General features: G+C 36.0%; 2 protein-coding genes and 2 long non-coding RNA genes across 16 annotated transcripts; 2 read left to right on the top strand and 2 right to left on the bottom strand.

Annotated features, from left to right (window-relative positions):
- Positions 1-57458: 57458 nt before the first annotated feature.
- LOC105475653 (uncharacterized) lies at positions 57459-108261 on the bottom strand. 2 transcript variants are annotated; one of them, XR_983549.2, is made up of 8 exons: positions 108170-108261; positions 101407-101538; positions 99170-99333; positions 89578-89805; positions 88531-88666; positions 70091-70248; positions 65992-66060; positions 57459-57690 (listed from the first exon to the last, which is right to left on the bottom strand). It is a non-coding gene; the product is annotated as an uncharacterized lncRNA (long non-coding RNA). The 2 variants fall into 2 exon arrangements; XR_983548.2 differs by lacking the exon at positions 89578-89805.
- Positions 108262-296665: 188404 nt separating this feature from the next.
- LOC112425509 (uncharacterized) lies at positions 296666-349021 on the bottom strand. 3 transcript variants are annotated; one of them, XR_011622225.1, is made up of 3 exons: positions 348818-349021; positions 302076-302103; positions 296666-296828 (listed from the first exon to the last, which is right to left on the bottom strand). It is a non-coding gene; the product is annotated as an uncharacterized lncRNA (long non-coding RNA). The 3 variants fall into 3 exon arrangements; XR_011622223.1 differs by lacking the exon at positions 348818-349021 and adding an exon at positions 338487-338979; XR_011622224.1 differs by lacking the exon at positions 348818-349021 and adding an exon at positions 333222-333374.
- Positions 340558-567943, top strand: LOC139362811 (small ribosomal subunit protein eS17-like). Of its 10 annotated transcripts, none has more exons than XR_011622218.1 (5): positions 348581-348672; positions 353036-353134; positions 353218-353292; positions 548963-549117; positions 567380-567943. XR_011622218.1 is itself a non-coding variant. In XM_071094918.1 (5 exons), the coding sequence occupies exons 4-5, from the start codon at positions 353256-353258 to the stop codon at positions 401297-401299; spliced, it is 504 nt and encodes a 167-aa protein (XP_070951019.1). In that variant the 5' UTR covers positions 348620-348672; positions 350876-350947; positions 353036-353134; positions 353218-353255; the 3' UTR covers positions 401300-402597. The 10 variants fall into 10 exon arrangements, 4 of the variants coding, with proteins under 4 accessions (XP_070951020.1, XP_070951021.1, XP_070951018.1 ...); XR_011622219.1 differs by lacking the exon at positions 567380-567943 and adding an exon at positions 561991-562169; XR_011622221.1 differs by lacking the exons at positions 548963-549117; positions 567380-567943 and adding exons at positions 365874-365933; positions 366153-366352.
- Positions 542858-545182, top strand: LOC105475651 (Fer3 like bHLH transcription factor). The gene has a single exon (XM_071094916.1). It carries the CDS (start codon positions 542917-542919, stop codon positions 543415-543417), a length of 501 nt encoding a protein of 166 aa, XP_070951017.1. The 5' UTR covers positions 542858-542916; the 3' UTR covers positions 543418-545182.
- Positions 567944-568266: the final 323 nt, after the last annotated feature.

Here is a 568266-nt window from a genome sequence, read left to right as displayed (position 1 = left end):
TCATCACATAAACATGCTGTGATTCCTGGAGGCTGCCCTATGACTATGGCCTCCAGTAGTTTCCCTTGTCACACAAGTCCACACTCCAGCTCCAGCAGTTCATCAAAATCACCATAAAATATTTCTATCAGATTATGACTCCAAGGTAAGCAGATCTTGGCTTTGTCTCTCTGGATGTGTCTGTCTCTCCAGATTTTGGGGTAGAGGTTTTGTCCTACAACCTCAGTTCTCTGATGGGTCCAAGGCAAGTCTTGATTTTCAGTTTATCCTTCTTTTTCATGATGTAAAGATAGGAGTGACACCTTTCAAACTCTATATATGTCAGGGTTGAAACTGGATGTCTACTAGTTGATTTCTTTAAATTGCAAAGACATCTCAATAAAGTAAGGACTGTCCTTTGAACACATGGTATTGGAACAATTTTATATTAGTCAATCAAAACACCTCAACCTAAACCTCACACCCTATACAAAATATTAACTCAAAATAGATACATCTAAACAAAAATTTCAAACTATAAATTTTTTGAATAAAACATAAGTGAAAATTTTCCCGAGATTGATTTAGGCTAAGTTTTTTATATACAGCACTAAAAGCTTGATCCATAGAGAAAATAAAACCTAAGCCGGATTTTATGAGAATTTAAACTTCCTTGTAAATTTTAAAATTTGCTTTCTGAAAGACATTGTTGAGAGAATAAGACAAGTTACAGACTGGGAAAAAGCACAGTTGCTTCTTGTTTTTCGCAGTGGTTATGTTCTAGAAAGTACCATGAACAATGAATTGGTGAGTACTGAATAATTGCTTCTAGAGGAAATACATGGTTAATTCTCTGGTCACAATATTTTCATTAACTGATCAATACACATCCTTGTTCTATGTGTGGTTCTGTTTAAATATGCCTTATTTAATAAATATTGTTTGTTCATTAACATTGAATTCATGGCCAACAGCTCTAAAGTCATGCCTGAATGAACCTCGTCTAACTCATACATTTTTTTCTGTAAGGCACATCACAGCCTTCTTGTGCTTGGGATCACTAGATGGAACTTCAGCACTATGTTCGGGGCCATTCTAAATGACTGAATTCCAAAAAAAAAAAAAAGAGTGAAAAATATGTAATTAAGTAGGCTGCAAAAACGATGCTTTACCATGAGAGCTGAAACAAGAAAGCAGAGTGTCACCTTATTCAACCTTGGTGAGGAATGCTAGGCAACACAAATGTTTTACCACTCTCTGCATGCCTGTGAATCGCTGCAAAAAGATGGTGGGAGTATTAACTTGGGGTGACAATTAAGTTTTAGTGAGCAGACAAATGTGCATTATGGAATCTGCAAATAATGTTCAGGTATATTTTTAAATCATATATCCACCAAAGTACTTACATTTAGAATATGTAAGTAACAGTCAAACTCCAAAGTAAAAATAAAATGCAATAAAAAATGGGGAGCAGGCAAACATATTCAACAATTTACCAAAAGAGATATAGGGATGGCAAATACGGACATGAAAAGATGCTCAATATTATATTAGCATTAGAGTAATGCCAGTTAAAAGCACAATGACAGACCAAGTCCTATGACATACCTAGTAGCACTGCTAAAACAAACAAACAAAATGAACGGACAAAACCAAGTGCTAGCAAGGATTCAGAACAGATAGATATTTCATACATTGCTAGTGCAAATGGAAAATATACAGCCATTCAGGAAAACTGATTGGTGGCTTTAGATAAACTTAAAATTATACTTACCATTTCAGTCAACAGTTCCATTCCTTATTATTTACCCTGGAGATACAAAAACTTAGGTTTGGAAACCTGTACATGAATGTTTATAGCAACTCTATTAATAATCACTAAAAATTAAAAACAGTCCAAATGTATCTCAATGGATAAGTGCATCATACCAACTCTGATCCACAGATATATCCATACAATAGAATACTGCTTAGCTACAAAAAAAATCATTAACACATGCAACAATATGGATGAATCTCAAAGGCAGTTTGTATTGAATGAAGGAAGCCAGTCTCAAACAGTTACATACTATATGATTTAACTTAATAACATTCTGGGAAAGAGAAATCTATAAAGACAGGGACAAGATCAGTAGTTACTGGGTTGAGTAATGGAGAGACGGTTTAACTAGTTACTGGGTTGACTAATGGAGAGACGGTTTAATTACAAAAAAAAAAGCAAAAGAAAAAGTTTTGTGGTATAATGGAACTAGTCTGTATTTTGATTGTGGTGTTATATCAATATAAATGCATTAAAATACAATTGTGCACCCAAAAAAATCCTTTTCACAGTATTTAATTTAAAAATATGGAGGCCATAAACATTCAATTGTTAGAAAAATTAAATTCAATATATTCTTCTGATAAGTTTTATTCTTTCTCTTTTCTCATGCACTACTTTAAAAAAGAAATATAATACACAGTGTTTTAACACATCCAAATTTTTCATCAGTGAGAAAATGAATGAATGTATGTTGTGCATATATATGTACAATAAAGAAAATTTTGGTAACTTCTCCCCAGTTCTCGTGACCATTTTCTGCACCATTAGGTACTCAAAGAAGTGTAGCTAAGTCTAGTGCCTAATTTTACAGGTTCAAGCACACTTCCTTCAAGCTCTGAAATCACTTTTTAAATAGTACAATATTATATTAGTTCTTTCTTGCACTGTTGTAAAGAAATACCTTAGACTGGGTAATTTATAAAGAAAAGAGGTTTAATTGGCTCACAGTTCTGCAGGCTGTACAGGAAGCATTGTGGCTTCTGCTTCTGCGGAGGCTGGAGGAAGCTTCCAATCATGGTGAAAGGCAAAGCGGGGAGCAAGGCACTTCAGAAGGAAGAGGCTGGAGCAGAAGGAAGAGAGAGATGGGAGAAGATGCTACACACTTTTAAACAACCAGATCTCACGAGAACTCACTCACTATCAGGAGAACAGCACTAAGCAGGATGGTATTAAATCATTCGTGAGAAACCGCCCCCATGAATCAATCACCTCCCACCAGGTCTCACTGCCAACATTGAAGATTATAATTCTACATGAGATTTGGGCGAGGACCCAGATCAAAACCATATCAAAGGGTCTTAAATTCATCTAGATTAGGAAAATCTTCACTCTTCCTGAATTTCAAAAAGTTTTTCAAAATAATTCAGTCATTATTTCTTTCCTTATGTTTAGTTTGAACTCTTACAAAACGCCATTTAATTTTTCCTTCAGTTTGAATTTTATTTTTTTACTTTTTTTGAGATGGAGTCTCACTCTCTTGCCCAGGCTGGAGTACAATGGTGCGATCTCGGCTCACTGCAACCTCTGCCTCCCGGGTTCAGGTGATTCTCCTGCCTCAGCCTCCCAAGTAGTTGGGATTACGTGCCCGTGCCACCAGTCCTGGCTAATTTTTGTATTTTTATTAGAGACAGGGTTGGCCAGGCTGGTCTCATCTTCTGACCTCAGATCATCTACCTGCCTCGGCCTTCCAAAGTGCTGGCATTACAGGCGTGAGCCACCATGCCTGGCCTAGTTTGAATTTTAAATGTAAGGATGTTTTCCTAACAAAATGTCTTATGTACCATACTCTGTATGAATGCATTGTTAATTAAAAGAGGACTTGATACCAGCTCTTTGAGATGGGACCCAGGGGACCCCAAGGTTGCTGGTTGTAGCTTTCCTCATTTATAGCAAGATGCTTTCTACTTGGACAAGCTACTTTAAAGTAGAGGTGGCAATTTTGATGTTTTTTTTGTTTGCTTTTACAAACTGTTTAGATCATCTCCAAAGCAATTTTCAGTTTTCCTAAAAATAACAACTTTAGGGAAATTGTGAAATTATGATGCTTTCCTAAAAGGAGATATTCTACATTCCATATCACATCTTTCAGACATGTTTGAAAATTTTGATAAATATGTCATTAACTGATCTGTTAAGTAAAGTTATTTTCCACCCTTCAGGTTTTCCTCTAAGGGGTTTTCAAGATAGTCCATTTAGAGTAAGCAAGTACTTGGCAGGTAAGTCAGGGTGTAATAACGAAGTATTTTTAGCCCAGGAGACTCCCATTGGATCTTACTCAATTTGTTCATCTTGGTTTTCATTGTGACATTTAAAATCAGATCTAATATTTTTTTACAAGGCTAATTTATACTGACCTAAGATACAGCTTACCTTTTAATTCTTGCATTGTTAGACTCATTGTTAGACTCAGACATTACATATACACATATATAGTCCAAGTGTTTTTAAAACTTCAATAACAGCAATATCAGCTTAATCATTCATTTTAAGTAATGTCATTTCTCATTTGTTAAAAAAATTAGTCCTTCTCAGATAATTTTTAAAATATGCTTAGTTTTGTAAATAAGACACTCTGTCCTTGCCATGCAAATGGAAAGATTGTATGAAGGAGTGCATGGGTGTGAACCTTGGCAGAATTAGGTTCAAACCTTTGGGTGGATTACTTAATTCTGAACCTCTGTTTTCTCATCTCTCAAATGGAGACAATAATATTTGTCTTGTAGGGATGTTAAAGTTCTAGAAATAGTATAAGAAAATGAATCAGTCAGTGGCTGGCAGTAGTTATTGGCCCACAATTAATGGCAATAATTTGAAATCAGTAACTTCTACAACCCACAGATTTAATTTTTTTTCCCCCCGAAAGATAACTCAGCTCTCTTAACAGGTATTCTTTCTTTGGTCTAGCCTCCAAGAAAAATTTGTTTATGCAATATATATTTACTTCAGAGATTATATTCCTTAAAAAAATAATAATTGATATTTATAAAAACATCCTTAAAACTTCTAGATATTTTTACTATTAAATTAAAAATGATTAATATCAGATTTTAAAATTGTAATTGTAATGGCTATCAACATTTCAAGGAAAACTTTTTCTTCCACTTTTCTTTTAAACATTGGATTTCTTTTCATTGTAAACATGATACTTTTGTTATCAAGTATGTTTTTCCTTATGGTATATAAAATTATGTATATTATATGGTATATATGTATAGATTAATTTTAGTTTTTAATTTGAAATTTTCTAAGATTTCTGCTAGTCTATGCCTTGGTTTTCCTTAGACAAAACTAAGCCAGCACTTGTGTTTTTAATTTAAAATTTGCACTCATTCTTCACATTCAAAAATAACTGGCATTTGTGCTTCTGTTATAATTAATTATACACATTAATTGTCATAATGTAGTATTTGTAATCAAAATGTGCATATTAAATTTAGTCAATGATATTACCTAGTATGAGTGTTTTATTCTTCTCAAAAAGTTTTTTTTCTTCAAATTAGGTGAAATTTTGCTCTTGAGTGATCAATAGTTGAGAAGTCATTATTTAAAAATCTATACATTTTCTGGTATTTCTTTAAAGAAAGTAAGTCAAGGAAAAGCTTCTATTTCAGAGTCAAAGGATTTGTAATCATTTATTTGTTGTTGAAGGAATTTATTTGCATCTTTCATACTCTACCACAAGGTGGAGTATTGCTTTAAATATGTTCCTAACTAGACTAATTCTATTATGTAGGTAAACAGTGAAATAAAATTTTCGTGAATGTTAACAAAACTTTGAGCAGTAAAATTTTGATCACTAAAGGATTCACCTGATTACTACTAAGGTATTTTATGACATAAGTCTTGAAATGATATTTAATTTTCATATATCTTTTTTCTCAAAGGCAGGAGTGCCATAGCCTCCTGTTTAGATAATTTACTTCTATTTTGTATATATGCATTAATTGTGATAATGTAGTCTGTGCTGAAGAATATTCATTGAATTCCATTACATCGTTTTGAAATGATGGCTGTGCTACTGAATTGCATTAGAATCCTCAGCTGAAAACTTACTAGACCAAATTTTTTATTGACACTACATAATTTCTAGCTGAGGTACAGTCAAAGGAAATCCTTCAATTACTTGATGCTGCTTTTAATTCAGAGCCAGCACAGATGATCTCCCCAGAAGCTAAGGCTACTTGCAGGAATTTTTTTGGATTTAACAGTCATGAGATTACATCTTTCTGACATCTCTCTGCCTTACCACTCTTGTTTGTAACTCTACAGGCTAATGGCAGGGGCTAGGATAGGTAGCAACATACATATAACAGAAGCACAAATGCGTTATTTCTGAATGTAAAGAATGCATGCTTAAATAGTATCCAGTGGCTCACCTCTCAGACCTCTATGAGAAGACAAATGAAATGTTTGAAGTGCTGCACATGACTTAGGCCAAAATGTCTCATATTCTCATTCAGACATATCTATTTTTTAAAAAAATTTCAACTTTTGAACATTGGATGAAGCAAGTAAAAAAGAAAAAGAGGACTTTTTCTAGCTCCTCAGCCCACCCCCAGCATATATATAAAGCTAAGATTAAGACAGTAAAAAGACAGATTCTAATTTGGAAAGGTAAGGATGACATTTAAAGCCACTATTTCAAAATCAAAGAGATGTTTAATTTTTCTTTTTATAATTGCTGAATAGTAAGACACCAAACATTTTATGTTTAGACCAAATTATATTTTTTCATTGACGTGCAGTTCATATAACATACAGTTAACCATTTTAAGGTGTACAATGCAGTGGCATTCAGTGCATTCAAAATGTTTTGCAACTACTTCCTCCTTCATTTTCAAAAATTACCACCTCAAAAAACACGTTGTAGCCATTACATGATCACTCAATTTTCTCTGCTTTCTCTGTCTCCTGGCAACCAGTAATCTGCTTTCTGTCTGTATGAATTTGCCTCTTCTGTATATTTCATTAAAAAGACATAATATATAACCTTTCGTATCTGGCTTCTTTCATTTAGCATAATGTTTTCAAGGTTCACGCATGTTGTGGCATGTGCCAGAATTTCATTCCTTTTTTAAGGCTGAATAATATTCCATTGTATGTATATTACCACATTGTGTTTATATTCATCTGCTAATGGACATTTGGCTTGCTTCCACCTTTTCTGTATTGTAAATAATGCTGCAATGAACACTGGCAAAGAAGAACCTGTGTCCTAGAAGTGGATTTGCTAGATCATATAGCAATGTTATATTTAGATTTTTGAGGAACAGCCAAACTATTTTGTACAATGGCTGCTTCATTTTACATTTCTACCAACAATATATGAGGATCCCAATATCTCTGTATCCTTGTCAATGCTTATCTTCTGTTAGAAAAAATTATATCATTCCTAATAGTTGTGAAGTGGTATCTCATTATGGTTTTGATTTATGTTTTCTTAATAACTAATTATGTAGAACATTGTTTCATGTGCTATTGGTCATTTGTATTCTTCCTTGAAGAAATGTCTGTTCGAGATATTTGTTCTGTTTTTAATTAGATTGTCTTTTCGTCGTTGAGCGTTAGAAATTCTTTGCATATACTGGATATTAAACCCTAATTAGGTATATGATTTGCAAATATTTTCTGCAATTCTGGAGGTTGTCTTTTCACTTTCTTGGAAATGTCCTTTGATGCACACAATTTTTTATTTTTATGAAATCCAACTTACCTTTTCTTGTTGTTGCTTGTGCTCTTGGTGTTAAATCTGTGAATTCATTGACAATTCAAGGTCATCAGTAATTACTCCCAACGTTTTCTTCTAATAGTTTTAGAGTTTTGGCTCTTACATTTTGGTTGTTTTTCCGTTTTGAGTTGCCCTGTTGTCTCATCACCTTATGGCAAGGAACTATCCTTTCCTCAATGAATGACGTTGGGACCTTTGTTGAAAATCAATTATCCAGGAGATGTTCAGGTTTTCTTTGGGACTTTCAATTCTATTCCATTGACCTAGATTTGTATCCTTATGCCAATATCACATTGTTTTGAATACTGTAACTTTGTAGTAAGTTTTAAATCGGGAAGTGTGAATTCTTCAAGTCTGTTTTTCCCTTTGTATAACTTTTGGCTATTTGGGGATCCCTTGAAATTTCATGTGATTTTTGGAATTGACTTTTCCATTTCTGCACAAAAAACACAATAGCAATTTTGATAGAGATTGCATTGAATCTCTGTATCACTTTGTGGATATCTGTTGCCATCTTAACAATATTAAGTCTTTCAGTCCATGAACACAGGGTATCTTTCCATTTATTTAGGTCTTTCACTTCTTTCAGGAATATTTTGTCATTTTCAGTATATAAATCTTGTACCCCATTGTTTATTTTTTTTTATTTTTTTTTATTTTAATGCAATTTATTAAGGGCAATGGGGTGTTTTAAGCAAATGAGACAGCATGACCAGATTTTCATCTTAGATTGATATTTTTAATCAACAAGCAGAGGTAGAGTGGTCTGAAGAGCTTAGAAAAGAGTCAGGTAACCCACTGCAGAAGAATTTACATCGACAAGGATGTGCTGATGAGTACGCTCCATGGATAGGAATTAAGAGTCAAACCATAACTGTGGTACACCTGGCGTAATGTGTCTGCATGTGTTCACATTCATTTCATGTATACATATACATATTGCGTATATTATGATGTCATAATACATATAACATACAAATAGATAATTTACATATATATGTACAGGCATAGAGTATAGATCAATTACAATTCTTCCAGTAACGCATAGTCACTCTTCTTACAACAAAAATGAAAAAGGATACTTTCTAAACACTTTAATTAAACTTACAAAGCTTTTTGTGTCTGTTCGTGTTCACCAATCTGGCCTCATTCTTCACCAATGTACCCCCAGTCTACCCTCTAGGCACACTGTGCTTCGTTTTTTACCCCTTCTAAGAAGCTATGCTCTCTTTTATTTCTCCTCCCCTGATTATTTCCCACTTGACATTCAGCTCTCAATGTAGATGTCACTTTCTCTAGGAGGTAAGTCTGCCCTAACTGTCCATATTAACTTAGGGGGCCCTGCTATGTGATTTCAAAGTACACTCTGCATTTATCCATCATAGCACCTATTGTACTCTACGAAAAAGCCTGTTCTCAGCATTGTCCATGTCTTATTTTTAGCTCCATGATTATTGCTCTCTTGTGTCTTCTTTACATCTTAATTCTTATTGCCTATGTCTAAACAGAGGGTAAGAAATGAGGTTTATATGGCCAATAGTAGGCAACCAGTAAATATTTGTTTATATTTATTTTAAATAAAGAAGCAAACTAATGAATAAGTAAATAAGGAAATGAATGGAGTACAGATATACCAGCCAATAAAACTAAAATATTAGACTCTTCACAGACTCCGTTACATCTCACTATTTGGTGGTATTTGAAGTAATTCTGAAATTTCTACCTTCTTCCCTATGATGCTAACCTGTCACTGGGTTTCTAAGGATCCATTCTTTTTTTTTTTTTTTTTTTTTTAATTTATTTATTATTATTATACTTTAAGTTGTAGGGTACATGTGCATAACGTGCAGGTTTGTTACATATGTATACTTGTGCCATGTTGGTGTGCTGCACCCATCAACTCGTCATTTACATCAGGTATAACTCCCAGTGCAATCCCTCCCCCCTCCCCCCTCCCCATGAAAGGCCCCTGTGTGTGATGTTCCCCTTCCTGAGTCCAAGTGATCTCATTGTTCAGTTCCCACCTATGAGTGAGAACATGCGGTGTTTGGTTTTCTGTTCTTGTGATAGTTTGCTAAGAATGATGGTTTCCAGCTGCATGAATGTCCCTACAAAGGACACAAACTCATCCTTTTTGATGGCTGCATAGTATTCCATGGTGTATATGTGCCACATTTTCTTAATCCAATCTGTCACTGATGGACATTTGGGTTGATTCCAAGTCTTTGCTATTGTGAATAGTGCTGCAATAAACATACGTGTGCATGTGTCTTTATAGCAGCATAATTTATAATCCTTTGGGTATATACCCAGTAATGGGATGGCTGGGTCATATGGTACATCTAGTTCTAGATCCTTGAGGAATCGCCATACTGTTTTCCATAATGGTTGAACTAGTTTACAATCCCACCAACAGTGTAAAAGTGTTCCTATTTCTCCACATCCTCTCCAGCACCTGTTGTTTCCTGACTTTTTAATGATCGCCATTCTAACTGGTGTGAGATGGTATCTCATTGTGGTTTTGATTTGCATTTCTCTGATGGCCAGTGATGATGAGCATTTTTTCATGTGTCTGTTGGCTGTATGAATGTCTTCTTTTGAGAAATGTCTGTTCATATCCTTTGCCCACTTTTGGATGGGGTTGTTTGTTTTTTTCTTGTAAATTTGTTTGAGTTCTTTGTAGGTTCTGGATATTAGCCCTTTGTCAGATGAGTAGATTGCAAAAATTTTCTCCCATTCTGTAGGTTGCCTGTTCACTCTGATGGTAGTTTCTTTTGCTGTACAGAAGCTCTTTAGTTTAATGAGATCCCATTTGTCAATTTTGGCTTTTGCTGCCGTTGCTTTTGGTGTTTTAGACATGAAGTCTTTGCCCATGCCTATGTCCTGAATGGTACTACCTAGGTTTTCCTCTAGGATTTTTATGGTATTAGGTCTAACATTTAAGTCTCTAATCCATCTTGAATTAATTTTCGTATAAGGAGTAAGGAAAGGATCCAGTTTCAGCTTTCTACTTATGGCTAGCCAATTTTCCCAGCACCATTTATTAAATAGGGAATCCTTTCCCCATTTCTTGTTTCTCTCAGGTTTGTCAAAGATCAGATGGCTGTAGATGTGTGGTATTATTTCTGAGGACTCTGTTCTGTTCCATTGGTCTATATCTCTGTTTTGGTACCAGTACTATGCTGTTTTGGTTACTGTAGCCTTGTAGTATAGTTTGAAGTCAGGTAGCGTGATGCCTCCAGCTTTGTTCTTTTGACTTAGGATTGTCTTGGAGATGCGGGCTCTTCTTTGGTTCCATATGAACTTTAAAGCAGTTTTTTCCAATTCTGTGAAGAAACTCATTGGTAGCTTGATGGGGATGGCATTGAATCTATAAATTACCTTGGGCAGTATGGCCATTTTCACGATATTGATTCTTCCTATCCATGAGCATGGTATGTTCTTCCATTTGTTTGTGTCCTCTTTTATTTCACTGAGCAGTGGTTTGTAGTTCTCCTTGAAGAGGTCATTTACATCCCTTGTACGTTGGATTCCTAGGTATTTTATTCTCTTTGAAGCAATTGTGAATGGAAGTTCATTCCTGATTTGGCTCTCTGTTTGTCTGTTACTGGTGTATAAGAATGCTTGTGATTTTTTGCACATTAATTTTGTATCCTGAGACTTTGCTGAAGTTGCTTATCAGCTTAAGGAGATTTTGGGCTGAGACAATGGGGTTTTCTAAATATACAATCATGTCATCTGCAAACAGGGACAGTTTGACTTCTTCTTTTCCTAACTGAATACCCTTGATTTCTTTCTCTTGCCTAATTGCCCTAGCCAGAACTTCCAACACTATGTTGAATAGGAGTGGTGAGAGAGGGCATCCCTGTCTTGTGCCAGTTTTCACAGGGAATTTTTCCAGTTTTTGCCCATTCAGTATGATATTGGCTGTGGGTTCGTCATAAATAGCTCTTATTATTTTGAGGTACGTTCCATCAATACCGAATTTATTGAGCGTTTTTAGCATGAAGGGCTGTCGAATTTTGTCAAAAGCCTTTTCTGCATCTATTGAGATAATCATGTGGTTCTTGTCTTTGGTTCTGTTTATATGCTGGATTATGTTTATTGATTTGCGAATGTTGAACCAGCCTTGCATCCCAGGGATGAAGCCCACTTGATCATGGTGGATAAGCTTTTTGATGTGTTGCTGAATCCGGTTTGCCAGTATTTTATTGAGGATTTTTGCATCGATGTTCATCAGGGATATTGGTCTAAAATTCTCTTTTTTTTGTTGTGTCTCTGCCAGGCTTTGGTATCAGGATGATGTTGGCCTCATAAAATGAGTTAGGGAGGATTCCCTCTTTTTCTATTGATTGGAATAGTTTCAGAAGGAATGGTACCAACTCCTCCTTGTACCTCTGGTAGAATTCAGCTGTGAATCCATCTGTACCCCATTGTTTAAATTTCTCCTTTGGTATTCTTTTGGATCCTAATGTAAATAATATTATTTTCTTTATTTGACCTCAGATTGTTTATTGCAGGTGTAAAGAAACACACCGATTTTTGCACATTGATCTTATAACACAATTTTGCTGAATTTGTTTATTAGCTCTAATAGGTTTTTTAATGGGTTATTTGGGATTTTCTATTTATTTCATCATCAAATAGTTTTATTTATTCTTTTTTACTTAGATATCTTTTATATCTTTTTCTTGCCTAACTGGCAAGATTGGCCAGGACTTCCAGTATAATGTTGAAGGGCAGTGGTAACAGTGGACATCCTGATGTTATTTCTAATCTTAAAGAAAAGCTTTCCATCATTCACCATTGAATATGATGTTAGCTGTGGGTTTTTTATAAACACCTTTAGCATGTTGAGGAAGTTCCTTTCTGTCCTAGTTTGCTGAGTGTTGATATCATTAAGGAGTGTCAGATTTTGTCAAATGCTGTTTTGTGTCTATTGAAATGACCACAGGTTTTGGAGTTTTTCCACCTTGGTTTTATAAATGTGCTGCTTTTTGTTGGCTGATTTTCATATGTCTGACCACTCTTTTATTTCTTGGAAAAATCAAACTTGGTGATGGTATATAAATATTTTAATGTACTGTTAAGTTCAGCTTGCTAGTATTTTGTTGAAGATTTTTGGCTTTATTTTACTAATGGGTATTGGTCTATTTTTTTTATTTTCTTGTGATGTCTTTGTCTCATTTTTGAATCAGAGTAATCTGGAATCATAGGATGTGTTAGAAAGTTGTTTCTTCGTCTTCTATTTAGGAAGAGTTTGAGTAGGATGGGTGTTACTTCTCTGTATATTTGGCAGAATATATCAGTAGAAGTTATCTGACTATGCACTTTCTTTGTTGTGAGGTTTTTGGTTACTTACTGATTCAATCTTTTACTTGTTGGAGCAGTGTTAAGATTTTCTGTTCTTTCTGAAGTCAATTTTGGTAATTTGTGTGTTTCTAGAAATGTGTCCAGTTCACCTATTTATAAAATTGTTTAGCCTACAATTGTTCATAGTATCCTCTTATTTTTAATTTCTTAAGGTCAATAGTAATATCCCTACTTTTATTTCTAATTTGAGTTATTTATGTAATCTGTTTATTTTTCTTAGTTTGACTAAGAAATGCCAATTTCATTGATCTTTTTTAAAAAACAACTTTTGGGTTTGTTGATTCTTTCTGTTGTTTTTCTGTTATTTCATTTATCTCCGCTCAAATATTTATTGTGCTTGTTTGGGATTTAGTTTTCCTTATTTTTTTTAAAGCTCCTTAAGGTGTAAAGTTGGGTTGTTGATTTCTTTCTTCCTTGTTAAGGTGGATATTCATAGCTATATACTCCTCTCTAAGCGTTGCTTTTGCTACATCCTCTGTTTTGATTTTTGTGTTTTCATTTTTATTTATTTCAAAGTATTTTCTAGTTTTCCTAATGACTTTTTTGACCTGTTGGTAGTTTAAGAGCATGTTGTTTAATTTTCATTTATTTGAGAATTTTCATTTTCCTTCTGTTATTTATTTCCACCTTCACTCCACTGTACTTGTATATGATACTTAACATAAATTCAATCTTTTAAAATTTACTGATATTATAGCTGTAAATATTTATAGTCTGGAGAATGTTTTATGTGAACTCTGCTTTCATTGTGTGGTGTGTTTCTGTATACAGGTGTTAGGTTTTATTGGCCTATGGTGTTGTTCAAGCCTTCTCTTGTTGATTTTATTTATAGATATTCTATCCATTCTTGAAAGTGGAGTACTGAAGATTCCAACTATTATTGTCAAGTTATCTATTTTTTAAAATTAATTCTGTCAGTGTTTGTTTTTATGTTTGGGGGGGTCTGTTGTTTGGTGTGTATTTACAGTTTTTATATCTTTTTAATAATTTGATACTTTTATCTATATATAACTTCTTTCTTTGTGTCTTATAACAATTTTGACTTAAAATCTAATTTGTCTGATATTATTGTAGCTACCCCAGTTCTCCTTTGGTGACGATTTGCATAAAATATCTTTTTCAATCCTTTTACCTTCACTCTGTTTGCCTTTGATTCCATAGTGTTTCCTATAAGCATTGCCACATTAAATCATGCTCCCTATCACCATTCTGCAAATCTTTGTCTTTTAACTGGTTAATCTATTTACATTTAAAGTTATTACTAAAAATGAAATATTTATTTCTGCCATTTTGCCATTTGTTTTCAATATTTCATATCTATTTCATTTTTCATTTCATTCAATACTGCCTTTTTTTGGTGTTTGATATATTTTTCTAGTGTACCATTTTGACTTCCTCTTTATTTCTTTTATTCATATATTTTTAATTTTAATTTTTTTTTTTTTCTGAGATGGAGTATTGCTCTGGCACCCAGGCTGGAGTGCAGTGGCGCGATCTTGACTCACTGCAAGCTCCGCCTCTCAGGTTCACACCATTCTACTGCCTCAGACTCCCGACAAGCTGGGACTACAGGCGCCCGCCACCACGCCCAGCTAATTTTTTGTAATTTTAGTAGAGACGGGGTTTCACCGTGCTAGCCAGGATGGTCTTGATCTCCTGAACTCCTGATCTACCCGTCTCAGCCTCCCAAAGTGCTGGGATTACAGGCATGAGCCACCGAGCCCAGCCTAAAATTGTTTTCTTAATGGCTACCATGGAGATTAGAGTTAATATCAGAAATGTAAAACAACCTAGTTTGAATTATTACCAATTTATATTTAATAGCATACCTTAATTCTGCTCATATTCAGTTCTGATCCCTTTATGTTATTATTTTCACAATTTACGTGTTTATACCTGTGTGTCTATTAACATAGATTTATAATTAGTGTTTTGAATGTTTTTTGTTAAATAATGGAGGCTATAAATATTCAGTTACAAAAAAAAGCTACAAGACTGGCTTTTACATTCAACTATGAAGTTGCCTTTACCAAAATTGTTTCTTAGAGTCCTTACTCAGACTCATGGGACAACCCCACAACCAGGGGCACACCTAAGTAAGGAAATTGATGTAGTAGCAAAAGGTTGGCCTCAGTCTTTACAGGTAGTTACAGTGGTGGCTATCTTAGTGTCTGAGGCTATCAAAATAATACAAGGAAGAGATCTCATAGTCTGGACTACTCATGATGTAAATGGCATACTAGGTGCCAAAGGAAGTTTATGGCTATCAGACAACTGCCTGCTCAGATACCAGGCACTACTCCTTGAGGGACTGGTGCTTCAAATATGCACATGTGCGGCCCTTAACTCTGCCACTTTTCTCCCAGAGGATGGAGAATGAATCGAGCATGACTGCCAACAAATTACATTCCAGACTTATGCCGGCCGAGAGGATCTCTAAGAAGTCCCCTTAGCTAATCCTGACCTTAACCTATATATTGATGGAAGTTCATTTGTGGAGAATGGGATACGAAAGGCCGGTTATGCCATAGTTAGTGATGTAACAGTACTTGAAAGTAAGCCTCTTCCCCCAGGGACCAGTGCCCAGTTAGCACAACTAGTGGTACTTACCCAAGCCTTAGAACTGGGAAAGGGAAAAAGAATAAACGTGTATACAGATAGCAAGTATGCTCATCTAATCCTATATGCCCATACTGCAATATGGATGCAATATGGAAAGAAAGGGAGTTCCTAACTTCTAGAGGAATGCCCATTAAATACCATAAGGAAATCATGGAGTTATTGCACACAGTGCAAAAACCCAAGGAGGTAGCAGTCTTACACTGCCAAAGCCATCAAAAACGGGAAGGAGAGGCAGGGAAAGACCAGCAGAGAGGAAACAGACAGAAAATCAAAGAGAAAGAAAGAGAGAAAGAGGGGAAAGACAGTCAAAGAAAGAAGGAAAGAGAGAGAGGAAGAGACAGAGAGACAAAGAGGGAGTCAGAGAGAGACAGAGGAAGAGACAGAGAGACAGAAAGAGAGAGACAGAAAGTCAAAGAGAAGGAAAGAGAGAAAAGAGAGACAGATAAAAGTAGTAAAGAAAAAACAGTGTACCCTATTCCTTTTTTTAAAAGCCAGGGTTAATTTAAAAACCTATAACTGATAATTGAAGGTCTTCTCCATAACCCTGTAACACTCAAATACCACCTTGTTGTCAGTGTAAACAAAGGCGTAGCTTGAGCACAGAGGCCACTAACAACTGGTAGCCTTCCTATCAAAAATCCTTAACCCAACAGGCTTCCTAACAGGGGATCTAAATCTTAATCAATTACCATACAAAGGTCTGACCAGACCTAGGAGGAACTCCCTTCAGGACAGGACATAGATGTTTCCTCCTGGGTGATTAAGGGAAAAAGACACAATGGGTATTCAGTAAGTGATAAGGAAACTGTTGTAGAAGCAGTTAGGAAAATTGCCTAATAATTGGTCTGCTCAAACGTGCAAGCTGTTTGCACTCAGCCAAACCTTAAAGTACTTACAGAATCAGGAAGGAGCCATCTATACCAATTCTAAGTTAATATGGACTGAATGAGGTCTTATTAATAGCAAAGAATAATTGAAATCCCAAACTTAGCAGGTTTTCAACAAAAGTAAGTTTGCTACCAAAATCGCTGAGGCCTAGACCTCCTCACTGCTGAGAAAGGAGGACTTTGCACCTTCTTAGGGGAATAATGTTATTTTTACACTAACCAGTCAAGGATAGAATGAGGTGCCACCCGGCATTTACAGGAAAAGGCTTCTGAAATCAGACAACACCTTTCAAACTCTTATACCAACCTCTGGAGTTGGGCAACATGGCTTCTCCACTTTCTAGGTCCTGTGATGGCCATTTTGCTATTACTCGCCTTTGGGCCCTGTATTTTTAACCTCCTTGTCAAATTTGTTTCCTCCAGGGTCGATGCCATCAAGCTACGAATTGTCTTACAAATGGAACCCCGAATGAGCTCAACTAACAACTTCTACCGAGGACCCCTCGACTGACCCACTGACCCTTTGGCTGTCCTAGAGAGTTCCCCTCTGGAGAACGCTACCACTGCAGGGCCCCTTCTTTGCCCCATCCAGCAGGAAGTAGCTAGAGTGGTCATTGCCCAATCCCCACCAGCAGTTGGTGTGTCATGTTTAGAGGAGGGATTGAGAGGTGAAGCCACCTAGACTTCCAGGTCGGGTAGGGACTTGAAGAACTTTCCTGTCTTACAAAAGGATTCTAAAATGCACCAATCAGCACTCTGTAGCTAGGACTGTAAAACACACCAATCAACGCTCTGTGGCTAGCTAGAGGTTTGTAAAATGGACCAATCAGCACTCTGTAAAATGGACCAATCAATGCTCTGTAAAATAGACCAATCAGCATTCTGTAAAGTGGATCAATCAGCACTCTGTAAAATGGACCAATCAGCAGTTCATGAGTGGGGACAAATAAGGGAATAAAAACTGGCCACCCTAGCCAGCAGCGGCAACCCATTGGGTCCCCTTCCATGCTGTGGAAGCTTTTATTTTTTTGCTCTTCACAATAAATCTTGCTGCTGCTTACTCTTTGGCTCTGTACCACCTTTAAGAGCTGTAACACTCACCACAAAGGTCCACAGCTTCATTCTTGAAGTCAGTGAGACAAAGAACCCACCAGAAGGAACCAACTCTGGATACATTACTTTAAAGTTTATTTTGTCTGAAATTAAAGTAGCAACACTTGATAATTTCTCTTTTCCATTTGCTTGATAGATTTTTCTCCATCTCTTTACTTTGAGCCTATGATGTCATTGCATGTGAGATGGGTGTCTTGAAGACAGTATATCATTTTTTGGGTCTTGCTTCTTTATCCAATTTGCCACTCTGTGTCATTTAACTGGGGTAGTCTATTTACATTTAAAATTAGTATTCACATGTACAGACTTCTTCCTGTCATCATATTGTCAGCTGGTTATTATGCAGTCTTGTTCGTATGATTGCTTTATGGCCTATGTACTTAAGTGTGTTTTTGTAGTGGCTGGTAATGGTCCTTCCTTTCCATGTTTACCACTATTTTCAGGACATCTTGTAAGTCCACTCTTGTTTAGTGGTAATGAACCCCCTTAGTATTTGCTAGTTTGAAAGGATTTTTATTCTTTGCTTATGAAAGTTAGTTTTGCTGGATTTGAAATTCTTGGTTGGAAATTCTTTTCTTTAATAATGCTTAATATAGGCCTCCATTCTCTTCTAGTTTTTAGAGTTTCTTCTAAAAGATCTACTGTTAGCCTGATTCAGGTGACCTGCCCCTTCTCTATAGCTGCCTTTAGCATTTTTTTCCTTTTACTTAGATTGGAGAATCTGATGACTGTGTGTCTTAGGGATAGTCTTCATTTGTATTATTTTGGAGGTGTTCCTGCATTTCTTGAATTTGAAATGTTGGCCTCTGTAGCGAGTTGTGGAAATTTTCATGGAAAATATACCGAAATATGTTTTCCAATTTGCTTCTTCCCATTTTCTTCCTATCTCTTTCAGGGATGCCAGTGAGTCCTAGATTTTGTCTCCTTACATAATCTCATATTTCTTGGAGGTATTGTTTGTTCATTTGTTCTTTTTCTTTATTTTTGTCTGAGTTGGTTAGTTTGAAGACCTGTCTGATCTCTGAGATTCTTTGCTCAGCTTGGTCTGTTCTGCTGATAATACTGCAGTTGCACTATGAAATTATTCTAGTGGTTTTTTCAGCTCTATTATATCAGTTTGATTGTTTCCTACAATGGTCATTTTGTTTATCAACTCCCGTATTAATTTATTGTAATTCTCAGATTCCTTGAATTGGGTTTTAACTTTCTCCTGAATCTCAGTAATCTCCATTCCTATCTGTATTCTGAATTCTGTTTCAGTCATTTCAACCATTTCAGCCTGGTTAAGAACACTTGCTAGAGAACTAGTATGGTCATTTGGAGGAAAGGAGACTCTCTGGCTTTTTGCATTGCCGGAGTTTTTGCACTGGTTCTTTCTCATTTGTGTAAGCTGATATTCCTTTAATTGCCATGTAATTTGAGTACAGTCAGTAGATCCTTTTTCTGGATGTTTTCAAACGGTCAAGGCTTTGTGCAGGGTCCTTATTTGTAGCTGAATTTTTGTCCTTGGTTTCACAGGGGTGCACATTAGCAAAGCATTTTTGGTGTCAAAGTTTGGGCTGCAATCCAGTAGACAGTGTTTAGGCATAATAGTTAGTAGGGAGGTTCTTGCTCAGCCACCTGGGTTCTCTGTATTACCTCATGATTGCAGCCACGCTCCCTCTCAATGCTCTGAAACCGTGGGCTCCTCTCTCATTTGAGTGCTGTCTGCATATCTTGGCTTAGCACTCTTGAGCTGCACACTACAGCTCTGGGGTGAGCTTACACTTTATGTTCCCTCCACAGCTTGGGGGCAGTAGGGGAAGGGATGTTGGTAGAGGTTGTGGCAGAGGGTCCTTTACTTGTCTCTTGGGGATCCACCACAGAGAAATGCAGAGCCACTATAAATAACTGTGGCTGGCCCAGGGTGGGATGCCTTCTCTGTGGGTCCAAGCTGGGGGGACTCTGCCTGGTGATGAACATGGGGCATAGAGGGGTCATGAAGACAACTGGCCTCTTCTCCTTATGTTCACTGCAGCTTGCTGGAGGTGTGCTTAAAGCACTAAGGATCTTTGCCCCTTCCCCAGTCCGAGGGTAACAATAGCAGTGCCATTGTAGTGGTACTGGCAGAGGGGCTTTCAGTTGTCTCTGCGAGTTCTACCTCAGAGAAATGCAGAGTCACTGCTAACAGAAATGTTCAGCGAGAGGGTAGAGTGGCTGCATTGCTGCCTGAGTCAGGATCTCTGCTTGGTGAAGAGCCAGGGGTTGATGGTTCTCAGAGAGAAGAGACAGAGCTCCTCTCCATATAGTGACTGTGGCATGCTGGAAGTGCAAAGGAAGCCCTTACACTTGCAAGTGGTTCAGCAGGAGCAGAACCATTGCTATGTTAGTGGCAGAGGCTGTTGGTTGCCTCTGGGGGCCCCTTCCCAGGGAATCACAGAGCCACTACCAGTGGGTAAGCTCAGCCAGGGGTGAGAGAACTGTTCTGTGGTCCCAAGTTGGGACCTCTGCATGGTGAAGAGTTGGGTATGGAAGCATACAGGGAAGAGAGATTGGACTCCTCTCTGTATGGCAGCTGCAGTTTGGTGGAGGTTCCAGCATAGCAACTAGGCCTTTTGCTCCTTCTCCAGCCCAAGGGTGGTTAAGGAAGTACTATAGCAGCTGCAATGGGAGAGGGGCTATGGGTTGTCTGTGTGATTACCTCCTCAGAGAAATGCAGAGCCATCTCTGACTAAAGTGTTCGGGTAAGGGCAGGGTAGTTGTGCTAGAGTCCTAGATCAGGAAGCCCTGACCAGTGAAGAGAAGTGGGAACAGAGACCCATGTGGAAAACAGTCTGGCCAGTTTTCCACGGGACAGCTTTGCTGTGCTGGGGAATCTGTGCCAATTCCTAATCACCGTGCTCCATCCAGGGCCTGAGGGCAACAATGGTGAGGGTTGTAGGACAGCAAGAATGGCCACCTGCCTCTCTGGGAACTCTGTCCCAGGGAAGTTCAGAGCTGCTACCAGCCTGAGAGCCTAGTCTAGGGGTGGCTGGAGTCCTAGTTTGGGAGGCTCTGCCCAGTGAAGACAAGCAGAAATGGGGACCTGCATTGAAAACAGTCTGGTCACTTTTCTGTGGGGTGGCTTCACTGTGCTAGGGATCTACCCCAATCCCTAATTACCATGCTCACTCCTGAGCCTGAGGGCAACAGTGGTGAGGGGTATGCCAGAGCAAAAATAGCAGCCTGCCACTCCCTCTGGGAACTCTGTCTCAAAGAAGTTCAGAGCTGCTACCAGTTTGAGAGTGCAGGTGAGGCAGGAGTGGGCACACTATGGTCCCAGTCAAGAGGGCTTTTTCCCAAGAGGGCCAGTAGAGGCACACTCTGCAGTCTGTCATGGCTCAGACCCCAGGATTTGGCTCCTTTCTTCAGGGTATGCAAGGGAGTCTGACCTCTCCCATAGCTGGAGCTACTAATACTGGGATGTCTGGGGATCCAAGGCACCTAGGACTCCATGTGTGCCTGAGTAGTGGCCTTGCCCAGAATCCATGTAGCTCTCCATGTCAGTCTGGAGGCTTTGGTGTGGGGACTCATGTGGGAATCTCCTGAGCCCAGGGTTGCAAAGCTTCATGGCAGAAGTGTGGGTCCCTGGGGACTCTCACTCACTTATCATTTCCCTATTATAGAGGGACCTACCCTGGCTTTGTACCACTCCTGGGTGTGCAGTTGTCCTGTCTTGCTCCTCTGTCTTCTCCACGAGTCGAATTATTTCCTTGATTAATCCCAATGAGTCCACTTGGACGTTCCAGTAGAAGAGGTTGTATTTACTCACAATTGTTTCTTCTCTCAGTGAGAACAGTGCACACTAGTTGCTTCTAGTCAGCCATCTTGGCTCCTCTCAAGTGCTTTTTTTCTTTTCCTTTCTCTGTCTTGTCTTCTGTGAATTCTATAATGTGCATATTGGTATGCTTGATAGTGTCCCATAAGTCCCTTTGTGTCTTCTCATTTTTCATTCTTTTTTCTTTCTTCTCCTCAGTCTGGATAATTTTATTTTACCTATCTTTAAATGCACCTATTCTTCAGAAGTTAAATCTCTGCTTAACCCTTCTAGTGATTTTTTCATTTTGTTTGTTGTATTTTTTAGCTCCAAAATTTATAGTTGGTTTCTTTTTATAATTTATATCTCTTCATTTGATATTTCCTACTTGTTCACACATTATTCTTCTGATTTCCTTTTTTTTGTCCATGGTTCCCTTCACTTCTTTGAGCATATTTAATATTTAAGATATTAAAGTATTTGTCTCGTAAGTCCAATGTAAGAACATCCTTGAAAATAACTTTTCTCATTTTATCTTTTTAAGTAAGTAGGCTATAACTTTCTCTTTTTATTTTTGTTGATTTGGTTGTTGTTGTTTAGAAATGTACCCTCTGACTATTTTAATGTATTAATAGTATTAATAGTAATAATATATTAATAGTAACTCTAGAAATCAGATTTTTCTCCCTCTCCAGGATTGTTCTTTTCTTATTGAAGGTTGCAGTCATTCATTTGTTTATTACGTTCCCAAACTATTTTTGTAAAGACTATTCCTTTTTTTCCTCTGTGGTCACTGAAGTCTCTCTTCTGTTATCTGTGCAGTCAACCTGTCACCTAAGATATTTCCTTGAATGCTTTGACTCAAGGGAAGAAGAAAGGTGTCTGACTCTAAATTCTTTCAACAGATGCTTCTAGGGAAGTAGCTTACTCTGAGGGTGTTGAAACAAAGTCCAGCTTCTATGTAGGTTTCTCAGTGAACCACCAGGCAGATGCAAACCTAAACCTCCAATTATTGGAGGACAAGGTTTTCATTGTTCACCTTGACACAGGCAGACTACATCAGGAACTTTGGCCACTGTTTCCATGGCTATTTGCCCTGGGGCTGGGAGCTGGTTGTTGCAACACAAAATGCTGAAATTCACCCATATTCACCAGCCCCTTTCTTTCATCAAACACTCTTGTTGACGCGTCAAGTTTTCAACTAAACGTGAGGTCTAAAATAGTTGATTCTCACAGTCTTGAGAGCTTAGTAGTTGTTTTGGTGGAGGGACTGATTCCTGAGCTGCCTACTCTGATATCTTTTGTGTCATCACTCCTAGAAATCCTAACAAATTTGATCATATATTATCTTTCTGATAACAATAAAAATCCACATACCTGGTTGTACATAAATTCCTTTAATTTAGGTCAGATGTTTTATGAAAATAGTTAATCCTTGGGTGGCTTTTTATTTTTTGCCATAAGTATTATCTCACCTTTATTTTTCCCTTTTAACATAGTCAAATATTAAACTCTGCCTCTGTAACACGTGCTCCAAAGAAACTTTAAATATTCTGGGAAGGAAGAAAAATCTTTAATCTGATGGTTCAACCTCATTTCTTTTTTATATCACCTCTACAAGAACCCACCAATCTTCTATTTAAACATCTCAGGGCTTGGAGTTTATATTATTATCAACATTATTCCATTCCATATTTTAGAGCCTTTGATTGCTGTAATGATCTACTCTGTATGAAGCTGACACTTTCCCCCTACTACTTTGGTACTAGTTTATTTATGAAGTTATCACAAAATAAACCTGAACTTCTACCACATAACAGAAATGGATATTTGTAAATGGTTGTTCTCTGGGTTGTCTGAACTAAGTGTTCTTAGTCTTTTCCATTTTTTTTTTCATATAAACAAAGTTTTAATCAAACTGCTCAGGTAATAGCTTATTTATGGACATTTTCATCCTGGGAAAATTATTCCTAAAACAGAAACTCAGTACTCCAAAACATCTGACCAGCTTCAGATTGATCATTCCAGAATCTACTAAAAAGAAATAATTACAATCCATCTTTATTTTCTTCATGAACTCACTGTGGCCTCTTCCATTTAGATACTAATAAGCCCATTACAAAATGGGTTTTGTAATTAGTATACAAAACCATTTTGTAATGCGTTTATTAGTATCTAGTTCTTTAGATAGATAGATAGATAGATATAACAGAAACTTTAGAAAATAGAATAAAATGGATTCTTACACTACTCTAATAATACCATTATGATTTTTCAATGTTTCTTCTTGTGCTGTATTGTGTAAGTATAATATCTTAAGGGTTTTAAAGTTTTAGTGATGAACTCAGGAAGAAAAGAATCTATATTCTCACCATTATAACATAATTAGCATTTAGAGTAAAATTAATACAAATTTTGGGCTAAATTTTTTTAAAGCATTTTTAATGCAATTAGCATATATGCAATTTCATATACCACTTTTTAATATTATATGAAAATTCACTTATGTGATTACATGGTATTTTAACTATCATTTTCAGATTTTGTTACAATTTCCCTGAAGGTGCTGTATTTAATCTTGATGTAATATTTTTATACATCTTTATATTTAAAATTTTGTATTAATTTAGGTTTACTTATATAGGTTAGAAAATTGAAAAGAATGGGCTAAACACCATGAATTTTGAAATCAGGTAGATATTGCTATCTTCTAAAAACAAGTTACATAAATTCACATTGCTGTAAGAAATTTATGCCTACTTCACTTTGTACTTTTTAACATCATTTTTCATCGTCTTTTATTAGGTTGGTACAAAAATAATTGCAGTTTTTTCTGCAAGGAATGGCAAAAACCACAATCACTTTTGCACCAACCTAACAGTTTGATAAGCCACAAAGTCATTTATTTTTTACTTTGCAGTTCTCTAATTACAGCTGATATTAAGTTTTTAACTCTCCATGTTTGTTACTATTGTCTTTCTTCTTCTATGAATTACCTATTTATGCTATTTGTCTGTTTATTGATATTTTATCTTTTCATCTATCTTGAGAATCTTTTTGAAAGTAATATTAACTTTAATTTTCACTCCAAATCTTTTAAATCTTGAGTTGCTTCATTTTCTTTTCATTTACAGAAGTTCAAATATCTGTGTATGTCTACATTTTCTATTTATTCTGTTATTTTATGCTTAAATTGTTCCTCCCAAATGTTCCATACCATTTTTTCTAGCCTGTCTATGGATTGCTATTTTGCACTTAATTATTTAATTACCTTCAAATTTACTTTGCAATTTTAATGAGATTCTGTTCTTATTTTTCAATGACACTGAATATTTATTTATAACAGTTGTGTTGACATCCTTTGTCCTCATCTCTTTCTTCCTGGATAACAGGAAACCATCTCTCCATTCATTGAAGGTCTGAGTCTCACAGTGTTCTTAGGTCCACATGATACCATTCTTTCAACTTTGCCAACTAGTCTTCAAGGGCAAGACCCCTGAAAGATACTGCTAAAGTCTCTGACAAAATACTTTCAGTTCTATCAAACAAATTTTCTTTCATGGGAAATATGAGTACTTTCTGGAGAGCTGGATCATGCAATAACTGTGAATTTGGTGGTGATTATTGTGTTTGTTTTTTGTTTCACACTCAGGCTTTGTTTCTTAGTCTCTTAATTTTCCCAAACAGTGATTTCTGTCATGATGTTTATCCTTTCCCCATCAGTTATTTATTGGCTATTAAACCTGTGTGTTTACTTGTAAACCTGGTTCAACGTGTGAGGCTGAAATCAAATTCTGTCTAACTAGGCTTCTGAGCCTGTGAAAATCAGGAGATCTACTTAATGGTGAGAAATAAAAGACATATCTTAACTGTATCAATCAGGTTATTTTTAACTGAATTTTAACTCTAATTTTGCCCAAATACCCAATAAAATAGTCTTAAAAGACCCCAAATTAGACCTAAAATTTTCATCTTACTCTCAAAACAAAGTATTTTCAACTTGTATATTTAAGTAACTAATCACAGTATAGTTAAGGAAAATGAATAAAATCTTGATCTCTTGAATGAAAAAGATCTAGGTTTGAATCTTCTCTCTCTCACTTACCAGTTCTGTGACTCTGGGCTAAGAGACTTAACTTTTCCAGATTTGAGTAATAACTTACATTTAATTTACTCTGAGGATTAAAGGGAGAAGATTCTTTAAGTTCTTAGCAAGGTAACTGGTGTCTTATAAACATCCTGCTTAGCCTTGGGTATTATTATTTCATCTATTAACATACATATAATATGCATAACGCAATATAACAATTTTCAAATTTGTTGAAATGGGCAGTTGGGAAGTGGGAGTTTGTATGCTAAGGCAAACCTTGACATAGTAACGAAAAATATCGGAAATAATAGGTCTAGTAATTTAAGCTTCTAAACATATTTCTAAACAACAATCTGTTATATTTAGGAAAAATAACTATTTCCATAAAAATCCTACTAAATAGGTAATAATTTCCCCCATTTAACAGATGAGTAAATTGATGTTCATAGAATTTAGTTTGTTAAGTTTATTCAGCTGAGAAATAGCTAAATGGAAGTTTAAATCCAATTTTATCAAATCACTTTTACTAACTAGCTCTAGCTTTTGAATAATTTTTATTGAAGAAGCAATTTATATAACGTCAATAATTTTTTTTGAAAGTATTCTAAGTAAATCAAGAGCAATTCATAATATCTTCCCATGTATGAAGTTAGATTCTATGGCAGAAATATAGTACTTTTGAAATGTTATAATTTAAATAATAGGCTACTTCAGGCCCCTATAAGACACCCATAATTTAAGTATTAGGTTACCTCAGCATGCTATAAAACACAGTACTGTTTCAATAAAAAGTGTGTCTACTATCCATATTGAGGATGGAAAGAAGGTATTATCTTTTGTTGCAGAGACAAGGGAAGTGAATCCCACTCATCATTTATGCTGTTGATTCGCTTTCCTATAATATTCTCAGCTTTTACCCAGTGAAAATGCTTATTTCCTAGCCTAGAGGCCAACAGGGTAGGGAGTAAAGCAAGGATTTAACTGAATGTGGGAGTTAGCGTTCCTGAACGGGAGAGAACTGAAGTTCTTCGGAAGAAATGGTCCATCCCCTCCATCAGCTGTGGTAAGCGGAGACTACAACAAACTCAGCAGCCATCCTGTATTAGTCAGGGTTCTCTGTAGGAACAGAACTCATAGGATATATGTATATATGAAAGGGAGTTTATTAGGGAGAATTGGCTCCCATGAGCACAAAGTGAAATCCCATGATAGGGATAGGCTGTCTGCAAGCAGGGGAACAAAGAAGCCATTGGCTCAGTCCAAGTCCAAAAGCCTCAAAAGCAGTAAAGCTAACAGTGAGAGCCCCCAGCAATCCACTGTTGTAAGTCCAAGAGTGCAAAGGCCAAAGAAATTATAGTCTGATGTCCGAGGGCAGGAAGCATCAAGCACAGGAGAAAGATGGAAGCCACAAGACTCAGTAAGCCAGCTTATCCTCTTCTTCCGCCTGCTTTGTTCTAGCCATGCTGGCAGCCAACTGGATGGTGCCCACCCATAATGAGGGTGGGTCTTCCTCTCCCCGTCCACCTACTCAAATGTCAGTCTCCTCTGGCAACACTCTCACAGACACACCCAGAAACCTTACCAGCTATCTAGGCATCCTTCCATCCAATTCAATTAACACCTAATATTAACCATCACATATCTCAACCCTCTTTTCCTGCCCATCATTTACTACATCAGCTAAAAATTCAATATACTGTCTTTCCCAGTACATTTTTTAGCTAGGGTATCCATGATGAAGCCCAGTGAGATATAAAAAGAGCTCTGCTGGAGGATTTTATTAAGGATTTTTCTTTTCCTTGATAAGCAAGAAGAAAAATAAACATGAAAAGAAAAAAAAAAATTGCTTGCTGTCTTTGGGCATGATCACGTGAGAATATGGTCATGCATCAACAGGATGCTTGTTGCTTTGAAAAGACACCTTGTGACTATGGGAGAAGGTCCAAAAGAACACCAGTGACATGAACAAAGCACACGGTATTGTTGAACTGCTAAGCACCCTGCCTCCAGATTCTTCCTTATGTGAGCCGTCTTTATTGTGAAAGCAAGTACTAGTTTTTTCTTCTTGTTTGCATTTGAAAACACCTTAAGTGAAGCAGGAATCTCCTGGAGATTCTTCATTTTCTTAGCACAGTTTTAATTTTTTTACTTATTATTATTAGAGATTCAGGGTTACATGTGAAGGTTTGTTACATGGTTGTACGGTGGAATGGTGAAGTTTGGGCTTCTAGTATATCACCCAGATAGTGAACATTGTACTCAATAGGTAATTTTTCAAAGTTCAGCCCCCCAACCATCCCATTTTTGGAGTTCCTAGTATCTATTATTTTCACCTTTATGTCCGTAAGTAGCCACTTTTTAGCTCACACTTATAAGTGAGTACCTGTGGCATTTGATTTTCTGTTTCTGAGGCACTGTTTTTCTTATCAGACCCTTTCCCCGTTCTAATTGATCTGGCTGCTTCCCTTTACACTACCCCAAATCAATTGCTGTGATAGTAGAATGTTTCCACATCAGCTCAGTAAAAAACTGTTAGATAATATATATTTTCCTTTCAAACTCCCCTGCCCTTGGACTAAAGGAGAGATGTGAGGGATGTGTCATCTTCCAAAAGCGCTATTGTTTACCAACTCTGGAAATCAGAACTTTCCTCATAATTGAGAGCTGGATGGAATTCATCCATTGTGGAATTCATCAATTCCACATATCTCTCTGTAGCAATACATAAATGCGATATCAATATATGTATTTTGGGGTGTAGTGGTAGGCATTTGACTCAGGAACTAGAAACTTTACCCTAGTTCAATAGTTGTCGAACACACAAAAAAAGAATTAACTAGGTAAGACGTCCTCCCATGCTATGAAATGATAAAAACTTATTAACTACTAAACAGATAACTCATGTATGAATGTATATGTATTCAACATGTTATTTAGTATACTTAAAGCAAAGTACATATTCTATGAAGAGAGGATTAGTTCCAGATTGAGTTCATGATAAAAGTGACCATACCATATTCTAGAATGTAAAGGTATTATAAAATTTCAGGTAAAATAATTTGAAGGTACCTTACCTATGAGCATTTTTCTATTTAATCAGTTCACGGCATTATTACAAAGTATACACAAGCACATCTTTTGACTTTTCTCTCTCGTTTTTTGTTGATACACAAGGATATGGGAGGATTTTTATTCACCAAAATCATTCTTTGATCAGTTAACAGAGGGATTAGGTTATGCTTCCTAAAGAGAGCCATGTCATAAAAGTTTTGTGCCAGGGGTGTGGTCTTGGGTACAGTGGTGGTATTTATAAAAGTGTCAGGGGAACTGCTCCCAGAGAGAGAATGTGGTGTTTGAGACAGTCAGACGTCTGCGCTCTTGCTGAACTTGGTGTAAAACCCTCCCCCTCTCCTGTCTCCCTGGCACACAAAAATATAAAGTAGAAATAAAAGATCATCATGGCTGACATGATGTGATGAACTGCTTGTAACAGGCATAGGAGAAGATGCAGGGACAGAACCCATCTGGCCAGTTTGGAACACTTTCTACATGGCAGAATCACTTGGAATCCAAATAAAGAAGGGTTTGTGTACTGTGGGAAGAAGAGGAGAAGCCTAAAGGAAGCAGATTATTGAAAGGTCACAGTCACATCTAAATACATGCAACATTTGCAGGTTAGAGCTTGAAAAAATACAAGCTAGAATCAGGCCGAGTTCAGAGTAACAGAAGTAGCTGCACAGATATATGACCTGTTTTGTTTTGTTTCGTTTTGTTTTTCACTACAGCATAAAAATAGAAGAAGGAACTATTGCACTTGAAGTAGGTATCCTGGTCTATTCCAATGGGAATATAATTCTCAGAGTAAAAGAGGGCATATTTTATTTAAAATTGACAACTAAGAAGAGTTATTATTGAATATATACAAAAATTAAGAACAAAAGTAAAAATAAACACTTTCTAACAGATAATAAAGACACATCAAGAAAACACAGCCATGAAAAGATGAATGGCAGAGCCACATATTTTAAAACAAGGTAAAATAAACAAATGATAAAAGATTTTTTTAAAAAGGTATAAATCTAAATTAGGTAACAATGATATAGTTAGGCAATGGGTAAATAATATAAAGATGATATGATGACAGAATGTAGAAAAGAATTATGTGGTGCATAATGATGTTCTGGTCAACGTCAGACCACATGTATGACAACGGTCACATAAGATTATGATACAGATGAAAAATTCCTTTCACCCAGTGATGTCCTAGCCATGGTAACTTTGTAGGGAAATGTATTGCTAAGTGTCTGTTGTGATGCTGGTGTAAACAATCATATTCTGCTGCCAGTTGTATGAGTATAGCATATCCAGAGATTCAACTTCTTCCTCATTTACTCTTGGGAAGGTGTATGTGTCCAGGAATTTATCCATTTCTTCTACATTTTCTAGTTTATTTGCATAGAGGTGTTTATAGTATTCTCTGATGGTAATTAATAGCCTACCAATCAAAAAAACATCCAGAAACAGATGGATTCAAAGCTGAATTCTATCAGAGGTGCAAAGAGGAGCTGGTACTATTCCTTCTGAAACTATTCCAATCAATAGAAAAAGAGGGAATCCTCCCTATCTCGTTTTATGAGGCCAGCATCATCCTGATACCAAAGCCTGGCAGAGACACACAAACAAAGAGAATGTTAGACCAATATCCCTGATGAACAAAATCCTCAATAAAATACTGGTAAACCGAATCAAGCAGCACATCAAAAAGCTTATTCACCACAATGAAGTAGGTTTTATCCCTGGGATGCAAGGCTGTCTCAACATATGCAAATCAATAAACGTAATCCATCACATAAGCAGATCCAACAACAAAAAACACATGATTATCTCAATCGATGCAGAAAAGGCCTTCGACAAAATTCAACAGCCTCTCATGCTAAAAACTCTCAATAAACTAGGTATTGATGGAACGTATCTCAAAATAATAAGAGCTACTTATGACAAACCCACAGCTAATATCATACTGAATGGGCAAAAACTGGAAGCATTCCCCTTGAAAACTGGCACAAAACAAGGATGCCCTCTCGCACCACTCCTATTCAACACGCTGTTGGCAGTTCTGGCCAGGGCAATCAGGCAAGAGAAAGAAATCAAGGGTATTCAATTAGGAAAATAGGAAGTCAAATGGTCCCTGTTTGCAGATGACATGATTGTATATTTAGAAAACCCCATTGTCTCAGCCCAAAACCTCCTTAAGCTGATAAGCAACTTCAGCAAAGTCTCAGGATACAAAATCGATGTGCAAGAGTCACACGCAGTCCTATACACCAACAACAGACAAACAGCCAAATCATGAGTGAACTCCCATTCACAATTGCTACAGAGGGAATAAAATACCTAGGAGTCTAACTAACAAAGGATGTGAAGGAACTCTTCAAGAAGAACTACAAACCACTGCATAACAAAATAAAAGAGGACACAAACAAATGGAAGAACATTCCATGCTCATGGATAGGAAGAATCAATATCATGAAAATGGCCATACTGCCCAAGGTAATTTATAGATTCAAGGCCATCCCCATCAAGCTACCAATGACTTTCTTCACAGAATTGGAAAAAACTACTTTAAAGTTCATATGGAACCAAAAAACAGCCTGCGTTGCTAAGACGATCCTAAGGAAAAAGAACGAAGCTGGAGGCATCATGCTAACTGACTTCAAACTATACTACAAGGCTACAGTAACCAAAACAGCATGGTACTGGTACCAAAACAGATATATAGACCAATGGAACAAAACAGAGTCCTCAGAAATAAAACCACACATCTACAACCACATGATCTTTGACAAACCTGGCAAAAAGAAGCAATGGGGAAAGGATTCCCTATTTAATAAATGGTGCTGGGAACACTGGCTAGTCATATGTAGAAAGCTGAAACTGGATCCCTTCCTTACACCTTATACAAAAATTAACTCAAGATGGATTAAAGACTTAAATGTTAGACCTAAAACCATAAAAACCCTAGAGGAAATCCTAGGCTATTCAGGACATAGGCATGGGCAAGGACTTCATGACTAAAACACCAAAAGCAATGGCAACAAAAGTCAAAATTGACAAATAGGATCTAATTCAACTAAAGGGCTTCTGCACAGCAAAAGAAACCACCATGAGAGTGAACAGGCAACCTACAGAATGGGAGAAAATGTTTGCAATCTACCCATCTGACAAAGGGCTAATATCCAGAATTTACAAAGAACTCAAACAAATTTACAAGAAAAAACCAAACAAACCCATCAAAAAGTGGGCAAAGGATAAGAACAGACACTTCTCAAAAGAAGACATTTATTCAGCTAACAGACACATGAAAAAATGCGCATCATCACTAACACTCAGAGAAATGCAAATCAAAACCACAATGAGATACCATCTCATGCCAGTTAGAATGGTGATCATCAAAAAGTCAGGAAACAACAGATGATGGAGAAGATGTGGAGAAATAGAGAACACTTTTACACTGTTGGTGGGAGTGTAAATTAGTTCAACCATTGTGGAAGACAGCGTGGCAATTCCTCAAGGATCTAGAACTGGAAATACCATTTGACTCAGTGACTCCATTACTGGGTAGATACCCAGAGGATTATAAACTATGCTACTATAAAGACACACGCATACATATGTTTACTGTGGCACTGTTCAGAATAGCAAAGACTTGGAGCCAACCCAAATATCCATCAATGATAGACTGGATTAAGAAAATCTGGCACATATACACCATGGAGTACTATGCAGCCATAAAAAAGGATGAGTTCATGCCCTTTGCAGGGACATGGATGAAGCTGGAAACCATCATTCTGAGCAAACTATCACAAGGACAGAAAACCAAACACTGCATGTTCTCACTCATAGGTGGGTATTGAACTATGAGAACACATGGACGCAGGGTGGGGAACATCACACACCGGGGCCTGTCATGGGGTAGGGGGCGAGGGAGGGGCAGCATTAGGAAATATACCTAATGTAAATGACAAGTGGATGGGTGTAGCAAATCAACATGGGACATGGATACGTATGTATCAAACCTACACGTTGTGCACATGTACCTTAGAACTTAAAGTATAATAAAAATTAAAAATAAATAAATATCTCCAATACTAGGATGGAATACATATGGATGGCATGTACTAGATTGTCCTACATTTTATGTTTATTTGGATTTGCTTTTACTTGTAAAATTATTCTTTTCTGAATAAACTGCATACAATTCAAAAAAAAATAAAACTATAGTATAACCAACTATGTACAACACAGAATACTTGATAATGTCAATAAAAAACGGTTGCTGGTTTATGCATTTAACATATTGTACCTTTAATTATTTTAAAAGATACTGTATTTATATAAAAGAGAACTGTACAAGAGTCTCAGGCAAGGCCTTCAGGAGGTATTCCAGAAGAAGGCATTGTTATCACAGGAGATGACACCTCCATGTGTTACTGTCCCTGAAGATCCTCCAGTGGAAGAAGATGTGGAGGTGGAAAACAGTAATATTGATGATCCTGACTCTGTGAAGTCCTAGGTTAATGTGTGTGTTGTACCTTAGTTTTCAACTAAAAATTTTAAGAAGTAAAAAATATTAAAAATAAAAAGCTTATAGAATAAGGCTATAAAGGAAATATTTTTGTACAGCCATAGATGTATTTAAGCTGCATTATTATAAAATAGTCAACAAATTAAAATTTAAACCTTTATAAAGTGAAAAAGTTACAGTAAGCTAAGGTTAATTTATTACTGGAGAAAGTAATTTTTTAATAATAAATTTAGTGTAGCCTGGGTTTACCATGCTTATTGTCTATAATTGAATACAGTAATGTTCTAGGCTTTCACATTCACTCATCTCACTCACTCACTGACACACACAAACCAACTTCCAATCCTGTAGACTCTATTCATGGTAATTTCCCTATACATGTGTACCACTTTTTAAAATCCTTTATACCATATTTTACAGTACTTTTAAATTTAGATGTACAAAACTTACCATTGGGTTACAATTGCCTGTAGTATTCAGTACAGTAACATGTTGTACAGGTTTGTAGCTCAGGAGCAATAGGCTATACCACCTAGGTTTGTGTTAATACACTCTATGATGTTCCCACTATCACAGAGTCACCTAAGGACACATTTATAAGCATATATCCCAGTGGATAAGTGACATATGACTATATACATAAAAATTCTGGTCTTGATCTCATAAGTATTTCTCTTTCATAGCCTAGTAATTTTATATTTTTATCCTCTTTTAATATTTTTTAAAATGTTTAATGTTTGTGGGTATGTAGTGTGTGTGTGTGTGTATATATATATATATATTTATGGGGTACATGAGAAGTTTTGATACAGGCATGCAATGCACAATAATCATATCATGGAAAATGGGGTATTCATGCCCTCAAGTATTTATCCTTTGTGTTACAAACATTCCAATTATACTCTGTTATTTTAAAATGTAAAATTACTATTGACTATAGTCACCCTGTTGTGGATATCAAATACTAGGCCTTATTCACTCATTATATATATTTTTGGTACCCGTTAACCATCCCCATCTCTCCCCTAAATCCCCACTACACTTCCCCACCTCTAGTAACCATCCTTCTACTCTCTGTTTCATGGGTTGAATGGTTTCGATCTTTAGATCTTGCAAGTAAATGAGAACATGCAATGTTTGTCTTTACATGCCTGGTTTCTTTCACTTAACGTGACCTCCAGTTCCATCCATGTTGTTGCAAATGATTTAATCTTTTTGTTTGTTTGTTTGAGATGAAGTCTCACTCTGTCGCCCAGGCTGGAGAGCAGTGGGGCGATCTCAGCTCACTGCAACCTCTGCCACCCAGGTTCAAGTGATTCTCCTGCCTCAGCCTCCTGAGTAGCTGGGATTACAGGCACATCCCATAATGCCCAGCTAATTTTTGTGTTTTGCTAGAGATGGGGTTTAGCCATGTTGGCCAGGCTGGTTACAAACTCCTGATCTCAGGTGATCCCTCCGCCTCAGCCTCCCAAAGTGCTGGGGTACAGGTATGAGCCACTGCACTGGGCCAGAATCTTATTCTTTTTAATGGCTGAATAGTACTCCACTTTGTGTAAGTACCACATACTCCTTATCCATTCATTTTTTGATGGGCACTTAGGTTGCTTCCAAATCTTAGCTATCATGAACAGAGCTGCAACAAACATGGAGTGTAGATATTTATTTGATATACTGATTTCCTTTCTTTTGGGTATACACTGAGCAGTAGGATTGCTAGATTGTATGAAAGCCCTATATTTAGTTTTTTAGAAACCTCCAAACTGTTCTCCATAGTGAATGTACTAATTTATCTTACTAACAACACTGTATGAGGGTTCCCATTTCTCTACATCTTCTCTAGCATTTGTTATTGCTTGTGTTATGGATATAAGCCATTTTAACTGGGGCGAGATTATATCTCATTTTAGTTTTGATTTGCATTTATCAGATGATCAGTGATGAACACCTTTTCATATGCGTGAATGTCATTTGTGTGTCTTTTGAGAAGCATGTATTCAAAATCTTTTGCCCATTTTTAAAACAGGTTATTAGATTTTTCCCCCAAAGAGTCGGTTGCGCTCCTTATATATTCTGGTTATTAATATCTTAACAGACAGGTAGTTTGCAAATATTTTCTCCCATTCTGTAGGTTGCCTCTTCGCTTCGCTGATTGTTTCCTTTGTCATGCAGAAGCTTTTTAACTTGATGTGATCCCACTTGTCTATTTTTGCTTTAGTTGCCTGTGCTTGTAGTGTATTACTCAAGAATCTTTGACCAGACCAAGGTCCTGGAGAGTTTCCTCTCCATTTTAATGCAGTTGTTTCATTGTTTGGGGTCCTAATTTAAGTCTTTAATTCATTTTGATTTTTGTATATGGTGAGAGATAGGGATCTAGTTTCATTTTTCTGCATATGGATATTGAGTTTTCCCAGCATCATTTATTGACGAGACTCTCTCTTCTCCAGGTTATATTCTTGGCCCCTTTGTTGAAAAGGAATTCACTGTAGGTGTGGATTTGTTCCTGGGTTTTCTATTCTGTTCCATTGATTTGTGTATCTGTTTTTATGCCAACACCATGTCATTTTGGTTACTATAGCTCTGTAGTATAATTTGAAGTCAGATAATTTGATTCCTCCAGTTTTGCTCTTTTTGCTTAGGATATGTTTGGCTTTTCCGACTTGTTTGTGGTCTCATATACATTTTAGAATTTTTTTTCTATTTCTGTGAAGAATGTTATGTCATTGGTATTTTTTCTTTTTTTTTCTTTTTGAGTTGGAGTCTCGCTGTGTCCCCCAGGCTGTAGTGCAGTGGCACAATCTTGGCTCACTGCAAGCTCCACTTCCCAGGTTCACGTCATTCTCCTGCCTCAGACTTCCGAGTAGCTGGGACTACAGGAGCCTGCCACCATGCCTGGCTAATTTTTTGTATTTTTAGTAGAGATGGGGTTTCACCATGTTAGCCAGGATGGTCTCAATCTCATGACCTCGTGATCTGCCTGCCTCGGCCTCCCAAAGTGCTGGGATTAAGGTGTGAACCACCGCATGCAGCCATGTCATTGGCATTTTCATAAGGACTGCAGTGAGTCTGTAGATTGCTTTAGGTAGGATGAACATATTAACAATATTGATTCTTCCAATCCGAGAACATAAAATGTCTTTTTTTTTATGTCCTCTTCAATTTATTTCATAAATGTTTTATAGTTTTCATTATAGAGATCTTTCACTTCTTTGGCTTAGTTAATTTCTAGGTATTGAATTTTATCTGTGGCTAACTATAAATAAGATTAATTTTGTATTTCTTTTTCAGATTCTGCACTATTGCCATATAGAAATGCTATTGACTTTTGCATGTTGATTTTGTCTCCTGCAACTTTACTGAATTTGTTTATGAGTTCTAATAGTTTTGTGTGTGTGTGGAGTCTTTAGGTTTTTCCAAATATAAGATTATATCATCTGCAAACAAGGAACATTTGACATTTTCATTTCCAACTGGGTACCCTTTATGTCTTTCTCTTGTATGACCGCTCTAGCTAGGACTTTCATTAGTAGCTTGAATAACAGTGGTGAAAGTGGGCATCCTTGCCATGTTCCAGGTCTTAGAGGACAGGATTTCAGTTTTCCCATATTCAATATGATACTAGCTATGGGTCTGTTGTATATGGCTTTTATTATATTGAGCTGTGTTCCTTCTATACTCAGTTTTTTGGGGGATTTTTATTATGAAGGGATGTTGAATTTTATCAAACGTTTTTTTCAGCGTCAATTGAAATGAGCACATGGATTTTGGCCTTCATTCCGTTGATATGATGTATCACATTGATTGATTTCTGTATGTTGAACCATTCTTGCATCTCTGGAATAAATCCCACTTGAACATGATGAATGATCCTTTTAATGTATTGTTGAATTCAGTTTTCTAGTATTTTGTTGAGGAGTTTTACATCAATATATATTAGAGATGTTGGCCTGTAGTTTTCTTTTTTTGATGTGTCTTTGTCTGGTTTTGGTATTAGAGTAATATGGTCTTCGTAAAATGAGTTTGGAAGTATTCCCTCATTTATTTTTTGGATTAGTTTGAGCGGGATTGGTATCAATTCTACTTTAAATGTTTGGTAGAATTTAGTAGTAAAGTCCCTGGGCCCCAGGCTATTTTTTACTGGCTGACTTTTTGTTATGGCTTCAATCTCATTACTTGTTATTGGTGTGTTCAGGTTTTGGATTTCTTCCTGGTTCAATCTCGGTAGGTTGTATGTGTTTCAGAATTTCTCCATTTCTTCTAGATTTCCCAATTTATTGGCATATAGTTGCTCATACTAACCACTAACGATCCCTTCAATTTCTACAGTATCAATTGTTATGTGTTCTCTTTCATCTCTGATTTTATTTATTTAGATATTCTTTTATTCTTTTTCTGGCTAACAGGTTGTCAGTTTTGTTTAACTTTTCATAAAACTTTTTGTTTCATTGATCTTTTGTATTGTTTTCTTCATTTTGATTTATTTCTGCTCAAATTTGTATTATTTATTTTATTTTACTAATTGTGGGTTTTCTCTTTTCTAGTTCTTTAAGATGCATCATTAGGTTGTTAATTTGAAGTTTTTCTTCTTTTTTGATGTATCCACTTATATCTATAAAAGTCTCTCTTAGTACTGCTTTTACTGTATCCCATAGTTTTTGATATGTTGTGTTTACATTATTGTCTCTTTCCAGAAAATTTTCAATTTCCTTCTTAATTTCTATATTGACCCACTGGTTATTCGGGAGCATATAGTTTAATTTCTATGTGTTTGTATAGTTTCCAAAGTTCTTCTTGTATTGATTCCTAGTTTTATTCCATTGTGGTCAAATAATAGGCTTGATATTATTTTAATTTTTTGAGTGTTTTGAGTACTAGTTTTGTGACCTAGTATATACTCTATCCTTAAGCATGATCCAAGTGCTGAGGAAAAGAATGTGTATTCTGTAGCCATTGGGTGAAATCTTCTGTAAATATCTATTAGATCCATTTGATCTATAGTGCATATGAAGTCTGATATTTCTTTGCCGATTTTCTGTCTGGAAGATCTGTCCAATGCTGAAAGTGGGGTATTGGAAGTCTCCATCTATTATTGTATTAGGGTCTCTCTCTCTTTAGCTCTAATAGTATTTGCTTTACATATCTGCGTGCTCCAGTGTTGGGTGCATATATATTTAAAATTGTTATATCTTCTTGCTAAATTGACCCCTTCATAATTATATAGTGACCTTCTTTGTCTCATCTTACAGTTTTTGTCTTGAAATCTGTTTTGTCTGATGTGAGTATAGCTACTTTGATCTTTTTTGGTTTCCACTGGCATGGAATATCTTTTTCCATCCCTTTATTTTTAGTCTATGTGTGTCTTTATAGGTGAAGTGTATTTCCTTTAGGCAATAGATCATTGGGTCTTGTTTTTTAATCCATTCAGCTAGTCTATGTCTTCTGAGAATTTAGTCCATATACATTAAATGTCATTATTGATAGGTCAGGACTTACTCCTGCCATTTGTTATTTGTTTTCTGGTTGTTTTGTGATCCCTTCCTTCGTTCTTTCTTTCCTGTCTTACTTTTAGTGAGGTGATTTTCACTGGGGACATAATTTACTTTCATGCTTTTCACTTTTTGTGTATCCATTTTATGTTTTTTGCGTGGAGGTCACCATTAGGCTTTCACATACTATCTTATAACCAATTGTTTGAAGCTGATAACAATACTGTTTGCAGAAACAAAGAAGCAAAAAGAAAAATAATAAAACTCTATGCTTAAATTCATCCCCCAGATTTTTGCTTTTTGTTGTTACTATTTATATCCTTTTTTTTTTTTTTTTTTGAGACAGAGTCTCACTGTCTCCCAGGCTGTAGTGCAGTGGCGCAATCCCAGGTCACTACAAGCTCTGCCTCCCGGGTTCACGCCATTCTCCTGCCTCAGCCTCCCAAGTATCTGGGACTACAGGCACTTGCCACCACACCCAGCTAATTTTTTGTATTTTTAGTAGAGACGGGGTTTCACCATGTTAGCCAGGATGGTCTCAATCTCCTGACCTCAAGATCCACCCACCTCAGCCTCCCAAAGTGCTGGGATTACAGGCGTGAGCCACCACGCCCGGCCTGTTGTTACTATTTGTATCTTATTGTACTGTTTGTGTCTTGAAAAGTTGTTGTAGTTATTATTGCAGATTGGTTCATCATTTAGTCTTTGTACTTACCATAATAGTTTACACAACACAGTTACAGTGTTATAACATTCTATGTTTTTTTCTGTACTTACTATTACCCGTGAATTTTGTACTTTCAGAAGGTTTATTAGTGCTCATTAACATCCTTTTCTTTCTGATTGAAATACTCCCTTTACCATTTCTTGTAGGATAGGTCTGGTGTTGATGAAATCCCTCAGTTTTTGTCTGGAAAAGTCTTAGTTCTCCTTCATGTTTGAAGGACATTTTCACCAGTTATCCTATTTTAGGGTAAAAGTTTTCTTTTCCTTCAGCACTTTAAAATATATCATACCACTCTCTCCTGGCCTGTAAGGTTGCCACTGAAAAGTCTGCTGCCAGACATATTGGAGCTTCATTGTATACTATTTCTTTCTTTTCTATTGTTGTTTTTAGGATCCTTTCTTTATTCTTGACCTTTGGGAGTCTGATTATTAAATGCCTTGAGGTAGTCTTCTTGGGTTAAATCTACTTGGTTTTCTATAACCTTCTTGTACCTGGATGAGATCTTTCTCTAGGTTTGGTAAGTTCTCTGTTATTATCCTTTTGAATTAACTTTCTACCCTTCCTCTCTCTCAACCTCCACTTTAAGGCCAATAACAATTAAATACACCCTTTTGAGACTATTTTTAAGATCCTGTAGAAATGCTTTATTTTTTCTTATTATTTTATTCTTTTGTCTCCTCTGACAGTGTGTTTTCAAATAACCTGTGTTCATGCTATTTCTATCTTCTGCTTGATCAATTCTGCTATAAAAAGACTCTGATGCATTCTTCAGTATGCAAGTTGCATTTTTCAGCTCCAGAATTTCTGCTTCTTTTAAATTATTTCAATCTCTCTGTTAAATTTATATAATAGAATTCTGTATTCCTTCTCTGTGTTACCTTGAATTTCTTTGAGTTTCTTCAACATAGCTGTTTTGAATTATCTGTCTGAAAGGTCACATATCTCTGTTTCTCTAGGATTGGTCCCTGCTTCCTTATTTAGTTCATTTGATGAGGTAGTATTCTCCTGGATTGTCTTGACACTTGTAGATGTCTGTGCCTGGGCACTGAAGAGTTAGCTATTTATTGTAGTCTTCAGAGCCTAGGCTTGTTTGTATTCAAAAGGACTTGAGTGTTGTGATGTAAGCTGTATCTGTTTTAGGAAAGACCCCAAACCCAGTAACTCTGTGGGTTTTACAGACTCATAGAGATACTACCTTGATGGTGTTGGACAAGATACAGAATAATTCTCTGAATTGCCAGGCAGAGACTCTTGTTCTCTTATCTTACTTTCTCCCAAACAAGTTGAGTCTCTCTGTCCCTTGTGAGCTACCTGAAGCTGGGGGCAGAGTGAAACAAACACCCCTGTGCACCACCCCTAGGACTGCGCCGAGTCTGACCTGAAGCCAGCACAACACACGGCACTGCAGTTCGACCAAGGCCTGCTATAACCACTTCCTGGCTACTGCCTGTGTTTGCTCAAGGTCCTGGTGCTCTATAATCAGCAGGTGGCAAAGCCAGACAGTCCTGTATCCTTCCCTTCAGGATGGTGAGTTCCCATCTGGGAGCCAGGGATTAGACTCAAAGCCTTAGAAGTCTAGCAGGCGTTCTATCATCCTGAAGCTGAACTAGCACTCAAACCACAGGTTGTAGTCTTTCTCACTCTTCCCGCCCCTTTCCAAAGGCATAGGAGCATCACTCCATGGCCACCACCACATCAGATACATGGGGAATACTGCCAGACTACTGTTGATATTTCCTCAAGGCCCAAGGGCTCTTCGGTCAGCCTGTGGTGAATTCTGCCCGGCTTGGGACTCACCCTTTGGGGTAGTGGGCTCCCCTATGGCCCAGGAAAGGTCCAGAAATGTAATCCAAGAACCAAGTCCTAGAGCCTTTGGTGCTCTATCCCCTGTGGCTGAGCTGGTACTTGAAGCCTACAACTCCCAGAGTCTCACTCAAGGCCTAGGACATAGTACCTGGGTATCACTGCTGGTTATTGGGGGCTCAAGGGCTCTTCAGTTAGCAGGTAATTAATCTTGCCAGGACTGGGTCCTTCTGATAAAGACAGCAGTTTCCCTTACGGTCCAGGGTGTGTCTAGAAATGTCATTTAGGAGGTACAGCCTCGAAAGCGCACCTCATGACTCAGATCAGTACCCTATGCTGCTGTGGCTGAGCTGGTATCCAAGATGCAAGACAATGTCCTCCCCACTCTTCCATCTCCTCTCCTCAAGCAAAAAGAAAGGGTCTCCTTTGGATCCATGAGCTGTGTAGCTTGGAGTTAGCGGGGTGATAATGCCAGCATTCTCTTAGATGCCCCAGCTGATGTCTCAGTAGGTCATGTGTACCCCAGTTCACTTGCTCTGGGCTCAGTTCAGCACTAGACTTGCCTAAGAATTGTAGTTATTACGTCCTAAGTTGGCTTTCAATTTCATTGAGGGCCTCAGATCTTTTTAACCCATGGTGCTGAGGCTTGTGGGAACTAAAATTCTGAGCACTGGGATCAGTGATTCCTCTCTAGCTAGGGCTGGTTAAATGCTCCTTCTATGGGCAGGTGTCGGCTGAGTTTGCTGTGGTTTTGCTTTCTGTTATAACTAACGCAACACTGAGTTCCATGCCACACAATTACTGGCTCTCTCCCTCAGCACACAGAAACACTGCACTATGCGACTGCTGCCGAGGGATTGTGGAGGGGTGGGTTCGGCGACTGGAGACTGTTTTTCCTTCAGTGCCTCTTTCAGCAATATGAGAATAAAACTGGGCACTGTGAGTGCTCACCTAATGTTTGGTTCTTATGAAGGTTTTTTTTTTTTTTTTTTTTTTTTTTTTGGTGTGTGTAGATAGTTGTTAAATTGGTGTTCTTGTGGGGGGAATGATTGGTGGAGCCTTCTATTCCACCATCTTGCTCTGCCCACCAGTCCTATTCTACGTTTTTTAGAAATTAATAAACTTTAACATTTAGAGCAGTTTTAGTTACACAGCAAAAGCAAGCAGAAAGAGTTTTCATGTACACCCAACCCCTCACACATGCACAATTTCACCTACTATCATCCTGCATCCCAGTTGTACTTGTTATTACAATTGGTAACCTACATTGACAGGTCATTATCACTAAACTCTGTAGTTTATATTAGGGTTCACTCTTGCTTCTGTACATTCTAAGGTTTTGACAAATGTATAGTGATGTGTATCCACCACTGTAGTATCAAACAGCGTAATTTTACTGCTCTAAAAATCCTCTGTGATCTGCCTAATTATCCTTCTCTTATCACTTACCCCAAGAAACTAGTGATTTTTTTTACAGTCTTTATAGTTTTGCCTTTTTCAGAATGTGATGTAGTTGGAATCATGCAGTCTGTAGAATTTTTGATTATCTTCTGTCACTTAGCAATAGGCATTTAACTTTTCTCCATGTCTTTCCATGGCTTGATTACTTTCTTTTTTGCACTGAAATATATTCTATTGTCTGAATGTACCAGAGTTCACCCACTTACCTGCTAAAGGACATGTTGGTTTCTTTCAAGTTCTAGCAATTACGAATAAAACCGTTATAAACATTTGTGTGCAGGTTTTTGTAGACATAAGTTTTAATTCATTTGGCTGAATACCAATAAGTGTGATTGCAGTATTTTATGGTAAGAGTATGTTTAGTTTTAAAGAAAATGCCAAACTGTCTTCCAAAGTGGCTGTACCATTTTGCATTCAAATCAACAATGAATGAGAGTTTCTGTTGCCCTAATCCTTGCCAGCATTTGGTGTTGTAAGTGTTTTGGATTTGGGCCATTCTAACAGTTGTGCAGTCATATCCCATTTTTGTTTTAAATTGCAATTGCCTAATGACATATTGAACATCTTTTCATATACTTAATTGCCACTTTTATATCTTCTTTGGTGAGGTGTCTGTGCAGGTCTCTGGCTCATTTTTTTAAAAATTTGGTTCTTAGTTTCCTTATTTTTTATTAGATTGGTGCAGATGTGACTGTGTTTTTTTGTCATTACTTTCAATGACAAAAACTGCAATCACATCTGCACCAATCTAATAAGAGTTCTTAATATATGTTAGATAATAGTACTTTATCAGATGCAAATTTTTTTCCCCAGAATTTGGCTTCTCATTTTCTTGACATCATCTTTTACAGAAAATAAGTTTTTAATTTTAGTGGATTCAATCTTCTCAATAATTTTATGCATGGATCATGCCTTAACGTTATATCTAAAAAGTCATCTGCACACCCAAGTTCATCCAGGCTTTCTCCTATGTTATTTTCTAGAAGTTTTATAGTTTTGAGGGTTCAGTTTAGACCCATGATTTACTTTGACTTAACTTTGGTAAAAGATGTAAGGTGTATGCCTAGGTTTATATTATTGCATGTGGACGTCCAGGTTTTCTACCACCATTTGTAGAAAAAGACTATCTTCACTTCATTGTGATGCTTTGCTCCTTTGTTAAATATCAGCTGACCATATTTATGTGGGTCTATTTCCGGGCTCCCTATGCTGTTCCACTGATTTATTTGTCTATTCACTTACCAATACCACACTGTCTTAATGAATAGCTTTATAGCAAGTCTCTAAGTAGGGTAGTGTCAGTTTCTGACTTTGTTATTCTCCAATATTAATGTAACTATTCTAAGTCTCATTAGAATTGGTTCGTTGATATCCACAGAATTGCTTGCTGGGATTTTGTTTTGTATTGAATCTCATAGATCAAACTGGAAATAACTGCCATCTTGACTATATTGTGTCTTCCAGTCCATGACCACAAATTATGCTTCCATTATTTGGTTCTTTTGTGATTTCTGTCATCTGAATTTTGTTTTCTTCATACAGATTGTGTACATATTTTGTTATACTTATAACTAATATTTTATTTTTGATGGATGCTAATGTAAATGATAATGTTTTTAATTGGAAATTCCACTTGTTCATTGCTGGTATATAGAGAAGTGATTGACTTTTGTATACTAACCTTGTATCCTGCAACCATTCTATAATAGCGTATTAGTTTCAGAAGATTGTTGTCATTTCTTTTGGGTTTTCTACATATATTATCATGTTGTCTGCAAAAAAATGAGTTTTATTTCTTCCTTCCCAGTCTGTATACATTTTATCTCATTTTCTTGCCTTATTGCACTAGCTAGGACACACAATACAATGTTGAAAAGCCATGGTGACACAAGGAACTCATTGCTTTGTTCCCAATTTTTGTGAGATAGCATCCAGTTTCTAAGCATATATATATATAATATATATGTCATAAATTTTATTTTTTTAGATGTTCTTTATCAAGTTGAGGGAGTTCTCCCTCTTTACCTAGTGTCTTGAGGGTTTTTTTATCATTAATGAATGTTGACATTTGTCAAATATTTTTTCTGTATCTATTGATATAGTCATGTGATTTGTCTTCTTTTGTCTGTTGACATGATAGATTAAATTGATTTTCAAATGCTGAACTGGCCTTGCATACCTGGGATAAATCCCACTTGGTTTTGTCATGTATAATTTTTTTCATGTGCGTTTTTGTCTGGTTTTGATATTAGGGTAATGTTGACCTCATAGACTGAATTCGGAAATACTCCCTCTGCTTCTATCTTCTGGAAGAGATTGTGTAGAATTGATACAATTCATTCCTTAAATGGTGTCAGTGAACTCATCTGGTCCTGATGCTGTTTTGGAAGATTATTATTGATTCAATTACCTTAATATATGTAGGCCTTTATCCATTAAAGACAGGCAGGTATAGGACTATTTATATTGTTGATTTCTTTTGGTGGGAGTTTTAGCAAATTGCATCTTTCAAATAATCGGTCCATTTCATCCATGTTAACTAATTTGTAGACAGAGGGTTGTTAATAACATTCCTTTATTTCCTTTTTAATGTCATTGGGATCTGTAGTGATGTCTTCTGTTTCATTTCTGACATTTGTAATTTGTGCCTTCTGTCTTTTTTTTCTTAACCTTTCGAGAGGCTTATCAATTTTATGAATTTTTAAAGGAACTAGATTTTAGTTTATTTTTTATATATATATATAAAATTTAATTTGGAGTTCTTTAAAAAATAATATATCAGAACATATACATAAGATTTTCAGTCAAGAAAATTTTTCCATTTATAGAAAATAACATATTAGAATCAATATACCAAAAGGTATACTAATCTTCAGAGAATAAAAATAATTTGGGTTACCATTCATTATACTTGCAGGGGGGAAAGAGCAATTGATGTGAGATATCTCTATAGAAATATTTTCTAGTAGAAGAAAATAGAATAACGCTTTTAAGATACCCAAGGAAAGAAAATATGAGCCAAGGACTTTATACCCAGATAAATTGTACTTCATGTACCAAAGCAATACACAAAGTATTAGGAACTGGCAAGAACTCAAGACATTGCTTTCATAACCACTTTTTGAATAACTTAAGAGAATGGTGTCCCAAGCAAATAAGAAATAACTGGAAAAGCTTCAGCATAAATTCTGGTGGATTTCACTAAACATACTTCATTGTAGAAAACAAGTTTAATAGAGATAAGGGAGCAGGTGTATGTATAGTGCTTTATATTTTGCAAAGCACATTTATATACTCAATTTTATTTTACATTTCCTAATAGTTCTGTAATGTTTCCAAAGATTAGAAACATTACATTTGACAAATGAGTAAATATAGTAAACGAGGTAAAATGATTTTCCTAAGTTTATAAAACCAGAAAGTGGCTGAGTCAGAGCTTGAACTCAAATCTTCCTTCTCACAAGTAAAGCTGTAAAGGGGAATAATCAGTAGGTTCAGGGATGGTGAATAAATCACTTGTTAAGTGAGCAAGATTTACACAGATAAGATGTACGAAATTATTTTTTTAAAGTAAGCTGAACCCAAATATCAAGAGCTTTGACAACTACGAAAGCCCTAAAATATCTAAGCAGAGAAGTGATATGGTGTAGGGGTATTTGAAGAAATTAAATCTAAAGTCAGCTTGCAGAAATAAATGAAAAAGGACATTAGAAAGAAGAATTCTTATGAGGATGCTTTTACCATTGTTTCTATCTAAATCGCCCAGTTTCTAGGTTCAAAAGTACTGGTGTGAAAGGAAGGCAGAAACAAATGTCAGAGGCATTTTGTCATGAATTTATTAAATCCCTACCAAAATAATTCTCAACTGTGTGTCAGAGAATTTATGAACCAGAAACTCTTGGAGAAATGACACAGAAAAGGTAAATCTGATAAACACCTAAGTTTGAGAACTCATGAACTTTACACTGTGGCAGGAATAATTAATTTTAATGACTAATTGAACACAGAAGTAAGGATGCATATAAAATCAAGGCAATTCCAAATTTTTAAGCCTGGGAGACTTTATCCCAGGAAAATGAGAATAACTTTGTCATTATTATTATTATAAAAAATAACCTATAAATTCTGCTAATTCCTGCTGTGTTAAATTTAAAATTCACTGAAACATAATGCCTAGGGGTTAGAAAGTTTATAACAGATGCAATTAAAACATTTATTGGCATATATAAACTCAAGGAAATGAGACATGGCAATTTAAGAGACATGGCAGAGTAATTAAAATGGATTACTCTATATCTACCTATAGTTACAGAAAAAGATAATTTTAAAAGTAGAAAAGGTGCAATATTTGAAGAGGTAATAATTACAAAATTTTCAGGATTAATGAAAGACAAGAGTTCCTTTGCTCACTGCGAACACCTATGAGGCAATGAATGAATACTCTGGCCATTAATTTCCTATTTTTGAAGTCTATGTATTTTTACCTTGTCAAAGCATTAACATGGGCATACTGTTAGCCTTGTTCTTATCATCTGAAGATAAAATGAGAGTATAAAAACATGCTTTGCAAAACACTACACAATATCAATTCATGTGTCTTTATTTTAATATTTCTTTCTAATTCTCTTGTCATTCAAGGCGCAGTTGGGTTTTTAGAGTATTTTTTATTAATGTCAATCATTAGGCCCTTTGTTCACTGATACGCATTTCTGTTTATATAGACTTCAACTATTAAAAATGGTGACACATTTTTTGAATCAATTTCAATTTGTAATCACTCCTCTTGTCATCTTACCTAGAGAATAAATACACTAAGGTAGTGAATTTCATCTTATTACCACTCCTTCCAAAACAGAAACTACATCTAACAAGTACCCAATGTTTGATGGCTTTATTGATTTTCTTCTGAACAGTTTCCTTTAGATTTTCCCATTAAAAATGTGGCAGCATTTATGTCATTGTTCCAACTGCAGGTGGCACTGACTGACTTAATTTGTCAGTTCTGTTCTTGGTTATTCTTTCTTAAACTGGAAGTGAACAGAATACTACACATCATGAATCATCCTGAAGAAAACGCCGGAAAAATAGTTCCTTTGAGGGAGCAGTTTCATGTGGGAAACCATTCTCTCTTTTTATCTATTGTGCTCCTAGGAGTCCAGCCAGGACCACATCTGTTTAGTTTATTTGATATATCTTAGTGTCTACCATGGTGAGGTGAATATGGAGATATTTGATAAATAATGTATCATGATGGTTGTGGCTATCATCATTAGGGTGATTATGTAACCTATTCAAGGGTTTTGATGTTTTGACCTCATGGTATGATTTGTTTTGTTTCTAGATTTCTCTTTATTAATGGAGGCCTTGAATGAATTACATTTGTTTAAGCATTCAGAGAGTCATAAGAAAGACCTATAGAGGTCACCAGTCTATATATGTTATTTCACACAGGAAGGAGTTTAAAGAACAGGGAGGTCTGACTTGCTCAATATAAAGCATGTAGTCAGTTTCAGTTCTAAGACTTAAAAAGCAGGTCTTGTGATCCTAAACACAGTATAATTTCTACTACACTAAAATTAGAAATTGCCTTTGCTATTACAAAAATGGTAATGTACAGCTCTGATTCTAAATCGTGTTTTAGAATTTTGCTTTAGAATTCACAATGAAGGACAAAGAATAGAGAAGTGAAAATCACTTGACGTATTTCTTCCCAATTTAGAGATTTTGACAGAGTGGGTGGGTCCATCCCATTTTATCAGGCATTATGGAATAGTAATAAAATCCTGAGCTAAGAGAATACAACTGAATTAAAGCTAGTTGGGTAGCCAGTTTCAACCTCAGCTGACAAAGGAAACTGACAGAATGTAAGTGAAGAGAACTTCAGGGTGTGTGTTAATATTGGCTGAGAGGAATTAAAAAAAAATAGAAACTTAACTCCCTGTTGAGATGGCCAGTATTAAAAGCAAATCTTCTTTATAGTGATCTGGATATCAATTTCTGTTGGGGTTCAGAAAAATGATTGGGGATTTCAAAATATACAATATAATGTATATTCTGACATTAATGATTTTCATCAACTGAGGTAAAGAGATGGAGTATAAGATGAAAATCCTATATATCCCAATGTCAGCTTGATGCACAATGCAGCTACCATAACAAACCTGAAAAGACATTTGTTCATGTGGTTAATTTTGTAGCCAAATGTTTTATTTCATAATTCTGGAAGTCAACCAATTCTCTGTTCCCTTACTACATTTCAACACTGAATAAATACAATGCTGGACCTGGCCCACTGAAAACGACCTGCTATCACTCATACAGGCAAAGCCATGATTCTGAATTGATTTGGTCCTCCTTCTGGATTGTGGTAGGGAAAATAAATGCATGTGGTGACTTATGACTGTTTCTTCAGGTGACTTGCACCTTGGCTCACTTGATTTGTGCTGATGGGACCACAGAGAGACCTTTATCTGCTTCCCAGCCACCAAAGGTCAAGCTATTTTCATGCTTCTCCGTCTCATTTTCCTTCCTTCTGGGATTGGTACTGTTTTTGCAGGCTCTATATTATTGTCACATCTACTTTTTTTCAACCCATATTTACTTTTTGATTATTGTAAGTCCCTCTTAAATATAGTACAAACCTATGTAATTATTTTACAAAGAAAGAAACATTATGTAAGGCCTTTACTTTCCCCCGATATCCGCCAAGTTGAACCGCTTGCTATTCTCCAAAGGTATGACACCCTTTCATCTCTTTTTGCTTTTGTGTATGCTGCTTCATTTGCCTAGAAGTTTCATTCTTTCTTTCTGTTCCTGGCTAATTTCTATTACCCTTCAATATTTAACTTAGCTACCACTCTACCAGAAAATCTTTCCTGACTCATTCAGTCTGAATTCAGTGCCACTACATTGCACTTGCAAAGTAAATGCCATCTTGGCTTATTATTCTATTTCTCACACTGTATTGTTATTGCCATTTTATTGCTCTCACACATTCTTCCAGCACTCTATAAGCCAAATCAGAGCAATTACTGGCTTCTTTTTCTTTCTTTTGCCTGGGCCAAGCATAGGGCGTGGGACACAGTAAGTATATAATACATGGCAGATGAATAAATGCATGGACATTTAAAACAAGATTTAGCTGTTCGTCACTTAATTTTTTAAAATACTGAAAAGAGTTATTGGTATAGATAGAAGAAAATTATATAAGAAGACATGAGGTATGACCTAGACAAATCTTAACTTCCCTCCTCATTTTAATTTACTCATATGTGAAATAAAGCTATATGTGATTTATAATGACAAAAACAATTCTTAGAGACAGATTACATTTTTTTCATAAGAGACAGTGAAGTGGTGTGACAGTTTATATGCAATTGAACACTACATATTAAATCTCTAATAAGTGTTTGTCACTATGTAATATTGACAGCACTTTTAAAAAATTATTCAGAGCTGAGCTAATAATAATAATAATAAGTATTCATATAAATAAGTGTTGTAACCTTAACAAAACCAATTTGGTGGAGACCACAGGTGACATGTCAATGTCTATAGAGAAAGGAAACTATGACTTAGGATAATCCTAGAAAGAGGTGCTATAGAAAAGGAATTTCACAATTTGAGGGCTGAGGACCAGCAAAGGCTAATTTAATTACAAAACCGAATGGGTTCTTAGGGTCACCAATCTCCTTTGATTTAGAACAATTTCAGTTGAGGTTTGATGAATTGTACCAAATTAAAGAACTCACATAGTCCTTCCCTGGAATTAAAGTCTCTCAATCTGGTACTTTTCTCACTGTAACATCTGACCTGCAATATAATAAATTAAGGCTACCAGCTAGTACTAACAAAGCACATGTAAAGCCAAAGGTAGGGGGAAAAAAGTGGAGCACATGTGAAAACTCCATACCTAAAGAGCACATGTAGCCTCAAAACTCCAGCTAGATATTTTAGACAAAATTTGGGCATATATTTCAAATGCTATGTGAAGTAAATGTCTACTTTTTTTTCACCCAGCATCACTTTCTTTATTATAAGAAAACTCTAATTTTACTCAATAAACTGTCTCTTCCAGCCTCAATCTTTATAGTAATAGCTTGTGTCACAAGCTTCTTGATCTAGGAGCAACCTTGTTGCTGATCTGTGTATTTCTAAATTTATTGCCCCAGAGTCATAGGCAGTTGAAGAGTAAATGTTATAAAGTGGGTAAAAGAATATATTTCTCCTGTCTAACTTTTGGGAGCTCTGAGATCTGACTGTTGAAGATTATCATCTATTTTATAATAGATGATATTTATATTATAAATATAGCATATTTATGTCAAATACAGTTGACCCTTGAACAACTCAGGTTGGAATTGTGTGGGTCTATTTATGCACTGATTGTTTCAATAAATATACTGGAATTTTTAAAAGATTTCCAACAATTTGAAAAAACTTGCAGGTGAATCTCAATAGCTTAGAAATATTGAAAAAAATAAGAGAAAGTTAGGTATAGTCATGAGGGCATAAAATATACATAGATATTAGTTTATTTGATCATTTACCACCATAAAATATGCAAAAAATTGCAATAAAAAGTCAAGATTTATCAAAATATATACACACAAACACAGACCATACCTGGTGTCAGTTGTAGCTGAGAGAAATGTAAACAAACATAAAAATGCAGAATGAAATCATAACAGAATAAAATTAACTATAGTACATATTATACTACTGTAATAATTTTGTAGCAATCTCCTGTTGCTATTGCAGTGAGATCTGTTTAAGATGCCATATGGGGGGCGGAGCAAGATGGCCGAATAGGAACAGCTCCAGTCTCCAACTCCCAGCGCGAGCAACACAGAAGACCGGTGATTTCTGCATTTTCAACTGAGGTACTGGGTTCATCTCACTGGGGAGTGCCGGACGATCAGTGCTGGTCAGCTGCTGCAGCCCGACCAGCGAGAGCTGAAGCAGGGCGAGGCATTGCCTCACCTGGGAAGCGCAAGGGGGAAGGGAATCCCTTTTCCTAGCCAGGGGAACTGAGACACACAACACCTGGAAAATCGGGTAACTCCCACTCCAATACTGCGCTTTAAGCAAACAGGCACACCAGGAGATCATATCCCACACCTGGCCGGGAGGGTCCCACACCCACGGAGCCTCCCTCATTGCTAGCACAGCAGTCTGTGATCTACCGGCAAGGCAGTAGCGAGGCTGGGGGAGGGGCGCCCGCCATTGCTGAGGCTTAAGTAGGTAAACAAAGCTGCTGGGAAGCTCGAACTGGGTGGAGCTCACAGCAGCTCAAGGAAACCTGCCTGTCTCTGTAGACTCCACCTCTGGGGACAGGGCAATAACAAACGCAGCCGAAACCTCTGCAGATGCAAACGACTCTGTCTGACAGCTTTGAAGAGAGCAGTGGATCTCCCAACACGGAGGTTGAGATCTGAGAAGGGACAGACTCCCTGCTCAAGTGGGTCCCTGACCCCTGAGTAGCCTAACTGGGAGACATCCCCCACTAGGGGCAGTCTGACACCCCACACCTCACAGGGTGGAGTACACCCCTGAGAGGAAGCTTCCAAAGCAAGAATCAGACAGGTACACTCGCTGTTCAGAAATATTCTATCTTCTGCAGCCTCTGCTGCTGATACCCAGGCAAACAGGGTCTGGAGTGGACCTCAAGCAATTTCCAACAGACCTACAGCTGAGGGTCCTGACTGTTAGAAGGAAAACTATCAAACAGGAAGGACACCTACACCAAAACCCCATCAGTACATCACCATCATCAAAGACCAGAGGCAGATAAAACCACAAAGATGGGGAAAAAGCAGGGCAGAAAAGCTGGAAATTCAAAAAATAAGAGCACATCTCCCCCGGCAAAGGAGCGCAGCTCATCGCCAGCAACGGATCAAAGCTGGACGGAGAATGACTTTGACGAGATGAGAGAAGAAGGCTTCAGTCCATCAAATTTCTCAGAGCTGAAGGAGGAATTACGTACCCAGCGCAAAGAAATTAAAAATCTTGAAAAAAAAGTGGAAGAATTGATGGCTAGAGTAATTAATGCAGAGAAGGTCATAAACGAAATGAAAGAGATGAAAACCATGACACGAGAAATACGTGACAAATGCACAAGCTTCAGTAACCGACTCGATCAACTGGGAGAAAGAGTATCAGCGATTGAGGATCAAATGAATGAAATGAAGCGAGAAGAGAAACCAAAAGAAAAAAGAAGAAAAAGAAATGAACAAAGCCTGCAAGAAGTATGGGATTACGTAAAAAGACCAAATCTACGTCTGATTGGGGTGCCTGAAAGTGAGGGGGAAAATGGAACCAAGTTGGAAAACACTCTTCAGGATATCATCCAGGAGAACTTCCCCAACCTAGTAGGGCAGGCCAACATTCAAATCCAGGAAATACAGAGAACGCCACAAAGATACTCCTCGAGAAGAGCAACTCCAAGACACATAATTGCCAGATTCACCAAAGTTGAAATGAAGGAAAAAATCTTAAGGGCAGCCAGAGAGAAAGGTTGGGTTACCCACAAAGGGAAGCCCATCAGACTAACAGCAGATCTCTCGGCAGAAACTCTACAAGCCAGAAGAGACTGGGGGCCAATATTCAACATTCTTAAAGAAAAGAATTTTAAACCCAGAATTTCATATCCAGCCAAACTAAGTTTCATAAGTGAAGGAGAAATAAAATCCTTTACAGATAAGCAAATGCTTAGAGATTTTGTCACCACTAGGCCTGCCTTACAAGAGACCCTGAAGGAAGCACTAAACATGGAAAGGAACAACCGGTACCAGCCATTGCAAAAACATGCCAAAATGTAAAGACCATCGAGGCTAGGAAGAAACTGCATCAACTAACGAGCAAAATAACCAGTTAATATCATAATGGCAGGATCAAGTTCACACATAACAATCTTAACCTTAAATGTAAATGGACTAAATGGTCCAATTAAAAGACACAGACTGGCAAACTGGATAAAGAGTCAAGACCCATCAGTCTGCTGTATTCAGGAGACCCATCTCACACGCAGAGACATACATAGGCTCAAAATAAAGGGATGGAGGAAGATTTACCAAGCAAATGGAGAACAAAAAAAAGCGGGGGTTGCAATACTAGTCTCTGATAAAACAGACTTTAAACCATCAAAGATCAAAAGAGACAAAGAAGGCCATTACATAATGGTAAAGGGATCAATTCAACAGGAAGAGCTAACTATCCTAAATATATATGCACCCAATACAGGAGCACCCAGATTCATCAAGCAAGTCCTTAGAGACTTACAAAGAGACTTAGACTCCCATACAATAATAATGGGAGACTTCAACACTCCACTGTCAACATTAGACAGATCAACGAGACAGGAAGTTAACAAGGATATCCAGGAATTGAACTCATCTCTGCAGCAAGCAGACCTAATAGACATCTATAGAACTCTCCACCCCAAATCAACAGAATATACATTCTTCTCAGCACCACATAGTACTTACTCCAAAATCGACCACGTAATTGGAAGTAAAGCACTCCTCAGCAAATGTACAAGAACAGAAATTATAACAAATTGTCTCTCAGACCACAGTGCAATCAAACTAGAACTCAGGACTAAGAAACTCAATCAAAACCGCTCAACTACATGGAAACTGAACAACCTGCTCCTGAATGACTACTGGGTACATAACGAAATGAAGGCAGAAATAAAGATGTTCTTTGAAACCAATGAGAACAAAGATACAACATACCAGAATCTGGGACACATTTAAAGCAGTGTGTAGAGGGAAATTTATAGCACTAAATGCCCACAAGAGAAAGCAGGAAAGATCTAAAATTGACACTCTAACATCGCAATTAAAAGAACTAGAGAAGCAAGAGCAAACACATTCGAAAGCTAGCAGAAGGCAAGAAATAACTAAGATCAGAGCAGAACTGAAGGAGATAGAGACACAAAAAACTCTCCAAAAAATCAATGAATCCAGGAGTTGGTTTTTTGAAAAGATCAACAAAATTGACAGACCACTAGCAAGACTAATAAAAAAGAAAAGAGAGAAGAATCAAATCGATGCAATTAAAAATGATAAAGGGGATATCACCACCGACCCCACGGAAATACAAACTACCATCAGAGAATACTATAAACACCTCTATGCAAATAAACTGGAAAATCTAGAAGAAATGGATAATTTCCTGGACACTTACACTCTTCCAAGACTAAACCAGGAAGAAGTTGAATCCCTGAATAGACCAATAGCAGGCTCTGAAATTGAGGCAATAATTAATAGCCTACCAACCAAAAAAAGTCCAGGACCAGATGGATTCACAGCTGAATTCTACCAGAGGTACAAGGAGGAGTTGGTACCATTCCTTCTGAAACTATTCCAATCAATAGAAAAAGAGGGAATCCTCCCTAACTCATTTTATGAGGCCAACATCATCCTGATACCAAAGCCTGGCAGAGACACAACAAAAAAAGAGAATTTTAGACCAATATCCCTGATGAACATCGATGCAAAAATCCTCAATAAAATACTGGCAAACCGGATTCAGCAACACATCAAAAAGCTTATCCACCATGATCAAGTGGGCTTCATCCCTGGGATGCAAGGCTGGTTCAACATTCGCAAATCAATAAACATAATCCAGCATATAAACAGAACCAAAGACAAGAACCACATGATTATCTCAGTAGATGCAGAAAAGGCTTTTGACAAAATTCAACAGCCCTTCATGCTAAAAACGCTCAATAAATTTGGTATCGATGGAACGTACCTCAAAATAATAAGAGCTATTTATGACAAACCCTCAGCCAATATCATACTGAATGGGCAAGAAACTGGAAAAATTCCCTGTGAAAACTGGCACAAGACAGGGATGCCCTCTCTCACCACTCCTATTCAACATAGTGTTGGAAGTTCTGGCTAGGGCAATTAGGCAAGAGAAAGAAATCAAGGGTATTCAGTTAGGAAAAGAAGAAGTCAAATTGTCCCTGTTTGCAGATGACATGATTGTATATTTAGAAAACCCCATTGTCTCAGCCCAAAATCTCCTTAAGCTGATAAGCAACTTCAGCAAAGTCTCAGGATACAAAATTAATGTGCAAAAATCACAAGCATTCTTATACACCAGTAACAGACAAACAGAGAGCCAAATCAGGAATGAACTTCCATTCACAATTGCTTCAAAGAGAATCAAATACCTAGGAATCCAACTTCCAAGGGATGTAAAGGACCTCTTCAAGGAGAACTACAAACCACTGCTCAGTGAAATCAAAGAGGACACAAACAAATGGAAGAACATACCATGCTCATGGATAGGAAGAATCAATATTGTGAAAATGGCCATACTGCCCAAGGTAATTTATAGATTCAATGCCATCCCCATCAAGCTACCAATGAGTTTCTTCACAGAATTGGAAAAAACTGCTTTAAAGTTCATATGGAACCAAAAAAGAGCCCGCATCTCCAAGACAATCCTAAGTCAAAAGAACAAAGCTGGAGGCATCACGCTACCTGACTTCAAACTATACTACAAGGCTACAGTAACCAAAACAGCATGGTACTGGTACCAAAACAGAGATATAGACCAATGGAACAGAACAGAGTCCTCAGAAATAATACCACACATCTACAGCCATCTGATCTTTGACAAACCTGAGAGAAACAAGAAATGGGGAAAGGATTCCCTATTTAATAAATGGTGCTGGGAAAATTGGCTAGCCATAAGTAGAAAGCTGAAACTGGATCCTTTCCTTACTCCTTATACGAAAATTAATTCAAGATGGATTAGAGACTTAAATGTTAGACCTAATACCATAAAAATCCTAGAGGAAAACCTAGGTAGTACCATTCAGGACATAGGCATGGGCAAAGACTTCATGTCTAAAACACCAAAAGCAACGGCAGCAAAAGCCAAAATTGACAAATGGGATCTCATTAAACTAAAGAGCTTCTGCACAGCAAAAGAAACTACCATCAGAGTGAACAGGCAACCTACAGAATGGGAGAAAATTTTTGCAATCTACTCATCTGACAAAGGGCTAATATCCAGAACCTACAAAGAACTCAAACAAATTTACAAGAAAAAAACAAACAACCCCATCAAAAAGTGGGCAAAGGATATGAACAGACATTTCTCAAAAGAAGACATTCATACAGCCAACAGACACATGAAAAAATGCTCATCATCACTGGCCATCAGAGAAATGCAAATCAAAACCACAATGAGATACCATCTCACACCAGTTAGAATGGCGATCATTAAAAAGTCAGGAAACAACAGGTGCTGGAGAGGATGTGGAGAAATAGGAACACTTTTACACTGTTGGTGGGATTGTAAACCAGTTCAACCATTATGGAAAACAGTATGGCGATTCCTCAAGGATCTAGAACTAGATGTACCATATGACCCAGCCATCCCATTACTGGGTATATACCCAAAGGATTATAAATTATGCTGCTATAAAGACACATGCACACGTATGTTTATTGCAGCACTATTCACAATAGCAAAGACTTGGAATCAACCCAAATGTCCATCAGTGACAGACTGGATTAAGAAAATGTGGCACATATACACCATGGAATACTATGTAGCCATCAAAAAGGATGAGTTTGTGTCCTTTGTAGGGACATGGATGCAGCTGGAAACCATCATTCTTAGCAAACCATCACAAGAACAGAAAACCAAACACTGCATGTTCTCACTCATAGGTGGGAACTGAACAATGAGATCACTTGGACTCAGGAAGGGGAACATCACACACCGGGGCCTATCATGGGGAGGGGGGAGGAGGGAGGGGGGAGGGATTGCATTGGGAGGTATACCTGATGTAAATGACGAGTTGATGGGTGCAGCACACCAACATGGCACAAGTATACATATGTAACAAACCTGCACGTTATGCACATGTACCCTACAACTTAAAGTATAATAATAATAAATAAATTAAAAAAAAAAAAGATGCCATATGATGCTAATCATCTCCAGTAAATTGCATATCACAGAAAAAAATGATCTCACAGTTCTTGTGTATTTCATATTTTTCATCATGCTTAGTGCAGTACTGTAAACCTTGAGTAATGCCATTGGATCCCTATGAAGTGTCACTAGTAATGCTGGAAGTGCTGCCAAGAAGCAGAGAAAAGTCATTACAATATATAAAAAAGTTGACTTGCTTGATATGTGCAGCAGGCTCAGGTCTATAGCTGCAGTTTCCCATCATTTCAATAGAAATAAATTCAACATGAGGCACACTGTGAAAAACAAGGAGAAGAAGAAAGGGAGGGAAGGAAGAAAGGGAGGGGAGGGATGGCACAGAGGGGAGGGCAGGTGGGGTAGAGAGAGAGAGAGGAAGGAAGGAAGGAAGGAAGGAAGGAAGGAAGGAAGGAAGGAAGGAAGGAAGGAAGGAAGGAAGGGAGGGAGGGAGGGAGGGAGGGAGGGAGGGAGGGAGGGAGGAAGGAATTAACTCATGAAGCTGTTGTTTAGCAAGTATAAAAACCTTGCACTTTTCGCAAAATACTTTTAAATCTCACATTGAAAATTCAGTTTATATGCGAGTACAGGATTACTATGAAAGTATATCTATAGACTCTAAATTTATTTTTTTTAAGGATGTCATTATGTGACATCTTAAAATGAAAGTCTCTAAACCTGGAGAATTTAATGCCAGCAACGGATGGTTTGATAATTTAGGAAGAGGTTTGTCTTAAAAAAAAAAATCAAGATAACAGGAGAAGCAGCTTCAGTTAATCAAGAGGCTGTAGACGAGTTCCCAGAGGTGTCATAAAGAAAATTATTCAAGAGGGCCAGGCACGGTGGCTCATGCCTGTAATCCCAGCACTTTGGGAGGCCAAGGTGGGCAGATCACAAGGTCAGGAGATCGAGACCATCCTGACATGGTGAAACCCCGTCTCTACTAAAAATATGAAAAACTAACTGGGCATGGTGGTGGGCGCCTGTAGTCCCAGCTAGTCGGGAGTCTAAGGCAGGAGAATGCCATGAATCTGGGAGGCGGAGCTTGCAGATAGCACCACTGCTCTACAGCCTAGGCAACAGAGCGAGACTCCATCTTGGAAAAAAAAAAAAAAAAAAAAAAGAAAAGAAAATTATTGAAGAGAAAGAATATTTGCTCCAACAGATTTTTAATGCAGACAAAGGTGCTTTATTTTGGGTAAAACAATGCCATAAAGAAAATTTACTAGGAAAGAAAAGAAGCAAGTACCACGACTTCAGGGAGGAAGAAAAAGGGTTAACTCTACTGTTTGTTGTGCAAATGCAGTCAGGTTTATGATCAGGACTACCCTTATATATAAAGTCACTAAGCTCTTACCCTTGAAGGTAAAAGTGAAACACCAGATACCAGTCTTCTGGTTATAAAAGAAAACTTGAACGAGACCCTTTTTCTGGATTACTTCCATTGATTGTTCATCCCTGAAGTTAGGAAGTACCTTGCTAATGAGGGACTGTCTTTTAAAGTTCTTTTGATATTGGACAATGTTCCTGGCCACTCAGAACACCATGATTTCAACAACAAAGACGCTGAAACTGTCTGCTTGTCCCCAAACACAACATTGTTAATTCAACCTGTAGTTCAGAGAGTCATAAAAACCTTTAAGTTCAAATATACATGATGCTCTATGGACAGGACTGTCAATGCTATAGAAGAGAACCCTCAGAGAGAGCATCATGAAAGTCTTAAAGCATTACATTGAAGATGTCATCATTGTTACAGAAAAAGCTGTGAAAGCCATCAAGCCTAAAACAATAAATTTCTACTGGAGAAAACGGTGTCCAGATGTTACACATGACTTCACAGGATTTATGACAGAGACAATCAAGGAAATCATGAGAGAGATTGTGGATATGGCAAAAAAAAAAAAAAAAAAAAAAAAAAAAAAAAAGACAGGTGAAAAGTTACAAGATATGAATCTTCAAGAAATTTGAGAGTTAATAGACACCACACCAAAGCAATTAACAGAAGACAACTTAATGGAGACAAGTGCTTTTGAACCTGTTCCAGATGACAAGGAAGATGCAGAAGAAACAATGCCAGGAAACAAATTGACATCAGACAATCTGGCAGGAGAATTCTGATGATTCAAGACAGTTTGTGACTTTTTTTAGACATGGCCTCTTCCATGATATGAGCAACAGTGGAAGAAGCATTGGTACCATATAGAAAATTTTTGGAGAAATGTAAAAGCAAAAATATCAGACAGAAATTATGATGATGATTTCTGTAAAGTTACAGCTATTGTAACCTGCCTCTCCTGCCTCCCCTTCCACTTCCCAACCTCTTTCATCTCCGCCAGCTCTGATACAGTAAGACCAATCCCTCCTCTTCTTCCTCCTAAGCCTACTCAATGTGAAGGCAATGAGGATGAAAACCTTTAAGATAAACCAATTTCACTTAATGAAGAGCAAAAATATTTTCTCTTCCTTATAATTTTCTTAGTAAAATTTTCTTTTCTCTAGCATAATTTATTGTAAGAATACAGTATAAAATACATATAACATACAAAATGTGTGCTAATCGATTGGTTATGTTACCAGTGAGGCTTATGGTCAACACTAGGCTGTTAGTAGTTAAGTTTTGGAGGAGCCAAAAGAAAATACACAAATTTTCAACTATGAAGGGGTCACTCCCCCTAACCCCTGCATTGTTCAAGGGTCAATTGTATTTATTGAAATTTTTTTCCACCTCTGATGCTTTCAACTTTTACCTTTACCTGCTAAGGCCATCTCTAAGATATGTAAACTTCATTCCCAATTCCCTTACATGCAAGGTTTCCATCACAAAGTTTCTACTAGAACATAGTCCACTCAAACTCTTATTCACAATCCCAATAGTAATAGTCTGATTTTCCTCCTCCTTAATTGTGCTTTTAAAACATTGCCTCTCTTTACAGAAGAGTGCTGGCTCCACAGATGAACATCTTTGGGTTAGAATGTTGGCAGAGCCACATGTTAGCTATATAACCTTGGGAAAACTACTTAACACTTCAAAGCATAATTTTATTCATCTGCAAAATATATATTAATTTATATGTACTGCACATGAACGTTGTAGGGCTAATATAGGTTATGTAACACATTTAGCAGAGTTCATAGTACTTAGCAAGCACCCTATAAATATTAGATATTATTATCATTATTATTTTAAAGCAGAAACTTCGGATATTCTTTTCCATTTAAGAGTCTTACATACTTATTAATACTAAGACTCTTACATACTTAATGCAACTGTATTCTTTACTGGTCATTTGGTGATAAAATAAATATTTGATTATCTCTAACAACTCTAAGCATTTGAGAGAGAGAGAGAGAGAGAGAGAGAGAGAGAGAGAGAATGTCGGCATCTCTAGTCTATGCCACTAGATTTCACTCTCTTTCTTAAGGAAGAACTGAGAGCTTCTGCGTCTTATTATCCCTAGCTCCTAGCATAAAACCTGGCACTCAGAAAGAAGAAAGGAGAAGAGACAACAAAGAATTTCATCACAGTATTTTACAATTTGTTCACTGTGAATTCCAGAAAACTTTTTAAGCTGGCATATAAAATTATATATATTTCTCTATATAATCAAAATGTAAATAAACTGGCCAGATTTCTTACCTGATTAAACTATAACATGTCAAATATTTCTTTAAATAAAATTATCAACTGAGACTTTTTAAAAGGTGTGTCAAAACAGACATGTTCCTTTGTGTAAATATATCTTATTCATTTGACATAAGATTATTGATCACCTATTATGAGGCAAGTAATATGCCAAAAGATGCTGAGAATGTGAAGACAAAGAAAATATAATCTCTGCCTTTCCGTAGATTATGGATTAATGAAGTAGAATGACTAGTAGGTAGATACACTGTGATATAACATGGCAAGTGTGTGATATGGTGACGTTGTAAGTTAGTATAGATCCTGAGGATAAGATAACTAACACAATGGGGCACTGAATGATTGTCTGAATACTAGCTCTTGGTTCTTTTTGATGGAATAGAATGTACTCATTTGTAAACTTAAAAAATAGTATTTTTTCACACATCTGAGCTTTGAAGGTGACTAGGTGTGTTCTCCCTGCCTTCCCTTTACAGGGGCCCATATTTTCTTCTGTAACTTAACTCTTTGACTTTTACCTCTATCATTTTTCTCTTCCCAAAATTGGACAGTAAGGGCAGAGCCAAGGACAAAGGCAGGACTGGAGACATAAGATTGTTGGTATACAAGTGGAGAAAGTATACATTACTCTTTTGGTGCAGTGACAGAAATTCAACTCAAACTTCCTTAGACAAGAAACGTGAAGTATTATCCTTCACTACAAACTGTTACTGGGGACTACTGCTGCTAGGGAATTTGAATGCTGACAAGATTCTCTCACCATTTCACATGTGTACTACTATTATTTCTACTTCATTCCTTCAGACATTCTCCATACAACTGAAATGATGGTTGCTAGTAGCTTCCAGGCTTTCATGATACAGCAAGGGGCTGTACTGTTAGTATCTACTTTAAGACGTCTTTAGAAAAATTGTAATTGGCCAGCAGTGACCAGGAACAATAAAATGTGTCCAGAGGAGTAAGCTCTGAAAGCAGACTTTGGCTCTCGTTCAACCATGCAGTGGAGGCAGAGTGAGAAAAAACTCATTCTAGAAGAAAGGGGATGGGGGTTAGGGTAAACAGAGGCAAACATATATAGATGCTGGCATTCAACAAGTGTCTATTGACTTCCTAATGTGCCAAGCACTGGACTTGGTGCTATAGTCTAGTATGAGAGAATAATACTAATCAAATAATCTATAAACAAATCCTCTCTATGGAGAATAGGAGCAGCTTCCTAATCCTGACTACAGCCAGTTCTATCAACCCAGAATCAGTCAGGAAAACAGAGATATCCTAACACTTCCAAGAATAAAGGTTTCGCTCAGAAATTAGGCTTTACACAGATGTTGGAAGAGCTGGAGAGGGAAGGTCAGAGCGTTGCCCTGGTAAAACTGGGACTGCTGAAGCTGGAAAGTCAGGGATGCTGGGGAAAATCTCTGCCATCTGCCGCAATATGGATGGTTCTCGTGTGCTCACTGAGTAGCTGCTACAAGTTTGCCTGCCTACAAGTTTGGTTGCAACCACATCCAGAGAATAAGAGCTTTTTCTCTTCTGCTGTCTAAATCTCATGCAACTTCCTCTCAATAGGAAATTCTACCTGGAAAATAATAGGGAAGGGGAGTTTGGGGAATGCAATTTTCAGATCTTTGAAGGGTGTGGTAATGATGCTGAGTTGACAGTAGACAATCCAGCCCAGCAGCCTTACCCAGTTTCATATATTAGTAAGTTGGTCATTTTATTGATGACCCATTCTGACAGTCCCTGTGTTCAGTATGTTGTATTTCCTCAGCCTTACAGCAACCCTAATGGTATTGTGTGTGGTGTAGGAAGGGAGCAGGAAGGGGAGGGAGCTTTTTTCCTACATGTACAGATAAAATTAAAGCTAATCAGGGTAATTGATCTAGGGTTCCACAGCTGTAGTAACAGTGGAGCTGAGGTTCAAATACAAATTTGCCTGATACAAAGTCTGATTTCTGAAACATACACACTGTTGCCCCTCTAGCTCTTCTATATAATTGTGGGTGGCGAGTAAGAGAGCCAAAGCCAGTTCATTTCCCCATGTAATTTCACTGTGGATGGTACTTCTAATTCCAATTACTCCTGTAAAACAGTCTGGTCTCCAGAACAATGTAATCTTTAAGGGGGCAGTGTTGAAAGGGCTTAAATGAAGAAGGCTTCCATCTCTCTCCAGTCCTTCTCTATGATTTCTCACTCCTCAATTTCTGCTTGCTAATTTGACTTCTAAATACTTTGATACTGGAAATGAGGTATTTTGTACAGTAAAAATGATATTTTTTGATTACTGGAAAGGTATGTTCCAATATAAATACATATATCTGAAAATTGCTTTACAAATGCATTTCAGATGCATATATAATCAAATTTCTCAAGACTTTACTGTATAACGAGTATATTAAAATCTTGGACACAGAGAGCTAAGAACCACATACTAGACCACTAAGATGACTCCACCAGCAACTCCATGGATTTCATCATGATATGGCCTGCAGCCTTGTCTTCCTATGATGGCAAGAGGAAAATACAAGGGTATTTCAGTTCAGCTGAAGTTGAGAAAATTATCTCAAATATGTGCCATCAGGAGTTAGGGTGCTGTATTTCTTGTTTCTTAGCTTGTATAAGGAGGATGTTAAGAGTCTGTCTCCCTTTAGTATCTGTGAAGATTTAATACCACTTTTATAAATGGTAGCCAAACTACTCTTTAAGTGCAGGAGAATGTAGTTTTAATTAATGGTAAAGGTCATTTTGGGAAGATAGATTCAATAAATGAAATAAATATTTTTTTTTAAAAAAGGTCATGAGGCACAAACAATAAATTGACTATAATGAAATGGTATTTTTTAACCCTATTGGTCAAGTTGACTGGTATTTGTACATTTTAAGCAATAGCATTATCAAATGTAAGATAATAAAAACATAATAATCTTCTAATTCCAAACCTTTTTCTCTCTAAATTTTGAGAATAGATAAGTGTGGCACAGTTAGAAGCAACGTGCACCTTTAGTGGCTTGCAATAATTCTATTGAACTATTCAGAGTTCTCAAGGGAAAACAGTTCTCTCATTATTCCTAGATATTTTCTTCAAAGACTTTAAGCTTCTTTCTATTCAACAGGTAAAGGCTGCATCATGCCAACCTGTCATTAGTCTATCACCTCTCACCACCGAAATTCAAAAGAAAACTCTTGCTGAGGTGGCTTGGAAGGAAACAGAAAATTGTAAAATGTCTTCAGTAAATAAGGCCCCTAGCCAGCAGTCAAGTAGCATGCATTCACTGTGAAACTCAGTGCACTTACAATCACCTCTGCTATCTCCTCCTAGGTTGGCTTCTATGTGGTAGCTGGGAAAATGCAAAATATAAATAAACAGAAAAATCCAGGTGTCATGGGGATTTGGTAAAGCAACCTTTCATTTCTGGAAGTCTGTGTGAAAAATAATGCCGAAATCAAAATCCAAAAGTGCTGGGTGGAGTGAACCTAGTCTCTGGATATTTGGCTGTACAAACTCAAAAGCCCTAAGCCTTCTGGCCAAGAGGAGCATGATTGGCAGCTTGCAGAGACGGCTGGGATGGAAACAGCAGGCATGTGGATCAGGGTTGAGGTGAATGAACAGAAATGCCTAGCTCCCTGGGGAAAGAGGGTAGAGGGAGGATAAATGATATTTTGGCATTTAGGGAAGTTTCTGGCATATCATATTGAATAAAAGATAATGTACAGTTGGCAAGAGAAATGAAACTTAATGACTCATTAGTTGAGATAAATCTGATTCCTCTTGAAAGAAATTCTGTCTCAGGTTGCAGATATGAGTAATTATGCATGTCATGAAGTGACTTATTTAATTTTAAATCAAAATGGGGATGACTTTGAATAGCAGCAAAAAGAAAAAAGCAAAATTAATGATGATAATGTCTTTAAGCAAAGTATTAGTACTTAGGAGCTATAAGTTGCTGAGGTCTGAACATAACAGTTTGTAAACATGTGATATACGGCCCTGATGCAGATATCTATTTTAATTGAGTTGGTGTTTTTACCAGTAAATAATCTACCAGCCAATTCCAAAAGGAAAAAAAAAAAAAACCAAACACATAAACCTAAACCTTCAGCCTGTATTAAAAATTCAGGCTTTAAACATTGAATCACTAATATGTAGTAACAAATAAGACAAATATGTAAGAGTTTTAAATAGGATTTGTAGCACCCAATTACCAAATCCTAAGAATACTCATTTATTCTGCCATTCTGGAATTTGACATTTATTTTACATATTCACAGAAAAATATCTTTGAAATGAGGAAGCTATGATAGAGAAAGACATTATATGGCACAATCCTAGAGCCAGAAAGACATTCCAACATGTTACAGAAAGGTAAGAAAGGGGAAGAGGGAGGAAAAAATGAAGAAGGAACAGAGGGAGGAAGGTAGGAAGGTCAAGGGTGAGGGAGGGAGGAAAGAAAAAAGGAAGGAGGAAGGATACAAGCAAGCAAGCTGGCTGCTGCTACTAATGTATAAATATATGGTAAAATAATAATATAAAATATATATTAGAGAACCTATATATTATGATTCAGATAATTAAAAGTTAGAACAATAGACCGATAATCATAAAGATATTCAAGTTGTATGTATTCCATAAATTTAGAAAATACAGGAAAAATGAGAGAGGTGTGCTCTAGAGAATTATATGAAAGTAAAGGTAGATAATCTGTACCGTAATGAGGTACCACAGAAAGTTTCTATGGAGGCAGTGTTCTAGTCACTTTGACATTGATAAGCAGTATATTTGTAATGCTGTGTAGAGGCTGGTGCTTCTATAAACCAAATATAATGGACACATTTCAAAGTTCTACATGGATTATTTCTAACAACTGTTCAACAGTAGTTTTGTTTCTCATTATATGAGAAATATAACTGACCATAGGATTTCTTCCAATAAGCTTACCTAGAGTTAGGTGCAATTCTCTGATGACTGGTGAGCTCCTGTTCATTCCTTTTTATCCAACAAGCTAGACTGGAAAGCAACCAATGAAGAATAATATTATTATGGAAATTATCTTATATTTGCTTCTCTTTTTTGTCAAGAGATACATGTCATATTCCTTTATTTAATTTTAAGCCCTCTTTTAGTTTTGTTCCCCACCATTTCTTTTTTCTCTAATTTTTTATATCATGGTATATATCGTAGTATATATACATAACATAAAATTTACCATCTTAATCATTCTTAAGTGTACAGTTCAGTGATATTAAATACATCCATATCGTTGTATAGCCATCACCACCATCCAACTCCACAACACTTTTCATCTTGTAAAACTGAAACTCTACACCTATCAAACAATAACTCTCCATTTCTCCCTCTTCCGCATCCCTGACAATCACCATTCTACTTTCTATCTCTATGATTTTGACAACTCCACATAATTCATATAAGTGGACTCATACAGTATTTGCTTTTTTGTGACTTGCTTATTTCACTGCCATAATGTCCTCAAGGGTCATTCATATTATGGCATATTGCAGAAGTTCCTTTTTTAAAGGCTGAATAACATTTCATTGTATGGATATACCACATTTGTTTACCCTTATATCCACTGAAGGACACTAGGGTTGTTTCCACATTTTTGCAATTGTGAGTTATGCTACTATGAATATGGACATGCAAATATATCTTCAAGACCCTGCTTTCAGTTCTTTTAAGTATACACACAGAAGTGAAGATGCTGGATCATATGGTAATTCTATTCCTAATTTTTTGAAGAACCACTCACTATACTGTTTTTCACAGCAACTACACAATTTTCCATTCCCACCAGCACTACACAAGTGTACGAATTTCTCCACATCCTCAACAACACTTATTTTTGTTATTTTTTTATAGCAGCCATTGTAGTCTGTGTGAAGTGGTATCTTAATGCAGTTTTGATTTGCATTTCCCTAGTGATTAGTGATTCTGAGCATCTTTTTATGTGTTTATAAGCCATTTGCATATCTTCTTTGGAGATATGTGTATCCAAGTACTTTGCCCATTTTTACATTTTGTTATTGTTGTTGTTATTGAATTTTAGGCATTCTCTACATATTCTGGATATTAATTCCTTAGATGTATGATTTACAAATATTTTCTTTCATTCTGTGTGTTGTCTTTTTACTCAATTGATAGTGTCTTTCACGGCACAAATTATTTCAATTTTTATGAAGTTTAATTTGTGTATTTTTTCTTTTGTTGCCTGGGCCTTTGGTCTCACATCCAAGAAATCATTGCCAAATTCAATGCTGTAAAGCCTGTGCTCTAAATTTTCTTCTAACAGTTTTATTTCTTTTGGTCTTACATTTATGTTTTTGATTCATTTAATTTTCATAAATGTTGTTATATAAAGTTCCAACTTTATTCCTTTGCTTGTGAATATCCAGTTTTCTCAGCACCATTTATTGTAAACTGTCCTCCACCCAGTGAATGCTCTTAACACTCGTGTCAAAAATGATTTGACTATATACATGAGAGTTTATTTGTGGGCGCTCAATTTCACTAATCTATACATCTGTATTTATACCTACACCATACTGTTTTGATTACCATAGCTTTTGTAGTAAGTTTTGAAATCAGAAAGGGTGAGTTCTCCAGTTTTGTTCTTTTTTTCAAGACTGTTTTGGCTATTCAGGTTTCTTTGAAATTTCATATACATGTTAAGGTGAGTTTTTCTATTTTTATAAATAAACATTATTGGGAATTTAGTAGTGCATTGAATTTATGGACTTCTTTGGGTAGTATTGATATCTTAACAATATTAAGCTTTCCAATCAATGAACATGGGATGTTTTCATTTATTTATGTCAATAATTTCTTTCACCAATGTTTTCTAGTTTTCATTGTACACATCTTTCACCTACTTGGTTAAATTAATCCCTAAATATTTTATTCTTTCAGAAATGATTGTAAATTGAATTGTTTTTATAATTTCCTTTTCATGTTAGTTATGTTAGTGTATATTAATGTACCTAGTTTTTGCATGTTAACTTTTTGTCCTGCTATTTTGCTGAATTCATTTATCATTTATAAGTTTTTGATTACTGAACTTATACTAATTCAATCTCCTTACTCGTTACAGAAGTTTATTTGGATATTTTGTTTCTTGATGATTTAGTTTTACAGGTTTTATGTTTCTAAACATTTGTCCATTTCATCTAGGTTATCCAATTTTTTGACATGCAATTGTTCATAGAACTCTCCTATAATCATTTATTATGCTGTGTAATCAGTAGTAACATCTCCGCTTTTATTTCTAATTTTAGTATTTTTTAGTCCTCTTACTCTTTTTCTTAGTCTATCTAGCTAAAGTCTTGTTGACTTTATTCATCTTTTCAAAGAAACAACTTTTGACTTTATTGATTCTATTTTTTTCTATTATTTGTTTCATTTATCTGTGTTCTAATTTTTATCATGTCTTACTTCTGCTAGCTTTGGGCTTAGTTTCTTCTCTTTTTCTAGTTCCTTAAGGTGTAAAGTTAAATTGTTGGCTTGAGATCTTTCTTGTTTTTTAATGTAAGTATTTAAAAATTTCTCCATTAGTACTACTTTCACTGAGTCCCATAAGTTTTGGTATGTTGTTTTTTAATTCATCTTTAACTATTTCCTTATTTGCCTTGTGGTTTTTCTTTGATCCACTGGTTGTTTAAGAGTATGTTGTTTTATTTCTACAATTTGTAAATTTTCCAGTTTTACTTCTGTTTTTGACTTCTAGGTTTATGTTATTGTGGTCAGAGAATACTTTGTATGATATATACTCTGAAATATACTGAGACTTAACTTTTGGCCTGGAGAATGTCCCATATTCACTTGAAAAGAATGTGTATGATGTTGTTAAAGAGAGTATTCTGCATATGTCTTTTATATCTAGTTGCTTTACTGTGCTCTTTAAGTTCTATATTTCCACATTTTCCTTTAGTTCTTTGAACCTCTTTAAGACAGTTTTAAAATTTCTGTCAGTTAGTTCTGCCATTGGGTGCTTTCAAATGACAGTTTCTACTGATTTATTTATTTCCTTTGAATAGGTATTACTTTCCTGAATCTTTATATGCCTTGTGATTTTTTTGGTTGAAAATGGGACATTTGAATCTAATAATGTGGTACCTGGAAATCTGATTATTCTTCTTCTCCTGGTTTGCTATTTGATGTTGTTCTACATTGTTTTTGTATTTTAGAAGAATATTTGCAAATTGTCTCTACTGAGAATCAGTCTGAGACCCTTAAAGTCTTCTCAGGTCTTTTTGACCTTGTGCCTTTTTCTGAGCCTGCCCAGTACTTTCCAATTTTTCTTCTATATGCAGTTGTTTTTGAGGGTTCTAGTCTTTTTTTTTTTTTTTTTTTTTTTTTGAGACGGAGTCTCGCTCTGTCGCCCAGGCTGGAGTGCAGTGGCCAGATCTCAGCTCAATGCAAGCTCCGCCTCCCGGGTTTACTCCATTCTCCTGCCTCAGCCTCCAGAGTAGCTGGGACTACAGGCACCCGCCACCTCGCCCGGCTAGTTTTTTGTATTTTTTAGTAGAGACGGGGTTTCACCGTGTTAGCCAGGATGGTCTTGATCTCCTGACCTCATGATCCACCTGTCTCGGCCTCCCAAAGTGCTGGGATTACAGGCTTGAGCCACCGCGCCCGGCCGAGGGTTCTAGTCTTTATGATCTGGCTTCTAAAAGAGGGAAAAGAGAAAAGTGAAAAGGAGGAGGGAGAAGGGCACCAGCCCTTTAAATACTCTGGAAGTCACTGTAGCTGAGGGACAAGCATTTTCGTTGCTGGTGGATGGTGCCATAGCAATGGTTATCCACCTTTTTGTTTGCACCTCTATGATGAGAAGGAGCAATCAATGATCATAACACCGATCCCTAATACTGAAAGACAGGGTGCTTTTTGCCTACCCTTACTCCTGCAAGCTGTGGCAAGTTGCTCACAGAAGTGTGCACAGCTGGTTGCCCCTGGCTGGGGGTGGGGGATAGGAAGCTTATATTATACTAACAGCTGAGATTGATAAAAATTAACTGCAATTTACCATTCAAGCCTTCTCCTAAAAGTCGCAAATCTTCAATAGGCTCCAGAGTTCCAAAATAATTACACCAGACAGGTACTGCCAATGCAATTGTTGTCTAGGTAGGGATATAGATTCATGGTTGTTCCTACTCTGCCATCTTTCCAGAATCCTCTCATTTACTTTAAAAGAAGAAAAATAATTGGCAAGCTTAAATTATTTTCAATATCACATTGCTTGGACATACCTTATAATATACCAATGTATAGCAAATTTACTTTCAAGAACCACTATAAATGGTAAAGGACTCTTTAAAAAATTAGAGATAAAAGAGCCAAAATCCATTACCAAACTGAGCAAAGCATATAAATACAAAATTCACAAGGAGTGATATGTAAATAACTCTTAAACACATGAAAAGATGTTCATATTTAGTTTTGTCCAGCAATTCCATGTTTAGTAACTTAACCTGATGAAATATCCTCCCAAATACAAAAACATGTTGAAGCTTATGCATGGCAGCATTATTTGCAATATCAAAATATTGAAAATGACCTAAAAGTCTATACATATGGAAGCGATCAATAAACTATGGTAATTTTCTATAATGGGAGGCTAATACAGTATTTAAAAAGTGAGGAATATGTTTATGAATGGATATTGAGAAATTTCATAGGATGTATACATTGGATAAACAGAAGCAATAGGGAAAGGTTATCTATTGAACACTACCTTTTGTGTGAACACAAGCTCGTATGTACGTCTGCATATTTACTTCTATATGTCTATCATCACTCTATGCTCATTTTTCAAAAAGACATGCAGTAAGGATAAATTAGCCACTAATAAAATTGTTTACTTAGAAGAAGTGATTAAGAATCCAGAAAAAGAGATTGGGAAGGAAATTGGATTTTGAAACATGCTAATATTTTACATAAGCAAAAAATAAAATTATTTCAACAAAGATAAGGGGAGAAATCCTAAAATTGAATATTGAAAGAAATTGCCTATAACTATGTATCAAGGAGATAACATATTCACTTAGATAGAAAAACAAAAATTTATCCAAATAAATTTTTCATACAATAATTTAACTGTATAATTCCAATGGTAAATATTCTAAGGACAAAAAAAATTAAGATACCTTGAGTTGTCCTTCTTAGGTTTATTATTTGCAGTGCTACTAACACAGAAATTCCAACACTATTTTGTATTTATTGTAGAATTGAGAAAATAAGTTATTATATATTGATATTGCTGATAAATTAGGATTTTTTTTTTTTTTTGCTATAGAAGAAGAAAGATACAATTGTGGGATAGGAGAAAAAGAACAAACATATTGTGGTGCTAGAATTGGAACAGGAAGTATCTGTCTACAAAAAGGGTCTAACAAAATGGCACCCTAGTAGCAATAATCATTCCTAGCTTGCCAGTATCACCTTTGAAATATCATTTTACACTAAAAGGAATGAGAGCTCCTTGAAGAAAAGACTGATTCCAGATCTAGAGCAGGAAGATTATAGTGTGACCCTGAAATATCCTGTGGTGCCAGGAAATAAGAAAAACCTGGAGAACTAATAGAGACATATTCTGAGGAAACCGGCATTAAGAGTCTTTTACTGGCCAAATTTGGGACAATTTTTTGCCTCAAAATAAATACTCACAGAAATAGAATCACACACACACAAAATCTACAAATTGATACTGATTTTAAAATAGATGAGTTGGGAAGGGATGATTTGAGTAAACGATTTTTTAAAGCAGACTAATAAACATTGAAGAAACTGTACTTATCAATTATAAAATGCTAAATAAATCTTTACCATGAAGAAATCATATCTTAACTAATCAAACTTAACATAAACAGTTATGGCGAAGAGTGACATCATGTACTCCCAATGTGATAAACTGAGAAAGATCAAATATTACTAACATAAAATTTCTGCCAAAAATGTTTCTGCTTACTGGGAAATTATCTAACAAGTCCAAAATATGTGTCATTCTGACCTTGATTCTCCAAAAATGTCAGTTTCAAGAAAGACATAAAAAATGCTGAAGTCTTCTAGATTATAGAAGATTACAGACATCACAAATAAAATGCATGATTCTTGACTCATTATTGAATTAAATGAAAAACAGCTTTTCCCTAAAAATTGGTGGAGTCAAGGCTTTTAGTGCGCCTCGGCCAGTTGGAAATAATAAGATTGTACATGAAGATCAACTCTCAGTTTCAATTTAAGAAGACAGACAAGAATCCACCAGAATCATGAAGGATACCCTAGATCTCAGGGAGAACAACAGGGATGAAGAGCCCCTGCGATGGTATCCAGCTGATAAAAGCAAATCTCTAGGCACTGGCAGCACCCTCTCATCTGGATCAGCAGCCTGAGTCACCCCACCCTTCATATGCATACATTGTGGTGCAGTGGGGTGCTCTCTACTACATCACCAGGAAGATATCCAGGCATTCAGAGCAACTACTTTCCTAGTTCAGCAGCCTGAGCCAGCCTACCTGTCCTAGACATATATTATGGTGTGGTGGAGCCCTTTCTGCTCCATGGCCAGGCAGATCTCCAGGCATTCAGAGTACCTGCTCACTTGGATAAGCAGCTGCAGCCACCCCACCCTTCCTGTGTATAGATCACTGTGCAGTGGGATCCACTCTGCTCCATGCCTAGGCAAATCTTCGGGTATTCAAAGGACTGGCTTGCCCCACAATTCCTGTGCAGAGATCTTCAGCTGGCTCTTACCCATAAGTGTTATATATTGACTTGCAGGTTGAACCACACAGCCCAATATAAAACCGGCTGAAAAAAAAACTGCATAGGGCTATAAAAGCAAAGCCAAAAGGCCCTAATCAACATTCTCTAAAGTCAAACCCCCAAGGGAGGGGGTGGGGTAAAAGATAAAGGAAAAAATATACTGAAAGAACAAAATTCTCCTCACACAAAAATAATTACCAAATTTAGAAGGGCCAGTATATCCAGATGAAAAGGAACCAGTGCAAGAATTATGCCATGTAATACCTGAAAAAAAAGGACCATACTACGTCTCCATCAGGAAATGAAGGAACTGATAAATATCTTTAAAAGAAACCAATTGGAGATTTTGGAATAGAAAAACTCACTTAAGGAATTTCAAAGATATCAATGAAAGTTTTATGAACAGAGTGGACAAGCAGAAGAAAGTATTTCAGAGCTTGAAGGCACGTCTTTCAAACTAATTCAGTCAGACAAAAAAAAAAAAAAAGAGAGAGAATAAAGCATTTAAATAATGAAAAGTCTTCAAGAAATATGAGATTGTATAAAATGACCAAGCTTATAAAATGTTGGCAATCCTGAGAGAGGAGAAAAAAACAATTTCAAAAACATATTTTAGGAAATACTTCAAGAAAATTTCCCTAATCTTGCTAGAGAGGTTACATTCAGATACTATAAATCCAAAGAACACCTGTGAGATACTGTATAAAACAAACAACAGCAAGGTATAAAGTCATCAAACTCACCCAGGTCAATGCTAAAGAAACACATCTTAAAGGCAACTAAAGAAAAAGGTCAGATTATGTACAAAGGGAATGTTATCAGGCTAACAAGAGTTATCAGCAGAAATCTTACCAGTCAGGAGAGATTGAGGTGTATTTTCAGTATTCTTAAAGAAAATACATTTCAACTGAGAAATACATATCCCACTAAACTAAGCTTCATAAGCAAAGGATAAATAAAATATTTTCCAGAGAAGCAAGCACTAAGGGAATTTATTACCATTAGATCAGCCCTCCTTAGGGAAGTTCTAAACATGTATATGAAAGAATGATACTTGCTACCATAAAACACACTTAAGTACAAAGCCCATAGGCTCTACAAAGCAACCGCACAATAGAAACTACAAAGCAACCAGCTAACAACTTCACAATAGGATCAAAATGTCACATATCAATATTAACCTTGAATGTAAATGGTCTAAAGGCCCCATTTACAGGCAGAGTTTCATTGGATTAAAAAAACAAGACCTATCTGTCTTCTGTCTCCAAGAGCCCCACCTCACAGATAATGACACACACACAGGATAAAATGATTGGAGAAAGATCTATCCATAAATGGAAAACAGAAAACAGCAGGGGTCACTATCATTATATCAGATAAGAGAGATTTTAACCAACAAAGGAGGAGGAAGGGCATTAAATAATGATAAAAGATTCAATTCAACCAGAAGACTCAACTATTGTAAATATAGACACACCCAACATTGGAGCACCAAGATTCATAAAACAAGTACTTCTAGACTTAGGAAAGGACTTAGATAGACATACAATAATAGTGGGGTACATCAACACCCCACTAGCAGTATTAGGTAGTTCACTGAAGCAGAAAATTCACAAATTCCGGACTTAATTAGATGGCCAATTGGACTCAATAGACATCTACAGAACACTCCACCCAACAACCACATAATATACATTAAGAGGACATACATCTGTATACAGAACATACTCCAAGACTGACCACATGCTCAGCCATAGTTTCAACAAATTCAAAATTATTGAAATTATACCAACCATATTCTCAAACCATAGTGGAATAAAAACAGAAATCAGTACCTAGAACATCTCCAAAAATAGCACAATTTCATAGAAATTAAACGACTTGCTCCTGAATGACTTTTGGTTAAAAATAGGATTAAGACAGAAATCAAAAAGTTCTTTAAAATAAATGAAAATAGACACACAACATACCAACGTCTCCCAGATACAGGAAAAGCAGTGTTTAGAGGAAAATTTATGCTTTTCCACTAAATGCTTATCTCAAAAAGTTAGAAAGATGTCAAATTAACAATCTAACTTCACACCTAGAGGAACTAGAAAAACAAAAACTAACTTCAAAGCTGTAAGAAAAGAAATAACTAAAATCAGAGTGGAAATGAATGAAATTGAGACTCAAAAATCCATACAACGAATCAATAAATCCAAAAGTTTGTCCTTTGAAAGGAAACAAGATTAATAGACCACTAGCTAGATTAACAAACAAAAAAGAGAGAAGATCCAAATAAGCATAAGCAGAAACAACACAGGGGATATTAAAACCAATCCCATAAAAATATAGATCCTCTAAGACTATTATAAGCAACTTTATGCACATAAACAAGATAACCTAGAAAAAATGAATAAATTCATGGAAACACACAAGCTCTCCATATGAATCAGGAATAAACTGAAACTCTGAACAGACTAATATTGAGTTCTGAAATTGAGTCAGTAAGAAAAATCCCACCAACCAAAAGCAGCCTTAGACCAGATGGATTCACAGCTGAATTCTACTTGATATACAAAAAGAGTGGTTACAAATTCTAATGAAACTTTTCTAAAAAATCAAGGAGAGATTCCTTCCTAACTCATTCTCTCATTCTATGAAACCATCATCACCCCTACACCAAATCCTGGCAAAGAAACAATGAAAAACGTAACTAACAAACAAACAAAAACAAAAACAAAACCAATATCCCTGATGATCACAGATGCAAAAACCCTCAACAAAATACTAGCAAACCCAATCCAGTAGCACAGAAAAAGCTATTTACCGAAATCAAGTACGCTTCATTCTTGGGATGTAAGGTACATTCAACAGATGCAAGTCAATAAATGTGATTAATCACATAAACAGAATTAAAAACAAAAATCATATAATTATCTCAACAGACGTGGAAAAAGCCTTTGATAAAATCCAATAGCACTTCATAACAAAAACCCTCAATAAACTAGGCATTGAAGGATTATAACTAAAAATAAGAACCATCTACGACAGACCCACAGCCAATATCACACTGGATGAACAAAAGCTGGAGGCATTTTCCTTGAGAATTGGAACAAGATAAGAATGCCCATTGTCCTCATTCCTATTTAACATCATACTGGAATTCCTTGCCAGGCCAATCAGACAAGATAATGAAATACAGGGCATCAAAATAGGAGAAGAAGAAGTCAAATTATCTCTCTTCATAAATGATATGATAGTATACCTATAAAATCTTAAAGACTCCACCAAAAGGTTCCTGGAACAGAAAAAATACTTCAGTAAAGTTTCAGGATACAAAAAAATCAGTGTACAAAAAATAGTAACATTTCTATATACCAATAATCTTCAAATGAGAGCCAAATCAAGAATGCAATTACATTTAAAATAGCAACAAAATAAATAAAATACCTAGGAATTCATCTAATCAAGGAGGTGGAATAACATATCTCTACAAGGAGAACTACAAAATACTGCTGAAACTAATAATAGATGACATAAACAAATGGAAAAACATTCCACCCTTATGGATTGGAAAAAGCCATATTATTAAAATGGCAATACTACCCAAAGCAATTTTGCAGATTAATTGCGATTCCTATCAAACTACCAATGTCATTTTTGCAGAATTAGAAAAAACTATTTTAAAATTCATATGGAATCAAAAAAGAGCCTCAGTAGCCAAAGTATCCCAAGCAAAAAGAATAACTCCAGGGGCATCACATTACCCAACTTCAAACTGTGCTATAAAGCTACAGTAACCCAAACCAAATGTTACTGTTATATAAACAGACACCTAGACCAAATGGAACAGAATAGAGAACCCAGAAGTAAAGTCACACACCTATAGCCATTTGATCTTTGATAAAGTTGACAACAATAAGCAATAGAGAAAGGATTCTCTATTCAATAAATGATACTGGGATAGCTGGCTAGCTACATGCAGAAGAATGAAACTAGACCTCTATCTTTCACCATATACAATATTAACTCAAGATGGATCAAAGATTTAGATGTAAGTCTAAATCATCTAGAATTCCAGAAGAAAACCTAGGAAACACCATTCTGGACATGGGCCTTGGTACTCAATTTATGACTAAGTCCTCAAAAGTCATTGCAACAAAAACAAAAACAAATGAGAAGTTAGATCTAATTAAACTAAAGAGCTTCTGTACAGAAAAAGATATTATCAATAGGGTTAAAGTGACAATCTCCTTAATGGCAGGAAATACTGACAAACTATGCATTCAACCAAGGTCTAAAATCCAGAATCTATAAAGAATTTTAACAATTCAACAAGCAAAAAGACAAATAAACTCATGAAAAAATTGGCAACACATGGGCAGACACTTCTCAAAAGTAGACATACAATTGGCCAACAAAGATATGAAAAAAAATGCTCATAAACACTAATCATCAGAGAAATGTAAATGAAAACCACAATAAGATATCATCTCACAGAAGTCAGAGTGGTTACTGTTAAAAAGTCAAAAGATAACAGATTCTAGGAAGGTTGTAGATAAAAGGGAATGTTTATACACTGTAGGTGGGTATATATTAGTTCAGCTACTACAAAAAGCAGTTTGGAGATTTCTTAAGGAACAATTAGCAGGGCTACCATTTGACCCAGCCATCCCCCTACTGGGTATATATACAAAGGAGAGTAAATTGTTCTACCAAAAAGATATATGGCGTGTACATTCATTTTAGTGTAATTCACAATAGCAAAGATAAAGACTTAACTTAGGTGCCCATCAATGGTGGATTAGATAAAGGAAATGTGGTATGTATACACCATGAAATACTACAGAGCCATAAAAAGAATGAGATCATAACATTTGCAGCAACATGGATGCAGCTGGAAGCCATTATACTAAGAAAATAAATGCATTAACAGAATACCAAATATCACATGTTCTCATTTATAAGTAGGAGCTAAACATTGGGTACTCATACACATAAAGATGGCAACAACAGACATTGGGGACTTACAGAGTGGGGAGGGAGAAAGGAGGCAAGAAATGATAAACTAAGTGTGAGTACTATGCATACTATTTGGGTTATAGGATCATTCATATCCCAAATATCGGCATCACACAATATACTCATGTAATGAACCTGCACATATACTCCCTGAATCTAAAATAAAAGATAAAATTATTTAAAATACAAGCTATAAAGGAAACTATTGTTATTATTGGCAATATATGAATACATATCATATATTAAATATGTCATCCATATTCAATGTCAGATTTCCTGAGTTTGATCATTCTATTCTATTTCAGTAGAATATCTTTGTTCTCGTGAGATATGTAGAAAAGTAGCTGTAGACTGCCACAATGTCTGAAACTATGTCTCAGTAAATACAAGCTTTTCTATATATTTCATGTGACATTTCTACTAGTAAAATAAATCCACTGTCTTCATATCTCTGAGAAGTGGTAGGGCCAGCAAGACAGCTGATGTGGAGCCCAGAGGGTTTGATGCAGTAGCATCAGTAGTGGAGCATAGCCAGGGACAGCCATCTCTCGAGGCTCAACTTGCTCCCATAGGAGTCTTTAGCCCTAAGAAAACGGCTGGACCTGATCTCTGCAGGGTAGTCTTGCACATCAGATGGGGCTGCTCCAACCTGAGCAACCCTTGGTCTACTACCCACTCCTGGGGCCCTAGCCTGGCCACCCCTGCTTGCAGGGAAGCCTTGGGTGCCCTTGGGACCCATACCATAGCTTCTACCCTGGCAGACTGTGCCTGAGCAGTAGAGAGCTCCAGTGAGGCAGCCCTATGGACACACACCAGTCCATCCACTCCCTCCCTATAATGCAGCTTCCTCCAGGCCCACAGCAACTATCTACATAACTTTGCATGTGCATGTCTGCACAGGCAGGTTTTACTTTCCTTCCCCTGCCAGCAGTCCAGCAGTCTACCCCCTGCTGGCTGTCACTGCAGACAGAGCTTCGGCAACACAGAGCCAGAAAGCCCCAACCCCACCAACACCCAACCCTTGCACTAACACTGCTCAGAGAACAGTGGATCTCCCTCACCCTGAGCAATCACTTCTGCTTGCAGGGCACAGAAAAGGCATCCAGGCCTGTACTCATGAGCACCCTACTTCCAAGTCAATGCCACCTCCAGCATGACTAAACACACAGTCTCCTGCACCACCACCAATGGCATTGTTTCTGCCACTGTGGTGAATGCCCTCAGGAAGGCAGGCACCCTGGCACCCACTAGCACTCTGCCACAGCTACTGCACCTCCACTCCTCCCACCCACAGCTCAGTGGATTTCAGACCTTGAGAAGACATAGAAACAAAGTTGTGGTCCAGTACAAGTCCCACAGACTTAGAGCATGCAGTCCAGGAGCTGGGAGCTGAGTGTTGGCCCCCTAAAATCTTCCAGAAATGAAGCTGGATGAATACACCTTATACCACAATCGAACCCTCAAGGTCATCAGACAGGATAAAAGAAAAAAAAGTAACTAAACTCAGAGCAGAAATGAAGGAGATAGAAAAACAAAAAACCCTACAAAAAAATCAATGAATCCGGGAGCTGGTTTTTTGAAAAGATCAAAAAAATCAATAGACCGCTAGCAAGACTAAAAAAGAAGAAAAGAGAGAAGAATCAAACAGATGCAATAAAAAATGATAAAGGGGATATCACCACCGACCCCACGGAAATACAAACTACCATCAGAGAATACTATAAACACCGCTATGCAAATAAACTAGAAAATCTAGAAGAAATGGATAATTTCCTGGACACTTACACTCTCCCAAGACTAAACCAGGAAGAACTTGAATTCCTGAATAGACCAATAGTAGGCTCTGAAATTGAGGCAATAATTAATAACCTACCAACCAAAAAAAAAGTCCAGGACCAGACAGGTTAACAGACGAATTCTACCAGAGGTACAAGGAGGAGTTGGTACCATTCCTTCTGTTTCAATCAATAGAAAAAGAGAGAATCCTCCCTAACTCATTTTATCAGGCCAATGTCATCCTGATACCAAAGCCTGGCACAGACAACAAAAAAAGAGAATTTTAGACCAATATCCCTGATGAACATCAATAAATATCCTCAATAAAATATCCTCAATAAAATACTGGCAAAGCGAATCCAGCAGCACATCAAAAAGCTTATCCACCATGATCAAGTGGGCTTCATCCCTGGGATGCAAGACTGGTACAACATACGCAAATCAATAAACGTAATCCAGCATATAAACAGAACCAAAGACAAAAACCACATGATTATCTCAATAGATACAGAAAAGGCTTTTGACAAAATTCAACAGCCCTTCATGCTAAAAACTCTCAATAAATTTGGTATTGATTGAACATATCTCAAAATAATAAGAGCTATTTATGCCAGACCCACAGCCAATATCATATTGAATGGGCAAAAGCTGGAATCATTCCCTTTGAAAACTGGCACAAGACAGGGATGCCCTCTCTCACCACTCCTGTTCAACATAGTGTTGGAAGTTCTGGCTAGGGCAATCAGGCAAGAGAAAGAAATAAAGGGTATTCAGTTAGGAAAAGAAGAAGTCAAATTGTCCCTGTTTGCAGATGACATGATTGTATATTTAGAAAACCCCATTGTCTCAGCCCAAAATCTCCTTAGGCTGATAAGCAACTCAGCAAAATCTCAGGATACAAAATCAAGGTGTAAAAATCACAAGCATTCTTATATACCAGTAACAGACAGAGAGCCAAATCATGAATGAACTCCCATTCACAATAGCTTCAAAGAGAATAAAATACCAAGGAATCCAACGTACAAGGGATATAAATGACCTCTCCAAGGAGAACTACAAACCACTGCTCAGTAAAATAAAAGAGGACACAAACAAATGGAAGAACATACCATACTCATGGATAGGAAGAATCAATATTGTGAAAATGGCCATACTGCCCAAGGTAATTTATAGATTCAATGCCATCCCCATTAAGCTACCAATGTCTTTCTTCACAGAATTGGAAAAAACTGCTTTAAAGTTCATATGGAACCAAAAAAGAGCCCACATTGCCAAGACAATCCTAAGCCAAAAGAACAAAGCTGGTGGCATCACTCTACCTGACTTCAAACTATACTACAAGGCTACAGTAACCAAAACAGCATGGTACTGGTACCAAAACAGAGATAAAGACCAATGGAACAGAACAGAGTCCTCAGAAATAATACCACACATCTACAGCCATCTGATCTTTGACAAACCTGAGAGAAACAAGAAATGGGGAAAGGATTCCCTATTTAATAAATGGTGCTGGGAAAATTGGCTGGCCATAAGTAGAAAGCTGAAAATGGATCCTTTCCTTACTCCTTATATGAAAATTAATTCAAGATGGACTAGAGACTTAAATGTTAGACCTAAAACCATAAAAACCCTAGAAGAAAACCTAGGTAATACCATTCAGGACACAGGCATGGGCAAGGACTTCATGTCTAAAACACCAAAAGCAACAGCAACAAAAGCCAAAATTGACAAACAGAATCTAATTAAACTAAAGAGCTTCTGCACAGCAAAAGAAACTACCATCAGAGTGAACAGGCAACCTACAGAACGGGAGAAAATTTTTGCAATCTATTCATCTGACAAAGGGCTAATATCCAGAACCTACAAAGAACTCAAACAAATTTACAAGAAAAAAACAAACAACCCCATCAAAAAGTGGGTAAAGGATATGAACAGACACTTCTCAAAAGAAGACATTCATACAGCCAATAGAGACATGAAAAAATGCTCATCATCATTGGCCATCAGAGAAATGAAAATCAAAACCACAATGAGATACCATCTCACACCAGTTAGAATGGCAATCATTAAAAAGTCAGGGAACAACAGGTGCTGGAGAGGATGTGGAGAAATAGGAACACTTTTACACTGTTGGTGGGATTGTAAACTAGTTCAACCATTGTGGAAAACAGTGTGGAAATTCCTCAAGGATCTAGAACTAGAAATACCATTTGACGCAGCCATCCCATTACTGGGGATATACCCAAAGGATTATAAATCACGCTGCTATAAAGACACATGCACATGTATGTTTATTGCGGCACTATTCACAATAGCAAAGACTTAGAATCAACCCAAATGACCATCAGTGACACATTGGATTAAGAAAATGTGGCACATATACACCATGGAATACTATGCAGCCATACAAAAGGATGAGGTCGTGTCCTTTGTAGGGACATGGATGCAGCTGGAAACCATCATTCTCAGCAAACTCTCGCAAGAACAGAAAACCAAATACTGCATGTTCTCATTCATAGGTGCGAATTGAACAATGAGGTCACTTGGACACAGGAAGGGGAACATCACACACCTGGGCCTATTGTGGGGAGGAACAGCTTTAGGAGATATACCTAATGTAAATGATGAGTTAATGGGTGCAGCACAGCAACATGGCACATGTATACATATGTAACAAACCTGCACGTTGTGCACATGTACCCTAGAATTTAAAGTATAATAATAAAAAAAAAGAAAAAAAATCTAAAGGTCAGAAATTTCAAAGATTGAAGGTAAATAACCCCACAAAGTTGAGGGAGAATCAGCATAAGATCCCTGAAAACTCAAAAAACCACAGTGTCTTCCTTTCTCCAAATGACCATATCTCCCCTCCAGCAAGGGTTCTGAAACAGACTGAGGTGGCTGAAATGACAGAAATAGAATTCAGAATATGGATAGCAATGAATATCACTGAGCTACAGGAGTACATTGAAATCCAATGCAAGGAAGCTGAAAATCATGATAAAACAATGTAGGAGCTGACAGACAAAATAGCCAGTATAGAAAAGAATGTGAATGACCTAATAGAGCTGAAAAACATGCTATAAAAATTTCATAAGGCAATCACAATATTAATAGCAGAATAGACCAAGTGGAGGAAAGATCACAGAGCTTGTAGACTGGCTTTCTGAAATAAGGCCGTTCCACAATAGACAAAAAAGAATTGTAAAAGAATGAACAAAACCTGCACGAAATATGGGATTATGTAAAGAGGCTGAATCTATGACTCATTGGTGTCCCTGTAAGAGATGGGGAAAATACAGCCAACGTGGAAAACATATTTCAAGACAACATCCATGAGTAGTTCCCCAATCTAGCTAGAGAGGCCAACATTCAAATTCAGGAAATGCAGAAAACCCCAGTAAGATACTTCACAGAAGATCATCCTCAAAAAACATAATCATCAGATTCTTCAAGGTTAAAATGAAAGAAAAAAATGTTGAAGACATCTAGAGAGAAAGGTCACTTACAAAGGGAAGCCCATCAGACTAACAGCAGACCTCTCAGCAGAAACCCAACAAGTCAGAAGAGACTGAGGACCAACATTCAACATTCTTAAAGAAAAGAAATTACAATGCAGAATTTCATATCCACCCAAACTAAGCTTCATAAGTGAAGGAGAAATAAGGCCATTTTCAGACAAACAAATGCTGAGGAAAATCATTACCACCAGACCTGCCTTACAAGAGCCCCTGAAGGAAGCACTACATACGAAAAGGAGAATGTTACCAGACACTACAAAAACACACTAAAATACACAGACCAGCAAAACTATAAAGCAACCACATAAACAAGTCTGCAAAATAACCAGCTAACATCCTGATGACAAGATCAAATCCACACATATCTATACTAACCTTAAATGTAAATGGGCTAAATGCCTTAATTAAAAGACATAGAATGGCAAGGTGAATAAAGAACCCAGACCCACTGGTATGCTGTCTACAGGAGACCCATCGCACATGCAATGACACACAGGTTTAAAATAAAGAGATGGAAGAAAATCTACCAAGCAAATGGAAACCAGAAAAAAGCAGGGGTTGCAATTCTAGTTTCCAACAAAACAGACTTTATACAAAAAAAGATAAAAAAGTAAAGAAGGGCATTACATAATGGTAAAGGGTTAAATTCAACAAGCAAATCTAACTATCCAAAATATATATGCACCCACTAGAGGAGCACCCATATTAATAAAGCAAGTTCTTAAAGACCTTCAAAGAGATTTAAATTCTCACACAATAACAGTGGGAAAATGTAACACACTACTGACAATACTAGGCAAATTGTTGAGACAGAAAATTAACAGATATTCTGGACCTGAACTCAGCACTGGATCAAACAGAACTGACAGATATATATACAACTCTCTACCCCAAAACAACAATTATACATTCTTCTCATAGTTACATGGTACATATTCTAAAACTGATCACATATTCAGAAATAAAACACTCCTCAGCAAATGCAAAAGAACTGAAATTATAACAAACAATCTCTCAGACCCCAGAATAATCAAATTAGAAGTCAAGACTAGGAAACTCACTCAGAACCATGCAATTTCATGGAATATTGAATAACCTGCTTCTAAATGACTTTTGTGTAAATACTGAATTTAAGACAGAGATAAACAAGTTATTTGAAACTAATAAAAAGAAAGTTACAACATACCAGAATCTCTGGGACACAGCTCAGGCTGTGTTAAGAGGGAAATTTATAGCACTAAACACTCACATCAAAAATTTAGAATTTCTCAAGTTAACAACTTAATATCACAATTAAAGAACTAGAGAACCAAGAGCAAACAAATTCTAAAACTAGCAGCAGACTAGAAAAAAACAATATCAGAGCTGAACTGAAGGAGACAGAGACATTAAAAACCATTCAAAAGATTAATGAATCCAGGAGCTGTTTTTTTTTAAATGAATAAAATAGTTAGACTTCTAGCTAGATTAATAAAGAGGAAAAGAGAGATTCAAATAAATACAATCAGAAACTTTAACAAAGGGGAGATTACCACTGATCCCAAAGAAATACAAATAACCATTCGAGACTATTATGAATACCTCTATTTACACAAACCAGAAAGTCTAGAAGAAATGAATAAATTCCTGGACATGTATACCCTCCTAAGACTGAACCAGGAAGAAACTGAATCCCTGAACAGACCAATAATGAGCTTTGAAATTGAGTCAGTAATAAATAGCCTACCAACAAAAAAAGCCCAAGACCACATGGATTCACAGATGAATTCTACCAGATATACAAAGAAAAGCTCATACCATTCATGCTGAAACTACTCCAAAAAGTTGAGGAGAAGGAATTCCTCCCTAGCTTATTCTACAAAGCTAGCATCACACTGCTACCAAAACCTGACAGAGTCACAACAACAAAAATTTCAGACATATATTCTTGATGAACATTGATGCAAAGTAGTCAACAAAATACTTGCAAACCAAATTCAGCAGCACATCAAAAAGCTTATCCACCATGATCAAGTAGGCTTTATCCCTGGGATGCAAGGTTTATTCAACATCTGCAAATCAATAAATGTGATTGATCACATAAATACCACTGAAGACAAAAACCACATGATTATCTCAATAGATGCAGAAAAGGCTTTTGATAAAATCCAATACCCCTTAATGTTAAAAACTCTCAATAAACTAGGTATTGAAGGAACATACCTCAAAGTAATAAGAACCACCTATAACAAACCCACAGCCAACATCATACTGAATGGGCAAAAGCTGGAAGCAATCCCCTTGAAAACTGGAGGAAGACAGGAATACCCTTTCTTACCACTCCTACTCAACATAATATTGGAAGTCCTGGCCAGGACAAGCAGGCAAGAGAAAGAAATAAAGGCATCCCAATAGGAAGAAAGGAAGTCAAACTATCCCTGTTTGCAGACAAAATGATCCTATAGCTAGAGAACCCCCTAGTCTCAGCCCAAAAGCTTTTTAAGCTGATAAACTTCAGCAAAGCATCAGCATACAAAATCAATGTGCAAAAGTCGGTAACATTCTTATACACCAACAACAGTCAAGCCAAGATCAAAATCAGGAACGCAATCTCATTTAAAAGTGCCACAAAAAATAATAAAATACCTAAGAATAGAGCTAACCAGGAAGGTAAAAGATCTCTAGAAAGAGAACTACAAAGCATGACTCAAAGAAACCAGATATGACACAAACAAATGGAAAAACATTCCTTGCTTATGGATAGGAAGAATCAATATTGTAAAAATGGTCATACTGCCCAAAATGATTTATAGATTCAATGCCATTCCTATTACACTACCATTCAAATTCTTCACAGAACTAGAAAAACACTATTTTACAATTAACATGGAATCAAAAAAGAGCCCTAATAGCCAAGGCAATCCTAATAGCTGAGTCAATAATAAGCAAAAAGAACAAAGCTAGAGTCATTGTGCTACTAGACTTCAAACTGTATTACAGGGCTCTGGTAAACAAAATAGCATAGCACTGATACAAAAACAGACGCATAGACCAGTGGAACAGAATAAAGAATGCAGCAATAAGGCTGCACACCTACAACTAGCTGATCTTCAACAAACCTGATAAAAACAAGCAATGGGGAAAGGACTTCGTATTCAAAAAATGATGCTGGAATAACTAGCCATGTGCAGAATATTGAAACTGGACCCCTTCCTTATACTATATACAAAAACTAACTCAAGATGGATCAAAGACTTAAATGTAAAGCCCAAAACTATAAAAACCCTGAAAGACAACCTAGGCAATACTATACAGGACATAGGAATGAGCAAAGATTTCATGATGAAGATGCCAAAAGCAATTACAACAAAACCACAAAATGACAAATGGGATCTAATTAAATAAAAGAGCTTCTGCACAGCAAATTATCAATAGAATGAACAGACAACCTATAGAATGGGAGAACATATTTGCAAACTAGGTATCCGATAAAGGTGTAATAACCAGCATCTATAAGATACTTAAAATAATTTACAAGAAAAAAAAATGAGCAACCCTTTTAAAAAGTATGCAAATGACATGAATGGACACTTTTCTTTTTTTTTTTTTTTTTTTTTTTGAGACAGAGTCTTGCTCTGTCACCCAGGCTGGAGTGCAGTGGCCGGATCTCAGCTCACTGCAAGCTCCGCCTCCCGGGTTTACGCCGTTCTCCTGCCTCAGCCTCCCGAGTAGCTGGGACTACAGGCGCCCGCCACCTCGCCCGGCTAGTTTTTTTGTATTTTTTAGTAGAGACGGGGTTTCACCGTGTTAGCCGGGATCGTCTCTCGATCTCCTGGCCTCGTGATCCGCTCGTCTCGGCCTCCCAAAGTGCTGGGATTACAGGCTTGCGCCACCGCGCCCGGCCGACACTTTTCAAAAGAAGACATACATGCAGCCAACAAGTATCTGAAAAATAGCTCAATATCACTCATCATTAGAGAAATGCAAATCAAAAACACAATGAGATACCATCTAACACCAGTCAGAATGACTATTATTAAAAAGTCAAAAAATAAAAGACAATAGTGAGGTTGCAGAAAAAAAGGAATGCTTATACACTGTTGGTGGGAGTGTAAATTAGTTCAGATCTTGTGGAAGGCAGTTTGGTGATTCTTCAAAGACCTAGAGGCAGAAATATCATTCAACCCAGCAATCTCAGTACTGGGTATATACCCAAAGAAATATAAATCATTCTTTTATAAAGACACATGCATATGTAAGTTCACTGCAGCACTATTCACAATAGTGAAGACATGGGATCAACGTAAATGCCCATCAGTGATAGACTGTATAAAGAAAATATGGTACATAAACACCATGGAGTACTATGCAGCTATATAAAATAAGAACAAGATTATGCTCTCTGCAGGAACAGGGATGGAGCTGGAGACCATTATCCTTAGCAAACTAATGCAGGAACAGAAAACAAAATACCACATGTTCTCACTTGTAAGTGGGAGATAATGATGAGAACACATGGGCTTATACAGGGGAGCACCATACGCTGGGTCCTATTAGAGGGTGGAGTTGAGAGGAGGGAGAGAGTTAGGGGAAAAAAGTCCACTAATGGGTACTAGGCTTAGTATCTGAGGATAAAATAATCTGTACAACAAACCCCCATTACCCACGTTTGCCTATATAATAAAACTGCACATATACCCTGAACCTAAAACTATTTGCAAATACATATATTGATATTTTAGCATACCCCTTGTCATTCTGAAATGTTTACTACCACTTCTTTACATTCATTTACCATGTATATTTTTTGTTTTAGCATTATTTCTGCCTTCCCTTACCCCCCTTTTCTGAATGCTGACAGCTTCATTCACCAGGGCTATTTCTGGCTGCTCATTGTAACCTTTATTCACTACAAAATCATTTCAAACTGCAATTTCTTTAAATAGATTCCCTTTACATTTTTAGACATGAATTATCTGTTTATGAAGTTTCTCTAATTACAGCATGAGTTACTTGGAAATTCCCATCTGTATCCAATGTGCAGTTGGCATCATGCTACACTTATTTTCTTAAGTTTCTTTCTTAAAAGAAAATAAAGTGGAAGAAAAATCATACTAAAAATAGCAATCATATTTCTATAAACATTAATGTTAGTGCAATCTTCCTCAATGTCTTAGCTAGTATTTTTTCTTAATATTTATTTTTCTGGAGCCCAGCTCCCTGGACAGCTTCTTTGGAAACCCATCTAATATGTGACAGGTCGGCAAAGGGATCAGCATGTTTCAGTATCATATATACAGTGTAATTTAGAATAGTCTAAACCAACAGACAGCTTTGAACAGTATGAATTTCATGTCTATTTACATAGAAGACGTTCATTGGAGGAGAACTAACATTATCTATAAACAGACATACTTACCCATACAAACATAATCAGTCAATGTTGTTGATTATCCTCCTGGAAAAGACCAGACGGCTTACTGTGATTCTTTTAAATTCCTCCCCAGTTCCAATCGAACTGTAAAACAGTTGTGTCTCTTTACAGATCCCGAAAGCTGATAGGAAATTAGATAAGCAAGTAAGTATTCAACTACATATTTTCTAATTTTAGGATTTTTAGTATTCCTCTTAAAAATTATTGGTGGTTTTATACTCAGACCCTGGAAATGTTAAACAAACTAAAAAAAAAAAAAGGCCAAGTCACCTAAGGAGTACTTTATATAATCAAAAGTTTGTGATATAAAGTTAAAGCTTATATCTACTGTCAGCCCTGTTGTTCAGTAGTCAGAATCATTATTTAAAATTCCAGTATTACATATAATTGCTTGTTACTTCAAATGGTATAAGAAGGAAACAAAGAAGACATTTGTGAGATTGTCTTTTAAGAAAAAATCCAGCAAATATGGTAGCCACAGTGTTCTTGTCAGTTACTAACGATGGAACGAATTGTAAAGTTTTCTACAGGAACTTCAAGGGATCTGTGCCTCCTACCTCTCCACAGTAGCAATCTCCTCCTAACCTGGGTGGCAAGGAGAAAGCAATTCTTCCTCCCAATATGTCTAACATGCTCCTCTCATAACCACAGGGTATAGAAAAACACTGATTCCACAAAAAGAATAGATGCATAATCACACATTAACAGCTAGCAGTTTTCAAAGCATATATTTGAAGCCTTCAATAGAAATCAGTTTATAAAATCTCAGTGCTTTGAGACTGATTAATTACATAAAGAAAAACTAACACTTGGGGCCCTGAAGCAGGAAGGCTAGTATCTATCAGTAGGTAGGATTAGATAAGAACCAAGGGAGGCACAGAAAGGAACTACTTCCCTGCCCAATTTAGTTAAGGCTTCCTACCAGTTCCATGCTGGAGAAATTAGAACTGATACATTATCCTTTTTTAAAAAATAATTTATTGTGATTTAAATACAAAGTGAACTGAATATGGGGAATCATTTTCAACATACCCGCTTGTCAATTTCATCAAGTCCTAAATTTAAAAACTGCTATGAATTGCTGCATATAGGTTCCCAGACTGCATAGAACCTCCCTGATTATGAGAGTCAAGATGCTGGTGATGAGTCACAACAAATCTAGATACGCAGTTCCCTTAAACGCCTTTCTCAGAAACGTACTTTTGTCCAGGTGTACTCGCAATGACATTGTTTTGTTGCAAAGAAAAACATATCTGACTCCTGAAAAAAGTGGGCAAATCATTTCATTTAGAGAGACACCCTAAAAATAGAAAGAAAGTAAAGAATCTAAACATAATAATAAGGCAAAATAAAATATTATTTATCATTATTATTACATCAAATTGCATTTGGTCTGAAATTTGTCCTCTAATGAGTCTTAACTTTATAGTTCTGGTCTCATCCCATTTACTATTTCACAACATCTATAGTCAAAAGGCTAGGCACAGTGTACATGGGTCCTTTCCTAGCATCTTACAAAGCTAAAAACAAGGCATCCATATGGCTGAAGTCTCACCTGGAATTTGGGGTACTCTTTCAGATTTAATCAGGTTGTTAGAAGAAATTTTCTGCAGCTGTAGAACTGAGGTTCCCTTCTTCTTGGTGGCTATTGGCCTGGGACCACACTCAGCTCCTAGGAGTCACCCAAAGCTCCTTGCCACATCCCTCAGTCTCAGTCTATTAATGACATGGTGGTTGCTCTTTCAAGGCCAACAAGGGAGTATCTCTGTCTCTTTTAATCCTTCTGACTTATTTTAAGGGTTCACCTGATTAGATAGAGCCCATCCAGGATAACCTTTCTCATATAAACTCAATTTATATGAGACTTTCATGATATCTGTAAAATCCATTTACAGACACACCTAGATTAGTATTTAAGTCAATAAATGAAAGAAAATGTGTATAACAGAGGGGTGGGGATATTGGGGCCATCTTAGAATTCTGCCTTCCACAATCATATGCTTAACTCAAAACTCATCATCATTATTGTCCCATGTATGACTACTTTAATTAATTTACTTTTACATTTATTTAATACTATAATGAATAGGTACAAACCTCCTGTTCAACTCAAGAAGCATAGCATAGTAATAATTATTAATGTTTACCAAAATGTACCTCCACATTCTATCTTCCTGCTAAGAGATAGCTTTCTAAATTTCATTTATTATTCATAATATTTAACATTTTTACCAATATACATGTCCACATATTTCATTTCACTTATTTTGAACTTAAGATACACCATAAACATTCTCCTGGGACTTGCCTCATCCATTGTGCTTGTATAATGTTATTACTTCCATCTCCTTGGTTATTATAACTTCAGGGGTTTCATTAAAAAACCTTTTGTACATCTTGTAGATAAGAAAAGTAAGGTAGAGAAAGTCCTTACAATATCATTTTGTATTCGTGGACTTTTATCATCAAAATTCAGTGTCATTTCTACCATTTAGTACATTTCAATGAAATCACCTACAGTATATTAAAATATATTTATGTGTACCATTATAAATAAAATTTGAATAACTTTATCAATGAACCAAATTATGCTAAAATCAGTAAAACTCTTCCCAATGTGTCATGATACAAATAACAATACACAAAAATATCTTGTGAGAGTGGTTAGAATTTCTGCAGTACACCTTTATAAATTATAGAAAAAGAAACATAGTAAGTAAAACTCTGGATTTAAACTGACTTTTTCAAGAACCACACAAACCACTATCTGAAATTCTCAAATGATATTCTTGGTAATTATTGGGTATTTATTGAATAACAATGAATGGTTAGCATCCCATAACAGGCATAATAGAAAATATCTGTAGAATGAAAAACTTCCTGTAATACCTGTTGTTATTATTGGAAGGAGTAACTTTAGCAGGATAAGCAATGCTTTGAAACAGGAGTTACTGCCATTTGATAGAGATGGTATAGTGTAGTGCCGCTAAAAGACAGTAGTGGGTTGTAAAAAAATTAGTAATTCTTAAACTTTTGATCTATAAAGATAGGTTTCTTTATACAAGGTATTGGATGAAGGAGGAAAGAAGTTGACTATTTCCTTCAGCTAACTCTGTGTTTGGAAAGGGAGCCACCTTAGAGTCATGAGACCAGATAGCTATAGGATAGCTGCATTTATCAGGTCTATCAGCTACCTCCTTTTGCATTATCCATTCCTTGTGTTATTGCACAACCACCAGAGACATCAGTTATTAGAGAGTGGGTAGAGAGGAGTATATATTTGGATGCAAAAAGGACAGAACAGATCAAGAACAAAATATGACTATATGAAATATAACTTTAGGAATATCCCTTCCTTTTGCCTCTCCAACCCCCAAATCTTTTATATGGTGTTCAGTGTTACTTTAACTGTGCGTATTCAAATGAAACTGAAATTTACTTTAGCAACAAAATGAACTTAACAGTCCTCAATCCTGCCTCCCATCTGTCATTTTCCTCTTCCTTTTATCTAGTGTTGCCTATGACTATCTCCCAGACATTTCTGTAGTTCACTCATCTTAACTTGGTTGTCTCCTTAAACCATTAGGAGTCCATGAACTTTATTGTGAGAATGAATATTGACTTCTCAGGAGCACTTCACAATCCAGTGTGTCCTGTCCCGTCTTTCATAAATTGATTTTTTAGACTATTGGATATTGAACAGATAATTAGAAAAGCTTAGGCCAATTGGGATTACATATAAAGGCCATAAAACAAATAAATAGAGTGAGTTTAATGAACCAACTATAGACCACAAAATATAATTACAGCAGCAGCAGCAGAGATTTATAAAACTGAGAATGTCTTCTCTTGTTTAGTATACTTAGCTCTTAACTATACTTAGCAGGAAAACTTGCTAATTACAATAAGATAACCTTAAAATGACAACATATACTTTAAAATCTTAGGACACATTAGAATTCTAAGTAATTACGAAAGAATTTAACTTTTTGAAAAGCCATTTAATTTACCAATAGTATTGATACACAGATTGAATAAGGAATTCAAAAAGTAGCAAGTGAAATAGATCACTGATGGCCCCAATAATGAATATTTGCGGCCACAAGTCTCTATATCAGCATTGAGTGTTTTTGCTTTTGATCATATAGCAACTGTGCTCTGTCCACAAGATCATACGGTCATAGAATTTTTTCAGCAGCTACTAATTTGTACTAAAAAACTTATGAAAAATATCACCAGCCTTTAATAACACGAAACTTTCTCTTTAAATTTTCATTTAATTTAAAATATAATTGTATATTCACATGCTATTGTAAAAAAAGTAAGATATTTCATGTATCTTTTAACCAATTATTCCCAATGGTAACATCTTGAAAACTGTAATCCAATATTGCAACCTGAATATTGACATTGATACAGTCAAGATACAAAGCATTTTCAATATCACGGGTCCCTTATGTTGCACTTTCAAAGCCACAGGGCTTTCCCAACTTAAACTGTGGCAACCACTAACCTGTTCTCTATTTCTATCATTTTTTTCATTTCAATGTAATATAAATGGACTTATATGCTATATAACCCTTATAGCCTAATTCTGTGGGTCATTATTCGGTTTGTTGCATTTATCAATATCTTGTTCATTTTTTTGCTGACTGATATTTCACGGTATAGATGTATCACAATTTATTTAAGTGTTCACTCATTAACAGACATCTGGGTTGTGTCCAGTTTTTGTATATTATAGATAAGACTAGTATAAACATATACAGACTTAGTGTGAACAGAAGTCTTCATTTCTCTGAGATAAATGTCTAGGATTGCAATTTCTGGTTGTGTTAGCTGCATGCTTGGTTCTTTATGAATGTACCAAACAAATTTTCCACAGTGGTTGTACCACCTTCATTCTCACCAGCATTATATCTAGTGATCCAGTTTCTCTTATTCTCACTAGAATGTGGTATTGCCACTGTTTCTATTTTAGCCATCTTAATAGGTATACAATAATACATCAATTTGGTTTAATTTACATTTCCTGAATGACTTGTGACGTTGAAGATTTTATGTGCTTACTTCCCAAATATATATCCTCTTCAGTAAAATGTCTTTTCATGGTTTGAACCATGTTTTTCTTTTAATTAATTAATTTTTAAATTTTGTGGGTACACAGTAGGTATATATGTTTATGGGGTACATGAGATGTTTTGACATAGGCATGCAATGGTGAAATAACCACATCATGGAGAATGGGGTATCCATCCCCTCAAGCATTTATCCTTTGAGTTACAAATAATCCAATTACATTCTTTAAGTTATTTCAAAATGTACAATTAAGTTAGTATTGACTATAGTCACCCTATTGTGCTATTGAACAGTAGGTCTTATTCATTCCTTCTAATTTTTGGAGCCATTAACCATCCCTACCTCCCCACTACCCTTTAGGTTTAACTATGAGAGTTCTAGATACCGTTTTCTTGTCAGGTATGTGGTTAGCAAATATTTTTTCCCAGTCTGTACCTTATTTTTTAATATTCTGAACAGGGTATTTTGTAGAAAGATACATTTTTTAGTTTTGATGAAGTCTAATTTACCAGTTTTTCCTTTTATGAATTGCATTTGTTCTGTTAAGTTTGAGAACCTATTGTCTAGACCTAGCTCTCATACCCTTGTGGATTTCTCTATTAATAATTTTTATTTCAATTCTGGGGTTTTCCCTAACATATTTAATAACTCTGTTGCTTAGTGCATACATATTTAGGATTGCTACATCTTTTTTTGTAACTTAAGCCTTTTATAATTGTATGAACTCCATCACTGTTTCTGGTAATTTTTTATTTTTTGCTCTGAAGTCTATCTGATATTAACATAGCTTCTCCTGCTTTCCTTTGATTAATATTTCTATGAAATACTTTTCCATCCTTTTTACTCTCAACCTGACTATATCACTATATTTGAAGTGACTTTATTGTCAACAGCATAATTTGATGCGTCAATGTTTAATTCAATGTGTCAATTTTCATTTTAATTGGTGAGTTTAGACTAGTCATTTTTAGTGTAATTATTGATATATTAGGGCTCGAGTTTGCCATTTTGTTTTTGTTTGTTCTGTTTTTCACTTCTTTGTCTTTTTCACGATCTCTGAGTTAAGTAAACACCTTTTTAGAATTTTATTTTAAATTTATCTATATAGTGTTTGGAGTATATCTCTTTGTAAAGATTTTTCAGTGGTTGCTCTAGGTATTACAATATATGCGTATAACTTACCACAGTTTATTGATGTCCTTATTTTACCAGTTCGAGTATAGAAACTTATCTCCCCATTTTATGTCTCACCCATTTATAACATAATTATCTTAAATATTTTCTGTCTATATATATATATATATATATATGTTTGGCAAATTTATTATTTCTTTCTTCATTCATCAAACAGCATTTTGAAAACCCAAGAGAAGAATAAAAGTCTATTGTATGTACTCGTATTTTTGCTTACTATGTTCTGTCATTCTCCCTGAAATTCTAAGTTTCGTTTATTGGTACCTTTCTGTTTAGGGAATTTCCCTTAGCCATTATTTTAAGGTAAAACTATGGGACGAATTATTTTAGTTTTTCATCCTCTTGATTTCCCTTTCATTCCTGAATGGTATATTCACTGTCTACAGAATTCTAAGCTGACAGTTCTTTTCCTGTAGCACCTGAAATATATTGTTGTCATTTTCTTCTCATCTCCATGATTTCTGATTTTAAAAAATCTTGTCAATCTAGTTAATCTGATATGTAAGGCATTATACTTGTCTGATTGCTTTCTAAATTTGTCTTTAATTTTCAGTAGTTTAATTTTGATGTGCTTTGGCATTGATTACTTTGTGTTTATCATATTTGGGTCTTATATATAGTACCTTGAATTTGTAAGTTTATGTCTCTTGCCAAATTTTGAAGGTTTTTGGACATTATTTCTTTGGGTATTTTTTTCAGCCCGGTCCTTTCTCTTCTCTTCTAAGACTCCGAAGGATATTAGATATTTTGTTATGATCACCAAGGTCCTTGAGGCTCTGTTCATTTATGGTCAGCCTAGTTGCTCTTTTTCACTCAGATTGGGCAATTTCAATTACAGTGCTTTCTTCCGTCCCTGTCCCTCCAGTCTACTATTAACGCCATTTATTCACTGGCCTTGTAATTTCAGTTACATTTTTCAGTTGTAAAATTACCATGTAGTGATTCTTTATATCTTCTATTTCCTTGTTGAGACTTGAACTTTTCATTGGTTTCAAGTGTGACTTTAATTGCCCACCGAAGCATTTTTATGACAGCTCCTTTAAGATATTTATTAGATAATTCTAACATCTACGTAATCTTTCTGTTAATATCTTCTGATTTTTTGTTTCATTCAGTATGAGATCGACCTCATTCTTGGTGTGACAAATAATTTTCTATTGCAACTTGGGTATTTTTGTGATATGCTCTAAGATTCTGGATCTTATTTAAACCTTCTATTTTAGCAACCTTTCACGAGCACTTCTCTGGCAGGGGAAGAGGGACCTCTGCATCATTATTGATAGTTGGTGGTAAAAGCAACATTCTCCACTCATCTTCAATTGACACAAGAGGGGAGGTAGCTTCTAATTATGCTGCATGGGGCAGCTATGTGTAAGTCCTAACTCTCCACTAGGTCTCCACTGATTCCACTCCAATGGGAGGGTGAAGGAGTGCCTTGATACTGCTGGGTGAGTGTGGATGAACAGGCTCCACTCCTGGCCTTTGCTGATACTGAGGCTTGGAGTGATGGCTCACTAATGGCCAATAAAGATGAAAGTCCCAGCTCTCTCTGTGACTTTTCTTGACATCACACAGTGGGGAGTTGTAGTGCTTCGTTGCAACCTCAGGAAGGTGAATTCTAGGCAACCCACTTAGCTTTTACTAGTGAGGTTTAGGGTGATGCCCTACTGTTTTATGTGGTTTTTGGCTAGAGTACTTATTATCTAAATGTTTTTTTTTGTCATGGCTCATAGAATGTTAATGTTTAAAGGAACTTAAGAAATGATGTCATTTAATTCTTTAATTTTACTTATGAGGACCAGAAAAATTAAATGTATTGCTTATGATAAATATTTCTATTTAGTATCAGATATTGTATTAGAACAAAAATGTTTGGATTCCCACTTCAATATTATTTTTCCTTTGTCAGGCACTTTGTCCAACCTCAATTAATTCAAGGGATGGAAGAGTACCATTCTAGATATTTAAAAATTACTTTGCTCTTTTAGACAACTATGTATTTGTAAATTTAATGATCCAAACATAAATGCTTCCCTTCATTATATCAATGTAAATATTATAGCAAAATCCCCAAACCTCTGGAACTATAGTTTTAACAAAAATTGATGTAATATCGTGATCCTATAGTAAAATATTTCTTCCCATTTCTTTCTACAGAGTCCCATAACATTGCCTTGGAATTTGTTCTTAGAATTCTTCACTGTTTGAAGTTCATTAGAAAAGATGCCATCACAAGAAATGCTATTTTTTTTTCAAAGTTGACCTTAAAATTAGTTCATTCTTCATAGTGGCATATAAAAGTGGTCATCATAGAAGATGGGGCATATTTAGACTTTATGGTGTGCTCCTTGGAAGAGGTCTTTGCCCTAGACAGACACATTTATTTAGTCTTGGATGAGAGAACCAGTTTGAGGTGTTACTTTTAACACTAGGATTAGAGAATTGGTAGCTATCCAAAACGAAGGAAAAGGTTAAATCTACTAAAACCAAAACAATTTTTATAGGAGGATTTCCTTATTTAAAAGTGTTTCTCAGGTCCACGTTTAGTTTCCAGTGTTGGAGATTAGAGAAAATATAAAATTATCTTAGTCACAGCTTGACTGGGTAAGCAGTCAGGTTGACACATAAGGGAACCCCAGATAGCTGCCAAACATTGTTTCTGGGGTATTTGTGAGGGTGTTTCTGGAAGGCACTAGCATGTGAATCTGTAGATGGAGTAAAGAAGGTCAGCCTCCCTGACATGGGTGGGCATCATCCAACCCATTGAGGTCTGAATAGAACAAAAAGGTGTAAGAAGGAAAAATCTGCTCTCTACTTGAGCTGAGATATCCATTTTCTTCTGTTCTTGACAATAGGCATTCCTGGTTCTTGGGCCTTTGGACATGGACCTGGACTTATGCCGTTGGCTGCCCTGAATCTCAGGATTTTGGGTTTGGACTGAAACGATAGCACTGGCTTACTGGACCTCCAGTTTGTAGACAGTAGATAGTCTCCTCAGGCTCCATAATCAGACAAGCCAGTTCCTCATATTGTAGCTTACTCTTTTTATCTAGTCTGTCTATCTATCTATCTATCTGGCTGGCTGGCTGGCTATCTATCTATCTATCTATCTATCTATCTATCTATCTATCTATCTATCTTATTGCTTCTGTTTCTCTGGAGAATCCTGAGTAATACAATGGTGATTAATAACTTCATTTTTGCTTTCAAAAATAACTCATCATAACTCATTAGAAACTTGAGATTATATATAAATTAATGGCACACATATTTTGAGATTTAGACTTCTATCATATACCTTTCACAAATAATATATTATTCAATTTAAAGGCCCTCACTGTTTGCATGATAAAAGGAATGGAAGGATAGAAGCAATAAGCTACTACATGGTATGCAAGAGAACAGAGTATATTGGATATACAATAGTAGGAAAGTGTAAACAGTGTCATAAAAACAGAGTATGAAAATACAAATATAAATAATGTTTTATAGGAGCTTTTTTATGAAGAATAACAGTGATACATTAATTTGTATAAATCAGGTTATTACATAATATTACTGTATATATGTAATAATTTTAGCCTTCTATTATTTAGTGTTCTGTCACATTTAGCTAATTTACTATTTTTCATCTTAACACAACTTTTACTTTAACATAATCCTTATTAAGCATAAAATAACAATTTATTATGTTATCAATATAACTTATTATCTACTATGAATCAGACACTAGAGCAAATACTAAACATTGTTAAAACTCAATAATGTCTTGTAGCTGTTTATAGTTTCATGACATGACATAGATTTGCAAACAAGTACAAAATTATAACCAAGATTATATGATATGTGTTGTAAGAGCAATATATATTATTATAGTACAGAAGATTTAAAAAATTACTTTCTTTGAACATTAAAATTCAGGAACAAAGAAACATGTAAAAATACTCTATAGTTAGAAAAACCCAGGAAGCCTGTTTCTAAATTTAAAGTATGCCATGAAAGAGGGGATTATTTTCTGAAATTTGCACATAAGAACAAACTACAGTCACACGTAGCTGAAAAATGTTACTTAATGTTAATCTAGTTTGATGAAGATTTATATTCCCGTATGAAACCAGATGGTAAAGATTATATATTTTGATATAAAATGGGTAAATACGGCATGATGGAAAGAACACATTACAGAGAGAACTTTGATCTACGGAGGTGCTAGAAACAATTAAAGATATGAAAGCAGCAAGTATCACCAATCCCAGATGGAGTCCCTGTGAATTCGACTAAGTGTTCCAAGACTGTTTGACAATTTCTCTCACAGATGTTTTTAATCTTGGATTGAGGGCTCAAGTGTTACCTGGATCCATGTAAAGGCTACTTTGGGAGTAATGGCAAGAAGGGTATCCAGGATCTTGACACTGGTTCTTCGTTTTGAATGGTCTTTCTGATGCCAGTTTTATCAGCCAACTTCCAATCCTTGGTGATTTCTGTATGTGATGCACAAGAAAGGATGTGGGTCATCTGAGATCATTTGAAGGATATGATAGGAAGGAAACCAAACATGAGTATACATTTCCTAAAAGAATCCAACAGTAATATTTTACAGTAAAATGAGCTAATTAAAAGAAATGCAGATTATTAGACTCTTCCAGTAAGAGCAGACTTGGAGATATGTCACCCATCTAAACGGCGAAACAGAAGAAGATATCTTATCCTGACATGGCCCAAATATTCTGGACATCTTCAGATTCAGTACAGAGGCTAAAGGAAAATTACTATCAGAAAAAAAAAAAAATGTTAGCATGACACCCAATTATAAGTTGTCTGTTGTAGCCTGAAGTTTAGATGCAACCTAAAAGTTCAAGAAGAAAAGACAGTTTTAAGTTCAATAATATCTGCTTATTAGAGAACAAACAAGGAATTAACAGTCATTTATTGACTTACTACTGGGTAATTTGAAAAGAAGAATTTCTGAAGAAATGAGGAATAATCAGTAAACTTTTCATTCATATTACTGGATTTTTCTGTTAGTATCTTCCAATCTCACTTGGTAAGAGTCAAATATATACTCAGGGAAATGCAAATAAGCAAAAGGATTTTTTCATGGGCATGGATACTGCTGATTGAATTACAAGGCAAATGTAAAATTTAAATGACAAACTTTATAGTTGTACAATTGCCTTACTTTACTTTTGATAGGTAATAACAGAGTCACTAAATGAACTATAATAATAAAAATTGATCATTTGTCAAAAATCTTTCTCTCTCCTTCCTTCCCCATCTCTGTCTCTCTTCCTTTTTACTTTTTTTTTGCTCTCACTCTCTTTTTTTATTCCAGACACTTTCATTTAGAGTCCCAGAGAAATAAATATTTCAGAGAGGAATTCCATGCTTTCTTTGGAAGAAAAATTCCCCAAGAGTTCAATAATGCTCTATAGAAACAGTTAGTGGTGGGAGGCCTTCCCTACTAAATTTAAAACAATATTATCAGCATGTCAATTAAAACCCTTGTGGGATTGGGTGTGGTGTTAGAAGCAACTCTAGGTCACTACAGAACACAGAGAAAATGTTCAAAACAAACCTCTAAATTAAGTTGGGTCTTTTTTCCTTCTATTTTAATAGAAGGATGGCTCATTCTTATATTCATTCTGTTATTGATATAACCTTAATATTTTGGCAACATGTCTCAGAAAGACTGACCACATCCCCACCTTTTATTCCATGAAAGACAGGGAAATGCTGATCTTGGTAATTTCCTGAGGAGACAGAGAGAAGGTTCGTGAACCTTAGCATTATTATAGTGCTGAAAGCAGGACTGTTCCAAGAAATTTGGACAGTGGGAGAGCACAATTATTTTCATCTTAAAACTCTATTGTCTAAATTTCTCTATGACTGACCACCAAGAATAATAGTGTTATAGCATAAATGGGCAACATAGATTTATGAAACAGTATTATGACATGTATAGCAAAACATTTGGTATATAAAGAAAAAGCAAAAAAAAAATGTTTGTTTGTATTTCTAAAATTTCCACATTTTTCTATTTCTAAAATTTGGATGTACTTTTTATAATTGATGTATATGTTTGTAGTGAGACTTTTAAAAAAGCTGCTAGTAAAACAATGACACTTTTTCCAGATATCCAAGTATATTGTTTGTTATAAAATGGTACTATTTAATTTCCTAATTTGGATTTTTCTTTTACTACGTGTAATATCTAAAACAAAAGACTATATGAAAATCAAGTACATTGTAGATATCACATGACAAGATTTGGAGAACCCTTGCTTACACACATGTAACATTTGCAAATTCAAATATAAAGAAATATGCCATTTTCTTCAAATACAGCTACTACGTAAAACTTCCGATTATGAAAGCAGGTCGTGAGCCAGTGAGAAGCTAGGTTCTCATGCGCAGCATTTTGTACTATATATGGGCTAAGTGAAAGGTGGTGGATCACTTCAATGTATGCTGTGCTGTTTCAACCCAAATGTTTCCCTTGTACATTGATATAAAATAATTGAAATAAAGTTAAATATTTAAGTTAGGAAAAGGTAGTCACTTAAGGGGAAAAGGAATGCTGTATCTTACTTCATATGTGTTGAAGGTCATCATTATGTATGGCAACTCTCAATGTTTATGATTTCTTCTCTGAGAATGTCATATATACTTAGTGATTGATAGGTAAGTCAATACTGCTTGAAGTTTAAATTGTCTTCCAGTCTGGAAGAGAATATATGACACTAGTTAGTGTTCTTAGAAAATGTGGAACATACCATTGGATATTTTTTGCATAGTTAAAGAAACCTATTCAAGTTCAAGACAATACTACTGGGAATGAGAAATGCCATGAATATAATTGATTAAAAATAGATGACTCACATACCCAATCATCTTAAATACATGTAGAAACAGGTATTTGTTTTAAAGTGAGTCACTTCACTGAAGATGCCAACCTCTCCTTCTTAGATTAGGGCTTTCTAAACCATTTTGCAAAAAGATGTCACTTGGGGGCAAAACGGAGAGTGGTGGGAGAGAACAATTTTGAAGGACATATAAAATGCTTCTAGTTGGCCACCCTGGTTAAAATTTCTGTAACTATTTCTTTAATGAAATTATGTATATGTAAGCACATCACATAGGCACATACACAAACAAAAAGATTTGAGAAGTCTGTATTTCCTGCGCCCACTGTAATTCTTAGACATCATTGCTGACCTAATATCTGTATCTTCTCCCTCTACCAAAAGCCCAGGTTGAGGCATAGTTCAGGTCTCTAAGCTATTCGGTGGAGATACAAGTCCCTTGTTTGCCAAATTTAAAGGCACTTAATGAAAAGCTTCTGATTACATGTCAGCACTCATTTTCCAAGGTTGAACTACAAATATTTAGCTAGTTAAGAACTAGTCACCAAATATGTACCATAGCTAGTTGTTTGACTTCTACAAAGATAAAATGACAACAAAGGATTTAGAATATTACATAAACTTAGTTGATAAAGCAGCAGCAGGATTTGAGAGTATTGACTCCAATTTTGAAGCTCTAATGTGGGTCAAATGCTATCAAACAACATTGCATACTATAAAAAAAATGTTTCGTAAAAAGAAGAGTTAATCAATGCAGCAAAATTTATTGTTCTCTTATTTTAGGAAATTACCTTAGACTCCCATCATTCAGCAACCCTGATTGGGAAGAAGCCATCAACATCAAGGCAAGATTCTCTACCAGCAAAAAGTTTACAACTCACTGAAGGCTCAGATGATCATTAGCATTTTTTAAGTAATAGAATATTTTAAAATTAAGAAATGTACATTACTTTTTTAGACATAATGCTATTGCACAGTTGAAGAGTACAAGATAGTGTAAATGTAACTTTTAAATGCATTGGGAAACAAATTTTGTGTGACTTGCTTTATTGTAATATTTGCTTTATTATGGTGATCTGGAAACACTCATTCCCAGTATCTGTCAGGTGTGCTTGTATTTTCAGGATTTTATCATTGTAGAAGTCAAACAGCATCTTCACCAGGAATTTCATCTCAAGAAACCATTTTCCTTAATTTCCATTCAAGTTTTATCATGAGATTGCAGCAAATAAGTCACATCTTCAAGATTTATTTCTAATTCTTGTTCTTTTAGCTATTTCTACCACATCTGCATTGATTTCCTCCACTGAAGTCTTGAACTCCTCAAGTTATCCATGAGGGCTGGAATCAACTTCTTCCAAATTCCTATTAATGTTGATATTTTTGCCTCCTCCCATTAATCATGAATATTCTTTTTTTGGTTTTATATATATATTTTTTATTATACTTTAAGTTCTAGGGTGCATGTGCACAACGTGCAGATTTGTTACATATGTATATGTGTGCCATGTTGGTGGGCTGCACTGATTAACTCATCATTTACATTAGGAATATCTCCTAATGCTATCCCTCCCCCCATCCCCTCCCCACAATAGGACCCGGTGTGTGATGCTCCCCTTCCTGTGTCCAAGTGATCTCATTGTTCAATTCCTACCTATGAGTGAGAATATGCGGTATTTGGTTTTCTGTTCTTGCGAGAGTTTGCTGAGAATGATGGTTTCCAGCTGCATCCATGTCCCTACAAAGGACATGAACTCATCTTTTTTTATGGCTGCATAGTACTCCATGGTGTATATGTGCCACATTTTCTTAAACCAATGTGTCACTGATGAACATTTGGGTTGATTCCAAGTCTTTGCTATTGTGAAGAGTGCTGCAATAAACATATGTGTGCGTGTGTCTTTATAGCAGCATGACTTATAATCCTTTGGGTATATCCCCAGTAATGGGATGGCTGGGTCAAATGGTATTTCTAGTTCTAGATCCTTGAGGAATCACCACACTGTTTTCCACAATGGTTGGACTAGTTTACAGTCCCACCAACAGTGTAAAAGTGTTCCTATTTCTCCACATCCTCTCCAGCACTTGTTGTTTTCTGATTTTTTACTGATTGTCATTCTAACTGGTGAGAGATGGTATCTCATTGTGGTTTTGATTTTCATTTCTCTGATGGCGAGTGATGATGAGCATTTTTTCATGGGTCTGTTGGCTGTATGAATGTCTTCTTTTGAGAAATGTCTGTTCATATCTTTTGCTCACTTTTTGATGGGGTTGTTTTTTTCTTGTAAATTTGATTGAGTTCTTTATAGGTTCTGGATATTAGCCCTTTGTCAGATGAGTAGATGGCAAAAATTTTCTCCCATTCTGTAGGTTGCCTGTTCACTCTGATGGTAGTTTCTTTTGCTGTGCAGAAGCTCTTTAGTTGAATTATATCCCATTTGTCAATTTTGGCTTTTGTTGCCGGTGCTTTTGGTGTTTTAGACATGAAGTCCTTGCCCATGCCTGTGTCCTAAATGGTATTGCCTAGGTTTTCTTCTAGGTTTCAGATCTAACATTTAAGTCTCTAGTCCATCTTGAATTAATTTTCATATAAGGAGTAAGGAAAGGATCCAGTTTCAGCTTTCTACTTATGGCTAGCCAATTTTCCCAGCACCATTTATTAAATAGGGAGTCTTTTCCCCATTTCTTGTTTCTCTCAGGTTTGTCAAAGATCAGATGGTGTAGATGTGTGGTATTTTTTCTGAGGGCTCTGTTCTGTTCCATTGGTCTATATCTCTGTTTTGGTACCAGTACCATGCTGTTTTGGTTACTGTAGCCTTGTAGTATAGTTTGAAGTCAGGTAGTGTGATGCCACCAGCTTTGTTCTTTTGGCTTAGGATTGTCTTGGTAATGTGGGCTCTTTTTTGGTTCCATATGAACTTTAAAGCAGTTTTTTCCAATTCTGTGAAGAAAGTCATTGGTAGCTTAATGGGGATGGCATTGAATCTATAAATTACCTTGGGCAGTATGGCCATTTTCACGATATTGATTCTTCCTATCCATGAGTATGGTATGTTCTTCCATTTGTTTGTGTCCTCTTTTATTTTACTGAGCAGTGGTTTGTAGTTCTCCTTGGAGAGGTCATTTACATCCCTTGTACGTTGGATTCCTCGGTATTTTATTCTCTTTGAAGCTATTGTGAATGGGAGTTCATTCATGATTTGGCTCTCTGTTATTGGTGTATAAGAATGCTTGTGATTTTTGCACCTTGATTTTGTATCCTGAGATTTTGCTGAAGTTGCTTATCAGCTTAAGGAGATTTTGGGCTGAGATGATGGGGTTTTATACAATCATGTCATCTGCAAACAGGGACAATTTGACTTCTTCTTTTCCTAACTGAATACCCTTTCTTTCTCTTGCCTGATTGCCCTAGCCAGAACTTCCAACACTATGTTGAATAGGAGTGGTGAGACAGGGCATCCCTGTCTTGTGCTAGTTTTCAAAGGGAATGCTTCCAGCTTTTGCCCATTCAGTATGATATTGGCTGTGGGTTTGTCATAAATAGCTCTTATTATTTTGAGAGACATTCAATCAATACCGAATTTATTGAGAGTTTTTAGCATGAAGGGCTGTTGAATTTTGTCAAAGGCCTTTTCTGCGTCACTTGAGATAATCATGTGGTTTTGTCTTTGGTTCTGTTTATATGCTGGATTACGTTTATTGATTTGTGTATGTTGAACCATCCTTGCATCCCAGGGATGAAGCCCACTTGATCATGGTGGATAAGCTTTTTGATGTGCTGCTGGATTTGGTTTGCCAGTATTTTATTGAGGATTTTTGCATCGAAGTTCATCAGGGATATTGATCTAAAATTCTCTTTTTTGTTGTATCTCTGTCAGTCTTTGGTATGAGGATGATGTTGGCCTCGTGAAATGAGTTAGGAAGGATTCCCTCTTTTTCTATTGATTGGAATAGTTTCAGAGGGAATGGTACCAACTCCTCCTTGTACTTCTGGTAGAATTTGGCTGTGAATCCGTCTAGTCCTGGACTTTCTTTGGTTGACAGGCTAATAATTATTGCCTTAATTTCAGAGCCTGCTATTGGTCTATTCAGGGATTCAGCTTCTTCCTGGTTTAGTCTTGGGAGAGTGTGTCCAGGAAATTATCCATTTCTTCTAGGTTTTCTAGTTTATTTGCGTAGAGGTGTTTATAGTATTCTCTGATAGTAGTTTGTATTTCTGTGGGGTCAGTGGTGATATCCCCTTTATCATTTTTAATTGCGTCTATTGGATTCTTCTCTCTTTTCTTCATTAGTCTTGCTAGCGTTCTATCAATTTTGTTGATCTTTTTCAAAAAACCAGCTCCTGGATTCATTGATTTTTTGGAGGGTTTTTTTGTGTCTCTATCTCCTTCAGTTCTGCTCTGATCTTAGTTATTTCTTATCTTCTGCTAGCTTTTGAATGTGTTTGCTCTTGCTTCTCTAGTTCTTTTAATTGTGATGTTAGGGTGTCAATTTTAGATCTTTCCTGCTTTCTCTTGTGGGCATTTAGTGCTATAAATTTCCCTCTACACACTGCTTTAAATGTGTCCCAGAGATTCTGGTATGTTGTCTTAATGGTACCTAGAATGGTAAATCCTTTCTAGAATGTTTTTAATTTACTAGACCCAGATCCATCAAAGGAATGATTATGGCAGGTACAGACTTACAAAATGTATCTGTGAAATTAATTAGGCTTGGAAGTCAAAATTACTCCTTGATCTATGGTTTGTTAAATGGATGTTGTGTTGGCAAGCATGAAAACATTAATCTCCATGTACATCTTCATCAGAGCTCTTGAGTGACTAGACACAGTGTCAATAAACAGTAACATTTTAAAAGAAATCTTTTTCTTTTTCTTTTTCTGAGTAGTAAGTCTCAACAGTGGGCTTTAAATATTCAGTAAATAATGTTATAACCAAATATGTTTTTATCTAGGCTTTATTGTTTATTTACAGATCACAGGCACAGTAGATTTAGCATAATTCTTAAGGATTCTAGGATTTGAAGAATGACAAATGAATATTGACTTTAACTTAATTCACCAGTTGCATTAGCTCCTAACAAGAGAGTCAGCCTGTTATCTGAAGGTTTGAAGCCAGGCATTTACTTCTCTTCTCTAACTATGAAAATCATAGATGGTATCTTCTTCAAGTAGAAGGCTATTTTACCTACATTGAAACTCTGTTTAGTCTACCTTCATCAATTATTTTAGCTAGATCTTCTTGGATAACTTGCTATAGCTTCTCCATTAGCACTTGTTGCTTCACCTTGTACTTTGGTTTTGGAAACAACTTCTTTCCTTAAACCTCAAGAACCAACCTCAGCTAGCTTCAGGCTTTTCTTCTACAGCTTCCCGTACCTCTCTCAGCCTTTATTAAATCAAAGAGAGGTTGGGTCTTTCTCTGGATTAGGTTTTGGCATAAGGGGATGTTGTGGCTCGTTTGATCTTCTATTCAGGCCACTAAAACTTTCTCCATATCAGCTGCTTCTCCAAAACAGCAGTAAGTCTGCTTTTCTTTCTTATAGATTAACACTCTTTTCTTCAAGAACTTTTCCTTTGCATTTACAACTTGGCTGTATGGTGGAAGAGGCTTAGTTTTTGGCCTGTCTCAGGTTTTGACATGCCTTCCTCGCTAAGTTTAATTATTTCTACATTTTCACTGAAAGTAATGAGAGATGTACAGTTATTCCTTTTACTTGAACACTTAGAAGCCATTGTAGTTTTATTATTTGGCTTAATTTCAGTGTTGTCATGTTTCAGGGAATAGGAAGGCGTGAGGAAAGAGTTAGAGAGATGGTGAAATGACTGGGTAGTGGAACAGTCAGAACACACACCAAAATTATCTATTAAAGTTTGCTGTCTTACGTGGGTACAGTTCATGGTTCCCCAAAATATTTCTACTGGTAACATCAAAGACCCTGATCAGAGATCACCGTAACATATACAAAATGAAAAGTTTGAAATACTGCGAGAATTTCCAAGATGTAAAACAGAGTCACAAAGTGAGCACATGCTTTTGGAACAATGATGTATGCAAACTGTCCAGGCCTCAATCAAAAAAGTGTACCAGGCTCTTAACACTTTTTCTAAGACCTGACAGAAGTGACAAATCAGTATGCCGTGTCTAAATTATCATCTCAGAATTTCACACAGACCAAGTGGAAACCTTTCAACATTGTACTTCAGAAAATTGAAACCAGCTTGATAAATTTGTTTATTTTCCTTCAAGAGTGCCCTGGTTTTCGTAACATAGACAGTTTGTAAGTGTCCTAATGAATGGTAACTACCCATCTGATTCTCAATCTTCATACTCACTCTGCCAAGAAATTTGTTTTGTGACTCTTCAACATTTGCTTTTCTACCACCTGAAGTAAGCCATGGGACCTGATTTAAAGTTCGTTCGTGCCATTGTTTTTTCCAAATTCACTTGCTTTCATAACTGAAAATGACCTCAAAGAATGATTAATACCTTGTGGGGGTCCATGACATAAATCCGATCCAGTGTGCCTGATGGAAGCTCTCTCAGAAGGAATGTTACAGCTATATTGCCGTGGAAACCTGGTGACACTGTGCAGAACACCAGAAATAAAATCTTCAAAAGGCATAATACTTAACTTGGACTCAAATTTATGTTTACTTGACTTGTTACCAACAAAATTCAGCGAACTGTTTTCCCTAGAAATTGCATAATGTGTTGTAAAACTACCAAGAAGAATAATAGAACAATGAATGATAGGTCATTTTTATTTCTTGGGTCTCTTTATGTTTTTCCCTATCTTAGGGAAAGGTAGTATATTAAGGGTAATGAACGATGGAGGAAAGTAGGTATCAAAAATCTCTTAAGCGTGTGTCTACACAAGGTCCTGGACCAAAATTGGTACGTTTTGTTCAAAACATTTGTAAGGGCAATCTTTAATATAGTCGAAAGAATTATTTTATAGGAACCTTGTATATATAAATCAACTAATATTAAATCAATTCAGTACTTCTGTCTGACAGATTAAATAATGAATTAGGAAATATTCATGGTTATGGTGACACAGGGAGCTTATCATAGTGGTTAAGAAAGTGAGTTCTGGAGTTTAGTCATAGAGATCAAAACCCTGAGTGGCCATGGGAAAGTTAATCTCCTATGCCTCAGTTTCTTCAATTGTAAAATGAAGATAATAATAGTAGCTACCTAATAGGGTTATAATAAAAATTAAATGACTTATTTTTTTTAAAGGGCTTAGAAGATTTGCTAGCAAATGCTCAATAAGAATTATTTTAGATTCATATAAATGATTGTATCAATATAAAATATTAACTGAATGTAAATGTAGTCATGTGGTGCTGAATTTACATAGCTAATTTCACAGTTGACTGTTCAAAAACACAATCTTACTAATGTGACATGGTATATGCATATACAGGATTAAACTTACAGCCAATGAAGCTGCAAGAAACATAATAGGGTTTACATTATGCTCTTTGAGAAAAGGTTTTAGTTATAATCTAATATGATTTGCAAGGAAAGGAAACCAAGGTCTACAGAAATTAACTGCTTTCCCAAAGGAACATAAATTAGTAGAAAACTGAGCCTTGAATGAAGATCTGCTGATTTTCTGTACATATAGAAAATTTGCAGACAATTTACATTTTGGGGACAGTGTGTTTTAGACATTGTATTATAAAAAGATAATTGTATGTTAACATAGAACAAATTCTATAATTTGGTCTTTGGATTCTTATCAAACACCCACCATTAAATAATTTAACTATGACTGACATATGAATTATTTAGTAATCACAACGTTACAATATGTATGATTTGTATGATTATTTAAAACAAAAAGACTTTGGCATATCCATTCTGTAAATACTGCTAGTATTAACATATGGTATAAAACACAGACAGCATTTTAAAAACCAATTCCATATATTGAAGAAGGGAAACAAATATTTTCATTTTTCATAATGCTATTGACATGTTTTTTCATGTAATTCTTATAATTTTATAAGTAGTTATTATTGAACTTATTTTATAAATAACCTGAGGACCAAGGTTATTTAGGTAGCTTTATCCAGGCTCACACTATTAGTGAGTGGTCTAGACGAATTCAAAGCCAGATCTCTAGCACCAAATCCAACACACCTCCAGTATACTGGATGAATTTATTCTGCACCTATTTACTCACTCTCTCGTTTGCCTTCTGAGAATATAAAGGTCTCTTGGAGATTACTTGTTTGCATGGCCCACATTTTTTTAATGTTAAATGAAGTTTGATGATTTTCTTTTTTGCTCAAATTTCTTTACACAAGTCAAGGTGTTCAAAATCCTACTTATTTGAAGGGTAATCTAAGGCTATCAGTATGAGCATTACCTAGGAGCTTAAAAACACAGATTCCTAGCTCTTCACTCAGATTTACTGAACTGGAATCTGCATTGTAACATTGTATTTTATGTGCACATCAAACACTGAGAAGCATCAGTCCAAATTACTATACACTTGTTTAAATGCTGTTCAACCATTAGTGGTGTTAATAATGGTAGTTGCAGTGCTCATGTTTCACAAATTAAACAGTTTGTGGGAAAAAATTGTTTTTTTAAATCAAAAGTTAAATCAATATTTATGTCCTTTATATATTTTTTCTCTTCAGTTTACCATAAGCTCTGCACAGCAATTAAAAAGTATGAACTAAGGAAGTCAGAGGATTTCATATGCCTTTGAAAACAATTAAAGGGATTACTGGATCATTGGACCTTTTACAAGGACTCTCAAAATACCTTCTGGAGAATTAGAAAGATAGGAATAATGGAGCATTGAATCACCATCCATCACCTTAATTGCTAACATTTATAAAATCTCTAAAGTTGAGAGGAAATTTCATATACATGATTATCAATGTTTCCGGCACTGGGGGAAAATCATATAACTGAATTATCCAGAAATTAAAGTATATGACTTTAAGTGCAATGTAATTAGAAAAGTTTCTCTTAAAATTTGCTACTTGCACAAAGGATTTTACATGTCATATAGTTTGTTTGTAGGTCTCAAGTTAAGTGTCAAAAACAAAATGTTTTAAAAAATAAATTACATTCTAAAAAGATCACTCTGATAGCTAAGTTGAGATAGAGTCTAACAGTGTAAAGACAGAAATAGGGGACCTGCTGGGAAAATATTGCAATAATCAAAATTGTAGGTCAGATCGAATTGGCAGTAGAAGATATGAGACATGAATAGATTCTGAAACTCTTTTGAATATAAAGAGAACTTGCTGATGGATCAGAGGCGGAATGTGAGAGAAAAAGGGGAACAGAAGTTGGTCTCAAATCTTTTAGCCTGAGAAACTCGTAAGGAGTTGCCAGCAAATAAGATGTGGATGCTCTACTTGGAACATGTTTTTTCAGGAAATATTATTAATATGAAGAACAAATACTAGGAATAGGTGATGGGGAGATAAAAAATTTGCAATATGAAGGAAAGGTGTAACAAAAGCATGGTACTACAGTAAGGGAGTGAGCTTGCTTGAGAACATTGTGATTGTGTACTAATTTGAGGTTTTGGTCATGAAGCTATAGTAATACCAACTTTTCAGGATATGTGATCATTTTCATCATTACCCAGCTGTACACATTCAGTAAGGCAGAAGACAGAGTTTGGTTTATCCTGGATTTCATTGTTGACAGTCAGTGTGACAAAGGAAGAAAAGGAGAGTGAGTTAAGGAAATTCACCAAGGAATGTCTATAATGTTGAGCTATGGAATTTAAGTAATGTAAAGGGGAGATAAGAATTAGCCTGGCGTGGTGGCAGGTGACTGTAATCCTAGCTACTTGGGAGGCTGAGGCAGGAGAATCACTTGAACCCGGGAGACGGAGGTTGCAGTGAGCCAAGATTGCACCACTGCACTCCAGCCCAGGCGACAGAGCAAGACTCTGTCTCAAAAAGAAGTAGTGGGTTGTGGGGGCGGGGAGAGGGGAAGTAAGGAGACACTAAAATACCAACAACATATAACATTTGTAGGATTCAATGATCTTACTGCCTGTAAGCCTATTTCTAAAGATTAACATTGACAAATGTGCCCACAAAGAAAAATATTTATCACATCGCTGGTAATAGCAGTGCCTGAATTGTTCAGCCTAGACATTATTATAGAGTGTAAGAGCAAATATACTTTCAAAGTTCAAGCTCATTTTCATTTATTCTTTGTGACTAGTGGACTTAATAAAAACTTCTGACGGGAACAGATTTTCATCAACTATAAATAGAACATAATTCTTGAATTTGTGAATGGTTCTTTGCTGCTATTAATTAGTCCTTTCTTTTTCACATGCAGACTTAATTTAGTGATTAATTGAAATGTGTTAGGACATTTGTGTTGTCTTAGCAGCTCTGTAGGATTTATGTATTACTTCTGGACAGTGATATAAAATGTGGATTTAATCAGAATGCTTTATACCCTATCTCCAAGAAATTCTGTAGGTAATTAAGCTTTTCTAGTTCTAGTGCTTGTTTGGTAGAAAGAATTAAACTTTTTAAAACCATATGGCTCCATCATTTTTTTATACAAGGCCTTTCTCTATGTAGGTTACCTAAATGACACAGCTGAATCTAATGAGCCAAATTTATCAGAGACCTACAGGTCTCATAACCTCAAGACCAGATAGAAAGCATAATCAGTGAGTGTAGATTAAGGATACATTTCCCATAATTGTTAAGACTTTATCATAACCAGATTATGAATATCTAGATACCAGTTCAATTCTCTCATGGGAATTTTAGTGCTTATTCATTAATTTGAGGTAATGAATGTAAGCTTGCCATCTTACATCTGGTAATGCTATGGGCTAAATTAGTTGTGTCAAATTTCTCACCTTCTTATCTGGTTCTAAGCCTGTAATGACAGGAGTTTTCCTCTGTTCAAAAAAGACATATCATCTAGTCTAAGTATCATAAAACACATATTATCATTAAACATCTCTGCCTAATCTGAAGCTATTTTACTAGTTCTTTATCTGGGAAGCAGTTAACTAACACCACCCACAGGGAACAAGTATATTTAAGGCAGGAGGGATGACGTTTGGGTTTGTCTGATATTTTCTCATGAGTAACTTCAGGTGATAGGCCTCCAAAAACGGCTGTCTAAGGAAGTTAAGCCATTCTCCACCACAAAAAGTTAGAATAAAATATCACAAAATAGAAACAAATAGATAAATACATATTTCTGGGTACTGCAACATGATCAAAGGCATACAACAAAATGAGATACGTGTTTACTCTTTAAAAACTGCTATTGTCAGTGTCGTGGCTCATGCCTGTAATCTCAGCACTTTGGGAGGCTGAGGCGGGTGGGTCACTTGAGGTCAGGAGTTCAAGACCAGCCTGGCCAGCATGGCGAAACCCTGTCTCTACTAAAAATACAAAAAATTTAGCTGGGTGTGGTGGCAGGCACGTGTAATCCCAGCTACTCAGGAGGCTGCGGCATAAGAATCACTTGAACCCGGGAGATCAAAGTTGCAGTGAGCCGATATCACACTACTGCACTCCAGCCTGGAGGACAAGAGTGAGACTATTTAAAAAAAAAAAAAAAAAAAAAAAACAGACAAACAAAACTGCTACTACATTGGAGGAAACCAGTGGAATATCTGTGGGCTTCTTACTCAGGGATGCTCAAAATACCACCGACCTCCATCCACCACTACCACCCAAACTCAGACAGTAAAAACTGTAGCTTTATAAGTGGTGAGTTATGGTTCACACAGTTCAAGCTTGACGACACAAAGGTTTACTAGCCACACTGGTAGACTCATTCAAGAAGAGAATATAGGAGGCAAAAATCGGCAACTATAATGGCCAAGTATTATGTGGGGTGGGAGGCAGAACATTAGAAATTTAAGGGAGAAATCTTGAAATTGAGAGAGTTATAGAAGCCATCAAATAACAAACTCTCCACATGTTTGGTGGACTGCTAAACTATGCCTTAAGTGGGAGACCTGTGATTGACCAATGAAAAGTAGAAGAGATTCTTGAGACATGAGTAAAATCCAAGTCACTTGTGACTTTGAATATATTCCTCTACCTACACAGCCCAGTTAGCAGAGAGTGGAAGCCTTACAAGTTTGAGGTGATTCAGCATAGTTTCTGCCCAAATCACTGGTTAAATGTGAAAATATTCAATCCTCTAGGGATCAAGCTAAAACATGTTGAGTGGAGATATATGCAGCTATATACAAGAGGAAACACGGATTTCCCAGGATGAATCTAATCAATTAACAGAAACAAAAAACTTTAACACATAATTACAGTAAGGTTATAGAATAAAAGGTTAATATACAAAATCAACTGCTTTCTTATATATTAACAATGAACAATTATAATTTATAATTAAAACACAGTATCATTTATATTAGTGCCAAGAAAAGAGAGTGAGAAAGAAATAATTATTTACACATCATACAAATTATATACAGGATATATGGGAGAAAAACTAGAAAATGCAATAAAGAATCAAAATCTAAATAAATAAGGACAGTCTATGTTCATGGAAAGAAAGATTCATGAAAATGTCATTTCTTCCCCAAATAAATTAAAAACCATCACAATCCCAGTCAAAATTTCTGCAAGTTATTTTGTAGATATTAATAAACTTAACCTAGGGTTTATATGGAAAGGCAAAAGATCCAAAACAGCTAACACAATACAAAGAAAAACAAGGTCCAAAGACTGACACTAACAACTTCAAGGTTCACCATAAAGCTATGATATTCACAACAGTGTGGTATGGTGAAAGAATGGACAAATAGATCAATGTAATAGCCCAGAAATAGACCCACCAAAATAGAGTCAGCTGATCTTTGACAAAGGAGTAATGGCAATTCCAAAAGACAATGGATAGTCTTTTCAACAAATGGTGCTGAAACAATTGGACATCCACAGGCAAAACAGAACTAAACAAAATGAAAAACAACCAGATAGGCATCTTATGTCTTTCACAAAAATTAACTCAAATGGATCTTAAACCTAAGTACAAAATGCAAACTTATTATACTTGTGGAAGATAAAATGGGGTAAAATTCATGCAACCAGATTTGGTGATGAGTTTGTAGATACCACACAAAAAGCACTATTCATGGAAGAAGAAATTGATAATTTAGATGTTATTAAAATTAAAAACTCCTGCTCATTAAGAGAATAAGGAAATAAGTCACAGACTGAGAGAAATCATTTATAAAACATATCAGATAAGGAATTTGTACACAAATATATACAAAGGACTCAAAAACTCAGCAAAAAGCACACAACACAATTAAGAATGGGCAAAAGATCTGAATACAACTCAGTAAAGAAAATTATACAGATGACATATAAGCATAGGAAAAGATATCTCATATGAAGTATCTTTAAGAAATTATAAACAAAAAAAAAAATGACACACCCATTAGAGTTGCTAAAGCTACAAACAAACAAACATGATACCAAATGCCAGTGAGAATGCTGAGCAACAAGAACACTCAATCGCGGCTGGCAGCAATGCAAGCAGATCGATTATTTTGGAAGACAGTTTGGTAGTTTCTTTTAAAGTTAAAAGTAGTTTTACCATATGATCCGGCCACCATATTCCTAGGTATTTACTCGGTTTTGAAAATTTATGTCCACACAAAAACCTGCACATAAATGTTTAGAGCAGCCTTATTCATAAAGGCCAAAAACTTAAAGCAACCAAGATGTTCTATAATAGAGGATGAAAAGACAGACTGTAGTGCATTTATGGAATGAAATATTGAGCAATAAAAAGAAACCTGCTAGTGTTCAATAGCACTATTGGGTGACTATAATTAACAATTTGTTGTTTATTTTCATATAGCGAGAAGAGTGGATTTTGTGTTTTTTTTGTTTTTTTTTTTTTTTGAGACGGAGTCTTGCTCTGTAGCCCGGGCTGGAGTGCAGTGGCCGGATCTCAGCTCACTGCAAGCTCCGCCTCCCGGGTTTACGCCATTCTCCTGCCTCAGCCTCCCGAGTAGCTGGGACTACAGGCGCCCGCCACCTCGCCCGGCTAGTTTTTTGTATTTTTAGTAGAGACGGGGTTTCACGGTGTTAGCCAGGATGGTCTCGATCTCCTGACCTCGTGATCCGCCCGTCTCGGCCTCCCAAAGTGCTGGGATTACAGGCTTGAGCCACCGCGCCCGGCCATGGATTTTGAATATTTTCATTAAAAAGGATAAATGCTTGAGTTGCTGGATATGCTAATTACACTGGTTTAATCATTGTACATTGTATACATGTAACAAAATGTTATACTCTACTCCATAAATATGTAAAATTATGTTTCAATTAAAAATAATAAAAGCAATACAAAACATATGTGCTATAAACCATGAAAAGACATGAAAACAATTTAGATGCATATTGCAAAGTGAAAGAAGCCTGTCTGAAAAGGCTCCATGCTATATGATTTCAATTATATGAAATTTTTGAAAAGGCAAAACTAAAGAAATCGTTTTCACTTACAGTATTTAATGGATCACTTTTAAAATTTTGTGAGTTTTAATGACTCAGTTTTACAGATCTTTTCAGATCAGTGGCAGTCAGCAGAGAGGGAGGAGAAGGATAAGTAGATGAAGTACATGGTACTTTTTAGGATGGTGAAACTATCCTGTATAAAACTGTAATGGTTAATACATATCATTATGCATTTGCCTAGCCCTGTAGAATTTTACAGCACAAAGAATGACCTTAATATAAACTATGAATTTTAGCTAATAATAGTATATCAGCATTGGTTCATTAATTATAACAAATGTACCATCCTACTGCAAGATGTCAGTAACATGGGAAACTGTGACAGTCATGGTAGAGAATGGGGTATGAATGTATGCAACTCTTTGTAATATCTGCTTAATTATTTTGTAAATCTAAGACTACACTAAAAATGGGATTATTATTTTAAAAATCAACAACCCTAAGAAAAACAGAACAAAATCTAGTTGCTGTCACATATTACTTATCATGCTAATTGCAAACAAAAAATGCCAGACATGCAAATAAGCAAAAATGTGTGATGCATACTTAAGAAAAAAAATAAAAAGAAATTGACTTTGAGTGGGCATGGATATTAGATATAGCAGACAAAGACTTTAAAGTAGGACTGATAAGTATGTTCAAACAATTAAAGAAAGAATATCTTAAATATTAAAGGGAAATATCTTAACAATGAGACAACAAACAGAGGATCTCTACTGAGGAATATAAAGAATAAAAAAGAACCCAGTAGAAAATTTAGAGCTGGAAAGCATAATAAATTAAATTTTAAAATTACTCAATGAACTCAATAGATTTGAAATAACAGAAGAATCATAACTTTGAAAATAAACCAATAGAAATTATTTTATCCAATAAAATAGAAAAGGTTAAAAAATAAACATTACTTCAGAGATCTCTGGGATAATATCAATCACCCTAACATATGTGTAACTGGAATTCCGGGAAAAGCGGTTGAGAAAGAGAGAGGCAGAAAAATTATTTTGAAAGAAATGGCCAGAGTTTTACCAAATTTGGTCAAAAACATTAACTTATAGATCCAAGGATCTCAACAAACCGCAGGTAGGATAATACAAAGAGAAGTACACCTAGAAATATTATAATAAAAAAAGAAATACTATAATAAAATTCCTAAAAGACAAAAGTTAAAAGAAAACAAAACAAAAATTTTAAAAGTAACAAGACAGCTACAATTCATCATGTACAGACAGACAATAATGAGGTTAAAGGCAGACTTATCAGAACAATGGAATCCAGGAGATAGTAACATATTAAAAGTCGTGAAGTAAAAGAAAATGTCAACTAAATATTTTATGTCAAAATTATTCATCACAAAATAAAGACATTTCCAGGTTTAGAAAAATAAAATAAGAACAGAATTTGTTGCCATAGACCTTCCTTTCAAGAAATAATTTTAAAATTCCATCAGATGGAAAGGAAGGGACATCAAATGGTAACTAGAAACCATAGGACAAAATGATGAATACATAGATAAAAGATTTTGGGTAGGTGTACCTAAGTATTTTCTTTTTCTCCTTAATTTAAACATATTATAATTAAAATCCAAAAAAAAAACCTCACTCAATTGTTGTTTCTATAATGCATACAAACATGATATATATGTCAATAATAAAAGAAAGAGAAAAAAATGGAGCTATACAGAGACAAGTTGCTATATTTTATTGGAAATGAAGTCAGTGCTAACTTGAAGATTGTATTAAGTTACAGATGCATATTTTAACTCCTAGAGTAATCAAACACTGAAAGTTACACAGCTAAGTGTCAGAAGAGTTAAAATGGCAAACTAAAAGTTTACCAAAAAATAAGCTAATAGAGGATGAATGGAGAAACCAAAATAGTTAAATAGAATAAAGCAAAATGTCCAACCTAAGTCCAACCTTACCTATTATTATATTAAACATGAACTGAATAAATATTTCAAGCAAAGGCAGAGAATGTCAGACTGTATAGAAAATAAATTTCAAGTAGATGTTTTCAACGAGAGATGTATTTTAAATACAAAGTCACAAATTGATAGTACAACATGTAAAAAGATGTTCCATGCAAAAAAATTATAGTTTAGCTGGAGTGGCTATATTACTATTAGAGAAAAGAAGCTTCAATATTTAAGTAATAATAATAAATATTACCACTAATAAAAATTACTAATTATGCTACCACTTGGATAAATAGTGAATAGATGCTTTTCTAAAGAAGGTATACAAATAGCAAATAAGCACATGATAAAATGCTAACCTTTGCTAGTTATTAGAAAAATGCAAACCAATTACATAGTAAGATGCTGCTACACATACAATAGAATAGTTGAATTTAAAAAAAAAAAAAACACTGACAATACCAAGTATTGGTAAGAATATGAAGCAATCAGAATTCTCAGACATTGTTGGTGGGAATTTAAAATTTGACAGCCACATTGGAAAACAGATTGGTATGTTTTTACAAACAGACATGATTTAGCAGTTTCATTCATGGGTATTTACCCAAGAAAAATGAAAACCTATCATCACACTAACACAGGCATAGAAATATCTATAGGAACATTGTTTATAACAATGAAATAAACCAAATGTCCTCTAGCAGAATTTCTTCTTCCTTGGGGAGCCTCATTGATTTGTCTTAAGGCCTTCAACTGAGTATGAGTCTCATCCAGTTTATGGTGGGTAATTGGTTTTACTCAAAGTCTATCGATTTAATCGTTAATCACATCTAAAAAGTGTATCCACAGCAACATCTAGACTGGTATTTGATCAAATACCTGGACACCATATAACCTAGTTGACATATAAAATTAACAATCACAGTATACTACACACATAGTGCCACATCTATAAGTCAATCCTTTCTCCTTTCAAAAACCACCTCATTAAGCTCTTGAGTTCCTTGAACCCACCACTTTTTATTCCCTTTCCATACTTTCCTTGTTGAGTTTTCCAAGATTAGTCCTCATTTTCTTCCATGTCTAACAAGCTCCTTTCCAACTCTGGGTCGTTTTTACTTCATATTTTCTGTTTCTAGTGTATGGCTGGTAATGAGTAAAAATTGTTTCCTTGTATCAGATAAAATTTCATGCTATCAGTTCTCTGGGAAACTCCTTGGGAAGCTTCTTATTCATTTCTCATAAATTCCCTGTTTTCTACAGCAATGTGACAGAAATCTTCATAAACCAAATCTCTGGTAACATCACTTTCTTTATCCCTCTTTGAGGTGTAAAATTTGCCATCATCTCTTGATCAAAATCAGTTAAAATCCACTAATTAACATTTGGACTCCTCCTGACTCTAGCATTCAACTTCTTACATGGCCATTACCCAACTTCAAATACTAGCCACATATTTCACTGTAACATAAATCTGATTCTTCATAAAAACTGGATCATCAACAGTTCCTCAAATAAAGATCTTGCCTTGTGCTTCAGAACTAGTGGAATGCCCTTCACTCAAACGTTTATTGAACACTTTCTAAACCCATGAATGAGTAAATGCATAAACTCCTGAATCCATGCTTCTTTCTCAATCTTTTAAATTCAAATCTATCCCTTAAGGATTACGTCAAGTGCCATTTTATGTTGTATATCTGACCTGATCAGACTGCCTGAATCTCAATAAAACCTTTGTCTGCCTGTCTATAGCACTGAATGTTTTTGTATCACTCATCCGGTACACAATATATCCTACCATTTAGAAATATGCTCATGCTAATCTCCATTAGAAAGTAAGCTATCTGTCTTGTTTATGCAAGAATTGCCTCACAGTTGTACTAACTGAAATTCCTTTAGTGTAGTGTTTCACACAGTATCATTGCGAAACAACAGGTCTCAGCACAATAAATAAATGGGTGGAGGGATAAAATAATTAATAACTGAAAACTAAATGTTACCAGTAGATTCCTGATAGTATACCATGGATTTATCTTTAGTTAGTTCTTTTTATTTTATTAAATACCCTAAAGTATTCTCTAAAAATAAAGAGCTATATTTTAGCTCAAGCTGTTATATCAGAGAAATTTAGAATTAAACACACAATGAAAAATACATTTATTTTAAATAGTGAAAGAAAAAGCATAAATTTTATTGAAAGAGAGATAAAAAGTTAAGATCTAGTTGACTTACTTTAAAAAAATATGTAAAGGGACAAGGGGGAAAACAGAAGTGGTCTTTTAAAACAATGCTGCTGACTCAACCCTCCAAATAAAAACATCAATGATACTGGTATGACAAAATAGAGTCTAGCCTAACAGAATTCTAAAGGTATAAACGAAGTTGACCTTTAAAATAAAACAAGTAAAATAAGAAGAAAGTCAAAGAACCTTAACAAGCACCAAGTATCTTCTTTTAAATCATGACAAATATGTTCCCAAGAGATGATTCATCAACATGAGACTACCAACAGAAGTTCCCAGCCAGTACCTAATGTTCTGGATAAACCCACAGGATTACACTGAGGAGAAGTGAGTAGAAGGAATTTACTGCCTATGGTTTCTTCTCCCCCAACCCCTGGCCCAAAATAGTAGTTTCACATAATTTTAAAGGAACCTTAATATTCTCTTTAAGTTAAATTTTAAATTCATAAAGCTTCCTGTCATATTTCTTTAGAATTTCATACAAGTCTTCTATTAATCTATTCACAAGTGAAATATCACAATGTCACTTTTAATTTTCCATTTCCCATCAGGTAATAAATAAGTTGAGGACATTGAACAGTCTCCTTTTTTTTTTTTTGCCTACTTATGAAATTAAAGTACAGGGTATTTGGGAACTCTGTCCTTGGAAACAGCTAGCCTTTTGTGCCACGGGGCATATTCCCAATTATTTCATAGAATAATTTGACACCACTTTTAGCCAGGGATAATTTCTTATAGTTGTGATTTGATCAGATGATAATTCACTGAATTAGCCTAATTAGACTTATCTCACTTTGTCCTTTGGCCTTGAACAGAGGTGATTAGAGTAATACACATTCACTTATGATTGTTTTAACCCACCAAGTTAAATATAGTTTTAAAATAATCTGTTAGCCAGATTTTTTTTTAATTTGGTAACCAGACAGAAACATTTAAAAATATAATCTGTTATCACACAGAAACTTCTTTTTTGTGGTTACAAATACAGTTTACATTGATGAGCAATGGAGATTAAAACGTGACTGGAGATTGTTGAAATCTTGACTGCAATTTAATTTTGATAATTAAATCCCAAGCCATGGATGACTTTTTTATATTCAGAAAATATTTTAAAAAAAGAGCTTGGATGATCTTGTTGTGCCAAAAAATAAGCAAGCAGTGGAAGCAGAATAAAACAAAACAAAATGATGCAGGTGAGGTATGTCAAATACACATAGAGATAACTAAAAGAGATCCTAATGGCCAAAGCTGACACAATTTGAAGAACAGAATAGACAATGCTATATTAGGTCACAAAATAAATATCCATGAGTCTATAGTGATAGAATAAAAATAAATAAATAAATGGAAGAGAATAAACAAATTTTATCTGCAGAAAAATTCTATATAATTTTAATATCTCTAATAAAGCAGATATACCCCCACTCAAAGATGTGGAATGTAACTTCCTATACCTCCAGTCTTTATGTGTAGGCTGTATACAGAGTGACTTCTTTCCACAGTCCAATATGAAAAGAGGGGAAAGAAGAATTAACTTTACAATGGACAATTTTAATATGGTCTGCCTCATCTAGCAAATGCATGTCAAGCTTATTTCTGTGGTCTTCCTCCCGCAAATCCACAGCCCCAGTGGAATCACAAAAAAAAAAAATCAACAAATTGAGGGACAGTCTTACCAGTCTCCTGGTAAAATGTCTTACCAGTACTCCTCAAAACTGTCAAGTCATCATATATAAGGAAAGTCTGAGAAAAAATCAGAGCCAAGAGGAGCCGAAGGAGACATGAAAACTAAATATAATGTGGTATCCAGAATGGTATCTTGGAAGAGAAGAAGGACATTAACTAAAATCTAAGAAAATCTGAATGAGGAACAACTTTTAGTTAATAATTATGCCTTAATATTGATTATTTGTGACAAACGTATGAAACAATGTAAGATGTTAAAAACAGGAGAAATTGAGTGTAGGGTACAAGCAACCTCTATACTATCCTTGAAACTTTTCTATAAATCTGTAAGTATTCTGAAATAAAAAAGCATGTTTCTTTTTAAAAGTAAAATGTCATGTTTAATTTTAAATACATCCTGAATGGGATACTTATATGCTGCAGCACAGTCATCAAATATAATACATTTTGAAAGAAGATTCCACATACTTTTCAGATGCATCAGCCTTAACCACAGGGTGGATAAAGAATAACGATGGGACAGATATCTCCAGAAGGTTGTTAACACTGCAAAATATTTCCTCAAGAAATCTGCAGTTTGATCATTCACAGCTCAGTAGCAACTTCAGATCTTATGATAATACAGGCTGCCTATTAATTTACTAATAAAAGCAAATCTCCTGCAAATCTTAATCTTGGACCATCTTTTCATCATCACCGTGCCTTCTCAGTAAATGGGCTATTTAGTTATTTGCCCACTCCCTTGTGTCTTCAACACAGTTGAATACAAATCCAGTCACCAATTCTATTAGCCTGACAGGATCAGAATCAGCATTTCAACATTTATTTGTACGATCAAAGCCTTAAATTGGAAGAACTGCAGGTTCCATATGAAACTAATATCCCCTTGAAGGAGCTGCTGGAAAGATCTGATCCAATTATAACAGAAGTCAAATCCCCAGGTTTTCACAGTAGCTAGATTGTCATTCAAATAGAGGAGCCAAATACAACCCTCTTGCCTTGGCAACACCATCACTTGGATGCCTGTCATTTGCTTTGAGACAGCATGGACTATTGAACTTCTTGAAGATTTTGGGACTGCACTTACAAAATAGTTTTAGTAGCACTTATGAGTATTGGGACTACAAAAATGATTCTGTATTTAAAACTGGAAAGCAATTTTATTTAACCGTGAACAATGCATATTCCAGATGTTTTTTCATAATGTTGAATAAGTCATACAAATATAAAGGCAGTCTATATATTTACCAGTCGTATTCATTATTATTTTGAATGCAATAGGAAATGAAAAATCATTACTCATCACAGACCAGTCAGTCATTTGCACTGATGGGAGGAATGAGAGAATGCCTTTCTGGAAAGCAGATTGTGTGTCATTAGCTGGAGTGAGCAGGGGAAATGTGTGTACACACACACACACACACCCATATATACACACACATTTTATATAAATTCTGTAAAGTTTTCTCAGTTGATGAGACTATGCACAAAACAAAGTGAAAAGTAATTGTGGGTTTCAAACCATTCAGAAACATTGTGGGAAGATTTGGATATTGCATTTAGACATAGGTGCACCGTTTTCCAGTTTCAGTTCTTTCATCGTCCTAATTTTTATTTGTAGAAATAGACTTTTCCCTCTGGGTTCTCATCTGTGACCAAAACTAATTGTTACTTTTCTATCTTTGTATGTAAATTATGTGCCCCACTTTCTCTACTTTTTTTATTGTTATTATACTTTAAGTTCTGGGGTACATGTGCAGAATGTGCAGGTTTGTTACATAGGTATGCATGTACCATGGTGGTTTGCTGCACCCATCAACCCGTCATCTACATTATGTATTTCTTCTAATGCTATCCCTCCCAGAGTCCCCCATCTCCTGACAGGCCCCAGTGTGTGATGTGCCCCCCCCCACCCCCTGTGTCCATGTGTTCTCATTGTTCAACTCCCACTTATGAGTGAGAACATGTGGTGTTTGGTTTTCTGTTCTTGTGTTAGTTTGCTGAGAATGTGTTAGTTCTTCTGTTAGTTTGCTGGTCTCGAACTCTTGACCTCAGGTGATCTGCCCACCTCAGGCTCCCAAAGTGCTGGGATTACAGGTGTGAGCCACTGCACCCTGCAGTGTGTTTAGCTTTTAATAACGGCCATTCTAATTGGTGTGAGATGGTATCTCACTGTGATTTTGATTTGCATTTCTCTGATGATTACTGATGATGAACTTTTTTTATTTTTAACATTTTTTGGCCACCTGTATGTCTTCTTTAAAGAAGTGTCTGTTCATGTCTTTTGCCCATTTTTTAATATGTTTCTTTGGGGGTTTTGCTAGTTAAGTTCCTTATAGATTTTGGATATTAGGTCTTTGTCTGATGCATAGCTTGTGAATATTTTCTCCCATTTTATATGTTTTCTGTTTATTGATAATTTCTTTTGCTGTTTAAAAGCTCTTTAGTTTAATTACATCCCACTTGTCAATTTTGGCTTTAAGGACTTAGTCAAGAATGGCATTTCCTAGGTTTTCTTCCAGGACTTCTATAGTTTGAGGTCTTACATTTAAATCTTTAATCCATCTTGAGTTAATTTTGCATATGGTAAGAGGTAAGGGTCAAGTTTTATTCTTCTGCATATAGATAGCCAGTTATCACAGCACTATTTGTTGAATAGGGAATCCTTTCCTTATTGCTTGTTTTTGTTCAGCTTTGTTGTAGATCAGTTGTTTATAGTTATGTAGCTTTATTTCTGTATTCTTTATCCTGTTCCATTGGTTTGTATGTCTGTTTTTACACCAGGACTATATGGTTTTGGTTACTGTAGCCTCATAGGATAGTTTGAAGTTCGGTAGTGTGCTGCCTTCACCTTTGCTCTTTTTGCTTAGTATTGTTTTAACTATTTGGGCTCTTTTTTGGCTCCATATGAATTTTAGAATAGTTGTTTCTAGTTATGTAAAACATGACACTAGTAGTTTGGTAGGAATAGAGTTGAATATATAAATTGCTTTGGGCAGTATGGCCATTTTAACAATGCTGATTCTTCCAATCCATGAGCATGGAATATTCTTCCATTTATTTGTGTCATCTCTGTTTTCCTTCAGCAGTGTTCTGTAGTTCTCCTTGTAGGGATCTTTCACTCTCTTGGTTAGCTGTATTCCTAGGTATTTTGTGTGTGTATAAGGGAGGTAATTGTAAATGGGATTTCATTCTTGAGTTGACCCTCAGCCTGAACACTATTGGTATATAGAAGTGCTACTGATTTTTGTACATTGAATTTGTATCCTGAAACTTTACTGAAGTAATTTATCTGTTCTAGAAGCCTTCTGGTGGAGTCTTTGGGGATTCATACAGAATCATATCATCATTGAAGAGAGCTAGTTTGACTTCTTTTCCTATTTGAATGTCTTTTGTCATTAATTTTTAAATTTAGGCTTTGAAATACAGTTATTTTAAGTAAAAGTCTCTGATTTATATAGTTTCAAGTCCTTAAATTATTATTCCTTGGATTTACAAGTAATTATAGAACAGAATGTTTTCCAGATATACAACATTCATTCCTCAGTTAATTTCTTATTACTTCAAGGAGTATGAATTGCCTGTTCTATTTAAGGTACAAAAGATTAACAAAATTCAGACTCATTCCTTAAGTAGCTGAGAATCTGCTGGAAGAGTCAGAAAAAAAAATAAAAATCAAATAAACAAAAACCAGTGTGATAAATAGCAATGTGCTAGTAACATTAAATGCTCTACTCTCTATGAGAAGGCAGAATCCCTGGTTTGTGGTGTTTGCCAATTTCCATGGTATAAATATTCTCACTGTGGTCAATTTCAACACATGAGTGTGATATCACTGAATGTGGAGTTGAGAAGAGATGCATATAATTGGCTCTTACCAGCTGGTTCCAGCACACCACTGAATTAGAAAAGAGAAATGCCTTAACACCACAGGTACACAGCAAAGGTGGTCAGAAGACAGACATTTGACTCTATGTGTTAGGTCAGGAAAAGATGGCAGAATAGGGACTATTGGGGTTGATATTTAAAGGACAAGGAGGCATCAGTCAAGTGGGCAAAGCAGAGGAGAGTATTTCAGGCACAGGAAATAGCATGTGCAAAGCAAGGAGGGATGACTTCTTTTAGAACAGAAACCAGCAAAGATTTTCTTAAAGGGCCAGAGAGTAGAATAGTAGGCTTTGAGAGCCAAGAGGAAAATTCTGGATATTATGTAGGGACTCATATTACTATAAAATATTACCATTTGAAAAATGTAACAAACAGTTTGAGGGCTATAAAAAACAGGCAGCTGACTAGATTTGGCCCACAGATTGTAGCTTGCCTGATCTCTGTTCTAGAAGAAGATACAGACTACAGGCAAATCACACTAAAGCCTCCCTTCTGCAGAGTGGGTGTGTTTTTCTCATTCTCTTAAGATACAACAGAGCCAACAAGTCCACTCACAGACTTCTGGAAATAGCATTTTATTTGGCTTGACCTCACACTTCCTGATCCAGCAGAACTAAGGAGTGTTAGTGAGCAACATCAAGTGAATAAAGTTCCCCTCATTCATTTTATGTACCAAAATACACATTGCTGCACATTGGATGCAATGATATCCCCACCAAGTCAGGGAGGAAAATGGAGTTCAGAAATTATTCCAATGCCAATGTTTACAGACGTACTTAAGCCATCATTCTTACATAAAGTGCAGTAATAGGAATACTCAGATTCTTCAACAGGATTAACTTAGCATGAAAACAGGTAAGTGTTTGGTACAATATTGGAACAGAGACATTCATTGACATTCATCTGTCTGTGACAGTCTCAGAAGATAATATTTTCCTGGTTTTAGCTTTTAAAAAAATACACAAAAGCTTTACGTGTATTACATTCTTAAAGGATCTCTGATTGCCTCTCTTTATAACAAAAGCATCTTGTGGTGCCAGGACGTAAGGATGTACTCAGAAAAGGAAAGGCTTATGTCAAAATGTTGCAGGAGTCAAGCTGAAAATATTCCCCAGTGGCCAAAACTGGAATTAACTGGGCAAAAGTAAGTGAAATATTACTGGATTACAACTATTATATAAAATAAATACCTCACATACATAAATATCCAAAGCTAATCATAATTCAACCAATAAACAAATGAAATAGAAGAGATAGTTCATTCTTACAGAAGAATTCCAATTATAACTGTAGAAAGGATAAGGCCATCGTAATGATCACCATTAGAAAACAATGACAATTGTTGCAAGCAATTTCTACCAATGGATGCTAAAATTAGCGAGCAAAAGCTTGAGGAAAAACGGTATTTGCGTAGTCTCAAGGTATTATCTCAAAGTATAACCTTTGAAATTTAGAAATATCTACCACTAAGGTATTTCTAAATTGCAAGGGAGATACCTGCAGACAGCTTCGTAACCAAGTTATCAAGATTAACATTGCTAGAAGTAAGTCATATCAATATTTTGTACCCCTTCACATGATACTCTGCGATTACATTACTTCTGTTACACTTACCAAAATGTACAACTTCAATCTAATTTATTAGTAAAAATTCAAAGCCAAATTGAGAAACATTCTACCTGACCAGTACTCTTCAAATTTGTCAAGCTCATGAAACATAAAGAATAAATGATGAGCTGACACAGATTGAAACAGATTTAGGAAATAAACATGACAATTAAGTACAATATGGCACCCAGGATTGGATCTTGAAATAAAAGGAGGACACTAGTAAAACGAACAAAAAAACAACCACCACCACAACAAAACTGGCCTATACTATAAAGTCTGCAGTTTGGTTAATGTATTTTATCAATGCTAATTTCTTGGTTTTGTTAATTTGCTATGGGTAATCAAGATATTAATGTAGGGAAGTTGGGTGAAGGGTATACTAAAATTCTCTGTACTACTGTTACAACTGTTCTATAAGTAAAAAAAAAAAAAAAAAAAAAAAAGATATCAATATCAAAGTTTTAAAAAATAGGGAAAGGATGAATTAACATTTTTCATTTATAGCATATTTTCCTTTACTGGACCCTGTCTGGGTTTTCGCCATTTGTTTTACTTCCTACAGGTGAGTAAGGGCCATAGCTTAATTACATAGGAAGGTATACTGGACTTGAATCCCTTCTCCAACATGCTTAAGGTGGACAGTAGAGCCTTTAATGTGCACAACTGTACATCTAGCCTGACTAATTTTATAAAATCCCAGGAATTATCCAGGAATTGAAATATCATTTTTATCTCCATTTTATATTCAGTGTTATTGAGGCACTAAAATATAAACTCCATGAGCACAAATTTTTGTCTTTTTTGTCTACTGTCATGTCTTTAGCATCTAACATATTTCATAGCATATGGTATGCATTCAATAAATATTTTGAAAGAAATAAATGGAGGAATTTTAAAATGATTAAGCAACTTACCCACACAGCTGGAAAACAGAAAGTTGGGTTTTTAACCTAGAAACGTCTGATCTTAGAAGACAAACTCTTATCCACTGTACTAGACAACATAGGTCTTAAGATCATGAAAGAGTGGGAATAGATGCAATACATTTTTGTGGTGACTGCTCATTTATACTAGTCAATTCATAAAAGACGTGAGAACCAGGAAATCTAAGGAGACTGTTAGTCTGACTTCTGCAAAACTTGTTTTCTCTCCATTTGCTCAAGCAATTAAAAAATGGACAAGATATTTCTTAGCAAACCATGACTGCAAGTTAAGAATGATACAAAAATACATTCCTAGAAATGGCATACAAAGTACCACAGCGGTATGGCTACCACTTTGAACAGTAGGAGGACATTGCTGATGGTTTGGCTAAGTTTAATTCACCTTCCATGGAGTAGTTTGCGGAATTTTCCCCAAGTATTTGGCTTAGTTTATTTGAATTTCTCTCAAAGGTTAAACTTGAATAATATTTTCATTTCTTTACCACAGAACGTGACAATTAATTTAAATCACATCTCATATTTTAACATTGTAGCACCTTTGGGACTAGACATTTTATTCCTGTGTTACTTTGGAAAAGAGTCTATTGCAAATTGAAGGCCTGGGTAATGTAGTTGAAAGACCTCTGGATTGAAAGTCAGAACAGAGTTCTAGGTCTGGCTCTACTATTAACTAGTTGTGTGACTTCTAGCAAGCAATTCAAAACATATCTGAGACTCAGTTTCTGCATCTTGAAAAAGGGAAAATTATTTCTTGGCCATTTTATACAAATGTGTTTTTAAAATTAAATGATAAAATAGGCCAGATACAATGGCTTATACCTGTAAGCCCAGCACCTTGGGAGGCCAAGGCAGGCTGATTGCTTGAGGCCAGGAGTTTGAGAAAGGCCTGGCCAATATGGTAAAACCCCATCTCTACTAAAAATACAAAAATTAGGTGAAGGTGGTAGCGCATGCCTGTAGTCCCAGCTACTCAGGAGGCTAAGATGGGAGAATCACCTGAGCCTGTGAGTCAGAGGTTACAGTGAGCCAAGATCGTGCCACTGCACTCGAGTCTGGGCAACAAAGCGAGACTATGTCTCAAAAAAATAAAAAATAAAAAAATAAAGATGAAATATATGTGGCTACATTTTACAAATTCTAAAGCATTATATCCAAGGCTGTTTTTTTTTTTTCAAAAGAACTCAGAAAAGTAGCATATTCATAAAATGAACTGTAAGTCATTTTATAAAACATCTTTTATGTTTTTCACCTATGACTGATTTGCTTTATATAGGTTTTCTAGTTTTTTCTACTCTAATTCATTCTTTCTATATTAAATTTTTATCATCATTACTACTTACAATATATGAATTTTCCAAAATTTTATATAATACTGTAGTCCATAACTTTCTCAATAACTTTTACTTAGAAATCCTAGGACAATATATTTAACTGGAAGCCCTTTTTTTTTTTTTTTTTTTTTAAAGAATATGGTCTTTTAAGTTTACATGAAAGGCTATCTCTTAACAAATAAAGGACCTACTTAAAGATTAACCTCCAGATAATGATTTAACTATTTTAGCCATTCCTCAAATGTATTGAACAGTAAGAACACAATTATGAACATCCATTAATTAGATGAGAGAGAGAGAATAAAACAAAACCAAAACTGGTATTATTTATATCAGTCATTCATCTGAATTGATTCAACCTTTAAAAAGTGGTCAGTTGGTAACTATAGTCACCATGTTGCACATTAGCCCTCCAGAAGTTATTCATCTCGCATAAATGAAACTTCGTACCCTTTGACCAGCATCTTCCCATTTTCCCCAGCCCACAGACCTTGGTAACTACCATTCATCTCTGTGCTGCATTGTATACGTGAAGTTTACTAGAAGGATAGATCTTAAATGTTTTTACCAAATAGCTTGAAAGTGGTGATCATTTCACAGCCTATAGGTATAGCTAAATGTCAAGTTATTATATATGTAATATATATCATTTAAATCATATATATCATTTAAATACATATTTATATTTATATATCATTTAAATATATATTTATATTCATAGATCATTTAACATATATATGTGATTACATGATATATACCATTTAAATGATATATAATACCTCTTAAATATATATCATTTCTATTTGTTCATTACACCTCAATGAAGGTGAAAAATATGATCTATTAGTAAGTATTATAAAGATAAGACTATATTGGATGTCACGAATTCAAACACCATTGGGGACAGGCAATGTGAATGAGTCAAGCAGGCAGAACAGGGAACTACAGTGAGGACTGGGGACTCAGTGGCAAAAGGGGGCCACTTAATTCTAACTGATTGCTGCCTCTGCGTAATGCATGCAAAACTCAGCCCTTAAAGATATGTGATCCTTCAAAATAAATTGAGAATCTGATTTTCAGTGAAATCTTCAATATTTAAAAGTTACAAATGAGCCAAATTTTTATATAATTGTATGGAACAAATAAAATGGTCCTCAGAGGCCACTAGTTTGGTAATTCAGTTAATTTTTTCATCACTATCAATCCATTGCCTTAGGTTATGAATAAGTTCTTTAGATAGACATGTGTCTCCATTTAAGAATCTCTGATATAAAAGCAATAATATTGGAATCCAGCATCATTGGTATTAAAAAAGGAGTTTTTACCAAGTGACTCACCTTAGGAAAGTAAATAAGGAGTGTGCTATTGAGACGTGAAGCCAGCTGGACTTCCTGGGTCGAGTGGGGACTTGGAGGACTTTTCTGTTTAGCTAGAGGACTGTAAATGCACCAATCAGCACTCTGTGTCTAGCTAAAGGATTGTAAGTACACCAATCAACACTCTGTAAAAACACATCAATCAGCACTCTGTGTCTAGCTAAAGGACTGTAAATGCACCAATCAGCACTCTGTAAAAACGCACCAATCAAAGCTCTGTGTCTAGCTAAAGGATTGTAAACGCACCAATCAGCACTCTGTAAAAACACACCAATCAGCACTCTGCAAAACGGACTAATCAGCGCTCTGTAAAATTGACCCATCAGCAGGACATGGGTGGGGACAAATAAGGAAATAAAAGCTGGCCACTCCAGCCAGCAGTGGCAACCCTCTTGGGTACCCTTCCATGCTGTGGAAGCTTTGTTCTTTCATTCTTCACAATAAATCTTGCTGCTGCTCACTCTTTGGGTCCATACCACATTTAAGAACTGTAACACTCACTGCAAGGGTCTGCGGCTTCATTCCTGAAGTCAGCAAGACCACAAACCCACCAGGAAGAACAAACAATTCCGGATGTGCCACCTTTAAGAGCTGTAACACTCACTGCAAAGGTCTGCAGCTTCACTCCTAAAGTCAGTGAGAGCACAAACTCACCGGAAGGAAGAAACTCCGGACACATCTGAAGGAACAAACTCCAGAAACACCATCTTTAAGAACCGTAACACTCACTGCAAGCGTCTGCGACTTCATTCTTGAAGTCAGCAAGACCAAGAACCCACCAGAAGGAATCAATTCCAGACATACTATTTTGCTATTTAAAATACAATTAAGCACAGCAATGCAACAATAATACACAATCCTTCTATCTCAGAGGTCTCCAACCCCCTGGCCATAGACCAGCGCCAGTGACCTGTTAGGAAAGGCCACACAGCAGGTGGTGAGCAGTGGTGAACCAGCAAAGCTTCATCTGTATTTATTTACAGCCACTCCCCATTATGCACATTACTGTCTGAGCTCTGCCTCCTGTCAGATCAGCAAAGGCATTAGATTCTTTTGGGAGGGTGAACCCTATTGTGAATTGCATATGCAAGGGATCTAGGTTATATACTCCTTATGAGAAGCTAATGCCTGAAGATCTGCCACTGTCTCCCATCACTCGCAGATGGGACTGCCTAGTTGCAGGAAAACAAGCTCAGGCTCCCACTGATTCTACATTATGGCGAGTTGTATAATTATTTCATTATTTATTAAAATGTAATAATAGATTCATGGGGAAGATAGCCGAATAGGAACAGCTCTGGTTTGCAGCTCCCAGCGAGACCAATGCAGAAGGCAGGTGATTTCTGCATTTCCAACTGAGATCCCTGGCTCATCTCAATGGTACTGCTTAGACAGTGGGTGCAGCCCACGGAGGGTGAGCAGAAGCAGGGTGGGGTGTTGCCTCACCTGGAGAAGTGCAAGGGGTCGGGGAAATCCCTCCACTAGACAAGGAAAGCCATGAGGGATTGTGCTGTGAGGAATTGTGCATTCTGGCCCAGATACCACACTTTTCCCGTGGTCTTCACAACTCACAGACCAGGAGATTCCCTTAGGTACCTGCACCACCAGGGCCCTGGGTTTCAAGCACGAAACTGGGTGGCCATTTGAGCAGACACCGAGCTAGCTACAGGAGTTTTTTTTTCATACCCCAGTGGTATTTGGAATGCCAGAGAGACAGAACTGTTTACTCCCCTGGAAATGGGGCACTGAAGCCAGGGAGCCAAGCAGTCTACCTCAGCAGATCCCACCCCCACCGAGTCCAGCAAGCTAAGATCCACTGGCTTTAAGTTCTAGCTGCCAGCACAGCAGTCCAAAGTCGACCTGGAATGCTCAAGCTTGGTGGGTGGAGAGGCGTCCACTATTATTACTGAGGCTTGAGTAGGTGGTTTTCTCCTCACACTGTAAAACAAAGCCACTGGGAAGTTTGAACCGGGTGGAGCCCACCTCAGCTCAACAAAGTTGCTGTAGCCAGACTGCCTCTCTAGATTCCTCTGCTCTTTGCAGGGCATCTCTGAAAGATAGCAGCCTCAGTCAGGGGTTTATAGATAAACCCCCATATCCCTGGGACAGAGCACCTGGGGAAAGGGGCAGCTGTGGGGGCAGCCTCAGCAGACTTAAACATTCCTGCCTGCTGGCTTTGAAGACAGCAGCAGGCCTCCCACAGCACTCAAGCTCTGCTAAGAGACAAACTACCTCCTTAAGTGGGTCCCTGACCCCCATGCCTCCTGACAGGGAAACACCTCCCAGCAGGGGTCGACAGACACCTCATACAGGAGAGCTCTGGCCGGCATCTGGCAGGTGCCCCTCTAGGATGAAGCTTCCAGAGGAAGGAGCAGGGAGCAATCTTTGCTGTTCTGCAGCCTCTGCTGGTGATACCCAGGCAAACAGGGTGTGAAGTGGACCTCCAACTCCAACAGACCTGCAGCCAAGGGGCCTATTAGAAGGAAAACTAACAAAAAAGGATAGCATTAACATCAACAAAAATGAAATCCACACAAAAACCCCATCCAAAGGTTACCAACAACAAAGCCCAAAGGTAGATAAATCCATGAAGATGAGAAAAAAACAGCGCAAAAAAAAAAAAAGCTGAAAATTCCAAAAATCAGAATGCCACTTCTCCTCCAAAGAATCACAACTCCTCACCAGCAAGGGACCAAAACTGGATGGAGAATGAGTTTGAGGAATTGGCAGAAGTAGACTTCAGAAGGTGGGTAATAACAAACTCCTCCGAGCTAAAGGAGCACGTTCTAACCCAATGCAAGGAAGCTAAGAACCTTGATAAAAGGTTAGTGGAATTGCTAACTGGAATAACCAGTTTTGAGAAGAACATAAATGACCTGATGGAGCTGAAATGTACAGCATGAGAACTTAATGAAGCATACACAAGTATCAATAGCCGAATTGATCAAGCAGAAAAAAGGATATCAGAGATTAAAGGTGAACTCAATAAAAGAGAGCATGAAGAAAAAATTAGAGAAAAAAGCATGAAAAGCAATGAACAAAGCCTCCAAGAAATATGGGATTATGTGAAAAGACCAAACCTATATTTGATTGGTATACCTCAAAGTGACGGGGAGAATGGAACCAAGTTGGAAAACACTCTTCAGGTTATTATCCAGGAGAACTTCCCCAACCTAGCAAGGCAGGCCAACATTCAAATTCAGGAAATACAGAGAACACCACAAAGATACTCCTTGAGAAGAGCAACCCCAAGACACATAACTGTCAGATTTACCAAGGTTGAAATGAAGGAAAAAATGTTAAAGGCAACCAGAGAGAAAGGTTGGGTTACCCACAAAGGGAAGCTCATCAGACTAATGGAGGATCTCTCTGCAGAAACCCTACAAGCCAGAAGACAGTGGAGGCCAATATTCAATAATCTTAAAGAAAAGAATTTTCAACCCAGAATTTCATATCCAGCCAAACTAAACTTCATAAGTGAAGGAGAAATGAAATCCTTTACAGACAAACACATGCTGAGAGATTTTTTTCACCACCAGGCCTCCCTTACAAGAGCTCCTGAAGGAAGTACTAAATATGGAATGGAAAAACTGGTACCAGTCACTGCAAAAACATACCAAATTGCAAATACCATAGACACTATGAAGAAAATGTGTCAACTAATGGGCAAAATAACCAGCTAGCATCATAATAACAGGATCAAATTCACACATAACAATATTAACCTTAAATGTAAGTGGGCTAAATGCCCCCAATTAAAAGACACACACTGGCAAACTGGATAAAGAGTCAAGACCCATTGGTGTGCTGTATTGAGAAGACCCATCACATGTGCAAAGACACACGTAGGCTCAAAATAAAGGGATGGAGAAATATTTACCAAGAAAATAGAAAGCAAGAAAAAGCAGGGGTTTCAATCCTAGTTTCTAAACAGACATTAAACCAACAAAGATCAAAAAGACAAAGAAGGGCATTACATGATGGTAAAGGGATCAATGCAACAAGAAGAACTAACTATCCTAAATGAATATGCACCCAATACAGGAGCACCCATATTCATAAAGCAAAAGACCTACAAAGAGACTTACACTCCTACACAATAAAGTGGGAGACTTTAACACCACACTGTCAATATTAGAAAGATCAACGAGACAGAAAGTTAACAAGGATATTCAGGACTTGAACTTAGCTCCGGACCAAGAAGTACTAATAGACATCTACAGAACTCTCCACTCCAAATCAACAGAATATACATTCTTCTCAGCACCACATCACACTTATTCTAAAATTGACCACATAATTGGAAGTAAAACACTCCTCAGCAAATGCAAAAGAATGGATATCATAACAAACAGTCTCTCAGACCACAGTGCAATCAAAGTAGAACTCAGGATTAAGAAACTCACTCAAGCGAGCAAGATGGCTGAATAGAAACAGGTCCAGCCTCCAGCTCCCGGGGCAAGTGACACAGAAGACGGGTGATTTCTGCATTTTCAACTGAGGAACCGGGTTCATCTCACTGGGGAGCGCTGGACAATCGGTGCTGGTCAGCTGATGCAGCCCGACCAGCGAGAGCCAAAGCACGGCGAGGCATCGCCTCACCTGGGAAGCACAAGGGGGAAGGGAATCCCTTTAGAAACTGAGACACACAACACCTGGAAAATCGGGTAACTCCCACCCTAATACTGCGCTTTACCAAGAGTCTTAGCAAATGGCACACAAGGAGATTACACCCCATACCTGGCTGGCAGGGTCCCACGCCCACGGAGCCTCCCTCATTGCTAGCACAACAGTCTGAGACCTGATTGCAAGGCAGCAGCGAACTCAGCTCTGGACCAGGCAGACCTAATAGACATCTACAGAACTCTCCACCCCAAATCAACAGAATATACATTCTTCTCAGCAAGACATCACACTTATTCCAAAATTGACCACACAGTTGGAAGTAAAGCACACCTCAGCAAATGTACAAGAACAGAAATTATAACAAACTCTCTCTCAGACCACAGTGCAATCGAACTAGAACTCAGGACTAAGAAAATCAATCAAAACTGCTCAGCTACATAGAAACTGAACAACCTGCTCCTGAATGACTACTGGGTACATAACGAAATGAAGGCAGAAATAAAGATGTTCTTTGAAACCAATGAGAACAAAGATACAACATACCAGAATCTCTGGGACATATTTAAAGCAGTGTGTAGAGGGAAATTTGTAGCACTAAATGCCCACAAGAGAAAGCTGGAAAGATCTAAAATCGACACCCTAACATCACAATTAAAAGAACTAGAGAAACAAGAGCAAACACATTCAAAAGCTAGCAGAAGGCAAGAAATAACTAAGATCAGAGCAGAACTGAAGGAAATAGAGACACAAAAAAAACCTTCAAAAAAATCAATGAACCCAGGAACTGGTTTTTTGAAAAGATCAACAAAATTGATAGATGGTGCTAGCAAGATTAATAAAGAAGAAAAGAGAGAAGAATCAAATAGACGCAATAAAAAATAATAAAGGGGATATTACCACCAACCCCACAGAAATACAAACTACCATCAGAGAATACTATAAATACCTCTACGCAAATAAACTAGAAAACCTAGAAGAAATGGATAATTTCCTGTACACTTACACTCTCCCAAGACTAAACCAGGAAGAAGTTGAATCCCTGAATAGACCAATAGCAGGCTCTGAAATTGAAACAATAATTAATAGCCTACCAACCAAAAAAAGTCCAGGACCAGACGGATTCACAGCAGAATTCTACCAGAGGTACAAGGAGGAGCTGGTACCATTCCTTCTGAAACTATTCCAATCAATAGAAAAAGAGGGAATCCTCCCTAACTCATTTTATCAGGCCAACATCATCCTGATACCAAAGCCTGGCACAGACACAACAAAAAAAGAGAATTTTAGACCAATATCCCTGATGAACATCGATGCAAATATCCTCAATAAAATATTGGCAAACCGAATCCAGCAGCACATCAGAAAGCTTATCCACCATGATCAAGTGGGCTTCATCCCTGGGATGCAAGGCTGGTTCAACATATGCAAATCAATAAACGTAATCCAGCATATAAACAGAACCAAAGACAAAAACCACATGATTATCTCAATTGACGCAGAAAAGGCCTTTGACAAAATTCAACAGCCCTTCATGCTAAAAACTCTCAATAAATTCGGTATTGATTGAACATATCTCAAAATAATAAGAGCTATTTATGACAAACCCACAGCCAATCTCATACTGAATGGGCAAAAACTGGAAACATTCCCTTTGAACACTGGCACAAGACAGGGATGCCCTCTCTCACCACTCCTATTCAACATAGTGTTGGAAGTTCTGGCTAGGGCAATCAGGCAAGAGAAAGAAATAAAGGGTATTCAGTTAGGAAAAGAAGAAGTCAAATTGTACCTGTTTGCAGATGACATGATTGTATATTTAGAAAACCCCCTCATCTCAGCCCAAAATCTCCTTAAGCTGATAAGCAACTTCAGCAAAGTTTCAAGATACAAAATCAAGGTGCAAAAATCACAAGCATTCTTATACACCAGTAACAAACAAACAGGGAGCCAAATCATGAATGAACTCCCATTCACAATTGCTTCAAAGAGAATAAAATACCTAGGAATCCAACTTACAAGGGATGTAAAGGACCTCTTCAAGGAGAAATACAAACCACTGCTCAGTAAAATAAGAGGACAGAAACAAATGGAGGAACATACCATGCTCATGGATAGGAAGAATCAGTGGCATGAAAATGGCCATACCGCCCAAGGTAATTTATAGATTCAATGCCATCCCCATTAAGCTACCGATGACTTTCTTCACAGAATTGGAAAAGACTGCTTTAAAGTTCTTATGGAACCAAAAAAGAGCCCACATTGCCAAGACAATCCTAAGCCAAAAGAACAAAGCTGGTGGCATCACGCTACCTGACTTCAAACTATACTACAAGGCTACAGTATCCAAAACAGCATGGTACTGGTACCAAAACAGAGATATAGACCAATGGAACAGAACAGAGTCCTCAGAAATAATACCACACATCTACAGCCATCTGATCTTTGACAAACCTGACAAAGACAAGAAATGGGGAAAGGATTCCCTATTTAATAAATGGTGCTGGGAAAATTGGCTAGCCATAAGTAGAAAGCTGAAACTGGATCCTTTCCTTACTCCTTATATGAAAACTAATTCACGATGGATTAGAGACTTAAATATTAGACCTACTACTATAAAAATCCTAGAAGAAAACCTAGGCAATACCATTCAGGACATAGGCATGGGCAAGGACTTTATGTCTAAAACACCAAAAGCAACGGCAGCAAAAGCCATAATTGACAAATGGGATCTAATTAAACTAAAGAGCTTCTGCACAGCAAAAGAAACTACCATCAGAGTGAACAGGCAACCTACAGAATGGAAGAAAATTTTTGCAATCTACTCATCTGACAAAGGGCTAATATCCAGAACCTACAAGGAACTCAAACAAATTTACTAGAAAAAAACGAACAACCCCATCAAAAAGTGGACAAAGGATATGAATAGACATTTCTCAAAAGAAGACATGCATACAGCCAACAGGCACATGAAAAAATGTCATCATCACTGGCCATCAGAGAAATGCAAATCAAAACCACAATGAGATACCATCTCATACCAGTTAGAATGGCAATCATTAAAAAGTCAGGACACAACAGGTGTTGGAGAGCATGTGGAGAAATAGGAACACTTTTACACTGTTGGTGGGATTGTAAACTGGTTCAACCATTGTGGAAAACAGTGTGGTGATTACTCAAGGATCTAGAACTAGAAATACCATTTGAGCCAGCCAACCCATTACTGGGGATATACCCAAAGGATTATAAATCATGCTACTATAAAGACACATGCACAAGTATGTTTATTGCGGCACTCTTCACAATAGCAAAGACTTGGAATCAACCCAAATGTCCATCAGTGACACATTGGATTAAGAAAATGTGGCACATATACACCATGGAGTACTATGCAGCCATAAAAAAGGATGAGTTCGTGTCCTTTGTAGGGACATGGATGCAGCTGGAAACCATCATTCTCAGCAAACTATGGCAAGAACAGAAAACCAAACACCACATGTTCTCACTCATAGGTGGGAATTGAACAATGAGATCACTCAGACTCTGGAAGGGGAACATCACACACTGGGGCCTATTATGGGGAGGGGGGAATGGGGAGGGATGGCATTGGGAGTTATACCTGATGTAAAGGATGAGTTGATGGGTGCTGACAAGTTAATGGGTGCAGCACACCAACATGGCACAAGTATACATATGTAACAAACCTGCACATTGTGCACATGTACCCTACAACTTAAAGTATAATAATAAAAAAAAAAGAAACTCACTCAAAATTGCACAACTACATGGAAACTGAACAACTTGCTCCTGAATGATTACTGGGAAAATAATGAAATTAAGGCAGAAATAATTAAGTTCTTTGAAACCAATGAGAACAAAGACACAATGTACCAGAATCTCTGAGAAACAGCTAAAGCAGTGTTTTAGAGGGAAAGTTATAGCACTAAATGCCCATAGGAGAAAGTGGGAAAGATAAAAAATCGACATCCTAACATCACAAAAGAATTAGAGAAGCAAGCGCAAACCAATTCAAAAGCTACCAGAAGATGAGAAATAACTATGATCAGAGCAGAACTGAAAGAAGTAGAGACATGAAAACCCTTCAAAAAATCAATGAATCCAGGAGCTGCTGTTTTGAAAAGATTAACAAAATAGATAGACAGCTAGTGAGACTAATAAAGAAGAAAAGAGAGAAAAATTAAATAGACACAATAAAAAATGATAAAAGGGATATCACCACTGATCCCACAGAAATACAAACCACCATCAGATAATACTATAAACTCCTCTATGCAAATAAACTAGAAAATCTAGAAGAAATGGATAAATTACTGGACACATACATCCTTCCAAGTCTAAACCAGGAAGAAGCAGAATCCCTGAATAGACCAATAATAAGTTCTGAAATTGAGGCCATAATAAATAGCCTACCAACCAAAAAAAGCCCAAGGTGGATGGATTCACAGCTGAATTCTACCAGAGGTACAAAGAGGAGCTGGTACCATTCCTTCTGAAACTATTCCAAATAATAGAAAAAGAGGGACTCCTCCCTAACTCATTTTACAAGGCCAGCATCATCCTGATACCAAAATCTGGCAGAGATACAACAAAAAAAGAAAATTTTAGACCAATATCCCTGATGAACATCGATGCAAAAATCCTCAGTAAAATACTGGCAAACCGAATCCAGCAGCTCATCAGAAAGCTTATCCACCATGATCAAGTGGGCTTTATCCCTGGGATGCAAGGCTGGTTCAGCATACACAAATCAATAAATATAATCGATCTCAGAAACAGAACCAATGCCAAATACCACATGATTATCTCAATAGATGCAGAAAAGGCCTATGACAAAATTCAACACCCTTCATTCTAAAAACTCTCAATAAACTAGGTACTGATGGAACGTATCTCAAAATAATAGAAGCTAATTATTACAAACCCACAGCCAATATCATACTGAATGGGAAAAAGCTGGAAGCATTCCCTTTGAAAATCAACACAAGACAAGGATGTCCTAGCTCACCACTCCTATTCAACACAGTATTGGAATTTCTGTCCAGGGCAATCAGGCAAGAGAAAGAAATAAATGGTATTCACGTAGGAAGAGCAGAAGGCAAATTGTCTCTGTTTGCAGATTACATAATTGTATATTTAGGAAATCCCATCATCTCAGCCCCAAATCTCCTTAAGCTGATAAGCAACTTCAGCAAAGTTTCAGGATATAAAATCAATGTGCAAAAATCACAAGCATTCCTATACACCAACAATACACCAACAATAGAGAACCAAATCATGAGTGAACTCCCATTCACAATTGCTTCAAAGAGAATAAAATACCTAGGAATACAACATACAAGGGATGTGAAGGACCTCTTCAAGGAGAACTACAAACCACTGCTCAAGGAAATAAGAGAGGACACAAATAAATGGAAAAACATTCCATGCTCATGGATAGGAAGAATCAATATTGTGAAAATGGCCATAGTCACCAAAGTAATTTATAGATTCAATGCTATACCTATCAAGCTACCACTGACTTTCTTCACAGAATTAGAAAAAAACTACCTTAAATTTCATATGGAACCAAAAAAATGCCCGTATAGCCAAGACAATCCTAAGCCAAAAGAACAAAGCTGGAGGCGTCATGCTACCTGACTTCAAACTATACTACAAGGCTACAGTAACCAAAACAGCATGGCACTAGAACCAAAACAGATATATAGACCAATGGAACAGAACAGAGGCCTCAGAAATAACCCTACATGTCTACAACCATCTGATCTTTGACAAACCTGACAAAAAGAAGCAATGGGGAAAGGATTCACTATTTAACAAATGGTGTTGGGAAAACTGGCTAGCCATATGCAGAAAACTGAAACTGGACCCCTTCCTTACACCTTATACAAAAATTCACTCAAGATGGATTAAAGACTTAAACATAAGACCTTAACCACAAAAACCCTAGAAGAAAACCTACGTAATACCATTCAGGACATAGCCACGTGCAAAGACTTCGTGGCTAAAACACTAAAAGCAATGGCAGAAAAGCCAAAAATGACAAATGGGATCTAATTAAACTAAAGAGCTTCTGCACAGCAAAAGAAACTATCATCGAAGTAAACAGGCAACCTATAGAATGGGAGAAAATTTTTGCAATCTATCCATCTGACAAAGGGCTAATATCCAGAATCTACAAAGAACTTAAATAAATTTACAAGAAAAAAAACAACCCCATCAAAAAGTGGGCAAAGGATATGAGCAGATACTTTTCAAAAGAAGACATTTATGCAGCCAAAAAACATATGAAAAAATGCTCATCATCACTGGTCATTAGAGAAATGCAAATCAAAACCACAATGTGATACCATCTCACGTCAGTTAGAATGTCGATCATTAAAAAGTCAGGAAACAATAGATGCTGGAGAGGATGTGGAAAAATAGGAATGCTTTTACACTGTTGATGGGAGTGTAAATTAGTTCAACCATTGTAGAAGACAGTGTGGCAATTCCTCAAGGAGCTAGAACCAGAAATACCATTTGGCCCAGCAATCTCATTACTAAGTATATACGCAAAGGATTATAAATCATCCTATGATAAAGACACATGCACACATATGTTTATTGCAGCACTATTCACAATAGCAAAGACTTGGAACCAAACCAAATGCCCATCAATGATAGACTGGATTAAGAAAATGTGGCATATATACACCATGGAATAACTATGCAGCCATAAAAAAAGGATGAGTTCATGTCCTTTGCAGGGACATGGATGAAACCGGAAGCCATCATTCTCAGCAAACTAACACAGGAACAGAAAACCAAACACTGCATGTTCTCACTCATAAGTGAGAGTTAAACAATGAGAACACATGGACACAGGGAGGGGAACATCACACACCAAGGCCTGTCAGGGGTTGGGGGGCTAGGGGAAGGATAGCATTAGGAGAAATACCTAATGTAGATGATGGGTTGATGGGTGCAGCAAACCACCATGGCATGTGCATACCTATGTAACAAACCTGCACATTTTTCACATGTATCCCAGAATTTAAAGTATAATTTTAAAAAAAGAAAAAATAGTAATAATAATAGAAATAAAGTACAAAATAAGTGTAATACACTTGAACCATCCTGAAACCATCACCCCCCTACCTCCAAAACCTGGTCTGTGAAAATAATTGTCTTCCATGAAACTTGTCCCCAGTGCCAAAAAGGTTGAGGACCACTGTTCTACATTATAGACCCCCCCCAACACCTTCCATTCTCTACACCCAGAGGCTCCTAGAATTTAATTCTACTAGCTGAACAGTAAATTAAAGGTAAGAGAATAAACTCACACTGGTAAATCTCTTTGACATTCTACCCACTGCAAAAGTTTCTCAATTCTCATTGATTCATATAACTAGTTTTGACTGAAAATAAAAGATAAATAGCTGTGTCTTTTGACTTCTGTTTAACACACCTTCAATATAGTACCTGTCCATCCAATAGAGAGAACTGTAATGGTGATTATCTAAGCCAAGTGACACTGACACTTCCCACACATTTTCACCCCAATTTCTGAGAGCTCTCCCAAGATTTCCACTCTCAAAAATATGGCACCTCTTTCAAATCTCTCCTTTTAAGTCTCCTCCCACCCCCACCTTTACACCGTCTTGGGGACTTCATTAAATTTTCCTTTGCCAGCCACTTACCAAATGCATTATCCCAGTCCTCTAAGAAATGAAAAGTGAAAAGTGGTTCTTTTCAAAACTAGATAGAAACTTGTCTTAATATTTTTCTGAAGCTTGCTTTTGTTTTCCAAATGATCTGGGTTTGGCAAAATCCTTTTCCTTAAGTAATAGACAAAAGCGTAATATTCTAAAAGGGAAATGGCAAACCTAAACAATCTAGGATACCATGAAGATTAAACACTGGACCCTTTTTGTTCAGCCCAAATAATATTCCCCAAAATGGAGACCCTCTTGCACTTCTTCAATAGCTAGTAGAATAGGATATGCATTGTTGTCACTTAAATTGGTGTTTTATTTTATTTCTTCTCTTTTTACATAGACTTATAGATGACAAATAAAAATCTTCATTTATGTCTAGAGTCCAAGGCTCTTAGAGTAGAACTTAAACCCAGAGTGAAGAAGTCAAATAATGTTTTCAGCCTTGTGGTTAGATACCACTATTATCCTCATTTTAGAGAAAGTAACTGAGACACAGCATGGCTAACTAATTTGAACAAAATTCCACAATTTTAAATTTTGAATCAGGAATTAAAATCTTGGTTCTCTTTTTCCAGAGCCCTTGACCTTGACCCTGTGGTATGTGACCTCTCCACTACTCTATTTTTATATCCCTTTATAAAATATCTGATTCTGGGAATGTGTTTCCATTTTGAATTTGAAACAAGCCATTGCTATTGGTCTGAGACCAAAAGTCTTTATAATTTTACATTGCATATATAGCTCTCTAGTTCTGATCTTAAGATTGAGAATCTTAGATTCTGATGTTCATTACAGTGATGAGCATTTTAAAAAATCTTTCAGACAAATTCTTAAGAACAAAGCTCCTACTAAAAGATTCTGTATTCTAAAATAATTATCAGAAGGGAAAATTCATACTGAAATTATTAGAATACTTCATAAAGAAAAAGAAGAAAAAGACACTGAGGGAAGAGAGAGCACTCAAAAATACCCTGAGCCATTTTAGTGAGTTTTCTAAACATATTGTACCAACCTTAGTCATCCACCCTCTCCAGCCTCAGGCTGGGGCAACTTCTGAAGATGGTGGAACCTGTCCCGTTACTCCTGCGAGCTCTTGTTCTCTGCCAAAGGGACCCTGGTAACTTAAGGGAGAGAAAGCACCCCCACTGGGGATATGTCTCATGTCCCTGTAACACCAAAGAAGGTCTTCTGAGACACTATCAAAGTTTCTTTTCCTGCTGTATTTTTAGTAACAGTCAATATATAGAATCTGAACATTTAGGCCTATTGGGGTTTCATGGCCTGTCATCATAACTAGTAATGACAACAGATTTCAGTGAGGATCTGTATCCCTGCTCTTCCAGGTTGAGACTTGCCCATCTCATATTCCTGTGATGTTGTTCAGTCTGGGTCCTCTCTATGAAAAGAAGGTCCCTGAGAAACACTAAAAGTTGTACCTTAAAACCTTTCAAGATGCTTTCATGTTTCTCTTCCCCTTTCTGGCAACTTCTTTCAACTTTGAAGGATCCCAGAGATTCAGAATTTCTTTGAAAAGCAGGAATTTCTTGAAAGTAAGGTTCAAATCAAGATGAAGAAGTGAAAATAAGTACTGTCAAAAGCGATTATCAAGGGTTTCACACCCAGAACATAAAGTAAGCAGGTACCAATGCCTACAGATGCTGATGCATTTATAGCATTTACAGTAGACTGTTAATGAGGTCATCCAGAGTCAAAGAGCAAAATCTTGCTGTTAATACCTTGGGGTCCTTAAGCAGGCCCTCAGCCATAACCATGAGTACCATGTCTTCTCAGGTACATATGTTCCATGTATCTCCATGGCCCTCAAGCAAGCAGCTTCAACAAGTCCATTCTATAACACTATTCCCTGAGCAGGAGAGAGCATTCTGAACCAGTCCTTGTCCGTAAGTTTCCCTCTGCACATCAGCAGAAAAATATTACTGCTTTGAGCTGCTCTGTTCTTATGGAGGGCACAGCTTCCTCTGGTTCTCTATGTTATTTGTGCCCAAACACAACCCAGCAAACGACACTACAGGACTTTGTTCCTGTCTTAGTTCAGAATGGGCATGCCCTTGGGCCAAGATGAGATCGGAGGCCCATTTTCAGGTCTAGAGTCTGTGATGGCCTCTCACACCTCTGAATGTGCCTTGCTTATTCTGTCCTTCCTTTTTCAAACACCATGAACCTCCCTCTTTCCAAGCACCAGCTCCAGGCCCATTCATGTTGTCTCTTTGAGAGGATGCTGTGCCCACCCCTACTCTCCTGCCTCTGACAGTGATACATGTCAAGGACTTCCAGGTACCTGGATGGGCTCCCTGGACCTTAAGTTCCTCATATTCATCTTGATAGCCATATCATGTTTCTCTCCCACCAGATTCCCACCTCCAGCAGCCATGGTCAACCTCCTGGGACTCTTTCCCAGAAGTAGATTCCCCACAGAAATGGTCCTAAATTGATGTGAGAGACAATAGAAGAAGCAGTTCTATATCCTCATGACTCCTTCTCATTTATGCTTTCCTCAACAGCATACGATGCTCACTGTAATGAAGGAAAAAAAAGAACTAAGTCAGTTAACTAAGTAGATGACCCTCACCTTTTTCTGTTTTGTGCCTGGGGCTGGGCCCCATAAAGAAAGAAGGGAGGGGAGGCTGTGGTAGATACAAGATGCAAACCCCTGATGTAAGTGTATAGTTACATAACACTTCAAAGGAAAAAAATTAGTTTCTGTTACTTTCATTTACTATAAATTTGTATCATACAAACCTTACCTAATCAAATTCATGTTAAGAATGATTGGTTTCTGCATATTAATTGCTGTCACAAAAATAGTATTTCTAATACAGTTAAGAAATTTTGGAATCAAATTCCCAATGTAATTGTCTTTACCTGATGAGTTGATTTACAAACTCTTTATAAATCATTCTATGCTAAAGTTAAGGCAAGCCCTTGTTGAAAGTATCACAAACTATCAATCTGTAAGATTTTACTATGTTCCTAAATCCTATTTCCCATCTCTAAGTATTTTCCCTTATGAAACTGAACAGTTTGATGGCCTCTCTAATATTAACCTGTGACATTTTCAGAAAAAAATATTCCTCATTCCATTTTTACTGCCTTAAGGAGACACAATCCAATTTTACTTTTTACCTTCCTAACAATACACAGAGAAATCTTAAAAGTTCTATCAAGAAAATGTTTACTGCGTATTTCCAATTCAAATGGAAACAGCTTTCACTTTTGATCTTGTAGGAAAACCTAGCTAAGTGATGAAGTACAATACTTTCTTTGTGTTACACTAGGCTGCATGACTGTTACAGAATATGTTTGAGCATTTGAGCTAAGAGACCAGAAGAGGCTTTCCAGCCACATGTTTAAAAGAACAGGCAGCAAAAAACGGCTTAAGTCAATTATAACCTTCCTTTCAGAACCATCTTGTGGGACGGATACTACTATTATCCAGATACTTGTATCTAACAGTCAGCCAATTCTCCTCTTAGCTGGCTATGTTTTTGAAATCCACTTACTCTTGAGACTGACCATAAAATCAACACACTGACAAAGCAACAGTTTTAAATTCCAAACATCCACAAAACCCAGAACCGTAATTACCTCAACTCTAAGCCCAGTGGGAAAGTGAAGCATGTCGCCTACTGTGTTTTATTCAGTGCTGGGGACCTTGTCAGTACTTCACGAATGCCAAATAAATCCTCAGAACAACAATCCTCCAATCTAAGGGCCAATGAGACAGGGAGAGATTTATCCTGAAAGGCAATGCACATGCTAGACGCCATGCTCACTTTGTGATAAGTTTTGCCATTTTAGCCAGGGGCCACTCAAAGAAGGAAATTAGGACCACCACCCCATGTGAACATGGTCCTCCGAAGAGTGGCTGGTTCATACAAGCTGCAGGCATGGGGTGCTTATTCTAAGCACAAACCGAGATACAGCTCACTGAAATCTCAATTGGTTAGATAACTGAAGTCTTATACATTTAAAGCCCAGTACTAAGGAGAATACTGAAGAGAAGTTAGTTTTTAATAACCCTCTACCACCTCAGAAAGAAGAACTTCTTTAACATTGAGTCAAACAGATAGATTGTTTTTAATAGGTCTTTATACTAGAGATACTCAGTATTATTAGTATTATTATCAAGACACAGGGATCCACTCTGTTACCCAGGCTGGAGTGGAGTGGGGTGATCTTAGCTCACAGAGACATTATTCTGAATGTTCTGAAGCAGATTGGACGTTACTGAGAATAAAACTCCTGTCAAATCCATAGAGCAATAATCAAACCAGCCAGTGAGACTTTTTGTAACCGAATGTCAGGTAAGTGATTACTCACAGAGATGTATTTTATGAATGTTTTTCAACAAATAAGTATCAATTTCCTACCATTCACTGAGCACTATGCTAAAGGCACCGTGTATCCTATGGGAAACGAAAGAGAAAAAATGGCCCCCATTCCTGGTGGAGTTTCCAGGGTCGTAAGGAAGGCAGACATGATCAAACAAAATATCAGGGAATTATTCATTAACAAATGATTCCTCAAGGTCCTAAAAAGCCTATGTGTTAAAAAGTTGTCTAATGGGCCAGATGTGCTTTCCTGGGTATTATTATAATCAATCAGGGATAGAGAGGAGGCACAAATTTCTTATAGTGCTGAATTACCTTTGCCACTAGAAAACCCTGTTCAGACACGTGGTGACTTGGTCCCAGAAGTAAAGGCATAGTCTCCTTCTCATCAGCCTCTTAATTAAAACTTAGCACCCAGTGGAAACTCTGCTGATGTAAGTTACTAAGGTGAAAAACACATAGCAGTTATGGCAGCATGAACTACAGACACTGGCCTCCAGGGCAGGCTTTAATTGTGAACAAGAGGCTGGATTTTAGTTATAAGAACACTTTACCTCTGCCACAGGACCAAAGGTACAGAAAGTAACTACCAACTGTTTCCTAACAGTCTGTCCAGAAAGCATGCTTATAAACTGAGAACTGATCTTCTGATTATGGATCTATTTGCAGAAGTAAATTTTCAAATGGATTCACTGTAACAGGTGCAGTTTTTAGTGATCTCAGTTAAAGGACAGGTATGAGTTTGAGTAGCTCTGAGACATATGCTACTAATCTGAGGTGACATCTACATTTTCTCTATGGTAGTTTCCATAAAAGGAAAAGATGCATTCTTTACTCACTACAATTCTGTAGCCATGTGTGAATTTGAGTCATAATTTTCTCATTATATACCCATTTTGAGACAGGACAATAAAAAACAATTGTGTTCAAAAGTACTGGAGTTCATAATACTGGAATTTGAGTTAATTATATTTAAAACTGCAATTTCAGTTAATAATGTGCAACTTTTTGGTGTAGTCATGTATATGGACGTTTACATGTGGGTATATGTGGGTATATATCAATAGATATTAAGTTGGTATATGGTGAGAAAAATCAATTTTCTCATAGTTTTGCATAATAAATTCTGTGATAACTGTTCCTATCATTAAACAACTAGAGGAATGTGCTACATAATAAACTGAGTGTTATCGTTTTCTACAGTCACTCACACAGAGGTTTTTGATTCATTGCAGATTCTGAATTATTGAGAAAAAATGGCAGTTAACTAACCATAACACCTATGCAGGAACACCTGGGGGGAAGGAAGGGGACTATGAAATTAGCACTTTGCAACTGAGTTAAACATATCATTTTACTTCAATAGAATTGACTATCATAAGCCAAACTCAGGCTATAATGAATTAACTTCTTTTATATGCAAAAATGTACTTATTTGATTTATTAATTCATTAAAGCACTCTTATTGATTTTGTTCCTAAACAAGGTCTACTGCCAAAAACTGAGTCACAAGTGGGTCTTTCCAACATAGTTTTAAAATAAACTACAACATGCAATAGCACCTTCTTTCTGCAGTTGTAAAATGGTTTTCCATTGTATTCTAGTCAGTCGATGTAATACTCTAACTAGTTTTACCCTTCACCTCCAGGGGAATATTCAGTTCTTGAAAGAAAATAATGTCTTATAACATTTAATGTACAGATGAAATGATATGTACTTGAAAATATTTTCTGTGCCTTGATCCTAAACCACCAAATTTACCAGAACAAATAGCAGGTTATGAAATTACTTAATACAACTTCTCACATTTATGAGAAATTCTGCTATAGATTCAGCAACTGTAATGTGGAGCCATGTATGCATCCAGTTCTCTATGTATTCATTCAACAGATATTTATGGAGAGTATACCACCTATATTAACACCATGACAGTTTCTGGGGGATGTAGAGCCGCGTTAAGGCAGGCCTGATGTAGGTACCTACATACATTTTTCATTTCTCTCCAGACAAAACTTGAGTCACTATCATTATCTCAGCTCTGTAGTTAAGTGGTTAAAATTGGAAGATTAGGCATGTACACCCCTCCTCAATGTGGAAAACAGAAAGAAAGAGCAATTTCCAGAATTTGTTTCTATCATCCTGTAGGGTGGAAAAATGACGGATTGTATAATAAGTGTAAATTAAGTAACTTTAATTGAACAATCATTGAAATAACATTTTAATCAAGCCATTATTTTATATGTGTGTGCATACACACACACACACACACACACACACATTTCAAAATTCTTCCTAAATGAGCCAAGTTATAGAACCCTCACCACAATCTGGTTTTAGAACATTTCCATGGCCCCAAAAAGATCCTTGTGCCTGTTTAGTTAATTATTGTTCCCACCCACAGCTCCAGGCAATCACTAACTTACTTTCTGTTTCTCTAAATTTGACTTTACTAGACATTTCATATAAATGGAATAATAATACAATATATGGTCTCTCTGTGTCTCATCGAGCCATTCTTTCAAAACATAGCTTTTAAGTTCTTATTAGATTATTTAACCATTTGCTCATGTACCTTATAACTCTAGGAACTCATTAGGCATAATTGGAAAGCTCAGGGCCTCAAGTACACATGTTAAGAAACAAAACAATCCAGGTAGATCTTTTGTTTGGATGACCAATTCATGGAAACCAGATATAGACACAGTTGTTACTGTTGTGCATATTTACAAGGTGATTCAGTGTCTCAGCAATTTTTTTAGTGATGAGCAATGAATTATATACTTTATGACCAAAGTCATTGTTGACTGCAGTCCCAGAGTCTCATTAGGTCACATGTCTGAATATAATTTAAGAAGGAAAATCTGAAAATCTTGATTTTTTAATGAAATTTAGTGCATGATTTTACATATCAATAATATGCTGATAGATACATTTTATTCCAATCCAATATAGTTCTAAGTATGATGATCAGAGGAAAATGATGGTATTAGGAAAATAGATTCATCAATTGTACATAATATTTTTTTAACTAGTTTTATTTTGCCTGTATCTTTTTTGGGGGTGATATACAATTTATTTTAAATTTTTTTACTATTTTTTTTCCAACTTTTATTTTAGGTTCTTGTACAGGTTTATTACAAAGGTAAATTGTGTGTCACTGGGGTTTGGTGTACAAATGATTTCATCACCCAGGTAGTGAGTACAGTAACTGGTAGGTAGTTTTTAGATCCTCATCCTCCTCGCTCCCTTCACCCCCAAGTAAGTCCCGAAGTGTATTGTTCTCCTCTTTGTGTTCATATGTACTCAATGGTTAGCTCCCAATTATAAGTGAGAACACGTGATATTTGGTCTTCTGTTCCTGCATTAATTTGCTTAGGATAATGGCCTATAACTGCATCTATGCTGCTGCTAAGGCGATGATTTCATTCTTTTTGATGGCTACATAATATTCCATTGTATATCCATGGTGTATATGTACCACATTTTTTTTTATCCAGTCCACAATTCATGGGCATCTAGGTTGATTCCATGTCTTTGCTATTGCGAAAAGTGCTGCAATGAACATATGTGTGCATGTTTCTTTATGGTTGAATGATTTGTATTCCTTTAGGTATACGCCCAGTAATGGAATTGCTGGGTCTAATGGTAGTTCTGTTTTAAGTTCCTTGAGAAATCTCTAAACCTTTTTCCACAGTGGCTAAACTAATTTACATTCTCACCAGCGCTGTAAAAATGTTCTCTTTTCTCTGCAGCCTCACCAATATCTGTTGTTATTTCACATTTTAATAATAGCCATTCTGACTGGTATGAGATGGTGGTTTTGACTTGCATTTTTGCAATGATTAGTGATGTTCAGTATTTTTTCATGTGCTTGTTGGCCATGTGTATGTCTTCCTTTGAGAAGTTTCTGTTTGTGTCCTTTGCCCATTTTTTAATGGAGTAGTTTTTTACTTGTTGCTTTGTTTAAGTTCCTTATAGATTCTGGATATTAGATCTTTGTTGGATGCATAGTTTGCAAATATTTTCTCCCATTTTATAGCTTGTCTGTTTACTACATTGATAATTTTTTGCTTTTACTTTTATTTATTTTTATTTTTTGCTATGCAGAAGCTCTGTAATTAGCTATGTGCTAGTCTGTTTTCTTACTGTAATAAAGATACTACTGGAGACTGGGTAACTTATAAACAAAGAAGGTTTAATTGACTCACAGTTCCAAATGCCTAGGGAGGCCTCAGGAAACTTACAATTATGGTCAAAGAGGAAGCAGGCGCCTTCTTCACAAGGCATCATGAGAGAGAGAGAGAGAGAGAGAAAGAGAGAGAGAGAGTGAGCGTGTGAAGGAAGAACAGTCAAAAACTTATAAAACCATCAGCTGTCAAGAGAACTCACTCACTATTATGAGAACAGCATGGGGGAAACTGCCCCCATAATCCAATCACCTCCCACCAGGTCCCTCCCTCAACATGTGGGGATTATGAGGATTCCAGTTCAAGATGAGATTTGGGTGGAGACAGAGAGCCAAAACATATCATTATACCCCTGGCTGCTCCCAAATCTCATGTTCTTACATTTCAAAACCAATCATGCCTCCCCAATATTTCCCCAAAATCTTAACTCATTTCAGCATTAGCTCAAAAGTTCAAGTTCAAAGTCTCATCTGAGACAAGTCCCTCCACCTATAAGCCTGTAAAATCAAAAGTAAGTTAGTTACTTCCAAGATACAATGTGGGTACAGACATTGGATACATTCATCCATTCCAAATGGGAGAAATTGGCCAAAACAAAGGGGCTACAGGCCTCATGCAAGTGTCCCACTTGTCAATTTTTGTTTTTGTTGCAATTGCCAATGGAATAGGTTAGGGGATCAGAAATAAAGCCACACACCTAGTTACATGAGAAGATCACATCTGCTCTTCTACAAAGTTGACAATAACAAGCAATAGGGAAAGTACTCCCTATCAACAAATGGTGCTAGAATAACTGGCTAGCCATATGCAGAACTCGACCCCTTCCTTTCAATACATATAAAAATCAACTGAAGATAAAAGAAAACAAATGCAAATCCTGAAACTATAAAAAATCTAAAAGAAAATCTAGGAAATACCATTTTGGACATACACCTTGGCAAAGATTTCATGACAAAGCCCCCATCTTTGAGGTAAATCATTCCAACACACTAATGGAAGCAAGAGAAAACAAAGCCTTTTTTCTCTTTTACCTTTTCTTGTAAGAAAGTAATTAAAACTCTATGAGGTTTTTATTGGTAATATAGCCTGAAAAGTAGCAAGAGAGATTAGTGTAACTAGATGATTTTTAACCATGTAAATCACTAGATATGGAAAGCTAGTATAAATAAGGAATTAAGTGCCATTAAAATAAAAATTTGAAATTAATAAAAAGACTACTAGAGAAAACAAAACAGGCTCTACACACTTAATACTATAAGAAAAGCTTGGAGAAGTTTCTTTCAGAGCAATTACTGCTTTTGAAGAAGTTGGGAGAGATTAATGAGTTGGACAAATTTGTGACTACTAATGGTATCTGTAGCAGTGAAGATTACAATGAGAAAAAGGAAATCACAAATTAATTGATTGTGTCCAAATGACCAGAGAAGTCATTTATTGCAAAAACCATAGAAAAACACATGCAAAAACTCTACTAAAGTTCTCAGCAGACGTAGTTTTGTAATATACCAGACTAAATTCCTCAGGGTAGTTTTAGTTAAAAGCTAAAAACAAAACAAAACACTTTTGACCTAATTCAGTTCTTACAGATGACTTTTAATTCAGATACAGTTTCCCTAGGTACTCCCAGTAAGAGAGGCTGTCTTTATCACTAACTGCTGCTGGATACTGCTGACGTCACCCTAGGATGCAGCTGACCACAGTGCTTCTCTAGTTCTTAGGGGATCTTAATAATTCACCTCTGTACTTTCAAATATCCTAGAAGTAGTATTTATCCAAGTTGGGAAACTAGAGAACTTCTCTGATTGATCTGATTTACAAAGCCAAATTCATTCTATGTACAATATATATATTTTCACAAAAGCATATGCCCTCCAGTTAAGAGGGCATATGGGCAGTTTGAAACAGCCCATTTCAGTTGATCTCTTTTGTTTGGTAAAGAAATGAAGTACAGTACACTTCAAAGAATGATATATTCACATCTTACCCTTATACATTATCTATCTCATCCTCAAACACATGATGAGAAACCGTATTTGAAGCCTCCCCATTCTTATATATTAGAGTTCATAAGGAGAAGAACAAAATGACATTCAATCATTATTTGTTTGTCTATGTGGTTATGCATGAATACATAGAAAAAAATATTCAACCAAATGTTGATTCCATAAAGAAAGTCAAACTTAATCCTTTATTCCCCCAGGAGTGGCTAAATTTCTCAAGTTGTTCCTCCAAACTAGTGATACAATGCAGCTGGGAAAGCAAGAGCAAATCCCAGGCTTACTCCCAAAACTGCAGATATCTGGTAACCTTAAATTTAGAAATAACACTACATCAAAACTTATCAGCAAACAAGAAGCTCACTTAAATGTCGCAGACTTTGAAGTTTCTATCTCTCAGGTCTACCTCCCAAAAGGTAGATGCTAATTTGGAAGGGTTGTGAAATTACTCTGAAAAAAATAAACAAAAACACAACCAGCTGTGGTCTTTCACAGCCATCCTCTCAGCTGACTTACCCATCATTTCAAACATCAGACTTTTCACAAGCTTTGGTCCATAGTCTATAAGCCATTTTATGAAAATGTATTTTTACAAAACATTTTCTAGCTTCCATCACAAATGTGTGGAAATAGGTACAGTTGAATCAGTCTGTAAAATCCCCTGCAGTTACTAACAATTCTCACAGCACATCAACCTTTCCCAGTGACCGGTAGGTTTTGCCTCATTTAGCTTTGATATTTTTTTCCTCTGTGTATCATCAAAAATGTTTAGAAATAAAGGCATACTTACAAAATACTGGGGAGCTGGACAGAGACTATTTTTCTAAATAGTATTTTCATTGGGGTTTTGTTTACAATTCACAAATAATAGGTTAAAAATTACTATGTTTCATTTTTTAATAATTATTATAAAAATAATGGTAATATAACCAAATCAGAGAAAAAGTTTGGAAAAGAGAAAAGGAAAAATAGCCATAAAACACTGCCTCAAAATAGCAGCTACCATGATTTTGGAGTATTATTCCCTATTTTTTTCAGATGCATATTTTTAAATATCTGTATAGTATACACAAAATTTTTATCCTGGTTTTGTTTTGTTTTGTTTTTGTTCCCTAACATTAGTTCATAAGCCCTTTTCCATGTCAATATATAAAAATAACCATCACTTTAATGGCTGAATAATATACATGTGGTTGATGTATCATAATTTAAACAACCACTTGGTAGGCCAGGAGTGATAGCTCATGCCTGTAATCCCAGCACTTGGGGAGGCCAATGCCAGATCACCTGAGGTCAGGAGTTCGAGACCAGCCTGGCCAAGATGAAGAAACCCCGTCTCTACTAAATATACAAAAAATTAGCCAGGCGTGGTGGCGAGTGCCTGTAATCCTAGCTACCAGGGAGGCTGAGGAGGAGAATCGCTTGAACTTGGGAGGCGGAGGTTGCAATGAGCCAAGATCACATCACTGCACTCCAGCCTGGGTGACAGAGTAAGACTGTCTCAAAACAAACAAACAAATGAAAATGCTGAATGCTTTCATGTTTTCAGTTTTTGGCAGTTATAGATATCACTAAACAACAGGGTTACTTTCTGAGAAATGTACTGTTAGGTGATCTTGTCATTGTGTAAACATCATAGTGTACTTACACAAACCTAGATGGGAGAGCCTACTACACTGAGAATATAGGGTATAGCCTATTGTTCCTAGGGTACAAACCTGTACAGCCCATTACTGTACTGAATATACAGGCAATTTTAACCCAATGGTAAGTATTTGTGTATCTAAACATAGAAAAGTTTACAGTAAAAATACTATATAATTTTACATTTAAAATTCCATCTACTTTATTCCATCTTGAGTTAATTTTTATATATGGTATAAGGAATTGGTCCAGTTTTAATTTCTGCATATGGCTACCCAGTTATCCCAGCACCACTTATTGAATAGGGAGTTTCAGTGTTCGATATTCAGTGTTCCCCATTGCTTGTTTTTGTCAGGTTTCTCAAAAATAAGACTGCACATGGTCTTATTTCTGGGTTCTCTAGTCTGTTTCATTGGTCTATGTGTCTGTTTTTGTACCAGTACCATCCTATTTTGGGTACTGTAACCCTGTAGTATAGTTTGAAGTCGGGTAGCATGATGCCTCTAGCTTTATTCTTTTTGCTTAGGATTGCCTTGGCTATTCAGGCTCTTTTTGGTTTCATATGAATTTTAAAATGTTTTTTCCTAGTTGGAGGCTGTTATCCTTAGCAAACTATCACAGGAACTGAAAACCAAATACTGCATGTTCTCACTTATAAATGGGAGCTAAATGATGAGAACATGTGGACACATAGAGGGGAACAACACACACTGGGGCCTCTCAGAGAGTGGAGGGTGGAAATAGAGAAAGGATCAGGAAAAATTATTAATGGGTACTAGGCTGAATACTTGAGTGATGAAATAATCTTACAATAAACCCTTATGACACAAGTTTACCTATGTAACAAACTGCACATGTATTGTTCAACTTAAAAGTTTTTAAAAAGCCATATAATAATCTTACAGGACAACCATCATATATGTAGTCAGTCACTGACTGAAACATCATTATGCACAGAATAACTATAGTGCTTTTCAAAGTCTTTGTTATTTTCTTGCGATAGATAGCCAGATACAGGACTAATGGATTATGGTATTGGTTGTATAGATACATTGTAAAATTACTTCCTCAAATATCATGTTCCTTGTTAATACCATGAAGAGTATATGAAGTCACCAACTGTAGTTGCATTTTGTTATTTATCTATTTCTGTAATTTCACACTTTGTAAATTTCTAATGAGATAGAATTTAAATTTTTCTTTATTATTTCCCATTTTGTGAATAGGCCAGAACCCTTTTCTTTGTTATTTTATGAACACAATGCAAAACAATTTATTATTCTGTTTTACTTTGGTTAAGTTACTAGATGATTGAATATCGTATGACAATAATAAAGACTGTTTCTGGATTACACATTAAAATAATTAGTCCTTTTTTCTTTTATACCAGCTCATGATCTTTTTGTAAGTAACCCCTTAATTTGAGGCTCACAAAAGATATTAGCTGAAAAAGAATAACAAAGCAGAATAAAAGACATTGGTTTAAAATCCCAGGATCATGCCATGGATATACTGTGGACCACGTAGGCACTCTACAAAAGAACTACACTAGGGGCAAAAAAAAAAAACCCTCATTAAGTTAAGGTCATCACAATACTGATATCTGAAAGATGGAGTGTGTTCAAATTGAAGAAGTTTATATTCAAATGATTAATATTTGCCTTTCTATCTGTATTTCAGTTATACATAAGGTTCAGTTTGAAATCAAGGTATAAAACATTGGCTTATTTGAACACAAATAATAATCCAGTGCTTTTGGATAAATGTCATTATCATAACCACATAGTGAATCATATCCCATAGAAAATCATAAGAAAGAAATTATAGAATTTCCATAGTGTGACAAAAGTTCAAGTGAAACGTTAAAAGGTATTGTATAACCTTCTTCATAAATTTTAATTTGCTCATTATTCTCTTTGAAAAAATATACATAATCTATAATAAATGAAGTAACAAGGTTATTAGACTTTGGCCTAAGAAACTGGAGCCAAAATATAATATTGTGTATTCAGAATGGCCTCTTTTCCAAACCTGAAATGCTAAACAAGTCTAAAAAAATATCCAGCCTAAATGAGCAGTTGGTAAAGCAATCAGCCTTTCACACTGGAACAAGCAACAAACATATGCAATGACCTTAGCGTTTCTCTTTTGATTTATAGCATCTTGGAAAGCAGCTTAACAAAATGGCACAGAACTTCCAGAGCAGTTGCAGTCAATTTATTGTCTAAGTTGTTAAAGATGTTAATTAGATTAGGAATTTGCTGAGGCCTTTTATTCCTTGTAGAAAGAAGAGTGTTTCTAGTATTTCTCTTTGAAATTCAGCTTTGTGGCATAAAAATACAGGAAAGAAGAAATCCTACACTCAAGGAAATTGTAGGGTCCCATTGAATTCCATAAAATTGTAAAAATTCCAATAATAACATTTATAAAAGAGCCAAGAAAGTACCAGACCTGTTTTTAAAAATAATAGACTTCAGTGATTCCTGCATTGTCTGATGTATTTAAGACAAAAAGTGGGCACATCATGGATGGTATATCTAGGAGGCCTGGGCTTATGGAATGGAAATTATATCAGGGAGCAAATCCAAGCATGCACTGAGACAAAACAAAGAGTTTCTAGAAAAACAACAGGCAGGGCTTTTTAGTCCAGTGCAATAAACATCACTCTGTATGTCATTTTAGCACTCTGGATAAATGTTTTAATAGTGGGTTGTTGCATAGGCATTGGAAAAGTCATTAGATACTTTGCTTTTAACACAAGTCCTTTGCAATAGTCCATTGTGGGAACATGTTTCACCTTAAATTAAACAAAAGAAAACATAAAACAGTCCAGTAAATTACCTATTCATCTAAAAAAATGTATAGAAAATTTTCTCAGAAATGTAACTGCAAGCATTAAAAAACAAGACTGCTCTCCAATTAATGGAGGAAGTAGAATATTAGGATAATTATTCCAATACTCTAGTAATATTGGCAAGGATTAAGTTGTAATGATTGATCCATGGTTGAAGGCAATTTTTCTAAAATTCTTTTAGATAAATTTTGAAACAGAAACGTACGTATGCTTACAAATACAGGGTAGTTATTCACAATAGCAATCAGGAAGAAAATGCATAAGGTAATAGCAAAGTTAAGTATTTTAAGCATATATGATCTAGGCAAGGTCAACTTAGGAAAGAAAAGCTGCTGCATGGTCCAAGGAACCTGAATAGGCTGGATACTTAGTCAAATACTCGAGTCCTTCACATAAAGTCCTTTTATTCTAACTTCAACAGTAACTAATATTTCAGGGAAAGGGCTTCAGACTTTGTGAATGAGCTTTTAGCATGACTAGCAGACAGGCTTGGGTCATTTAAGAAGATGAGGGTGAGCACCCTGCACTGCGTGATCTTCAATTTTCCATCCTCCTCCACTCCAAGACCGATCAGGGGAAGAGGCAGGGGTAAAGCTGAGAATCAAGTCAGTTACCAAGAGGTTCTGAGGACTGGGAAAGGCCTAAAGCTACCTTCAGTCATGACTCTTTTAAAATAGTCAGAATCTATTTAAATAACTCCACAGTGGTGGCCCCTTTTAAATAAAGCTAAAAAGCTAAAATGTTTTTCCAGTAATTCCACCCCATGGATGGTGTTATGGACAAAATTTGTGTCTCCCAAATTCATATGTTAAAGCTCTAACACCAATGTGATTCTATGTGGAAATGGGGCCTCAAAGGAAGTAATCAAGATTCAATCAGGTCATAAGAGTGGGGCTTTGATCTGATATGATTAGTGACCTTGTAAGAAAAGACAACTAGGCTGGGCGCAGTGGCTCACACCTGTAATCCCAGCACTTTGGGAAACCAAGGCTGGTGGATCACCTGAGATAACGAGTTCAAGACAAGCCTGATCAACATGGTGAAACCCCGGGGATCTCTACCAAAAATACAAAAATTAGCCTGCATGGTGGCACATGCCTGTAACCCCAGCTACTCAGGAGGCTGAGTCAGGAGAATCACTTGAACCCAGGAGGTGGAGGTTGCAGTGAGCTGAGATCCCACCATTGCACCAGCCTGGGCAACAAGAGCAAAACTCCATCTCAAAAAAAAGAAAAGAAAAAGCAAAGAAAGACAAGACAAGACAACTAAGGGATCCCCTCTATGCACATGAATGGAGGAAGGGATCCAAGGACAGAGTGAGATGGCAGCTGTCTACAAGCCAGAAGGAGAGCCCTTGCCAGAAACTGAATTAGCTGGCACCTTGATCATGGACTTCTATAGCCTCCAGAATTGTGAGAAAAATGCATGCCTGTTGTTTAAGCTATCCAGTCTGTGGTATTTTGTTACAGCATCTCAAGCAGACTAATACAGATACATGAATGCACGGCACTGGAAAAATGTAAGAATATTTTTATAGTTTCCTTAAACATTGTGATACTTGTTTGGGGGAATTGCTAGTGAAAATGACAATTTCTTTACGTCTAGTTGTTACTTGGTATATTGGGCATATCTCAGAACAGCTACAATTTTAGACTTAAATTTATGGTGCCATTCATTCTTGTAAAAATTTCTCATCTTTGTGGTATTCCTTTCTGCTTCTTCATTTCCAGTTGTTTGATCTCTAGAACTCAGAAAATCTCCAACTTCTTCACTATTGCCTTGAGTTACTATGCAATAAGACAAAATATTAAATAGATCTTATTTTCATGCTTGCTGGTAATCTGTAAATATACCTAAAAGGCATCAAAAGATTAACACTGCATTATTTTCTATGACTACCCCAACAATTTACCTCTATAAGATATATTTGGGAGAGTGCAATATTTACAGTGCAATTTTGTAATCTTTCTTATTTCAGTATAAATTAATATAATCCACAATTTAACATCCATATATATAGTTACTTTAATTGTCTATGAAATATTTTTTAGATATGAACTAAAAAGCTCAGATTAAGAGGTAAACACAGCTTGAAATATGTGAGGTGTTACTTGAAATAAAATGCATATTTAGGAAGTTATTTTCTTTTTATTTATTTAAGCATAAATGTCTAAATTAGAAATTAAAGGTAGTCAGGATGCTGGAAAGAAATTAATTTTGCATCTACACTTTTAAAATTGCATAAGAAATTAAGTAGAGCTATTTCTGATTCCAATATCAGTGGTAAATTTACAAGGAAACTTGTCAGAAAATGGATAGGCTGGTAAGGGAGATGTGATTATGCAAATTATTCTTTTAGATTTTTAATGAAAGAAAAATCTTCTTATATGAGAATGACTGATTATTATCAAAAGGAAAAACATCTGAGTCATAAATTTGTCTCTCTGCTTATTCACAATCATGAACCACTGTAACTTGTTTGGGTTGTAATGGTTGGAGTACTTTTCCTATTTTCCAACTGGATTTTATGTTCCCTGAGGGCAGAAATCACAAATGTATGGTTCTCAGTTTTAGCCAGTTATTGTTTTGCTCAGCTCCTCCTTTTCTTTCTTTTTTTTTTTTTTTGGTTAATTCCCTTTGCATTTTCCCCTAGAACTATGCCATTACTTCTCGAATCTTAAATTTTCTATTTGTGCTTGCCTACCTTCACTCTCAGCAGGTATCTTGTTTCCTACTTCACAGAAGAAAAAAAAAAAAGTAGAGGCCATGAGGCAAGAACTCCCTAAACTTCGTTCTTCTAGTCTTTACTACAAAGATTAATGAAAAAAAAAAAGATGAAATTAAATGTACTTCGGGAATACTAATAATCACAACAGTTCAGAATAAGTGTTTGTAAAGAAAACAAACTCTTGAAAGACCACCAAAATGAGAACAAATTACATAAAGAAATAGAAAACAATAAAAGATGAAATAACATAAGACATACCATAAAAGTCCAGGTTACAAAATATAGAGATTCTAAAAAACAATGCAAATAGCTTAGAAACAGCAATCCACTGTATGGGCACAAAGAATTTTCTTAATCACAAAAAGAGCTGATTTGGGAGCTCTAGAGATTGCCAAAATGTTCAAACAAAACCAGCGTATTAAGTTCAATTGCATACACACATACACAAATGCCCCAGAAAATTATTAAATTTCAAGATTAAAGAATTTTTCTAGCATCCAGAAGGAAGAAAAGAGGTTACTTTCAAAGAAGTAAAATCTAATCAGTTTCATATTTCTTCTTCATGACAATAAACATTTCATAATGCAATGAAAAACTGTCTTCAAAGATTTGACAGGGGAGAGAAATATGCCCTGACGATTTTATTATAAAACATCCTCAGATTTACAAGGTTTTGGAAAATGAAATAACACAATAACTTTTTTCTTCCAAAGATTTCTATGTGGTCAGATGACTCCAACAAGAACAAGCCCAGGAACTAAGGAGTCACAGTGGAAACAGACTGACAGTGAATATGAAAGCGAGCTAAAGATCACAAATAAGGTGAAGGGAGAAAATAAACACTCACTTGAGTCAGAAACGTTCCAGTTTTACAAAACACCACATGGAATTTATCCAGTTTCTTAAGCTCACACTATTAATATAAGATGGAGCTAGTATTTATATCCAGATCTTTCAGCTTCCAGAAGGCAAAGGAAATGAAATTACTATTTTTGAGAAGGGGTTTGAACCAATTCCTAAATATCTGTCACCACGCCATCAAAACAGTACAAATGAGAAAACAGAAATGTTGATAGTAATTTAGTATACATATAGATGTATAATTTAGTATGTGTGTATATATATATGTTGCATGTATATATACACACACACACATATATAGGATTTGCAGTGCTAGGTTGAATAAATGAAGATAAGCAAAAGAAAAAAAATGCAGGCCAAGAAAAGTTATTATCATTGCTTACTAAATGGGTTTTACATTATTTTTGTTTGTAATTATATAATTGGGCAATATGTACATTTGCACATAATGCTATCATTAAAAGAATTAAAATCACAATAGATTTCTGACAAATCAATGCAAAAGATACAGCAGTCTGTATAACAAAAAAAGAAAACGAGAGAAAAATGGCAGCCTGAATAACCTATTTGTGACTGAATTTATTGTATTCTTGTATCGTTATTTTATTTGATGTCTCATTTAGAAGTTTGAGCTCTCCTATCTCTTTGGTTGTTCTTTCTCAGCTTCCTTTGCCAATTTTGCTTCTCATACCCAATTAAATGTTGAATGTTTTAGTCCATACAGGTTGCTATAACAAAATATCATAGTCTGGGTGGCTTATAAACAGAAATTTATTTGTCATAGTTCTAGAAGCTGAGAAGTCCATGATTAAGGCAGGGTTTGATGTTTGGAGAAAGCTCACTTTCTGGTTTCTAAATAGCACTTTCTTGCTATGCTCTCCCATGATGGAAGAGGCTAGCTAGATCTGCAGTGTCTCTTTCTTAAGGGTGCTAATTCTATTCATAACAGCGCTATCCTCATAATCTAATTACCACCCTAAAGTCCCACCTCCTAATACCATCACCTTGAGAGTTAGAATTTCAACATACAAATTTTGGGGAAAACAAACATTCTCGCCATAGCATTTGAGAACATCAAGGCTTGGTCCAAGGCCCTTTTACCTCCTTGACAGTCTTATCTCTAAAAATATTACTCTTTTCCACCTACTGTATCTGTCAATGAGCACCACTTTTATATCTCCTAATATAAATTTATCTACTCAAAATTTATTATTTAAGATTTTCCAGCCCTCTCAAACTCAGAATGATAAAAACTGAACATCTTCTATCCTTACCTCCCCAAATCAGGATTCTCATCCAATGTTTCTAACCTCATTAAAACTCATCACCATACCCCCTCAGCTACTCAAGTCATAACTTAAGAATGATCCTGGGCTTCTATCTCTTCTCCAACGCAGTCCCTTTACCCTGTCTATTCCAATTAGTCTTCCTGATTCTATTTCTTCTAAATCTAGGTGTATCCATTTAACTCCAAATTGCTAAAACTATTTTAGTGCGGGTCATGATTGTCAGTCATTCCAGGTCATCTAAAACCTTTCTAGCTGGTCTCTCTTTGCCCATCCTTATTTCCTTCCAAACCATTCTTTATTCAAGTTGAATTTTTATAAAGGCTAGTATCAGAATGTCATCCTTTTCTTTAAAATTCTCTCTGTACTTTTTAAAACAGAATCACCATGTGTCGCCATTTATCCTCACATCCAGGCATAATTATTAATAGTGCTTCCTGTCTTTCTCAAAAGTATCCCAGCTTATGTGAGAAATAATATAGTCACTGTTCTTCTGAGGGCTTTCCTGACCTGCACAGCTTCTCTAACTTCCTCTTCAGACTCACATCATCTACTTCCCACCTTGCCATCTACACTTTCAACATGGCAAACTCTCTCTTCTTTTCTCCCCTACCCATCTTTTCTTTCCTTTTGGCTCTAGCCAGTTACCTATGAACAGATAAGAAACAAAACCAAAACCAAAACCAAAAATTTAATCTTGTTTTTTACTTGGTGACTCATACCCTCCATATTTTAGAAAACAAAAAAATGTACTTGTTTTAATTTTCCCCTAGTCCCTAGACTTAGAATTTCCTGCTATGTCTTTCATAACACATAAAAATTTGTTATGATTTTTTTCTATAATCCTCAGTGGAATACAAAAGATATCAAGACTGGGTCATCTTTTTTATCATTTTATCCTCAGTTCTCAGTCACCGACAGTTAATAAATATTCCTAGAAGTCATAAAAATGTTAGTATATTCTTGAAAGTCATAAAATAATTAAAAGTATATCAGTCATAACAACTTAGACCATCTTTCAAAACTCTTCCTCATACATAAGTAATTTTTTCCCATTGGCTTAGAGCATTTTAACTAAAAAGTCTGTATCATTTGAAGGAGAAGAATATTTCTTTAAATAAAAGGCAACATATTACGTGCTTGGAGCATGCCAAAAGTTTTGCTTCTCTCCTATTGGTTATATTTTTATAGTTAAATATCTTCTAAGGTAAATTGCCTTTGTAGCCGATCTCTAAATCTTGAAAGGCTTTAAAAGAAGCCTTCCTATTTTCCTTCTTAGAAAATTGCAGCTGCATAGTGTTGGCAACCAGGCACACTACATTCTTCATCTCTTCCCATTTTCTCTCAAGCAGCTGTGGGTATTTTCTCACAGGACTTCCTTTCATTCCTTTCTCCTTTCATGCTCACCCTTCTGAAATTCTGTTATTGGTAACGATCACAGGCTGCAAGTACTTTGTGGAGATATGTGTACTTGTCCATTGGCAAGGCTTCCGAAGCATATAAGGACCTGCCAAATGTGTAGATTGGGAGGCTAATTACAGCCAGTGGGTAGCTATGAAACCCTTTCTTCCTCTGTGTCTCAATTCAGTCTCTCGTCTGGTTCAGATTTCAGTGTGATATTTCACCCTCCTGCCCCTTCATTCTGTGGCTGGAGTGTTAAGTGTTGATGAGATAATTCTTGGATCAAATCCAAGGAGTGCTTTAAAAATTTAATGTATGTGGGTAATGAATAATGATCTCACACTGTGTATGACCCAGAGTACTTGAGTGTGTCGTGTTACTAAATTACCCTTAGGTAACCATGACTGTGTCTGGGTGGTCAATGGTAGCGAAAGAAGGTGAAGGGTGTCTCTGAGTGTGTGTGCTGGAGGTAGATGAGGGCAGAAGGGCGGTGGTCTGCCGCATCACTCCCAACATATTCATACTCTTAATTGGCCTGTCACTCACACAATTTTTATATATCTATATGAAAGCATTTGATTTTATATGCATGTATTTTACTGTTTCTGAAACTACTATAATTTCTATTAAAAGTCTGAAATAGGTTTAATACTTGTGCAGCTTTCCAAACAAAAAGGTTTATAAAATATCTAATATTTTTCAAGCTTATCCAAATATATGCAATGTTCATTTGAAAAGGAATTTCATTAATAATTCATTATTTTCTTGAATGGAATGCACATATAAGATGAACTCTTTATGGGAAAACAATACTGAAAAGCAGAGTTAATATGATAGAAAGCTTCTATAACAATAGCTGAAGATTTTTCCACCTTCTAAATGGTTCTACAAGTCTGAGGGATTAGGAGAGGCCTGCAGAAAAAAATGTAAATGGAAACTTTTTATAGTTTTACAGTATATACAGAAGTCTCAAAATATAAATCACTGAGTCTAATCCCTTGTCTTTGAGTTTGGGTACACTCTTACATGAAAATTAAAACAGCACATCTACCCAAGGAAACATTTATGCCTAATACACAGATAGAACTCAAACCTAAGAATATGTTTAATGTGCAACAATCATTAATTAGCTTAACACACTTGTATTGCCTACTCTGACATAGGAAGTCTTAACAACAATGAATAGGAGACAGTTCTTGTCTGAAAGAACTCACCTTCTATTGAGGGAGACGGACATAAATAGTGATATGCCAGTAGGGCATATGTAGTATTAAGCATAAATTCTGAGAATAATAGGAAGACAGAGGAGATACAACAAAAGCAGTCTGGGTGTTCAGGGAAGGTTTCATGTTGGAGGAAACACATGCATGAGCAAAGACTTAGAGATGTAAACAACACATGGCACACAAGCAATTAGTAGTGATGGGCTGAAGAAAGTAAAAGATAACAGAGGATCTTTCATGACCTGAATTAAGGCTAGGACTTGATTCTGTACTGATTGAGTACCACTGATAGATTTTAAGCAGAAGGAGGCAGACTGTGAGGTCATGTTACAGTCTATCAGCCACCCAAGTAGCACTGAATTAAGAGATTACTATAATGATCCAGGCGACAGATGATAAGGGCTAGAACGAAGATGATGATAGCAAGGATGTAGAAGATAGAGAAGACTGAATAAAGACTTCAGGGAAAGAATAGGTAGGACTTGAAATTGGCCATGAGGCTGAGAATGATGGGGAAGTAAGGATGACTCCAAATTGGCGATGTGATGGATAGTGAAACTATGAACTGGGACAGAAGATATCAAAATAAGAGTATACATATTAAGAAGGAGTTACTGAATTCAGGCTTATTCATGTTGAGTTTCAGGTGTTTATGGAAATGTCCAGTTAAGAATATAACAAAAATGCTGAGTGAAACTATCCAATAAGTAGTTAAATTAGTCCATCTGATACAGGCTAGAGAGTCGGGAGTCATGGGCCTATGAGTGACTTCCAAAACTTAAATTCTATAGGATCACTAGAGACAGAATTCTGAACTTCAACACATAAGAAACAGATGGGAGAAAAAGAAGCTGAGATTAAGATGAAAAGAAAACCATATTGCCACTTTTCTGGGACTACTTCATAAATACACGGATAAATATGAAGTCAATTACCCGACTTTATACTTTATTTAAAATACGTTTAATCCACGTGTCTCAATTCTAAAATGTGTAACACAATTAGCAAGTTACTGGCTTTATAAAGGATTTTATGCTCATGTGGAAGTCTGAACTGAGAACACTTTTGATAGAATTACTTGCTGATGCCATTTAAGAGACTGATACTTCACATTCAAGCAAGTCTGAGTGCATGGATATAACAGTTCCTGGCTTTAGAAAGAGTTCCCTATGTGTGTAAAAACCTAAGAAGTAATTTGTTTTCCATTAAAAGTTGTGCTTTCTTCTCTTGACAGAAAAGTCCAAAATGAGGTTTAGAAGACTACTGCTGGGCGAAGAAGCCACGTTATCACTACAATAGATGGAGCAGAAGAATTTAACAATGCTTTCACAGCTGAGTATTTAATCCCATAGAGAGATGATGGCTCTGATTATAAAGAGATAATGACTCAGAATGTATGAGAAGGGAATTTGAATTTCTAAGAAAAAATGTTTGAGAATGAGAAAACTGCAAATTCTGTGAGAAACAATGTTTTAAGTGCCTTCTAATAAGGTGTTTCTTAAGACGAGACGGAAAGGACATACTTCCTCCTTATCTAGGTATAGATGTTACTCACTTGCAAGACTGATATGTTAATTAAATTTGAGCATGCTAGGTAGAGGAAAGGCCAGGAAGATACCTCCCAGATAGCCATAAATTACCGCTAGAGTCTGAGCTCTGAGGTTAGAAATTTTGTCGGTTTTGTTCTCTGATATATCCCAAGCACTTAAAACAGTATGATACCTACCAGGCACTCAATGAATTTTTATTGACTAAACGGTCAGTTTAACAAAGTCTAAAGTCTTAATTTTATCAGCACATCTATAGTATATCCATGTCTTAGGGGTTTACTTAAATTAACTTCAGCAATTCAAGAGAGAGTAGTATCAAAGAAGAGTGATCATTTATTAATTTGGAAGAGAAAAATCATTATAGGAATAATCAAATGTACAACATTAACATAAATAACTTTATTGTCTAGCTAAGTGCAAAGCTAAGTCATACCCAGAAAGAAATTTTAAAATTTACAATGAGAAATATAACTTTCCTAGGAATCACATGTGAATGTGTGTCTGAAGAGCAAATTAAACCCCTGTAAAAATCAAATAGGAACCAACATTAAATGAAAATAAACATGTAATACTTAAAAAACTTTAGGCCAGGTGTGGTAGCTCACACCTAAATCCCAGCACTTTGGGAGGCCAAGGCGGGCGGATCACGAGGTCAGGAGATTGAGACCATCCCAGCTAACACAATGAAACCCCGTCTCTACTAAAAATACAAAAAATGAGCCGGGCGTGGTGGCAGGCGCCTGTAGTCCCAGCTACTCGGGAGGCTGAGGCAGGAGAATGGTGTGAACCTGGGCGGCAGAGTTTGCAGTGAGCCGAGATCGTGCCACTGCACTCCAGCCTGGGCAACAGAGCAACACTCCGTACCCGCCCCCCTCTACCAAAAAAAAAAAAAAAAAAAAAAGGAAAAAACTTTAAAAGTAAAATCTTAGTGGAAGCTGGTAAGAAAGCTGTTGTAGTCTTCTCAAAATAGGGCACAATACTAAAGTTCGGTGTCTATAATCTCCATTCTGCAACACATATGTAGGCTTTGCCAAGGATACAGAATGCAGAAAGTACATTTACAAAGGTTTCCCTCGACGACCACGGACTTCCTTGAAGAACAGACATCAGTCTATATGCCTATTCCTTTTAAATTCCTAGCTGAAAAATCTCCACCCACTGCACTGCCCTCTAATACATCTCTTCTTTGTTTAGATAACTTGGTATATTAAATTATGCAAAAGCAAACCATTAAATCTTTTTCTAATTTTTACTTTGCACATTCTACTCTGATTAATTACGTGTTGATCTTACATTTTAACCTTAAAAAACAATTCCTATTATTCCCAATTCTAAAGTTTGGTGGAATACCTAACAAAAATAATTTATTATATGTGTATATATAATCATATTTTAGTTAGTTCTTTGGTATCCATACAAGGTAGGTATTGCACAGTCTGACATGTAAAATTCTAAGTAGTTACAAAGCAACAGAAGTATTAGGTGGCCACACAAAGTCAACAACTTCTGAGCAATGGAGAAAGTTTTTTATTAAAGTACTCAACTTACATATTTTATTTTTGCAAAAAAAAAAAAATCAAAATGGTGCATTTTACTAGTCTCAGTATTGCTACTCAGTGCAAAGAGGGAGTTCAGAGAGGAAACACTATTGCATAGCATGTACTTGAGAATCTCTTAGTTGTTGGATGGCTGGGCATTTATTTGCAAAGGTAGGTTGAGAACAATATCAACAATGAAAGCAATAGACAAAGATATGAATTGATGTATGTCTTAACCTGACTGATTGTACAGGGTAACTGACTTCTCTGCAGTTAATTAAAAAATAAAATTATTTCAATAATTCTGAAATGCAGAACAAATAATTCAATTGTACAAAATGAAGATGATGAAAGGAAAAACAGAATCTATGGCAACAAGGTAGAAAACTTTCCTTCAGTCAAATCAAGGGGTTCAACAAGAGAGAAAGATGATTATTGAATTTTTTAATTATGTTTTTTATATATTGTTATAAACTTTATAAGGTTTATTCCACATTCCAACTATTAAAAACTGTAACATCAATCAAAATATCCAGAAATCTCATGCATAAAAAGACAAGATAATTTGACTAGTTCATTTCCTTTCAAAAATTCAAAATATCACATGTGAGTGAAATAAAACGAGGTAAGAATTATGTAACTAACTGTGGGGTAATGTTTTTCCTCATTGCTAGGCCTTGATCTGAGCTATGTGGACACAAGGCAGAATAATTATGTAAATACCACCACGAAGTCCATGCTATGTTTCCAAGCGTTGAACTTTACTTGTAGATGAAGCTTCGGAAACTTGAGTTTAAGAAATTGAAAATGCAAAACGAAAGATGATACAGCAGCTCGGCTGCTGACTTTGAAGCTAAAGAAAGGGGCTGTGAACCAAGGAATGCAGGCAACATTTAGAGGCTGGAAAAAGGTAAGCAGATAGTCTTTCCTAGTGCATCCAGAAGAAATGCAGACCTGCCCACACCTTGATTTTGATCCAGTGAAAACTCATTGCAGAATTATGACCTCCAGAACCATAAGATAATTTGTGTTGTTTTAAGCCACTATCTTTGTGATGATTTGTTACGGCTACAATAAAAAACTAATAATCTGTAATTTTATTTACAAAAATCTTTTGCAGTTTGACATTTCTATTTTACTAATTGTGCCATTTTTCTACGACAAAGTTTTAAAATTTTTATATAATCCAATAGATCACTGTTATCCCATACACTAATAGAGTTTGAATGATATGAAAGTTTTCCCCATGCTCAGAATATGGGGGAATTCACACATAATTTTATTTTCTAGTACTTGTATGGTTCTCTTATTAAGTTTAAACTACTGATTCATGCCAAATTTATCTTGGTATATGGTATAAAGAATGAATCCAGTATTTTCTTTGTCTATAAGGCTATTCCTTTTTTATATTTAATAATTTTTTCTTCTCCTTGATTCGTTTTGCTACCTATAGCATATTCAAAATTTCCATAGATAATTGGTTCTGTTTCTGGATTTTATATTTTTTGTTCCATTAGTCTGCTTAGCATGAGCCAATACCAAATGGTTTTTATTATATGGGCTTTTACAATCGATTTTTTAATACCTGTATGGCCAGATCCCTTCATAACCCTTTTATATTAATGCTTTCTTAGCTATTTATATTCTTTCAAACGAATTTCATAGTCAACACTTCCATTTAAAAAATGGGTAATATTTCTATTGGGATTGCATTTTATTTGTAAATTAGTTTGGGGAGAACTGACATTTTTATTATGCTAGATATTACTATCCAAGAACATGGTGCATCTTTCCATTTCTCCAAGTCTACTCATAATTTTCAGGAATGTGAGTTAGTTTCTTGAAAGATATACTGGATTTTCCTTAAGCTTACATGTAGATTTTTTTCTTATTATGGTAAATCAAATTTTGAATTTCATATTTTCTATCTTGTATTTGTATTGTAACTTGCATGTTTTCATATATAATTTTCTAAACTGCTACTTTATTAAATTGTTTTTATTTTTCCATTAGTCCTTTTGGGGTTTCCAGGCATATATTCATGTATCTATAAATAGAAGAAATTAGAACTTTTTTAGAAACTACTAATTGCTTTACCTAATGGACAAATATTTCCAACAGTATGCTAAATAGTACAGACAAATGAACATTCTTGTCTTTTTCTTTAGTGCGGAAACATCTATTGATTCCGTGTCAAGTAAGAAACCACCTTTGGGGCTGAAAGTATCTTTATATTCCAAACTACCTGCTCTAGCCATCGATCTCCAGCTATTTATGTTTATCTATCTATCTAGTCATGTAAGAAATGATATACCCCAATTCCTGTCTTATGGAGTGCTTTTAAGATGACTGGGTGCTGAATGTTGTCAAATGTGCCTTCTTCAAATATGAAGATGGGCATGTGATTCCGAATTTCTCAAATAAATTTTATTTGGTCATGATGTACTACTTTTTGGATTTGCTAATAGACTACATATTAATATTTAAGTGTTTTACATTTATATGCACAAGGGACATTGGCCGATAGGTTTTTTCCATTAGCGAGTTTGGATTAATGTATTTACTTCATGAAATTAGCTGGAAAGTATTTCTGCTTTTCCTATTATCTGCAATTGTTTGAGCAGCACTGCAATTATTTAATCTTGTAAGGTTTTATAGAATACTCCAGTAAAGTCACATGACTCTGGTGCTTTTATGTGGAATAACTCTAAATACATTATTTATTCTATTGCCACTGATCTGTTTTAGACTGGTTATCCCTATTCAAATCAATTTTGGTATGTCTGAAATATAAATTTAATCTAGGTTTTCAAATAGAGTTATATAATGTCTCTTAAGACTTGTTTAAATTAACTCTTTTGATGACTATGTCCCGCTTTGTGATTGCTAATTTTGTGTATCTGTTTTTTGGGGTTTCCCTTTTATTTGTTCGAAGTTTAGCTAGTGGTTTTTCAATTTTGTTGCTTTTCTAGTTTAGTGATTTTCCATTTCCTAACTTATTACTGTTTTTTACCTTTATTAAACTGTCTTCTACTTTTCTTTGCTTTAGTCACTGTTTTTCTAGATTTTGAGTTGAGGATTTAACTTATAGTTTTTATTGGTACAATTATTTCATTTAAAAATTTACTAATTTTTTAGCTGTATCCCCAAAATTCTGATGTCATATTGTTCTCACCTTCATTTCTAAAATATCCTTCATTTTTTTACTTTGAAATTGCCCTTCTGTCATTGACAATGTGTTTCTTTCTTCATCTAGGTAGAGAAAATATTAATTTTTTGTTAGTAATTTTTAGATTTATGGTCTTATAGTAAGTGACTCCCTTTGGGTTGTTTCTGTTGTTTTAATTGGTTGAGGTTTTCTGTGAAAGGAAGATATATTATTTATTAACAGAGTTCAGTATTTGTATTTATCTTAGAAGTATTTTATTGATTTTATTTTATCATCATCTTGTAGGGTTTTTTGTCCATTTGACCCGTCTTTGAAGGAGTTAGTTAAGTTAAAATCTCCCTTTATTGGCGTGTCTTTCTGGGTGCATCTTCTGTTGCTTCTGCTTTAAGAAGTTTGCCTAGAATATTATTACATAATTTTTTAAAAAAATTTTATTTGCACCCCAGACATTAAAAAGTATTTTTCTTAAGTCTTTTAAACCATTTTGGACTGGATTCTACCCACTTTGATATCAATTTCACAAGCCTTGTTTTCATTTCATTTACAATTGCCTTTCATGTATTATTGTGCTCTCATTTTAATTCTTTGTAATCTCTGTTTTCGTGTTTCTCTCATACAAGCATATTTAAGCAGTTAATTAGTTAAATGCTAATTTTTGGACAATCTAAAACTGTCTTTTAATAGATTTAGATTTTTTGAGATTCAACTAAAACTTATTGGTATGACTGATGTTTTATTATTAATTCTCTCACATTCTGATATATTTGAATATGTCTCTATACATACAGCCTTTCCCTGTGTGCTCTTTCATGTTTGCTTCTGTTTTTCTTCTTTTTACTCCTTCTTGCCATCACCCTCCTTTCTCCTTTGGTTTTACTCTTCCTTTCCCCCTTCTTTCTTCTTGTTAATATCATTATATAATAACCATTTTTAGGCTACCATCTATTCATCCAATTCTATGGGCAAAATTGTCATTAATAACTTCTTCTACTCCTTTTACTTTTTCTCCCCCAGCATCCTATGTTAAGTATATTCTTTTACTACCATTAATACTGATTAGTGATTAGAAAGTCTATTTAAATTTTCTTGGTTTTTTCTCTCCTCACCCTCTATTATTGATAGTTATATTATAGCTATGTAATTAAAGCAAACCACCATTATATACCATGACATACTATCTTCCTTATAACCATCATGTAGTATTGATTGACAGAATAATATAGATTTAACATTTATAACTATCTTTATTTTGGTATCTCTCCAGGCTTTTTTGTGGTGTAGAGTTTACTATTATTATGTTTTCCAGGAAATACTCATAGGAGCAATAATTTCTGAATATTTACATATTCACAAAAATTGAATGGTTTATTTGCTTGCTATTGAGTGGTTTTACTTCTGTAAATATTTTGATTATTCATCTTTTATCAGATGTGTGGTTTGCAAATATTTTCTTCCACTCCATAGGTTGTCTCTTCTGAGTCTTAATATGTATTGCACATATTGTTACACCATTCCAAACTCGCACTCGAAGCAGAATCAGATTACTCTACACAGCAGAATAGAGCACTTTGCATAGGTTCAGGCCACAAATAGTATTTCTAATTACAAAAAGCCACTGCTTCTGTATTGCAATAGAAAATAACAGGTTGGCTGCATAGACTATCAGGTATGTCTGCTTTACCCTGATAATTGAAACCCTGCCGTCAAGCAAAACTATATCCTTTGGTGTTACACTGGTTTGGGATCTGTTCAATTAAAATTTGTATGTTTAATTCCCTTAACATACACCTCCAATATCATGAAGGCAACACAGGTGTAACTTCGGAAGTTTGATTGATATTTGTAACTCACCTCTCAAAGCTCAGTTAAAGCATTTCAAATTAGACATATTTTTGCACTCCTGACTGCCTCTTTCAGTCTGAAGAACAGTGTGCATAGGAATTAGAATGATTTTTACAAAGGATCCCAGTGCTGTTGTGGATTGGGGAAGAAAGTGAACAGTAGAGAAACAAAACCAAAGCAATGATTTGTTACCATTTAAAAACGCTGCTGGATTTGCCATCAGAGTGGCAGTGCAGCTTCATATATGCAAACACAAGCCTCTTTTAAGAAGAATCTTTGTGTCTGAACAGAAAGTATTTTGTCTTCGCAGGCAGGAAAACTAATGCAGGGCTTACCCAGAGATACGTTTTTCACCATGTGGCCAGGACAATAAACATGGGGCTTTTGATCTGTGTGGCAATAGTGGCTGAGCTGCAGATCTAAAAGGAGAAAAATGGGAAACAAATCTGCCAGGGGTGAGTGTGTGCCCTTGGGGTACTTTTGCATGTCTAAAGTTCACCAAGGAAAGCAAGAGAGATTTCAAATAAACATGTCTAAAGGGGTCATAAAAAACTTAACCAGTGTGATTGCTTAAATCCCAATGTCAAAACACAGAAATGCATGGCCTACATCACATGAAACTTCTTTGGCCCCAGATTTATAAATTAAACCTCTTTCAAACTCCTATTTTTACAAACGTAAATTTATAAATGCCTTTCCTCCTTACCACCATCTTCGAACTATGAATAACAGCAAATTTTTCTGTTATTGCAGGTGAAATAGTTTTGTAACTAACATGGGGGCAACAAGGATACTCACAATGAATCTTCTCTAATTTTCACGAGGACCCAATTTTATATCATTGTCATAATATCGGTGTCCTTTTAACTTGTTCTTTAAAAGATTATCCAAGAAATCACTGCAATTTATTATGTTACATGCTACCTTCATTTTCAAATCAAAATGCCAAAGTGAAGCACAGTGCATTTCAGCACTGTTGAAATAGAGTGCTGTTATTAGAAAATGTGAGTGGGTTGAAGTGGGACTCCCTGTGAAGTTAACTTGGCAGAGCTAGAGTTCCTGGCTCAACCTAATATTAAAAGTGAGTCATCAGTTTACCCTCACAGCAGGGTCTTCACTTTGTACTTCTCAATCTGAGCGACTCAACAGCAGGGCCAAAGATTCAAGGTTAGTTTCTACAATCAGTAATCAAGTGAAGAAAATCCCTTGTTTGAAACTTTTTTTATTCATGAATTCCTAAATATTACTGTCTAATAAATAATATGACAAATAAGAATCTACCTCATAGAAACTTAGCTTGTATATTCAATGAGACTTATCTGTAGTAGAGGCCAAAACTGTCTCTGTTCACATGAAAGAGAGTTTTTACCCTTTATGTCCATTAAGATAAATTTGAAAGGCAACAGTTTCATGCATTTCTGCTCCTATGTAAGCCAAAATTTTTTTTTTTTTTTTTTTTTTTTTTTTTTTTTTGAGACAGAGTCTAGCTCTGTCGCCCAGGCTGGAGTGCAGTGGCCAGATCTCAGCTCACTGCAAGCTCCGCCTCCCGGGTTTACGCCATTCTCCTGGCTCAGCCTCCCGAGTAGCTGGGACTACAGGCGCCTGCCACCTCGCCCGGCTAGTTTTTTGTATTTTTTAGTAGAGACAGGGTTTCACCATGTTAACCAGGATGGTCTTGATCTGCTGACCTTGTGATCCGCCCGTCTCGGCCTCCCAAAGTGCTAGGATTACAGGCTTGAGCCACCGCGCCCGGCCAAGCCAACATTTTTGGAAGAAAAAATTCAGTAATTATTTTGTGCTCATATAAAGATACATATTAGAACTATCATGACTTGTAATACTTCTGGTTGTAATAAAGAACAAAGAAAAAATGTTTTAAAGATGATTTTCTTACCTCAAGAATTTGAGTGCAATTTACTTTACTTTTATTTAATACACTAAATGTAAGAGATACAGCATGGTTTTTATTCCAAACTCAGTCAATACTTATTTTTCAATATAGCCTTAAAATCTCTTGGTGAAACAACATATTTCCTACTCCTTACCAGAGCATGTCTATTCAAAAGTGAAATAACATATATTATCCTAAAAATATATATAACATTGACAATTTTTAAAAGCTTAGTATAAGTTCCCTGGTAGCATTTTAGAAAGATTGTGCATTTTACGTTTTTGCTCACACATTATGTATACATATAATCTCCCACACCCATACACACATATATTTGAAACATACTTTCTTAGAATAGCATAGAAAGCCTTCATAAGTTAGACCTTTATCTGAATTTCCAGCGTGGCCTTCATGATTTGCAGTCATGAAGGCCAGCTACAGAGGTCTAATCTGCAACAGACTTTCTCAGGCTTTGCATCTGTGCACACACTGGCTCACCTTCCAGGACTACCTTCATCACTCTTCTACCTGGGACCCTGATAGTTATCTTTAAAACCCTGTTCAAGTATTACCATGATGCTTCTTTGATCCATTAACACATATTATAATATTAATTACAATGTATTTTAATTAGTTGCTAAAACTTTTTTTTTTTTTTTTTTTGAGACGTAGTCTCGCCCTGTCGGCCAGGCTGGAGTGCAGTGGCGCGATCTTTGCTCTCTTCGAGCTCCGCGTCCCGGGTTCACGTCATTCTCCTGCCTCAGCCTCCCAAATAGCTGGGACTACAGGCGCCCGCCACCACACTCAGCTAATTTTTTGTATTGTTAGTAGAGACGGGGTTTCACCGTGTTAGCCAGGATGGTCTCAATCTCCTGACCTCGTGATCCGCCCACCTTGGCCTCCCAAAGTGCTGGGATTACAGGCATGAGCCACCGCATCTGGCCAGTTGCTAAAACTTCTGCCTCCAGCACAATACTTCTAGAATAAATGGCTTCAATATGTTCTTGTCTCTTTCCATTCTATTTCCTGCCCTTCACCATTAAGAAACACTGAATATCCCATAAAAGATGTTCTATGCTGGTCCATGGGGATAGTAAGCTTATACTATCACTCAGTTTCCTGTGAGGCATCTCTCAGTGCTTGAGTTTGCACTCTGCCAATTCCTAGCTATCTAATTGAACATCTCATATGATTCCCTACCAACTTTTTAAATTTCCACAATCAAAAAAAGAAAAAAAAAATCCTATTGACACTTTTATTGGGAGTTAAATATATATATTTTAAGTGGAAACTGATATCTTTACTTGATAACACTTGTCAATCACAGTAAGTTCTGTTTCCATTCATTCTAGTCTTCCTAGAATTTCCTCATTAAAGTTTTGAAGTTTCTTCATATAGGTCCTACATATTTCTTGTTAAAATTATTCCTAGTTAGTTTATATTTTCGTTTTATTTTCATTTTGAATTGTATCTTGTTAGCTTTATATTTTTAGTCAAGTTTTGGCAGTTGATGGTTGAATGTTGAGTATTTTAACATAACATGTAATTTTTATTACATTAGTTTATTAATTCTGATAGATTTTTAGCTTATTTGATTGAATGATCTAGGTAGACAATTCTATACACATCACAATGATTTTGTGTACTCTTTTTCAATATGTATGCATCTTTTTGTCTGCTTTATTGTATTACTTATAAATTCTAATACTATTAAAATTAGGTTTGATATTAGATGGCCTAAACTTTTAATGTTTTTTGAATATTTAGAATTCATATTTTCATAGCAATAATTTTATTGTAATTGCCAAATTAGTATTCACATTACATGTTACAGTACTTTCAGATATATTTAAAAATCTCTTTGAATATGAAGTTCTGTGTTACTTTTCTGAGTTTTTCTTTTACCTCATTAGCTCAGTTTTTCTGAATAATCAGCCATTATAATATTTTTCCATTTATGGTTAATTACCATCTTTATCTTAATAATCCTTCTTCCCAGTCTAGTTTCTTCTGCTGTTCTTGTTCCATCTTCTTGAGTTTAATGTTTAGTTTATTTTTACTTTTTTCTTATTTGTGGAAGAAAAGATTTAGAGTTAAGATTTTTTAAGATTTTAACTCTGATGAGAGGTAGTCTAATAGCTCCTATGGCTTTGATACAGTAGCTGTGATACAGTAGCTGTGAATTCCTAATTGTTCTCTGATTTTTATTTGTTCTAAAATTTATGAAGGAGAGTGTTTTTGTTTACAATCTGAAGTGATGGAGACACTTCTATTTGTTATTCTTCATAGTTTGTTATTTCATTTAATGTTTTTGATCAGATAAGAGCTGTAAAATCTCTGCATATTTTGATGTATTGTCTATTACTCAAAACATGATTTTTTTTTCCCAAGGTTCTCCATGACTGGGAACAACATAAACACTATTTATAATACATAGAATACATATACATACATACACATACATATGTATATAAAACATGTAATTTACATATGCCTGATATATAACATGTCATAATTTTTATATATACACATACATAATTATAATGGCAATACCCATTATGGCTTGCTGTTAAAAACAAGGGCTCTGGACTTAGACTGCCTGACTTTAGATCTCCATCCCCATTTTTATAACGGCATAACCCTCAGTTAACACTAGGGTTGTTTGAGTAATAAATATTAAACTATGTGAAGGCTATAATCTAGTGCCTGATATATAAGAGGTCAGTAAATATTACCAGTAATTACTGTTACTGTTTTCTGCACAATTGACTTGTCAAAGTTCAAAATATATGAGTTTCAATTCTCCTGAGTTGACATCAATTTGCATTTACAAATGCATAAAAAAAAATTTATCCTTAAGGTTTAAATTATTGAAGTTTCGATATTTTGGGACTTTTGAAATTATATAACTCAGTTTTTAAATATCATTGCACATTTGAGTGTATTTATATTAAAATACGTCAAGTATAGAACATTTCTAGAAATTGTGTTAATAAATAGCTTGGTTTGTTGAGGTTACATTCATTGAAAAAAGGAGATTAAATGGACAACCAATATCTATAATTTCCTATGACTTAAGCTCTGTCTTGGAAAAAAAATTAAACAGATATCTGTATAATTTTAGTTTTAGTTTTTTATATTAATAGTTTACCAGCATCAATAACAATTTTTATTTTACAAAATTATCCAGTTTAATTAAGTCACACCAGAACCTACGGGTAAAAGTCAAACTTCTGACTGAATACCTAATCCCATGTGACAGTTTCTTTCAGGAAACAACACTATGTTCTGTAGAGTTTCTGGCAAGTCTTCAGTAAAGGTCATAGAAGTTAAGTGTTCCAGCAGTGAACCTAACTTTTAGTAGCCTTCAAAGGACTTCCCCAGGTTTTGTCCTGTACATTACAACAGAGAATATCAAAGGCATCCCTTAAAAATACTTTTGCAGTTAATTTTGACCACCTTTCCACTTTAGGCATTGAAATACCACTAAACTTTAGACTTGTTTAACCTCTACTGCGTATAAAAAAATAAATGCATAAATGGTAACAAATTGTATTTCTTTTTCCTCTACCAACTATACCCTTTCTTCCAACTTTGGTCTGAGAAAGAATAAGAGCCTTATTTGTTTTCATCTATTTCATATTTTTTTAAAGTATATTTTTTAACTTGAAATTTTTTGAACTGTAGCAGACTTACAGATAAATGCACTTCTCACAAGTGTATAATTTGATATATTTTAATAAACCATACACACCCATGTAATCAGCAGCCAGGTCAATAAACATTTCCAGGGCCTTTAAGCCCCTTTGTGCCTCTTCCAGTCACAGTCCATGACCTGTCCCCCAAGAGTATCCACTTTTTCCAATTTTACCAGGACAGATTAGTTCTGTTTTATAATTTTAAATTTTCCATGTAATCATATGGTATGTACTCTTTTGCTCTTCATTATGTTTGTGAGATTGAAAATATTCTCCAAGCACTTGTAGAATATTCATTTTCATTGCTACATAGTCTTTAACTGTGTGACTATAGTAAATTATTTACCCATTTTGCAAAAATCAAGTAATCACATAAATGTAAGTGTGTATGGACATGGTAACCTGGTCCAATCACCCACGTGTGTACCCTTTTCCAATTCCATATTGCCTTCACTAATAATAGACTTATAATAAATCCTGCTGTAAGTGTTAATGTGAATCACTGAGAAGCAACAATGTTATATCAATGGTATTCTAAAAATGAGTAGCCTGAATCTAATCATGAGGAAATATTAGAAACACCCAAATGGATAGGATTTCTACAGAATAACTGGCTTTTGTGTTTGTCAAAACTTCCAATTGTGCCTGACTTTTCACTTAGCTTAATGCTTTTCAGATTCATCCACATTGTTGCAAGTTTATTCCTTTTTATCTCTGAGTAGTAGTCCATTGTATGTATATAATATAACTGATTTATGCATTCACCAACTAAACATTTGGTGTGTTTGAACTTGTAGCTATTAGTAACAATACTGCTATGAACACTGACACAGAGGTTTCAGGGTGGATATGTGTTTCCATTTCTCTTTGGTAATGTCTGAGCATTGTAGTTGCTCCACATCTTGCCAATATTTTGCATTGTCAATATCTAAAGTTATTATAGCAACTTTAGCAGATTTATAGTAATTATTATGGTTTTAATTTGTATTTCCTTGTTGACTAATGATTTTGAACATCTTTTTCATTTGCTAATTTGCCCATCTATGAATATATATTTTTACTTAGTTTTTTTTTTATCATTTTAAGCATATAAACATTACACATATTTTGCTATATTTATGCCTAAGCATTTAATATCCTTATGGTATTATTTTTATATCAAATTCCAATTTTTCATTTGTAGTATCTAGAAATACAACTGATTTTAGTATCTTGACGTTGTATCTTTTGCCTTGAAAAACTTGCATGTTCTAGAAGTTGTTTTTTATTTTTCCCCTATTTTAAACATATTTAACAAATATTTTATTCAATATATACAATGTGATGACTTGATATACATATACATTATGCAATGATGACCACAATCAAATACATTCATCACCACCTATGTTGTATATGTCCGGAAATGGTTCATCTTGTAACTTAAAATTGTATACCTTTTGGCTGACATCTCCCTGTTTACCCCATCCGCCAGCCCTAGCAGAAAAACCATTTGACAAAATTTAGTATTTATGATTTTTAAAAAAGCACTCAACAAATTAGTTATAGAAGGAATACAATAAAGGGCATATATGATAAACCTATAGCTTTTCTTCTAAGATCAGGAACAACACAACTGTGCCCACTCTTGCCACTTCTATTCAACATAGTACTAGAAGTCCTAGCCAGTGCTACTGGAAAAGAAAAATATCTAAGATTCATCCAAGTTAGAAAGGAATAAGTTGAATTTTCTCTGAAGATGGCATGAACTTAATATAGGAAACCCTAAAGGTTTTTCCAAAAAACTATTAGAATACACAAATTCAGTAAGGTTATAGGATTGAAAAAGAAAAAAATCAATGTACAAAAATCATTTGTGCTTCTAAATACGAACAACAAACTATCTGAAAAAGAAATTAAGGAAGCAATTATATTTATAATGATATTGAAAATACTAGACTATTTAGGAACAGATGTAACCAAAAGGGGAAATATCTATACATTGAAAAGCATAAGGTATTAATGAAAGAAATTGTAGGAGACACAAATACAAAGACATCCCATATATCCATGGATTCGAAGAATATTGTCAAAATGTTCATACTACCCAAAGTGATCTGCAGATTCAGTACAATCAATATCAAAATTCCAGTGTCATTTTCACAGAAACCAGTTCTTTTGTAGATTATTTGAAATTTCCTACATAGACAATTATGTCATCTGTGAATAAAGATGTTTTTATATTTTCTCCCTTCCAATTTTTATGCTTTTCTTTTTTATTGCACTGACTAGATCCCTACCATAATAATGATTCAAAATGATAAAACATCTTGCCTTATTTTGATCTTAGAAGGAAAGCATTGTCATTCACCATTAAGTGGGTATTAGTTATAGATTTTCAGTAGATCCTCTTTATGAAGTCAAAGATCCCTTCAATTAGTTGAGAGTTTTTGTCATGAATGGATATGGAATTTTTACAACTATTTGTCTGAATCTGTTGAAATAATTATATGGGTTTTTGTCTTTAGTTTGTTAATATGGTAAACTGCACTGATTGATTTCTTACTATTGAAACATCCTTGCATTTTGGGGGATAAATCCCATTTGGTCATGCCATGCCTTTTTAATCCCCTTTAAAATGGAAGAGTTCTGAATTCTTTGTTTTTTCTTGACATTGGAAGTTCTGACAAAGACAAAAGCCAGTTATTCTGTAGAAATCCTATCCATTTGGGTATTTCTAATATTTCCTCATGATTAGATTCAGGCTACTCATTTTTAGAATACCATTGATATAACATTGTTGCTTCTCAGTGATTCACATTAAAATGCACATATTTTCTTTCTGATTTTGGTGAGATTAACGCTGATCACTTGATTTAGGTAACATCTACCAGGTCTCTTCTTGATTAAATTATGTTAACTTATAACTAATTTGGGTGATAAATCTTGAGGCTATGTAAATATCTTATTCCTCACCAAATTTTAATCAACTACTTTAATCATCCATTTTTGAATTTCTAACCCCATTATTCTTTCCATCTTAATTAAAATTTTACAATATAACTTTCCTTTCTTTTTTATTCACTTATTTAATCAAAGAATTTATAGATTCAAGTATCATTCAATTGTTTATAATCTATTACTGTTAACGTGGCTTCTGTGTCCTTTTAATATATACTCTTAGTTTTTTGAACATTTCCTTAATTTATTATAGTGCAAAAAATATTTTCAGGCTTTTCCTGTACTTTTCCTTTCTCAGTCCTGGAATCAGGTATTTCTCCAAGAAGCCTTGGTTCTTTTTAATGATGAATAGCATTTAGAACACATACTGCCCAATAGTTGTACTCATATTGTCTAGTAAATCATTGATTCCAGGCTATCTTAGTATATACATTCATATGTACATATATACATACCTACAAAATACATGTATTTATCTACATCTTCATATATACTTGCACATATATACATATATATGTAATGAGTTAATTACTTCAATTAAAATCCAACAGGACAGGATTATTCTAGTCTCCCCATTTTTATATTTTTAACTTCTTTCTTTGAGAAAACTGTCTCCCATTATCAATATATGTATACATTTTTTCAAGTCTAGAATATACAATAATTTTAAGATTGGAAACCCACAGTACTATAAGCACATCAACCAGTTAGTAAGTTTCATTTTATTAGTATCTCTTTTTGAGATTTAATTTTCATACACTGAAATGCACAATTGCTGTGTGCAATTTGATGATTTTATGAGAAAACTCTAAACTCAGTAATATCCTAGAGCTAACTCATACTGGCTTATAAGAGCTGATTACTAATTTTCCAGAACTTAATTGTTTTAAGCACAGTTATTCTTAAAAATGAATGATGTAAACTTATAACTATGTGTATAATATTGACCATAAAGACAATACTGTAATATTTTCTTCCTATTATATATTACTATTGTCTATACCCTTGAGGTTATTTATGTCTATTGTATCTCTGTTGTGAAAATACTTTAATAATGTGTTATTGTGCATTTCTTCCCAATCTGTGTTCTGTGATGTCATGTTAGTAGCTTGAAATTGTCCATGATAGGAGTATTTATACCACAGAAATGGACAAATGCTAAAAATTAGCATTTCACTTACTGTTTGCTCATTGTCTAGACTTAGAAAGTAATGGAAAAATGTCAATATAACAAACTAAATTTAAAAATAGGGTTGTACCTATGTCCTTTACATAGCAAATAGCACAAAAATTTGAAGTAATGCTATTTAGTATTCAAAAATTCTTCTCTGATTCACAAATAAAATGCTCTTGTCATTCATGAATAAAAAAAGATGATCAAAATAAAAAATGGAGGTAATAAAGATCAGATTTTCCTTACTCTCATCCATATCCTGGTTTCCTTCACAACTGTCATTCTTGCTAGACTGCAAGATCAACATAAAATGCAGAGGTACTTCCCCAAATTTCGTAAAGCTAGAACTTCTAAACTCTAGAGGAAATCCCTTAGTCTGTCATCTACCATTGTTCTAATTCTCTGATTAAATACCCACTGTTATGTTAGGTTATGACTTTCATCCATCTTAATGGCAACACTTTTTTGATGAGTTGTTACCTACAGGAAATTTATGCCAATTATTTTCATCTTTAAAAAAAAAATAGGATCTCACTCAGTAGCCCAGGCTGAAGTGTAGTGCTACTATCATAGATCACAGTAGCCTCAAACTCCTGGGCTCAAATGATCCTCCTGCCTCAGCATCCCAAGAGGCTAAGAATATGGTCATGTGACATCACATCTGTATACATATCTTTTAAATTTCTGTAGAATTGGAGGATCTCGCCACATTGCCCAAGCTGGTCTTGAACTCCTGACATCAAGCGATCCTCTCATCTCCACATCCCAAGTAGCTGGGATGACACACATGAGTCTTTATGCTGTGCTTGACTTCACCTTTTCTTAAATGGAATCTTAGCATGTTGTTGAATGTGTCCTTTTTTCATTACTGCTTTTTAATAAATTACATTTCCCAGAATTATTTTCCAGTGCTTTCTCTAAGAATTGGAGATGGATTAAGATATCTGTCCAAACTTCACAAATATAAGAGCTCTCTTCTGTTGCTACAGGATGACCCATGGTCCTAAAATACGATTCCTCTATGCAACCATTTCTCCTCTGAATCTCAGAACTTAATCTAGTAGAGAAGAGTTTATACCACCAGTTTTAAGTTTTACTATTTTCTTTACAAACTGCATCTCAGGTTACTGTTATCAAGGGACACAACCTTTGTCTTCCAAGACGATGGCATCACAGTTATGTGTATTTGGCTTGTGCTTTTGAAATTAGCAACTTCCTTGCCCCACACCAAGCACTTTCTATGCCTTCCTCCTCCATCTCGCTGTGCCAGGGTCATGTTAGATCTCAGCCTTGCTGATAGCATCTCTACCCTAGAGTAGGTTCTCTTTTTCTAGAAATGAATACTTGTTAAACTTTCTCAGCTGTGCCACTGACCTATATGATAAGTAATGAAAACAGAGCAATTTGGCAACTGATAAAAAGGGAGGATTAAGACATTAAACTAGTCAGCCCTAGATTAGGAAAATATTATCAGCTCTCTCAAAAGTCTTCATAGTGTAAACCAAAAGCCTGCTAGATTTTGTTGTAATTAATTTAAAATTTAACCTTTAAAACTATTTCTAAACTCTATCCCATTAAAATGTATTGGGGAGTGAACTGATCACATAACATACCTTGTGTTCTGGGTTTCTGTCTCCATTCCGATGCTTCCATTTCAATGTGGTCCCTTACTTAAGGCTCTGTCTCTATTCCCCGACACCACACATAAATGTCTCATGTTCATTTAGATCTTAGTTGCATACCAGCTCTTCTAATTAAGAATAGAAACTTGTAGAAGTGTCTCCCTCCTGGCTTTTTCTACTGTGCCCTGGCACCCCATCTCCCTATCCATTGCCAACCCTACCCACCCACTTCTGTAAAATTATGTTGGCCCTAAGCTCCACCTTCCACGCATAAAAAGAGAATGCTTTGTATTTATCTACTTTAAGCAAAATAGAATGGTTTCTGTTAGAACTGAGAAATTCCACACTTGGTCAAATTTTACATATTGGTAGACCCCGTTACTAACTAATGATAATGATAATACAAATAGTAATATTAAATTAGCTTTGGATTGAATCAGTAGACTTTTCTGAAAAATATCTATGGAAAATGTTTTACTAATTTAATGACTAATTTACTAATTTAATGAAAAATTTTACTAATTTAATGACAGCTTTCTAGGCATGCCATGGTAGAATTTCTTTAAGCTTATATTCTGAAAGTATCTAGAGAATAAGTAAAAAGTAATATTTAGCTCATGTGAGTAAAATATTCTTTCTGTTGCAACTATTGATTGAGAAAGTACAAAATAAATTCAATTTAAATGGGAGATTAAGTGATTTTCAAATAATTCAAGCCTAGTTTTTCTTGCTGCAGAGCATTTTAACATTTATTTAGTTTCTTTCAAGTTCCAAAAATATGCCTGATATTCAGCTTATTTTGGTATGTATGTTCAAAACACACTTGACTAATAAGTAATAAATTAAAAGTCAAAACACCAACCATTTTATCGTGACATATTCAAAAAGCTATTATGTTAGACTTGGCTAGAAAAAAAGTCTGAGAATTCCACGTTCAGTACCTTCTGCATGAAACATACTATTATTTTTAAGTAATTTCAATTTTAAATGCCAAATTAGAACACATGACATTTATTTTGAGAAGCTGACAAATTAGCTAAATGAGAAAGAATGACGTCTTCACCAATTTGAGAATAACCAGCAGAGTCCTGGAGAATTCTGACATTTCTTGCTCTTGCTCTAAACATACTCTCACCTCTCAAAGTGAGCTGTGTGAACTTGGATTTTGTTTGCTATTGTAAATCTTTTAGAGTCAGGAATGTGCAGTTTCTCAGATCCCCAAAGAGTCATTTCAAAAGATTAGGAATCATAGTTTTTCTTCTCCAAAAATCTGTTGTAAAATGACAGGTTAAAAATTTGAACATTCTGATGGTTTATGAATAACCATTCTGGCTCTAGACAAGAAGCAGGACACTTCTGTTCTGAATAAATTTCAGTCCCAAGTGGTTGTGAATTTAAAGGAGTTAGAATCATCTGTTTCTCAGATGCATAAAAATAAGAACAAATAGATTATCTTTTTTCCACAATGGAACAGAAAAATGTGTGTACTTGTCTGCACCTACTATTGGTGATCAACCAAAATAAAAATAGTTTCCCCATCAACAGAACTCAGAGGGTAAAGATAAATCATGTATGATAAAATACTTGAAATTTTAATGAGAAATTGACAAGAATGTTCCACACAAAGGTCACTTTCTCCAGGGGACTTTCCGTTAGTCTCTTGATTTGACTAAGTCTGTGTTTTCTATCCTTGTAAGCAATCGATACATTCCTCCACTATTAGAATCTTCCATTATAGAAACAATGTCGTTTATTTCTATAGTTTTAATAATATAAAACACTAAAACTGAAACTTCATCAAGCAATACACCACTGCACCTCAACACCTAACGCAGTTTCTAGCACATAGTAGGCACTAATGATTATTAGTTGGCATAATAAATAGGCATTTAATAATTATTAGTTGCATAAATGATTTGGATTTCAATAAACAGTATATCTAATTAGTCAGCACAGATGCCAGAGGAAGATTACAGGTCAAGTTGTATTGCAAAAATAAAAAGTCCCCACATTATAAAGATTTTCAAGTTGTAGCCATAGACTAAAATGCTACAAGTCACTTTTGTTGTAGTTAAATTTTAATTTGCTCACTCACTAATATACGAATTATTGATGCATACAATTCCACGAGAGAGGCCAGGGATAGTGAGGAGACCCCAGAATATTAACTAAACCATATGTAAGTAAAAGCTCTTGAAGGGAAAACTGAAAATATATCTTGGTGGGAGGGAACCCAAACTCATCTACCCACAGGAAACCCCAGCATTATTTTTTCCAAAAGAAATATGTTTCTCAGAAAAGTCATCAAAAGTAAATTTTAAAAATTTCCTCTGATAAATAACTATTTGCATATATATTATATATTATATAATATATAAATATATATTATATACACATATATATAAATGGAAAATAGAAGTAGAATCTGTAAATGTTGATACATGATACACACTGGTCAGTATATGGAATCAGCATCCAATCTATAAGATTCAATTACAGAGAACCAAAAAGAAACAGGTATATTATTGTTTTTCACTTCAATGAGAGCATAAACAAATTTCTGAATTTTTGCTACACATTATAGTGGATATTTATTACCCAAGCAAATGCTGAAAATTAGCTTGAAACTCACTATATTCTAACTAAACTACACACAACTAGTTTCATGAGAGCTCACAGCCCAGTTGATCTTCAGAGTATAAAGTAACTGTGAAATGTTGGCCATCTTGCCAGCAAGAAATGGTATAATTGCCATTCACAGAGACACTGATGCAGAAACAAAAATCTTTGCTCAGAGAGGTGAAAGGAGAAAGATGTTTATCATCTCAAAACTACTGTGCTTCAGGGAATGTTATAATCACTCCCACATGCAAGGTATGTGCACACAAAATAAAAAATGGTAAAGTACTAGAAAACTCTGGGGGAAGACCAAGTTCTAGGTATTTCCAGTTGGATAACTGAGAATCTGGAGTTACTTAGTGCCATTTGAATTCTCTCAGAACAACTGAAAGTTTGAGCTATGTCCAAAATTGACAAATGGGGTATAATTCAACTAAAGATCTTCTGCACAGCAAAAGAAACTACCATCAGAGTGAACAGGCAACCTACACAATGGGAGAAAATATTGACAATCTACCCATCTGACAAAAGGCTAATATCTGGAATCTACAAAGAACTTAAACAAATTTACAAGAAAAAAATCAAACAACCCGATCAAAAAGTGGACGAAGGATATGAATAGATATTTCTCAAAAGAAGACATTTATGCAGCCAACAGACACATGAAAAATGCTCATCATCACTGGTCATCAGAGAAATGCAAATCAAAACCACAATCAGATACCATCTCACACCAGTTAGAATGGTGATCATTAAAAAGTCAGGAAACAACAGGTGCTGGAGAAGATGTGGAGAAATAGGAATACTTTCACACTGTTGGTGGGACTGTAAACTAGTTCAACCATTGTGGAAGACAGTGTGGCAATTCCTCAAGGATCTAGAACTAGAAATACCATTTGACCCAGCAATCCCATTACTGGGTATATACCCAAAGGATTTTAAATCATGCTGCTATAAAGACACATGCACACATATGTTTATTGTGGCACTATTCACGATAGCAAAGACTTGGAACGAACCCAAATGTTCATCAATGATGTATTGGATTAAGAAAATGTGTTACATATACACCATGGAATACTATACAGCTATAAAAAAGGATGAGTTCATGTCCTTTGTAGGGACATGGATGAAGCTGGAAACCATCATTCTGACCAAACTATCACAAGGACAGAAAACTAAACACCGTATGTTCTCACTCATAGATGGGAATTGAACAGTGAGAACACTTGGGACACAGGGTAGGTAACAACACACACTGGGGGGGCCTGTCGTAGGGTGGGGGGAGGGGGGAGGGATAGCATTAGGAGATATACCTAATGTAAATGATGAGTTAATGGGTGCGGCATACTAACATGACACATGCATACCTATGTAACAAACCTGCAGGCTGTGCACATGTACCCTAGAACTTAAAAGTGTAATAAAAAATCATAATAAAAGAAGGTTTGAGCTATGTACAGCCACACCCTCATCTTAAAAATAAAGCTTTTACTACCAAGGCTGTAATTGCTGCTAGATGCTAATAATGGTTATGACAAATCTATTCCAAGATAACTCCTTTTATTTTAATAACTTTAAAAAAAGATAAATTTTTATCTTTAAGAATATCACATTCTATCAAAATTTTATTTTATCTACGTGCCTTCCTCTCAAGTTTTCTGTTTTAGTTTTGCTTTTTCTATCCAATTCTTAGAAGACCACTTGGCAAAGGTGATGAGACATTCATCACCCAGTTGTGTGGAAGATGGTGGCAGGTTTGAGTGAAAGCAGCCTACCCTCATAGAACTTGCCATTTGACAGAATTTTCAAGAAACCTACTGGTTTATCACAGTAAAAACATATTTGGAAATAATTTAGATTTGTGTTGCTTGTATACTTCAGTTTTCTTTTACCACTTACAGGTGAACATACTAAAAGCATAAATATACAAGCACAGTTACATGAAAACACGGAATGTAGTCCTTGGTAAAAAAGCAGCACAATTTTAAATAGCATTATGTATAAATATTTTCTACTTTTACCTTTTTATATAAACTCACACAAAGGACTTCACCTTCTACAGCAAGACTTATGCTTTCTTTTTATGTGATCGAAGCTTAAAATGAAACTATTTTTGGACCTTAGCTTTTCCTTAAGTATTTTTAAAGAGTATAAAGAGGAATTTCACTTTAAATGATACAAAACAGCTCCAGTTTTACTTTGAAAGCTAACTCCTACCACCACTAGCTATCGCTCATTATTTGCCTTCTGCAGAAATATTTTCCAGTCAATGATATTTTAAAAAGTAAAAAGTCAAATTCAATAAATTGGAAGTTAAATAGCTCTGCAGAAACCTTATCACTGATATTCAGAATATAGTTTTACAAGCCCATATTTAAGGGCAGTTTCTTCTGTTCAGCAGGATGTGTAATATTTAAGCTGGTGGCTAGAGGGAGCTCTTTTGTATCAGAAGCAATTGCCTTAAAGCAAAATAAAATCTATGAAAAAAAAATCAAACTAATTTTTTTTTTTTAATTAAAGGCAACAAGTGATGAAAGTACAATGGATACCTGACATTTGATTTAAAGCTTGTATTATTATTTATGTTTTTACCTTGTATTAACAACAACAACAAAAACAGATAAAGACAAAACCAAGTCAAGTTTAATACTTTCAAAGGGCAAGAGCCAAGGTCTGATGCAGCGGGTACCTCAGATTTATTTTCTAGAAGTTGCTAGTAAGTTTATGCAAACTTAAAGGCTTGCTATCAAAAAAGCACATGAACTCACTTTAGAAAAAAGGGAAAGTGGAAGGAGATCAGCCCTCTCATTTAGAAGTACAAGGGTCTGCCTCATGTGGCTAGAGAACACATGGACCATTTGTCAGACCTCTGGCCCTGGCAGCAGGACCTCAAAGCTGTGCTGTCACCTGCCACACTTTGCTTCCTTTCAACTGTTGCGTGGGAAAATGAGAGGCACATGTGAGAGAGGAACTCTTACAAAAAAGGGATGAGGAGGGAAAAAAAGTTTACCCTTTTACCAATCAGTTTGCTTACTTTTGCCTTTTCTGTTTCAGACCACCGGGTGTCTGGAATTAATATATCTAGGGCCAAATCCACTTCAACTCAGCCACAGTTTTGGCAAACTGAGCTTCCACTGTGTGGTTTGGTGTGCCTCTGGCCTTTTCTGTCTGCTGGTCAGGTAGTTAGTTCTCTCTAACCATGAAATTTGTGGGCGAGATTCCTAAGCCTTTTCTTTTACTCTTTCCAAAGCACAGAAATTGGAGCATTAATATTTATTTAAAAATCAGAATCCTTGAGCACTGGAAAAATCTGTGGGGCTTCATGTCCCTACACTGGTGGTAGGTAGCTCAAGGGACTGACTGCTTGGGCTTGGGATATTTGCCAGAGGAGAGTTTCAACTTAATTATAAAAAGCCATCAATGCCATCGATTCCATGCTGGGTATGAACTTTTAACTGCAAGCCTAGAGGTCTTGACCACACACTAGGCCTTCTATAAACCTGAGGTAGGCTCTGAGGGTGTGGTCTGTACTTTGCAGACTCCAGTGTCCGGGTTAGAAAAACAGGCAGCAGCTTTCTCAGAATGTTACAGTCATTTAAAATATTGACCTCTTTCTAAAGTAAAGGGCAATATTTTTACTATTTTGTATGCTGCACATTTCAAATATTAACCAAGACACTAATGTATAGAAAAAAAGTACACTTTACAGCAAAAGGAGAATGACTTTAAAAGACAACTGGCTTCTGATATTTACTTGGGGATCTCAAAGCACCATCAGTAGTAACCTAATGAAGCATCCTGCCATCTTTCACAATGTAGCTTTTGGATCACTGGAACCCATGAAGGTGTTCCAGGTGGTCTGGGGACAAGCCCAAAATGCAAGTTGCTCACACGCAACAACATATTTTTATAAATGTATTTTCCACTGCAAGCTGAGCCTGTGCTGGAAAACATGAAAATGAGCTTTTAAAAAAATCTAACCACAATAATGATTATACAGCCAAGCAATAACACCACAAAATTGTATTGAAGCCTTTGTGATATCAAGGAAAGGAATACACTTGAATAGGTGGTCCTCAGGGCCTTATGCCCTAAGTGGTCTGGGAAACTGTCCCAGGGCAGTGGAACCAGGATAATTTTCTCAAGGTCCCTTGCAGGTGAATATTTATCTTAAAGAATGGCTCACATTTTCCAAAGTCTGGGGCTTCTTTTTATTATACTCTTAACACATACTTCTACATGAATTAAACATTGATTATATAATATGCAAAATTTATCTTTTGAAATCTCTCTAAACTCAGGAGTAAACAGAAGTAAAATGTTTTTAATTAGAGGAGCCACACACTTATGTAATAATTGTTATTTGGGATCATGCATTTATTTATCACGTACACAGTCAAGCTAAATTTGATTTTCAGAGAAAGCGTATTGCACAGTGGTGGTATTTAACAATGGTACCTATTACTATTTAGTGGACATTCTGGGGTATAGGATGGAAGCTGCAATGTTCTATCATATCAAGGTAGGTTCATGCCAGATTACTTTTTATTTGGATATATTTTGAGTTAAGTGGAAGGGGGAATGGTGGAGAAACATGTGGGATTTTTACTCTATAGCAAATATAATGCTACTAGCTTCATAGGAGTTATCTTATTTACTTCTCACAATAAATCTATAAGATGGATATTATTGGCGGCAGCAATGGTCCATCTGAAGGGGCCACTGTGAAGACCCTGGCTGCAGCAGGGGAGGTGCAGCGGGGACCACGCGCTCCACGGAGCCGGCAGGGGCCAGGGACAAGTGGGAGCCCTGTTGTTTTCTGAGTTGGCTGGGGGGGAGCCCCACCCTCCCAGGTGCTGCAGCTGCCCAGCCACAGCTGTGGACCTGGACATTCCTGCACTCTCAGGGGCCTGGGAATGCCCTTTGGCCCTGCAGGCTTGAAGATGTCTGCTCCTGCTGCCTGGCCTCTCCAACCTCCTAGCACCCACTCTGATTTTGGAACAAAGCTGAGGCTGAGCCCAGGTACTGTTGTGACCCAGCAGGTGTGCACACTCTTGAGGTAGCACTGACACACCAACCCCCTGCCACCTCAGTCCCCTCTCGTCTTTAGGCACTGATGATCATGGGAGGAAGGCCAAGCAGGACTGAGGGTGCTTGGCACAGGTCTGCAAGCACCCTTTAGCATGAACAGCCTGGGCACTATGGACAGCAGGTTGATGGCAGCAGGAGGCAGATAGGCTCCTGGGTGGAAAGGGATGGTGGGTCTCTGGTAAAGCACACCTTCAAGCTAGGGACAGCCTGAAGCATGGGGTCCAGGCTGTCAGTTCTGGGTGGAGTTCCTCGCCCAGAGTGAGAACTTATGGGGCTTCTTGTAGGCCGAATGATGGTTGTCCATGGACCAATCAGCATCCACTTCTCCCTTCTGAAATCCATAAAAATCCCGGACTCAGCTAGACTCACAGAGACATCAAGATGACCTGTCTGTGGTGGGAGCTACCTGCTCTGGATCTCCTCTCCGCTAAGGACTGCAGAGATGTTGGAGTGACCTGCCTGCAGATAGGAGTTACCCACTCTGAGTCTCCTCCCCACTGAGGGCTGCAGAGATGTTGGATGACCTGCCTGCAAACAGGAGTTACCTACTTTGGGTCTCCTCTCTGCTGAGAGATGCAGAGATGTTGGGATCATCTACCTACTGATAGAGATACCCACTCTGGGTCTCCTGAGAGCTGTTCTGTCACTCAGTCAAGTACCTCTTCACCTTGATCACCCTCTGGTTGTCAGCGTACCTCATTCTTCCTAGATGCAGGAAAGGAACTCGGCGCCTGCTGAATGGTGGGACTGAAAAAGCTGTAACACAAGCAGGGCTGAAACACTGCCCTCCCCTGCTCTCCATGTTGTGGGCAACAAGGAGAGAAGAGCTGAGGCCATTCTGAGACCAGACCTAGGGGCTCCCTGAGCCAGGGCTGTGACACCCTCTTTGGGGTCTGTGGTTCCTGGTGTCTCCAAGCTTCCAGGCACCACTATGTTCCCCTCATCCAGATGCAGGTGCCTACAGCAGAAGCCACCCGCAATGCATCTGACACAACTGAAGACTTTCATAGAGCCAGCGCCTATGCTGGTGCCAGCAGCTGCCCACCCCACCACAGCAGCCAGTGTGACACACTGCATAGACCCCACACTCACTCGCTCACACACCCCTTGCCTCACTGCACCTGTGTTGCCCTTGGGAGTCAGGGGATCCAGGCCAGTAGCATAAGCTGAGTGCAGTCTGCCAGGCTGAGTGGGTGGAATGAGCACAGCAGGCCCAAATAAAAATGGGCAAAGGTACCATGGTCCACAGACGCTTCTGGCTAGAAATGCGACACCCTAAGGGTTTCAGGACATTATTACCTAGGTTTCAATAGACATGAAAACAAAAGCTCAGAGAAATTAAGTGATTGGTCTAAAGTCACATGTCAATAGAGATAAGGTGCAAACTTCAACTCCCATGATAATATATCAAGGGTATTGCCATTATATCTCTTTTAAATCTGCCATTCTGAGCTTCCTCACAGGTTGGCTTCATTCTTGTCTATTGCTGTCTCTTATCTAAAGGGTAGAGACCACCACTTATCCACCAATAGTAAATAGAATTTGACAGCTGGCTTCATTTTTGCCCCCCACACCCACACTTCTGGGAATTGTACTACATTCTTGCAAAGTACTTTTCAGGGTAACTGAAAGCCTGATGGAAGAAATATTTTTACTTGGTGAAGAATAACCTGTGTATTTAGAGATTAAAGGTTAAATTGTCATTTGGGGTTTTTCAAGAACTTTGGGAGTCTGTTGGGAGAGACAGTATTTTATGAGTCCCTTGCTTCCTACAAGTCTTATTAACTTAATTCTGTCAAGAAGGTGAGGCCCTGACTGATCTTTACACTAGTAATTCCTTAGGATTTTGTTTATGCAGTGGGTAACCTTGAGAGATAAAATAGTGTCTTTCTACTAAACAAACAGCAGGCTTTCTTACTGCTTGCTATAAAAGCAAATTCCTCAAGGTTAGAATTTCTCTGCTGGGATGCCAAACTGCTACACATGAGCATTCATCTGAACCGTACTTTATCATGGGACCTACAAATAAAAACAAAACTTTGGTAGTCAGAATTATAACTCCAGGAAGATTCCATACCTAATCTCAGAGAGTGAGTATAATGAGATAACCATGCTTGTGAATGCATTGCCTTACACAACACAAGGCATTTGCAGAGGTAATTAAGGTTACCGAATAGTTGACCTTAAAATAGAGACATTATGCTGAATTATCAGTTTAAGCATAACATATTCATATCAGGCCTGATAAGCACAGGTGAAAGAGAAAGTTAGGGAAGTACAGGAGGAGGGGAAGTCAAAGAGATTCAGAGAAAAAGTATTTGATGTGCCACTGATCTTGAAAATGGAAGGTCCCACAAGCCCGTGAATACAGGTGACCTCATGAAACTGAAAATAAGCCCTGCCCAACAACCAGCAAAGAATCAAGGTCCTTAGTCCAACAACCATATTATTGGAATTTAATTCTGCCAACAAAATTTTGAATGTGCTGCAAAGTGTATTCTTTCCTGGAGCTTGCAGAAAAGACCCCACAGCCACTGACACCTTGATTTTAACCTTTTAATGCCTTAAACAGACTATCACCCAAGCCTCTGGACTTCTGATCTACAGAACTGAGAGATAATAAATGAGTGTTGTTTTAAGCTTCTAGATCTGTGGTAGTTTGTTACATCAGTAGAAGACAATGAATACAGAAACCAATGTATATCTACTAATGCCCAAGTTGCTTGATAAGTTGTGAGTGATACATTCTTTGTCACTGACCCAGGAGTCCTGTGTCCTCTGCAAGCAACCATCAAACAGTAACAGGCAAACTTATTAGCTTACAACTAGAGGAAAATCAAATTGCAGACTCATCAGTGTCCAGAATTAGTAGATATTAGTGATAATGTCCCATTGTGCTAATAGAGGCTGTATGGCAGAATGAAAAAAATTAAATTAGAGGGGAGAAGACCCGCGATTTGATCCAGGCTCTAACACTTAACAGCTGTATGATCTTAGACAACTTAATTGACCTTACTGAACTTCCATTTTAAAAGATTTAATATATATTAAATAGCTGTCAACATTAAATGAAATTATAAATATTTAATTATTCTACAGTATCTGACATATCATAAAGTAATCCCCTTTCTTGCTTCTTGCACCTTGCCTGTATGCCTGTCAAAATGATAGTTTAGTGATCAGGGCAAAAAAAAAGTGAGTGAAGTTTCTGGAGTAAAAGAGAAAATCTCCCTTAATGACTTATTTCTTCAATTAACGATCCAGTATGTATCTTAAGAATTTCAGTGGGAAAACACACACACACACAGATTAGCTCCAACAGCTGATCTTCTACAAACATAGATATTGACTGCTTCTAACTTTAGATAATCTTCATGTCAAGATTTATTTAGTGCCACAATTATAATGATTACTTTCAGGTATTCTTATTCTAAATTAATTTTCACTCTCTCAGTATCCTGCTCCCCCTACTCATCTTCTTGTCCATGAAAAACAACATCAGAGGCTACCTTTATTCCTGTTTCTTTCAAACCTCTTAAATTATCTACAAATATTCACTCAGAGTTTTCTGGCAAAACTTACAGCCACTAGTTGGAGCAGCTTTAGCTTCTTAGTCATTAAGGTGGTATCTGGAACAAACATTCATTAGAGGACATCAACTACAAAATGTTTGTGATACATGGGATTCTGGCTTTGTCACACCTTAGTCAACAAAGATTTATAAAATAGCAAGGGATCTCAGAGATGGGCTGATAGCCTCCAATTTATAGATGAGGAAATCTCATGCACCAATATTTAAGGATACAATAGTGAAAGGCCACACTCAGATCAGAACCCAGTTCTCTGGCTTTCCAAAGCAGTGGGCTTTTTATTCTACCCTACCTCTAAACATATAGGTAGTCAATGCCTCTCCTCTATGATAAATACTACACAGAAAGACACAGATTCAGAAATGAGTGGGATTCTCTTTTTACTTTTCCATTGCTCTTTTATTTGCATCTTCCTTTGTTACCCGTCCAAAACAACAGTTACAATATATATTCATGGCAACTGACTCCCAAGGATCAGTTTTTCTGCCAGAGTCTTGGAATCATCGACCCAGCAAGTGGTTGAGGAGGAAACAAAGGAAAGAAGGGGAAAAAATGAATTTGAACACTGAGGACTTTGGCAGGTCAGTTTGTAGAACCATTGTAGCTCATTTTTCTTTCTTTCTCCTTATTATTTTGTACATAGACTAGATAAGAAACAAATGTAGTCTTCTACTGACATGACTTTTCTCCATTTGCTCAACCACTTTGGTGGTTAGGAAACTCTTTAAGTCTTATTTGAAGAATTCAGGCAACTGACCAGCATATAGTTGACTGAGTTATTTGGAATAACTAAATTAATGTGTCATGGAAGAAGTAAAAGAAATGTATTAGAGGCCGGGCGCGGTGGCTCAAGCCTGTAATCCCAGCACTTTGGGAGGCCGAGATGGGCGGATCATGAGGTCAGGAGATCGAGACCATCCTGGCTAATACGGTGAAACCCCGTCTCTACTAAAAAATACAAAAAACTAGCCGGGCGAAGTGGCGGGCGCCTGTAGTCCCAGCTACTCGGGAGGCTGAGGCAGGAGAATGGCGTGAACCCGAGAGGAGGAGCTTGCAGTGAGCTGAGATCCGGCCACTGCACTCCAGCCTGGGTGACAGAGCGAGACTCCGTCTCAAAAAAAAAAAAAAAAAAAAGAAATGTATTAGAAATTCTGCTAGTGGAGAACCATTCTGAATGTTGAAATAGCCCAGGATGCAGTGCATATTTCTCACCTCATTAACTTACACAAAAACATGCCATTGTCTACTACTTTTCAAATTAAGTAGCCTGTACAACTCTTAAAAATGTTTAATTTGACCCATTCCATGAAACAGTCAGTTTGTAGTTGTAAATATAAATCTTGCTTGATTTGGTAATCTGCAGTGATTGAAAACATTTTTGCGAAAATGTGGAACACGTAGGTAAAAAAGAAATGAAATAAAAATGAAGAAACCCAATGCATGGAAAGTTGGCTCCTGAGGCAGTTTTGCAGAAGTTTTTGGAAATTAAGGCATACCAGCATTCCTATCCCTTTCTTCTTCAAAGTTCTTTGTATTTTGATTGACCCTCACATCTTTTGTTCTTCATATCATTTTGATTTCTTAACCATACGAATATTTTCTGAATCTTCCAGACTGGCAAACAATGAAATAATCGGCAAAAATAGTTCGCTAAATATCACTCACAAGACATCTAGACATATGCATAGTCAAGAGCAGAAATGTCTGTATTTTTAAACCATTTGCCTTTTTTTTTTTTTGAGCCTTATTTAAAAGTAGCACATCTTGGTCTTCTTTGCTGAAACATTGAAGACTTTTTAGGTACTTTTTTGCTTATTCTAATTCCAACTCTTACCTTTTCTTTGATCAGACTTATCTGGATATGCAAGAGAATTTTTTAAATATATAAAACATTTTAGGTGTTATATTTAGAAAATCAGTTGTCTAAGCGAAGCCACTTTTATTTCTTACATTATTTTGTCTTATGAAATAATTTCCTGTGTTTTGGGACCTTTGCTTCTTTTCTTTGGACTGTCTTAAGGACATTAAAATGTAATTTGTTTTATCAGACCCAATGCTAAAATAAAAGGACTTCAAAAGTTCTAACATTTGATACCTTTAAAAAGGCATAATTTTTAAAAGGTATAATTTCTGAGCTAACGGAGTGTAGGAGAGCTAGGCTCTGTGCCTTAGCATATTGAACAGTGGCAGTTGTGATATGGTTGTTGATAAAGAAAAACACGCAGACTCACTCAGCTTGGTGTTTTCTGAGATAACAGATGAACCTATCACAAATACAGCACCAAAGAAAATTTACCAAATGGATATTGCTCATTAGAAAGATCTAATGATTCCATCAACAGTGGGCAATGTATTCTTCCCTTTTATGAAAGTAATGAATAATTGATTCACAGCTTTACTCCTTTAAAAGCATATGTTCAGGGCTCTACTATACGTGTGATGATAGATGTATATTATTATTCTTTCCTTGTTTTTTTCATTGCTCTCCCCCTCATCCTATTCTTAAAATTTTATAAATGATTTAACCGAATTGAATTCCATGCTTATGTTGGCACTTATTATCAAATCTGAATTACTCACATATCGGGAGGTTCTTTACTTTCATATCCCTATTATCCATAATTGTTAATCTGTTGTTACTTTATATCATTAACTCAAAAGAGAATGATTAGAAGAAATAATCAAGAAATGGCATTTATTGGTTGGTAACATGAACAACATATTTGGTATTTTAACATCTGATATAATTTTCACAAAAATCTATGAGCCAAAAAATATTTTCACATTTATTTAACAGATTAGTTAACTAAGGCTAGAGTATATAAGTAAATTGCCAAAGTCACATAACTCCTAAAGAAATAAGTGATAAATCTATGGTTCAAACAATGATATATATCACCTAATTAAGTTAGTAATTACAAATAAGTAATTATTAATGCCGTAAGTGAAAGATATAGGAAGTTGGAACTAAATTTTCTTAGCCAACATATTCATTAGTTTATCAAATAAAAATATTATCAGAAACCATTTGATAGAAATGTAGTTAAAATATATTATGAATTTAAGATTTAAAATGTGTACTTCAACTTCCCCTTCTGCTTATGTTTTCATTTTTGGCAGACAGCAAACAATACTTCCATTGAGAATATTTAGCAAAGTTGAAAAACACCAATTCCTTCATCCCTGCCCCTACATCTTCCCCCCACACATACAGGGAGAAGTGATGAGGCAGGCATAATTGGAGGAGCCAATATCTGAAGGGAACTTCAGAGTGATGAGCACACTTTCTACCTACTTTTGTCTGTAGAATATTTGCTGATTCTTGGCACCGTGAGAGGTTCAGAATTCAAGTAAAGGACCACTGCTAAAATAAAGAGAAGCCAGTAGTTGTTGGAAATTCCACAAACTTGGGAGGAAAAAAGAGATTATGCATCTGTCAAGGCAGTCAGTACTTTTGGGACCAAGATTTCACAGAGAAAATAAAGATATAAACAGAACATTCAATTGCTTTCTTCTTAAAACATTAGACACACTTTCCAGTTTCACTGGATAAAAGGCTGAGAAGATAAACAAATTTAATGAATAGCAGAGTGAAGTTTTAGCAGTCTCATACTGCTAAGGAGATTAAAAGAGGAGCTCAATACCCATTGAGGAGGTAGACCACTAGTAGACATTCCAGGCTTCTAGTTAGGAATGACAGAGGGCTATGCCTGGTGTGGGGCTGGAACAGAGGTAGACCAGGCCTTACAAATTAACTTCACTCTGATTATCAAAACAATGGCTATACTTCCTTTGAAGATAGGTAAAATAATTGTAATTCTCTATGTTTTATACAGAATATATGGCATTTGCTTGATAGCTACAGGTAAGAAAAATAATCCCAAGACACAAAAGAACAAGATGACAGAAATGGACACATAGATTATTTAGTTAGTCGAGTTATCATATATAAATCTTAGACCTAAAGTAGACAACAATAAGTAAAATTTCTCCAGAGAACAGAGAAACATAAAAATAAAATAAATGGAAAATAAAGGGCTAAAAATAATAACAATGTTATGAACTAAATTGATGGATTTAATAGGACATTACACACAGCAAAAGACAAATCAGATATTACCCAGGTAAATATGAGAATAAAACTGGAAAATGAAAACAAAATACTTATTAGAAAATATGGGGGCTGCAGTTCCAAGATGGCCGAATCGGAACAGCTCCAGTCTACAGCTCCCAGCGTGAGCAACGCATAAGACGGGTGATTTCTGCATTTCCAACCGAGGTACTGGGTTCATCTCACTGGGGCTTGTCAAACAGTGGGGCCAGGACAGTAGGTGCAGCCTAGTGAGCGTGAGCCGAAGCAGAGCGAGGCATCACCTCACCTGGGAAGCACAAGGGGTCAGGAAATTCCCTTTCCTAGCCAAGGGAAGCGGTGACAGATGGCACCTGGAAAATCAGGTCACTCCCATCCTAATATTGCACTTTTCCAAGGGTCTTAGCAAATGGCACACCAGCAGATTATATCCTGCGCCTGGCTGAGAGGGTCCCATGCCCATGGAGCCTCACTTATTGCTAGCACAGTAGTCTGAGATCTAACTGCAAGGTGGGAGCAAGGCTGGGGGAGGGGCGCCCACCATTTATGAGGCTTGAGTAGGTAAACAAAGCTGCTGGGAAGCTCAAATTGGGTGGAGTCCACCACAGTTCAAGGAGGCTTGCCTGCCTCTGTAGACTCCACCTCTGCAGGCAGGGCATAGCGAAACAAAAGGCAGGGCATAGCGAAAACAAAAAACCTCTGCAGACTTAAATGTCCCTGTCTGACAGCTTTGAAGACAGTAGTGGTGCTCCCAGCACGGAGTCTGAGATCTGAGAACGGACAGACTGCCTCCCCAAGTAGGTCCCTGTCCCCCAAGTATGCTAACTGGGAGGCACCCCTAGTAGGGGCAGACTGACACCTCACACGGCCGGGTATCCCTCTGAGACGAAGCTTCCAGAGGAATGATTAGGCAGCAATATTTTCTGTTCAGCAATATTCGCTGTTCTGCAGCCTCCGCTGCTGATACTCAGGCAAACAGGGTCTGGAGTGGACCTCCAGCAAACTCCAACAGACCTGCAGCTGAGGGTCCTGACTGTTAGAAGGAAAACTAATAAACAGAAAGGACATCCACACCAAAACCCCATCTGTAGGTCACCATCATCAAATACCAAAGGGAGATAAAACCACAAAGATGGGGAAAAAACAGAGCAGAAAAGCTGAAAATTCTAAAAATCAGAGCGCCTCTCTCCTTCCAAAGGAACGCAGCTCCTCGCCAGCAATGGAACAAAGCTAGATGGAGAATAACTTTGACATGTTGAGAGAAGAAGGCTGCAGACAATCAAACTTCACTGAGCTAAAGGAGGAAGTTCGAACCCATCACAAAGAAGCTAAAAATCTTGAAAAAAGATTAGAGGAATGGCTAACTAGAATAACCAGTGGAGAGAAGTCCTTAAAAGACCTGATGGAGCTGAAAACCATGGCACGAGAACTACGTGATGCATGCACAAGCTTTAGTAGCCAATTTGATCAAGTGGAAGAAAGGGTATCAGTGATTGAAGATCAAATGAATGAAATGAAGCAAGAAGAGCAATTTAGAGAAAAAAGAGTAAAAACAAACGAACAAAGCCTCCAAGAAATATGGGACTATGTGAAAAGACCAACTCTATGTCTGACTGGTGTACCTGAAAGTGATGGGGAGAATGGAACCAAGTTGGAAAACACTCTGCAGGATATTTTCCAGGAGAACTTCCCCAACCCAGCAAGGCAGGCCAACATTCAAATTCAGGAAATACAGAGAACACCAAAAAGATACTCCTCGAGAAGAGCAACTCCAAGACACATAACTGTCAGATTCACAAAAGTTAAAATGAAGGAGAAAATGTTAAGGGCAGCCAGAGAGAAAGGTCGGGTTACCCACAAAGGGAAGTCCATCAGACTAATAGTGGATCTCTCGGCAGAAACTCTACAGGCCAGAAGAGTGGGGGCCAATATTCAACATTCTTAAAGAAAAGAATTTTCAACCTAGAATTTCATATCCAGCCAAACTAAGTTTCGTAAGTGAAGGAGAAATAAAATCCTTTACAGACAAGCAAATGCTGAGAGATTTTGTCACCACCAGGCCTGCCTTACAAGAGCTCCTAAAGGAAGTACTAAACATGGAAAGGAACAACTGGTTGCAAAACTGCAAAAACATGCCAAATTGTAAAGACCATCAATGCTAGGAAGACACTGCAACAACTAACGAGCAAAATAACCAGCTAACATCATAATGACAGGATCAAATTCACACATAACTATACTAACCTTAAGTGTAAATGGGCTAAATGCTCCAATTAAAAGACAGACAGGCAAATTGGATAAAGAGTCAAGACCCATCAGCGTGCTGTAGTCAGGAGACCCATTTCACATGCAGAGACACACAGAGGCTCAAAATAAAGGGACGGAAGAAGACCTACCAAGCAAAGAGAAAACAGAAAAAAAAGGCAGGGGTTGTAATCCTAGTCTCTGATAAAACACACTTTAAACCAACAAAGATCAAAAGAGACAAAGAAGATCATTACATAATGGTAAAGGGATCAATTCAACAAGAAGAGCTAACTCTCCTAAATATACATGCACCTAATACAGGAGCACCCAGATTCATAAAGCAAGTCCTTAGAGACCTACAAAGAGACTTGGACTCCCACAAAACAATAATGGGAGACTTTAACAACCCACTGTCAACATTAGACAGGTAAACGAGACAGAAAGTTAACAAGGATATTCAGGAATTGAACTCAACTCTGCGCCAAGTGGACCTAATAGACATCTACAGAACTCTCCACCCCAAATCAACAGAATATACATTCTTCTCAGCACCACATCACACTTATTTCAAAATTGACCACATAGTTGGAAGTAAAGCACTTCTCAGCAAAAATAAAAGAATAGAAATTATAACAAACTGTCTCTCAGACCACAGTGCAACCAAACTAGAACTCAGGATTAAGAAACTCAATCAAAACCGCTCAGCTACATGAAAACTGAACAACATGCTCCTGAATGACTACTGGGTACATAACAAAATGAAGGCAGAAATAAAGATGTTGTTTGAAACCAATGAGAACAAAGATACAACATATCGGAATCTCTGGGGCACATTTAAAGCAGTGTGTAGAGGGAAATTTATAGCACTAAAAGCCCACAAGAGAAAGCTGGAAAGATCTAAAATCGACACCCTAACATCACAATTAAAAGAACTAGAAAGCAAGAGCAAACACACTCAAAAGCTAGCAGAAGGCAAGAAATAACTAAGATCAGAGCAGAACTGAAGGAGATAGAGACACAAAAAAAACCTTCAAAAAAATCAATGAACCCAGGAACTGGTTTTTTGAAAAGATCAACAAAATTGATAGACCTCTAGCAAGAAAAATAAAGAAGAAAAGAGAGAAGAATCAAATAGACACAATAAAAAATGATAAAGGGGATACCACCATCAATCCCACAGAAATACAAACTACCATGAGGGAATACTATAAATACCTCTATGCAAATAAACTAGAAAACCTAGAAGAAATGGATAAATTCCTGGATGCATACATTCTCCTAACACTAAATCCGGAAGAATTTGAATCCCTGAATAGACCAATAGCAGGCTCTGAAATTGAGGCAATAATGGCCTACCAACCAAAAAAGTCCAGGACCAGATGGATTCACAGTTGAATTATACCAGAGGTACAAAGAGGAGCTAGTACCATTCCTTCTGAAACTATTACAATCAATAGAAAAAAAGGAAATCCTCCCTAACTCATTTTATGAGGTCAGCATCATCCTGATACCAAACCCTGGCAGAGACACAACAAAAAAAGAATTTTAGACCAATATTCCTGAGGAACATTGACGCAAAAATCCTCAATAAAATACTGGCAAACCGAATCCAGCAACACATCAAAAAGCTTATCCACCATGATCAAGTCAACTTCATCCCTGGGATACAAGGCTGGCTCAGCATATGCAAATCAATAAACGTAATCCCTCATATAAACAGAACCAAAGACAAAAACCACATGATTATCTCAATAGATGCGGAAAAGGCCTTTGACAAAATTCAACAGCCCTTCATGATAAAAACTCTCAGTAAATTAGGTATTGATGAGATGTATCTCAAAATAATAAGAGCTATTTATGACAAACCCACAGCCAATATCATACTGAATGGGCAAAAAGTGGAAGCATTCCCTTTGAAAACTGGCACAAGACAGGGATGCCCTCTCTCACCACTCCTATTCAACATAGTGTTGGAAGTTCTGGCTAGGGCAATCAGGCAGGAGAAAGAAATAAAGGGTATCCAATTAGAAAAAGAAGAAGTCAAATTGTCCCTGTTTGTAGATGACATGATTGTATATTTAGAAAACCCCATCAACTCAATCCAAAATCTCCTTAAGGTGATAAGCAACTTCAGCAAATTCTCAGGATACAAAATCAATCTGCAAAAATCACAAGCATTCCTAGACACCAGTAACAGACAGAGAGCCAAATAATGAGTGAATTCCCATTCACAATTGCTTCAAAGAGAATAAAATACCTAGGAATCCAACTTACAAGGGATGTAAAGGACCTCTTCGAGGAGAACTACAAACCACTGCTCAATGAGCTAAAACAGGACACAAACAAATGGAAGAACATTCCATGCTCATGGATAGGAAAATCAGTATCGTGAAAATGGCCATACTGCCCAAGGTAATTTATAGATTCAATGCCATCCCCATCAAGCTACCAATGACTTTCTTCACAGAATTGGAAAAAACTACTTTAAACTTCATATGTAACCAAAAGACAGCCTGCATGGCCAAGACAATCCAAAGCCAAAAGAACTAAGCTGGAGGCATCATGCTACCTGACTTCAAACTATACTACAAGCCTACAGTAAACAAAACAGCATGGTACTGGTACCAAAACAGAGATATAGACCAATGGAACAGAACAGAGCCCTCAGAAATAATACCACACATCTACAACCATCTGATCTTTGACAAACCTGACAAAAACCAGTAATGCGGAAAGGATTCCCTATTTAATAAATGATGCTGAGAAAACTGGCTAGCCATATGTAGAAAGCTGAAACTTGATCCCTTCCTTACACTTTATACAAAAATTAATTCAGGATGGATTAAAGACTTAAATGTTAGACCTAAAACTATAAAAACACTAGAGGAAAACCTAGGCAATACCATTCAGGACATAGGCATGGGCAAGGACTTCAAGGACTTCATGACTAAAACACCAAGAGCAATGGCAACAAAAGCCAAAATTGACAAATGGGATATCATTCAACTAAAGATCTTCTGCATAGCAAAAGAAACTACCATCAGAGTGAACAGGCAACCTACACAATGGGAGAAAATTTTTACAATCTACCCATCTGACAAAGGGGTAATATCCAGAACCTACAAGGAACTTAAACTTACAAGAAAAAAATCAAACAATCACATCAAAAAGTGGGTGAAGGATATGAACAGACACTTCTCAAAAGAAGACATTTATGCAGACAACAGCCAAGTGAAAAAATGCTCATCATCACTGGCTATTAGATAAATGCAAATCAAAACCACAGAGATACCATCTCACACCAGTTAGAATGGTGATCATTAAAAAGTCAGGAAACAACAGGTGCTGGAGAGGATGTGGAGAAATAGGAACACTTTTACACTGTTGGTGGGACTGTAAACTAGTTCAACCATTGTGGAAGACAGTGTGGCAATTCCTCAAGGATCTAGAACTAGAAATACCATTTGACCCAGCCATCCCATTACTGGGTATATACCCAAAGGATTTTAAATCATGCTGCTATAAAGACACATGCACACGTATGTTTACTGCGGCACAATTCACAATAGCAAAGACTTGGAATGAACCCAAATGTCCATCAATGATACACTGGATTAAGAAAATGTGGCATATATACACCATGGAATGTTATGTAGCCATATAAAAGGATGAGTTCATGTCCTTTGTAGGGACATGGATGAAGCTGGAAACCATCATTCTGAGCACACTATCAAAAGGACAAAAAAACCAAACACTGCCATGTTCTCACTCATAGGTGGGAACTGAACAATGAGATCACTTGAACACAGGGTGGGGAACATCACACACTGGGGCCTGTCATGGGGTCGGGGGTGGGGGGAGGGATAGCATTAGAAGATATACCTAATGTAAATGACAAGTTAATGGGTACAGCACACCAACATGGCACATGAATATATGTAAAAACCTGCATGTTGTGCACATGTACCCTAGAACTTAAAGTATAATAAAAAAAAGAAAAAAGAAAGAAAAACCAGACTGTTCTTTTAATGTTTTGCTTAGTTATTTCCTCAGGCAAAAATCCAATTATATTTACCACAAGTTTTCCCTTCCACGAAACAGTAGGACACAAACACAACTCAGCCAATTTCTTTGCCTTTTTTTTTTTTTTTTTTTTTTTTTTGAGACGGAGTCTTGCTCTGTTCACCTAGGCTGGAGTGCAGTGGCGTGATCTCGGCTCACTGCAAACTCTGCCTCCTGGGTTTAAGCCATTCCCCTGCCTCAGTCTCCCAAGTAGCTGGAACTACAGGCACCTGACACCTCCCCCGGCTTTTTTTTTTTTTTGTATTTTTTAGTAGAGACGGGGTTTCACCGTGTTAGCCAGGATGGCCTCGATCTCCTGATCTCGTGATCCGCCCATCTCGGCCTCCCGAAGTGCTCGGATTACAGGCTTGAGCCACCGCGCCCAGCCTTCTTTTCCATTTTTAAAGAATGATAGCCCTTCTTTCATTGCCTAATAACATGCTCTTCATTTCCATCTGAGATCTCATCAGAATGGCTTTTACTGACTATATTTTTACCTAGATTAATTTTCCAGATTACTTAGATACTTTCTAAGAAGACTGAGCCTTTATAGCTCTCTCTTCTTTCTCAGTCTTTAGGAGAATCCCCCTTAATGATCCCTTATTTGCAATGCAGACTTTCTCTAGCATCTACTTTAGAACTATCCAGCTTCTAGTCATTACTCAGTTCCAAAGTCATTTTCATGTTTTTATATATTTGACTGTACCCTTACTTCTTGTTACCAATTTTCTGTTTTCATCTATTTTGGCTGCTGTAAAAAAAAAAAAAAAAAAAAAATACCATAAACGGAAACTTATTCCTCATAGTTCTGAAGGCTGAGAAGTCCAAGACCAAGGCGAGGCAGATTTATTTTCCAGTGAGGGCCACTTCCTGCTTAATAGATGACTGTCTTTTCACTGTGTTTTCACATAGAAGAAGAAGCAAAAGAGCTCTGAGGTCTCTTTTATAAAACCACTAATCCTATTAACGAGGACTCTACCCTCGTAACCTAATTACCTCCCAAAGGCCCCACTTCCAAATACCATCACATTGGGGATTAGATTTTATAGGAGATTAGAATATGCCACTCCAAAATATGTCATTGCTGTAAACAATGACGATGTTATTTTGAGCTGAAGGCAATGAGAAGCAGCAGATACAAAAAAAGCTTTCTCCCCTTTCCCTATTTGCCTAAAAGCAGGACATCAATTTACAAAAGTGTTCCTCCTTCCCTCTGCACAAAGAAGGACAAAAATTGATCACTGAAGACAACTTTAGACCCGTAAGAGTGGGGATGGCAGAAGAGGAGTCTACAAAATAAACTTTGATTTATTTGTCTTCTTGCAATTTGCTACCCCTAAAGACTTACTTACTTTTCTTTTGTCTTGTCACTTTTCTAAATAATTATTGTTCTTTGTTGAACATAGTGTATAAGCTATAGTTCTAAGCTATCTCTTTGAAAATTATTTCCTGTGTATCTCTCATGTATACATAAATGTTCAAAAAAAACCCCTTCTGTTTGATTTGCTCTTGTTAATTTCTTTTGTTATAGGGCCACCAGTCAATAAACCTAAGATGGGAAGAAGAAAAAATTATTTTTTCCTCCCCTAAAATTTCAACATATAAATTTTTAGGGAGAATAAATATTTAGTTTATAGCAACTTCTAACTTAAAATTCTATATCCTGTCATAATATCCTAATAAGGATATTTTCTAAAACATTTTCAGAAAACAAAAACTGAGATAGTTTTCTCATTGGTAGAACCCTACTAAAGGAAATACTAGAGAAGAGAGAGGGAGGTGGAGTAAAATGGCCAAATAGAATCCTCCACCCATTTGTCCTCCCTATAGGAACACAAAATTGAACAACTCTCCACACAAAAAAAGCACCTTTATAAGAAGCAAAAATCAGGTGAGAAATTACAGTACCTGGTTTAAACATCATATCAAGGAAAGAGGCACTGAAGAGGATAGAAGACAATCTTGAATTGTCTACACCCCTACTGCCCCATCTCCCAGTAGTACTGCATGGCATGGAGAGAGAATCTGTGTGCTTGAGGAAGGGAGAATGGAGTGATTATGCAACTTTGCATTTGAAGTTGGTGCTGCCCAGTCACAGCAGGAAGCAATACGAGGCAACATTCAGCCAGAGCCTGCAGAGGGAGCATTTACACCAACCCTGGCCAGAGGGGAATCATTCCTCCCAGCAGTCAGAACCTGAGTTCAAGCTAGCCCTGAAACTCCATTATTGGCTAAAGCACTCTGGGGTCCTAAATAAACTTAAAAGCCAGTCTAGGCCACAATTCCTGGGAAAGTCCCAATGCTGTGCTGGGATTGGAGTCAATGGACTTGGGATGCATGCAACCAGCAAGACACCAGCTGTGGTGAACAGTGCTGTGTCACTAAAATAGGAGTTAAGAAGAAATTACTTAGAAAGATAATAAGGGTGCAGGAGTCCAGAAAGGCAGGACAACTCAAAGCAGGAAGGGACTTCCAGGTTTTAGGTAAATGAGAGACAAACAGCTGAATTCTTTTGAGTTTCTGGTTAGCTTTTCCAAAGGAGGCAATCAGATATGTATTTATCTCAGGGAGCAGAGAGATGACTTTGAATAGAATGGGAGGCAGGTTTGCCCTAAGCAGTTCCCAGCTTGACTTTTCTCTTTAGTTTAGTGATTTTGGGGCCCAAAGATTTATTTTCCTTTTACATTTACCCCCTTGTCTTTTTAAAACCTTTTGGAGAAAGCATTTTAGAAGAAAAGTAGTCTCTGGTCTCAGGTTTCATCTGATCACTTAAGGCTAGGACAGATTATTCCTAAATGAGTAGGTACCAAGTTATTAGAAAAGCTCATTTTTAGCAGGTTGTAAAGTCTCATGTCCTACAAAGAGAAAATAGAAGGAGGAAGGGAGAAAAACAACAACAAACAAAAGAACGATCCTGGAAAATCAATACAGGCCACATTACTATGAAGTCTATACATTAGTAGGCAGGTATGAAAGTGGCTTATGTACATAAATAGGTTGCTGTTACTTTCTTCCAAAGTTTAAGTTGAGTTTGCAGGGCTTTAAGAAAGAACAGCTAAGTTTTCAGTGATTGCAAATTAGGAAAAATGCATAAGAAAAGGAAAAGAAAAAATAAAAACAATTGAAAACATTATTTTGGAAACATGTAGCCAGGAAAAATTAGAATTCAGTCCAAACTGTAGAAAATAATAAAAATAGAAAAAGCATTAGACAAGACTAGAATCTAAAAACAGGTGTACTATAGTTTTTGAAACATTTTTCTCTCTCCAGTTTCCCATTTTTACCAAAGACAAATTATTGTAGGACCAATTTGTTTTATTATACTTGGCCAGATTATTTGTATAACGTGCAACAAGAATAATTATTTTCACATAGGCATTTTAAATTGGCTTTGATGGAACTTTGTTCCATAGAAGGAATCTCAGATAAGAATTTTTTAAAGCTGAGCCCAGCCATGGATTTGTACCATCAAATACCTATGAGTTGGGTAAATTCCTCTCCTCTTGAGGTACACCAAGATAACTTAGGGCTCCTGGGCCTGTCAAAAAGTGACATTCTTTACTTACCACAGGTCAGGAACCCTATTCAGGGACTGTGTAGACAAAGTATGAGGCCAGTTTTCCCAAGGGGCTTTTATTGGCTCTGTAAATCAAGTTTGATTCTTTAAAAAAAAAAAAAAGCAAACCATTCTAGTCAAAGCCTTGGAAAAATAATCACTTTCTCCAATGGTGTCTTGTTGCAGAAGAAAACATTCTTATGGCACTTATGCAAATAACTATATTGCCATAAGTATACTCACGAACAGTTTCCAAATTCTGGATAAATCAGGTTGAGAGAAACAAATACACTCCAAATTTTGTTCACAGGAGTACATTTTACCCAATTGCTACAAACTGTTAATAGCTCAAGTTCTCTTGACTCTGAAAAACAAAGAATCAGTTATGTTTTAAGCAAAAATGTCAGAAGATTAGTTCAGTCTTCTATTAGTTCAGCCCATGCAGTTGACTCCTGTTCTGCATAATATTCATGAACATTCCAGTTCTACATGATAGTCCTGAAAGTTTTTGCTCTAATGTCACAATCTCCAAAGTTATCAGAACCCTGCATTCAAGAGCACCTGTTACAGTTTTATAGCTGACTATAAAATCTCCTTCTAAAGAGGACCAAAACAAGATAACAATTGTCTGTGGATGACAAAAAGTTTTAGGGTAGTCAAGGACACAATTGACACAACTGACAAGAAAATGTGTTACCTATGTCATGCACAATAATTTAACGTAACAATTACATCAGATTATAATGACTATTTGGGGCTTATTTGGTGATTATTTCAGAATTATATGTTTCCCATAATTTTGGAACACATACCAACAACATATTTATATAAATACAGCCCCCAAAATATCAAACATTATTTCATATTTTACAATGCTTCCTGTATGATTTTTATACCAAATAAGCCAAATAGACATTTTTGGACTTTAAGAAACTTAACATCCTAAAGCATTAAGTAAGAAAAAGACATAATTTATAATCTGATTTTGGAAAGTTTGTTAAAAAGGTTTAAAACACTTGATATCACAAAATAGAATCACAGGTCACTGTAAAATAAGTCATTCATTTAACTAAAGTGATAACTCAAGAATTTCCAAAAAAGGCAAAAAACGTCATTCTTTGAGAGACGTTAATTTTCCAAAAAAGCCCTAATAAAAACAGCATGAAGCCAATTAAATTTGGTTTTCAAAATGTTATAAATAATTTATAAAATTTAAGTCATCTTGACTATAAGATATAAAGGTTATTAAAGGCTTATGGAAATTATAACCTTTATTAAGGAGTTGTTAACGCTTCAAGAAAACCTTATTAATCTGACACAGGGGCCCATGTGCTGGTCTTGCATCAGTGTGTTTTTGACATTAATGGTTAATTTATAGAGAAACTGAACTTAATTCATCTCTCAAAACTGGCCCTTACAATATCATATGTCCACCTCATCCATGATAGTTCCTGGGCCTTGAGGAGTTGAACAGCTTTAATTTCTGGCCTTGTGTCACACAAACAGTTTATTTTAATTGGCATCTTCTACTGGATTTGAAGATGAGGCTTCAACTGGTATTAGTGTTAAGACTTAACCAGGACTTGGTGTCATTTTTAACCCAGGAGTTAAAGCCCTATAACTCAACAACACAAGGACTTTAAAAGCACATAAAGTTACACAGAAATAAAAACCTTGATTAAAAAATTTTCTATCTCAGTTTTTTTCTAAGCAAACTAAACTTAGTAATAATGACATAGTAATTCTTTCAATAAAGTAAAATCTGTTTATTAGGTCAGTAACCCAAGGCAAAATAAAAGACCTTCTGCAGTGTGACTGCAATTCCCTATGGGGAATATTATGTTGGGAGGAAACATTTCCTTTAGACCTTTAAGATAAAACTTTTTTTTTTTCCATTTTGCTGGTCGTTTTTACCCCACTACAATACCACCTTTTGTGTGTATGTGTGTGGCAGGGGGGAATTTAGCCACTTCAGAGGACTTGTTCCCCATAATTTGGAAGTTCCCAGCTTGACTTTTCTCTTTAGTGATTTTAGGGCCCCAAGACTTTCCCTTTCACAACGCTAATACACATATGGCTACATGAACAAAAACTTGGATCACAACACTCAATTCCCTTTGCAAATAAGTCCAGACTGCAGAGATTAGATACACAACTGTTCAGTGCCCAGCCATCGATGAATATACACAAGCATCAAGACCGTCTAGGAAAACATGACCTTACAAATGGAACTACCAGTGACCAATCCCAGGTTACAGAGATAAGTGATCTTTCAGACAGAGAACTAAAAAGGGCTGTTTTGAGAAAGCGCAATAAAATTTAAGATAACACAGAAGAAATTTAGAATCTCATGAGACAAATTTGACAGTTTGAAATAGTTTTTTAAAATCAAGTGGAAATTCTAAAGCTGTTAAGTTTAATTGACAAACTAAATAATGCATCAGAATATCTCAACAGCAAAATGGATTAAGTGGAAGAAAAAAATAGCTTGAAGACAAGCTATTTAAAAATTTACAGCAGAGGAGACAAAAGAAAAAAGAATAGAAAGAAATGAAGCACACCTACAAGATCTAGAAAATAACCTTAAATGGACAAATCTAAGAGTTATTGACCTTAAAGAGGAGGCAGAGAAAGAAATCAGGGTAGACAGTTTATTCAAAGATATAATAACAGAGAACTTTCCAACCCTAAAGAAGGATGTTGATATTAAAGTACAAGAGGCCTATAGGACACCAAGCAGGCTTAACTCAGAAAGACTACCTCAACACATTTAATAATCAGACTCTCAAAGGTCAAAGATAAAGAATAAATCCTAAAAGGAACAAGATAAAAGAACATTTATTACGGAGAAGACAGTCTCTTCAAAAAATGATGCTGGGAAAACAGGATATCCATATGCAGAAGAATGAAATGAGATTCCTACCTCTTGCCATATATGAAAATCAAATCAAAATGGATTCAAGACTTAAATTTAAGAATAAAACTATGAAATTACTAGGAAAAAAGAAATATTGAAAAAAGTGTCCAGGACATTGGTCTAGGCAAAGATTTCTTCAGTAGTACCCCAAAAGCACAGGCAACCAAAGAAAAAAATGGACAAAGGGGATCACATCAAGTTAAAAATCTTCTGCACAGCAAAAGAAACAATCAACAAAGTGAAGAGACAACCCACACAATGGGAGAAAATGTCTACAAACTATCTATCTGAAAGGATTCATAACCAGAATATATAAGGCTCTCAAACAACCCTATAGAAAAAAAATTTAATAACCTGATGTAAAAGTGGACAAAAGATCAGAATATACAATTCTCAAAAGAATACATACAAATGACAAAGAGATAGATGAAAAGGTGCACAACATCATTGACCATCAGAAAAATGCAAGTCAGATTGGGCATGGTTGCTCACGTCTGTAATCCCAGCAAAACTTTGGAAGGCCAAGGCAGGTGGATCACCTGAGGTCAGGAGCTCAAGACCAGCCTGACCAACATGGTGAAACTGCATCTCTACTAAAAATACAAAATTCGCTGGGTGCAGTGGTGCGTGCCTTTAATCCCAACTACTTGGGAGGCTGAGGCAGGAAAATTGCTTGAACTTGGGAGGCGGAGGTTGCAGTAGGCTAAGAGCACGCCTCTGCATTCCAGCCTGGGCAACTAGTGAAGCTCCATCTCAAAAAAAGAAAAATGCAAGTCAAAACTATAGGAAGATATTACCTTACCCCAGTAAAAGGGTTTTATCCAAAAGACAGATAATAACAAATGCTGGTGAGAATGTGGAGAAAAAGGAACCCTCGTACAATGCTGGTGGCAATGTAAATTAGTACAGCTACTAGGAAGTACAGTATGGAGGTTCCTCAAAAAGCTAAAAATAGGACTACCACATAATCCAGCAATCCCACTGCTAGGTATATACCTAAAAGAAAGGAAATCAGTATATGAAAGAGATATCTGCACTCTCATTTTTATTGCAGCACTATTCACAATAGCCAAGATTTAGAAGCAACCTAAGTATCCATCAACAGATGAATGGATAAACAAAATATGATACATATACACAATGGAGTATTATGCAACCATAAACAAGAATTTGATCCTGTTATTTGCAACAATGTGGATGGAACTTCAAGACATTATCTTAAGTGAAAGAAGCTAGGCACAAAACGACAAGCTTTGCATGTTCTCACTTATTTGTGGGAGCTCAAACTAAAACAAATGAAGCCATGGAAACAGAGTAGAATGATAGTTAACAGAGGCTGGGAAGAGCAGTGGTGGGGGAGAGTGGTAACGGTTAGTGGTTACAAAAATACAGAAAGAATGAATAAGATCTAGTATTTAGTGGCACAACAGAGTGACTATAGTCAGTGATAATTTACAGTACATTTTAAAATAACTAAAAGTATAATTAGAACGTTTGTAACACAAAGAAATGATAAATGCTTGAGGTGACAGACACCTCATTTACTGATGTGATTACACATTGTATGCCTGTATCAAAATATCTTATATACCCCATACATATACACACCTACTATGCACCTATCAAAATTAAAAATACAAAACAAAATAAAATGAGGTTTCTGAAAAAAAATACTAAAGACAGTTTTTTCAGGTAGAAGGAAATTCAGAGAAGATAATGCAAGAGACAAAAAAGTGCAATGAAAGTAAATGTATATAGTAAATAATAATAACATCTTCTTGTATCACGGGGTGTCTTTCTGTTTAAAATGCATGTCAGCTGGGTGCGGTGGCTCACTCCTGTAATCCCAGCACTTTAGCAGACTGAGGTGGGTGGATCACTTGAGGTCTGGAGCTCGAGACCAGCTTGGCCAATTTGGTAAAAATCCATCTCTACTAACAATACAAAAATTAGCCAGATATGGTGGTGTATACCTGTAATCCCAGCTACTAGGGAGGCTGAGACAGGAGAATCGCTTGAACCTCTGAAACAGTTTGCAGTGAGCCGAGATTGTGCCACTGCACTCCACCCTGGTCAACAGAGTGAGACTTCAACTCAAAAAATAAAAATAAATTAAAAAAAATAAAATAAATACCTTAATAAAATACATGTCAATGATAACAAAGGGCAAGAAGGTGATAAATAGAATTAAAGAACTAAAGTCAGCATTGTCAAGTGGTTGTAAAAATATTGTAGTATACTATAATAAAAGAATTCATGTTGTATTCTCTACGATAATCACTAGAGAACAGAAAAAGAACACACCTAACAACTTAATAGGTTGGAGAAATGAAAAATATATTATAGTAGATTTAAAGTCAAATCTATCCGAAGTTGCATGAAATATAACTTTTAAATGTTTTCTTAAAACACAAAGATTCTTAGATTGAGTTATAAAACAAAACCTATGTGCTACTTAAAAGAGATTCAACTTGAATATAAGAAAACAAAAAGCTTAAGGGTTAAAAAAAAATGTTAATAGATACAAGACCTCTCCCTCTCATCATACATAAAAATCAACACAAAATGAGTTAAATACTTAAATGTCAAACTCCTAAAACTATGAAACTACTAGAAGAAAACAGAGAAAATGCGTCATGACATTGAAACTGGGAAAGGTTTTTTTTAATTAAGACTTCCAACACAAAAATGAGAAAACATTTGCAATCTATACATCTGACAAGGGGTTAATATCCAAAATATATGATAAACAATTCAACATCAAAAAAAAGTCAGATTAAAACATGGGCAAAAGGCCTTAATGGACATTTTTCAAAAGAAAGCATACAAACAGGTGACACATATATTTTTTAAAAAACAGTTAAAATTACCAATCATCAGGGAAATACAATCAAAACCACAGTAAGATACCATCTCGATCTGTTTAGAATGACTTTTATCAAAAAGATATAGGAAAACAAGTGCTGGCAAGGGTGTGGAGAAAAGAACATTTACACATTGTTGGTGGTACTGTAAATTAGTACAGTTGTTATAGGCAAACACTATGCAGGTTCCTCGAAAAACTACAACTACTTTATTATTCAGCAATCCCACTATTGGGTATATATCTGTATTAGTCCATTTTCTGTTGCTATGACAGAATACTTGAAACTGGATAATTTATAAATAAAAGGAATTTATTTCTTACCATTATAGAGGTTGGGAAGCTCAAGGTTGAGAAGCCACATTTACTAAGAGCCTTCTTACTGAGGCATACCAAGGTAGTACAGGATATCACATGGCCAGCGGGCTGAGAATGCTAACATGCTAGCTCAGTTCCTTCCTTCCTCTTCTTGTAAAGGGACCAGTTCCCCTTCCATGGTGAACCATTAATCCCTTAACTCATTAATTAATGAATGGATTAATCCATATGACCCAATCACCTCTAAAGGATTCACTTCTCAATACTACCACATTGGGAGTTAAATTTTAACATAAGTTTTAGAAAAGACAAATTCAAACCATAGCAATATTCAAAGGAAATGAAATCAATGTATCAAAGAAATGGTCTGTTCTCTCATGTTTATTGCAGCACTATTACAATTGTCAAGATATGGAATCAACCTAAGTATACAACAAAGGATGTGGATTTTAGAAATATGGTGTGTGTGTGTGTTTATATATATATATATATATAAATTTATATTATATATAAATATATATTTATATTAGATATATATTTAATCTAATATATATTAGATTAAGTGCTGGGATTGCAGGCTTGAGCCACCGTGCCCGGCCGGCTTCTTAAAGATCAATACAATTGATAGACTTCTAGCAAAAAGAAAAAAAAAGAAAGAAAAGAAATTAGATATAAATATTAGATATAAATATATATATTAAATATATATATTAATATTTATATGTATTTATATGTAAATATATATACAAATATTACCTATATATAATTCTGTTTACATATATAAACAGAATAGAATACTATTCAGCCATAAAAAGGAACAAAATCTTGCCATTTGTGACAACATGGATGAACCCAGAGAACATCATGTTAAGTGAAATAAGCCGGACACAAAAAGACCAATACTACATAATCTCACACACATGTGGAATCTAACAAAAAAATATGTTGATATCATAGAAGCAGAGAGTAAAACAGTAGTTATCAGAGACCTGGTAGGAGACGGCCCTGAATGAAGGATGAGGAAAGATTGGTCAGTGGTACAGTAGTGTAACTAAGGTATTGTATATCTCAAAATAGCTACGAAAAAGAGGCTTTTGAATGTTCTCACTACAAAGAAATAATAAATGCATGAGGTGATAGATATTATAACTACCCCAATTTGATCATTATACAACATACATATGTATCAAAACAACAGATTCTACTCTATAAATATCATACAAATTACAACGTGTCAATTTTTAACAATAGATACAAACACTAAATAAAACTGGTACACCTATACAACCAGTTATGCAGACTTTAAAGCATGAAACCCTAATATATATATAAAGGATTCATAAATATTAAAAGGGCCATGCACTAATAACAAGTAATAATTATAAATTTATATGCATCTAATAAAATATTTCCAAAATGCATAAATCAAAATTGGAAAACCTGAAAAAGAAATGAAATAACCTAAAAGAGAAATGAAATGACCTATAATTAAAGTGGAAAAATGCACATGGCTACATAACTGAACAACATGATTAATAACCTGGACTTGATTGACATATATAAAATACTGCATTCAGAAAAAAATTAAGCAAGTAACATTATCATATGGTAAACTTCCAGCAAGTCTTAAAGGATTAAAACAATTCAAAACATTTACATGAAACCAAACTAAATTAAAAGATAACTTAATCACTGCCAAAATATTCAGAAATTAAAGAAAATATTTTCTAATTTGAATTCGCATGAACTAGAATAGTCTATAGAATTAATTATACCAATCAATGTGTACAGCTTGATGAGAAAGTACAAATGAGAACACACATGACCAGCATCTAAATCAAGTAAGAGTATTTCCAGAAAGTATTATACTTAGCAATACATTTCAGTAATTCAGGGGTTAAAGAAAAAATCACAATGAAAATTAGAATAAAATTTGAACTAAATAAATATATGCCTTTTGATAATCTGCAAGATGCAGATAAATTTGAACTTAGAGAAAATTTACAACTTAAATTAATTTTAGTGAAAAAAATTAATCTTCTAAGTATCCATCTCAAGAAGTTAGAAAAAAACACAACAAATAAAGAATAATAGAAGAAAAACACTTATAAAAATACGAAGGTATTAATGAAATAGAACAAAGACCTGCATTTGAGAGAAGGGAGGGAAAGCCAAACATTGGCTTTTTTATTGTTTTTATTTTTGAGACGGAGTCTTGCTCTGTCGCCCAGGCTGGAGTGCAGTGTCCGGATCTCAGCTGACTGCAAGCTCCGCCTCCCGGGTTTACGCCATTCTCCTGCCTCAGCCTCCCGAGTAGCTGGGACTACAGGCGCCCGCCACCTCGCCTGGCTAGTTTTTTGTTTTTTTAGTAGAGACGGGGTTTCACTATGTTAGCCAGGATGGTCTCGATCTCCTGACCTGACCTCGTGATCCGCCCATCGCGGCCTCCCAAAGTGCTGGGATTACAGGCTTGAGCCACCGTGCCCGGCCGGCTTTCTTAAAGATCAATACAATTGATAGACTTCTAGCAAAAAGAAAAAAAAAAGAAAGAAAAGAAATTATCACCAATATAAAAAATAATGATGAGGCCATCCCAAGCATTCAGGAAGTAAAAAATGTCTATCATTCAACAACAGAAACATAGGAAACACTTTCTAACATGATTTATGAGGCCAACTTAAACCTAGAAAAAAAAAAACTGACAAGGACATTCCAAGAAATAAATATTAAAGGCCAAGCTTTTTTCTGAATATAAATAGAAAATCATCAATAAAATATTGGCAATGAGATCTCAAGAATATATAAACACATGATAATAAATCATAATAAAGTTAGATTTGATCCATAAATGTGAGGTTATTTTAACATATAAAAAATTATCAATAAAATTTACCACCTGAACTATAAAATGGAAAAAAAATGTTATTTTATTAGCTACAGAATAAGCATCTGATAAAAATACTCTTATAAAAAAAATTCATGGCAAACCAGTAAATTTTAAAAATATTTTTATTGTGATTAAGTATCTACCAAACCCTTTATAGCTAATATGATGCTTAATGATCAAATGTTAAACCTCTCCTCAAGTTTAGGCCTAAGACTTTTACTGAACTCTGCACTCTAGTGGAATCAGGTAAAAATAAATGAAAATATGTAAACAGAAGAAAGAAAATTGCCATTATTCACAGATAACATTTTAATGAAGAAAGTCCCAATAAAATAAAACATAAGAATTTATAAATAAATTTAGCAAAATTAGCAAAAGAGTCAATACAAATTCTATTTCTATAGACTAGCAACAAAAACTTAGAAAACAAAACTTAACAATGATTTCATTTTGTTCTAGTTCTGAACAAGATATAGTAGATATATTTCAACGTATTCTATCTTGCTGATTATACTAATAAACTGGTACAACAAAATACATGAAACTATCATCAGAGTACTCTGAAAGGTTGGGGGAAAATGCAGACTCTCTTGAGAACTCAGGACCCAGGGTTCAGTTTCCTATTTTGTGTTTGATTGCTTGTTTTCTGTTAGTTTGTCAGTTTTCCCTCCTATATATCCCTAGTCTAGTGATGAAGAAGCTTTGGCCACCTGGAAACACCAATGGTCACATACTGTAAAAATAAAAAATAAAAAACTGGCCAGACACAGTGGCTGACACCTGTAATCCCAGCACTTTGAGAGGCTGGGGCAGGAGGCTTGCTTGAGCCTAAGGAGGATGAAGTTGCAGTGAGCAGTGATCATGCCGCTGCACTCCAGCCTGGGTGACAGTGCAAAACTCTGTCTCAAAAACAAAAACAAACAAACAAAAACCTACCATACCAATACACAAAAAAAACTATGTATGTTTTTTCAGTTCTAGCTGTAGGTCTGGGAGAGGAGTATCCCTGCAGGACAAAAACTTTTTGACTTGTTAGTGGTTTATTCAGGGATTCAACTTCCTGACTTAGACTTGGGAGGGTGTATGTGTCCAGGAATTTATCCATTTCTTCGAGATTTTCTAGTTTATTTGCATAGAGGTGTTTACAGTGTTCTCTGGTGGTTGTTTGTATTTCTGTGGGAAAAGTGGTGATATCCCCTATATCATTTTTTATTGTGCCTATTTGTACTGAAATTGAGGCAGTAATTAATAGCCTACCAACCAAAAAAGTCGAGGACCAGACGGATTCACAGCCAAATTCTACCAGAGGTACAAAGAGGACCTGGTACCATTTCTTCTGAAACTATTCCAAACAATTGAAGAGGACGGAATCCTCCCTAACTCATTTTATGAGGCCAGCATCATCCTGATACCAAAACCTGGCAGAGACCCACACAAAAATATTTTCGGGCCAATATCGCTGACGAACATCAATGTGAAAATCCTCAATAATATACTGGCAAATCAAGTCCAGCAGCACATCAAAAACCTTTTCCACCACGATCAAGTTGGTTTCATAGTTGGGATGCAAGACTGGTTCAACATATGCAAATCAATAAAAGTAATCCATCACATAAACAGAACCAATGATTAAAAAACCACATGATTACCACAATAGATGCAGAAAGGCCTTTTGTAAAATTCAACACCCCTTCATGCTAAAAACTCAGTAAACTAGGTATTGATGTAACGTATCTCAAAATAATAAGAGCTATTTACGACAAACCCACAGTCAATATCATACTGAACAGGCAAAAACTGGAAGCATTCCCTTTGAAAACTGGCAGAAGACAAGGATGCCCTCTCTCACCACTCCTATTCAACATAGTATTGGAAGTTCTGGCTAGGGTAATCAGGCAAAAGAAAATAATACAGGGTATTCAAATATGAAGAGAGGAAGTCAAATTGTCTGTTTTCAGATGACATGATTGTATATTTAGAAAACTCCATCATCTCAGCTCAAAATCTCCTTAAGCTGATAAGCAACTTCAGCAAGGTCTCAGGATACAAAAATCAATGTGCAAAAATCACAAGCATTCCTAGACACCAATAACAGACAAACAGAGAGCCAAATCATGAGTGAACTCCCATTCACAGTTGCTACTAAGAGAATAAAATACCTAGGAATCCAACTTACAAGGGATGTGAAGAACCTCTTCAAGAACTACAAACCACACCTTAAGGAAATAAAAGAGGACACAAACAAATGGAAAAACATTCCATGCTCATGGATAGGAAGAATCAGTATCATGAAAATGGTCATACTGCCCAAAGTAATTTATAGATTCAATGCTATCCCCATTAAGCTACCACTGACTTTCTTCACAGAATTGGAAAAAACTACTTTAAACTTCATATGGAACCCAAAAACAGCCCACATAGCCAAGACAATCCTAGGCAAGAAGAACAAAGCTGAAGGCATCATGTTACCCGACTTCAAACTATACTACAAGGCTACAGTAACCAAAACTGCATGGTACTGGTACCAAAACAAATACATAGACCAATGGAACAGAATAGAGGCCTCAGACATAATACCACACAGGTACAACCATCTGATCTTTGACAAACCTGACACACACAAGCAATGGGGAAACATTCCCTATTTAATAAATGGTGTTGGGACAACTGGCTAGCCATATGTAGAAAACTGAAACTGGACCCCTTCCTTACACCTTATACAAAAAATCAACTCAAGATAGATCAAAGGCTTAAACATAAGACCTAGGACCATAAAAATCTTAGAAGAAAACCTGGGCAATATCATTCAGGACATAGGCATGGACAAAGACTTCATGGCTAAAACATCAAAAAGCAATGGCAATAAAAGCCAAAATTGACAAACGGGATTTAATTCAACTAAAGAGCTTCTGCACAGCAAAAGAAACTATCATCAGAGTGAACAGGCAACTTACAGAATGGGAGAAAATTTTTGCAATCAATTCAGCTGACAAAGGGCTAATATCCAGAATCTACAAAGAACTTCAACAAACTTACAAAAAAAAATTAAAACAAACAAACAAAAAAACACAACACCATCAAAAAGTGGGTAAAGGATATGAACAGACACTTATCAAAAGAAGACATTTATGCAGCCAACAGACATATGAAAAAAAGCTCATCAGCACTGGTCATTAGAGAAATGCAAATCAAAACCACAACAACATACCATCTCACACCAGCTAGAACGGTGACCATTAAAAAGTCAGGAAACAACAGATACTGGAGAGGATGTGGAAAAATAGGAACGCTTTTACACTGTTGGTGGGACTGTAAATTAGTTCAACCATTGTGGAAGACAGTGTGGTGATTCCTCAAGGATCCAGAACTAGAAATACCATTTGGCCGAGCAATCCCATTACCCAAAGGATTATGAATCATTCTATGATAAAGACACACATGCATGTATGTTTTTTGTGGCACTATTCACAATAGCAAAGGCTTGGAACCAACCCAAATGTACATCAATTATAGACTGGATAAAGAAAATGTGGCACATATACACCACAGAATACTATGCAGCTGTAAAAAAGGACGAGTTCATGTCCTTTGCAGGGGGATGGATGATGCTGGAAACCATCATTCCCCACAAGCTATCACAAAATCAGAAAACCAAACACCACATGTCCTCACTCATAAGTTGGAGTTGAACAATGAAAACACAAGGACACAGGGAAGGGAACATCACACACTGGGGCCTGTCAGGGGCTGGGGGGCTAGGAGAGGGATAACACTAGGAGAAATACCTAATGTAGGTGATGGGTTAATGGGTACAGCAAACCACCAGGGCACGTGTATACCTATGTAACAAAACTTCACGTTCTTCACATGTAACCCAGAACTTAAAGTATAATTTTAAAAAATCTTTTTGACTACACTAGGTCTACTCTAGCCAAACATCATGAAAATAAACACCACTCTGTCCCTCCCTCACTCCACTGTGCACAGCTGCCAGCACTGCAACTGTTTGACAAGAGCCTTGGCTTCTACTCCACCTCTACAGTGAGGAAGTGGCTTTGTCTCCTGTCTGGTAGGCATTTGCAGAGGCTGTGTGCATGAGCAGAGCCTGGCTACCATCCCTAGGTGACAGCAGGGAGACAGTTTCCCTCCTGACACTGGTGGGCATCGGCAGAATTTGTTTGAGTAAAGCCTTACTATCATCTCACACAAGCAGTTAAAAGACAGCTCCTCCTGGCTGCTAGATACCTGTAGAGATTATGTGTGTGAGCACACCCCTGAGTACCATCCTAGCTTGACAGTCATGACCTTTAAATAGGAAACTGAGTCATATCATAATACCTCAAATTCTAAAATGCAATACAAAATAACTCTTAGTAACTAGAAACATTAATTCAAATGAGGGGGAACAATGAATCTGACAGTGACAGAGCAGAGCAAAAGCATCAGTAAATGTGAATATATACCAATAAAAAGGTATTGTCTGAAGAACAAAGAGAAGATAGATTGAAAACAAATGAATACAGCCTCAGTGACCTGTAGGACAATACAAAGATCTTATCTCTGTGTCATAAGACTCCCAGACAGAAAGGAATGTATAGAGTTTCAATTAAAAAATAAAATAAAATAAAACGAGGGCTGAAAACTGCTCGAATTTGGTGAAAGACATAAAATTCCAGAATCAAGAGGCTCAGTGAACCCACAAAGAGGATAAAGCAAAACAACTGATCCCCAGGCACATCAAAATCAAACTTCAGAAAACCAAGAACAAAAAAATCTTAAAATCATTCAGAGAAAAACAATGTATCACTTATAAAAACAACAGTCTGATGACAAATTTCTTTTCAAAAACCGTGAGAACCAAAAGAAAGTGGCATATTTTCCAAATGCTGAAAAAAAAAAGCCCCCGCCAAGAGTCGGAATCTTATATCCATGGAGAGTGAAATAAATACTTTTCAGATTAAGAAAAAAAGAAATTGATACCAGAAAACCTATCTGAAAAGAACTGTTGAAGACAGCTATTCAAATAAAGGAACAACAGAAAGAAGTCGGAACATCAGGAATGAAGAAAGAGTAAAGGAGCAGATAAGTACATGAGTGAATATAGTAAGATATTCTGCTTCTGAGTTTTAAAAGCTGTACTGTTGTGTGTCTAACAAAAATATTTTATCTAAAAAAATAGAAATTCATCCAAATCAACAAAAATTATAGTTTTTAGGAAAGAGATCCTGAAATTTGAATTGGCATGTCAAAAATGTTTTAAAGATGATATAGAAATGGCCAATAATTATCTGAAAATATATTTATGTTGAGTAGTGACCAGGAAGATGCCAATTAGCAATAACATGGGATACCAACATGCATCTATTAACCTGGCTAAAATTAAAGATTGACAATACTAAGTATTGGCAAGATTGCAGAGCAATTTGAACTCTCATATACTGTTGGTGCTATGTTCAGTATTCACTATAGTACATTTTTTGGTGATCAAACAGAAGATGCATTTAGTTAACATCTATCTATTAACTGATATTTATGGTCTTTGCTAATATATTTTAAATTAATTTCTAAAATTTCACTGTATTTCATAAATGTTCCATGGCTAGAAATTTTAAACAAAATAAATTCAGTGTTTGTTAAAGAAGAGTGAACTACAGATGCTGAAGCCAAAATTGCTCATGGTGAAGGCAACATGTGTTATTTTCTCTGGATGGAGTTGCAGCTTAACAAATTTTCTCTGATATTTCTCTGTATTTCTGTATTAATGCTAAAATACAGCCAATGTTCCTCTCAAATTTGTTCAAGTTTCACTTAGGTCATGGAAATATTGTTTTTTACTTTCTTGCCAATACTATTAATACTTTTTGTTTTCAAAAATTACATGTATACACGGTTCAGACAAGCAAAGAGTGCCAGAGATACTATAAGGAAAAATAGCAGCCTCCTGTCTCACTTTATATTACCCCAAATTCCTGCATTCCACTCTGTTAGTTGGCATTTATTTCCATGTTTCCAAATAACACAATACTGTCATATATTGCTTTCATTTCAGCTAAAACTTGACTTCTTAATATGGAAAATCTTCATTTAGTTCTTGACCTAAACTCAGCACACTTTTTCTCTAGTATGATATAACAATTTATGATTAAACTTCTCTCTGGGTCCAATATATGAAGAAATCTAGGAGTTTGGCTATTATGCTTGTCAGCATTATCATGCACCCTTGTTTCTTCTTTCTCCTTCCTCCCATTCAGATGCTGATATCATGAAGGTCTTGCTAGTTTTGGTAGGTTTTGATGGGTTATCCCCACCTGCTTGTATTTTGAGATTTGTAAGGAAACCTTGTCAATTAGTTTTGTTGTAAATGTGCATGGATTTGGGGCTTTCCTGTCTCATTGCTCTGCTTCTATGTGGGGATTCACCATCTCCACTGTCATGACACCTTTCTGATATCCCTACATTTGAATATAAAACTGAGATAATAACACTGTTCTTACTTTATAAATGTAAAAGAATTAACTTAGAAGAACACTAATAATAAATACTATAAGGAAATGTGATGAATCACTAAAATGGAGCTTTACATAGCAAAAAGGGTATTTTCCCAATGAAGACTTAGGTGATCATTACAGCCCAAGAAAAAAAAAAATCATAACTTCTCTTCTGGTATTTACATAATGATGACTTGAATAATTTGCACATGTGAACACAATTTATCTTCTCTTCTCAATTGTGTGATTGTGTAGGACAATGGTTGAATGCTCATTATTATTGAATAGACTCTAGCACTAAACAGAAGTCGTGCTAATGATGAGTGAAGGTTTGTTAAATGAGCAAGTAAATGAAAATGTGAACTGATTAAAAATTATTTTTCTTTGATTTAGAGTAAATCCTTACATATTCGTGGACAGGTTATCTTACTTCTTGGGTTGTCTTGTGTGGCGGTACAAAAACATTTCACTGAAATCTTTGCTTTATTGACGAGTGAACTCCTATTTTCTCCGAGTGTGGAGATTTCCAAACAACTATGTAGGTTTTGTGTCACAGAGACTAAACAAGAGACAATAGCACTTAGACCACTCTATTTTCTTCCCAGAGGAAATTACAGAACAAATTTTAGTTTGAAATTAGATTGTGGGAGTGGGCTCATGTCCAGTTCCTGCCACGTCAGACCTTTAAACTGTGGCTTTATTATTCTGTTCAAAGTGAATTCTCACCCTATCACACACACATGTAATATATATGTCTAAAAATGTTGCCACTACTGGATGAGATAAATCAATTTTACATTATTTAATATTTTAATCACTTCTTCATTATGATTAACAAAAGAATGACTGTTAGTGGCATTAGGAATTGGAAAAATTTTTATTATCTTATTATTCTGTCATATTCATTCAGCATATTTTTAAAAAGGGAAGCCCTGGTCAATGTGTCACCTAGAATCCTAGGGAAAGAAAGAAGCTGGCTGTGGTGGGAGGGACATGTTATCTATGTTACCCCATGTCATCATCTAAAAATTTCAAGAAATTTGGTCTTACAGTATATGACAACCAGAACTGGCCTTATAATTTGTTAATAACATTATTTACAGTTCATATTTCAAAGCTAAGAAAGATTAATTAAGCCAAAATTTCATACAGAGACAGAACTGGAACTAGAATCCAGATTTCCTGGCTCCCTGTTCGGTGCTTTTTCTTCCTCATCTCCCAAATTTGCCCCAGCCCGAGTTTGTTTTGATTAGCCTTCTTCAGTCTAAATTATTAATGCCTGAAAATCAAACACAGAATATTCCAGAAAAAAAGTTCTATAGTGACTGGATTACAAAGTGTGATAAACTCTACTGAATTTGAGAAGAGTGCTAAATAATTGAGACATGGCATGACATAAGCCTCTGCCATCAGTGCTTCCTACTTTGTTCTAAACTGTAAAACTCAATACCTCCCTGAAATGGTCCAGATGCTGCATGGAAGATTCTATTAATTATAATTCAAAATGGCATCACTCACAATCATCTTAATAACGCACACTCCCCAAAGACAATATGTAATTGTAAGCCTTGAGTCCAGCGCGCACATAGATAACAGTATTGGGTTACAGTTCATATGATTTTCTTTTTTGTTTCATTTTAAAATATTTTATATGGCATAAGGTTATTGGATTTTTGAAATCTTAAATCTACCAAGATGTTCTTTCGGCTTTAAAAACATTTTCTATTTCATTCATAAAGATCATGTTTATTTAACCTACTTATGGCCACTCAAAAATGCTGTTTTAAAGGAAATACTTATTTTTAAAGTTAACTAAACTTTAGAATTTACAACACAGATAAAATATTATTCTTTATCTTAATATGTTACTAAACTGGATAATTTATGCAATTCAAATATTGCACAAAGGAATTGCTCTATGCCTCATCATGGTTTTATTTTTCTTAACACAATCTTAAAATGCTTCTTTAGCTCATTCCAATTCTAGAAGTAATAAGGATCAATCACATTTTTTTAAAAGACTTTAATATTCCTGGAGGTGATTACAGAACAAATATGAGTCTGGAATTCAATTGTGGGAGTGAGCTCCTGTCCAGTTCCTCCTGCATCATAACTAAAAAACTGTGGCTTTATTATTCTATTCAAAGTGAATTCTCACCTTAACACATGTATAATAACATCTATGCCTAAAAATGTTACCACTACTGGATGAGATAAATCAATTTTATATTATTTAATATTGTAATCACTTCTTCCTCATGATGATTAATAGAAGAATGACTTTGGATAACAGTGCTTTATCAGATGTGTATGTTGCAAACACATCCTCCAAGTTTGTGCTTCTCTTCTCTTTCTCTTGATAGTCTTTCACACAGCATAAGTTTTTAATTTTAATGAATTAAATCTTCTGAATTATTTCTTTCATGAATTATGCCTTTGGTGTTGTATCTACAAACATCACTATATCCTAAGTCATCTAGGTTTTCTTTTGTGTTATTATCTAACACTTTCTAAGACATTTGTAGTTTGTGTATTAAATTTAACTCTGTGATTCATTTTTATTTAATATTTTTTATTCCAGTGTAACTTCTGTGTCTAGATTTTATTTGAACATGTGGATGTTCAGTTGTTCCAGCACCGTTTGTTGAAAAGACATGTTTTCTCCATTGTATTGCCTTTGTTCCTTTATCAAAGATTAGTTGATTTACTGGGTCTATTTCTGGGCTATTTTATTCAGTTGACCTATTTGTCTATTCTTTCAACAATACCACAGTCTCAATGACTGTTTTATAATAAGTAATGAAGTCATGTAGTGTCACTCCTCCGACTTTGTCCTTCACCTTCAATATTGTGTTGACTATTCTGGGTGTTTCTCCTCCCCATCTAAATGCTAGAATATGTTTGTCAGTATCTGCAAAATAACTGTCTGGGATTTTGACTAGAATTGCATTGAATCTGTAGATCAAATTGGAAAGAACTTACAACTTGGCAATATTGGGTCTTCCTTTTCATAAAAGTATTTCTATTTATTTAGTTCTTCCTCGATTTCATTCAGATTTTTTGTCATCTTCCTCATATAGATCTTGAACATATTTTGTTAGATTTGTTTCTGTTTAATCTTTGGGGTGCTAATGTAAATGGTAATGTGTTTGAATTTCAGCTTCCAATTGGTCATTGTTGGTATATAGGGCAATAATTGACTTTTGTATATTAATCTTGTTTCCTTCAACCTTGCTATAATTGCTTATTAGTTCCTGAAGTTATTTTTGTCAATTCTTTCAGATTTTCTACATAGGTAACCATGTCATTTATTTCTTCTTTCCCAATCTGTATAGTTTTTACTGTATTTTCTGGCTCATTGTATTAACTAGGATGTCCATTACAATGTGGAAAAGCTGTGGTAAGAAGAGACATCCTTGCCTTGTTCGTAATCTTAGTGGGAAAGATTCTATTTTGTCATCATTAAGTATCATGTAAGCTGTAATTTTTTGTAGGTTTTTTCATTTACCTCTATTCCTGGTTCATCATGAATGGACATTAAACTTTATCAGATGCTTTTTCTGCATCTATTTGTATAATTATGTGATTTTTCTTCTTTTGCCTTTTGATGAAATAGATTATATTAATTGATTTTTGAATGTTGAACCAGCTTTGCATACCTGGGATACACCCCCACTTGTTCATGGTGTGCAATTACTTTATTACATTGTTGGATTCAATTGCTGGGATATTGAGGATTTTTGAATCAATATTTAGTAGATATTTGTCTCTAGCGTTCTTGTAATGTCTTCTGTTTTGGCATTAGGGTAATGCTGGCCTCATAGTATGAGTTAGGAAGCTTTTCTTACACTTCTGTCCTCTGGAAGAGATTAGAGAATTTGTATAATTTTTTTCTTAAAAGTTTGGTAGAATTCACCAGTGAACTCATCTGGTACTGGTCCTTTCTATAGAATATTATTAATTTATTCAATTTATATAATGTAGGCCTATTCAGATTGTCTAGTTCTTCTACTGTGAGTTTTGGCTAAATGTGTTTTTCAATAAATTGGTCAATTTCATCTATGTTATCAAATTTGTGGGAATAGAGTTGCTCATACTATCATCTTTTTAATGGACATGGAATCTGAAGTGATCTCCCTTCTTTCGTGCCTAATACTAGTAATTTGTGTCCTCTCTCTTCTTAGCCTGGCTTAGTGATTTAATTAAACTTAAAAAAAAAAACTTTTGGTTTGATTGATTTTCGGTTTTTAATTTCATAATATCAGCTCTGATCCATCATATTTAATTTAATTAATGAATTTCAATGTAAAAACTTTACAGCAGTTTTAAGTTCACAGAGAAACTGAAAGGAGGGTAAAAAGATTTCCCGTATGCCCTCCTAGCCCCATGCATGCATAGCCTCTCCCATTATCAAATCCCCAACCAGAGTAGTATATTTGTTACAATTCATGAACCTGTATTAACACATCATAATCACCCCAAGGTATTTTTATAGATTGAAATTCTAAAAAAAATATGTAGCTCTGATAATGACTAACACTAAATGAGATCACATCAGTTTTATCTGGTTTTTGTTGTTTTTTAAGTTTTTCTCTATCAAAATTATACCTGATTATTCTAAAATTCAAATTGTACAAAAAGTATAAGGTGAACATTACAACTTACATTATTCTCACTTTCCAACTTTCCAGTCCAGAAATAACCACAATTAATATTTTTGTAGGTATCCATTAATACTGTAAGCATAAACACATGTACATCATTTTCTTACAAATAGGATTCTACTACCTATATAAATCTATACCTTGAAAATCTACTTAATCTCTATCATCAGAAAATCTTTACGAGAGTAACATCATTGTTTATGTCAATAGAATGTATAACTTAAACTTTAATTTAGCTGATGCTCAGTTCCCCACAGCTAAATTTTAGCTGCTAAAGATAATTCAGAAGAACCTAGTATTGAGGATAGTAGGTGAGCCAATTTGAAACTTTAATTTAGTTGGTCATGCTTAGAATATTGGAAAATTTGTTGACCGGCTTTGGAATGATGATGTTAAATCAGGTCACTGAATTATCACAAATGCAAAATCTCAAATTATTCTTCCCCAAATCTAAAATGATGTCTTTTACGTTGTATCTAAGTTCCCTTTTGAAAAATTCCCTCTGGTTTTTCAGACAATCTTAACTTCACTATTAGAATCTGATACTCAGTCAATGGTTTAGGACAGTCAGAGATGGAGCTCACAAGAAAATAAGACACTGTGTCATTGATGAAGGAAGATCCAGTAAAGAACACCATTAACTTTTAGAGCTGTGAAATAATATTTGAGGTTCTATTTATATGCCACCAAAGAAATGGAAGTAAAAGATCAGATTAGTACATTTAGAAATTAGTCTGTGGGCAAACTTATGCACTCTTTTCATTTTTGTTTTGAGAGGAATGTGCCTAGGGCAAGAAACACTGGCATCTACATAATGGATGGCACCCTGGAAATGCTGGGCTTCTTCATGGTGATTATTTAACTTTGAAAAGCAGTGGAGGAACTGTGAAATGAGTTTCATGGCTAGGAGCTTCACCACTCTGATTTAAAAGGCCACTCCACATTTTTTTCATATATAACTAAAGTTATACCTTCTGTGAATACATCCTTTCACATGATTCAGCCAAAAAAATTGCTCAAGAGGTTAAACAGTAAAATTAAGGAAAAGCATATTTTCTCATCATATAGATGTCCTCAGACTGCCCAATTTCATTTGGAAGGTTTTTAGCATTTGCAAAAATGTACTCTAGGCCATTGTTTTTAAAAGATAGAAACATTCCAGAAATCCCCTGGTAGAGATCATGTTATTAACCAATTGGCGAAATGTATACAAGAGACGTGGGATTATTTGTATAAAAACTTACAGCCCCAAAATTTATGGCAGTAATATAAACTCATGAACGTCCAGTGCTGCTTGGGGGAATTCTCTGCAGTAGCTAGATGACTGATGATGTGGCAGAGTGTGATAACAAGTACAGCTGTTTCTATAAAAATGTGATCATAACAAGCTAAAGAATAAATCCTCCATAAGAAATCTCTTAAAGTGACAATCTAGTTTACTTGTTTTACTGTAATAGAATTCTATCATCTACTCTTTCCACCCAATGTGCAAATTAAGTTTATAATATTTCTTATTCTGGTTCTTCAAATGCCATAAACAAGATAATTTTTCAAATGTAATATTTTAAAGTAAACCATTTTACAAAGAAATAGCATAAACTAAATACAACTGTCACAAGTCACAGCTCTCTCAAGGAAAACATTTTCAGACACAATTACATCATCTTTAGTGATGGAAGTGTCCATGTTTCTTGGGTTTATCTTAAGGTTTGATGATTCCACATCAATTTTGGGAATCCCAGGATATGAAATGTTTTGAACGTTTAAAATTTATGGGTAAAAGTTATCTTCATGCAGTGAAACAACCTATAAACAGAATACTAGAGATAATATATATGTAAATGAATTCTAGCTTTTGCTGACACACTTAGACTGGCCTTAAGTATGCCCCGTACCTAAGCATGCTCCAGAAAATTTGAGCTCTAGTATATGACTTCCCACAGCGAGCAGTGCAAATTCCATCTCTTCAAGTATACTCAAGTTAAAATTCACACACAGTTTAATCCAAAAACACACTTCTACTAATATTTTCTTTGTAAGTGCCAAAATAGGTTTGGCTAGTGTGAGAATTAAAATGTTCATTATTAATTTTATCTTATCTGTTATGACACAATAATTCTTGGGACTCAGACAAAGCAATGCAATATTGCCGAAGCCATGGGAAGAAATGATAGGGGTTCCGTCAGCTGATGCTGGAGTACATACTGAGGGTACCAACTTCCAAAGAGAAAGGGTGATTTTTGATGCTCACTTTAGCCTCAGATTTTCCAGTAGAGGCAGGATCAGAATGGTTGTATCCCTCTGGTTAAAAAAAGGCCCATCACCTACATATCCTGTACTAGTTATAAATGATCTCGTATTATATAAAATATACTCCTTTACCTGAAAAATGTTTTAAAAAGTATATACACAACTATTTGCTAACACTAAATTTTAATTTTACATCATTTCCCAGCACCATAACAAATGTAAAGGCTATCCTATTCAAAGAACTGAATTTTATTATAGCATACATTAGTTTGACACCTGCATGTGTGTGCAGATATTTTTTAACTCAACACATATGTAATAAGCTGGGTCACCGTACATCCCAGTTTGACCAGGTTCTGGTTTTTCAATGTTGTCCTGACATAATTATTAACAGTATCCCTTTTACTCCCAAAAAACTTTGGATGATAAATCATGTGGCCTCCCTAGTATAAATACATACTTGGATATTTTTGGTTCAATTATATTTACCTGGATTCTCATTTCAGAACTCAAGCAACTTGCTTGTAAGGATGAGGTCTTTGTTATATACATAAAGCAATATAATTACGCAATTTACACTGAAACTTGAAATAACTTGAAAACGACAGAGTCCTGTAAGCCATGACGGCACACAGTACTCATTCCATGTAAATTATCATACTATTACTGCTGCTAGTAAAAAAGACAATGAAAATATTATATTAAATTAGATAATAGTGAAATCTCAGTTACGGGGTGTACAAGCTGTCAGATTATCACACAGATATGCACACACACAGTTATGAGACTAGAAACTACTCCTTTCCCCAAGCATCAAGCCCAACAAGGTTAACTTAGGTAGAGAGATCTTAAGAAATTTCATTGTGATGGACTGTACAGATTCAGGAAATTGGACCAATGGACCTCAGAAATCATTAGTTCCTCTATTACTCATAGCAAAAGAGAATTTGGGGATTTCTCATTCTCCTGAAGCACTGAAGTTTCAGAAAACAATGATTGTGCACATTGCTCATATATCGTTTGTGCTCAACGTGTGATGAATGAGTACATCAATTAGTTGCTGAGTAGAGATAATATTTATATCCTATACCTCCCCTTGAATCATAATTACTTCCAACAAAAAACAGTATAAATGGTAGATTGATTCCATATTTCTAGTTGTAATATGAATTAAATAAACTTCATCTTTTGAATTTACACTATATATTAACCTTAAAATTATCATACTTAGAATGCTTGAGAACGAGTTACAGAATACAGGAAAAACATGAGAAACACGGAAACAGGTAAAGACAGATTACCATAATCAAATGCTTGGAGTAAAATTCCATCTTAAGTACAAATAGTTAAAATTAAAGAAAATACATATAAGGGCTATTCTATTTTTGCTCATGTAATATTATTCCCTTTAAATGAATACAGTAATTTTTAACCTTAATTTTCTGTAAGTAGACTTCTAGAATCGGTTTAAAAGTTGACCCACATTACTGATGGTTGTGTTAGTATGAGTGACATGTCAAGTCATTTAATCTGCCTTCAATATATAAAATAACTTAATTTACTATAAGAATTGAAACCAAGAAGCTAGTACTATTATATATATATTATATATATAATATATATTTACGTTTGTATGTGGATGTATCTGGCAAATAATAAATTATAGTCACATTAATGCAAACTTAAAACCACATCACTATTTCATTATATTGTATTAATATCAGCAAACGTAGCATCATATCTTACAAACGCTACAAATAGGCTAACTTGATATAGGGTATGAGTTCCCTCCTATATTTTATATTTGAGGGGGAAGAGAAACACAATTGTCCCCATGCTCTCTGGCCCTTTTTCTTTGTGGATTAGGGATATTCTGTATCTTAAATAAATGATCATGTTTGAATAAAACTAGACTGTCTCTTTCCAATAAAGTGAGTGTTATTATGAGATAGGAGATTTAGACTGCTTTTTGGGTTATAAAGTTTGGCTTAAGACTTTTCACCTTTGCTTTACTTATTATGATTTCATTTGGAGTGTTAGGCTTTTTCATGCTTATTTTTTCTGCATTTACAAGCAGAAAGGCTCAATTCATAATGAAATATTTGTAAGCAATATGCACAGTTTCAAAGGTTTTACTAGGTGGCTGCCAAGGAAGCATCTGAAATGGTCAAAGATCAAATGAGCTTTTTGGAGGATATTTGTTGGTATGGAAGCGGAGGTCAATGAGGAAATGTGTTTCTCTAACAATAATATTAATGTTTTGCATTTATATAGCTGCTTTCCTTAGAATGCTTGAACACTTAACCTCTGCCTTCATTTTCTGATACTTGTCACACATTTTGAATGGTTTTTACAAAGCCATGCTAGGTAAAAGAGAAATGCTACAAATTTACTGTTTCTCAGACATCAACAAGAGCAATCAGCCTCAGGGTCTAGGTAGCTATTAGGTATGACACAAATTAGTATGTGCAGTCAGACTTTTTCCATTTACAGACAGAACCCTTGGACTTCTGCTCAAACTATAAATGTAGTTTAGGTATGATCATGTTGGGTGAGTTAGCATAGGAGGCCTCCCAAAAAGGCCAAAGCCTGAAAAGCAGAGAGATACAGCCTTCATTACATTGTCCAGTATTCACCAGTGGGAGCCCCAGTTTCCTTATCTATGTTTTTGGTAACCTTTCTTTGTTCTCAACCCCAAATAGAGAATTCTTCTTATAATGTTTCACATATGTGTGCATCAAGGCTACATAAATAGTTTCAAGAAACAGGACTTACACCTCAGCCAAATTCCCCAGAAACTATGAGCCCATAAAGAGCTATCATTTGCAGCCAAAAGAAAATCCACCCAGCCTCTAAATTAACTATTGTTCAGTTATCCACTTTTCTTTTTGTGCCACAGAATATTTCATGAAATAAAAGTTATATATTTTTTCCACTTACTACTTAGAAAAACCTGATCAAAACCTTGAAAATGAAGGGAAACCATTTAAGTAGGTAATTTTTAAAAGATGCTTTGAAAAATCACAAAAAAATCATTACAAAACCATTAATAATGCTTCTTGAGACTTCCGAGTAAGGCTCTTGCAAAGTCATCCCCTAAAATGGAAAAGGCTAAAGTAATTTCACAGGAGCACACTGTGAAATGATAAGATGAGAGGGAAACAGGCATCTCATTCCCCAAGCTTGCATCTCAACAGAGTCATGCTTTCTCTCAAGGGTAGAGGAAAAAGCATCTGACCATTATCGTTTTTTCCAGAAACCTGTATTTTATTATTCTGTGCTTTTGAAATAATTGAAATGAAAGATATTTTCTACCAAGGACAACTCTGCTTATAATTAACCCTGGGGCCTTATATTTTGACTCTATGGATAAAGTTATTACAATGTTAAAATATTGTGCCAAGTGATCACAGGAATATAAAAGCTGGAGCGAATTTCCACCTAGCCAATCTGAATGTAAGTCAGATTTGCTTCTCTTGGGGAAAAGAGATGCACTATTGCCATGACCCAAATGTCTCCTACTTTAACTTTCTCTAGGTAACTCCACACATGATTCATGTACATAATATAGATAGAAAGACTGGGAATACAGGGTTGATGTTTATTAGCATTAGACACATACAAGGAAAAATATACATTGGTTGTTTTTTCATATTTTTATGAGTAGAAAATAAAATTTCTTTTTGATGTGACATTAGATTTTGAAACTACTTCATCTTATGCTAATTTAGTTACATAGATTCTGTCCTTATAATATCACCAGACTAAAGCCAATTGAAATGTTGAATATAGTAATAAAATGGAAGCTTAAGTTTGAGGAATGTCTGAAAATAGTGCTGGTGCAAGCCATAGCTTATAAAATATCAGAAAGCCTTGGACAGAATGATCTGCAGGAAGCAACACTGAAGTGCACTGATCCTCCATCTACAGCAGGGGTCATCACACTGTGAGGCAAGAGACAAATATGTCCCACCTGCCTGTTTTTGTAAATAAAGTGTTACTAGAACACAATTATGCCCATTTGTTTACGTATTTATGGTTGCATTCATCCTTACAGGAGTAGAGTTTAGTAGTTACAACAGACCATATGATACACAGAGCCAAGTAATTTCACAGGAACACATTGTGAAGTGATAAGATGGGAAAGAAACAGGCATCTCAATTCCCAGGCTTGCTTTTCAATGGAGTCACTCAAGGGTACAGGAACTATCTGACCCTGATAGTACAGGGTACTGTCAGATCCTTTCCAGCCTAAGTTTGCCAACCCCTGCTCTAAAGCAATTGTTCCCAACCAGACACATTTCCTGGATATCTACTGACAAAACTCCAATGCAGGCCAGGGATGATCATCAATTCAAAGTGGACTAAAGACTTAAATGTAAGACTTGAAACTGTAAAACTCCTAGAAGAAAACATAGGAATAAAAGCTCCTAAACTTTGATCTTGACAATGATTTTTTAGATATGTCACAAAAGCATAGGCAATAGAAGCCAAAATAAAATACTACTATATCAAACTAAAAAGCTAATGCACAGTTAAGGAAAAAAAAATAAACTAAATATCAGAGAAAAACTGAATAGCAAACAAAACAATAAATAACTAGATTAAAAAATAAACAGAGGACCTGAATAGACATTTCTCCAAGGAAGACATAAAAATGACCAACAGGTATATGAAAAAGTGCTGAACATTACACAGCTTATCAAATAAATGCTAATTAAAACATAACACCTGTGAGGATGGCTTTTTTAAAACATGTGTTGGCAAGGATGTGGGGGGGGAAAAAAAAAAAAAACACCTGTATACTGTTGATGGGAATTTAAAATTGTACAGCCATTATGGAAAACAATGTTTTGCTTCTTTAAAAAAAAACAGAAAATACAACTACTGCCATATGATCCAGCAATCCCACTTCAGGGTATATATCCAAAGGAACTGACATCACAATCTCAAAGAGATTATCAGCACTCCATGTGTATTGCTGCCTTATTAACAATAGCCAAGATATAGAAACAAGGGGGCTACTGACAATAGCCAAGTTAATAGGGAGCTATTAACAACAGCCAAGATATGGGATCTAAATGTCCATCAGTGAATGTATTGGTAAGAAACTGGTATGTATATACAATGGATTATTATTCCACCTTAAAAAAGCAATAGCATGGATTCACCTGGGTGTTGTTCCGTGAGATAAGTCAGACAAAAACACATACTATGAACTCATTTATATGTGAAATCAAAAATAAACTGAAAAAGCAGAGAGTAGAATGGAGGTTACCAGAGGATTGGGGTGGGGTATAGGGATGGTCATAAGGTACAAAGTTTCAGTTGTTAAAAACAAACAAACAAACAAAAATTAGTTCTGGAGACCTACTATATAGCAGAGTGCCTATCGCTAACAATATAGCTACAATTAAAATTTGCTAAGAGCATAAATAATTGTGTTCTTTCCACACACACACATATAGTAATAATAAAGGGGGCAGAGGGAAACTTTGGGAGTTGATGGATGTGTTTATGGCCTTGGTGGTGGTACCGCTCCACGTGTGCGCTTGTCCCGAAACTCATCAAGATGCAAGCATTAAATGTGTACAGCTTTTATATGTCAATAAAGTGGTTTTAAAAAGAACATTTTGTATACAAAATTACAAAGCTATTTTCCTTTGCTATATTTAATTTTATTGAATTTACCATCCATTGTAGTTTTGTGATTTAGCTAATTTTGATAGTTGTATATTATGAGAAATTGGGGTAATTTTTAATTCCATATAAACATCTAATTGACCCAAGCCATTTTTGTGAAGATCACTTCTTTTTATATTGTACTGTAGGTCCAACTTATAAATAAATCAGGTGATTCTATATATGTAAATATTTTTCTGGTTTTTCTATTTTATTCAATTGATCTAGTTTGCTATCCTCATGCTAATACCACACTGTTTAATTTGTATAACTATATAAGTATGAAAGATTATCAACTTCATTCTTCAAGATTTTAATAGTTATTCATGGCCTTTTGCATTTGCATGTAAATTTTAAAATCAGGTCTGAGAGCCAGGAGAGGCTCCTGCGTGGGGAAAACAGAGAGAAACCCCAAGGGCTACATGACAGGCTTTTACCATCTTAGATGTAGAAGAAATCCTTTACCCAATAGGGCCTCGGGCCTGACTTGAAGTGCCACCTAATGATTGCACAGAAATGTCGCACCAGAAAGGGAACCCACACAGGATCCCACAGACATCTGAGCCTGGAGGAGCCTCAGCTAGGAGCCATTTTGAGATTCTAGATACCAGGGACCTACAGACATGGCTGTAGCCACTGCACTGCTCCAAGACGGGAGAAGGGAGACAGGGTGCTCCTGTACCCCTGTGAGGGTCCCTGCCACCCTGCTGTGGGCTGCCGAGACTGAGACAGGAGCACACTGTACTACCCACAGCTTCTTGCTTATGCTGCTTTCTGGAGAGGGACCCCACCCTCTGTTTCCAAGCCAAAGGCACTATTTTGAGAGTTTAATGCTGAGCTGTGCCCCACCCTCTGCCCAAGATCTGGCTGATTTGGTTGCAGCAGCTGCCCAGCCAAGGAGGAACAGGGAATCAAGATTACTCTATGTATATATAGGACAAGACCCATTCTCCTCTGAGACTGAGATGAGAGTGGAACACACCCTCCACAGCTTTTTTCCATACTACTTGCTTTAAAGGTGCCATGCTCCTTCTGATCCTTGGCCCAAGGTGCCATTTTGAGAGTTTACCTTTGGGCTGCACCCCATCCTTGGACTGAGATCAGGCTGACATGGCTGCAGCCACCACAGAGCCATGGAGCATCAGGGAAACCAGGCTACCCTATGCACATCTCGGAAAACACCCACTGCTCTGCAATGAGATGCTGTTGATATTGAGATGTGAGCAGACTGCAGTCCACACAGCTTCTTGCCCACACTGCCTGCCTGGGAGGTGCTTCACCTCAATGTGCCATTTTGAGATTTCAACACCATGCTTGGCCCAGACCTCAGGCCAAGTTAAAGTTGGCATGTCTGTAGCCATCACAGGGTCAAGAAGGACAGGGAAATCAGGAGGCATATCTAGGACAATATCTAATGCCCTGTTATGAGCTGCCATGAGAACAAGACCAGAGCGAACTGCACTCCCCACAGTTTCCTGCCTATGCTGCTCACCTGACATGGGCCCACCCTGTGGTCACGGGCCCACCCTGTGGTCACAAGCCCACAGCTGGCACCATTTTGAGAGTTTAATGTTGGAGTGTGTCCCACCTGCAGGCAGTTTGAGGCAATGAGGCTGTAAATGACATCTAGTCAGGGCACGAACAGGGGAGAACAGGCTCTCTTAAGCACGCTTAGTACAATAACCTTCACCCTGCTATGGGAAGCTGTGGGACTGGGAACCGGCCCACCCAACCCATCAGAGCTTCCAACAACAGCAACACAGACTGCTTGGGTCCCGGGAGTTGCTCCACCACCTCTACTACCATCACCCACACACCAGCTACCCAGTGGCCTGAGAAGCTACCTACATACCTGGTCCACCATTTCCATCACTAGCTTCTAAGCCGGCCAACTGGAGGCCCAGGAATCAGCTCTCCCGGACCTACTCACACCAGGGGCAGTGAAAGCTGCTCTGGGGCCTAAGAACAGGCACGCTCACCCTACTTCTGCCACCACTGGGGACTGAAGACCGGACTCAGTTGGTGTCCCAAGTCCCCAGCAAAACTTCACCACAACCTCAACTAATAACGGTACCCTAAGTCACTCAGGAAATCACAGAAACAACTGACGCTGTGTACTGCCAAAGATGACACACAAAGGAAAAACTACCCTAGGCACCCAAAATCAAAGCCAAAATATTACATTCAATAAACAGGGTACATGATTCTCAGGAAAAAACTCACCTACAAAAGCAATTTCAAAATTTTGGAACAAGTGACTGCTATACCACGTACACAAATATCATCAGAAGGACACAGAAAACATGAAAAAGCAGGGAAATATGACACCAAAGGACCAAAACAATTGTCCAGCAACAGATCCTAATCAAAAAGAATTCTCTGATATACCAGATAAATAATTCAAAATATTGGTTTTAATGAAGCTTAATAAGATGCAAGGGAAATTTGAAAACCAACACAAATGAAATCAGAAAATCAGATCAAGATATGAAGGAGAAATTTACCAAGGAGATAGATAAATAAATAAACACATCACCAAGCAGAAATTCAGAAGCTAAAAAATTCACTGAAGAAAATTCAAAACACATTCTAAAGCTTCAGTAATCTGCTAGACCAAGCGGAATAAAGAATGTCAGAACTTGAAGACAGGTATTTTGAAACAATCCAGTCAGACAAAACTAAAGAAAAAAATAAAAAAGAATGAACAAAGCCTTTGGGACACCAGGGAAAACAAAGCAACCAAATTTATGAGTTATTCTATAATAGATTTCATGTCTATCAAGGGAGTTAGACATCCACATAGAGAAGGCCCAGTAATCCCCAGGCAAATACATTGCTAAAAGGCCTTTACTATAGCACATTATATTCAGAATGTCTAAAGTCAAGGTGAAATAAATAATTTTAAAGAAGGCAAGAGGGAAAATGGCAAATAGGAGTTAGGACAAACTTGCAGCTCCCATTTGGACAGAGTAGTGTGTGGAGACTCACACTGTGAACTTTTGCTCTAAGAACTACCACAGGAACATACCAGGAAAGCCAAGAGAATCCACAGACCCCTTGAAGGAGGTGGATTGCTGCTGCAGCCTCCATGGGACATCCAAGGAACTGTGAGTCTGAGTCTGCTTGCTTTCTCAGCTGGGAGGCTTGTAGCCAGCGGCAAGTTCTCAGCCCTGCTCACTGGCTGCCTGAAAATAAACCCAGTGCAGTTGGTGGGGGCACAGTGAGAGTGAGACCAGCCTTTCTGGCTGTGGACTGCAAGGGAGCTGGGTAAGCCTGTGGCTACAGGCTTTCCCCCACTTCCTTGGCAACCTGTATGACACAGCACAGGCAGCCATAATCCCCCCCCGGAAACCTTCTCTTGCAGCAGCCAAACCAGACCCCACCCAAGGAGAGTCTGAGTTTGGACAAGCCTAACCCTGCCCCCACCCGATGGTCTTTCTCTATTCATCCTGGTAGCCAAAAAGGCAAAAGACATCATCCCTTGGGAGCCCTATGGCCCTGCCCATCTTTTGACCCTAGGGCAAACTTGAATCCTCCCTATACAACTGCAGCTGATGCACTTTTGAAAGCACCACCTCCTGGCTGGAGGCCAACCAACACAAAACCAGCACACTTAACAAAAATTTAACAAGGACTTTCACAAAGTCCACTTCACTCCCCTGCTACCTCCACTGGAGCAGGTGCTGGTATCTATCCATGGCTGAGACACCTGAAGATGAATCACTTCACTGGACTCTTTGCAAACACTCTCCAGTACCAGCCCAGAACCATGTAGCTCTGCTGTGTGGCTAGATTCAGAAGAGAAATAACAGTCATTGCAATTTGGCTCTTAGGAAGCCCCATCCCCAGGGGAAAGGGGAGAGTGCCACATCAAGAGAACATCCCATGGGATAAAAGAATCTGAACAGCAGTGCTTGAGTCCCAGATCTTCCCTCTGACATAGTCTATCCACATGAGAAGGAACCAGAAAAACAATTCTGGTAATATGACAAAACAAGAGGCTTTAACAGCCCCCAAAGCGCATACTAGCTCACCAGCAATGGATCCAAACCAAGACAAAATCTATGAATTATTAGAAAAAGAATTCAGAAGGTCAACTATTAAACTAATCAAGGAGGCACCAGAGAAAGTGAATTCCAATTTAAAGAAATTTTTAAAAAGATACAGAATATGATATGAATGGAAAAATCTCCAGTAAAATAAATAGCATTAAAACAAAAAATAAGGCCGGGAACGGTGGCTCAAGCCTGTAATCCCAGCACTTTGGGAGGCCGAGATGGGCAGATCACAAGGTCAGGAGATCGAGACCATCCTGGCGAACACGGTGAAACCCCATCTCTACTAAAAAAACACAAAAAACTAGCCGGGCGAGGTGGTGGGCGCCTGTAGTCCCAGCTACTCGGGAGGCTGAGGCAGGAGAATGGCGTAAACCTGGGAGGCGGAGCTTGCAGTGAGCTGAGATCTGGCCACTGCACTCCAGCCTGGGCAACAGAGCGAGACTCTGTCTCAAAAAAAAAAAAAAAAAAGATTAAAAAAATAATAATAATAATTACAAGTTCTGGAAATGAAGGACACACTTAGAGAACTGCAAAATTCTCTGGAAAGTCTCAGCAATAGAATCAAAGAAGTAGAAGAAAGAACTTTAGAGCTCAAAGGCAAGGCTTTTGAATTAACCCAATCTGATAAAGACAAAGAAAAAAGAACTTTAAAAAATGAGCAAAGCCTCCAAGAAGTTAGGAATTATGTTAAATGACCAAACCTGAGAATAACTGGTGTTCCCAAGGAAGAGAAATCTGAAAGTTTGGAAAATGATATGGTTTGGCTGTATCCCCTCCCAAAACTCATTTTGAACTGTAGCTCCCACAGTCCCCATGTGTAGCGGGAGGGACCCAGTGGGAGGTAATTGAATCATGGGGGTGGGTTTTTCCCATGCTGTTCTCATGATAGTGAATAAGTCTCATCAGATCTGATGGCTTTTTAGAGGGCAGTTTCCCTGCACATGCTCTCTCTTGTCTGTCACCATGGAAGATGTGCCTTTGCTCCTCCTTTACTTTCTGCCATGATTGTGAGGGTTCCCCAGTCATGTGGAATGTTAGTCCATTAAACCTCTTTTTCTGTATGAATTACCTAGTCTTGGGTATTTCTTCATAGCAGCATGAAAATAGACTAATATAGAAAACATATTTGAGGGAATAATCAAAACTTCTCTGGCCTTGCTAGATATCTAGACATCTAAATAGAAGGAGCTCAAAGAACATCTGAGAAATTCATCACAAAAAGATAATCACCTAGGCACATAGCCATCAGGTTATCTCTCTCAGACCACAGTGGAATAAAATTGGAAATTAACTCCAAAAGGAACCCTCAAAACCATGCAAATACATGAAAATGAAGTAACTTGCTCCTGAATGATTGTTGGGTCAACAGTGAAATCAAGATGGAAATTTAAAAAAATATTTGAACTGAATGATAATAGTGAAACAACCTATCAAAACCTCCGGGATACAGCACAGGTGGTGCTAACCAGAAAGTTCATAGCATTAAATGCCTACATCAAAAAGTCTGAAAGAGTACAAATAGACAATATAAGGTCACACCTCAGGGAGCAAGAGAAACAAGAACAAACCAAACCCAAACCCAGCAGAAGAAAACAAATCACAAAGATCAGAGCAGAACTAAATGAATTTGAAGAAAAAATACAAAAAACAAATAAAGAAGCTAGTTCTTTGAAAAGATAAATAAAATTGATAGACCATTAGTGACATTAACCAAGAAAAGAAGAGAGAAGATCCAAATAGGCTCCATTAGAAACACAACAGTAAATATTACAACTGATACCACAGAAATGCAAAAGAACATTCAAGGCTACTATGAACACTTTTACATGCATAAACTAGAAAACCTAGAGAAGATGGATACATTCCTGGAAATATATAACCTTCCTAGATTAAAACAGGAAGAAACAGAAACTCTGAACAGACCAATGACAAACAGTGACATTGAAATGGTAATTAAACAGTTACCAAAAAAAAAAAAAAAAATTTCAGAACCCAACAAATTCACAGCTAAATTTTATCAGGCATTCACAGAAGAATTGGTACCAATCCTATTGACACTATTCCAAAAGACAGAAAAAGAGGGAATCCTCCCTTAATTATTCTATGAAGCCCGTGTCACCCTGATACCAAAGCCAGGAAAGGACATAACGAAACTACAGACCAATATCTCTGATAAACATAAATGCAAAAATCTTCAACAAAATTCTAGCTAACCAAATTCAACAGTATATCAAAAAGATAATCCACCACGATCAAGTGGGATTCATACCAGGGACACAAGGATGACTAATATCTGCAAGTCAATAAAAGTGATAAACCACATAAGCATAATTAAAAACAAAAATCACATGATCATCCTAATAGACACAGAAAAAGCATTTGACAAAATCCAGCATCACTTTATGATTAAAACCCTCAACAAAATTGGCATAGGAGAAACATACCTTAAGGTAATAAAAGTCATCTATGAAAAACCCACAGCCAACATTATACTGAATGGAGATAGGTGGAAAGCTTTCCCCGAGAACTGGAACAAGACAAGGATGCCCACTTTTACCACTTCTATTCAACATAGTATTAGAAGTCCTAGCCAGAGCAATCAAAACAGAGAAAGAAATAAAGGGCATTAAAACTGGTAAAGAGAAGCCAAACTGTTGCTGTTTGCTGATGACATGATTATATACCTGCCAAAAACTTCCTAGAACTGGTAAATTAATTCAGCAAATTTCAAGATACAAAATTAATGTACACAAATCAGCAGATGTGCTGTACACCAACAACAACCAAGCTGATAATCAAATCAAGAACTTAGCCTTTTACAGTGAATGCAAAAACATAAAATACTTAGGAATATACTTAACCAAGAAGGTGAAAGACTTCTACCAGGAAAACTACAGAACACTGTTAAAAGAAATCATAGATGACACAAATAAATGGAACACATTCCATGCTCATGGATTGGGTAGAATCAATATTGTGAAACTGACCATACTGCCAAAAGCAATCTACAAATTCAATGCAATTCCCATCAAAATACCACTATCTTTCTTCATAGAACTAAAAAAAAAATCCTAAAATTCATATGGAACAAAAAAAAAGCCCATACAGCCAAGGCAAGGCTAAGCAAAAAGAATAAATCTAGAGGCATCATAGTACTTGACTTCAAACTGTATTAAAAGACCATAGTCACTAAAACAGCATGGTACTTGTATAAAAATCAGCATGTAGACCAATGGAACAGAATAGAGAACACAGAAATACAGCCAAATACTTACAGTCAACTGATCTTTGACAAAGAAAACAAAACAAAGTAGAAAAAGGACACCCTATTCAACAAATGGTGCTGGGATAATTGGCAAGCCACACACAGAAGAATGAAACTGGATCCTCATCTCTCACCGTATACAAAAATCAACCAAAGATGGATCAAAGACTTAAATCTAAGACCTAAAACTATAAAAATTCTAGAAGGTAACATCAGAAAAACCCTTCTAGACATTGGCTTAGGCAAAGACTTCATGACCAAGAACCCAAAATGCTACAAAAACAAAGATAAATAGATGGGATTTAATTAAACTAAAAGGCTTCCGTACAGAAAAAGAAATAATCAGCAGTATAAACAGACAACCCACAAAGTGGGAGGAAATTTTCATGATTTGTAAATCTGACAAAGGACTAATATTCAAAACCTACAAAGAACTCAAACAAATCAGCAAGAAAAAAAAACAATCCCATCAAAAAGTGGAATAAGGACATGAATAGACAATTCTCAAAAGAAGATCTGCGAATGGCCAAAATAGATATGAATAAATGCTCAACATCACTAATTATCAGGAAAATGCAAATCAAAACCACAGTGCAATACCACCTTACTCTTGCAAGAATGTCCATAATAAAAAAAAATAGATGTTGGTGTAGATGTGGTGAAAAGGGAACACTTTTACACTGTTGGTGGGAATGTAAACTAGTACAACACTATGTAAAACTGTATGGAGATTTCATAAAGAACTAAAAGGCAATCTACCATTCAATCCAGGAATCCCACTCCTGGGTATCTATCCAGAGGAAAATAAATTATATGAAAAAGATACTTGCACATGCATGTTTATAGCAGCACAATTTGCAACTGCAAAAATATGGAACCAACTCGAATGCCTTTCAATCAACAAATGGATAAAGAAAATGTGGAATATTTATATATATATATATGCCATATTATATAAATAATATTATACATATATGTATATATACCATGGAATAATACTCAGCCATAAAAAAGGAATGAAATGATGACATTTGCAGCAACCTGGATGGAATTGGAGACCATTATTCTAAATGAAGTAACACAGGAATAAAAAAGCAAACATCATATGCTCTCACTCATAAGTGGAAGCTAAGCTATAAGAATGCAAAGGCGTAAGAATGATACAATGAACTCTGGGGACTTGGGGGAAAGGGTGGGAGTAGGGGTGAGAGATAAAAGACTACACATTGGGTACAGTGTACACTGCTCAGGTGCTGGGTACACCAAAATCTCAGAAATCACCACTAAAGAACTTAACTCATGGACCAAATACGATCAGTTCCCCCAAAAACCTATTGAAATAAAATAAAATTAAAAAACAGAAATGTGTCCAGTCATCAATAAAAGAAACCCCCTCACTTTTAAATGAAAACATTACAGGCTAGAATATAATTGGATGGCATTTTCAAGTTGCTGAAAGAAAAAACTGCCAGTCAAGGCTTTTCTATCCTGCCAAAATAAGCTTCAAAAATGAAGGAGAAATAAAGTCCTTCCCAGAAAAGCAAATGATGAGAAAATTTGTCACCACTAGACTGGCCCTACAGGAATAACACAAAGGGGTCTTAAACATAAAAATGAAAGGTCCAAATTCACCATCATGAAAGCACATGGAAATATGAAACTCATCATTCATATTAAACAATTCCACAAAGGAGGAAAACAAAGGAATGAAATGGTAAAATGACTGAATTTCATCAAACCACATGACAAGAAAAAAATAAAAAGAAAGAAATAGAGAATTTATCAAACAACTTGAAAATCATCAATAATATGACAGGGAAAAAGCCTCCCATATCAATGTTAACCTTGAGTGTAAATGGATTAAATGCTCCACTTAAAAGATACAGATTGGGGAAATGAATTAAAAATTTTAAAAAACCATGATGCAACTATATCATGCCTATAAGAAACTCACCTTACCCATAACACATACAGACTAACAGTAAAGGTGTGAAAAAATATTTTCCACACAAATGAAAACCAAAAGTGAACAGGCGTCGCTATACTCATATCAAATAAAACAGATTTTAATTGAAACAAGACAAAGAAGGTAATTATATAATTACGAAAGTTTTATTTCTCAAGAGGATATAACAATCCTAAATATACATGCACCCAACCTCAGAACACCCATATTCCCAAAACAAATATTACTACACCAAGAAAGAGATAATATAAAAATACCACAATAGTGGGGGACTTTAACATCCCACTCACAGCACTAGACAGATCATTAAGACAGAAAATTTAAATTAGACTTTAAACAAAATGGACTTAACAGATATTTACAGAACACTCTACCCAACAAGTACAGAATATACATTCTCTTCATCAGCACACAGAACATTCTCCAAGACAGACTACATATTAGGCCACAAAACAAGACAACACATTATTAATAATTAAAATTATATCACATATATTCTCAGACCACAGTGGAAGAAAGCTAGAAATCAATACCAAGAGGTATATAATCAATATACCTATTTGTATAGGAAACTATACAAATACATGAAATTAAATAGCATGCTCCTGTACAATTAGTGGGTCAATGAGGAAATTAAGACAGAAATTAATTTTTTTTTAAATTAATGAAAATTAAAAACACAATTACTAGATCAATGAAGAAATTAAAATAAAAATTTAAAAATTTTTGAAACAAATGAAAATGAAAATACAACATACCAAAATCTGTGGGATACAGAAAATGCAGCGCTAAAAGGCAAGTTTATAGCATTAAATGCTTACATCAAAAAAGTAGAAAAATCACAAATTATCAACCTAACATCACATACCAAAAAACCAGAAAAATAAGAGCAGACGAAACTTAAAGTTGGCCGAAGAAAAGAAATAAAGATCAGATCTGAGCTAGATGAAATATAGACCAAAAATACAAATGAAATGAAATGAAGTTGACTTTTTGAAAAGATAAATAAAATTGGTTAATCACTAGCTAGACTAACCAAAAAAAGAAAAAAGTAGATCCAAGTAACACAATCATATATGAAAAAGGGGGCATTACAACTGAATAGTCACCACAGAAATACAAAAGATTAGAGGCTATCAGGAACTACTATATGCTCACAAACTAGAAAACCTAGAGGAAATGGATAAATTCCTGGAAATACACAACCTCCTGAGAACAAACCAGGAAAAAATAGAATTCTTATACCAATAATGAGTGGTGAAACTGAATCAGTAATTTAAAAAAATCAAATAAAAAACAACCTCAGTACCAGATGGATTCACAGCCAATTTCTACCAAACAAAGGATAACTAATACCAATACTGCTGAAACTATTCTAAATATTTAGAAGAGAATTCTCCCTAACTCATTATACAAGCCAGCATCACCCTGTTACCAAAACCAGACAAAACTACAAAAAAGAAAACTATTAACTAATACCCTGGAAGAACATGGATTCAAAATCCTGAACAGAGTATCAGCAAATCAAATACAACAGCATATCAAAATTATCATATACCATGATCAGGTAGGATTTACCCCAGGAATATAAGAATGATTCAACCTATGCAAATTAACAAATATGATACATCACATAAACAGAATAAAGGACAAAAACCATATAATCACCTCAACAGATGCATAAAAAGCATTCAATAAAATTCAGCATCCCTTCATAAGAATCATCAACAAACTAGGCATAGAAGGAACATACCTCAACATAATAAAGGCCATATATGAAAAACCCACAGTGAACATCCTACTTAATGGGGAGAAGTTGAAAACATTCTAAGAACTGGAATAAAACAAGGATGCCCCATTTTATCACTTTTATTCAACATTATACTTGGAGTCCTAGCCAGAACAATTAAGCAAGAGCGAAAAAAAAGTATCTAAATTGGAAAAGAGGAAGTGAAATTACCTTGTTCACTGATGATATGATCTTACATCTAGAAAATCCTAAGTATTCCAACAAAAAAGCTCTTAGATTTGATAAATGAATTCAGTATACTTTCAGGATACAAAATATATAGAAAAGAGTAGCATTACTATACACCAATAACAATCTAGCCAAGGACAAAATCAAGAAGGCAATTTCATTTACAATAGCAACAAAACAAAACAAAAAATCTAGGAATACATTTAACCAAGGAGGTGAAAGACCTTTACAAGAAAAACTGCAAAACAATGATGAAAGAAACGATAGATGACACAAACAAGTGGGCAAATATCCCATGTTCATGGATTGAAAGAATCAATATCATTAAATTGACTATACTTCCCGAAGTTAGCTACAGGTTCAGTGCAATTCCTATGAAATTACTATTATCATTTTTCAAAGAATTATAAAAAACAATCCTAAAATTCATATGAAAAGAGACCATGTAGCCAAAGCTATCCTAAGCAAAAAGAACAAAATTGAAGGCATCACACTACCTGACTTCAAACTATATTACCAGGCTATAGTAACCAAAATAGCATGACACTGGTATAAAAATAGATGAATGGAACAGAATAGAGAACCCAGAAATGAAGCCACCTACATACAATCAACTGAGTTTAAAAGCTACTAAAATATACACTGAAGGAATGACATTCTATTTAATAAATGTTGCTGGGATGATTGGATAGCCATATGCAGAAGAATAAAGCTGAACCCATTATTTCTCACCACCTACAAAAAATTAACTCAACGTGGATTAAAGACATAAGTGTAGGTAGACCTGAAATTATAAAAATTTTAGAAGAAAACCTAGGATTTTCCAACCTCCTCTAGACATTGGCCTTGGCAAATAATTTATAATCAAATTCTCAAGAGCAAACACAAAAACAAAAATAGAACAATGGGGCTTAATTAAACCAAAAAGCATCGGCACAGCAAAAGAAACAGAGTAAACAAATAACCTAAAGAATAGGGAGCAAACTATGTATCTGATGAAGAGCTAACATCCAGAATCTACAAGGAACTCAGACAAGAATAAAACAACCCCATTATAAAGTGGGCAAGGGAAATGTACACACATTTTTCGAAAGATGACATACAAGCAACCTCCAAACTTATTTTAAAAAAATGCTCAGCATCCTTAAACAGAGAAATGCAAGTTAAAACCACAATAAGATACAATCTTATTCTAGTCAGAATGGCTATTATTAAAAAGTCTAAAAACAATGTTGCCAAGGATGTGGGGAAAAAAAGGTAGCACTTATATGCTACTGGTGGGAATGTAAATTAATACAATATTTCTGGAAACCAGTGTGGAGATTTCCTGAAGAACCAAAAATAGAACTACCATTGGATCCAGCAATCCCACTACTGTGCATATACCCGGAAGGAAATCTTTATATCAAAAAGATAACTATATTTGTATGTTTACTGCAGCACCATTCACAATAGCAAAGATATGGAAGCGTCCATCAACAGATGATTGGATAAAGAAAAAGTAGGATATATACCATGAAATACTACTCAGTTGTAAAAAGAATGAAATCATGTATTTTGCAGCAACATGGTTAGAACTGGGGGCCATTAGTTTCAATGAGATAACTCAAACGAAGTCAAATACTACGTTTTTCTCCCTTATAAGTAGGAGCTAAACAATGTCTCTCTTTTTGTCTCTGTAGGACCAATGTATACAACGTCTACATACAGAGTAGAACAATAGACACTGGAGACCACAAAAGGTGGGAGGGTGGGAAGAGGATGAGGGCTGAAAAATTACCTATTGGATTCAGTGTTCACTATTCAGGTGACTGGTACACTAAAAGCTCAGATTTCTCCATGACACAATTTATATATGCAATAAATCTGCACTTCTACTCCCTAAATACATAAAAATTAAGAATTCTTTAAAATAATTTTAAATCAACTTGTCAATTTCTATGAAATATCCTGCTGACATTGAATGTGGATTGACTCTCTAGATCATTTTGGTGAGAACTGAAATACTTAACCTATTGAGTCTTTTAAACAATGAACATGGGATATATCTCCCTTTACTAAGTCTCTTAAAACTTCCTTCAATAATATCATTTTTTGTATGGAGATTTGGTATAACTTTTCTTTGATATATTCCTAGGAATTTGCTATTTTTCATTCTATTATTAATTGTATCAATTATACAATTTTTAAGGAGGTTGTCAGAAAAATAAATATAATTGCTTTGCATATTTGTACTACATGAAGTAACCATGCAAAATTCAATAATTCTAATATTTTATATAATTTTTCTCAAATTTTCAATTTTTTACATATCATCATATAATTTGCAAATAATGAAAATGTTTTTCTTCCTTTTTAAATCACTCTTTTTTGCTATATTACACTGGCAAAGAACTCCAGTATAATGTCGAGTATATATAATTTTAATAAATATCCTTACCCTGTTCCCATCGTGATGGGAGCTTTTAATATTTTATCATGAAGTATTAAATTTGCTGCATGTTTCTACAGATATTCTTCATCTTATAAGGAAGTCAAATCATACTTCTACTTTGCTAAGAACTGTATTTTTAACCATGGATGGGTGTTGACTTTTATCAAATACTGCTTATCTCCTTGGGTGAGGTTATATGGTTTTTCTCCTTTTGTTGTTAACATGGTTCATTACATTAAATACTTTAAGATGTTAAATTAACTATGTATTCTCAAATATATTCTTTATTCTTCAGTTCTATTTATTAATATTTTGCCAGCTCTCCAATTTTTATTTTTTTTTTACTCTCCATAATAGGTTGTGGTATCAATATAATGCTACCCTCATAAAACACATTGGAAAAATCTTCATTATTCTACTCTCTAGATTGGAAAATTGAATACACATCCCTCTATTCAGATGTTTTACTTCTCATGGCAGTATTAGTAAGTTGTGTTTTTCAAGCACACTGTTAATTATATTTAAGTTTATTAATGTAAAGTTGTTTATAACAGCTTTTTACCTTTTTAATAGCTGAAGGAACCAAACTGATGTTCCATTTATTATTCCTGATATTAGCCATTTGTGCCTTTTTATCACTATTGCTAGAGGTTTGACTCTTATTACTATTCTCAGATAAAAAAATGTTTTGACTTTGTTGATTCTTTTTATAGTGTTTATTTCTATTTCATTAATCTTTGCTCTTATTTTCACTTTTGTTCTTGATTTTGTGCTTAATGTGTTATTCTAATGTTATCTTTTTCAAATAGATACTTAGGTCATTGATATTCAGTCTTTTTGAGTATTGACATTTAAAGCATTAAATTTTTCTCAAGCCAGGTTTTCTTAACCTAGTCACTATTGACATTTGGGGACAGGCAATTCTTTGTGGTAAGGAATTATCTTGTATACTGTAATATGTTTAGCAGCATCCTTGGCTTCTATTCACTGGATGCCAGTTATACCTCCTCCCTCCATTGTGACAACCAAAACCATCTACAGACATTACCGCGTGTTCCCTTGCAGGCAAAAATCACCCAGATGAGAATCACTGTTCTAATCAGATTTAGTTCTGTCCCGCCAGTTTGATGTATTTTCATTATCAATCAGCTCAAATTACTTTCTAATTTTCAATATGATATCTTATTTAGCATGTGTGTTATTAAATATATAACATTAATTTTCAAACACTTAATTTTAAAATTTTTGTAATGATACTCTAATTTCATTCCACTAAAATCAGAAAATATATTGTGTTTGAATTCAACCCTTTGAGTTTTATTTAGATGGTGTATTACTGTGCTCTCAAACTGCTATAAAGAGCTGCCTAAGACTGGGTAATTTATAAAGAAGAGGTTTAATTGACTCACAGTTCCACAGGCTTAACAGGAAGCTGACAAGAAGGCCTCAGGAAACTTATAATCACAGTGGGAGGTAAAGAGAAAGCAAACACCTTCACAAGGTGGCAGGAGAGAGAGAGAGTGTGAGCAAGGCGGGGAGTGTCACACACTTTTAGACCACAAGATCTTGTGAGCACCCACTTTCACGAGAACAGCTTGGTTGAAACCCAACCCCATGACCTAATCACCTCCCACCAGGTCGCTCCCCCAACATTGGGAATTACAATTCAACATGAGATTTGAGTGGGAGCACTATAACCATATCAGATGCCTCTATATTTTGTTAAGTTCTCCATGTGCTCTTTTTAGAAAAACAGGTATTTGGCAATTATTTAATCCAACGTTCTACATGTCAATTAGAATTTGTTAATTGTGTTCAAATTTTCTATAGATCACCTTACTGATTTTCAAAAAGCTCATTCTGTTGGCATATAATATTAGTGTTACATTTCCAACTATAATTATGAATTTGTCTCTTTCAATTATTTAAGGATGTTAAGTTCATATTAATATAGAATTGTTATGTTTTCCCCTTGCTCATTTATTTTAATGTAATGATGTTCTTAATCCTGGTATTCTCTTAAACTCTATTTAACCTGATATCAGAAAAGCTACATCATCTGTTATTTATGGGTTTTATATATTCTTATATCTGTATATTAAATATGTCTCCTGAAAGCAACATGTTTTTAGTCCTATCTGAAAATATTTAACTGATCTGTTCAGTCCATTTATATTTAATGTAATCACTGATATATATAAATTTAAACCTACATTTCAATAATTTACTTTCTATTTGCCCTTTTACTGACTTTTTCTTTTAATTTCCTTTCCTGACTTCTTTTAAAATAACCAACACTTTTATTTTCCAATTTTCCCCTTTATTAGGTTTTTAATGTTACATTATTTTATTTTTATTTAGTAGTTATTCTAGAGATGGCAACACATATCTTGGAATTACTGCAATCTCCTTTATACTTTAAATATTTCTAGAACAGATAAGGAATTAACTAAGTTTCAATGTCTGCTCCCTTTTGTGCTATGGTCATTTATTTTAATGCCAAATATGCTTAAATCTCAAGAGATTATTTTATTTTAAAATAAAACAAAACCATTTAACATTTTCAAGGCTTTTTATTGCCTTATAATGGAGCTGCTATATAAAAATCAATGCATATCACTACTAAAAAATAGTACTAAAATTGTTGTCACAGTCATTATCTGACATATATCAATTCGAATATAATCGATGACACTTCCTATAAGAAAGTCGAAATGCCCTAGCCTGACATTCATTGTCTATTAAACTAATTTCCAACCCTATCAACTTTCTTAGACAAAAACATTCTTTGAGTTCACTGAAATTATCTTGATCACCCAAATATATGTAACTGATACACTGACCAAGAAGGGCTCATAAAATGTAATTTTAAAATCTTTATTTTTGTTTCCCATTAATAATTGAAACTTTATTTCATGATGGTCACCTTGGATGAAAACCTAGATAGGTCCTATGGTCATTTTTTAACATGTCCACAGTATAAATTCAGCAGTGTGAATATGAATATGAGAATAGTATATTAATCTACAATCAATCTTCATGGAAAGCTGAGATTTCTTTGCAGTCTCCCAGACAGGAAATTCTGGTAGCTATTGCATGCTGTAGGAGAAGGGTTGGCGGGAGGCAATGTAACTGGCTTTCTCACGTCTTCTTGTACACCCTTTCCTCACTTCTGGCTATTTTGGAAACCTTCTTGACAGAGATTGGCAGTGGCATAAAGGATATTTAAAGTTGACCTCTTCCTTCATGGGCCACTTTCACGAGTTCTGTGAAGACCCCAGTGACTAACGATCTCACGCAGGCTTCTTGACCATTTTATTCAACAATGATCCTCAGCCCCACAGAACTCCCTCTCCATCTTCAGGATCCCCTCTAGGTGGCCCTATTGGACAAGTTCTAAGATGGCCTATAATGCACCATCTCTGGTCCTCAGGAAGCACTCATTTATTCTATGCCTGTACAAAATCTGAAAGTGCAGCCCATTTACAACACAGTAAGCACACTCCTCACACCACCATCAAGTAGCTGACTGGCCTTCCCTGCCTTAGATATTTTCCCAGCAGGAGTCAGATAGTAATGTAACTAACTACAGGAGGCCCAGAATGCTGACAAATCCCACTAAAACCTTCTCTCTTGTCTTGACAGGAAGAGGATCTTACCTCCTACCTCACACCTTTAGTTCTCTCTAAAGAAATCCTCATCACCAACTTCCCTATGCTTCAATTGCCTTATGTATATAAGAGGTTTAAGGTATGTAACAAGTTTTTGATTAGTCGTTTGTAACTTACCTATGGTCTAGCACTTTCCTTGGAATCAGCTTTGATTGTATCCAGTGTTTGAGTGGAAACTTTCAACATTTGGTAACATACATTTAGCCCTTGTTCATTACCAAGCTTTTTGAAACGCACTTTCAAAAAGAATGTTTCAGTTTCTTTCAAAAGAAACTGTTTCCCAATCCATATTCTATCCATACTTACAAGTTGTAATTATAGTTTTTGTTTAAATGCAACACCAGGATTTAGAGAAGAATCTTTGAAAAATGCTGAACACTTGCAGTTTATCAATTTCTAATCACTAAAAAAATGTATTTCACTATTTTTCTAGAAACATTACAGCTTGGCAGCTATTTTGCTTCTTAAATGTAAATGGTTGGATGCAAACCTTGTTTGAACAAAATTTAGAGCCTTCACAGTTCACCCAATCCAAATGCATATGATACTATATAACTAGAACAAATTCTGACGATATATTTAGAAATCTGTATCAGGTTCCTTCCTCTGATGCTAATTTAAAAAAAAAAAAAAAACAGAACCACCATCTTCACTGGGCTGCAATTGAAATTACCATGTACATATGTTTCTTTTTCAGCATGTTTTATGATTTTTATGTAATTTGAAGAGAAAAAAAAAGAATGAATTGGTGTCTCAGTCCACTAGGAATAGCTGTGTATCACTAAGTATACTATTTGACCTCCCCATACACACCTGTTCCCTAATCTGTAAAATGGGAGACACCAAACCCACCTCACAGAGTTAATAATGAAATGATTAACAGATGTAAAGTGCTTAAAAAGATCCCTACCAACAAAAGGTGCTAAATAAGTTACTGTTTCTTCTCTCAGTTCTCTTTTTATTCTCACTCCTGCTTTCAATTACCCCAAAGTGATTTTATATACATGACTTGGAAATCACTTGAGGAAAAGCAGTTTGGGGGAAAAAAAGCATTTCCTTTAAAAGTACCCTCATTGTTCCCTTCCCCGATCATCTTGTTCCACACTGTGAATTCTCTTCACTATCCTTTAGGCACTTTATATTTACTAGAAGCTTTAGTTTCCCTTTGTCTAATTTCTAGAACTGAATTTTAATAGCAACTTCCTTAACATGACTAGGAACTTTAACAGGAACTGAATTTTCCTGTGAAACAGGAATTTGGTCTTATATTTACTTCTTGTATTCCCTAATATTCCACAAAGTCCCTTTCCAAAGTAGAAATTCATTGAAGATTTATTTGTTGTCTCTTCTGGAGAAGATTAAGAACTTTCAAGATTGGTGGGGCGAGGTCTTAGTGGCCCTCAACATTAGTAATCAGGAGGTGCTTATTCTAGGAATTGTGAGAACTGTCAAAACCTAGTGATGTAAATAGTGAGCAATTAGTATGGTTACCAATTTTAACCAACTGCTATAGGGGAGTGTTTTGGGAAGTCAAAAGGAGCCCACATGGGCTCTAATAAGAGGATAGCTTTCCAAATCATACTTCATAAGGCTAGCCTGTATGAGATTAGCTGAAGGTAGAAAATCCTTGAATGGTATCATTAAATTATTATATTCATGAGGAGTAAAAATATCACCTTAGTCCATTCTGTGCTGCTACAAAACAACACCCAAGACTGGGTAATTTACAAAAAAAAAAAAAAAAAAACGAAGAATTTATCTTCTCACAGTTCAGGAGTCCAAGATCAGGGCCTCGGTAGATTCGATTCCGTTGTCTTGTGAGGGCTGCTCTCTGCCTCCAAGATGGTGTCTTACTGCCGCATTCTCTAGAGGGAAGAACGCTACATCCCCAGAAGGGAAAGCTAGCTGAACCCCGCATGAAGCCGCTTTAATAAGGGTCTTAATTGGGGGAGGAGCCCTCATGACCTAATCACCTCTTAAGGGCCCTACCTCTTAATACTATCACATTGGCAACACCTGACATTTAAAGTGATTATTGATAGTGCCGGGTTATTATTGGCTACATTTGTTGCTGTTTTCTATTTGTTTCCCCTGTTCTTTGTTTCTGTCTTCCACTCTCTTTTTTCCTTTTCTGGTTTTACTTGAGCATTTTATATGATTCTATTTTCTCTCCCCTCTTAGTATATCAATTATACTTATTTCTTTAGTTTTTTAAATGATTGTCTTAAAGTTTGCAATATACATATACAACTAATCTAGGTCCGTTTTTTATTACAGGTACCATATAACAAAGTATTCCCAATTTCTCCTTCTCATTTCTTATGACGTTACTGTCTTACATTTCACTTATATATAAGCTGTATTTGTTCAATACATTGTTGCTATTAATGTTTTTAACTGTTACATTTTAGATCATTATAAACAATTTTATTTTATTCCCTTTTATTTCATTTGAATGCTCTTCCTTTATATAAATCCAATTTTAGTATCTATATCATATTCCTCTCCTCTGGAGGAATTCTGTATCATTTTGTGTGTTTGTGTATGTGTGTGTGTTTAAATTTAAGGGGTACAAGCCAGGCGAGGTGGATGATGCCTGTAATCACAGCACTTTGGGAGCCCGAGGCAGGCAGATTACACAGTCAGGAGTTTGAGACCAGCCTAAACAACATGGCGAAACCCTGTCTCTACTAAAAATACAAAAATTAGCCAGGTGTGGTGGCACTTGCCTGTAATCCCAGCTACTCAGGAGGCTGAGGCAGGAGAATTGCTCGAACCCGACAGGCGGAGGTTGCAGTGAGCCAAGATCATGCCACTGCACTCCAGCCTGGGCAACAGAGCGAGACTCCATCTCAAAAAAAAAAAAAAAAAAATTAAGGGGTACAAATCCAGTTTTGCTACAGGGATATACTGCACAGTAGTGCAGTCTGGGCTTTTAGTGTAACTAACACTCAAATAGTGTACCTTGTACTCATTAGGTAATTTCTCATCCTTCACCCCCTTCCCACCCTCCTACTCTTCCAAGTCTCCAGTGACTACTATTCCACACCCTATGTCCATGTGTCCATATTATTTAGCTCTCATTTATAAGTGAGAACATGAAATATGACTTTCTGTTTCTGAGTTGTCTCACTTCAGTCTACTCATAACAAATTCCTCCAACATTTTTGTCTGAAAAAAATCTGTATTTCCCTTTCCCTTTTGAAGAATTACTCTACTGAACACAGAATTCTAGGTCAGTAGGGTTTTTTTTTCTTTAAATACTTTCTTTGTATTGCATTCTCTTCTTGCTTACATGGTTTCTGATGAGAAGTCTGATTCTTATTCTTGTTCCTCTATAGGTGTTTTTTTGTTGTTGTTTTCTCTGACTTGTCAAAATACTTGTCTTTGATTTCCTGAAGTTTAAATATAATATGCCTAGGTATACATTTTTGATACTTATCTGAGCTTTTTGTATCTGAGATTTGCTGTCTGTCAATAATTTGGGGAGATTCTCAGATGTTATTTCTTAAAATATATCTCCTTTTCCTTCTTTTTTTTCTTTTTGTATTCCCATTGCACATACACTACACCTTTTGAAATTGACTCACAGTTCTTGGATATTTTGTTCTCAAATATTTTTATTTACTTTTGAGTTTTGAAAGTTTCTATCAACTCATCTTCATCCTCACTGATTCTTTCCACAGCTATGTTCAGTCTGGTGATGAGCCCATCAATGACATCCTTCATTTGTTGCATTATGATTTCTAGTATTTCCTTATGACTTTTCCTTAGAATTTTCATTTCTCTGCTTATATTCTCTACCTGTTCTTTCATGTCGTCCACTACTTTTCATTAGACCTCTCAGTATATTACTCACAGTTATAATTTCCCAATCGGATAATTCCCAAATCTGCCATATATAAGACTAGTTCTCACTCTGTCTCTTCAGACTGTTTATTTTTGTTTTGTTTTGATTTTGTTTTTCTATTTTACCATGCCTTATACACGTTTTGTTGAAAGTTAGAAATGATATGTTACATAAAAGGGACTAAGATAAATAGGCTATAGGATGGGGTGTTGTTTACCTGGCTAGGATTTAGGCTGTGCTTACTCTTTGCTATAGTTGTATTTTTCAGAGGTTAAAATTTTCTCTGATGTCCTTGTTTTTGTCTCTCCTGTGGTGTTCATGTTTCCCTAGAGACCACTTCTTAAACAGAGTCTGAACCTCACAGATTTTTTCAACTGCAATCACTTGCTATTATACGAGTTCCTTATTGTCATGGTAGTAAAACGTCAGGAGAGAAGTGCTGTGTACTCCTGTGGGTAGGTCTCAGTCTTTTAGTGAGCTTGTGCCCCAGGTTATGACTTTTACCAGTGTTTCTCAGCTTTTCTGTTCAATCCCTTAGGTGAGATAGAAAGGCTAGAGTGGGCTGGAGTTGGGTATTTCCCTTTACCCAGGTCAGTTAAACTAAGGTACAATCGAACTTGGTTAGGCTCTGGTAAGATAGTGTTCCTTGAAGGCAGGCCTTTGATAAGGAGAACAGAATGCTCTGGACACATTTCCAAGTGGTTACTCTTCCTCTCCTGCTGCTGGAAGCAGGAGGGGATTTTTCATGGATCTTCACAGTGAGAACATGTTGGGGCTCTTAGAGGTAAAACTCACAAAAGTATGAGGAACCCCCTAATTCTGGGATTTGGGGAGTTTTTATCTTTTAAGCTAGTCCACATTCAGTCTCCAGTATTCAGTCAATTAAGTATTCTTTAACTGTTCTCACCAGATGCTGGCTCCTGTGGCATTTTCTGCTCAGTGTGCGGTGATTGTTTGTTTCTACCTAACTCTCCAGTTTTGGGGATGGTGGTTTTACCTTGTGAACTCCTCTGATGTATCCAAGAAAAGTTGTTAATTTTCAGTTATTCAGCTTTTTTTCCTTATTAGAAGTTTAGGAGTGATGGCTTCCAAGCCATTTTTATATAGTACCCAAAACCAGAAGTTCATATATTACTTTTTAATTCATTAAAGATTGTGAGTATGTAATGTCTGTGAAGTTAAAGGTGTTTTCTCTCCCTCTTCCCTTGCCTTGTCTTGTCTTGTTTTTCCTTCCCTTCCCTTTCTTGAAAAATCAGTTTTAAAAACATTAGTGGCCAGAACAAGTCAAGCTGAATAAGATGCACCTGTGGAGAGGTGGTGCAATATGGGTTGTCAGTCAAAGCAGATTAGAGGTTCATGCACACTGTGAGGTGGGTGGCCAGTATGGGCAATTAGCTAGAGTGGTTAACATCATTAGTAATGGAATAAATAGAACCTGTGAACCACCTGATAGGAGGCAACACCAAGACCTAGCTTCCTTGAGATATTCTTGACAATGATGCATAACCTGAATCTAATCATGAGGCCACATTGGAAAGACACAAATTAAATATTATATAAAATATGTGTCCTGTAATCATCAAAAGTATCAAGGTCATGAAAGTCAAGGCAATAATCTGAACTATTCTAGACCACAGGAGATTAAAGAGACATAACACCTAAATGCAACTCATGATTCTGACCTGAATTTTTTTCTATAAAAAAAGATGATTTACAAAATTGGAAAAACTTGAGTAGGGTCTGAGGCTGAGTTGATAATAATATATTAATGTTATTTTCCTGATTTTGATGGCTGTATGGTGGTTATATGTAGGAGACTATGTTTATAATAAATCATACAAGATTACTTAAGTTGTATATCAGGTCAACAACTTACTTTTGAAATCAATACTTTGTACTGTGTTTGCAAGTTTTATGGGATTATTTCAGAATAAAAATACATTTAAAATAGATGATTCCAGCAAGGGATAAAAGATACAAAGTTAACTGAGTGACTCTAAATGAGTTCCTTCTTTTGTAATCTAATACCTTATACCTTAGCATCTATTCCTTTTTTATTTGCTTGTTTTAGTGTAGTTTTTTTGCACATATTCTTCCCTCACTTTCCTTAGAAATAAGGTATTTAACAGACACACAATTTAAGACCATTGGAGACATGATGAATGAACATCTTGTTAATCATATATTCATGGCTTAGAATTCCTTATCTTTTATTTATAGCTAAAAAAACTTTATGTAATAAGCTGCTTGGTCTTAATCATATTGTAAATAATATTAACAATGCAAACAAATCAAAACATTATAAAAGATACTAACTCCAAAAAAATTCAGTTTTAACTTTTCTTCATTTTTTACTTTGGCCTTGGTGGAAGAGCAACATTTGTCTTTATAAGTTTCTTTAAAGCAGTTCAGTCTGAATAAACTCTGCAAAAACATTTATTTATTATGCCTCTCAAATTGCAACTACAGCAAGAATATATTTAGGAAGCATCTAAATTATTTTGAATGTTTAAAAGATAAAACATAATCTACTTTTTCTCTCATATGTTAGCATTATTATTTGCAATGCCAACAGTCATATTCCAAAAGAGTACTGTTTCATAAAAAGCTAATTTTTAAGTGTAGTTTTCAAAGCAGGGAGCAAATTTGGTCTGCCAGTTCTAGAAACTGCTTCTTGGCCTAACTTTATCAATTTTACGTCTGGTCAGCTAGCATATTTATAGTAGTTTTATCTTGTACAAATACAATTATCAAAGTAATGTTTCTGAAAATAAAATATATAAATTTTAATTTCCCAAATGTCTTACCACTTCTCACTGTAGGAAGGAATCTAAAACCCTTTTTTTTTTTTTTTTTTTTTTTTTGAGATTAAGTCTGGCTCTGTCGTCCAGGCTGGAGTGCAGTGGCGTGAACCTGGCTCACCTCCACCTCCTGGGTCAAGTGATCCTTCTGCCTCAGCCTCCTGAGTAGCTGGAATTACAGGCATATGCCACCACGCCCAGCTAATTTTTGTATTTTTAGTAAAGACGGGGTTTCACCATGTTGGTCAGGCTGGTCTGAACTCCTGACCTCTGATCCGCTAGCCTCAGCTTCCCAAAGTGCTGGGATTTGAAACCCATTTTAGAGATGTGAAAACAAGCCCAGAAACATGTAGTAACTGGTAGGTGATGTTTAGATACTTGTAAGATTATACCAAATAAACTAGCAGTTTAAGAAAAGCACAGTAGCCACAGAGCCAAATGGTAACATATATTTATGCGTATACCTATGTATCTGTTTTTCACTCATTGTATCAATAAATATGCATTAAGCACGCAATTTAAACTCTGAACTATAGTGTAATATAGTTTGGTTTTTGTTTGTTTGAAACCTTGTCTTCACCCAGTTTTGCAGCAATAGCTAGATGAAACCAGATCCCCTTCTTAGGCAGCTATTTATGTCTATACCCCAGCCACTTCCTTTATCAGGTTCTTACCCTCCTAGGTAACTATGAACCCTCCTGCTTGCCCCAGAGTTAGGCACAAGACAACTAGAAGCAGCCCCTATGCCCTGGACCCTGCAAAATTATCCAAACTTGCCAATAAACTAGGAGTCCAGTAACCTATCAAAACCCACCCCACTTGCCATACATAAGTTGTCCCCTACTGTTCCAGCTTGTTGTTATTCTTCCCTGTATCACCCTGCATAGCAGCCTTTTCTCCTCTGGAGCTGTAAGTGACAAAGTGTTCTGCCTTTCATCTGTCATTGTGTTTTGTCCTACCATCAAAAGCATATTTTAATCTTATAAAATAGATATAATGGTGAACAAAACCCAGTCCCAAATCTTACAGCTTTCCTACTTATTGGAAAGACGGACAAATAAGCTATCATGCACAAGCCAGGAGATTCCTCAGTTCCAAATCATGACCTCGGCCACTATTAGAAGTTTGTCAGATGACAGGTATGGAAGGCAGTGGGGGAATATTACAGGAAGAGTCTAAAAACACTGCAAAGAATAGGAAATAAGAGAAAGCTCAGAAGATTCATAGAGCATAATTTGGGTGAGTGGAAAGGTCAGAAGAGGTAGTGAAGGATGACCTTAGTTGAGCAGAAGCAGACACTACAGAGCATTTTATATAAGTAAAGAATGTTGGGTCATCTTTTTGGCCCATGTTGAGGCCAATAGAGAGCTATGAAAGGGGATTACGCAGAAAACTGGCCATGATCAAGATAGTATTTTGAAAGAATGTTTTGATTTTAACATGAAAAAAAATGAATTGGAAATTTTTAAGAGGAAGTAAAAACTGTACACAGGGAATGCTAGCCAGGAAAGCAGTAATACTGGCTACAGTGGCTGAAAGAATGACTTGGAGTAATGGGAGCAGGGCATAAATGTATGGCCATGAACAAACTATCGCAGGTGAGGGTAGACTTTACAACACCCACACACACACACACACACACACACAGAGGTTTGTATCCTGATTAAAGGTTTTCAGGGACTTTACTTTTAAACTTCTAACATGGCTTTAATATATCCTGTTATCTTTTAGCTGGTATTGGCTCCAGTTCAGAGTTTTATAAAAATGATCTTATTGAAACCCTTCAGCCTAAACCAAACCTTAATCAAAAACATGGTTCCTTCTGATTCTTCCAATGCTCATTCATACAGTAGTAAAAATGCTGTCCTAAATTAGCTTTAATCTTCATTTGTATCATATCATTTACAATTGGGTTAACTTGTTAAATATAATTGATTACAGATTAAGCTTTCTAGGGAATAAATATACTCTCTTACGTAAAATGACCAGAGGGAAAATCAAAGCACTTGATGTAAGCATATCCTAAGCAGTCTATTTGGGCAAAAGGAAAGTTTTTCTTTTCTTATATATTCTGTCTATTATTAGGAAAGATCTTTATTTGGCTTAAATGACCAAAAATGACCGTATTCAACTACCAACAACTGGTAGACTGGCATTCAACTCACAGAACTAGAGCTCACCCAAATAACATGTCTTTGAAAACAATTCCGTATGCTTGGAAACACATTGATTGCAATTAAATTTTTAGCAGCATATTGTACTTATTTCTCTTAAGTGAGCAAAGGGTTTAGACATTGTAAAAGGACAATGTAGTCTTCTGGGAGTATGGCAGAACTTTTACTGACTAGGAGTTTCTTTTTTGTAAAGTTGACCTTCATCCTGATTTTTTCATCTGTTTTTAACAAATCACATCCCTAAACACTACACAGAAAGAAACGGTCATACTGTTCCTCACTGTCTCCTGCCATTATGAGGTCCTCAGATGGCCCTGGAAATATTCCTATAATCCCATGGACACAAAACTATTCCAGTGACTCTCAGATCATTAATCATAATGCAGAATCCACAAATAGAATCATCATTAATCTGTTTCAGTAACCCTTGAGAAATCTAAAATATGGTGAGTCACACATAATTAGAAAAATCATATTGTATTTCAGGAGAGGAGAGTAAAGGGCTCTCAGTGACAAAGCTACATGTAAAATGAAGAAACCACTGAGTGCAAGCTTAGCAGTGAAAGAGTACTCGCTTGACTACACTGCCATGTGCCTGTTTTTGTATAGGATGTCAAACAACAACCTACAACTATATTTGATAATAAACCAGTAAAAATATTTATCTCCTCAAAACTTTGAATAATCAAAGAACCAGAATATAGAAGAAAAATATTCTTAAAGTTACCTATAACATTTATGCATGCACCTATAATATGGTAAAAATAGAATTTATGCTTAAGTGAATACTATTGACATGAATTCTATACTTGGATCAAGATACATTTAAAACATTTTTTTTTAAATTGGAGATAATTATAAGTTTATAGCTGGTGCAGTTGTAAGAAATAATAAAGAGATTTGTGTTACCTTTTACCCAGTTTCATCAATTATAACATTTGCAAAACTAAAATAAAATATTACAGCCAGGATATTCACATTGATAAAATGATACAATTCACTGATGTTGTGAGAACTACGTTATTAATGCCTGGTGAACATACCCCAGATTAAGCTAAATATCTCCCTCTCTCCTCATATTGTTCTTCACACTGTACTCTCACATTTATGTTTTGGATTCATGGGCAAATAATTTGCCATTTGCTGAGATGATGAATAAAAGAGAAAAATTAGGTGCTTGAAGGTGGTGGTTAGAGGGAAGAGTCTGAAGATGTTCGGTTGGGGTTCCCGCAAGACCTCCAGCTTGAGGTGTCTAGCAGGTATTTGGCTTGACAACTCTGCAACTCAAATCTGAACTTTGCCACACCTAGCTAGAAAGCAGGCATTAAAATTAGGCTAAAGAAGCCAAGAAAAACTTGGCCACCTTTAAAAAAACACACACACACATCAACAATAGTGGACACATCTCTTCCAGAATACCCCTCTAGAACAACTACTTCCTTTATTTCTCAGGGCTTCTATTTACACCTCTTATTGGCCCTAGAATGAAATGTCAAGAATACAAAGATTGATTCGGGTTTGTCTGGGAGTAGAGTTTATTTTAAAGATGCTAACAAATTCAAGTAGTGGCAGAGTATAGTTTCTATAATATAAAATTTCAAACAGCCAGTTACTGTTCTTCCATTCCTTTGAAGGGGCCCAAACTAAACAGCTCCATATTCATTACAAAAGACCTCTGTGGAGTACCTTATTATGCATCATTTAAAGAGTGTAGAAGAACACAAATCCAGGAATCCTTTGGAATTTCAGACTATATAAATAGCCCGTCAGTGAATGACAGCTTAAGCTGTGCTATGCAAAAAGCATGGCAGAGACAATAAATTATTTGAACTGAGTTGGTTTTTCCATATTATTCTAACCCTGGAGCATCATAGGGACAATTTCCCTTTGCTATATTTCTATACTAAAGTCCAAGGGTAATATTTGGAGTGATTTCCCACGAGCTCCTGTGATGATCTGCATTATTAAAAATGATTATTTCCAACCAGAGGCCATATCTGCCAGCAGCAAGACATGGGGGAAGCATTGTGTGAGCTCCTGGCTCCAGGAACACTGCTGTAGATCCCCGGTCAAAGTGCCAGTGACTTTTTTCACCTGACTGGACGGTTTGGAAATGGTTTTCCTTTGTGTCTGCAATCCATTTTAACAAAATAGTTTCTGTCTTTAGTTAAAACCAGGATAACAGAGAAGATGACGGCTTTGAGAATGGTTGTTTCATCAACTAAGGATTCCTGGCAAACTTTAAACAACGCTGAATTACATTCCTTCTTGATTTTTCTGGCCAAAATAGCATAACGGGTGATACAATATCAGGTAGACTCACCACTGGATATGGAGTAATAACGTGCAACTAAGATTTGTAGAGATTAGGGAAATTAAATGCACTTTATTAAATGTTAGTTAATACTCATCAGTGCCTCCATCGTTGCTGGGCCTTTCACACCCTTAGATAAATGTGAAACACCCTTTGGCATTTTCATATTTATCTAAGGCTTTTCCCAGAACATTTTTTACCTGAACCTAGTGTCTAGACTGTGAATGTAATTGGTAGGAAACGTCTAAAGCTGAGAGAGGAACAGAGAAAGCTTCCTCCAGAAATCCACTAAGAACCTCAGTTTCAGAATAATAACACCCTGATGTCAACTGCTTCCTTCTATTGACTATGTTTCAGCCAATATTGACCTGAAACACTAACTCCTTTCCCACTCTTTGATAACAAATCCAAACATATTTAATATATTATTTTTGATATGAGATTGCAGGTTGGGGAAGGTAGGTAGGTAGGTAACAGCCCACAGCCTACTAATATTTCACTTTTAAAAAGTCTCTTTGCCGGATATGAACAGACATTTCTCAAAAGAAGACATTCATACAGCCAACAGACACATGAAAAAATGCTCATCATCACTGGCCATCAGAGAAATGCAAATCAAAACCACAATGAGATACCATCTCACACCAGTTAGAATGGCGATCATTAAAAAGTCAGGAAACAACAGGTGCTGGAGAGGATGTGGAGAAATAGGAACACTTTTACACTGTTGGTGGGATTGTAAACTAGTTCAACCATTATGGAAAACAGTATGGCGATTCCTCAAGGATCTAGAACTAGATGTACCATATGACCCAGCCATCCCATTACTGGGTATATACCCAAAGGATTATAAATTATGCTGCTATAAAGACACATGCACACGTATGTTTATTGCAGCACTATTCACAATAGCAAAGACTTGGAATCAACCCAAATGTCCATCAGTGACAGATTGGATTAAGAAAATGTGGCACATATACATCATGGAATACTATGCAGCCATCAAAAAGGACGAGTTCATGTCCTTTGTAGGGACATGGATGCAGCTGGAAACCATCATTCTTAGCAAACTATCACAAGAACAGAAAACCAAACACCGCATGTTCTCTCACTCATAGGTGGGAACTGAACAATGAGATCACTTGGACTCAGGAAGGGGAACATCACACACCGGGGCCTATCATGGGGAGGGGGGAGGGGGGAGGGATTGCATTGGGAGTTATACCTGATGTAGATGACGAGTTGATGGGTGCAGCACACCAACATGGCACAAGTATACATATGTAACAAACCTGCACGTTATGCACATGTACCCTACAACTTAAAGTATAATAATAATAAATAAATTTAAAAAAATAAAAATAAAAAAAATAAAGTCTATTTTATCTGCTAAAAGAAGACTGAAAAAAAAAACCCATTTTATTGTATTGTTTTAAAAATTAAATTATAAACTGGGACATGAAAAATTATAAAGATATACAGATATTCTGATTTAATTTTCTCATTTCTGTTAACTATTAAAACTTTTTTTTAAATAAGAGAATGCTGTTATATTCTTATAAGGTATAATCACACAGGTTTAAGTTCAGCCTACATTTCCATTGCCTGCAACTATTTCTATATGGGCAAATAAAGCATTTTATTTGCAATATAAAAAAAAAAAAAAAAAAAGTCTCTTTGCCAAGCCACAAGGTCATATGATTTCCTACTGCCAGCCACACGGTCACAATGCTCTAACCATTCTTCCCACACACTGTTCAGAAGGGTTCCTTCTTCCTTTCACCAACACTGGGTACCGTCGCCCAAGCTGGAGTGCAGTGGCACGACCTCAGCTCACTGCAACCTCTGTATCCCGGATTCCAGCAATTCTCCAGTCTCAGCCTCCCGAGTAGCTGGGATTACAGGTGCATGCCGCCACACCCGGCCAATTTTTTTGTATTTTAGTAGAGACGTGGTTTCACCATGTTTCCCAGGCTGGTCTCGAACTCCTGAACTCAGGCAGTCCATCCGCCCCAGCCTCCCAAAGTGCTAGGATTACAAGAGCAATCCTAGGGTAACTTTTCAAAAGATCTTTTTATAAAATCTTATCTTGCCCTACAAAAATATTCTCACATCAGTGTTCAGAAATTCGACTTTTTCTGTATCATTGGATTAATAATAATGATAACGACCTGTAGCAAAAGAAGGAGGAGAGTATGTCTCCTATTTCATCTTAGAAATGATTCAATGCAGAAAGTAATATTGCACAGACAGAAAGTAATATGCTCTGGGTTGTGGAAGGAAGCAAGAGTTAATTAAGTTCAGCAAGGTAAAGACAGTTACTGACTCCACAAACAATTGACTAGATCGGACCCTTTCTTGTCACTTTCTGTTACATAGCATTGGGGTATGTTTAAAAAGTTCAGGGAGAGTAGCTATTTATAGAAGTTATACAGTAGGTATCTTTATGTTTTCCAATTACCAGTATTTCGAAATGAACACTGCACTTCCCTAAATTAGCACTTCTTCACTCCAAATTGATGTATCCATTCCCATAAGGATGTATCTAGTTTTAGGTCTTCTATGAAATCCTCTTCATATTCATAAAATAAATATAGGTTATCTTCAGAAAAAGAAAAATTTATAAATATTGAATGTCTATGCTAATTTGAGAAAAACCCTCAATTAGAGACCAAATTACAATATGCAAAGAGAAATAGTGCTACGAAGTATTACTTGACAAATATCTCCGGGCACAGTATACTCATATTTTTATTCCTTCCTTCCTTCTTTCCTTCCTTTCATTCCTTCTTTCCTTCCTTTCATTCCTTCTTTCTTTCCTTGAAACAGAGTTTCACTCTTGTTGCCCAGGCTGCAGTGCAATGGCATGATCTCAGCTCACTGCAACCACCACCTCCTGGGTTCAAGCGATTCTCCTGCTGCAGCCTCCCAGGTAGCTGAAATTACAGGCATGCGCCACCACACCCAGCTAATTTGCTAATTTTTTTTTTTTTTTTTTTTTTTTTAAAGTAGAGATGAGGTTTCACCATGTTGGCCCAGTTGGTCTCGAACTCCTGACCTCAGGTGATCCACCTGCCTCAGCCTCCCAAAGTGCTGGGATTACAAGCATGAGCCATGACACCTGGCCTTTTTTTTCTGTCTCCCTCCTTCTGAACCTCCCCTCTCTTTCAGCCACACAATGAATAAAATAAATGTCTATCATCCCGGAAATCAGGATTATTTTTTGAGAGTCTCATCTCCAATTTCTAAATATTAACAATTTGCCCAGAAACTGCTGAAGTTCATAGCTGATTCATCTCCCATCAACATTTCTCATCTCTGTCAGGCTAAAAGTGCCCTTTAGAGAAAATGGTGACTACTGTAAGCATGACTGTGCCTCAGTTTGGGAAGAAACACCAGGTAGGGTCTACAGGAGCCTTTGGCGTTTTCTTTGAAGATCTATATTGGGGATGGGATGGGAGTGGAGGCATAGTAATTAAACATTTTGGAATCGGACAAGAAATGAACAGGAAGTTGTTTTAGTCCTGGTTTGCTTAATTACTGCAAGGAACCAAAAAGGAAAGGAGAGACGGAGAGAAAGTTGGATAGCCATTAAAGGATGATTGCTTAAAAGTTCCTTCCTCTTCTGCCTTTTTATTTCAATTAACTAGCGTGGAACTGCCAGCTTTTCCCTGAAATTAACCCTCTGTTACACTACCAAGAACATAGAAGTTCTGTTTAGAGAAGTCACTTTATGAAGAGTCACTGTTATTTAAGAGAAGGAAAGTGTTAAAGGGTAGAGTAGCTAAATGGAGTCAAATGGGGAAAAATGAATGGCAAGAAACAAAGAAGCAAATGAGCTACATACCAGATTTCAAAATCTGTAGTTTCATTTGAGCATGCAACTAATATTTTTGAAAAATTTAATTAAAAATACCATAGAACTTTGGAGTTATAAATTACCTTAGAAACAACAAAATATGACCATTCTCTTTTTTCACTTACATTAAGTGAAAAAATTAACTGAATTCCTCAGGGATGAAGACATTTGTAATAACAGTGGTAAGTTTAGACCCTCAACCAGGTCACCTGAATTTTTTAGCATGAATTTTATTTTTTTTGAGATGGAGCCTCACTCTGTCACCCAGAAGTGCAGTGGTGTAATCTCCGCTCACGGCAAGCTCCGCCTCCCGGGTTCACACCATTCTCCTGTCTCAGCCTCCTGAGTAGCTGGGACAACAGGCACCCACCACCACACCTGGTTTTTGTTTTGTTTTGTTTTGTTTTGTTTTGTTTTGTTTTGTTTTTTGTACTTTTAGTAGAGATGGGGTGAATATTTTTATGTACTAGAATCATATAAACAAGTTACTATGTACAAGGTATCTGTCAGTCAACTGACAATATTTATTATGATCACTAATTATTTGAACATTATTCTTACACGTACTAAAAAACAAAATATAGTAAGCTATAAACAACATTATTGTGACATATTTTAAAATTTGTTGCATACATGCAAATAGAAGAAAACAAAGGAAGCCATAATAATACAAATCAGCATTCTGACCTCTACATGATGAGCATTCATTTAAAAAATTGAATAATTGCCATCTCTGTTTTCTTCACGTTTCAATATTTTTTAAATATCTGAATTTCTAGCAAACTCGAAGCACCACATTTTTTTTAGTTCAATTAATAGCCAGGAAGCCCTGCATAAGTTCCTTAACCTGTTGTGATGATCAGATGAGGTATTTTATGTTGAAGTACTTAGCCTGGCATCTGGTATATAATCAGTGCAGTGTTAGCTGTTTTTATTAGTAGTAAGCATTTTTTAATGAAAAGAGTAAAAAGGAGAGGGTCACCTATATCCGAAAAAATGTAGGATTTGGCTACAAGCGTCAGTTCACTGTAAGCAACAGCTGGTCTCTTTATAGGGCTTAGGATACAGATTACATAAAATATATATATAGGAAGAGGAAAAGGGTAAAAACTTTCAAAGTTCACCATTTGTAGCCTACAGCATTTCACTCAAGCTCATTAGGAAGTTTACATTTATAATGTAATCTCTTTGAAACAGATTTGATTTTTTTTTTTTTTTTTTAGTAAGGATCTTGTAAATGAAAATTTTCCCAAGGGGCTAACCTAATACAAGTTGTTCCAGAGGTGGAATTCCTTCTGATCAAATATCTCCAAGCAGAAGAAAAATGGTTCACTAAGACTAGTGTACTGGCTTATATAATTAGCAGTGAATATCGGAATACCAGGGGGCAGCACCAGCAATTAATAATACCCTTGCCTTCAGAACTGCATTTAGCAAAAGAAAGACATTTAGCCTACATAAAAGAACTGCGCAAATTAGCAGTACATTGTCTCAGTCCAGCTGTTGTAAAGTATTACCATATGGCTTTATAGTATACCTTTATTTTACCTTGGAGATTAAAAGGCCTTTAAAAAAATACTATTTCCTAAGGTTGCTCTCTGCTACACAAAGAATACCAGAACATCTATACATTTTGGGGAAAATGGCTAATGTATGAAGGTTACAGTTTACACGCTTACCTTTTCCTACTACCTCACCTAGCCAAGATTCCTGTGAATGAAGTCATACTTACATCAAGCAAAGTAATTCAGAAGTGAATTAAATTCTGCTTCCAAACGACAATGCATGCAGAGACACTAGCTGTGGAAAGTGCCGTGCAGGGAACAAAAGAGTTCCTGCAGGAGTTTTTTCTTTAGTTCAACTCGATATGAAAATGGGGCCCCTTAACAGAGGCAGATTGAGGGTCTTATGAAACAGTGACCAAGCATATTGCCTGGCACCAAACTGACAGTTATAGATGATATATGCACCAATAAATACCTTTTTTAAATGACATTGGGATACAGTCTCATACATTTGCTATCATTTTTAAGGACTATTCAACTCCACAGGAGCAAAACACTATCCAGGAAGCCTGGTGATAAAAAATGCGAGATCTGGGAATAAAGCCTTTAGAATCCTGCCACTAAAGGGAGGTGAACTGACTTGAAGCCAATAAGGTAAAGGAACAATAAGAGAGTATTTTTTATGCACTTCTACTAGTGGAAAATTTTATATCCAATGTGATCAAATTTATCGAGCAATATTTTAAAAATCAGCTGAAGCTAATTATCATCTTTTTAAACAAGGACATACATATCTGGAATATTTTAATTTAAAGCATAAATAGATGTGTATTCTAACTATATGCTGCTAATGTGGGACAACATCCTTTTCATTGCATAAAGCGGATTTTCTAATTTTTTCTGTAAAGGACTAGATATTAAATATTTTAGTTTTTGAGGGCCCTGTTTGGCCTCTGTTGCTGAGCTGCTGCAGATCCTCCTCCTCCACCCTCTTCTGCCTCTTCTTTTTCTCTTTCTTCTTTTTACAACCTTTAAAATGTAAAAATCATTCTAAGGTCATGGTTCACACAAATACAGGCCGCAGGCCATTTTTGACATAAGCCATAGTTGCTGACTCCCAGTACATAAGTTCATTGTTGGTGTTCTGTTTTCATTCCTGCATAAATCACACTGATAATCAAGTGTAACTTCCAAATTATTTCTCTTTTAACTGTAAATAAATCATTTAAAGACAAATGCACAGCACTATAAATGTAATACACATTTTTTCTGATTATTTTACAATTTCCTCTACAACATTCAACTTAGTTTTCCTAGATACAATTCTGTTACTTCTTAAATTCATATTTTATAGGTTTGCCTAGTACTCAAAAGGCAAGGATAACCAAAACAGGCATATACAGGTTGGAAACAAACCTATTGTCTCTGGGGAAAAAAAAAAAAAGAAACTTAGGGGAAGCAGCAGTGTGGTAATACACTAGTATTCTAGCTGCAAAACTTCCGCATGCCCTGGGCATTGATAAGTATGTTTTAGAAAGAGAATGGAAAGCACTGGTAATCCCATGAACCAGTTTAACTGCAAGTGATTCTGGAAACTTATATGGAATTGCTTGGGCACTATGTTAAATCTCTGCATATGTTTAATGGCCAGAGAGATACCGTCCCACAGGATAATAAAAAACTAGCTAACATATATTGCATGCTTAATTTGTACCAAGCAGTTTTACATGCATTCTTTTTTTTTTTTTTTTTTTTTTTTTGAGACGGAGTCTTGCTGTGTCACCCAGGCTGGAGTGCAATGGCCAGATCTCGGCTCACTGCAAGCTCCGCCTCCCGGGTTCACGCCATTCTCCTGCCTCAGCCTCCCGAGTAGCTGGGACTACAGGCACCCGCCACCTCGCCCGGCTAGTTTTTTTTTGTATTTTTTATTAGAGACGGGGTTTCACCGTGTTAGCCAGGATGGTCTCGATCTCCTGACCTCGTGATCCGCCCGTCTCGGCCTCCCAAAATGCTGGGATTACAGGCTTGAGCCACCGCGCCCGGCCTACATGCACCGTAACTCTAAGATGTAGGCGCAAGTATTAATATCTGACTTCTGATATTTAGTAGCCATGTGACCTTAACCAAGTTTAGTTTCCTCATCACTTAATAGAGTAACAGTAACAGCACCTACATAATACAGTCTCTATTCTTTTTCAAATACTTATTGAATACTGACTACATCAGGTAGGCACGGAAGATAAAACAGTATTTAGACTACTGGCTCTCAGTGTAATCACTGGCCCAGCAACACCTGGAACTTATTAAAAATGCAAATTATCAGGCCCCACCCTTGATCTACCGAGTAGAAACTCTGGAGTTGGCAGTTGGCAATCTGTTTTAACACGCCCTCCAGAGAGCTCTGATACATGTTAAAGTTTGAGATTCACTGGTTTCAAATGGACAGTCCCGTCATCTTGGACCTTAGATTGTAATAGACTGTTGTAAGCATTTTTCCAGTTAATATGCACTCAGAATTCTTCCAGGTACAAACTTGGCAGTTATTAAATGTTTGCTATTATTATTATTATTATGACTGCTCCGAGTACTGATATATAACTATGAAGTAGGAAATACTATAGATTTAGTTTCATTAGACATAACTTCTATGATATTTAGTAGATATTTACATTATGAATACGGAGGAACATTAATCATAAATGACTCAGGACAAACTTTAAAATATGGTTTTGTAAATTTCAGAGAAGAAAGAGATCATTTAGACGTTAAAACTCCAAGTGCAACAGGTAATATAAATGACTCTTAAAAGTCCTGTACTAAAGAGGGAATTGTACGCATTATATAAGGGGCCACGGCTACTCACCTGCACCCAATTGTTGCTACGTGGAAATGCAAGCCCAGCAGTGCCAGATTTTATGATTTTTCAAGTGAAACTGGAAATCTGGAGTTTTATATAAAATGTCCTGCCTTTTAAATATTTAAACCTAATTCAATCTGTGGATGCAATTAAACGTTTCTGTAGGCCACACCTGGCTCTAGAGCCATCAGTTTGAACATTTATTTCATCTATTCCTTTTCATTTTACATGCATACAAATGAGGGCCCAGAGAACTTCAGAAGCTTATATAAGGTCACAATGTCAATGAGGAATAGAAATGGGAATTTATGACTCTCTTTTCAAAATCACAGGGCGTCGTTTAGCCTTTTCCTATTCTGAACGACATTTACCAAAATTGGGTGGGGTAGAGGGGAGGAGGATCAGAGATGAAATTGTATGAAATGAAAAATTACCGCACAAGGTAGGATTTAATAAGTGCTTATGAGTTAAATTCCAACATGAACTAGAGTCTTTCAAAGATCTAATATTTCAAGTACTCAAGTTCACAGGAGAGTAGCTTTGTTTTTTTTCCTTTTACTACACCAACCTGGTCTGATTCTTGGAACAGAGTTTCGGTTTTGTTGAGGAAAATTCATATTGCTTCTTTTTGTCTCTGAATGTTTTTACTATCTTTATTTCTTTTTGTGGTCCCTGGTGGCTCAGGCCTTAAAACAAAACTTTAAGAATTTTGATTTGTAAATGCTGTGTTTGCATGCAATTGAGAAGAGGCCACTTCATTTGTATGAAAAGAGTTGAAAGACTAGCAGATCCATACAAGGCCAGATTCCATATGAGGCACCTCACACTGCACCCAATATGGCATTTCCAGGCCCCAAGTGAAGTTAAAGTTAGCCATACTATACACCATCATTCAAAGTTGTTTAGATTTTTTTCTTTTGATTCATGCCTTTGCTGCATTTTGTACATCCTCCTGACCATTCTTAGCAGCTGTAACAACACTTGTGGTATTACCAGTAATTTGCAACTTATCAAACATGATTGAACCTTGTTCTTTTGTGTAAACGAAACAGAACTCTTTGGTTGGCTTTCTTTATACTTTGGACATAGTGTAAAGGAAACGGAGACTGTATTTGCATGCCAGACAATGAAACATAACACACAGTGTATACATGCCTTTGACATTGTAATTACTAGCTGTTGTTTAGATTCCATGTATGGTCACTGGCTTTGGCTGTGTTGAAATCAGCTGTATCAACATTTAATCAAAGTCTTATAGATTTTGGTTGTATATTTTTCTAACGTCAAAATAGAAATGCTGAGACTAAAAAATAGGTTGGAAGGAATGGAAATGTGTGTGCGATACATTGCAAAAATAATGAACATTCACGGTATAATAAATGAAGTTTTTCTGATTTTGTCAGTAATGAAATCAAACATCACAAGGAGCTCATTTAAAATTATGATTTTTTTCTCTAGAAGTCAGCAATTACTGATTAATTTTGCTTCAGTTTACATTCAAAATAGCCCCCTTTGCAACATATTCTATTTAGGTATTTTGTGATTTAACAAGAATCTTTTTTTTAATTGTAGGAATTTTCTTTTAACAAAACAATAATATATAACTCTTAAAAATAACATATAGAATATACAACAAATACCATATCATTTAACAGCATGTTATGTAATGACATTGAGCCCCATAAAGTCTAGTAGTACTTTGCTCCTGGGATAAATTTTTACAGATATATACCTGGGACTTCTAAAGTTTCAAATGCAATTTTTTTTTTTTTTTTTTTTTTTTTTTGGTGGCCATGGTTGTGGGGAGAGGTGGGAGAAAAGGGGAAATGACCTGTGGTGCCAAGTCCAGGCCTATTGCTCTATGTATTTTTAGAAAACTAGCAAGGTAGTGGTATTCTCCATCCTTTATTACTCAGATTAATGTCCGTCATTGAATATACAGGGTTCCCATAAAATTTAAGGCTATGAAATCACATACCCATAACAAACGATGAACATATTTATTAACTCATATACTATATGATGCTATATCCAGAATTATCTTTCATTTATAGGATCATATAATTCATATGTGCCATATAATGCAACTATGGTATAAATATAATGAATATTAGGTTTTTGTACTCATTAACCAATCATCACGTACTTTTGATATATAAAACCCTGGAATAATCACCATAGAAAATATGAAGGTAACTGAACCTGAAATCTGTCTTTCATGAGTTTATAATACCAGAATACATTGTAATTATACAACATAGAAAGCAAGTCATGCAGAAACACGATTGCATTATGTGCTAGATCAAAAAATAGAGAAATCTCTTCTAGTCATAATGATGAGGAATGTCTTTATGGAGAATTATACTGAGGAAAGACAGATACGGGACATGTAGGGCTAGAGAGACTACCACTGATGTTCTCTCAAGAAGACAGGGCTGCAAAGCTGAGTTTCAGGAGATGAGGTTTGTGAGTCTACAAATATGATCAGAAACATGATTATAACCAGATGAATGCCAGGCATGGTGGCTCACTCTTGTAATTCCAGCACTTTGGGAGGCCAAGGCAGGAGGATCGCACGAGCCTGAGAGTTTGAGACCAGAATGAGCAACATAGCAAGACTTCATTTCTACATAAAAAAAAGTATTTAAAAAACCAATTAGGTGGGCATGGTAGCATGGGCCTGTATTCCCAACTACTTGAGAGGTTGAAGAGGGAGGATCACTTGAGCCCAGAGACTGAGGCTGCAGTGAGTTATGATACCACCACTGCACTCCCGCCTGGGCAACAGAGTGAGACCATGTCTCAAAAAATAAAAAATAAAATAAAATAAAATAAAACAAAAATAGATGAATATACATGAGCAGGACAAATTTAAGGGTACAAAAACAACTGAAGAAGTTGCTGTAATGATTTCTGATAGAACATAAGAGATTGATGTGTGAAAGAGGGGATATAGGAGACAGCAGAAGAATTAACAAAGGAGGCTAGGAAAATATTGTTGATTAAAACATCAAGCTTGCATGAGTTGGGGAGGGGTAGAACAATACTGCAAATACAAAAAGCTGAATGGGGAGGAGAAATAAGTTCAGAAAGAGGTATATGAAATTTACAAATAAAGGAGTCAGCTAGTTGTCATGCTCAGCTAGCACCTGGGAAAAAGAACAGGACTAGAGGTGTACATTCACAAAACAGTTTTCCATTGGTTGAGGAAATTACCAAAGTGTTATAAGGAGTCAAGAATAGAACCTTGAGTAAAAAGTAGAAAGTCCAAAAACATTTGTTGTCGAACCTGCCAGACCCAGAGAAAGAAAAAGAAGACTCTAATATAGAAGTCAACATAAGAGATTTTCAAGGAAAGCTTGGTTTTAACAACATTAAATTTTTTAGAGAATATAGGACTATGTGGACCGAAAACAGTTTGTAAGTAAGAAACTATTGCAAGTTTCTGCAAGGTGGCTTAAATTTTTTTCTTAGCTTGCTAGACAGAAACCAATGCAAGAGTAAGTAATGGAAAAACACAAATAGTAAAAATACAAGGATAGACGTTTTTAGGTGAACTGTAGAGTGAAAACACCAAGAAAATCCTTTTGCCATTCTCCATTAATATACTTAACTATCCCCTTTTATAGAAGAGCATGTTAAACACCCGCAACAATCATAAACTAAAATCTGTTTGCCACAGAGTGTGTAGGATTCTTCAATAACAAATGAGCACTTGCCTGTGAAAGTGATTTTAAAATAAAAAGCACAATTCCAATCTATGAACTATTATTGTCATCATCCTCACAATAAACTGACCCACAAGGCAGCTAGCTTACTTGAACTGTTCTCTAACTTCAAAGTTAAGAAAATGGGCCTTAAAAGTAGCCCTTAAGACTGGGTAAGGATTAGCAAATTAAACTCAGAAATGAATCAAATGTACTTCAACTATAAAGACATTAAGAGAGGTCTGTCTGTGGCATAAAGGGTCAGTAGGATACAGAAAATGTTGCTGCTTGTTTGCTTTAATTGAAAAGGACTCAGTTATATTTTAGACTGAAAAGTAGGATCCCTTAGAAAGACAGCTGGTATAGAGAATGCTTGATGGAACTAAGTCTCTTAGGACATAAGAAAAAGGAACCAATGGGCACTATGTGAAATCTCACATTTGGAAAAGGAGTTTATTTCTTCTTCTGATGCAAGATAGGAAAAAATACCATGATGGTAAGACAATCTGAAAATGAATACAGAAGTTACATAATTATATGTGCATATGAAAATTGGGTTTTAGAGTTCAATATAATTCTAGGTAAAATTAAGGAATCCATAGCACACCAATATTTAAAAAATCAAATCTCTTGGTAACATTTCAAAATATTAAATTCTGTATTTAACTTAACACAATTCTAATCTTGTATAAAACATAGCCAGCTTTTGTACTTTGGACCATATATGAATAATGTTAATCACTTGATGCTTAGCCAAAAACCACTATCTGGGGCTACTGTGGACTAGCTCTTTATGCTGGCAAAGCTCCTCAAAGCAAGGGAGCAATTTAGCAGGAAGTCTGACCTATTATTCAGTCTCAAATTTAGATCCTTTTATTTTTCTTAGAAACGGGCAAAATTTACCAATAGTCTCTAAATAGAGAGACAAATATAAATATATAAATTTATATAAACATATAAACAAAACATACTTCCCTATTAATCCTACTAATGAGAAGTTAAATGCCTGAATTTTATAAAGGCAGATGTTAGCAACAAATTTACAGCTGCTCCACTGGACTCTGAATGAGATATCATTTGTCAATAGATAAAAATAACGATGCTGGTGAGGTTGCAGAGAAAATGGAAGACTTATACATTGCTGGTGGGGCTGTAAATTAGTTCAGTCATTGTGGAAAGCAGTATAGCGATTCCTTAAAAAACTTAAAACAGAATTACCATTTGACCTAGCAGTCCCATTATTGGGTATATCCCAAAGGAATATAAATTGTTCTGCCATAAGGATACATTAAGTGCATGTCCACTGCAGTGCTGTTCACAATAGCAAAAAATATGGAATCAGTCTAAATGCCTATCAACAGTAGATGAGATAAAGAAAACGTGGTATATATATATACACCATGGAATACTACACAGTACAAAAAAAGAACGAGATCATGTTCTTTGCAAGAACGTGGATGGAGCAAGAGGGCATTATTCTAAGCAAACTAAGGCAGGAACAGAAAACCAAATACCACATGTTCTCACTTATAAATAGGAGCTAACCATAGGAACACATGGACACAAAAGGGAAAAACCGACACTGGGGCCTACTTGAGGGTGGAGAGAGGGAGGAGGGAGAGGATAAGAAAAAAGTATCTACCTAGTACTATCTTTATTACCTGGGAGACAAAATAATCTGTGCACCAGACCACTGTGACAGGCAGTTTACCTATATAACAAGCCTGCATATGTATTCCTGAACCTATAAGAAAAGTTTTTAAAAATTGGTAGAGATTAGAGAGTCCACACATGAGGCAAAATGGAACAGCTATGAGCTCCTTTGGGAGAGGATTAAAACATGACTTTTTAACTTTCAGAGATTTCAAAGGTTATCTTTGTTTTCTGTAAATGGGAAATGATTTTTTAAATCAACAATGCTTCCTTGTAGTAGTAGCAAACCACTTTCTAAAGAGGACGTCTCTATAGGATAAAGTCTTCTTATTCTTTTTATTTAATCAGAACACTTGGGGTGTTTTGAGATATGACAGGAGTTGTCCCAGCTAAAGCAACTCAAAGGCAAACACAGAGCTGCACTGGTAACTGTTACTCTAAGACATAAGTAGACATCTGTGCGGAAAACACTGTAACAGTCCTTGAAGTGTTTTTGAATGATGGTAAAAATCAGCACTATGTCTTTTTAATCTACTAGAGAGGGAGAAAAAAAAAGAATGACAAGTAACAGCACCCAGATCACCCTTTGAGGAGAGATAACATTGACTTGAAATTGCTCTAGACAGAGGAACTCCTGTCTAGAAGTTGAAGGTTTTAAGCCTTTAGTTGTATGCTCACAGGAACAAAACCAATGCTTACTTAGTTTGAAAATCATCCATTTGGCACAGAGTATTGACACCTACTATGTGCCTGATGCAAGAGTTGGGAATGTAACAGTAAACAAAATATAGAAATCTCTATTCTCACTGAGGTTACGTTTTAAGACAACAGACTCAATAACCAGAGTAAGCAGGTAGATATTGTCTGGTTGGGATGCCTAAGTGTTTTGGAGAATATTAAATCAAAGGAGAGAGATGAGGAGGATGGCCTAACAGAGAAGGAACTGAGACCTGAAGACAATGAAGGAATGAGCCATGTGAAAATCTGGGGGGTTCTCCAGGGGAACTGAACTGAAAGTACGAAGGCTTCAAGACATAAATGTGCCTGGCAGGTGTGTGAAAAAAGCAGAGGCCAAGGCTGCTGAAACAGAACAAGCAAGGAGAGAAGGATAGGGAATAAAATCATAGGAGTAGTTTGTAGTTCCTTGTGGCCCACTGGAAACACATTGGCTTTTACTCTTTGTGAAATGGAGAGTTACTAAAGAATGTATAAAATAATGTGGTATTCTAGGAATCGCTGGTTGTTCTAGTGAAAACAGGAAAGGAAATCAAGAGCAGAAAGCAGGGAGACCCATGATGAGGCTATTACAATAATCCAGGTGAGAGATGATGGTAGATCAGACCAGGATGGCGGCTGTAGAAATGTGATTGGGTTCCCGATGTATTTTAAATAAAGTGCTGAGAAGATGTTTTGATGGATTTGATATGAGGTATGAAAGAAAGAGGAATTGGGAATGATCCCAATAGTTTTGATCTAAGCAACTGTAAAAATAAAATTACTATTGGCAGAGATGAGTAAGACAGAAGGAGAAGACGATTTGGAGTGATAGAAAATGTCAGTAATTTAGTTGTAGGCACATTAAGTTTAAGAGACGCCCATTTTATATCCAAAGGAAGATGGTGCAGGGGTAGCAGGATTTAAGATTTCAGAGTTCAGGAGAGAAGTTTAGGATGGGGATACAAATCCTGAAGCCATAGCCATACATGTGGTATTATATCCCTTAGCAACGATTTAATAAGGGATTTAGTGTAGACAGAGAAAGGAGGAGGACCCGTGATTAGGCTTCAGAGATGAGAAAGAAGTAGCAAAAGGGAGTGAAGAGAAAATGGCGACAGTCATTGAAGACAAGAAGAATATGGGTGTTAAGACACCCAGAGATACATATGTTATAAAAGGAGTGCTTCACGACAATGACAAAATCAGTATGAGGTCACTGGTGGCCTTAGTAAGAGCAGTTTCAGGGGAAGTGGAGGAATAAAAGCTTAATTAGGGTAAACTAGAGAGAGAATGGATGGAAAGCTGTAGACTAAGTATAGAAAGCTCTTTCAAGTATATTTGCTATCAAAGTAAGGAGAGAAAGAGATGCTCAAAGAGGGATGTGTCAAGAAATTTTAGTTTCTTTTTTTAAGATGAAAAAAATAAAACATGCTTATATGCTGATAGAAAAAAATCTAGTAGAAAAGCTAAACTTGATGATACAGGGTTCTGGAGTAAGTCAGAGAGGTTGGCATACAGTGCACAAGTGAAGGATTTGGCCCTTGTTAAGAGCACAATTTATCTAGTGAAATAGGAAAACCAGAGTAGAGACCAAGATGCAGGTGGAGAAGGATGTAGTGGTGTAAAAAATGGAAATTCTCTTCTGATAGACGTTATTTCCCTAGTAGAAAGGAAGGGGTCATCAGTTAAGATCGAGAATGGGAGATGAGGTGTTGGGGGTTGCATGGAGAAGAAAAAGCATGGATAGTCATCTAGAAGGGTAGGAACGGAAATGGGTTAGGGAAATAATTGCTGTAATTCATTAACAGTCCAGCTGAGATCGGTAATGATAAAATTAAAGTGTGACTATTTTTGTCTTTATTTTCAAGCCCCCTTCAATCAGCTGCTTTGGGGCCGGGCGCTGTGGCTCAAGCCTGTAATCCCAGCACTTTGGGAGGCCGAGACGGGCAGATCACGAGGTCAGGAGATCGAGACCATCCTGGCTAAACCGGTGAAACCCCATCTCTAATAATACAAAAAACTAGCTGGGCGAGGTGGCAGAAGCCTGTAGTCCCAGCTGCTCGGGAGGCTGAGGCAGGAGAATGGCGTAAACCCGGGAGGCAGAGCTTGCAGTGAGCTGATATCCAGCCACTGCACTCCAGCCTGGGCGACAGAGTGAGACTCTGTCTCAAAAAAAAACAAAAACAAAAACAAAAACAAAACAAAACAAAAAAACAAAACAAAATCAGCTGCTTGGATACATCCACAGAATTTACAGAGAGTTGGATTCAAACCAAACTTTACATGTTCAAGTAGTTAAAAATATTGACTTCACTTTTATTTTTCAGTTGTATCATCATGAAAAAGTGGTACATATGAAATGTTCTTGATCATCAACAGTGCTAAATTACCCAGTTCTAATCCCTCATTTTTATGCTGTATATAGATTTGCCTACATAGACTGATTTAAATTATTTCACAACATAGTATGTCTTTAAACTATAGGTCAGCAAATTTTTTCTATAAAGGGCTCGATAGTCCATACATTAGGCTTTGTGGGCTATATAGTCTCTGTCAGGTATTCAATAGCTATTAATAAAATATTTAGATAACCTTAAAATTTGTGAAAGCATCTACAAGTGTGCCTGCCATTAACAAAGATAATTAGAACATTTTCCTTCAGTGGAATGTATGGTTGGAATCCTTGATGTCCAAGGAGTAATATGCAAATCAACAGGATCAGCTTTACCTGGGAACTCATTAGAAATGCAGAATCATAGGCTTCACATCCTGTCTTATTAAACAGTCTGCGTTTTAAAAACAGCCCTATGTGTTTGTATGCACATTAAAGTTTGAGAGCTTTAGTTCAGAAAGCAAGACTAGGATTTTCCATGTGTGGAATCAAATAACCTATAACAAATACCACAAAGTTAACAAAAACTGGAATAATATGAAGCAAAATAAGAGAGAAGAAAAGAAGAAAAGAGGAGGGAAATCATTTCATGATCAGATGTTCATCAAACAATAAATGGATAAAATGTGGTATATCCATAAAATAGACTATTATTCACCCATAGATGAATCTTGAAAATATGATGCCTAGTGAAAGAAGCCAGTCACAAATGGCCACACATTTTATTTCCAATTATATGAAATGTCCAGAATAGGCAAATCCATAAAGAAGGAAAATAGATTAGTAGTTGCCAGGAGCTAAAAAGAGGGAAGAATGGGAAGTGATGGCTAACGGGTATGGGATTTCTTTTCTGGGTGATGAACATGTTCTGGAATGGGATAATGGTAATGGTTGCACAACTCTGTGAATAAAAGCTAAAAACCACTGACATGTACACTTTAAAATAGTGAATATAATGGTATGTAAATTATATCCCAATTTTTAACATCTAAAGAATTGAAAAATGAAGACAATAATTTAGAAAGTGATGAAAGGTTTCCTTCCATGGCAATTTTGTGGCAATTGTGTTTAAAGAGTTCAAGAATTTTAGGAAGAAGAGATGAGCAGAGACTGCTGTTCCTATAAAACTGATTGAAACAAATATCTATAATCAGAAGGAATTTTTTTTTAGACTTTAGGTGAGTTTGATAAGGATGCAAAACTGAAGAGAAATTGGTTTTCTAGTGTACTTAAAGTAACCCACCTTGGGCTAAGTTGGCAGGAAGGTTGCTGGTAACTACTCCTGAAAGAGAGAGAGAGGGAGAGAGAGAGAATTTGCAAGTTTGGTATGTTACACTGAATGTAACTTGAGTATCTTCCTGTATTAACTAACACCACAGATCTCTGCCACCAACCCCACAACACCACACCCTGTAGCCACAAACAGCCTTCAGGTTTTTCCTCCCTGCCTTCATAACGGTCTTAAGCCCAACCACATAATCTGAATTGGAAGATTTAAGTTGTTTGTATATGCTCCAAAAGGAATCCCAACTGTTTGAGTGTTTCACATACTTCAGAGTCAGTAATCACACAGCCTGGGTGATGACTGAATGAGTCATACTGAGGAAAACACAGACTGAAGTTGAATCTGGACTACAGTTTGCAGATGTGCCCTCACACCCACTCACAATGGGAATCTCCACTTATTTAAAGCCTCTAACTGTAACTGAGTACCCATTCTCTTAAACTGAAAATTTACAAAACCCACAGGTTTTCTGAGTTGAAAATTAATTTTCAAATAAAGCTGAAAGTTAAGTAGCAAATTCTTTACATTTTGAAAAATATATATAAAGAGAGCAGTGAGTGCATTAGTTACTAATATTTAGCAAGCTTTGATTTTTAAGGTTTTTAAGGATAATTTTTGTTTTAAAGTCAATAACATCATGCTTATCTATTTAGGAGCAAATCTTATTTCTTCTTTTCCTACACCCACAGTAAAATGATAGTGGTAGGACAGCATATAATCACTTTCACAAACAAAACCTAACTTCTTAAAAAATTCCATTTTGGATTAACTCAATAATATAGTTAACTCATTTTGTGAGAATGAACATAGAATGAGAAATGGTGATTTAGAAATAAAACAGATTATAGGTCAGGCATGGTGGTTCATGCCTGAAATTCCAGCATTTTGGGAGGCTGAGGCAGGCAGGCTTGGTCCCAGGGTTTGAGACCAGTCTGGGAAACATGAGGAAACCCTGTCTCTACAAAAAATACAAAAATCAGCCAGGCTTGGTGGCAAGCATGTGTCCTAACTACTTGGGAGGCTAAAGTGGGAGGATTGCTTGAGCCCGGGAGGTCAAAGCTGCAGTGAGCTGAGATTGCACCACTGCACTGCAATCTAGCGTAGATGACACAGCAAGCCCCTATCTCAAAAAATAAACAAATAAAAGATTATAATCTTTTAGGGATATTTTGTTAAAAGTCTCTTTTAGCCATAGTATGTTTCTCATAGTTCAACAGCTTTAGAAGAAAAAGTTGCACTATACCTCTGTATACTCCTCTCTAGAGCTGGTTCTTATGCCAGTGAAGCAGTAAGTGAATGTTATCATCTCCAATGAAGAGAAGAGAAACAGTAGATATTAAAGCTTAGAATATAAATGTATTGTGGAATGCCAAATAGATTTCATCATTTGAACCCTAACTTAATGGTGGCTGCCTTGAGCAAGGACTTGAGGAAGATTCTCAAGCTATATCTAGTTTCCTAATCAATTAGATATGTCTGCTATGGGCTTTAGAAGTGAAACGTGGGTAGAATTTCTATATGATATTTATTGCTCAGGTTATAACTTCAGTCCTGAATATATAATCCCTCTCAACTCAGTTAGGTCACCATACTAAGTCAGGGTGAAAGCTCAGCCCTCAGTTAAAATGATTTTATGAAAAAAGAGCATTTTCAAGAAAACTAGAAATCCTCAAAATGAGAATCACTTGAGGAAAACTTAACAATCAAATGTCAGTTTGAAAACAAATGCACACATCTGAAAGGTGGGTGAGCACCCAGAGAATACCTCCCAGAGAAGTTAATTTGTTTAGTCTAAGTACGCATGGCAATGCATCAGAATGCAAGTCCTTGGAAAAATAACCCGCCTTGTTGTTCTTTATTTTTGTCTCCTTTCATTTGTTCCTTGACTTTAGGACTCCCAAGATTAGTAGGGTCTTTTCTTAATGCTTTTGCTGTTTAGGTATTTCCTTACAGATTTGTCCATTTTTCTTAAGGATTTTTGTCATTTCTTCCAGCAAATCAAAATATTTGACACGGGGTAACAATCAATCAGAACTACATCTTGAAATACATAATATATAGACATGCATGTTTGGTTTTATGAATAGTGTTATATAGCTGTGGTCACTAAAATAACTTAAAATATACATTTTTTTTTTGTTTTACTTGTGCAGCATTTGCAATTTCAGTCATTAAATGAGCTTTGCAGGTGTGCAAATACCCTGTTAATCCTGGTGTTTTCTGAAAGACTGCTAGCCACATCAACCAATACTTTGGAAGACTGGCAAAATGGAGAAGCTTTTGCAGAACTCAACAATAAATTAATAAGACGAGTGTATAACAACTGGAACTCTGTTGAGTTAAAAAATAAGACCACCTGAAATTTTATTTTTTAAGCCATCAAGGATTGGAGTTTTAAATGCAAAACCAGATATAGCCATTCTTGTCTGTCCTTTCCTTTTTCTTACATGTAAACATTTTCTTGATTGGGGGAGAGTCCCTAACGTGTACTTCTCATTACAAAAATAATAATAATGATAACATTCAGACTGCTTTGTTGAGTTTTGGTCTGGGATATTTCTTTTAAGGGGCACTTGTGTGCAGTAGAGAGAAACCATCTTTACATCTTCAGGGTGATGTGTGGCTTTCAGAAAATACCAATGGAACTACTTAGATAACATGCAGAAACAAGTAAAAAAAATACCTTTACCTTTTCACTGTATTTTTAATGGTCTTTCCACATTGTTTTTAGCTGATCACACAAAGAGCTTTATAGTAACAGTGTTCTTTACTGTTTCTACAAGAGAAACGTAATCTGATATGTAATTCCCATTGTAGAGTCAGCCTAAACTGTGAACTTTCAAAATATGTCAGTAACAGAAGTCAGGCTTTATATTACTTTGTAGCAGCCAACAATTCAGGTTATATTTTGGACCCAAATTCTGTCAATTATGAAAGAAAATAATTCATTCAGTTCTACACAGAGCTTGAGAATACCTCTTATAGTTGGATGTCATGAAAATGACTTGAAAAATGGCAAGTTCTCAGGTATTACTGCCACCCCAGTGGCAGCCAGTTATCAATTGTTTTCAAATGATCCCATACATTATTAGTTCTTATGAATTTGCAATAATTGACTCACTATGAATTTGGTAACCCTTTGTATAAATAATTCTCCTCAAAAGAGAGGATGAACTTAGCACTGAGAAACATATAGGCATCTTAAACATCCTTTGAAGATCAGCCTAAGAGAATACTGTTTATTTTTTTGCTGCATGTGAAAGTTCATTCTCAGTATCAAGTTTATTTTGTCCGCTAACTTTGTTAACCTTTCCAATTTCTTCAGTATTTGGTGTCCTTTCACAAAGAGCTGTTAGGATAGAACAGTTGCATCAGGGTTAAAGGCCAGAGCCATTACCATGTTAACCTGAAGCATATATACTATTTCTTGAGCTCCCAATGTGTTTTTGATTACTTTTTTAAAATAAAAAATGCCAAGAGTATTATAGCATTGTACAAGGCATCTATAAAACCTCCTATATCTAGTACACGTTACGTAAATGCTTAAAATATTTCTATTTGTAAGGTCACTAAAAAGGGCAGGAAAATGCAGTTTTTTTCATTAAAAGAATCAGTTTTATTTTAACTAACATAGCTGAATTTGTGATGAAACCAGAAATTTGAACTTTTTCAAAAAGTGATGTATTTCTACTGATCTTTTAAAATAATATTTATATGAGCATGGTTAATGACTGAAACAATATCCATTCTTATTGAAATCACATTATCATAATGAATAACTGAGAGATATTTTCTTGTAAAGATTTACTGCAAATCCCTTAGTCGTAATTCATTTCACTTAAGAGACATTCAGCCTATTGCTTAGAAACAGTATTTGCAGACTTCACCAGGGTAACAGCTCTAATCCTTAAGGTAATCATCTTTCACCCTCCTCTCCAGTTCTTTCTCCTTTTAAGTCTTCACTGGTCTTTTTAGAAAAACAAAAACTAGAAGACAGCTATTATTCTCCTCCATGGGATAGTCTACTCCATTCAGGCAAGTAATATCGTCTTCTGTTTACCTTCATCTAAAACAAGTGCACAGGGTCAACCTCTTCATGCTGATATTTTCCCAAAGCCAAAAGAAAGACTATGTCAGGAGACAGCCAGATTGCCAACTATAAGAACCTAAGAAGTAATTTGCCTTTTTATTTTTGTATTCAATACCCAAGGGAGAGGAGAAAGAGAAGATGATAAGGCGGGAAAGGAGGAGGAGAAGAGAAAAGCTATGTTTCTACGTCACAGCTCATCCTAAATCAGTCTGAATATCTTCTTTTACTTTTGCTGATATTCATTGACAACATTCCAAAGGATACTATGATCAGCAACAAGGCAAGAATAATTAATACTTCATTATTTTATTTAATGCTGGCATTTTCCAGTATAATTTCAGGCTAAAGAAGTGATCGTACATAAAGAATGGAAAGTACTAGTACATAAAGAATGGATTACATGTTTTCATATGCCATAGCAAAGGACAGGATTTCTTAACGATCTTGTGTGTATGTTTATGTCAAAGAAACAACTGTCAAAAAGGAAAAGTATTTCAGAATTCTGCAGCAGGCATAGGTTCTTTAGGACCCTGAAACCGTTTAGTTCCTTTTATTACTTTTTAGTCATCTACCCACATTTATCATTGGCATTGGCTAGAGAAATAAAAGTCATTCATAGTCCTGAACAATAATAGACAGTTGACTAAAATTATAATGCAAGCAATTTGGTAATGAATGCTAGATTTTTTCCAGACAACTAGACAAGGTCTCTGTCATCAAAAGACCTTCTAGATAATAAAAAGATAAAATTTTGATCCTAAATCTCAAGTTTGTGCTAGGTTCTAGAAGTTATTTAAATTTCTGTTTTTCAAAAACATAACTTTAGTCCATATAAATTTAGAGAAATCACTATTCTACCAGCAGAAAACTTATCTGCAAACCACTTCCATGTGAGGCAATAAGAATTAATCAACATTTTAGACTTAGCATATGCTTCCAAATACTTGCTTTCTCCTATACGTTTTTATTTGAATCTGACCATGGTTCTAAGCTAGAAACCTTCAAATCTCTGACCTCCTCTGCCATTCAGTTTCCACGTTCTCTAAACTCCACCTCCTAATCTCCCTACTGTCCATGGATCTCCACTGCTATTGCCTTAATTCAAATTCTCATGGAATGCTGGGCTCAACTACCAGGTGGGCAAGAAAACCATGTTCTTCTGGTGTTGGTAAAGCAAACACAATATAAAATATGAGAAAAGCTGAGGTTCAATGAATGGATGTACAAATTTGAAGTTTGAAGCTCTGGAAAGCAGTTATAATTATATAAATTATGTGTTATTTTAATTTCAACATTTGTGTATGTGTTGTGTATTATTTTAAATTGTATAAAAGGTGCCCCTAGAATCTTTTCAATGTTTAGGTCTTTTAAAATTTCTTTTCAAGCCTTTATCTGTCCTTACTATCACCAGTAACATTTTTTCCAAAACTCACCAATTGTATCACTTACTTGCTTAATGATCTTGATGGGTCCCTAATGACAGAAGGGAAGGTTCACATGCCTTAGCTTCACACACAAGGCCCTCAGTGGAATAGCCAGAGCTTGTCTTTTCAGTCTTATCTTCACACATTCATCCTTTATTCATTAATCACACTGAACCGTAAGTTCTTCAGGCATAGAGATTTTTTTCTTTAATCTTTCTCTTGAATTTTCCAATAGGATCTTATACATTGCTCTTCCTAAAAGCACAGTGGCTCATACCTATAATCCAAGAACTTTGGTAGGCTGAGGTGGGCAGAGCACTTGAGGTCAGGAGTTCAAGAACAGCCTGCCCAACATGACAAAACCTCTTCTCTCCAAAAAAAAAAAAAAAAAAAAAAACATACAAAAATAGCTGGGCTTGGTGGCACATGCCTATAATCCCAGATATTCAGGAGGCTGAGGCAGGAGAATCACTTGAACCCGGGACACGGAAGCTGCAGTGAGCCAAGATCACACCACTGCACTCTAGTCTGGGTGACAGAGCAAGACTCCATCGAAAAAAAAAGAATAATAAAAACTAATAACAGGCATATAGTCTTTAAGACTTCATTAAATTTAGATTATTTTCCTTTGGACAAGCACTGACATTTCTTTTGCCTATTCTTCTTTGACATTTTATTCACTCAGGTTCCAAAGAATCTTGCCTTTAATATACTCTACAGATGACATTTCAGCTGGCAAATCCTTCCTCAGATATTTTGTTTTTATAAAGGCAGGATGTGGCATCTTCATTCTGACCTTTGGGCACTTATTATTATGAAAATACATAAGTGAATTATAAAAATCCATTTATTGACTCACACGTTGGCTCACCATATAAAATCAGCAAAAATGTCGCCACAACTTCTACATACCACACCCCAAAAGGAGAAACTTCATGTACTACCATACTATTAAGTAGCCTCAGAGATCTCTACCCACTCTTTTAATGCTGAATTCCACAATGAGGTCATGTGAACAAAACCTCAGGTTCCCACATAGGGTGGCTCACTCTTGAAGGAAAGGCAGCTTTCACTTCCTCGAGCTGCAGATAGCCTCATGCACAAACTTTAGGAACACGGCCAGACCAAGATCCGTGGGTACTCAAGACAAGCTAATAATTTGACATCCTTTTAAACCTATACTTTTCAAAGTCTAGTTAGATCACTGTGTATTTAGAAAAGAGGCTGGGAACTCAGTAAGAAAAACAGAAAAAGCAGAAAAGGAGCATTCACACAGCTTCTCTTGTCATGAAAAATCAACATGAAAATAGCAAAAACTCTGGGCTTGTGATGGTCACTTTTATGTGTCAGCTGGACTGAGTCATGGGGCACTCAGACCTTTGGTCAACCATTTGGTTGTTTCTATGAGGGCATTTTTGGATGAAATTAACTAATAAAGCAGTTGCCCTTCCTAATGTGAGTGAACTTCGTCCAATCAGTTGAAGGACTGAACAGAACAAAAAGTTTGAACTTCCCCTGAGTAAGAGAGAATTCCTCCTGCCCAATGACCTTCAAACTGGGACATCAGCTTTTTCGCCTGCCTTTAGACTTGAGCTAAAACATCAGTTCTTCCGGGGTTCCAAGAATGCCAAGCTTCAGGATGGAACTACACCATTGGTTCTCTCGCAAATAACTAATTCAGGAAAAAACAAAACAAAATGCAACATAATATTAAAAGAATATTAAAAGATGTAAAGGATGTTTATTTCCAAAAAGCAAGGATGTTTCCATATTTTAAAAAATCTATTAATTCAACATATAAGTAGATCCAAAGAGAAAAATCACACAATTATGAAAATGGTAAAAAAAGTTTGATAAAATAAATCATCTTCAATAATTTCCTATAAGTATGTATGTGTGTATATATACATGTGCATATGTATACACATACACACATATACACACACACCTGTATTTCTGGCTTAATGCAGAAATACCATAAAGATCCTCAGTAAAGGAAAAATTGAGACAAATGTGCCCACTATCTCACAATCATTTAACACTATATAAGAAGTATTAGCATTAGAGTTCAACTAGGAAAATAATTAGAAGCATAAAAATCAGATATACAAGATCAAAAATAGAATTAGCTACACTGGCATAGTTGCATACACAGAAAATCTAAGAGATTAAAATTCTAGAGAATTCAGTAAATTGACAAGGACAATCTGAAATCAATATATTTCATATAGACACACAATAGACTAGAAGATATAATGGAAAAAATTCCTTTTTTACAACGAGTAACTGAAACAATAGAAATATTTTAAAATTTGTCTAGTGATAAGCTTGCAAGAAATGTACAAGATCTATAGAAGGCAAACTTTAAAATACTACCATATTATATTGAGGGAGACTGGAAAAAATAAAATTTTTATGAAAGGTAACCCCCCAAAATTTAAAGTAACTGATACATTTAATGCTATTTCTATGAAATATTAGGAAGATGTTTCTGTTTCTTACTAGATAAACTGATTTTTGCATTCATATGGAAAAATAAAAACAAAGGATTAAAATAAAATAAATTATGGGCGAGCCTAGTACTACTACATTTTAAACACATTCAAAAGTAATAGTAGGCCGGGCGTAGTGGCTCACACCCATAATCCCAGCACTTTGGGAGGCCAAGGCAGGCGGATCACGAGGTCAGGAGATAGAGACCATCCTAGCTAACACAGTGAAACCCCATCTCTACTAAAAAAAAATACAAAAAATTAGCCGGGTGTGGTGGCGGGTGCCTGTAGTCCCAGCTACTCGGGAGGTTGAGGCAGAAGAATGGCGTGAACCCACGAGGCAGAGCTTACAGTGAGCCAAGATTGCGCCACTGCACTCCCGCCTGGGTGACAGGGCGAGACTCCATCTCAAAAAAAAAAAAAAGCAATAGTAGTTAGAAGACTGAGATAATAGTGCAGGAAGAAATAAACAGATAATTTGAAAAGAACAGAATGTCCAGGAATTAACCCACATACATTTAGGAAGTTGCATTCCAAAGATAGGAATTCAATCACTACAGAAACAAATGGATTACTTAAGAAATTGTATTGAGAAAGACGAATAGCCATTTAGGATAAAATACTTTTGGTTATATACCCGAAATCTTATACAAAAGTAAATTTCAAATGTATCAAAAATTTGAATGTGATAAATTAAACTGTATAAATGCTAGAAGAAATAATGTTAGCATGTTTTATAATCTCTGACAGTTAAAGACCTTTTTTGACCCAAAAAAAACTAGGTAAGACACTGATAACATTATTAGATTTTTATGAAGTTGTATTGGTTTTATTGATCTGTCAACTTGGCTACGCTATGTAAGGTCTCCAGTTGTTCAATCAAGCACTAATCTACATGTTGCAGGTAAGGTATTTTGCAAATTAAATAAAACTCCTAATCAGTTAACCTTAAGTAAGAGAGATTATCCTGGATATTCTGCATGGGCCTGACTAAATCCACTAGAAGGCAAAAACGCAGGAGAGAGATTTCCTGAGAAAAAGAGACCTTCTGCCTATGGACAACAGCCTCTAGCTGTTACTGTGGCATTCCCTCCTGCTTGGAATCTTCCTTTCCTGACTACCTTGCTGTACAGGCTAATAGCTCCAGCCTCCACCTGTGGGTTTGAGACTGCCCATAATCTCACTCTTTCTGACTGGCTGCCCTGCAGATTCTGGACTTGCTTAGCCAGACCCCACAATCATGTAAGCCGATAGATAGATGATTGATTCATAGAGAGATAGAGAGAGAGAGAGAGAGAGAGAGAGAGAGAGAGAGAGATAGAAAAACATATACTACTACCTCCTACTGCTTCTTTGTTGAACCCTGGTTGATACAGGAGGGTAACTATGTGTTTAGGATGAGAGATCTGGGAGATAAACTTTTTGCTGTATCTAGTCTTGTATTTTTAAAATTGGAAAAATGTGAATATATTACAAATTCAACAAATAAACCAAATACATGTAGATAGTATGCCCTAAACACAAAGTTTTGAAAGCTCTGCATTAATTAACAGAAATGTGTTCTAACCTCTTAAAAGGACTTACAAATCTGCTATTTTGCTATTTTCTACCAAAATTAAATTCAGTATTTTCTCAAACCTTTGATAGTTGCTGTTTGCCTACATGTGGTTCTACTCCTAATTCTATCTCAAGTACCTGCATTTTTAAAAATGTATATTGAAAACTCAGTATTTACCTTGACACATAAAAATGAGCATTGGCTTATCCCAAGGCTTCAAACTGACCTCCTAGCATGAATTGGCTTTCATTTACCTACTTGTCTTGCCCTCCCCAAGGCCCTACCTCTGCCAACAGCAGTACAGAATGGTAGAGAGCCCTGCTCTTAGAATGGAGACATCTGGGGTTCAGTCTAACCATAACATTTATTAATTTTTTAATATATAATATCTAACCAAACTACTGTAAATTCAGAATAATATTGTGTAATGGCAGTAGAAACAGTTGCTCTGTCCACACCACATAGCATAATAAACCCGGAAGCATCTGCCAACTGTGGAGTGCTGAGTAAATGCAAGTGACTATTTCTATCACTGTTAGTTATTTCAGATTTGAGTCCACCTGCACTTGAACTGATGTAACTACAAATCAAGAAAGGAAAGAAAAGAAAGGGGTAAGTTATTTGGTAAGTATTTGCTCTGCATAGGCTGCTTTCTTAACCTCAATTAGTATAGCAACTCCTGAAGGTAGGTTAATGCTGCCGGAGTTCTAGAACAGGTAAGAAGGGAAGCTAAATTTTAAAGAAAAAACTGCCTGGCTTTGAAGTTGGTACTACAATGGAATGGCCATACAAATAACTTTCCTTGTTTATTTATATATCACAAACATAAATATATGTGTAAAATAACCCAAATCCTTAAACCCAAAGAACCATCAGATTAAAGTTAGTTAAAACAATGTTCTACATTAGAACCACTCAGTATTTTTTTCTTTTTAATCTTGCCGTTTCAATTGTGTTGTTGTTTTGTATACTCAACAATAAAAAGAGACTGGTACTTCCTTGAGATTCCATTTGATAAGGAAAGACAAATTAGACTAGAAGACTGAGATTGCATTAAAATGTCTATTTAGCTGGTTGAAGAGAAACATTGAACACTTTGTTCAGAATCATTCTGTTCACAGCCTTGTGGATTTTCTCGGAAATAAAATTACTTTAGAAAACAAATTTTTAAAAATCCCTCTGATTAACTATAGATTTATTCCAATAAGGCAATAAGGCATACATTGGATTATATAAAAAGGTTTTTTTCCTGAATGTGGGATGATAATATAAATATATGGCTTTTGCTGAATGTTAATTTTCTCTGGATAATCTTACTGTAAAACTAAATAATATATTTATTTTTAGACTCATTTATTTTTGAGGCCATGTATTAATATACTACTGTAGTAATTATAATTGGATTTGTATTTTAGATTCAGATTAAGCTTAGTCATTTGAGTATCTACTATATGCCATATTTGTTCCAATTATTTCATAATTTTTATAATAATCATTTGTTGTAGTCCCATTTTTCTTAATGAGGTAATAGGTAGAGAGGTTGTGAATAACTAAAGCTGTATTACATATTTGAAATTTGCTAAGAGAGTAGATCTTAAGTGTTCTCAAAAAACGGTAACTGTGTGATGTGATGAATGTTCTAATTAACTTGATGGTAATCATTTCATAACGTATATATCTATAAAACCAATTATAGCACTGTACACATTAAATACATATGATTTTGACAATTATACCTCAATAATGCTGAAAAAAACAAAACATAAACCAATCAAACTGTATATCTAAAACACAAGCACTTTATTACATATAGATTATACCTTAATAAAGTTGATTTTAAGAAAAACTGAACCTGCTTCTTGGGACATGTCCAGAAATTTATAGTGTGGTTAGAAAGATCAGTCTTCCTCATACCTTCAAGCCGTGAGGCTGGCTTGCTTCTTTTAATTCATTTGTCCTACAAATAGAAGACAGAGAGACTTCTTCAAGCAAATTTTTATTTACATCACTTCCCTGCTCAAATCCTTCTAACTATTCCCAATTATTTTAAAATCAAGTTGCTACTCTGAATTGAGAAGCTAACAGTTAATTACTTGATTACTACAATTTGACAGAGTACTTATTTTCCAAACACATCATTCAGAATTCTGTCTTCTAATTACAGAGTGTTTTCCTTGTTTCCTAACAATTCTTCAAAAATTTGTCTCAAGTTCAACTCCTTTCTAAAGCTAGTCCAACTAAAGGCAAGTGCCCCACTTCTCCATGTTCACACACTCACTCATGTGCACACACAAATGCCTATGACTGATCATGTATGTGTGTGTGTATATATATATATATCTGTTTTTTGGTTGGTGGTGACTGTGTTGCATGTAAGTTATGCTTCAAGCACCCTTTGTAAGTGCATGTAAAATACTGTAAAATTGGAGGCCTTTGTAAATTTTAGTTTCCATCCTTTTACTTTTTTCTGATTATAAGCACCTTGAGGGCAGTGTTGCCATTTCTGCTTACCACCTGGCTGGTTATAGCTCTTCTAATATGGCAGGTGTTCAATAAATTGCATTGCATAAGGATCTATGGTTGACTGATTAACTTCTTGGCAAGTGAAATTTCTTTAATATTCCCCTCGAGTTCACAAATGGTTTATGCACTTCACAAAGCACCATTACTTAGAATCATTCTGGCCTTGCTTGAATCTGACCAACAACCTCTAAATAAAACACTAAGGTTTCTAAAATGAAGACTGTCTTTTAGCCACATGGAGTGTTTTCATTTTTATTACCCTATTGTTGCACATGTATCAGACTGGAATATGGTTTACATACTAGAACCTTCCAACCTCCAACCCAGCAGTCTTGCACTGGTCTTTCTGTGTTCTGTTTTCTTTGTGAATCACGGATTAGTAGTCTAGCCTTTCTGACCTGCAATAAAACTCACACATTCCCTTAAACATATGCTACTCTACAATGAATTTCATTGAAGGAAAAAATACATGTGAATTCTACCTGACTGATTTTTTTTCAGCTTTGGGGTACTGTGGTTAGATCAAATAATGCAAGTTATGTCAGGGAGAGCGAGGAACTTCACGCCTCCATAAATCCTGATCCTGTAAATCTAATGACAGAATTCGAAAGAATATTTCTCTTTGTTAAGGCTTCAACTTCTTTTTGTTTAAACATCAGGTCTTTCTATTCAACTTGCTATTGTTTTTCAGACAAAGCAGAATCAGAAGTCATATTCTAAGGAAGGATGTGGCACAAGATAAATGATGGGAAATAAAGCTTACTACTAGAAAATACTCTAATAATTTTCACTTAGATATCACACTTTTGTTTACTCTCTCTCTCTCTAGCACTAGACTGGAAAATACACATTATCCATACCACACCAACATCAAATGAAGCCTGATTCTGTAACTTACATTACTAAGTCAAAGAATTTTTAAGTCAAATTTAGATATGTTTATCATTTCCAAAGCTTTTTAAGAAAAGGGATATTATTTATCTATCACTAGAAAATACTGCTATGAAACTCTCCACATGGAGAAAAGATATATACATACCAATACACACATATTAATTCTGTTTGCCTTTTTCTACACAAAACCGCTGAAAGAATAAATTATTAAATTTTTAAGACAGTGTTTTACGTACACTTCAGGGAAGTGTTTAAGGGAAGCAATTCTATATCAGTTTGTTTCTATTATGAATACATACAAAGCACTTCTAATCTTCTTTTTGAAAGTAGACATTGGGGGGAGTTATTTTATCCCATCATGAATTAAGGCTTTAAATTTACTTTGTTTTTAAAAAATATTTTTAAAATTAAAATACTTTGGGGTTGAATAATTTTACATTCCCAGAAAATCTGGGTAAAACATACAGTTTCCATACATTATTATCCAACCCTCCCCACTTATAATTTCCTGTGTTATTAACAATTTGCGTTACTGTGGTACATTTATAATATTATTTCAATATATGTCTTTGGTAGCATTTATATTAATAATAATCTATGCTTAACAGCAGCTGAAAATACATTTTTAAATGGATATTTTACCTTTATGTTAAAGATAAACAATAAAGATCTATACAGAGCTATAACTATATATATTTATGAAATATAAATAGTACATAATCTATCCCCTTTTTATGATACTTAATAAAATTTTAAGCATACCTTGATACTTTTTTGAAATAAACACACACACACACACACACACACACACACACACACACACAAAACTGCTTATTTTCTGAGGCCTGCATGGGCACTTTACTTAAAATGTGCTAACTGCTCTGACTTTGGCCCGGGCTCTTTGCTGGGCCGCACACCTCTGCCTGCTACATCTGTGTTTACATAACTTGTGGGATCTCTCAGAGTCCTGGTTAGCTCCTTTCAAGACCAGGCCTCAGTGAGTCTAACCAAAGTCAAAGTCACCCAGATCAGTTACTCCCAAGAGCTTACTCTGGTCAGAATCTGCCTTTCACTAATAGTTTGATGCAAAATCATACACAACATAGTCCCTCAGCTGAGGACATATAGGTTTAAGAGTGTGAATTTAAAAAGTAGTTGATAAATTACTTTGTAAGACCTTTACTATTAATTTCTGTCAGGAGACAAAAATAGTAAAGGGCATCTACCATTGTTCCAAAAACAACACTTCCTGCAACAGGGTGGAACTCTCTGCAGTGTCATATTGAAATTAATCTTGCTCTCTGTTGGTTACTGAGTGCTTTTCAAAGTTATTCAGCTGAAGTTAAACAGAAGTACTGTTCTTACATAAGAGTAAAAACCAAATTCATATATTTCATATATAATTAATTTCTGCAACACAGGTCTAATAATGTCAGCAACAAGATATAAATGGAAGGAAGACAAATATGTAAATATTAGAAGTCAAACTCACAAATATAATGAAATAAACAGTAGTTGGAAACTTATGCCTACTCTAATACAGCGAATATATTATTTGTTGTGCTCTGGGGTGTTTTTTTTTTTTTTTTTTTTTTTTTTGAGACGGAGTCTCGCTCTGTCGCCCAGGCTGGAGTGCAGTGGCGCGATCTCGGCTCACTGCAAGCTCCGCCTCCCGGGTTCACGCCATTCTCCTGCCTCAGCCTCCCGAGTAGCTGGGACTACAGGCGCCCACAACCGCGCCCGGCTAATTTTTTGTATTTTTAGTAGAGACGGGGTTTCACCGTGGTCTCGATCTCCTGACCTTGTGATCCGCCCGCCTCGGCCTCCCAAAGTGCTGGGATTACAGGCGTGAGCCACCGCGCCCGGCATCTGGGGTGTTTTTTAGGCAAAGCAAGAACTAATTTGTCAGTTTAAGTGCCTGACAAAGAATTCAAAATAGTTATTTTAAAGTAGCTTATCAAGGTATTAGAGAACACTGTTATACACCTTAATAACATCAAGAAAAATAATACAGAAACAAAATGAAAAATTCAATGTAGATATGAGGAAAATACGACAAGCAGAAACACGGGAACTGAACAACACAAATGAATGAAATGTAAAAGGCAATAGAGAGTGTCAACAGCAGACTTGATCAAATGAAAGAAAGAATCTGTGAACTCAAGAGAGACATTTGAAAATATCTAGTCAGAAGAGAGAAAAGGAACAGTGAAAAGGGATGTAAAAAGCCTGTGGGATTCATGGGACACGGTAAAGAGAGCTAACTTTTGCACTACAGGAAGTTCAGAAGATAAAAAGACAAAAGTCTATTTAGCAAAATAATGGCTAAAAACTCCCCAAATCTACTGAAAGATACAACCATCTAGGTACATGAAGATCAAAACTCTTCAATCAGGTTCAGCCCAAAGAAGACTTCACCAAGACATTTTATAACCAAACTGCCAAATATCAATGACAAAGAGAATCTTAAATCCAGCAAGAGAAAAGTGGTTTGTCACATACGATGGAAACACCATATTAGCTACCAGATTTCTCTACAGAAACTTTGCAGGCCAGAAGAGGGTGTAATAATATTTTTGAAGTACTGAAAGAAAAAAAAAAAAAGGCCAAGCGTGGTGACTCACGCCTGTAATCCCAGCACTTTGGGAGGCTGAGGCGGGCAGATCAAGAGGTCAGGAGATGGAGACCATCCTAACACAGTGAAACCCCGCCTCTACTAAAAATACAAAAAATTAGCTGGGCGTGGTGGCATGCGCCTGTAGTCCCAGCTACTGGGGAGGCTGAGGCAGGAGAATCACTTGAACCTGGGAGGTGGAAGTTGCAGTGAGCTGAGATGGTCCCATTGCACTCCAGTTTGGGTGACAGAGAGAGATTCTGTCTTAAAAAAAAAAAAAAAAAAAGAAAAAAGAAAAGAAAAGGAAAAGAAAAACCTGCCAATCAAAAATACTTTGCCTGGTAAAGTTGTTCAATAATGGAGAGATCAAGACTTTTCCAGACAAGCAAAAGCTGAGAGAGTTCATTATTACTAGACGTGCCTTATAAGAAATGCTGACGGGAATACTTGAAGCTGAAAAGATGGATTCTAATTAGTAAAATAAAGTAATATGAAAGTATAAAACTTACTGGAAAAAGTAAGTAAAGAGTCAAATTCAGAATATGTAATACTATAATGGTGGTGTGTGTATCACTTATAGCTCTAGCATAAAGGTTAAAAGACAAAACTATTAGAAACAAATATAGCTACAATAATTTGTTAATCAATACACAGTATAAAACTATGTAGATTATGTCACTAGAAATGTAAAAATTCGGGAAGAGAGTAAGTGTGTAGAGTTTTTATATGCAATCGAAGTTAAGATATTAGCTTAAGACAGATTGTCAAAATTATAAGATGTTTTATGTAAGCCTCATAGTAGTCACAAAGCAAAAAGCTACAGTAGATAAAGCAAAGATAAAGAAATCAAACCATATCATTAAATAAAATTATCAAATCACAAAAGAAGAAACTAAGAGGAGAAAGGAACAAAGGATCTATAAAACCAGAAAATAATTAACAAAATGACAATAGTATTTACCTAAAAATAATTACCTTGAATGTAAATGGATTAAATTATCCAGTTAACAAAACATAGAGTGGCTGAATGGATTAAAGAAAAAATATACAAGACCCAGCTATACGCTGCCTATCAGACTTACTTCAGCTTTAGGGATATACATAGACTGAAAGCAAAGGATGAAAAATGATGTTCCATGCATATGGAAACCAAAAGAAAGCAGAGGTACTTACATCAGACAAAGAAGACTGTAAGTCAAAACTGTAAAAAGAGAAAAAGAAGGTAATTATATAATGACAAAGGGGTTAATTCATCACATATGTAACAATTATATATTGTTTATGCCCCTAATAGCAGAGCACCCAAATATGTAAAGCTAGTACTAATCGATCTAAATGGAGAGATAAACAGCAATACAATAACAGTAAGGGGCTTCAATACCCTACTTTGGTTTTTTGTTTGTGTGTGTGTGTGTGTGTGTGTGTGTGTGTGTGTGTGTGTGTGTGTGTGTGTTTGAGACGGAATCTTGCTCTGTTGCTCAGGCTGGAGTGCAGTGGCACAATCTCGGCTCACTGCAAGCTCCGCCTCCCGGGTTCACACCATTCTCCTGCCTCAGCCTCCCAAGTAGCTGGGACTACAGGCGCCCGCGACAACGCCCGGCTAATTTTTTGTATTTTTTAGTAGAGACGGGGTTTCACTATGTTAGCCAGGATGGTCTCAATCTTCTGACCTCATGATCCACCACCCTCAGCCTCCCAAAGTGCTGAGATGACAGGCGTGAGCCACCACGCCCGGCCAATACCCTACTTTGATCAATGGATAGATTATCCAGACAGAAAATCAATGAGGAGACATTAGACTTCAACTAGCTCAACAAATATATACAGAACATTCCATTCCACAACCGCAGAATACACATACTCCTCAAGCATAAAACAGAATATTATCTACAATGGATTCTATATTAGGCCACAAAACAAGTCTTAACAAATTTAAGCAGAGTGAAAGTATATTGTTTTTCTCCAACTGTGATAGTATAAAAATGTAAATCAACAACAGGAGAAATATTTGAAAATTGACAAATATGTGGAAATGAAACATGTTCTTTTACCCAAAGATAATAGCCTTTTATCCAAAGATAATAGCTTTTGGATAAAAGTTATCTTAATTGATGTGAAGTGCTATCTCATAGTGGTTTTGATTTGCATTTCTCTGATGATTGGTGATGCTGAGTACCTTTTTATATACCTATTGGCCATTTGTGTGTTCTCCTTGGAAAAATACCTATTCAGTTCCTTTGCTCATTTTTTTTGGTAAAAGATGTTATCATTTTCCAAAATCATGGAACCAACCCAAATGCCCATCAATCAAGGAGTGAATATAGAAATTGGTATATATATATATACACAGTGGAATATTACCCACAAAAAGGAATGAATTAACGGCATTTGCAGTGACCTGAATGAGATTGGAGACCATTATTCTAAGTGAAGTAACTCAGGAGTGGAAAAGCAAACACAGTATGTTCTCAATGATATGGGGGAACTAAGCCATGAGGACACAAAGGCCTAAGAATGATACAATGGACTTTGGGGACTTGGGGGGAAGGCTGGGAGTGGGGCAAGGAATAAAAGACTACAAATAGGGTGCAGTGTATACTTCTCAAGTGATGGGTACACCAAAATCTCACAAAGCACCACTAAAGAATGTACTCATGTAACCAAATACAACCTGTAACCCAACAACCTACGGAAAAATTTTTTTTAAAAAATTTTAAAGTATTATCAAAAGTTCATGGCAGCATTATTCACTATAATCAAGATAATGGAAACAAACTGTCTCTTGATGGATAAATGGATGGATATATCGTGTGTGTCTGTGTCTGTGTGTGTGTGTGTGTACACAATGGAACATTAATAAGCCTTAAAAAAAAAAAAAAAAAAAGAAGATCCTCACATTTCCAACAACATGAATGAACCTGGAAGACACTATACTAAGTGAAATAAGCCAGACACAGAAAGACAAATACTACATAATCTCACTGATGGGTAGAATCTAGAGACGTTGAACTCAGAAAGAGAGAGGAGAATGATGGCTACCAGAGGTTGGAGGTTGAGGAAATGGGGAGATTTGGGTCAAAGGTTAAAAAAATTACACCCTTAGAGGGTGTAATAATATTTTTGAAGTACTGAAAGAAAAAAAAAAAGGCCACAATTCCTAATTGCAGAAATTACTGAACAATGTGTATGTATATTAAAACATCATGTTATACTACTTTAAAAGAAAGAACTCATTTGTTCCAGTGTCAGATTCTTTTAGGTAAAGCAAAAGCTGATTTGTCCACAAATTTAGAAGAAACATTTTACATTTAAAGAGCTAAGTAAAGCACATACAAATTAATAACATGCATTTCTAATAACATAGGAAAGAATTATAAATAAGAACTTTTAATATTGTTCTAAATATATTAATAAGTCATTGATTTTGTGGATTGATATGTGTTTATTTTACATTTTTAATTCAAAGTCTTTATACAAATCAATGGTATTTAAAACTGACTTGCTAGTATTATACTCATGTAGGTTGACAAATTCATTCCCTACCTATCATGAAGTAGCATTAAGATGAAACATATATTTTGTTAACTGTCTTTTGTTCAAGGCAGTTACTGCTGTTCTATATCACTGCAGGTAATTCAGTATCTATATTAGATATTTTCTCTTTAAAATATTGCTCAAAACTCACCTACACAGAATATGTGAGGTTTAAAGAAATATAATATTGATCATCTTGAAAGGAAGCTGTTTAATATTCATTTTAGCAAATATTTTCACCAAAAATGTGTGTTACATGATAGAAATAGCCTATATTATGTCTTTGCAATAGAATTGAATTCTGGTGAATGTTAGTGCTACTTTTTCACTGGCTTTTGACAATGTTAGTAGCTCAGAACACGGATTATAAGGGCATCAGAAAGCCCATTTAACCTTGAGGATGGCTCAGTGAGGTTGGATCCAAGGCTAAAACAGAAGGAAGGATGGACCTCTCTGATACGAGACAAGGTGGTGCCATATTTACTCTACTGACTAAAAGGCTAAAGCCACGCATGTGACCACCTTACAAGCCATTGTTCCTCTTACTCTCTATGACATGTACTTGGCTTCTCAGCAGAGCACATGTACCCTGGCAATACATCCAGCCTTCTGCCAAACTGGCTCAAATTTTTAAAAAATAATAATAAATTAATAAATAAACATTTATTCTGCATCTCAAATGCCCAAGGTGTTAGGAAACTAAGATTCAATGCATGTTAATTTTAACTCAACAAATTCTTGTTATGGTGAATGATATATAATATAGATAAAAAGTAATAAATGTTTCATTTTTTATAAGACCTAAGGATTTTATGTGAGATTTTTTATTTAGTTTTTACTCAAGAGAAAATTTTAAATCTTTAGTCTTATTAACTACCCTCTTAGGAGATCTGTAATATGACTTAGAATTTTTTTCCCAAAAACTTTTGCTTATAATAAGTATTAGACATTAATTTTCAACCATCAGTAGGTAACTTTTGCTTGGTGTCATCATAAGTTGGAAGACGAGCTATGCGCCTTTTCTAGATAATACCAATTACCTATAGCTTACAAGTATTGTGCTTTATGGAAGGCTCTTTAGGACCTCACGATTATACTTTCTATCAGCTATTCTACATATACACGTGATAAGCATTTTGCTACTTTTTAAAATTTCTTAATACTATACAGAAAAGTACTGTTTTTTTCTATTATCTTCTTTTCACAACTATTTTCTATTTTGAGGTTATATGCTTTTGTACCTCCCTATGATTTTTCTTTCATATGGCCTTTCCAGGCATTCTGTAACTCTATGTCTACCCACTCAGTCAAAAGCAAGTTCCTGACTCTGAAAGTCTAAGATTTTAATTAGCTGGTTCATGGCATTATTGACAAGATATAAGAAAACAGTTTGCAGAGACTTAGGTTGCAACAAAAGTTACATATACAAACTTTTAAGTAGTATGTGTGCACGTGTACATGCACACACGCACACGTGCACACATGTATATAAGTGAAGGGAGGCTTTGCTTCATTTACACTTGACCAAAAAAAAAAAAAAAAATTATCTAGCATATTTCATCCATGCACTGTTTTAAGAGATTTTAGGGTCAGTTTTCGCTTTTGCACCATTTGGGGTTTATGTCCAGGAAGCAGCCTCTGGCAAAGGCTGTGCAGTATTTGTGAAAGGAGTAGCACATAAGTTACTAATAAATCAAATGAACTTTATATTTGAAGTCTATAAAGGAAATTAGAGTGGTTTACATCATGGGCAAACCAAGATTGACATTATTTAGAAGCATTAGATTGGAAAGATAAGGAAAATCTACATCCTTTTTTGTAGAGGGACTGTTGATAATGGTAGGAAGAAAAGAAAGTGAGAGATGCAGGTTTTCATCAATAGTAGAGAATGCAAAGGCCACACTGTTTATCTGCACTTTCCAAAAAAGGAGAGTTTTGTTCCAAACCAGTATCATAATTCTCTTCAGGTAGATGGTGTGCCATAACAATCAAACCATGGAAAGAAAATATCAGTGAAAGCTTTGAGAAGAGTACAAGAGTTTGAAGGGAATGAAAACGAAAACTATATGCAGACCAGCATATGCTTTATTGCTGCTAACTTTAGGGCAAGCTCTCAAAGTGTTTTTTAAATTTAATTTTTACTGGTTCTTGATGAAATGAGAGCAGACATGGACTGCTAAAACTTTGTTTTTACAGTAATGAAAAAAAGCTGAAAAGGAAATAAGCAACTACACTCATTTTTTAAGTCAAATGACAAATCCTGCCACATATTTCAAAAGCAGCTTAAAAAGAGAATAAAATAACAGTTAATTTAATCTGATTTATTTGAAAACCTAGATGTGTGTGCAAGTTTTTAAAACCATAGTTTAACTCATGCTGCGTTTTCATTTGATATCTTTTCTTTTGAATTCAAACACACTAAATTCATAGTATTTGCTTTATAAAACTTACATATATTTATGTTTCCATGCATAATTTAAATTCCCTTGCCCAAAATAATAATCGTTTTATCAGAACTTAGTAGCAACCTAAAGAAAAACAGAAGCATCAAATGGAGCACTTCCAGTTATTATGTATGGAGATAGCTCTGAACAAATTCATATTAATCTGTTGGGGGACCAGGTATTTTTTTGCAAGTCTCATGTCACCTGTTAAAATAGAGTCATTTGATACTTCCAGAATACAACTGCCTAGTAGAGTGAAGTTTATTTGTAGGATGAAGTTGTATTTAATTCCTTATTTTTTTTTCTTACTCAAAATGGCCTCTAAATCTGACTTCAACTGTTTTACATAGGTTAATCCTTCTCTGGACAAATGTTTTCCACAGAAAGAATCACGATTAAACTTATCAATAAAATAATATAGAAATAAATCATTCAATCTACTTCCTCCTAATTTTCCTATCCAGAGCTCCTTTTCTAAGTCCCTTTGGCCATCAAACTCAATGAATCTACTAGATAACAGATAGTTGATCTAGAAAGCTGTTCATTATACTTTGAAAAAAGTACTTCTTGCTAAAGTTGCTAATTTATTTTCAGTCATTAAGGAGACCTTAAGAGAAATTAAAAGTAATCCTTAGCTATATTTCTTGTTTTATACTTTATTATCCACTTTACATTTAATGCATTTTCCTCTTATTTTTATATAGTGTCTGCATCACTCACCTGTTCTTACTTGCGGTAAAAGTTTGCAATTTTTTTTCCCAAAAGTAATACATGTGTTTGGTAGAATATAAATTGTTGAATTGATAAAGGTATTTTTACTCTTGAGTTTTTTTGTTTACTCTTCTTTTTACTATAACTACGAGAGGGGAAAAAAAGGTATATCTACCCTAGGTTTAAAATTTTCCCTGAACTCTGAAAACCTTCCAGCTGTATCTTAAAAGGAGACTTTGGCTTTTGACTCTCCTTCCTGTCTTATGGATAAGAGCCTAGCTGTTTTCATAAACAGCGACCAGCTGTTCAACTTCTAATACCGTTCAACTATCTCCTACTTTTCACAGGAAAAATACATCTTGATTGCATCTTCTTCTCCCGCCTAACTTAGGAAACTCATATTTTGAATTTATAAATGCTTGCTTAAGCTGGACATGCAATAAATGTATTCAGCTGCTGGTGTAAACCTAGAAGTTGTGTGTAAGTTTCAACAACCTCCTTGTAGTTATTAAACAGACTGGGAATATTTTAGAATATTTAGAGTAAGACACTATCAATGTTAAGAGGACAGCTGCGGGACAAGTATATGTTGAGCATTTATGAGAAATAGCCTAACCATGTAAATTTGTTTCATGAAATCAGCAAAGTTGGCTACACGGAAATGTTATGGGAGCAACAGATATTGCTGGTCTTTACTGCCTGTTCCACCATGTAAGGGCCTTAAGAACAGTAGTACAATTGTATGGGGAGAACAAACTAACTGTCACAGCCATTCTATCTTAAAGAATAATTAGAAAACAAGGAATATAAAAGTCTAAGTTGACCCATCACATAGAATCTAAATGCTTTATTTATTTATTTATTTTGATTTTATTTATTTATTTATTTATTGAGACAGAGTCTTGCTCTGTCACCCAGGCTGGAGTGCAATGGTTCAATCTCGGTTCACTGCAACTTCCACCTCCCAATTCAAGTGATTCTTGTGTCTCAGCCTCCCGAGTAGCTGGGATTACAGGCACTGCTACCAGGCCTGGCTAATTTCTTTTGCGTGTGTGTGTGTGTGTGTGTGTGTGTGTGTGTGTGTTTTGTTTTTCTTTTTTTTTTTTTTTTTTTTTTTTGAGATGGAGTTTTGCTCTTGTTGCCCAGGCTGGAGTGCAGTGGCGCAATTTTGGCTCATTGCAACCTCCACCTGCCAGGTTAAAGTGATTCTCCTGCCTCAGCCTCCTGAGTAGCTGAGATTACAGATGCGTGCCACTACGCCCAGCTAATTTTTTGTATTTTTAGTAGAGACGGGGTTTCATCATGTTGGCCAGGCTGGTCTCGAACTCCTGACTTCAGGTGATCCACCCGCCTCGGCCTCCCAAAGTGCAGGTATTACAGGTGTGAGTCACTGCGCCCAGCCAATTTCTTGTATTTTTAATGGAGACAGAGTTTCACCATGTTGGCCAGGCTGGTCTCAGACTCCTCAAGTGATCCGCCCGCCTTGGCCTCACAAAGTGCTGGGATTACTGGAATGAGCCACCGTGCCTGGCCAATGCTTTATTTTTTCAAGTGAAGACTTACTATGAAGACTAAAAAGATGGCAGGCAGAAAAGGAGAAAAAATACAGGTATACTTTTAAAAGCAGACAAAAAATATACTTAGTTCTTTTCATTAAGCTTTTGTAATTGAAGAACATTATTAATTATTCTCAAATAAAATATTTACTTTTGTGCAAAAACTATCAGGTGAAGAAAGTGTCACTATTATAATCCAAATGATGAGAGCAGGTATTCGGGGAACACCTCTTACTCTTATTAGATAAAGAATAAATATACATGTCTATAGCCATATGATATATGAACTTGAATATAGACATGGACAAGAACATTGTTACAGAGATGCCTCCTTCTTGAAAGTAGACTGCCATAGGCCAGGATTATAGGGAGATGGAAGGAGGAAGGAGATGAGAGAGGAAACTGGAAAATATTTTCCACATGTGAGTTCAAATACTTGACAAAGAAAGTTCCTGTATGAATAATTGTTCAACCATTGTTCCCTCAGAATATTCTGAATTGCTTTTTAATGCACAATATAGCTTAAAAAGAAAGTCTCCCTAATGATTTTTTAATAGCAAAGGTGTTACAGGAAGTTCAACGTAGCTCAGAGTCTGTTACTTGTGAAGCTATATGTGTATTTTCCTTACTAAACAAGTACCTGTAAGTTTGAAATTCCATGGGACTTAGTAATCTCAGGAATGTTAGCAAATGAAAGGATAAATATCAGAAGGTTTCCTGCTAAGTACATTTAAAATGTCAACAGAGTGTGATGTTTAGGCATCTTGGAGAATTTTGAAATAAGATCCTGCGCACTCTGTCTGAATAGTTATAGTTAGATTAATTGGATTGACCACTAAATCCAATTAATTGCTTATTTTTTCATTATATTTCAGGTACTTCTAGATTTTATCAAGAGGCACAATGTAAATGTAACTTTTACAAAAATGAATTTCTGATGTCTGACTTGGATTTTCTTCGAAATTTAGAATTTGTAACTTCTAGCAGCTATGGATTTGCCATGAAAGTATGCCCTCAAGAAGGAAAGGAAAAGCTCATATATTAAGGATAATTTAAAACTTTGGAAAAATAAGGCTATTTTAGATTTATATAAAATGTCTCCATGTATAAAGCACTTTGACAGCCATTATATCATTCCGTTCTCTCAACAACTCTGTAAGGTTGGCGAGGAAATGGTATTTTTCCCATTTCCCAGATGAAGAGGCTGAGGCTCCAAATGTTTTCATGTCTTGCCTTAGAACAATGTGCTAATTAAGCTGCGAGACTTGAATTCTGACCAGCTTTGCCCAGCTCCAATGATCTTCCTTTCCTACCTCATCTGCCAGAACAGCTACACCTGGGAGATGAAGGGTGACCAGTTATTTAAAATATCAGAAATTAATAAATACACTACCTTTGCTTTCTAAGTAAAACTTTTTTCCTAGTAGGAAAAGAAAAAGATAATTTGGGAATATTAAGCATGCAAAAAAACTTTCTTCATCAGTTTGGTTCTTTTCAAATTAAAGAGATTTAGTGAACTTGCTGTTGGAGATGACAGTAAACAACTCAAAATACAAACACACCAATCACACCTGTAAGTATAGTCATAGTCATTGAAATTCAGAATCGCTGTTCCTTGTCTGGTTAATTAATATACTTTTAAATATTTCATATGAAAGAATTTTTTGGAAAAAAATGAAATGAACCTAAGATTGACTGGAATTTACAAGCCCATTTAAAGAAAAGTCTCAGCTATTTTTTTCTTAAAAATGTAATACCTCCCCAGATGGCAGTCTTTGTAGTTTGTGGCACTGATTCAAAAGGCATATTAACTGCCACTCTACTAGCTGCATCAAGCATTTACAGGCCTCCCTACAGAATGGGTTCAGCAGTAATTAAAATAACACCCTTCCTCAGGGTGAAGTTACACTTGAAGAGTGCGGGGATGTTTTTCTTTCCTTCCTTTGGGTAAATTCCTTCTCCCAAAAATATAAGAAAAAAAATGAGAGTGGAGAGAGCTTAAGAGAAAGATGGGGAGAGAGGGAGAGAAGTTTAAAATAGTACACCAAAGCATGTGTCACATACACTATGTTAAAATATTAGTATTTCTTCCATTCCCTAGCAGACATTGATAGACAAACAGGTTAAAAAAAAAGCAAGGGGGAAAAATATCATTTACTCACTGTAGCAGCAGGAAATCAAGGAAAGAAAATAAACAGGGCTTGAATTGTGGGCCTTTAACCTGCTAGTCAGACAGTTTCATTCTGTGTGTATTTGTGTGCTGGTAAATGGCGAAGGGGAGGTACAGGGACGGGAGGGCTGTGGGATTCTCGGGACTCCCACAGCTACCAGTCCAGCTGTACAAACACGCACAAGCTTTGTTAAGGTACGGTGGGCAACAAGCTCAAACTGCTGAGCTATCTGACCTATAAATCCCTTGCAAAAGCTCCACTTGAGGGGAAGCCAGAAGTTATGTGTAAATTTATTATCCAGCCAGAAGCTAGCTTTTGGTCACTTCCGTCTCCCCTCTCTTTTTCTCTCAATGGATCCTCTGCTCTGGCAGGGCTACATTTTAAGTATGTGTAGATGCATAAATGGCTATCTTAAATTCTACTTCTCTCTAGGCTAAACAAGAAAGAGGATGACTCAGAAGCCCGCCTCCCCCTACTTCATGACACAGCTTAGAGCATATGTTCCAAAATTATGAGCCATAACTTTAGGCAATGAAACTTTGTTATTCTTTTTATAAATTTCTTTTTCAAACTCAGTAAGCGCATCACTTTAAAATACCATGAATTTACAAATACAATTTTTTAAACAACCCAGGCACAAGAGACTTGAGATATCCCCTTATATATGACACAACTTACTTTACTCTGTTTTTAACTTTGCTTTTTTCCTGATTCACAACAGATAATCTTAGCTTGGCATATTGTATCTTGAATGCAAACAAAGCAGAGGTTCTGAATTGCTAACTCCAAAGAGAACCTTCCTAAGATTTTTTTCTCTTTTCTAAACATTTCTGAACTCTAAGTGACCTCCTTTTATGAAGCTTCCAAATGGCATCCAAACACCTTAAACATCATGCAGTTACTAAACTGTATAGACTATTAAAAAGCTGAAGAAATTACATAAAACAATAACAAGTGAAGTAGGCTTAATTTAAGGAGAAATGACTTTTGTAATCATTAAGAAAGCTAGGGGATGTCTCTATGTTTAAAATACTTAGAAGCCACTTTGGGTTTTCCAAAATCCTGAGGAAAAAATATAATCCACATGAAAAACAAAAGGTATGTATCCACAGAGAGATGTTTATTCTACACAACTTCTGTTCTGATAACTTACAGTTATGTGACTTGGGTAGCTTTCAAACAATATTAAATATTGAGAGACATTAAGCAAAAGTTGCATTATACTGAAATAATATTCCATGTTGGTCTGAAGATTTACTTCAGTAATAGTCACTGAATTTCCACAATACACTGAGCGGCAGACTGGGACTAAAAAGGGCGGTAAGTGATGAATCACTGCTCTTGCTATCTTATCAGAATGTGCACTCAGGGAAAGAAGATAAAACAAGCATACCCATAACTACACCACACAACTAAAAGAGAGAAGTACACCAGAAAAGTAAAAACGCAGAACTATGGACATTCAGAAGTGGCAGGAAGGACTTCCAGAAAGAGGAAGTCAATAAAAATTATGCCTTGGACATTTTCATCTTCTTAAAATATATCATATATGTCATCATATGAAGGATGGATAACTTCCATCACATTAAAATAATGATAAAGAAATAGGGATGACTTGTGGCAAAAGAGTTTGTAAACATTCTCTGACACGGAATTTGAAGGAAAGAGATTTTATTTCAGTGCACCAAATCCTGGGAGATGCAGCCTCCATTGTAAAAATGAAGGTGCACATTCTAGAAAACAAAGAGAGGGTTCTAGTTTTATAGCAAAAAATTCCTGCCTGGATTCCCAGTCAGATCTGTTTATGCGAATGAAGGATTGAATCTTCCTTAGTTCTGAGTGGTCAGTGCAGCTGAGCCTTGATTGGTTGGGGCAAGTAAGAGCTGACTGGTTTCAAAGCACCAAACCAGAAGTCTCTGTCTTATGTTTCTATGTTTCTTTCAAAGGGCAGTGGTGGGTGTTTACGAGGGCATTTGGCATGAAGCTGGATGAGGTTCTGGCTTTCTGGTCCAGGTCTGACAACAGGAACTGGTTTTGCTTGATTGTAGAAAAGAAGGTCCTGTGATACTTTCACAACGTCTTTCTGAGAACATAGAGTTATTGATGCCTCCCTTACCCAGCTACGGCTGCATAGTTCTACTTTAACTTGAAGTACTTCTGTTAGCCGTGGGGAAGTCCATTTTGTCTGCTGACCAGGAACACACTTTAGCAAGTTAAAGGCTAGAGTAAGTGACTTCCTATTGAAAAAGATAGCTCAGCTAGGATAACCAAAAAAGAAGTAGATTCCTGGTCCCTGACTTCCATTCAGAAGGCAGCATCTGTTCATCTCTCTGATACAGATTCAGAGAATACAGTTTTGTATAATCTCTTGGAACCCAGAAAAGTCTAGTAATGTCAGCATCGATTGTGTGCCTTATCGAATTACATTGATACAAAATAATACAATTTATCTCACCATCATTTCTCCCTAGTTCTAAAGGCCAGTTTTTCAAGTGTTCTCTTGATATCTCCAATATTCTAGGAAATGACAAACCCCAATATATGGAGGCTCTAATAATAAATAATGTATATAGCAATTATCACATTCATAAATGCAGATGGTGTTAGGGATCACTATTCATGGTGATTGTGGCCTGACCACAGCTACTATTGCTTCTTGCCTTATTTCTGTGAACTAAGAAAGACATAGGTAATAAAACTGACCAGGACCAAGGTAAATTTAGAAAAAAAAAAATCATGGCACAAAGTCACAGACAGTAAAGCTCTGACTGCTATTACAATGACTCTGAACTTTAGCTGTACACATAATAGTACATCACCTCACTCTGTCATCCTTTAGCGCACCTAAAAGATTGCCACTTCAAAACCAATTATATCACATACAGAATTTTATCTGACTTTAGCCACTTGGCAATTCAAATATAAGGAAAAGGAACACTCTTAGTTAAACAGAAAGAAGGAAGGAACTAGATTTAAAACAGAATAGATGTAGCTAAATTAACCATGATCTTCAGTGGAAAATTTATTGACCTGAGATTTAGGACATTCAGTTGTTTCACTGAGTCCCTCTGTAATACACAGAAGTTACTCAACCGCTATTTGCTTTGCTTTGTTCATTTGTAAACTGAAAAAAAAAAAAAAATTGTTTTCCCTCCCTACCTCATATGGATTTGAAAATATTTTTAAACCAATTGCAGTATAATTATTAACAAAATGCCTTAACACAACAATAACTAAAACAATAATATAAAATGATAGAGCAAATTAAAAAGTTATTAGTCATCCATTCATGATCAAATGTAATATTTTTAAAATGTTATAAAATGTATTACTGAGATTCACCAAATATGCCAAATACCAAAGACAAATTATAATTATTGCAAATTTTTTCTCATACTCATTTTTATTATTTTTGCAACTTTTTAGTAAAATATTAACACAGTAAAGTGTATTAGAATTATTATTTAATGGCCTTAACACATTTATTTTCCTTATTTTTCTCAACTAATACACTGGACACAAGACAAATTTTCCACTGAATTCTAAGCTTCCATCTTCCTGTTATATAAACTTAATAAATGATGTTGTTTTGGATTTTTTAAAATATTAGAGAGTAGATATTAATATCTGAATACCACAACTGACAAGACACTCCATAACACCAGTGAAAACATTTTCAATGCAAGATGATATATAGGCAACAGGTTTTAAAACTGCTGACCAACTAATATTTATGTCTTCATAAAGCATTTCAAAATGTAAGATATTTCAGACGTCAGGAAATATTTTTATTTGGTTATTCTGAGTTTTGATATTAACCCACAGTAATTCTCATAATTTTACAATATAAGATTAATTATTCATCATGATTATCTCATATTCTCATCATTATATGTATTTCCTTTGGAGTGTACACCTCCATACACACACACATACACACACACAGATATTCAAATGGCAAGTAAAGATACATGTGCTAAGTTATAGTTTAAGAAGAAGGAATCTGATATTTCTTGAGTGACTATGTGCCATAAAGTTGCAACACTAGACACCTCACACATCACTGAATCATCCTCCAATCACGTGAAGTAGTATACTTACTCCCTGTTCTTCTACCAGTCTACCAAACTAGTGGATGTGCATTTATGCTAAGCATGTCCTTCTGGAGCCCTGCTGTAACCAGACCAATTTTGCTTTTATTTATTTGTTTATGTGGCCATGCAAGATTTCATTTCAACAGATATTTTTCATGGCTAGCAAGAGTTAGAAAATTACTGTTTTGTACTACAGAGACTCCCAAGCATCTGGGATTAGTCCTTTCCAATCCCATAGATTTATAATTGAGAAGTCAGGAAATCACTACTAGAAATTCATAATAGCCACCTGACTATTTTCAGAAGGAAGCAAATTATTGCTGAAGTTATGTACCCTTGATTTTGAGAATTTAACTTTGTGATGTGATCTACATGTAACTTTATGGTAAGCAATGCAGTTAATATCCATGTTTCCAGGAGACCCTTTAACCTGTACTTCTGTGAACATAAACAATATCTGCAGTGTGAAAATGGGAAGGCAGAATAAAACAATTTCCTTTACAAATGTACTTGGCTTCCTCCCCCGAATCTGTAACTCCAGTCTAATCCTAAGAAAATATCAGACAAACACAAACTGAGGAACATTTTACAAAGTATCTAACCAGAACTCCTCAAAACTAGTAAGGTCATCAAAAGTGAGGAAAGTGTGAGAAACTGTCACAGCCAAATGGAGACTAAGGAAACAGGACAAGTAATTGTAAGATGGTATCTTGGGTGGGACTCTTGGACAGTAAAAGAACAACAGGTACAAACTAAGGAATTCTTAATAATTATAGATTTCAGTTCATAAAAATATATCCATACTGATTTATTAATTGTGACAAACGTCACAATATACTACAAAATATATTAATAATAGGGTAAATTGTGTGGGATGGTACCTTTACTATCTTTGCAATTGTTTCATAAATCCACAACTATTCTAGAATATAAAATTTTTTAAATGTAAAAAGTGTGCTTGGTGAAAAACATGTATTTTCAAAATTTTGACTAATCCGGAGGCAGTAGTAGCTATGTAGAATTTTTATAAAGGAGAAGGAGGAATGTTTATGCTTAAAAGAGATTAACTGTAAATTACATTTTGTTTCTGAATCTTTTGCTGATGCTTCATTTCACCTGTATTAACACAGGAGCAAAGGAGATATTACAAGTTTAAATTTGTAAATTAATTAATGGATTGAGTAAATTACCTGCATTTTATTAAAACACATTTTGCCATTGAGGAGCACCAACTTAAAAAAGTATTCCTCAAAATCGACATTTCTTTATAGAAAAGTAGTGGAACAAGAAATCAAAATATAACAGTCCAAAGTTTTAGTGGTGCAAAGGAGAAGCTGTTATATACAAATAAAATATGTTTTCCTAATATGTGCCTTCTGAAGTTGATATGAGGGAAATAATATCATTATCTTTACCTAAAGTATGAACAGTAAATTATTTTCTTATCACACATATTTATGGACTGCTCACACAGTTGTACAGCACAGCTCACACATCCTTTAAAATGGCTATCTGGCACCAGAATTGGATGGGGGAAATCTAAATATTCATAAAATGCCTCTAGAGAAGCAACCATTTTTTTCTTGGACCTGAGAGATGGAGTTTATCTATTCAGTACCCATAGTGGGAAGGTTATTTTGTAAATTTGCTTTAGATCTGAAACTACATTTACGTCACTGAACAGACTCAAACCTAGAAGATATCACATCTCTTTTGGGTCATCCTCTAGTCTTCATGTAAGTTACTTCTAAAATATCGAGGTTAAAGAAACTTATTCTCTAAAGATTTCTATGATTGACAACTCACCCTTTCTTGGAGGATTTATCAACCTCAAAGCATTGCTTCCTTATATCTAACCAACATCTCTTTTAAGTCAAGCCTGCTTCACCTCTTATAGTTCTTTACTGACAGACAGCAAAGTGATTACCACTCCTCCATCTCATAAAATAAGAAAGAAAAACTTATTTTAGGCCTTAGCATGCAGATAACACTTGTTAATGTTCAGTTGCTAATTACAGCATAGATTAGACCATGTAAAGGTAGCACAGAACAATGTAACACAATTAACCTGTATGGCAGCAGATACATCATTACTATTATGGTGGCATTATTAACAGAGATCTTCCTGTATTAGAAGATCATGCATTTCCCCACCTTAGGGACTTATCAATTTGGTGAAAGTTCTAAATCTTGACCTGACTAGCCTAGACTAAAGCAGCAGAGTTACTAACCTCTCCTCATAATGAGTGAAGAGTCTCAAACTACTCATGTCACCTCTGCATTGTCAATAAGCAGAATAATAGTGAGCAATGGCAGATGGAGCTAAAAAGACATCTAAGATCTTGGTCTCCTTGAAAGAGAAAAAAAGTCCATTCACAGACACAGTAGTATGTGTGTGTTTGAGGTTGGAGTACTGAGAAAGGAGGAGCAAAGAGGATGAATGACAGAGGTGAGTATTTTGAAAAAGAAAACTGGATTATTTTAAAACACAGTAAGAACTAATTACAAAGTGTCAGGATGGAAAGTAAGGAACTATCCATTCATCAAGAATCAAATACACTTATTTTCTTTCAATCTCAAGAAAACACAGTACTTCTTTTTGTCTGCTCAGGCCCTTCTTAATCATCTGTAGCTACTCTCCTTAATGCAACATGGGTAAGACTTTCCTATTTTAAATAAAAAGGAAACATCTGGATTGATGGAAATGATGAGCATGCTTTAGAAAGGTGCTGTTGAACAGCAGATAATAAAGTACTCATAGTCAAAAACATATTAACGTTGTTTCAAGGCCATGTTTTATATAAAAGATAATGTTTTCCTTTTGGAATTTTAGCTGTTCCCAACCATTCACACCGTTTGAAGTGCTGAGAACCATCGACCCAACTCAGTTCGTAATCTCCTTCTACTTTGATGTTTCACCATGACCAGGCTCCAGGAGTTGGCCAAACAAAAAGATGACATATCTTAATGACCTGTGTGTTTTTCTTAACGATAGACTCATAGAGAGATGCTGAAGGTAGAGTAAAAATATATGTGCTTACATTTCTATATTCCTTCTCATGTGCACTTGTGCATAAGAACATAATTATGTCTGGTTTTGTACCTCTGGCAGATGCTATTGTTTACTCACCCAGCAGGTACATTTCATCTCCTCACTATTTGTTGAACTGCTCCAAAATTTTTCAGGTATGTTCTCTCCCATAAGCTTACAGGAAGTTACCCTGCCCCGGAGAGTGAATGCAGATTATTCTTTATAAGCAATCATGGTCATTCCAGTCCCCTTCATGGTAATTAGTTTAGGGGTAGGCATGAGATGTAAGCCAGAACAATGAAGCATAAGACAATTTATGGATTTCTGGGGAAGCTTTTCCTTCCGAAATACAAATTGTAAAATATAGCTTGCTCCTGACTGGATGGCATCCAGTGGTATGTTAGAACCAACTTATACTGACTCATGATGATGCACATCTCTTCCCAGCTCCGTGTTCACAGACATCATGTTAGACCTGGGAATCATTTGACCCTGGTGAGAAAATTTACAACATGAAAATCAGCAAATACTGCAAATTGAAATGCTTTTTGTTCGTTTTTATTTTCCAGATAAAAGGTGATTAAACATTTACCAGATCATCACTGAGTAGTCTCTGGAAGTGTGATGTTTGGTTCTAGTGACACCATCTTGTTACCAGGAATATAGATATTAGTGGCACACTGAGAGTGCAGATGGTGGAGGTGCGAGTATGATACTGATGAGAAACCCTGAGTTCTTTATAGCATTCTTCAGCCGCTTAACCAGCCCTGGAAGCACCTCACCTTCAGATCCCTTCTTACGTTAACTAATAGATCTACATTGTTTAAATATCTACTGCTAAATATCTTGTTACTTGACTTGAAGCTGAAAATAGCATGTATAGTCTGTGAAAACAGACATAGAATGGACTCAATTTCTCTACTAAAGAAACTCTGAAATTATGTTTCATTTTATTAAAAGAGATGAGCAAAGATAGTATTTATTGCAAAGTATTTTCATTTGAAGCTTTAAATTTAAAAGGGGTGGGGGCATTAAGTGAAAACAATAGTAAAACTGCATCCTTAATTACATGATTAGGGATACATTTAGTATTTTTAAAACAAGATGTTCTGAGGGAAATATAAGAGTAATAGCAGAGCTGCAGGGTGAGCACAGCTAACCACTGCAATAACATTAGACTAATCCTTCTTACCACACAGGGACTAACAGGACACAATCACATCCAATTCAGACCAGAATTTTAGTGATGGGATTTCCATGAAGCTGGGATTCTGCCCTGAATATGTTACATTACGTCCTTCTGTTCCTCGGGCAGTGGGATGAGGACAGTGTGAAATGAGTTGTTCTGGTTTCATCTGAAACCAATTACCATGAGTGGACCCAAATTGCTAAGACTGCTGCCGAGCAGCCGCATCCCAAGTACAGCTGGGAATCAGCTGGGGAGTGCTGTCAAGAATTCCCCCTATCAATTGATTCCAGGCCAGTTTGTGATTGCCTTTCACCTCTCAAGCGTCACTTTTCTGTTCTCCAAAAACTGTTCCAAATGGCAAGAATTCGCAAATAAAATTAAGTAAGGAGGGGGAAGGGAAAGATCGGGAGAGAGGAGAAGACTCTAGAAGTAGGACTGATCAGGAAAGGAAGAACTTGGCAAGGGACTGCAATGAATTTATTTTACTGGTGAATACTCATGTATCTGGGATCAATTTTATAATGGATGAATTCCTTTTCTTCCCCCACCAAAACAACTCTGCTTCATAAAAGCAGAAACTTGTTGCTATTTAAATGAATTGTCTAAAAGCAATAATTATTGATTTATTAATTATAAATTTGAGTTTCTAATTTTCTCCCTTATTCTGATTGTTTCTTAAACAAAGGACCCCTGATTTCATAGAGAACTTGTTTCTACAGTATTCTGTTGCTTTCATGTAACAAGTATAGGTGAAATGCACAATTTTTGAGTTTCCCAAAAGGCATTATGGCACAGTATTTTAAAGAAACAGTAGATTTTAGCATACATTACAGGAAATAATGTTTTTGAAAAAAAAAACAAAAACGTTGTTTTCTTCTTGTAATCAGCAAGAAACAGGACGAATGAGCTAATAAATGACTGATCTTTCCCAATGGTTTCCAAACTTTGCTGCACATGGGAATTATCTGGTGATTAGAAAATTTCTAATATTCTGATTTAATCATTATGCGCTTGAACTGGACACCAGGATTTTTAAAAGCTCCCTAGGAGATTGGGATGCGCAACCAAGATTGATGTGTATCAATAACACAGCAATAGCAACAATAATCTTTATTTGCTGGAGAAAAGGTTGTCAATTTCATTATATTTAATATTCCATACATGCCATAGGTATTCTTTTATTTCATAATGGAATTAATTTATATAAAGAAAATTTTAAAATATATTCTAAGCACTTAAATCAAGAATATTGAACACCAGGCCAGGCACGATGGCTCATGCCTATAATCCCAGCCTGTTGGGAGGTGGAGGTGAGAGGATTGCTTGAGCCCAGGAGTTTGTGACCAGCCTGGACAAGACAGAAAAAGAAAAAAAATTAGCTAAAGGTGGTGGTGTGCCCCTGTTGTCCTAGGTACTTGGGGATCTGAGGCAGGAGGATAGCATAAACCCAGGAGTTTGAGGCCGCAGTGAGCTATGATTGTATCACTGCCCTCCAACCTGGGTTACAGAGTAAGATTGCATTTCTAAAAAAATTAAAAATAAAAATCGAAGATAAACATGATCAACACAAAATAAATTCAAAAAAATTAAGATGAAAGCAGAAATTACTGAAATAAAAAACAAATGAAGACCTCAAAAAGAAGAGTTGATCAAAACTCAAACCTGTTTCTTTTAGAATGTTAAAGGCCTAGTGAAAATTCTTTAAGAAATAAAGGTAAGATAAATATTTTTAAGAAACACAAATGAATCATCAAAATGAACAAATTTGTCAATAAATTTGAACATTTAGTTATAAACACAAGTTTTTTTTTGGAAAAAATAACAAAAAAAGACTCAAAAACATAAACTACCTCATGTCAAAACCTTGGTTTCTAAGTACTATCTCAACTACTAAGAACTATGGTTTTAGGGAATAAGTGCTGTTTCCAGGGATGTTTTTAGAAAAGTACAGGACAATCCTAGCACATCTTGAAGTGCCACAGATAAGAATGTTCTGGGAGCGAGGGGGACCTGTCAAAAGGACATAGGAGCCAGCTTACAGTGACTCCTACTCACCAAATCTAGGATGAGATCAAACTAGACAAAAGCAGCACTGGACAACAATATGAAACTAATCTTACTGATGAAAGATTATGGAAAAAATGTTAAACAAAACTTCAGCAAAAGATCTTAGCAACATTAAAAAAAATCATAATGATCATCTTCCTCTCCTACTCCTCCATTCCTAAAGAGCAGAGTGACCTTTTAAAAACAGAAGTCAGATCATGTTACTTTCCCTCTTCAAAATACTCCAAAGGTTTAACATGTCCCTTGGAGTAAAAGTCAGTTTTTACAATTTCCTACAAGCCCTCTCCTGATCTTCTCTCCTTCCCTTGACCTCTCTTATCTTTTCTTCTACTCCTTTCCTCTATACTATACCACTACCTGGCTTTCTAGGTGTCTCTTGGTCATTCTAGGCTTTTATGCTGTTAAGGTCAGATCTACTTTGATACATTTTCTGCTATTAACTCATTTTTTAAATTTTCAAGATAAATTGTATTTGTTAGACTCATTAATAATTGTTCTCTCACATTGCAGCTTCTCCCAAGAGCTTGCACTTAGTATTCAAAATCATGCTTTTGTCTCTGTTTTATTGATGTCTCTTTCTCCCTAGTAGACTGCAAATTCACTATTTTATACTCAGTGGAAAACACAGCATCTAGCAAGTAATACCAGTTCCTAAGTATTTGTTCATTTTTATCAGTCATCACTAGCATACAAGAGGTGACCTTCATAAGACAGGAGCCAAAAGTCCTGAAGAAAAAAAATAGCATGTTCTGGAAAAGGACATTTATGATACCAGAAATTTAAAGTTGAAGAGAAGAATTGAAATCTGAATTGAAAATAGCCAAAAACTGCCTAAACAAATGGCCAAACATTAAACTTATGTTGTGTAGAACAAATAAAAAATTCTCTCAGAAAGCAAGAACAGAAAGACAGGATGCTATTTAGAGGGGACTGGGGATTTAGAGGGACAGGGATTGGACACCAAACTTTAGAATTATAGATATAGATATTTTTATTGGAGAAATTATAATTACACATATAAAAATTATTTAAGAAAATATTTTTGAACTTAAACCAAATTTAAGCATAAAAGTTTCACTATCTCCCAAACAAATATATAACAAAATCCATTTATAGATATACCTTAGAATTTTTACACATCAAGAACGAAGAAAGCATTCTCCAAGTGTTTTGGGAGAAAATAAAATCTAAGCAGCAAAAAATGCCAGAATAAGCCAATGGAGGAAGAACATTTTAAAGATACATGTTACACAGTAAAATCTCTAATTGGGTGCAGAGGAGGATGATCTGGTTAGAAATAATACTTTTTTTTTTTTTTTTTTTGGCATATCTCTGCTTTAACACAACCATTTTGTGTTGACTTCTTTTTAACTCTACCCAAAATTGTTTTATTAGACTTCCCTCCAAATACTCTAGAAACCACTGGGTGCAGTAAATAGAAGGGGAAGAGCATATTACCACAGCTATTCTTGTGCTAATGACATTCTAAATTGTCTTCAAATTTTGAGAGTTTTGTATACACAAATGAGTGAGGAGTCACTCAGGAGATATTTAGTAAATGAAGGACTGAGCGGATTGAAGAAATATTTGTTTAGGGCTAGCTAGGGAAATATTTGCCTGACCTGTATTGTTTACTCCTCTTCTGTCATCTCTTCTCTTGTTATTTGAAAGCATGCTTTTTTTCCTCGAAACACCACTCTTAAATGTCATTTCTGATTACACACAATCAAATATCTCTAATTACAGTATATTTGTTTTATCTTTCAGCAGGATAAATAAAAACTACCCCTCAGGATCTGTAGTTCTGGTAATGCAACAGACTAACTCTTTAACAGCTGACAATGAGAAACCATACACGGACTAATGAAAATAAAACATTTTGAAGTCTCTGGTGTATAGTGAAAATCAGGTAGGGATCAGAGAAGATTCACCCTTAAAAGTAAAGAATCTCCTCGGATGAGATCCACATATTTATGATCTTTCCCTTGAGGGAAAACTCTAGTCCTGTGGCACAGGTTGAATAGAACTCGAAAAGAAAGCGACAGTCTCTTGAGTCTGAGAAACCTGATGAGGTATACAGATTGACTAAATGGAGGCATAAAGTGAATTTCTGGGGAATTGGAAATGTTCTATATTTTGAGTTGATCATTGGTTACATGAATGTCTACATTTGTGAAGCTCATCAAATTGAACACTTTAGATATGTACATATTTTTCTACATACATTTCTCTTTTTTTTTTTAATAAAGGAGAGGGAAAAACATTTGTATTATATAACCCAAGAGCTTTTTTGCCTAAAGATTAAGGCAATCTGAAATCAGATTAATATTAAGATGCAAAAATAATAGCCATATGTTATGAGTTTATAACACATGAAGAAATAACATATATAAAAATAATAGCGAGGCAGTAAAATACGTAATTATTATACTAATGTAAGATTCTTACCTTGTACACAAAGGGGTAATATAAGACAGGCTGTAATAAGATAGGAATGTATATTGCAACTCCTGCAATAACCACTATAAAACAATATAAAGAAAGATAGCTAAAAAGATAATAAAAGAGATAGGATGGAATACAAAGAATACACAGAAATTTAAAAGACAGAACGGAGGCACAAAGGGAAAAAACAGATGTGGGGCAACTACAATTCTTATACATTACTGGTGCAGACAGAAAATTGTCCAATCACATTGGAAAATAATTCATACATTTCTAATACAAAGGTGAACCCGCATTTATCCCATCACAGTAATTAATCTAGCATAAAACATATCCCTATGTAATTACCCAAGAAAAATGAAAACGTGTCCACAAAATTGCTTCCACAAGAATGTTCACAGTAGTTTTAATCATAATCTACAAAAACTGCAAACTATCCAAATTTCTGTAAAAGGAAAGTAGCTAAACAAATTGATGTATTCACAAAATTGACTACTACTCAGGAATAAAAATATTAAACTGCTGATATATGCAACACCATGGCTGACTATCAATGACATTGTGTTGACCCCAAGCAGTCAGACACAAAAGATTTGCTGTTTGATTTCATTTATATAAATTTTTCGATTTGTATAAAATTTTCATTTGTATACAGTTTGGTCATAAAGATGCATTCATTTATCAAAACTCTTCAAACTTTATACCAAGTCTGCTCATTTTGTTATGTACAGTAACACCTCAATAAAAAACAAAAGCATATCGTACCTTACTGTTTTGGCTTTTTCTATTTAAATATTCCATTTACATACACTGTCTACATTACATATTGTTCCATGATAAGTCATCCTTAAAGAAGAACTTTAATTGTTCAATAAGTAAGTAATGAGTTCTCATCCAAGAAACCCTTTTTGCAGAAAGGGACTTGGTAAATTTTTGTACATTGTATTTTACATTTAAAACAGACCAGAACATTTGTATCATTTTTGGTCTTTATTTGGATACTTTTAAGTGAATATTATTTCACTGATATGTTAATATATGCCTGATTAAAATAAAATGTCAGGGCAAGGAGGGGTGACTACAGTCATGCTCAGAAGTAATTAACACCATTTTTTTAAGGGTCCTACAATACATATGTATCCTTCAATGCGCTGAAAGTAACGAAACCCAACACCAGCTTACTTAAGCAGAAAAGAAATGTGTTTAAAAATGTGTGTTCAATCACAGTATCTCTGTGCTAGTTTCTGTCCTCCAAGAAGGAGACACCAGGACAGAATTAAAAGTTCAAGTATTTCATTAGGGAAAATATCCCTTTAAATAAAATGGGAAGGGATCTGGGTCAGCTTGGAGAGCCATCAGACCTTGCAGCAATTCCATGCCTGTGAAGGAGAGAAGGGGAAGATCAAGCAGGGGATTCTGAATACAGGCTAAAGAAAGCTTGGGCCAACAGACTGCCTGTCTTAACATTGTTGCTGAGTTCAGTCAGTGGTTCGGTGCAGCCTTTTTGGAAAGCAAGGACAAATTCAGTGATGAATTCAGAGCATACCAGCTATACCCTTGCTCGGTTAAGCTTTTAATAGTTGGAGGTCTGTGAGAAACATTCTCATGACCACCACAAGCACCAAGTGGACTAACAAACAAGTGTCAGAGCTATAAAACCAGGAATAACTCGAATAATTATATTTCAAAACTGTCTAGTGAAGACCCGACCGAGTCACCTCTTAGGATGGCACAAGGCAGTTCGCATTACTAATATGGAAAGTACTAGATTTAAGATGCCACCATTAGCAGCACAGATATTGACTCTACAGGAACTGAATCCTTCTGCAACCTCCAACAGAAAGGAGTTCTGGTGGTCCTTGCATCACCAACTCCTGATTTGATGTCTGGGCCAAGTGAGTTAGAAAGTTGAAGTCTAAGTCATTGATTCACACTGTACCTACCATGAAATCTGGGAAATCAAGTATCAGACATTTGGTGAGAGGCACTGCTTCTTACCAAAACTCAAAGATGAGAAATATTTGAAAGATAGGTGCCAGGCAGACAAAATAATGACAAATAGTCACCGTAATATGCCACTAAGAAGAGATGAAAATAGTATTTCCAAAATTGTCAATTATATGTATACCGTTCAACATTTCTTTATTTCTGAAAATTCTAAATGATCTCTATCCATCACTCGTTAGGTCAAGATAGTTACTGATGCTAACGTATTTTTTTAAAGAGAAAGTCTTGGGAAGAAGGGACATATAGCATATGTCTAAAGAGGATTATAAGGCAACATATTTGTCAAACATCTGGAATTTTCATTGAAAAATCTTTCTGACATGAATATTTTGACTATACCTGTAACCCTAATAACGCCAAAAGAAAATTCCCAGGTGTCAAATAATTCCTAACTTTGCTGATGTATTTTAAAGACTCTAAAGGTTACTTGTTACACCCTATAGGTATAAGGACTTAATTTTAAAAGCTGCATATAGTTTTGCTCAAGGGTTATTTGCACAGCCATTTGATTAAGCACAACTTAAAAATTTCAGGAAATATATTTGAATGCACCGATTGAACAAGCCACATTGCTGGTACTTATAAAATCAGACATAATTTTTTTTACCCCGAACTTTAAAGTTGCCTTCTCATTCAACTCCCTCTACCATATTCATTTTTATTTTTATTGTTGACATTAGAAAATAATTCCAATGTTGCTAAACTACAAGAACATTTTCAACTATAACCCGTACTATAAATGGGTTTTTAAATGTAACTACTATTATACACAATGCAGATAACAGGCAGAGTGCAGGGGGAAGAAATATCTTCTAGAAATGCAACAAAATATTTCTTAGCCGTAATTAATTAATGCAGCAAATGTAGAGTGACTCATATAACTACATTTTTGAATCCTGAGTGTAACAGAAGTATAAAAAATACTAATGGATAATTTCACAAAATCTGCTACATTTTTTGAAAACATAGTACAAACACAAGAAAATTATTAAAATTTGGTGTAATATGTCTGGTTTTGGAAAATTATAATCATTTTATAATTGTGTGATATGTTAAATAAATTAAATTTATAATATTTATCTTGTTCTTGTTTTATATTTTCACAACAGGTATATTTTAAGACATGAAAACAACTAAATATTTGGCAAGCCTCGCTTTAATATATAGAGAATTTCTTCTATAGAGTTGAGTGTTCATAATTAGCTATGCTAAAAATATTTTTGAAATACAAAGTAAGTTTAATGTGACTTATTAATGTAAGTTCAATTATAATTTATTGAATTAAGTTCAATAGTAACTAACACACAATTTATTTAAGCTATAAAAGAATATGTTTAATCTTTTAATTTTAAACAGCAGAGTCATATATGATAATCAAATCTAGGTCTGGCTTTTTATCTATTTAATTAGCATAATGAGTTTTAGAGTGAGTTAATTAGAACTCCAGAGATACAACTTACCAATAAGAAACCAAACACCAGGCAGGAAACAGAAGTTGTCCAAAGTCATACTACTCACTAGTCGTGGATATTAGACAGAATTTTGTATATTTTCACTACTATGCCGTTGTTGTTTTTATTGTACTATACTGGTTTTCTGATCATATTATTTTGATGGTTTTTATAGTTTTTAGATATTTGCCTTTACATAGCACAGTAGTTATATAAACACAAACATAAAAATGTTCAAATAGAAAACCAAACACTGCATGTTCTCACTCAGGGAGTTGAACAATGAGAACACGTGGACACAGGGAGGGGAACATCACACACTATGGACAGTCGGGGTGGGGGAGGCGGGTGGGGGTGAGGGGAGGGAGAGCATTAGGACAAATAACTAATGTATGCGGGGCTTAAAACCCAGATGACAGGTTGATGGGTGCAGCAAACCACCGTGGCACACATATACCTATGTAACAAACCTACATGTTCTGCACTTGTTATCCCAGAACTTACAGTAAAACAAAATTTAAAAGTATTCAAATAAACTCCATGTTTTAATTCTCTAGAATATGTAAACCAGTACTTTTAAAATGTATTTTATCTTTAACATTTTGCATATATTTTAGCTACCTAACAGATTATATACTACCAAGATTGGCATACATGCCTCAGATTTTGTGTTGAATAAGCTTAAAATGACCTTCTACATATAGCGGTTATTTGAGGAAACCATGGCATTCTCTTACCTATTCAGCAACATCTCTGTTTTCTCTGCCCTTCCTTGATACCAGAAATTTGCTTATATTCAGAGCAGTAATACATGAAGCCCCTAGCAATGAATTATGATTAATCCAAACTAAGCATGATAATACTGCTTCCCATTGTCAGATATGAGATATTTCTTTTCTTACAGCTACAACTGATCATTTGACTCAGTTCTAGCTCACTGACATAAGGAAAAGTTTGATAGGGATATTTCTTGGAAATCTTTAGCTTGCCTACTAAAGGAGATGGATATGTCTGGGGCAACGTGTCCCTCCTTTTTTATATTCTAAATATGGTCATGATTTCTAGAGCTGGAGCAACCATTTTGCCATCATAAGGAAAAGACCAAGAAAATTGTGGAGGTACCTCTCCTGATATCATTGCACATAGTAACCATTATCACAGCTCTTATTTTTTTTTTTTTTTTTTACCAGAATTCTTTTTTTTCATTAGTAGTAGTATACTTTAAGCTCCAGGGAACATGTGCACAACGTGCAGGTTTGTTACAGAGGTATACATGTGCCGTGTGGGTGTGCTGCACCTATTGACTCATCATTTACATTAGGTATATTTCCTAATGCTATCCCTCCCCCTCCCCCGACCCCATGACAGGCCCCAGTATGTGATGTTCCCCTTCCTGTGTCCAAGTGTTCTCATCGTTCAATTCCCACCTGTGAGTGAGAACATGTTGCTTTTCTGTCCTTGTGATAGTTTGCTCAGAATGATGGTTCCCAGCTTCATCCATGTCCCTACAAAGGACATGAGCTCTTCCTTTCTTATGGCTACATAGTATTCCATGGTGTATATGTGCCATATTTTCTTAATCCAGTCTATCACTGATAGACATTTGGGTTGGTTCCAAGTCTTTGCTACTGTGAACAGTGCCGCAATAAACATACGTGTGCATGTGTCTTTACAGCAGCATGATTTATAATTCTTTGGGTATATACCCAGTAATGGGATGGCTGGGTCAAATGGTATTTCTAGTTCTAGATCCTTGAGGAATTGCCACACTGTCTTCCACAATGGTTGAGCTAGTTTACAGTCCCACCAACAGTGTAAAAGTGTTCCTATTTCTCCACATCCTCTCCAGTACCTTTGTTTCCTGACTTTTTTATTATCGCCATTCTAACTGGTGTGACATGGTATCTCATTGCGGTTTTGATTTGCATTTCTCTGATGGCCAGCCAGTGATGATGAGCATTTTTTCATTTATCACAGCTCTTATTTTCAGAAGTAATTGCTACATGAAAAAAATGTAAGCATAAATTCTCTTTTGTTTAAGTCACCATAAGTCAGGATTTCTGTGACTTTCATCTGAATGTATTCCTAACAGTTATACATGCAAATGTAAGCATTGTTGTAGATGCAATGCAAATATTATCATCATTTAGGGATGTTTACTGATATGTTGTTTCCACCCACTAGTAAATGTCTGTTTTAGTCTGCTTTCTGTTTATAACAGAATACATGAACTTGGATAATTTGTAAAGAAAATACAATACAATACAGTCATAAAGGCTGAGAAGTCCAAGGTGGAGGGATCACATCTAGTGAGAGACTTCTGGCTGGTAAGGACGGTCTGAAGAGTCCTGAAGTGGCACAGAGTACCGCATGGCAAGGGGTCTGAGTATGCCAGAATGCACGATTAGGTCTTTCCTTCTCTGTTTATAAAGACACCAGTTTCACTCCCATGAACACCCACTATTCCATTAATCCATGAATGGATGAATCCATTCACAGGAGTGGAGACTTTATAATCCAATCACCTCGTAAAGGCCCCACTTTCAATACTGCCACATTGGGGATTAAGTTTTCAACACATGAAACTGGTGAACACTATCGAACCCTAATAATACTTAATATTCAGTGAATTTTATAAAAAAATTTATTTGATCTGTATTACGCCGTCACAACTATAAGCACTATAACATAACCAAATCTCTACTTCCCTTATATCAGACAGATAAACCAAATAGAAGTTATTATGGTTATGATTATTATCAATTCTGTGTATGCTATAATGATTATTCTTTTTCTGAAATTGTGGAGTGGAAGCATTGATCACACTACTTAGCAATCGCTGACTTTGTTATTGCATGCCAAATACTATTCAATTTGGCTTTTTAAATTTCTTTAGTTTCTAAAATAAGACTGTAAGCCCTGAGGTTTTATCAATTCAGAGATCTACCATTCAATAAAACTTCTCACCCTATTGCAAGGCATGATTAATTATCAAATATTTTCTTCACAGAATCCAAAGGCCTCCTGATTGGTACATACTGTTTCCCTGGGTGGACACTCCTTATGTGAGGTCCTCTTTTACAAGTGGGTTGCTCTCAGGATATTCTAAGTAGAAGAAATTTATCCATTACACTGTATTTCAGCTCAGCTAACACATAGCGCCTAGCTCTAGTGATGTCTGAACAGCCTTAGTCCCAAAACAGCACCCTCCCTGACTGAGGAGTTTACAAAGCCCTCGTCTCTTCTGCTTTTGTTTCTTAATCATTGGTCTCAATGTGACCGCTGCTGAAAACTTCTCATTTTTGAGTAGAATAAAATTTAATTTATCTTACTCTACCATTTTGTTTGGATATTTAGGATACTCTTCAGTTCCAAGTTCATTTCTACTTAGGATATCATCTCTACCTTTAATTTTTAAACCCTGTACCTATGGTACACTCCATGTAATCTCAGCTCATGGAATCAAGTATAAATAAATACCCAGGCTATTTTTCTCTCTGAATGAAAAGAAAGCCAAAAATTTTCTCTAAGATTAGCCACAGACATTAATTCCAAAAAAAAAAAAGCGGAATTTTCCTAAACAGGCTATTACGAAAATGCCACCTGACATGGGGGATAAAGATTTATGATAAATGTTTGCTAAACTGGATTCAACAACTTAAAAAAAATCCTCTAGTAGATTACAGTGTAATATATTTCTAATGCAAATGTACTGGATTAATCTTCACTACATTTATACACATAAAAAGTACTTAATAAATACCTTTTGATATAGGAGTTCAGGAATTTTACAGTGAAGTAATACCTTTCTGTACAAATTTATTTATTAACTTATTACTGCTCTGATGTCATCAGCACTAAAAGTATTTACCCTCTAAATATCTCTGGTTGTTTCAATACTTACACAGGGTGCATAGCACTGCCAAATAATTCTTAAAGCTGATTCAATTAAAAAAAAATCGTGGCCGGGAACAGTGGCTCATGCCTGTAATCCCAGCACCCTGGAAGGCCAAGGCGGGTGGATTACCTGAGGTCGGGAGTTCGAGACCAGCCTGACCAACATGGAGAATCCTTGTCTCTACTAAAAATACAAAATTAGGGCCGGGCGCGGTGGCTCAAGCCTGTAATCCCAGCACTTTGGGAGGCCGAGACGGGCGGATCACGAGGTCAGGAGATCGAGACCATCCTGGCGAACACGGTGAAACCCCGTCTCTACTAAAAAATACAAAAAAACTAGCCGGGCGAGGCAGCGGGCGCCTGTAGTCCTAGCTACTCTGGAGGCTGAGGCAGGAGAATGGCGTAAACCCGGGGGGCGGAGCTTGCAGTGAGCTGAGATCCGGCCACTGCACTCTAGCCCGGGCAACAGAGCCAGACTCCGTCTCAAAAAAAAAAAAAAAAATACAAAATTAGCCAGGCGTGGTCACAGAGGCTTCTAATCCCAGCTACTCGGGAGGCCAAGGCAGGAGAATCGCTTGAACCCCGGAGGCAGAGATTGCGGTGAGACAAGATCACACCATTGTACCCCAGCCTGGGCAACAAGAGTGAAACTCCGTCTCAAAAAAAAAAAAAAAACTTTTTCTGAAATGGGGGATAAGTGTACTTTTGGAGGTGATGGAACCGTTTATTAGCTTGATTGTGGTGATGGTTTCGCAGGTGTATGCATGTGCCCAAACTTATTAAATTGCATACATTAAACATATGTAGGATTTTATGTCAATTATACTTTAATGAAGCTAATTTTAAAAAGAAAAAGTAGTTATTTTTCAAATGCCAACCATGTTTTTCAGTTTTACACAAAATCATTCACTACTAGTGTTACAACATTAGTTACCTCCTTGGGAACCTATGAAGATTCTTTGCCAGCTCATGAAAACCTGAGTTGCTAGAAGAGTGGTTTTTAAAGCCAAACTTGACAGAAATTTAATTTGTGGCATACCAAATGTAGCGATTTTCCATTCCTCTTAGAAAAGTCAAAGGGTGATGCAGCCATATGGGTTACAAATATATCAGCAGGCTAAATCTATTCCTGGTGCTCATTCATCATTATAACACCCCTTTGACATGGGAGGGTGACAAGGATTATTGTTCTTATTTTAAATAGGATTGAGAAGTCCTTGACTAAATCCTGGTTTGAGAGTGAAAACAACTGGACTAGACTTTTATCCATGATTTTACCTGAATGCAGATCTCTAAATATTAAGGTAAACATCCTCTGCTACTAAAACTCATACTTTCTAGATTATATATAAAGCCCATTCTCATTCAAAAAATTCTAAATAATTAATGCACTATGAAAGGCTATGTAGGTCCTTTTAAAATTTACTATGATCATTTTCAATAAATTAGGTATAATGAAACCATATAATTAAAACTGAGATGTAATAATTAATACTATACCATATTTGCTTCATCAATCTAATTCATATTTTTTGCTTACATGTTTTAATTACATTTATCATGACATTTTATCTTTAAATATTAAGGTACATATATTTAGAAAGTAAGCTATGTTTCTATATGACTGTGACACTTGTATAGATTGGAATTCTCCAGAGAAACCAGGACAATGGGATATATATACATATATAGAAAAAGACTGATTATGAGAAATTGGCTCACATGATTATGGAGGCTGAGGAGTTCCACAATCTGATATCTACAAGCTGGAGGCCCAGGAAAGTCAGTGGTGAAGTTCCATTCAATGTCCAAGGCCTGAGAACCAGGTGAGCCAATAGTGTACGTCCCAGTGATATAGTTTGGTGTCCCACCCAAATCTCATGTTGAATTGTAATCCCCAATGTTGGAGGAGGGGCCTGGTGGGAGGTGATTGGATCATGGGGGCAGAATTCCGCTTTGCTGTTGTCGTGACAGTGAGTGAGTTCTTATAAGAACTGGTTGTTTAAAAGTGTGTAGCACCACCCCCTTCACTGTCTTCCTCCTGCTGTGGCCTTGGAAGGCATGTCTCCTTCCTCTTCACCTTCCACCATGATTATAAGTTTCCTGAGGCCTCCCAGCCATGGTTCCCATACGGCCTGTGGAACCAAGAGCCAATTAGGCCTCTTTTCTTAATAAATTACTCAGTCTCAGGTAATTCTTTATAGCAACATGAGAACAGACTAATGCACCCAGGCAGAGTCCAAAGGCCTGAAAAATGGAGCTCAAAGGCGCCTGAGAGCCAAGAGAACTAATGTCCAAGGAGATGAGAAGACAGATGGCACAGCTCAAGCTGATAGAGCAACTTTGACCTTTCTCCACCTTTTTGTTCTATTCAAGCCCTCAAGGGATTGAGTGATGGCTACCTCCATTGGTAAGGGTGATCTTCCTCACTTAGTCTACATATTCAAATGCTAATATCTTCTGGAAGCACCCTCACAGAAACACCCAGAACGTTTTATCAGCTATCCCTTAGCCCAGTAGAGTTGAGACATAAACTTAATTATCACAACATCTTTATCAAATGTGACAAAATAATAATTTGTAAATATAGTAGTCCTCCCTTACCCACAGGAGATACGTTCTAAGACACCCAGTGGATGCCTGTAACCAAAGAAGGTAGCAAACCCCATATATACTATGTGTCTTCCTATAAATATATACATACTTATGATGTTTATTTTACAAATTAGACACAGTAAGAATTAACAATAACTAATAAAACAGAATTAGAATATATTGTAATAAAAGTCATATGAACGTGCCCTCTCTCTCACAATATCTTATTGTACTGTACTCCCACTGCTTCTCGTGATGATGTGAGATGATACAATGCCTATCTGATGATATGAAGTGAGGTAAGTGACGTAGTGATGTAGTATTAGGCTACTATTGACCTTCTGTGCTCCTGAATCTTAGTAACCACCCCTTATGTGAAATAAATGGCTCCGTGTCACTTGTTTCACGAGATCCCATTGCTAAAGTCTTCCTTTGTACAGGATCAATGTTTTCTGGCTCAACACACTGCCATCAGTCAAACATCATTTCTATTCATGTCTTCTACCCACAAATGTAATACCTTTTCCATCTTAACTAAGCACTGATAAGCACTGTGGCTTCACCTTTTGGAGTCTGAGGTACAATAGCAAAACTAGCATGAATTTCTTTCTCCTTTTGCACAATTTCACAGAAAGTTCTTACCTTAGAACCTAGCATCCTCAGCATATGATGTTTTTTCTCTTCTTAATAAGTGCACGACTTTCACATTTTCACTTAAATGAAGCATTTTATGGCTTCTCTTTGGCATATCCAAATTGCCAGCATCACTACTCTTATACTCTGGAGCCATTATGAAGTAACATAAGCATTAATGAACACAAGCACTGAGATACCGCGACAGTCGATCAATAACTGAGAGGACTTGTAAGTGACTCAGGGACATGTGGCATAGACTGCATGGATTTTCTGGAGGAAGAGGTGATTCATGTCCAGAGTAGGACAAAGTGAGACATCACAAGATTTCATCAAGCTACTCACAATAGCATGCAACTTAAAACATGAATTATTTCTGTAATTTTTCATTTAACGTTTTTGGACAATAGTTGATGGCTAGTAACTGAAACTTCAGAAAGCAAAACCAAGGATAAAGGGGAACATCTTTATTGTCTAATATCCAGTACATATTTCAATTTCTGCAATGGCTCCAGAGTGATGTCTTAGAGCTAGCTTATTCAAACCAGGATTCATTCAAGGACAATATATTTCATCTCATCGGGTTGTTTTCACTCTAAAATCTTTTTTAATTTGCCAAAGTTTCCCTTCCTCAACTTGTCTTTTTTTCAATACATCAGCTTATTGAAAAGACTGGGACTGGTGGTGGTCTCATTTTCTGTTGTTATTTTTTTTCTTTTTTAATTGGTTGTTTATTCTGTTGTTTCATTTGTTCCTCTATACCTTGTATTTTCTGTACACTGGTACAAAGAAATGACGGATTTAACATTTTTGGCACATGTACTTCTTTAGTGATGCTGGAAAGCCCCTATTTATAATGGAAAAATAGTAGAATAAACCTAAGGTTTTAATTTGTTTTTGCAAGGATAATATAATCATTTCTGAGTTTATGGCAACTAATGGGTCCAAATGCTAGGAACTTTGGAAGATTTTCTTACTCATTAGGTGACAATCTGGATCAACTGCTAAGCAGTTAAAGGTTTTCAAGAACTATAATATGGAATAAACTTTGCAAAAATTCTGATGTCAAGAGGTTTCCACTTCAGTTAATAAAATTAAAAGGATCAAAAGGGGTTCTGAGAAATCTACAAACCAGACTGGAAAACATGTTTCTACTCTGGATGACACACACTCAATGGAAGCTTCATGACTAAGAAACATATTCTCAACAGAAAAAAAGACATCTGCTTAGTTTGGATGTCATATGGGAATTTCTCTTTGGTGCAGCTATAGATATTTAAAGCAACAGAAAGGTAACTTCAGCCTCCTCTCCTTCCAGTTGTGTACCTGTTACTGAAATTATGATTGTCACTGGTCTTTGTTGCTAGAAAATATTGTTTTAGTTGATCTGAAAAGGTGTAAGGGATTTTTTTCATTTTGAATTTTTGAATTTTGATCAAATATATATAAAAGGAAAGCCTTGGTAATTTTACTCTCTTGAATGGTTAACAGAAGCAACTGTGAATATGCAAAGCACAGTACAGAAACAGTAGGAAGGGATATTGCTGTTTCTCTAAGATACATGTAACATTCTTCTATTCTCGAGTCTTAAGAGTTCAGTTCACACCATAGTTTGCTACTATGTTGGGGCTGAATTAATGAAATATTTATAAAGTCAAGGACTCACCCTTGAGGAATGGCTAAGCTCTGTTGAGCATTTTATTTCTTCCAGACCACACAAGACTCCATTTTAATCATGCTCCTCAGATGTTCTTTAGATCATTTCTACCACTGCATTTTTAAACTAACATCTATGCAGAGTTTATTTATTGCTGTTTCCAGTTACTCCAAGGTATTAACATAATGATGACGTCTGCCTTAAAACTTGTTTCATCATTTTGTTTTAAAAATAGAGATGGACTTATGCAAAATTGCTAAGTACTTAGGTTTAAGTTTTTATGAATTTCAGTTTTATAAGGAGTCTGTACACACATCTGTCATACAGATACAAGTTTAAGAACTTCAATATTAATCTCCAAAATCCTTTTCATTTGGCCAGGACCTTCTGCTTTCCTCATTTTAATTCTTACTTGACAGAGGCAGTTTCCTAGTTATCATAGACTCAGCTTGGTGAGTAACTTGTGGTATTGCAATGGTAACTACATATTAAACCACACTTTATCTATGCAGTGTTATACCAGTTAGAGGAAAATTATCCAGTATTTTTTTAAATTAGCTATACACATACAAACATAATTGTTTCACTGTATTCAACTATTTACTTGAAAAAATATTCATTCAATGTAACAAACTTTAAGATATTGATTTATTTGGGAATGCTGGCATGAACTACTGCTACATAAATTCTTTAGATAAATGTTATATTAAAATGGGAGTTTCAGCTAAATATACATATTCCTGTTTATCATTCATTTTAAAAACACATTTTTAGTACCTACTACTGTGCTAGGTCTATAGTAAAAATTCTTAAACTCTAGAATTTATATGAACACTTGCTAAGGAAGAAAATTTCCAAACACATCCCTAGCCTCTGTTTCAGAAGCTCTAAGGTAGATCCAAACATGTGCATTTCAAACAGTCTAGTGGTTTCTGATACAGATGGTCAGTGTTACATGCTATGAAAAGCACAGGTCTATATGGGACAAGAATTTTAAATGAAAAATACAAAAAAATCAAAAGAAATACAAGTCAGGTAAATGTTCAACACAAAAGAACTATGGGCTATGCCATTTAAGTGGTATAAAATGTTTCACAAGATATTCCAATTGAATAGATTCTATCCAATTCCATGTTATATAAAACAAATAAGTTAATAAGTATTTATTATCATGAATAAATATCTAAAGACCTTTAAAACTGAATCACAGTTGACCCTTGAACAACAGGGGTTTGTACTACATGTGTCCACTTATACACAGATTTTTTTTTTCAACTAAATGTTATATATGAAAATATAACACTTGAGGGATATAGCCTGCCTACATGGAGGGCTGACCTTTCCTATTCGTGTGCTATGCAGGGCTGACTGCAGAGCCTGAGTATGTGTGGATTTTGGTATACATGAGGGGGTTGAGGAACCAATCCTCCATGTATAACATCTTTTAATGTTTTTATTATTTATTTATTTATTTATTTATTTATTTTTTGAGATGAAGTCTTACTCTGACACCTAGGCTGGAGTGCAGTGGCTCGATCTCGGCTCACTGCTACCTCAGCCTCCTGGATTCAAGAGATTCTCCTGCCTCAGCCTCCAGAGTAGCTGGGACTATAGGCACATGCCACCACACCTGGCTAATTTTTGTATTTTTAGTAGAGACGGGGTTTCACCATGTTGGCTAGGCTGGTGTTGAACTCCTGACTTCAAGTGATTTGCCCTCCTCGACCTCCCAAAGTGGTGGGATTACAGGAATGAGCCACCATACCTGGCCTTAACATTTTTAAAATAGTGATTATATGACTCTTCACCTCTGAAATAAAATTTCAGTTTGCAGTATATCATATTTAAGCCAACTTAGAAACATTATAAAAACACTATTTTCCACCATATTTCCTTCAACTAATTACTTTCATCACACTTGAAATTTCATCTAGTACTCTACATTTTGGCCTGCAAAATAAAATTTTTATACACTGGACCTAAAGGATTTAATCTATTTTTGCCAGAATAATTGCAACTAGTATTATCCCAATTTATGGCTTTTCCTCTCCCCTTAATTATATACATCTGCATAAAAAGCTACTTCAAACTTAGTGACTTACATCAAAAACACTGACTTCACTCATAATACTGTGGGTGGTCCAACCTGCCTCTGTTGTTTGCTAGAGATCTACTCAAGTTGTTGGCTGAAGACTGGATGGTCAAGGAAGGCCTCAGTTGGCAGTCTGGAGATTGGCAACCTGTCAGCCAGAGTAAAAGTGGCAAGTATAACTCGTGTGACCTGTGTTAACCAGGCATATACAGAAAGTGGTGTTCTGGGAAAGTACACTTCAGCATAGCCCAGTTAACACTTTACAAAGTAGCATAAAGCAACAAAGCCATTGAAATACCAGACTATGGGGCTGGTCGTGGTGGCTCATGCCTGTAATCCCAGAACTTTGAGAGGCCAGTGCCAATGGATCACCTGAGGTCGGGAGTTTGAGACCAGCCTGACCAACATGGAGAAACCCTGTCTCTACTAAAAATACAAAAATTAACTGGGCGTGGTGGCACATGCCTGTAACCCCAACTATTCGGCTGAGGCAGGAGAATCGCTTGAACCCAGGAGGCAGAGGTTGCAGTGAGCCAAGGTTGCAGTGCTCAGAGCCAAGGTCGCAGTGAGCCGAGATCGCACCTCGCACCATTGCACTCCAGCCTGGGCAACAAGAGCGAAACTCCGTCTCAAAAAAAAAGGAAAGAAAGGAAAAAGAAATACCAAAGAATGTTAAACATGCACATTCCAGCAATTAGAAATTTGGAGTCCTAACTCAAAAGGATCATGAATCCTAATTATTAAAGGCAGACAAGTTTTATATACTGAGGGTATAGTCTCTTAACTGAGGTTATAATCTGGTAGATATTAGTATTCTTTTCTATTAAGATCTGCACTTATTATAAGAAGTACTGTCACCTCCTTAAAAATATGTTATCTGTGGATAAATGAACGGGCAAATGAGATCTAGAAGTAGGGACAGAAGATGAGCTGAGAGAGAATGAGAAAATGGGAGGCCAAGGCAGGGAAATATAAAACGTACTACTTATTATCTGGATATGTTTTAATATGCAGTATTATTTTTAATCTTAAAAGAAGACGCTAAAATATCACGCATGTTGTTTTTCTGCAAAATCAAAATTTAAGCTCTTTACACTGGGTTTTTTCTCTGTCTTCTATTGACTCTAACCTGGCACATCTTGAAGGTTACCATGTTTGATTTATTCACTTACATAAGTGTGGTGCCTTACACAGTGCCTGGTCCATATTAATGACATAATTCATGAACAAATAAACTCCTTTTTGAAGGTTTGTTTTTTTTTTTTTTTGAGAAAACATGGAATTGCTATATAGGAATGAGTGCAAGCAATAGCATTCGCAAAGGAAAAAAATAGTAAAAGGTTTTGGATAGTTTACAGCTAGAATTAAATCCCCACTGGTTCTTGTCTATATCATTTTACTTGGTTAAATTATTTTCCTTTCTAGTAATTGTCATTTGACCATTGGCAGAAATGATTATAATTAGACAGCGTCTTTTTATTACTACTGTTGTTTGAAAGGATTTTTGTTTCAGCTGACATAATAAGAGTATCAAGAGAGTCATAAAATTTAAGCTCTCTAATTTTGAAATGTAACAGGCAAATTACATACTGTAAAAAAATAATATGGCTTGCCTTATTACAAAAGGTCTTTCAGAACCGAGAATCTGGCAGATTTATCTATGCATTGCTTTCAGGCATTCCTTAAATACCATCTGAGACATGTCAATTAGATGACAAAAAATATCAGCTTCAAAACTGACAGACCCTGGGTACAATCAGAAACCAACCAAGGCCTCAATAGAATTGTTCCATTTAACATTCTGAAGATATGATATCATTTTTATCAAACTATAAAGGAATGAGGTTTGAAGTTAGACTTCAAAACTTCTCATTCTGTTCCTCATTATAAAATAAATTGACTTACAAAGCCATCATTACCTAAATATGTAATTCCTGTAGCATATATTGAGAGCAGGGTGTTTTATTTTCCACTGTAAAAATGAAGCAAGACTATGATGGTTATAGAGTATTATTTCTACAAAATAAATATTTTAGGCATTCCTATACCAGTGCAAGAAAAAAATAATACAGTGATTTGAATTTTTTTTCAGCATAGAGCGAAGAACATGTGATAAGCAAGAAAATGTATTCACATTGGGCCAAACTGTTAGTTGAATTAACATTAAATGATAATACTTACTGAAAGTCTGTTACGTCCCAGAAATACTTCTCAGGTGAGTATTGTTATCCTTCATTTTAAAATGAGGTTGCTGAATCCTCAAAAATCCAATTAAGTTACTTATGCTAGCAATAAGTAGTAGGACCTGATATCAATTCTGTCTGATTTGAAAGCAAATTCCATTTCTACTGGTGAGGGAGCAATTGAGAAAAGAGTCTTAAAATGAATCGTGGCCGGTCTGGCATGTAAGGAGCTTCAGTGACTGCTCCACTATAAGTAAAAAGGTGAACAAACTGAAAGATCAACAACTCTTCTTAGACCCACGAGAGAAGTGAGACCACAGGGCAAATGACTGACCCCAAAATTGAAGACACAGAAAGACAGATACTCACAACTAAGTAGAACAGAAACCCATCAACAGGAACCTCCATGGAAATCAGTTCCAGGATAGAAAAATCTGCGCTGTGATGAACTGCTGGAGGCTCAGAGGGAACAACTCAAGTTAAAAATTCCAGGGAAACCTAGACATGGAGAACCTCATGCTTTTGTGAGATTTAACCTCCAGGAGCTCTACCAAGTCCGCCAGTGAAAACTGGAGAAAATATCTCTGTGCTTCTAGCAGGGATATAGGAAAAGAAACCATTTTGAAATACACCAGACCACTCTGTTCTTCAAAAAAAAAGATCATCTCTTAGGAGAAACTATTTTGCTAGAGCCTAATCTACCTTAGGTAAGTGAGGAAAATACCCAATTCCAATCCCCTGTAGCCATCCTGGCCCACCAGGGGACTGAGATGCCCCAGTGAAGTTTATATTCCAGCATCACAGGTTTATCAAAAGACTACAACATAATCATAGGACTATAGAACACTTGCCCTGCCCCAACACATTACCACCACAGTACTAAAGGCCTGTGTATTGCAGTTCCTTTTACTCACTGCATCCTGTTCGCCATTCAACAAATATTACAAAGCATACTAAAAAGCCAATCACAGTTTGAAGAGACTGAACAAGCATCAGAATCAGAGTCAGATACAGTAGGAGAAGTTGGAATTATCAGACTGGGAATTTAAAACAACTATATCTATGTATTTTTTTGATACAGGGGCTCACTCTGTCATCTAGCCTGGAGTGTAGAGGCATGACTATGGGTCACTGCAGCTTTTACCTCCTGAACTCAAGGGATCCCCTTGACTTAGCTCCCCATGTAGCTGGGGCCACAGGTACACATCACCAAACCCAGCTAATTTTTAAAATTTTAGTAGAGGCAGGGTCTCACTTTGTTTCCTAGACTAGTTTTGAACTCCCCAGCTTGAGTGATCCATCCACCTCAGCTTCCCAAAATTCTGAGCTTACAGATGTGAGCCAATGTGCCTGACCTAAAACAACTATGATTAATATGCTAAGGGCTTTAATAGAAAAATTAAGTAGACAGTAAGCAAGAATTGATGAATAATGTAAGCAAAGAGATGGACGTTCTAAGAAAGAATAAAAAAGCATTATAATCTCTATAATACCTTTATAGAGATTAAAAATACTACAAGAGAAATAGAGAATACCTTTGATTGGCTGGCTGACTTGCTTATTTGTTTGTTTATTTATTTTGAGGCAGAGTCTCACTCTGTCGCCCAGGCTGGAGTGCAGTGGCATGATCTTGGCTCACTGCAACCCACGCCTCCCAGTTCAAGCGATTCTCCTGCCTCTGCCTCCTGAGTAGGTGGGATTACAGGCAGAGTGTCATTGTGCTGGCCAGGATTGTCTCGATTTCCTGACCTCGTGATCCGCCTGCCTCGGCCTCCCAAAGTGCTGGGATTACAGGCGTAAGCCACCACGCCTAGCCTTTGATGGGCTTATTTACAGACTGCATACAGTGGGAAAAGATCTCTAGGCTTGAGGAGATCTGAAAAAAAGAAAACTCCAAAACTGAACAGCCAAAAGGAAAATGTCTGAAAAAAAAGAACAGAATATCTAAAAACTGTGGGACAATTACAAAAGGTGTAACATATGTGTAATGAAAATACAAGCAGAAGTAGAAACAGAGAAATGAACAGAATATATATGTGAAACAATAATGAGTGAGAATGTCCCCCAAATTAAGGTCAAACAGCAAACTACAAATCCAGAAATCTCAGAGAACACCAAGCAGGCTAAGTGAAGGAATGAAGGAAGTAAGGGAAAGAAAGACAAGAAAACGGCACCTAGGCATATCATTCTGAAACTACAGACCATCAAAGACAAAAAAACAACTTATTTATCAAGTAGGAAAGATAAGAATTACATCTTCTCAGAAACCATGCCAACAATAAGAAAGTAGACTAAATTATTTGAAATGCTGAAAGAAAATAACCTTATGTATTCTGTACTTTGAAAAATTATCATTAAAAAGTAAAGGAGAAATAGACTTTCTCAGGCAAACAAAAATTGACTGAATTTGTTGCCAGTAACTTGCCCAGAAAGAAATGTTAAAAGAAATGTCTTCAGAGAAAGGGAGGCTGACATAGATCAGAAATGTGGATTTACAGAAAGGAAGAACATAAGAGAAGTAATATGTAAGGGTAAAATTAAAATTTATGTTTTTCTTATTAATTGATTTAACAGGTAACACTTGATTCAAAATAATTGCCACAGTATATTAGATTACGTATGCATATAGATATAAATACTTTTATCTTACGTATTGTGAAAGGAATGACAGCAACGATACACAAGATGACAGGGAATAATTAGGAATGTTTTGTTATAAGATACTTCCACTACCTGTGAAACAATATAGTATTATTTGAAAGTTATCTTTGATTAGTTTTAAATGTATATTGCAAATTGTAGATAAACCACTGAGAAAAAGTATTACATATCGAGGAGGAAATAACACTGTTTTTGCAGATGACATGATTATTTAGGAAACCTGAGATAACTGACAAAAAGAAAAAAAAACCCTCCTGGAGTTGATAAATGATGATAGAAGGTTGCAGGATACAAAGTTAATATACCAAAGTCAATCACACTCCTATATACCAGTAATGAAAAAGCGAACTTTAAAATTAAATATACATTACCATTTACATTAGCAGCTAAAAATTGAAATATTCAGGTATAAATGTAACAAAGCATGTTCAACATCTATGAGGAAAACTATAAAACAGTGATAAAAGACATCAAAGAAGAAATAAAGAGATACTTCATGTTCATAGACAGGAAGACTCAATATTGTCAAGATGTCAGTTCTTCCCAGCTTAATCTACAGATTCAACACAATCAATCATAATAAAAATCTCAACAAATGATTTTGTGGATATTGACAAAATGTAAACCATATGGACAGATGACTTCCTCAGGGATATAAGTATGGGAGTTAATAGAGAAGCACAGTACCATGCACCAGGGGATACATACACTTAATGGGAGAAAGAAGGATTGGCACAGGAGAATCAAAACTTTTCACCAATATTTCCTGTTTAATATTACATTTAATATTCATAATTAATATTAAATGACTATATTCTTCATTTGCCTCATATGTTTTTTTCTAGCTGAACTAATTCCTAAGACTTTCACATACGTGATAATATTGTACATAATAAACAAAAAGTTGTAATTGCCAGATATTTTTGTCATTATTAGCATAATCAAGTCGATTTCTCCTTTATTATCAGATCCAAAAATATGTGATTTCTTTTGTAAATGGAATCTCTAAGTTAATACATTTAGGATAAAATGTCTAAGTGTTAATAAAGTGCGCACCAAAATGGAAGAATCTTTCCCCAAATTCTGGAATAACTACTTCTCCGAAAGTTCCTTTGCAAAAACTCCTCTAAGGAGGAGGGTTTTCTAAACCAATAGTGGTCAATTATTTTTTTCGAAATTCTTTCAACCATGCTCACCTGTGCTGTGCCTTTTAACCTCTGTTGCCATCTTCCTGTGGATTCCTAAGATCCAGTTTTCTTTCTAGGGCTTTGACCCGAAGCTTGGAATTGACTCTGAGACAAAAATGTGTCTCTGGGCGGGGGTTGCATAAACTCCTCATAAGCCAAATGCTAAGGTGAAACCATGGAACTGAGTCCTCCTCCAAAAGGGAGAGGAAAGGATGTCTTATGACACACCAGCTAACTGGTAGCTACAATTATGCTTGCTAGGATTTGGGTGTGTGGTGCTTGGCTTTGGTTAGCTCCTTTGGTCTTACTTTCCCAAAAAGGAAACCTTTGCATGATGGGCATCCTATTTATTCCCTATTTATTCCATCACATGGCAGGCTTTGCAGGATAACTGCTCAGAACTAAAATACTGATCCTAAAATATTGATCCAGATTTCTACATTATCCATCCCTTTTGTTCTTTCTGAGCTGCAGCCAGAGATTCTTGGTAGGTTCATAGGAACAAGCAGGGTTAGTCTAAAATGCAGGAAAAACCTTAAAAACTAGTGGGTTTAGAATTTAATGACAACTATATGATACGTTTTTAAACACAATTTCTCTCTCTCCAGTCCTCATTTTTGTTAAGAAACAAATGATCCTAGGATTGAGTTATTTAATAGACTTTAGTCTTATATTTGACCTGATTATTTGCACAAAGTACGGCAAGAATAATTATTTCTACATAAGCCTTTTGGATTGGCTTTGATGGAAACGTGTTCCACAAGGAATCACTGATAAGACCTTTGGAAGCCCAGCCCAGCCAAGGGTTTGCATCCTTGAATACCAGTGAGTTGGGTGATCCTCTCCTCCTAAGGCCCCAAGATAAACTGGAGCTCCTGCACCTGTTAGAAAGTGACATTCTTTACAGACTATAGTCAGGAACCGTGTTCAGGACTGTGTAGACAAGGGTATGAGGCCAGTTTCCCCATTAACTTTAGTTAAATAGACTAAAGTCTATTTAAACAACTCAGTCCTATGAGCTTTTATTGGCTCTGTGAGTTGAGCTTGACTCCTTTAAGGGAAGCATACCCTTCCAGTCAAAGCCTTGGTAAAATAACCACTTTCTCCAATGTGTCCTGTTGCAAAACAAAAATGGATTCTTACTGCACTGATGCAAACAACTATATTGCCATAAGAATAATCACAGAGGCTAGGGGTGGTGGCTCATGCCTATAATCCCAGCACTTTGGGAGGCTGAGGAGGCCAGATCACCTGAGGTCAGGAGTTCGAGACCAACCTGGCCAACATGGCAAAATCCTGTCTCTACTAAAAATACAAAAATTAGCTGGGCATGGTGGCGTGTGCCTGTAATCCCACCTACCCAGGAGGCTGAGGCAGGTGAATCACTGGAACCCAGAAGGCAGAGGCTACAGTGAGCCCAGATAGCACCACTGTACTCCAGCCTGGGCGACAGAGCAAGATTCCATCTCAAAAAAAAAAAAAAAAAATACTCACAGATATTTTAGAGGAACCAGGCAGAGAGAAACAAATATGCTCCAAATTTTGATCACATTAGTATATACCTTACTTAATTATTAAGGCGGTATTCAGTTCAAAAATCAGTTTCCTTGACTCTGAAAAACAAAACACGGATCAGCAATATTCCAAGCAAAACTCAGAAATACTGCTTCAGCTTTCTGAGTTCAGTCCATTTAGTTAATTCTTGTTTTGCTTGATATTCACGAGCTTTTCAGCTCTTTGTGTCCTATATATTTTCCTTTATTCCAATGTTACAGTCTCTAAAGTTATCAGAAGCCTGTATTTGAGAGCACCTGTTAAAAGTTCTATAGCTCATTATAAAACATCTTTGAAAAGGATTAAAACAAGGTAACAATTGTCTGTGAAGAGCATACTGTCCAGGGTAGTTACAGTTAGAAACACAATTGACAAAGAAGTTTGGTTATCTCTGTGGTTTACAATAACTTAACAACCCTAATTATTATTGATGGCATATACTTAGCCATTAGAATTTTATACATTCCATATAATTTTGGAACATACAGTAGCATTATTCACAAAAAAATACCTAAAGAAGATTGAACATCATTTTGGCAATCCCATGTATCTAAACATGTCAATCCTGTTTACCTCTCTTTTCTGGACACTTCATGGGCTCTCTGAAGTATGCAAAAAAGCCAGGTTCCAGGGAAGACCATTTTGAAACTGAAGTTTGATTTTGGGAAAGCTGCCAAATATGTTTGAGGTTTAAAACACTTGATATTATGAAACAGAATTCCAGATCACCATACATTACTTATTTTGCCAAAACAATTACTCAGAAATTTTAAAGAAGCAAAAATCTTTTAAATCCCCTTCGAATTTAGTCAATATGTACATACACACAACCTCTTCTGCAAGAATAATTTCCACAATTTTTCTACCACTTCTTTGAACCTTCAGCTTTTCCTGTCTAACTCAAAACAATCCTTTAACCCTAGGCCAACGTTTACATTTCCATGCCTCCTCATAACCTTTTACTATAAAACACATTTTACTGTTCTTATACCCCTTGCATGTAAATCTATTTTCAGTAGTTTCAATCATAACTAGGAGTTATAATGGTAATTTTCTCAAGTTTTAACTTTAAGGTACGTAAAACTTGGTAAATTGCTTTAATTGTGTGCTAAGTGGAGCCAAGGTTTGCCTTCTTAGTTAAGGGTGTGGTTAGTTCATATGCCCCCGGACCTTACCAATAGTGAAGCCAGAAAGTCAAATAGTTCTCAAAACCTGAAGAGCGGCCGGGCGCGGTGGCTCAAGCCTGTAATCCCAGCACTTTGGGAGGCCGAGGCGGGCGGATCACAAGGTCAGGAGATCGAGACCACAGTGAAACCCCGTCTCTACTAAAAATACAAAAAATTAGCCGGGCGCGGTGGCGGGCGCCTGTAGTCCTAGCTACTCAGGAGGCTGAGGCAGGAGAATGGCGTGAACCCAGGAGGCGGAGCTTGCAGTGAGCCGAGATCGCGCCACTGCACTCCAGCCTGGGCAACAGCGTGAGACTCCGTCTCAAAAAAAAAAAAAAAAAACCTGAAGAGCAGTTTGTAGCCTCAAAACAATTAGGCAACCTAGCATCTGACCTGCATTTTACCAAGTCTTCAGGGCTGTTTTTATTTCTCAAAGTCACAGTCACGTGAAATGAAAGGTAGCATAGCTTTTAACTTCCCTTAACAAAATACTTGATCCCAGAGCTTTTCTTCTGGCCAAATTATTTAGCGCTGTTTTTAGAGACATCACACACAGTACACACACGTACAGGCAGAAGAAAACCCAGTCACTGGGTGGGGCCCTTTAAGAGACAGGGCTAGGAAAACATGCAGACATTGAACCTGGGAGGGCTCATCCCCTCCAGCAGGATTGCTAAACAAAGCCTTACCACCGGAGTTACAAGCCATACCCTCAGGGTGTAAAACAAGATGGAGGCTTGATTTCACAACCAAAACTTTGCAGAAAATGTAAACAGTGCTAGTTAGGTGGGGGGTGAGGTGGTCCTGGCCTAGTAAAACACCTTCTAGGCAGTGCGTGTTGGCTCACGCCTGTAATCCCAGCACTTTGGGAGGCTGAGGCGGGCAGATCACGAGGTCCGGAAACGGAGACCATCCTGGCTAACGCAGTGAAACCCAGTGTCTACTGGGTTTTTGTAAAAATACACAAAAATTAGCCAGGGCTGGTGGCACGCGCCTGTAGTCCCAGCTACTCAGGAGGCTGAGGCAGGAGAATCGCTTGAACCCGGGAGGTAGATGTTGCAGAGCTGAAATGGCGCCACTGCACTCCAGCCTGGAGACAGAGCGAGACTCCGTCTCAAAACAAAACAAAACAAAACGAAATCTTCTAGAAAGAAAAAAAAAAAAACTTTAAAAGTTAACTTGCTGACAGGGTTCAGAAGGGGAAAGAAAAACAGTTTAAAAGTGCATGGGGAAGAACCTCTTATTCTTACGCAAATGGTTCCTCCAGGGAGATGAGTTTAAGCTTAAGTTTACTGTCCAATAGAGTTAAACCCCTTGGCCCCGGAAGGGAAAGGCTACGGCAGTTTCGAATACCTGGGAACCAGCCAGCCGGCTGCGCAGGACCTTTGGGTTATGCGTCCCAACCCGAGCAGCGAGTGGGGAACGGCGGGAGCTGCTGCTCACAGGTGAGTCCCCAAAAAGGAGGAAAAGGCCATGAAAAGGCCCGGGAGCTACGGGGGTTGGGGTCACGGTTTCCTGTACCCTCGGAAGTCTGAGGATGAAAAGGCTTAGAAGCAACAGTGAGAAGTTTTAAATCCCCATTGCACTCACCGCTTCTCCAGCCCCCATGTTGTGCGCCAAAAACGTTGCAGGACTTTTCCTTAGTTCAGTTAAACATAGGGTTCTTTGTCTCACGTCCATGAAAATTTTGGCTCGCAGACAATTTGAATGGTGAGTAAGACAGGATTTGATTGGGTGAAAAGAAAGAAAAGGAGAAACAGGGAGTCTCACTAGGCCAGAGTCCCTGCTAGAGCGCTTACCCGCCATAGCTTGAGTCCCAGGTTCCACGCAGGAAGAGGAGGGGCCAGCCTTCTCCCTGCTGCAACCCTGAGGCTCCACCTCAGTGGACAGGCTGGTTGGAGTTTCTCCAAGGACCCCCTTCCACCTGGCTGTCTCATTAGTAAGACATCTTGAACAAGGAATTTACCCTCTTCCAGCTTCGGTTTCATTGTCCAAAGAAATGAGGATAAATAATGTCTTCTTATAGGTTTATTGTTAGAATTAAATGAGATGTTTGTGTAATGCTATCCCAGTATCTAGCATACATTATTAAATATTACTACTTAAATATTTACTATATTTACACATTTAATATTTAATAATTGGTAACTATTACTATTTCTTAAATAAGTTCAATATACAGTTCTTACTTCCCCAATTGGATTTCAATGTAATTAAAAATAAAGTTTATATCTCCTACTTGTTATTAACAATAATAGTCATCACTTATTGACTACTGACCACTTTATATGAACTGTCTCATTAAAATTAGTAACAATCCTATGATGAAGGTGTTGTGAACTCAGCGAACAGATGAAAAAGAAAATGTGACTTGGAAAGACTGAGGAATTTGCTCAAGGTGACAAGTTATTAAAGAGGAACTGGGCTGGGCACACTGGCTCATGCCTGTAATCCCAGCACTTTGGGAGGCTGAGGAAGGTGGATCACCTGAGGTCAGGAGTTCAAGACCAGCCTGACCAAAATGGCGAAACCCTGTCTCTACTAAAAATACAAAATTAGCTGGGTGTGATGGCATGCACCTGTAGTCTCAGCTACTTGGGAGGCTGAAGCAGGAGAATCGCTTCAACCTGGGAGGCGGAGGTTGCAGTGAGTTGAGGTCATGCCACTGCACTCCAGCCTGGATGACAGAGTGAGACTCCATCTCAAAAAAAAAAAAGAAAAAATGGAACTGGGAATAAAGAATAAACTCTAAAGCCTGTGCAACTAATAGCAAAACATAAAACAAGCAGCAGAACCTAACCTTAGTTGTATATGGAGGTAGACATTCAGTAGATCCTTGAGAACCTGATCAAAACAATGTGAACCAACAAAATGTGACCTCTTCTGTTGAAGATAAAATAAAAAACAATTGGTTGTTAAAGAAGCAGCAGTAAGACTCTCAAAACTAGTAAAACCAGAGTCCAGATTTCCAACTCCTATTCTGTCATCAGGAACAGTGACCTCAAGCAAAGCCAGCATCCTCATGGCCCTCCTTGATCTCAGCAGTAAGAGGAGCAGTAGAATGGCACAGTCATGTGGAAATGAATATGATGAAAATGATACAGTTTATGTATATTTCATACAGAGTAGTGAATGTCAGTCAAATCATTGTGATACAAATTTAAATTAAAGAATAACTCATTAAAAGACATTTAGATTTATATTTAATAAAACCTTGCTTTGCTTAAAAAAAGAGAGAGAGAAAGGATATTAACAAATGAACTGTTGAAAGTTGAATTCTGAAGAAGAATAATTTAGGAAGATACTAAGAGGGTCTAGATCTCACAGAAGCCCCTTGGGCATTTCTCACGTTTTAGCTTGACAGGTCTTAAATGTGAAGATAGTATAACGTGGAGTACAAGAGCCAAAAAGCAAGAAAACTTGAACTGTGATAAGGGGACCCAAGAACAATTAAATACAGAAATAAAGTTGTTGTGTGATATTTTCTTTGTTAACATATTTTGTTAAATTTTTCACAAAGTTTAATTGTTTGCAAAGACTTCTTTAAATGTCGGTGTATATATGAATAACAAAGGAGAGAATGTAAAAGGAACACTAGAAATAGAAATAATTCCTATTAAAAGGTACATGTTTCTACTTTTCTGACAGAATGATATTCCATCTACTTAACTGTGTGGATAGGCACATCCTTCTGAAGAGATGAAGAAATTGCTGTATCAAGTAAACTTTTGAAAATTTGACTTCTGTCTTGTCCTGACCAAAGAGAGAGAGAGAGAGAGAGAGAGAGAGAGAGAGAGAGAAACAAGGGGTGGGAAAAAGGAAATAGAAAGCCAATTATATGCTGATTTGCTAATGTTATTTTTCAGATTAAATGCCACTTCAAATTACAAAACCTCTGGTACTTGAAGCTGTCAGTTTTCTGAGCACTTTCTTGAGAAGTCTTGTCTTAGCAAAGAGAATGTTGAAAAACAGGGCCCCTCAGGGGGCCAAGGAAACTTTGACAGAGGTTTAACAGTCCTTGAAATTATATCCCCAAACCTTAGAGAGCCTGCTGATTCAGTGGGAAAGGACATAAACTGAGCAAGTTATAAATAAACTCTTTTATCAGAGGCGATGGTGTCATGGTGACTTCAAAGACCAAACCATGGATAGTAAGTTCTCTGATGTTCTGAAGACAGTAAGAACTTTATTATATTGCACAGGTCATTCTTGGACCTAAGCTGAAATTTGATAACAGTAGTGGGTTTTTTCCTCTATTTATATAATTTTGAATTAATTTCTAGTCAATCAAGGTCACTAATGTGTATCATTAAATTTTAAAGTAACATGATAATGTTTATTTTATGACATATTATTACTGTTTCTGTCTCACAAGTGTCAAGATTTTTCCAGGTATAATATCGTCTAACATAATACTCTCCGTAGTAAAAACCTATTTTGGGTAGCAAGTTTTTGAAGAGGCACGGAATAGATTACCTCAAGCATGTCCTGTATAACTTATAATCTACAATGTGCCTTTCTGTGTCCCATAGTAACCATGAAGGAAATAAGACAAAAGTGAGGATCTTGCTAATTAGATTGAGTTAGTGGATTCAATTCCTGTGCAGTGACTTTAGAATCTAAGAGAAGAATGAAGATAAATGTAATGTAACAGTAGCCAACAAATTTGTTATTGGAAGATGAATATGGATAGTTATCCCTTGGTTAAGATAGATTTTTTTTTTTTTTTTTTTTTTTTTTTTTTGAGACAGAGTCTTGCTCTGTCACCCAGGCTGGAGTGCAGTGGCTCGATCTTGGCTCACTGCACACTCTGCTTTCCAGGTTCACGCCATTCTCCTGCCTCAGCCTCCTGAGTAGCTGGGACTACAGGTGCCCACCACCACGCCCAGCTAATTTTTTGGATTTTTTTTTTAGTAGAGACGGGTTTTCACCGTGTTAGCCAGGATGGTCTTGATCTCCTGACCTTGTGATCCACCCGCCTCGGCCTCCCAAAGTGCTGGGATTATAGGAGCGAGCCACCGCGCCCAGCCAAGATAGATTTTTAAATGTTAGTGGGAAAATAACATTCAAAGACCTTTTTGACAAATATTCAAAGTACAATTTATAAAGCACTTATAGAACAATTTGAAGTCTAGCCACCTCAAAATACACTGTGAGGGAATTAAGCAGTTCAACACACAGAAAATATGTCATGCTATACTGAAATTGCTAGCACATAAGCAATCAGATATGAGCTGTGGCCCTCGTTTATAAGTTTATAGACTTTGTAAAAGTGATACCAATAACCACTTAAAACATAGACTTTAGGCTTTTGTATCTATTAACATGTATTTGAGAAATAATAAGAATAAATGTATGATGACATGGCTGTAACAAATATAGCAAAGATCTGTGTAGCATCTGCTTTGACTCTTGCCAATTGGAGCCAAGTACATGGGTCTAATGAACACTTTCTCTGTGTGTGTGTGAGCGCATGTGCATTTGTTGCAAGAAAACCTTGTCAGACAGATATTCAAAAGAACTTAAAAATTGAGAATATTGTCATTGGCAAAGGAAAAGAAATAAGTTGAAGTCTTGCCAGCATCTGAGGAAAGTAGCGGAAGGGGCCTCACTCCAAAGGATACAGAGCTTCTAGTGCAGAGGTGTTAGGATCATTTATGTCAGACAAAAAAAGTAAAGGAAAATAAAGTAAAATAAGTAGAAAGGGTTGCACCTGTGCTTTATACAAGGGAAGCCCTTAATTCAGGCATACAGAATGGCTAAATGTTGGGGACATACTCATGAATGCTGTCCCTTGCACATTTCTAGGAGATACACACACTTTCTGCTAAAACGTATAAACGTCATGTCGCAGCCCTCCACAGAAAAGCAGAATGGACAGAATAGCAACATTCACACAGAAAACATGTGAGTTTTTAACTAATATTTGTTACTGCTTTAGTGTACTGAGAAAAGCATGTAAGTCACTGTGCTCTGTAATTCCTTCGTAGCTTTACAATGAAGTCAGTGCTCTCTGTGGGCTAACAAGATGGCAGGCCAAAATTTTCAAAGAGAAGATCCCCAATGTAAGTAAATAAATAAATGAAATGATGGCAAATGTGAAGTGATGTGAAGGAAACTATGCAAGAAACGGAGGTAGAGAATAGCAGGGTTTAATCAGTAAACTTCCTAATTAAGTAATTCTTGGTCTGAGATCTTAGTGAAAAGGAGGGAAGGGGAGAAGGGGAAATAGTGCAAGGGACGGGGACAAATTTCAAGAGAAAACAAGAATATTTACAAAGACTCTAAGGAAGAAGAATTGAGGAACAGAAAGACCTGTTTGGCTAGAGTAATTGAGCTTGGGGAGAGCAGCTCCAGATGACACAGGTTGGAGAACCGGATAGAGCCAGATGGAGAGAAGTAAGAATTCTATTCTAACTGATAAGAAAAGCCATGGGAGGATTTCATACAGAAAAATCCTAATGGAATCTATACTGTAAGATCACGCTGATGCTCCACCAAAAAGAGCAAGCAGGGACACGAAGTCTGAGTTGCGAGTCACCTAGGGGCAAGAAGTGCTCCTTTGCCGTTGCCCAGTTCTGGACCTTGTCTCCTCATCCTTAGCCTCCTCGCTTCCCAACCTGTCTCTTATCTTTTACCCACTTAGATGATTCTACACATAAGGGCCAACTTGATCTTTCTAAGGATGGAAATTTCCTGATGTTCAGTTTTATTTTGAGTAAAGTCAGTCATCAGCCTCACACAGAGTATCTCAAGGGTATGACCGAAGCAGCCTAACTTACTAACATGCCTTGCCCAAGTGAATACAGTTTAAGGTCCTAGTGATTTGGTGTCCCAATTCAGTGTTTGGTTTTATTAAATTATATCATGAGAGGAAAGGGAAAGCAAAAATAAGAAATTTTCCATCTAATGATAACTTGTATAAAATTTTTAAGAAAAAAATATTCTCTCTGATTTAATATTTTAAATACTATGTTTTCAATTTTTCATTATTTCCAATTATCATAACTCTAAAGATGAAGGTTGATAAATCCAGAGTCATGGGACTGATAGAAATGCAGTGCTATAATTAAGAACTCTGTATTCTGGGACATTGCAAGGTCCTTTATTTCTAGGTACATTTCTCCCTCTACCTTCTAAAAATCTGAAAGCAACGGTGCTCATACCACTGCAGCATTGATGTTCACTTCTCATGTCCTTTACAATCTCTCATATTCAACATTAAGGATTTCAATCATTAGTAAGTGTACTCATACCTAATAATCTAATGAAATTTTGAAATACTTCTGGAAAACTGAGTAAGTGATCAAATAGAAACATTTTCTAAGACATCGTTGAGAAAGTGACTTATTTGTATTGAAATTATTTTTTGTGGTTATGTATGTAGGAGTGAAATGTTCTAGTTGTCCTTGTTTAAAGGTGCTACTTTCCACACATAACGCATTGTCAGTGAGCTCTCACTCTTCCCCTCACTGGGAGCCTCTCTGATCCATCTGGAATAGAAGCCCTATCAGCCCCTCCTCTTTTCAACCCAGCTTGCTGAAGACCTCATAATATCATCAGCAATCCCAGCTGTGGCTTTCTGAACAATACTTTCTTTTGTGGTAGTTGTCAACTCTGCTTACAATAACCAAACAGAAAAAAAGAAAAGTCCTAGATAATCTAAAAGTCTTCACTCTAAAGCAGCTCTCCTCAGCACCTGATGATAGACTACAGAGAAGTGGTATACGCTGATAATTTAGAGTTGAAATAAAATGGATAAATTGTAATACCAATTTAAACAATGTGCTCTTAGGTGATACTCATGTATACATAAGGCATTTATAGTCAAGATAAAACAAAATCAGGGGTACACGAATTTTCCTTTTGACCATAATTAAATCATCTCCTCTGAATATGTAGATTGCATGCAGAGGGGGACCCTGAATCAATATTTTTAGTACATTTATTATATAGAAGGTGCTTTATATTTCTAGTTAAATTTAGTTCATACAATGCTATTTTGACATTATCTTCTTTTTATAAACAAGGTGTAAAACTTAAGTAAGAAATTAAGAATTTGAAGCCAAGGCCTGTAGCATGTTTTCACTTCTATGTAAAATAAGAAAAGATTTCCAAAAACGTTCTCATTGATATTTTTGAATAGGTCAAAGGAAGAGAGTATTCTTTGGGCAATATTAATCCTCAGTCTTTGTTGTGGTATGAGCCCAATCATACATTACAATATGTAAAAAAATATAAGAAGATAAGCTTGCAGACTGCCATAAATGGATCCAGACATCCTAGAAGTTAGAGTAAAATGATTCTCCTTTTACATTCAAGTAAACAAAAACATAAGCATTCAAATTCTTCCTTTTTAACTTTACTGTGATGCAATTAATCCTGACTAAAGCATCCATTTAATTGACTTTAAAATATCATAGGAAAAATGCCAGTTAACTACTAGGTAAATTTGAGGGAAAACAAAATAAACTTTGGTGGCTAGTTTTTACTTTTTTAAAAAAAATTATTTATCCTCTATGCCCATTTATTTAACAGCTTAAGCACATTGAAGGATTAATGACTTAGTTATTCAATTATTGGTTAGTGGTTCCAGAAATAGATACTGCCCAATGAAAACCCATAGTACAACTTATTCATCATTATTTTTCTCTAAAATGAATTAAAAGAGATTCTAATAAATTTCTGCTTTCATCTTAATTTAAATAATGAAATACATATTTCTAAATTGCACATGTATTTCTATAAATAGTACTCACTATATGCAGATATATATAAGAATCAATAGTAAAAGAATGAAATACCTGGTTTTGATTTTTAAAAAATAAGCACAAAGCCTTAAGCTTACATTAAGCAGGGGAAAAAAAGTCCACTCTGGTATTCCAGTACTGGGTAGAATACTCCAGGCTCTACACAACACACTATTAATGGGGAATGAAAGGGAATAAGTGGTGGAAATTTCAGGAAGATATCCTAATATTGACATACATAAAACAAACAAACTCAAGCTTCCTAATCTTCTCAACACTGATTGAGTTCTATTATTGCAATTGTTAGATAGTTTATGTAATACCTAGAATTTAGGACACTGGTATAAACCTAACAATTGTGAAATAAAAATTTTAGTTACTAGTTTGTGATAATTTCATTCCATGGTTGCCATGTAAACACCAGTGAGTCCTTAGGTATTTAGAATTATCTCCCCAGTGTTTTGCTGTGATTTTTTACAAACTAACAATCACAGTAGATTCAGAGTATGTTTAACAGTCACTTTCTATAACAAATGACAAACAGATCCTCAAAGATCACTTATATCAAAAATAAAAGGTTTCAACCACCTCATATCCATTAGGATGACTACTATCAAAAAAAAAAAAAAAACTAGAAAATAATAATGGTGGTGAGAATGTAGAGAAATTGGAACCCTGAACCCTATTAGTGGGAATATAAAATGATGTAGCCACTTAGGAAAATGATATGGCAATTCTCCAAAAAAAAATGAAAATACATTTACTATCTAATCGAGCAATTTCACTTCTGGATATATACCCAAAATAATTGAAAGTAGGGTCTCAAAATGTTATTTGTGTAGCTATGTTCATGGTATCATAACTCAGGATAATCAAAAGGTAAAAACAAACCACATGTCCATTAGTATATGAATGTATACACAAAATGTGGCATACATATGCAATGGAATATTATTTAGTCTTAAAAAGGAAGGAAATTCTAACACATGCTACATCATGGATGACCCTCAAGGATGTTATACTAAGTGAAAAAAGCCAGTATAAATAAGATATGATTCCATTTATATGAGACACCTAGAGTAGTGAAATTCATAGAAATGCAAAATAGGGCCGGGCGCGGTGGCTCAAGCCTGTAATCCCAGCACTTTGGGAGGCCGAGACGGGCGGATCACTAGGTCAGGAGATCGAGACCATCCTGGCTAACACGGCAAAACCCCGTCTCTACTAAAAACACAAAAAATTAGCCAGGCGAGGTGGCGGCGCCTGTGGTCCCAGCTACTCGGGAGGCTGAGGCAGGAGAATGGCGGGAACCCGGGAGGCGGAGCTTGCAGTGAGCTGAGATCTGGCCACTGCACTCCAGCCTGGGTGACAGAGCGAGACTCCGTCTCAAAAAAAAAAAAAAAAAGAAATGCAAAATAGAATGTTGGTTGTTAGGGGCTAGTGGGAGGAAGGAATGGAGAGTTGTTTAATGAGTATAGAGTTTTAGTTCTGCAAAATGAATAATTCTGCAAATAGAGAATAGTGATGGTTGTGCAACAATAAGAATGCACTTAACACTACTGATCTGTACACTTAAAAATGGACAAGATGGTAAATTTTGTATTAAATGTATTTTGCCACAATTAAACATAATAATAAATAGAAAATAACAGATTTCAAAATTCAGGACTACTTGCTATACCATGCATTGTACATCATTATGAGTATCTTCAGGTTGCTAATAATAATGAACATTCTTTGAGTGCTTTCTGTGTTCATCAGTTACATACATCATCTTCTTTAGTTCTCACTCCAGAAGTGGGTACTATTATTATCTCAAGTTACAGGTAGGGAAACTAAATGACAGAAAGGTGAGGTGCCTGCCCAAGGTCACTCCTGTTGACGGTAAAGAATAGATTTGCATCCAAGCCTATTGGCCTCCCAAACCCATACTGCTGAAGAAATTCTGATTTACTCAGGTAACTGGGTTGTTGTTTTAAGTGTAGAAAGAAAAGTATACGGAGACATGCACTTTCCTTAATAAAACCATTTATACCAAATCTTCCATGGGAGGCTTTATGTATTTATTTATTGATAAGTGAATAAGAATTTTACTCAATATTATTCATGATACTCACAAATGAACATTTGGAAATGTAGGCCTTGCTGATCCACGGCTGGACTGGCAATCTAGTGGCCTGGGTAGTTGATATGTGTGCTTCTATTGCTGACATTGCAGCTTTGGATATTTCTGAATCTTAAATTTTTCATTAGTAACATGGGATACTTTCATCTTTCACCTACAGTATTGTGTATTGGAAAGTGCACTGCCATCAGAATCAAAATATTTCATTTTAATTTTAATTAGTATTAGTTATGTTACTTTGGAAATATCACTTCTTCAAGTCTTGCTTTCTTACTACAAAATGAGGGCTGTGAACAGTCCTTTCAGGTGCATTTTCATAATGTTATTTCAACAAAATAATATAAGGATTGATTATAATCACTATCTTGAATTACTTATGGTTTGATATAAATTAGAATTCAATATATTTCAAAATTAATACTTAGATATATAACTGAACAAATATTGCTTTCCAAAATAAAACCTAAACAGATTTTACCAGAAAACATTTTTATCATGTTGGTTTTTTAATACGATAATTCTTATATTTATTTCTCTCCTTAGAAATACCACCGGGAAAGAGAAGGAATTTATTAGCATGGTATTCACTTTCTTTCTTTTCCCCTTGCATATCACGATGACGCTCCTCATTCCATCATTCTATCACCATCTTGACAGTCTCCAGGCAATATTTCATCCTTCCCTTTTCATCACCATCCTTATTTTGTACATTCCTTCAAGAAGCAAAAACAACTCTCTCCTCTCAAACACAAATAACTTAAGAAATTCCTATATATACACAAAGTACAGCCTGTTCCACTTCTCATCTTGACATCTTGCATTTCCATGCAGTTCCATTTTTCATGTTGAATGTGGGAAACTTGGTTGACCCTTATTTCAGGACACATTTCTGCTTAGTGTGTTCTTCACCCTCTGTTTGCAATGAACATGATATTCGCTAATCAGTGAAGAGATATTAAACTATAAAAGGATGGTCCTCTCAAGTGTTCTGCAGGCACTTCCTCAGAGAGCTAAGGAAAATATCATGATGACTTTGATGAAGATGTACTTTGTTAGAGTCTTTAGAATTTGCAGATGGCCAATTCAGTTCAATGTGTTTAATGTCTCTTGAATTCCTCCAAGTTTTCTCTATGTGGTGCATGACTTTGTTTTTAATTAAATATAATCCTAGTTCAACTTTTTGACCAATATTACTTGTTATTTAAATTAAACCTTAAAAAACAAACAAAAATCCCTCCATAAGAAATTCATTCTCTTACACAGCTAAGTACACACATATATACACACATATATACATATGTGCATATATATATCTTGTCATTAAACCTACCATTTTAGTTACTTTAATGTTGGCCATATATTTACGCAATTTCAAAAGTACAATTTTGAGGGCAAATTAAAGATTTGTGAGTAGATCCTCACAAATTCAGAAGATAATTTATGGTTCTCCCTACCCAGAGAAAAATTACTAATTCATAGAGTTAGCTGTTGTGGAAGCACTTTAGTTGCCTGCACCATTGCATAAAAAGCTGTCCCTGCCACTGTTACTCTCACTTGCAATCTTCCCTCCCACAAAATAAAGAGATTGGTAGAAATTTTTCTTCAAAGGTGAAAACGTTGGACCAACGGCTTCAACTACTCTCCTAAATCCTTTTTCTAAACTGCTATAACCAAATTCTCTTCAATTTTAGGCAGTACACATAAGTATATAAGTTAGAGAATTTGTTATGTAAAAAAAGACATGGGAATTACTTGGAAGCAGTTTGACTAAATTTTATATTACAACCTATGTTATTCTGTTTGAAGGTCGAAAAAAACAGTATTTGTATATTTATATTAAATATGTATTAGATTATGTAATGATTGCATGAATAAGATGTGAACAAAATGGCTTCTGATATTCTACCTTCTTTAATAGAAGAGTTAAACAAATTAGTGAAATTGCCAGAAACATATAAGGATGCTTTTGATCCTTGCACAATCTCAAAAATGACCTCAATGTCAGCAGTGTGAGAGTTCAGAAAACATAGGGTTCAAGCAGCTTAGGAATTGGTAACACTAATAATTAGGAAGCACTGTAAAAATAGTTTCCTTCATTTCAGTTGTAAAACTTTGTAAAAGATATGTATCAGAGTATACATGAGTATGTTCAGTTAATAAGAAAATATTAAAAAGAAATGAAGACATCTATCTTATAAGAGCCTGCACAATGTCTCCAATTAGGTAAATCCTCTCATTACGTCTCTATTCTTTAAAACCTATTATACAGTCACTTAGATAATTATTATCGAAACAGGCCTCTCAATTGATTTATCTAGAAGAATGGTTCTTATCTTCTTTTGGAAACATAGTACTTCATATTTTAACTTTTCTCAAGGTCCTTAATTGTCAGCAATTTGTCACTAAATCATCTGCAAAGGACACCACAGAAAAAGTACAGATAGGAATTCTGGGCAGATTAAGCATTTTAATTAGTCGTTCACTTCTGCTTTCAGTGACTTCATAGCCAGGGGATTTGGCTTTCAAATGTTTCAGTCTGATATCCTCCATTTCAGAATACTTACTCCATGAAGAAGAAAAAGAATTCTTAAAACATTAAGGTGCAGAAAAAAATTGTTTTGAGGTAAAACAGTTAATCTCACTTTCTGCCTGGACTAGATAGCACAATGTGAACTGAGACTAATGAACACTTGATTACAAAATAGAAAAGTAATTGTTTCCCGTGTTTGCCTGCATGCAAATATTTTCCCATATTAAAGGATTGTTTCTTAGTTTTAATGATTTATTTCTCCTCTTACCTCGTCAGTAACCCTACAACTAACAGAACCATTTATAATGTTTTTTGAATTGATAACTGTTTTATGTTTAGGCTTACAAAGTCATTTTCTCTCTGTGGTTCCTGAGAAAAGTCACATATTCCCTACAAACTCCAAGGAATATTTATTGTAGAATCATGTAGAAAGAGTATTTGTTTTCTTGTTATACAAATAAGTTTAAGAACTAAAAATATAATCCATTGCATAGGTAAAAAGGGTTTAACTTAGGAACAATTGTTTTCTGAGAACACACTGCATTTTCTATAAGCGCTTTGATGGCCTCCAGTCTCTCATTCTGGGTGGGTTGCATTCCACTGCTGATGTACTTAGGTTTTGTATTTCATTCAAATGTCACCATTAGGGTTGTTGGTTTTTCAATGTTTTAGTCTTGGAGACCCAACAAATCTGCAGCCAATGAAAACTCATTTTTTTAGTTTCGTGCCCAAAATATATCATCATGTAACTTAAAAAGATCATACTTTTATTGCAATATCAGATGGACTAAGTTTGTTACCTCCCAGCAGATTAACCTCCAAGTCTGTACCAATTCATTAAACATGCACATCAGTCACCATCCTGCAGCATAATTTATTGCAATTAAGCACTTCTGTGTTGAGGAACCCAAATAAGATTGTCCATTATCAGTGCTGTTAATGGTTTTCTGAACAGTTGCCAGTTCATTCACCCTACCAACCCTTCAATAATAAAATAATTTTGACAAAGGGCCCATGTTTCAACATTTTTAATAAAAACAAAGTAGAAAAACCATCAGTAACTGAGCAGTAAAGTTTCCTCTCTCTTTCTTCCTTGCCAAAACTAACAGAAAAGAAAATGTCAGTCTGGCTCCTTGCCAGAAAAAGAGGAAATTGAATGGTCTCAGTTCTTATTCTTTGACTAGTAGCATTGTGTACATAGAATGCTTGGCTCTTGGGTTCATTTTGACAAAACTGAAACAGAGATAAGAAGTTTTGAGGACTCCATTCTGCAATTTATAGACCTTGATCCTGTTTAAGATCTTTCAATACCACATAACAAATCAATGTGATTTAGAAAATAACGTTGTTTCTGCCATTGACATAAGCCATATGTGAACTGCTAAGCTACTGCAAGCCACAGCTATAAATTTTGGTCACTTGCAGGAGAATCCTCATTATTTGGGGCCTCAAAATAATTCAAACCATTATCATCATCTTGAATGATGTCTCACTAAATTGCTGTCTGGTAATGAGCTGAAAGGTTTCTCACACTAAGGGAAGATAAAGCTGTTTTGAAATAAATTTCCCAGGTAATTTTTTCAGAATGATAGGACCATGGCCTCTGTTTTTAAAAAAAAATGGATTCTGGTATATTAAAATCATTAATGTCCCATTCACACACACAATGAATATAATCTAAGGAATACAAATATTAGATACAGACAATGTTCTATTCAGACGGTAGAGCTATTAATTACACAGACACCAAAAACATATATATAGTGTGGCAATTTGTTCTTCTACCAAAAACAAAATGTGTTCTTCCTATGCTGTTAAACTTACTCCAAATGTCCTACTGAGAAGAAATCAGAACACTCATCATTTTTGCTGGAAATAGCTAAAATAATGTATGTGGCAAAAAGGATAGATGAAATAGTGACTTTGTCTGTAATTTTCTACTTGTTACCCTCATTTTACAGCACATACAAACATAGTACTGGTATGGGTTAGCCAGTAGAAATCTAATCTCACATAAAAAGAAATCTAAATTTTTAGACCCTCTTCAGATTTAGTCAATTATTCTGTGTTTCTAGTATATGTATACATATTTTTTAAACTGTATAGAATCAGAAAGTATTTTTAACATAATTCACTATTAAGCTTCATTTGTAAATATGGGAGGGGAAGGAACTGTGAGATTAGACAAATAAGATGAGATTAGAATAATGAATCAAATTCAAGATTCCAAAGAATACTCAAGGGCTATATTCTCGAAAGATGTCTTAATTGGAGTTCTAGTCTCTCTCCGTTTCTTCTTTTCTTCTCTTAAAAGTGCAGCTATACCCAAAACTGGTCAGATCTTTTACATTTGCACAGAAAGCCATTCAATTCAGTCCATTTCTAAAGTCAGTCCAAATCTACCTTCATAATAACTACGAAAGATGTATTTAATTTTTTAGTAGAAATTATTTTTATTCCCACATTGTAGGAATGTTGGGCTCAATATACACATTCAATTGAGTTTAAATATCCATATAATCATCACAAGGCTGACAATGATCAATAAATTATCTGTTTTAAGATTTTTTATTTTTCAAAATTAAATACTTTCAGATGATTGGTTGTTTAAAGATAATTCCTTATTTAGTATGAAATACCAAATAAGGTGGTCCAGAATTCTTGGTTTGAAAAGTAAATATTGTCAAAAACTAACCTTATGAAATACAAAATTGTTACTGAACTAGGATTTTAAATTAATGTCTATCATTTTATCTAAAAAAAGATTTTTCAGATTTAAAAATTGCATAGAACACAGTTCAAAATGTCATTTGCCCCAGTTTAAAAAAATTGAGAAGTTAATTTTGTCTACTATTTTCATATAATACATAATGTAAAACACATATATGATGTTTGTATTTATTTTTATTTATTTATTTATTTTATTTTTATATAATACCTTGTATTAGGAATGGAAGAAGAAATTTATTAGAAGCCTAAGACATAGATCACTAGATGAAAGCATTTACAATACATTTAAGAAAATAAAGGCAATATCCATTAAGGGTCATTGTGACATTTGTCAAATGGGAAATTTTAAGGTTTGTTATGAATTGGATTTAAGGTAGGAAAGAAAAGGATTCAGCTGTCAAACGTGGAGTAGTTTTCTAGAGTGAAATGTGTGCAATAAAAAACAGGAGGTTTGAAGTTGCACCCCACAGGTGGAAGGGAGAGAAGCCAGACAGAGTAGTCATTACAGTGGAAGTTGGGTCAAGTTACCAATTAAGAGAAGTTGAAATAAAACCTGAGTGGGAAGTAGTAGTTTTCTAATTATAAATATCCTTGTTTAGGATATATTATAGAGGGTAATGCAACCAAACAGAGATGAAGTGGTGTATGATTGGTGTGGCTTATATGATCATCTCATTTTTAAATGAATGGTCTCGTGCTAATGTTAAGTTTGAGAATCAGAAAAAAAAGTGGGGACGATACTTAATTTCCAGTTTGAGGGAGAAAATGTAAATGATGCTGAAACTATTACCATGAGATTTTTTATATGGCACTGGTGACAAATAGATTAGAAAATTAACATTTTGCAAAGGAAGGAACCCTTTAATGAAAGGACTGCAGTTTAAAACCAATTACCTATGAGTTGGTAGTGCTTACATGCCCCTCTCTCTCTCTCTCTCTCTCTATATATATATATATATATATATATATATAAAATTTCATTTAAAATATCCCATTGAGCTATATAATATTTAATATACACACATACATATATTGACATATATATGTATATGCATACATATATACTGTGTGTATATGTATGTGTATATATAATATATATTATATATCTTAATAGGTTATTTTAAATGAGATACTAATACAGGTAGCTAGATTACAGTAGAATAAAGAAAACACAATCCCATGATGAGGCAGGATCCTGCAAAACATCAACCTTTGCTCATTTATGCCTCTGGAAACAGAGAGTTGGTTTCCCTAATCCCTGTTTTTCCCACCCTATCTAATCATGCTCTAAGCATAAGAGTACTATAAGGTCAATCCCAAGAGAATGGTACTTGCAAGACCCACTTCAGAGCTGCATGAAGGAGCTGGCATGGTGAGCTGGTTCCAGAGAATACAGACTTCGCTGAAAGGGTCTATCTGAAAGTTGGCTGACATGTGGCAAATGAACTTCTGAGAGAAGCAAGACAGTGCTGACAAAATTAATTAGATGCTAATATGTTTGATTTTCCTTCTCCCTCCCTCTCTCCTCCCTCCTTCCCTCCCTCCCTCCTTCCTTCTTCCTTCCTTCCTTTCCTCCTTCCTTCTTTCCTTCCTTCCTTCCTTCCTCCCTTCCTTCCTCCTTCTTACCTTTCTTTCTTCCTTTAAAATTTCTTTTTTCCTCTATCCATCCCTCCCTCTCTCTCCCTCCCTCCCTTTGTTCCACTTCTAATAGGGGAAGTACCTTTAACTACCAATAAATTATCAAGAAAAAATTTGAAACTGCTGACATTGAAAATTACCAGATTCTCCCCTGAGCCTTCCGTATACTTGAACTGAACTGACGAACAATTTCCCCATGATCAAATTAGACAAAAGGATTAAGACCACTGTCATTACAGTTTTTCCCTTCTGTTTAATTTTAACATACCTTCTACACAAATGAGATGAGGTGAAGAGAGCATTTGTTTTCACTACCGTGTAACTAACTGAAGTTCTAAGTATTCCCTTGCATTTTTGTCTGCCTCACAGATGTTTAGGCCAAGGACAGCAGAGTGGATCTGTGATGTTCACAATATCCATGAAGGCACAAATACACTGTAGCACCAATGATCTTTCAAATCACAAATGCACTGTAGTATCAATGAGATCTAAAAACCTAAATGTGTGAAACTTAATTTATCCACCCCAGAAGGATTAAGAGTAGAGTTTAGTCTGCCGGGATGCAAGACTCTGATTCCACAGAGTCTAGGTACTAAAGACCTGTGCTGAACTCTCCCTCCAGATACAATTATGCAAGTTGTTCATGGGGGAAAAAAAAAGTTATCATAAGAGTCACACATTTTTAATCATTATTCTCTTTTGTGGATGTATAATTTTCTGGGTAAAAATGCTCTAGTTTGTCTGAAATTTCCTTCTTTGGTATTTCACCATTCTTTAAAAAGACCTGGATAAATAGTGGATTCACTCCCTTAGAACTAAGATTCTATTTTTTAATTATAAAATACTTAAAGGTTTAACATTTTTATTTTGAAGCTGAAATTTGTATTGCCATTGTATCTCACCTCTTCCAGGCTCAACTATTTCCTCTCCAAGGTAAGTCCCCTTGAAAGTTACTGCAGTCTTTTCTCGTTACTAGACTATTTTAACTTTAAAAAAGAATTTAAGCATTTTAAGAGAGAATGTGGGGAAAAAATAACTCACAAACTATTAACCTGAAACATTTACTCCAAAGGAGCCTTCTCTCTTATATTCAGTGAATTCTGTATGTGTATGTGTCTTTCCCCAATTTAATTCTAATTTCATAACTCCAAGGTCCATCTGTGATGTCACTGTTTCTCCCATGACACCAGGAACAATATCCAGCATGTGATAGTCCTCAAGAAATATTATTGATTCCCTCAAATCCAGAAAATTGCTTATCATTTATAAGTTGACTTCAGTTTTACTAAACTAAATAACTTTCATGGGATGTGAAAAAATAAACTTAAAAAACATGGGATACGTGAGACTGGAATTTTATTGTTGATTTTGCAAGTAAAAGATAAGCAGATAAAACCGCGCAATTAACTGAGAGGAAACATTGTCATAAGCCTTCTGTAGGTGCAAGTAACTGTCGATTGCTGTTATAAATGGAAGAAAACAAAAGAGTAAATAACCCAAGCTGGCAAATCTTCCTAGGAAAGCTTGTATTTTCAATCAAGCAATTGTGTTTTTACACTGACATTTGACTAAGATGGAATCTGCTGTGCTGGGGATCCTCTCCAAGGGAAATAATAATGTCCTACTGTAAAGACACCACACAGGAGGCTCAATAAAGTTGTTCAATGTCTTCAACCTTTTTCCTTCTTCACATTCCACCCCATGCTGGGCATATATCATTATGGAACAAATTCACATAAAATTTTCCCTCTTTCACTTGGCCCCCAGAGGATTGCAAGTAGTTCAGTTTTCAAGTTTCAAAAAACTTTCAGTAAAAGCTAAGGCAGAAATGACAACAAAAATGTCACTCAAACACATAATATACAGTCAATAATTTTTGCTTGAGGAGTCACTAGCAAATATAATCGCTAGTTATGAGTGTAATGCGTCTATTTCTCCCAGATAATATGAGATTTTCATGTGTGTCCTAGACTTGGATGTTCACTGGAATGAAAGCATTTTTTCCCCCAGAATCTTTTTTGGAAAGCTCATTTCACAATCCTATGCCAAATATATTTTTTTCAATGTCTTAAAGGTTTTACTTATTATCACTGGAGTTAATCACAGAAGCTGCAAGTAATTAAAAATAGTTTTCACAATAAAATTAAACTATACTCCAAAATTTCTCGACAGCCTCTGAAACACAACAAAAAAAATCTATTCATTTTAATGTTCTTATAAAAATAGAAATTAAATTAGTCCCATGGAAATATGAACAAATTTTAAACAACCCCCATGACCCATGTTGATCTGTGTAACAAACCTGCACATCCTGCACATGTAACTCTGAACTTCAAAGTAAAAAATAGAAATATGAACAGATTTTAAACAACACCCCCATGACACATGTTGATCTATGTAACAAACCTGCACATCCTGCACATTGTAACTCTGAACTTCAAAGTAAAAAAAGAAATATGAACAAATTTTAAATTAGATATTTCAACCTGTGCTATTTAGACCAGTATGTTGAAGACAAATGCTATGAGATACAAATGATAAAAATTAGGCTACCTTCTCTTTGAATCAATAGACAGTGCAAATACCAAGAAGGTACAGGAAAAGTCTGTTCATTTCTTTTCTGTACACTCCAAACCTAGAACAGTGTTGAATGAATTTTAGAAGTATTTATTAGACGAATGAATGAATATTCCACAGACACATCAATAGGTTTTTCACAGAGAGGCAGAGATGACATGAAGGAAGTTAAAAAATCTAAAGACCTTATCTCAATATTAAATATTCTCTCAGTTACTAAAGCCGATCTGGAACCTTGAACTAATATGCATTTGAGAGTCTGTGTGTGTCTGTGTGTGTGTGTGTATAAATGACATCAGTCAAGCTGATTGTGACCCAATCACAACTTCTCACCCTTGTTTTACAAGCAGAGAACAGAGATGATTTATTGCTGAATATATTGTTCTCTTTATAAAATTTGTATGTATAGGTTGAGTATGTCTTATCTGAAATGGCTAGGACCGAAAGTGTTTCAGATTTTAAAAAATTTTTAATTGTAGGTTATTTGCAAATGCATAATGAGATACCTTGGGGATAGGATCCAAGTCTAAACACAAAATTTATTTATTTATTTATGTTTTATATACATCTTATGCCCATAGCCTGTAGGTAATTTTATTCAATAGTCTTAATAATTTTGTGCATGAAACCAAGTTTGTGAACATTAAACCCTCAGAAACAAAGGTGTGACTATCTCAGCCACCCATGAGGCAATCTGTGGTTATTTGGCATCACCATCATTCCTGACTCTGAATTTGTCTGCTACCTATAAGCAATCATTTTCTTATACTTATTCACACATAAGTACTCAACAGCAAAAAATATGACATACTATTAATACCATGATAAAAGCAATGTGTTCAGAATAATGAAGCAGCCCAGTAGCATGACCAGAATACCTGTATCATTTGTCAAAAAACAGCAACAACAAACAATGGCAGGCTTTCAGTCCCACCTACAGTGCTGTGCTTTGATGAAAAGGTTGCTGTGCACTGTATTTTTTTTTTTTTTTTTTTTAGGTGAGAAGAAACATCAGAAGCAGTTGAGGGACCAGGAAGTGGGTCCTGCAGGGATGAGGAAGCATCCTGCTGGATGGCTTTTTAAAATGTTTCCTCCAGAGTCATCTGTCTCATTAACAATGGTTTTGTTTTAGAGAGCTCTTTGATTTTATGAACTTACAAAATTTATTTTTCTGTTACGAATGCACACTGCTCTAGTCCTTCAAAAAGCCCACTACCACACATTTTCACCATGCCATTTATAGACTCTTTTTCTACAGTTAACAATGTCATTTTCATTGTCACTGTTATCAAATCACCTTGATTCAGAACCATCCCCTGGCTATTTCGCCATCTGTTAAGGAATTAACAACTGGAGCTTGATTATTGATGTTAAAAACTTCTTCAATATTGACTTCTGCCAGCTTACTGATGGACTTCAAAGGTACTTTTTTTTGCATATGTATGGAGGTCAGACATTATTTCTTTCTCATTTGACATATGAAATCCTTCAACATCTCCACCTTTTTCATCATCATCACTGGATACAGTTTCAAGCCAGAGATTCTGCCAGGCATGCATAACCGTGTCTTTAGTCACTGTGTTCCAAGCATTCACACCAGTATACACAGCACCTTTCATGCTAAACTTTTTTGAAAACCTTCCACATGCTCACCTCTGTTCACTGCTACTAGCAGGCTGTTTGAGAAGCTGTTTTTATATTTACTCTTCACCAATCTAAGAATACCTTGGTCACATTGTTGAATTAATACAGGATTGAACAAATTTGGAGGAAAGTACATGGGATAAACATTATTTTTGATGAGAATTTCAGCTGGAGGATGAGTAGAAAAGTTGTCAAGGAATAGGAAATCCTTGCAGTTGTCATCCAGTCCAGCTTCCTTGCAGTAAACACAAGCCACTAGTATAAACTGTTTGTGAAACCCACCAGAAAAATGGTCTCTGGTGATCCATACCTTTGGGTTAGCATAATAATGGGCTGGTAAGACATTCTCTCCTTGAGAACAGCAAGGGTGCAAAGGTCTGTCTGTCACAGCCAGTTTACATTCTTGAGTGCCTACTGCATTAACACATCTCAGCACAATTATTTTGTCCGTGGCATCCTCCGTTTCTATAAGGGCTGTCTCACCTGTTGTAGTCAGTGTCTTGCTGGGGCAATAAAGCCAAAAGCATGATATAGTCAGTGTCTTTCTGGGGTAATAAAGCCAAAATCATGATGTTTCATCAGCATTATATGTTCATTATATGTTCTGGTGTCGTATTTTCATCAGCAATGGCTTTGGCACACTCATCAACGAATTTCTCTACTGTTTTATGATGAGCAGCTGCTTTATATCTAATATCTTTAAAATTTTAGTGTCATGGCTTTAAAAAAAATCCTGCAACCAGTCTGTTGAATATTCACAGTCCCCTTCAATTTTCAGTTTATCGTGATAGATCTTTTCTTGTTTTACCATCAGCATACAAGTAAGTGGATGTGTTCACTGCAACACTTAGGGTTTACTCTTTCAATACATGATTGAGATATTCATTTTAGCTTTATGTAGTGCTTCTCTATCTTTCACTAACTTCTGTTCATCACTTTCAGAAGAACTTAACGGTGTATCCTTCTGTTTCTTCAGGTTGTATACGGGAGTCAGTCCAACACCATAATCTTCTGTAAGACATTTCACACTACACCATTGTCCAGTTTCTTCAACAGTGTGATCTTCTGTGCCGTAGATCAACATAAGTTCTTCCTCTTCTTCATATTCCTGTTAGCCATTGGGGTATATGCACACCTTTTTGACATTTTTAACAATATATTTACACCATAGAGCAGAGAATAAGCAAAAAGTACAGTGAGTAGCGCCTGTAGGTCTTGGCCCCATGTGGGGCGTGATGAAGACCCTGCTGTTGGCTTATCCAGCCTGCACACGTGCCATTTTATTACGCTTTATGGGTGTGCTTGCATGGAGGAATCTGGGTGTGTGGGAAGCAGATCTATCACAGCTGAAGCGGGCTGGGAGGGTCTTTTTTCCCTTGGGGATGCTGAATAAATTGTGTGTTGTGTGCCTGCATTTAAATATGACCCAGCACATGAGGTATAGTGTGAAAATTTTCACTTCTTGTATCATGTCAACACTCAAAAAGTTTCAGATTTTGGAGCATCTCAGATTTCAGATTTTTGGATGATTCAGATTTTGGATGAGAAATGCTCAACCTGTAATGCTGTAATATGGACCATCTTACAAAATAAACAAGAAAACAAAAAATTCCCCAGACCCTAAATATCCCCTACAGAAACTTCTCCATTGCTGTTTTCCTTTCTAAAGAAACTCCTGCCTGCTTAAAATACTACCTATATTCACTCTCTCCAGTTTCTCACCTCTCATTCTTTATTCCACCAACTCCAGTTGGGTGCTCATCTCCACTCATTATGGAAACTGTTCCTTTAAAGATTTCCATGGGTGTTCTTGCCAAAGCAACTGATCAATGTTCGATATTCATTTTAATTGATCTCTCTGCAGCACTGAACATGGAAGATCATCCCCTTCTTCTTGGACGCTTTGTGCTCCAAGGGTTCACGGTCCCTAATTTTTCTCCTTCCTCAATGGCCAAGTCATTGCAGTCTCCTTTGCTGGCTCCTTCTCATTAGAGATGCCTGTGTAACATTCAAGTGGATATGCCCAGGTAGATAATCCAGTCCTCTGTCTCATTCACATGAGTTCACCACATTGGCTATTTTGCTCATCTTTGAATTGGCCAATTTCGTTCTGGCCTAAGAACTTGTTTATTTGCTGTCCTCTCTGCTTAAAACATTTTTCTACCAAGTAGCTACATGACTCATTCCCTTACTTCATACATATCTCTACTTAAATATCACTGTGGAGAGGTCTGCTTTGATGTAGCCCTTTTCTTCATGGTCACTGCAAGGACCCTGCTTCATTTTCTTTATAGCATGCTATTAATAATGGCATGTCACATAGTTATTCATCTCTTTGTTTATTGTCTCTCTACTAGAATATAAGACCTATGAAGTCAGAAACTCCATTTATTTCATTCACCACCACTATGTTGGTATCAGAAACGATGTGTGGCATACTGTGGAGCTCCCTAAATGTGTGTTGAATGAATACATAAAAAAGAATAGCATCACATTTAAGATGTGGTGTCAGTATATTCCATGTTTTGATATGCCACTAACCGACCTTGATATACATATTCAATATAAATGTTTCGACATCTACAATCTACCTTGGAAATATTCCAAGCAAGGTACTGTTTATATGTATGTGTGTGCACACACTTATAAGTTTGGAGGAGGGGATATAGTTCCACATTGTATCCTTCAAGGAACTTACAGTTTCTATGTACACAATTTAATTACAACACGAGGCAATATGTGGTAGATGTATTTGTTCACTTATTCAACAAATATTTGTTGAATATCTCCAAAGAGCCTACACTAAGAAAGGCAACAAAAAGTGGGAAGAAACAAAAGAGCAAAGAAGAGAAATGGTAGGAAAGAGGTGGCAGTATTTTAGATAAGTTAAGACTTATGCAAGCAGCGAGTTGAAATTAAGAGAGTTCATAATGGACATGACACAAAGGAGATTGTAGTGCATTAAAAATACAGTAAGGAGTAAAAATGAACTGAGTGATGTTTCTAAACAAAAGCACCTGAAAAAGTATAGGTGGTGAAATACCCCATGTAAAGAAGCATTTGCTTCAGTCACTCCCTAGGGAAGGAAGATATTTTTGTTCAGACTACATAGTATGTAGCAAAGATGTTAACTCCAGAAAATTTATTTCAGGCATGAGGGTAAAAAAGCCAAACACTAGGGAAAATACATTCCAGACTACGACAATCAGATCAAATCATATCATTTTATGAAATACTATGTGGGAGCATCCCCATATCTTTTTATCCTAGATTTTTTTTAGGACCCAACTAGTCAAGTTTTCATATAGAATTATTGTCCTGTTTTGAATTTGTAATGGTAGATATTACAGAATTGTCAAAAGAGGTTAACTTCAATTTTTGGCCATTTACATTCTTAACACATTTTAAGAATCACTCCACATGAATATCTGACTTTGATTTTGAAAAGCTTTTCACTTTGAGAAAAGTGTTAGGTATCTTAGAAAACCACGTAATTTATTTGTGACTGATGAGAAATACAGTGCTCAGTATTTTTTTTCACTGGGAATGTTTGTTTGTTTGTTTGAGTGCTAAATAAAGTTTCATAAAATGGTTGCCCTATGGGTCTGGGATAATGTCTACTGCTTAATTGTTTCTGAATATTTTAGATTAATTATCAGTCTTTATATATAAATATGCAGACAATTATCAAGACAAAAGTTTTTTTCAGAACCAGCTAAAACATTTTATAAAATTAAGGAAGCTATGTATACTTTATTCAAATACTTTATTCAAAAAAATCTCTCAAAGATTGTTCAACTGGGGCTTTGGTTCTTCTTAATTCACCTGAGCATTGATTTGTTTGCCTTCAGTCGCTATGAATTCCAGAATCCTAATATTATCTTAGAACAAACTTTTGTAGTTAATATTCACTAACTATATAAAAAGAAGGACAGCACCTCTGCAGTGGGGAAGGATTAGGAAGACCTGGACTTAACAGACACAGAAAGTGGGCTCAGAAGCAGAACACCTATAAATTCACATTTTATTAGCCTGGTTCACATCCTGCTGGACTCCTCTCTCACTCCACAAGAGAAAATTCCTGTTTACATCTATAATCTCCTTGGGACCATGGAGGAGTATGAATTGTGCTCTATGGAAAGAACCAAAGTCATATTTGGGAATAATAAGCTTAATATGACCTATGAGGGCTGTACATTTCCTAATCTAAATTCCTCTTAAGAGATTTACCATCCTCCATCCAATGAACTTAAACAGGAACCTCCTGTGAGCATCAGTTACTATAATATTCTACAGTTAATAAACCAACAAAACTGACAATGGAGTATGGCTTAAATTCTTATTTAAGAATAAAGATAGACCAGCATGGCTAGAGCATGAAGGTATCTCTATACTCTCAATGTAACTGGGTCTCTGAAACTTAGATATAGAGTGTTTTTAAAATATGTTTTTGTTAAATAAGCAAATACTTCTATTCATACGAATTCTATTTCATAGGAGACTGAAATTAAACAACTCGGGAAAGTAATCTAATTAGAGGAAGCATAGAATGTAAAAATCAGTGTACTTGTCAAAATATTCTATCCAAGCTCTTATCAGAAATAAAGACTCTGTCTTAGACTGAGTTAGAAAAAATATGTGGTCCTTAAAGATGTAGATGGTAAAATTCAAATAAAATATAAATATGTCATCCAACTTTATCTTTCATTGTTTAAATTCTTGTTTCAGGTAAATTGTTTTCTTTGAGCCACCCTATAGAGAAAAGGAAAGCCCAGAGAACAGCAAACCACAGGGTGCTAGGTTAGGGGCAAGAATCCAAAGACAGTTCAAGGGATTTTCTGGGGCTGATTTTGAAACACTCTTCTAGAAATGGTGAGCAGTCACCTTACAGGGTTAATTTACACTATTATGGTACATTTGTTATGACTCTTGTTATGACACTGGGGGTTAGAGTTTTTACTCCTCCAATCTCTCCTAGCTCTTATTATACTTATTTCATTAATAACCACATAGACTGCCTTGTTCTCAAAAGTATTTGTAGTTGCTTATAAAAATTCACATAGTAAAATAAAACTTTTTAAATGAGGGAAAATCAGGACACAGAGAAAATGAAGTTCATATTTTATGAAGATGCCAGAGAGTAAGAACTCAGAAATAAATGTGTATATTTCTGCAAAAGAATTAAAGATGGATCATAAATTCAGCTCTGACTCCCCTATCAGACAAAATAAATTGAGAAATATGATCAGTTATAAATTATCATTGTGCGTAAGATAAAAATAATACCAACTGTTCCAGAGAAACACACATTTTGCTACACTGAAGTCTACACAAAACTCTCCCACGGTTCATCAAAGAAGGGACACTGAGGAATTTTTGGGGAGCGTCATCCTCAATAATAAACCTGCAATACATAGAGAGCTCCATAGAGCTGTTTCTCACTGTGCCTGCCCCACCTTATTCACCGACTTCATGCCAAAGCACAATTTAATATACAGAGTTCGGAAGGACTGCCAAAACCACACAATCTAAGCATGCAGCTTTCTGATTGCCTAACTTCATTCAGGGATACATTCTTACGCTGTTTAGCAGACTAGATGGATCAGGATGCATATACTTCAGGCTATTTTTTTGGTATTCATTTTCAAAAAACGAGCTTTAACGAGAGTTGGATCACCAAGGCTACATTCTATGGCAATACCCTCAAGTTTAGGCACTGCAACAGCTGATCCTGATTGACAATTTATCCAATCCAAACTTCCAAAATCACCTCTGTCAGAACGTTACAGGATTCTAGTCTGAATCATTTCCCACTCTAACTCTACAAAAAAGGTTACCAAGGCAATATCTTTATGTAGGGCCAAGATTACTTTAGAAAACAGTTCTGGCTGTGCTACAAGATATACATTATAACATAATATACATGACACCAAAATTGAAACTCTTCAAAAGTGGAGATCTTTGTCAATTTTCTTTACTGCTACTAGAAATAATGTCTGGCTATGGTTAATATTCAACCAGAATTTGTTTAATTACTGAATGAATGAATGCACAATGAGTGATATGAAAGTAGTGCAAATCGTTACCCCACAAAATGGCAGTTCTTAGCATTTTCAAGAACAAGAACCCCTTTTCAAAGTAAAAAATCATAACAATAACTTTGCTAACCCCACATATTTAGAGTTATTCTTTCTTGACAAAATTGGTTAGGAAAATTATAATGAACAAAGCTCCTAAAAATCAATGGTGATTAATGATTGGATTTATATCTTATTTATATGCATACATTTACATTTAATAAATGCAGTAAGTAACATCTTGTTGTATATAGATAATGCTTGATGTATATTTGGATTTATGGATGCATTATATTAACTCAGATATCCCCCAAGGGTACATTATCCATAGGTTGGGAAGCACTAGATAAAACCTTTGCCTTTATTATGTTGACGTTGAAATTGGTCTCAAAGGATATTTCAAATTGCTCACCAAAGCTATAGAAAATGGTGTGGTTAAGTGCATGTTTTGTGAACTCTGCAGTCCTACATTTGAATCATGGCTCCACTGTGTTCTAGCTAAATGGCCTTAAGAAATACACTTCACTTCTCTGAAGTATCTGAAAAGAACATAATTATACCCACATTAAGAAAGTATTGTGGCTGAGTGCAGCTGCTCACGTCTGTAATCCCAGCACTTTAGGAAGCCAAGGTGGCCTGATCACTTGAGGTCAGGAGATCGAGACAAGCCTGGACAACATGACGAAAACCCGTCTCTACTAAAAATACAAAAATTAGCCAGGCATGGTGGTGGGCGCCTGTAATCCCAGCTACTTGGGAGGCTGAGGCAGGAGAATCACTTGAACCCGGGAGGTGGAGGTTGCAGTGACCCAAGATTGCACCACGGCCCTCCAGCCTGGGTGACAGAGCAAGAGCCTGTCTCAAAAAAAAAAAAAAAGAAAAGAAAAGAAAAAAAAGGAAAGAAAGTATTGTAAGGACAAGTGAAACAATATATGCAAAGGGTTTCACACATGGTAAGAGCTCTGCAAAGTGCTCCCTTTTTTCCAAGAGAAACTAGATGTATAACAAAAATTAATTCATAGAATGCTCTTAGTTCCTTGCAATATATTCATTTCACTAGCACAAAGAGGCCTACAAACACTGCATTTGAAAGGATTGCCTGATCTGCCAGGGACCTCCGCTTGCCCCTCACTCTTGCAATGTCATTATGATAGAGATTCTAAACAATTTCAATATCTAGATTAGATATAGCTCATGAAGCTCATCCTATAAGTAGTGCCCTGAACTCAGGGGTGAAAAGCAAAGGAAGAATCAATAAAAGATGCCAGTGCTTTTTTATGTTGCTGTCACATTTCTCCACAAATATTATATACTCAATGAGCTAATTTCATACCAGGCTAAAAGGGCAAATAGTAGCCCTAACAGTTCCCTGGTGAAACATTGACAATCAATATGATACTAATGAATGAATATTGCTTTAATATTTTTTTACTCAATATTTTGTTTCAGTTTATCCAAAAGAAAATCTCAATAATCAACATGCCTTTAGTGTGTTTGTAACAGGGACTCAGGGATCCCTTTCATCTCCTTTTCTCCCAGCACCAGACAATAGTCTCTTTATTGTAGTTATTACTGACATTAATGCAAATATTTCTGACAAGTGGAAAATCTTCTTGTAATTAAATTTCTGTTATACTTTAATGTTTGTTCCCTAAAGAAAGTTCCTGTTAACAGATTTCAAGCTGTGATAATAATATTTTCTTCCTATGTTATCAAAAGTTGTAATCTGTTTTCTTTCCTGGACAGCACTCAAAGTAGCTTTAAGATTTTTTTTTTAACCGGAAATGGTACTTTTTTTCGAAGTTTGCATGAATTGTTCTTAAATATCAACTTAGAGTTTCAACAGAATGAAGGAGAGCATTAGGAAACCTAGTATAATAACTTGATTTAGAAGATAAAGTCTCAGCAAAGGTCACAGTCTAAAAACTACTGACTTTTTTAGAGGTGGATGGGGAAGTAGGAAAGAGATACATTAACGGAAGGGAATGTACATGTACTTTTAGACTCATAGTCTTTGATAAATAAGTTACTACTTTTGAATATCATATAAATCAACTCTGAAAATACTTTCATTGATTTCAACTCCTCCTTTTCTTCAGTTTTGACTAATTTACATGTGAATAGTCTATCTTAACATAAATATACAATGACTAGTAATATTTACAACAATAAAATTTCAGCTTCGCCAGATAATTACCTTTGAGCCAACTATGCATGCTACCAGATTTCTTCATGAATAAGACTGAGTTCAACACAGCTAAAATTCAGCTTTTTAAACTCTCTTATTTGATGTTATCATGTACCTATTTTGAGCTTTTTATTTTTTTTTCTTTGAGACCAAGTGTTGCTCTGTTGCATAGGCTGCAGTGCAATGGCACGATCTCGGCTCACTGCAACTGCCTCCTGGGTTCAAGTGATTCTCCTTCCTCAGCCTCCTAAGTAGCTGGGATTACAGGCACCCACCACCATGCCCAGCTAATTTTTGTGTTTTTAGTAGAGATAGTGGGGGCGTCTCACCATGTTGGTCAGGCTGGTCTCGAACTCCTGACCTCAGATGATCCACCTGCCTCAGGCTTCCAAAGTGCTGGGATTGCAGGCATGAACCACTGCACCCAGCCCTATTTTGAACTTTTTAAGATTACTTTTAACTTTTTAAAAAACTGGAGCCCCTTAAATAAAACAAATCCTTTTTTAAATGTTCCAATTGAATAACTGATTTAAAAAAATAGGATTATAGTATATAAAACATTAATAAAAAAAAACTGTTGTCCCCTCTATATTAATCAATACTTATGATACATAGATGTGATAATAAAAAGTGCTGCCAAAACAATGAAACCTACAGCAGCTTCATAAATGCTAGCCTTCATCTAGTATCACTAAACAAGCCAAATACTCATTTCTCAGGATATATCAAATTGACAAGCGCTCACAGCCACAGGAATGGCAATGGGCACACTCTGGTCCCAAACAAAACCGGAGGGGACAGGTAATCATTAATTGAGTTGGAGTAAGGAGAGTCCCCAGAAACTGTGGTTTTTGTTTAACAACTGAAAAGAATGGCGTCAGGGAAATTAAGCGATGTAACCAAGGTATCAGGGTAGTTTGACATTACGCAAGAACAAGAATTTAAAGCTGTTGACTTCTCATCCAATAGTCTTTATCCCAGGTTCCTCCTCAATAGAGATCTCATGCTAGAAAATTTTTATTCATAGAAGTTTTACAGCCTTGTGAATGGAGAATCCATATTGCCCAGATGGAAATCAAATTTTAGTTTTTAAAAAAATATGTTGGAAAGTCTTCTTCCTCCTACATCTGTAAAACTAAATCATGGCTCCTGCAGAGATAAGCTATCAACTGACTAAGGACATCAGGAAAATGTATCTCTAGAACATTTCATGAAAGGAGGATTTATTGCTTATCACAAGCCAAGCCACTTACATAGCCAAGTAGTAGAATAGTTCAGAGACTTCTCATTTTCATTAATAGATAAAGTTATACAACTTGTTCTCATTTCAAAGATGAAGTGCCTATTTGTAATAGTTAAACAAATAAAAATAACCATGGAATAGACTCCGAGGTTCCACAGTCTTAAAATGGACCTGTTTGAGTTATTAATATTTTAGGCAACAGATGTTTCCTTCAGTGAAAACAGAGCATTAGCAGCATTGGAGGTTCTTGATCAAGGTAAAAATGAAGCAGGAATTGGCACAGACTTTGTCATAAATATTTGACAAATTAATTTTGCTACCATTATTATGAAGTAATTGATTTTTCAAGAAAATGTTTCCATGTGCTCACCACTAAAATCTTGCTCTGCTAGTACTAATTCTAGGCATTTGGTTATTCTCTTTTGAAAACAATAATGTAAATTCCCCATCTACTAATGCCATCACAGAGATGCTGAAGCAGCTAAAGATAGACTTCAGTGTGCACCAACCAGTTAATCACAATCAGAAGTCCCAACTCCCAAGTTATCAAACTGAACAATCGTCTAAACCCAAAGGCTTGTTTCTGGTGCCGTATACTTCCTCCCTAGAACTCTAAAGGAATTATTACCAGGGCAAGGAGATCATACTCAGCAGTATTCAGCACCCTTCAATCTGGTGAAGAACTCACTCTTATTGAAATCCTTTCTCTCTTACCTGTCCTGCACACACACACACACACGCACACACGCACGCACACACACACACACACTCCCTCATTGTTAGCCTTCAGCAAATTGGGAAATGTGATGGACAACTGGTATTGAGGAATATTCAATGGCAGAAAATTAATCTCTCAGTGGCAGAACTAACCAAAATTGTAGGCCATAAGCACCATAGTTTCATGCCAGTATACATGAAAATTATCTTGTTTCCTGAGAATTCTGTTTTACAACCACTTGGAGCTCAAGATTTTCAATTACAGTCCCACCATTTACAACGTACCTTCGTTCTAGTTACTTGTCTTCAAATCTCTTTTTTAATCTTAAAATGGGGATAAAAATATTTTCTATCTTTATAAGGTTATTATATGTGCAAAAATGAGATTGTGTGTGTGTGTGTGTGTGTGTGTGTGTGTATGGCTTAGCCCAGTGTTCAATAAGTGTTACCTATTCACATTGTATCCCTTTAAAAAAATCCAACAATATTAATATTATTGTATTTGAGAACACATGTACAGATCAGGTCCCCCTCCACACACACACACACACACACACACACACACACACACAAAATAAATAAATAAAAGCTTTGTGGCTATTGGCAACATACTTCTTAAAATGCATGTTCTTTATATGATAGATGTTATTAGGAGTGCATAGTATTAAATGTGCATGATATTAAATGTGCAGTTACATGCACAAATCTTGTTACAAAATGAATTTCCAAAAACATGAAATATAACTAAGAGTAAGAGAGTAAGGGAACATGAGAATATGAGAAACATGGTTAATATATGAAGAGAATGGACAGCAATAGGTAATATAATAGAAATTTGCCCAGGCATAAATAAAAATATACTTGGGAAAAGATATGGCTATGGCACTATACTATGGGATTTCATAAAGCAACTTATATTATTTCTCTCACCACTGTTAACTAGCATATTTATTAGTTGATGCAAAAGTAATTGCTGTCTTTACCATTAAAAGTAATGGCCAGGCCGGGCGCAGTGGTTCATGCCCGTAATCCCAGCACTTTGGGAGGCCAATGGATCATGGGGTCAGGAGACCGAGACCATCCTGGCTAACATGGTGAAATCCCATCTCTATTAAAAATACAAAAATTAACTGGGCGTGGTGACATGCACCTGTAGTCCCAGCTACTCAGGAGGCTGAGGCAGGAGAATTGCTTGAACCTGAGAGGCGGAGGCTGCAGTGAGCCGAGATCATGCTACTGCACTCCAGCCTGGGCAACAGAGCCAAACTCCGTCTAAAAAAAAAAAAGTAATGGCCAAAATGGCAATTACTTTTGTACAAACCTATATGAAATCTAATATCAAAATGATCATATAATTTTCTTGAGAAAATCCCTATTCTTAAATCTCTATTCTTAAATTATCTCTCTCCTCTTCTCTTTCTCTCCCTCCCCCTCCATCTCCCTCTCCCTGTTCTCCTTTTAAAACTGAGTCCTAAAATCTAGAGTTGACTGCTGATACATAAATGTTGAAGGTAGTTATTAAACTCTTAGGAAGCATATTGGCTTTACAATATCAACCGATATAATGTTGGAGGGTCCAACCGACCACATGATGACTAGGCATTAAACAGATCTTTTATTATAACATTGTATATTTTTTCAAAATTGAGCTAAAAGACATGAAAATTTTATATAGTGAGGGTTTCTATTAAATAAAGGCTGAGGTGATGAAATAAAGAAAAAAGATTTTTTCCGTGTCATTTTTGATCTAAATTAACATGAAAAAATGATAATATATATGAATCACTTTAACCAAATTCTTTATGTTACCTAACAGAACGTAACATTGGAGATGTTTAGGGAAAATTCATCTTTTCATCATGTACCTCCTTCTTTAATGCTTGTTTAGGCTTTGACCAATCAGGATAACTTAAGGACATCTCAAAATAGAGATACTGTCCCTTGATCTTTTGCTGCCCAAACTCTCCTTTTATTTACTTATTTTGAGTGAAGGGTTTGGAGAAAAGGACTAATCATTGCTAATGAATTTGGTGCTGGTGAAAAATGCCAGATGGGCAGTCACGAGGACTGAAGTTCTTTTATTAAGAGGCTAAACCAGAACATTTTCCCCCATTCTTTGCTTTCAGATGCAACCTGGAGTGCTGGGCTATCTGGCATTTCCAGACCTATACGATCTCTCCTTCATTAATCAGCATTTTCACATTTCATCAGGCATCATTTCTGATAGACATATTCTAGCTACATGGAAATGACCATTTCTCATTCTCATTTCTCAGACAGCTTTTACAAAAATAGGAGTTTCAAATTAGCAATATATTTTGGGATATGTTATATAGTATTTTAGGAAGATGAACTTAGAAAAAAAGTTATTCATATAATGGTGTTTTGTTCTTTCAGGCATCTAATTGAGAAAAGGTTTATGCCAAACAAATACTTTTGTATGTGTTAGGCCAACATACCCATGTTAGAACATTCCTGACTTAAAAAAAAAATCATATTAACTCATGACGGTGTTCTCAACTAGTATGCCAAGGGCAATCTTCAATTAAAGTGAAATAGCAATGGAGATGCTGTAATAAATTTTTTGATAATGATTATTTCTTCAGAATAAGTATCATTTCAATTGTGCCTATAAAGCACTAGTCACCAATATTGTGAAAGACAATTTTTATTTTCAAAAAATCTAAGACTCCAAGGATTAGATGACTTAGCTGAGGTCACCCAGATTACTAAGAGAAAGGAATATCATAAGCCCTAAATTTGTATGAACATTAACTCACTATGTCATAGTGTTTCCCTGCTGTCAAATCTCCATCTCCAGAACAGACCACTAGTCTCATGCGCTCAGCTACTTCTGAGAATTTTCAATTTACTGTCACTACGTTCAAAATGGAATTTTAGTATCCACTCACTAACCAGCTCCCATTCTGTTATTTGTACCTCTGTACAAATGCCTTTTGGAGTCACATTTAATTTTTCTATCATTTACAGCCATAGTATTCAGGTATTTAAGCTCCTATTTTTTCCTTCAAAATTCCTTTTGATTTTCAACGATAACAGGACTTTTTAAAATATATATACTAATATAAGAAAAAAGTTAAAATTCAATACCTCTTTGAATACCATTATATGTAGAACAAATAAGTTCTGGTGTTCTATTATGCCGCTGGGTGACTATAGTTAATAATAATGTATATTTCAAAATAGCTAAAAGAGAAGATTTGGAATGTTCTCACCACAAGGAAATGATAAATGTTTGAGGTGACTGATAGTACATTTCTTTTCCAAGTCATTCTGCAGAACTTCATCCAGTTGATCTATAACAAAGCTTTTTAAGAAAGTTCTTACCTTAAAAACCTTCAGCAAGTTGTTCTAAGTCTAAAACACTGCTGGGAAAATAAAGCTCTCTGTAATCTTGGCTTACTTTCTGTCTTCAGTATCACTTCTCTAAAATGAGCACATCACTCTGGCTAGCCATGACATAGTTTTCCTTCCATAATTTGTTTATGTCTGACAAGCTGTTGCCACTTTTCTTTAAATAATACCTTTCTGTTGAACATTCATTTAACATGCCAGTTCCTTTATAAACCCATCTCCAAGCCTCACTTTCTGCTTCCTTCATGTCTTGGATTGAAAGTGTCTATTTAAATACTCATTTACTTAACTCTACCTTATGGTATTCTCTTTGTACTTTTTGTATATGTTTTCTTGAGAGCAAAACCAGATCTTAATTGCCCTTCTCTTGGTTGTACAACAGCATCCAGGAAGCAGAAAAGGATTAATAAACTCTGGTTGATTTATTGATTAGGATTGATGCTGCCTTCTAGAGCAGACATTTATTTTAAAACATAAAGTTGTGACTTTTAAAATATTTTATAGGCCGGGCACGGTGGCTCACGCCTGTAATCCCAACACTTTGGGAGGCCAAGGCAGGCAGATCACGAGGTCACGAGACAGAGACCATCCTGGCTAACACAGTGAAACCCTGTCTCTACTAAAACTACAAAAAATTAGCCAGGCATGGTGGTGGATGCCTGTAGTCCCAGCTACTCGGGAGGCTGAGGCAGGAGAATGGTGTGAACCTGGGAGGCGGAGGTTGCAGTGAGCCGAGATTGCACCACTGCCCTCTAGTCTGGACGACAGAGCGAGACTCCGTCTCAAAAAAAAAAAAAAAAAAAAAAAAAAATTTACGAACTTTCTCTAAATTCAAATATTAGCATATCAGAAAGGTTTTAAAACACCAAGGATTGGATAAAGGGTGAGCTCCTAATCCACATAGGTTAGGTTTTAGAGGTATGAACAGTTCAATAATTTAATACACAAACTAGATTCAAAAAATTATAATTATATTTTAATTATATATCTTTAGTGAAACAGAACCTCAGTAATTTAGCTCATGTTTGCCTGTTGCTTAAACAAAACCTGAAATCATATCATTTAGTAATCCCAAAATCATCGACTCTTGGTAAACTTATGCTACCATTTGAAGTCATTGTTAAAAATACTCACTGCATCATAATGGTGAGCTCTCTTTTTATATATTTAATTCTACTAAGGTTATTAAACTCCATGTTAGAAAATTTAAACATATATTGCCAAATATTAGCACTTCAGGTATTTCCAGCAAAGTTTACAAAACTGGAAGAAAAAAACCAAGCATATGAAAATAAAAAAACATGAAAAATGAGCAAAACAACTCTATAATTTCACAAATGTTACAGAAAGCACCAACGCTTTGTAGTTAATTATCTGATTCTATATTCTGGATCACAGAAATTATAATGGAATAATAAAATAATATAAAGCAATAAAATAAAAGGGAGGAAAATTTCTAACATTTATTATAAGCAGATAGTTCAAATTTAATTCTATGGTTAATAAGTACATACCTTGGACAAGCTAACACCTCTGAATTTCCAGTTTCTTCATCTGAAAAATGATTCAATAATTCTTATCTGTAATTATAATGAGAATTAAGTGTGACAATATATGTGAAGTGTCTAGAACAATAAGCAGATGCACATGAGTCATTTACTTATTTTCTTTACCAGCTCCACGGAATTCTGAATAATGAATGACCTAGAACTGGGGTCAACTTTTACTGTTCTGTCTTCCCTTTCAGATATTTTTTGTTCACTTGCCTGATCTCATTGTTCAACTCCAGAAGCATGAATATCATTTCTAAGTGGGAAGAACATGGCCTCTGTTTCCAAGTTGTCTATCAACTGCATACATTGACTTCCTTGCTTAATGTTTGGGTTCTTCACCCACTCTGTCTTGGATCCTGACCAGCTCTGGGTTCCTCAGGCCTCAGTGCTTACCTTTCCTGTTACTTCAAACTCTTATGTATATGTATGGATGTTGTTTGTTCGTTTTCCCTTCAGTGTGATAATGCATCTGCCTACAGCCTCTGCTGAATCCCTTGGAACTAGAATCCAACTTGACTTTTATCCGTCCAGTGCTATCAGTTTTTATAATCATCACTGCAACATACCACTTGTTTAAGTGATAAATGTCCCAGAAGCTGGGGTCTCATCATCCCCAGGACAGCTAAGTGAGGTCTATATCCAAGTGAGTGAAAAATGCTAGTGTCTAAGAAGCTCTATACAATCAATTCAATATAATTTAGAGCTTGTTTGTCTCTTATCTCCCATGGCATGGCTGAGGGGATTAACAAGAGAAATGAGAGTGATCAGAGTTTTTAGATATCCAGGAGCTTATCTCTTAGTGGAATCATCATTGTGATTTCTATCCTGCTTAAAAAATCCAGTCACTACCGTATTGGTAACATTGCTTTAATGACTAGAAGTAGGTAAAAGAATCCAAACCAGATCACAGTGAATACTAGATTAACCTAGGGAGATTTTATAAGATGCTTCCCTCTACCCCAAACAATTAAATCAGAATCGGCTGGGATACAATGCCCTGAAAGAAGTTGAACACACACATTTGCTTCCTGAGACTTCTGTGCATGGCCACCTCTCTGGCTTCTAACTGAGCAGGCTAGGGTTTCAGGTTCTTAGTATATTAATAGGTTTAAAAGTTCCCAAGCAATACAATTGTATTTGCACATTTTCTCAGCTAGCAGGAAAATTTCTTGGCAATGGCTGCAGCAGATGCCAGGAAAACATATAAAGTAAAACTTTACAAATTTCATTGACTTTTATTTCCAGAAAACATGACCCAAGAAAATGCATTTTGGAAGATTAATTTTTATCTATAGTTTGTTGTCTTTGATGATAAAACCTTATCTGAGAATTGCTGTGAAGCTTTTGTGAGTTCCTCTGACCATTTTGAAACATCAGTAAAGTAGAAAATGAAAGCACTTATTTACCAGAGTGATAAAGCATACAAGATTTACATGTAGTCTCGACACAGTTTTTCTTTAAACAACCTGGTTTCTTCAAGGCGCAATTTAAGGATCTGATATCAGTTCATGTTGCTTAAGTTGTGTTTACAATGAGATTTAGTTTCCTTTCTTAAGTACTTTAAACTTAGTAGGTTCAAGGATGCTCAGTGAGTCCAGACACTCAATAAATGCTTTTTGATGATGGTAATGCTGAAGTTGCAACATGAGTGTTCTTGTATTTACTTACACTGAATGTCTTACTAAAGTTCAGACTGGCCTGGCGCGGTGGCTCATGTCTGTAATCCCAGTACTTTGGGAGGCTGAGGCGGGCAGTTCATGAGGTCAGGAGATCAAGACCATCCTGGCCAACATGATGAAACCCCATCTCTACTAAAAATACAAAAATTAGCCGGGCATGGTGGTACAAGCCTGTAGTCCAGCTACTCAGGAGGCTGAGGCAGGAGAATTGCTTGAACCCGGGAGGCAGAGGCTGCAGTGAGCCGACATCTTGCCACTGCACTGCAGCCTGGGTGACAGAACGAGACTCCGTCTCAAAAAAATAAAAATAAATACATAAATACATAAAGTTCAGACTACAAGTTGTCTTATTCGGTTATTTTTTATCTTAAGGTTATAGAATGTCATTGTTCCTTAAGGTTATATAATGTCAGTGTATTAGTCCACTGCTTCCGTGTCTTCATTTTCTTAGTGCAGAATCCAAAAACACAAAAAAGGAAATAATGGCTGTGTTTTCTTAAAACAAGCTGGGATCTTCTATCCATAAGACAGGTAATACAGAAAAACTTCAACATGCTGTTTTGATGCTGTTATTTTTCTCTAGTACCTCCACATTTTTTTTTCTTTTGCCTCCTTTCCCTGATCCTGAATACTGCTCTTCAGGCAGTGTTCCCACAGGTAATGCTGTGAAGTAGGGGTTCAGGGTCAGGGGCCAGTGGGCTTGCTTTCATGTGTGTAGCTCTAACTGTAACCCAATGCATCTCTTTCCCCTGAGCAAAGCATTTGTCTTCTCAGCATGAACTGCTACATGCAGAGCAGGAGAGGATCCTGCAGACTGTTTGAGGATCAACATTTGGAGAGTTAAGACTCACACGAGGTTTAATTGTATTACAGTTGATGAGAAAATAAATATTGAACCATTGCTAGCACCTCATCATGCTTTGAAAATTTAAAATTCCTGATTGGCCTAAGTACCAAGAAGTCGGTCTCTAACATCTGAGTTGACTAGAGACTGCATGCTGAAAGAGTCATGCATAGCTAGTTGTTGCAGTGGCTTCTCTATAAAACAAAGAATAGCCAAAAACAGTACACAGACCCCTTCCAATCAAAGAGACTGAACTTTAAAAGCTCACTTTACTGCCTGATTCTGAAGTTTTTATTTTCTTTGCCAGACAGGTTCAAAAAGAATGTCTGTTTTCATTTCATCAAGCTTAATCCATACATAACATCCTTTCCCACTATTTACTAGACTATAGCTATCAAATGAAGATATGATGTCTGTGTTTGGGTTAGTTACTTTAAATTCTAATGACCATGATGTAATCACTGTAATCAAGAAAAGCTTGTCTGTCTTTAGATTTAGGTCCTTTGCCATTGGCCTGGCACACTTTTGAGCCTTTTCATTGAGCTAACCACAATTTTGCCTAATTTGTAATTATCGGTGAGCTTGCTTTACACAATCTGTGGTCCTAAATTAAAGCTTATTGCATTGTGTGTGTTTTTGTGTGTGTGTGTGTGTGTGTGTGTGTGTGGTAATTGTTGTTCTGGCAAAACCATTAACAAATATTTAGATAAGAAAGCTTTATCAGCAGTGTATTTTTTTACTATACTAATGTGTTTGTGCATTTGAGTGTTTCTTTCTAATTATGCATTTTTTGGTAATTATATCTAAAGTGCAGATTCTCCTTTGCTCAAGCAAATGTTTAAAGAAACTTTAAAGTTTAAAAACATTTAAGTTGAAAAAAGATGAAAATCGTAATGAGTATACACGTGAATATAAAATGTTCTTTCAATCTTTATTTCTTTGTGTTTTTTAAACAATAGAGGTTTATATGAATAAAATAGAACTCACACACATATTCCTAATATGGGGAAAGTTAAACTGTTGTAACAAAAACCCCACAATGTTCCCATTCTAGACACCAGCTTTTAAGAGTTACAGAATTGGCCAGGAATCCCAGCACTTTGGGATAACGAGGAGGGTGGATCACCTGAAGTCAGGAGTTTGAGACCAGCCTGACCAACATGGAGAAATCCCATCTCTACTAAAAATACAAAATTAGCCAGGCATGGCAGCGCATGCCTGTAATCCCAGCTACTCAGGAGGTTGAGGCCAGACAGTCGCCTGAACCCAGGAAGCAGAGGTTGCAGTGAGCCGAGATCATGCCATTGCTCTCCAGCCTAGGCAACAAGAGTGAAACGCCGTCTCAAAAAAAAAAAAAAAGTATTACGTAATTATCCTTTTGGTCAGTTGTTCACTAAAAAGCAGCCCTAAGAACCCCTCCACTCTATTTTCTAAGGAAAAATACTTGCTTATAAATTTGGAAAGCACAGATCATTAAATAAATTATTTTGGTAATAATACCACATTCTATCTGATAAAATTTTGCTACTCAAGCACACTTAAATCCCATTTCATCAGAGATACCCTAGATAACATTAGCATTTAGCAACATTCCTGACATCCCTAAATGTATGAAAATCTACTGAATTTGAATGCCTGCATATTTAACTTACACATCTGGAATAAATGTTTTTCTTCTTTTAGGTTGCAAGGTGAGTAGAACAAATGGGGAAAGGGAGAATGATTTAGTTGCTAAGTAGCAGACTGCCAAGGAACAGAGATTTTTAAACCAAGTCCTGATAAGTTTTCAGTAGTGATCTGGGAAAGCGATGGAGAGGGAGGGAGCATTCTCTGCCTCTCTGTGCCTCTTTTCTACTTTTTAAAGCTGGGGGTAATGGTCTATTCAAATAGGAACGTGTATAATTTTTGCTATGCCCTATGTAGGTATGACTGGGGAAGACTGTAAATCTTCCAGTTCCTAGTGATGCCTTACTCCTTTGCCTCAGCAATGGCAGAAGTATATAGATGGATGGTTAGCATTAACCCCACAGGATACCATATAGCAAGGTTAATTAATTAACCTACATTAATTAATCACCGAGTTGGTTGAGATAAATGAATTGCCATATATATTCTCGTACAATAATCTTTAGCTATATGCTATTTTATTTCGACCTACTAAAATAATTCATGAAAATCAATAAAAAGAAAGAGGCAGCAGCATTAATTCAGTTTAAGCAAAACTCCATTTAGACCTTATTTATTATATTAAATAATCATTTAAATGCCTGATGTCAATATGACCAATAGAAGAACTAATTTTAACATGATAATAATGACTGAGTTCTAGGAATGTTAGGGAAACAGCAATTTTCTTAGGTGGGAATGCTGAAAATTGAAATAAAATCAATTAAATATGATTAATATAATAGGGTGTTTAGGTTAATAGGTGTGATGCATGTTCATTATAAAAAGTTGTTGCTGAATCCATGCCTGTTAACCTTTAACCCTAGAGCCTTATTTAACAGTTAACTTGCTTACCAGCAGGATATCTTCAGCATTTCTCTGCTAGGTCTAAGCATGGAGAGGCAAGTCCTGACAGTGATAGAAATGAGAAAAAACAATTTATCTTGTTTCCTAGAACGTATTTTTTTTCATGACAATAAATTCTTCTGGGGAAATTCTAATATAGTGAGAAAAAATACCATGTTCTTATTTAGATGAACTAATAGAAAACAACTCTAAATGTTTTCATAGTATTAAGTTTTAAATTGCAAAACTTTGAAGAACCACTGACCAAGAAATTGGAAGAAATGTGAACTATAGATGCATGCTTTTAATTTTCATTAACTTCTAGTAAATGTGCATTATGTATTCTTTATGTGTGTATGTATACATGAAATTGAGATGTACATTGTGTTCTTAGATTTTTTTTAATTTAAATGAATATATTTTTAACATTGAGATTTTAGTGAGACCCTCGAAATAAAGCTGCTCTTCCATGACAAAAACCAGGATTTAGAGTCTCTGCTTTAGGGAGATGCAGATGATGTGGGCAACTCATGAAGATTTTCATGGTGCCATTGCTTATACTGCCTCATTATACCATTCTATCACTCTTGTGATCTGTTATCCAATGCACTATATGTTTACTTAAATGTTTATGTGTTATATCCCAAAAAAACTGTAATTTCCTTATGGGAATGGATTCCAGCAGCGTCCAACACAATGGCTCCCACACAGTGGCATTTAAGAAAATGTCTGTGGTCTTGGTTTGACTTAACTCTTTTATTTGGAAGGTTTGATTAGACTAAAAAGAGGCAGGGGGCCCTCCAACGTCATAAAGAAAGAAAATAATGGGATCAGGCAAACACAAATGAAGAGTTCTCTGCTGTGTTTGAAGAGTACAGAACTTACAGAGAGAGAGTGAGAGATGAAGTTAAAAATATAGGTTCAGGGGGCATTGTCAGGGGCTGAGAATAGGATTAGAGAAGAAATTTATCCTTTGGATATACAAGTTACATATCCAATGTCAAAGAATGCCAGGGGGTTAGAGGTATACGTGAAGCATGCTTGATAGAGACAATAATAGGAACAGTGGCAAAGTGAAACACCGTCACTCATAAGAAATGGACACCCAATGCTCAGCTTTAGCAATCAGTGATGTTTAGGAATGCAGGCACGGTGAGGCCAGACCTCCAGATATCATCAACAGTAACAAGAGATCCATGATTTTGTAGAATATTCTAATTCTTTTTTGTCAAAGTTTTTGGTATGAATCTTTTTGTCATATTTTTATGGAATTAAGTTTGAACATTTTTATAATTGTATATATTTAGGGGGTACAACACTTTTTTTTTTTTTTTTTTTTGAGACGGGGTCTCGCTCTGTCGCCCAGGCTGGAGTTCAGTGGCCGGATCTCAGCTCACTCCAAGCTCCGCCTCCCGGGTTTACGCCATTCTCCTGCCTCAGCCTCCGGAGTAGCTGGGACTACAGGCGCCCGCCACTTCGCCCGGCTAGTTTTTTGTATTTTTTTACTAGAGATGGGGTTTCACCGTGTTAGCCAGGATGGTCTCGATCTCCTGACCTCGTGATCCGCCCGTCTCGGCCTCCCAAAGTGCTGGGATTACAGGCTTGAGCCACCGCGCCCGGCCTTGGGTACAACATTTTATAATTGTATATATTTAAGGGATACAAAGTGATGTTATGATTTATGAATACAATGTGGAATCATTGAATCAAGCTAATTAATATATGCACCAACCCAAATATTTAACATCTTTTGTGGTGAGAACATTTGAAATTTATTGTCTTAGGAATTTTGAAATGTACAACACATTTTTCTTAACTTTAATTTTAGGTTTGGGAGTACATATGCAGATTTGTTATGTAGGTAAACTTGTATCACAAGGGTTTGTTGCACAGATTATGTTGTGACCCAGGTACTAACCTTAGTACCCAATAGTTATTTTTTTTCTACCCCTCTCCCTCCTCCCACTGTCTACCCTTAGGTAGGCCCCAGTGTTTGTTGTTTACCCCTTTGTGTCTATGTGTTCTCATCATGTAGCTCCCATTTATAAGTGAGAACATGCAGTATTTAGTTTTCTGTTCCTGCGTTAGTTTGCTACGGATAATGGCCTCTGGTTCTATCCAAGTTCCTTCAAAGGACATGATCTCATTCTTTTTATGACTGCATAGTATTCCATGGCGTATGTGTACCACATTTTCTTTATCTAGTGTACCATTAATGAATATTTAGGTTGAAATCCAGGTCTTGGCTACTGTGACTAGTGCTTCAACTATTATCTTTATTTTTAAAAACACTGCTTGGGTCAAGTAAAACGTATACAAGCATGTTGTGACCTGCAGAGCATTAGTTTATGACTTCTAGTATTGGCAAAGAACTATGAAATAATTTTGATTTTTTTAAGCATAAGGAGTAAAGGTTTTACTGCCACTTTCTGAGTATAATAAAAGTTTTGATATGACATCACATGACACATTTGGGAATTCAGATATAGTGATGCTGCTCAATAGACCACCAGCAATTTTAATAATGAGTCCAGAGCTTTGCTCAAAGTATAGATGGGTCAGTGTACTCAAACACGCTAAAAAAATGTAGCTCCTTTTTTAAACTTATAAATAAGCTATTTTTTTTTTTTCTTGAGCCATCACCCACTGGTTAGTGAAGGGAAAAATTAAAACTTCAACTTTATTCAGTTTAAAACTCAGCCTGGTGTGCATATGCAGATAGTCTCTTTAGGTAATTCTGCTTCTTATCTGACAATCCCTATCCCAACTCTTATTTTAAACAGACCTGCACATGTATACTGGCTGTATCAATTTGTTTCTAGCATAATGATCCCAATCCACCTAATTCCTGGGCATCTGCTGGCATGTATCTCTAAACTGTTTCTAAACTCCATGGCTAATTAGCCCATTGCCCATTGCTTGAGCAAAGGGGATTCCCCCTGGCACATCCACCATCTGTCCTTTGCTGACTTTCCCCACAGCTATCACAGGTTTCATAGCCAAGTCTGTGCTGAGTCTCCATCACTCCCCAAGCCTGATGGCCCACTGCAGTCTTGGCCATAGCTCACCAACCCCCAACCCCTGCACCCCACAAGTCCCCTGGATCTCATCTCAGCTACCAATCACAGGAGCTGAAGGAGGCTGAGGTGTGTCAGCCTGACCTATCCTCTCTAACTATGCTGCTTTGCTTCCTGGCTAGACCAAACTGCCCTATATTGGAACCCCCTCCCTCCTTGTTTCTTCTTGATGGGGAATTAGCTGATGCCATCCCATTCTCATTGTCCTACCCTAAGTATATGACATACCTCCTAGGCAGATGAATTAGAGACACACCATGAATTAGAGACACATGAATTAGAGACACACATCTGGCTACTTTTCTCTTTTCCTCTCCCTCTTTCTCCAAAGCTTCTCATGTTTTCCTGAGGCTAGAGAGAAGAAGTTGCCTTTTACTTTCTATATGTCCTGTTTTCTACCACCAAAGTGTCTCACTGAGGGAAGCAGAGGGGACATTCTATCCACACAGAAGCCTAACTCTATGTATGGCTCCTTCAGGCTGGATCTTTGATATCTTAATGCAAGTGAAAGAAATTTGGACAATTCTTTCCCTTCCCCTAAACCTGGCTTTCAAGCTTATTATCTTCTGTGCAAACATAGCTAAATATTAAGTCTCTCTCTCTTTAGAAACATGTCCAATGTATTAATCTATACAACACTACCCAACCCCAAATCCCATGCCCAGAGGCAGGGAAATGCTCAAGTCCAATAAGCAGGAAAGTCATGTAGTCAGAAATGCTAAAGAGAAAAGCATATAAGAACCCTCAAAATATTACTTGCATTACTTAAATTTTATAGAGAGCTATAATAATGAAAGTTAAATGAAGCTACAACTCCCTTCGTCCCAAACTTACTTAAATCTTTTTGCAAATTTTGTTTCTCTAGTTGCATTCCAAGGCAACTTCTAAACATTCAAGGCTTAGACATTGCAGGTCTCATATAAATATGCCATGAACTTTTTTGATACTGGGGAACATGGGTTCTGAGGCTTTTGGACATATTGAATGATTTATCTTTTCATTCTAACTAATTTTTACTTTCTGAATCTAGAAAGCCCTCAAAACACAAAATGATTTAATACAAATGATGTAATGCTGTGTATATATTTTAGGCTTTTCCTTGCCAAAGTTCCATTTAAAAAATAAAAAGAAAAGAAAGAAAAAAATTATTCTCCAAAGACACTGCACACGATGAAAGCTATTTATATCCTTCCTCTCCTCCATTGCACAAAATGAAAACCTCCTTTTAAAAGCTTGTCAACAAATGCTTCAGTATAGTAAAATACAGTAAAGCATCCCTTTTTAGTGTGTCACAATTAATAACAATGACTAAACATATGCCTCCATAAAAAACAAATATTCTCTGATTATGTAAACAGAATCAACATTCAAACCCCAGTGTTTTTATGTTACTTCAGGAATATAACAGCAAACTAAAATTATGTGTTAATGGATTTGAAGTTAATGTACTTCTTTCAAGTCCACTCATCTATAGATTTTGATTAGGTAGAGAAATTAGTATATAATCTGTACTAATTTAAGGATGTGGATTTTTCTTCACAGCATTATGAGAAATTAATTTTATTTTTAAAGACAAAAAAAATATGTACAATTTCTATTAATATCTATCTCTCAAATTTTAACACACTGCCACTGAAATGAAAACTGTGAAGAATTGTAACTATTGAATGAACGTAAAAATAGAAAATAGCAACGTTTAAGACATTTGCTGTTCTTATTTTAGAAGATGACTACACAAAGCCAGCCTAAAGAGAGGGATAAGATTTCACATTTTATTGGCGTTTAGGGAAACTTTATACCCTGTCTCTGGAAAATCAGAAAGGGAAGTGGTTATAAGGAATCCACATAATAATGTATGGGAAAGCCAACTAGAATTTACAAGGGAGGGGACTCTGCTGGTGAATCAAAGAGCTGCCAAATCACATGTTGAACAATTTATTAATCGTGGGCTGTTCCACCAGCCAGCAGTTTCTCCATTTTCTCCTCATTTATGACTCTATTCCCAGTAACCCACTAAATTATTTTTGGTGCAAAATATGTGTTATGAGTGAAAACACAACACAGGACAAAATTAGAAGAAAGTAAACATTTGGCAGCTTTCACAAGCAGGTGGAATGGATCCAGATTGTACATTGTCTACAAGTGCAGCGTTAGATTTTGGCCAGGGAATATTATTTGTTGCTAAACGCTACATAATTCTCAGTTTGGTTTTTAAGAAACAGGGACTCAGCATGGTTTTGAAGTCCAATTACTGTGGATCTGTTGGTGCTAAGAAATGCTATGTGCCCTTGACCCTGCTCCAGTTTCCCAGCTGTGACTCCAAGCCAGGGAAGTTTATAGATGACTACTGACAGAAAAGATTTTTCTAAGAGTTCACGAAGACTCTCTTTACTCACTTTGAAAATGTCCAAACATCACATGTTACCACTGCTATGTTCTACATGTGTATAAATTTTCTCATTAAAAAAATATTAAGCTATCTTTGTAATCCCTTTCTTTGATCTTTATATGTAGCCAATATTTTAAACATTGCATTTCTATGTACCTTAGATTCTCTAAGGCTGGATAAAATCAGACAAGAGGTTTAGCTCAGTACTTCTCACCCTGCTTTCCTTTTTGCCCTCTATCAAAAGCTAAGAAACTGCTGACTATGATAATTTGGGCTCAGTGGATGTGAAATTGTAGTGAGGAAAATCCTCTCTAACAATCTATCTATACCAGTTACTTTAATGAAGTGCAATGGATCACAGAAATACCATCTCCCTTTCAGGTCATATCAAATGCCTTTTGTCCCATGTCAGGCCTGCATGTCCCTGGGCTTTATAGCCTCAATTAACCTCACTGAAGAGGGCTACAGGACAAATACATTCATCTATGAATATGTTTTTAAACATTCTAGATTAACACTCTCTGCTTAAGGAAATCATACAGAGAGGCCATGCAGACAAAGGAATGTGTAGACTCAAAGGAATCTGCTCCTCACTGCTATTTGGCAATTTTCAGTGCATCTCTTGTCTATTGCACTCCTGATAGCAGATGTTACTGATCCCACCAGTTCCCTCTCCTTACCCCTTCATTCCCAGAAGAGAAACATCACTTATTAATTTACTACTTGGGCTGAGCCCAACGAAATGCACTTCCTCAAATCCTTTCTCTAGCCTTCTTCTATCTTTACCCAACGCCTTTTTCGTCAGTGCTCCTGTGGAGCTGCATCAGCTTGCCACAGCAAATGTCCTCATCTCTGCTTTAGCTCTCCTCCAGGGATCTTGCTCCATCATTATCATTTTTTTTCTTTGTCACTGTCTCTTCCCTTGCTGACCATTGCCCTTTATTGACAAATAAAATAAAGCCTTCCTTATATACAACACCTCTACTTATCCACTTTCCAATCTCTCAAGGAGATCTAAGATTCACAGAGTCTTAGAATTCCAGAATATTAAAGCTGGAAAATAACTTGTGGAATTTTATTCAAATTAAATCCTTTTGTAAAATAAAGGAAAAATCCCATGTCCCTTTGTAGTCTTTCCTCTATGCCCATAATTTTGAAAAATCCATTCATCCAAAGGTAAGAAATGAGTCTCTCTTTTTTTTTTTCTTTAGACAGGATCTCACTCTTGTTACCCAGACTGGAGTTCAGAGGCATGATCATGGCTCACTGCAGCCTCAACTACTCATGTTCAGGCGATTCTTCTACCCCAGCCTTCTGAGTGAGCTGCCACTACAGGCACCCAACACCACATCCAGGGATTTTTTTTCTATTTTTTGTAGAGACAGTGTCTTACCATGCTGCCCAAGCTAGTCTTAAATGACTTAAATTTTTCTTAGTCTTTATCTTTCCTGGCTTTGCTATTTTTGATAGTTGTTTCTTCTCAGATAAATTATTTCTTCCCAATCACCCAGACCCATAAAATTGTTCTAACACATAGTCATCGGGATGATCCCAGGCCCACATAGCTGTAACCAAACTTCCCAGCAAGTGCTTGACCCAAATTCTTAGAACCATCCTTGTCTCCCTCCTTCCTTTCATCTTTAATTTAAAAAGTTTGAAAATAATATGAAATCACATCCATTCTATTCCTTCTCTTCTGCTGTCCTTTATAACTTCCATTTTCTCTTTATGGATTATTATAATAGGGTTCTAAACAGGGTCCTCACAGGCATTTTCTGTCTTCCTCAGTTCACCTCATATATTTGGACCTCATTAATTTTCTTCAAGTGAAACTCTGATATGATCATTTTACACTTAACACCATATTTAAGCTTAGAGCTCCAATCCACAAGGAGGCTGCCAACTAAGTAAACTACAATTCCTAGCATTCAACGTTCTTCTTAATCTGTTCCCAATTTTTATTACAGATTATTACTCACTAGTCTCCTTTTTGAATCTCAAATTGTAGTCAGAATGAAGGACTGGAAGAGCTGTAAATGTTTTCCACATACCCTGCCTCTATACCATGCTGCTTTCTGTTGTATCTTTCTCTAGCCTCTGTTTCTTCCTTCCTTCCTTCCCTCCTTCCTTCCTTCCTTCCTTCCTTCCTTCCTTCCTTCCTTCCTTCCTTCACCACCATTTCTGCTAACCAAAGCACTCATGAGATTCACATGGCGAACCTCAAGGAACATCTCACTCATGCTGCCCATCCTGATCACACAAACAGAAGAGAGTTTTCTCTTTGGCAAATCACAGCACTCTTTGTTCCTGTTTGATATCACCTAGGAATCTGAAAGATACTTGGGTGTTTGCATTATTCCTTCCCAGAAAGCAAAATTGTTGAGGCTCAGAGCTGTTTGATTTTGAATTTTTCAGAACTCTTAGTATAATGCCTTGTGTTTCGGTGCTCAGCTATATATTTAGCTGTTGTCCTATAGGTTCTAGGAAATTCAACAGGTCCAAGACTAAACTCTTTCCTCACACTCTCATATGATCCCTCATTAAATGTCTTTTCACAAAATTCTCTAGACCAGGCTAATTGTTTTACCAGTGATGCAGTAATCAAATCTGGAAATCTGGAAATCTTAAATTTCTCACCTTTCAACATAATTCTTATTGATCATTCACATTTGTAAACAAGTCTTGTTATTCTCATCTAAAGTCCTTATAAATTTCTCACTTCTTTCCATCTCACTCTCTGTCTGAGATCAATCCTCAACATTTCTTACTCTTACCTGGATTATTGTCATAGTCTGGTGACCACATTTGACTTCCTTGTTACCTGTCCTCCAGGCTGCTATTAGGATGATTTCTCTAAATAGCAAAACAGACCGTTTAATCCATCTTCTTTAAATTTTCCCAGACTTCTTATAACCTACAAAGAAACACCTTAACACTGTGTATGGTTTGCAAAGCTCTTCGCCATCTGGCTTCTGCCTTTCTTTCCAGCTTTGTTTTACACTACCAGTTTACATACATCGTGCAAACATAAAAAATCTTGGAATGCCATTATCCCTTGTTGCTTAAGTAAATCCTGCTCATTCTTCAAGGCTCAACTCAGTCCACTTGCTAGTACATATCATAAAGCATTAGGAGTCCTTTCTCTGTCAAATCACATAATAACTGTAAGTTTATTTGTCTGTGTTCACCAAAAGAATGAGAACTCCTGCAAAACTGGGAGATTGCCAAATTTTGATTCATTTCATAGAGGCTAATAAAATGTCTGGAATATAATATACTATTTGTAGAATTTTATAAGTATGAATTAATTAATTCTAAGCATACATTTATTCAGTTCTGATTCATATTAAACTACATTTAAAACCCCTTTCATAAGTTCAGAAACTAATAACTAAATAACATATTTTTAGGCATACATATTTGAGTTAGAAGGAAATTACAAACACAAATGTCAAGATAATTCTGTGAGAGGTACGATAGAGAAGCAAAACCAGGCAAATGTTAGTTACTATTCATCTAGTTCTTTGTCCAGGTGGTAAGTTCACTAATGTTCATTCTATGGCTAGTTAATTATGTTTTTTAAAATATGGCCATTCATGGGTGAACAATGATAGCATATTATGAATCAAGATGTGGGATTAATCTAATTATCTGGGGAGTTTGGAAATCATATTCAGCATCAGATTTATTTGGTTCTAACTGACAAAACTACTGAACTCATTATTTTATTAGATTAATAATAATCTTACTTTTCTAAAAAGTGATGTTTTATAGATCCATGTACCTTTTTACTACATTCTTTTTGATCTGAAAACAATTAGAAAAATAGGATAGGATAGACCACTACAGGTATGAACATAACCAAATATATCTGCTCTAATATTCACATGCATATCTATTTTGTGATGTAGGCTCCACAAAATAGATATCTTCTCTAAGGAAAAGGCAACTGCACTGGAAAGAATAACCACAATTGAGTATTTTCCTGGATACCCTGAAGATATACAGGTATTCAGTCATGAGGAATTTACTGATCAACCACCATATTTCAGGATACTGGATGCTGACGACACAGAGATAAATAAAAATAAAACATTGTTTCTGCCAACAAAGAGCCTACAGAAGCAAGAGGCTCCTCTTTGTATCACATTTATACCTTGCAAAATTGACTTAACAACTTGAGAGACTGCAATTCAGAAATAACTGTCTTTAATCTAGTTCAAAGAAAATTCTTTAAAAGTTTGTGAAATATGTCTTTATATCAGTTTAATAGAATGTCTTATTTATATTCAGCAGAGAAAACGTGTTTTTTTCATTTTCTACCACAGAATTTGGTATTTCATAAACTATAATTATAGACTAATTTCCAGAAAATGAAAAGTAATTGCAATAATAGCAGTTAGATATTTACATTACTTTTTAAAGCCTTATTGTTCAACAGTTTGTAAGGGGGCATTATGTAATTTTATTTTAAATCAAGTAATAAATTTGGTTCACTTTATAATGATTTTACAATTATCTAATATGAAACTAAAATAGTAAGTTCTGACTTCTTATTCTTTTCAGAATTTTATAATAAAGATTTATACACCTTCTTTTTGAGATATGTACACTATTCATTCACTAATTATTGATTATATTTTCTATAAGAAACAAAAAGTTATGCAAAATTTCCATCAAATAACAGTGAAAAGAACACATGCACTTTTGGAAAGCAAATTCAATTCACATTTTCTTATGGTAAGTAAGGAAATTGATGGATGCTGTGACAATGTAGAAAGGTGATAGCTTTAAAATGGTCTGATTCTTTTTGCTTTCATTTCAGTAGTATTTAACATATATTTTACAATTACCATGTGATTATCATGTGACATGCTGTAGTGGGGGAAATCCGTGTTTAATGCATGAAAAAACTACATATGTATAACATTACTCTTAAAAGTGTCATGTGTAGTCTAAGTTATCTAAGTCATCAAAACTTTATAGAAGAAATGAAAATTTAAAAAAGGAAAGAAAGTAATGATAGGTTCACTGTAAGGATAAGCTTTGTGATTTTAGTGATTTATCATAATGGAAAGGTAGTGAGAAAAGCAGAGGAAAATGAAAGCTTTAGCAGAAAGTACTTAGCATAAAACTTCAAAGAGGCTTTCCATAATGTCTGTGATCCTGGTTATAAAGAGAAAAGAAAAGAAAATATCTATCCACTTAAATCTAAAGCAAATGGTCATTTATATGGCACAAGTGTCTTTTGTCCAGGCAGGAGGATCAAACCTTAGAAAAGAAAGAAGATAACTATTCCTTCTTTAGGACGCAAAACAAACTAGATTGCATGGTTACATTTTATAGTGTTAGCTACAGAATTTTAAGCTTCATTATTCTAGATTTTCTACACGTTCAGTTTTGTGAACTGAGCAGGCCATATCTATACGCATACTTATTTACATTCATATATTTGTTTATATTCCCAACCATAGGGCATCACTAATTATTAAAACACTGGAAGGTAAGAAAAGATAGTTTTGTTTTTCTTCAATATCTTGATGGGTTTTAGCCACAAAAATTGACTTGTAATGAAATGATTTATAAGAAGTTGAATATTATTTTAAACGTGAAATGCTAATTTTATACTTATTTTTTCAAAGCATGTTATCTCTAGTAACTCTTTTGATCATCTCAACAGTGCAATGATGGTGCTTCGTTACATTACAAATAAAAGCACAAAGACAAAATTATTAAATGACTAATAGGAATCCAAATGTGTCAAACCTCTTCTATCATATTTTCCGGCACTAATTCTAAATCATTTTCTAGAAATTATCTATGCTGGTTTATACAATCTTTGAATCATTAGGCCCAAAAAGCCTGTCATTACTGTGGAAACCTAGTTCTAGACACAACCTCTTGCCTTCAAATAATACATTTTGGAAAGCACCAAATAACTTCTCTCATTACTATCAGGGAGAATTCAGATGACCATTAAGACTTTCATTGCACTCTTTTACCAAGGACCCGCCAACATGGGCCGCGTTTGCACCAAAACCGTGAAGAAGGCGGCCCCGGTCATCATAGGAAAGTACTACACGCGCCTGGGCGACAACTTCCACACGAACAAGCACGTGTGCGAGGAGATCGCCATTATCCCCAGCAAGAAGCTCTGCAGCAAGATAGCAGGCCATGTCACGCATCTGATGAAGCGGATTCACAGAGGCCCAGTAGGAGGTATCTCCATCAAGCTGCAGGAGGAGGACAGAGAAAGGAGAGACGATTATGTTCCTGAGGTCTCAGCCCTGGATCAGGAGATAATTGAAGTTGATCCTGACACTAAGGAAATGCTGAAGCTTTTGGACTTCGGCAGTCTGTCCAACCTGCAGGTCACTCAGCCTACAGTTGGGATGAATTTCAAAATGCCTCGGGGACCTGTTTGAATTTTTTCTGCAATACTCTATTATTTTCAATAAATCTGGGACAACAGCAACAACAAAAAAAGATTTTCATTGCTAATTTGGGGGCTGTGTATTAGCAGGTCACCTCTATATTCTATATATCTCCATGTACCATTTCAGATCAACCTTTTAGTATTTGGGTTCTCCCTCATCCTAGTATCAATCGATCACACAATTATAAAATTACATAGACTGTGTATATTGGTTACTAAAAGATGAAAGGCGAAATAGACCAAAAGTCATGATGCCTAAAATTTACTTTGAAACTCTTTGGTATAAGCAATGTGACATATTGTGCATATATATGACTTGTATTAAACCAACACCCAAGTACCTATTTAAAAAGCATATGTGAGTGGTGGTCAGCTGGCATGTTAATCACAAGTGCACAGTCCTGATGCAATCTAGCTGCAGTATGCTATCAGAGAGGGTTATACTTGAGCAATGACTAACAGAGCCCTTCTGAAATTTTTGTCTTGGATCAATAACCAATATTTTGCTAATAGGTTACTGGATACCTAAAATGGCTTTTTGTTGGTGAAACTGGTAACATACCTTGCTGACTTGAGTAATGAAAAGCCTTTTTTTCTTGATAAAATTCGAGGTCATCAAGACATGGATTGCTTAAATTAACTTTAGAACTTTACTACTCAAGTAAAGTTGAGGTCCAAGATCCAACAGCATCAGCTGTTGGGTCCGAGGTCCAACAGCATCAGCATCACCTGGGAGTTTGTCAGAAAGGTAAAATCCCAGGCTCCCCTTTGGCCTTACTGTATCAGAATCTCCATTTTAACAAAATCCCCAGGTAATTCACATATGCTCGTTTAAAAGCATTCTAACTCTAGCAAGACCTGTGACTTACAGCCTTAAGAATAATGCTTGAGGCTTAACCTTAAGGGATCTATCCAATCATATCTTTGAATGCCTTTGGTCAAAAGGTGACCTAATGCTAGGGCTGGGCATGGTAGTGCATCTCTGTAATCTTAGGAACTCCAGAGCTGAGGTGGAAGGATTGCTTGAAGTCAGGAGTTCAAGGCAACAGTGTGCTATGATCTGGCCTGTGAATAGCCACTCCGCTCCAGCTGGGCAACAGGTGAGACCCCATCTCTAAATTAAAAAAAAAAAGACATAATATTGCTCTGGAATTTTGCATTTGCTTTGAATAAACCTTTTATTCAAAGTGCTGATCTGAATACATATCAGGGCAAAGAGTTTTGATTCATTGGACTTGTTATAAGTTGATTGTTTATCTAAGATAGTATCAATTTAAGCCCATTGTCCCAGTGTAATTATACCCTAATTAACTCTCAAAGGTTTCTGGTTTTAGGTAATAAACTATATGATCAGCCTTTGAACAAGTCATATGCAGTTTTACTTTCATATGTTTGTTTGTTGATAATAGACCCCCACACTGACAGTTTTTACAGAGATGAGATGGGAAACTTTTCCCTTTGGGAACCTCTAGCATCTATGATGTCTCAAGGTTACCAGCTCATTCTGCCATCCTCCTATGTCATCTAATCTTTAAAAAATTATTATATAATGATGAAATTGGTATTGATAATTGATGGAAGAAATCAAATATATTTTCAAACCCACAATCTGTGGCCCATCACCTCTAAGTCTTAGCTTCTCCACAAGATTTTTTTGTAATTTAATAAAGAAGAGGCTAGAAGATGCTCCAGTTCTAAAAATCGAAGTATTGTTGATGCGGAAGTGAATCAAAACTAAATTTTAAAGTGCCTTGATTCAAAAACTTAATCCAAAAAATATCTTTATTTAAAAAAATCAAAGTAACTTGTTCTTTTTCCTGTCACATCTATGGTAGTGTTTGGTAGTGTTTATTCAGTCACCAAAATCAAACATATTTTAGCCAATATTAAATCTTAATCAACATTTTGAATCCCTATCACAATTTTTTTTGCAATTAATAGTTACATTGATGGAATTTTAATGCTTCCTAAATGCCAAAAATTCAACTATATTATCTATACCAAAATGTGTTAGTAGCAGTACGATTCAAGGTCATCCTTTAGTTCCAAGTTACTATTTTCTGAAAGTAAATAAAAAGATTTAGAGCTCTCATTTGAATAGATAGTAGATCTGTGGTACGGTTTTGGCAATGATGTGTTTTCTTGGTACATCATTGTTACCATAATGGCTAAGGATCTTATGAACATAACATTTGTGGTAAGTAGATTACAATTGAAAATGAAAAGATGCATTTTCAAGATCATAAATAAAGCTAAATACCCTCTTATTCAAGGGAAGGAATATCTAAAACCTGACCAATTGTACAAGGATCCCAATTAACTAAGACATTTCTAACTAGTGTGCAGACCAACGTTTGATTACCCTACAATTATGGAAGCAGATTGCTGTGGATTTACTATCTCAGAAAATGCCCCTTTTATTTTCAATGGGTTTTAATTATTCTTATATTAAATGTGGCAGATCAACTAAAATATTAAGAAATAACCCAGAAATGTATTTATCAGATAAATTTGCCAAGAAAAAATGATAAATTGATTAAAATATTGTATCAATTGGTCTCAAATCTTTGTTAAAAAGATCATATTTTCTGAGAATGTTGATAATCAAGGAGGAAAGCCCACAATACACCCAGTTACAATGTTGCAACTGAATGAAATGCAAAAGAACATTGATTTCTCATTTTAACTCATGGCATACTCATCACTGAATGATTCTGTGTTAGTTTCTACTGGAAATTTATAAAGCACTGCTTTCAGTTGTTTGACAGGGTACCAATATATGTTTATAATTGATGAAATATGGACATGAAATATCATAAAAGAAATCCATCTAGGAAATTCAGCATTCATATTAAAACCTAGAGAAAAAGGAATATGGACAATGAATAATTGAAAAATTTATAATCAACAAACCACATTTCTTTGCTTTCCCAGCAATTACTACAGAGTGCAAGAGTTCATGAGTCTACAAACTGAAGTACAATTTAATTCTCACCACTCTCAATTAACTACCGTGTTGTGTATTAAAGCTTAAGTGCTAGTATTGCCTTCCAACTCCCAAATACTTAAGTGTAAATTATTTTACCTATCAATTTAGCAAAATGAAAATAATGGACATCAACAACTCATACTTGGTATCCACATCAAATAGATGCCATAGAAAAAGCAATCCATCAAGTGTTTGGACATGTCACTGAAGTCTCACCTCTATTTGATTATTCTTATTCTATTCTTAAATAGTGAGAGTCCAGTATCTAACTATGTTTCTATCCCAGCTCAAGTATTTACTGGTCATGTGACTTGGGTAAGTTACTCCCCCTCCCTTTGCATCAGATTGCTCATCTGTAATAAGGGCATAATTTTTAAGTGTGTTTTGAATATAAAACATACTAATTCATTTAAAGGGATTTAAAGCAATTCTTGGCAAAAACAACTACTGAATAAATATTATGAGTGGTTCTTTGTAATGTAATTTGTTCTACAAAGATTTTAAGACAAGAAATTTTACAAGTTCTGAACTGTGTCTCCTTACGCTTAAATTCTCAGTTAAGTTGGTTGATTTCCCTTGAACTTCTAAGAATGTGCACATTCCTTTAAACTTCTAAAAAGATATGAATAACAAGGTAGTCATCTCCAAAGATTATATCTTGCTCAATACCGCATTGCTGAGGTAGTCATAAAGTTTTTTATCTAAACTTGTATTTTCCAAAAAGAATTATATGTACCTACAAGGAAATTCCAAGAGAATGTATGAAGTCACAGAATAATTGCAACAAATCTATGTGAAAGTTTAATTACAGAAAAATATTTGGAATGTTTTTTTCTAAAAAACCCCAATTGATTACATGATTTAAACACACACGGCTATGAAGTAGAAAGCACAAGTCACTATATATATTTTTAAAGCGTGATAGGTTCCTTCCATAGAACAATTTCAGACTCATTGCTCAAAACTATTAAGAAGAGTGGCTATTTTAACATTTATATCTCTGTGATTTGTACTAGTAAACATAGACCATGCGTACTACCACTGACGTGGCTGTTGACTTGATTTCAGTCAACTCTACCACTAAAGGCTAGGAAATTTCAGCTGTCATTCTTGACAAACTGCTTCTTTTATTGAGAGGTTCTTTTCTAGGGTTGTCCTTATCCTAGCTGAGACATACCAATTTTAACATAACTTAAGACTCAAACTCACAGGATTGTTTTGTAAAGCAGTCTAAAAGTCACATATATCAGTTTTATTTTTGTGATGAAATTACTACTAAAACTATGTACTTTGGAAAGCTCACAGTGGTTTGAACGAAGAGAAAAACATTGTTTTTGTCACCACACTAAAAGCAAAAGTACCTTAAAAAAAAACTTCAAAACAAAAAGTCTTACATTAAGTTTATCTTAGAAACTAGTCATGAGTTGTCTGGCAGTGTGAAATTCTGAACTAACACAGATGAACTCTTTCCTACTTCAATACATTAAAATTTTGTATAAAAATAATCATGTTAAAATTTTAAAAATACGTACTAGATTTTAAAAGAAAGGGAAATACCAGGTTCTACAGTTATGGAGATAGATAAATCAAACCTAGAGTGGTAAGAAGTAGGAGCACATGAGAATTTCAACATACTTGGACATTCACGGGTCTGATGGGAAATCCTATTTTTACATGGATATGGGAAATGAGAAACATGACCACACCATTCCAAGGAGAGCATCTTTAATGAAGCCTGAAAGCATATTTTGTCCTTGAAAAGAGAATACAATTGTTGACTCTGGTCTAGGGAAGGATCATAAAAAGCAAAATAAAGGAAAACAAAAATCAGAAAACCAAAAATTTTAAGAAGTATGAGTATGAAGTCTGAATTTATATTGTTTTATTTTAATTTTATTATTCTTGTATAGTTGTCCTTTCTTGTATTGGCGTTGGTTAAAATCCCTTTTATCTAAAATTGTTAAGTCTATATATTCCTAAAATACTGTTAACATAATTTTATATTTTACTTCACATCATGTTATTCCCCAACAGAAAAATGTATAAGAGTAAAGCCAGAAGAAAGGAGTGCTATGCAATGGTGAACAAAGCAATTGTAAAAACATTAGCAACGCTAAATAATTATTTGCTAAAAATGATAAAAATAATAGTAACTAATTTGAATGATTTAAATATAAAAGGTAACTAATATGCTTGACAAAAATAGGAAAATAAGATGGAGGAAATCAAAATTAAGGAGTTCTTGAATTCTTTTATTGTCCCAGGGAAGAATAAAAAGGGTAAGTTTAGACTTGCTAATTCCAATACAAATGCTTTACTCTCATACCAGTAGAGAGAAATAAAAGTAAGAAGGAATTATGAGGGATAGGCAAATAGCATCTACAAAGTAAAGTGGTTGAAATTATTCCAAATACATCAGTAATTATAACTATAAAGAAATAAATCCTACCCATTAAAATACACAGTTACAGCCTAGATTTATAAAAGAAAGAAAATCTATGTGTATACTGTTAAAAAAAAAATCTCAACATTTAATAGCAAATACACATACACAGTGTAGGACAAGAAAATCAAATAAAACTATAGAAAATTAAAAGAATTGAACTAAACTGCTGCTTATTGCACACAATGCCATTTTTTGAATAAACAATGTGTAGACATCTAAAGAAAAATTATGACAAACAATAAGAAAGTTCATCAAAGTTTCTGAACTAAATGTTAACATAAAAATAAGCTGCACTCTTATATAGGAGAAACAAGTAATTTGAAAAAGGTAATTTAAAAACATTTGAAATTCATAAAAAGTTTGCTGTGAGATTTCTCTATGAGGAAAGTAATAAATGAAAGGTTTTTTAAAACAAGTATTAAATAACTGGAATATTATACCATGTCAGTTGTGGAGAAATTTTGTATATAAAAGACCTCAATTTTCCTCAAATTAATCTACAAATAGGATGAATTTCAATTGTAATAACAAAAGGATGTGGGAGGTGATGTGCAACCTAATAAGCTTATATTTAAATGTATATGGAACCATGACGGGAAAAAATAACCAGAAAAAAAAAAAAAAAAAGCTTGAAGAAAAAGTAAAAGGAGTTATTTGCTTTACTAAATATTAAACCTTGTTATAAAACTAATGTATAGTTGTCCCTCCGTATGTGTGGTTTCAGTGACCCATGGTCAACCATAGTCTACAAATATTAAATGGAAATTTCAAAAATAAGCGTTCATTCATTTTAAATTGCATGCCATTCTGAGTAGCATGATGACAACTTACACCGCCACACTCTGTCCCACTTGGGGCCACGAATAATTCCTTTCAGCAATGTTTCTATGCTGTATTTGTTACCTGCCTGTTAGTCATAAACATTGTTTGTCTCTGACAACCAATCATCAGTTTTTCAAGGCTGTATGATCCAAGATCACATAAAGCAGATGAATCTTCTGACATGTCATCAGAAGGTCAATCATAGCCCAATACTACATCACAAAGGGTAAGTGTAGTACAGTACAATGTTTTGAAACAGAGAGAGAGAGAGAAAGAGATCACATTCACATGATTTTTATTATAGTATCCTGTTATAATTTTTCTATTTTGTTATTAGTTACTGTTAATCTCTTACTGTACATAATTCATAAATTGAACTTTATCATAAATATGTATATATGTACAGAAAAAAAACATGGTGTATATAGTAGATATAGGCTTTGGTAGTTAGTATACATGGCTTAAGGCATCCACTGGGAGTCTTGGAATATGTCCCCTGTAGATAAAGGGGCACTATCATCAATGAAAAGGCCTGGTAATATTCGTGTTTTAAGAAAATTGATCAGAACAGAGAATTCAGAAAGGTACTTATTCAAACATAAGAATTTATTATATCACAGAGATATTGATAGCATTATAAATCAACAAAGAAAGGATTCTACATTCAGCAAAAAAAGATCAGAAAATTGGCTAGCCACAGGGAAAATAGTTAGATGCTTTCCACACATCTTCCACAAAATAAGTTCCAGTTGATTTAAATACAAATTGAAATATTAAAAATAGAGCATTAAACTTTTTTTAAAAAAAAAGATATATTTACGATAGCCATATAAGTATTATTATCACCATTTTCCAAATAAGGCCCAGAGAGATAGATAAAGCTACATAAGGATTTAGGACTTACATGTAGCCAGGACTTGATTTGAACTCCCTATGTTTTAATAATCATTTTACTTTCTCTATTTGACTCAATATAATGAAACTCTTCAATATATCACTAACTTATTTTTAACACAAGCAAGAGACTGAGAGTAGATTGTCAAGGCTTAACATGCAAATGATTACTGAAAATTCAATAAGAAAAATATTTCTGTAAAGGATCTTTGATATATGAGTAATCAGAGATATGCAGATTAAATCTACAGTAATACACCCTTGTATGGCTAGTGAATTGACAAAAACTTTTAAATATGACAATACCAAACATTTGTGAGGGTGTGAAGAAACATTCTTATAGGCTGCTGGTGGGAATAAAATTGAAGCAACTCTTCTGAAGAGTAGTTCACCATCTAGTAATATTGCAAGTCCAATTATTTATAGTATTAAAGAACTTAGGGAAATTTCCTACACAAGGAGATACATACAAGGCTTATTATGAGATTGTTAATAACATCAAAGACTTTTAAAAGTTAAAAGTCCACCAGCATAAGAAGAGTAATGTCAACAAGATGGTGGGACAGTAAGTCCCCATCCTTAGCCTCTGTATAGAAACACTGATAAAATAGCAATATGTGGGCCAAATATCTTTATGAGAGCTCCAGAATCCAATTAAGAAGTTGACACAACTCAGACAAGCACAAAACTAAGAAAAAGCATTTTGAAATGGGTAAAAAGGGTAGTTTCAGTTTACCTGTGCCAACCTCTCCTCAAGCCAGCACAGCTCAGTGCTGAGAGAGATCCACTTGGCCTACAACTTCTCCTTCAGGAAAAAGAGTGAGTGAAGTATGCATTCAACATCCCCAGTCTTGGCCGGGCGCGGTGGCTCAAGCCTGTAATCCCAGCACTTTGGGAGGCCGAGACGGGCGGATCACGAGGTCAGGAGATCGAGACCATCCTGGCTAACACGGTGAAACCCCGTCTCTACTAAAAATACAAGAAAATTAGCCGGGCGAGGTGGTGGGCGCCTGTAGTCCCAGCTACTCGGGAGGCTGAGGCAAGAGAATGGCGTGAACCCGGGAGGCGGAGCTTGCAGTGAGCCGAGATCGCGCCACTGCACTCCAGCCTGGGGCACAGAGCAAGACTCCGTCTCAAAAAAAAAAAAAAAAAAAACATCCCCAGTCTTTGGGGGGCACTGCCCAAAGACCTATATTATCTTACCTTACTCAGAGTACTCTGGCAACTGGCACAGTTAGAACACTTGGGAGCAGCTAGGAAAAAAGGATAAGGTCAGAGGCTCTCAGCAGCCTGAACAACTCAGCATAATTGAGAGAGAGTATACAATTCTGAGATCTATCCTTTTGGAGACAGGAAGAAAGTGAAGTTAGCACCCAACATTCTGACATTTGGCTGCGTTGACCTAGGTAAAACAGATGGGTAATTCTCAGCATACAGCACAGTTCTGCAGGATAGGGAGAAAGCACAAAACCCAGAACTTTTTTCTTTCGGAGGAAGGGCAAGGAATGGAATTCGCCACGAAAGCTTCAGCATTTCAGTGCACTCCCTTAGAGAAAGGGGCAGAAGGTTTACCATGGTCCACACCGCTATATAAGGTTGGGAGAATGAGAAAAACCTTGAAACTTCTTCCCCAGGAATGAGGAAGAGAAGTAGAGTATGCATCTTATGTCCAATCCTTTTGCTGTTCTGCTCTAGGGAGGAAAAAAGGATGAACTACAGAGACCACTACAGCCCTGTGAGATAAGGAGAGGTTATACACCCTGAAAATCCTCCCCCAGGAGGGAGAGAAAGAAGTTGAATACTCACTTCCATTGAAGACATTTGAGAGGCTCTTGGAATCTCTACTCAGGCTGGTTGGTGAAGGTCTTTCTCTGCCTATACCATTCCATAAAGACTGGAAGAGGTGGCTGCATTTTCAAATGCACAGACATCAATGCAAAGCTACAAGAACATGAAGAATCTGGGAAACATGACAATACTAAAACAAAATGAATCGTCAGTAACCAACCCTTAATAAATGGAGATCTATGAAATGCCTGGCAAAATATTTGAAATTATAATCTGAAAGAAACTCAGTTAATTACAAGAGAACAGATAGATAGATAGACAACTAAACAGATAGTCCAGAAAACAATAAACGAATAAAAATAGAATTTCACCAAAGAGATAGAACCAAACAGATATTCTGGAGCTGAAGAACACAACAATTAAATTGGAAAATTTCATAGAAAACTTTGCAAGCAGACAAGATCTGGCAGAGAAAAAAAATAAACTCGAAGACAGATCATTTGAAATTACACAGTAGGAAAAGCAAATAATAATAATAATAATGAAAAAAGTGAAAAATACATACAGGACTTATGATAAATAATCAAGTATCCCCATATACACATCATGAGAATTACAGGAAAGGGGAGAATAAAGAGCAAGACTGCTTATTTAAAGAAATAACAGCTGGAAATTTTTCAAATCCAAGAAAGAAAATGAACATACAAATTGATGTCCAAGGGATCCAACACAGAATGAACCCTAAGAAGTATACAGAAAACCACATAATTTAAAAGCAGCAAGAGAAAAACAACTCATGACATGCCAGGGAGCTTCCATAAGACTATAAGCAGATTTCTCAGTAGAAACCTTCCAAGTCAGAAGGAGTACAGTGATATCTTCAAAATGCTGAAATTAAAACAAAAAGAAAACTTTTAACCAAGAATATCATACCCAGCAAAACTTAGCTTTAAAAATGTGAGATAAAGATTTTTCCACACAAACAAAAGCTGAAGGAGTACATCAGCACTAAACCTACTTTATAAGAAATGCATAAGACAGTTCCTCACTTTAAAATAAAAGATGTTAAACAGCAACATGAAAATATACAAACATATAAAACTAACAGGTAAATGTAAATGTATAAACAAATATAGACCACTATAATAATGTAAGAATAGTGTATAAATCACTTTTAATTTAAGTTAAACCTAGAAAAATATTAAAAGATATAGCTAGAAAATTTGTTAATGGATTCACAGCATAAAAAGATGTAAATTGTGATGCCAATAATATAATGTATGTGGGGATAGAAAGTAAATATGCAGAGTTTCTGTATGTAATAAAAGATAAGTTGCTATCAGCTTAAAATAGAATGTTATAAGATGTTTTATGTAAGCTGAATGTTAACCACAAAAAATATATGAGAAGCTACCTAAAAGAAAAAGAGAAAGAAATAAAAGAATATCACTATGAAAAAATAAACAAAAGAAAAACAGCAAGAGAGGAAAAAAGGACCAAAATAACTATGAACCAGTCAAAAAAAATGGCAAAGGTGGGTTCTTGCCTGTCAATAATGACTTTCAATGTAAAATGTAAACAGGAGTAAACATTAACCTCCTCAATCAAAAGACATAGAGTTGCTGAATTAATAAACAAAATTCAGCTATATTCTGAAAGCATAGTGAAGAAAAAAGCTATTCCATGAAAATGATAAATAAAAGAGCAGAAATGGCTGTATTTATTTTAGAAAAATAGACATTAAATAAAAAACTGTCATGAGGGTCAAAGAGGGGCATCATATGATGATAAATTCATCAGGAAGATGTATCAATTATAAATAGATATGCACCCAACAACAGAACACCTAAGTATATAAAGCACATATTAATGGAACTGAAGGGAATAATAGAAAGCAATATAATATTAGTAGGGGACTTCAAAACCCCACTTTCAACAAGAAATAAAATATCCAAACAGAAAATCAGTAAGGAAACACATGACTTGAAACAAACTGTAGACTAAATATGCCTATCAGATACATACAAAACATTCCACCCAGCAACAGCAACATATATATTCTTTTCAATTGCACACAAAACTTTCTCCAGAAATGATCACATGAGAAATGATCACATATTTGGCCATAAAACAAATCTTAAAATGTTTACAAAGATTGAAATCATATCAAATGTCTCTTCTAGTCACAACTGTATGAAACTAAAAATAATAAAAGGAAAATTCAAAAATTTACAAATATTTAGAAATTACACAACACACTCCTAAACAACCAGTGGACCAAAGATGAAACAAAGAGAAATCAAAGGGACAAATGCAAATAAAAACACAGTATACCAAAACTTATAAGATGCAGCAATAGCAGTACTAAGAGGGAAGTTTATAATTATAAATACTTACATTAAAAATGAAGAACATATGCAAATAAATGTTCTAACATTAACTTCAAGGAACTAAAAAAAGAACAGACTACGTCCAAAGTTAGTAGAAGAAAGGAAATGATGATTAGAGAAGGAATAAACAAAATGGATGCTAGGAAAACAATAGAAAAAAGTCAACTAAACCAAAATTGTTTTTTCAAAAGATTAACAAAATTGACAAAGCTTTAGCTGGAATAACTAAGAAAAAGAAACAAGATCCAAACTAATAAATCAATTAATAAATAAGATCCAAATAAAATTAGAATTGAATTTGTAAATAAATTAATAAACAAGATCCAAATAAAATCAGAATAGGAGACACTACAAGTGACACCACATAAATACAAAGTATCATAAGAGACTATCATAAACAATTACACCAACATGATAAAAATGTTCAACAAACTATGTGTGGAAGGATGTACCTTAACATACTGAAGTCCATATATGACAAATTCACAGCTAACATCATACGTTAGTCCTCCCTTATTTCTACAGTTTCAGTAGAAAATTTCAGTAGAGTGTGGCCAACCACAGTCCAAAATATTAAACGGAAAATTCCAGAAATAAATAATGAATAAGTTTTCAATTGTATGCCATTATTAGTACAATGAAATCTCTTGCTGTCCTATTCCATCCCAGCCAGGATGTGAACCATCCCTTTGTCCAGCGCATCCTTATTGTACATATACTAATCACCCATTAGTCACTTAGTAGCTGCATCAGTTATCCAATTGACTGTTACGGTATTATAGTGCTGGTGTTCAGGTAACCCTTGTTTTACTTAATAATGGTCCCAAAGCATAACAGTACTGTGTCTAGTTTAGAAATTAAACTTTATCAGAGTTATATATTTATAGAAAAATGCATAGTATATATGAGACTTGGTACTATCTATTGTTTCTTACATCTACTGGGGGTTTTGAAATATATTCCCCAGGATAAGAGAAAGATAAAGCACTTAATTATGAAAAATTGAAAGCTTTACCTCTAATATCAGGAGGAAGACTAGGATTCTCACTCTTGCTACTTCTATTCTGTATTATACTGGAAGCCTTAGCAAAACAATTAGACAAATAAAAGAAATAAAAGAATCTAAATCAGAAATAAAAAGCAAAAATGTCCCTGAGGACATGATCCTATGTGTAGGAAACATTAAAGACTATCCCCCCCGACAGACATAGTATTAGATCTAATAAATAAATTCAGCAAACTTGTAGAATACATAACATACAAAATTCAGTTTTCCTTATATAGACTGAAAAGCCATTTGAAAAGAAAATTATTAAAACAACTACATTTACAATTGATTCTGAAAATAATAGACTCCAGATTAAACTTAATCAAGGAGGTAAAAGATTTGTACACTGAAACAAATGAAATTTGTAACAAATGAAATTAAAATAGATTCAAAGAAATGGACAGACATCCCATGTTCGTGGATTGGAAGACTTAATATTATTAAATGGTTCACTTTATCCAAAGGAATCTATAGATTCAATCTCATCTCGCCAAAAATCTCAGTGGCATTTTTTTACAGAAATATAAAAAGTCCTAAACTTTGTGTATAACCACAAAATAAAAAACCCAGATAGCTAAAGAGATTTTGAGCAAAAACAAAGCTGAAGATATCAAATTCCTTAATTTCAATTATGTCACAATTATTCCGTAAAACCTGAAGTATGGTTCCAGCATAAAGGCAAACATATACACCAATAGAACAGAATACAGAGCCAAAAAACAAATCCACACATATACAGTCAATTTGTCTTTGACAAGGGTTTCACGAATACAGATGGGAAAAAGATAAACTCATCCATAAATTATGTTGGAAAAACTGGATATCCTAAAGAAAACTGACAGCAAAGTAAATAAAATTGAATCCCTAATTTACCTTATATATAGAAAAACTCAAAATAGATTAAAGACTTAAATGTAAGACCTGAAACTGTAAAACTCCTAGAAAAAAATACAGTGAAAATGTGGACATTGATTTTTGCAGTGATTTCTTGGATGTGACAACAAAAGCACAGGGAGCAAAAGCAAAACTAGACAAGTGAAACTACATCAAACTAAAAATTGTCTGCCCAGCAAAGGAAACAATCAGCTAAAAAAGGCAACCTCTTGAATGGAAAGAAAATACTTTCAAACCATATACCTGATAAAAGGTTAATTTTCAAAATGTGTGAGACACTCTTATAATTCAATAGCAAAAAAATTAAAATAAAAAACCCAGTTAAAAATGGGCAAAGTATTTGAATATACATGTCTTCAGAGAAGACATGCAAATGTCCTAAAGGTGTATAAAAGATGCTCAGCTCATTAATTATCAGCAAAATGCACATTGAAATTATAATGAGATATCACCTCAAATCTGTTAAGATGGGTATTATTAAAAAATGAAAACAAATGTTGGCAAGAATGTGTTTATTGGAACCCTTCTACACTCTTCATAAGAATGTAAAATAGCTCTGTACCTATGAAAAACAGCTTGGTGATTGCTCAAAAAGTTGAAAATAGAACTATTAGATGATCCAGCAATCTCATTTCTACATACATATTTAAAAGAATTGAAAAGAGAATATTGAAGAGATACCTGCAATCTCATGGCAGCATTAATCACAATAGCCAAGACACAGAAGCAACCCAAGAATGCATAGACCAATGAATGGATTAAAAAATGTACTATATATTAATACACACAATGGAATATTATATAAACTTGGAGAAGAAGCAAATCCTGCCTTTTGCAACAACATGGATGAATCTGAAAGCTGGAACTCTAAGTGAAATAAGAACGTCACAGAAGGAAATACACTATATTATTCCTCTTATGTGAGGTATCTATAATAGCCAAACTCTTAGAAGCAGAAAATACAATAACGATTTGCAAGGGCTGGCAGATGGGCGTGGAGAGTTGTTTAAAAGGTATAAAAGTTTCATTTATGCTAGATGAGTAAGTTCTAAAGGTCTGCTGTATAACATACTGCTTGTAGTTAACAATATGGTAGCATACACTACAGAATTTTGTAAAAGGGTAGATTTCATGTTAAGTACTCTTACAATAACATGTATAATGGTATTTGTAAAGTCATCAACTTGTAGACATTAAATATGTTTAGTCCATTGTATATCAGTTATACTTCAATAAAAGCTGTTTAAAAATATCTGTCAATACAAGAAAGTATTAAATATTTGGTTTCTTCATACAATGCAATGTTACATAACAGCTAAAGTAAATGCAAAATTTGACAGCATAAAGAGAGTAAAGGTTCAGAAAATTTGCAGCTTGATGATGTGGTAGAAAAGAAAAACCCATTTTCTGAGGAGGAATTCAAGCCACCTGCAGAAATTTGCATAAGTAATGAGAAGCCAAATGTTAATTGTCAAGACAATGAGGAAAATGTCCCCAGGGCATGTCAGAGACCTTTGTGGCAGCCCCACCCATCACAGACCTGGAAGCCTAGGAGGAAAAATGGTTTACTGGGCAGGGCCCAGGGCCCTCCTGCTGTGTGCAGCCTAGGGACTTGGTGCCCTGCATCCCAGCTGCTCCATCAATGGATAAAAGTGGCCAAGGTACAGCTCTGGCCATGGCTTCAGAGGGTGTGAGCCCCAAGCCTTGACAGCTTCCATGTGGTGCTGAGCCTGCAGGTGCATGGAAGTCAAGAATTGAGGTTTGAGAACCTCCACCTAGATTTCAGAGGATGTATGGAAATGCCTGCATGTTCAAGCAGAAGTTTGCTGCAGGGGCAGGGGCCTCATGGAGAACTTCTGCTAGGGCAGTATGGAAGGTAAGTGTGGGATTGGAGCCCTCGCACAGAGTCCCCATGGGGCACTGCCTAGTGGAGCTGTGAAAAGAAAGCCACCATCCTCCAGATACCTTAATGGTAAATCCACTGACAGCTTGAACTGTGCACCTAGAGAAGCTGCAGATACTCAATGCCAGCCTGTGAAAGCAGCTGGGAGGGGGGCTGTACCCTGCAAAGCCACAGGGATGGAGCTGCCCGAGACAATGGGACCCACCTCTTGCAGTGTGACCAAGCACCTGTGAGACCTGTGTAAAAACAAAGAGCGTTTGAATACCAGCAGGCTGGACGAAGTCCTTAAACACCAACAGAACCTCTACCTTGGCCAGTATCCAGGCTCTTGACACTATTGCAAGAAAGAATTAGAGGATGAGTGAGAAAATATTGAAAGTATGGAGATTTATTGCAAAGTGAGAAGTACACCTTACTCAGGAAAGGGAAGACTGGGCACACTCAAGACAAAGTCATAAAATGGAGTTTGGAGCTTCTACCTTTATGAGTTTTTTTAACCAAAGGGTAGAATATTTATATAGACTCCTGGGAACTGTGGTGCCACCCATTTTTACACCAAATGTCAGTGTTTCTGGAACTGTCATTTTGCTGGTGGGTATATTATTTAGTTTTGGTTTAGTTTTTGAGACAGCGTTTTGCTCTGTCATCCAGGCTGGAGTGCAGTGGTGCGACCGCAGCTCACTGCAAACTTCATCTCCCATGTTCAAGTGATTCTCCTGCCTCAGCCTCCTGAGAAGTTGGGATTACAGGGATGCGCCACCACACCAAGTTAATTTTTGTATTTTTAGTAGAGAGGGGGTTTCACCATGTTGGGCAGACTGGTCTCAAACTCCCGACCTCACGTGATCCACCTGCCTCGGCCTCCCAAAATGCTAGGATTACAGGCATGAGCCACTGCGCCTGGCCGGGTGTGTTATTTGGTATGCTAATGCGCATATAATGAGATACTAGGTGAAACCCAGGTCAAATCCAGTAACATGTTGGATCCAGTTAGTCTGAGCCAGCTTGTTCTCCATTCTGGTTATTCAGGTTCTTATCAGCCTATAGCTTCTTCAGCTATTTCAACGGTTTTCTTTTGCTAGTCATGTAAAACTGTTGCCTGAAATTTTCTATTCTACTGTGACCACTCTGTATTTTTCCTGTCTCTTTTTCTGTTATTACTTCTGTAATAATAAAAGATCATTTATTTTTATAGTATGTATCTCAATACTATTTAGACATTGGGTTCACACCCTTTTGAGAGGAAAACTAAGAATAAATGAGTTAGTAATTAAGGACTAGGTTGGCTAATTAAATTGGTAAGAGAATGAACATACCAAAAGATAAAATTACATATTTGAGCTAATGCCACTAACTTTGACCAGTATCTTGAAAAGTGGTTCTCTAAGAAAAGCATACAGTTCTTTCTGGCTTTTTAATTCAATTTGGTAGTCTTTGTCTTTCAAATGGAGTTATTAGAATATTAACGTTTAGTGTATTTTTGGATATGGTTAGGATCTTACAATTGATTTTCTGTTTGTCCCACTTATTGTTTATTGCTTTTGTTTCCCTCTTTTTCTGTTCTTTTTGCAATTAATTGAAATTTTTTAGTGTGGAATTCCACGTCATTAACATTGTCTGCTTATCACCTAAACACTTAATTTGCTTTCTTATTGGTTGCTTATTTAACTTATCACAGCCTACCTTTAAATTATATTATACCACTTTACATATACTGAAAGAATTCTAGAACATACTTTTTACTTCCATCCTTCATGCTATTTTTATCATGTATTTCACTGCTACATATTTTATAATTTTCAAAATGCATTGTTAGTAGTTTTGCTTTAAGTGGTCAGTTATATTTTAGATTTTTTTTAATGTAGGAGAAATATTTTGTATTTTATACTTAAATTTAATATTTATTATTTCCAATTGTCTTCAGTCCCGTATGAAGATACGAATTTTCATCCATTGTCATATTTTACCTGAATTTAATATTTAACATATTAAAACTTCTTATAGTATAAGTTTGCTGGTGAGTTTTGTTTTTGTTTATCTGAAAAATTCCTTCTGTTTTTAATTTTTGGGAGATACTCTTGCTGTATATACAATTCTAGGGTGAAAATTGCACTTATTTTTACCTTCATTACTTTAAACGTGTTGCGCCACTGTCTTCTTACTTCCCTAATTCATGATGACAAATCTGCTGTTATTTTTAAATTTATTTTGTGTATGTAGCACCCTTTTATCTCTACCTACTCAAGTTTTTCTCTTAATCACTGTTTTTTTTGATATTTTACTATCATATGGCTTGGTGTTGTTTTCTTTACATTTTTACTTCTTGGCATTTATTGAGCTTTGTGGATCTATGTTTATACAGTTGTCAACAAATTTCAAAAAATTATGGCCATTAATTCTTCCATTATCATTTCTGTTCCTCCACATTTTCTTCTGGGTTCTTATTAAACATGTGTTCGAACACTTAGTATGGTCCCACAAGCAAATTTTTAACTTTTTTAGGCTTGTTTTTTCTTGTTCATTGTGGATAGTATTCACTGCTGTTCCTTCAATCTCAATGAACTTTTCTGCAATGTTTAATCTGTTATTAATCAAATACAGTGTATTTCTTCTCATTTCAAATATACTTTTTATCTCTAGAAATTCACTTGGGTCTTTCTATATCTCTTTTCTATGCCAACAATGTTCATTTTTTCTTTATTTTCTTGAACATATGGAGTGCATTTATAAAAACAGGTTTATATCCTTATTTGCTAATAACGTAATTGAGCTCATTTCTTGGTCTACTTCTATTTACAATATTTTTTAGTTCTCATGAATTCTATTTCTCAGTTTATTTGCAAGAAGATGCAGATAACTTAAATAGATCAATTTTAACCTTTGAGGCTTCCTTTCACTCATTTTTTTAAGCTCAGATCCAGAAATTCCTTTAATTGAAGATTATTTCGTTTCACCACTAAGACAATACTCTTCAGCAGATTCTACCCGAAGTCTTGTATACTAGATATTTGCACTTTGCCTGGGGACAATATAGATTATTGCTGGCCCTGTGTGAGCTACAGAGTTGCCTTGCCTATTTATTTCTGTTGGTTCATTTCTTTGGTGTCATTTACTTACCTCACATGTGTGTGCACAGCAGTACTGAGCTAGAACCTCAAAGGAATCCCTGCAGATATTTGGAACCCTGTATCGGTGCTGTTCCCGCATATCTAGCATGTTGTTCTAAAAATCCTAGATGCCTTGGCCTCCTCAATTTCTTTCTCCTCAACTTCACAAGCCCTTTGAATATCATTCCGACTTCTCTTTCTTATATCTCCTCCTGGATACTCCAGGCCGTGAATTGGGACAGCTGTAGGACTCATTTCCATTGTTTTCCTTCTCTCAGGGATCAATATTCTATGCTTCTTTCTGGCCAATGTCTAAAAATTGATGTTCATGTTTTGTGGTTTTCTAGTTGTTTATAATATTTTAGAATAAATCTGGCCCCATTATTCTACCATAGAGAAAAAAGGAAGTCTATACTATTTGTGAGTGTGTTATTGAATGTTCAAAAAATATCTTAAAATTTAATTATTTTATTTCTATTTAAAGATCTTGTCAATGCACAGTAAATTTTCAAATAAAATCTTCCAGGAAAATAAGCGTATTTGAAACTTTGTTTTCATTGTATATTTTAATGATATGTCTTAATATGTAATCAAATTGCTACATAACACTAGGATTTTTAGAGCAAAATTGTTCTTAAATTTAACGCTGTTTTCCTTTTCTAGTGGAAATTGAGACTTTAAAGTTCTAAAGATATTTTCAATAATTTCATCTTCCTAAAATGTAAGCAGGATTAGAAATTATGACACTTTCTAAAAAGAATTCCCCCATGTAGGATTGCATTTTTGAAATTCCATGCCTACTGAGCACTATTCAAAGGTTTTATGTTATTTTATTTACGGCAGGACATGAAGGGTAAGTGCAACATCTCTGCCTATGTTGGGTCTCTCTGTTCTTGGTCCTTTATAGATAAGAGTTGAAATTATTCATCTCACAGTTTAGGAGTAAGAGAGGTTACATGCTGTGAAAAACAATTCATAGCTTAAAGGAGCTGTTTTTGTGAAGACAAGTTTACTTACAAATAAAACTATACATCTCTCTGGGACTTCTCTGTCAACTTCCAATGTAGTTTCAGAGACCACAATAGAACTTTTAGTTTTTCGCAACAGAATATAAAATGAAAGTTGCTCTTGGTATCTTATTCAAATGGGAATGCTTATTTCACCACATTTTGTTTATTTTCATTTTATTTTTTAAGCAAGCATAGAAGCTTTTCTTTGTCCAAAAAATTGAAATAAATCCACTGAGTCATCTAAAAAATTGAAAAAAAAAAGTGACCGGAAGGTAGACTCACGATGATTGTTCTTTGGGTTTTAAATCCCCATAGCTCAATCTAGCTCAGCTAAGCCTTAATCTTTCATTTACAGGGTAAGTGCTTTTGAAACACATGTACTAAGAAAAGATTCGCTGGCAAAGAATGACATGTTCAGTGGTTGGGTAATACGCAGTAATAACATTTTGATTGTGTACTACAAAGAACTATTATGTCATTATGGAAGCACTAGGCAACATTTGTCAAATCTAAGAGGAGAAATTTCAAAGTTGCACCTATAATTAGCACAGTGTGAAATTTAACATTCTTTGATTTTTCACTTCCAAAATCAGATTTTTGAAAGTGGTCAGAGTGTGTCTTCCAAGGTTCTGAATTAAATTAGAGGGCACAAACATTTTCTTCCTCTTAAAATGACAGCAAAGAGAAATAACTTCTACATTTGGGCAGAGCTTAGATATTGACTATTGACAATGGTTCCAAGACAGTTATTTGCCAGTCCCAGTGATTGTCAAATCCCTTGATGTATGAGCCTTGACTAAAATTATAGTAGGTCCATTGCATTTGAGCAATTGACATTTCTAATTTAAACTCAAAAGAAAACTTTAACAATTCCTAAAAGTCTCTGAAACTAAAATATATTTTTCTAAGCAAAAAATTTAAATTTTGTGGGCTTAGAGGCTGAGGTGGTGGAGTGAGCTTCAATGCCCATCCACAGTATGTGTATATGTCTTCAGTGCACTGATTTCAAAGTTTTATCTTCTTCCCTTGAGATTTTTAATAAATCTTGTCAATGAATAAAGCATTGCTTCTGTTGCAAATACCAAAGAATGCCAAGAGCAAGACTTGTTGATGAAAGTGAAAAGAAAATAGAGCAGTCTATGAAAGCAATGATTCCTGAGGCAGAAAATAAACGTGTAGATGAATTAGAGTATACAAATCAAATGTGATGGTTGTATTAATGAATTTACCATGCATTATGAAGAAAAACCAAAAATCCAACTAAGAAAACTACTTTGGCAAATACTTCCTTCAGTACAAAAGTGATCATTAAATGAGAAAAAAACTTTAAAAGAAAACTTGTGGTGTGAGGTTATACATAGGCCACACATAATTCTAAATGGAAATGTTATTCAGGAAAAGGCCAGAAACCCATATAAGTATCCTATAAAGCAACAGGTGGCACAGACCCTGGTATGTTTTAGAAATGTAAAAAATTGGAGGCTGTTTCATAAAGCTAAGAGTAGCCCATGTGAAAATAAAGTATCTTTGCCTACATGAATCCCTCCAGTGCTTAACCTATGATCCATCAACACCATTCAGAGTTAGTATTTTAATTTTGCATATATAGCTAAGTTCATGGTTAATGTTTTCTCAGAAATGACGTAATGTAGCATAGAGTGTGTTTTACTGACATTTATTGTAATAGTTTTTTATAAATGACTTTAGCTCTTTTATTTGTAGAATCATTAGGCATCTGAGGTGGTTCCTTATATTTTTCAGTTTTATGTTGCTGCTTTTCTTGAGGGCTTTATAAGCTATGGTGATATTTTCAGACTTTTTATTTACTAAGAATGATGGGATACGTTTTGTGGAAACAGATGAGTTTCATAGCAAACTTTCCTTAAAGTTTAAAAATAATTTTTAAGTAAAACTGATCAATAAGATTGGAATATTTGCAGCTATAGTACACATTATGTATTTTAAATTCTAGATTTTATATGGAGAGTAAAAAATGTATTTCAAGATTTAATTTCTATGACTGAGTTCTTAAACAGTTTCGAATACATACAATAATATAATCAAAATAAAGTGAATTCCTTTTGATTACAACCAGTTTTACCAAAGATGGGGAAAAAAATGCTACCTCAGTCCCAGTGTTGGGGATGCATTAACACCTAGACAACCGTTCAGAGTATTGCTAAATAATAGCTTGTAATCAACATCAGTTGTATAACATATGTACCCCAGATGCCAACTGGTGTCCAGTTACATCTTAAGATTTTTACCTATGTTACTCTCATTTCATGTCCTATAGATGAGTAATACCCTTCACAAATCTCTGGCCTATATGACCAGCTACTTCCACTGAATTAACTAAGTTTTAGATTACTTAGTTAATGTTCTGAGTGTGCTGTCCATGTCTACATTGTATTAGCTCAGCTGGGTAATTCAGAATCAATCTTTAATTTCTACAAAATCAAAACAAAACCCCTCAGTCAAACCATGGGAACATGCTGTCAGCTTTCCTGAAGTCGGTGACACAATCAGGAAGGGAAAAAGTTATATTACAACATTGTATATCATTTCAAGTAGAAAATTAGACACAACTATTTATTCAAAGGCGTCATTCACCTATTTCTTAGAAACCATCCTCTTAATTGTTTTGTTTTCTCATCCTCAGTTTTCTTTCATTTTTAATGCAGAAAAATAGCTTAACAATACATTTTCCAAAAGAAAGACAGTCCCTTCTCTAAAAATAATTCAAATTATCATCAGTTAATAAAATATTTCTTTAGAAATTGGAAAAATCAGTAACAATATTAATAAAACCTTCAGTTTAGGTATTAATGGAAAAGATAGTAGTGATCAATGGTGTTTAACAGTAGTCTAATAGTAGCAATCAATGTTGTGTAACGGTCAATAGTCTTCAAACATTAACTTAAAACAGTAACAATCATTTTATTATCTCTCAAGTTTTCCGTGGGGAAGATATTCACATAGAGTTGGGCAGCCAGATGGTTTTGAGTTGGGCTATCATTTCAATCAGACAGAAACTGGAACTACAACAGGTGAGGAATGGCCACACATTTCTCTCTCTTCAGGTAGTCTCAGAGTTTTCCCATGTGGTCTCTCTACATGGGTCAACTGATGTTTGCTCGTAATATGAAAGCCTCCGGGAAGTTGGACTGCTTACATAGTAACTCAGGGTGTCATTGTTAATATTCTAGGTAGCAAGGCAGAAATAGCACCTCTTTCATGACTAGCCTCAGAAGTCAGAGTGTCACTTCTGTGACACTCCCCAGTCTACCCAGGTTCAAGATGAAAGAACGTAAACTCACTTCTCAAAGTAGCAATGTAACCGAAATATAGGATGGGAGATATCTTTGTGGCCATGTTTGGAAAATACAACCTACCACACATGTTTAGTTATTTATTCTATATTTCCCTCTTAACATACAGCATCAAAAGTAATACTTACATAAATGTATTATTCTTTCATTTATTGCTATTATAAGTAGACTTTTTAGTCACTATATTTACAAGTTTGTGAAACAAACAGAAATGCATTATTTTACAAAGTTAGTAGCATTATTAACATGTCTCCCAGGTGAGACCGATACAGCTACTGAAGGTTTTGTTGAAAGCATGGCAACGCTACTAGGGTTGTAGAATCTGTGGGTGGATCTACTAGAAGATGACGGCTTGAGTTCCATTGTGATCTCTGTCTCCAATATAGCCCTGAGAAAGACATTTAAAATACCTGGGTCTTTTATTTTGATCCTCAATAAAAAGTCTTTCTGAAAAAATTATATATTGTATGATGTTGTTTTCTCTCTGAGTGCAGAGAAGATATTCTTTCTTTCTTATAGATGAAGCAAAAAAATTCAAGGAGATACAGTATTTGTTTATAATCAAAAACCAGCATTAAAGTTAAGACCTGAACTCAACTCCAAGTGTGCTACTCTCAACTGCACAGCCTATTCGATCAAAAAACCAAATGTCGGCTGGGTGCGGTGGCTCATGCCTGTAATCCCAGCACTTTGGGAGACCAAGACGGGCGGATCACGAGGTCAGGAGATCGAAGCCATCCTGGCTAACATGGTGAAACTCCGTCTCTACTAAAAATAAAAAAAATTAGCCGGGCATGGTGGCGGGTGCCTGTAGTCCCAGCTACTTGGGAGGCTGAGGCAGGAGAATGGTGTGAACCCGGGAGACAGAGCTTGCAGTGAGCCGAGATCACACCACCGGACTCCATCCTGGGCAACAGAGCAAGACTCCGTCTCAAAAAAAAAATAAATAAAAAGTCAACATCATTGTATCTAGAATAACTATATCTAGAGTGACTATAAAACTGAATGCAAATTTACATCTGTGTTACTGAGAAAGTCAATAATTACTCTGTTTCTGTCACACTGGTGATACAATTGATCTAGGACCATCCTGCTTGCCCATGTTTGACAGGATTCAAGTCTGAAGGATGCTGGCAGGCCACTCTAGAAATTTACTTCCATGTCTGGTTCACACAAGATATACTAAACTAGACTGTCATAGGTCCACCCTATTGTGTTTTTTGCATACCCCAATGTATGTTCTCTCTTAATCTTTCTATTCCCCATCATCCTAAAATTAGATACACATATGTTTGTAGAGCCTATTAATTTCACAGTTACTATGTTAACTTATTTGGAAGATGATATGCCAACATAAATCTGTCTCAATTAGTATAGGCATTGTTCATTTTTCAAAAACCAAGTTTTAATATTTTGTAAAGTAAAAACATGCACAAATGCCAAAAAGGTAACAGTTTGCATTCATTGACTGATTTTTACATACATTAGCCTTCTTAAACAAAGAATAAAAAGGAAAATCCTTTCTGGTATATGATTGAACAACTGCATACTATTTTTCTTTCCTCTTATTTTAAGAGCATTTTTGAGATTCAATCTGTCACCCAAACACATCATTCTAAGAGTGGATCTAACCAGAATATTTTAACACTTTCTTGATATTAAAATTCAGAAGATTTATTCAATGTAATTATGAAATTTTTGATTGTATTGACAGTTTTCTAGGGGGAAAAAGCAGTTATCAACATAAGCCTAAGGAAAAACAAATAACGTAAATAGACCATTAACCATAGAGAAGACTGCAAATAAAATCAACTAATTATTTTCACAAAGCTTTCAAAGACAGAAAGTTTTACCAGTGACCGTTTTAGAACTGCGAAAACATTTAATAATTTGTTGTAAAATTATCAAGATTTCTAAGTGTATAACCATGTCTCTGCAAATAAAGAAAACTTTGTTTTCCTTTTTTCTTTTTCAATTTTTTCCAATTTTTTTTTTCTTTTGAGATATTCTCACTCTGTTGCCAGGCCGGAGTGCAATGGCGTAATCTCAACTCACCGCAACCTCCACCTCCCAGGTTCAAGCTATTCTTGGGTCTCAGCCTCCTGAGTAGCTGAGTTTACAGGTATGCACCAACATACCTGGTTAATTTTTGCATTTTTATTAGAAACGAGGTTTCGCCATGTTGACTAGGCTGGTCTCTAACTCCTGGCCTCAAGTGATCTGCTCACCTCAGCCTACCAAAGTGCTAGGACTGTAAGAGTGAGCCACCACACCCAGCCATTTCCCATTTTTTAAAATGTATTATATTGTAGATAATCATTACAAATACTGTTACTGGTGTCTGACTGACCCATGTTTGCATGCTGGCTCCACCATGTGCAAGATGAGAAACCTTGATCAAGTAATTGAACCTCTCTGAGCCTCAGTTTCTTTGTCAGCAAAATGAGAAAAATAAAAACAGTACATTAAATAAGATAATTTCCACTAATTTCTGACAGCATCTGACACATAGTAAGTGTCAGTAGGTATCAGGTACCAGCACATTTATTGTGTATTGGATATTCTCACCAATTCTATAAGACATCAAATGGGATAGCCGAATAGGAAGAGCTCCAGTCTCCAACTCCCAGCGCGAGCGACACAGAAGACCGGTGATTTCTGCATTTTCAACTGAGGTACTGGGTTCATCTCACTGGGGAGTGCCGGATGATCGGTGCTGGTCAGCTGCTGCAGCCCGACCAGCGAGAGCTGAAGCAGGGCGAGGCATTGCCTCACCTGGGAAGCGCAAGGGGGAAGGGAATCCCTTTTCCTAGCCAGGGGAACTGAGACACACAACACCTGGAAAATCGGGTAACTCCCACCCCAATACTGCGCATTAGGCAAACAGGCACACCAGGAGATCATATCCCACACCTGGCCGGGAGGGTCCCACACCCACGGAGCCTCCCTCATTGCTAGCACAGCAGTCTGTGATCTACCCGCAAGGCAGTAGCGAGGCTGGGGGAGGGGCGCCCACCATTTCTGAGGCTTAAGTAGGTAAACAAAGCTGCTGGGAAGCTCGAACTGGGTGGAGCTCACAGCAGCTCAAGGAAACCTGCCTGTCTCTGTAGACTCCACCTCTGGGGACAGGGCACAGTAAACAATAACAAACTCAGCCGAAACCTCTGCAGACGCAAACGACTCTGTCTGACAGCTTTGAAGAGAGCAGTGGATCTCCCAACACAGAGGTTGAGATCTGAGAAGGGACAGATTCCCTGCTCAAGTGGGTCCCTGACCCCTGAGTAGCCTAACTGGGAGACATCCCCCACTAGGGGCAGTCTGACACCCCACACCTCACAGGGTGGAGTACACCCCTGAGAGGAAGCTTCCAAAGCAAGAATCAGACAGGTACACTCGCTGTTCAGAAATTTTCTATCTTCTGCAGCCTCTGCTGCTGATACCCAGGCAAACAGGGTCTGGAGTGGACCTCAAGCAATCTCCAACAGACCTACAGCTGAGGGTCCTGACTGTTAGAAGGAAAACTATCAAACAGGAAGGACACCTACACCAAAACCCCATCAGTACATCACCATCATCAAAGACCAGAGGCAGATAAAACCACAAAGATGGGGAAAAAGCAGGGCAGAAAAGCTGGAAATTCAAAAAATAAGAGCACATCTCCCCCGGCAAAGGAGCGCAGCTCATCGCCAGCAACGGATCAAAGCTGGACGGAGAATGACTTTGACGAGATGAGAGAAGAAGGCTTCAGTCCATCAAATTTCTCAGAGCTAAAGGAGGAATTATGTACCCAGTGCAAAGAAACAAAAAATCTTGAAAAAAAAGTGGAAGAATTGATGGCTAGAGTAATTAATGCAGAGAAGGTCATAAATGAAATGAAAGAGATGAAAACCATGACACGAGAAATACGTGACAAATGCACAAGCTTCAGTAACCGACTCGATCAACTGGAAGAAAGAGTATCTGCGATTGAGGATCAAATGAATGAAATGAAGCGAGAAGAGAAACCAAAAGAAAAAAGAAGAAAAAGAAATGAACAAAGCCTGCAAGAAGTATGGGATTATGTAAAAAGACCAAATCTACGTCTGATTGGGGTGCCTGAAAGTGAGGGGGAAAATGGAACCAAGTTGGAAAACACTCTTCAGGATATCATCCAGGAGAACTTCCCCAACCTAGTAGGGCAGGCCAACATTCAAATCCAGGAAATACAGAGAACGCCACAAAGATACTCCTCGAGAAGAGCAACTCCAAGACACATAATTGCCAGATCCACCAAAGTTGAAATGAAGGAAAAAATCTTAAGGGCAGCCAGAGAGAAAGGTCGGGTTACCCACAAAGGGAAGCCCATCAGACTAACAGCAGATCTCTCGGCAGAAACTCTCCAAGCCAGAAGAGAGTGGGGGCCAATATTCAACATTCTTAAAGAAAAGAATTTTAAACCCAGAATTTCATATCCAGCCAAACTAAGTTTCATAAGTGAAGGAGAAATAAAATCCTTTACAGATAAGCAAATGCTTAGAGATTTTGTCACCACTGGGCCTGCCTTACAAGAGACCCTGAAGGAAGCACTAAACATGCAAAGGAACAACCGGTACCAGCCATTGCAAAAACATGCCAAAATGTAAAGACCATCGAGGCTAGGAAGAAACTGCATCAACTAACGAGCAAAATAACCAGTTAATATCATAATGACAGGATCAAGTTCACACATAACAATCTTAACCTTAAATGTAAATGGATTAAATGCTCCAATTAAAAGACACAGACTGGCAAACTGGATAAAGAGTCAAGACCCATCAGTCTGCTGTATTCAGGAGACCCATCTCACATGCAGAGACATACATAGGCTCAAAATAAAGGGATGGAGGAAGATTTACCAAGCAAATGGAGAACAAAAAAAAGCGGGGGTTGCAATACTAGTCTCTGATAAACCAGACTTTAAACCATCAAAGATCAAAAGAGACAAAGAAGGCCATTACATAATGGTAAAGGGATCAATTCAACAGGAAGAACTAACTATCCTAAATATATATGCACCCAATACAGGAGCACCCAGATTCATCAAGCAAGTCCTTAGAGACTTACAAAGAGACTTAGACTCCCATACAATAATAATGGGAGACTTCAACACTCCACTGTCAACATTAGACAGATCAACGAGACAGAAAGTTAACAAGGATATCCAGGAATTGAACTCATCTCTGCAGCAAGCAGACCTAATAGACATCTATAGAACTCTCCACCCCAAATCAACAGAATATACATTCTTCTCAGCACCACATCGTACTTACTCCAAAATCGACCACGTAATTGGAAGTAAAGCACTCCTCAGCAAATGTACAAGAACAGAAATTATAACAAACTGTCTCTCAGACCACAGTGCAATCAAACTAGAACTCAGGACTAAGAAACTCAATCAAAACCGCTCAACTACATGGAAACTGAATAACCTGCTCCTGAATGACTACTGGGTACATAACGAAATGAAGGCAGAAATAAAGATGTTCTTTGAAACCAATGAGAACAAAGATACAACATACCAGAATCTCTGGGACACATTTAAAGCAGTGTGTAGAGGGAAATTTATAGCACTAAATGCCCACAAGAGAAAGCAGGAAAGATCTAAAATTGACACTCTAACATCGCAATTAAAAGAACTAGAGAAGCAAGAGCAAACACATTCGAAAGCTAGCAGAAGGCAAGAAATAACTAAGATCAGAGCAGAACTGAAGGAGATAGAGACACAAAAAACCCTCCAAAAAATCAATGAATCCAGGAGTTGGTTTTTTGAAAAGATCAACAAAATTGACAGACCACTAGCAAGACTAATAAAGAAGAAAAGAGAGAAGAATCAAATCGACGCAATTAAAAATGATAAAGGGGATATCACCACCGACCCCACAGAAATACAAACTACCATCAGAGAATACTATAAACACCTCTATGCAAATAAACTGGAAAATCTAGAAGAAATGGATAATTTCCTGGACACTTACACTCTTCCAAGACTAAACCAGGAAGAAGTTGAATCCCTGAATAGACCAATAGCAGGCTCTGAAATTGAGGCAATAATTAATAGCCTACCAACCAAAAAAAGTCCAGGACCAGATGGATTCACAGCTGAATTCTACCAGAGGTACAAGGAGGAGTTGGTACCATTCCTTCTGAAACTATTCCAATCAATAGAAAAAGAGGGAATCCTCCCTAACTCATTTTATGAGGCCAACATCATCCTGATACCAAAGCCTGGCAGAGACACAACAAAAAAAGAGAATTTTAGACCAATATCCCTGATGAACATCGATGCAAAAATCCTCAATAAAATACTGGCAAACTGGATTCAGCAACACATCAAAAAGCTTATCCACCATGATCAAGTGGGCTTCATCCCTGGGATGCAAGGCTGGTTCAACATTCGCAGATCAATAAACATAATCCAGCATATAAACAGAACCAAAGACAAGAACCACATGATTATCTCAATAGATGCAGAAAAGGCTTTTGACAAAATTCAACAGCCCTTCATGCTAAAAACGCTCAATAAATTCGGTATTGATGGAACGTACCTCAAAATAATAAGAGCTATTTATGACAAACCCACAGCCAATATCATACTGAATGGGCAAAAACTGGAAAAATTCCCTTTGAAAACTGGCACAAGACAGGGATGCCCTCTCTCACCACTCCTATTCAACATAGTGTTGGAAGTTCTGGCTAGGGCAATTAGGCAAGAGAAAGAAATCAAGGGTATTCAGTTAGGAAAAGAAGAAGTCAAATTGTCCCTGTTTGCAGATGACATGATTGTATATTTAGAAAACCCCATTGTCTCAGCCCAAAATCTCGTTAAGCTGATAAGCAACTTCAGCAAAGTCTCAGGATACAAAATTAATGTGCAAAAATCACAAGCATTCTTATACACCAGTAACAGACAAACAGAGAGCCAAATCAGGAATGAACTTCCATTCACAATTGCTTCAAAGAGAATCAAATACCTAGGAATCCAACTTACAAGGGATGTAAAGGACCTCTTCAAGGAGAACTACAAACCACTGCTCAGTGAAATCAAAGAGGACACAAACAAATGGAAGAACATACCATGCTCATGGATAGGAAGAATCAATATCGTGAAAATGGCCATACTGCCCAAGGTAATTTATAGATTCAATGCCATCCCCATCAAGCTACCAATGAGTTTCTTCACAGAATTGGAAAAAACTGCTTTAAAGTTCATATGGAACCAAAAAAGAGCCCGCATCTCCAAGACAATCCTAAGTCAAAAGAACAAAGCTGGAGGCATCACGCTACCTGACTTCAAACTACACTACAAGGCTACAGTAACCAAAACAGCATGGTACTGGTACCAAAACAGAGATATAGACCAATGGAACAGAACAGAGTCCTCAGAAATAATACCGCACATCTACAGCCATCTGATCTTTGACAAACCTGAGAGAAACAAGAAATGGGGAAAGGATTCCCTATTTAATAAATGGTGCTGGGAAAATTGGCTAGCCATAAGTAGAAAGCTGAAACTGGATCCTTTCCTTACCCCTTATACGAAAATTAATTCAAGATGGATTAGAGACTTAAATGTTAGACCTAATACCATAAAAATCCTAGAGGAAAACCTAGGTAGTACCATTCAGGACATAGGCATGGGCAAAGACTTCATGTCTAAAACACCAAAAGCAACGGCAGCAAAAGCCAAAATTGACAAATGGGATCTCATTAAACTAAAGAGCTTCTGCACAGCAAAAGAAACTACCATCAGAGTGAACAGGCAACCTACAGAATGGGAGAAAATTTTTGCAATCTACTCATCTGACAAAGGGCTAATATCCAGAACCTACAAAGAACTCAAACAAATTTACAAGAAAAAAACAAACAACCCCATCAAAAAGTGGGCAAAGGATATGAACAGACATTTCTCAAAAGAAGACATTCATACAGCCAACAGACACATGAAAAAATGCTCATCATCACTGGCCATCAGAGAAATGCAAATCAAAACCACAATGAGATACCATCTCACACCAGTTAGAATGGCGATCATTAAAAAGTCAGGAAACAACAGGTGCTGGAGAGGATGTGGAGAAATAGGAACACTTTTACACTGTTGGTGGGATTGTAAACCAGTTCAACCATTATGGAAAACAGTATGGCGATTCCTCAAGGATCTAGAACTAGATGTACCATATGACCCAGCCATCCCATTACTGGGTATATACCCAAAGGATTATAAATTATGCTGCTATAAAGACACATGCACACGTATGTTTATTGCAGCACTATTCACAATAGCAAAGACTTGGAATCAACCCAAATGTCCAGCAGTGACAGATTGGATTAAGAAAATGTGGCACATATACACCATGGAATACTATGCAGCCATCAAAAAGGATGAGTTTGTGTCCTTTGTAGGGACATGGATGCAGCTGGAAACCATCATTCTTAGCAAACTATCACAAGAACAGAAAACCAAACACCGCATGTTCTCACTCATAGGTGGGAACTGAACAATGAGATCACTTGGACTCAGGAAGGGGAACATCACACACCGGGGCCTATCATGGGGAGGGGGGAGGGGGGAGGGGGGAGGGATTGCATTGGGAGTTATACCTGATGTAAATGACGAGTTGATGGGTGCAGCACACCAACATGGCACAAGTATACATATGTAACAAACCTGCACGTTATGCACAGGTACCCTACAACTTAAAGTATAATAATAATAAATAAATTTAAAAAAAAAAGACATCAAATGGAAATAAAAGGTATAATGAGAAATGAATGGATTAAATGACTCTTATTATTGACAATTATATGATTTATGTACCAAAATTTTAAGAGAACTACAAATTTATCTGAATCATCCTAGACTAGAAAAATGGTCAACTATAAGATAAATAAGTAAAGTGCTATATTTTCTAAATAAATTATAATAGCAATTATAAAAATATTTTATTCCCATATTTAACAAAATTTTCCTGGAAGAATAAATGAAAGGATAGATAACAAATTTGAAGAGAGGAAGAATAAATACAAATTTATCTTACTAAAATAATGGTAGTAAAAATTTTTCTGATAACTGACAAAGTGACTAATGTATTAGGAAATCTTAGTGGAGCAATATACACACGAGTTTAACATAAGACAAAGCAAATATTATAAATTAGTAAAGAAATGATAGAGCACCAATACTTTTTGTTAGGAAAGCTATTTGGAAAATAATCAGGTTTGGTCTGCATCTCTAATGACCACTCACCTATTGATCATCTACCCAGCTCAAAAGATTTTTCCTCCTCTGGTAACTATCCTTCTCCTGATTCGTTGGTGTATGGAATATGATCCACAGAGAATGGGCTTCTAGCAGCCAGGATTTATCCAACGTAACCTTGTTTCAGGGTGATATTCAGCACCATATCCACATTAGTAAAACAGGGTCACTTTGCTAAGAATTTGGATTGGGAGTGAAAGCCAGATTTAATCTTTTTTTGGATGATTGGATGGTTCCTACTGGGACAAGGAAGTAGAGAAAACAAGTGAGATGGTTGAGGAAGTACACGGAGAACACAAGCCAAAGAAAAAGATACAGAGACACGGAGTAGCAGTGAGTTGCACGCCTGCCCTGTTTCCCTATATCTCCCTGAGCTGTGGCTGCATCCAGAACATGGGTTCTGTGAAACAATTTGTCCTTTTCATAAGAAAACCCCCACCTTTGACAGAGCCAGAATTCCTGTGACTTGCAAGCAGAATATTCCAAAATGAAATTGTAAATTCCAGAAGCAGTAGAGGTTACATTTTAAAATGAAGCATAATGTGACTATAAAAATATTGGCAAATATTTTAGTTCATCTTGGGAACATAAAGAACATCCTGATAGTAAAAACTGTGTGACAATAAGAAAGATACTACCTATTTAATATATCATATATGTGGCATTACTCCAGTATATAAACAAATGACAAACAGGAAATATTTCTGCGCCAAATATGACAAAAATACATATAAGACTTATTTACATGTTTAAGGGAAAAAGATCTCTAAAAAATGAAGAAATATACTAGCATTCTTCAAATTCAAAGCAGGAAAAGGTCATGAACAGACAAATCACAGAAGAAATATAAAGCTTCCTAAGCATGTGAAAAGAATTCTAGAAATGTAAAGGAGTATTTTCACATATAAAAATGCATATTACTTGTGTAAATATTGGTGCATAGATACATGATTGGTAGTGTTGCCTGGAAATTAATGTTAAAACACGTGTAAAGATCTTCACACGTATTAATACCCTTTGGAGCCAATGCACTAAAACAGCTGCCCTGCTTCCAAGTGCAAAAACCCAACTCAAAATGCTCTAGTGAGAAAAGGGATGGGTTGGCTCACTCATGAGTGAAAATTCCAGCAGTGCTTGTGTTGGATACCACTGCTACAATATGTGATTATGGCTCTTTCTCTTCATGTCACTTCTGTTTTCAACAGGCAGATGGCTCTCCTTCAAGATGAAAGATGGCAAGCTAAACTTTAGGCTTACATTCTACCAGTTTAATAAGCTGACTGAAAAGTGGACTTCAACTTCTCAATGATTTTCTGTAAAATCACAAGATAATACCTCATTATATCTTATTGGCAAGACTTTGGTCACATGTGTCTCTCTGAAACAATCACTATGGTCAGAGAATAGGTTTAACTCCTTAGCAAACAGCAGGGTATGAGAATCATCCTGCCTGAATCAAAGTGATGAAGAGTAGATGGAGATGGATCACAAAGGAAAATTCAGGTGCTGTTTCCAGAAGAAGGAAAATGCATGCTGTGCACATAAAACTAATAAATGTCCACCATACTCTCATACCTGCTCTTTTAACTTTTAGGAATCTTGTCTGAGAAAACAATTGGAAAGGAAGTAAAAATTAAGGTATACAGTACTTAAATAACCACTGTATTTCTTCTTATAGTACAAAAATGAAAATATTGATAGGGAAATGGTTAAATAAACTATAATAGAAACATAATAATGAACCTATATACAGTTTTATAATGTTCATAATATTTACCACATACAGTTGGCCCTTGAATAACATGTTCAAACTGCGTGGATCCACTTATATGTGGATTTCCTTCTGCCTCTGCCACACCCAGGACAGCAAGACCAACCCCTTCTCTTCCTTCCCCTCCTCAACCTATTCAGCTTAAAGACAAGGAGGATGAGCCATTTCCACTTAATGAATATAAATCTATTTTATCTTCCTTATAATTTTCTTAATAATATCTTCTTTCCTCTAGTTTACATTATTGTAAGAATACAGCATACAATATGTATAACATGTAAAATATGCATTGATTGACTGTTTATGCTATTGGTAAGGCTTCTGGTAAACAGTAGTCAATTACTAGTTAAGTTTTTGAGGAGTCAAAAGTCATATGTGCATTTTCTTTTTATTTTTTGTTTATTAATTATTATTATTATACTTTAAGTTCTAGGGTACATGTGCATAACGTGCAGGTTTGTTACATATGTATACTTGTGCCATGTTGGTGTGCTGCACCCATCAACTCGTCAGCACCCATCAACTCGTCATTTACATCAGGTATAACTCCCAATGCAATCCCTCCCCCCCCCCCATGATAGGCCCCGGTGTGTGATGTTCCCCTTCCTGAGTCCATATGTGCATTTTCAACTGTGGCACCTCTAGCCCCCACATTGTTCAAGGGTCAACTGTTTAATATATTTATATATGTATATATACACATATTAATATCAGTATTAACATATATATACATGTTAATATCAATATTATCACCATATTATTAACATTATTTATACATATATTATATACATATCATATATAAATAATATATAAAAATACATAATTAAATAAAAATACTATATAATTATATACATATATATGTATATGATATGTATGTAATATATGTATAAATAATGTTTATATACATATATATTGCAGCCACTGGAAAAACACAACAGTATATTAAAAGGTATGATAAAAATATAATTACATTGTAATTACATTGTATGATCACAGTTTTATTCAATTTGCATTTGTATAGAAAAAAAACTGAAAGGAAATAGACCATAAAGATAATCTAGTGTGGTGGAATTTAGGATATTTTCTATATGGGCAATTACTGGTTTTAACAAATAAAAATTCTGTTACATGGTTTAAAATGCAAGAATTTGGTAGATAATTATTAAGATGTTCAACACCTACTGTGCTTAGGCAACCTGAAGTCATGAAATATCTGAGTGCTAGTTGACCTCTTAACTATAAATCTGAACATTACTTGAAATCTTTAAACTTTAACATCTACATCAGAAAAATTGGAATAAGAATGTCTTATTTGTGCACCTCATATGAATATTATGGAAGTCATGTAACATAAATAAAAGCACCTTTATTAATAGTATTACAATATGCTATAAAAGGTGATAACATTATCATCTTTTACAAAATAATTTCACATTTTACTTTAGATTCAGGGTGCACATGTCCAGATTTGTTAAAGGGTATATTGTGTGATACTGAGGTTTGGGGTACAAATTATACTAATGATACCATCATCCAGGGAGTGGAGTATCCAACAGGTAGTTTTTCAGCTCTTGACCTTCTCCTCTTCTCCCCCTTCTAGCAATCCCCTGTGTAGCTGCAGCCATGTTGCAGCAAAGGACAGGATTTTATACTTTTTCTATGACTGTGTAGTATTCCATTGTGCATATGTACCACATTTTCTTTATCCACTCCACCACTGATGGGCACCTGGATTGATTCCATGGTTTTGCTATCGTGAATAGTGCTGTAATGAACACGTGAGTACATGTGTCTTTTTAGCTGAATGATGTATTTCCTTTTTGGATATATACCCAGAAATCGGATTGCTGCATTGAATGGTAGTTCCATTTTAAGCTGTTTGGGAAATCTACAAACTGCTTTCCACAGCAGCTGAACTAATTTACCAACAGTGTATAAGTGTTCCCCTTTCTCCACAGCCTAACCAGCATCTGTTATTATTTGACTTTTTACTAATAGCCACTCTGAGAGTTGGAAGTTGATATCTCCTTGTGGTTTTTATTTGAATTTCTCTAATGATTAGTGATGTTGGGCATTTTTTCATGTTTGTTGTCTACATGTATATCTTCTTCTGAGAAGTGTCTGTTCACGACTTTTGCCAACTTTTCAATGAGGTTATTTGTCTTTTGCTTGTTAAATTGCTTAAGTTACTTATAAATTCTGAATAAATGACCCTTGATGAATGCATAGTTTGCAAATATTTTCTCCCATTCTGTACATTGTTGGCTTATTCTATTGATAGCTTCTTTTGCTGTGCAGAAGCTCTTCGATTTTATTAAGTCCCACTTGTCCATTTTTTTGTTGGAATTGCTATTGAAGACTTAGTCATGAATTACTTGCAAGACCAATGTCCAGAATGGTATTGCCTAGGTTTTCTTCTAGGATTTTTATAGTTGGAGATATTAATATTATATTTACATCTTTAATCTATCTTGAGTTAATTTTTGTATATTGTGAAAGGAGGGATAAAAGACTACACATTGGGTACAGTGTACACTACTTGGGTGACAGGTGCACCAAAGTCTCAGAAATTACCACTAAACAACTTATCCATGTAACAAAAAACCATCTATTCCCCCAAAATTATTGAAATAAACAAATATTAATGAAAAAGAAAGGTAGAGGTCTAGTTTTATTTTTCTGCATATGGCTAGCCGGTTATCCCAGCACCATTTATTGAAGAAAAAAAAAAGTTCTTTCCCCATTGCTTACTTCTGTGAAGTTTGTTAAAAATCAGATGGTTGTAGATGTGAAGCATTATTTCTTGGTTCTCTATCCTGTTCTAGTGGTATGTGTCTGTTTTTGTACCAGTACCATGCTGTTTTGGTTACTATAGCCGTATAGTACAGTTTGAAGTTGGGAAAGGTGATGCCCATGGCTTTGTTCTTTTTACTCCAGATCTCTTTGGCTATTTGGGCCTTTTTTTTTTTTTTTTGGTCCATAAAAAGTTTAGAATAGTTTTTTTTAATTCTGTGAAAAATGACACTGGTATTTTGATAGGAATAATGTTGAATATATGTATTGCTTTAGGCAGTACAGTCATTTTAACAGTATTGTTTTTTTGCAATCCATAAACATGCAATGTTTTTCCATTTGTTTGTGTCATCTATAATTTCTTTTAGTAGTGTTTTGCAGCTATCCTTGTAGAGATCATTCATCTTTTTCGTTAGATGTATTCCTTGGTGTTTTATATTTGTTTTTGGCCATTGTAAATGGAATTGTGTTCTTGATTTAGCTCTCAACTTGAACATTATTGATGTATAGGAATGCTACTGATTTTTCAACATTGATTTGGTATCCTGAATTTTACTAAAGTTGTTTATCAGTTCTAGGAGTCTTTTGGGTGAGTCTTTAGGGTTTTCCAGATACAGAATCAGATTGTCAGCAAGGAGAGATAATTTGATTTCTTCTTTTTTATTTGGATTTCTTTTATTTCTTTCTCTTGCCTGATTGCTGTAGCTAGGACTTCCAGGGCTATGTTGAATGCAAGTGGTGAGAATGGCCATTTTTATCTTGTTCCTGTTCTTATGGGGAATGCTTCCAGCTTTTGCTCGTTTAGTGTGATGTTGGCTGTGGTTTTGTCATAGATGCTTGTATTAATCCATTCTCATATTGCTATAAGGAAATACCCAAGACTGGGTAATTTATAAAAGAAAGAGGTTTATTTGACTCACAGTTCTGCATGACTGGGGAACCCCAGGAAACTTACAGTCATGGTGGAAGGCACCTCCTCACAGGGCAGCAGGAGAGAGAATGAGTACCAGCAGGGAAAATGCCAGACACTTATAAAACCACCAGATCTCCTGAGAACTCACTCACTAGCATGAAAACAGCATGGGGGAAACCACCCCCATGATTCAATTATCTCCACTGGGTCCCTCCCATGACACGTAGGGATTATGGGAATTACAATGCAAGATGAGATTTGGGTGGGGACACAGCCAAACCATATCAATGCTATTATTATTTTGAGATATGTTCCTTCAATGCCTAAATTGCTGAGGGTTTTTATCATAAAGGGATGTTGGATTTTGTTGAAAGCTTTTTCTATCTATTGAGATGATCGTATAGTTTCTGTTTCTAATTATTTATGTGGTGAATCACATTTATTGATCTTTGTATGTCAAACCAACCTTTCAACCCGCAAGAAAAGCCTGCTTGATCATGGTGAATTAACTTTTTGATGTCCTGTTGGATTCACTTTGCTAGTATTTTGTTGATTATTTTTATGTCCATATTCATCAGGATATGGGCTTGCTGTTTTCTTTTTTTCACTGTGTCTTTGCCAGATTTTAGTATAAGGGTGGTCTTGGCTTTATAAAATGAGTTAGGGAGGAGCCTCTGTACCTCATTTTTTTAAAAAAAATAATTTCAGTAGAATTGGTAACAGCTCTACTTTGTAGGTCTGGTAGAATCTTTCTGGTCCGGGGCTATTTTGTTAGATAGGATTTTTTATTAATGATTCCATTTTGGAACTCAAAATTTGGCTGTTCAGGGTTTCAGTTTTTTCCTGATTCAATCGTGGAAGATTGTGCGTTTCCAGAAATGTATTCGTTTCCTGTAGTTGCTGGTCTTCTTTGGACTTTATTTTTAATTAATAAATGAGGATAATACAACCTCCTTGTTCGATCCTCTGTGAGTTAAACCTAATTGATGTGAAGCAACACTGAACACCTACTAGTGCCTGGTGCATAGAAGGCACATAGCAAATGTAAATTATCTGTCTGACATCTTCTTATATCATGCCTATTGCCTTATCTATAAACTTTGTATGACATAAATGTACAGAGTTGGTGAGAAGTAGGTAGACAATATCCAAGAATCCTTTCCACCTTTTGGTTTGGATTTTTCCATGAAAGCCAAATCCCTTTCACATAGTAGGGTACTGGATTATGCCATACAAATGACCAAATCAGTGGCTTCATAGATTAAACACTATCTCTGGCTAGGGTTTGATGATAAAGAAGACAGCACACAGAGCTGCTGTGCCTGTGTGCCCAGCAGATAGTAACTCTTATATAAAGGACCACTGAAATTCACCTCCTCCCAGTATACCTCTGCCAGGATTGCTCCCCTAAGAAAACTGGGAACCTTAAACACACATGGATTCCATATGGAGTCATAGTGAAGATATAGGCTACTGGCCACATTCCCACAGGTTGCCAAATATTCAAGTTTGACTCAATAAAGAGCGGTCAAGAATAATAAAACAAACTACTTGGGAAAGACATAGAACCTTCCGAATTTAAACTATAACTTTCCCTCTTCTCCCATAAAGTTCAGACTACCCCTACAACCTTGTGAACTCGTCACCACCTAGACTCTGCTCCTCCCTTCTCCTGCAACAGCTAGGAAAGCGTGTATAGAATGTGGGTTCACTGGGGCCACCCTCCCTTGCTCTCACCTTGACCCTGTGGCAATTTTTCAACACTCAAGACAAGAGTCTGTTTCTTTACTGAAATTGCTAGAGCCTGCCTAAAATCTTGGGCAACTGAGAACCTAGCTTGTCCCCACAGGGTAGGAATGTATTAACCACCCTATAAAAGTTATTTTTAAAGTTTTATTTAAGGAACAGCAGCTGGAGGATAAAGCAAAGAAAGGTGAAACACGATTCCTGTATAGCCAGGCTGTAATCCCTCTCACGTCAATCCCCCATGGCTTTCTGTGGGAACTGCCTCCATATAAATCTTTAAATCTGACCTCAAAAACTGGAAACTGAAGAATTCAGAGATAAAACAAACAGGAAATACAAAAGGGCCATGTTTGATCAGGCCCTTGCTGAATTATATTAGGGGAGTTTGACAATAAGCTTGGAATTATTTCAATAGATTTGGAGGTAATTACCACAAAAATTAAAACAACATTAAAATACCATCACATATAATGAGCTCACTACCATTTGGAAATTGTTTCCAATCAACGCATTGTAAATGTTAGCAATGGGAGGTTTTCTAGCAGTTTCTGTGCTGTGGTTGAGAGAATAATCATTTGAATAATGGGGAAAAGAGATTTAGCAAATTACAAAGTCATGAAATGAATAAATACTGATAAATTTCTAAATTATGCAGAGAATTTATTTTAATTTTTATTGTTATTTTAATAATGCTACGTTTGAATTATATGACTGCTATATCTTTTTTCTTTAAGAAAACAATGCATTGCCAAGTTGGAATTTATCTCAGTCGAACGAGAATTTTTGAGAGCACCTACTGTATGTGAAAGGCTGTTCCTACCTCAAGATAGTTATGCTACTGCAGAAATAAAATATATATGTGCATGCAGAAAACTGAATGCATGCGATGCAAAGAACAGGAAGGAACAGCAAAAGCTGGGGCAAAAAGTGGGAAAGCACTGTTTAGTTCAGAAAATAGCAGGTAACTCCTCAGCAGCAAGGGATGAGCAAAGATTTCAAAGGAAAAACAGGCTCCAAGCCTAGTTCCACACTTGGTAGCTTTTGACTTTTAGCAAGTTACGTAACTGTTCGGAGCCTCTGTTTCCTCTGTTTAGAACTGAGCCACTAATAAGTATGCTGTAAGAGTAAGATCATGCATGGGAAATACCTATCATGATGAGTAGTATATAGGGAATACTCAATAAATGTTTAAAGCCAAAGAAGAAAGAAGAGAGGGAAGGAGTAAGAAAGGAATAAAAAGAGGGAAGAAGGAAAAGAAGGAAAGATATAGGGAGGGAGGGAGGGAGGGAGGGAGGGAGGGAGGGAATGAGGGAGGAAGGAAGGAAGGAAGGAAAGAAGGAAGGAAAGAAGGAATGGAAAGAAAGAAAGAAAGAAAGAAAGAAAGAAAGAAAGAAAGAAAGAAAGAAAGAAAGAAAGAAAGAAAGAAAGAAAGAAGGAAGGAAGGAAGGAAGGAAGGAAGGAAGGAAGGAAGGAAGGAAGGAAGGAAGGAAGGAAGGAAGGAAGGAAAGGAAGGAAGGAAGGAAAGAGAAAGAAAGAGAGAGAGAGAGAGAAAGGGAGGGAAGAACAAAGGAAGGAAAATAAGTCAGAGATTTCTGAGAGACTTAGGCTTAATGTATTTATTTTGTATCAATTTGCATATAAGCCTAAGACATGAAGACAAACACCATAAGCTAAACAAGGCAGAGGATAGAACTTTTGTGGTGGAAGATATGCAAGTGAAATGGTTTGGCTGTGTCCCCACCCAAATCTCATCTTGAATTTTAGCTCCCATAATTCCCATGTGTTGTGGGAAGGACCCGGTGGGAGATAATTGAATCAGGGGCAGTTTCCCTCTTACTGTTCTCATGGAAGTGAATAAGTCTCATGAGATCTGATGGTTTTATAAGGGGAAATGCCTTTTACTTGGTTGTCATTCTCTCTTTTGCCTACTGCTATGTAAGGTGTGCCTATTGCCTTGTGCCATGATTGTGAGGCCTCCCCAGCCATGTGAAACTGTGAGTCCATTCAACCTCTTTTTTTAAAATAAATTACCCATTCTCAGGTATGTCTTTATCAGTAGCATGAAAACAGACTAATACAATAAGGTCATGTGATACTACGAAAGAAGAATAGAATGTAGGTTCACAAGGTTTGTGTGGCTTTGAAAAAGTTTCTAGAACTTCTTGGGTGGAAAATATCTTTCTCACAAAATCATTCTGAACAATACAAGTGATAAGATCTATAAAAGCATGTAACACAATGCCTGACATTATAGAAAACCATTGATAACTATCAGGTCCCTCTTCACTCTTTTGCTTTCCTCAGACAGAAGAAAGGAACAGTCCTTTCCTACAGACAGAAGAAAGGAACAGTAAATTGAAAGAACAAGGAAAAGTTGGGAGTTAAAGTGACTATAATGGAATAAAAGAAGACAGGGAATAATAAAGGAATATTGTGAGGGTTGTTGTGTACAGTTACTATTCATCTTTAAGATTTTGGTTTCAGTGGAGGGTTTGGAGAAAGAAGCCAGATTATATATTGAAAATATGAAAAGATTGATGAAGTCCTGCAGCAGAAGTACCACCATTTGGTGTGTTCCCAACTCCTGTCAGACCATGAAGCATTAAGAGAAAATAATAGCATGCACGAGTGTTAAGGTTAAGTGAGTTGTGTTTTATCTAGCCAATTATTTTTAGGGAATGGACAACATAAAACCAAAAGGAAAGCATAAGGAAAGAAGAGATTGAGGTTGAAGACAAAAGAGATGGCATGTTCTAGTAGATGTGAGTTAAGTCTAAAATTTGGGTTAAAAGTTAGTCTCCTGGTAAGTCAAAAATACTCATAGTTCATAGAAATACACAAATTTCTTCAGGGGGTGAGGAAAATGGCTGAGAGAGGTCATGCCAAAAAGAGTCTATCTTCTGAATTAACAGAGTTCCAAGAATGACTTTTGTAAATTCTTGACACTCTAGAATTGGTGTGCTGCCAGTCACTAAGGATTCACAAATACTAATGAGAGTCTTATAAAAATTGCTATCATGTGGTCTCAAAAAAACACATGGAGACAAAACAAGAGTGATAGACCAAATATTTGCATGTGTGGAATCAAGCCCTGAAAGATCCATGATCAAAGTGTACAAATAAAAGTGCAAAAGGCAGAACATTGAGATCAGAGAGGGACATTTAGAATTTAAAGGGTGGAACTACAAGTCTTGAATTTTGGTTGAGCCCTCTCTTGCTCAAGGGTGTCAGAGAGTTAGTAAAATTAGAAGGGTTCCCTTGAGTCTAGAGATTCTTCTCACCTGAAGCTTCAGGGGGATGCTAACATCAAGAAAGCAGAAAGAAGGTTGATTAACTAGGAATGGGTTAATGTTTTGATGGTAATGTTTAGATGGATTTAATTTAGATGGTTAAAACTAAGGATACTGAAAGCAAATAGTGAATGCTGAGGAATAAGCCAGTGTTCAGAGAACCAATAGAGAGAACCATCAAGGGTAGGAAGTATTCCTGGGTACCTTCCGGCAGGAAGGATCGGCTGCAGCGCAGCTCAAAGGTAAGCCTGCCAAAGGGACAAATGAACTTGGCAAAAGCTTTTCTATGTTCTGGGGTGGCTGAAGTGAAAGGAACACAAAGGGTTTGGGGGAGGTGAGAAGCTGTACAATCAGAATGATATAAAGTTCATTATTAAGTTACATGAAGAATTCAAAATGATGATAAGTGAATGATAATAAATGATAGTGCTAGAAAGCTCACAAGTTTATAAGTATTCAAAATACTGATTTCTTCTGAGGGCTGTGAGAACAAATCGGTTCCATGGCTCCTCCTCTTCTGGTGGTTTCCTGACAATTTTTGGTGCTCCTCAGCTTAAAGACTCATCTCCCTGATCTCTTCACTTGGCAATCTTTCTGTGCACCCATCTGTTGCCAGATTTCTTTTTAATCATCTTAGATTAAGTTATAGATATATTAGGTTAAGGTCCATCCTTAATAACCTCATTTTAACTTGAGTACAACTTTAAAGACTCTATATCCAAATAAAGTCACATTGCAAGGTACTGGGGGATAGGACTTCCACATATGAATGGAGGGGGTCATAATTCAACTCATAGCTCTTTACCATATTCAATACGGGGAAATTGGGAGGTCATTTCAAGACTATATGCCTAAAAATCCACACAACGCCGTACCTACTCTCTTACTTACAACCCTTGCTGGACCTGTTGCTCGTTGCAGGGTTTAGTAATTTCCCAGCTTCTCTCCATAAGTGACACATTTTCCTTCTGCTTTCAAACCTCCAAATGTTGTATGTCTTAATCACAATCAACTGGGGGGCATGACTCTACTCAGAAACATACTACTACATCAAATCATTTTGCTTTCCATGTCAGAACTCTTCTCCTCAGAGCAGGAAAAACTTACTCTAAGACATCAATGCCCAGCCTTTCTAGTCTCCTATTCATAGTAGAAGTTGGAAACACTGATGCTTTCAGGGCTAAGTGTGTCTATCTGAAAAGCTTTAATTTCTAAAATTCAAAATTCTTTGTCTTGTTTTTTGACATTATTGTGTCTCTCCTGTGGCAATGAATGGAGGAAATGGAGGAAAGGTCCTGGAACAAAAAGAACTGCCAGGAATTAAACTTGCACCAGTTCACATGATGATACCTAATATGCTGATATTTTTTCCTACTAGAACCGATATTCTCCAAAATGGGTTTCTCAAACAGTTGTTTTTCATTGTCAAAATCAGATTATCAGAAAGTGCAAGAAAAAGAAAAGTTTTATATTGAAATACATTTCAGAAATGCTGAATTAAACAAACAAATTTAGATAAGAAAAATACCTTAGGTTTAGTCTAACTTTCTTTTTTGGCAGATGAAATACCTGATCACACAGAGGAGAAATAACTTATCCAAGATTGCAGCTACTAATACAAATTAGATTGCAGCTACTAATACAAAGTAGATTACCGCTACTAATAAAAAACTCAGTATTTGTACTGAGTACTATATTGCACACACACATCAAATGTATAATAGAAAATAGTAACATAAATGTTGTTTAATTCAACCAACATCATTGGCACCTACTATATACTGTCAATAGCCTAGATACTAAAGATAATAGTAAAGAATAAGACACGAATATTGAGTTTCAGGCATTCATCAGGTGGATGTAGTATAACCCTACAATTTCACTTGGATGACAACCATAATCATCACACATTAAAAGAAGGACATAACTATGCTATAGAATAGAAAGCATTGCACAGTATCTATTATAATGACTTGTCACTCAAACAACATAGATATACTCTATAACGTGAAAACAACATAATTTTAGTTAGTGGAAATCATACCAAATTAACCTATTAATAATATGCTTATAAAAATACTTAGAAAATATGCAAACCCAAAGACTATTGATAAGAAACTCCTTTGTTGCATATATGGAATTGTTTTCAAAAGGGAAGATAAAAGTTTAGAATAAGTAAAAATGTACCTCCATGAAAACAGAGAAATAATAACTTTTCAGAGAACTGTCAATTCCAATTTTAAGAAAACCACACACTTTCAGAATTAGATGGGATCTTAGGCATTAACTAGTCCATCCAACTCTTTTATTGATGATGTAACTCAGGTGAGAGGAATTAAGGTACTTATACATGTTTATATTTATCTTGAAATAGTGTGAGAGTAAATAGTAAAACCTTCAAGTTTTGTAAATAAAATGATACACTAAGAAAAACAAACAAGGGAAGGGGAAAGAAATGGAAGCAGGATTTTTTGATGCTGCATGAGTAGAGATAATAAGGATAAATATATTTCAATGTGAACAAGTACATTAGTGTATTTAAGATAAGTAACACAAACTACTACCACAAAGTATTTGATTAAAACATTAATTGTGATTTGAAATGAGATCTAGAAGACATTATAATCTCTTCCTTATAGAAGTTAACATGTTATTACAACAGAAAAAGCCTACTAAAGGCCAATCAACAAGATCTGTGACAGACAAATCTTATAATTCTCATAATATTTTATCAACCCAAGGGATTGATACCAAGAGGTATCTTTACCTATATCATTTTGTGTAATTTAGGTGAAATTTGTGATAACTCAAAGAAAATTAAAATTCATCCCAGGAATCATGGCCACTATATGTAGAAAAATAGAAGAATCATATTTCTGAGACAAGAAAGGAAAAGAAAGAGAGAAAATATCATGTAAGTGTATTTTTCATGTATGTCATGGATTGTGTATGAAGTGGCTTGCTTTAATGGTGACATGATGAAAACAGAAAGGCTCTGTAACTTGATCAATGTAATGCTAAGATATATAAAACAAGGTTATTCATTCAGCAAATAGTAATGTGTGAGGTCCATTGTTATAAGGTGTGACAGCCTGATGATACTCAGACATCACTCAATAGGTAGTTTAGGTAAAAAGAGTTAAAATATTATATTTCATGACATTGCTATTTAAAAGGTAGATACTTAAATACCTACCACCATGTCATGTCACATAGTGCTTTTATGACAGAGATGTTGTCTGTGAATAAGACATATTAAGAAAAATCCCATGCTCTTTTTTTTAAGATTTCAAAAATTCTCACATAAGTAATTCAGAGGTCTAGAATACATGAATCTTTGAAATGAGAATAAAAGACAAAATTTTCCAAACACCTTTGTTTTCACCATTTGTACTAAATGAATTGGCAACAGCCTATGATTGTAGAATGAGCAAGATCACCACAGGGTTAGTTGGAAGACAGCTGCTACCGTAATGGGAAAAGGAAGAATAACGTATAGCCTGTGGCTTAATCTGGTGGGAACAAATCTAGATTCGGTAATAACAGGGCAGTATTACTAGGGGCAAACTTCTTTAAAATTACACCATAGGTTCTGGTAAATTCATGGTAAAATCTATGTTTGTGTATCCTATTTTTTTTCTTTTTTTTTTTTTTTGTAATTGATTGCAAAGCAGCAAGTTTTAATAAGTATGTATCTTCACTCAAAATGAAATAAAAATTGCATAGATGATACAGATAATTTGGCCAAAACTTAGACATCATCATTTTTTAAATGAGTAGCAGAAATGAATATTTGTAAAAGATATGCTACCACCATTCTGCCTTCAGCTCTAAAGCCACCAGCTTGAATCAAAGAATTTGAGACTTTGCCTTTCAGCTCAAACTATGTATTTTCTATCTTAGTACTCCTATACATTTAACTTTGTTTTACTCTCAGTCTCGTTATTTTAGAAACTACTGAAATCAATACTAGTAGAAAGCTGATGGAAACTCTGTGGATAAAATACGTATTTTTATTAAGCCACTTTACTCCTGGCAACTGCTCTCATGGTGTGGTGATGGTAGCATTCTTAAAATGCCAACATTCCACTGGTACTGAACGCTGGCACTTTTCACAAATAACTGAGAACTCTGAAGTCTAATCCATATGAACTTCACACCTCATGCCTAGAAAACTACATAATTTCGGGTCGGAGGAATAAAAATGATAGAACCTCATGGTGAATATATTGATTTAGAGGTAGGTTATCACTCTCTATCTGCACTCACACCTGATAAAATTTTAACAGATAAATTTTTAAAAATCTATTAATGGAGTCTTAGTCCCTCAGTTTCTTCTTGTTAGTAAGTTAGCTGTTAGTTAAATCGGTCTCTTTCACGAGAATGTCCTCGTCATTCCGATTTCTCTTTTCTGATGCCTTTTTCATAATGCCACCTGGGTGTGTTATGCATGTGACTCTCTAGCATCAGCCTCTACAGCTCCCCCTTCTTCTCCACAAGCACCCAAAAATGGGTGGATCTTTTGCATAGGATAAACAGGCTGTGGAGAGCCAGGAGGTAGTTTTTTTTGGTTCATACATCTAGCTGCCCTCTTCCTCCAAAGGTGGCCAAGTCTCAGCAGCAAGTTATATTTCTGCTAGAGTCTGAAACTTCTCTGAATCATGTTTAAATGAGCATGTTTCAAATGCCAATACATATTCTTGGGTATCTCCATACATATCTACATGTTTACACACCCTCTTCAAGGTTTAACCACAATATAAGAACTTTTGCATCTGACTTCCTCTCCTGACTGCCTATCTGTTCTACTCTATGTATGATATTTAGCAACCTAGATATGTTGGTTTAAGTTTAAGGTAAAAACTCTTTAACTCCTTTAATACTATTTTCTAACATGGATTTAAAAAAAGAAACATTCCTTTAGTCAAGGTAACATCTACTTTTCTCTTGATGAGAATAAAATTAAGAGAGTCAAAAGAAAATAGGATTTCACAACACAAAAATGCATTTGAAAATATTTTTATTGCATCCCCAACAAACAGCTATATTATACAGTCTACTTTCTCAATATTGATAAATTTCCCAAGCTCAAAGAGAAAAAAGCCCTCTGTGGGTGATTGGTTTCAGAATGTTACAGCACATCTTTTAAAGCTGTTTGAAGGGAAACACTATATAGTTAATGATGACCAATAGTGAGTGATCACACAGAGCATAAAAGAGAGTGTACACAGTGTCTGTGGACTCCAATATTTTCAAGACTAGGGTATGTACACACCCTAAGGCAGTTTTTCAGAGTGTAGTCCAAGATTTGCTTACATCAATAAGATAATGTGAGGCAGATTTCATGGCCCCAGCTTAGATAGATTGAATCAGATATTTTAGGTTGGGAGTTGGTATTATCCACTTTCAGCAAGTTTCAAGGATGACTCTTATGCACATTTGTGACTGAGATACTCTAAAATTTGATGTCTCACAAAGGGCTATCGACATTTTTTTCTCCTTTGGAAAAGTTGGTGAAGCCTAAACTTCACCGGTCTATAATGATACAATTAATACTAGCTTGCTTGTCAGAGATTAGAAAAAAAGGAATGTGTATATTGGATTCTAACAAGTCATAGAAAAAACACAAGGCAAAATATACTATTTCTAATATTCCTCATTTCATTGTTGCTTGACATGTAGCAAGTCTTACTAATGCTTCATAAATTATCACCTATGAAATTTACATTTAATTAGTTTATGAAATCTTCACAAAGTTGTGATAATTTCAGACTTTATAAATTTAAAATTTATCAAATACATGTATGGAATGAATGGCATAAACAACAGTATTTTCTTCCATGTATATAGACAACAAAGGACTTCAGCAATATTACCATAATTTTTGACAAACCTGCGCACTCACACAAGCACACACACACACAAGTGATTGTACATATTTCTTGTCCTTATTCTTCATGTTTCCTCAAACCTTATTTTCAATATCCTATGCTCTAGTTTAGTTATTTATTTTACTAATAAAAAGACACACAATCACTAAGTTTCCCCAGCATTTAGTTTTAAGTTATGCACTGTTAGAAAGAAATATTTATTCCCCACTTTTCAAATTTCCTTGCAGAGGAATTTCCCCTGAACTTTTTTCTCTCTATTCACTGGGAAAGGAGAAAGAGGCAGAGAAATGTATCTGATTGACAAAATGTGGAATAAGGAATGGAATCTGCATGGCTCATCCCTTACAGGTTTCCTCCTTCTGAGAAATTCACTGCTGTAATGGTTAATATTGTCAACTTGATTGGATTGAAGGAGGCAAATTATTGTTTCTGGGTGTATCTGGGTGCTTTTGGGTGTTGCCAAAAGAGATTAACATTTGAATCCACGCAGCTAGAAATAAGGCAGGCAAAAGAAGGTGGAAATAGCTGACTTGCTGAGTCTTCTGGCCTCCATCTTTCTCCTGTGCTGGATGCTTCCGGCCCTCAAACATCGGACTCCAAGTTCCTCAGCTTCTATACTCTTAGACTTACACTAGTGGTTTGCTAGGGGTTCTCCAGCCTTTGGCCACATACTGAAGGGTGCACTGTCGGTTTCCCTACTGTTGAGGTTCTGGGACTCGGACTGGCTTCCTTGCCCCTCAGCTGGCAGACAGCCTGTCATGGGACTTCACCTTGTGACTATGTGAGTTAATTCTTCTTAATAAACTCCCATTCATATATACATATATCCTATTCTGTCTCTTTAGAGAACCCTGACTAATACACCTGCCTACAGAGAGTATGCATTCTGGTTTACTCCTCCAAGCCATAAATTTTACAAAATAAGCACTCTCATCTGAAGAAGTGCTGTTTAATGCTGTCTGTAACTTGATGGGTAAGCCTAATTCCAAGGTTCAGTGTTAGAAATCTCATTGTTGCCATAGCCTGCAATAACCATTTATCTGCAGTGAGCTCATGTTTTGATATCCATCTGCTTGAAAGTTTTTTGTCTATCTCTAAATTGGTTTCAAACTCAGAAGGAGAATAAGAGTAATATTTATTGTACTTCTCCAATCCCCAAAACTATTACATAATTTTAGTAAATAGATGTATAATTTGTAACATATGGCCACTCTTATTGTGTTTTCTTCATATTCCTCTTTGTCAGCCTCCAAAGTCTAGGCCTTGTATTTGTATTTAAGAAAAGCTATGGCGTCTGCAAAGAGTAGTGACAATATTCCAGAACAGAAGCCATATAACAGATTGAAACATTAAATGTGGCAGCATCATTTCAACTTTTTTTAAACCTTAGTGTAAAATAATTGATAATAATCATTGGAGAATTTTCATTCCTCAGTCCTTCTATTTATCGGTGAGGGAGCTTTCTTTATACTAAAATCCAGGCCTCTTTCCTAGTCCAACCATTATTCTTATTTTTTTTCTGGAGGATGAAGTTATGAATAACCTAGGAATGCGTGCCCCAGCATTTGAGAATCTAGTCTTTGGAACATGCCTACCTCACAGGGCATATGCACCAACTGTTTCTGATAAGCATCATTTTGTGTGGCCTGTGCCTTTCTGGCATTTCTTGTGCCCATGCAGATAATTCTGCTTATGACTGGGTACAGTATTATGAAGCTTATCTTTCCACTAACCTGAGCCATAGTCTACAAACAGATTTGTCAGCAATTATGGATCTGTTTCTATCGATAATTTTCTTGTGCCTATCAGTTGTTTTCAAATCACCTTGGAGATAAGGGAGTGTTATTTACTAGGTTCCCCAAAACAAAATGCCCCAAATCTCTAGAACGTAAACTCCATTGAAGCAGAAGCTTTATCATTTTTAATTATTGCTATAGCATCAGCAACTAGAATAGTGTTTGTCACCTATTAGGCATTCAAAACTATTTGCTGAGTTTGTTAAAGGCATTGGAATTTCATCTTTTTTATTTAATTCAGTAACAGTTATATGTGTCTTTGGTTTTTCAGGGAAGACTCAGAAAATAGGAGGAACTGAAATTCTTCTTTAGATATTTATGTAGCCTCTGGTACCAAAATCTTTTTTAAGGTTCCTTCAATCTTCAAAATTCTATGAAAATTTGAGTGATTTCATCTTACAGAGACAAAGAATCCTCAAAGCAAGAATTTGTAATGAGTTTTGTTTCATCACATAACCTTAAAAACACACTGAGTACCTATGATAATGGCTGAAACAACAACAACAAAAACCAGTGCCCATACCAAATACTAATAGAAAGCAAAGAAACTATATTACTCATACATTGCTGGTAAGAATGCAAAATGATACAGTCACCCTGGAAAACAGTTTGAAATTCTCTCCAGAACAACTAAGGAGACTTCTAACAGGCCACCCAGCAATTGCACTCCCAGACATTTATCACAGAGAAATAAAAACGCGTTCACACAAAACCCTGTAAACAAATGTTCATAGCTGCTTTATTAATAATAGGCAAAAGCTGAAAACTATCCATATGTCCTTCAATACCATGGAATACTACTCAACAATAAAAACAGATAAACTACTGATATAATCAATATCTTTAATTAATCTCTAGATAATTATACTAAGAAGAAAAGACCAATCCCAAATGGTTACATAATAGATGTTTCCATTTGTAAAATATTCTTGAGATGACAAAATTATAGACAAGAATAAGAGAACACTGGTTGCCAGGGGTTAGGGACAAGGCAGGTGAGAGAAGTAAATGCTGTTATAAAAGAGTCATACCAGGAATACTTGAGGAGTTGAAACTCCTTTGTATTTTGACTGCAGAGATAGACAAAGGAATCTACATAAGTGATAAAATTGCATAGAAATAAATACACACACAACTACATGTATAGCTGTGGAATTCTGAAAAATATGTTATTTGACCTTACCTGGAGCTGAGACAAATTTAGTGAAAGTGAAATATAGGGGTAGATAAAACAGCAGGAAAAGGCCTGTGGGCACTCTTGGTCCCCAAGAAGCCATTCTGACTTTGTCTCACAGAGGCACTTGGGGGTGAGGGGAAGGGGGAACTGAGGAAAGACAGCAGGGAGAAAGAAACTTCCAGCTGAACTTTGTAACAATTTTGATTGAACACGAAGTTTCCTGGATAGAACCTAGAGGAGGGGGCAAAGCTGGACTGCAGATTTGTGCACAGAAGGCATGGCAGGCAGGAAGGTACAAAACGTAAAAGCTCTGCTAGCTTTCTCAGAGGGGAGGCTTGTAGCCTGGGGTAAGTTCTCAGCTCTGTTCACCAGCTGCTTGAAAATAAACTTGGCGCCATTGGGCTGTGAGGGAGCATGATGAGAGTGTAACCAACCTTTCAGGCTGCATGTGAGCTGGGTGAGACCTGTCACTGCCAGATTTCCCCACTTTCCTGGCGACCTGTATGACACAGCAGAGGCAGCCGTAATCCCACTGGGAACATAACTCCTTTGACCTGGGAACCACACCTGCATTCCTCACAGCAGCTGCAGCAAGCCTGCCCAAGGAGAATCTGAGCTCAGACACATCTAACCCAACTCCCACCTGATGGTCTTTCTCTACCTGCCCTGGTAGCCAAAGACAAAGAACATAATCTCTTGGGAGCTCTATGGCCCTGTCGACTACACGAGAAACACAAATACTTATTCAGGTGACCTAGGGCAAGCTGGTATCCTCCCTATACCACCACAGCTGATGTTCTCTTGAAAGCACCACATCCTGGCTGGAGGCCAACCAACACAAAACTACCATGCTAAACAAAGATACAACCAAGGACCTTAACAGAGTCCACTTCACTCCCCTGCTACCTCTGCAGGAGCAGGCACTGTTATCCATGGCTGACAGACCTGAAGACAGATCACATCACAGGACTCTTTTGCAGACACTCCACTGTACCAACCCAGAGCCTGGTAGCTCCATTGGGTGGCTAGATCCCGAAGAGAAGAAACAATCACTGCAATTCAACTCTCAGGAAGCCCCAGCCCTAGGGAAAAGGAAAGAGCAGCGCATCGAGGGAGCACCCTGTGGGACAAAAGAATCTGAACAGTAGCCCTTGAGCTCCAGATCTTACCTCTGACATATGCTACCCAAATGAGGAGGAACCAGAGAAACAATGCTGGTAATATGACAAAACAAGGTTTATTAACACCCCCAAAAGGTCAAACTAGCTCACCAGCAATAGATCCAAACTAAGCAGTCTCTAAATTGCCAGAAAGAGAATTCAGAGGATTGATTATTATGCTACTCAAGGAGGTACCAGGGAAAGATTAATACCAACTTAAAGAAATTTGTTTAAAAATGTTACAGGATATAGATGAAAAAATCTCTGAAGAAATAGCATAAATAAAAAACAATCACAACATCTATAAATTCAGGACACACTTAGAGAAATGCAAAATACACTGGAATGTCTCAGGAATATAATTGAGCAAGTGAAAAAAAGAACTTCAGAGCTCAAAGACAAGGCTTTCAAATTAACCCAGTCCAAAAAAGACAAAGAGAAAAGAATTTTTAAAAAATGAACAAAGTCTCCAAGAAGTTTGGGATTATGTTAAGTGACCAAACTTAAGAATAATTGGTGTTCCCAAGGAAGAAGAGAAATCTAAAAGTTTGGAAAACATATTTGAGGGAATAATTGAGAAAAATTTCCTGGGCATGCTAGAGATCTAGACATCCACATACAAGAAGCTCAAAGAACACTTGGGAAACTCATCACAAAAAAGATCATCACCTAGGCACATAGTCATCAGGTTATCTAAAGTCAGGATGAAGGAAAGAATCTTAAGAGTTATGAGGCAAAAGCATTACCTGTAAAGGAAAACCTGGCTGGGTGCAGTGCCTCACACCCATAATTCTAGCACTTTGGGAGGCTGAGGTGGGCAGACCACTTGAGGTCAGGAGTTTGAGACCAGCCTGGCCAACATGGCGAAACCCCATCTCTACTAACAATACGAAAATTAACTCAGCATGGTGACGCATGTCTGCAATCACAGCTTCTCAGGAGGCTGAGGCATGAGAATTGCTTGAACCTGGGAGGCAGAGATTGCAGTGAGCTGAGATTATGCCACTGCATTCCAGCCTGTGTGATGAAGCAAGACTCTGTCTCAAAAAAAAAGGAAATGTATCAGATTAACAACAGATTTCTCAGCAGAAAACTTATAAACCAGAAGGGATTGTGATCCTTTCTTTAGCCTTAAATGAAACAATTATCAGCCAAGAATTTTGTATCCAGCAAAACTAAGCTTCATAAATGAAGGAAAAAAACAGTCTTTTTCAAACAAATGCTGAGAGATTGGCCACTACCAAGCCAGCCCTACAAGAACTGCTAAAAGGAGCTCTAAATCTGAAAACAAATCCTGAAAATATACCAAAATAGAACCTCCCTAAAGCATAAATCTCACAGAACCTATAAAACAAGAACACACTGGAAAAAAAGGTATTTAGGCAATAGTTAGCATGAGAAATTGAATAGTACCTCACATTGCAATACCAACATTGAATGTAAGTGGCCTAAATGCTCTGTTTAAAAGATATGAAATGGCAGAATGGATAAGAATTCACCAACTGATATGGTTTGGCTGTGTCCTCACTCAAAAATCTCATCTTGAATTATAGTCCCCAAACCTCCATATGTCGAGGGTGGGACCAGGTAGAGGGAATTGGATCATGGGAGTGGATTTCCCCATTCTGTCTCTTGACAGCGAATAAGTCTCATGAGATTTGATGGTTTTATCAGCATCTGGCATTTCCTCTGCTTGCACTCACTCCATCTTGCCACAATGAAAGACAATGGAAAAAAAAATGTCCCCAGGGCCTGTCAGAGACCTCCATAGCAGCCCCTCCCATCACAGGGGCCTAGGAGGGAAAAACGGATTCCTGGGCCATGTCTAGAGCCCCCCCTATTATGTGCAGCCTCAGGACTTGGTGCCCTGTGTCCCAGCTTCTCCAACTGTGGCTAAAAGGGACCAGGATACAGCTCAGGTCGTTGCTTCAGAGGGTGCAAGTCCCAAACCTTGGCAGCTTCCACATGGTGTTGGTCCTGCAGGTGTACAGAAGACAAGAATTGAGGTTTGAGACCTCTTAGATTTCAGAGGATGTATGGAAATGCCTGGATGTGGAGGCAGAGGTGTGCTGCAGGGCAGAGCCCTCATACAGAACCTCTGCTAGGGCAATGAGGAAGGGAAATGTGTGGTTGTATCCCCCACACAAAGTCCCCACATGGCCACTGCCTAGTGGAACTGTGAAAAGAAGGCCACCATCCTCCAGACCTCAGGATGGTAGATCCACCAACAGCTTGCACCATGCACCTTGAAAAGCTGCAGACACTCAACGCCAGCCAGTAAAAGCAGCCAGAAGGAGGACTGTACCCTGCAAAACCAAAAGGATGGAGCTGCTCAAGTCCATGGGAGCCCGCGTCTTGCATCAGCGTGACCTGATTGTGAGACATGGAGTCAAAGGAGATCATTTTGGAGCTTTAAGATTTGACTGCCCTGCTGGATTTTGGAATTGCTTGTGGGGCCTGTAGCCCCTTTGTTTTGACAAATTTCTCCCCTTTGGAAAGGTGCATTTACCCAATGCCTGTATCCTCATTGTATCTAGGAAGTAACTAACTTGCTTTTGATTTTACAGGCACATAAGTGGAAGGGACTTGTGTCATCTTACATGAGAATTTGGACTTGGACTTTTGGTTTATTGTTAGAATGAATGAAGACTTCAAGGGACTATTTGGAAGGCACGTTTGATTTTGAAATGTGAAAGGGACATGAGATTGGTGGGGGGAGTAGGGACTGAATAATATGGTTAGGCTTTGTGTCCCCACCCAAATCTCGAATTGTAATTCTCAAAATCATGGGAAGAGATAACTGAATCACGGGGGCAGTTTCTTCCATGCCATTCTTGTGATAGTGTGTGATATGATGGTTTATAAGTGCTCTTCCTCCTTTGCTCAGAGCTTTTCCTTTCTGCAGCCTTGTGAAGAAGGTGCCTGCTTCCCCTTCACCTTCCGGCATGATTGTAAGTTTCCTGAGGCCTCCCCAGCCACACCAAACTGTGAGTCAATTAAACTTCTTTCCTTTATAAATTACCCAGTCTCAGGCAGTTCTTTATAACAGTATGAAAACAGACTAATACACCAACTAAGCATTTGGTGTCTTCAAGAGATTCAACTAACACATAACGACTGATATAAAGTAGTATAAGGTAAAATGGTGAAAAAAGACATTGCATGCAAATGGACACAAAAGCAAGCAGGAGTAAGTATTCTTATATCAGACAAAACCAACTTTAAAGCAACAGCAGTTACAAAAAAAAGGGATATTACATAAAGATCAAGGAACTTCTCCAACAGAAAAATATCAAAATACTAAATATATTTGCACCTAACACTGGAGCACCCAAATTTATAAAACAATTACTACTAGACCTAAGAAATGAAATAAACAGCCATACAATAATAGTGGGGGGACTTCAATACTCCACTGACAGCACTAGACAGATCATCAAGACAGAAAGTCAACAAAGAAACAATGGACTATTACCTAGAATAAATGAACTTAAGAGATACTTACAGAACGCTCTACCCAACAACTGTGGAATACACATTCTATTCATCAGCACTTGGAACATTCTCCATGATAGACCCTATGATAGGCCACAAAACAAGTCTTCATAAATTTAAGAGAATTAAAATTCTATCAAATACTCTCTCAGACAACAGTGAAATAAAATTGGAAATCAACTCCAAAAGAAACCCTCAAAACTATGCAAATACATGAAAATTAAATAACCTGCTCCTGAATGATCATTGGGTCAACAATGAAGTCAAGGTGAACATTTAAAAATTTTTGGAACTGAGCAATAATCTTGATACAACCTCTGTGATGAAGCAAAAGCAGTGCTAAGAGGAAAGTTCATAGCATTAAATGCCAACATCAAAAAGTCTGAGAGAGTACAAATAGAAAATCTAAGGTCACACCTCAAGGAACTAGAGAAACAAGAACCAACAAAACCCAAATCCAGCAGAAGAAAAGAAATAACACAGATCAGAGCAGAATTAAATGAAATTGAAACAAAAAATCAAAGAAACGATGAGCAGGTTATTTGAAGAGATAAGTAAAATCAATAGACCATTAGTGAGATTAACCAAGAGAAGAAGAGAGAAGATCAAAATAAGCTCAATTAGAAATGAAATGGAAGATATTACAACAATACCACATAAATACAAAAGATCATTCAAGGCTACCTTGATGCACATAAACTAGAAAACCTACAGGAGATGGAAAAATTCCTGGAAATACACAGCCCTCCTAGATTAAACCAGGAAGAAATAGAAACTCTGAACAGACCAGTAACAAGCAGCAAGATTAAAATGGTAATAAAAAAAATTGCCAACAAAAAAGTCCACGATCAGACAGATACACAGCTGAATTTTGTCAGACATTCAAAGAATTGGTACCAATCCTATTGACACTATTCCGAAAGATAGAGAAAGATGGAATCCTCCCTAAATCATTCTATGAAGCCAGTTATCACCCTTATACCAAAACCAGGGAAGGACGTAACAAAAAGAAAACTACTGACCAATATCCCTGATGAACAGAGATGCAAAATCCTCAAGAAAATACTAGTTAACCAAATCCAACAGCATATCAAAAAGATAGTCCACCATGATCAAGTGGGTTTCATACCAGGGATGCAAGGATCGTTTAACATCCACAAGTCAATAAATGTGATACACCATATAAACAGAATCAAAAACAAAAATCACATGATCATCTCAATAGGTGCAGAAAAAGCATTTAACAAAATCCAGCATCCCTTTGTGATTAAAATCCTCAGCAAAATCAACATAGAAGGGACATATCTTAAGGTAATAAAAGCTATCTATGACAAACCCACAGCCAACCTTATACTGAATGGGGAAAAGTTGAAAGCATACCCCCTGAGAACTGGAACAAGACAAGGATGCCCACTTTTACCACTTCTATTCAACGTACTGGAACGTACTGGAAGTCCTAGCCAGAGCAATCAGACAACAGAAACAAACAAAGGGCATTCAATTTGGTAAAGAGGAAGTCAGACTGTCACTGTTTGCTGATGATATGATTGTACACCTAGAAAACCCTAAACACTCATCCAAAAAGCTCCTAGAAGTGATAAATGAATTCAGCAAAGTTTCAAGATAGAAAACATACTGAAATTTAAAAAGAAAAAAAAGATGTTACCATTGGGAGAAACTGTGTAAAGAGTTCACAGGATCTCTGCATTTTCTTACAGCTTCATGTGAATCTGCAATTATCTCAAAATGAAACTAATTTAATGTCTAATTCCTAGGATGGGGAGAGGGAACTAACAGCAACTACCAGATAAAAAGCTTTTATATTTTTCCTAAAGTAAGTAGTTAATGGTAACTTAATTCTTTTTTTCTCTTTCTTTCAATTTTTTAAAAAGGTTTTTAGTTACAAAAGCAGTTAAGCATATTGTAACAAGTAAATAAAGAAGTGTGTAAAAACATGTTTATAATCTCTTGCTTTCTGACTCCCATCCCCTTGACCCCAAAGTAACAGTCACAGGTTTTAATACTTTTGGATATTTCCTTCAACACACGTATCTATGCTCATACAAGCATGTATACACACATGTCCTTATATGTAGCACTTCATACACAGCTTTAACAACGCAATATTCCTTAGTAGAGATGTACCATAATTAGTCATTCTGATACATAAATAGTAGTTTTCCCATTTTCCTGTAGATACTTGGTTTAAAAAATGCTGTAATAAATATGCTTTTATGTTTGTCCTTACATCTCAGTAGTTTTATTTTTATAAAGCAGTTTCCCAAGGAGGTTGTTTTGTCAATATTTTCATTTTATTTTAATGGTTATTGGTCATATTTTGAAAAGTTAGTTACACAACACTGAACACTACTTAAGAGGATATCTCTCTTGTGCTTGAGGTCTTTATAACTATATAAGAAAAATTAGAATGGCTGGGCATGGTGGTTCATGCCTGTAATCGCAGCACTTTTGGAGGCTGAGGTGGGCGGATCACTTGAGCCCAGGAGTTTGAGACCAGCCTGGACAACATGGGCCCCATCTCTGCAAAACATACAAAAAATTAACTCAGAATAGTGGCACATGCCTGTAGTCCCAGTTACCTGGGAGGCTGAGGTGGGAGGGTCACCTGAGCCTGGGAAGTCGGGGCTGCAGTGAGCTGATTGTGCCAGTGTAGTCCAGCCTGGGTGAGACACAGTAAAACCCTGTCCCCCCACCCGCCAAAAAAAAAGTAAAGAAAAGAAAAAAAATGTAGAATGACCAAACTATAGTCTGGTAATTATAAGTGTAATTTCTGTCCACTCAGAGAAAAAAGATCTGAATGTCAGCATTTCATCTCAATAGTACGTTTAAAAATATGCTTATAGTTGCTTTTAATTCTTTACAAGACTGCATTATGATAAATTGTTGGTTTCTTTTACATCTTGTATTATGGGGTTCAATCCTTCCTATAAAAACTTACAGATTTATGACTGGGCACAGTTGTTTATGCCTTAATCCTAGCAGTTTGGGAGGCCAAGCCAGGGGGATCTCTTGAGCCTAGGAGTTTGAGATTAGCTCAGGAAACATAGGGAGGCCCCATGTTTACAAAAATTTTAAAAATTAGCTGGGCATGGTGTCATGTGCCCATGGTTCCAGCTACTTCGGAGGCTGAGGTGGGAGGATCACTTGAGCCGGGAGGTCCAGCCTGCAGTAAGCCATGATCGCACTACTGTACTCCAGCCTGGGCACAGAGTGAGACCCTGTCTCAAAAAGAAAAAAACAAACAAAAATGTACAGATTTAACATATTTAATAAAATTTAATTTTAATTCATAAATACTCTAAAAAGCTAAGAAATTTGAGTATGGTACACTATTCCCATTATTATTATGTTTTAATATATATTTGTTGTTAACTTGAACTTTCCATTTAAAATAGCTTTTATCGATAGTACCCAGTATTAGTAAAAGTGCAAGGAATTTCATTACTTGGTAGATACTTCTAGAAAATAATTCATAAATTATTTGACAAATAGCTGTGCAAATGTTCTTATTTTAACACAGTAACTCTACTTCTGAAACTTTTATAAGCAAATAGCTATACTGTAAAAATAAATTTTAGAAAAATAATTAATAAGATGGGGAAATGTCCATAACATATTGCTAAATGAAACAACAGTTTTTAAAGATATATTAATTAAGCTTCTTTTGATATTGAAGTAAATAAAACCTACTCCAGTTCAGTTAAGCAAATTGGAAATATACCAAAAGAATGAAATTCAGGAATTTAGCCAAGCCTTGTGAATACACTAATTGTGGCTGCACAATAATGAAGACTTTTTCCCTGTTTCTGAATCTCCTCTTTTCTTCTGACCTGTCTTACTTTTCTCCCATGCTGCATCCTGCCTTCTTCCACCTTCTACTGTGCATGTCAGAAAATGTTGGTTTTTCCTCTATCCAATAGACCCAGGAGCTGGAATCTGTTCATTCCAAATCCAAATCCCCTAGAGAAAGATCTCATTCAGCTTTCTTGGGTCGGTTGCCAATCTGTGTAAGTATGGGGGTGGGGGAATAAAGAAAACGTATGTGAATATAGATACAGAGAGTCTTGCCTCAAAATTTTTATGAATAGAAAAAATATATGTATATATTTATAAAGGACATCTATGAAGTGCTACCCAGCACTTCCATAATGCATAATATGTACATCAATACAGGAAATCTATAGATATTGATAAAGATTTCGCTACATATGAATATATACATATAACACATCTAAATGCTAAGTAAATATTATCTATTATTAAAGTGATATGTGATTTTAATTTTTTCTTTATTCCCTATACTTTTAATTTTATCCATAAATATGAATCACTTTTATGATCAAGGCAAATATATTCAAATATGTATCAAGTAAAATTAAATAGGTATAGAAAATACATAAGATTCACAATGTTATGGTCATTTATTGTTTCATAAATAGATGTTCTGAAACCATGCTTGCAAATTTTAAATTAAACTAATTCAAAATATGCAAAAATTTTTACAAAGTGAATGCCAATTTAATGAAATACAAAATTTCATAAACATAAAGGGTTATTGTATATGGTAAAACAAAAGTGTTATTCAGTTAACATTCATTTTGTTAATATGCAGGAATATGATATAATTTTAATAACTGAAAATTACTAAATTATGTTGAAAAACAAAGCATTTTAGAGATATAAGTGCTAAATATTTTTCTAGGATTATAAGTACTAATCGTATCTAGAAAATTAGCATAATAATTAGTTTTTGACTTATTTCCACCTACATTTTAGAAAGAAAATATAATATTCTTTTAAAATCTTTAGAAGGCTTTCAAGTGCCATATATATGTGTGTGTGTGCGTGTGTATATATATATGATATTTTAAGTTCTGGGACACATGTGCAGAATGTGCACATTTGTTGCACACATATACATGTGCCATGGTGGTTTACTGCACGAATAAACCCATCATTTATAATAGGTATTTCTCCTAATGCTATCCCTCTCCTGATCCCCCACTCCCTGACAGGCCAAGGTGTGATGTTCCCCTCTCTGTGTCCATGTGTTCTCATTGTTCAACTCCCACATGCAGTGTTTGGTTTTCTGTTCTTGCATTAGTTTGCTGAGAATGATGGTTTCCAGCTTCATCCATGTCCCTACAAAGGACATGAACTCATCATTTTTTATGGCTACATAGTATTCCATGGTGTATATGTGCCACATTTGCTTTATCCAGTCTATCATTGATGGGCATCTGGGTTGGTTCCAAGTATTTGCTTTTGTGAACAGTGCTACAATAAGCATACATGTGCATGTGTCTTTATATTAGAATGATTTACAATCCTTTGGGTTATACCAGTAATGGGATTGCTGGGTCAAATGGTATTTCTAGTTCTAGATCCATGAGGAATCGCCACACTGTCTTCCACAATGGTTGAACTAATTTATATTCCCCTGCAACAGTGTAAAAGCATTCCTATTTCTCCACGTCCTCTCCTGTCCTCTGTTCTTTCCTGACTTTTTAATGATTGCCATTCTAATTGGCATGAGATGGTATCTCATTGAGGTTTTGATTTGCATTTCTCTAATGACCAGTGGTGATGAGCTTTTTTTCATATCTTTGTTGGCTGCATAAATGTCTGCTTTTGAGAAGTGTCTGTTCATAACCTTTGCCCACATTTTGATGGAATTGTTTGTTTGTTTGTTTTTCTTGTAAAATTGTTTAACTTCTTTGTAGATTCTGGATATCACTCCTTTGTCAGAGAGGTAGATTGCAAAAATTTTCTCCCATTCTGCCTGTTCACTCTGATAATCGTTGTTTTTGCTGTGCAGAAGCTCTTTAGTTCAATTAGATCCCATTTGTCTATTTTGGCTTTTGTTGCCATTGCTTTTGGTGTTTTAGTCATGAAGTCTTTGCCCACGCCTATGTCCTGAATGGTATTGCCTAGGTTTTCTTCTAGGATTTTTATGGTTTTAGGTCTTAGATTTAAGTCCTTAATCTGTCTCAAGTCAATTTTTGTATAAGGTGTAAGGAAGGGGTCCCATTTCAGTTTTCTGCATATGGCTAGCCAGTTTTCCAAACACCATTTATTAAATAGGGAATCCTTTCCCCATTGCTTGTTTTTTCAGGTTTGTCAAAGATCAGATGGTTGTAGATGTGTGGCATTCTTTCTGAGGCCTCTGTTCTATTCCATTGGTCTATATAGCTGTTTTGGTACCAATGCCATGCTGTTTTGGTTACTGTAGCCTTGTAGTATAGTTTGAAGTCAGGTTGCGTGATAACTTCAGTTTTGTTCTTTTTGCTTAGGATTGTCTTGGCTACATGGGCTCTTTTTCAGTTCTGTATGAAATTTAAAGTAGTTATTTTCTAATTCTGTAAAGAAAGTCGATGGTAGCTTGATGGAGATAGTATTGAATCTATAAATTACTTTGGACGGTATGGCCATTCTCACGATATTGATTCTGCCTATCCATGAGCATGTAATGTTTTCCCATTTGTGTGTGTCCTCTCTTATTTCCTTTAGCAGTGATTTTTAGTTCTCCTTAAAGAGGTCCTTCACATCCCTTCTGAGTTGTATTCCTATGTATATTTTTCTTTTTGTAGCAATTCAGTGGGAGTTCATGCATGATTTGGTTCTCTGTTTGTCTATTATTGATGTATAGGAATGCTTGCAATTTTTGCACATTGATTTTGTATCCTGAGAATTTGCTGAAGTTGTTTAACAGCTTAATGAGATTTTGGGCAGAGACAATGGGATTTTCTAAATATACAATCATGTCATCTGAAAACAGAGACAGTTTGACTTCTTCTCTTCCTATTTGAACATCCTTTATTTCTTTCTCTTGCCTGATTGCCCTGGCCAGAACTTACAACACTATAATGAATAGGAGTGTGAGAGACGTCATCTTTCTCTTGTGATGGTTTTCAAAGGGAATGCTTCCAGTTTTTGCCCATTCCGTATGATATCGGCTGTGGGTTTGTCATAAATAGCTCTTATTATTTTGAGATATGTTCCATGAATACCTAGTTTATTGAGAGTTTTTAGCATGATGGGCTGTTGAATTTTGTCAAAGGCCTTTTCTGCGTCAGTTGAGATAATCATGTGGTTTTTGTCATTGGTTCTGTTTATGCGATGGATTACATGTATTGATTCGCATATGTTGAACCAGCCTTGCGTTCCAGGGATGAAGCCAAGTTGATCGTGATGGATAAGCTTTTTGATGTGCTGCTGGATTCAGGTTGCCAGTATTTTATTGAGGATTTTTGCATTGATGTTCATCATAGATACTGGCCTGAAATTTTCTTTTTGTCATTGTGTCTCTGCCAGGCTTTGGTATCAGGATGATGTTGGCCTCATAAAATGAGTTAGGGAGGAGTCCCTCTTTTTCTATTGATTGAAAGATAGTTTCAGAAGGAATGGTACCAGCTCCTCTTTGTACCTCTGGTAGAATTCAGCTGTGAATCTGTCTTGTCCTGGGCTGTTTTTTGATTGGTAGGCTATTAATTACTGCCTCAATTTCAGAACATCTTCCTGGTTTAGGGATTCAACTTCTTCCTGGTTTAGTCTTGGGAGGGTGTATGTATCCAGGAATTTATCCATTTCTTCTAAATTTTCTAGTTTATTTCCATAGAGGAGTTTATAGTATTCTCTGATGGTAGTTTGTAGTTCTGTGGGATTAGTGGTGACATCCCTTTTACCATTTTTATTGTGTCTATTTTATTCTTCTCTCTTTTCTTCTTTATTAGTCTGGCTAGTGGTCTCTCTATTTTGTTGATCTTTTCAAAAAACCAACTCCTGGATTCATTGATTTTTTGAAGGGCTTTTTGTGTCTCTATCTCCTTCAGTTCTGCTCTGATCCTAGCTATCTCATGTCTTCTGCTAGCTTTTGAATTCGTTTCCTGTTGCTGCTCTGGTTCTTTTAATTGTTGTGTTTGGGTGTCAATTTTAGATCTTTCCTGCTTTCTCCTGTGGGCACTTAGTGCTATAAATTTCCCTCTAAACACTGCTTTAGCTGTGTCCCAGAGATTCTGGCACATTGTGTCTTTGTTCTCATTGGTTTCAAAGAACTTATTTACTTCTGCCTTGATTTTGTTATTTGCCCAGTAGTCATTCAGGATCAGGTTGTTCAGTTTCCATGTAGTTGTGTGACTTTCAGTAAGTTTCTTAATCCTGAGTTCAAATTTGATTGCACTGTGGTCTGGGAGACTGCTATGATTTTCATTCTTGTGCATTTGCTGAGGAGTGTTTTATTTCCAATTATGTGGTCAATTTTAGAATAAATGCGATGTCATGCTGAGAAGAATGTATATTCTTGATTTGGAGTGGAGAATTCTGTAGATGTCTATTAGGTCTGCCTGGTCCAGAGCTGAGTTCGAGTCCTGAATGTCCTTGTTAATTTTCTGTCTCATTGATCTGTCTAATATTGACAGTGGGGTGTTAAGGTCTCCCACTATTATTGTGTGAGTCTAAGTCCCTTTGTAGGTCTCTAAGAACTTGCTTTATGAATCTGGGTGCTCCTGTAAGGGGTGCATATATATTTAGGATAGTTAGCTCTTCTTGTTGTATTGATCCCTTTACCATTATGTAATGCCCTTCTTTGTCTTTTTTGATCTTTGTTGCTTTAAAGTCTGTTTTATCAGAGACTAGGATTGCAACCCCTGTTTTTTTGTTGTTATTGCTGTTGTTTCCCATTTCCTTGGTAAATATTATTCCATCCCTTTATTTTGAGCCTATGTGTGTCTTTGCATGTGAGATGGGTCTCCTGAATACAGCACACCAATGGGTCTGGACTCTTTATCCAACTTTCCCGTCTGTGCCTTTTATTTGGGGCATTTAGCCCATTTACCTTTAAGGTTAATATTGTTATGTGTGAATTTGATCCTGTTGTTATCATGCTAGCTCATTATTTTGCCCATTAGTTGATTCAGTTTCTTCATAATATCAATGTTCTTTACAATTTGGTATGTTTCTACAGTGGCTGGTACCAGTTTTTCCTTTCCATGTTTAGTGCTTCCTTCAGGAGCTCTTGTAAGGCAGGCCTGGTGGTGACAAAATCTCTCAGCATTTTCTTGTCTGTAAAGGATTTTATTTCTCCTTTCCTTATGAAGCTTAGTTTGGCTGGATATAAAATTCTGAGTTGAAAATTCTTTTCTTTAAGAATGTTGAATATTGGTCCCCAATCTCTTCTGGCTTGTAGAGTTTCTGCAGAGAGATCTGCTGTTAGTCTGATGGGCTTCCCCTTGTGGGTAACCTGACCTTTCTCTCTGGCTGCCCTTAACATTTTTTCCTTCATTTCAACCTTGGTGAAACTGATGATTATGCATCTTGGGGTTGCTCTTCTTGAGGAGTATCTTTGTGGCATTCTCTGTATTTCTTGAATTTGAGTGTTGTCCTGTCTTGCTATGTTGGGGAATTTCTCCTGGGTAATATCCTGAAGAGTGTTTTCCAACTTGGTTTCATTCTCCCTGTCACTTTCAGGTACACCAATCAAATGTAGGTTTGGTCTTTTCACATAGCCCCATATTTCTTGGAGGCTTTGTTTGTTCCTTTTCATTCTTTTTTCTCTAATCCTGTCTTCATGCTTTATTTCATTAAGTTGATCTTCAATCTCTGATATCCTTTCTTCTGCTTGGTTGATTTGGCTATTGGGACTTGGGTATGCTTCATGAACTTCTCATGCCGTGTTTTTCAGCTCCATTAGGTCATTTATGTTCTTCTATAGACTGATTATTCTTGTTAGCAATTCCTCTAACCCTTTTTTCAAGGTTCTTAGCTTCCTTGCATTGGATTCGAACATGCTCATTTAACTCGGAAGAATTTGTTATTACCCACCTTCTGAAACCTACTTTTGTCAATTTGTCAAACTCATTCTCTGTCCAGTTTTGTTCCCTTGCTGGCAAGGGGTTGTGATCCTTTGGAGGAGAAGAGACGTTCTGGTTTTTTAAATTTTCAGCCTTTTTGCACTGTTTTTTCTTCATCCTCATGGATTTATCTACATTTGGTCTTTGATGCTGGTGACCTTTGGATGGGGTTTTTGTGTGGACGTCCTTTTTGTTGATGTTGATGCTATTCCTGTCTGTTTGATAGTTTTCCTCTGTCAGGTCCCTCTGTTGCAGATCTACTGGAGATTGCTGGAGTTCCACTCCAGACCCTGTTTGCCTGGTTATCACCAGCAGAGGCTGCAGAACAGCACAGATGGCTTCGTCCCAGATGGGTACCTGCCAGATGCCAGCCAGAGCTCTCCTGTATGAGGTGTCTTGTTGACCCCTGCTGGGAGGTGTCTCCCAGTCACGAGGCATAGGGGTCAGGGACCCACTTGAGGAGGCAGTCTGTCCCTTAGCAGAGCTGAAGCTCTGTTCTGGGAGATCTGCTGCTCTCTTCAGAGCTGGCAGGCAGGAACATTTAAGTCTGCTGAAGCTGTGCCCAGAGCCACCCCTTCCCCCAGGTGCTCTGTCCCATGGAGATGGGAGTTTTATCTATAAGGCCCTGAGTGGGGCTGCTGCCTTTCTTTCAGATATTATCTGAGGCAGTCTGGCTACAGCGGCCTTGCTGAGCTGTGGTGGGCTTTGCCCAGTTCGACCTTCCCAGTGGCTATGCTTACACTGTGAGGGGAAAACTGCCTACTCAAGCCTCAGTAATGTTGGATGCCCCTTCCCCCACCAAGCTCTAGCATCCCAGGTTGACTTCAGACTGCTGTGCTGGCAGTAAGAATTTCAAGCCAGTGGATCTTAGCTTGCTGGGCTCTGTGGGGGTGGGATCCACTGAGCTAGACAACTTGGCTCCCTGGCTTCAGCCCCCTTTTCAGAGGAGTGAATGTTTCTGTCTCGCTGGTGTTCCAGACGCCATTGGGGTATGAAAAGAAACTCCTGCAGCTAGCTCAGTGTCTGCCCAAATGCCCACCCTGTTTTGTGCTTGAAACCCAGGGCCCTGGTGACATAGGCATCCAAGGGAATCTCCTGGTCTGCAGGTTGTGAAGACTGTGGGAAAAGCGTAGTATCTGTGGCTGGAGTGCACTGTCCCTCATGGCACAGTCCTTCAGGGCTTCCCTTGGCTTGGGGAGGGAGTTCCCTGACCTTTTGCACTTCCTGGGTGAGGTGATGCCCCACCCTGCTTTGGCTCACCCTCCATGGGCTGCACCCACTCTCTAACCAGTCCTAACAAGATGAGTTGGGTACCTCAGTTGGAAATGCAGAAATCACCTGCCTTCTTGTCAATCTCACTGTGAGGTGCAGACTGGAGCTGTTCCTATTTGGCCATCTTGCCAGCCACTTCTACAATGCCGTTTAGACAGTAGGTACAAAGTATTTAAGCAGTATTTAGTAAATAGACAGTAAATACGAAGTATAATCTGGAAAATCTGTGCATTGCACTATAGCTTCTTTTGCTCATTTTCAGTAAGTCTTCATTAAAGTTTAAACTGAATGATCTCTAACTGCTAGAGTTCTCTAATAGAGGCCAAAAGTCAGCTGAAATAAGAAGATTGACACCTGGAATGGGAAATTATTCAAGATCTCTGATGATCTTGACTAGTGATTTCAATTATTTAAAAATACTTTGATAATTTTAGTCATTGCTTTTGAAAATATAAAATGTTATTTTATATACCCATAGCAATATATTGCAATAAGAAGTATGTAAACTGATTTCTTGATTGATACAATCATAATTGAATTACACTGAGTGAAATCACCAGTTTAATAACTCATCACTTTTGTGACTTCCCTTTCGATAAAATGGAGATCCTACCTCTTGGTCACCCATGTAATATAACATTAATTTGCCCCCAGAGCCTGTGATTGCCCTTAGAATGCCTGTGCCAAGCACGCTTGATAAGGCCCTCACTGTAAAGGAATAGATTATATTTTGCCAAGTTTTGCCTGCATCCATGAGTAAAGAACTGCATAATTTTGTCTTGGAATTGTCAAGGATCATATAGATGTTTGAGTAGTTTTGAGATCATCTAAGGCCTGTGATTATCTTAGAAAAGCACTTTAGTCTTTTGAAGTAAAATAAATCTGATAAAATCTCTCCATAGAGATTAGAGGAAGGAAGAAGGAAGGAGGTAGGAAGAAGGAAGACAGAGTCTGAGAATACAACTCCCAAAAGATGTAACATGTAGAATGCAGGAAATTTCCCACTCCATCCACCATGTGCATCCCCTCTACTGTTCTGATATAACTACCAAAAAAATGTAATAGAGCCAGGAGCTGGATAAAATCGTCTATGTACCCTCTAAAATATAAAGCATGGTTTGATTCTATATGCTATGCTATATGTTGCTAGTTTTCCTTCAAATTGGAAATGAAAGTAAAATTAAAAACTGTATCTCATGAAAGACATACTATTACCATCTTCACAAGTGTTTTCTATACTCTACTGTGCCTTTTTTTTAATCCTATCTTCTGCTTCTTCCCCAGAATAGTTTCCTTTTCTGAGACTGGAGAACAGGAGTGGCAGTGGGTGATTTTTGTACCTTTTTACCTCTAGTGAAGGGATCCCCACCCAGAAGTACCCAAAGCTTTTACTTTGATATCTGAATAACAGGAAAAGCTAGAAAGTCATATAGGAGCACATGAAGCTAGAGGAAGGGATTACATAGGTGTTGAATTCAGATTTCTTTTCTGTACCCCAAAAGACAGACTAATGGCACAGTCCCAGAAGTCACTGGCCTTGAGCCCAGAGTTGAGCTTAGCCAAGGGGTCCAATGGTGACCTTGACTACAGGTCTAAAATCAAGTAGGTCTGAGAATGGAAAAACATTGAATCTCCTCAGCAGGATCATATGTTTTCACAAACTCTCAGCACATAGTTTAAGTTTTTCTTCCTATTAGCTATAAAATGCTGGGTAGGTGTGATCACTAGACAGTTTCTTTCAAGGAACCTATTAGAGAAATAACATTTTGTGCATCATTGCTACTGGGAAGAAGTAAAATATGCCATTGCCCTACATCAGTGGTTAAAAAAAAATAAAAAATAACTCAATAAGATGGAAATGCTAGAAATAGAAAACCTTTCTTTGAAGTTCAATGCTTGCAGTGCTTAAAATTACTCATCAATCCAATTTTCTGAGTTGGTAATTTGATTAAATAAAGCTCATATTTAGATATGAACTAAATTTCTCCATCTGCTAGAAAACAACTATCATTTAAGTTGCTTTTTCATTGAAATGTGTCTATTTCAGGTCTTGTAACCACTAATATGCTTGAATCATAAAAAGAAAAAGCCTAATGTTTCATGTAAGATAACATTTCCCCAACACTCAAAATACTTTGCAATGTGATCCTCTTCTTAGTTGAAAAATCAAACTTTGGTTTATGTCAGAAGAAGTATGAATAATGAAATTGCTATATAGTAAGTCTGAAAACAGATCAGAGCAGAAAAAGGCAAATTGGGAAGAGAGGTTGCCCTAACTAGACTATTTCAATCCAATCCTATTGCCTGCATAAGGGTTCATTAGTCTTAGAGTTCAGAGCACCAGGACCATGTGTGGCCTCCCTCCTTCCCCTGCTCTTAATCTTTATTTCTATCTTTCTCATCCAGATACAATAAAAATAACTAAAATCATTATTAGGTGATTATTTCATGCAAGTTATTATGTTAAATACTTATTAACTAATTTAATTCTCACAAAATCCCCATGAAGTAGATGTTCCTATCACCCCTACTTTAAAGATAAGCAAACTGAATACACCCATGTTAGCAGCAACATTATTTGCAATAGACAAAAGGTAGATGCAACCTAAGTGTTCATCAAGATATGAAAGGATAAACAAAATGTAGTATATATGTACAATGGAATATTATTCAGCCTTGGAAAAGAAGAAAATTCTGACACATGTATGAACCTTAAGGACATTATGTTAAGTGAAATAAGCCAGTCATACACCAAAAAAACTACTGTATGATCCCACTTGTATGAGGTGTCTATAATAGTCAAATTCACAGGACTGAAATTAGAAGGGTGGTTTCCAGGGGCTGGGGAGAGTAAGGAAGGGAGATTTATTGTTTAATGGATATAGAGTTTCAGCTTTGTAAGTTGAAAAGAGATCAGAAAATTCGTTGCACAACAATGTGAATGTACTTCACACTACTGAATGATACACTTAAAAATGATTAAGATAATAAATTCTGTGTTATATGTATTTCTATGTTACATGTATTTTTTTTTTTTTTTTTTTTGAGATGGAGTTTTGCTCTTGTTGCCCAGGCTGGAGTGCAATGGTGCAATCTCAGCTCACTGCACCATCCACTTCCTGGGTTCAAGCGATTCTCCTGCCTCAGCCTCCAGAGTAGCTGGGATTACAGGCTCCCGCCACCATGCCTGGCTAATTTTTGTATTTTTAGTGGAGATGGGGTTTCACCATGTTGGCCAGACTGGTTTTGAACTCCTGACCTCAGGGGAACTGCCCGCCTCAGCCTCTCAAAGTGTTGGGATTACAGGCATGAGCCATCGTGCCTGGCCTGTTATATGTAATTTTAAAATAAGCAAACTGAGACACAAAGAGGTTAAGCAACTTAACTTCACTCAGTTCTGTGTTTCACATGGAATACTACACAGTCATAAAAAAGAACAAAATTATGTCCTTTCAGCAATATGGATTCAGCTGGAGGCCATTATCCTAAGTGAATTAAAGCAATAACAGTAAACCAAATATTGCCTCTTCTCACTTATAAGAGGGAGCTAAACCTTAGGTATGCAAGGACATAAAGTTGGGAAGAAGAGACACTGGGGGCTACAAAAGGAGAAAGGGAGGGAGGGCAGCAAGGGCTTAACAACCTCCTACAGGCTCTCGCCTGTAATCCCAGCATTTTGGGAGGCCGAGGCAGGTAGATCACTTGAGATCAGGAGTTTGAGACCAGACTAGCCAACATAGCGAAACCCCATCTCTATTAACAATACAAAATTTAAACAGGTGTGGTGGTGCATGCCTGTAATCCCAGCTACTTGGGAGGCTGAGGCAGGAGAATATCTTTAACCTGGGAGGCAGAGGTTGCAGTGAGCCAAGATCGCGCCACTGCACTCCAGCCTGGGTGACAGAGTGAGACTCCATCTCAAAACAAAGCAAAACAAAACAAAACAAAACAAAAACTTTCTACTGGATATTGTGTTCACTATCTTGCTTATGAGATTAATAGAAGCTCAAACCTCAGCATCACACAATGGACCCTTATAACAAACCTGCACATGTACGCCTGAATCTAAAATTAAAATTGAAATCGAAAAAATAAAGTAAAACAAAGAAGTTCTGTGTTTCTACAGATGCCATATTAAAATGGCTTTAATATAAAAATTGATTTTTAAAAGTTTAAAATAATTATGGTTGGACTAGGAGTCACTCCTGTAGAACACACCTTTCATTCAGACACCCAAGCCATAATCTCGACATTTTCTTCTTTTTTTAAAATTTTGTTTCTTAACGTCAACATAATTTCCTCTCCTTCATGCCCAACTTCCAGTCAGTCACTGCCTCTTATTAATTTAACCAACAAAATATCTCTTATTTCTGTCTCTTCCTTTCTTATCACTACTTCCACTTCTTTATTCAATGGGGACCATTGCAATCACTCTAACTTGTCTCTCTGTATCCACCAAGATTCTTCATTAGAGAAGTATCTCATTAATCCCCAGTCTAATATCCTTCAAAGCCACCCCCTTTGAATGAATGAAACAGAAATGTCTTTCACATGACATATACAGTCTTGCAAAGAACTTATTTTACATCTCCCATCTCATCTCATGTCACTATCTCTGTTCCATAAGCTCTGGACATAACCAACACTTTAGAGGTGACAAATAGACCAAGTTGCTATCAAATTTCTCAATCTTTGAACACGCTGTTTCCTCTAGCTGCAATTGCTCCCTTGCTCTCTCCTCTACAAAGTATTTCTACTCATCCTTCAAAATTATTTCACAAGTATCTAGGCCAGGAAGCCATACTTGATACCCAGGATTGCAAAGGATTCCCCCACAATGATTTAATAGTATTTATAGAATGTAATTATAATTATTTGTTTTTGTGTTTGTCCCATGAGTTTATGGCTCCTTAAAAGTGGTTGAAATGTCTTTTTGTGTCACTATGGCTGCCATCTAGCATAGTGACTACCATATAAAATGAGTACTTGAATGCACGAGTGAACACACAATGAATGAATTAATAAATTAATGGTTATTCAGCATGACTCCCAGCACTATAGTCAACAAAAGAGCCACATTTTCCTGTTGGAATGTGGGTCACTGATTATATAGGCTAGTCTCTGGATTGCAGAAGAAAGTGAATAAAATTGAATAATTCTTCTATGTTTTCCATCTCATTGAGGAAACTAGAGACTTGCTCAAAAGAATGGAAGACTTATTTAGCCCCAAAAGCATAAAAAGAAACAGAATCTAGGAATAAGATAATTCACAGCCAGACTCAAGGGTTGGTCAATAGAAAAAATAGTTTGACAGACTAGAAAAAGTGAAAAAATTCTACATTGAACTACTGGAGCAACACAACATATTTGAGACTGTTTCCACAGACGCTACAACTAGATTCTTCACAATATAACAAATGATACCCCATTCTTAAAAAAAAAATCATTAAAAGGATGCTGGGCCCCTGAAAATTCTGAATATCATTACTGATCTATAAGGAAGAGGTGAACATTAGTAACTGACAGCTTCCTTCTGAGAAACACAAAAACAGCAGAACAAAAAACTGCTGTGGCTAATCAGCAGGTGAGATATGTTGCTGTACCACATATAAGAAGTGTGAATAAAAACCATTGTTATTAAGCAAACCCACCAATGGCTATCAATTGCTGCTGATGCCAGCTCACATGGGAAGGTTTAACTCAGACGAAATAGAGGATGCATTTCTATAGACTATAAAGTCCCTGCTGGAAAAACTAGAGGACTTGAGGGCATAAGCAGCATTTTCTTTTTTCCATTTGAAGGTCATGACTTTAGAAAGAAACTAATAATGAGGTTGAAAAGTAGCTTGGGTCAGACCGTGGAGCAAAGAATTCCGACAGATTTGGAATTTACCCAATAAGCAATTAGGAGTCATTGAAGTTCTTTGTGAAGGGAAGTAAATTTGCATTCTAATGTTTAAATTAGACTCATGTACATCGAATTTATGGAATCAATTAAGTGTGACATAATGCACCTAGAATCTACTAAAACTAAATCATGTTCTAAGACTTGAAAGACAAAGTACTAAATTTTGAATAATAATAACCATATTAAGCTTTATTGAACCTTGGAATCATTGGCCAAATGTTCTTTAGTTCGCTGTCCATCACTTTTTGTATTTTTTTAATCCACAGTGCCTAAGGGTACTTATAAATAGCAAATGTACATCAAATTCCTGGCAAGAGTGATGTAGGAGGGTGAGAATGGTGCTCAGTTCCCCTCTGTAGAGTTACATCTAAATCTCCAGTCCATTGTTCCTACTAATAAATGTACTAAAATAGTAGCAATAATAATAATAGGGTTATGACAGCTGTGTGCACATATCTACATGTCTTTTATGAATTACATATTTTAAAAAGGATAAATATGGTTTCTCAGATTTGGAGAGTACATTTGGGGTATTCTTAGGGCCAGGGACAGTGGCTCATGCCTGTAATTTCAGCACTTCGGGAGGCTGAGGCGGGCGGATCACCTGAGGTCAGGAGTTTCAGACCAGCATGCCCAACATGGCGAACCCCATCTCTACTAAAAATGCAAAAATTAGCCAGGCATGGTGGCCCGTGCCTGTAGTCCTAGCTATTTGGGAGCCTGAGGCAGGAGAATTGCTTGAACCTGGGAGGCAGAGGGTTGCAGTGAGCTGAGACTGTGCCACTGTGCTCCAGCTTGGGCAACAGAGTGAGACTCTGTCACAAAAAAAAAAAAAAGTTAAAAAAAATATATATATATATATGTATGCATGTATGTATGTTTATATCATGAAGTTTTCTTTAGTGGGACCTCAAAGTGATACCAAGGCATAACAAGATGTTTATATGCCTGTCAGTTGGAAAAAAATGCCATTTTTTAATTATACTTTAAGTTCTAGAGTACATGTACACAATGTGCAGGTTTGTTACATAGGTATACATGTGCCATGTTGGTTTGCTGCACCCATTAACTCGACATTTACATTAGGCATATCTCCTAATGCTATCCCTCCCTCTCTCCCCCACCCCTGACAGGCCCCAGTGTGTGATGTTCCCCGTCCTGTGTCCAAGTGTTCACATTCTTCAATTCCCACCTATGAGTGAGAACATGTGATGTTTGGTTTTCTGTACTTGTGATAGTTTACTCAGAATGATGGTTTCCAGCTGCATCCATGTCCCTGCAAAGGACATGAACTCATCCTTTGTTATGGCTGCATAGGATTCCATGGTGTACATATGCCACATTTTCTTAATCGAGTCTATCACTGATGGATATTCAGGTTGGTCCCAAATCTCTGCTATTGTGAACAGTGTCGCAATAAACATACGTGTGCAAGTGTCTTTATAGTAGTATGATTTATAATTCTTTGGGTATATACCCAGTAATGGGGTGGCTGGGTCAAATCGAATTTCTAGTTCTAGATCTTTGAGGAATCACCACACTGTCTTCCACTATGGTTGAACTAGTTTACAGTCCCACCAACAGTGTAAAAGTGTTCCTATTTCTCCACATCCTCTCTAGTACCTGTTGTTTCCTGACTTTTTAATGATCGTCATTCTAACTGGTGTGAGATGGTCTCTCACTGTGGTTTTGATTTGCATTTCTCTGATAGACAGTGATGATGAGCATTTTTTCACGTGTCTGTTGCCTGCATAAATGTCTTCTTTTGAGAAGTGTCTGTTCATATCCTTTGCCCTCTTTTTGATGGGGATGTTTGCTTTTTTCCTGTACATTTGTTTGAGTTCTGTGTAGATTCTCAACATTAGCCCTTTGTCAGATGAGTAGTTTGCAAAAATTATCTCCCATTGTGTAGGTTGCCTGTTCACTCTGATGGTAGTTTCTTTTGTGGTGCAGAAGCTCTTTTGTTTAATTAGATCCCATTTGTCAATTTTGGCTTTTGTTGCCATTGCTTTTGGTGTTTTAGACATGAAGTCCATGCCCATGCCTATGTCCTGAATGGTATTGCCTAGATTTTCTTCTAGGGTTTTTATGGTTTTAGGTCCAACATTTAAGTCTTTGATCCATCTTGAATTAATTTTTGTGTAAGGTGTAAGGAAGGAAACCAGTTTCAGCTTTCTCCATATGGCTAGCCAGTTTTCCCAGCACCATTTATTAAATAGAGAATCCTTTCCCCATTTCTTGTTTTTGTCAGGTTTGTCAAAGATCAGATGGTTATAGATGTGTGGTATTATTTCTGAGGGCTCTGTTCTGTTCCATTGGCCTATATCTCTGTTTTGGTGCCAGTACCATGCTGTTTTGGTTACTGTAGGCTTGTAGTATAGTTTGAAGTCAGGTAGTGGGATGCCTACAGCTTTGTTCTTTTGGCTTCAGATTGTCTTGACAATGTAGGCTCTCTTTTGGTTCCATATGAACTTTAAAGTAGTTTTTCAGTTCTGTGAAGAAAGTCACTGGGGATGGCATTGAATCTATAAATTACCTTGGGCAGTATGGCCGTTTTCACGAGACTGATTCTTCCTATCCATGAGCATGGAATGTTCCCCTATTTGTTTGTGTCCTCTTTTATTTTGTTGAGCAGTAGTTTGTAGTTCTCCTTGAAGAGGTCCTTCACATCCCTTGTAAGTTGGATTCCTAGGTGTTTTATTCTCTTTGATGGAACTGTGAATGGGAGTTCCCTCATGATTTGGCTCTCTGTTTGTCTGTTATTGGTGTATAGGAATGCTTGTGATTTTTGCACATTGATTTTGTATCCTGAGACTTTGCTGAAGTTGCTTATCAGCTTAAGGAGGTTTTGGGTTGAGACGATGGGGTTTTCTAAATATACAGTCTTGTCATCTGCAAACAGGGCCAATTTGACTTCTTCTTTTCCTAATTGAATACCCTTTATTTCTTTCTCCTTCCTGATTGCCCTGGCCAGAATTTCCAACACTATGTTGAATAGCAGTGGTAAGAGAGGGCATCCCTGTCTTTTGCCAGTTTTCAAAGGGAATGCTTCCAGTTTTTGCCCATTCAGTATGATATTGGCTGTGGGTTTGTCATAAATAGCTCTTACTATTTTGAGATATGTTTCATCAATACTACTTTATTGAGAGTTTTTAGTATAAAGGGCTGTTGAATTTTGTCCAAGGCCTTTTCTGCATCTATTGAGATAATCCTGTGGTTTTTGTCATTGGTTCTTTTTATGTGATGGATTATGTTTATTGATTTGTGTATGCTTAACCAGCCTTGGGAAATGCCATATCTTTTACAGATATTCTAGATATAAATAAATTTGAGTTCATATTTAAAAGTGAAAGTCTCAACAGTAAGCACTCTTAATAGCAAAAACTATATTTAATTGAACTGCTTGTTATTCATACAGTTCCATATAGTTTGATCCAGAGATCCTTGATTTTCAGTACATGTTTGTTTTTTTATTTTACAGCATTTAATGAATCTCCAAAGCAACCTCAGTGAGATTAGAGTAATATGTATTTAACACACTGCTTCCAGAAGAGGTGCTTATCATAGGACCTCTGAATTTTTATGTTTCAAAAACATTGCCCAGTGAAGCCAAGGGACCAGAATGGTCAGGATTGTGGCATAAGATAAGCCATTTGACAGCTGAAGTATTACTGCCCAACATTTATCACAATAACAGGTCACATGTATACAGCACTTGCTATATGCCAGGTACTATTCTAATAAAGAGAATAGATAGATAGATAAATAGATAGATAGATAGATAGGCATTTATTTAATCTCCACAGATAGCAAATGTGATTTTCATAAGATGGTATAAACTAGAGACTTACCTTTTACAGAAGAGGAAATAGAGGCACAACGTTCTCTTCTACCAAACTTCGATGCCACTTCTATAAAACATAAGCCCCGTTTCCCCTTGTTTATGCTTGTGTAGCACCCTCTACGTGCCTCTATTGTAGGATTTCTCATAGTACAGTAAAATTATACGTATGTATATAACCACATATTACTCTGTGTGTGTATGTGTAAGTAATATAACCCAAAACCTCTGTGAGCCCATCCTGCACAGAAATAAAGATTACTCTGTATATTTTTGCTCCCATCATTCCTAACAGAGGGACTCAATATTTGTTAATTACTCAATAAATGTGTGCCAGTGAAAACCCACCTGAACTCCCTGGCTGCTGTTCACTACTATTGGGTACACCTGCCTGCTCAGCTGGCATTTGTTCTGTCTTTACGACAGTTGACTTTCACCTTCAACTTCTGAACCTCAATCTTCAAAGTCCTTTCAGACTGCTAGGCCTGGATCAAAATTATTAATACTATAACATCTGCTATCACAAACACAATGAAAATAATTATAACAACAACAATGACAGGAACTAATATTTATTAAGCATCAACAAAGATTTCAGTCTTTGTTAACCTGGGCTATCCTAGTACCTGGGTTGTAGGCAATGCAGATGATTTTGTTCTTAGGCAAGCTCCATACACTGTGCAATTGTCTAAAGAAGCAATCTAAAATGAAATATTTATTCTGTAAAATATTTAATCTAAAAACACCTAAAACTGTAGTTATTTGCTCTATAAGAGAAACTACAACTTTTTAAAATTTTTATCAAACCACAGATTTTTCTTTTGCATCTTAGAATATCAGCTCTGACCAGAAATTCATTAAATTGAATGCAAAATCCTACTGTGTATAATTTTAGTTAACATTTCAACCTACCTTTGGAATGCAATTAAGGGGCAGTAACAATTTATCTCAATATAATGACTTCTGGCTCTTACCAAAAAAAACTATTGAAGAATAAGAACAAGAGCTTTCTTCTTCACAATTAATATTTACTAAGTCTCCAGGGCTGAAATGACCTCAGTCTTTTTCTTCAAGTCTACAATCACAGCTGTAGTTTTTTTTCCATTACTATAGCAACCACAGGAATGCAAGCATTGTATTTCCTTCTCTGTCCAAAACATATAAAAGGGGCCAGAGTAGCAACAACCACCAGGAGACAGATAAATGCCCTTAAAATGATCATAATTAAGAATGTACATTTATGAGAGTATTTTGAAAGCACATCCGACTTCAGAGTACTTATATCATTCAACTATGACAAAATACATATTCATTCAGGTTTATTGAATCAAGATTCATTAGTTTCATTTACAGAGACTTTCTACAAAGGGATTCTAAATTTATCAGTTTTGTCTTTTCATCTAAACAAATGATGGAAAAAATTCTCCTCCATTAAGGTTATAGAGAACTTTCCAAATTACACAAAAATGATGTCTTACTTATATCTAAAGGGAGATAGAAAAGGACCAAAATATAAAAAGTTAGTGGTTTAATCCCTAACTTGTTGTTTATACTTCAAAATCATAGTAATAGTAAGGACATGTCTTTATGCCTATATTTGTGTCTTTAAGTAATTATAAAGTAACACTAGCACAGTATTTTAAAAATATCTCAGTGGAACTTTCCAACAATGACTCCCATTGTGTATATCAACAGTTAGATGACTTTAGAAGTCCCAGGCCCAAGTTTGCTACAATATAATACATTTTAAGGTGGAAGACCCATGAAACAAATGATAGCATTCTTCATTATAAATACAATGACTTTAAGGTTTGGACATAGACACATCTCTAGAATTGGTTGGTATATTATACATATGGGGAAACAGAGGAGGAAAAGATTTCAAATATTTCCCTCCACCATCTATTATAACCTCTTTTTGAAAAAAGAAGAAACTGATTCAAAGATAAAATGATGAATAAATAGACAATTAGATGACAGACAGATCAGATAGATAGATAGATCCCCGTAGATCCCAGCTGACACAAAGGAAGGTTTCTATTACTTAGCAATTTTTTCCTTTTAAATTTGAAAAATGAGACTGCTACTCTTTTCTTTTCTAAAGCAGCACATACTAACTACTTGCATTAGTCCTGTCAAACTTTTCAAGGACTCTTTCTTGGGAGATGGGCTCAATATGTAAAACTGGCTGGGATACGTGCTACAATAGACGTATTAAGAGAGCACAGTGGAAACACTAGGATGAGTCTTATTTTTCCGGGAGCAGTTGCACAGGGCAAGGATCATTTTTGTTTAGTGTTAAACATATTTCATTCAGCAGCACAGGGAGCAGTGTGGAGGAAATATGCTGGAAGATGGAATTAGAAAGAGGGTGTGAGATCATTTTGCAAAGGGCCTTGAATGCCATCCTAAAGAGTCTGGACTCCTGAGGGTAACAGGAGGACTCTCTTTAAGCAAGACAGTGGCTATATTAAAAGGATAACCAAGGGGATGACGTGCAGTGCAGAGAGATGATAAAACAGGAAGGTTGTTGCATTAAACAAAGAAATTAAATAGGAAAGTTATGGTGAAATAGAGGAGATTGATTAGAAAGATATTTAGAAGAAAGACTTCACAGGACTTAATAATCTCAAATACATCTAAGAGTGAACGACATAACTAGTTGAAGATAACTGTGTCAAATTCTAATTAGAGAAACATGTAGGGCAGAAACAGTGAGTCATATTTAAACTTATAGATTTGTCAACACAATCGTGCAGGTGTTAGCTTCTCTACTTTGAAGTATCCTCCACTCTATGCCCTGTCTTTGCCAACTACATCATCATGATGGTTGTAAAAAGTAGAGTTAGTTTAACATCTCTGCTCATCTTCTCTCAACTTTTATAGAAAGTTAAAAACACTCAACAAAGTAGTCCATGTAAAAATACCACGAAAAAAGAAAAGAATTGATCTCTTGAGTTCTTAAACCAAGAATTTTAAACGCTTTATAATTATTTATCCTTAATCATTTAACCTCCATCCCCTCCTCAGAGAACAAGAAAAAGAAACTTAAAATAGGAAGCAATCCAACAGATATAGCTTTAAATTTTAAGAAAAGAATAGCAATCTTCTTTTTTAAAAATTTTTTTTCTCACATTCATACACTGTAGGGGAAAAAAATCTACATTTACTTGCTAAATAAATACATTTTAATATGTAGCTTCCTAAGAAATAGCTATAGCTTTGGAATATGTCACATAAGTGTGTAACATTACTATAGATAATTACACTTTGCTAGCAGGACAAGAAAAAACTGTAATTCTATTACTTCATAGACATAAATGCATGAGAAAGAAAATGATGTATTAGAAAGTGTAAGTATATGTTGCACTTTATTTCTTACTTCTTTTTATTCAATATTATGTTTTACGATTTGTACACATTGTTGTATGCCAATCAATTCTTTTGCTTCTAACTGCTGCATTATGCTTCAGAAGTTGCATTCACTACATTTCTGATCAGTTTGCTTTCACCGAACATCTAGGCTGCCTTTATTTCCCTGCTACCACAAACAATACGGTAGGAAATAGGATTAATTTTGCTAGGTACTGTAAGATTTCTTTCCAGAACGACTGCATGGTCTACACTTTGACGAGCAGTGTTAAAAATCATGTCTTTCCACGTCTTTCCCATTACTTGATATTAACCATTTTCCTTAATTTTTGCCACTGTTATTAAAGTAAATGCTGTCTTACTGATATTTTAGTTTGCACTTCTTGCACTGAGTTGAGTTTCTCTTCCAGTGAGTTGGAATTTCTCTTTATATACTTGAAAGCCATTCATAGCTCCCTTTCTGTGAATTGCCTAGTCATGCTATTTGCCCATTTTGCTATTTAGCTTCCTGCCTTATACACTTGTGATATAAATTAAACTTACATATGCATACAAATTACATAACATGTTTTACTCAGATAGCTGAGTATTTAATTACTTCCCTAGTATACAAAACACCTGCCAGCATATAGCCTCGCTAAGGTACTATTTTTAATTCTAATTTAAGCTAACAATTATAAGGTGTTATTTATTAGAAATTTTATTCTAGAATATTTACAGTTCCTGAGAATTTATACTACTTGAAAAGTTCAATTGAAATAAAAATCTACATGCAGAATGATTGGAAATCTCCAAATCTTCCACAGTAACAGAATGATGAAGTAAATTCCACTGGAGAAATATGGTAGGATATACTGTTGCAAAAAAATTATACTTATAAAGGTTGTATAATAATTCATTCCGGAAACATTCATTGGGGTCTTATAGAATACTAAGTGCCACATTCAGTTCAGGAACTACACACATTATATTTCAGGCCACATACAAAGAGTACATCATCTAGTTCACAAAAGTACATGCAGAAAATGATTATGGGTTATCCGTGTACTGTGCAGATATGCTTACATGCAATGGTCTGTAGGGGCTCAAATGACAGGAACACTCTGCCCAGAGACAAGAAAATGAAGTGCTTTGAAGAGGAGTCTAATGTGAAGCTGAGTTGTAAGAAATAAACACTAGGTGCTCCAGTGGAGTAGGGAGGCAGCCTTCAGTTGAAGAATAGGAAAGCACATGCAAAGCACTGGGGTGTGAAAGAGCATAGCCTGTTTCAGGAATTCCTGATTGATTTTTATGGTTAAAGTCCTGGATAGATGTCCAAGACCTGCTGGAATGAAACTGGAGACTGGGAAGACAGGCGGAGGCATGTGATGAAGATTCTTCTATGCCCTTCCCAAGAGGTCTCCAGATGATGAATATAAACCTATCAAGGGCACATATGCACAGTTATAAGGCATTGGGCTGGGAGTTGAGGATGTGGTAGTGATTAAGACTGACAAGCCTCTGTTGCAGGGTCTGAAGTGAAGAACTAACATCCTATTTTATGTTTTTAATCATTAGTCTGGACAAAGTGTGGAATAAAAAGTAGGAATTGAACCACGGAGGCTAGTTACATTGCTTTGGCAATAATCCAGACCTGAACTAAAGCAAAAATCATTTATGGCATATTCATGGGAAGTAAAAAATACAGAATAAAAATTTGCAATAATTAGCAGAATCATATTTTGAAGATTACTTCATAATATTAAAACTTTCAAATGCAAGGTCTAATTAACTCTTGCAATAGTCTCTGAGAATAATTTTATCATCACCTCCACATTCTAGATAGAGACTCAGTGAGCATCATACTCGAGGAAGACAGCCAGTAAATGGCAGAAGAGAGCTGCTGGCTCCATTCACTTGGTTTGATACTAATTCATTTATTCACCAAACATTTAATGAATAACTTGTATGTGGCACACACTTTTCTATAAGTTGGGGTAAAAATTCTAACAAACTAAAACCGTTTTCCTTGCAAGAGTTTGCTGTGTAGAGGAGACCAATACGTGAACAGCCAGTTACAATGCGCTTCAAAGCGCAGCTGATAGGGTGTGAGTCTGACTGGCCTGTTCATTCAGGGCCCTGTGAAGTACAAGGAAGTGTAAGGTCAAACGAAAGGAAAATCTGTTGCCTGAGGGTGGCAGGAATGAAACGTATGTGTTTTCTCATAATTCATTTAATGTTATCGTGGCAGTTTTATAATTTAGAAGGCTAAAGGAAGATAAACAAAAGAGAATAAGCATCCAACACAGAACAAGCATGACTTCATGGCAGCTATTTTATCTCTTTCTATTAACAGGGCGCATAGAAACAATATATGTGCCAAATTCATAAGCAAATGTTTGAAACATGAGACAGCTATAGAGAATTTCCTTACTTTAAAGAGCTAAGTGTTTAATAATCAATGCCAGAAAATAGACTGAAGAGGTAAAGTAAAATAGAACTAAGGAAACTGGATCAGATAACATTGTTTGCACTAAACGATAAACATGTCAAATTAGATGTAATTACCATTGATGCCTGCAGTTTTGCCAGCAGCATTATAATTCAAATCACTCCTCCATTTCTTTGTCAAAATATGTTTGAGAATTTGTTTTGTGATATATGAGAACGTCATATAAGAAGTACCAATTCTAGACTGAGCATTTTCAAAAAACCACAAATGCATTTTTTTTAATGCATGAGGGCATATTACCCCAAAAAAGTGCTCAAGTAAATTAAGAAGGGTGTTTGCCTATTAAAGATCAATATAAAGGCATGAGGTTTGTGGAACTAGGATTAATAGATTGGGAGGATTGCCTCTGGTGATCACTTGTTTTATCATTAATTTCACCATTCAGGTTCTGTCATAGACAGTATAGTACATGTTGATCATAAGGTTCATCAGATGTAACTCTGGGGGATAATGATTATCTTTCTCTTTGATGAGGCTGTAGTGGATACTGGAATGAGGGTGGGATTTGAAGCCAGAAAATCTACGTTTTGGTTTCACTTCTTACCAGTTGTGTGTCCTTGGGCAAGCCTTTTAATAGCTCTGAAATCCGAATTCCTCAGGCAATTTCACATAAAGTTGTTGTGATGTTTAAGTGAGATAACATGTGCCAGCATTTGCAAAACAATAAAATGCCACATAAATATCAGTTATTTATTACTCTACATATAATTTTAAAGGAAATTATTAAGCTCTAATCAAAACCAAAACAGAGCTAAGTTACAAAAAAGAAAAAAACTCTGACCAGAAGCAGACTTTATCTGCTTTCATTACCTTGTCACCTCATAATATTCATTTTGAAACATTTTTTTGGAAGATGGAGGGTCATAATTGATGGGCTCCAACAGAACACAGTCCAGAACTTTGGAGGAAAAGGAAAAGATTAACATTTTTCAAATACTATAGAGAAAATGCAGTAAAGAATATGTTCTTTGAGAATCTCAATACTCAAAATCCCTACATGATTAACCATTCCTCTTTCTCTTATTGGTTTGGGTTAGTAATCATCTCTTCTTTTTAAGCTAAAAGAAACAAAGGTTAAGTGATTGATACAAAGCTCAAGCTAGTAGCAGTCCTCAGATCCTCAGACTCTGAAATCCGGCCTGTATTAGCTAAGTCACCAATAAACCTTTCAAGTTGTCACTGACTTAAATAAAACCTTCACATCAACCCATTTGTGTCATTGTTGCTTTATCTGCTGTACCCACTTGAAATATTACCTTCTTTTCTAATGGATAGAGCTGTGACCTAAAACAGGCATATATTCCTTCTGCTACCACTTCTAAACCTTGAGAGGCACAAACCACATCTAAAAAGCCTCAATGAGAAAGTTCCTGTGAAGAAAAATGACAGACTGCTTGGAAGCACTAAATAGAAAAAAAAATTAAGTAGAAGTTTCTTATGATTGTGTAGAGTCATAATTGGCAAGTTGGAGTTTTGGCAGAGGTAGCACTAATTGCTTTTCTGAATTCTTCTATGCCAAGACCGTTTTAGGTAAAAGTTCATTTTCTCTACATCAGTAGTACCACTGTAGTCTCAAAGAGAGTAAAACCAGCAATAATAACAATAATACGTGACAATTGCATGGCATTTACTTTGTGTCAAACACTGTCCTATGCACTTTTTATATTTAGTCATTGTCCCTACATATCACCAACAATATCTCCAGGGTACAAAAAAGCTGATATTTTATCTAACTGTTAGCCTTTAGGTAAACAATAATTTAGTAAACTGAAGCAGCTTGTAATGACCAGTTTCCCGACAGAGGTACACACACATCCCATCTTCTTAGCAAAACCTCTGTGAAGAAAGCAAGTAAAACAATTTTAATCACCTTTACCTGTAGTTCAGTAGATTTGATAGTAAGAGGCGGAAAGATATTCTGAGAAGCCAAAAAAAATTGTTAAATAGTCTAAGAGAGAGGTTGTCTTCCAGGTAACATACAAATGAACTTTTTTGTATAACTTTTCTCTGCCTAAATTGAGAGAAGGCAATAAAATCCTACTTACCCCTGATGCAGAAGGCCTTCTGTAGCAGACAGATTTTTACTAAGTGTTAGCAGAATAATTCACATCGAAAAAACATCTGTTTTCCAAAAATTGCACTTATTTGTGCCATCGAAAATAGGAAGAGAAATAACTGAAGCCAGTAGAAACACAGGCACAACAGCTCGATGCTTCACAGATGGCATTTGAGTAATTGCAGACATAAACAAAGCTCTCTGCAACGAGAATATGGGATTGGGTTCAAGGAAGTGATCAGTAGGATATGGGTCTGTGAGATGTGTGGGCCAGTACAAAGCATGGGAGTGAAGATCCAAAACCATGATGATGTGATGATGGCCAGGGGAGACCTTGAGTGACCACGTACTCCACTGAGATTTTAGTGGGTGAGCAGGTAGTAAACACCATACTGTTTGCTCTTTTTTTCTGTTTTGTTTTTAACCTAAAACCTGAATTTGGCTGTTTAGAAAACTACATAGGATGAATTCCGCTCATTTTAACCAGTCTTTTGTCAAATTTCTAAAATCTTCTATCATGTGTTGCCTTTCTGTGTTGTAAGAAAGGAGTTTCCCAGCCTGTTGTGACCAACCAAAATTGTGAACACTATCTTTGGAGTCCCATATGGAGCAGAGCAGGCAGCAGCCTTTTTGACAAAATGCTTTCATTGAATTATCACACTCTTCTTGTTTGTATCCAGAGCAGAGCATGAAGACAGAGGGTAAGGAATTACTTCCACTAAGCCCATCACCCTTCACTCAGCAGCAGAAATGACTGCACAAAAGCAAGTGTGTAATAGGCAACTCTAATTCTGAAGCAATTTGACTTTGACAGTACTTATAAACTAAATTTGAAATAACACCCAACCTCAATAGTATTAAAATTCAATACTGTTGGCCGGGCGTGGTGGCTCACGGCTATAATCCCAGCACTTCGGAAGCCCGAGGCATGTGGATCAGAAGGTCAGGAGTTCAAGACCAGCCTGGCCAATGTGGTGAAACCCCGTCTCTACTAAAAATACAAAAATTAGCTGGGCATGGTGGCAGGCGCCTGTAATCTCAGCTACTTGGGAGGCTGAGGCAGATAATTGCTTGAACCTGGGAGGTGGAGGTTGCAGTGAACCGAGATTGCACCACTGCACTCTAGCCTGGGCAATAGAGCAAGACTCTTTCTCAAAAAAAAAAAAAAAAAAAAAAACCATACTGTTTTATTCCCAAACAGTGTTGATTCTAGAAAGAATGAGATAAAGGTATACGTTGTCTTTGCACTGGTCAAATACTACCAATAAGAAAGTAAAACTTACTCCCAAAAAAAGCAGTTATTAGCAGGGCACAGTGGCATGCACTTGTAGGCCCAGCTGCTCAGAAAGCTGTGGCAGGAGGATAGCTTGAAACCAAGAGTTCAAACCTAGTCTGGGTAATGTATCAATACCCCATCTCTAAAATAAGTAAATAAATAAAAATACAAAGTTTCCAACACACGAGTTTAAGAGAAGAAAATAAAATAGATATCTATTTATTGAAAAAGTCATTATGATGGTTTTTATAACTATTAAAGGTTATATCAGAACATATAGCCCCAGTTATTTAATTCCATTGACTATCTACTTTATATTGCGAAATGCAAGCAAAGCACGTTATTGTTGCTGGACAAAAAAGATGAAATGTTAAGCTCTTTAGAGAATTACAAAGTAGTGATGCCAGATTTTCATACTTATAACTCAATCTGACTATTCCTATAGAATAAATATCTGGCTTAAGTTGTATAATCATTTAAAAGTTCCCAAAGTCTCCTTCCTGGCTCTCTTCTCACCTCTCAAATGTTAAAAACACATTTCCTGACACAGCTATAGTGCGTGCCAGCTCCCTGTCAATGTAGAGTAAGAATGAGAACTTTGACACGGAGGCCATCAACAACTCTCCATGGACCGCCACTGTTTGGAGTCTGTTTCTCTCTTTGGAGATGAGGCATCTTCTTGGTCCAGCGCCTCCACTCTTCATTCTACGTCATTTTCCAGCTACGGTCTCTTTGTGGGAATTCTCAAGATTCCAAATAAGCCCTACTCTTGGCCAAACTTGGTTTTGGAACACAAAATCATTTCTTAAGATGATCAGGCACCAAAATAATCAAACCGTTAATTTTCTAGCATTCCTGTAATTCTGCAGTGACTGGAAACTTGAAAGAAAATACACACCCCAGGAATTAATTCTACAAATAAATGTTAAGCTTAGCAGAGGTTTAGGAATAAAATGACAAATAATAGAAAATAATAAAAAATATAAAACTAATGTCAGAGATGAGTAGGATTGGACAATTCTGATTTGCCATTTTATTCAATAAACTCAATGTTTATTTATTTACAATGATGAGCATATAGATATTGAATAAGTACTTGATGTTAGCCTTTATAGTAGTGAATGGGCATGTATGTATCTATAAATAGCTGTGAAAACAAAAGCAGAAGAAGAGGAAAATATATAGCATTATATATATATAGTATTAATTCAAAAAATATTTAAGTCAGAATAGTAAATATTCCTGGGAGATATTCCTTGGAAAAAGAGTATGTCAAAACATAATTCAATGCAGAAGACTCAGCCTTCTTGTTCACTGCTTATCTATTATGTGCAGAATACCAAACTGAAACATACAGGCACAACTGTATCCTCAAAGAAGGCAAGTTCCATGGGGAATATTGATATGTAAACAGCTAATTGCAGTGAAGTCAAACCATAATGAAAATGTTATATTTATTATCATAAATATTTAAAATACATTAAAACATACCTATCTATTTTATATACTATATTACCATAAATGTTATAATACAATATATTAATAAATATTGTACTTTATGTTATAATCTATAATAAACATGTTTTTTGTGATTATATAACAAGGTATATTGCCATAGTAAAATAGAAATTTTATTGAGGGCTAGAGGCTCTTGTAATAAAACCATACGTACAGAAAGGTAGTCAAAGTAACTGGAGCAATTTTTAAAAATCTACTCTTAGTTGACAAAGAAGGCCATTACATAATGCTAATGGGATCAATTCAGCAAGAAGAGTTAACTATCCTAAATATATATGCACCCAATACAGGAACACCCAGATTCATAAAGCAAGGCCTTAGAGACCTACAAAGAGACTTAGACTCTCACAAAATAATAATGGGAGACTTTAACACCCCACTGTCAACATTAGACAGATCAACAAGACAGAAAGTTAAAAAGGATATCCAGGAATTGAACTCAGCTCTGCACCAAGCAGACCTAATAGACATCTACAGAACTCTCCACCCCAAATCAACAGAATATACATTTTTCTCAGCACCACATCACACTTATTCCAAAATTGACCACATAGTTGGAAGTAAAGCACACCTCAGCAAATTAAAAGAACAGAAATTATAACAAACTGTCTCTCAGACCACAGTGCAATCAAACTAGAACTCGGGATTAAGAAACTGACTAAAGACTGCTCAACTACATAGAAACTGAAAACCTGCTCCTGAATGACTACTGGGTACATAACGAAATGAAGGCAGAAATAAAGATGTTCTTTGAAACCAACGAGAACAAAGACAAAACATACAAGAATCTCTGGGACACATTTAAAGCAGTGTGTAGAAGGAAACTTATAGCACTAAATGCCCACAAGAGAAAGCAGGAAAGATCTAAAATTGACACCCTAACATCACAATTAAAGGAACTAGAGAAGCAAGAGGAAACACATTCAAAAGCTAGCAGAAGGCAAGAAATAACTAAGATAAGAGCAGAACTGAAGGAGATAGAGACATAAAAAACCCTTCAAAAAATCAGTGAATCCAGGAGCTGGTTTTTTGAAAAGATCAACAAAATTGATAGACCACTAGTAAGACTAACAAAGAAGAAAAGAGAGAAGAATCAAGTACATGCAATAAAAAATGACAAAGGGGATATCACCACTGATCCTACAGAAATACAGATCACCATGAGAGACTACTGTAAACACCTCTACGCAAATAAACTAGAAATTCTAGAAGAAATGGATAAATTCCTGGACACATACACCCTCCCAAGACTAACCCAGGAAGAAGTTGAATCCCTGAATAGACCAATAACAGGCTCTGAAATTGAGGCAATAATTAATAGCCTACCAACCAAAAAAATTCCAGGACTAGATGGATTCACAGCCAATTTCTACCAGAGATGCAAGGAGGAGCTGGTACCATTCCTTCTGAAACTATTACAACCAATTGAAAAAGAGGGAATCCTCCCTAACCCATTTTATGAGGCCAATATCATCCTGATACCAAAGCCTGGCAGAGACACAACAAAAAAAGAGATAATTTTAGACCAATATCCCAGATGAAAATCAATGCAAAAATCCTCAATAAAATACTGGCAAACCAAATCCAGCAGCACATCAAAAAGCTTATCCACCATTATCAAGTGGGCTTCATCCCTGGGATGAAAGGCTGGTTCAACATATGCAAATCCATAAACGTAATCCAGCATATAAACAGAACCAAAGACAAAAACTACATGATTATCTCAATAGATGCAGAAAAGGCCTTTGACAAAATTCAACAGCCCTTCATGCTAAAAACTCTCAATAAATTCGGTATTGATGGGACATATCTCAAAATACTAAGAGCTATTTATGACAAACCCACAGCCAATATCATACTGAATGGGCAAAAACTGGAAGCATTCCCTTTGAAAACTGGCAAAAGACAGGGATGCCCTCTCTTACTACTGCTATTCAACATAGTGTTGGAAATTCTGGCCAAGGCAATCAGGAAGGACAAAGAAATAAAGGGTATTCAATTAGGAAAAGAAGAAGTCAAATTGTCCCTGTTTGCAGATGACAAGATTGTACATTTAGAAAACCCCATCGTCTCAACCCAAAACCTCCTTAAGCTGATAAGCAACTTCAGCAAAGTCTCAGGATACAAAATCAATGTGCAAAAATCACAAGCATTCCTATACACCAATAACAGACAAACAGAGAGCCAAATCATGAGGGAACTCCCATTCACAGTTCCATCAAAGAGAATAAAACACCTAGGAATCCAACTTACAAGGGATGTGAAGGACCTCTTCAAGGAGAACTACAAACTACTGCTCAACAAAATAAAAGAGGACACAAACAAATAGGGGAACATTCCATGCTCATGGATAGGAAGAATCAGTCTCGTGAAAATGGCCATACTGCCCAAGGTAATTTATAGATTCAATGCCATCCCCAGTGACTTTCTTCACAGAACTGAAAAACTACTTTAAAGTTCATATGGAACCAAAAGAGAGCCTACATTGTCAAGACAATCCGAAGCCAAAAGAACAAAGCTGGAGGCATCCCACTACCTGACTTCAAACTATACTACAAGCCTACAGTAACCAAAACAGCATGGTACTGGCACCAAAACAGAGATATAGGCCAATGGAACAGAACAGAGCCCTCAGAAATAATACCACACATCTATAACCATCTGATCTTTGACAAACCTGACAAAAACAAGAAATGGGGAAAGGATTCTCTATTTAATAAATGGTGCTGGGAAAACTGGCTAGCCATATGGAGAAAGCTGAAACTGGATTCCTTCCTTACACCTTACACAAAAATTAATTCAAGATGGATCAAAGACTTACATGTTAGACCTAAAACCATAAAAACCCTAGAAGAAAATCTAGGCAATACCATTCAGGACATAGGCGTGGGCAAGGACTTCATGTCTAATATACCAAAAGCAATGGCAACAAAAGCCAAAATTGACAACTGGGATCTAATTAAACCAAAGAGCTTCTGCACCACAAAAGAAACTACCATCAGAGTGAACAGGCAACCTACACAATGGGAGAAAATTTTTGCAAACTACTCATCTGACAAAGGGCTAATATCCAGAATCTACAAAGAACTCAAACAAGTTTACAAGAAAAATACAAAAAACCCCATCAAAAAGTAGGCAAAGGATGTGAACAGACCCTTCTCAAAAGAAGACATTTATGCAGCCAATAGACACATGAAAAAATGCTCATCATCACTGTTCATCAGAGAAATGCAAATCAAAACCACAATGAGATACCATCTCGCACCAGTTAGAATGGTGATCATTAAAAAGTCAGGAAACAACAGGTACTGGGGAGGATGTGGAGAAATAGGAACACTTTTACACTGTTGGTGGGACTGTAAACTAGTTCAACCATTGTGGAAGACACTGTGGTGATTTCTCAAGGATCTAGAACTAGAAATACCATTTGACCCAGCCACCCCATTACTGGGTATATACCCAAAGAACACATGCGCATGTATGTTTATTGCAGCACTATTCACAATAGCAAAGACTAGGAACCAATCCAGATGTCCATCAATGATGGACGGGATTAAGAAAATGTGGCACATGTACACTATGGAATACTATGCAGCCATAAAAAAGGATGAATTCATGTCCTTTTTAGGGACATAGATGAAGCTGGAAACCATCATTCTGAGCAAACTATCACAAGGACAGAAAACCAAACACCGCATGTTCTCACTCACAGGTGGGAATTGAACAATGAGAACACTTGGGACACAGGGTGGGGAACATCACACATTGGGGCCTGTCGTGGGGTGGGAGGATGGTGGAGGAATAGCTGTAGGAGATATACCTAATGTAAATAACGAGTTAGTGGGTGCAGCACACCAACGTGGCACATGTATACCTATGTAACAAACCTGCACATTGTGCACATGTACCCTAGAACTTAAAGTATAATAAAAATAAAAAAATAAATTAAAAAAAGATTTAAAAAAAACTACTCTTAGTTTAGCATTAGAATTTTAATGTATTAGATACATGAAAATGAAATATTCTCCTTTCTCTTCTAAATCTTCTCACTTTTCCATTGCATATGAAACCTCCAAGAGATCAGATTATTGAAATGAATATTTTGCCATGTTAGAGTCATACCATCTTATTTTTAAGTCCGTAAGAAGAATAGCCATCTGTTACTATAAATTCCTATTCTCAGGATGACCAAAGAAACACCTGTTTAATTATTTTTCTGTTTCTTTCTCCATGTTTTACATAACATTGTTCCGAAAAATAATTAAAGAAAGCTTACAAAAATATATATCCTCCAACGTGCATTGGTACTGAGAAGTAAAGCTGAAGTTAAAAGTCTGTGGCATTCTAACAGCCAAGGACTCTTCTGATATTCATAAAAAAGACATAGCGTGTCCCAATCATACACAATCTCTAAATGTGTTACTCTATCTTCGTTTTTAAGATATCTTTTGAAAGCCCTAATAGAATGAGGCAGGAGAATAGGGTCTGGTGCCAGGGAACCTAAGGACTTTCTAGAATTAAATCAAACGGAAACACCCCAACTTTCTACAACCAAGTAAATAACTTTGTAACTTCATTTCAACTATGGCAGGAAACATCCTCTTCATTTGCATAGGGTGTACACCAAGTAACTGATGGGAAGCCTCTAGAGGGTATTTAAATCCCAGACAAAAGTAACCAGTCCTTGAGCCACTTGCTTGAGCCCTTTCCCACTCTGTGGAGTGTGCTTTTGTTTTCAATAAATCTCTGCTTTTGTTGCTTCCTTGTTTTCTTGCTTTGTTTGTGCGCTTTGTCCAATTCTTTGTTCAAAGCGCCAAGAACTCGGACACCTTCCACCGGTAACAAGAATAGCATCTCTCTCTATAAATAAGAATTAGGGCTTGGACTTGGCCAGAAGTGGAAAGCAGAATATCTATTATTACTATAGGTAATAATGACAGGTGGCAGTTATTAAGTCAATTCAGTTTACATATAATGTAAGTCCCATGTAATTGGTTCTCAAGAAGTCTCTTACCAGACAGAATACAACTAATAATCTGTTTATCTAATGAACAATATTCTACAAGGAGTGCTTGAACCTTTACATCTATTATGTATCATGTAGTCCCCAATAATATATACAGGTTGGTAAAATATCTTTCTTAAAAATACAAACCTTGGAGGTTTGGAGAGCAATGGCGACCATTTTCAAATCTTCTCATTATTTTCCCCAAATAAAAAGATCTAGAAAGATAAGAATTCACCCACACAAGACCCATGACTTCAGCATTAGATAGACAACACTACAAGTTCTAATTATCTGTAAGTTGAAGAAAGAAAACAAATCCCAACAGAGTTTCCACCACTGGCCTACCCCTGCAAGCGGCCTGTGGATACAGAGAGCAATAGAGAGGAAGCTGAAAGGACTCCGTCAAAAAGCGGAGGATATACTTAGAGTAAACACAGGCAAAACATCCACAGAAAAAGAAAGAGAAACAATTGGTTTCACTGGATTTGGTAGTTCATAGGCCCTGCTTTGGGAAAGGAGGTGGGAAGTGTGGGTACCAAAAGTGATGAAATGGTTATGTAGTAATATTTCTGAAATCATTTAGGTGGGGGATTTGATGTGGGGGATGGAGGGTTAGGGCTTGTTTAACTGAATTTCACAGTGTCTATCTTAAGGGTCCTCCAAAGGCGGATGCATTTTTCAACTCGAGCTAATTATAAAGAGCGGGACATTCTGACGCCTTACCCTTTCCAGTTACCACAGAGTTAGATGACCAGAGGACATGATACTCTGGTTAGAATGTTCACCCACAGTACCAAACACACAGCGAAGTCAATGCTGGAGTATTAAATGACTCATAATATTCTGCGGTGCCTACTGAGAAAAAAAAAACCTTCCATAGTAACGGCACTAACAAATATATAGACATCCTAGAGGCATGATAGTAGGAAAGACAAAGAATTTTCTACAAATAGAAAGAAGGCCACTGAAACAAGGAAACAATTAGGACACACAAGAGCATGAGATAAGAAAAGTTGGGACACACAGAAAAATATCAGAGATAACTGTGACTGTTCAGAATGTACAGTTCTCTTATCCATACTCTCTCTTACCCGTATCCATTTTAGCCAGTTCCTGAATAAAATGATTTAAGATCTTCAGTATTTCCTCTGTGACTTGTATAATAATATTTAGGTTAAGTGAATAGAAATCATTATTTCTGACTGCATTCTCATCAGTTATGCATATCCCTTCATAAAGTCCTGAATTAAAGACTGTTTCCAGCTATTTACATTCAAATGTCTGTGGTTTGTAAATTTACCTAATTACTATAATCACTAGGGCCCAAGGTCAGGCAAGCCAGTTTAGTTATAACTTTTAGAAAATGTTGCTTAGCCACATTTATTTCTATTCCCATGTGCTAGATGTAACACCTTTACTTGTTAAGAATTTCTACCAAAATGGAGAGAAACTAGTTTTGCAGAAAAACAGGTAATTGTGTGAACAAATTCATTTCCATGTGTTTGTTGTGTATCCAATTACAGACACCTACTCTAAGTTGGTAAGATAAAGATACTCCTTTGTTTTCATCCAGTAAAGTTTCGTGCAAGGGACTGAATAAAGGGTTTATTTCTAGGAGACTGTTTTTGCCATTGAAAACTCTGTCCTCTTCAGACATTTGGCAAATGATACATTAGCAGGAGCCACAAGGATCACATTGTTTCACACCAAATAGCTCCTACACTTTGATTCATATATCACACATGTTCTGTTTCTTGCATTTCTGTTTCACACCCACTGCCTAAGTGCAAAGGGATTTGAAGACAAGCAACACAGTTTTCTAACTTTCAGCTGCTTGGTTGTATTGATGGAGGAAGTTATGGAACATGTAGAAAATAGAATCAAGATTAAGGAGATCATATTTCTGTTTTATGCCCTGTGATACAGTGAAGTTAACTGAGTAACAATTACTCAGAACATTCATTTTAGATCCTTTAGTTTCACTGAAAATCCTTCAAATTGGCAAATACAATAAAAGATGATTCTAGAGAAGAGAGAGCCAGAGGTGTGACTTCATAGAATGTAAAGGAGGCTATAAATAACAATAAACAGTTGTTTTATAAAATAAATTGACAAGCAGTTCTCCGTATCTTTTGAGAAATTTAAAACAAGGAAGTGAATTGAAATGACTCCAGAAAAGTTTGTTTCTTATAGATAACAACAAATAACAATAATACTGAGATATAATAATGAGGATGATTACATAATTTTCTTTATGATGTTTTAAAATGCACAAATAGTCTATTGATGAGTCTTGAAATTTTGAGTAGTTATACATCCTGGTGATTCCAATATTCTTAGAAAACGAATTCAACAAACAGCCTTAGGAAGTCCTATTTGGTCCTATTAATTCACATTTTCCAAATAAATTTAAATAAGTTCTTGATCTACCAGATGAATAGCTAACAGATGTTCAACCCCCAAGACATTATTCTTGAAATAATATAATTAACTTTACAATTAATGGAACCTTGTGACCATACATCTAACTAAACCCTTTTTTTTTTTGTTATATATAAAGGTGTTATAGAGGAGGCAAGTGAGGCTGGAAAATAGTACAGACTTGTTCAGTACCACATAGTGAATTCTGCAGCTCAGGAATCTAGTTTCCAAGTCAGCGTTTTTGCCACTGTATCTCATTTCACACTCAATCTGCAATGACAAATCTATATGGATGTACTGCTATTCCTCAGGTCCACCTTCTGTGCAGCCTCCTTAACTTCCAGAGGGCCTGGAAGGAGATTTAAATATCAGTTCTTTCACCACTGCACAAAGATCTTTTGCATAATTTCTTAATTACGATCATGGAGAATGTAGAGGGAAACAATAAGAGCATTACTGTCAACATTAGCAAAATGAGAAGGGAAATTGAATAGGAAGGGTAGTGGGTGACTTAGCCAAAAATTAGATCAAATTTATGAAGGAAGAGGTGAGAGTGGTTATTGCTGACAAGAAAGCACCATGCTTCAAACATAGCAGGCACTTAACAAATATTTTTAATAAATTAAGAAAACAATACAGTGTGGCTGGTAATAAAGGATAAATATATGGATTTTTGCCCACATCCTTTTATCTGTCATGATTCACAATTCTTCCTTAGCAAGTTTCCCATCCACTGAACACCACCAACAATGCTACTCTGCTGTAAAAATTCAGTGTTCATTTCTCCTCCTTTGTAGAAGTATTCATGACACGCAGCTTAGCACGAATATCTTCTTTCAATTACATTCTGACTAATATTTTTTAACTCTATAAAAGCTCAGAGAACCTTTTGAAGTACTATCAAGTAGAACCCAAAACAACCTGTCCAAAATATTCTTTTGAATACATAACTACAGCAAGATAAAAATCCATATATATTCATTGTATATACATATATACATATATGTTTATGTATATATGTGTGTGTTAATATGCATATATACTCACACACATACACACACACACACACATCAACACAAAAATTTGACTAAGCTACTGTGATGAAGAAGAAAATACTAAATATAATGTTACTTAGTCCATAATGACATTTAATGACACCTTGCCATTCCATATGGTTCTAAACATATATTGATAGAAACAAAAAGCTAACAAATAAACAAAAAAGTTCTAATTCTCTCTAAACAAGATCTTATTAAAATGGAAATTTGGTCTTCAAAAATCACTGGCAGCATATACCAGGAGTACTGATGGCAAAAACACATTGCCTTTAAAGAAATATAAATTCTACATAGGAACACTTCAATGTCTTTAAAAAACAAATTTAAAATCCCACTGTTACGATTCATGAAATCGTTATTTTTTACATGTTTAACTATAGATACCCATGGTGTTCTCAGCAAGTAATCACTGACCATTAAAGCACTTGAAAAAGCAGGAAGACAGTCATGCTAAAAAATAAAAACCCTGACTATGATGTATACATATATGTATATACATGATGTATGTATATATGTATACACAATGAATATATATGGAATTTTTTACCTTGCTGTAGTTATGTTTTCAAAAGAATATTTTGGACAGACTGAGAGGTCCATCAGGGTTATATCTAGAAGGCAGCTTCACCAGGATAGACCTGCCCAGGATAAGCTGATTGAAATGAACTATGTTGTTGCATCTTTCTTCGGTTCTTTGTATTATGACTTTCCATTTTTAATTGATACATAATAATTGTACATATATATATAAAATATGTAATAATCAAATCAGGGTATTTACAGTATCCATAACCTCAAACATGTATCATTTCTATGTGTTGGGAATATTTCACATCTTCTCTTCAAGCCATTTTGAAACAAACATGAAATTATTATTCACTATAGTCACCCTATTGTGCTATAAAGTACCAGAACTTATTCCTTCCATCTAATTGTATGTTTGCACCCAGCTCCTCTTCATTCCCCACCTTCACTCTTCCCATCTTCTGGTAACCATCATCCTACTCTTCACTTCCATGAGATCAACTATTTTTATTTCCACATATTAGTGAAAATATGTGATATTTGTGTTTCTGTGCCTGGTTTATTTCACCTAACATAATGACCTCCAGCTTTATCCATATTGCTGCAGATAACAGGGTTTCATTCTTTCTTATGGCCAAATAGTATTCCATTGTGTAACTATACCACATTTTCTTTATCCATTCATCCATTGATGGACACTAAAGTTGATTCCATATCTTGGCCATTGTGAAAATGCTGCAATAATCATGAGGCTGCATGTATCCCTTTATATACTGATTTCCTTTCCTTTGGATAAATATCCAATAGTGAGATTGCTGGATTATATGGTAGTTCTATTTTTAGTTTTTTAAGACATTTCTATATTGTTTTCCATAATGGTGCTACTAATTTACATGACCATGAACAATGTATAAGAGTTCCCTTTTCTCCACATCCTTGCCAGATTTTTTTTTTTTTGATAAAAGCCATTCTGACTGGGGTAAGATAATATTTCATTGTAAATTTGATTTGCATTTCCTTGGTGATTAGTAATATTGAGCATTTTTCATATACCTGTTGGCCACACGTATATTGTTTTTTGAGAAACATCTATTTAGATCCTTTGCCCGCTTTTTAATGGGATTGTTTTGTGTTTTTTATTTGTTTTATTTGTTGTTGTTTGAGTTTTTTGTATTTTCTAGATATTAATCCCTTATCAAATGACTAGTTTGCAAATACTGTCTCCCATTCGAGAGGTTGTCTCTTCACTCCATTGATTATTTCCTTTGCTGTGTAGAAGCTTTTTAGTTTAACATAATCCCATTTGTCTATTTTTTGTTTTTGTTGCCTGTGCTTCCAGGGTGCTAGCCACAAAGTGTTTTCCTAGACCAATGTCTTGGAGTATTTTCTCTATGTATTCCTCTAGTAGTATAACAGTTTTAGGTCTTATATTTAAGTGTTTAATCCAATTAAAGTTGATTTGTGGGCCGGGCGCAGTGGCTCAAGCCTGTCATCCCAGCACTTTGGGAGGCCGAGACGGGCGGATCACGAGGTCAGGAGATCGAGACCATCCTGGCTAACCCGGTGAAACCCCGTCTCTACTAAAAAAAAAGAAAATACAAAAAACTAGCCGGGCGAGGTGGCAGGCGCCTGTAGTCCCAGCTACTCGGGAGGCTGAGGCAGGAGAATGGCGTGAACCCGGGAGGCGGAGCTTGCAGTGAGCCGAGATCCGGCCACTGCGCTCCAGCCTGGGCGACAGAGCGAGACTCCGTCTCAAAAAAAAAAAAAAAAAAAGTTGATTTGTGTATATGGTGAGAGATAGGGGTCTAGCTCGTTATTCTGCATATGGATATACAATTTTCTCAGCACCATTTATTAAAAAGGGTGTCCTTCCCCAGTGTATGTTTTTTTGCACCTTTGTCAAAAATCAGTTGGTTGTAAATATGTGGATTTATTTCTGGATCTCTATTCTCTTCCATTGATTTATGTGTCTGTTTTTTGTTTGTTTTATTTTAGTTTTGTTTCTGAAACAGGTTCTCACACTGTCACCCAGGCTGGCGTACAGTGGTGTGCTCTTCGCTCACAGCAACCTCACCCTCCCAGACTCAAGTGATCCTCCTGCCTCAGCTCCCCAGCCAGCAGCTAGGACTACAGGTGTGTGCCACTATGCCTGGCTAATTTTTGCATTTCCTCTTTTTTTTCTTTTTTTTCTTTTTTCTTTTTTTTTTGTAGAAACAGGGATTTGCTATGTTGTCGAGGCTGGTCTCAAGCTCCTGGGCTCAAGTGATCTGCCCGCCTCAGCCTCCCAAAGTGCTGGGATTACAGGCATGAGCCACTGTGCAGGGCCTATGTGTTTGTTTTTATACAAACAGTATGAAGTTTTATTTACTCTAGGATTGTAATAGATTTTAAAATCAGGTATTGTGTGCTGGATGCTTTGTTTTTTTTTTTGTTTTTGTTTTGTTTTGTTTTTTTGAGACGGAGTCTCCCTCTGCCACTAGGCTGCAGTGCAGTGGCGCGATCTGGGCTCACGGCAACCTCCGCCTCCCGAGTTTGAGGGATTCTCCTGCTCAGCCTCCAGAATAGCTGGGGCTACAGGCGCCGGCCACCACACCCAGTTAATTTTCGTATTTTTAGGAAAGATGGGGTTTCACCATGTTGACTGGGATGGTCTTGATCTCTTGATCTCGTGATCCTCCCGCCTCGGCCTCACAAAGTGCTGGGATTACAGGCAGGAGCCACCGCGCCCAGCCTTTGTTCTTTTTGTTCAGAATTGCTTTGGCCATTTAGGCTCTTCTTTGGTTCCCTACACATTTTAGGATTTTTTTTTTTTCTATTTCTGTGAAAAGTACTATTGGTATTTTGATAGAGCTGGCAATGAATCTGTAGATTGCTTTGGTTATTATGTTCATCTTAACAATATTAGGCCGGGCGCGGTGGCTCACGCCTGTAATCCCAGCACTTTGGGAGGCCGAGGCGGGCGGATCACAAGGTCAGGAGATCGAGACCACGGTGAAACCCCGTCTCTACTAAAAATACAAAAAATTAGCCGGGCGCGGTTGTGGGCGCCTGTAGTCCCAGCTACTCGGGAGGCTGAGGCAGGAGAATGGTGTGAACCCGGGAGGCGGAGCTTGCAGTGAGCCGAGATCGCGCCACTGCACTCCAGCCTGGGCGACAGAGCGAGACTCCGTCTCAAAAAAAAAAAAAACAAAAAAAAAAAACAAACAAAAAAAAAACCAATATTAGTTTTTCCAATCCAAGAGCATAAGATGTCTTGGAACACAAACAAATAGTGTTTGTGTTCTCTCCAATTTCTTTCATTAGTGTTTTGTAATTTTTCTTCTGGAAGTCTTTTACTTCCTTGGTTAAATTTATTCCTAGAGTTGTTTTTTGTTTGTTTGTTGTTTTTTGCAGCAATTGTAAATGGAGTTGCTTTTTTGATTTCCTTTCCAGCTAGTTCATTATTGGTGTGTAGAAACACTATTGATTTTGTGTCCTGCAACTTTACTGAATTTGTGAGATTTCAGAGATTTTAGTGGAGTCTAGGTTTTTATAAATGTAAAGTTATGTCAACTAGGCATGGTGGTTCCTGACTGTAATCCCAACACTGTGGGAGTTTGAGGCAGGAAGATTACTTAAACCCAGGAGTTCGAGACCAACATTAGCAATATAGTGAGGCTTTGTTTCTATTAAAAGTTAAAAAAAAATTAGCCAGGCCTGGTGGCACATGCCTGTGGTCCCAACTACTTAAAAGGGTAAAGCGGGGGGATTACTTTAGCCTAGGAGGTCGAAGCTTCAGTGAGCTATGATTATCCCACTGCACTTCAGCCTAGGCAACAGAGCAAGATCCTGCCTCAAAAATAAAAAAGGTACAGCTTGACTTCCTGTTTTCCAATTTGAGTATCTTTCATTTCTTTTTCTTGCCTGATTACTGTGGCTAAGAGTTCCAGTATAATGTTGAATAGGAGTGGTGAAAGTGGGCATCTTTGTCTAGTTCCACTTCTTACAGGAAAGGTTTTCAGATTTTCCCCTTCATTATGATGTTAGCTGTGGGTTTGCTATAGATCGCCTTTATTGTGTTGAAGTATATTTCTTCTATGCCTAGAATGTTGAGCATTTTTATCAGGAAGGGATGTTAAATTTTATCAAATGCTTTTTCTGTATCTGTTGCAATGATCATATGGCTTTTGTCCTTCATTCTGTTGATATGATGTATCACATTTATTGACTTATATATGTTGAACCATCTTTGTATCCCTGAGATAAATCCCACTTGCTCATGGTGTTTTATTTTATTTTTTTGATTTGCTGTTGAATTTGGCTTGCCAGTATTTGTTGGGGATTTTTGCGTCTATGTTCATCATGGATACTGGCCTGTGGTTTTCTATTTTGTTGTGACCTTGACTAGTTTTGGCATCAAAATAAGTCTGTGGCTGGGTTCAGGGGCTCACATCTGCAATCCAAGCACTTTGTGATGCTGATGTAGGCAGACTGCTTGAGCCTAGGAGTTCGAGACCAGCTTGGGCAACATAGTGAGACTGTGAGCCTGTCTATACTTTAAAAACAATTGTAAAAATTAGCTGAGCATGGTGGCACACACCTGTAGTCCCAGCTACTCAAGAAGCTGAGATGCGAGGATCACTTGAGCCCAGGAGGTCGAGGCTGCAGTAAGCCATGATTGTGCCACCACACTCCAGCCTAGGCAACAGAGTGAGACCCTGTCTCAAAAACAAGCTAACTAACTTAAAATCAAAGTAATGCTGGTCCTGTAGAGTGAGTTAGGAAGAATTGTATCCTCCTTCATTTTCTGGAATAGGTTGAGAAAAATTGGTGTTAGTTCTTTATAAATTTGATAGAATTCAGCAGTAAAGCCATTCAGTCTTAAGCTTTTCTTTGATGGGAGATTTTTCTTGCCAGTTCACTCTTGTTACTCGTTATTAGTCTGTTCAAGTTTTCTATTTCTTCCTAGTTCAATCTTAATAGGTTACATGTGTCCAGAAATTTATTCATTTTCTTTAGTTTTTCTAATTTGTTATTGTATAGGTGTTCATAATAGTCTCTAGTGATCCTTAATCATTTCTGGTTTTATATATTTCTGTATTTTCCCTTTTGTGAGAGGGTTAGTCTAGCTAGCAGTTTATCACTTTTGTTTGTCTCTTCAAAAAACCAAGTTTCCATTTCATTGTGTTTTATTCAAGTTTTCTTTTTTCTTGTCTCTATTTTAGTTAGTTCTGCTCTGATCTTTATTATTTGATCCCTCCTACTAGTTTTGAGTTTTATTTGTTCTGGCTTTTCTAGTTCCTTGAGGTGCATCATTAGGTTGTTTATTTGAAATCTTTCTACTTTTTTGATGTAGATGTTTATTACTATAAACCTCCCTCTTGGCACTGCTTTTGCTGTATCCCACAGGTTTTGTTACATTGTGTTTCCATTTTCATTTATTTCTTGAAATTTTTTACTGCTTCCTCAATTGTTTTATTGACCCATTGGTCATTCAGGACCATGTTTAGTTTTTATGTATTTGTACAGTTTTCAAAGTTCTACTTGTTATTGATTTCTAGTTTTATTCTGTTGTGGTCTGGGAAGGTACTTGATATTATTTTAATTTTTAAAAATTTGTTGAGACTTCTTTTGTGGCCTAACACATGGTCTATCCTGGAGAATTTTCCGTGTGTTAATGAGAAGAATGTGTATTCTGCAACTGTTGCATAAGATGTTCTGTAACTGTCTGTTAGGTCCATTTGGCCTAAAGTGCAGTTTAAGTCCCATGTTTCTTTGTTGATTTTCTGCCTAGATGTTCTTTCCAATGCCATAGTGGGGTTTTGAAGTCCCAAATTATTATTGGTTTAGATTCTATCTGTCCCTTTAGATCTAAGAATATCTGCTTTATATATCTGGGTGCTTCAGTGTTGCGTGCATATATATTTATACTTGTTATACCCTCTTGCTGGATTGATTCCTTTTTCATTATATAATGACCTTCTTTATATGGTTTTATAGTGTTTGACTTGAAATCTTATTTATCTGATGTAAGTATAGCTACTTCTGTTCACTTTTGACTTCCATTTAAAGGGAAAATCTTTTTCTATCCCTTCACTTTCACTCTATGTGTGTCTTCACTGATGAAGTGAGTTTCTTGTAGACAATATATCTTTGGGTCATGTTTGTTTATCTGTTGTCAGTCTACATCTTTTAAGCAGATAATTTAATCTGTTTACATTCAAGGTTTTTATTGATAGGTGAGAATTTACTCCAGTCATTTCGTTAATTGCTTTTAGATTGGTTGCATATCCTTTGTTCCATTCTTTTTCTGTTGTTGTTTATCATTATAGTTTAGTCATTGTCTTTCTTTTTTTTTTTTTTTTTTTTTTTGATGGAGTGTTGTTTTATTTCCCAGGCTGGAATGCAGTGGTGCAATCTCAGCTCACTGCAATCTTCGTCTCCTGGGTTCAAGTGATTCTCCTGCCTCAGCCTTCTGAGTAGTTGGGATTATAGGCAGCTGCCACCCTGCCTGGCTAATTTTTGTATATTTAGTAGAGACAGGATTTCACCATGTTGGCCAGTGGGTCTCGAACTCCTGAACACAGATGATCCACCCACCTCAGCCTCCCAAAGTGCTGAGATTACAGGCATGAGCCACCTTGTCCGGCCAGTTTGGTCATTTTCAATAGTGGTGATGTTCAACTTCTTCCTCTTTCTCATTTGTGTATCTACTTTACCAGTGTGTTTTATAATTTCCTGTGTATTCATGATGGTAGATAATGTCATTTTGCTTCCAGATATGGGGCTTTAAGCGTTTCTTGTAGCACCAGTGTAGTGGTGATGAATTCCATTAGTTCTTGATTTTCTGTGAAAGCCTATATTTTTCTTTCATTTTTAAAGGAATGCTTTGCTAGGTATAGTATTCTTTGCTAACAGAGATTTTTTCTCCCCCTAAACACTTTGAATATGTCTTTCCATTCTCTCCTGGCCTGTGAAGTTTTTCTCAGAACTCTATTGTTAACTTGAAAGGTATTCTCTTCCATTTCACCTAATTCTTTTGCTAGTTTTAGAATTATCTCTTTGTCTTTGGCTTCTGACAGTTTCACTATAATGTGCCTTGGAGAAGGACTTTTTGCATTGAATCTACTTGGGGAATCTCTGAGCTTCCTGTATCTGGATGTCTATATTTTGTACAAGACTTGGGAAGTTTTCAGCTGTTATTTCACCAAATAGATTTTCATACCTTTGCTCAATTCTTCTTCTGGAATTCCCATAATTAAATAACTTATTCGCTTTATGGTGTCCCATATGTTAGGTAAAGTTTCTTCAGTGTTTTTATTCTTTATTTTTTTTTAGTCTGACTGGATTATTTCAAAAGAACTGCCTTCAAGTTTAGAAATCTTTCTTTCATGATCTATTGTTGAAGCTCTCAATTGTATTTTTAAATTTTATTTATTGAATTCTTAAGTTTCAAGATTTCTGTTTGCTTCTTTTTTTATGATATATGTCTCCTTACTCTATTTCTCATTTATACTATGAATTATTTTCCTGATTTTTTTGTATTGCTTACCTGTGTTTATCTGCATTGTATATCACTGAGTTTCTTTAATATAGTAATTTTGAATTCTTTTTCAGTCATTTCATAGATTTTCTTTTCATTCTCTAGTATTTATTACTAGAGAATTATTACATTCTTTTGGAGGCCTCATACTTCCTTACTTCATATTTCTTGTGTCCTTATGTTGATATCCCTACATATGCTGTCATAGTAATTTCTTCCAATGTTATGGATTGGCTTTCATAGAGAAAGACTTTTCTATAGATGTACATAGTATTGGTTCAGTAGGATGCTTTGGCTTTGATTATGAGTGGGCACAGTAAGATAGTCTCCATATGAGTTCTTCAGCTATAATCAGTATCAGCGTATTCTGTGAGTTCTTCAATGGTAGGCTGTGGCTATTAGTGATGGCTATGGAGAGGCTTTTCTGGGAATGAGGAAACTAGGTGGGGTAGTTATTGTGCCCTAGGCAGCATTTGTGAGCAGCAGTGATGTCAGGGGCAGGTGGGTCTGTCCTTGGGCTTTCAAGTGGTTTGTTTGAATGCCAATGATGGCAGTAGTAAGACAGGTGAGTGAGTAGATTCCTGGGTTCCTGGGTGGTATGTGGGATGCCAGGGGTGGTAGTAGCAGCATGGATCAATGCTCAAGTCCCAGGCTGATGTCCATAGGTGCTGGCAGCAGTGGCAGCAATGGAAGGGGCAGACCTGTTCGTAGGCTCCTGGATGGTTCATGTAAATACCCAAGGCAGTGTGTAGGACAAGTCAACCCTCCAGGCTCCCTGATGACATGCACAGGTGCTGACAGTGGTGAGTAGTGCAGGTGTGTCCTCAAGTCTCCTGATGGTTTGTATGGGCACTGGCTGTGATGACTGAGGCGGTCGATTCTCCAGGCTTCCAGATGGTACACTCAATGCAGGTGCCAGTGGGTGTGGTGGCTGTCCTCAGACTCTGTAATGGTTCCCTGAGAGTCTGGTTTCCAGGCTTATGGAAGGCCTATGCTGGTGCATTGTGGCCGTGCCACTGGAGGGGCATAGTTGCTATCAGTGGCAGTGGCTTGGTCCCTCATATTATTAAAACAAAATTTTGAAATTGAATTTTAATGATGCTCAGAAAAGCAAAGCACAATGCATCATTCCTTTACACCTCACCCTGAGCAAGCCCCGTCCAGACTGGTTTCTGCAGTTGCCAGATGCAACAAATAGATATATATTTCATCAACTAACCACAAAGGAAGAGGGGTCAATGTTAGATCTTCTTGGATGTCTTGAGAGGGAATGAACATACTAACATTTGTGTTTTCTTTTGTGAATGACTAGAACATCTAAGCATATGTGAAGTAATTGTGAGCCTCTTTAAATTTATTTGTTTTAATTAAAGATAAATGTATTAGCTTCTGGATCATTTATATTAACTCATATGTATGTTTCCATATTTAGATTTCACAAAAAAGAAACATAGGAACAAAAAATCTCACTCCTGTGACTTGAAAAATCTAAAGGCCATTTGGTTGGAGCCATAATTTTACTTTACATAGTGGCTACATATAAAATTAGTAGTTGATGAAGAATTATAAAGAGACACATCTAGTCTGAAAAGCTACAGAGAGAAAGAATATATTAATATTTGCAAAGCGTATTATCCAACAAAGGACTAGTATCTATAATATATGCATATTCTCAAAACTCAGTCAATAGTAACAAACCAAACCAACTGATTAGAGAATGGGCAAAAGACATGAAGAGACATTTCACCAAGGAGGATATACAGACAGCAAATAAGTACATGAAAAGATGTTCAACTTCACTAGCTATTAGCGAATTGCAAATTAAAGCCACAATGACATATCTATATACACTTATATAAGTAGCTAAAATAAAAAACAGTGGCAACACCAAGTGCTGACAAGGAAGAGCAACAATGCCTCTCTAAGAAACAGCCTGGCAGTTGCTTAAAAACCAAGCAAGGAAGCACCGCACAACCCTGCAATTACATTCCTCGCATTTATCCCGGAGAAACAAAAATGTATGTTCACACAAAAACTTGTAAAACAATATTTAGAGCAACTTTATTCCTAATAGCTGCAAACTGAAAACAATTCAGATGTCCCTCAATAAACGAATAGTTAAAGAAATAGTGGTATATCCATAGAATGGAATAAAAAGCAATCAAACTAAATAATCTATCCAAACACACAACAATCGGCATGTGTCTCCAGATAAATATGTTGAGTCAAAATAACTTTCTTGAAATGACAAAATTAAAGAAATAAACAACAAATTAGAGGTTTCCAGGAGATGGGATAGAAGTGGGTTTGGCTACAAAAAGGCAACATGATAGATCCTGTGGTGACATAAATTTTCTGTATCTAAACTGTATCAATGTCAGTATCCTGGTTGTGATATTGTACTATAATTTAGCCAGATGTTACCACGGGGGAAACCAGATAAAAGGTACATGTGTTCTCTCTGTATCAATTCTTATCACTGCATGTGAATCTTTCGTTATCTCAAAAGAAAAAAAAAATTTAAAAAAGTTTCACTCCCACTTTTCAATTGACTAGCCTTAAAAAATAGTTTCAGTGTTAACTTCCTCAAAACAATTAGTCTCCACCTCTTCTACAACCCTACTATCCAGCATTTATCCCATATTCAGAAAAGTGATATTAATTATAAAACACTTCATAGTCTATTGTAATTATTATTTTAACCATCTACTTCCACAAATCTTTGAGGCATCAAAACACACTAGCTATAGTTACCATTGTAAGCAAAGATAGTTATATCTGTTTCTGTCATTGGATTACAATCTTTTTGTGGGTGAGATGGATCTAGTTTATTTTTAGGTCTCCAAGATTAAATTTTTCTTAATAAGCTAAAAAAAGAGACATAGCTAATCTGAAAGATAGTTTTTTCCTGTGGTCTTTACACATTTTATATGTCACCACCATATTTCCTTGTACATAAAATGCTTTTACTTACTGGAACAAAAGGTCATAATTCTCAATGAAAAAAAAAAGTCTAATCTAAAACAATGTATAAATCCTCCACATTAGAGGCCATGTGATTCATAGAGTCCTAATGATTTACCACAAAACATATAGCAGCTGAATATCTAACAAACAGGTAACATTACCTAAATTCTTTATTAAGGGGCTCCTAACTGATTTTTAAAATGTGTGGCCTCAAACTGTCTTACAGGTAGTAAAGGCTACAACAATCTCCTGCAAAAAGTCACAGCAAATATTGCTAAACACTACCTAAAAATCAAATATTTGCATTTTATATACATACTCTTGTCAGTGACTGTTCAGTTTTGACACACATAATCTAACTGGAATTCAGGCAACTAATAACATAGTTCCAGAGAAAAACCTGTATAAATGCAGAAGACAGTGCCTGAGAAACCACCTTAATGTCATTGCTTAAATTTCTATCTTTTTGCTTTAATAGCATACATAAAAATTTTAAAAATCTGACAGTGGAAGACATGATGGTTCTTATATGTCCTATAGTCTAATGTTGCTCAGTTGTGCATGGCAGCCAGACTTAAAGAGCCAAAGCCGATAAAGTGAGAAGAACAGATAGAATCAAGAAAATATGAAGTCTTAATTCTCTCTCTCTGGAATTCCAGGGCCTCATATGGTTCTACATCCTGATGTTTTTTGGTTTGCAAAAAAGAAATGTGTATCCTACTATATATCCTCTATTATATCCATGCATAAAATTATGATTTCCTTGTGATTTAATTCGGTTTTCTCTTAATTTGAAAATACCTGGAATAATGACATAATATTATGGTTTTATGTTTGCTTTTAATTTTTTCTAGTTTTTTAAAGTAGGAATATAAATTTTTGTTTTCTTACCAATGTGCTAAGGAGTTAGCTGTAGCTACACAGACCTCGCATTCCCTTATATCAATAAGTGGAGAGAATTCAGGTAGCAGCTGCACAGTTTACTAGGAATGAGTGCTTTCTTTTGTCCCTAATTTTCAATAGGATACTTTTACCCTTTCACTACTACTCAGTCTCTGTGAAGCATTAGTGTGTGACCTAAATAAAAAGGTAAAGTAATGTTTTAAAATAAAATACTCTAGATGTTGGCAGATACAGAATAAACTGGTGGAAAGATTGTCAACCAAAAAGCAAAGGGGTAACATTTTATCACTGATAATCTTCCTGAAGTCATATTCACTTTTTTCAGAATACTTCTGTTCTCTCCACTATTATTATGTCATCATAGTTTCATTTTTTTTAGGTAAAGCATACAACATATCTCCAAACCTCCCTATTTTTTGTCTTTTAACCTTATTTTAATAAATTCCACCACTTTATCCTACTTTCTAATCCTAAATATGCTTCTATCCTTTACCTACAACTACTTTTCCAGCTTTTATTTATCTTTAAAATGATAACAGAGAAGGAAATATCATGGAAAAAATGTGAAAAGTTATACCGATGTTATGGTTAAGCCTATTACAACTTTGAATATGCAGTCATGATTTCCTTTATTTTAGACATTTCATACACAAAGAAATTCTATGTAACTTCATGGGAGAATCTGAAGAAGGATATGAACCCAAAAATACAACATAGGCCAATTTATTCAAGACTTTATGCTAAAACAGAGAGTTATGCTCCCAAACCCTTAAAACCAATACAGAGTAGCCACATTCTGATGGAATAGCATATCTGAATGTAAAATATGAAGTGAAAATAAACTGGGAGGATCAAGACATGTTAGAAACAGTATAAAATGCAGCATGAACTAATAAGTGCTTGGATCTATTTAGTTATGCCTCCTTGAAATATATCTACAAAGTGAACTCTGGTTTCCTAAGGTTTAGATGCATTAAATATTTAGGCAGATCTCACACTTTAATCACTTTAAATCATGCTCTTTTGGCTTAAGGCTACTGACACTTTTGTGCACATGCACAAGACACTGAAGTTAGGAATAATACCCACTTAAATTTTTAAATCAAATTTAAAATTATGGAAAGTCATTTTCTGAAAATTTTTTCCTATAATTTCTCCTTTTTATTTTTGTTTATCTCTCTAAATTATGAGAACCTTAAGGCACTTTGTATGATTTGCTGCCAACTTAAGGCTTAGAAACAAAGCTGATTATTACATCAATAGTATAACCTTGAATAACCAAATCTTGTCTCTCATATATATATATATAAAATATATCGTATAAGTTACTGACAGTGATCCATGTTGCTTTAAGCACATCACAATCTATAACATGCTCACCTTTCTGGTAGCACATGTCTGGGTTGGAAAGTCCTCTGTAACAGGTCATTTTCTATAATAATCACTTATGTTGGTTTAGTCAGAATGCTAACATTTGTTTCACACGTCTTTTCTTTTACCAGCTGAACCTCAAGCTGAATGTGTTTCTTCTAGAAAACACTAAATTGCCTCAGAGAGACTTGGTGGTTACACACAGGGCGGTTCCTGCAGCCAGAATTATGTGCGTTGTAATTCTTGCATGCCACATCATGGTGCTGCAAAAGCAACCAGAAGTCACAGTTGTCCCTAGAAAACCACAGTGACTGGACACATTCCCTTTGTGGCTGTGCCAGAATTAGTTCCTGTCATCTGTTCCCACCTCATTCAAGAGCCATCACCTTCCACCTTGAGTCTAAGCTTCACTGTAGTTTGATGACTGCAAAAAAGGAAGTGTCCTTAAATGAATGTCATCCTGAGCTTACATGAAAACCGTTCTCTAGTTATCAGAGCTTGCTATTCACACAGGGATAACTTCTTATGCCTCTAATATTTCACAAGCACTCACTGAAAAGTTGATACATTGAAAAGATGGCATCTCCTTCTCTGTGTAGTCTTTGCCAGTGTCCCCAAAATTGTTATACTGTATTACATAATACTTCCTTAGCCAGATTCCAAGAATTCTATAGGCTGTAATTTTATCCTAGGAAAATCAGAGGATATTAAATGATCTAAACTGTCTTAGCCAGAAATCTCTGACTTGGCTGCCCTTTGAAGTTTGTATCTGAAACTTTTTGATGTCTTAATATTGTTTTAGAAATTGGGGGGTGAGGAGTTGACTTTGTAAATCATTTTAGGATTGCAAAAATGACATTATGATGATGAATGGCACAAGGCTTTATAAAAAGTTTCTCTGAATATTAAATTAATCACAAACTGAGGCTGTCTAACATTAGCTCCTGATAACTTAGAGATCCTGTGGCAATCCAGATGCTCTATGAAACAGAAATATTCTGTCTTTATTATGAGCACCTTTCCACATCTGCAATTCTGTTATACAATAAAGTCTTGTTCTTTTGTTGCAAGATTGCCCTGCCTCATTTTTTTATTATTAATTTAAACCATGTGGGTAAAGGGTAATCCAGTAAGCCACAGGATTTCAGATCAGAGCTTTCATACAATCACATGTAACATCAAACATCTGGATATTTAGAAGAATAGGAGTAGGGGGGAAATTAACAGGAACTAAAACATTGTATGAATGAATAAATTTTAATTGTATATAATTTTATTCACTTTGAATATATTCTCTTAATGTGCCTTCTTTAAAGATATAAGAAAATAGAAATAAAAATTCATAACTCAATTGCGTCAATCACATATGAATGCCTAATAACCAAATAGCCTTCAATGAAAAAACCTTTAGCTATTAATATGTTATAAATTGCTTGACTAGCCTAAAATCACTTTTATTGTAGTGATTTTATTACACTTTTATTATATTTTAAAGGCACGTTTAAAAACCCACTTAAAGAGAGCATAATCTACTAACTTTCTTAGAACATTAAGTCACATGGTTGTCTATTTAACATAAAACGGTCCCAGAAATATTTTGCCTCAGAGTGCTGAGATATATTGTGGATTGAAATATCCACATTACTTAATTATAAATAATAAATTAACATTTGTCTTTCTCTGTTTTTGTTTTTGTTTTATTGCCAATTCCTGTATTTTTCCTAACTCCTCTTCCATGAAAGTTTTGGGGAAAAGGAAGTCATGATGATGTGCAATTTAAAAAAAACAGTCCTTTGTCTGGTTTCAAATTTTTACATTTTCCCAAAGTACATGAAATTTCCAGACAATAAATAACATAAAGAAAATATTTAAGTATCTTGCTAATTAATAATTCTCTCCTGCCTTTATAAATCTTTTTGAAGCAGAAAGTTACACAGAAACTTTAAGAAGCAAAACTAATCATTCTTACAAATAAACTAGGTTAATAACACTCTTTAGCATTAAAATAAAGTTGAGAATAGTAAATGATCCTACTCAGTACCAAAAAGGGAGGAATAATAGGTCCATCTAAAAAAGAAAGTTAAGGTTGACCCCAAAAATCATGGAAAGTTTTTACTGCAGTCCAAATCAATTTATTTTCAAGCAGTTATTCTTAAAGATGTGCCTGAATGGATGTTATTTGCATTCTTTAATCCAGATGCTGTGCATTTTACTGCAGATGCCAGGTGTGGACATTCAAAGGTAAAAATCTAAAGATCAAAGAAGCAAAGGTTGATCCTGTTGAAATATTTAGCCACAAGTCATTCATATGCCGAGAGACTTTTTGTTTCATGAGGTGTTTACATCCTTTTTTGTTAAAACTATTTATTACCTTTGAAACAGGTCACCCTCCTTTTTGGAATACTATAGAGTGTGATATAGTCTTAATGTGTGTTAAGGAAACATCCATGTTTGCAATGAAAATCGCCACCATTATTCCTTCAAATGTAAAGTCAATCTTTTTCATTAAAAAATAAAAACAAGTCAACGTTTTACTTAACAGAGAGAAAACCCAAGCCCTTAAATAAAGTGTGATGAAAAGTAGATAAATATAAAAATGCAAAAGTTAAAGTAAATAAAAAGAAGTAAAAAAATATAAAATTTAGTAAACTCCAAAAGGTCAGTGGACGAGGGTCATTGGACAAAAGTCAGAGTCACCATGCAGCATACTCTGTTTCCTCAATAGATTTGACCCTCTGACTTTAGCATCTCTTTAATCATTAACAAACATTTTTTGAGTAGCTTCTGTATGCCAAGCAATGTACATACCAATGAAAACAAAAGAGTTCCTTCCCTTCGGCAGCTTACAGTCTATTTGAAAGAGAGAAATATACTAAATTTTTCAGCATCCTGGAAGACGTATTAGTTTGAACAAAGTTCAAGTGGCCACAGAAACATTAAAAAAGCAGACACCCATTTTAGTGGATCAGAGCAGACATCCCAGAGTGATTTCTACTCTGAGACTAGAAAAACGAACATTAGGCTTAGTCAGAGAAGGGGAAAGAAGTGAGTGATCCTGGCAGAAAGATGTGTGACTTCCCAGAGATGAGAAAGTACAGCAAGTATATATATGCACATGCAGAAAATGAGGGCTCTAAGGCAGTAAATGGAAAAAATTAATCATGAGAGTAAAAAAATCTCCAGATCATGAAGAATTGTTTTTATTTCTTCTCATTTCCACTGCTCCAAGAAGGAAATATTATCACAGCTCAACTTGCACTATTCATTACTTAGCTCCATCTTAGGCAAGGAATTATTTATCCTCCTCTAGTCTATATTACATGGCATGTGTTCTTCTGAAATGTAGACTTAATCTATTTTTTAAAAAAGAAATCCAGAATGGATATTTTACATTGTTGTCTCAAGTCACTTACTTATGGAAATATTATGCCAGATCTTTAGGACAAATAGCAATGGGAAAGGAGTAGGGTTCCACTGGACCTTTTGCCCTGCTGAAGTTTGCTTGAAAATAGAGAAACTGTGAACTTAACCATTTTCTAAACGATCTGTCTTGCTGCTTCTTTTCATTATCTATTATCATTTAAATGGGCATAATAGTAATATTAATAATAGTATTAACTTTGAGAATTGAGTGTCTGCTAGACATCCTCCTGAGTTTTTCATGCCATCTCTCATGTGTTCTTCACAATAAAGACTTCTGAATTGGTTGCAGTCATTATCTTCATTTACAGAGTAAAATACTGAAGGTCTGTGATCTAGGTGGTTTGCTGGAGATTACAGGTCTAGTAAGTACAGATCCAGGACTCAAAGATAGGATGTGGAAAATATACAAATGTGCAGAGATAAATGTTCACATACTCTGATAACATACCCACAGTTCCAAATAGATAGGAGTGTAGATTCAACTACAAAATAATCATTTCCCAAGTCTGTATGGTCCCTCAGAGAAATGCTAAATGTTCTCTGGGAAAAAAACACTCTTTAACGCTATAACAATCTCTCATTACTCTTAATCACTTTCAGACTCATCAATCTTATCCTCAGTTGCAAACCTATGTGTGTCTTTTTCTTTCTGGTCTTCTTTGGCCGATAGATCACTGCAGTAATAAGTTTCAAACACAGTCCAATCTTTAAACATTCAGAAACCACACACTATTTCCTGTTTCCTCCTGCTTTTTGTCTCAGTATCACAGATAGAAATAAACTCTTAGTAAAAAGATCACATGTCCCCCATTGATTGATTTTATTTTTGCATAATTACCATAACATCTTATAATACTGAGCAACAATGTGGAGATGAAGTGTTCTTGTTATCAAATGCTTCATATCAATCATCCCAACACTTAATGGCATAAAACAACAATTCATTATCTCACATCATTCTGTAGTCAGCTGAGCTCAGCTGAGTCATTCTTGTTTGGGGTCTCTCATTTGATTATAGTCAGATAGTGGCTGCGTCTAGGTTCATCTAAAGTCTTTTTTACCCACACGTCTGATGCCCGTACTGAAATGGTTGCAACAGCAAGGGGTTGACTAGACATCTCTTTCTCCAAGTGGCTATCCATGTGACTGGCCTGGGCTTTTCCATAGCATGGCCCTCCCAGCATAGTCAGATTTCTTACCTGGAAGCTGGCTGCTCTCTGAATAAGCATTCCAAGAGGTTAGAATTGGAAACTAACTGCCACTAATTATTAACAGCTGGGCTTGGAAACACACACAATGTCACACTATCATATTCTATTGACCAAAGACATCATAAACTCACTTAGATTCAAGAGGTAAGGCATAGACACTACCTCTCTGTGGGAAGAATGTTAAATAATTTGTGGCCACCTCTAATTGACCATACAAAGCTCTCAGAAGGAAATAAAAACAATCTTAAATTTTATTTTGAAAAAAATTTTTTTTAACATTCCAAATTTCTAAAAGCAGCAAAGTAAAAAAGTGTGGTCATTCAATATGCTTAATCATTGTTCATAAGGAGAAAGTAATTTATATTCTGTTAGAAATTTAAATTTTAGTTAGGTTACAACTAGTACATAATGTTGACCAGTGTCCAAATATACTGGTTATTCATGTTAGCCATGAGACTGAAAATTTGATAGATGATATTATGTATGATTTATAACTTCAACTCAGATGAGATGAATTGTCAAAGATGCCAAGATTCATGATTATAGGGCAGACAATGGTAATTCTTTCATAGTACTTACAAGTATTTTTAAGTAAGAAGTTATGACAGACTGCATAGCAAATAATACACTACTTTCAAATGAGTGTATAACAATAGCAACAATTTTCATATACTTGCGTGGGAGAATTTTTCTTTCCATAAGTACTTTTTAACGACTATTTAAACAGCACTCAATATTCACACAGAATTTAAAACACAACATAATGGCTTGATTCACTTCATTAGTAAGTCTGTGGGAAAATCAGTGTCCCCTTAATTTGGGATTAAAAGATTTCTTCCTATGGCCTTTAATTTAAATGATCAGGGAGAGAATAAGGACATGAGTCTTTAAAGTTATATATATTAATGTAGCCTATCTCAAATACAGCATTTACCGACCTGTTTCATGCTAAATAAAATTTATGACACTATCTACAAGGGAAGTGGTAAAATGATTGTTTGTAATGGTGAGAAGTTGGAGATCTGTGCGTCCACTACCGGGAAAGGAGATAGATAAAAATGTGTATTTGCACACTATAAACTACTTGCAGAAACAGGGAAAATACTGGATGCATATAAAAATAGTAACATACATATATCTTAAAAATCATAATGCTAAGTAGAGAAACCTAAGAAACAACCAGATCGGTACAAAATAGATGTTTTATAAAATTAATCAAAGAGCAAGAAAAAGTACAAATGATAATGGAAACCAAAATCCATGTACATGCCAAATATAATATTCTCATGTTTGTTTCAGATTTGCAAATTAAAACCTAAAACTAAGGTGCAATTCTTCATATTCCCCTCCTACTCCTTTCTTCCCTTTTATTTCCTCAAAAAAAAAAAAAAGCTATGGTAAAATCATAAATCTGATATGCATCTAATCAGTGTTTTTAAGTAAACTGAGTAGATATAGATATACAGGTATTGTTGAAGGTTGGGTCCTATGAAGGCTGATGTTGAGACAGAATATGGGATGTAAAATATTTTTTAAGGACCGACGTCTATTAAAGGAGTGGAGAGAAAGTAGGGTTGGGCAGAGGAAGAAATCACTGGGGTGCAGGCTCAACAAAGGCTAGGTCAACCCGGCAGGGAGTTCTGGACAGAATATTGTTCAAAAGAATATCTTTCATTGGGCTAAAATAACCTGGCCCTCCTCATTCAGTCTCTAGGTGTGGGATGCCACAGAAAGAGCATAACCTCAAGCAAGATGGGCCCCTGCACCGTGGAAAACTCTAAAGCAGAGGGTCCCTAACCTCTGGGCCATGGACTAATACTGGCCATGGCCTATTAGGTACCAGGCCGCACAGCAGGAGTTGAGCAGTAGGTGAGTGAGCAAAGCTTCACCTGTATTTACAGCCACTCATCATCACTTGCATTACCTGAGCTCTGCTGCCTCTCGGATCAGAGGCAGCATTAGATTCTCATAGGAGCGCAAACCCTATTGTGAACTGTGCATGCGAAGGATCTAGGTTGTGTGCTCCCTATGAGAATCTAATGTCTCACAATTTGTCACTGTCTCCCATTGCCTCTACATTAGACCATCTAGCTGCAGAAAAACAAGATCAGGGCTCTCAGTGATTCTACATTACGGTGAGTTGCATAATTATTTCATTATATATTATGATGTAATAGAAATAAAATAGAATAGAATAATATAGAAATTTCATTATATATTACAATGTAATAATAATAGAAATAATATGCACAATAAATGTAATGTGCTTGAATCATCCCAAAACCATCTTTCCTATGCCTAGTCCACAGAAAAACTATGTTCCATGAAATTGGTCGCTGGTACCAAAAAGGTTGGAGACCACTGTTCTAAAGGATCTAATAACTGGAGGCTCTCTGCTGATACTCCTTGCAGTTGGGCAGCAAAATCTCTTTAAAGTGGAATCCGGGTGGTGTCTCTCTGTGTCTATTACATATAGATAGATACATAAATAGATATATAAATAGAGACATAGACATGGACATGGATGGATACAGATACAGATATTACAGATACATAGGTATATACAGATACACATATAATTATTGTATGAGGATATATATCCAAAAAATAATACATAGCATTGTGTTTGGTTATTTATTATTGCTTTAAAAATTTCACCAAAGTTTGGTGAATTAAAAAGAAATCAGTTGTTTGCTCATGAATTTGCAATTTGGGCAGACCTCAGAGAAGACAATTTGCGTCCTCTCCATGGGGCATCAGCTGGGGTGTCTTAACTAAAGTTGGAGTATTTACTTCAATATTGGTTCGCTTGCGTAACCAACAAATTGGTGCCAACCATCTCCTGGAACATGAGCTGGGCTCAATTACACTCGAATTGTGTATTTTGCTGTAACAGCATGGGCTTGCTCACAGCATTGAAGCTGAATTCTAAGAAGGAAAAAGAAGCTCTCAGGCCTTTTATATCCTGAGCTTTGCAATCTAGACCATCGCTTCTTCCACATTCCATTGGAATTATGTCCCAACCCAAGTTCAATGGGAATGAAACATAAGCTCCACCTGTTAATGGGAAGAAAGGCATGCACATCCAGGGAGGAGAAGAATTATTTGTGGTCATCTCTGGAGAGGAACTATCACAGCCCAGCTACTGGCCACAAAAACTCACATCCCTCCATGTACAAAACAATTTCACTCATCTCAAGACCCCTAACAGCCTCCTTTCATTATTGCATCAACTAAAAGTTGAGAATTTTATCTACATCAAGTTCAAGTAGAGATGAGTCTAGGCACAGTTCCTTGGAAGTAGTTCGTTGAGAGTCGTTCTCCTCACTGTGAGGAAACAAGTCATCTGTTCACCTACAGTGGTGGAAAAGAGACAGGAAAACTTCAATGGGTGCTCCAATTCAAAAAGGGAGAAGGAGGAAAGGAAGGTTCACAGTAGTCACATATCTATTACAAAGCTAAATACATGTCTGCAGTTACTTGATTAAAGCCAACTGAGTTGCCTGAGAGTGGCTTACCATGACACATGGCTCTATCTTCACCTGTGTTTGGAGCTAAGTAACTTTGTCTGCTCCATATCTATAGAAAGTTAAGGACCTAAATATATCTTGTTATAAAACTTCTCTGTTCAAGCTAACATTCAAGCTAACATAACTTATTTAAAAGTCCGATGGGTTTCTTGTTTATGAAATTATAAGCCATATCAAATGGCATATGAATTAGCTAAATTTGATCCTCCAAGGAAAGGAAAAGCTTATCTGTGACTTAGCTATACAAATAAGAGAATTCGTGTTAAAATTCAAGCTTCATCTTATAATCAATAATATTGCTTTTATTCATTTTTCCAACATGGATCTAAATGCAAAACTTTAATTGTATTTGACAGCATTATGTAAATTGACTGAAAAACTGCAAGAAATTTTGCACACTTTGTTGATATTGACAAATGCACAATTTTCAATTTTGCCAAATTCTTTTGAATTTAATGTTAATAATATGAAGTTATTGATGATTTAGTGAATTTACTTAACTTGGACAGATACCATATTGAAATTAATATACTTTTAAAGTTCTATGAATTCCTCTAATAACTGAATCAGTTTTATCAATATGTATTTGAATGTTAATAAAAATGATTTGGGGTTCTCCATTAAGTTACTGGAAAACTGTTAAGTAAACTTGACATAATTTGAGTATATTAATCTACCTTTTCAACTATAAATTTTATGGAATTTGAATATACATCAAATACATACGATGAAAATTTAGTGTCCAAATTATGTTGTAAGTGTAAAATATACACTGAATTTTGAATACTTAGTATTAAAAGAGTAAAATATCTCATTAACAATTTTATATTGGTTAAATGCTGAAATAATATGTTGTTAAATTGCATTCAATATTATATTTATTTATTTCACTTGAGTTTTTCTAATATGGCTGTGTCCACTGTGAATTTATTGCCTCTGAGTTCCAAAGTCACCCTTAAGTACCTGCTCTGTGATAATGAACTGGATTCTTAAAGCATTTCTCCTTTATAGGCAATATGATTTTAAGCATTGTCAGTTGCAGGTGCTAGAGGGACATTGCAGGATGCAGAATATTTCTCTTCCTGGTCTGGCTGCTGAGCTTTGGGGTTTTATCTTGTTCCCAATTAACAATCACTCAGCATGTGGGTGTTTGAGGACATTTATTTGTTGGTGCTCAGCCCTAACTATGTATCCGGGGTGCACAGGCCCTCATCACCTTCCCACAACCCTTCTGATACAGACACCACACCCACAAGAGTGCCCCAACTCTTTCTGAATACCCACCTACTAGCCTCAGCTTGCCACACAATTGCACCCTCAGGGATTGTTCCTTGCCGCTCACCAACTGTAGACCATCACTGTTGCCCAGGCAATCTAGCAGATTGTCTGCTGTCCAGTGAGCTGAAATCATACTTTTTTCCAGGGAGTATGGACCCCAGCCTTAAAGAGGGCCCCCACTTTCAAGGTTTTCTTCCTTGACTACTCTTCCTCAGCTCTAGGATGCCTTTTAGAGTTCTTTTAAAATCTTCATAGTTTTATCTTAGCTTAATAATTCTTTATATTAAACTTCCCCTATTTAAGTTACTGTGTGATTTCTGTCCTTGATTAGACTCAGATTATTACAGGATATATGTGAAGAAAAACTTTAATTACATATATGACTTACATTATAGTTTTATTAGATAGTGCTGCTAAAGAGTATATACCTAGAGAAGATAGGGAGAGTGCAAGTAGTTGGAAACCTTGAAAACAATGACAAAACATTACATTATATTGTAATAAAATTAAGAATTAAAAATCAGGTCAAGCTTCAAGAGATAGATAAAGTATTTAAATTGGTATATCAAAATAGCATTGAAATATGATTCTTTATACCATGACTCAAACATTTTTCTGGGAAAAGTCTGAAAGTCTACCTGAGAGGTTAGCATTCTTGTCCCATTGAAAGATAGTTTAAGTGCCAAACTACAGCTGTAGAAAAGAATGGAGAGGAAGAGGCAGATATGACAAAAACAAAAACAAACAAAAGTTAGGAGTAAAATTGGCAAACTAGTCTTTAGACATGGTATGTCTGGCAAAGGCCAATGTGATATTAAAGGTAACACAAATGTGTACAGTTCAGTCATTATCAGAATAGTAATATCTGAAAACAAAGTTTGTTCCTAACAAACTGCTAGTCTAGATCTTCAGTAGCATGAATGAGTGCAAGCTAACCTACAAAATAGAAGCATGTTTTAACCTTATCACTTGAATTTAGGTAAGCAATGTTATTCAATTAAACAATCATCTGCTTAGAAATCTGTAAAAAAGATTTTAAAAGGGCTTTAAAAGGAGTCTTTTAAAAAAGGGCTAATAATTATAGACTATTAAGAACTGCCCCACCAAACTGTTAAAAGTTAGATAGAATCTTGTTATTGATTGTTAACATAAGGCCTAATACTGTCTATGTGAGCAAGGTTATATAATAATATTGATTTCATGTTTGATGTGAAATAAATATTACTTTTTAATTTTTAAAAATCCTAATTAATTTTGTTCTATGTGGCTTAAAATACAATTATTTATATACTTTATATATAATAACTGAGTAATCTTTATAACATTAGGAAAACTAAAAGCCATCAACTAATTAAAAGCCATACCCATTGACCAGCAAAGGAAGGGAATTTTACTGCAATGTAAATTCCAGTACTCCAACTATAATTTCAGTCAGCAAAGACCAGAATATTAAGCCATCAGAAAAAATAATTCATGGAAAAACTGCTGATTCCATGTATTTTGGACTGAATATAGCCCTAAAAATACGTTTCAGAAAGTTTGTTTAGTATTATATAACTACTTGGGTTATGTGGTTTTTATATTTTTTTAGTCTATTTACTAAAACTATTGGTCCTACATTTAATTGTTCACCACAAATAGAGACTTTCCAAGCTTCCAAAATAATGGAATTATGTTAAATATCATCAATATTTAGGATGACAATTGCATTAGGTTTCATATTGATGATAAATGTAATCAAGATATTTTTAAAAGCATGTTCAGTATGTGTAATTCACTATAAAATTTTATTTAAAATTATTCTATGAAAGCCTTTTTCAGAGTTACCAAAATCAATTAAGGCAAGTACAAACTGGATTCCACAAAATTCTATCTGCGTTCGGTGTTATAAACAATCTAAACAACAGGTTCCAAAGCAATCTTACTGAATTGCAGATGACACAAAACTAGACAATTTAAGAAATGCATAATTAGATCATGGGCCAGATAACTAAACTGATAACAGCTTATAAGGTTTTGAGAATTTCCAGGTTTATACTGCAAGAACCCAGATTCATTCTCAAGTCAACAGAAGTCACATTCTCCAAACCTTTCAGTTAGCAACTACTAATCTTGGTAGCACCCCAAACATTCTGCTGAGTAATTGCACCTCTCGTCAACTCAGGAGAGCTACAGAAGTAGCTTAAGGGAAGCTTTACCTGCTAGACACATTCTTTTCTTTTTTAAGATGAAACAGCTTTATAGAGGTATAACTGACATATAATAAACTACACATATTTAAATACAATTTGATAAGTTTTGATACATGAATCCACCTATGGAACCATCACCACAATCAAAATAATAAGCACATCCTTTGCCACCAAAAGTTTCCTCATCTCCCTTAGGAATTCCTCCTGGTAAAGCATGTACCTCTAGTTCACTTGCCACTGACCTGCTTTCAGTTACAATAGATTCGTTTACACTTACTAGAACTTTACACAAATGGAATCACAGAATATGTACATTTATCTATTTTCTTTCAGCATATTTAAGATTTATTTCTTTTTATAATGTGTGCTAATAGTTCATTCCTTTTTACTGCTGAGTAGTACTCCATTCTTCAGATGTATCACAGTTTGTTCATTTGTTGATGAACATTTGGATGGTGTACGACAAAATTATAAGAAAGGTTGGGGTATTACAAGTAAATCTGCTATAAACATTTGTGTGCCACATGTATACTTTTATTTCTCTTGGCAAAATAATTAAGAGTAAACAGCTAGCTCGTAGGGCAGATAAATGTTTAACTTATTTAAAAACTGATACATTTTTTACCGTGCAGTCATACCATTTTACATTCCACCTAGCAGTGCATAAGAAGTCCTATTTCTCCACATATTTGCCAACACTTAGTATAATTAGTCTCTTTAATTTATCCATTTTTGATAGGTGTATAATGATATCTAATTGTGGTTTTAATTTATATTTCCCTATTGACTAATGATGTTGAGCCTCTTTTCGTGTGCTTATTACTATAAATATTTTTTCTTTGCTGAATTTTTGCAATATTTGTTCAAAAATTTGCACAGCTTTTTACTGGATGGTTTATTTTCTAATAATTATGTTTTCAAAGTATTTTCAATATAATTTAAATATAATTCCTAAGTATTTTAATATGTAATTTGAAAAGCATTTCTCCTAGACTATGGCTTTTCTTAACCATGCTTTGAAAAGCAAAAGTTTTAATTTTGATGAAGTCTAATTTATCAATTTGATGTTTTTATGGATCATGAATTTCAAGTCAAGATCGCAAAGGTTTTTTCTTATATTTTTTCTAGGAGTTTTGTAGTTTTATGTTTACATTTATGGCTTTGATTCTTTTTGAGTAGAATTTGATTTGATTTTAATATACATAAAATTAAATTTGCTGATATGGCATTACAGAAGAAATGCATAGTGGCTAGGTGAGTGACCAAAAGTTGCAACCACAAGTTAGGTGATTGGAAGGTTTTGCAGACTGTTTGAAAATCCTACCACCTGATAAGTTTTTCATATATTTTTTTCCATTGTCTCTTTTTTTCAGGTAGTAGGGTAAATTCAGTGCCTTTTGCTCCACCTTGCCTAAAAATGGAAGTCTCTTGTGTTTTATTTTATTTTATTTTATCAAAACCATACCAACACTACAATTTCTAGGTAGGTACAATTTCCTACCTGAAGAACTGGAAAAAATCAGAAGGATGTGATGGCAGAGGGTAGGGAAAATGTTTTACATGTCAGATGTCCTTTTAGGTATTATGGCCCATCCTTGGAATTCAAAAACCATAAGCATGTCTAAAGCAAAGAGAAAAACTGAGAGACAGTTATAGCGAACTTGGCAGCAATCAGATTACTGGAGGCTTTGTTAGTCATATCAGGGATTTCTTAATATATCCTAAGAATGATTAAAATCATTTAAAGGTTGTAAGCAGGATGGTGGTGATCAGATTTCCCATGTTAAAATAATCACATTTAGCTGTTGAATGAAATATGTGTTATAGCAGGGCAAGATATTCAGAGACCAATTAGGAAATGGAAAACATTTTGGGCAGAGGAGTGACATAATGTAAGTCAGGGGTGTAGAATGAGAAGAGAAGGGAGTACCAAGGGGAAATGATCAGGAATGAGAAAATGTATTGTTGGGATGGCTAAGAGAGATGAAAGAGGGCAGGTGAGGGTAAGTGGTAAGTCAAAATGCAGGGTGAGTCTGAAGAGTCTTTAACAGTATACAAAGGATTTGAGGATTTCATATGTATACGATTTTATATGTATATATAATAGTTTATTAATTTTGTTATATAGATGCAATATTTTGTAATTTATTTTGCTATATAAATATATATTGGTGTGTATCTATACAACAAAATAAATAAACTATTAAGCAATTGAAGGTTTTGTGTGAAAGCATGTCAGAGAAGTTCTTTATTGATAATAATATGTCACATGTATTAAGAGATAGAAATAACCTTCAAGAACATTTGGAGATAATTGCAGAGAGTAAATCAAAATAATCTGGGAATCAAGTAGATTTGGGAAAATAAATTGGTATTAGGGCAGAAATTTATTTAGATAATTTTAAAGCTTATATAATTTATTCATACTTCCTCATTAAATCAAGTTCATTTCTCAAGTCTGCCTTAGATGTAGATGATTGTCTCTTATAAACCTAAAATATTATTTATCTACCAAAAAAGTTTTATGAGTTTTAAGATGCCCTAAATATAGTATTTTGTAACTCTTTTTGTAGTATGCAAACTTTTCACTGAGTTTAGCATTATTTCAACCTACACAATTTTTGTTAGAATTAGCATCTTAACCATAAAAACCATATCCTTCTATTGATTTCTACCCTAATCTACTTAAGTATTTAGTAGAATAATGGCAGTAAAATGATTTAAAACTGAAATAAAACAATTAATATCTTCACAATTATCATTATGTATCAATTAAGGCAATGTGATAATAGATTGATGCATGTAGATTTTTCCTTCTCTTTGTGGATGAATATTCTTAGTAAATTCAGCTCTCTGGTGAACAAAATATATCCAGTGTGCTGTAATTTGAGATTTTGGTTTTAACTATTTGATTCAAACATTGCATTATAGAAATCACTGCTGATTTTTCTGTTCATTTAAATTACCATTACTGTTTTCAAAACGAGAAAGCTAAGTCACATCAATGAAATGAATACTCAGCTTCCCTAAAATTATTATCACCAAATAAATAAAATATATAGATGTATAGTTACTTCAGTAACTATATAGACAAATATGCATATTTCAGAGCACTGTGTGTGTGTGTGTGTGTGTGTGTGTGTGTGTGTGTTACACTGGAATATAGAATCCTTTAAGAAAATATGTCTCATACCTAAGAACCTGGAAAGCCATATAGGAGATCACCTGACACACATAGAACATTAATCTGAATATTGATTTCTGTCTTAGCAATATAATGGTGATTTAAAAACCCAGCAGCAGTTGCAGTAATTGGGACTTCATGCATCAGATTACTATCACCTACAAGATGAATAAGACAGAGAAGGTTTTTCTTTTCATTTTAAATGATACCCTGATTATTATCTTTCAAACCTCAGAGGAGAATTATTGGTTTAATATGCTTAAAAATCTATTCCATTTTTTAGTAAACAATTTATCCAACTTGAATTTACCTCATGATTGTATTTTTAGGTTATAACTCATTATAATAAAGTTTCCCAGGCTAATAGCTCAATACAAGTATTCTAGTTCATGTTTGTTATTATTAATTCCAAATATGTCTCATATTTCTTCTTGTTGGAAGTGTTGACCGCACTGGTTCTATAAGAATACAGCTTTGATTGGACCATATACTATAGGGTCAGAGAGAAAGCAAAGCAAGTCAAAGATAAGATTACACTATTCAGGTAACACTATTTTCCTAACCTATGGCTTTCAAATCTTGCTGCATAATAGAATTCTTTGGGGAAATTCAGCTTAAATGTTGATTTAATTTCCTAGGAATGTGGCTCCACTATCAATAGTTTTCAATTCACAGGAAATTCTAATATGCAGCCAGAATGAAGAATCACTGCTAAACTAAACCTCAATTCTTAGCATATATAACAATCTCCTAAATAGGGTAATCTCTGTATACCACTAGGTATTCTGATTCTTTGTCTTTGAGTTGGGTCCAGGAATCTACTCTTTAGCTAACTGGTCATTCTGAGACAGGTGGTCTTCAGCTCAAATGAGAGTCATCACCTTATGTTCAAAGCTGCACTTTGCATTTTTCAGATCTGTGTTCATTAAGGCTTGTCTAAAGAATACTGCCACTTCCGTAGAATAAAAAGACTCAGAGACTCAGAAAGGAGGAAAATGAAATCAGAGGACAGGTTGACATGTGAGGATTCCAGAAATCTTATTACTGTCATACAATGGAATAAAGAGCAAGAAGAAGAAAGGAAAATCAGTAGGTGGGCAGAAGCTTCACCTTTGCAAGTTCCACCCACTAGGATGATGACCCAATAAAATGTCCTAGAATCTCCATCAGAAATTTCTTATCTTCCTTGCAAATGAAGTAAGAGAAGGACTAGAGAGAGGACTTGTGCTCTTCCTAAAAGCCGGTGTTCTCTCCATTACTGTTATTTAGAAATATATCTCGATTGATTTCTTCAGAACTATCACTGTCACATGAACCTAATTCTCCACTACATTAAATAAATTAAGATCCTAATGATAGCACACTTTAAATGATTGTATACGTGATATGTAAAACTTCATCATACAATCACACCAATACGCATCAAAATTACTCTGCTCTTCTTAGATAACCCTGCAGTGGAATATTCCAGGCCAATATTTAACCTAGGTAAGGAAACTAATCTACCAAAGCTTTAATCAAGTTATTAACCGTAGTTATATCATACCGGAAAAAGACTAATTCCCTCTGGAGATACATGGTAAAGATGAAACTGATCATTCAAATGCAAGAGGGAAAGAGACTGCACATGCACTGTGCCAAATACATAGTAAGTGCTCAGTAATATTAAAAATTCTTTTAGTATTATAGTATCAGTCATGGTGGAGCCCCTAGCCTAGGGGAAAAGGAGAATATTATGAGATCTGAGGGTCACTGAATGGAAGCATGAGGTGAGAAAAATGGGAAAAGAGAAAAGATACAATATGGAACCCTAAAATTTCTAAGGCCTCAGAGTCCCACTCCACTATAATAGTGTGTGTGTTTAGGGTGTTTCTTCTCAGATGACAGAAAGTAATAGTGTGTGTGTTTAGGGTGTTTCTTCTCAGATGACAGAAAGTAAATTGACAATAGCTAACAACATTATGGTATTTCTTTATGTTGTTAGTTTATTAATTCCAAGGGTGTTACTGAACCAGCTCATACTTGCCCTACGCAGTTTTTGTCTTCCATAGAACATCAAATTGAAACTTGATATTCAAGCAAGGTCAAGGTCACCAGATTATCAGTTAGAGTTAGAACAAAACAAACCTTGCAAGTCTTTATCTATAAAGTACAGATAAATTCTCAGAAATTTTTTAACCATTTGACCACTTTTTCTCTAATATCTTATAAAGTATATTTAGTATCTAATAATCTCTACCATCTTTACTTATGTCTACCGTCTTATAACTTTACCCTATAATGAACATAAAACTTTGATCACAGAATCCCTAATGCATTCACAGAGAGAAAGAGAGAGACAGAGAGAGATCAGTTAGCCTATAACAACCATCAGAGTAGAATTCTGTAAAGAAAAACTCCAAGCAGAGATTCCTACTGAAGATAACCAATCTGCTGCTAATGGTTCCAAGAGCCGCTTCAAAGTCATCTAACCATGGAGGAGAATAAAAGATCAAATCTAGAGTATGATAATCCAGGTGGGAGTAACATACTAAATTCGAAGCCTGGGGAGATAGGGAGAAAGACTGAGACTGCATGCATAGGCGGGATAAAAAGGGAGTGAAAGACTCCAGAACAGTTCTGTTGATCCCGTAGCCATTCTTGGGTGTGGCCCTTTGCTTTTAGAGGGTCTTTAAGTTAATGTTGTGTAAGAGAGCCAGTGTGGCTTTCAAATAAAGAAACAAGATAAGCTCGGAATTCAATCTGAATACCACATGAAATCCCTAGGGAATGTATTGAATGAGGTCTTCTTGAATCTGTACTCTAGGAAGAAGATAAAAAGAGTATATCAAATCACTTTGCTAAACAAGATGATTGATATAAATTTAAGGCTACTTGGATAAAGTGAAGGGAAATTTGTTTTAAAATTTTGAATTTTCTCTTGGCACTTGTGAGCATGCTCCTGAAGGTCATCATCTTTCAGGACCCGCAGGGATCAAGAAGTAATGGCTTTTACCATGTTAATGGTTTTCTCCATCCATGATTCTAACCAAAGGGAGATTCTGGAATCCTCAAATGATAGCTATCAGAAGCCACAAAGAACTTAAAGACAGTGGCAGGATAACCAGAAAACCCTGCCCAAAGTTTGGTGAGTCAAGAAGCAGGAAAATGGTTAGGAAGCCTTCCATTTCAAAGTTGTTAGTTCTGATACAACTGGTGTTTTTAAACTTAAGTAAATCCCTTATATTTAGAAGAGATAATAGAAGACAGAAATAAGTACAAATAATACCCTTAGTATCATTGCTTAAAGTTATTTAATGGAAATCTCTAGTGAACTTATTGCAATATTATTCATTGAAAAAATGATACTTGGGCATTTGCACATTGTAAACTCAATCATTTGGAGACTTGTTTTAAAAATGAGGAAAGGAGAAACCCTTCTATACAGGGTTATGGTAAGTATTGAATGAGGTAATATAAGCACAGCACTTAACACATAGTAAGTGCTCAATAGTTATTACTACTACTATTATTATTATTATCATACCAGTCTTGAAAGAACTTACAAACTAATGAGAAGGGAGATAATTATCATGTGTGACTCAGGTTGCAATTTTCAAAATTTACTTATTTAATGCCTGTAACTTGGAAGACACTGTTCAAAACACTGGAAATTTAGTTCAGAATTAGAAAGGCAACTCTTGCCCTCATACTGAGAACAGTTAGACATGCAATAGGTAAATACATGTGGTGGGGTAAGGGTAAGTGAGCTATGAACTATAAAGAGGAAATACGCAAAATTGGGCAAGAAGGGACTTCAGACTGTCGTAAAGATATAACATCTGTGAAAAGAAGAGGGGAGGAAGCAAAACTAGAAAGAAAGAGCACTAGACTGTGCTGCAGATACAACACTGTCTCAGTTAACACAAGAAACAGCTACGGCACAGAGCTTTTCTATTAGAAGAGTCTCACATTGGGCAAAAATGGCCAGGTTTTACTACTATCACCATGCTCAGTCATTGGCTAGAGACTCAGTGAGAAGAGCATGTCTTCAGCTTGAAAGTTGCAGTGGATTCAGTAGACGTTGCAACTGAAGGCAGTCAGCTAAGTGCACTCCTTAGAGCTGAGCAATTTCTTCCTAGAATAGAGATCTGAGCATCGCACCTCTACGGATGCCACATTTCACTCTTTGTGCCATGTGATTCACCTCTCTATACAAGTGTTGAGTGTTGGACCCTTCGAAGTTCAGTTAGTCTCTCTTCCTGAGCAAAAATTTAGAAGAGAGGTGTTAGTGGAACCAACTATAATCCCATTACTGCAGTTCTTGAAGTTACAATTGGTACTCCTTGTCTTCCTTTTCCACTCCGTATTCTAAAGATTCCCCAATCTGGCATCATCTCTGCTGGTCTTGGGAGCTTACCTAGTGATGTAGCTCAAACTAGCTTTCCTGAGAAATCTGAGTCCAGTGTAATCATATCCTCCTCAGTCACGATTGAGCAAGGGAGGGCCAAGAGGCACCAAAGTGGATCATTGGAGTTTGCTACATTTTCCTCCTACCTCCTCCTGCTTATCAGAGGATGATGGCTCCTCTTCCTGCCTGCTCATCCCTGGAAAAAACACTCCAAAATGTCCACCTGACACCCATAGCTTATTCAACAGGACCTTTGCTGTCTTGGTGGATCATTTAATCATTTTTGAAACTCAACAACTCTAACTATTAAGTCCTAAATTTGGTTTTCAGCTTTTTCTGTTCTCCCATTGCAGGAGATAAGAACCTTGGCCTTCACCCTTTTCAGAAATTATTAGTTAACTGATTGCAACTTTTCACTATTTTTCATTAGAACATCGTTGCAGTTTATTAACAATCAGTCAATATCATTATCCTTTGTATCCTCCACATTTTTATTACATCACCCAGTATAATCCCCTCCACTCAAACATCCTTTCCAGTCATCCCAGTGAAATTTTTAGCAAATGCACCACTTCTTTGTGCCAGGGACTATCTGTGTTCTACCCACCATCCAGGATGAGGTTCTCAGTGTCAGCCATGGGCAGGGAAGGTGGGGGTAACCCAATCCCTAAACCCCAAGTTTACTTACTTAGAATGCTCCCAGTAACAACTATCTCCATTCAGAGTCTTCATGAATAAGATACTAAGACTTAAGACAAAGTCAGGAATTCAAGAGATTTGGGAAGGATGGAAGGTGGCATGGTAAATCTTGAGAAATATAAAGGGGAAATAAACAGAATTGACGTGGGTGAAGCTTGAGGCCAGAATATGAATCTGATATTTATAAAAGGAAAAAGGGAAGGAATCAGGACTAGGCAAGAAGAGTGTCTAGTGTGTTGCAGAGCTGAAAAAAGTCTCAGCAAAGAAAATGGGGAGATCTGGAGCAAATAATATCTTTGGAGAAGTCCCACATTGGGCAGAAATGACCAAGCCCTAATATTCCTTTTCTGTTGGGGCTGTCCAAAAAGAACATGGTCTAGGCTTGAGTTCTGTATTGGCTCTCTAAGGCACTGCAAGAGAAACATGTTAGCTAATTGCAATCCTTGAAGCTGAAAGAAAAATCTGAGCAGCGCAGTTCCATGGCTACCATTTGGAACTCATATTCTAGTGAAAAAAATCAAAACTAACCAAGTATATATGAAAATATATATTGTGCTAGGTGGTTTGTGTGCTATGGAGAAAAAAGCAAGGCAAGAGTATTAGGGAGGGTAAGACAGAGGAGGAGAGTACTAGTTTATACAGGGTGGTAAGGGATCACCTGATATAATATAGAGTGCTTCTCTTATAAACTGGGATTATCGAGGGACCTATTTATCAGAGTGATGGAAGTGATAGAGTGAGATAGGTGAATATCTGAGAAAGAGTATTACAGTCAGAGGAAGCCGAAGTGCAAAGGCATTGAATCAGATAATATTTGAGAAACAATTGGCTGGGTGCAGTGGCTCACACCTGTAACACCAACATTTTGGGAGGCTAAGGCAGGAGAATTGCTTGAGTCCAAGAGCTGCAAGCATTGCTTCAGTCTGAGAGTTTGAGACCAGCCTAGGCAACATGGCGAGACCTCATCTCTATAAAAAATAAAAAATTAGCTGGAAGTGGTGGCATGTGCCTGTGGTCCCAGCTATTGAGGAGGCTGAGTGAGAGGATCGCTTGAACACAGGAGGTTGAGGCTGTAGTGAGCCATGTTTATACCACTCCTGGGTGACAGGGTGAGATCCTGTCTAGAAAGAGAGGGAGAAAGAGGAAGAGAGAGAGAAACAGAAAAGAAATCAACATAACTAAAATGAGTGAGGGAGAAGGGGAAAAATGAGATGTGTTCTTCATAGGTATTAGGGTGTAAAAATAGTGTAATATGTAGCACCCTGTAAGACATGACGATTACTTTTACCCTGAGAGAGACAGAAACTTACTCAGAGTTTCCACTTGTCTGTCAAATAAAAATATTAAACTTGAGGTGTTCAAAATGAAATGGATCTCCTGATCTTTGCCATGCCCCAGATCTCCTCTTCCTGGGGTTTTTCTTATGTTAGCTGATAACAACTCTTTCTTTCCAGGTACACAGGCCAAAACTTTGAGATCATTCTTGACTCTTTTCTTTTCTTCAAAATCTACATACAATCATCAACACATCTTGTTGAATTTTCTTCAGATTGCATCCAGATAACAATCCCTTGATATCACTGCAGCCACTACCAATATGGGTTACTGCATAGCCCCGCATCAGGTTTCCCTCTCCCTACTTGTCTCCCATAGATTCTATTCTCAACACATTAACAAGAGGGAATCCTTTCAAACTGCAAGTAAATCGTCAAAAGTTTCCAATGGATTACATCTTAATCAAAGTAAAAGCCAAGATCCTTAAATGGCGAAAAAGGTCATTCATTGTATAACCCTGACTCCTGTTACCAAACTGACCTCATCACCTAGTATCCTTCTTTCCCTTCACTTCTTTCTGTCATAGTGGCCTTTGTGATGTTCCTCCAATATCCCTAGCATCCTTCTACCTTATCTTCATTGAAATGTCAGTTCTTTCTGCCTGGAAACTTCTCACCTGATATGCAGTTAACTAACTCCCTATTGCCTTTGAGTATTTGTTTGAATATCATACTTCTTCTTAATAACCTTATTTAAAGTAGCAACTTGCCCCCAAATTCCAGCACTCACCTGTATACCGAACAATTTTTCCCATAGCACTTACCACCTTCAACACAATAACGAAGTTTTTTATTCAGATACCTATCTTGTTCACTGATTTATACCCAACTCTTAGATCAATTCCTGGATCAAGGCTTAGATCAAGTACTTCATAAGCATTCAATAAAATTGTTTTGAAAAAAATTGTATAATATATTGTTAAATTTACTTTGCAATAAACTTACTGTCCGATAGGATAACATTATTCTAATCTGTTATATGTTAATGCAAGTAGTATATTAATGTATAATATGAATTATATTTTAAAATTTTACTTTCTCATTAAGTGGGAGTACCTCTTAACAAACTAGGCTCAAATCAAAAACTAGGCTCAAATCAAATAAACTAGGCTCAATCAAACTGCCCATTTTTTAGGTTAAAAATGGATTGAATTTGTCAGTTTCATGTGTTACAACTTAAACTAATACTTTCTTCACATCATAAGTGAATAGTATAATAGCAAAAAAGTTTGAAAAAATATTAAATCACAAAATCACACATAGAGCATTTAGTCTCCAAATATACAAATAACTTATAGATTTAAGGATTAATGTAAAACCTAATAACATTTATTACAAAGAAAAATCACAATTAAAAATAATATACCAAGAGGTAGTATAAGTAATGAGAAAAAAATTATTTGAACATAGTAGTTTATAGCATCCGGGGGAATATTTTTTTCCTTTATACCTCTCTAATTTTCCACCTTTAGAAAAAGAAATAAAGAATTTGGAGAGGGTTTAAACAACAACTAGTGTAAGAACTAATATAATTGAAAATTTGAAAGAGAGATTTATCCCAAAGGCTAACTGAAATGGAATTATTTCATAGGAAGAGAAAAAACCTGAGATGAAAAAAGTAATGACAGATTTTAAGCAGTTTTTATAAATGATAGTTTAAAATAGATGTAAAGAAGCATATCTATCTGCTTAATCTTTGAATCATCTTCCAGATTTTTAGGTGCCAGCAGAAAGCACATCACTTTAATAAAGAGATATGAGATACACTAGAGTATACTCCCACCTTTACTCTGTATTTGAGAGCTACAGCTCTACTCTACAGGTCACATTAAGTTCCAGTTTTCTGTGGCTCTGCCATTTCCTAAGGCAGGTGTAAGCAACCTATAATCTGAGAGCCAAATTCTGCCTTTCTTCCACTTTTGTAAATAAAGTTCTTAATAGCTACACCCATTCAGTTATATATTGTCTATGGTGTTTTCACAATACAAGGGCAGACTTGAGTAGTTGTGGCAGAGAACACACAGCCTGCAAAACCTAAAATATGTACTATCTGGCCCTTCACAGAAAAAAACTTTCCAAATCTTGCCATACAGTGATATCTTTTGCTACGTGGCTAATTCTAGCTCACTACCAACATCCCCACATTTTAGGCAATGGTAAGAAGGCAACAAAACCAAGCAGAGGGCACATCGTTTGCTATCCAAAAGACCAACTTTAACTTGCACATATCAATGCCACTCATCCCCTTGGCATCAAGGTAGTGGGGTAAAAATATGCCACCTAAAATATGTGGGGGTGGTTCTATTACCAAAAGGCAGAAAGAGTAAGTAGACACTGAGGAACAACGTGCAGTCCCTGCCAGATAATCTGTGGCACAAAGAAAGTAATGTAGGTGGACAGGATAAGCAGTTGCCTACATCGTTTAATTTCTCAACATTAGACAATGAGATTAGTTCATCTTAACAAAGAGAAGCACTTCACACAATAAAAGGCTGCTCCATCCAGTAACTTTACCTCTTCCTTCCTTATTCCTAATTAAATGTAAATTGCCTACAAATAATACTAATATTTGAAAGAGTAGATCATCAGATTTGGTGTTTCTTGTCAGTGATTAAAAATAAGCATTCATTCTCTGCACCGGTAACTTTAAGGTGGTATGCATACCTCCTGTGCAGAGCTGCTTGTTGTTACTCTCTAACAACTCAGTGTAACTTCAAAGACAGAAGCTACAGATTCAGTTGTTTTAGGAACATTTTTATATTCTATTTTCACCTCCCCCAACCCATGTGAGATACATACATACACATAAATCTAATATACACTCAACAAATTCATATTCACTTATATTTTTCATGGCCTTATCTTGGCAAGTATCCATATTAGGTGTACCAGGGTACCAGGGAATATGGATATAGGATCAATAAATGGGACAGGAGTGAGAAAACTGTAGTCCAAGGGCCAAGTCCAGCCCACTGCCTAATTTTGTAAGTGAAGTTTTAGAGAACACAGCGATGCTTATTCATTTGCACATTGTCTGTGGCTCCTTTTTTTTTTACTACAGAACTGGGGTTGAGTAGTTGCAACAGGACTCATGACCTGTACAAATTAAATTATTTACTCTTTCATCCATTAAAGAAAATGTTAGCCAATCCCTAAACTACAGCATTCTAAGGAGTCCTTATTTTTATTTGCACCTAGATTATAATTAAAATTGCAAAAAATTAGTTGGACTATAAGCAAGAATTTTTGAACTATAAATATAGTTCAAAATATAGACAAATCCTAGAATTGATTTCCTTTTATATTTGAATTCTTTTCTTAGCACTCCTAAGAACAGAAAAAGTTCTCATTTAGTTTAGGAATATTTTCATAAAATGAGTAAGTTTAATTAAAAAATGATAGTCTTTTCAGTAAATGTTTCTGGGTCAATTGAAAACCAAATAAATTTTGGCCACCACCTTTATTACTCATACCATACAAAAATCATTTCTAGGTTGGTTACAGTTCTAAATGTTAAAGAAAAAACAGGCTTTTAGAAGAAAGCATAAAATAATATCTTCATGATGTTAAAATATATTAAGATTTCTTAAACATGACATAACACTAAGGAGTAAAAAATGATAATTTTGACTACACTAAAACTAAGAACTTCTTTTCATCTAAAGATATTAAATGATTCATACTTCCTGATTTCAAAATTTACTACAAAGCTACAGTAAACAAAACAATGTGGTTCTTGCATAAAGACAGGCAAATAAACCAATGAAATAGAATAGAATGCCCAGAAATAAACCCTCACATATATGGTCAAATGATTTTTGACAGGGATACCAAAATCATTCAATAGAGAAAAGATAGTGTTTTTAACAAACAGAACCAGGAAAACTGCATATCCCCATATAAAAGAATGAAGTTGGACCCTTACCTAACACTATATACAAAAATTAAGTCGAAATGGATCAAGGACCTAAACATAAGACCTAAAACTATAACCTCTTAGAAATAAAAAAACAAAACAAAACAAAACAAAAGTAAAAGATTTACAATATAGGATTTGGCAGTGATTTCTTAGATATGATACCAAAGGTACAAGCAAAAAGAAAATATAGACAAATTGGACTTCATGAAAATGTAAAACTTTTGCCCAGCAAAAGACACCATTAACAGAGTAAAAAGACAACTTACAGAATGAGAAAAGTATTTGCAAATCATGTATCTGATAAAAGATTGATATCCAGGATATATCGAGAGCTATTTTTACTTAAATATACATAAAGAAACAATTAGTATTTTTCTCAGAATATTTTTCAGACATATACAAGGTTTTGAAATGTATAATACATAAAATAAATCATAGAAACTTTCTGTCCAGTAAAGGTCTTGGAAAAAAAGAAATAAACAACCCAATTCAAAAATGAGTGAAAGACCTGAAGAGACATTTCTCAAAAAAAAAGATATACAAATAGCCAATAGGCATATAAAAAGATCCTCAACATCATTAATCATTAGGGAAATGCAAATCAAAGCTATAGTAGGATACAAACTCACACCCATAAAGGTGGCTACTATCTAAACAAACAAACAAATATAAAATAAGTGTTAGTGAGGATGTGGAGTAACTGGAACCCTTGCACAGTGTTGGTGGGAATGTAAAATGGTAGAGCCACTGTGAAAAACAGTTTAGTGGTTCCTCAAAAAATTAAAACTAGACAGCAGCACAAATGAGCCCGAAGGACATTATGTTAAATGAAATAAATCAGGCACAGAAAAATACCACATGGTCTTATTCATATGTGGGTGCCAAAAATGTTAAACTCATGAAGTGGAGAATGGAATTGTGGGTTTTCAGAGTCTTGGAAGGGTAGTGGGAGGGGAGGATAGAAAGAGGTCAGTTAAATAATACAAAATTATTTTTTAAATTAAAAATGGAATTACCATATTATTAGCAATTCCACTTCTGGGGACACATCCAAAAAAAAAAAAAATTGAAAGCGGGGTGTCAAAGTGATCTGTGGATATCCATGTTTATAGCAGCATTATTCACAATAACTAAAATCTGGAAGCAATCCAAGTGTCCATCAACAGATGAATGGATAAACGAAGTGTGGCATATACATGCAATGGAATATCATTCAACCCCAAAAAGAAAGGAAATTCTAATGTGTGTTAAAATATAGATGACTCTTTAGGACATTGTGCTAAGTGAAATAAGCCAGTCACAAAAAGACAAATACTGTATAATTCCACTTGTATGAGCTACCTAGAGTAGTCAAATTTATAGAGACAGAAAGTAGAATGGTGGTTGCCAGGGGCTGAGGAAAGGGGAGGATGAGGAGTTACTTTTTTAATGAATATGAAGTTTCCACTTTATAAAATTAAAAGAGTTCTTGGGATGGATTATGGTGATGGTTGCACAATATTATGAATGTATTTAATGCCACCGAACTGTACACTTAAAAATAGGTAAAGTGATAAACTTTACATTATATCTCTTTTACCACCATAAAAATTGGAAAAAATATAAATGAAATTTTTAAATATACCATAACGAGAGTGAAAAGGAAAGCCACAGAGTTGGGAGAAGATATTTACATCACATATATCTGACATGAAACTTATACACAGAATGTTCATACAAATCAACTTTTTTAATTAGAAAAATCCAAAAAACAGTGGAGCAGTACTTTATTAAAGAGTCAGTAACTAATTGGCCAACATGAAATGGTGCTCAATTTTACTAATCATCAGGGAAATGTAAAATAAAACTGAAATGAGATACTCATACACATCTTTAAGACAGCTTAAACTAAAAAGATAGAAAATTGCAAGTATTGGTGAGGATGTGAAGAAATTGGAACTCCAATATATCATTTGTGACAGTGTAAATTATTACAAACATTTTGGAAAACAATTTTATAGTAACCATTAAAACTGAGCATATACGCTATAAAGACACATGCACACGTATGTTTATTGCGGCACTATTCACAATAGCAAAGACTTGGAATCAACCCAAATGTCCATCAGTGACAGACTGGATTAAGAAAATGTGGCATATATACACCATGGAATACTATGCAGCCATAAAGAAGAATGAGTTCTTGTCCTTTGTAGGGACATGGATGCAGCTGGAAACCATCATTCTCAGCAAACTATCGCAAGAACAGAAATCCAAATACCGCATGTTCTCACTCATACGTGGGAATTGAACAATGAGATCACTTGGACACAGGAAGGGGAACATCACACACCAGGTCCTATTTTGGGGAGGGAGGGGGGAGGGATAGCATTAGGAGATATACCTAATGTAAATGACGAGTTAATGCGTGCAGCACACCAACATGGCACATGTATACATATGTAACAAACCTGCATGTTGTGCACATGTACCCTAGAACTTAAAGTGTAATTAAAAAAAAAAAAACTGAGCATATGCATAATCTATTCCAATTCTAGGTGTATCCCAAACAGGAAAGGATAAATGTGCTCACAAAAAGATAGGTACAATAATGTCTATGATACTTCTATTTGTAGTAACTAAAAGTTGGAAACTATCCAAATGTCCATCAACAAGAAAAGGAAAGAACAAATAAATAGTGGTATATTTACACCATGAAATACTATTCAACAATGAGAATGATATGCACAAATTGCATAAATAAAATATTGACTGAAAGACAAAAGAGTATACAGAATATGATTTATTTTTATAGAATGTTCAAAAATTGGCAAAAATTTCAGAAATCAGATAGCAATACCTTGAGGAGTGGTTAATGACTGAATATGGGCAGAAGATTGTGGGGGAGGTCATATGGGATGCTTGTAATGTTTATTTTCCGTTTTGTGTGCTGGTTACGTGGGTGTGCTTACTTTGTGAAATAGTCTCGAGCTATACATTTAAGACTTAACTGTTTTTACATTACCTCAAACTTCAAAAAGGCATTCCATTTCTTGATTTGGGCACTGGCTTCATGGATACGTTCACTCTGAAAATTCATAAAGCTGCACATATATAATTTGTGAATTTTGAAGTATATACACTGAACTTCAAAAAAGTTTACCTAAAATATGAAATGAAAAAAAAACACAAAATAAATGGATATATATTCTTCTCTATCTCTAAATCAGCCATGGTCACAGCCATACATAATTTGAAATTGAATAGGGAGAAGACAATGCTCTCTTCTCCAGGTTAGTGGAAGGAGTACTTCTTATGCCTTTCTCCTACAATCATCACAGACATCTACCTTTGTCGTATCTTTATTATTTGCCCTAGAAGTTCATGTTTCCAGAATAACAGAGGAAGGGATATGAAAAAGGAAAGGCAGGGTTTTTTAAATTGAGGGGATTTATATATTTGCTTTACTCCCTGGATGCTTTGTTTATCCACCTTTCTCCCCTTAGCACCCTTAAACCCAGGTTTCAGCTCATTCAATAATTATGGGTCATTTTTTATTCTTGGTCATTTTTTTTCTTTGATTCTGAACAGTTTAATAGTATAAACAAAATGTTTTATGTCTAATGGGAATGGTCAATAGAAATAAACTAGATAATCAAATAAGCAAAACTGATTGCCATTTCATAATCATTCCTTGAAATATTTTGAGCAAAATTTGTGAAGGAGTTCTCGAACTTTTTATAAATACCTCCGTATAGGTCACTGAATAACTGTAAACTATAGGCCTAGAACACAGAGGAATCAAGGTTGAACTTAACTTCTTTTAATCCTCAGTTGAGTTTTTAAAAAACATCTCTCCCTTAACTTTCAAATCTAGAAATGAAAATAATGATTCCTTCCAATAGGATGAACTGTAACACCATTGGTACTTTATAAATTTACTGATTTTGTCATGTATACTTACTGTGGAACCAAATACCCACAAAAGTCTTCTAAAAATAAAATGACCATTTCACAATAAGCAGAGAAAAAGAATTTCAGTTATTCCTATAATTGATTATAATTATAAATGAAATAACTATAATTGTTAATTTATATAACTAATTGTAATTATAAATGAAAAACCCTCATAACTTAGATTTTAGCATTTTTTGCTTTAATTATATTAACATGATTACAACCTTGTAAGATAAACAGAAATTAAGGTGGTATAAACAGAAGTGTTTATCCTGGGATTTTTATGATGAAATAAAAAAGAATATATTTTAAAATAATTGCTGTAGGTGTATCTATCAGGATATTTTAAAAATTCCTAATACTTTAATACAAGTATTTCAACCCAATTCTGGGCACTGGTTCCATTGCTTTTACTACAGTTCCTTTTGAGATATAATTATTGAAATCTCCGTTCTTTGCCAGGTGCAGTGGCTCAGGCCAGTAATCTCAGCACTTTGGGAGGCCAAGGTGGGAGGATTGATTGAGGCCTGAGCAAAATAGTTAGACCTCCTCTCTAAAAAACAAAACCTTTAGCCTGATGAGGTGGCCAGTGCCTGCAGTCCTGGGTACTCAGGAGGCTGAGGTGGGAGAGTTTCTTTAACCCAGGAGTCTGAGGCACAGTAAGCTATGATTGTAGCATTGTGCTCCAGCCTCAATGACTGAGTGAGACTCTGTTGAAAGAGAGAGAGAGGAAAAGAAAGAAAGAAAGAGAGAAAGAAAGAAAGAAAGAAAGAAAGAAAGAAAGAAAGAAAGAAAGAAAAGAAGAGAAAAAAGAATGGAGGGAGGAGGAGGGAGGGAGGAAGGAAGGAAGGAAGGAAGGAAGGAAGGAAGGAAGGAAGGAAGGAAGAAAGGAAGGAAAGAAGGAAGGAAGAGAGGAAAGGAAGAAAGATACATTCCCTTGGCTAAAATCATAAAGGAGTTTGGTTCAATGAAACTATCTCTTTAGTCTTGTGAAAGCTTCTGACCCCCATTTTCTGAAATTTTAAATTTAAATATCAACCATATTTTCCTTCATTAAGTTCTCCAATGTATTATATTGTGAAACTAGATTCTCAGTTGACTGAGGTGTTTAATACACTTGCAAATAGGTTGTAAATGAATAAAAAATAAGTCACTGAGAAGCATTTAACATAATTTAAAAATCAACAATAAATTTGCCCAATATTTAATAACATATTAATTTAAACAAGGGTTAGAGAGCATGTTACTACTTTTTTGAAACAAAAATCAGTTCTCCCATTTACCAGTTTCATAGCCACTATTGACAATCCTATGAGTTTTTGTTTTTCAGCCTTCCCTTTGAAAGAAGCTTAGCAAAAATCAACTAAGTAATAACCAAAGATCTATTCTCATTAACATCTTCCAGGATCACAAATTTCAATTATTCTCTGCCTGAGTTATCACAATGCAAACTGGAGAATGAACAGTAAACACAAGCAAAAGAAGATAAAATCTCTTAGAAGATCCAGAGACACCAGACACAAATGGGTTAAAAGAAGAAGAATTCAAGGTTATACTGTTCTGATTACACAGAGAGAGGCTAGGAAGAAGAAAATGAATTGAGATTACCTGTTAGAAACAGGAGGTTTCTGGTTTCTGGGAGCTGTCCAATGTACTGAGTGAACCATCTTAGCCACAACTTACCCCTTAATACGGACTGATGTCCTGGGCGGTTCTCTTTTGAACCGAGATGTTTCCACATTCATCTTTTTAGGCTATTTCTTCTAATCTACCTTTAAAATTATCTTCTAATCTGTCATTTTGACCCAATGGGTCTTTTAAATAAATCTTTACACATTACTGAATAATTAAGTAAATATAGTTATTGACAAACAAAGAAAAAGGACCCTTTTGTTAAAATATTAGGGATACTAGAGATAATATAAAATGAGTAAACTCTTATTTTTATTATGCCAAATTTAAAATCTCTTTCTTATCTCAACGATCTAACGATAATCAAAAAGCTCCTTTAAATATAATTCAATAAGTCATTGTTTCTGCTCTTAAATCTTACTGTAGGACAATACAAATCAATGAGGAAAATAAGCCAGATGGAAGTGTTAGGTTTTTTTCTTTGTTCAGGAACAAATACTCGATCCGCAATTTAAAAGTCCGAAGACTCCTCAGCAGAGGGTGAACTGATTGACTCTTTGGCTTATCAAGGGCAAATCGCATTTCTGAAAAGAGCTTGAAGTGGTTTTGTTTGTGGGGAGAGTTTGCTTTGTCCCCCACACTGAAAGGTATACAGCAAAGCCCGAGCATAGAAAATGTCCTGAGCTTAAATTTGTCATTTTATTGCCGTCATAACGTTTCCTCTTGGAATAAAATCCTCTATTTTATATGAGCAGGAGGTAAAGGTAGGGAAAGGAAAGTCAAGTATCTCAATTGTTAGGCTGATTGCATCCAAACAGACTTTAGAAGCAAGGGTTTGTAACGTGGCAGGAGAGCTGTTTGCGATGCCCTGGAAAGAAAAAGAAAGCCGGTTCCAACAGCGACTCTGGGGAATGCACTCTCGGCCCCCCTGCCATGCTTACTTAAGCTAATGGAAGGTCTTGCCTTTCAGCAGCCGCTGCACTGGGATACCAGACAAACAGCTCCCCTCGATCCCAGGCAGGCAGGGCCCCTCTTCAGGACATCATTAAAAGCACATGCACTTGCTCCACATCCATTGGCAGATGGTGGCAAGATTCAAGACTCCTATCCTGAAGTCAAGGAGAAGCCATCGCCGTGGAAAACATCCTCGCTTTGAAAATCCAACACGAAATTAAAGAACTACACGAGATAAGGAGCCCGGAGAACATTAGTTGGCTGCAGGGCTGAAGACAGACACAAAAAGCACAGCAGGTAAGAGCTGGGGGTTGTTGCCAACAAGGAACTGTCCCGGGTGGCGCAGAGAAAAGGATCTCAGAACTGGAGGCCTGTCCCTTTGAGTCTTCCATGCGTGCTCAAGCTTGTCATCTTCCATAAGCTTCGAGAGAAGGGACGTTGTCAGAGCATTTCTTATCGGTGCGACTAATCCTGTTATCAGCTCGGTTATAAATATTTAATGTTCCCTGGCCCTTCGGTGATGGTGCCCCATCAGATTCAAGGCTGTTAAGAATCTCCACCAGCAGCCTCGCCCCTCCCTGCGGAAAACCGATGAGAGGCAGGGCCAAGCCGAAGCGATGGCGGCCTATCCAGAGAGCTGCGTGGACGCTACGGTGCTGGACTTCGTCGCAGACCTGTCCCTGGCCTCCCCGGGACGCCCTCTCCTCTGCGACTTCGCACCCGGGGTCTCCTTTGGGGATCCAGCCCTTGCGCTCCGAGAAGGAAGACCCAGGAGGATGGCGCGGTTTGAAGAGGGGGACCCAGAAGAAGAGGAGTGCGAAGTGGACCAGGGGGACGGAGAAGAGGAGGAGGAAGAGGAGCGCGGGAGAGGCGTCTCCCTATTAGGCCGCCCCAAGAGGAAAAGGGTGATCACCTACGCCCAGCGCCAGGCCGCCAACATCCGCGAAAGGAAGCGAATGTTCAACCTCAACGAGGCCTTTGACCAGCTGCGGAGGAAGGTGCCCACGTTTGCTTACGAGAAAAGGCTGTCCCGGATCGAGACCCTCCGCCTGGCCATCGTCTACATCTCCTTCATGACCGAGCTCTTGGAGAGCTGTGAGAAGAAGGAAAGCGGCTGAACCGGGTGGGGAGAGTCTGCCCTTCCTGGTCTGGTAGTGCTGGGGTGTGTCAGGACCGGGTACTGGGTGAGGCTAAAGGGCCAGGAGGGACGCCCCAAGACAGAACGTCTGGCCTTCTGGAGGTCGGTTTCGAGATTGTAAGATCCCTAAAGTCCCCGAGCAGAGTGGCTGTTGTAGAGTTCATATCTATGCGACCGCCCTAAGTGAAGTCGGGGTCAGGGGCCAGCGGGGATGTCAGAGCGCGAGAGGATGAGTCCGGGCCGTCCAGGCTGCTCCTAAGAGCTTCCGTGGGCTAGGTGGGTGGGAAGAGAACCCTCCTCGCAAATGGCAGACTTTGGAGCTTCTATAGAATCTAACCTCTCCTCTTTACTTTTTTTTTTTCATAGAGATAATAAAGTAGAAATTCTTACTTTTTAAAAAGCCTCAAGAGTCGGTGGTGCGCCATCCCCAGCAGGCGCTCCAGCAGGCGCCTGCGAGGAGGCTCTGGAGCAGACGCCGCGAGGGTGCGGGGATGCGAGCTTTGCTGGTAGCCAGAGGGTTCTGTCTGGTCCTCCGATGCTTGTCCAGGAACTGAGGGAAGGAAACATGGAAGGCAGAGCAGTCGAGGGGAACTGCTGACAAAGTGGGACCTCTGAGAAGGAACACCCTTGCTGTCTTCCATTTCCTCTCCCTCCCCTCCCTTCCTCTCTCCCGCGCGCGAGCCCTCTCTCTTCCTTTCTCCCTCTCCCTCTTCACCTGGTTGATTCCAGAGGGACCATGGCTCCTTGTCCCAGGGCCACAGTGGTGTTCATTCAGTGCCTTAGCCAGAGTGCAAATCTACGCTTTGCATCTTAAGTGCAGCGTCAGCTTCCCTGTTCCAGTGCCTTCAGGCCGCAGGCCAGAGTAAGGGGCGAGTGCACTTGGGTCACTCCTGGGTCGCAGGGGGCCTTGGGTGCCCTGCAGCTTCGCCACCAGTCAGCGTTTCCAACTGTCCCCCCGGCCAGGGGTTGGAGTATGTGAAGGTGCCTGGATCTTTCTAGGAGCAGGGCCGCCTGAGCGCTCACTTTAACGTTTTTAGCTGTAGGGAGGAAAGATAGCTTTCACTCTAATGGCTTCTAGAGACTACCAGACAAAAAGTCCAAAGAAGAGATGCCTTCTGACGCCTTGCAAAACGACTGCCATGCAGATGAGGTTGAAGCGGGTCCATGCTGAGAGGCCGCCTCCAGTTTGGACCCGTGCCATTCCAGGATTCTTCCTTCTAGGTGACGTGCTAGTACCAGAACTGGGGTATTTCAGAAAGGAGTGGGTACCTGAGGAGAGGAACCCGATTTAATAATGCCCACATAAACATAAATTCAGTAATTCTAAAGGATAATCCCCAGTGATTCCAACACTTTATTTCGCCCCTCATTAGGCACAGGAATAGGCGGGGGCCTGTGCGAACACACAATTCTCTGAATTATGTTTTCAGAAAGAGAATTCATTTCATTAATAAGTAACATATACTCATCCTAGAAATTTTGGAACACAAAATTTCAAAAAAGAAAAAATTCGAATCACTCCACATTACCATACTGTTAGCATTTTCATCTATTTATTTCCAGTATTTTTTTCCCTGTACAGTTATAAATTCAATACATTTAACTAATTTGAGATACCTTGGGATACTGATATTTTTCCACTTGACATTATAGAAGGTGCAATGTTTTCCCTTAACTTTCAATATTATCCAAATGTGATTTTGATTACCATATCTTATTGTCATATCCATGTATCACAACACCATCCCTTTACAGATAGATAACTATTTCCTTAAAAAAAAAATAAATGATGCTGCTAAGAGCATTCTTGTAAATGTCTTCTCTGTCTATTATTATTTCCTAATATTTGATACCTAGAAGTGAAATTTCTGGATTCAAGTTTGTGGATACAAATAGCCAGATTCCCTTCTTGGTGGGTTCTGTCAGTTCACTCTCCCACCCTCTAGTATTGCAGGAATTTGCCTGTTTCCCAGCCCATTCATTAGTACTTTGAATATTTAAAACTTCTCTTAGTTTTCCTTTCAATAGGGCCTGGCTTAGTTCTCAAATGAGCCCCCATTCCCAAGATTTTTTTTATTATTATTTTTATTGTGTCTTTCTATCAAGAATTTTTCCAACTCTACCACAAGAACATCAGAATAAACAGCTAAATGAAAAAAATACACAAACAGCTAACACCAAACAACAAAACCCCATAGTGTTGTTTTTTCTTATTCTTCTACCAATTCAAGTTCTCCTAGAAATTAAACATCATTCTTTTTTAAAAAAAATCATCTGAAAGTGTTGAATAAGTAAAAAGAAAAAAAAAGTAATTCCAATCTAGGAATTCTTAATATTTTGTTGAAGGAACCAGTTTTGAAAACCAGAAATAAAGCAAAATTGTGTAGACCAGGGACCATCAACATTACTAAGTCCTGAGGAGTAAGCACAGCCACCCGTTTTCCTTAGTCTTCTCCCTCATATTCTAACACATTTTGTTCCTAGTAAGCAAATAACATTCCTCCAGTGAATACCTCTTCATGATAGTAAATGATACCTAAAAAACTTCTAAATGAAAAGTCATTTTCTTATTATCACTAGAGGAATTACCCACCCTTCTTAAAAAAAAACTTTAACAGTTTATAAATGCTTTGCTATTTGTAAGTTTACATGTTTAGGAACTGCCTCAAATGTAGTCTTTTAAGATATTTCCATAATAATTTTACTCAAAGTAATTTGAACCCAGGTAAGGATAAGAGTCACATAGAAAGGGATTGACTTATTCCTTTCATTAAATACCAATAGAGATAAGATAAAATGATCCACATCCTGAGCTTAAATGGAATGTACCTCCATATTCTGACCCTCAACTTTTCTAAGCATTATTTTAATTTTAGTTTTCCTCATGTAGGATGCATAAAATCAGTGCACCTTTAGTACAAGTTTTTTGTTTGTTTGTTTGTTTGAGATGGAGTCTCGCTCTGTCACCAGGCTGGAGTGCAGTGGTGCCATCTCAGCTCACTGCAACTTCCAACTCCCTGGTTCAAGCGATTCTCCTGCCTCAGACTCCCAAGTACCTGGGATTACAGGCATGTACCACCACGCCCAGCTAATTTTTAATACAAGGGTTTTTGTATGTGACACCCACTATATTAAAATAGTTTTACTGTTTATTATCTCCTAAACCAACATTGATAGAAATATGAGTAGATATTGACTTTTCAGTAACTTCAACCAGGTTTTTTTAAGACCTAATGGTGTCAGTTACTCCTGGAAAATTAAAATAATTTGTTTTTGAAATCTTAAAGTCATTTGAACATTTAGAATCTAAATACCCTCTGAGATGTTGCTTGGAGGCGATTTATTTATATACTCTCTACTGATGATGGAACACTGCCTTTTGGTCTCAAACTAAGTTCCCCATAGCTATCAGATTACTATTGGTATTCAGACATGTAAGCCATAAAAAGACCTAAATGAAATCATATTTGAAAGACATAATTAAGCTTTCTGAGGAATCTAAAAATAATCAGAAGCCCTTACCATCAACAAGGAGTCATTTAGGCTGATCGTCTATTACAGTTAGTTGCCCAATGTTAAAGCATATTTTGGCAAAATTAAGTTCTGGAAACTGAACCAAATATTCTGCTAGTATGCCTAATTCCTACATGCAGACCTATAATACAATTAAGACCCTTGGATTTGTGTTTATTATCACATTTGTCAGCATTTCCATTATAAAATAGTCTTTTGGAAGGTTGATAACATAGCTATAAAAATCCTGAGATGAAACTTGATAAGCATGACTTTAGGATACCTCTTTTTCTTAATTACAGATCTTCAAAGGAAACTGCTAAGGTAATGAAGCCACAAGTACATTTTACATGTGCAGTTCCAAAATCTACCTGATACTTTAAAAAAACAAAATAATCTATTTAATACAAAATATAAATTAGACTATTATTTTATTTTTATCAAAAAGAGCTAGCAGATTAGTATTGAATGTTAAGTACTAACTTGACTTTTTATAGGATGATATTATTCATGCAATTATATTTTAAATGTTTTTGGAAAACTGGTGAAGTTTGCTATATATCATTAACTTGGCACAAGTTCACTCAAAGGTTCCTGAACTTTGCCAACATTTTGGGTGAAGTTAGGCCCAAGTTCTGGTCAGCACCCTCTCTTCCTGTGAATACTAGACTAAAAAAAGGTTACAAAACAAGAGTCAGCAGTTCTGACCATTTTGTTTTGACTTTGGGGTTTCTTTGAATCCAAAGCTTAAAACCAAACCTGGCGGAGGAGGAGAGGAAAAGAAAAGAAGCAATGCAAACTGACAGGAATAAAATACCAGAAAGGTGGAAAAACTTCTTCAAGTCTCTATAAACCAAAGCCTATAAATTTTCACAACATTTTTTGTGACACCAAATGGTTAGTTCTGTGTCTATAGCACATTACTTAAAGGAGTATGAGTAAATGCAAAGAAAAATATGAATATATTTTAAAACACTCTTTATGGCAAATATTTGGTAGAAGCCCACCCTTAATCTGGCAGAAGGCGTGGAACATTCAATACGCTGTGAAATCAAGAATTTGACAAATACAACAATGATGGAAATGATTACAATAAACTGCTTTAGGTTTACTTAGTGATTTATTGTTTTCAAGGCACCATTCACATACTTTATCTCATTTGATCTTCACAATTGGATTTCAGCAAGTTCTAGAGCCTTTCTATTAAACTGAGTCATCAGTGTACCATCTTAAAAATTCTTTCACTCACTATTGAAATCAGCAAGATACTGGGACTCCTGAAAAGGACCAATGGTCACACACAAGCACCACAGCACTTTGAAAGATATTGCCTTCAAAGATCAAAAGCACCTTAACACGTTCTGTGGATGATAAATTATACAAAAGGCTGGTTTGGTCTGGCTCCCTCAAAGGCCAGATTTTACAACCTTCTATTTCAGGCTCTGTGAAGGAGATTTCCACCTGCAGCCAACAAATGTAGATGACCTCAAAGCAGCTGGTATGGACAGTTTTTTATGATTTCCAGTCTTCAAAAGAGAAGAAAAATGTCTATGAGAATTTGGAAATAGATCAAACAGTTGGTGAGCAATAGAAGAAAAAACATCATCTAAACGTGTTTGAATGAGTGAACAAATGAATGGTAGCACTATTACTTTACCACAGATAATTTTGTAACTTCTTCAAAAGATAGTAATACAAATCTATATTTGGTACTGGCTAGATCTTGAACTGATTGGCTATATTGAATACCAGAGTTCAGCGAAATATTGGAGAAACCAAAAAGGGTCTCAAGAATTACAACAAAATAATTGGATTATTGGGTCTGAATGAAGTAATATTATCCATAATAATAAGTAGTAATATCTGTAATAATATAACAATTGTACTGAAAGCTTATGACAGCACATGTTCTAAACACTGTGTTGAGTTCTTTATATGTACTAAACACTATGTTAAACTTGTAAAGTTCTCATAAAAATTTTAGGACTTACACACTATTGTTATTTCCATAGTGATGAGGACACTAAGGAATATGGATGTTAAATAATTTTTCCAAGCTCAATCAACTAACAAATACTGAAGCTAAGATTTACACCCAGACAAGGATTTCAGAGACCAAACTCTGAGGGATTAAGAATATTTGGTGATGATTACATGATCATTATATGTAAGTACAAATATTGTAAAAAATGAATAATTGTCATCTTTGCATAGTCCTGTGAATCTATAATTATTTCAAAATAAAATTTAAGAATTAAAATAATCAGATAATTACTATGACAATCCTTTGAATCTATAAAACACCATAGAAAGTTTGCTATATATCATTAACTTGGCACAAGTTCACTCAAAGGTTCCTGAACTTTGCCAAAATTTTGGGTGAAGTTAGGCCCAAGTTCTGGTCAGCACCCTCTCATTATAATTAGCTTTAATGAGCCATTCACAGATACTGAACCCATGTCTTGTTCTATTGTAATTTTTCTTCAAATGTTTCATGAAAGTGAAACCAACATTTTGTGCATGGCATTATGTGGTCTCTGCAATAAAATTCGAGACTCGTTTTTTCACTCTGATCCTAAAGACTATAGACGAGTACTGAATGCTTGACTCTGAGTTGCTTGGTCTGTGCTGATATTCTTCATCAGCTACATTCTCAAATATGGATTTGTAGTATTTGCACATCCTAATTCTGTTGCTAAATTAGATTACTAACTTAAAACTTAAACCTACTCATCCTGATTTGTAAAGTGGAAATCATAAACACAGAACGATTTAAAGACTCAGAAGAGATCATATAAGTGCTCATATAAGACTCAGAAAAGATCATATGAGTACAGTGCCTCACACAATATAAAAATTTAGCCAATGCCACGATTGTTGTTTATGTTATTTCAATGTTGAACGTGTGTGTAGGACAAAATGATAATTCAGCCTTTTAGAAAGACTCATGATAACACATAGAATAGGATTATTAAATACCTGTCCTGTTTCTCCTAAATATAATCAAAACTTTTTAAGTAGTATGACATTTTGTGCCCAATCTAAGTTGCTGCCTTAATCACTCTTTTATGTTTTTAAACATATAAATTTAAAGGTAAGGCTTCTGGTCCATGGAGTATGTAATCACAATCTTTGGTCTGCCAGGAAGGTCACTGTAAACTCTACACTCCTGAAATATCAGCCGGGCGTGGTGGCTCAGGCCTGTAATCCCAGCACTTTGGGAGGCAGAAGCAGGTAGATCACCTGACGTCAGGGGTTCAAGACCAGCCTGGCCAACATGGAGAAACCCCATCTCTATTAAAAATACAAACATTAGCCAGGCCCAGTGGAGTAAGCCTGTAGTCCCAACTACTCGGGAGGCTGAGGCAGGAGAATCACTTGAATCAGGGAGGGAGAGGCTGCAGTGAGCTGAGATGGCACCATTCCACTCCAACCTGGGCGACAGAACAAGACTCCATAAACAAACAAACAAACAAACAAAACTCTTAAATTTGCATATAAAGCTTTTTATATGAAAAAGTTACCATACATTTGGTAAATCCTCTGGGAATTTATTTTCAAGTAAATAAACTACCTGATCTAGGCTGATATGAAACGTGAAAACCTAGAACTTATTCAGCCCGTTCAACTGGAAATGAGGTGGTGTGCCGTGCTATGTTGTAGGTTCCCTGAGACATATGTCTCTGTCTACCCAAAAAAGTTAAGACGCTTCTACCTGCCTCCCATAGAAAGGAATCAGAGAGGAAAAAAGAAAGGGCCTCTTGTTGGTGCCTCAGAGAAGCAATGTGAGTCTTGAAATGCATCTTTGGACATCCTCTGTTATCTGTGCCATTTACACAGTCTTTAAAAACTTGACACCTAACCTATTCTCTTTATACAAACAGATTTTTTGTTTTTTGCACTTTAACATTATTGGCTTTACACAATATCATGGCAAAAGCTTTGTATTCTTTGGTCTAGGTTTACCTGCAATCTAAGTAACAGTTTTTGCAAAGATAAACTTGGACTTCACTTGCACATAATCTCTCAACATGTAAAAATGCATAGCTCTTTTTACATATGTAGCATGTTATATAGTAAATTTTCCTCCTTGCCTAGAAAAAAAGGAGAATTATTAAATATCCCATTTCTTTTAAAAGCTTTGATTCAACTTCAAGTGGCTCATTTGAGGGTTGATGGTAAAGAGTCTTCTGAAATGTATTAAAATGTTTCCAATTTGGGAAACATACCCAATTTCAAATATTCTGACCATCGGTTCATATTTTTGGCCAAAAAATGTGGTGAGTATAGGTAACAAGCATTTGACAAGTAGTGGTTTTGTTAATTGTAGATCTTATTGAACAAGCCATGCCATTTCTTTCATCACTATTTATTTGCCTAATCTCACCAAAGCCCATTAAAATTAAAGCAGATGAGTTCAGTTAAAAAATATATATTGGATGCCATTTTATTTCAGATGACAGAACCACAAATTAAACTTCATACCCTTTATTAGTATACTACATTTCATCAAATTCAGTCAACTGCTTCTAAAGTTAACATAAAACAGGCTGAAAAAGGCCCAAACTCAAAGCATTATGTAACAAAACACAACAACTTCTTCCCAAATTACATGCACATGAATATATGCATCATACTTCAATCCAAACCTCAGGGTCTTTATACTGAACACCCTCAGAACTTCTGCTTCTCAATTCCACAGTCCCTCTGCTCCCTGCCAATGGTATGATTCACATACATGGAAACATACATACATGGAAACATACATACATGCAAAAAAAAAAAAGTATTTCAATCAGAGTGCCTTCACGTGTATTTTAGAATGAATTCTGCATATGTAAAGTCTTTTTTGTTTGTTTTTGGTTTTGGTTTTGAGACAGAGTCTCACTCTGTTGCCCAGACTGGAGTGCAGTGGCAAGATCTCAGCTCACCGCTACCTCTGCCTCCTGGGTTCAAGCGATTCTCCCACCTCAGCCTCACAAGTAGCTGGGATTACAGGCACCTGTCACTATGCTCAGCTAATTCTGTATTATTTTTAGTAGAGAGGAAGTTTCACCATGTTGGCCAGGCTGGTCTCAAACTCCTGACCTCAAGTGATCCACCCACCTTGGCCTCCCAAAGTGCTGGGATTACAAGTGTGAGCCACTGCACCTGGCCTGTAAATTGTTTTTATTCCTAGCTCAAACCTTAAAAAGGGTTGACTTTTCTTCCTTTTCCTCCATGATCTGGTAGGCAGTTTTACTCTTTTTTCATAATAGATGTCTCTCTCTTGAATAATTTATGTCTTAATAATAACGATTATTGAATATTTCTATCTATTGTAGCCAAAATAGGTATTTAAGTGAGCATCAGTATTTTTCTGTGCATTGAAAACAAGTCCAGGAATTTTGATAGTTCTTCACCAAACATTGGCCCCACATATGTATATCAGGTCTAACTGTAACTACTAAGACCAACAGCCAGACAATGGTAGAAAAGAAAGTGTCTGGAATTGCTATTCTGAAACCTACAGAACACTCATTGATTAGATGAGGGTCATTGACTCAATGAGAAAAACAGAATTTTCCTTGGGAGTAAGACTGTTTCCTCTTGGGGAGATTCAAGAGTATCTGAAGTTCAAATAATTTACCATATTAAGAAAGGAGTTAGAAGGGATTCAAGAACGCTCTCTGAACCTTGGCTCCGATTGGGAAGATCTAAGTCATATTTATAACATTATGACATTTTGCATATTCTTACAACTTGCCTACAAAAATTTCACTTGTAAGAATTTAGGCTAAGGAAATAATCAAGAACATGCACAAAGATGGCACTACAAAATATGCACCTCAGTATTGTTTATAATATCAAAACATGGAAAATAGCCTAGATGTCTAAAAAAGTAAGTCCTTATTTAAAACTGTTGCATCCCTTAGAAGGATGAGTTATCAAAATAGTTTGTACTGCAGAAAGATAATTCCAAAAATTGATAAGAAAAATGTATTTTATAAAGCAGTATGTAAGGCATAATTTTATTTCTGCTTCATATGAGAACATGTATATCTGTGTAAGTGCATATTTTTATATCTATAAATATAAATGTTTATTTTATATATGCTAGAGGGGACTGATCATTTTTTGTGCTTGTTTGTATTTTCCTGGTTTGTAATCAGGCCATCCTTTTGTAATCAGAAAAATAATAAAGTTATTTTAAACTAAAAAGAGCAACACAACAATACAATTTATGATATCTACTCTCAGTTGAAGAGCAGGATCTAGTTATCTGGGTGAGAACGCTTGTCTTTTTAACTCTAAAACATTTGAAGTAGGTATTTAAGATGCTTAGCAGTTATATTCTGTAACTTTTTTTTTGGATACTTCAGAGTAGAACCTTACCAGCACACTACAGGCCCCCTTCCAATCATTGCCACTCTCTTCTTGCAAGGATATTCAGTATCCTGACTTCTAACAGCCTAGTTTCCCAGTTTTTATACTGTTTTACATAAAAGAGATCATTGGTTTTGGGAAAACACTGATTTTCATTTATAAATCTGTCTTCAACAAAACATATATTCTGACAGCCTTCCCCAAAAAGGAAGTTAAAATTAATTGGAAAGATAAGTATTAAATTTACCATTAAATACTCAGAGCTTAAAATTTTAAAGGAAAACCATTTAACAAACATGCTCTTTCATTCTACTGACACTTAAATGGAAAATTTGATTAAATGTTAAGGGATTTCATCTAAAACACAGCTCAGTTTATCTATAATTTACACACAAACACACAAACCCCTTCCCCAAAACAAACCGATAACAGTAATCTGTACTAACACTAAGGCATTTATTGACTAGTCAGGAATACACTTAACATCTCTAATGAAATTCCAGACTTTTAAACAATTAGTAGACAGTTTTGCTTCCTACTTAGCCCCAGTGTGTGTGTGTGTGTGTGTGTGTGTGTGTGTGTGTGTGTGAAGGTGCATAGAAATTGTGTAAAATTTAATATTTACTTTCTAAAAGAATATATTAGAACCTGATAAATGTGATCTCCAAGAGCTTTTACAAATTCATATTCACATGTTCATACGCATATTCATTTTAACATATTTTGCATATTCATGTTTTGAAAACTCAGCCACAGAACAAAAGAAAAAAATCAACTTTTCTAGCAGAATTTCAAAATATTTAAAATCTGAATGCTTTTAATAACTTGTATTGTTTTTAACATGTGACATTTTATCCCCATTAGTAATAACAGATGTCTAATGCATTAAAAAGGAAAATCCTGCACATGTGTTGAAATAAAGGACTTTACTGAAAGGAAAGCATGTGCTTTGATTTATATTAGTCAAAATTTAGATACTGTACTTGGTGCTGTTTCAGGAAATGAAAAGGTGAGGAAACAGTTATATACCAGTAAACCGGAACAAAAAATCTCCACAGAAACCAAAACAGTTTGCCACTTATGCTAAATTAATATCTAGAATATGGTCACATTAGCCCCGAGGGAGAGCTAATTCTAACAAAACAAAACCCTATCCGTTGATTCATGTGGATTATATATATTTACAATTATTCTTTGTTCACATTTAATTGTCAAAAATTAATCAGTTAATTAATTACATAATCAGAGATTATGAAAATTTGGGTGAATTCTAAAAAGAAAAACGTCATGAAAAACAAGTGTTTACTTACTATACTCTGACTCCATTATCTTCACTACTGGTATAAAGCAACACAAAGGGCAAATTCAAAAATAATGAACCATAAATCCAGTATTATTTGTTTGGCTGGTTTTTGCGTCTGCTTTTAAAGGCACCTTGTCTCCTGTAGACTGTTCCAGTGAGCTGTTGCCACCCCCACTGCAGCCAGTGCAGAGAAAGGCACCTCAAAGCCAGGGGGCAGAGCAATCATGGGACAACTACTGGGTGCCAGCTGTTTACGTAAGTTATGCAGTTCAAACCTCGCAAAGACTTCCTGAAAAGGATATTAATATATCCACCTTACACAGAGAAAAACAAATTCAAATTAGTTAAAATAGCTTGTTCACGCAGAGACAAAGGTGGAGCCAGATTTTGACTCAATTGTCACCTTCTCTAGAGGTAAACTTGACAAACGTTGGTATAATGAAAGCTCCATGTCCATAACAATTAGGCATAGGTTTGCATACAATCTACAATCCTTGCAAATATGGACCAGAATTGCTGGGGTGGCCAATAATTTACAAGCATAAACAGAAGGACCCCTTTAAAAAGTTGCTGTTAGTTCCTCTGTTTTCTATTTATAGTACTTTTCAAATAGTATATCTATTGCTACTGAGAAGATTTCTACTTCATACAATTTGTACTCTCATTTTACATATTAGTACTGCTTCATGTTCACAGAGTGAGAAAGAACTAGTTCTTTTAATCTGAATTGGGCTATTTCTTAAATGCTTCAGAAATACATCTAAGTTTATGTGTGTCTACATGCGTTTGCCATATATATATATATATGTATATATATATATGTATATATATATGTGTGTGTGTGTATATGTATATATATATACACACACACAGTGTCCCCCTGCCTATGCTATAATAAAAAGATTATGACTTCAAGACCACATAACACTTGTTATTTCCTTTAGGTGATATATTTTATTAGAGTACTTCATTATCATAATAAATATGATAAATAGGGTACTTTGACAATGTAACATTATCGTATTAATGCCTGGAACATGAACATGAGAGAGAGGAAAAAATATGATGATTAGATAAACCCATTCTGTGTTTTAGCCCAGGTCTGGCCCACTACAGTCAAACTGGATATCAATACCTTTGTACAATTTAATTGAGATGAATTTCCAAAGATTAAATTTGAGCATTATAACAAAGAATATTTGTGTGAAATGTTTGTTTCATTATCTCAACAAAAGAGAAACACAACTTCTGAGTGAAAAACTAAGACTGTTTTGTGTCATATGCAATGCTAGTATAAAAAAAAATTGCTAAGTTATACTGTCATACCCAAGGAGCCCAAATCAATGACAAGAGCAGCACTGAGGTCAGAGACGCTAAAGAGTCCTGGCCGAGAAGACAGTGTGAACACAACCTAAGTAAACACCTTTTAAGAGGAAAGGACACTACTCAGAAAAACAGTAATTTTCAGTCTAAGGTCAGGGGAAACGTTTTATGGAGGCTCACACAAAATGTATTACCAAATGGATCAAGTGACAAAAGTGAATACAATTCTCAAATTTATGGCATTTAATTCAGAAACAGAGGTTCTCTTGAAATAAAGTTCCAAGGATTGGGAGAATTTCCAAGTCAGATGATGTGATTTATAACATTTTCTTCATCAGCTTGAAGTATAATGCCATTATTACATCTATGATTTTGCAGATGTTCTTTAAGAGTACTTCACTCTTTCATAAATCTAAAATTTTTAATACTCTGACTGATTTGCTAAATTTAGCTGTAGTTGTTTTTTAATGCTCCTATATCATTAGTAATTGCCTTTCAATGTATTGTACTGTATTACCATTCTACTAGTTGTTCATTTATCATTCATGGCACAAGATAAGTAGCTATGAATAACAATAACTTTTTAAAAATCATAGCTCTCTTCCTCTCTCTCTCTCTCTCCCTCCTGGTCCCCCTTGTCTCTAGTCTTTTTTCCTTTTATTAACTATGTTTCCTATGCTGGCATATAAAATTAAAAGTTCTCTTCGAGATTCTTTTCTTCTATAGAAATGAATGCAAATTATGTTTTCTACAGAAATTATATAGAAAGAAAATCTGAAGATATATTTTATTTCAGCTTAAAAAAGTTATTGGGCTACATAAATGTCTCCTTTGGGAAACAGGGGTTGACAAAATGATCAAGAAGGTGAACAATTTCCTGATTCCCCTTTCCCAAGTCAAATGCTCATGGCCGTTCTTATGTGTAGCCCTAAACTAAACAAGCATATAAATGTCACAGTGAGGAGAGAGTGAAAAGAAGGAATAATGTAAGCTCAGTTTACATTTAAATTGGACAGGATCAGATTGAGTTTTCTTGCTCTGTTCAGCATCCAATTCTTGTGCTAACTTTCATTACCAATTTAATAAAAATCTATCAAATATTTATTGGATGCTTACTATGAACTTGGCTCTGCTCACCACAGTTTTCTAGTTTGGTTAGGAGTTCATAGTAGAATGAGGGGCATGCACTTGGCCAACTTGAGTAGATATTGGATGACATATGCAGGGAAATTAGTAACATGAGCCACTAGGATGGGATAGAAGAAATATAGTAAAAACACTGTAAATTCTATACTATTTTATATTTAAATGCCCATAAATTGAGATTGCAGGGGACAACAGCATTGGCAGGCTAAGTAAAATGGCGTATAACCAGCATGAAGAATATGAATAGGATTAAAACAGTAAATTCTAACTTTCGAGCCAAATTTAAGCCAAGGATCATGCCTACTTCCTTCTCCACATGAGAAAGGGCCTGTTTTAATTGTCTGACAATATTTATTCTCTCCTTCTTTGTCAGCAATAGAACCTGCAGAGGTTATGCTAAACATGGCCATCCAGCCATGGGTACATTTCACAGCCTCACTTGCAGTTAGCTGTGGCCATGTGGCTAAGATCTAGCAATAGGAAATGAGCAGAAGTCACATATATAATTTTTAGATAGTTCCCCTTAGAAAGGGGAAGATGTATCTTCCCCTTGCTTTTCTCCTTTCCCGTTGGCTAGAATGCAAAATTGGCATGAGACCTGGAGTGGTCTCTTGGTCCATGAAATTGAAGCCACATTCTGAGAATGGCAGAGCAAGAAGTTAAATCTCCAACATGGCTGAGCCACTGCTACACCAAGCCTGGAGCACCTTTCCAAATTTTAAAATAAATAACTGCCTTGTTTAAGCCACTATATTTTGGGATCTCTTTGTTATAGTCCCATATCCTACCTAATATATCTCTTCATCCCAGATGCCTTGAGGTAGTGCCTAACACATAATAAGGTCTCATTTAATACTGTGAACCACCACGGAACAGAATGGTTCCAAACTGCACACAAGATTTTTAAGCCTATGGCTAGAATACAAATAGGCAAAGACCAAGCTGAAATTCTTATGAGCATATTAGGCTGACATGAGAGAGGCGGTGCTATACACAGTACCTTTTTCCCACTCCAGCTTGTAACACACAAGCTGTTCCTCACCCCCTCACTTCATATCACAAGGTACTATTCTGATATTTCAGACCAGAAAAGAATCTAACTACATAAAATGAAAGAGAACATGACATGTGATGGAATAGAATGCAGTTGTATACATTATGAAATAGAACTCAAAGTTATGTTTCTTCCATGATAGTATGAACAGTATAAATTTAAATACAATAATGTTTTCCAAAGATATAGTAAAATATATCTTACCTAAATTCAAATTTTAAAATTATAAGAAATGTTGCCTACTTTTATATTATGTCTGCTGTGACTTTCTCTCTTTGCCAATTCAGTTCAATATTATTAGATTTGAACTTAGTTCAACTATTTGAACTATTTGAACTAATAGTATTGAATTATACCATTAGTTCTATACTATTGAATATACTATTGGTTCAAATCTAATAGTATTGAATTATAGATGATGATGATGATGATTGAATGGTTAATTATCATATCCTTACCTCCAATGAGGGGCAAGAAAGCATTCCAGTTAAACATGCCTTCCATTTAAGATTTTGTTGAGTACAGTAATTCTCTCAAAAGAATATCACCTCACTGGTATTATAGATTATAATATCAAATTAGATAGATATTATAATATCTATCACCTCACTAGATTATAGCATTTTATTATCAAATTTCAGGAAGCGCAATCTCAAATCACTTCTCAACAATTTCAATGTATCAGCTAAGAAAGGCAAGATTTATAAATGATGACTAAAATAATATATATAACTCTAGACACTCAAAAACCTATAGCAAGATTAAACCATACAATCAGAAAGAATTAGCCTTTGGTAAAAATTACTTAGAGTAAATCATTTTTGCCACCATATCATAAACCTGTATTAAGTGACATTACTTAAAAAAAACAGTTCTGGCCAGATACAGTCATTCACACTTGTAATCCCAGCATTTTGGCAGGCTGAGGCAAGCGAATTGCTTGAGAGTCCAGGAGTTCAAGACTAGCGTGGGCAACATGGCAAGACCCTGCCTCTACAAAAAAACAAACAAAGAAACAAAACCAAACAAAAAAAGCCAGTTCTATGAAACTTAGTGGATGTTCAATATGCATGTGTTGTCAAGGAGTCGAGGATACTGTCCTTGATGATATTCAGTGCTTAGTTCTCCATGAACTTAAGTGAAAAAACTTTTTTCAGGTCACAATACCAGGAATAGCTGAGATTCTTCTGGACAGTGTATGTGTGTGTGGACACATATTTCCTTAGAGGCCCTATGAATCTTCACAGTTGTTTGTAAAACCTGTTCACATTATTTACTAGACTTTCACAGAGCTAGTTGTCTGACCCACCACTACAAAATACATGATATTGAATATACATTCTGAGGCTAATTCCGCTAAGTTTTATATTCTTCATATTCTTCTCTTTTTGATTAATTTTTCTCACTTGTCTTTAATGTGTGTTCTTGCTGATTTTTTGAAATTCATGTCATCTATCTCAAGTCTGTTTCTGGAATTAAGTTTATATTTACAAATACATGAATACTTTTATAAGATAAGTTTCTTGTTTAAGAATGTGTTGTTTCCTTTTGTACTTACTCTTGCTGTCTTTTTTGTAACAATTGATTAGATCTAAATCTCTATGTTTACTTGTACCATTGCTCACCACGGTTCTTGGAAGTGAGATTCTCAATAAGTAAAAAATATACTTAACTTTGTTTTTATAAGGGGACAAAATGGTATTTTCATAGTCCTTTCACACTTTATGTAGTAACACACAATCTTAGCTGTGTATATGAACTGCCTAGACAATGTTCTTTTGACATTTTTTCTTTATGGAGAAAATCTAAAAAGCCTGTTTTTATTCCCCTATAGATAAATTTTTTTCTCTGCATGCTTATAGGATGGCTTCTTTGTCTTTAATGGTCAACATTTTTCTGAGCATATTTATGGATATGAGTCTACTTTCATTAACTTTGCTCAGAATACAATATGCTATTCTACATTATAAACTCTGGTTTTTTTTTTTCCTACTCTGGGGAATTTTTTCTATTATGTCTTGCATTATTGCTTCTTCTCAATTTGTCTTAGTCTTTTCTTAGGAAAAGAAATTATCTCTGATTTCACAAATATTACCCTTCTTAAAATTATACTTTCTCCATTAATCCCTATGCCCTTTCCTTGTTTTATTTTTTTTTTCTTCATAGCAGTATTCACCATCTTTTTAGTTTCAGTCCTCATCTCTTCCTCACACAGACTCACTCCCATAGTAATCTCCTCCAATTACATAGCTTCAAATGCTATCCATGCTGATTAATTCCAAATTCTATCACGGAGCTCCCAACCCAGAGTTCTCTTACAAACTTGAGACTCAATGTCCAACTGCCTGCCCAACAATTCTACTTGAATTTCTAGCTGACAATTCAAAGTTTATATATCTAAAACTGAACTCTCTGTCTCCCTTGAAATGTTCACAACCTTCTCCATCTCAGTGGTTGCCGACATACCCTTTATTTTGCATAGATCAAAACACTTAGTGTCACCCTTCATTCCTCTCTCTCACACCTCATGCCTTACCTTTAAAAAATCCTGTTGGCTACTTTCAAAATATATCTGCAATCTTATCATTTCTTTCCAACTCCAGTTCCACTGCTACCACTCAAGTTCAGGTCACAATCACATGTTACCTAGATTACTGCAATGGCCTCCTAACTTGTTTCTCTGTTCCCCCAAAGAAAAGCCCATACACGCCATAGACACTGACCAGTTTCCAGCACTATTCAGCACTCTTCCTGCTGCACAGGAATGGTGTGGTCAAGTGAATACTCATGAGTTCTGAGACTGCTGATGGAGTGACATTGACGTATTATGACCAGAATGCACCACTCCTTAAATGTTTGTACCATCCTGAGAAATCAGAAGAGGACAAAATTGATGTTTTCTGCAGTCTAAGAACAAACTCCATTCCTATTCTAATTACTACAGCCACTGATTGGGAACTTCCTCGGTACTTTCTCCCAGCTGTTTTATTACACAGATCTCTGGCTGTTGAAACTACACAGGTGAAAGGTTCTTCTCTTCCAGTTCAGGGTCAACTGGTGAATGTCCAGTCTGTCAGTCTTGGTGGGAGACGGCTCTCCTCTAATAATCACTTGGATGACGGAGATAGCGGGCTAAGAAAAACAGAGGAATTGATGATGGTTCTTAGGCTTTTAGGCTAAACAGATAAACAATTTACCAAAATTTACTGATTTGCAGGGGTGGAAGGAATAGGTTATGTGAAAGTGGCAGTAAGTTTGAGATGTCTGTGAGAATCCCACATTGTGGTATCAAGTAGACAGTTTAATATTATAGTCTTCACCTCAGCAAAGATGTGACCCAGTATAGAAGTTGAAGAAATCATATGTGTCCTGTTACTATTCCTTGACAGGCAGGGCATAGATAAATTATAAAACTTCCAATTGATGTCCCCAATGTGCATTTTGTGGCTTGGGTGGTAATAGATCAACATAGAAATAGTTGCTCTTCAAACAGAAATGACTCATCAATTAATTTCCTCATTTGCCCTTCAAAGTGCAACTTTTGCATTCAGAATTGAGGGCAAATGCTTCATTTCAGTCTACAAGGTCTTGCATAACTTAGTTCTCAGTTAGAACACTAATATCAAACATGCATCAAGTACCAGGCACCATCTTAAGGGGTTAGCACTTAGGAATTTAATCATCACAACAACCTAATGATGTACATTATTTTCTCCCTTTCACAGGAAGCATGGAGAGGTAAGTAACTTATCTAAGGTTAAACAGGTAGTGAGAAGTTGAGCCATATTTGAAACCAGGCTGACTGCCTCTAGAATCCAGGCTATAATCCACTACTCTACTCTCTACAGCCACTCTGCCTTGCCAGAAAGGAAGAGCTGCTCTGGATTCTGAAACCTCTTCTAGCTCCAGTATTCTATGATTTTTATTCAAGTGCATTTTGTAACCAGTTTCTCCAGTCCTCAATTGTGATGTGTTAAGAATGTGACAATAAATTAAAGTAGAATTATAATCTAATTTAATCTGAGGGGATTGTCTAGATTCCTTTTTGTTCTATTTTTATTCTGCTTTCATTCTATCAAATTATTCCAGCAATATGAACCTCTGCTATACCTAGTAACCCATGGGAATGATACAAGAAAAAGCAGTTGTGATTGCTACTGTATTCACATGTAAAATTGAATAATCTTTCTGTCTTACCAAATTTTCTCTTAAAATTATTTCTCTTCCATTTAAAATATGTGTTAAATTTTCTACAAAAGTACCATAGAATATTTTAATGAATCTCTATTTAAAATCTGGGTGCCCAACTTTCATATAAGAATCAGCATAATGAAAATAACACTGAATTAATGTTACATAAATCTAGAAGTAGAGTTTCTTTCTCCTTTTAATTTAATTAAGTACTTCTTTCTCATAATTAAATCAGCTTGTAGTATATTTTGGAGGATGTCCCAGTTAAAACAAAATAAATTAAGTATACTTGTTCCTCAGATAGCTCAAGTCTGCTCATGTTGTTCAGAATTAATATATTTGAGTTTTTGTTTTTGTTTTTTTTTTTGAGATGGAGTCTTGTTCTGTTGCCCAGGCTGGAGTGCAGTGGTGCGATCTCGGCTCGCTGCAATCTCTGCCTCCTGGGTTCATACCATTCTCCTGCCTCAGCCTCCCAAGTAGCTGGGACTACAGGTGCCTGCCACCACGCCCGGCTAATTTTTTGTATTTTTAGTAGAGTCGGGGTTTCACCGTGTTTGCCAGGATGGTCTCTATCTCCTAACATCGTGATCCACCCACCTTGGCCTCCCAAAGTGCTGGGATTATAGGCATGAGCCACCATGCCCGGCCCTTTGTCTTTCTTTTAATTTATACAAAACTGTTACTTTTCTCCAGTCCAAAATTTGGCTGTAAAGTTAAAATTGCATTAAGGTTGCTTAAGACCGTTAGTGGATATTTTTGTTTTCCCGGTCTTCATTATATACGCTTCATATTTCCTGGAAATAGTCCTACTCTTGATGACAACTATATCTCTACAGCCCATTACAGTTAAAACAAAGAGCCTATGCAATACTTTTTGTTACTAGCTCACATCTGATAATGAAATAGAAGAGTATGTCTTATTTGATAGACATATTTCAGGGTTTCAAGACTTTTAAATTGACAGAAATCAAGACAATGAGACAAGACCAGGCAGGTTCTTATTTCTTCATTTTCTCACTGTGCTCTATCTATCTAGAACTGGTCCCAAAAGACAGAACTAACAGTTTCAGCCACACTGCTCAGTCCCAGCCATGGACAAGAGCTTCTGCCCTGTGTCTCTCCATTCATCCTCCATTCATGCTTATCCTTAACTTTGGACCTCTTAAGCACAGCATCAGCAGGGAAGATTGATATAAGGAAATACAGAGAAATAAAAAAAACCTAGGACATATTAACAAATGAAAGGCGTGGAAGGCTTGAACAGGCCCGTGGTATCAGGCCAATTCCTACATTAGTAAAAATAGCGTAGAACCTTAGTACCACAACCTTCATTTTCTTCACAATTTTTCCTGCCTTTCAGCCTAGACTCCTCAACATGTTCCAGTGTCCTCTGGCTGCCTGAGCCTTCCTGTCTTGAGAAAAAACAACATACAATCAAATTTATTCAAAGATATTAGAGATCCAATGTGCTCCCTCATGTTGGGGACATTGTGATATAAAAGAGGAGCCTGGAGAGGACAATGCCAGTCCCAAATTACTGAGTTACCAGTGATAGATTTAAAGCATGACTCTGGGAAACATAAGGTGGCTTTTGGAGGAAGTTCCTTTTACCCCATTCAAACCACCTCACTGCCTATTTCAATCATTTTTGGCACTGAAGTTTAGTCCCACAGTTGGCCACAAGGAGTATTTAGAATTAGAAGAAAACGTATTCTTATCAGTTGGAAAAATGCTTTCGGGTTACACATATGGCTGAATTGTAGAGTTAGAAATGCAGCAGCCAGAAAGAAAAAAAAAAATCATCTTTAAAGCTGGCTATTTAGACTAGATAATTTCTAAAATCCCTTCAAATTTAAATGTTTTTCAACTTTTTCAAATTACTAATTTAATTACTTCTTTTTACATCTTGGGAAACTAATATTTGGCATCAGTTCTGGCTGCTCCCTCCCCCATTCTACTTCCACTCATACAAAAACTCTTTATGTGCTCCTGAAAAAGCTATGCATGCTCATGCCTCTGTGCCTCGCCCACACTGCACCCAGCACCCGGAATCTTTTCCTTCCCCCTCCCTTTCTACTTCTTACTTGGTTCACTACCACTTGTCCTGCAAGACTAAAGCTGGTCTGGTGTGGTGGCTCACGCCTGTAATCCCAGCACTTTGGAAGGCAGAGGTGGACGGATCACCGGAGGTCGGGAGTTTGAGACCAGCCTGACATACATGGAGAAACCCCGTCTCTACTAAAAATACAAAATTAGCCAGGCGTGGTGGCACATGCCTGTAATCCCAGCTACTAGGGAGGTGGAGGCAGGAGAATCACTTGAACCTGGGAGGCAGAGGTTGCAGTGAGCCGAGATCGTGCCATTGCACTCCAGCCTGGACAACGAGAGTGAAACTCTGTCTCAAAAAAAAAAAAAAAAAAAAAAAAAAGACTAAAGCTGAACTAAAGTGTCCTTCAGAAAAACTGTAATGTATGCCTACTATAGTTTTTATGAATAATTATTTCTACTAAAGAAAATCAGGGAAACAAGAAGAGATGAATTTAAGCAAAGAAACAAGTGGCACGAGAGACATCTTAAATATCAGTGGTGTAAGCAGACCAAACAGAGACAGAAAGACCAAGTAAACATGAAATTGTCATAAAGCTTGTAAGGAACCCCATATTCATGAAGCACTCATATTCATGAGGTCTTAAATAGGCTCTTCATGATGGACATCCAATCTGGCCCACTCATTCTCTAGCCATGACAGAAAGATAAAATCCATAGCTGCTCAGCAGGCTGTTTCAAGCCCCAGCTATGGACAAGAGCAACTGCCCATTTCTCATCCTCCATTCATGCTTATCCTTAACTTTGGACCTCTTAAGCACAGTATCAGCAGGGAAGATTGATACAGGGAAACAGAAAAGAAAAATAGGACAGGTTAACATCATATACAACAGGGTCTGCGGAGCATAGTCCTTCCTGCCAGTTTACAACCTATCCTAGTATATTAAACTAGGCTGTAGATTTTCCTCTTTTTTTTTTTTTTTTTTTTTTTGCTGTATATTTCAGATTGACTCAATAAACCACGGGACGTGTCATCTGTATCTTAATTTTGTCTGTGAGCTTTTCTATGCCTTTCTGTCTGGGATATCTATAGCATTCCTGGCCACCACCATGACACGAAGGTAATTCTCCAATGCACAAAGGCACTCATCACCTCAGTCCAAGTTTGATGTCCTTCCTTGCCATTCTGTGCACACATATATCATAATATTTAGCTCCCTATGTTACAAAATTATTTTCATATTTTATTTCCCAAAATACTGTTACATATTTGTCAGGGACTAAACCTTATTACTCAGAGAACCTAAGAGACAGTGACACATTTATGTTAAATTACAAAAGAATCAATAAATCCATTGCAGTTAATTAGTGCCAGTTGAAACCAGATTTCAGATCTCCCAAATGCACCATTAGGCAGAACCAGAACCTTACAATGTCTCAAGGTCTTGAGTAGAGTGAGTGAGAACAAGACTCGTCATTTGCAGCGCTTTTACTAAGGTATCCGTGGTGGGGAGGGCAAGACATTGACCCTAGCGAACCACTAGGAAAGGTACAGTTTGACTTCTAATGTGCAGGTCACATGGAAAATAATATCATGTCCATGGAAAAATGATGACATCTGTGTTCCCCCAGTTGAGATCCACCCCGAGATCCAGTAATGACAACATATTGCCATCTTTACTCTAATTCAGCACAGAGCTCGCCCATTAGATGAATACCAATCTTAATTATAAATTGAATGGCTCTCCACCTATCTTAACTTTGTTATGACTTGGACAACAATTACAGGAAGTTTTGAATCTAAATGTCTGTACCAAGGGACAGGCAGTGTCTTTGATCAGAAACAGACAAATAATCCTGGAGCTCTTGTATTTCTCTCAAATGCATCAATTTCTTTCTTTCTCTTATTATTTAGGCCTTTTATTCCTCCTATATATAAAGTCTCATTCTTTTGTTCTCTATCACTCTTGCTCCCTTATTCCAGCTCTCTCTTTCACCTTTTCTCTCCAGATTCTGCTCCATTTCTTTTGACCTCCTTATTTTTCTTATTTTCACTTACTCTTTCCTCTTTTCTTTTTCCTTCCTTCCCTCCTTCCTTCCTTCCTTCCTTCCTTCCTTCCTTCCTTCCTTCCTTCCTTCCTTCCTTCCTTCCTTCCTTCCTTCCTTCCTTCCTTTCGAACCTCTTAAAACTTTCGTTCATTCGTTGCTTTTTTTTTTTTCAGAGTCATTTTTTTTTTTTTTTCCAGAGTCTTTGGTCTACTCCTCACTCACTCCAGCAGGGTTTCAGAGAAAGTAATCAAGGATATATCTGCATGAAGACACAAATGCAAAAGCATTTAATCCCAAAGAAAGCAGGATTCCACAGCCTGTTCCTTGTGGCAATCCACCAGAACCATGAAAGTCTTCAGAAAAGTATCAAATCATTTAATTTACAAGTTGAAAGAAGGCAGTAGAAAAGAGGAAGGATCTCTAAAATCAGAGATTGTATCTAATAATTCTGAGGAAGTGCTGAGAGTCAGTACCTTGAGATATCACATTTTTTCCATGTATCTGCAAAATACCTCTAGTTATTAATCTAAAATATGCAGTAAAATATAAGTGGAAAACTATAAAACATAATTTTCATATAGTTTTCAATGTAAAGACAGTCCAAATGCCTGAAGTAGAAATTCAAACTGTTAAAGGCATTTTGAAAAATCTTTTAGGAAAAAAATAAATAAATAAACTGTTTTTCATTGCCAAACATGGCTTGAAAATTAAGTAAAATTCAAAGTCACCAAGAGTTTTGTACAAAATTATGTCAATGTAAAATTAACATTTTGCTTAACTACATTAGTTTAGTATATTTAATGTTCTAAAAAAGTAAAAATCATAAAATCTTCAAAACTTTGAATGCCAACTCATGTTTATTCTTTTTAATTAATAAAAATGTCATAAATAAAATAGACATCTCCAAATGATATTCATTAATTGTGTGTTATTTTTGCTGTTTTTTTTTAGCTTTCTTCTTCTATGAGTGTCTTTCTAAACAAAGTTATCTAGGAAATTGTGTCCTCTTGTGGTCACTGGCAAAAACAACATGTTTTCTGTAGAAAGAACCAAACCAAACAATAGCAGCAGGACATAAGGCTTCAGGAAAAGCCATTTGTGAAAAACGGAAATCCCTTCAAGTGAAGAAAGGTGAAAGTTATGAGTAATCAGAAAGATAAATTGAACTGAAAAAAACATAGAATGTAAATCATTCAATTTATATTTAAATTACAGGTCATCGAATGATTAAAAAGAAGATGCATAATACTATGTAGAAAGACTGAGACAATGATAATAGTTCCTATGAATAACTATTTATTTATTGCATTCTTTCATCAGTTATTCCAGCAATTCTTTGATATAAGTGAGTGTGTTTTCCAACAAGGTTAATGTGCAGCTGAGACACCAACTCTCCAGCCTGCACACCCCCTGAAAAAAACAAAACAAAACAAACAAAAAAACACTCTTCAAGACTCCATACTTTTCCATATTCTGATCCTGTGCTTTCTACAGGTTAGACCTATGTGTCCTCATCCCATCCTTATGCTGAGTTCAGAATGTCAGCTATTTTAAAGATTAACATGTATTTGAAAATTTCATTTGTGGTACTGTTGGCACCCCAATTTATTGTTTTTTTTTTACTTTTTGGTTTTATTTCTGGATTGAAAACTTCACATTTTATAACTTTAGTTTTTTTTTAACTTTTAAAGCTATTTAGATAGAAAAATATTGAATCTATTGAATTTATGAATTAAATCATCATTTAAAGAGAATGAGTTTTTATTTAGGGAAAGGTGTTCAAACATCATTAAGGCTACCAGGGTCATGAAAGAAGAAAAAGCTTTACACAGTTATTG

Source organism: Macaca nemestrina, chromosome 4 (genome assembly GCF_043159975.1).
Source record: "Macaca nemestrina isolate mMacNem1 chromosome 4, mMacNem.hap1, whole genome shotgun sequence".
Taxonomy (NCBI): Eukaryota; Metazoa; Chordata; class Mammalia; order Primates; family Cercopithecidae; genus Macaca; species Macaca nemestrina.
This window is presented reverse-complemented; position numbering and strand designations above follow the sequence as displayed.

Coding starts and splice junctions, on each gene's coding strand:
- LOC139362811 (XM_071094919.1), top strand. CDS start 353,256: ATGGCAGGCCAAAATTTTCAAAGAGAAGATCCCCAAT. Junction 353,293..400,832: donor TCAAAGAGAAGATCCCCAAT/GTAAGTAAATAA, acceptor CATTACTATCAG/GGAGAATTCAGATGACCATT.
- LOC105475651 (XM_071094916.1), top strand. CDS start 542,917: ATGGCGGCCTATCCAGAGAGCTGCGTGGACGCTACGGTGCTGGACTTC.